Below are 576716 nucleotides of genomic sequence, written 5' to 3' on the forward strand. Positions count from 1 at the left end.
TCGGCGTGGTACGGCGGAACAGCACTAGTCCTCAGTTGTACGCACGCGCACCAGAGATCAAATTGATACGCCCTCATCTTTCAGTATTTTTATTCACGAGGCGGGATCTCCGAAGAGATACTTTTATATATATAAACAAATCAGGCAAAGAACATTAATTCTAAACCGCCCGGTGATATACTGAAATTTAATTAATTAATTTGGAACGATAAAGATGAGGAAATCTGTGAGAATGAGAAAAAGTCGCCCCAACCGAGACTCGAACTCGGACCGCCTGCTTGATATGCAGATGTCCTAACCATTAGACCACTGGGGCTTTCATGGTATTGTTCAAACTCGATTGGATAGCGACTCTTTAACATTCTCGGCGTGGTACGGCGGAACAGCACTAGTCCTCAGTTGTACGCACGCGCACCAGAGATCAAATTGATACGCCCTCATCTTTCAGTATTTTTATTCACGAGGCGGGATCTCCGAAGAGATACTTTTATATATATAAACAAATCAGGCAAAGAACATTAATTCTAAACCGCCCGGTGATATACTGAAATTTAATTAATTAATTTGGAATGATAAAGATGAGGAAATCTGTGAGAATGAGAAAATATATATATATAACTAAGTATAAAGCCAGATCAACTGGAGAAAATGCTCAATACCATGGGTAGAGTTTAATACAATAAATTAAGTTAAGTATATATCCAAATTCCTTCAGCTCTGCTAACTTTTCTGGCTGTTTTACTTTGTCGTTTTGATATAGCTTTTCGGGGTTTTTTTTGTATCTCCATTGAGATCCAGCTACTGAACCCACAGCATTGTCATTTTTTCAGTAATTTGCCTTTGGATTTATATATATATAAACACATCAGGCAAAGAACATTAATTCTAAACCGCCCGGTGATACATATATATATATATAAAGCTTAATTGTTAAGCTTGGCACTCTTGCCTCTACCGGCATAAATGTACAATTTAGATCTTTTAAATTAATTTTGCCAGAGACATTCATGTATTAACAATTATTCACACACACGTTTTTGTCTTTGTTTTAAATTTCCGGCGGAATATATATTCTGCCGTCTACCACGCCGAGAATGTTAAAGAGTCGTATTCCGCTGTAGGCCTACCACGCCGAGAATGTTAAAGAGTCGCTATCAAATCGGGTTTGAACATTACCAGGAAAGCCCCAGTGGTCTAATGGTTAGGACATCTGCATATCAAGCAGAAGGTGCCGGGTTCGAATCTTGGTTGGGCTGACTTTTTCTCATTCTCACAGATTTCCTCATCTTATCGTTTCAAATTAATTAATACATTTTCAGTATATAGGCCTATATACACAATAGGCACAGAACATGAATTCTAAACCGGCCGGTGATATACTGAAATCTAATTAATTAATTTGTTTTTGTTTTAATTCTTTTTAGGTTTTTATCATTTTTTTATGACTAATAACAGCAGACTCAAAATTGGATTATTCAGTTACATTGCATTTTATAAAATCTAGTGATAAAGTGATATTATTGCACATACAATCTACATGACTTTGAATTAATGCATAATAAATAAATTATTACCAAAAAGAAGGATGCAACAACTAACTTTAAATTGTAAAAATAGATATTATAAGATACAAATAAGTATTGTTCATTCTTGTATTCTTTAATAATTTTTATTACACAATTAATGTTCGTACGTTATTGCTGTTTACCAGCTAGGCCTACAAATAGATTTAGTGCTTAACATTTGATTAGGATTAATGTTAAGCGCTAAATCGGTTAAAATATGCAAAAAAGGCATAATTATCTACTAGATTTTGTCAAAATTTTCACAGCATATAAAACAATACCCTGAGGGCACTTCCAACACGCCCTAAAGGCACATTTATACAACACGCTATTACACGCATATTCAACACGCTTACAAGGCTACTTGGCTGAATCCTAACATTTTGTGGATTTCCGGTTGCTGTTGACGTGTTGGAAGTGTCCACATGATATTGTTTTGACCACTCGTTAAATAAAAGTATGTGTTGTAACAATTTTGACCAAATCTAGTATAAAATTGTGTTATGTGCGTATTTTAACCGATTTAACGCTAATGAAATGTTGACATAATTTGGCAAAATGTAGCATAGTTTTTTCCAAATTTCAAAGCTGATTATAATGCATATGAGTATACTGTATATGAGGAAAATACAACTTGAGATTATGAACTACGGTATAAAACCATGGTATTATAATTTATGTATAACTGCCAAGTTTTTTGGGTGTTGACCTTGGCCCCTGCATGGAACACGCTAAAAATTAAAGACGTGTTCAAAGGGTGTTTAAAGGGTGTTTATGTATAAACATAGTAGCTAGACTAAAGACCGTCCAATAGAGGAAATTCATCGTGAGCTACTTATCCGTGCATTGTTTTTCTCTTAATTCACGACAAGAAGGAATGAATGTTTTTGACGTAATATGTATGCATTATTTTTACAAAATTTTTTTTTTTTTTAATTTTATGTCTTTAGGCTATGTGGCCAAGAATTAAATTATCAGATAGGTGGTAAATCCCCCTGATACAAGGGCTATTTTGTGAACCAGTTCACCAGGTTAACCCCCTACTCTTCTCGAATAATGAACTGGGTTCTTTAAAGTGCACACATGTTATAACTGTGTACACTGGACCTACGGTTTATAGTCCTTATCCGAGAAGACTTTGTTCCACCACCAGAACTAGAAGCGAGTCGGCCTCGAACCCTTGCCGATGTTGTTGGCTCTTTAGGTACGGTAAACGGCGCCCCTGCCTTAACCGCTCGGCCATTTGACTCAACAATTGTAGGGTAATGTTGCTTTAAATATATTTTAAAATAGCTGGACTTATTACTATTAATTGACATCTAGAATGTTTTTGTCACATCTGTCGTGGTGCAACCTGTGTGTGATAAAACATAGCTTTCAACGTGTTGGATTCACTTGGCCTACATATGCCTAGGTGGCATAAATAATGGGCCTACTCATTTAAATTGTATGTTATGTACATACCGTGGAGGTATAAATACATACCGTAGGCAAGGCCTACTTTAATTCTTAATATCACTACATTAGTTCTATCCAATAAAACTTGATATAACTGTACTGTAAATAGGGCCTAAATTGAAGATAGACAGTATTACACTACAATTAAAAAAGTTTAAATTAATCTTTTATTTTTGAGGCTGCATAAAGTGTATTTTCTGTGTACTGTAAAAATGTAAACTTCATGTCTAGGGTAAAAATTTTACCAAATAAAAACGTGTACATATATGCATGTACAAATTTAAAAGCTCAAAAATTAAGTTTTGGAGCATGAATTAGGCCATTTGCGAGCTTTAAAAAAATACTGCGCAAAAATACGATTCTTATGAAGCATAAAAATACGATTTTGTTTGTACAAATTGCATTGTACCAGATAGTTGTAATAACCCGAAGGCTAGAGGGCGTACTCCTGACTGGAAAGTGATTCCAACTGGAGGGGAACCAACAAGATGACGGCCGTAAATCTGTTTAAAAATATTATTTAGTCTATAGAATAATAATCTAATATAATAAATTAAGTCCAAAATAAACAAATATTCTTATTAAAGCACTTTGAAGTTTTTATAAATTTAATATAATATTGTTAATCACAATGGAATGAATAATTTCTAGTAATTTTTTTATACGAGGATCATATAGAATTCGTATTGTTACGGGGATGGAGAATGTAAAGAATGCTTACAGGCGTAGTAGTGCGTCGTGACTGCGTAAGGGCGTATCGAATGGTTGATTGCAGCCGCCATCTTGTTGGTTGCCCCTCCATGAAGAATAATTTTTCTAACTGCGATAAATTGGAGATCTAGCCTTCGGCTATAAGATCTTTGCTTCTAATCACCATCCTTAGCAAAGATTAATATAAGGCATTTTTAAAACGAAAATAATTTTTCAGAATGCATGTTGTTGTAAATTATTCTGGAAGCCATTGAATTGTAGATATGAATTAATGTACAAATTTGACGTACAAAATGTGTGCCAAATTTTCTTCCAAATCCTATATTTATTTGCTCAATTCATTATCTTCCGAAATTTTCATCTTTAAGTTTTTTTTATAACGTCATCATACCAAAAAATTAGAACATGGTGTGGGTCCTGTAAATTAAAAAACGAATGTTTACACTTATAAAATCTTAAATGAAAAGAAATTGATTCGTGAAAAAAAAAAGTATATTGATGTTGTTATAGAATTTGGTAGTGTATCTGGGTTAAAACTTAACAAAGAAAAAAACAAATGCCATGTGGCTTGGACAATGGAAGAAAAAGGACAACCTATTTGACATCATTGGATTTCTGACGGTTTTAAAGTTCTAGGTATTTTGGTATATTGGCCATGACAAAGAATTTTATTTTGTTAAAAACTGGTCCAAAAACATCTATTCGTTACAAAACACGCCTAAATCGTGGCGAAAAAGAAATCTGACCATTTTTAGAAAAGTAATTATCTTAAAGACGCTTGGCCTGGCGAAACTTGTTTATGTTGCAAGTATTATAGACGCGCCTGAAAGTGTTCTAAAACATGTCGATAATATAATTTTTGACTTTTTGTGGGATGGAAAAAGAGAAAAGGTTAAAAGAGTAGTTCTTATGAACGAATATCAGTCTGGTGGTGTTAAAGCGCCTGATTTCAGGTCACAGGTTAAATCTTTAAAAAATGTCCTGGCTTAAAATATTTTATAACAATGAGGATTCAAAGTGGAAAAGTCTGCCAAACACGTATTTCAATAGAATAGGCCCAAAAGATATTATTGAAAACATATCATATATTGATATGAAAAATAATATTTTTAAAGGCATACCCGATTTCTATAAATCTATACTATGTATTTTAGTTAAACTTAATTGTTTAAATGTTTAATGTTATGATGATATTATTACATCAACAACTTTGGTATAACAAAATGATTTTATACAATGACATGTCATTATTTTTTAGGAACTGGATAAGGTCAGGTGTGCGAAATATTAAGGATATTGTAAATGAGAATAGGTTCATTAACGCAAATGAATTACTTGATATGCTTAGGTTTAAATCAAACTGGATTGCAGAATGGCAAATTGTATTAAAAGCAATTCCAAAAGAATGGAAAGAGAAAATCTTTTTAAGGTGTAAAAACCAAAAGCACTCAAAAACAACACATGTTTGATGTTTGAATATGAGTAGCAAACATGTCTAGAACCATCCAAAAGTGGGAAACATATTTTAAAATAGAGAACGATTGGTCTCTAACTTGGAAAAGAAAAATTAAAGATAATAAACTACTGCACATCAAACTACTGCATTGTATAACACCTACCAAAAGAAGGCTCTTAAAATGGAAAATTAGTAACACAGATACTTGCCTGCAATGCAGTAGTAGAGTAGTAGAGGATGATGCGCATTTCTTTTACGAATGCACTGAAGTAAAAACCTTATGGGACTGTACACAAATTTGGTATCGAAGCAAATTTTCGAAACATTGTGCTAGGTACAGGAAACATATATGTCGACCACATGTTCTCTATTGGATGCTTCTGCGTTTACAAAGCACATATTTTAAAAAATGTAAACAAATGGACCGGATCACTGTCTCGTCTTTTTATGGCGAAAAAAAATAATAGATCATACCTAATCAGATTCACACAAATATAAATTATAACAGGTGGTTAATTAACCACCTGTTATACTTTATATTTATGTGAATCTGATTATTTAAAATATATATGTATGTATGTATGAGAATAGTTATGTACTACAGGTATAAATATACACATATGTTATTGTGGTATAATACCCATAGGCAGTTACATTTTGTTTTACATAAGTAATTATAAAATATTATATAAATTAATAATAAAAAAAAAGAAAGAAAAATACCGCAACATAAGTAACGCATGAGAAGATAAGCAAACAAATATAACCATGAGACATAAAACTAGACACAAGAGTAAGAAAAACATTTTTATTATTTTTTTTTTTAAGAGTTCGCATCCTAAAATGAATTTTATATCCAAAAAATACATACTGAAAATAATTACATAACATTAGTAAATGTATCTTCTGCAGTACATTTATTAGTTAAGTGTTTACAATTTTAGATGTTGAGAATTATAGAACAAAAAAAAATATTAGAAAATTATGAAAAAAGGTGGATATAACAGAAAAGAAATATTAATGTTCAGATTCTAAGAACAGTAACATTGATAAAATCACATAATGTAAATATATATTTTTTTTAAAACAAACAAAAGTGAGAATAACAATGAAATAATTATTATTATGATTATCACAGAAGTATTCAATAATTGTATTAATCTGAATAAATAGTGGTTAATAAACGCCACAAAAGAGAGAAAAAAATATAGAAATATCTTAGTAATATTTACAATAACACTTACAATCCATCGAAAAAACACCACAGTGTATAAGCATAGGCGCCGGTGGTGACAAATGCTTATACATTGTGGTGTTTTTTTTGGGGATTTTTTGAGTAGGGATTGGTGGCCGTAGTGTAAAAACATATTATATATTTTCTCTCGTTTCGCGGTAAAGTGTCCCCTGAATAGGTGTTTCCCAAAGGTTCTACTGTATTAGAATTATCATCCTAATGATAATGGTCCCGTCAACTATGTTTATCCAAAGAGTTGTACAACTCTATGGCTTATCTCTAGTCCAGACCCTAGATCTTCACACTTCGTATTTCTAAGCGGCATCTCAAAGAAAAAGTTTTCAATGGTTTTTAGACGAGTTTTTAAAAACTTTTTCAGCATGTGGTCGTCTGTCCTATTAGACGATGAAGCGTTACGACAGACAAGTAGTCTGCTTGAGCATGATGTTATTATATCGGTTGTATAATAGTAACTGCACGGTATACTAATACTAATAGGGAGTAAAAACAAAACCAACAACAATAATAATAATAATTTGTTTCATTTCATTCAATGTACTGCAGTACAGTATGCAGGGGCGCAGCCAGCAAAGAAATAAAGTGGGGGTCAACCAAAATGTGAGTATTTTGCGAGCGAAGTGAGCAACCATGGGCTGGGGGCCGCCAAGGGCCCCTTCTCGAAGCTTTGGTGGTCTAGAGCAATCTAGATCATTTGAAGCGGTTTACGCACACACAAATATAACAATGCTAACACTAATAAACTGCAACAAAGAAAACAAAAAACAACTCTCATTTTCATTACAGAACATTTTTATATTCCAGGCTGACACAGATAGCCTACAAACACTTTTTTTCTTGCTTGTTTGTTGATTTGGGTAGAGAGGCTGTAAACTCAGAGGAGGAATTATTTGAATTCCTCCCTTTTCACCAATACAAAAGTTGCATGAAATGAACGTAGGGATGCAAAAGTTTGAAAAAAGAAATTAGAATGATAGCATGGAGTGATATTATTAAATGAGAACCGTAAGGTTAGAGTTCATACACTGTGCAAGTCCAAGAAGCTATCTTGGCCCTGTGGGTATGTGAGACGCTTATCATACCCATCCATATTATACGCATTACACTAACATATTTATCGCCTGTACATACAATATTTTGTTTAAAAATATACCTATTTTGTTCGAATGTATAGTATAGGTGAATATGCTTATACATAATTCTAATAACTAACTTCTAAATTATTATCATACATTTTACGTTAGTTACTATAACGGCGCTATAGACATCGCGTGTGTGTGAAAATCACTGGGTGTTAGAGTAGGGGGTCTAAAATCTTTTTAAATCATTGTAAAAAAAATAGTGCAGCTGGGATTGCCGTATTGTTTAAACATAATCAAGATCTTGTTGTAGATAAAATTGTGGGTGATGAACATGGTAGATTTGTTATTATAGATATAGGCCTACAAATAGAAAGCAAGAATTATACCCTGGTTAAATATAATGTTGGATAAAGAGGGAGGCAGAAAAAGTACAAATAAAAAAGCTCTCAATTTTAAATATTATGGATGAATTTAATTTAACCGATATATGGAGAAATCAATCTCTTTGGTGTTATACAACACACTTCTCGTATTCGTGTTGAATATGCGTGTAATAGCGTGTTGTATAAACATCGAAGAGATTCCGTGTAATGAGATTTTAATTGCAAATAAAGGCTACTTGGCTGAATCCTAAAACTGTGGATTCCCGGTTGCTGTTGGCGAGTTGGAAGTGTCCTCAGGGTAGTGTTTTCACCTCTTGTTAAATAAAAGTATGTGCTGTGAAAATGTTGACCAAATCTAGTAGATAATTGTGCTTTTTTTTGCATATTTTAAATGAAATCATCCTTTATTAAAATCCTTAATAAACTCATATTAATTCATAATGCATGCGAGTATATATACAACTTAGGATTATGAACTACAGTATAACAAGGTATTACGATTTAATGCTGCTCGGCCCCTGCAACACTCTAAAAAGATGTGTTCAAATTTAGGGTGTTGTATAAACACAGCCTTAATACTCAACAGCACCACAAACAAGACTATCGACAGACCCAATTCCAAGACTAAGCGCCCTGTAATATTATACACTGATTAGTAATAATTTAGTTTCTGAAAGTTTCACTTCAACCCATATAGTAATTCAGTATCATCATTTTTTAGGTGATCCAGACGTCTAGTTGTACGAGTCCGATGTAAGCACCCACAGACCCTCCGCGTTTGTTTCCACCATCATCTTAGGCAAGTGGTAAAGTCTGGGCGGGTAAGTTCACTATCCGTCACATAACTATTTAGTCATGTTTCGCTTAGGGCTACAAAGTCATAGTTCAGTTTCACAAGATGAGTACACAGATCGTAATGGTAGTATCACATTTGTTTTTAATGATGCTTCTAAAGTTCTGATAATAGAATTTCAATGAAAGAGTATCATTGTTACCTGGTGGTGTAGGTATAGGCCTACAGCTGGTGTTGCTGCAGACAGTACTGTTTCCATCGTAAGATCTCGTTATTACAGCTTGTTACAACCACTATTATGTAGAATTTAACGCCAGCTAATGCTGAAACAACCATTAATGTAGTAAAAATTTGAAATCTGAATAAAATTGTTGCAATATTGTATCTGCATCTATTAGGCCAAAAAAAAATTTATTGTGTTGGCCACGTTTTGGGTAAATCGCAAAAATGGGTAGGTCAGTAGGAAAAGTTTTTTTTTTTTTTTCAGACCAAAAATGTGTTGCCGGCAAAAAAGTAAACAATTTACACAAATGATACAAAAAGACTTTTAAAAACACTTTTCATAGCACTCTTGGCTCACCCTAGCTATAAATATTGTTTCAACAAAAATTTAAAAAAAGGTTTAATAAATGAATAGGCCTAGCTACCATTTTTAAACCCAAAAACAATATTATGCTACATAACGCGAGTTAACATATTATTTCAGATGATTGATCGATCCTAGATGACAAATATTGAGTTTTATATTGTTTTATCCATACGTAATTACACTGGCATTAAAGATATAAAATATAACATTAAAATGTAGGCCGTTTATGAGCTATATTTCGCAGATTTCTTATCGCGGGAAAATTCCCCACCAGCGACATCATAGTTCTTCTATTGACTATGGTGATATCGATCGATCGAGGAGTAGGCTAGAGGCCTAGCGTGCATGCCAGAATGGGTGGATTATTGCTATAAATAACAAGTTTGAACAAAAGAGCTTACGACAATCTTAGATAAATTTTTATTAAACATATACTTCTACTTGCTTGGTGAATCCATGCCTTTTAAATCATTTAACAAGTTCGTAATCGGATCGTAGTACTGTACAGTAAAACCAAAAACACCGCCTCAACAAACTCGTGCGATGTGTGATCTGTTCTTTATGCAGATCAACATTGGTAGAGTCCATTAATTTATGAGGGTGTTTAAAAATTTGATAACTATTAAAAACGTGTCTCAACCACTGTGTAATCAAAGCGTTTATTTAGTTAAAACTTGGATCCTCCCAAAATTGATAATCGCATATTCCGGTTATCACTTGATTGATTCAAGATTGCTTGCACGCTTCTTTTTGTACACGTCCGGCGGAGGTGAAATATATTCGCCAATTTGGTGAATAAGACAATATTTTTTCACCATTTGGTTTCACAATTGCCGTTTGGTTCACAAAAAAAAAAGAAAAAAAAAGCTGACCTTCATTTTCGTCAGTTTAGGGTCGGGCGTGGCCAACACAATAATTTTTTTTTTTTTGGCCTTATTATAGATTGGGCGCTAATGCAGTTTTGTACCCACCCCTTAAAATTACTCAAAATTGTTTCAATACTTCATCCAACCTACTCACGAGTTGTCTTTAACATTCTGCAAGAATAAAATTGTAAAAAATCGATAATTTTTTATTTAAACAAAATGACTGATATTTCTGTTTTTCTTCTGTAATTCACCCACTTTTCGATCGATTGTGAGGCCAAAACAAATGGAAGACTTTTCAGCGAAAATACCGGGTTTTCCCCAATTTGTATCAACAGAGTCTGGAAAAAATAGAAAGACAATTAATGCAGCAACTATACAACGTCAGGCTAGGTATATAGCTAGCGTACGATGTTCGTACATTACCGATGTTTACCAGCTAGGCCTACAAAACTAAGCCTAGCCTAAACCGTCCACAAGAGGTCAGTCGGTGCGAGCTACTTAGGTAGTGCATTGTTTCTCACTTTGTATCATAATTTACCATAAAACGTACATTTAAGACAAGGAATGACCTGGTTTAATGTTTTTAAAGTAATATATATGTATTATTTCTACAAAACGTCACAAATTGTAGGGAAGGTGTCTTTAAAATTGCCTACTCTAATTTTATCGAAAATAAATTTTGACAATTTTAAAAATGTTAAGCGCGCGTATGCATGTGTTATATGCGCTACGCACGTAATTGTATTACCATATGATGAAATATGACCTGGAATTTACGAGTAGCAAATTTGGTTTAATTATGATACATGCTTGCGAAGATTTGATTAAAAACATGATTTTGTTAAATCGCTCATAGACCGCGTAAAAAGATAATCACATCGATTCCTGGTCATAAGGAATATACTCTGAAAAATTGACGTGGCTAGATGAAATTGATCTCAAGATAATTGACGGACAAAATAGTGCTAAAGAAAGAATAAATAAATAAAAATAAAGATTCTGACAGAATCAATTTAGGTTATATGCATGATAATGCATATAACCTAAATTTTATATAATTTTCTTTTATATATAATTGTCTTTTGTATAGCGCTTAACCGAAAAAAAATTTCTGTAAAGTGCAACGACCACAAGGCTCAAACTAGATGGAAATTGCGTCATTTCACATGCTATGCTATGCGAAAAAGATGGGTTTTCAGCAACTGTTTGTAGATGTCAATAGAATTCGCATTCTTGATTGATTGTGGAAGAGTATTTCATAAGGATGGAACTGTGCACATGGATTTCCGCGCTTTTAAGTATTATTTTGCACCTCTCGATATTATTTCAAATCCATAGAGTTTTTTTAGCGGGGTGGTGGGTGTTTTTTTCGCGATCTGGATTTATAAATGAGATTTTTTTTTCTAGCAAACTATTGCCTTTGTTGGTATTGGTAGTTACTGTATATTAACACGGCGGTCGTTTTGTTTTTCGTAGGTAGTTCAGCAACCGCGAACTGTTCAAAATTTGTGTAATGAAACCGGCTGCGGGGTTAATATCTTCATGAATGCCTAATTTCCTGTCGGAGGACGTGTACCGCAAATCTTGGTTAATAAAATCTACATTCATAGAGTTAAATGTTTCGTTTGTAATTTATTGTAAAATTAACTATGGATCAGGTGCCGTTTTCGACCACCTCTCTCTCTGTCGGCGATTGACGACGATCGGCCCAACTGTGTGGACATTCGGGCCCAACTATGTGGAAGATCGGGCCCAACTATGTGGAAGATCGGGCCCATTCTAAAAATAAGGGTCAACGAAAATGAATTGGATTTATAATTGTCCACCATAAAATAAACCTGTTTCTGCTAAACAGTATATTTTAGCAAAAAAGAACATAAGAATAAAATAAAAGCACATCAAACACGACATGCTACACAGGATGCACAGTCAGTAGGTCCTACGTACGATCAACGATTAAGACGACACACATTGAGTGATACTCCAGTTGGAGTTTATCAATTATTTAATCAAGATCAAGATCGGGCCATAAAGAAATGGGCCCGATCATCCATGGGCCCCAGGCCGCCCGCTATTACTGCACTTTCGCACCACAATCTCTCTGTCATTCACCTGCGTAATGGTGACGACTGTGAAGTCTCTTTTTTAGGTACGAAACTGCAATAGCGCCGGTGACGAAGATCGACCACTACTTCTTGTAAGTGACCACCTCTTTTAAAGGACCACCACCTCTCGTAAGAGACGGCTTTTCATAATCGTAAGTGGCCTTTTTCCTCTCATAAAGAGCCGCTTCTTATAATCGACCACCTCTCGTATAAAGTGACTGCCAACGACCACCGCCTCTTGTAAGAACCAGTCTCTCATAATCGACCACCTCCCAAAATCGACCTTATTTCATAACGACCACCTCTGGTAAGCGATTACCTATCCAAAATGACCACCTCCTCTCATAAGGCAATAATCGACCACCTCTCGTAAGCGACAACCTCTCTCCTAATGACCACTACCTCTCGTAAGCGACCACCTCATTTAAAGGACCAACATCTCTTGTAAGCTTTGAACATCAAAAAGACAAAACTTATGATTTTTGGGACAAACCACATTCTTCCTAAATTTAAAGGTATTTCCATATTTTACAATGGTGATATTATTAAACGTGTTGACTCTTTTAAATATCTTGGGGTCACATTTGATCTGCAATTAAACTGGAATGATCATATAAACAAGGTATCCTCAAATGTTTCAAAACGTATTGGGGTCATCCGACGTGTAAAATATTTTCTTCCGTCATTTACTCTTGAAATGTTAGCAAATGCTCTTGTATTTCCCCTTTTTTATTATTGTTGTTGTGTATGGTCCAATTGTAATGTTCAAAATACTAATTGTTTACAAGTACTTGAATAGACTCGGTAGAATTTTGCTTTCTGTTGATATTAAAACTTCCATTGATTTTATTTTAAATAACCTGGGCTGGAGAAGACTAAATGTACTTTGGAATGACTATTAATGACTTTTAAATGTTTAAAAGGGTGTGCTCCTACATATTTGACCTCAAAATTGACTTTTAATAATACAACCCATTTTAAAGGCACACGAAGCCGAAGCCATAATGATTTAGTTTTCCTCACCTGGAATATTTGTCAAGGCAATAAAACTTTTACTTATCATTCATCTAAAAGCTGGAATGAACTTCCAAATGAATTAAAAATTAACATTAAAAATATGTCAATAACTTCATTCCAAAATACAATTAATACGCAACATTTAAACTAAGTTTTTTAATTATTGATTTCTATTTTTTATTGTATATTTTCTCTATTTATTATTTTTATTACTCTTGTCTTTACTTTATAATAATTATGTTTGTTATGATATTTCCAATTACTGTACCACTTCAGAAAATCAGTGCACTAGTACTGAAAGTGCCTGCAGAATAAAGAAAGAATAAATAAATAATCACCTCTTGTAAGGGTCGTTTCTCATAATAGACCACCTCTCGTAACTATCTCTTAATATAATATATATTTAATCAACAGATTAGGTAGAATATTGTTATCTGTAGACATGTATACCCCTATTAATGATATCTTAAGTACTCTTGGATGGAGTAGACTTACAGAAAAATGGAATAAAAATATTCTTATAATGCTATTTAAATCTTTAAAAGAAATAGCTCCAAGATACTTAACAATATTATTTCAATTTACTGTAGATAACCATAATAAATGCACTCGCTCCCAAAGTAATAATGACTTATCTATTCCATTATGGAAAACTTCCAGGGTAAAAGAACTTTTGTTTATAGATCAACTAAACTATGGAATTCTCTACCAAATAACATAAATCAGAACTCCATAATATGTCTTTGGCAACTTTTAAATCTTCACTATAGAAAACATATATGTATTAACCTTTTTGCCTTCACAATTGTAAATAGTTTTGTATCTGTTTTCTTTCTTTTTGTTTTTCTTTTATATTTTATTTTTGTTGTAAATATGTTACTGAACCACTTTGGAAATCAGTACATTTGTATTGAAAGTGTATTTCAGTTTAAAGAAAGAACAAATAAATAAATAAATATATCTATTATGTCTGGTAAGATACAATCACCTCTCATAAGTGGCAACCTCCGCGTAAGAAAGGTTGTCAATTACAGGAGAAGCGGTCCCCTATGAAAGTAGGTGGTCACTTAACAGAGGTGGTCGATTATGAGAAGCGGTCACTTAAGAGAGGTGGATAGACTGATTGCCAAGTAAATAGATGCATTTGCAAATGATTTAGACATAGGTTTGTAAAATGTATAACATTAACTACATTAGCTGTGAGGCAATTTCCATTGCTACATTAGTTGTTGACCGTTCTACATTATCTGGTGTTGATTTTTTACTTACTACATAAGCTGTTGGTGTTTGTACATTAGCTGGAGGTTTTACGACATTGGTAGTGGATTGTTCTACATTAACAGTTGTTTCGACATTAGATGGCATTTTCTACATTAGTGGTTACAGATCAATATTTGGAATGCTTTCATTGATTAATTCTGTCTTGTTGATAGAACATGACATTTTCAACATGTTAAAACGTGCATTGAATACAAACATGAAAAACAGTAAATGGATTTTGTAAATTGTGTCGAATACTGAATATAAAATGTTCACATCCTTAAGAGTCACTGTACAAAGAAAATCAGGCTCTGTATAATATTACTGTACAATTGGTGTTTAAGGAAATATAATACGCAGCGAATATATGTATGAATAAAAATAATGGATATGTTTACTGGGAATAGAAAAACCATTCTAGTCAAACAATGGCCTGAAATTTCACACATTTCTATATGTTTCAAGTTTTTACCTAGAAATAAAATTAAAAAATAAACTTGACCAGCGACAATACATCAATTTCATGTTGTTATAATGTTGTTCATGACTTCATGAATGGGCTACTAAACTGCTCCATATTTTATTATCAATTTTTTGTATTAACATTTGCCTTCTTTCATTCTTTCACTTGTTTATTAGCTTTATTAGATTGTCACAAAACATCTTCTTTCCACATTTTTTTCATGAACGACCCTGATTGAATGAAAGGTGAAATGATGTTCTCAATTTACCTCAGCAGGTGGTTTCTATTCAGTAGCCAGAAATTGCAGAAAATTATTTTAGGGCCTGTTTCTGCTGCAACTGCTCAAAATACAGTATAAAAATATGGTATTTTTTAGTACCCCGTTTCTGCTAACAATACTTCTTGGGTGGTCGTGTTGAAATTCATCCTTTTTACCAAAATTGCCATTCGTGAGCCGGAAATCTGTGTTTGACCCAAGTATACTGAGCGTGAGTGAGCACTGACGTAACTCCACTCTCAATGATTCCCACTCTCGATCTCCACACACACACACCAGGGATACACATGTGCTTATATTGTCCACTTTCCCGATAAACATCGTAGACCTAACGAAACGTCTTAGTTTTGATTTCATTTATTTGGTCGATAATTAAAAGTCGCATGCAATAAAGTTCTACGCCTCACTTTCAAAAGCCTAGCCCTAGTCAGATGTAGTGAGAGCACAGCTATGGCCCGATATCCAAAACATCGTAATGAATGGGGACGAGTAATTCGTTCCCTCCCCGAGTTATTACCAGTCTTTTGCAATATTGTACTGCTTTCGCAGGCTCTTCAGCTTTGAGTTTACTTGCTTTGGAGACAAGTCTATTCCGTACTCACAGATTTATAAAATACCGTAACATCTTCGCTCCACATTTTCGCCGAATATATATCTATACACGTGTGTAAAAAAGCTGATAGTGACAGAAAATCAAAACACAACACAATGTTGACCTCATGTTGCAGGTTAAAAAAAATATGGTAATGGTTACAGAAAATACAGTATAAATTTGAAAATACCGTATTTTATCCACAAATTTGGTGGGGAAAAACGGAATACAAAATATGGTATTCTTTTTATGAGCACCGTACATTATGTCCTAATTATGTAAGTTACCAAAGTAGTCACATATGGTATCTGATTTGTTCCTTGTTTTACTGTAAGACATTAATTTTGTTCTTTAAAATTATCTTGCTCATTTAGCGCCAATCATTTAGTCACGCACTGTAAGTCTAGTGGCTGGACATTCCTGCAGCTTCTCTGCATTCCGTGGACACATACAGTATTGCAGAAGAGACCATGGTGTCAATATGTACACCTATTCGTTTGCACACTGAGTCTTGCAGTCACAGTAGATAACATTCAGTAGTTAAGATAGTGCTGGAGATTTATCAGTCTGATTGGTTAGATTTACTATCTACAATATTCGCGATCCAACTGTTTGTCCTGGCTGCATATATACTTCTTTCCATTGCATATTTTCTAAAAAAGACACGAAGGCTGTGATAACCACCTGTAGAAGTTTGTAGCAATGTTTGAGGGTCCACATGATACAGATGTAAGCATACATGTTCCCTTGCAGAATTCTATAGCCTAGAGCGTCTAATTATCCCAACCACCTTGAGAGGATACAAATGCTTTTCCCTGCTTCTAGTTGTTCAGATCTTGGCATGTCCACTCAACTTTTGCATATAGTTTCATTAGTGCTTGTCCATGCTGGAATTGACAGAACCCACATTAGGTGCTGATTTGCTGTAATTCCTTTTCTTCTTTGAGCCCAACATCAGTCTTAACACTCACCAATACTTGTTCTACTGAATTAAAGCTGATATTATCCTGCCCAAAACTTGTCACTTCTCGCCACATCTGGATCGGTTTATGGTAAATTGAGCATTGTTTTCAGGTACACATTTGGCATAACCAGACTAGAGTATGATCATCACTGTTTGGTGATGTAATCCCAAGTTTCTTGTTCGTTGAGGAAGTGCTCACTATATCCATGTACTAATCAAAGTAGAGCTGTCTTGAATGTCATTTTTTACCTTAGATCATTAAGACATTGACTCTTCTTTATGTTTTCTGTCAAGTCGGTGGTTGATTATAAGCTTTTGAAATGGTCTCAACATTTCAAAAGTCAAAGTAAAACTTTGTTTAATCCCTCACTGTGGGAACTAGATTCTCGCAATTTAAGATACGTTATATTAAAATACAATAAAATATGAAAAATACAATTAATTAAAAAGTGTTGTGCCTGATGGTACAGATGAGCAGGAGTAACAACCTTGCTGAAAGGTGATGTATCGTGGCGGAGCGGATGACTTGCATATTTAGAAACACCACCGAAATCATCACCCTCGCTCTTCTTACAAGGCGATCAACCTTGCTCTTGTCCACTTGAGTAGCATTTTCACCCCAACCGACAATGCAATATGTCCATACACTACGTATACAACAGAATTATAAAATCCCAAGAGAATTATTAAATACGACACCCCAAGGTATGTGAATATGAACGCGATCAATAGGGATTATTTTTTATAAGAACCTAGTTAAAATTACTCTTCTTTTTCTAAAATCAACAATTATTTCCTTAGATTTAGATGCATTCGATTCAAGATAATTATCATCACAATACTTTATGAATTTCTTGAATATAGTGGAAATTATCATCGTTCTTAATTAAGCCAAACATAGCAGAAATCATCCACAGTGCATTGTTATTTTGCAATTAAAGTACATAAAAATGAATGGAATTTAATTATCACAAAAGGTTTGAAGAACCAAAATAAATGACTAAGATGGCATTTCTACGGTAAATACTGGCTATGTGCGCACATGTAACACAAACAAAATTAAATTTTTGAAATGCTCAATATGGCCTGAAACGTGCGCAAAATTAATATAATTTTTTATTGCGCGTAACACGCAAACACATTAAACTTACGAAGTCAAGTTAAAAGTATTTTGGTTCTGAATTTATGACCAATCAGAGAATTACCATAAGAACTACCATATCCATTTTGGATGCACTCGCGCACAGTGATAATACATTGGATGAAGTTTAGCACTGTGCGCTACTATACCAATTTTAGTTGCAGTCGCACACAGTGATAATAAATAGGATTTAGTTTAGCACTGTTCGCTACTATACCCATTTTGGTTGCACTCGCGCACAGTTTTAATAAATAGGATTTAGTTTAGCACTGTGCGCTACTAAACCCATTTTGGTTGTTGTCGCGTACAGTGATAATAAAATATGATTTGGTTTAGCACTGTGCGCTACCATACCCATTTTGACTGCACTCGCGCACAGTGTTAATAAATTGGATTTAGTTTAGCACTGTGCGCTACCAAACCCATCTTGTTTGCACTCGCGCACAGTGATAATAATTAGGATTTAGTTTAGCACTGTGCGCTACCATGTATCCATCTTGGTTTCAGTCGCGCACAGTGATAATAAATAGGAATTAGTTTAGCACTGTGCGCTAACATATCATTTTTGGATGCACTCGCGCACAGTTATGATACATTGGATGTAGTTTAGCACTGTGCGCTACAATACCAATTTTGGTTGCACTCGCGCACAGTGATAATAAATAGGATTTAGTTTAGCACTGTGCGCTACCATATCCATCTTTGTTGCACTCGCGCACAGTGATAATTAATAGGATTTAGCTTAGCACAAACTACAAATCTTTTCTAATATCAAAATATAAAGTAAATTAATTATTTTGATCATATTAATAACTTATTATTAAATTTAATTAGGCAAATCATATAAATACCGTTTGTCCTTCCTGTCGTCCTTGTCGTGTTTGTATCGTCGTACATGTCCGTCCCTGTCTGTCAGTAGCTAACCTTCACCTTATGCTTATTATTATTATTTTTAACTTTTTTATTCTTTCTGGTGGATCCAGGCTTAAAGCCCCTTGAGGTTTAAATGGTATTCTCCAGGCATAATGCAACTATTATTTACTTAATTTCCAACCATTTGTATCTATTAAATTTTTGTATATGTTTGTATTATGTGAATAAATTTGAACTTGAACTTGAACACTGTGCGCTACTATACATATTTTGGTTGCACTCGCGCACAGTGATAATAAATATGATTTTGTTTAGCACTGTGCGCAACTATATACATTTTGGTTTCACTCGCGCACGTTGATAATAAATAGGATTTAGTTTAGCACTATGCGCTACCATATCCATTTTGTTGCACTCGCGCACTGTGATAATAAATAGGATTTAGTTTAGCACTGTGCGCTACCATATCCATCTTGGTTGCACTCGCGCACTGTGATAATAAATAGGATTTAGTTTAGCAGTGTTCGCTACCATATCCATCTTGGTTGCACTCGCGTACAGTGAAAATAAATAGGATTTAGTTTAGCAGTGTGCGCTACCATATCCATCTTGGTTGGACTCGCGCACAGGGATAATAAATAGGATTTAGTTTAGCACTGTGCGCTAATACCCATTTTGGTTGCACACGCGCACAGTGATAATAAATACGATTTATTTTAGCACTGTGCGCTACTAAACCCATTTTGGTTGTAGTCGCGTACAGTGATAATAAAATATGATTTAGTTTAGCACTGTGCGCTACCATACCCATTTTGACTGCACACGCGCACAGTGTTAATAAATTGGATTTAGTTTAGCACTGTGCGCTACCATACCCATCTTGTTTGCACTCGCGCACAGTGATAATAAATAGGATTTAGTTTAGCACTGTGCGCTACCATATCCATCTTGGTTGCACTCCCGCACAGTGAAAATAAATAGGATTTAGTTTAGCAGTGTGCGCTACCATATCCATCTTGGTTGGACTCGCGCACAGGGATAATAAATAGGATTTAGTTTAGCACTGTGCGCTAATACCCATTTTGGTTGCACACGCGCACAGTGATAATAAATACGATTTATTTTAGCACTGTGCGCTACTAAACCCATTTTGGTTGTAGTCGCGTACAGTGATAATAAAATATGATTTAGTTTAGCACTGTGCGCTACCATACCCATTTTGACTGCACACGCGCACAGTGATAATAAATAGGATTTAGTTTAGCACTGTGCGCTACCATATCCATCTTGGTTGTACTCGCGCACTGTGATAATAAATAGGATTTAGTTTAGCACTGTGCGCTACTATACAAATTTTGGTTGCACTCCCGCACAGTGAAAATAAATAGGATTTATTTTAGCACTGTGCGCTACGATACCCATTTTGTTTGCACTGCCGTACAGTGATAATAAATAGGATTTAGTTTAGCACTGTGCGCTACAATATCCATCTTGTTTGCACCCGCGCACAATGATAATAAATAGGATTTAGTTTAGCACTGTGCGCTACTAAGCCAATTTTGGTTGTAGTAGCGCACAGTGATAATAAATAGGATTTGGTTTAGCACTGTGCGCTAGTATACCCATTTTGGTTGCACTTGCGCACAGTGATAATAAATAGGATTTAGTTTAGCAGTGTTCGCTACCATATCCATCTTGGTTGCATACGCGCACAGTGAAAATAAATAGGATTTAGTTTAGCAGTGTGCGCTACCATATCCATCTTGGTTGGACCCGCGCACAGGGATAATAAATAGGATTTAGTTTAGCACTGTGCGCTACTAAACCCATTTTGGTTGTAGTCGCGTACAGTGATAATAAAATATGATTTAGTTTAGCACTGTGCGCTACCATACCCATTTTGACTGCACACGCGCATAGTGTTTATAGGTTTTTTATGCCTGTGTATATAGGTCTAATGTATTATATTTGTGTATATTTTTTATCGTTCTTGGTTTTAATGTTAATTTTATGCATATGTGTATATATTGTATGGGTATGTGTTTGATATATATAGTATGTATTTCTATATATATACGTGTGAATGTATTGATATTATATATATATATACAAATATGAATGAAAAAAATCAAGACTCACGTTAATAATTCAACATATTTATTAACACTACAAACTGTTTCATGAGAGAGATAAAATACCTCCTCAATCTTCAAGTGTTAGGCTCTGAGTAAAGTAATTAGAAGTACAATGATCAGGAAGAGACTGTTTATAGTTAATATATGCAAGCGACAGTACAATAGTTTTATATTCCACCGTTCTATTTATCAATAGGTGTCTTTAATTAATAACCTTTATATCTCAATAAGAATTTTCTTCTGTGTCTGCATGTGCTAAATAATTCGTTTCTTTGATTAAGAGAGCAAATATCAGGCTTATATATAATGAAATATTTCTCTTGCAGACATAGTTTGCAGCGTTTACTTATATTGGAATAAGGCTTACATTTGGCTAATACTCGCCATTTAATATTATATTTAATGTTGTCATCTTTAGTTTCCAAACATGTTAGCTAAGCGCTGTACTATTTTTATACTTTTCATTACAGAATGAGCTTGTATGCCCATTGTATCTACACTTAAATGTATTTTCTGTCAGTCCAACATATGTTTCAATTTTGTTAGTGCCATTCTAGTGACAGTGGCCTGGTATACTACACCACTTGTTAAGCATTTCCCTAAAGGGCAAATCAAATACAAATATATAAACTGAAAGATACACAAATTATGTTAAATAAGTTAACAAACGTTTCATAACTAAACAACTTTTTTCATTAAACATGCAATATATTTTGTAATAGATAACATAACAAAAAAATATGCAGAAAATAATGTAAATATATATGAGATTCTGTAATTGTTGAATAAAGGTGGTAGTTAACCACAAAAGACAAACCTTCCAGACAAAAGTTGCAGAAAGAATTCTAAAAAAAAAAGATCCCGACAATCACAATGGTTATCCGCTAAGTGAGGATAACCAATTATTAAATTCTGGTGGTCGTATTGCATTTATGATATTCAGAACCATTCTAAACATGCTTGTATCAAGAAGCCACAAAATATCTTTCTACTTGAAAAGGTATGGAAACATTAGTCTAATATAAACCAGAAAACAGCATGAGATAATAGGATCAATATACGCATTCAGATGCCATTCAAAGTATGCTATAGAATTATTATGCAAAATAACAGTAATAAATCAAATTGTAAGCTTTTTCAAATGAAAGCCCACGGGCCAATACCCCACTCTGCAACTTTAAAGCATTCAAATAGGCCGTTTAGAAGTAAAAATATGTCAAATTATTGAATTTTGGCAGCCATTTTGGATTTATGCAAATTAGACGTCTTTCCCCTATTCGGATTTGTTGGGACTTTTAGTATAGTTTTTTGGGGACCTCAAAGAAATGCATTGTATTGAAAAAAATTCTGTTGCAATTAGTTCCAAGTTTGGCTAAATTTTAGGCTAAAATGACTGGACTAAAATGTGCTGGTGCTATTGACGGTACACATATACAAATAATTGTACCAAAAAATAACCCAGCAGTTGTTGATAATAAAATGAGGTACGTAAATATGATCAAGTTTCTCTGTATGCCAACTGTAAACTATAGATTGTTAGAATGTTATATCAATAGGATTATCAACACTTTGTTTTCACCAGGTTTACGGATGTGAATGTTGGTTTTCCAGGACGGGCACATGATGCACGAGTGTTTAGAAACTCTGCATTATATGAAGAATTCTATTCTATTTTCAAGCATCGTATTAATTACCACAGAATTAGTGCCTTTCATACATTTATCATTTAGATTATGCCAAAATTTAGCAGAAAGACTAAGCATCTTAAACAAAATCGGATAACTACCGAGATCACCAAGGACGGCATTGTTTGTTGTTCTTTTATTGACACCCAATATGGTTATATAAGTTTTGACATGTAGAGATTCACCAATATAGCTTGTCCCAATGCTATGGATGTTCGAATTACTTAGGTTCCGTAAAAGATACGGAGACCACACCTCACATGCATAGGACAAGATCGGTAGAATCAGAGTGTCAAATAGTTTAATGGCAACAGAACAATTTCCTTCCCTAATGTCTCTACGAATTTTGAAATAAGCTTTAGATGCTTTCTGTTGTAGTGTTTTAATAGCCGTTACAAATGAACCAGAAGGGGTAAAGATAATACCCAGATAACTGTATTCTTTAACGATTTCAACAACATGATTATTGTACTTAAATAATCCATTTAACAATCTACCAGTTGAGTTGAATATCATAACTTTGGTTTTATCTAGATTAACAGTCAATTTCCATTTATTACAGTAAGTAGCTAATTTATCGAGAGATGCTTGCAGTCCCGTAGCAGATTCTGACATAATGACAAGGTCATCTGCATATAAAAAAAAAAAGGATAATTTCTTATTTGTGATGGTAATTTGATCGGGCGAATTTGATAAACTACCAGGTAGATCATAAAGGAATAAGCTAAACAATAGGGGGCTAAGATTACACCCCTGTTTGACTTGAATGGATTTCTAATTTTACCACCGCATTTAACGGAAAATGATAATCGCTATAGATATTGACGTTAATAAATTTACCACTAAAACACCTAGCTTATGAAGTTTAATAAAAAGGGCATTGCGCCAAACTGTATCAAATGCCACCGAGAAATCACAACAAAATGTAATAGAAAAAATGAAGTACCTGTAATGTTAACAAATAGTGCATGGTTGTTTTTATGATATGTCTTTCTATAGAAAATTTAATTTCAGATCCACCATAAACTTGTAAAATAAAAACTGTAAAATGTACTAATTTAAAATAATACTTTTTTTCTAAGATTTTGAAACTTTTATATTTACATAAATAGTACCTGTAATATTGTATTGCTTGTATGGTATACCTTTTTATAGTAAATTTTATTTGAAATATACCATAAACTTGTTCTCAATTAAAGGTGCAAAATATACTAAAAAATGTAAACTATACAGTACTAAAAATATTTCTTTTTATTTTAAAGATTTTGTTTTGAGAATATAATATTATTTAGAAAATTACATAAAAAGATTTGAAAATCTGATTTACCTTCCCAGTACTTTTTACATACCGGTACCAATTTCTATCACCTGGGTGGGGAGGAACAATGTGGATAAAGATTCTTGCTCAAGGACTCAACACTGCAGTGACCGGGCCGGGCTTGAACCGACAACCTCTTGATTGCAAGTTCAATGTTTTATGGTAAATTATGATAAACTAGATGGTACGCTCGCTTCGCTCGCATTCCATCTAGGTCGTGTCCACAGATGGTTCTCGAATACACAGTAATTTCAGCGTAAAAAATGTACGTACCGCAGGACTATAGTACATTGTCGTTTACAGAAACGAATAAATAGACAATGATTTATGTAAAATAAGCACCCTGGGAATTAGGCCTTGTCTTAAGAATCAATCAATCAATCAGATTTATATAGCGCCAGTATCCATAATAATGTTCAAAGGCGCTTGACAAAGTTAAGCAGGAAATGCCTCTGTGTAAAAATGGTTTTTAGTCATGTTTTGAAAGTGTTGATGTTTTCAGATGTCTTTATGTCGATTGGCAGTTTATTCCACAAAATGGGTGCTGCACAGGAAAATGCACGATAGCCATATGTCTGAAGTTTCCATTTAGGAACATGAAGGAGAAGTTTATTAGATGAACGCAGTGTACGAGACGAAGTGTAAAGTACAAGAAGATCAGTAATATACTGAGGTGCAAGTCCATTTAGAGCTTTGTATGTAATGAGAAGCAGTTTGAATTTAATACGGAATTGAACGGGCAGCCAATGCAAGTTCCGAAGTACTGGTGTGATGTGTTCATGTTTTCTAGTACGAGTGATGATTCTGACAGCAGTGCTCTGAGCACGCTGAAGAAGAGATAGTTGTGAATCCGGTAGTCCAAACAAGAGTGCGTTTCCATAGTCGAGTTTAGCAGAGAGTACAGCGTAGATTATGGTTTTACATGATTCCTGATGTGGTTAATTTTTCTGAGATAAAAGTAAATCGCTCGACAAGTATTAGAGATATGTTGTTTCCAATTTTTTTATTTTAACTCATTTAAACAAACCCAATTTGTGTTTTGTATATAACATTAGAGTTGAGGGATGGGAAAGAGGATGGGAAGAACAATTTTAAAATAATATTCTCTATCCACTCAGTAATGTTTTATAGGCCTATCAATAATATACCACTAAACACAGTAAAACATTTACGATTTATAATACTTTTTTAAAACTGTCCCTGTTATAGTCGATTGAAATAGTAAAGTACATGTAACGATACACAACTACGAAGTTTATATTTTTTATAATTATTAGTTAATACAAAAATGTTCAGAAGCAACTGTCAGTAATCTACCCACAGTCACAGTAATAAATGTTCTTTGTATATTTTGGTTATACATCTAACAGTAACAACATTCACAGTAAGACAATTTCGATTCAAATGGCGAAAAAAAATGGTTAATACGTACAGTATTTACAATATTGTCAAAGTATTGCAATACTATATATATAAGTTTTATTCTCCAAGGGCCAATAAATTTACCTGAGAGATTGGAATGTTCCATTCATCGCAAATCAATACATTTGTATAAACGTATATTAAATCTATCAAAATAGTATTTTTTAAAGAAAATCGGCCTGTCTTCAACATTATGATACTGTACTCGGGCTGTTTAACCGGTTTTCAGCTATTAAAAACAATTATCGTAGGAGGAGATAGGAAAATGCGAAGTATCCTCGTATTATTGTGTGCAGGTATTTTTCATGAGGACATCCATTAGACAGTGTATACATGACAGTATATATGATCAGAAAACACCCCTATTTGGGGCAAATCGTTGAACCTAAATTCGTTTTAATTGTCAATAACTAATTATCTAACTCAATTTAATTAGTAAACAGGGTAACATCAGGTGGTTAAAATCAGTACCGAGATTCTAACCAACTTTATATACCATCGAGTAAACATTCTAGAAATAACGCGCGATTTACCGAATTTTGTCCTTACGTAAATTTATATATAGATAGAGAGATACAATGCACTACCTAAGTAGCTTGCATCGAATGTCCTCTCGTGGACGGTCTTTAAGCCTAGCCTAGCTAGGCTTAGTTTTGTAGGCCTAGCTGGCAAAGAGCAGTAACGTACGAACATCGTACGCTAGCTATAGGCCTAGCCTGATGTTGTCTAGTTGCTGCATTAATTGTCTTTCTGTTTTTGGTAGAATCTGTTGATACAATTTGAGGAAAATCGGGTATTTTTGCTGAAAAGTTATGATTCTTCCATTTGTTTTGGCCTTCACTAGCAATCGAAAGTGGGTGAATCACAGAAGAAAAACGAAAATATCAATACGTGCGCAATGCATGTTGGGATTTTTTCCATTTTTACCGTTTAAAGATGAAAGTTATCGCATTAGGACCATATAGTATTATTTTTACATTAAATGTAGTTTGTAACCTTAAATTAGATCTAAAAAACGTAGGGAATGGTACTTTAAGACTTTCATTATATCAAACATGATGATAAAATAATTACTGCAACAATGATGGAAATGAATAATTAAAATGATTTATTAAAAAAAGTAAAGATAATGTTGAAGAATTATATAAAAGAACAATTTCTACACAATTAATTCTTATAAAGTGTTTAATGCATTCATTGCAAATGTACAAGAAGACTAATGTCAGCCAAGTTTGAAATCTATTAGTATTACAATTTAATTAAAATGAAGGCCTTACGGATGAGAATTTGAATTAAAGACAACGTGTCAACAAAGCTACTGTACATGATATCTCAAAAGATGATAATATGGATCAATTAACAAATGGTTTCGAATTTAGAAATGTTATCATAACATGTAAATCAATTACCTAAACATTTTGTGATTTAATCCCGAAACAATAATTAATAAAGGAAGTATTATTGACAGACACTGGAGGCAAGTGAGCCAACAACACAGTTCTCTAATTAATAAATGAGGACACTATTGATTAGATAAACAAACAAAAATTAGGGAGAACCACATTCTAGTTAGTTATCCGCAATCGGCGGATTTTTTTTCTGTATTATTCTTCCTCTCTGTCAATTTTGTGTCTCGCGTATCTCTAAAACGTGTAAACATAACATTTTATAACTTTGTCAACATATGGGCATTTACGTGAAGTTGTGCCCCTCCTATTTTTGATAAGGAATAAAATTGACGTAGCTGGATGAAATTGATCTCAAGATAATTGACGGGACAAAATAATGGTAAGGAAACAATAAATAAATAAAGATTCTGACAAAATCAATAAGGCTATATGCATGATAATGCATATAACTTAATAACACACACAACACAACGAGGTGATGGTACTCCACATGTTATGGCCGGCCGCCATTGTTCTTCCCGTAGCGATGATTTTCACGAAGCCAAGCTGGCGATGGATTTGTGAAGGGTGCTCAATTAATAATTGATTAAAAATAGTTATAAATAAAAAACATTTGTTTACAATTGTATGCTTACAGGATGAGTAGGTTGAAACAATTTTGAGTAAAACTACATTAGATCCAAAAGAAATGTAGCCTAAGTACAGTGGTGGTACCAGGATTATGTAGGAATTCATTAAAATATGAAATAATTAAAAAATTTAGAAGTTTTTTTAATCTCAATCAAAGAATTTCAATACATTATTTTCCTGCGTATTGGACAGACAGTCCTCAGAGACAATGTGACTTACGCAGTGTGTTGATTCGCGTCAACCAATTAAAGGGCGAGAATCCAGACTTTGGGTTGAGCAACATGGAACTATAAATAAATTTCCAAAACTGTCAACTAAAGTAATATAGCTTTCGCGATGATACAGTTTCCTAATGATTCCGTCCTCTGGGAATATAACTGCCTAAATGCGCGGCGCGAAAATGAATGTTCTTGTATTTTCTATCAATAAAAACAGTCACTGCTGTAGGCTATGCTGGATGCACATGTATGGCTTGACTCACAACTATCGCTTTGTGATTTGTACCTAAATGTAAGAAAATAACACACATTTTGCGTATGTAATATCCAGGGTACGTAAAACAGAGGTTCTACGAAGGTCATTCTAAAAAAAAACCTCATGATAATTATTTTAATAATATTTCTAAAGATAACACATAGTTTGATATAAAGAGAAAATTACATTCAAACGTCTGTAATTTAAGTTTGTTCTACGGGTTTTGTCCCATGACCTTTTCAAAATTGTATTCGTTCATCTAAGTATTATTCAGTTGAAATAAAATAGTTACTTATATATATATTTTCAAATAATCAGCAAAAAAATAGATTAAATAGTTTTATCCTAATTTTAGTGCGACAAATATTTACGATTTGATGTAAGCGCCTATACACAATAACAACATGGCGTCGATTACGGAACACACGTTTTTTTAGGGTTCCAATAAAATATTGTTTCCACCATAAAAGCAGTGTTCAGGAAGCACATTAAACATTAACGGATGTTAGATATAATAAGGTTGTTGCTTGTACCAGATTTTTGTGGATGGTATCTGCAAATATGTGAAGACTACTAAACTACAAGATTTCATATTCGGATTTCGCCTCACTTGAATTGATTGTTGCTGTGAATAGTATACACTTCCCCTGCCCTGGCGCGGCGCAACAATGTTAACATTGGTAAGTTTAACACATTCACTAGGCCTAGGCCCTATAAGCTAAATTTACACTTTTTTTTACACTACACTGATATTGGTTAAATATTGATATAATACTTAAATAAATTGTATTTTATAGTAAAAAGAATTTTGCCAGGAAAAATTATTACGACAAATATTTAATAATATTCGAATAAATAATATTATTTGAATAAACAATAAATTACCATTATTATCATCTATATTAATGGTTTAATGGTTTTAAATTTATATAGCTCAAAATACAAATAGTCTCTATGCGCTGTTTAGCACAAGTGTGAAAATGAAAACGTTGATGTAAAATAAACCACGAAATAGCCTAAAAAAACGAATAAATTGACAAGACAAGACAACAGAAAAAGTCTGAAAAAGGAATCTCACATCACCACACTGTTTCACTAACTTGTCAAGACAAGCTAACTATTTATTCACAAGTGTCATAGTGATGTGAGCATCTGACTATCCTGCCTAACAAACAATAAAATGAATAAAATGTATATGAAAAAATAATGAATTCACACAGAACGAAACAAGTGAGTCTTCAAGTGAGCTTTAAAGATCGAAACGGAGGGAGACTCACGAATCACCAAAGTATTATTAATATTGGATTATATAATTACTCTAGAACATGTAGTTGGGCTAACTTAGTAATAGGCCTAGTATAATATTTAATAATACAGTGTTGGATACTAGCTAAGTAGCTGGCGGCTATATCAAGATTGTTTCATAGTGTTTTCTTTTATTTAACATCTAATAAAGAACTAAAGTACAGTATTGCCTATTTATTAGCATTTAATTTTTACTCAGGGTACCCGAGTCTAGGACTTACTCATTTTCTCCTCCTCCTCCTCCATCTGGACACTATTGAGTAAAAAGTGCGATTTATAAAGTACTACTCCCCCCTTATTCGTTGTAGTATTGAGCCGGATTTTTTAATTTCAAACCGGATGCAGCCATATCACGTCTCGAAGATGGTACTGTATAGCCGTATTTGGTAGCGAGGTTATTGATGTGTATGTGACGTTACATCTGGTATTATGACGTCATTACAGCTTCTTTTGCTGTACCCCGAGTATCGCACATTCGTGCTTGTTAAAAACTGTAATCCACATTCAATGTAAGTAAATATCAAAACAAAAACAACTATAAATACTAAAGGGTGAGCTCGCTTCGCTCACTCCTCCTCTAGGAAGTGTAGACGATGGTTCTCGGAATGATAATGTTCTCCTTGTACGTTTTCTGTCGGTTACCATTATTGAAAATGCTTGATATTCGTAAAACTAAACTACTTTGTTTCACAGTGTTTTAGATGATTAATAACATTTTAAAATATAATTTTTATTGTTTGGTAGGGCCCTTTGGGCAGGCGGAGTTCATTTGAGGGAGGTGCTTATTCGAGGGATATATGTTAAATTTTTTAGTTTTAATAATATGGTAACATTTATAATCAAATGAAAAGTGGTAAAAAAGAATAACAAATGCTTGGTAAATTGTAGATAACAGTGCGATGAATTCTACTATTATTTAATTTAAACATCTTTTGAAACTAACTGCCGTGACAGAGTGGGCCCAAGAAAGAAGACATTAGGCTACGGCTTGCAACATGGGCAGACATCTCGGTCCAAACAGGACACAGGAGAGAGCCTACAGTTATTCCTGCCAGCTTACTCAATAAAACTCAGCTATCAGGATTTCACTCGATTTTAAACAAAATGTCTTATCATCAAATCTCTCTATGTAATTTTATAATACTATTTCCCACAATATATTCCGATTCTTTATGGCGTATATTTAATTTGATCTTTATTAATTTGCAGTATAATTTCTATTTTTTAACTACTGTACCTTCATACACACGCAGTATGTTTTAAAATAAACAAAAAACTGAAATGGCTATGACTAATGGCCAACTTAAGCTTTTTTCGTCTTCCAAAGGGACACTGTATTGATTGATGGAAAGTGCCTGTTTCCAGTCACCTTTAGGGTCAAATCTATTATTTTAACTGCTCCCTTGTGTATAAAAGAGAGAAAATAGTTGAAACCAGGTTGTTGCAAGGTGAACTTATCGTAAACCCGGAAATTACTTTGACCGCAAAGAATTGAAATTGAGTTGAAAATCTACTGTTGAAATCATAAATTTTGTTAAAAAACTCTTTATAATATCTTCCTAAGATAGAAATATGGAACAATAGCGTCGAACTGAACACTAATGTTATCAAATCAACGTTTCGCGGTACATCTGAGATAGATAAGGTAGGTATCCAAGGCGGAGATTTCTATCGAAGTTTTTGCATTGTGCTCGCCTATGTCAGAATTAACCATAATTTATATATAGATATATGTATACTAAACATTTCACATGGTTTATAAATATAAATATTATTCATTTAATCAATCATAAAATACTGCCGATATGTTTATAATTAAATATCTGATGTACCTACTAAGTAGCTTTCGTCTTTTTGATGGTAAAAATTTGTTTATTAAAAGAACAGTAGGTTGACGCAATTTAATTTTATATGACGCGATTTAACTTGAACTGACACGATTTGACGTGCTACAATGTGACGGAGTACAATCAACACATTTCATGTCCGGACTTTCAGCCTATGACTTGGGCGAGATGTTTTTGGTTTTGCGGCCTAGCGATGACGTTTAATCAAGGTAAAGTAATACCCTACGATATGTTGGTCCAACTTTTCATTTTTATATAAAGAACACATAATTAGATTGACCTAGGCCTAAATTTGTTTAGGTCAGAACGAAAAGTGATTTCTAGCTGCTTTTTTGCCTTCACCCGATGGCCTAATAGTTTATTTTTACATTAAATGTAGTCTGTGACCTTAAATTAGATCTAAAAAACGTAGGGAATGGGACTTTAAAGTAATATTTATGCATTATTTTTACATAAACGTCAAAATTGGCAGGGGAAATTTGTGAATTTTATTCTTAAAAGTGGCTAGGTTACCCATATACCATTCATGAATAGTATATGGGTAGAGTGAATAATGATAACAGTCTTTGGTTGCTATATGCTTGTACTAGATTGCGTAGTATTGACATTACAGTTTTTTGTTTGATATTATTAATATTACATGGGGTGAATCTTCTGGTTTCTTTGTAGATTGTGATTAGGTTCAGTTTAATTCTGCGAGTATGTAACTTTTCAATCAGTCAGAATCGCTGTAATCTAGGCCTACTTAATTCTCGTAGTAGTTATTCGCTGCAAACGGCCTGATTTTAAAATCAAAGATAGCAGGTGTCATGGCATGAGATGATTTCCAAAAAAACATAAATACCGGTAGGCAATTTTAATCAACCATAAATATTTCATAAATATACAATTACCACTAGCATTTACTGATTGCCATTTTATTTATAGTAATATCAAAATAAATATTATACAAAAAGTTTATGAAGATCATGATTATTATAGATTAGCATATATTTAAACCAACTTAAAAGATATCAGTAAGGCCCCTGGAGCAACATGATCATCATTTATTCAAGGCAGGATTTAATCTAGAATATTTAACTTGTTTTAGCTATAAATTCTGTATGTAAATGAAGTTGTAAAACCTATCAATTACCCTATATATAAAATTATTCAAATTTTGGAGATAGATGGACTTATGTCTTTTGACAATAGAGTTAAATAAATGATAAATTGCATGTACAAACATTCAGTTAAGCTACACTGTATCTATATAATATTTGCTGTTCAAAAAAACCTGAGTTTTTTTTTTTTTTTTTTTTTTTTTGATTATCTTTGCTAGGCCTAGGGTTGTGTAAGCAGTTAGGACATGGCTTCCAAAAGCAAAGACCAAGGTGCCAGGCCTAAGCCTAGATCACGTAATGCAGGAGGCACAATTGATAAAACGGTAGTAGATATCGAGGGTGAAGACGAATGTGGTTCATGTGGTGGCCATTTCATGACTGGTGGCAAATCGGTTTTATGCGGTCTTTGTAAGCTATGGTTCCACATAGACTGTCAGAAAATTAATGAAGCCAAATATAAGTGGCTATCCAAAGATGACTCATCCATTTTTTGGTACTGTAGGAGCTGCTCAGTTTCAGTAGGCAATTTCATGGGTCTTATTAATAATGTTAATGAGACACAAAAAACCATGATTAAAACAATTGAAGCGATTAAATCTGAGGTAGAGGTCAATAAAGAGGATATTAAAAAGTTATCCCGGACATCTAGGGTTGTTAATAATGAGGAGGTTAAGACAATAATTGAAAATAGACTTAAGGATGAAAATGAGGGATTGAAAAGAAAATCTAATTTGATGCTATATAGAATAGAAGAGTCTAAGAGTAATGACTCAGATACAAGAAAAAATGATGACCTTAGTAAATTGACAGGTATTTTCGAGGATATTGACTTAGAGGTCGAAATGAGAACATTTTTCCGGGTGGGTAAAGGCAGTGAAGATGGGTGCCGCCCAATAAAGGTAGTTTTCAAGGAGGAATGCACCAAAAGAGATGCCTTTGAAATTGCGATACAAAAAAAGTGCGCAGTAAGTAATGATAGAACAATAAAGGAACGGGATGAGTATAATAAACTTAGGGACATATTGAGGGATAGGCAAAGCAAAGGGGAAAAAGACTTGGTAATTAGAAGGGGGAAAATAACTCGGTTTCGTTCCCAAAGCACTACCCAATCGGAAGAGAACACTGCCTAACAATGTAAGTTCCACGCAGTCAGAAGATGTTAATGATTTTTTTAATGTGTTTTATACAAATTGTGATTCCCTTCTAAATAAGAAGAATGAGCTTTTGTTGCGTTTATCTTCAGAGAAAGCTGATATCATTGCTTTGACTGAGATTCTACCAAAGAAGTACTTTTTTGAATTGTCTATAGAAGAGTTTCATATCCCTGGATATCAGATGTTTTTGCCAAATGAAAAGCTTTCATCTGGTAGAGGAGTTGTTATTTATGTTCGAAATGGGATGTCTGCCACTCCTGTTTTGTTTAAAGATATTTTGTTTGAGGAATCCATGTTTGTTGAGATTAGAGTCAAAGATCGCACCTTTTTAATTGGATGTGTGTATAGAAGTGACTCCGGATCTAATGTCAATAATTCTGCCTTGTGTTCTCTGTTTAGAAAAGTGGCATCCTTTTCTTGTTCCGATTTTATTATAGTTGGAGATTTTAATTATAGGAGTATTAATTGGGAGCTAGGATATGTGACTGGTGAAGATGGTAAAAATAGTCATAATTTTTTCGACACCATTAATGACTTATTTTTAGCTCAGCATGTACGAGACCCAACCCGTTATAGAATAGGAGAACAGCCCAATGTTCTGGACCTGGTATTTACATCAAATGAGGATTCTATTAGTGAGGTCCTTCAAGCTCCACCCTTAGGTAAGAGTGATCATATGGTACTTCGATTTAAAATTCCTGTTAACTTAATCAAAGATGAGGTGGTAGAGGTCAGAAATTATTTCCATGCTGATTATGATAAGTTTCGTGGTTTTCTTGATAGTGTCGATTGGGACACTGAGTTATTGGATAAGGACGGGTTACACTCGCACGGTTCTTTTGATGAGATTTTATCTAGAGGTATGGAACAGTTTGTTCCAAAGTGTAAGAAACACTTGTCTGGAAATTTTAAGAGACCTTTGTGGTTTACTAAGGAGGTTGATAAGTCTATTAAACAGAAGAATAAATGCTGGAAACAGTATATCAAAGCAAAGCGTAAAGGGCATGAAAGTGCTAGTGTCAAATGGAACACGTTTATTAGAGTAAGGAATGATACTGTCAACTTGATTAAGAGTTCTAAAAGCATCCTTGAAAATAAGATTGCAAATGAGGTTAAAGTCAATGAAAAGTCTTTCTGGCGCTATGTAAATTCTCAGTTAAAAACCAGATCTGGTATTCCAACTCTTAGAAATTTTGAGGGTAAACTTGTTGTAGATGACCAAGAGAAAGCCGAGTCTTTTAATTCTTTTTTTAGCAGTGTCTTTTGTAAGGAGAACTTATCGAATGTTCCAAATCTGGATAAAAAGATTGAGGCTTCTTTGTCAGATATTGAGTTTAGTGTAGAAGATATTATGAACTTATGAACAACGTTTGAGAATTCTTGGTCTTCCTACTATGAGATATCGAAGGCAGAGAGCGGATATTATCCAAGTTTTTAGGATTGTTAAGGGTTTCGATCGTATCTCGATCAACACATTTTTTGAATTTGATCTAGAATCTCGGACCCGTGGACACACATATAAACTCAAGTTTAAAAGCTCTCGTCTTAATATTAGGAGGGACACCTTCTCCAGGAGAGTTATTCTCTTATGGAATGCTCTGCCTACGGATGTAGTTTCATGTGCTACGGTGAACTCGTTCAAAGCAAAACTTAACGTCGCATGGTCTAACCACCCGCTGAAGTTTTCACCCTATATTGAATATGATTTTATTGCTAAGAGGGGCTTTTAAGCACTGAGTGCTTCGCCTCGATCCCGTAGACGAAAGTGTACGGGAAACAAGTAAACAAGTAAGTAAGAGTGTCAGATAACATAATACTTTACATGGGGCCAAATTATAAAAAGATTAGTGGACACTGATCTTTCGTTCGTTACGACAGCTTAAGGTACAAGATTAGTGAACGCCACTTATGATACGAAAGTCAGACGATTTTGACCTCTAACCAATCAAATTTACTCCTGAATACCAGATGTTCGCCCAAATGGTGACACTTCAGTTTGAAACGAAAGTGTTAGTTAGGCAAATCTGAACACTTTTCTGTTACGACGCTAATAATAATATGATATTGCTTGCCATACGAAAACATAACTCCATGGATCTGGAGCATAACTCCATACCCTTCGGGTATGTTCAGACTCACGGAGTTACGGTGGAGTTATCTACGCAAGGCGTACGGTAATCCGTGGCGTTAAAAGCCAAAGTGTTCAGACACAACGACCAACACATCGTTTACATTGTTTTTTTTTTATTTATATAATGTTTACCTTAAAATATACTGATTTGTTCTTACTACTTGTAGAATTGCATTTTAATTCAAAATAATTTAAAACGTAATTGTTACACTGACAATTATCTGATTAATTGATTTAATTTATAAAAATATATCACTGACGCCAACTTTACTGTTCTTTAAAATCTGAACCTGAAAATATATTTGACATAGCTATTTCGCTGTCGTATCATAGGGTACGGGTATGTAGTTGCTGTCTGCTAATCGTGGTCGTGTATTTTCATTGGTTAAGGTTAACAATCACTGATGCATCACTGGATTAGCGTTATGAAATCTACCCTCTCCCGCTAGCGTTATTAACGCCACTGGCGCGGAGTAACAGCTCCCTAACGCTAATCCGCGGTATGGTTCAGACACAAAAATGTGTACACCGCTTACATAACTCCACCGTAACTCCGTGAGTCTGAACATACCCTTAATTCAATTATTTATACATCGTAATTAATAAATAGACAGTAGGCCTACTGTATTGTAATTTCCATGATGTTATGAAATAACAAACTTACCATTAACCTTCTTATTTAAAATGATTATGTGTTAAAGTTTATTATTTATTTATTCTTTCTTTATTCTGCAGGCACTTTCAGTACTAGTGCACTGATTTCCAAAGTGGTACAGTAATTGAAAATATAACAAACATAATAAAATAAAGACAAAGAGTAATTGAAATATACATTAAAAATAGCAATCAATTTTAGAAAACAAAAAAAGTTGAAAGTATATACTTTGACAGTGCATCATTTAAAAAAAATGTTTAAAGATGTGATCATAGTAAAAAATTCATAGCGGTATGTAATAATCTATCTGCACCAAAGTGGTTACTGCATAGTTACCAACCTGAGAGATTTGAATTGCAGGACAGACTATTTTTGTTGGGGGGGGGGGGGGCTGAAATGTTTTTTGTGATGAAAAAAATAATAATAACATACCTTTGAACTACAATTTAAGTCAGCTTTAGTCAGCTTACACTGTAAAAGACAAAGCACACTACCTTAATACTTTATTCTGTTTTTAGCCCTGTTAACAACAATTTAGATCTTCCTAATCATCCCATTGGTTGTTTATCTAAACTTGAGTTTTATCAGAGGTTATAGAAAAACACATTAATGAAATTGATTATCATAAGGCCTCAGGTAATGAAGGTCTGAGTAATATTGTTTTGTCTTTAGTTGCCAAACCTCTTTCACCAGTTATTATTGACCATCAACACAGATTTTACCCAGGTAGGTCTTGTGAAACCAATTTGTCTGTTCTGTTTGATGCATGTGTATGATGCAATAATTGCAAAGGGTCAATGCGACATTGTATATACAGATATGGCAAAAGTCTTCAGTTGAGTCCCATAAGTTGCTCTTGTTCAAACTCCAAAAATTTGGCTTAAAGCATGATCTTATTTTATCGGGCAGGTTTCAAAGAGTCACTTTTGATGATAACATGTCTGAATGGCTTCCAGTTTTATCTGGCATACCCCAGGGGTCTATTTTGATAGAGGAACAAATGTTTGGCTTAGTGCTATTATAATATAGATACAATATAGGTACAATAGATAAAATGTGATTGGTCACTTAATTAGAAAAAGGGGTAGGACATTCCACGTATCATGGGACTTACACACCTGTCATTAATAAAGGTGCTAAATCAGGTGTGTTTAGTACAGCTTGACAACCTCCACTAGGGTTAATTATTTACTGGGGCCCGTTCAGATGGGTTGAAAATTACAGCTTATTCCCGCTGTGCAGTCGCGTGTGGCAATTGACTTTTGTTCTAGGCTAAACAAAATCGAGTAAAAAAATGTACATGTTATTTTAGACTGGGGCATTAATAAATCAGCCAAGAGGTCATATAATTAGACAGGAGATGAAAAATCAATACACAGGGACAATATGGGCCCACCTGGCGGGGCGAAAAAAAGAAACAACTTGGGTCATATTTTACAAATTACACTGCCTTTAAACCTAATTTGCGGTCATGATTCGATTGTTATAGCATGTTGTTCAGCGGTAAATATTTTGTACGTCTGAATGGCGCTTGATATATGCCTTGGGGCTAGGTTGAAAATGAGCGCTTATTTTTTACCACGTCCGAACACGATCCTGGTTCCTAGACTACAAGACTGGTATTCGGGACAACTTAAAGGGTAGTATACACAGACTTATATATAATTAAGATGAGAGCCTAGACTTTAACAGTATGGCATATTGTTTTCTACTATGTAAAAACACTAGCTATAGTATTATATATATTTTTTCATTTCTTAATGCTACAGAATATTTCCTAACTAAATTGTTTTTTCTACCAATCAAACGCAGAGTGAAACCATTAATTGGCTATTGATCTAGAATTTCTTCTTTTTGGAGTGGTAGATACTTGCACTTTAAAATAAAAGACAGAATGTAAATGTACAAATAAGTATGAGTCTGTCTGTGATGAGCAGAATTGTAAACTCAACAAGTCGGACGGGGAGCTGTTGCCCCAGTTGCCTGGGCAACACCTTTGATTTCATACTAAATGTTTTTTCTGCCACTAAATTAAAATTGATATCCCATTTCATCATATATATTAACCGTTAACGTTATAGAAGTCCAGGGTTGGAGGAGCCTATATGTAAATTGACAGACTGCAGCCTAAAATTAACCAGCAGTCAACAATACCGCGCACAATTTACCGGCGGCCATTTATCATGAATTTTATGTGAGAGAGTACCATTTCCGGCCATCTAGAGGTGTCATTTAACAAAATTCGCTAATCCACGCAAATACTCAGTATTTACGACACTGGACTCTTGGTAAGTACTAGACGCACATGAACTGACATGATTTTTCTTTTTAAATGCCTAAATTCAAAGTTTGATTGTAAATTTGTCTCTCAATTTCATTAAAAAAAAACATTTTATGAAGTTGTAATTCTATATCGTCTTTGATTTATTTTAATATTAATAATAATTCAATTTAATATAGCACTACACAAATTTAAATTTGGTCCATCATTTATTTTGTTGGTAGCGACGCTACTTAAAGGCACAAAGAGTTGTATAAACCACAATTTGTGGTTATCTGAATTCTTCGAACTTAAATCTGGGGTTAGACAAGGTTGCCCATTGAGTCCTTACCTTTTTAACATTGCGACAGAAATCTTCGCTCTCAAAATTAAAATGAGTAAAGATGTAAACGGTATCAAATTGCCTAATACAAATTATCCAATTAACGAAATCAAAATTACTAGCTATGCTGATGACAACACATTATTCCTTGGTGATAATGCTTCCATCTAAAATGTTTTTAAAATCATTAAAGAATTTTCCAATTTGTCACAATACCGGCTGAAAATATCGAGGAAAATTGGACGAAACGAATAGAAAAACTACAAAACATTACCTACCTATGGGAAAAAAGATATCTGTCGTTGAAAGGTAAAGTGGTTATTAAATCACTGCTGATATCCCAAATTTTATTTCCAATTATGGTCCTCGATGTACCTCAATGGGTTAATAAAGCTATAGAAACAATACTATATACATTTTTATGGGGAGGAAAAAAGGAAAAAGTTAAACGGACTACGGTTATTGGAAACAAAATACATGGAGGTCTAGATATGGTCCATGTACCTACGATAATAACAACCTTTAAAATCAATTGGATCAAAAGAATTTTTAACGATGAAATAGCAGCATGGAAAAATATACCACGGTCAATTTTATCAGGTATTGCACCGAATATATCGTCTCTCTATTTTAATTCCTCTGCATCACAACTTTATACAACTTTACAGATGCAAAGGAAAGAATTTTAAGTGTTTGTTATGTTGGTATGAACTTAAAACTCCCAAGAATACAATTGAAGTGGGTATGCCAGCAAATGAGATTATTTGGTGCAATTCTGGCATTACATATGAAACTAGGCAACTGTATTTTAAAAAATGGATAGAGAACGGGATCGTTTATATCAAAGATCTTTTTAATAAAGATGCAACATTAAAGTCTTTTTCACAACTTAAAGAAGTGGTGCAAAGAAAAGAATCCTTCACCATAGAATACTTTATGCTTTTTAAGGCAATTCCAAAGGAGTGGATTTATGGTAACTATAACGAAAATTGTGACCAAGTACTACATTCCCCTGGATTTTACACAAAGAATCAGTTTGTAACAATAGAGTCACTAACAAATCTATTAATAAGGTATGAACTTATACATAAATATTTCAAACCACCAAGCAGTCAAGTGTACTGGCAACACCGTTTCAAATTTTATGAATTTAATTGGGATGATATTTGGAACAATCTATGCATGTCTCCCAATACCCTAGAGTATTCTCCACAAACTGGAAAATCCTGATTAATTGTTACCCAACAAACATTTTACTGAAAAAAATGGGAATAATTGAAGATCAGTTTTGTAACTTCTGTAATGCACAATTGATAGATAATATAGAACATTATTTATTTCTGTGTCCCAGCATCTCCTATTTATGGGATGAACTGAGACAAAATATAATGATAAATATAGAGTTAGAACATGTTATGTTTGGATTTTACGCACAAAGAATGAATTGTAAATATATAAATAAAATTATTTTTATTGCTAAATTCTCAATATGTAAATTTAAACACAGTAACCATAAAAACAATCTTATTAATGTCTTTCATAATGAACTAATCACAAGGAGTGTGCAATATTTGTACTAAGATTGGGAACATAATATACAACATTTTATGTAGTTAAATATTTTATGGTTTTTATCATATATCTTGGACTCACTAACTATTTCATGCAACATTCGCTATGTTTCAAGTAAATTTTATGTAACAATAAGGCAAAAGAAACTCTGTTGAAAAGTGGATTTATTTAAAATAAAAAGCAATGTTAAATGAAAATATTTTGTTATTCAAAATAAAAAGCAATGTTAATATTTTGTTAGTTTAAATAGCTAGTAAGTAGTAATTTACAGTTAAAAGAGAGAATATGCATTGGTAATTAAATATATGTTTGATCGAAACAAATGCAACGGTAATAGTATACTATGATTGTAAATATCTAAAAAAAAAATGAAAAAAAAATACTAAGAGAATGGGAAAGGGTTAGAATAGATTATATGTATACAAAAAAGAAATCAGTACTAGTAGAAATTATATAAGAATAGGTTATGAAATGAATACAACTGATTGTTCTAATCAGAAGAAAAAACAAACATTGTTAATTGAATATTAGATGTTAAGTAGGATGTTGAGAATAACATGTGTTAATAGAAAAAAAAAGTAAAACTACTGAGGAAACGGAAATGTATTATATATTATATGAAATGAGAGTATATACAACAATTGTAATATATTTATGAAAGATTGAATGATGAATAAAGGTGGTGGCTACCACAAAAGATAAAAAAAAAAAAATTTAATATAGCGCAAAATGCTGATTTGATTTTGACGATTTGAGTTTCAAGCTTACTCCCAGCCTCTTCACAATCTTTTGGATGGAATGCAATGTAAAGCTGTGTGTTATCAGCATGAACTGCACACAATGTGCGGCAACAATGTTTTGTAGTGAGGCAGTGAACAGGTGGGTACGACGACAGAGCTTTGAAGGATGCCAAAATAAACTATTCTTTTCATTGAGAAAAAATGGAAAATTTGTAAACGCTCAAAATGTACATGTTCTAATTTTAGTACTGTATTTTAACATTGTTATGCGCGATTTCGCACACAACTTCCTGCATACACATACATTTTTTTTTGGCTTAAATTCAGTTGATCTGAAGTTTATGTGTAGTGAATTTAATTGATATTTGACAATATTTAAACAGAAAATATGATTGTTAGGGTGAAACACAAAATGATGCCTTGATGACATTACGATTTTTATGGGCAACTTTTATTATGGTGAAGATATTGTAAAAATTTAAAAATCATTGAGATTGAGAAACGGTACACAAAAATCTACAGAAAGAAATAAAAAGAGGAAAAATTAGATTTTGTAAGATCACCTAAGGTAATATTATTGTAAGACCTAATTAATAAAATGGAATATGATCCCTTAAAGATTACGCTTCCTATTCCTAATTCCACACTGCAGATGATATAAGAAATATGAATACTTGGAAAATAACATTAAATATCAGATATATAAAACAGACACATAAAATAAGCCAAAGTCTTTAAGTAGAGTAAGTGTGTGATTATAAAGCTATATTTAAAATTCACACATTAAATACTTCGGAGCAAATCATAAATCATGATGATATGCCAGTGAGTGTAATAAGTCTTACTGATGGCAGATTGAACAATGAATATTCAACAGCTTAAAACCTGCTTTGTGAAATATGAACACTTAGATTTTACTAACTAATTGAAACTGATTGCTGAAAGATTGACTAATGTAATTCCTAATTATTATTATGTTAAATGAATGTAAAAACACCCATAAATGAAAATTAAATAAAAACTATATCATTAAACAATTTAATTAAACAGTCTTTCAATTCATATACAATTTCCTAAAATATCATTGGATTTTATTAGACAAAATATCTTATCTTTAATGTGTTATAAATTCACAGAATATTGATTGCTTTAACACTGTTTCCATCAAAATATGTGAGTGATGAATTTTAATAAATGGAAAGAAAATGGGGCATTTATTTCTTTTCTAATTTCTACAATGGTTATTTCTAAAGAGCCATGCTCAATTAATATGAAAAAGCTTTTATAGGGAAACAAAAGCATGCAAAAACTTCCTAATATTTTGAATGAGTTTCATATTCATGCTAGCAAATCAACCAAATGAACGCTTTCAAGAGTGAACTGTTTTTTATGCTTTTGGCAATATGTAATTTTTTTTATTGTATGGTTGGAAAACAAAGTTCCATCACTAAAAAACAAAAGTAGGAATTGTAGCTCTCAAAATAGAAAAGGAAAGATGGCATATAACATTCCTAGAAATAAAATAACAGGACTTGAAAATTGTGTAAATTATATAGAATATGAATATAATCTTACCTTAGTTTGCCAATTTTATTCAAACATTAGAGATAAGTTATTTCCCCACTTTTATTACATTAACCCATGTTACTAAGTCTTATCATATGTTACCATCTACAAACAGCAAATTATTAAACGCATATTTAAAGCATATTATATTATGTTTTAATGTAAATTGGCCAGAAGCCTCTATTACGAAGAAAATAAATTTCCTAGGAAAGAAAGTATTCTTATTATTACACCTCTTTTTTTTTTCTCTTTTCTCTCTTCCAATGTTCCAAATAAGATGAAAACATTTTGCTTGCATGACAAGATAACTTCATGCAAATAAGCATTACAATTAATTTTTTTATTATTTACGGTATATTAAAATATGAACAATTAAGCTAAATATATATGGTATGTTTTTGTGAGGCCTTGCCACAAAAAAATACTGTATATTCTTGGCAGCCTAGACTAATAAAACATACCAGCCTTAAAGCTCAGGTACAGGCATGAATTTTAAACATAATATCTGGTTAATTGTACATAAATCTAATATTTGTAACAGAAATCAAGACGAAAAAACATGAATTTCCCCTAATATGGTCAAATACAAAATTTGGCAAAATTCTGCCAAAAAAACTAGGAAGACTTTTTTCAGTAGTTAGGTAGTTAACATAATGTAATAACATGTCTGGTGACTCCCTAGAAGGTGAAAAATATGGATGGAAATAAAATTCTGAAGTTGAATAAAAATACCAGAAATGTAAAATTCAAGTTATATTAGTCATCTGATAACATTTTTTACCATACCGTTTATTTTTCATAGCTTTTTAAAATGCCTCTCTATTTTCAAAATTTGTGTACAAAAGAATAGAGATTTTACTGTGTAATTTGAACTATCCCCCCACTGATAAGAAAGTGCTAATTTTCAAAAAGCTTGTGTAACACAAATAAAATCCCAAAAATTATGAAACATAGGGGAAACTATAGATCGATAATTATTGGAATGTATGATCAATAGAAAACCTGGCCTTTAAGCTAAAAACAAACACTACACTGCAGTATGTTCATCAACAAAGTAACCACACACAGATCAATTCAATCAATTCAACTTTATTTCAGTCAAACTGTCCAAATCAAACATATAAATACAATAAAAAATAATACAAAGCATCATGCGACAACCGTCATGGAGAGAGGACTAATAATTATTTGTTGATATATAGGGCCTCTTAAAATACATGAGGATTATGTTTTGGAATTTATTGATCCAAAGAACGCAATAAATAAACAAATCTGGTCTTTGATTTAAAATGTATTTGTTTATTACATAATGTAATGTGTTATTGCTAGTAAGTACAAGAAGCAAGCAAATTATTAAATAAATCAGAGAAAATATTTAATACTAAATAATACTAAATGGTCTGGTAGTAAAATCAACTGAATGAAATAGTTATAATAGCTTGCCATTTCTTTATCTGTAATTCTGTAATCGTGTGTATATGTGTGTAGACAAGAATGGTCTGTAACACCAGAAAATCTAAAATTGAAAACCTCATCACATCATAGAAATAAACCTCTTTAGTGGTAATAGAATAATCTAATTCTAACCATTAAAAAGTCACTAAAGATATATTACCCTTGATATAATGGTACAACCCATCATTTTAAAAAAATCTTAGTTTTCTAGATCTAGAAAACTAAGATATTTTAGGTCTTAGTTTCCTAGATCTTAGTTTTCTAGACATCCATCATCGGATCTAGAAAACTTAGACCTAAGATTAGAAAACTAAGATATTTTAGGTCTTAGTTTTCTAGACACCCTAAACAAACTGGCGATTTCAAATGTACGTACAGCAGGACTAATAACACATTGTCGTTTACAGAACGAATAAATAGTCACGATGATTTATGTAGTCAACTAAAATTAGCACCCTGGGAATTACTTTCGAAAGAGAAACTTGTCACAAAATGAGTCCAAATTTTAAACAAACCCAATTTGTATTTTGTATATAACATTAGGGTTGAGGGATGGGGAAAGAGGATGGGTACAAAGAGGAACAATTTTTAAATATATTTTTATCCACTCAGTAACGAAATATCTTTTTAATGTTTTTTAGGCCTATAAATAATATACCACTAAATACTAAAACTAAATATTTGCGATTTAATACTTTGTTAAAACTGTCACTGTCATAGTCGATTGAAATAGTAATACATGTAACGATACATTACTACGACGTTTATATTTTTTTTAAATTATTAATTAATACAAACGTTGAGAAGCAACTGTCAGTAATAAAGTTCATTTATATATTATGTGTTTATAATCTAACAGTAGGCCCTTCCCAAACTCACAGTAATAAAGTTTATTTGTATATATTTTTATATTATATCTAACAGTACCAACACTCACAGGGCTGTTTCTGCTCAGCAGAAATAATTCATTATTAACCGATTATTTTTTTAATCGATTATTTTTGGGAAGCAGAAATGGCGCAAAATGAAATAACTGATTAAAAAATAACCGATCCATTAAATGTTTTAACCGATTATTTCTTGTTTTAACCGATTATTGCGGAGCAGTTTTGAGCTGCAACACAAATAGCGATTATTGACCACACTTTGACCTCTAGAGTATGGCAACCCTCATTCACAAAGCATGCTGTTTATTTGCATGTGGACGATGAGATGATAACAATCAAATGTTAAATATTTGATTTTTATTATTTTGTGGGGAAGAATTATACCAAGAGACTGGATTCTGCGTTACAAACCGTTACAGTCTAGGCTAACGATGTTTTGCATGTCCTTTTTTAGGCCTGTTGTTTCAGTAGAAATATATAGCCTAGCTAGGCCCTAGAGTAGAACCAACGGCGAAATGAACTTTTCTCACCGACGTCCCTTATTAATATAACATCATTATTCTGTTGTATGTGGTACGGTAGTAGGCCTAGATGTTTATTTTACAAATAATATAGCTTTACGTAAAAGTTCAATTTTTAATTTGTAATCCTACATGTGAGAGTTTTAGGCAGCGATAGGATGTAAACAAACAAACTCTCATCGGTCTTCCATAACTTGAACTGCAATGTGGGTATGGATGACATGATTTTTAAAAAGCGATTACCAGATAACCGATTAACGTCGGAGAAAATTTTCAGTTGCATCGCGGTCAATTCTGTGGTTTGTGGTACTTAGGAAAAATCGATTATTTTTATTTTTTCAGCAGAAACAGACCCAGAGTAAGAGATTTTCGATTCAAATGGCAACCAAAAGTGGTTAATACGTATTTACAGTATTGTCAAAGTATTGCAATACTATATCTTAAGGTTTTAAGTTTATTCTCCAAGAGCCCATAAATTTACCTACTTATTTTAAATCAAATAATTTGGAATGTTCTATTCATCACAAATCAATAATTTGTATAAACGTATATTAAATCTATCAAAATGGTATTTTTTAAAGAAAATCGGCCTGTCTTCAACATTATGATGCTGTACTCCAGCTGTTTGATTGGTTTTCAGCTATTAAAAACAAATATCGTAGGAGTAGATAGGTAAATGCGGCATCTTCGTATTATTGAGTGCGGGTATTTTTCAAGATGGACATTCATTAAACAGTGTATACCATGATTGGAAAACACCCTGTTACAACCGCTAATGTAGAAAACACCAGCTAATGTCGAAACACCAACAGCTTATGTTGTAAATAAAAATCAACACCAGCTAATGTAGAAACGGTCAACAGCTTATGTAGTAACGAAAATTACCTCCCAGCTTAAGTAGTTACTATCGCCAGCTAATGTAGAAAACGTTGGAAGCCATCTCTTGCATTTGTGGATCACAAATTTGTTAACAAGAGCATTAATGATGTTTCACATAAATTTATACGTAGAAGTATACAGTGCCACTATGACAAGGTTCTATACCACCATGAACATATGATTCGTCATCGGAACAATCTTCAAGGGGCTTGCACTGTGCTTGATTTTCATCATATACGTGGTATTATGAATGTCTTTCGCTTGGAAAGCAGAAGAAGCTCAATTTCCTTAGCAAAGATCGTCCAGTACATCGAACAACATCCATGCCAATGAATATTGACACCTCTAAACTTGTAGTTACAATACCTGAAGACTTGGTTCTAACAGAAGATGAAAGGTCAGTTCTATCCAAAGGTTTATCATTCATACCACAACAGAAGTATATTGATGAATTTGATGCTAAATCAGATCTAGAACAATACTACAGACGCCTGAGGCTCAAATCTCAATTCCATGATCAAGATTCTACAGTGTCAAATCGCGATGAATTTCAACAACTTAACCGCAAGAAGTCTAATTGGACCCCATTTCCGGGTAAGTTTGCTTCCTTGGACCTGTATATTCAGAAATGTAGACACGATATTGAACAGCTTGATATTAAACAACGTGTTAAATCACGCAACATGTCTGCTAGAGAATTATCTGCGCTACGTACATTGAAGAATAACCCTAATTATGTTATAAAGCGAGCTGACAAAGGTGGTGCTACTGTTGTGTGGAGGAAAGATTTGTATATCTCAGAAGGTGAACGACAATTATCAGATCGCGCAACGTATCAACCACTTCCTAATGATCCTACTTCTAAAGATATTGATATTGTTAAAACGACTATTAAATCGCTGATTAAGAATAATCAACTTCCTGCAACTGCGAACAGCTTAATTAACACTGATGGGTCCTGTGCTAATTGGTATATGCTACCAAAGATTCACAAACAAAGTAACCCAGGAAGACCTATTGTTTCAGCTTGTAATAGTCCCACTGTGGTTATTAGTGAATTTATAGATAGTATTTTGCAACCTATCGTGCAAAAATTACCAACGTATATTAAGGATACTAATGAAGCTGTGAAATTATTTGAGAATTTTCAATTTAGATCAATGGGAGGATATATTTTCACTATGGATGTTAAATCTTTATATACGTCAATACCTATCAATGATGGACTAATCGCACTCAGACACTATCTAGAGAAGGACATAAACCAACCGCGAATGTGCTCAGTAGAAACTATACTTCGCCTTTCTGAACTAGTACTCACTACTACAGCTTTTGCTTTTAATGGATCATATTATCGTCAAATATCAGGAGTCAGTATGGGTAGCAAGATGGCGCCATCATTTGCTTGTCTCTTTATGGGCTACCTTGAACATAACATCTTTGAACAATTTGAAAGACAGAAACCTGAATTATTTAAGCGATACATTGATGATTGTATTGGAGCAACTAGTGGTAGTACTGAAGATGTACTTGATTTTGCGAATAACTACCATCCAGCTATTGAGTTTACATATGAAATATCCTCTAAATCGGTCGCATTTTTGGACATTCAATTAAGTATTGATAACTTAAATTTGACAACATCAGTACATTATAAGGATACAGATGCCCACACATACCTTAATTATGCATCATCACACCCGCCTTCTTGTAAGAGAGCTATTCCGTATTCTCAATTTTTGAGACTCAGAAGGATTTGTAGTAGCAATGAGGACTTTAAGTTGAGGACCGCAGAAATGGCTGAATTCTTTTATCAACGTGGATATCCAAATGACATTGTTGATAAATCATTGGATAAGATACACACCGTTACTCATGAAGAAGCACTCATACCTAAAGTTCATGATGTGTCTGATCGTACGTCTTTAGTTCTAACATTCCATCCTACTTCAAAGAAAATCGCAAAAATCGTCATGGATAACTACCATATCTTGGAATCTGACCCAGTAACTAAGAACATTTTTAATGTACACCCCATGATATCATATAAACGAGATCGTAATCTTAAAGATCAGTTAGTGAATTCTAAATTAAAATCATCAAATCATAATGATGTTGGGATGACTAAGTGTAACAGAAATAGATGTAAGACGTGTAAACATGTAATATGTACTAGTAGTATCATAGGACCACGTAAGAATTTTGATATTCAAGATAATTGGTTATCCGCACTTGGCGGATAACCCCTTGTTATTGTCACGATCTTTTTTTTTTGGTTATCCGCAACTTAGTTGCGGATAACCCTTGTGATTGTAAATATCTTTTTTTTTCATCTTTATTCTTATTTCTTTCCCGGATTTTTGTGCGTCGCATATCTCTCATCCTTGTCAACATAAGATTATATAACTTTGTCATAAGATTGACCTGTAGCTGTAGATGTGCAAGAAACTTCGTTATATGACGTTAGAGTTGCGCAGCGTAAGTTACGCGCGATTTTATGAATTTCAATGATTGGTCATAGATTATAAACCAAAAGTCGTTTTGTATTGACACTTGGTGAAAATTTAAGTCATATCAAGGGCAAACTTTCTATGGATTAAAAATTACATGTTTCACAAGAAGTTACGCGCGCACGCGCATTTAAAATTTCAAAATGCGCAAAATTAATTTCTAATCAACTTTCTACGCTGATCATGACATTTTGAGCATGTCAAAAATTCCCACGCGCGCCCGCATTTTTACGTGCGTTGTGCGCACGTAACACTAAAAATATATTTTTTTGCGTGATTTATGTTTTTCCAGCCTTTTCTAGTAATTTTACCAACTTTCTAAACAATTTCGACTTAAAATCACGTCATACGAGCACGTCGAATTGGATAATTTGCGCGCGTTTTTGATGAAAAAGTTTTAAAATTCGTCAAAATTATGCCTTTTTTTAAACAGTCATAGATTCTAAACTACATGATGAACTTTTATTTTTTTTACATATTCTGGAAGTTAATGAGTTGTAGATATCGGATCATGAATCAATGGGTAACCGGACATTGTGACGTCATCGTATGGCCACTCGAATATAAAATATTGGATTTTTGTCTCTTTCGTCATAGCTCATCACATTTAATAGAGCGCATCTCCACTTATACGTATTCCATTTCCCCCCATTTTTTATATTGTCTAGGTCAATCAATTATCTTTAGCATGATTTATCATTTTTAAGATTTTTAAGACGTCATCATGGGCAAAAGCGTCAATAACTTTGGTCACTTATTTTCACCTATTCTGCACTGTATGTAGTACGTATACAGTATATAGTATATACTGTATTACTTAGACGTGACACAAAATAGAGAGCGCACTAACATTTTTTCAATGGCATAATAGTTTTTCTGTGCGCAATATTCTAACGTATGGCGTGGCGGATAACCCGAATTCGTCAAAGTGACGAGTTCAAATCTAGTTTTAATTGTGTCTCTATTAATGTGATATATGCCATTATTTGTACGAAATGTAATGTAATCTATATTGGAGAAACTAAACGAAGACTTGGGGATAGATTTGTAGAACATTTACGTATTAATGATATACGGGTTACTGGCATAAAACAATGCAATTCATCCGAACGTGACCGTAGACGACTAGAAGAACGTATAATTTTTCAACTTCGAACTCTTAAACCCAACGGACTTAATGTATCTTTTAAATCATTTAGGAACTGAGTTCTATCTTGTCTATCTGATTGACATGAGTTATTATTATGTAATACCTTTTGTTTGTCAATGCTTTTGTCTATTTGTTATTTGCTTGTTCATTGTTACGCCCATATAGCCCATAATAGACTCCTTTATTTTCTAGTGTACCCTTTTTCTATATGTATTCGTCTTTTACCAATATTCTATCAGTACCTGATGATGACCTATGGTCGAAAGTACTAGTATAATAAATATTTTATTTTGAGGCAGAAACAAGAAATTTGTCTGTTTTATTTGGATTTATATATATATATATATGTGTGTTTAAAATGGCGGCCATCTTAAATTTCAACATGGCGGCTGAAATAGAATATTTTCAACTTTAAAACAGTATATTTGGAATCCTCAGTATCACAAATATAGGTATAGACACCATTTTTAACTTGCTATGTCACTTAAAAGTTTGAAATGGCGGCCATTTTGTTTTCAACAATTTAGGGGTGAAGATCTAAAAATTGGGCCGGGAAAACAGCAGATTTGGATTTAGCACCCCAAAATTACCCTAAAACACATGTTTATTCGCTTTTAATACGAAATGCCTACAGCATTTTATTTTTATCAAATCTGGACTAGTCTACTACATTAGGGAGGTTTCGCAACCTTACGAATACGATAACGAAAACGGATACGTCACACATTTGTGAAACTTTTGAGCTGATCCCCACTTCATATTCATAAAGCGTATTCCTGTTGACGAATATCACCAGTCATATTCGTAACTACAAAACGAGTATAGTTTTTGATCTATTTTGCACATTTTGCATTTGAATTAGGAATGATTCATGATTATAATATAATTATAGATTTATTGAAAGTAATTTACTAAAATAATTTACTAAAATGCCAGGTCAATTTTTATAAATAGCAGTTTTTAAAGTCCTCACTCGCTTTGATGTTACGCTAGGCCTAGGCAGCCAAGCACAAAGCAACACGTACCTGCGCTTCGCTCAAATTTACCGCAGTCATATTTTGGACGACGCCCTCAATATTTCGTTGCCGTGCGAAACAGATTTTTACTGGCTTACGAAAACGAATACGTGTGCGTAACGTATCCGTTTTCGTTATCGTATTCGTAAGATTGCGAAACCTCTCTATTAATGGTTGTTTCGACATTAGCTGGCATTTCTACATTAGCGGTTGTAATACACCCCTATTTGGGGGCATAATTGTTGAACCTAAATTCGTTTTAATTGTCAATAATACAATATTATCTAATTCAATTTAATTAGTAAACAAGGTTACATCAGTTGGTTACAATCAGTACCGAACGTATGAACCAAATTTATATACCATCGAGTAAAAATTCTACAAGTAACGTGCGGTTTGCTCTTACGTAAATTTTATGATATTATGGACAAATAAAGTATTCAGTATGGTTAAATGTTTGAAATAATAAATATTAATATACAAGGAGTTGAATCGTGGAAATAATTAACAATAACAATGGAATCAACTCTCGGTAATAATGTTGAGCAAAATGGCAGAGAGTTACAATATGTCATAAGGGGAAAAGTAACAGGGAAAATATCTATGGGACAACTAGCCTAACTTTTTCCAACAATAGATTGATGTATAATCATAATAATACTATTCCTTGAAATGCCAGTGACATGTATTGATACTGTGAAAGACCTGTCAAAACATCAAGATATTTAACTTGATGCAAATTTACAATAATATTAAGAAACATCCTCTTTAATTTAATTGTGGTATGTTTATTTCTTGTAAATTTTTATTTTTGGGTCCCTTATGATAAGCTTTAGCTGGATGGACCACCCTTGTAAAATATTGTTGAGAAAAAATGTGTTGTAATACTTTATTAAAAATACTGCTTTATAAAATATTCAATGATTAAAAGTTAGTCCTCTTTGCTTGACACATTCTATCCATTTATAGCAGCTCATTGTGGACCAACACTTGACAGTTGTCTGTTTAAGAGCATGCTAAGAAATTAGAAACGACAGATGCCAAATGAAAGCACTCGGATACTAATGACTAAAATTGTTTGATGTGCTCTATGATTCAAGTTGTGTATATGGATATAGATAGATTATATACAATTTAACCACTTCCATTAGCAGAAGGCCACTAAAGAGACTATACTATACTTCACAGCGCAGTCTCAAAAGGAACAAATTTGAAAATGCTAATGTTACCTGTTTACATATCAGATTGTGTTTTTATTTTATCATTCAGTCATCAGTAAGATTTTAATAAATCTCTCCTCCTTTTCCATCTTGGTCAATCTAATACAGTATATAATTTATCTAAATCAAAAAAATTCTTAATTTGAATACCATATTAAATAGTAAGGCTTCTTAGAATTTGGTTGGAAGCATAAAACTTGGTATGGAAACTTCGAATCGAAAATTCGCAACTTTTAAGATTTGAGACCATTTAAAATTTGACCTTTGACCTCAGATAATGTCCGATTCCTCAGAACCTCGTAAACCGTACATCCCAGAAACACAAAAATAATGGCAAATGATGCAGAAGTACTACTTTCCATTCACATTTAATAAAAACATATGCATTTAACTCAATACTATAAGAGTTATTTTAAAATGATAGATCTGGACCTACTGTACAGTATATGACATTTTACCGAGTTGACAGTAGTAGTATTAGTGTTAACATGTAAAAGAAATAAAAGTGAAATCATTTCTTTTGTTTTATTAACTGCTTATATCTTAATTCAACATTATACTGGGAAAATTATTAACCAGCCCTCCAGTAATTGTATGTTGTTTTTGGTGAAAAGGTTAAATCTAGCGTCATCCACTTTGTCGTATAAACACAACATATGAAATAGTCCATTGCAATACCGTGTTGCCCTTACTCAGTATTATGTTTGGGCCAATGTTCTAATCAATTAGCTAAACATTCCAAGTTCATCTGTTAAAGTCCATTTAAACAATAAATGGGTCATACATTGTTCTGATTATTCATACAGACTTAATTTCTCCTACCACCACATATAGACATCGACATAGACATCGCTTTATTCATCCATAAATTTGGAAATTATATTTTTTAGGGGGATGGTCCCCTTTATTTTCAATGCAAAACGCCATAATGTTTTATATGTATTTACTGCAATATTGATTATGAGTGCAATTTCTAACAATCTGGAAGCATAAATTTCTCAGATTTTTCAAAACATTTATTATTAGGTGAATTTACCAAGTTGTAATTTTAAAAAAAATGTTCTTTTGTACAGGAACCATTAATCCTATTGAGAGTGCAGAGTTCAACATTGTAGGAATGTAAATCTTATCGTCGCACATAACTTTGTAGGCTACATTATACATTAAATGAGTGAATTTTCCAAGTCTATATTCCTAAAAGTTTTGTCAAAGAAGAAACGATCCTTACAACACCACCATTAGTTAACACGCATCTTTACAGTACGTTCTTCACCATAGTCTTATTTCAAAGCTTCTGAAGATAGTCTGGGACAGATTTTTAGTGACTAAAAGAGTGTTGCACTACTAAATGTTTATTTTTTTACCTCCGTCCAAACCATGGCGAGGCTGAGGTAGTAAAGTCCATCAATCCAAAAACACAGTAACTAAAGGAACTTATTTGTGGACACGTACAATATAGTTTATAATCATTTAGTCTCCTATCAATTAAATTCTTTGGTTTGGAAAGAGAATTAATTGAGAAAGAACATATTAAAATCTAGGAGAAAATGGGAAACGCATTAGCGTGATGCGCTCTATTGAATTAACTAGTACAAAAGTGAAAAAAAACTTTTTTTTTTAAATTTGAGTGGCCATATGGTGACGTCAAAATATCAGGTGGGTACAAATTTTACATGAATTGATATCTACAACTCGTCAGCTTCCATAATACATTTTAAAAAATGGGGGTAACCAGCCATACTGAGGAGCTATAACAAGTAAGTCAGTAAGTAAACTTATAGGTCTATTTTTGCAAAAATAGACCAATGTATGCGAAATTGATTAGAAATTAATTTTGCACGTACTTGCGTAATATTTTGCATAGTACGCTATTTTTTATCATGTCAAAAGTTTCTCCATATTATGAAAATAAATTTTTTATTAGAATATATAATCAACCATAAAATTTCATAAAATCACACGTAACTTTTACGTCATATACCAAAGTTTCCTGCACATCTACAGTTACAGGTCAATCTTCTGACAAAGTTATAAGATGTTATGTTGACAAGAATTAGAGATACAAAATTCGGGGAAAGAAAGAAGAATGAGATAGACTAGATTTGAACTCGTCACGATGATGAGTTAGGCTATCGGGCAACGCATCGTAACATACAGATGCTATTTATAGGCTTTGTTACAGCCTCTACTGTTGGGCGTAGGTTTTTACTTGAACGATCAAATAAACAATCTCAGACAACTTGTAACGCTTCAAACACTTTATTCAATTCTCAATGGCGATGGCCATGGCAACTTGCCGATGTGATGAAGATCACGATAATGACGCTGATGATGATCAGCTATTGAATAAAGACTGACTTTACTGATGGTGATGATGGTTTCAACTAGAAACAAAAGATAATAACATGTTTGTTATTATAACAAGCATTTACGTTTAAATAACTCTTACGGAGCTCCAAACATAACAATAACAAACACTTCCGTGTAAATAGCTCTTGAATAGAGCCGTGCTCAATCAAGCGGAACGACCACTGTCCGCATCCTTCATCATCCCATGGCAACCGCGGGAGAATGATTACGAACGTTACAACATTATACAACGAGCGTGAACATGCTTTCAATCTTGGCCATAGATAGGCCTACACTCCACGCACCATTTAGACGGCGTTCGGAGTAAAAATTAACTATAATATAACTTCAATCAACTACTGCATTAATCATAATTTCTTATTATTATCACAATATTATTCATTAGATGATTAAAACTTACGTTTGTGTCTCTTCTAGATAGACCTACGCATAGAACACATTATCTTTGTGAGCGGACATATTAGACAACTTTTAATTATAGAGGGCGCAAAAATAACAGATGAGCCGTAACAGGCTTAGCCTAGAGTAAGCTGCACCACAACTATTGTACAAACAGCATAGCATCGATCAAAATCGTTCAACAGTTGACTGTATTGGCATTGTAAACGGTTTAGTTTTTATTTTACACCACTCACGTTTATTTAATTGTTTGAATATGATGACATTTTCAAATTAAAAATAAAGTTCATGTGTCTGAAGAAAAATGTTTTAAGTAATAACATTATTGAAAATTTGAAGAAAATTGATAATGTTTACGTGATATGCACTCTATTGAATGTGACGAACTGTGTCGAAAGAGATAAAAATCCAATTTTTAAAATTTAGATGGCCATATGCTGACGTCATAACATATTTATGATCTAAATTTCACATGAATTCATATCTACAACTCATTGCGCTTTATAATAAGTTAAAAAAATAGGGGTCACCAGCCATCCTGAAGAGCTATAATCGATTCAAAATAGGCATATTTTCACACAAATTTGTATCACAAAAATATATAGAACAATAATCAAGCGCAAAAACGGGCTTTCTAGGCTGCATACGGGCTAAGTGCGCAAGTGCGCGCGCGCAACGCAATTTTTTTGAAAAATGTTAAATGCTTAAAATGTCCTGAAATGTGTAGAAAGTTGATTAGAAATTGATTTTGAGTATTTTTAACTTTCAAAGCGCGCGTATGCGCAATTTGACCAAGGTTCAAAATTTTGCTGATGATACAGGAAGATGACCCTTGACATGAAGCATACGTGTGTAAAGTGGTATTTCAAAATATCTATTGGTATTCAATTTATAGTCAATCTAAGAATTTCAGAAAATCGCACGTAGTTACGCTACGCGACCATATTTTCATTAAACCAAAGTTTGTTGCACAACTACATATATACGTACATCTCCTAGCCAAGTTACAACATAACTGCTACCGCCGTTTTTTAGATCTGCGGGACACAAAAATTGAGCAGAAAAAATGAAATTTGTGACAATAACAATAGGCTATCGCTCTACAGAGAGCAATAGCCTAACAATAGCCTAAAAAGAAAAAAAAGTATGGATAACCAATTAAAATTGTGATATCTAGAATGGTTTGAGCAATTAGCTAGCACAACACTGCATGGAAAATATGTATAAAACATTTTGATTGTGGATTGTTAACAATAGCTTGATGATGATGATTACTGCCTCTCCGCTGAAAAGTCTACCGACATTTCCGCTTGGGCTGCTCCGTAAATCTCTTTTACCAGTTTCTTCCAATCGGATCTTTCATTGGCTAGTTCTTTAAGTTGTTTGATGTCTTTCAATTGTCCGGGATACTTGATGTTTGTGTTCTGCTTATAAAGGGTGAGTAGGTCGTTGCTCAGAGTTATTGGTAGGGTGGTTCTCGGTCTTCCTCGAAATTTTATATTGGTAGTGTTGCTGAAATAATAGCTTCACTTGTCAAATAAGGATGGAGCTTTTGCAAATAACTTTACTAAACTAAACAGTATTCATGGGTCTCACAACTTATACTTGGCGAAAAACATAAGGTTCGCCCAATAGCTCCAGATTTGTTATTGGTTATGCGCACTTGGCGGATAACCCCTTGTTATTGTCAGGATCTTTTTTTTTTCTATCTTATTAGTTATCCGCTACAAGTGGATAACTCCTTGTAATCATCTTGTTTCTTTTTCTATGTTTTTCTTATTAGTTATCCGCATTCAGCGGATAGCTCCTTGCAATTGTATGAAATCATCTTTTTTTTTCTGTATTATTCTTTCTTTCTGTCAATTTTGTGTAAGTGTAATTTAAATCTTGCGCTAAGTTTCTGTGGGGAAAAAATGGCACAGAAAGTTATGCGTGCACGCGCGTTTAAAATTTGTATATGCGAAAAATCAATTTCTAATCTTTTCTATTCGTTCCTTGTCATTTTGAGCAAAAATTCCCACGCACACGCACATTTTTATGTGCGAAGTGCGCGCGTAGCATTAAAAACATACTTTTGTCGCGTGATTTATGTTTTTCCAGCCTTTTCTAGTAATTTTACCAATTTTTTAACAATTTCGACTTAAAATTACGTCGAATTTGATAATTTGCGCACGTTTTTGATGAAAAAGTTCAAAAATTCGTCAAAATTATGCCTTTTTTTAAACACTCGTAGTTTCTAAACTAAATGGTCAAAGTTATTTTTATTACATATTCTGGAAGTTGATGAGTTGTAGATATCGGATCATGCATTAATATGGCTAACCGGACATTGTGACGTCATCGTATGGCCACCCGAATATAAAATATAGGATTTTTGTATCTTTCATCATAGTTCATCACATTTAATAGAGCGCATCTCCACTTATCCGTTTTCCATTTTCACCCCGATTTTAATATTTTCTAGGTCAATCAACTATCTTTCGCATGAGTTAAAAATATTTTAATTTTTATGACGTCATCATGTCTAAAAATGTAAATAGCGTGAGTCACTTATTTTCATCTTTACAGTAAATTTCAATCTAATATAGCTCGTCAGAAAAAAAAGTGATAATCATGATTAAAACATTTTCTGGAAGCTATTTTGCTTGCACATCTGAATACATCTTCTGAATGATGCTGATGAATTTTGCAGGACATCCAATAATCCTCCCAAAAATCTTGTAGATGAGTTCACAGTTCACACAGTCCAATGCTTGTAAAGCCTTACTAATAGTAAAGTCAATGTGTAGATCTCTCTCTTCTCTGATTTTAACCACCTGATGTAACCCTGTTTACTAATTATATTGAGTTAGATAATTAGTTATTGACAATTAAAACAAATTTAATTTTCCGATCGTGGTATACATTAGATAACTTTCTAAAGGGCCGTTTAGGCATTATAATTTTACTCGAGTTAGTTGCTTTCTTGAAAACAGTTACCACAACCTTTGGTGGGTTAGAACCAACTTACCCGTGTAAATACTGTAAAGCCCAAAATTTGCGCGCTCTTTATTTTCAAGACTTTTGCGATTGAACAACGATCGCGGAAATAAAGGGCTGTTTACAGTCGATCAGGCCTAGCCTAGGCTTAGTTAGCCAGGCCTAGCCTAAATATGTTACGATAAACTTCTAATTGTGTATTCTTTGAAACATTTACAAACCCCGATTATTATTTATATTGTTTGTTCAGGTGTAATTAAAACATTAAAATAATTGCAACCGACTGACAGCGATCGACACACGTGGCGCCGTGGGAGGATTGATCTCTAAAATAATGTTTGAATTGGAATAAAAAAGCTTACAACATTTCTTAGGTAATTTTTTATGAAATGTAAAGTGTACTTGCTTGACGAATCCTTAAATCATATAATAAGTTGTAATGTGTCCATAAAGTATATTCTACGTGCGTAAGCCTAGCTTGTGGTGTGTAGCAACAACAGTAATTTGGTAGAGTACATTAATACACTAAGAGCCTATTGAACACGTGCGTCGCCCACTGTGTAGCCAAAACTTTTATTTATTTACATCCCTAAATTTACAATCGCGTATTCTATAATTTTACTTGACGCTATTCAATTGTGGTTTGACGTTCATCACGGAAGCGAAATATATCCGCCAATTTGGTTCAACAAATTACACAAGAAACTCAAAGCGTGAAAATAAAAGGTTGCGAAATAGTTGGGCTTTACAGGAACTAAGTACCGTATGAACTGGCTCTAAGATATTAAAAAAAATAGGATAGGCCTACAGTAGCCTACGAAGGATCATATGCCCTAACGCAGAACAACTTTGGTGGGTAGCAGGGCCATAGCCAGGATCTGTCAAGGGGGGGTTCGGACACTAAGTATTTGGGTCACTGCACACACACCCCCCCCCCCCCCCCCATCATGGTGGGGCCGAGCCAAATTTTGTAAAAATGACATCCCTTGATGGCCGGAAATAGTACGATTGTACTTTTTTCCACCTCCTCACACACGTGGACGATAACATTTGTTGCCGTATGTTAGATGCGCGTGCTCTCTGTGGAACCGCCGATTGTTTGATCATTCACTCAGTATTTGTATTTATTTTCAGGTAAAAATTGGCAATTCATTTGCAACTCTTTTACATAATTTACAGACACGTATCGCTCGACGTACGCTCATACAGGGAAGAATTCACGAATGAGTTTACAAATTTTTCAATTTACGAATAACCTTTTGTACAGTGGGCACGTATTTAGAGGATTTTCAGAGATGAAGGTGAGATATTGGGCATGTTGGCAATGGAGGTTCGGAGTCGGTTAAGGTGGTGGGTTCGCTGTAAAGGGGGGGGTGGGGGGGGGGAGGAAACCATAAAAACTCCTTGGCTACGGGCCTGGGTAGGAACCAACTTAAGTATAAATTGGCTCTAAGAAACAATTGAAAACCATTAGGCCTACTAATTAAGTTGAGTTAGATAATTATTTATTGACAATTAAGGCGAATTTACGATTTGTCCTGAATAGAGGTGTTTTTCCACAAACTGTTTTACATTATATAAACACATACAACTAAATTATTACTGACAGTTGCTTCTCAACGTTTGTATTAATTAAAACTGTAATTACAAAAAATATAAACGTTTTAGTGGTGTATCGTTACATGTACTTAATTACTATTTCAATCGACTATTTGTGTAAATTTTAGTAAACATTTGGACTCATTTTGTGACATTGTGTTTAGTGGTATATTATTTGTAAAACATGAAAACAATTAATATTTCGTTACTGAAACATGGATAAAGAATATTTTTAAATTGTTCCTTTTCCCCATCCCTCAACCCTAATGTTACATACAAAACATGGGTTTGTTTAAATTTGACTTAAACATTTTGACTCATTTTATGACTTTCTCTTTCGGAAGTAATTCCCAGGGTGCTAATTTCAGTTGACTACATAAATCACTGTGTCTATTTATCGTTCCTCTAAACGACATATATTATTGTCCTGCGGTACGTACATTTGAAATCAGCAGTTTTTTTTCACTGAAATTATACTATGTAGCACTGCTTAAGCTATTTTTTCCTTTGCTTTAAGCATAAATAAGCAGAATATAGCACTGCTTAAAGACAGTAGACCTACAATTTTTGACATTTTGTAAAAATAATGCATATACTACTTTACAAACATTACACCGGGTCATTCCTTGTCTTAATGTACGTTTTATGGTAAATTATGATAAAAAGAGAGAAACAATGCACTACCTATTAAGTGGCTCACGAATGTCCTCTCCCTAGTTTAGCTAGACTCAATTGTGTCCTAGCTGGTAAACAGCGGTAACGTATGAACACCGTACGCTATAGCTATAGGCCTAGCTTGACGTTGTCTCATTGCTAATTGCTAACATCATTGTCTTTATTGACAAACTAATTTACTGAACTTAATATAAACATAAATTTAATCGACATAATACCATAAAAATTAGATCGTTAAAACATTACGATACACAAGTTTTCTGTGAAAAACTATGTGAAGCTAACTGGATATCAGTTCTTGTATGTAATAATGTAAATGAAGCTTGGCTTCAATTTAAAACTATTTTCTTATCGATTTTAGACCAGGTAGCCCCCATCAAAGAAATAAGATTGAAACAAAGATCTGAACCATGGATTGATTCTGAAATTCTGGACTTAATATCCTGTAGAGATCGCGCCATGATACAATTTAAGAAAATTAAAGATAGATGAAACTACTTTTAGATCATTAAGAAATAAATGCCATAATATGATTCGTAAAGCTAAAGAGATTATTTTAAAAATAAGATAATTGAAAATAAAAACAACTCTAGAGGTCTCTGGAAGACATTAAAACAACTAGGTACGACATCGAAAAAGGATAACAATCAATCTAAAGTCATGGGCCTTATTATTGACAACAAATTGTGTTTTGACAAGCCAAAAGTAGCAGAAAAATTTAATTTATTTTTCTCAACAGTTGCTTCATTGCTAGTAGATAAACCTCCAATTAGTATTGGGGAGTATAACCAATCATTTTTCAAAATTACTATGAAACAAATGGTATGTACATGATTTCTTATTTGAATCAATTGCAGTAGACAAAGTAATCGAATATCTTAATAATATTAGTATAACTAAAGCCACTGGGCTAGATGGTATACCTGCTCGATTTGTTAAAGACGGTTCACATATTATTGGTGAACCTTTAACTCATATTATAAACCTATCATTACATCTTGGTGTAGTACCAGATGATCTCAAGTCTGCACGTATTATTCCAATATTAAAAAAAGGTGAAAGAACTGATGTAAGTAATTACCGTCCTGTTTCAATTCTTAGCATCATCTCTAAAATTCTAGAAAGAACGATTCATGATCAGCTGCAGTTTTACCTGGTTGATAAGAAAGTGCTATCCAAATTCCAATCCGGGTTTAGACCACATTTTTCCACGGAAACATGTTTTATTCACCCGACTGATCATATTAGATTCGAAACAGATATCGGTAACTACACTGGCATGGCTTTAATTGATATTAGAAAAGCATTTGATTCGGTAGATCATGCAATCCTTATAAACAAATTAAAGACAATAGGCTTAAGTAATATGGCAGTTAAATGGTTTGAGTCCTATCTATCGAATAGACAGCAAATTGTTAACATAGGGGATACACATTCTAATGTGGCACATATAACATGTGGAGTACCCCAAGGATCGATTTTGGGACCCTTATTATTTCTGTTATACATTAATGATCTTGAATCGGCAGTTATCGTTAAATTTTTACTTTATGCAGATGACGCTGCCATTATTTTTTATACTATTGAAAAAACATTGAGCAAAGAATAAAATATTGTGCAAAACTGGTTGACCGACAATAAATTGTCACTTCATTTACATAAAACTGAATCAATTCTATTTGGACCTAAAAACAAACTTTAAAAAAAGGATTCGTCAATTAAGATAAAGTGTCAAAACAAAGAGGTAAATGACAAAGACTCGGTTGTTTACTTAGGAGCTACGCTCTCTCAATATCTTGAGGGTGAATCAATGGCTGCTAAAACAATTTAAAAAGTTAACTCAAAATTAAAGTTTCTATACAGAAAAGGAAAATACCTTAATTATAACACTAAACGTCTTTTAGCCTCGGCCCTTATACAAAGTGATTTTGACTATGCCTGTACATTTTGGTACACAGGTTTAACTAAAAAAACTAAAACTAAACTACAAACGTCACAAAACAAGATTATTCGCTATGTTCTTGGTCTGGAATACCGTTCACATATTGGGTTTAATGAATTTAAGAAATTAAATTGGCTTCCTGTTGAGTATAGGGTCCAACAACTACAAATAAATTATGTGTTTAAAGCATTACATGGCATGGCGCCTGACTACATGACACAAAGTCTATCCCTTAAAATTAATAATTACAGATTAAGAAATTCTCATAATTTATTAGAAATCCCAAGGGTCTATGGTTCTGGAAGAAATTCTTTTACTTACAGTGGAAGTAAAATATGGAACGCTCTACCATAAGAAATCCAATTGAATCAAAGTCTATGGATATTTAAACGTAACATCAAGAACCACTATTTCAACATTTTAAAAGCTGCAGATCAATCTATATACCGGTAATTTAATTCACAGACTTATCAATTAATATGTTTACAATTTGTTATGTTTATTTTTATTATGTATTTTGTGTGTTTGGTAGCTTGATTACTTATTCAAAGGACCACAATGGAAATAAGTTTAATTAATTTTAAACTTTTTGTGTTATCCTTGTTATATCCATTTCTTTGTAAAAGTGCATATAAAATTGTTTATAGTAGGCCTAGTGTAGTATATACATTGGTAAATGGCTATATAAAATATCTCATCAGGAGGAAAACCATGAATGAATTTTGTGATACTTTATAATTAAATAGAGCATTTTAGTCTATATTTACATACACAATTTAATGTTTACTGACAAAAATAATAAATAAATAATCATTATTCTTAATTTTAATTAAGAACAATGATTTTTTACTTCATTAGATAATGCTTTTATGGATATTTTATTGAATTTCAATAACAAATTTGATGACATCATATTTAGGATTTAAAGAAGTCTATAGCAGACTATATATATTTCACATATTCATGAAGGTCTTGTATGCATGGACAGTCTTTCATGGAAATTAATCCTATTACTTGTTCACTTAAGAATTGTAGTGCCTTAAGCTGTTGTATTGGTTATTTCTCTATTGCATGTACAGAAAGAGACTTATAATAATGTAAGATAACGTTTATAAATAAAATCATTTCATGAAACTAAAAAAATATTTATAATCTTGTAATCTTAAAAAATTACAAAATGTATACATTTTTATTTTATTTTAGAATGTAATCTTTTTAAGATGTGGGCTTTTTTCATAAGCAAGTTAAAAAATACTAATTTATAATCACAAAAAGATTACAAATTTTAATTTTCTTGAATTAAGGTGCTTAATATGAAATAATAATAAATAAACTAGAATATAAAATATAAACAAATGAAACAAACAAACACAACATACACATACACATGTCTTATCCTATAACCTGAAGCATAGTTTTTACCCTTATAATATTGTGCCTATTACTTTTATTATTATTTATCATAGTCCTATATACACAGGCCTATTAGATTGTCAAAAAATCTTGTCAATGACTTAATGTTAGAGGTAGTTATTGGCGTTATCATCATTACCATTATTATTATGATTACCATTTAATATTATTTTAATAGGCCAATTATTATCACTGATATTAATTAAAAAAGACAAAAAAATAAAATCATGGATGTCTGACGGCTTACTTAAATCTATAAAACATAAGCAGAAATTATATGCCAAATTTCTTCACCATCCGACTCCCGTAAATGAAAAAGCTTATAAACTATACCGCAAAAATTTAACTCTATAATCAAAATTTCTAAAGCTAATTACTTCCAAAATATATTTCACAAACATAAAAATGATATCAAGGCCACTTGGAAGACAATTAATTCTCTGATTAACAAAAACAATCAACAATCCAATACTCCCTTTAACTGCGATGGCGAATTGACCGAAGATCAGAAGAAAATTTCTAATGCGTTTAATAAATACTTTGTCTAAATTGGCCCTACCCTTGCTAATCAAATTCCTCGTGTAAACAAATCATTCAAAGAATTTTTACCAAATCCAAATTCAATATTTCTTAACCCAGTTGATGAGTCTGAAATAGTAAAAATAATAACTTCTTTTGAAAATAACAAATCTCCAGGTATTGACGACTTTCATACCAAGGCCATTAAATACATTGCTGACCTGATTTCCCTCCCCCTGTGTCATATTTTTAATCTTGCCTTATCCAGCGGTGTGTTCCCAGAGAGGATGAAGCTAGCACGCGTTACCCCTATATACAAATCTGGTCCAAAATCTGATCTCTCTAATTATCAACCTATCTCCATTCTATCTATATTTTCGAAAGCCCTGGAAAGAGTAATTTATGACCGAATATTTTCATTTATTAACAAATTCAACATACTTTTCAACAGACAATACGGTTTCAGAAAGGGACACAACACGTCAATGGCTCTCATCGACCTGAAAACCGCCATCTTGCAATCAGCATTTTCATAGACCTTTCCAAGGCTTTTGATACTATTGACCACAGTATTCTTTTACACAAATTATCTCACTATGGAATCCGTGGATCAGCAATTAATCTCTTAAAAAGTTACCTCTCCAATCGTGCCCAATGTACCAAATACTCTTACTTCATATCCACTTTTAGTTCAATCACATGCGGCGTCCCTCAAGGATCTCTACTTGGCCCCCTCTTATTTATTCTATACATCAATGATATTCACTTCTCTTCTAAGATCCTAAATTTTTTCCTTTATGCTGACGACACAACTGTACTTTATTCAAGCAAAAATGTCCAATCCTTATTCAATACTGTCAACTCCAATTTGATCAATTTGTCCCAATATTTTGCCGCTAATAAACTTTCTCTCAATCATAAAAAATGTAGCTTCATCCTCTTTGGGACCCCACAACTATTAAAATCTATTGACTTATTAGCCAACAAAATTACCATAGACAACCATGCTGACGACACAACTGTACTTTATTCAAGCAAAAATGTCCAATCCTTATTCAATACTGTCAACTCCAATTTGATCAATTTGTCCCAATATTTTGCCGCTAATAAACTTTCTCTCAATCATAAAAAATGTAGCTTCATCCTCTTTGGGACCCCACAACTATTAAAATCTATTGACTTATTAGCCAACAAAATTACCATAGACAACCATGATATACCTTGTGTACAATCAGCTAAGTTTTTAGGTGTAGTTATTGACAGAAATCTAACGTGGAAAAAACATATTAAAGAAGTAGAGAATAAAACTTCCAAAAGCGTTGGTATCATATCTAAGTTATCCTCATTTGTACCCCTTAATATTCTTCGAACCCTTTACTGCTCCCTCATTCTTCCCTATTTGAGCTACTGTAAAATTGTTTGGGCCAACACTTACGTATCCAACCTCAGTAAACTGCAAATAATACAAAAGAAGGCTATCAGGATTATATCTGGCGCTCCACCGCAGTCCCATTCTTCCCATTTATTTTCCAACCTTAATCTCCTCAAACTCACTGATATAAACTTAATGCAACAAGGCAAATTTGTATTCTCCGCCATGCATTACATTTAAGCAATATGTTTATTTCCAATTTTTCTATTCACAATTACCCTACACGTTTTAGAACAGATATTCACATACCTATCCATAACACCAATTATTTTCAAAACAGTATTAGATACTCTGGTTCATCAATGATGAACAGTCTACCATCCCCAATTACAAAAAATTAAAACGACACCTAATGTTAAACTATTAAAAGATAACAATCGAATGTCGCAATTTGATTTTTGCTGCTGATCTTCTGTGGTTTTGAGTTTTATTTTCTGATACTACAAACTGATTGATTTTTTATTTATTTATTTTTATTTTTTTATTTTGTTTTTTTTCCCCGTCTGTGCGTATTTTTTTTTTTTGTATTGCTTGTTTCTCTTAATTCCCACTCTTATACACATATCCATTTTATTTGCATAGGCATACCCAGCACAAGATACCCACATCTTCTCAGGATTATGCCTTCCTCCATAGCCTCTTTTCTTTCGTCCATCCAACAATCATCATAATCCATATTATTTTACCTTATCATTTCTGTATACTATTTTGTATTGTATTGCTATGGAGGAAAATAAATGTCTTTTGAAATTCTTTTGAAATAGTGATGATTTGTGTCTACTATGTTTTATTATTATTATTATTTATTGCCAAAAACCAGTTACAAACAAACAAAAACACAGAAACTAAGGGAGTAGGCAGGAACCTAAAAGTGAACCTAATCACTATAACAAGAGTTCAGGTTCCGTACTCCCAAAGTAACAACAATGATATAAAATAAACTATATAACATATTTAAATAACAAATAGACGAATCAACAGTGTCAATATAAAATAAACGGATAAAATACATAATAGTCGATTCAACAAAGTCAATATAAAACATGTGATTTAAGTGAATTTAAAAATGTTGGAAAACTGTCTAAAATTAAAGAATTTTTAATCATTTCCGGTAATTCTTCCCACAACCTAGGGAATATGTTAATAGCGGAATGATGAAGACAATTGGTTCGAGCATAGTGATGAATGAACTTAAGTGTATCAAGGTGACGGCCATTAACAACTATAGATTGACGAACACTACTACAATCAACCGTTCCAATCAGTGATTTACAAACAAAGGATAACAGAAGATAATTTCTTCGATTAGATAGTGTAGACCAATTTAGCTTAGTGAGACGTTCCTCGTATTCCATTTCACCTCTTCTTTAAGGACAAGCCTAGTAGCCCTTCACTGGACTGCCTCGATACGTTCTGTAAGTTTTTTGGTTCGAGGCAACCACGCTGGGACACCATATTCAAGGATGGGGACAATGAGAGCTTTATAGAGTGAGAAAATAGCTGAAAGGGATGATCCTCCTGCAATACTAGTAATAAAACCCAACATTCGATTTGAACGAGAAATAATTAAGTTTACATGGTCATCCCAAGTAAGTTCACTATTAATCGTGACCCCCAGATGACAATGACTAGATACGGATTTAATAGGCAAGTCATTTATACGATAAACAGGTCTATACTCTTTCCTTGATCTTGTAATGTGGAGAACCTTGGTTTTATTTAAGTTAAGCTCCATTTCATTTAGATCACACCAAGAGGAAAGCCTGATCAGATCGCACTGAAGAACAACTTCATCGTCTACAGTAAATATATTTCTATAAATTATCGTGTCATCGGCAAACAATGCACATGGAGAAATAATAGATGAGTGAAGGTCATTTATAAATAAGTTAAAAATAAGGGGTCCAAGTACGCGGCCTGTGGTATGCCAGAGGTAACTGGGGATGATGGGCTAATGGATCCTTGATACAAGACTCTTTGGGAACGTCCCAATAGAAATGACTTGATCCATTTCCAGACATTGCCTCTGATATTAAAGTGACTAGCCAGCTTATTTAAAATAATATGGTGAGGCAGTTTATCAAACGCTTTGGCGTAGTCGAGAAAGATAACATCAATTCTGGGGGCTTTAGTTTTATCTAGCGAAGATGCCCAGGAATGAGTTAGGTTGGTAAGTTGGATAACACAGGAACGGGAGGGGAAAAAACCGTGCTGGACTTCAGTAATTGGACAATTATAAGCAATGTGATCAGATATACTTGAAAACAGTATTTTTTCAAGCAGTTTCGAACAAATAGGGGTAAGGGATATTGGTCTGTAATTACAAATTGCATTTTTATCACCAGATTTAAATATAGGAGTGATATGGGACATTTTCCACTTAGCGGGGATTTCCCCCATACGCAGGGACAAGTTAAACAAATTAAATAATGGTGGAGCAATAAATTCGGAAGCAGATTTCAATATGTATGGATGCACGGAATCAGGACCTGGAGATTTATTAGATGAAAGTCCATTAATCACCTTCTCAACATTGTAGACGTTAAAGTTAAGTTGAGAAAGTTCAGGGATTGGGAGGTTCACAGCTGGGAATTATGGGTGGGTTAAAAACAGAAACAAAAAAATCATTAAATGAACTAGCAATTACAGGGTGTGACGAAACATTCACACCGTTAATATTAAAAGATAACGGTGCTGGTGATCTTCTACGTTCTCTAACAAAACGCCAGAAAGCTTTACGAGTAGAGTCACTTGTAAATAATTTGTTGACATATGAATAATACGACTTATTGCATAGACGCTTAACCTTATTACGAATAGACTTATAGTCATCCCATGCAGATACAGAACCAATACGTTTGGCTTTTCTGAACAGTCTATGCTTTATATTGATAAATTGCTTGATGTCATTGGTAACCCATGGGGAATGTTTCCGCTGCTTGCGGGATTTCAACGGAACTGAGTCACGGACAATAGCTGTAAAAATATCCAGAAATCCATCCCATGAGTTGTCAACTGAGTTTTCATCCATGAAGACATTCCATGGGGCAAGGTGGACAAGTTTTTTTAGATGGTCAATATCAGTTTTGTGGTAAGCAAGAAAATTACGTACCAACAATTTAGAATACGGTTTGGTAAGTAATACGTTAAAGGAAACTGCATGGTGATCACTGATCACTGGGTTATCAATGACATCAAGTGAAATTAAACGGTCTGGCCTGTTTGAAAAAACGAGATCAATTATTGTACCAGATGATGGGACCAAATGATTAGGCCTAGTGATTTCCTCAACAAGCTGAGTACAATTTAAAGCATTCATAGTGTCAAGAAAAATGGTAGGTATCGTATGTTTAAGATTCCAATTTAAATTAAAATCCCCAACAATATAAATATCATCATACTTTGATAAGTGAGGTAATAAAGGCAGAAGAAAATTGTTACTAAAGTCATTCCAGAAGGAGACTGGAGAGTTCGGTGGGCAGTAACAAACAGCGAAAAGCATCTTATAATTGTCAATCGAAATAGAAAAACATATAACTTCATGAGGACCAGAGTCCAGCAAATGACAATGAATTGGATTCAGTTCGTTCTTTATTGCTGCAAATACACCGCCTCCTTTCTTGTTGGGTCTGTCCTTTCTGATCACCATATAATCTTGAGGAATGCCCAGTGAAGATGTCAAATCTTCTGATGTAAGCCAGGATTCAGTTATTGCTAAAATATCAATGTTTTGAATAGAGAGAAACGCTTGTAATTGAATGGTCTTGTTCCGGAGACTGCGGGCATTCATGTTAAGACAATTCAAAGTTGACGCAGTACTGATAGATGAACTCGATGAACGCAGCTGCCGCTCCTGTGCCTGATGCTGATTTACAGGGCCTGGGTTAGGGTGTATGTCACCATCACATGATAAACTATAATAGTGTCGTGTTGCAGTTGAGTTAGAGTAAAGGACCTGAGGAGGGCCTTGAAATTTGTGCTTGATAATACTCGGATTGTTTGAACAGTAATTGTGCGATAAGTAGGCATGCTGCTCAACACTATGACTCCAAAAGAGCGATAAAAGGACATGAGAAATATAAATAATAGTTATGCTCACCATCTTGAATGCAAACAAATCCAAGCGAAATAAGAATCCTATGTACAATGATGATGAGTCCAAGCATTGACAGGCAAATGATCACAATCGACTTTTACAGGACATCACAGCACAGTTAAAGTATTTAAAAAACAGTTATTATCATAAAAATCGTCAACAAACATCAAAAATTGGAAAATAACTGGTAAAATAATCTTGATACGGTAGAGAATTAAAACGGTCACCAACAGCCCTCGACCAATCAAGATGGACGACAACAACGGAAAAATATTTGAACACTGCGTAAAATTGCTTAAACACTGCGTAAAATTGCTTAAAATTCAATCAGCGACTATAAAACTGTGGGTCGGTTCTTATATATGATTAAAAAATGTACTCCATATAGTATAAAAGTTAAAATGGAAGTCCAACGCTTTATACAAGTTGAAAATATATTGCACTATGCCTAGGCTAGGGGTGCGCCCTGCCTTCACACTGTCGTCGCCGGGAACGTTTGAAATTCCCGGGTAACAAGAATAGTCAATCAGGTGAAATTCGGGCCTAGGGAGCTCTTCCAGAACACAAACGCTCGCAGTGAATCTGTGGGCGCCACTCCTCCCAATTTTACAGAATATAATTATACAGTATATACGGACTCCCATAAAGAGTTCACTTGGAGATGGCCATTCTGCAGAGGAGTAGATCTATTGGCAAGAAGAGCCATATATGGGTCTTCATTTCTTATGGGAAGTCCTTTCACAGTGGGAACTGCTCTTTCTGCTCCTCCATTTGCTGGTGGGTGTAGGGGGGAGCTTGTTGTATGGACAAATCCATAGGTGGCTGCAGACTTTCGCTTCAGTCTGAAATGACTATGTTTGGAATCCCATGTTGTGCGAAAAGTTCTTTTTTTAACCTGGGTTGCCATGTTTATGAAATTTCGTGTGCTAATCGAGTCGAATGCAGTTTTAATGATGCACTCTTGGCGTTCCATATCTGTTCGTTTGTTCGTGTCGACACATTCAGTATCAAATGGCGATATTTCTGTATTTTTTCAATCAATTGCTTGCTTGCGAGTATTATATAAGGTATGGTTTAAAGATCTTTGGCTATGTTCGGCTTCGGGATGTTATACCACACTTAGGCCTAGGCTAGGCTAGGCTGTTTCGTGTTATGGGTTGTCCAATTCGAGGTCGCCCGGGTCGTTCAATTCGAGGTCATCGCTTTCTACACACCCTAAAAGATTTACAAACAATTTCAATATTTAAGGCTGCTCTAACAAAACACTATATTTCATGTTATGTATAGTTTATTTGTATTTTTCTTGTATATGGTTTTATCTTAACTGTTTGTATTGTATGGAGTGAGTGCAGAATCTGTTTGGGCTTTAGCCTATTCTCATTCCTGGTTATTATGACAAAATATTATTTTCACTCTGCTATGTTCGAGAGACATGTTAAATTAATTGTAAAGTGAACATGCTTGAAATGCCAATCAAGAAAACTGTTATTTAGTCATTAGTTGACGTGTACACAAAGCAAAAATATAATTTTGAACTGAATCGATAGATGTCTTGTCGTCTTGTGGTTTTGGTTTGGTTTAAAAGTATGTTCGGTAAAAGTGCGTGAACGTATTAGAATGAAATGCTAGTGTATACAATGTGCGCGATACCAAGACGGTGTACTGTGTGATAAAGTGTATGAATATGGTGTATAGTAGTAGATCGAAAATATAACATAGGAATATGGTAAGATATAAATAAGTAGTATAGGAAACTGCATTTTTATAACTATCAAAACAACTTCAGAAATGAACATTTGTCACATTTTATAAACATCCACTAAATGAATGTGCTAAATTAATTTCTTTAGATTCTAATTAACAGCCTACGGATGTACTATACTACCTCATTCTTCATCCCAGTTACACTAAATTGAATTAATGTATTTCAAACATAGACATCCTAATTCAACAATGTTTAGTTTCACCCAAATTACGCAAATGAAATGAAACCTGATAGTTTGTGAATTAATGTTCACACTGCCCATCTTTACATTAATTTCAATTATACATTAGCCTCTTTACTTCAACCATCTCACTATCTAAAATCTGATGATAAACATGACTATTAAAGACATTATCTAAAGTCTATTATCAATATAAAACAAAACCTTAGTATTTCACAAAAACACTAATAAGCTTGAAAAAAACTCATCAAATTTGCAAATATATCGCACTTATATTCCAATTCAATTATAAAAAGAATTACTTTGCATACAATGCCACAGGACAAATATCAAATTTAACAAAGTACAAATCTGAAAATACTGTAGTTTTAATGGAATCCAGTGAATATGCATTTGCTAATAATTTGACATACTGTACACATACAGATAACTTTTATTGTCCAAATAAACTGGAAATTGCATTGCTCACTTATCACAAAAACAGATTAAACAAAAAATAAAAAATGTAGTACAGTTGCTGAACCTCCGTGGGCAGCCACCTCCCTTATTGACCGCACTTTCAAAAGCATGTTTGTTCATCCTATCTAATTAGTGCATTTGGTGACGGCAACCTTTTTTACGAAAAATGAGTTTTTTTGTATAGTAAATTTTACGGGCGCAGAGACAGCATAGAAGAGTAATAGACGGCCAGAAAACAACTATAATTCAGTAAACCATTTATATACATACATATGTGAGCTCAATGCAACCTTAACCTTCTTCTACCACTAAACTTAAAAAAATCCAGAATAAAGCTATCCGTCTCCCACTACACATCTTTCTCCTTATCACTTTTCCAATGCTAAGACTCTCCTTCCATGAACGATACCTCTTTCATCTTTCAAAGCTCTACATCACTCTGCTCCACTTACTATCTGTCAGCTTTTAACTAAAGTCACTTCCAACGGCCGTATGAACACTACAGAATACAGAATACAGAAATTTATTGGTCCAAAAGGAAATTCGTTTCATTAACAAGCTCTCAAACAATTAATTAAAAATCTATAAAAAGTCATGAATACAAAAATACAAGATCTTATAAAAATACGAATAAACATCAAAAAGACAAAAATATAAAAAATATATTGTAACATATAAAATATATAAAAAAATATATATATATTAGCAGTATTATATACAGATATACAGATTACATACACATTACATATTCAATCTACCTTTTAATAGTTGCGCTATATAAATGGCAAGAATTTGGAACAAATGACTTTCGAAGACGATCATGATCTCCTCTTAGTGGACGTAGCCTGATACCCGATCTGTTTAAAACATAGTACTTATTTAGTGGGTGTGTGTGGTCATTCATAATCATGTTAACTTTATGTAATACTCTTTTTTCATATGTTTGTTGAATAGTGGGTAGGTCAGAGCCAATAATTTTACCTGCACGCTTCCTGACTCGTTCTAAATCTAGGCAAATTACTAAAGGAGATCTTCTTATCCCTCGTCCTTACCTTGAAATCTTTAAACTTTCTTTTAGTTTCAATGCTCCTTCTTTCTTTAATTCTCTACCTTTAAGCATTCGTAACTCTTACAATTTCTTCTCCTTTAAATTAAACACCTGTTTCTCTCTCTCTGATATTATTTCTTTTTATCCTTCTTTCATTGTTGAATTGTATATTATATATATATTTATATTTCATATTTATTATTTTTTATATCTTTGTTAATTTTGTATTTTTATAGTTTATTTTGTATTTTCTGTTTGTATTGTTTGAAGGTCCCTAATGATCAGCTTATGCTGGATGGATCACCCTCATAAAATATTGTAAATAAAAATTTAAAAATAAATAAATAAACCCGTTAGCGAACAGAGAGAGCGAATAATAGCACGCTGTGCATTAAATACAGAGTTGTTACGTAATCACAGGAGGACTGTGCAATATGTTAATAGGTTTGGTGTTGTTTTGTTCAGACTCAGGGTTCAGATTTTGCAAATAGAAAAAGAAAATAGTTGTGAATTTTGTAATGATTTTGTCATTTGTATTGATTGGCCACGGTTTAAAAAACACTTCTGTGAAGAAAATTCCTGTGTTTTTGTGATGAGAAAACTACACAGATTTTGAACAAGTCTGCCGATGACCCAATCACTCCTACTGCCCCTATCCAACACCTTACATTTCTTATCACCTTATTTTTTGTCATATTCCCACCCCAACTTAAACAATAATCCCAGATTGAAAAAAACAGATGAACTGCAGATGATCAATAAGGAAGAAATAAAACAACATGATTAAACAAATGTATCTCTAAACTGTGTAAACATAACATTTCATACCTTTGTCAACATATGGACATTTACATGAAATTGTGCACCTCCTATTTTTGAAAAACATCAGACTTACGCACGATTTTGTGAATTTCAATGATTAATCATAGATTAACAAGAAATATTTCTTACAAAAAACGCCGCTCAACATTTTAAAATTAATCATTGTTCTTTCTTCAGATATATTTATGATTAATTATTATAAAAGATGTCCTTTAATCACAAAAATACATACAAATCAAAGATAGTTCTTTAATTATGAATCACATGCCCATTTTTTGACTAGTTAATTGTATACTATAAATACACAATTTTTAATAATTTATGGAAAATATGTTTTTGTTACCATGGAAACGTGTAACAAAATAAAAATGTGTTGGTTAATCGCAAAAATGCACAAAATCTAACATAGTTATTAAATTTTAAATCACATCATGCCCATTTTTTCACCAGTTAATTATATAATATAAATACACAATTTTCAATCAAAATGTTTATTAAAAATATGTTTTTGTAACCATAGAAATATGTAATAAATAAAAATATGTTGAATCGTAAAAATTATTTGCACGATAAATTTTCATTTTCAAACTGTCAAAATTACATCATGTGTTCATTGAAGAATTTGATTCTAAAAATTTTCTTTCATATTTTCTTCCATGACTGTAGAGATTAAATACCTTACCTTGATAAATAATAATTTAATTAAAATAAATTAATATTTAAAAATAAATGTTAACTGAAGAAAATGCAAACATAGATTTTTTTACTCTGTTAACGTTTTCCGTCTTGCGACATTACGCTTTCCACAATTTGTTTCCATTTTTTTCTGTTTTTGGCAGGATGGTTTGTTATTGTGTTTGTGTCTACTTGTCCTTGTATGTCTTTCTTTATTTGATTCATCCAGTTATTTCTTGGTCTTCCTACGGGTCGTGTTACGTTCCTGTTAGTTTCCTTCATTGTTTGTTTAATTGGGGTATCATCCTGTAATCTAATTATGTGTCCATACCATTTTAGTCTCCTTCGTTTAATTCTTTTACTCCATTCTTCTTGTTTTGTTATCTCGTATATTTTCATGTTACACACTCTATCTGTTAATTTAATATCTATCATCTTTCGCAACATTTTCCTGTGATATATATCTATACTCTCTTGTAATTTTTTGTTTAGTACCCAGAGTTCACTGTTATATAAGAAAATACTAGCTATGTATGCGTCAAACAAACGGGATTTCACGTCTATAGACATCGTTTTGTGTTCTAGCGACGACTTCAGCTTGTTATATGCCATAGCTGCTAGTGATTTTCTTCTTTTAATGTCTTTTTCTGTATCCAAGTTACTACCGAGGTATTTGCATTCTTCCCATTTACTATCGGTATTTCTTCCTATTAGGTATTCTTCTGTTTTACTTTCGTTTATCTTTAGATTGAATTCTGCTAATTTCTCTGTTACATTTTTCTTTATTTTAGTTATGTGTTCTTTTGAGTCGCTAATAAATGAAATGTCATCTGCATACTGCATCTGGATATTAAGCTGTTGTAGGGGTAGTGGTGTTGTGTTTGCTGATTCGAGTGCCTTTGCTAGGTATAGTGTGAACAGTATCGGAGACATACAGTCACCTTGTGGTACTCCTAGTGTGGTAGTAAACAATTTTCCTGTCTGTTTTCCAATTCGAACGCTTAATTTTACATTGTTTATCAAAACTTTCAACATGTGTAGTTCATCATCTTGTAATATATGTGTCAGTATGTCGAATAGAGTATTCCTCCGCACAGTGTCAAAAGCACTGGTCATGTCAAGTAGTAGTAATATTATTTCGTAGTTAGATGACGCAATTGCCTTTTCTGCTAACATTTTGCATGCATGTACATGTTCGGTAGTGCTTCGTCCTCTGCGATACGCGGCCTGTGTTACAGGGATATGTTCATCTAATCTGTCGTTTATCCTATTAAGTAAGCATATTGCTAGCATTTTCCTAAGAACCGACAGAAGGATGATGGGTCGGATGTTTTTTGGTGGACCTTTTTTCTTGCCTGGTTTCGGTATTGGATGCAATATGCCTTCGTTGATTTCTTTAGGTATGTTTCCTGTTTTAGCTGTTTGGTTATATATTTCTGCTATGTGGTTAAAAACTTCTATAGGTGCATATTTTACCATTTCAGAGTATACTTGGTCACTTCCTGGGCTTTTATTATTTTTTAAGCATTTGGCTGCTTTGGCAACTTCATAACTTGTAAAGGGAGACTTCATTTCAATAGGTTTAATGTTTTCGTTTATAGGTTTTTCTTGTGATTTGTGATAGACGTTTTCAAAGAAATTGCTAATTATTTCTACCTGCTCTTCTTCGTTTGTTGTTATACCGAACTCTGTTTCTACCACAAGTCTTTTATTTTCGTTAAGTTTTAGGTTTTTTACTGCTTGGTACATTCTTGTTGAGTCATCTTTGAATTTTTCAATTTCAGCTATCTTTTCTTTTAGTGTGTCTTCTTTTTCTTTATTAAGTTCAGTATGAATATTCTTTATGATTTGATTTCTTTCTTTCCTAAGTTTTGTTTTCTTTGATTTGTCATTTGATGAATTTATGTCGCACCTCAACTGTTTCTGCTTCTTCGATAACTCTTGTATATATTTATTGTTTGATTTAGACTTTGCTTTCCTGTAACCAACCACTTCCAATGCTACATTCTGAAAGACTGTCGTTAATTTGGTCCATTTCTCTTGTGGTTCCAGGTCCTGGATGTTTACCGATTGTATACATCTCGATACCTCTCTTTGATATGTTTGTCTGTTTTGTTGTGCTTGAAGTTTTGACACATCTATTTGTTTGGTTTTCTTAGCGTTACTATTTAATTTATACCATTGTAGTGTTAAAGTTGTCTTGACTAATCTATGATCAGTGTATGTTCTCGTACCACTGTATGCTCTTGCGTTAGTGACTAGCTTCATGTGTGAATTCTTAACTAGAATGTAATCGATCTGGTTTCTGTAGGGGTTGCGTCTGATCTCTCCACTCTTCTGATCGTTGTGCTGATCGCGTCTCTGCGGGCATTCCCACGTAGTCCTATGTGACATCTTATGTTTAAACATGGTATTTGTTAGTACTAGATTATTTCTTAGTGCACATTCAACTAGCTGTGTTCCATTATTGTTCGTTTTTCCCTTACCATATCTTCCTACACATTGTGGGTAATCATGAAGGCTGTCCCCCGTTTTTGCATTCATATCTCCAGCTAATATTAGGATATCTCTGTTTTTTGCTTCATTTAATGCTTCTTGTACTTCGTCATAGAACCTATCTCTATCCCAAGGTTGTTGTTCACTATGTTCTAAAGTAGGTGCATATGCGTATACGAAAAGTACATTCCTGGGTTTTGGCCTACGCCTCGACCCAGGCTTACCTCCTCTACTTTCTATGTTGATTCGGGCTGTAATTACTCTCTCCGATATTTCCTTAAATTTCGCTTTAAAACTGCTCTCAACTAGAATTCCAACGCCATGACTTGTGTTGTTTGCGGGTCCAGTGTAGAAGAAATCATAGCTGCCTTTGTTATCGTCAGGCCTGATTTGAATGACATTGCTACCCGCCAGGTGGTGCGATTGGACCCCGAGAATGTCAAGCTTGTATTTAGCTGCATCGCTGGCTAGTTCTCGCTTCTGAAAATCGCTTCTAATACCGCGAACATTTAAACTTCCTGTGTTTAAAGACTTTCTACACCTTCCCAAACACATCCTTAAAACCTTCACATAAATATTTGGAAACAAATAAAGTGTGGAAAAAGACTATTTGATGTTATTTTCCCTGATGTTATGTAGTGCGGCGTCACCCAGCACTTCCGGATGATTTTTTTAGCAGTATAACAATCTTTAAATTAATCAATTAAAACTAAAAACCTACAAAATATGATTCCTTTCATACTTTATTAAAAAACATAAATAATCCTCAATTAATAACAACAGAATACCCCTTGAAAATAAGTGGACCTGTCCATAATGTATTTAACTTTCATGGTACGGACGATTCCATTTACCATAATAGGGATGTTAAGCATATCAAACTAATCTGTTTTAAAACGCTTACAAATAATAAAGTACCTATTTATTAATATTATTTATTCGGAACGTTATGAATAGCAAATATATTAATCATAATTATAATCAATGTTGGTTAAAATTTAATATAACCTCCGTTAAGCCAAAATTCTACTGACAGTCCTCTGCAGGCAGTCCCAAGTTAGTAGCCTGTATCTCCCATCTACGACCTTCCACCTCTTCTATTAACTGCGGTTAGCGCATGAGTATCACCAAAACTTGGCAATAACAAAATAAATAATTAGAGCCTTTTAAAAAGCATTTACTTAGAAAATAAAGTAACTCTCTATAAGTAAAATCATCATAGTTTCTGACATTATGTCAAAATTTAACAATAAAGTAGATTATGCATGTCAGCCGAGTGGAAATAATAGACCCTCGACTCATGCTGTGGGCGCGATAAATCACAATGGTGAATCTACGCCCGCAGGCGGGAAACAACTATCACGTCTTCCTAGCCGTGATATTCATGACAAGGCAGAATCATCACTCCTTCTGAGCCGAGGTGATAAGGAACTGCCACCACGGCCTAATGCCCATGATAATGCTCCTGTTACCGATATTTTCTCGGCGGGTCAAATGGCACGACTTGAACAGATGCAGAAAGAGCAATCAGAGTCTTTTAGGACCATGCTCGGTGATGCACTTCAACATTTCTCTCGTAAATCTCTGTCTAGATCTAGATCTAGCCGTGATATTCATGACAAGGCAGAATCACCACGCCTTCTGAGCCGAGGTGATAAGGAACTGCCACCACGGCCTAATGCCCGTGATAATGCTCCTGTTACCGATATTTTCTCGGCGGGTCAAATGGCACGACTTGAACAGATGCAGAAAGAGCAATCAGAGTCTTTTAGGACCATGCTCGGTGATGCACTTCAACATTTCTCTCGTAAATCTCTGTCTAGATCTAGATCTAGCCGTGATATTCATGACAAGGCAGAATCACCACGACTTCTGAGCCGAGGTGATAAGGAACTGCCACCACGGCCTAATGCCTGTGATAATGCTCCCGTTACCGATATTTTCTCGGCGGGTCAAATTGCACGACTTGAACAGATGCAGAAAGAGCAATCAGAGTCTTTTAGGACCATGCTCGGTGATGCACTTCAACATTTCTCTCGTAATTCTGTGTCTAGATCTAGATCAAAAAGACCACAAAAGAGAGGGAAATCTAGTTCCATGTCTCGTTCATCAGCCTCCTCAGATGAGGAGTATATCTTTAGGCATAGGCCTAGACTATCGCCAAAAAGATGATTAACTGATGATGATATGAGTTGGTCCAGCTACCAAGCAGCCCAATCGAAAATGTGGAGCTAACAAACCCACACAAGGTGTCAAAGGGCACCGCATATTCCCATAAAGTACTAGAATGGTGGGAAGTCCAACGAACACATACGTTGGAACAACCAAAGAAAGGCGATTTGTTGGGAGATCTAAAGCCAGATTCCTCAGTGGCGCGATTTTTCAAAGCTCCCGACATGCCCAAACCCATGAGGGACTCAATGAAACGAGCTAACACCAATGCATGGAAAACAGATAATTCCATGTGGTCAATTCAAGAGGACCTCCTCCGAGCATCAATGCCTCTTCTAAAGGCCATTGAAATTAATAACCCAATGGGAAAAAACGAACTAAAACCATTGTTAGAGTCGACTGGAAGCTTGCTAGGCTCGGCAATTCAGCGTATCTCTCTGTGGCGACAGAGACATTCTGAACCCTTCATTAAAGAGGGCTATCTCCAAAATATCACCCCTTCAATGGAGTGCATCTTTGGCGAGAAGAGGTCAGAGAAAATCAAACAAGGTAACACAGAAACTTACTAAAGAGCCCAAAGTGGCAATAAAATACACACCCCGAAGCAAAGGAATTAGTGGGTATAGACAAAAAGGCTGGTCTTCTTACCAGGAAAAACAGAATTTTCGATATAAAAAAAGATCAATCGTATAAACACAAACACAGTGCGTCTACTTTAACAGATTCCTTTCGTCAATTCAAAAAAACAAATAGAGAACCATTTTAAAAAAACTAGACAACAGAAAACAGTTCGATTCGGTACCCCATTATTTGCGCTCTTATCAAGCCGGGGGAATACAATTTCACATAAACAATTGGAAAGAAATTACGACAGATCCATGGATACGACAAACAGTAATGGGTTACAGAATCGAATTTTATCAAAAACCTGTTCAAACAAAAATACTCAATCAAATAAAAATGAATCGGCAACAGCAAACCGTATGCGATCTAGAAATGGTAAAAATGGGCGCAATTGTCCAATTCAAACCCGTTCGGGGTCAGTTCATTTCAAACATTTTTGTGGTACCGAAATGTTCGGGGGGGATTCAGGCCGGTTTTCAACTTAAAACATCTAAATCGTTATATCAAATCAGACCACTTCAAGATGGAATCAATCAATCAAGTAAAACCACTAATAAGTACATGAAGCTTCATGGTAACCATCGATCTAAAAGACGCCTACTTTATGGTACCAATGTTTCACAAACACAAGAAGTTTCTCCGTTTTTTGGGGGGAAAACTCTTTACGAGTTCCAAGTTTTACCGTTCGGTTACCGGCAGCCCCTCAGGTTTTTCAAAACTGATGAAGCCAGTCTCAGCCTGAGACAATGGAACTAAATGCACTGTGGCTTGATTGAGAATCGAACAAGGCAAACAGCCATTAAGTCGCGTGCTACAATGCATAGTGATACCGGACCGACAGACAGACCGACCGACCGACATAGTGGACTAAAAACATGTGCCTACTATTTTCTCTTTCCGTTCATCAATTCTCAACCAATCATTTTAATATTTGAACAATAGGTACAATACAAACATTATATTTTCATATTATTTGTGTCCTTGATTTAAAATATTGCATAAACCTACCAAAAAACGAAGACAATTTTTTTAAAGTTCACCAATTCAAGAAGCATGCGCATTTAAAATTTAAAAATGCGCAAAATTAATTTTGATTCATGACATTTTACGCATGTCAAAAATTCCTGTGCGTGCAAACAATTTTACGCGTAAACTAGTACGGAGTATGGAAAACATGCTGTTTTCTCTTGAATTATGATTTTCCAGCCTTTCCTAGTCATTTTTTTTTTCCTCTTTCGTGGGGGTCTCCAAGATTTATTCATTCCGTTCCTATACAACGGTACATTATACAAATACATATACTGTATAGGCCTACTATATACATTTCTGTAAAATTATAAAACAGTACAATTCAATAAAGTAGTTAAAAAGGTACTTCATAAAATCAATGCAGTAAAAGTATGTTTTAAAAACGTATATTTTATGGTTATTGCAAGTTATTTTAAAAATACAACTATTTACTCTATATTAATAAATTTTGGTTTGTTTCCTTTTACAGTTAGAGCAGAACTGTTTCACAGTTTGTATGTTTCATTTTATGTTTTGACCTTATATTACATCCATTACAAATATATACACTACAAGCACACATATAAACCTATTTACTTTCACGATTCGTTTTAACATAGTTTCTATATTTATTATATGCTACGTCATTATATGTTTTGGCCTTGTATTGCATTTGTTTCATTCCACCACTATTTCTAAACCTTAACATTTTTTTAATTCTATTCTTACTATGTTGACCACATACGTATTGTTTGTTTACTTATATATTTAACATTGTGTTTCAGTCAATGTTTTACCCTTATACATTTATTTCCATCATATTTTGCTTTTAATATACTAAGGTTGATGATACAGATTGCAAATTAATTGATGGTGTAAATAAAGACTGAAATCAATCAGTCATTCATATAAAGAAATTTTATTTGCATGCATGAAATGTGAGATGTTCAGGTGAGAAAGGATAGTAAATGATCTCTATTCTTATATCTAGGAACTGCTACATGTTTAAAATTTCAATATCAAATTCAACTTCATAAATTTATACAGATAAATTACTAAAGATTGTTTTGATATGGATACTGCCCTATACAACTACCTTAAATCCTTGTATTTAGCATATTGCAAATAATTGTTTTATTTGGTAGTTTATTAATTCAATTGAAGGAATTTTCTTGAATGATAAGTTATTCAAGGAATTATCAATGTTTTGTACAACAATAATCCTATAAAACAAATTAAGAAACTAGATTTAATTCATCACTATGACGAATTATAGGTTATATTGATTTAAATAAAAATAATTGATTTTTTAAAAGATATACAGATTGATTTTGTCAGAATCTTATTTTTAAGGTAGGATCTTGGTAACGCAAATACAATGGCCGGTATCACTGCACATTGAGCCACTTAAATAAAACAATCCGATCAAAGATCACTCTGCGTATTGTCATAAACAACCCTTGTTACATAATAATAAACACATATGATAAATAATATGACCTGCAAGTACCAAATTTGGTTTAATTATGATTATTATTTATATATATATATAAAATAATGTATTACTATAATGTTATGTTAATGTTTTGATGTTTTTGTGTACTTTTTAAACTGATTTTATGTAAATGCAATACTTTCAGCTTCTGCTGCTTTTTGTATATATGTGTTTTTTATACCAAAATAAATAAAAAAATGATACATGCCTGTGAAGATATGATTACAAACATGATTTCATTATATCGTGCATAGACCGATAACGAACATAGTTTTAGTAGCCTTAAGTTATGGATGATTAAATAGGTGTAGGCCTACTATTTCACTCTTAAGAGTGTAGTATATTTATATACAGTCAGTGGAAGACTGGACAATGCGACATCCCCTAAATACGATAATATTTTTTTAGCCGATTCTATGGAGGTTTACGGACATATTGGAGAATCAGATGCAAGCAATTTGATATATGGGTTAAGGCCGACACTTTTTGGCTGAACATGACATATGGTATAAATATTTTTAGATGTTATAACAAAAATATATATATCATAGGCCTACCTTTAAATCTGAATCAAATTAACCTTTTATTCAATCTGAATAAAGCGACAAGAATCTACTATAGATGTTAATTGTTAAACAAATAATTAATGTTTTCATATTCTTGGAATTTTTATATTCTTGGAATGGTTCATGTATATTTTGAATAATGTATAATATGATAGATAGTAATTGTATACACTAGCTTTTATTTTGTTGTCTGTTTTTACCCACAGGAAATCTTGCCCTTTTTTCTGACAGCGTAACTGATGAATTTATGAGACAGAAATTTCTATTAGCTTTTTAAAGGGAGAAGAAAGAATTCTTACAAAAATGATAACAAATATTCATGATTTTCTACCAAATAAAATTGTACAATTTGATTTTTTCAACCATACAGGAACAATTTTATTGCATTAAAATAGTTTTCTTGAAGTTGAAAATGTATGTAGTGATTCATTTGTTCATGTTTAAAGAGAAACAACATGTCAGAGTTTATTTCAAATGTATATAAATCAATGTCGATGACCTATTAAAATATAGTACTTTAATAAAAAAAAAAGGAACACATTTTCACCTACACCTACAATTTTTGGCCTAATAAAAAATGTTCTGATTAAAACTACATTTTTTAAAATAAAATTACCCTTAATTGTCAGGATAGGTAGTGTTTTATCCATTTTAATTCATAACTATATAATACCAATACAGATACCAATGTGGCCTAATGTATTTTGTTAGTTTTAAAGATATTTAAGGAATTTTCTTTGTTATCACATGTGCTTTGGATTTTTAAAAAATATATTGGTGACATTTAAAAAACGGTGGACAAATTGTTATTGTTCGTTAATAAATTCATGAGGATCTTGAAATAATATTTTCTTTTGGAGGATCCAAATTGAGAATATAATAAACTTAAGTTAAACTTTCACTGGTTAGCATCGCAGCTAAAGGCTGTTGATGTAAGAACCAGAATCTATATATAAATTTACGTAAGGGCAAAATTTGGTAAATCGCGCGTTACTTCTAGAATGTTTACTCGATGGTATATAAAGTTTGTTCGTACTTTCGGTACTGATTTTAACCGCCTGATGTAACCCTGTTTACTAATTAGACCGAGTTAGATAAATAGTTATTGACGATTAAAACGAATTTAGGTCCAACGATTCCAATCGTGGTATACACTGTCTAATGGATGTCAATCTTGAAAAATACCCGCATACAATAATATGAGGATGCTTTGCATTTACCTATTTCCTCCTATGATAATTGTTTTAATAGCTGAAAACCGGTTGAACAGTTTTAGTACAGCATCAAAATGTTGAAGACAGGCCGATTTTCTTAAGAAAATACTATTTTGATAGATTTAATATACGATTATACAAATGTATTGATTTGTGATGAATGGAACATTCCAATCTCTCAATCTCCCAGTTTGGTTTAACACATAATACTGTAATAAGTATTAACCATTTTTGGTCACCATTTCAATTGAAAATTTCTTACTGTGAGTGTGGGTACTGTTAGATATATAAACAGTTTGTATAAACATATATACAAATAAACTTTATTACTGTGAATGTGGGTAGGCCCTACTGTTACATATATAAACACATAATATATAAAGAAACTTTATTACTGACAGTTGCTTCTCAACATTTGTAATAATTAATAATTATAACAAATATAAACGTCGTCGTGGTGTATCGTTACATGTATTACTATTTCAATCGACTATGACAGTGACAGTTTTAACAAAGTATTAAATCGCAAATGTTTTACTTATTTAGTGGTATATTATTTATAGGCCTATAAAACATGAAAAAATATTTCGTTACTGAGTGGATAAAGAATATATTTAAATATTGTTCTTCTTTGTACCCATCCTCTTCCCGGTCCCTCAACCCTAATGTTACATACAAAATACACATTGGGTTTTGTGACAATTTTCTCTTTCGGAAGTAATTCCCAGGGTACTAAGTTTAGTTGTCTAGATAAATCATTGTGTCTATTATTCGTTTCTGTAAACAACAATGTATTATAGTCCTGCAGTACGTACATTTGAAATCGCCAGTTTGTTTACTTACTTGTTTAATTACTGTGTATTAGAGAATCACCTGTGGGCATGACCAAGATGGTACGCGAGCGAATCTAGCTGTTAACAATTCTTACATCTCTAATAGTCATGTTGACATGACGCAATGGTGTTAATCCACAAAACTTCCTTGTTACAGCGCCATTAATCCACTGTTCAGAATGAAAAACAGGATTATCTGTGGGTTGTGTCTTTTATCCCGCGTGATTATGTGATGGACCCACTTTCGATTGTTTGATATTAAGTGCATGTTATTAACTTGCTCTAGTGGTTAATTTAACTTAAATATATAATTGTTCATCCTAAACACGTCAATCGTGATAACACTTATCACAGAGGGCTGTCTCAGTCTTCAGTATTTTGACTTAAATTAACTAAATTTAATTTAATAATGTATAAAACATACAATTAGAAATATCAAAATAACATTAAATAGGATGTACTTGATAACATTTTATACCTGCTGGGCGAGTCCGGGCCCTACCAGGCATAGATTAGTATGACCCCCAGGGATTTTGTTAGAATTAAGGAATAATCTTTTAGAGTTTGCAAGAAAAAATTATTTAACATCTATCTAGTATATGTATTTAGCTTCAATTCATTCATTCATTGAAAATGAATATACAGATGATGTTTAAATTAAGGCAAGCACAAATTTATATTTTTAGGTTTTGATGACAGCATATGGCAAATTATTAAAATGACTCATTTGAGCTCTTGTAATTGTTTTGATACATCAATAAAGGTAAATAAATTTACAAACCATAATTTTATACTATTAAATTACATTGAAATAACATATAAGGAAATTCAAATTTGGATCATGTATTGCATTCATCAAGGCTGTAGAATAAGATGTCTTGATAAATCAAAATCAATTGGGATTTCAGCAGCACTATAAGACATGGCCTTTATTATTAAGTGCAGAAGCACATGATCAACTGTATCAAAAGGATTCTACTATTTCAACAATAATGATAATTGATAAATGGGCTTCACTGGATTCACAAGGATAATTATCTATCATTTATAAAGTGTGTGTTGTGTTCTTTATTTTTATACAGTGGTAAACATGTAATAACATAGACTCAAAGTAAAACTGACTAGATTGTCGTTTCAAGCACATGTATTACAATATTAGGTTATATAAAGGTATTATTACGGTGGCCTATAAGAGTCACACAAATTTTTTAAAATATCACGGCAATTTTTTGAAAAAAACACATCAATTTAAAAAAAAACCACTGCAATTTGAAAATAAAACATCATGGCAAATTAAAAATGGCAATTTCCGCACTTGTTTAAATATTGCAGGGTGGTCTTATCCCATGTTTTCTCAATCGATGTGCATACAGATATATGAAGATGTTGATTTGCAGACTAGACTATATGAACCAGATACTCTAAATAAAATCAGAAATGACTGTCATGCGCATATCGACACAATATTGGAGCATGGTTATACAGGGATAATTGGTGAAAAAAATGTAGAGGATATCTTAAAGTTGCGTTTGTGGGTATTCCTGCTTTGTGAATGAATGAATTCAAGTGCGGTTCTGACGAGGTATGATTTGCAGCAAATCATATCCACTTTATATCCAGATGTTATTTTTTTTTATTATTTAATCCATAGACATTCAGGAACTGATTAGCAATAGCATAAAACATAATATGGATAATCTCGTAAGAATGTTCAAATAACTGTAGCCAGTAGGAAGTTGGATGACAATAGGACCTTACTATTTTGGATAGACCTATACACAAACTTGTGATGTTGGTTGCAGCAGAAGACTCAGAGTTGTGGCTTGGTGGTTATGATGCTTGGCTACCAATTCAAGGGTCTTGGGTTCAAGCAAGTCATATGTCAGGATTTTTTCTAATGACAAATTACAACTCCACTCCCAAAGAATTGTATTAAGACTTTGTTTATGTAGAGCATCTTGTGTATATGTTTGTCTTGTGAACAGGATTGGCACCTTTAAGAGGGATAGTGAATGAATTCGCTTATGGTTATCCTTAAAAAAAAATAAAAAGATGTTCAATTTGCTATCAAGGAGCCACATATAATGGAACACACATAATATACAATTTACATAATACACAATTAATTGACCAGTTTGCATGTGCCATGTGAAGTTATCCCCTTCCCTAATGTAGAGGGCGCTATGCCCTGCTTAAGTTTCTGTGTTGTAATGCTAATTTTGAAATAAATGTAATACCTTAGTTTGGTGTGTCAGTGCAAAAACAAGATCGTATTTAAACAATCAATCATCGACATTTTTATTCCATAATCAATATAAAAAAAAAAGTTATAGGTCTACAGGACCAGCCCACCATGGTTGGGGTGGAGCTAAGAACATTTTGAAAAATAGGGTTGCTAGGTCCCGGAAATTGGACTTAAAACAAAATATATACCGGTAAGTCTCCAGAACCAGCCCTACCATGGTTGGGACTGAGATTTTTTTTTTAAATAGAAAAATAGAGCTCTAGGTCCCTAGACAATGCACTGACACTGTATTGTACTTTGAAATATGAAATGAAATGTATAAGTATCCATGACCAGCTCTATAATTGAGGCTGAGCTAAGAACAATTTGAAAACTAGAGCTGCCGGTCTTCAAAAAGTACACTTAAAGTGGCCTTTTAATTGGAGGGGAATGCGTCCGCAAGCGTAGACCATTGTCCGTCGGGGAAATCAGTTTATTTCCCAGATGTATGCGTGCGTACCATATGGACTTTCGATGTATGAAGCTGAGAAGTTCATGACATACATGACATTAGAAATTTAATAACTTAGCTATAATAAGATGTTGGCTAAACGAAAATGACGTTTTTTTTAATGTAATGTAGGCCTACACTAGGCGAGCACCCCACGGTACAGAGGGTTGATCGTAAATTTAAAAATTGAACATACGAACAATAGATCAGCAAATTTTGTACTCTTCGGTCGCTATATGAGATGTTAGATTTTTATTAGCCTTCATGTACGATTTAGTAATATTCTTTTCAAGTAATGTGTTATATATATATTCACGATAAAAGTTTGTTGTTTTGTCTGCTGGGATTAAGAGGTTACCATCTTTCTTGATATTTTTGACATCTTGTGAATGAATTGAATTATTATTCACTTTTATTTCAAATATCAAAAAATTGACCAAAATTACAACTCGTGGCTAAGAGCCAAATTGCGTGTAAAATACATGTCATATCAAAAATATAAATATATATTAAATTAACTTGCGCAATCTTTAAAATCGATGTTCCTAATTCATTTTAATGCTGTAAAGCTCGATTTAACCAATAGAATCGAACGCCTGGTCGAAAAAAAGACGCATTTGTAACTTTAAAAGACCACAAGCTAAACTTTGAGAACAACCCTAGGTGTAGACTGAGTCTTAAGCAAGAAGATCTTGGAAAGGATAAATAGTAAGGTTATTGAATCAACCAAATTAAACCAGTGGAAAAGTACCGATGCTGTCATGAAGTGGTACAAAAACATCAACAACAAAGCCAACCACTCAGTTATTTGTTTTGATATAGTTGATTTTTATCCTTCTATATCGCTGGATCTTTTGGAAAAGGCACTTGAGTTTGCTTCTACCTACGACGCGATCAACGACCATGAAAAGCACATTATAATACAAGTTAAAAATTCACTGCCATTTAATGAAAACACAACTTGGTGCAAGAAATCATGTGACAAACACGTATTTGATGTGACAATGGGAAGCTTTGATGGAGCCGAAACTTATGAACTTGTAGGTTCGTATCTACTGTCTCAACTGTCAACAAAATATGGCAACTGTGTAGGTTTATACCGGGATGACCGATTAGCGGCTTTTGAGGAATCATTTTTATTTTTTTTATTTTTTTTTTATTAGGTCTAAGTGTAAATAGGCTAACTGCACACTACAAAGTTGTGGATGAGAGTTTGGTGTAATGGTTATGTATCCAGCCTCTCACAGTTCAGATTGCTGGTTCAAGTCCCACTGAAGTTTTTTTTTAATTTTTTTTTTTTTGTTTTTTATGGACCTTGATCTTTGACCCTGACCCTTCAAAATTTAACCACAATTATATGATGAGTCATTGATCATTGTGGCTAAGTTTGGTGAGAATCAGATAACAACTGTGGTCTCTAGGCAGTAAAATAGTTTTTTGTTAGTTGTGACCTTTTCCCCTCAAATTCGAACTTGTCCGAGCTTTTGAGGCATAGATCATTGTGGCCAAATTTGGTGAGAATCAGATAAAAACTGTGGCCTCCAGGCTGTTCACAGACACACACACAAACACACGCACACACACACCCACACACACACAAACATACAGGGGTGAAAACATAACCTCCTTGGCGGAGGTAATAAAGAAAGACATATGCAAGGTATTTAGCAGTAACATGTTAAGAATAACCAATGAAGCCAACAAGAAAGTAGTTGACTATCTTGATGTATCACTAGATCTAAGAACGAGTACATTCTGACCGTATACAAAGCCAAACAACACACCACTCTACATTCACCGCGATAGCAACCACCCACCATCGGTAATTCGCAACATACTGCTTGCTATCAACAAAAGACTATCTAATATCTCATCCGACGAACAATCATTCAACACAGCCACACCACCATATGAAGAAGCTCTGAATAAAAGTGGATATGAATATAAACTTTATTTCAATCTCGAGCCGCAACAAAACAAGAATAGATGGCGAACAAGAAATGTAATATGGTTTAACCCTCCATTTAGCAGAAACGTATACACCAACATTGGACATAAGTTTCTGCACTTGATCGATGAATGTTTCGTCACTCATGTTTTGTAATTCACCTAAAGAGTGTGACTAACTTCACTGGCCATACGAAACAAGCTTGTAGTGAATAAATATGAAGTCATCTTAGTTCATCTTGTATCGTTTTATTTTAATTTATATACTTCGTGAATAAAATACTGAAAGATGAGGGCGTATCAATTTGATCTCTGGTGCGTGTGCGTACAATTGAGTACTAAAGAGTCACTAGCCAATCGAGTTTGAACAATACCATGAAAGCCCTAGTGGTCTAATGGTTAGGACATCTGCATATCAAGAAGAAGGTTCCGGGTTCGAGTCTCGGTTGGGGCGACTTTTTCTCATTCTCATTCAATTTCAGTATATCACCGGGCGGTTTAGAATTAATGTTCCATGCCTGATGTGTTTATATATATATATCTCTTTGGAGATCCCGCTTCAGAATAAAATACTGAAAGATGAGGGCGTATCAATTTGATCTCTGGTGCGCGTGCATACAATTGAGGGACTAGTGCTGTTCCGCTGTACCACGCCGAGAGTGCTAAAGAGTTGCTACTCATGAAAGCCCTAGTGGTCTAATGGTTAGGACATCTGCATATCAAGCAGAAGGTTCCGGGTTTGAGTCTCGGTTGGGGCGACTTTTTCTCATTCTCACAGATTTCCTCATCTTTATCGTTTCAAATTTATTAATTAAATTTCAGTATATCACCGGGTGGTTTAGAATTAATGTTCTATGCCTGATGTGTTTATATATATATATATATAAACACAACAGGCAATATATATATATATATCCAATCTGCAGACAGTACTGTTTCGATCTTATTAGATCTCGTCAGTGCAGCTCAGGTTTTCGAAATGAAATGTACCGCAGAACTGGCACAATATATAGGCTGAGCCAGGTATGCGGGACATGGTACACTGATTATGAACACAAAGAGTGCACAAGCTCAACGAGCGTGCTTTGCAAAATGCTAATAGTATTCACAACAAAAATGCACCGTTCCAAACTGAAGAGTGCTCTACAAAACAACATACTATATATGTATATAATAATAATAATAATGTTCTTTGTTCTTAAGCTATGGAGAATTTTGTACTGTATTATTTTTTCCGAAATAAAAGATGAAATGAAAGGGACACCGCCAGACAAGTGCGTACCTTTTGTTTATTAGATCGCTGGCAATAATTCATGCATATAAAGTGTAATGGCAACAGTTGAGTGAATTGAAATATGTATCTTCTGAGTATTTTGACGACAATATCCGCCCAACAATTTCTGAGATATGAAAAGTGTGCTCTAAGCCAAAAATGTTTGTGCCGGCTATATGTCAAAGTCAAAATTAGGGGTTTATTGTCAGTTTTATGATTTTTATTACATAGAACAAAAATATAAACATATACTTCTTTTTTCTCTTTTGTGGGGGCAACCCACTTTTATTGCAATGAAAAACAATATGGTAAAGGTTATATATGTCTATCTATCTATCTATCAATGAATATTTAAGTGATATTACACAGACTGAGGTTAAAAGATTATATAAAATATTTTGATATTGTGTTGAAATCTAGATAAAACAAATATGTATACAGAGAACTTTTATATTACAGAGCTAAAACGATATAAAGATTGATATTCAATATGAAATATTGAGATTCGGTATAATAATGATAAAATGGTATATTGCATTATAAGATTGTGCTTTGTTTGAATACTTTGATAAAATTGTATAGTTTTACATTTTGAACATAATATTGCTTTCATTATTTACATGAATTATATAATAAAATAACAAACTAATAAATATTGCAAAGCTAAACCCAAACCGAAGTATGGGGATACGCCCTGGTCGCTAGCCAGGTTTATTTTAAGTCCTGGCTAGCACCAGTTGCGTCTCGGTCATCCCGGACTCGGGCGCCTCCTAGAAAAATAACATAATAATGGTGGTAAACTAACAATTGATCTAAACTCAAGAAAATATACTGTATACCGTACGTTTATGTTTATATGTTTATGTAGATAATTGATTCAAGGAGTTTTTCTTTAAAGTCGTTCCATTTTCTTTTCTTAAATAAATTCCAAGTGATAATCCAATCTTTACGTTTGCTTGTTTTATATAATGCAAGATTTGTAAATACTAAATGTGAATAAAGAGATGAGTTCATTAACAATCGTGTGCTGAGTTCCTATAACTATGTCTGACCATTCAGAGAAACCTGGCCGTAGAGTTTCATTAGTCAGAATACATTTAACGATCAGTTCACGGAACTTACTCAAATCTGATTGAATACTATTACAGGTGTACAACATATGTTTTTCACTTTCTATTTCTATACAACACTTTTCGCAACAATCACTTTTATTAAGATTCCACTTCTTTAAGTTTTTTCTACAAGCTAAGATACGATGTAATAATTTAAAATTAAATTGGGCAACTTTTGGTAAATGTTTCATATTGTCAACTTTACAGTACCATGTTTTGTCCCAGTCTATTTTATTTTTACCTAACTCAACTTCCCACTTTGCTTGTATATTGGGAATTTTAGCAACCTTGCTAACAAAAGTATTTTTTATGAAATACGGTTTCTTTGACTTGCAGGTTAATTTGATTGTTTTCTATTGAAGTAAAGATGATTTCTTTCCAAAAACACGGAATTGAATACAAGAGCATAAAATATTCGATAAGTCCTTTTTGTCTATTGATTAAAGTAGGTATCACTTCATCTGAAGTTAGAAATCTGTTATTAACGATAATGTCACATACCGATTTGTATTGAGAATGTAACCATATTTTAAAATAAAGAGATTTTCCACTTGCGGAAATTATATATCTATTTTCCCAAGGTGATTGTTTTAAAATGTCTTCTATGTTTTGTGGAACTACACTAACAATATTATTCAACTTAACCGCTGATTTTAACATTGATACATAAAAATCAGGCATTCTATTCAAGTCAATATGATCTTCAAGGTTAAGCCGAGTAGCACCTATAGTGTATTCTATTGGATACATAAAGTATTTAGGAATATTTTTCCATTTTCCTGGATCGGGACTTAGTAATCTTTTTATCCATGTTAGTTTTAATGAATCTATTACGGAGTTGAAATTTATCATACTCAAGCCACCTTCGCATGCTTTTTTTATAAGAACAAGTCTTTTAATTTTTTCACGTTGACCATTCCACAGAAAATTATAAAGTATTTTTTCAACAAGTGGAATTATATGTACGGGTACGTTAATTATGCTTGCGTTATAAACCAATTTAGAGATTGCAAGCTTCCAAAGAAGTTAGATTTCTTTTGTAGTTCAATAACTTTTTCGTCCCAGTTTTGTTTTAATACATATATCTTTATCATAGCCTACGTATATTCCTAAAAACTTGATTGGTTCTTGTGTCCATGTGAAGGGTATCATTACCGTCCTTCTTTGAACCTATCCACATCCCTTTGGTTTTATTTTTATTTAATTTTAGGCTGGATATTTTACAAAATCGTTCAATGTCATGAAAGAAATGTTTTAAACTTGTTACTTCTCTTGTAAAAATGACTGTGTCGTCTGCTAATTGAGCAATTTTTACAGTGTTCTCATGAACGTTTTCTGTTCTTGGTAGAACAATCCCTTTACATTTTGGATTATTCCTAATGCTTATAGCCATTATTTCTACCGCAAGTATAAAAAGTAAAGCGGACAATGGGCATCCTTGTCTTACACCACGTTCCATACTAAAACTTTCGGATATCCATCCGTTATTTGTCACCATACATTTTGTATTTGTGTATATTAAATTTATCCAATTAATAAATGATTTCCTAAAGCCAAACTTTTTTAGGGCTTTGAACATAAAATTTCTATCAAGCGAGTCAAATGCTTCCGCAAAGTCTAGAGAGATTATAGCACCAGCTTTATTATTATTTTCTGTGTAGGATAGAATATCTTCTACAAGCCTTACATTTTCACCTCCAAATCTTTTATTGATATAACCTTTTTGGTCATCATTGACTATGGTGAATATCACTTTTTGCATTCTACATGAGAGAACGTGTGTCATAATTTTATAGTCCACATTTAGTAATGTGATTGGTCTCCAGTTTTCAAGTTTTTCTCATTGTCCGTTTTTGAATATTAAATGTATTATTCCCGTTCTTTGGGTGCTAGTTAATTCATTGTTGTTATAACAATAATTTAATGCATCGCATAGGCAATATTTAATGTCTTCTCAAAAACGGCGGTAGAATTCAACAGTTAAGCCATCAGAGTCTGGGCTTTTATTGAGGCGCATGTTGAAAATAGCTGCTGTGAGTTCTTCAATTGTCAGAAGTCCTTCACACATAAGACTGTTTTCATCAGAAAGTTTATTTACTTTTATTTTTTTCAAGTACTCATCTGCATTGTGTTCGGGAAAATTTGTGTTTGCATACAGGTTTTTGTAGTAATTTGTTTGTTCTATTAGGATTTCTTCACTATCTGTTATACGTTTACCATTATTTTTAATAATAGATGTTATATGCTTACGTTTCGCATAGCCCTAAAAAGAATTTACTATTTTTTACTCCTTGTTCAAACCATTGTACTCTAGATCTAAGTTCATGTCACGTCCAAACAGGAGATATTCGGTTTTTTTTGTTACATATTTTATTAATTTTTTTATCAAGTTTTTTGAAGAATAATGCTCTTTCTTTACAGTTATTTGGAGCATAAATATTAATTAGGTTAAACATTTTATCATTAACTTTTAAGGTAAGTATTAGTATTCTACCGTCATCGTCTATGTATTTACATTTTATAGCTTTTGTATAAAAACCGAGCTTAGTAGTATTGAAACGCCTCTACTTCTTGTGGTACCGAAACTATGATACATGCTACCTTTCCAAAGCATATCATTATGACCTACATTAGACTTTATCAAAGTGTGTTTCTTGTAAAAAAGCAATATCTGCCTTTTGTTCTTCTAACCATCTTATACATTTCTCTTAAACCTCTAACATTTAAAGAAAGTAAATGTATAGAGTTATTTTTTGGTTTTCTATTCATTTTTTTTTTATTTTTTTATATATTAAACAATAGTTGAGTTCAAGTTATTGTTGATTATAGTACTTGTTTGTACTTGATAGAAGGTTTAACTTACATACCCCGATTTCTTTTCTTTCTTCTGTACACTCTTTTCTCCGCTCCCTGTTTGCTTCTTTCTCTTTCCAGCATCAAAATTAAGTCTGGCTGTAGCAGCTGCGTTGACAGTCGTCTCAGGATTCACCGTGATAGTAAAGTCTGTAATAGGTCATATGCCACTGTGTTTCACTTTCTCTGATTCAGGATTTTCTTGATCTGCTTTCTTTTCTTTTTTTCCTTTTGATTGATATAAACATATACTTTGCGGGTAATTTGAGACCACAATTATCACTTTCTGACCAGTAGGTGCTGAGATATTCATATGGCCAATTTCTTGAACAGTGGTCAGAAAAGGGGTTTCCATCCACTTTTGGCAAAAGTTGCCCATTAGAGTGAATAGAAACATGGGTCTTCTGAGTACTTTTGCACAAAAAGTATTCCAATACACCCAGAATCTAGTAACACCCCAATACCAGATTAACATTTGGCATAAAAGAGTGCAACAGATAATGGATAATATGATAGAAAGAACTGAAGGTGCAAAAGCAGTCATGGATGATATACTGATTGCAGGCAGAGATGAGACACACCACGATGCAATCATGAAAAAGGTAGTGGACAAAGGTAGTCGACAGAGCTACCAATTGGAACTTCTCAAAATGTCAAGTGAAGAAACACAAAGTCAAGTAGGTTGGCCATATCTTGTCAAAAGATGGTCTGCAACCTGATCCAGATAAGATAAGGGCATTAACAGAAATGCCAAGACCTCAATCAAAAGAAGAGGTCCGAAGATTCCTTGGTATGATACAATACTTGGCAAAATTCATACCTAATCTTAGTGAGGTGGATGCACCACTTCGAAAAGTTACCAGCAAAGACACAGACTTCTACTGGGACAAGCTCCTGCAACAAAGCTTTGACAAGTTACTACAAATGTGCAGCACTACACCAGTACTCGCCTACTTCGATCAGCGAAAAGAAGTGACCATACAGTGTGATGCAAGCAGCTATGCACTGGGGGTTGTACTGCTACAGGAAGGACGACCTGTAGCATACACATCAAGAACATAAAATCTACAGAATGCAGGTACGCAAAAATAGAGAAAGAATTGCTGGCAATAGTTCACAGCTGCAAGAAGTTTCATCACTATGTGTTCGGAAAGCCAGTCACAGTGCAAACAGACCATAAGCCACTTCAAGCTATAAAACCAATACTGGCAGCACCAACCAGACTGCAAAACATGCTATTGCAGCTGCAACCATATGACCTGAATATAACATACAAACCAGGAAAAGACATCGGTGACGCACACAGAACCTGACATCACAATTTACATGACAGACTACATAGCAGTATCAACAGTAAGGGACCAGACTGCAAAACATGCTATTGCAGCTGCAACGATATGACCTGAATATAACATACAAACCAGGAAAAGACATCGGTGACGCACACAGAACCTGACATCACAATTTACATAATAATAATAATAATAATAGTTCATTCTTATATAGCGCATATAAGCAAGCTCTCAATGCGCTGAACATTATTACCCCAGTCATCTCCTGATCAAACACCTATGGAAACATACTCCCATATATGCAGCTAGTAATCAGCGCAAAGTTGTGTCTTGATCTAACCGGGTACCCATTTATACACCTGGGTGGAGAGAGGCAAACGTAAGTAAAGTATCTTGCCTAAGGATACAAGCAATGCGGCGAGAGTTGGATTCGAACCTCGGTCTAACGATCAGTAGTCGAACGTCCAACACACAGCGCCACACGCCCTTAACAGACTACATAGCAGTATCAACAGTAAGGTACGCAGAATTTCAAAGTTGCACAGCCAAAGAACTAAATGAACTGCACAGCATGTTCTTCAAGTAAAGGGATGACCAGACACAAAAGAAGAGACATCACATGCAATCAGGCAATACTGGACCGCAAGGGATGAACTTTTAGTCGCAGATGGAATAGTATACAAAGGAATGCATATTGTCGTTCCACCGAGCATGAGATCAAATCATGCTCAACCAAATACATTCATCCCATCAGGGCATAGTCAAATGCAAACTGTATTGACTAATAATAATAGCCTGCTATACTCATCTGCAGAGTTTACCCAATTCGCAAAGACTACGATATACAGCACACCCGACAGCACAGCACTTCTTTGCCATAGTACCCACAGTCAAACGGTGAGGTAGAGAGAGCTGTACAGACAGTGAAACGACTATGGAAGAAAAGCAATGACAAAGATCTAGCTTTGCTAGATTACATAACACCAATTGCAAAAATCCAATGAAATGTATCTGGTGTTATAACCAAGCTGACATTGGGCATGCACAGAAATTATGGTCATGCCTTCCTACTGACTTTTTTTGATAATCTGGACTCTGGGTCCTCTTCTTCTTTGTGGTATAATTGTTTCTTAGCGACTATAGCCGATCAGGGGCGGATCTAAGATTTTGTGAAAGGGGGCGTAACTGTAGATAGTCCACACCGATTTTGAAATATAACACCTAGATGGTCGGAAATGGCACTCTCACGTTATTATAAATGTATTAAAAATTGATATTTTAAATATGAAAACTGAGGTACTAGCCTATTAAATGGTGACATTCCCCATAGGCCTATTCTATTTTGAGTAAATGCGTCACAACAGTTTTGCGCAAGTCAGGGTTTGCATATGGCGGAAAAAGTTGCTTGTTCAGGGCTGTCAACAGGACCTGTGGCAAAGCGAACTTTGTTAAATGACGCACCAGATGGCCGGAAATGGTTCTCTCGCGCATAAAATTCATGAAAAATGGCACCTCTAATTTGCAGGAAAAGACACTCTCATATGTAGCATGCTACCAATGAGCAAAACGATCATACTTTTTCCCTCCAATAAACACACGTGACTAATTGAAGGACGATATAACATTTTGTTGCAGATTTCTTTTACTCACTATTTAGTTTTAATTGCATTGCGAGTTGCAAGTTCAATGCGAACATACATCTAGGGGAAGTCCCGAAAAAAGCGCAAAATGTAATGCTTATTATAGCTCAATATTTATTTACATCAATTTGTTTATTTTATTTATTTCAACAATATTTTACGAAGGTGGTCCATCCAGCCGAAGCTGATCATTAGGGACCCTCACAGAAATACATCATGACAAGACATAAACATGTAACAATAAAAATTGTTGAGGAAATTAAATATATAAATATAAATAGGTATTGATACATTGGTTGGGTGGCCTAGAAAAGAATCGGTTGCTATAATGTATACTAACAGTACACAGTTACCACAGTTAGTGTACTATATATTATTATTAACATATCCTCTACTATGATGATGATACACTATACATGTATTTACTAGTAAAGTAACATGTAAAACCATGTTACATAGTAGGTCTAAGATCATTTCTAAATACTACACCTACGGTACTTAGTAATTCTACTTGTTGTAACTTGTATTTGAACATGTGAATTACCAAAATAAATGGGCTCATAATGCTGGACAAAACAAACAAATCTGGATTTGCAAACCTATGATATGAAACTCAGATATTGGTATGGAAAGTTAGGCCCTGTAACGCCAAATGAAGTGACATTGCCAAATGAGGTTCGCGTGGTCTGTATCGCACAAGGCTAGGTCACTTAATTTGGCAGCACGTTTCTGGCGAGCTAATCGTGTTATTAAATATTGATATTATTTATTTCCAAATAAACACAAACCTAAAATTATTATCCTGAGTATTTCTAACCTAATAATTTTACTCATTGTATGAAATTAAACCATTATAACTGAAACATACGACGAAAATTTACGATTTTAGTGTAAAAAAACGAAAGGCACTGTCATCGAAAAATATAGAAAACTCGACATGCATGATGGGAAGCCTACCGACCCCTTTCTAAGCAGCGGGAAAAGAAGACTACTCGTTTTAACGCCAAAGGGAAGTGTCTGAAGTCACGTCTGCATGTTATGCGGACATGGTCTGCGACAATTTGCTTTGGCGCTAAAACGTTTGAGTTATGGGACGCCATTTTTGTCGGTACATTATTCTCGTTATTATTTTGTTCGTTTTTATGAATTTCTATGTTTATGTTTTCAAATTAAAATGATTATTCGTTGAATATGAATGTATCCCGTTATTCTATTAATTATTATATATATTTTTGTTTAACATTGCTTAACTATACAGTTTTTTAACATTTTAGTTTCATTTTTAATCGATTCCGTTTTTTTTATATGTATAATATTATTTATGTTTTTTATTTATAAGTTCTTTAAGAATATGAGTTACATGATCACATTTTTGTCACTTATTATACCTACAGTATAACATTATATTTACTTTGATGTCTGAAACATTAAAACATAAATTCGCAATAATGGCGAACCAAAGTCGCAAATTGTTAGTTAGATATTCGTTATAAATTTTATCATCTCATTTGTTACACGTGTGTGTGTGTGACCTATAATAAATAAATAAGGAATGGCAGGCCTACAGGTAGGCCTACGTTGAGGGAAAATTCATCAAATTTTTTCTTTAAAACAATAACTCATAAGGTCGGAAACATTTAGAACATAAATAGATAATGGAACCAAATTTTGCAATAAAGATGAGATATTGCGTTGTTCTCTTTTGTTATCAATCTTTTCATGTCATGTACCGTAATAGAAGGTAACAGTTGAACATGCATCACAATAAATAAATAATGGTAGCTAATAATTCAGCATTTTTATCAAGTTTTAACAATCTTTGATGTCGGAAACATTCCCAATAATAGAGACTAATTTTGCAATATGTTAGATACAGTTGGTACTTTTTACCTTGATGTCGGGAACATTTGAACATAATTGTGCAATGAAGTCGTGTCATCTTGTTCATATGGTGTGGGAAAAAACTTTGGATAGGATATGGGGTGAGCGAAATTCTAAGCAAGCTAAATACATGATACTAATTTTGAGGTTGGAAAAAGCATGTGAATTTGCAAATAATTGAACCTAATTTTGCAATGAAGTCGTCATCTCATTTGTTCATATCGATGTGAGAAAAAGTTTGGATGGGAATGTGGTGAGCGAAATTCTAAGCAAGCTAAATACATGATACTAGTTATTTTAAGGTTGGGAACACAACGTGAATTCGCAAATAATTGAACGTAATTTTGCATAAAGTCGTCATCTCGTTTGTTCATATTACGATGTGGGAAAAAAGTTTTGAAGCAAGTATTACTTCGAAGTCGGGAACAACCTTAAATTCGCAATAATGCAATGGAACCTAATTTTGCAATGAAGTCCATCACCTTGTTTGTTCATACGATGTCGGAAACACGTTTGGAGGGGTGGACGAAATTCTAGGAAGCTAAATACAGTTAGTTATAGCACTAATTATTTTGAGGTCGGGAATATTAGAATTTATACTTAAATGGAACCTAATTTTGCAATGGAGATTGCATGCGTTATTTTCATCTCGGTTGTTCGTTCCATCCATACGTCGTACATAATGTGGAACATGCATGCACTGTTATACTTTGTGGGGTGATGAGAGTGGGATGCTAGTGTAATCAAGTTAATATATTATTTATTGACATACAGTAATTTAATTAGCTATATCGATGGAATAGTAGATTAGGCCTATATTTTTACACATTTGCAGTCTGAATAAATCAGCATTAAATAAGCCAGTGGGTAAATCTTTATGGAATTCATTTAAAAGCAATATGCTATATAACATTGAATGTGAAACATATAACAATAAAGAAACAAGTATAGAAAAATGGGTAGCCTTAAGAATTACTATTATGCTAATATAATTTCTAATTTGCTACGATTATCAGAAAAGGAATTCACTGTGATACGAGTTACAGGTTGTACTGATCTGATTTTATTTCGTTTCATCTTGTATATAAATACATTGTATAATCCGGGTTGTAAAATGAAAACAAACAAATGAAAATCTCACAAATTCTTTATGTGTAAAATATTTTAAAACGAGATATAAATGATAATGATGATCATTGTCAAGTGTATAGAAAAATATAAGAACATTAATGAAAATAGGAGGTAATACGGAATTCATAAATGTAAAAATGTTACAGATGAATTGTAACGACATTGGGAATTAACAAATGTGTTAAATAATATGATTTTATGTAATGACATGAGATAATATGACTGGAATAAAAGTGGTGTTTGCGCCACAAAAGAGAAAAAAAAAAAGCGATGGAATGGTGGGTACGAAATCCATGATAATTTAGCTACTTATCTGAAATAAATTCGACGGGAACCTGATTTCACAAGAGGACCTCTTATATGAGTTTGTGAGGACTCCGTTTATAGAGGACATCTTTATATCTGTTCTAAAGACTCCTTAATATCAGTTCTAGAATTAACCTTAATATCAGTTCTTTTCTAATGAAGAATCTGGGCAATTTACAATCAAGCAACAACACCACATAATTCTACGTGAATTCTACTGTACATGAACTAGCCTTAATACCGCCTGATTACGGTATATAGGCCCACAGTATTATTAGCTTCTACAGATATTTAAAAAAATGAAAATATTAAATTGGCTTCGTCGAAATGTTGTACCTTGATAGACAGACCCCCAAGCAGACAGCCCACATTACAGACAATCTGCACTGCAGCACAATCTGTTGGTTTCAACTGTACACGCGGTGATTCAACTAAAAGCAGTAAAAAGATTTTGGCACACAAGGCGTATCATATAATTTGCGGACCATGACCGAAGCACTTCCGCTTCGATCTATTCGACAAAAATCAAAAAAGGATAACTATTTTCTGCTTTATATTTAATTTAATGTAATGGTGATCTAATAACAGGCGTAACAACACATAATACATATTGTAGTTAAATACTGGCTTAAATATGTTTGTTTTATATAAAACTGTATTTTAAAAAATGACAATAGAACTTAATTTTGCAATAGTACCTAATTTGGCGCCTTAGACGCCAAATTAAGTGCGGTACCTCATTTGGCAGTGGTACCTCATTTGGCGTGACAGGCCCACCCTCACTAACTCAAAGCAGGGATGAAATTCACCTTACTACTGTGAACGGTGTTGTGGAGCCTACCTATATGACAGCCTGATCAGCGTGCCTGGGCCTCTAAGCTTAGATGTGTTGACCAAACCATCACGCTGGATTATCAAACGCAAGTACGGATGTCCTGTTATTATAGTAATCATAGAGTGTTGACAAAGTGCGAGGCAAGCGAGGCACGCCAAATATTTGTGCGAGGCATCATTTTATCATTTCCAAAAGTGCGAGGCATGCCAGGCATATAGTTTACAATTTCAAAAGGTGCGAGGCATATCTTAACGTGCTAGATTCGTGTATACACTCATCATGTTGTTTATTTTTATGTAACGATTGTTTTTTCATTCAAGTCATATCGTGTCAAATTTTACTTTTACAAAAGTGCCCAAACTACGGTTCAAAAATCTGAACGACAGTCTTCAACTTTCGATAAACAATAATTGTTATAGCGACACACTCATCAAATGTTTGTTGGCATTTCGAGCGTGTTCACTTTACAATTAATTTAACATGTCTCTCGAACATAGCAGAGTGAAAATAATATTTTGTCGCACCCCTGCGCCTAGATCCGGTAGACCCGAGAGATGGAAAATCCCTCTTTACTATTTAGCAGGTAGCGGAATGATTCAGCCCTAAGCTCAGAGGATTGTGGTGCATTCCCCTCCTATAGCACGTGGTTTCAGCAGCAACGCACATACTTCTCTCTGAGCGGCGTGCCAAAGACATTTTTGACATTCCATTCTCTAGGAACAACACGTGTACCTCTCTCGCAAATAAGGTGAACAGCGATTGCCAGGACAAGTTCAATAACTGGCGGTGAATAAAAGGTAACGGATATGCCGATCCAATAACATGCCGCAAAGAAAAAAATTGCGACAGAATTCTGGAGCGCGTGTGAAAAAAGACTTACGTCCGACAATTGTAATACTAGGCCTAAAATTAAACTTTAGCTAATATGCTTAGCCCTAACCTAGATAAGAGGCCTATGTAGAAAATAATTTAATCAATTTTGATATAATAATAATTGGTGTAATATTTAATAATGATACACTATTCCTGTTTTAGTAAGCTAGGTATATTACCGTAACGATTTTTATTTATTGTTGTCCTTGTACTGTACGTACTAATAAACCTGGCGCTAGTTTCCTTCGCTTGTATTTTTACTCCAAATTTGATAACTAACTTTATCGTGTGAATAACCACACCTTAGAAGTATACCTCATGAGTACTTTAATGAAAGAATCACATAAAAAGTAACAAATAAATCCCTAAATTAATGATTTTACAGGCGTGTTGCATGATTAAATCTTGTATGGCCAAAGGGCATTTTTGGGCTACTGTCTGGGGCAACTTACAGGATAAAGTTGCTGTCAACGGTATTCGTATATCCCAAAAGATAATAGTTACAATGTAAAAGGAATCTGCCGTGTAACTCTTTGCATGATTGGCAACTGGCATTTTTGGGCTACTGTCTGGGGCAACTTACAGGATAAAGTTGCCAATGGTATTTTTGTGCAATGTGTAACAGTTACAATGTAAAAGGAATTAGCCGTGTGGCTCTTGACATGAATAACACCATTTTTGAATGGTCACTTGGGGCTACTGTTTCGGGCAACTTACAGGATAAAGTTGCTGTCATTGCTGTTTTAACATTCTATACACATATGCGGACAATGTCCAACGACTTTCATCCGTGTGGCTTTTCACATGATTAAATCCATTTTTACCCCCCTATTTGGTGTCCCCAGGGAAAATTTACAGGATATGACCCGGCAGCAATATTGATTATTGAATCTTAGCCATATATCTACATAATCAGCCCATCAGACCTTTTGTGGCTTTTCACATGAATAAATTCTCTGGGCGCCCGGTCTACATTTACCTGAACCCATTTTTACAGATTATTTCAATATTTTTTGTACGCCTAAAGAAGTAGCTAAGCTGATTAAAGCTTCTAATTTCAAATGTGCTACTGGACATGATGGTATAGCCGGCATGATGGTCTACTCTACAATATTATCTTTCTCGAATGTTTAACAATTGTATTAGTAATGGCCACATCCCATCTATTTTTAAATTACCAAATATTGTCCCTGTTTTTAACGAAGGAGATGCTTCATCTCCTTCAAATTACAGACCCATCTCTTTATTAAGTAACATTTTTGAAAAACATTTATAATTGTCTACTAGATAATCTTGAACTAAAGGGAGGGTTAAGTAATGAGCAATATGGTTTTTAGAAGCGGAGATCGACGGTCTCAGCTTTATTAAGTGTTGTCCATGACTATCACAAACACCTGGAGACTTCTCGTGAAGTTGCATGTACTTTTTTTGATCTGCGTAAAGCCTTCGACTCTGTTCCTTTTCAATCCATGTCCATCATTTTTTAAAGTTAGAAATTAATCCTGTACTCGTCAATTTGTTATGTTCCTATTTTGAAAATAGGTACCAACACGTAATATTTGATGGATGTCATTCCGAATGGACCCCTATTATCTCTGGTGTACCTCAGGGCTCAAACCTAGGTCCCTTACTTTTTCTAATTTACCCTTTTCAACACATTCTAAGATTACTCTATTTGCTGACGACATGTTATGTCCTCCTCTACATTTAGCAACAGCGTATCAACGATATTCAGAATGACATCGATATAATTGCTACATGGGTCTCTAAACGAAATCTCACTTTAAATATTTCTAAGACCAAATACCTACAGATCTCTCGAAAAGTAAGTAAATCTGTAAATGTTTTCTTTATTAATAATAATATGTTAGGCCTAATCGAAAAATTTTCCATTTTTAAATATCTTGACATGTACATTCAGGAAGATCTGGCCTGGAACCACCATATCCACATTGTTACTAAGCAGGCGAAAAAAATTACTGGGTTTTATTTACAGACAATTCTATTCTGTCTGTGACTCGCACACTTGCCCTTATTCGCCTGCGTTTAGAATATCCATGTCAAGTGTTTGATCTTTCTTACAATATTCACTCTAATAATAGGCCTAGACTATACTAGAACGAGTTCAAAAATTTGCGTTGAAAATAATTTGCAAAGCATGGAAAACACCTTATGTCTCTCTGTTTGAGGACTAATTTATTATCTCTAAAAGAACTTCGTTCATATTTAAAAGTGTTAACATTTTTCCGTTTTGTTCGATTTATTCATTTTATTCATCCTAATATCTTAGTTCAACCAGAACGTCGATCTGCACGTTTCCACCACTCAGAAACATTTTTTCTTCCGTTTGCTCGCACACAGGCATTTAAATCATCATAGGCCTACTATCCCTCTGTTATTTCACTTTTGAACACATTACCTCAATCTGTGTGATTTACAAACCATTTTATCATTTAAAATTAACTTTTCGATTTATCTTAAGCACATTTAGTGAATTTGTTTTCTTTTACTGTTTTTCTGTATTAATTTAAGATACCGTAGTTAGGGGGAGGCCGCTTAATTAGCCACTGCACTAGCCTTAACGGCTATTTGACTATCTGGCTTCTCCGGGAGACGGGTCTCCGAATTGTCATAAAAAAAGTAGAACACAATGGAAAGAAATATCGCAGAAACAGAAAAGATCTCAAAACAGCAACAAATGCAGCAAACAGATACCACGAACCAGACCTTACATATGATCGATTACAACACCCATACAACAACCATTGGGACGAAAGCATCACATCACCCGAAGTAACCATTCCCAAACAGAAAACACAAACCAAGGCTAAACCTGATACCACCAAACCACCAACTTACTAATACCCCTTTTACACTATCACCGTAACAGCGGTGTAATCCCGCAGTTGTTAGTACACCGGGCCGTCAAACGCCGGTGTTGTGGTTTTTATTGACTGGTGTAAATGGGAAAATCCAACCACCCCGTTGTGCTCTCCCGTGGGTGAAATAAATCTTAATAAATAGCCACAAAGAAAATGTAACACTAGACTACATTCAAAATTAAATAAATTGTGTGTAAATTCGGATTATTATGTTTTGATGAGATTGGTCGATATGTTCCAGTGTTTAAACGTGTAAACCATAGTAAGTTAAGTTCCACTTGTTCGCTCGCAATAGTGATTTGATTGACAGCACCGGGGTGATGTAATGTAAATGGGCGCAACTCGAGTTCATCTCGCAGTTTTTTTGGCTAGTGTAAATGGAAATTGCCGTGTTCCTCTCCCAGTCGATAGTGTAAAAAGGGTAATATAGACGCACAAGAAAGCCTCCTAATCGGTTGGACTTGTATGCACACTAAAAAAAGAAAAAAGGGACTAATTAAAGAACAATTTGCAAGATATAGTTTTATTCATAAAAATAAAACTTTTAAATACATAGTACTGTAGAAGAACTTTATTGAAACAGTACATACTTTAACAACCTGATATTTTAAGCATTTAAATGACATATTTTGAACATTTCAATATAAAATTTAATGACAAAAAGAGAGATCGACGTTTCGGTACCATCATAGAACCATTTTCAAGATCAAGTGAATACAAACAATAATAATTATGTGCACTAAGCACCAAAGTTGGTGACAGGAAATGCTAATTGAGGGCTAATTAAGTAATTAGCTCCTCCTACTGAGTTAGATAAACAATTTAGCTTTGATGGAATCCGATTGTTTATTGAGTGTAGGTTTTATCTCTTTGATCCACAACATCTCCTTAATTAGGCAATCAAACTTATTGTTACATTTAAGACTCTAAAGTATTCTGAGATATCACCAGTTATGCCATGTTGTTTTAGGTGATCGCCTATAATACTTTTGTTATGTTCATTAATGCGTTTGTAAAGGTGTCGGCAAGTGTAACCGACATAGTTTGTATCACACAAACCACATTGAAATTTGTACACAACGCATTGTGAATTAATGATTCTGGGTTTCATTTCTTTAAGTTTTAAGGTGTCACCTATCTTACGACTAGTAAATACTGGTAAAATATCATTTTCAATCTTCGCACTAAGTTGTTTAAGTTGTTTAGTAACCGTGTTACAACAAGTTTGATCCTTGTACGGTAGTACAATCCTAATAGGCTGGGGAGATTCATCAGTTAGCATATCTTCATTAGTATTATTAGGAGTCACACAAGTATTAATGGATTGGTTGAAAGCCTTAACAATATTACTAATAAGATCTAAAGGATAATTCAACTTTTGAAAAATCTTTGTTACATTATCAACCTCTGATAGGAAAATGTCATGCGTAGATATATGTGTGTGTGAATTAGATTACGTTTATGTTTGATATCCACATGGCTATCATAATGTAATAATAAGCCTGTATTAGTGGATTTCTTATATACTTTGGTTTCAAGAGATATATCGTTTTTTGAGATAGTCATACCTAAAAAATTTATTGAGTTATCTCTAGCAATTTCCATTGTAAAATCAATGGCATTGTGTGAATTGTTCAAAGTGTTCCAAAAATTCTGTGCTGAAACCTGGCTTGGCATGAATACGATTGTGAACAAATTGAGAAAAGGAGATGTTCGATATTTATGGGTTGCGCCCTCTATAAACATATATATCAGTTTTATCAGTTTTGTTTGTTGTTAATAAACTTCTCTTACAACACGACGATCATCATCATGTGCTTCCATAATACATTATAGTCAGGTGGCTTAACAACAAAAAATGAGGAAATCGTTACACGGTGGACAAAAGCGCCAAATTTGGCATGGAGCTTCTTTTGGACCTACCAATTGATTTTTGCCTAGGAGCCACTCTGGTCGTAATTTATTTTTCAAGATGGCGGCCAAAATCCAAAATGGCCGCCAATAAATTGGAAAATCACATTTCATTTGTTGCAGAAGTCACATATAGGCAAATGAACTATCAAAACATAAGTATTCATGGTCATTGAAACATATTTTAGACATGTTGCATGACATGGGTCATTTGTTGTTAAAATGGTGGCCAAAATCCAATATGGCTGCCAGTATAGCCTAAACTGGAATATCATTCTGGTTGCAGAAATCGCATATAGGTATCAAACGAAGTTGGAAAACATGGAGTAGGCCTAATCATGGTCATTGAAACATATTTTAGACATGGTACATAATATAGGTCACTCGTTGCAAAGATGGTGGAAAAATCCAAAATGGCTGCCAGTAAACTAGGAAATCACATACAGTATCTGTGGACGGCAGACGTAATATGTAAATGAAGTAGCTGTAGTAAATGGTAGAGGTGGTATGTAAATTACAAGTAACTGTAAAAAAATCTATAAAAAAAAGTTATAACCAGTTCAGTTTATGAAACCACATAAAATGTGGTATTTTTGGGAAAATAAAGATTGAGGGCGCTGTTCACATAAGTAAAAGTACACTTTTTTACCTGTAACTAACTAAGTTTTTGTCAGAATATTTTTTAAATGGTCTTATTTGATAGATAATTACATTTTCTTTATATTAAGAAAACAAATTTTACATTAAATATCCATAGTTCAGATAAATTTACGTTAAGTGCCTAAAATCAGCAAATATAACACATTTTAATACATAACAAATACTATTGGATGTTAACAAATTACAAATTTAGTTATCATAAATAGGATTCTTTTACATTTTCATAGAAACTGTTTTATTTTAAAACATATAAATATATATTTTTCCAACAATTTCTCATAAAAAAACTTTTACGACCACTAGTTTTCGAGATATAGAAATGTGTACTACCAGTACAGGTCAAAGGTCAATAACAAGAATCTGGGTCATTTTCTTGGAAAAGTTTGTATTAGACTGAATAGAAACATCCATCTTGTGATTAACTTGAGACCTATTTAAGATTTGTCCAACTGTTAGTTACCAAGTTATATGACATGTAGGTCAAAGGTAAAAAATACCAAAAATCATACTTCCGGTCATTTTTTGACAAATGTTCCCATTAGGACGAATATTAATATGCATCTTCCAAATAATTTGACACTAAAATTATTTAATTTAATGTAAGCGTTGCGGAGATATGGTTATTTTGTTTTCAATTGGATTAAAATATTCAAATTGAGGTCAAAGGTCAAGGAAAAACTTTAGAAATTTGATAACATGGGTTTTTATAACTAGCATGGTTAAAAAATTCATAAAATGCAATGCTTGCACTTTCCTTCTGATTTGTAGACTAAAATACATTAGGAATGGGCTATTTGTGACTTTGTATACGATTATATGTATTTCAATTTCAATGGCTACCATTTTTATTTTTGGGCGCCATCTTGGAACTCACTTTATATAATATTTCCTGAATCGGTTTTACTGACCTCAGAAATTCTCGATTCAGTACATTATTTGTCTATTTTTAACTTTTACAGCCAGAGATATACGATATACCAATTTACTGGCAGCCATTTTGGATTTTGGCCGCCATCTTGGAAAATCGGAAGCTGATCGGGTGGCTCCTAGGCAAAAATCAATTAGTACGCCTAAAAGAAGCCTCATGCCAAATTTGGTGCTTTTGTCCACCGTGTAACGTTTTAGTCGCTAAGCCACCTGACTATTACCACAGCGTAGCTCTTCAATAGAATCGTTCGACCAAATCATTGTGTGTTTGGTAACAGGTTTAATTCTTTTAATTCTTTGTTTATATTCAGGAATCATCATTATCATATTGTGGTCAGAACCTTTAAATACAGAAAAACAAAAGAATTGAATCAACAAAACAAAAGTAACTGGGAAAAATATCTATAATTATAAAATAGGCCTAGCCTAGGCCTAGCATTACGGTGGTCATGTCGGCCACATACCACATCGGCCCCCAACACAATAAAAGCAATATGTATATTAATGCACGCTAGTGTCCATGCAAAGGTGCTATGTTAAATTTACCGTCCGTTTTGTGTTTCAGACGTTAGAATGTTGATTGAAGCATGGAAGTGCTGGAAATTTTGAGTTTTAAGGAATCTTTGTTTTTGACATTCCGATTTGACTACTTTTTCTATTATTTATAGATCAGTAGGCCTTATGTTATTTGACATTACAATTTGTTTTGTTTTTTTTTGCCGATTTAATTTTATTATTGCGTTTATCAGTTTATCTCAACCAAAGAACTTATAACACAAGAATCTCCTGTTCTTCAATTTGCATTCAAAACACAGTATCGGAAGTACAGGGTTAAAAGGTCAAACTGGGCGACGCCATTTCACAGCATGGAGCAGCGCCCCCTCCAAACTAGGAAGTCAATTACTCTACCCCCATAGAGTATTAGCAGATCCCCTCTATGATTTTGACTTTCTAATTTGATGCGGGCGCCCTACTCCTCAGTCAATTACTCGACCCCCCCTAGAGTATTAGCAGATCCCCTCTATGATTTTGACTTTCTAATTTGATGCGGGCGCCCTACTCCATGGCTCACAATGGCGCCACCCATAGCTCTATTCTATCCCACAATGCCTTTCGAAATTGTTACGCGCTTCGAACGAACAGGAGATTCTTGTGTTATAAGTTCTTTGATCTCAACTCAATCTGCTCCCTAACACAGTGGTGATTAATGAACCATGTTGGGTCGTTCCACTTTGCTAGGAGGTAACTTTCAGACAATAGGTACAAAAGAACAATGTTAGAGTGCTAAGAACTATTTATTAGCAGACTACTCCCCTTAAAATAACTATGGTACATTAACAATAAGTATTGTATAGAAAAAAGAGCCCAAAAGGGCGGAGGCTGATACAGAAGGTAATAATAGAATATCAGATGTGTCATACTACGCCCGGTAGGTAATTCTGTTCCATAGGCATAGTGCGTACACTTAATCTGTTAAATATATTATATTTAAATTATTTGCTAACTTTTCTGGCTGTTTTACTTATAATTTTGATTTAGCTTTTCGCTTTTTTTGTTGTATCTCCATTGAGATCCAGCCACTGATACCCACAGCATTGTAATTTTTTCAGTAATTTGCCTTTGGATTTATATTTAAATTATTTTTTTAGCAATCTACAAACAAATAAAAATAATAATAATTTTGGTAGAACCAATGGTATACCAACTCCCTGTGTATACAATTTCATTGAAAAATCACCAAAACAAAAGTGCAGCATAACGGTATGTAGATGCTATCTAGTACAATATGAATATATTATATATTACATAGAGATACTAATAATATAATATTAATTTTATATTAGAAAACAGAAATAGAAACCATAAATTCAACGTTTTATATATGTGCTACAATCCTTTTCCTATTAGTAAAATGGACGAGTCTGCCAATACGGCAAAACCACGCTGGTGGTTTTCATATAAACCAAGTGTTTTAAAACTACTTATATAAAAAATCCTGTACCCTAATCTTAAATACATTTACATATTACAAATAAGGGATAATAACTCTTACATTTCGTGAAAAAATAAAGCGTTTTGGATAAGTAGTTTTTCAGCAACTGTAATTTTAGTTTTAACGTTACGTTCTGACTGCTAAGGAAAGGTTTGTCGACTATCCTTTAACACTAGCCAGTCACTGACAAACCAAAACACTGCTTCAAAAAAGGGGCTGTGCCGACGAAGTATCTGAACCAATCACATTTTACTTTAGATCATTAGAAAGCTTGATTGATTAGCTTTTGCATGGTGGAATAGCCAATATCATTGGATAACTAGGTCAAACGTTATGAACGTTTTTGTAAAAATCTCAACAAATTGGCAAAACAAGCCTATTGTTTAACACAGGGTAATTTTCAAATCGTCTTAACTTTAAAAATCAATGCTGACGACGTTTTAAGTTTTTTAAAATTAAAAATAACATGACATTGTAGGTACTTAATTAGGCATTACAATGTCGAAACAGCCACAAAAATCGGTTAATTAATAACAAAGTTACATAGAAAAAACCTAAAAAAAATAGCTGTTTTTCGGTGATTTCATGCCGTTTAGCGGAAATCGCCCGGATTTTTGGGTACATAAAACAAATTGTAATGGTATGATATACGCATACATTACAAAAACGAAAGTCTTTTTATTTCAGTTTTAATTTTTAATTGCTGCATTAATTATTTCCGTTGATACAAATTGGGGGAAACCCGGTATTTTCACTGAAAAGTTAGGAGTCTTCTATTTGTTTTGACCTCACGATCGATCGAAAAGTGGGTGAATTACAGAAGAAAAAAAAAATATCAATCCGCACGCAATGCATGTTGGGATTTATAGCGGGCTGCTAAAATTATTAGAATTGCCTTATTTTTCACATTCTTACCCATTAAAAGACGAAAAAAGTTATCTCAATAGGACCGTATAGTATTTTTCTTTACTTAAACCTTGTAACCGGACCATTTTGAAATACGTTACTGAAAATGCAATCCAGTCAGGTAAATAAAAAAATAATAAAAAATATCTAGGGGTTTTTATTTGATTATACATGATAACATATTACAAAATAAACGCCTCTCACGAATAAAACTCCCCTCTAAACATAAAACGCCCCGGGGTGTTTATTCAAATAAATATGGTATTCAGTAAACCAGATTAAATATTGTGACTGTTCACTTTATTCATAAATACCATCAATCTTTAGAAATTTAACGACAAAGGTTTAAGGGTTAGATAGAAGTTGCATCTTGGGAACTAACTACAGTATTAATAAACAAAGGATGAACTATATTTTTACTAACATTTAAAATGTTCTCTTAAATTTTGAATAAAAAATGTGTATGGCATTTGGAATAAAAGATAGTCTAAAATGTGATTTGTTTGATTTAAGTGGTCTAAATCTGCCAGATAATTGTTTCTAAAAAATTCATTGTGCAGCAATGGAAGAGAGCGGTTTTTCATAATTGTATTAACTTTCCTTATAGTTTGTTTTTCCTACACATCACTCACATCTTTAACCACTGATCCAATTAATCTAGTTTATTTTCTATTTATTCTAGGGGTAGCATGGTCTTCAAACTTGGTTGATGATATGGTGAGTATGAATCCAATATCGAATATTTCTGATTGACCCGATAAATAGTATAATTTAAATAGAATAGTAGTATAGTAGTATTAATACCATCAAATGCTCCTCTTTGATTTAAAATCCATTCCGATAGGCTAGGATTTAAAAGCAATAATCACACTTGTAGGTATTTTCAAACATTTTAAATGTATTAGATTGAATGTAAATATCTATTATAAACAATTTGCACTTAGTTCCAACTCTCTATGCCATGTGGTTATTTAGATGAAAAAACCAGGTAAAAGGTTACAGAAAAAAATGTGTCAATTTTCAAATGGCAAGTATAAAACAATTTGACACCAAAATTGCCTCTCTATGACTAATATAAACATATATATTGTAAACTGTTTGACAACAAAATTAACTCAATTCGTTCAGTATTTTATTTCAAGAGATATAGCATGTTTGTAGGAAAATAGCACTTATGTTGGCTTTTAATAAAATTAAATGCAAGGTGATGCTCTTCGGCTACTCAAATGTTAATAAATACCTAATGGATGAAGCTGAATTAGAAGCAGTTGAGAAAATTAAAGATCTAGGAGTATTATTCACTAATGACTGCAAGACAGTCCTTATCTTCAAAAAGACATAAATGCACTTGAAAGAGGACAACGTTGTGCGACCAAACTATTTCCCGCTATCCATTCTTATTCATACAAATATTCTATATTTTATATTCCAGTGGCCATACGATGACTTCAAAATGTTTGTTTAACCTTATTGATGCATGATCCGATATCTACAACTCATCAACTTCTAGATTTTGTAATAAAAATAAACGGTTCACGGTTTACTTTAGAAACTATGACTGTTTAAAAAAAGACATTATTTTGATGATTTTTTAAGCTTTTTCATAAAAAACACACAAATTGTCTAATTTAATGTGTTCGTATGGCGTTATTTTAAGTGCAAAAGGTCTAAATTGTTTTCAAAATTACTAGGAAAGACTTGAAAAATATAATTCAAGAGAAAAAAATATGTTCTTAATGCTACGTGCGGACCGCGCGCGAAAAAAATTGCGCGTCTATGGGAATTTTTGACATGCTCAAAATGACAAGAAACGCGTAAGAAGTTGATTAGAAATTAATTTTGCGCATTTTGAAATTTTAAATGCGCGTGTGCACGTATCTACTTCTTGTGAAACATGCCATTTTTAATCCGTAGAAAGTTTGCCCTTGATATGACTTTTCACAAAGTGTCAATACAAAATGACTTTTGGTTTTTAATCTATGATCAATCATTGAAATTCATAAAATCGCGCGTAAGTCACGTTGTGCAACTCTGACGTCTTTCAAAAATAGAAGTGCACAACTTCAGGTAAATTTCCACATGTTGTCAAAGTTATGAAATGTTATGTTTACACATTTTAGAGAAACGCGATGCACAAAAATAGCGAGAAAGAAAGAAGAACGTATACAGAAAAAAAAAATATTGATCCAATACAATCACAAGGAGTTATCCACTACTAAGCGGATAACTAATAAGTATTGAGATAATTTATTAATTTGGTTTAAAAAAACCAGAAATATCTAAGTTGTGAATTTCACTGGGTAAGTTATTCCAAATTCTGGTAACGTGTGGGATACCGTATATTTCGGTGTATAAGTTGCACCTGTGTATAAGACGCACCCCCTAACTGAGAGTAAATGTGCTGGCAGACAGCGACTCATGTTGTTCTTGACAACACTAATTTCTATTATACCTATGACTTTGAAATTTAGAACAAGTGTAATTAATATATGTTTCTATAATCATTGAAAATTTCATAAAAATCCAGCTACATTAATTGACATTGTCAAATGAGACGTCAAATATAACTTAGATTTTTTGTTTAACAACATACGTTAATAAACTTTTTTTTACTAAACTTTAGTTTCATTTTTATTTGTGAGGCTTGTAATAACTATAAATATAATCCAAACTACATTATAAATGTATTTAATTTAAGTATGTTTTACATATTTTGTTTTTTTAGATATACTGGTAGTGAAGCATATTAAACTAGAGGGTACTCCGAGAGTACAAACCTCCGCCTACTGTAAAATTCCCCTACATAAAATGTCCCCGGAAAATATATGTAACCCTTACTATTACACGACGTGCAAAACACAAAAGACTCAAACACAGGTACAAAATATAGTGTGAGAAATTGCTTTATTGATGTTGCTCACTTAAGGTTCTGACTGCGAATGGTCTTCCTGACCATTTACATTAACATAATCATTATCAAAACAAAGAAAATACACTTAATTACTAAAACAGGAATTAAAGCTAATTGATTGATGGCCGAAACAGATACCAATGACCAAAAGATTATAAAATGGTTAATCCTATAAACAAATAGTGGACCACAGGCATTTCCAGATTACCCTATGGGGAGTAAATGTGGTGTCTATTCACATTTTAAGTCGAAAACAAATCAACAAAATACTTATAGCATTCCAAAATGCTGTAAATCAATTAAAAGTAAAAGAATCAAAAAGCTTAAAGTAATGTATGCCACATATATATATTAAAAAAAATGTTTTTTATTAGTCCTAAGTGTAAATAGGCTAACTGCACACTACAAAGTTGTGGATGAGAGTTTGGTGTAATGGTTATGTATCCAGCCTCTCACAGTTGAGATCGCTGGTTCAAGTCCCGTTGATGTTTTGTGTTTATTATTTTTTTATTTCTTTTTTTTTTGTGGACCTTGAACTTTGACCCTGACCCTTCAAATTTTTGATTTATACTCTGAATTTCCTAAAAATACAAAGATTTCAAGAAATGGTCAAGGAGATACAGGTTTTACACATTCAGAAGCATTTTACAGAAATCCCTTCCTTGCGACAAGTGCCTGGTTTTGGTCTGGCGGTACACATATTATTACTACAAACAAAAAACCACACTTACTTACAATAAAAATCCACTTCCTTAACTAACCATGCTTTGTCCAAATGTCTTTCCATTGAATTCTAAAATAACTTTAATTCTAAATAACTTACTATAAATATCTAACACAAATTAATTAAATGATTTTCATAAAATATCGTACTTAAATATGTACAAAGGAATTATTTGAAGCCTTGCTTTTTCTCTACTCTCACAGATTTTCTCATCTAGTAACAGCTTTAATTAATTTCACTGGGAAGATGCACTGTAAAAATTTGTTTTATTTAAATTGATATACATATAAATGTAGATTATGCTTTCAATCTCTTATGAGTCTAATCTTTGAAAGCATCAATATTGTTGTGTTTTATTGCCTTTCTATGAAAAGGAAAATCTAAATAGCTTTGTAATAAGCAGTGCCATCAAACTCTCTCAAATATCAAAATGTCATCATCTATCATAATAAACATCTAATTACATTAGCAGTGCTTTGGTAACTGAAGTTAGCACAGTAAAGTACAATGGATTGTGTATCACAAAAAGTAAAAGAGTAATATTACAAGCACGTACAGATAAAGAAGGTGATTATTTGGATAATTTTCTTTTTTAATGTCACAATCGTGTACCAAGCCATTAATTAGAATTTCCTTCAATAGACTAATTTAATCACATGCTACGGAATTATCATTGTGTTCTACATTTTGAGTTTCACATTACTTACTTTAATATGGTACTTGTTATTGCACGATTTTCCTATTTTTATTCTAAGTAAATTTTCCGTACTTAAAATGCCAAAATGTTTAAGATTTCTGCAGGATCTTATCTCAGTATATTTGTATATTGGCCTACATCGCCAATGTATATACACTAGAACATGATTGGTCGAAATTGCATATTACATGACTACCGTTTCAAAGATCGTAAATGTTATAGATCCCTAAGGACTGTTATATTGTCAAAGTAATTTTCATGTCCCCATCATTACATATAAAATCCAGGGAAATCTCAAGGTATTTTCTTACAAGAACTCGCCTCTGTCATTACTAGACAAATAAAAATTCTATATATGCTGTGGTTCAAACTCGAAACCTGTATTGTCTTTCTCATCGCCCCATACAATTTAGCTTGCAATGATTTAATCATGAAGTTTTAAAAGTGTTGTGAGTCATAGAGTATTAAATATGTGTTGTTATATGCGAATTATGCATATCATTCATATTTCAAATATGCAAATGACCTTTCCACCATATTAAAATATGTTTTTGACTTTCCAGCAATTTTTCAATTCATTCAGATTTCCTACAATATATCTATTTGTTAACTTTCATTGGGACGAAATAATTTCATAATAATAATATAAAAATAATGATATGCAAATGAGAAATTTCTATTGCAAACCATTTTTATAGCTAGGCCTATTTAAAAAATACATAATTAATCTACAACTAGCAGTAACCCGTGCCCTGCACGGTCTTTTCTGCCTTAATATGTGGTTATATACTTTGCATGTATAATAAAAGCGCACTCTGATAAAAGTACTTTGACAAATTATCAAAATAAAAACAAATTGTATCAAGAATAAAATTCTGAACTATTTTATGGCCATTGATTTGTTATACACTATCCCTTCACTTTAAAATATCTGTAAACTAAAAAATGAAAGCAATATTGGATATGGAACTTTAGACTTTACTTTTGACTGTTCAGACTTTGCAAAAATTTAAGACGCTAAACAAAAATTGTGCTGTGTGAACTAGTTAAATGATGCGCTCAAACACTACCGAAAGTATAAAATACCAAACTATATTATTTTGGGTGTTTTTCGTGGTGTATTATTTATTTATTATCATTATTTGATACATATAGATAAAATAAAAAAGTCGACATAAACTGAATGAAAAGCCCATTGCTGCGGAAACACGAATTGTTAAGTTGTTTTTATCTTCAACAATGTATCAAACTATTTGGAATCGTTTTGTTTGTGTGTGTGTTTTTTTTTCATTTACATTTTTTTTATTTCAATGGTTTTAATATTTTGCAATTTTTTTGGTTTAGGAGATTTGTTATCTATTTGCTACTTTTGTAATAAGTGTGGTCTAGCAATAACCTGTGCTCCGCACGGTTTTGTCTGCCTTAATAATAATTCGCATGGGACATGATCAGGGGCGGATCCAGCATTGTAGGTTAGGGGGGGGCTAAATATATGAATATTGATTTGACTTGATGTTATATTGAGTAGCTTGCGAGCTGAGCGAGCAACAGTTGGCTGGGGGCCAGGGGGCCGCCCCGGTATCTGACGTTTTCAAGGCTGATTTAGGGATTGTTTTTTTATCAATGACCATCAGAATCTCGCACACAAAAAGAACAGCTTCATTGAATGCAGCTATACAAAATATGTAAACTAACATACTGTAATGCCTAGATTAGACCGCATGTATTTTTTGTCAAGAGGATCACAAAACTCTGAATAAATAAGACAAGAGTACAATGAAATTTGTAGATATTGTTTATTGCTCTGAAATTATCTCAATGAGATACATCATAAAGATATTTTCCCCCGAACAAATAATTAGGCCTACAAAACTAAGCCTAGCTAAGCTAGGCCTAAAGACCGTCCACGAGAGGACATTCACCACGAGCTACTTAGGTAGTGCATTGTTTCTCTCTTTTTATCATAATTTACCATAAAACGTACATTTAAGACAAGGAATGAGAAGGAGAGAGGGAGAGATGCGCGCCCGGCTTGATCGGAAAAACCTACCCCGTCCTCGTTCAGCTGCTGCACACCAAACATATGGATAGCTGGAAGCTTGTATGGATTATTGTTCTGCTCTTCTTTAACCTTGAGTTCAACACTTTTTCCAGCAGCCCAGTTTGGATTTTTCAATCAACCGATTTTGAATATTTACAAAATATCTGTGTCTTTCCTTCAGAAGGAGGAGTGCCATGATTATAACTGCTATCAAGACTCGTATCACGATGAAGAGGGTATGAAGAAAGGCCGCTAATAACCACAAGACACACAGTACACGCAACAAAAGAGGCGCGAAAATATCGAAACGCGCAATTAATTTCACATTCCATATAATAAAACTGCGCGTCAACACCTCCTCCTCCTCTGACGATCTTCTCTCACGCGCAGAGAGGTTGACGACCGCATCGTCGTCTCCGTGTTCGCAATATACTTCCCGCGATATCGCGACATGATAAACGGAATAGTACTATATAGAGAGAGCCCTCTGTGTTTTTTGTGAATAAAGTTTCGTTGTATTCAAACGATGACATGGCTGATAAATTTTAAGGGGGGGGCTAAAGCCTGTTTAGCCCCCGCCTAAATCCGCGCCTGATGATTAAGTATTATAAAAGCGCAATACTGGATATTGGACTTTGTGCTATGTGAATATTAATCTAGGGTGCGCATCAGAAAGTGAAGTCTGTTAATCAGTCGGCAGATTAAAACATCTTAATGATAAAATATAAATATGAATTCAGTTATAGAATTAATTGGAATAATAAAACAGACACAAAAAGTGCACTCACTACTCGAAATTAGATGATGCGCTCGGACACAAACTTTTATATCTGATACTTTGTGGAAACATGACTTTGGAATAATTTTATTTGTGTGTGTGTGTGTGTGCTTTTTTGTTTTTTTTATTTACTTTAAAAAAAATTTTAATGGTTTTTTATCTTTTGTATTTTTTTTGCGTGAGGTTTGGTATCTTTTTTGCTACTTTTGTAATTACATTGTGGTTTAGATTTTTTGCTTTAAGCGGAGATACTTATTATTTACACATATCGCAGATTCAAACTCGAACCTACTAAGCATTAATTTCAATGGCCACGGCGGTTTACTCACTGAGCCAAACCGTGATTTACAAAATACATTCTGTTCCAAGAATAGGTGTAATTAATTAAAACTTCAACTACGCGATCAGTCGATGCGGTTGGGCGGCTGCTGAAACTAAACACCGTTAAATGTGGCGGCTCGACATGGTGTTTGTGGATAAGGCCTTTGCGGTACACAACGGAGAAGGTTGTGTAGTTGATACGTGACGTAACAACTCGCGAAACTTGGTCAAATTACTGCTATTTTTTGCCTTTTTTTAGTGTTAATCCTTAAAATTCAGAAAAGTGACAGCCTATCGTGTGTGGCCCATCAATAAACATCAGTGTACCAAATGTGAGCACGTACCGTGTGTTTTTGTAGGAGATAAGTAAAATATGCGAAAAATTTAGTAGCATTAATAATAAATATATAAAAAATAAAAATATGCATAAAAAACCGTATTTGATTTTTGACATTTTAATCATCACTTCAAATAGGCAAAAACAATTTGTTTTGTTATTAAATGACTATAGATCTGGAAATATTGTCCTTACAAATTGTAATGGTGGCTGTTAATTGTAATATGTTAGATGCACGCATTCTGTTGGAACCAGCGGTGGCACCAGGATTTTTCTGACGAGGGGGCTGAATTCCCCGACGCTAGGGCTATGTGAGCATCACTTGGCTGGGGGCCAGGGGGCCGCCAAGCAACAGCGTTTTAGCGTAACTCAAGGCCGTTTTAATCAGATTTAGGGGAGGAAAGTTTTGTCATTTCTTTATGGTAGATGCAAATAAAATTATGTGCAAATCAATTATTTCATTTGGATTTTGGATGAAAATGTTAAAAATTAAGTGAAAGTAAATAAATATGCCTATTCATCATAGTTATGCATAAATATATACATAGTGAAATGGCTTATTTTTGTGGTCTTGTATTATCGTATAATTATATATTTGTTACTTACTGTACACGTGATGAGCGTGGTATAGAGTGTACCTGCCATTTTCTGAATGAGAGGTTATGACATACAGGACATTGAAAAGAGAAGAAACAAAAGTGTAAAATAATATCCAACTAATTTATTTTCAAACCGTTTTCTCAAAGACAAATTCTATATTTTGGGAATTTTGCCTTAAATCTGTTCGCTTCCTCGGTCAAGCATCATGAGGCTGTCCAAACAAGCATTTGCCATTGTCAAACGCAAATCATTTTTTATTAGTCTCATTGAACTAAAATTGCGTTCACATTCGGCAGATGAAACAGGCAAAGTGCACGCCACTAAACTGATACGCTCCAACTCAAAAAAAGCTTCCTTCAAATCTTCTAGATATGCGTGTAGCTGGAGAAGAGATCGAGGTTTCTGTTCTGTTGATTTACGTCCCAATAGATGTTTAAACGTAACTAATTCACTTTTAAGAACATCGTATTCAAGAAACGTATTAGATGTTGGACACAACGATGAGATTCCTTTCATTATGTGTTTTTCACTGAACCTTCTGTTAAGTTCACCATCTATTTTATCAATGACTTCGAATACATTCTGGACGAAAACATCAAATCCATCAGTAGCACTCCGTTCACTATCATTTTCAACATAATATGCACGCAGAGCAGTCGGTGGTGCAACTTTCCGTTTTGGTCTTGTTGTTTTAGGCAAACACAACCTGTCTGCAATCGTTTCTGCAGTGTCCCAAAATTCCTGACAGCAGTTTCTTGTCCGACAGTTATTTCATCTTTTAGCGTACCAATGAGGTCAACAGCGTGTGTCAAGTCATTTGATGGTGTTTGGAGAACATCAGATGCAAACTTAGCATTCGATAAAACGTGCCTTAGTACAGACAGGTATCGTAGGAACCGACGATCTATCTGCAGCAAATAACCGGTTGCTTCAGTAATACGACTGGAATTACTGTCGTTATCGATAACATCATTAAGAACCTCGATCACTATTTCCATTTGGTTCCAAAGAGCGTTAAACTGCTTCGCCTGACATGACCAGCATGTTTCTGACACTCTACCAATTTCCATTTGCTTTAAGCCATACTTATCTTGCGTCTTTTCCCATCTAACATGTACTGTACTGGAACTAAGGAATGATTGAAGCTGATTGAATAACGCTACCATGTCAGAAATGCACTTAACTGATTTTGAGATGTCAACAATTACTAGGTTTAATCTGTGGCAGAAACAATGGACATAATAGGCCATATCCGCTCCTGTTTTCTGTGGTAGTTTACGGTGAACTCCATTTAAATGTCCAGAAACAACAGAGGCACCGTCATAGCCCTGCCCAATACAATTCTTCATATTGGCTCAACTGACATCAGTTTATCAATGATGGTATCTGATATAAGCCCATCAGCATTCAGGCTTTGTGCTTCAGCGACACCAACAAACTCTTCATATATTGCATTTTTGAAACAATATCAAACAGCGACAACCACTTGCTCTTTCTTGGATGTATCCTTTGATTTATCAGATAGGACGGAGAAAAAACAGGCTTCGTGTAGCTCGTTCTTTATTTGTTCAAGAATCATGTCCTTCATTATTTCTAATAGTTGTGTGATCTTACACTGGGCATGAGTTAACAATAAGATCTCCGATAATGTATGCACGTAGTGCCTATTATCCTTGATGAGTTTTGCAGAAGAATCACTGTGGAGCTCAGATATGGATTTTAGTTTTCCCGACTTGATGGCATTGTAATGTGCACATGCATTGACACTTTCTGCATGTGGAGAACTACACTGATGTTGCAATAGCTTGTTGGATCTTATATTTCCATAACACTTTTTCCAGTTTCAATATCCCTTATCAACTAAAAAAGTGGACTTGCTTATTTTGTCTGCACCAAAATTTTGGCATTTAACAGTATACTGTGTCTTCATATTGAGAGTATTCAATCCAAGGATATTTGTCATATAAAGAAGAATTAAATGCTCTAAATTGCTTTCCAATTAGATGGGAGGGAAAAGTCACTTGGGCCCAAACGTACACTCACAGCCGTATGTTTTTCCCCTGTCACTTGTACCTTTATTTCATCAATCACTGTGTAAGAAAATATAAATCAAAATAACACCTTCATAAACTTAACACTTTTACAGTTGTTTGACCATCATTGATAGACTGACCAACAATATTGACAAATTAAAATTGAATACCGTTTTTACATATTTAAATATTATATAGTTTTTTGTATGTGTTTGCATGTAACTATTTTTATCATGTTTTTTAACATTGGAATACGAATTTTAATTACTGTATTTGACAATAAATTTGAACTTGATTATGTTCATCGGTTCTCTATAATCTCATCTAATCAACAACACTCAACGGTACAGTGCGGTATGTTTAATATTGTATTGAGAGTTGCATATATCATGATGTCACATTTGAGAATTAACATTAACCTATTCAACGGGACAGAGCATCTAGTTCTGAAGCTATAAGTACAGTATGTTGTCTGATAAACTGTGGTGAGTGACCGCATGTGCGCGTTTCTTCTCAGCTGCTGATTGATCCTCCTATACATCGTCTAAAGTTAATACTTACACATTCTGGTTCCTGGATGGAACATCACACGTAAACCGCTATCTGGACCCAATGTTAAACGATTCGTACAAAGGGACACCGCCAGACAAGTGCGTACCTAGTGTTTAGTTAAATCGCCGACAATAATGCATGCATATAAAGTGTAATAGCCCTCCGACGTACTCACAGTCAAAATTGAACGTTGCGGTTTTCTAGGCGCTGAAGCTACAAATGATTTTTACTGTATATTATATTCCCCGACGAAAGGTACTCGCGTTCCCCGACGGGGGGGCTAGACTCCCCGATGAAGGGGCTAGAGCCACCACTGGGAACCACAGATTGTTTGATTGAGAGAGACGCACCGGGAGACGTGTCAACAAATTACTAAATGCAATATTGCTTTAGTTTTCGCCGTAAATGACACTCTATATCTATCGGACTAGTAACTGTATTAAACAGCAGTATTTATCCCGCCTATGTTTCTGCCGGTAAAACACGCGACTAAGGATAACATTTTTTGAGTTCAATGTGGACGTCAGAGAAAGGTACTTCCGGTAAGGTAATAATTATTCTAGCAATTATAATCAATTATTACAAATTAATTACTAGGCCTATTATCAATTAATAATTTTAAAAAGTTAGACAAAAAATGTGAAGCTGCTGCTATAAATATTGAGCAAAATTTTGAATTGAATGCTAAATAAGTCAGTAAAACAACAATTTCCAAAATTCATTATCATTTTAACAGTTACTCAATCAACACTCCGGAAAAGAAAATATGATCGAAATTTGCAGAAAGAAGCAATTGAACACTGTTATTTCAAAGTTTGGAACGAAGAAAGAAAGAAAGAAGAAGAAAGAAATGCGGCCCAATATTACGGACGTAGAGAAATGAAGATAAAAGGGTACTACGGAAATACTTAAATGATGGGGAATTCCCGGAAAATTGTAATAATTACGAACAAATCAACAACCCATATGACCGGGAGGTTGCCACGTACTGTATCTTCTCATGACGCACACAAGCAATCCAAACAGTCAGAAATTAATTCTGAGCATGCTCAGAAACTAATAAAAAAAAAAAAAATACGCTGACCGCCGTTAAATTGTGCACGGTTAATTTTACGCTGCAGTCAGTCAATTTACATAGACTCTTCCAACCCTGGACTTCTATAACGTTAATGGTTAATATATATAATGAAATGGGATCTAAATTTTAATTTAGTGGCAGAAAAGAGCATTTAGTATGAAATTAAGGGTGTTGTCCGGGCAACTGGGGCAACACCCCTGCATCCGCCCCTGTTATTGATGATTTTACTAGAATAACAGAAAAAAGTAAAACAACTATAGATCTAATATTTGTTATTACCCCAAATATATCAACTGCTGGTGTAATTAGCCTTGGAATTAGTGATCATTCTTTAAAGACCCCTTCCCTACGTTTTTTAGATCTAATTAGATCACAAAAAATAATACTATATGGTCCTATTGCGATAACTTTTTTCGTCTTTAAATGTAAAAAATAAGTTGATTCTAATAATTATAGCGGCCCGCTATAAATCCCAAAATGCATTGCGTGCGGATTGATATTTTTGTTTTTCTTCTGTAATTCACCCACTTTTCAATCGATCGTGAGGCCAAAACAAATGGAAGACTCCCAACTTTTCAGCAAAAATACCGGGTTTTCCCTAATTTGTATCAACGGAGTCTGGCAAAAATAGAAAGACAATTAATGCAGCAACTATACAACGTCAGGCTAGGTACCGTATTGTTCCTAATAAACGCCCCCGGGGCATTGCATTTTTTAAAAAGGGGGGGCGTTTGTTAGGGGTGAAATGTAAAAGTCATAAATAGAGCATAGGCCCTATATGAGGCCTACCTAGCCTAGGCCTACCCTAAACAAGTTAGTTGCTTCAGACGGTCAATCAATGTTTTTTTGGGTGTGCAACAAATAAGTTCACAGGGTACCTCCAAACCCCCTGCTATGCAACTGTGCCTGTGTTCATGGCCGACGATGCATGTAGCGTTCTTCGTTGTCGTCCTTCACAACAGACACAGTGTGTTTATCGTAGTTTATTGACATCCGCCCTCAACTTGATGAAAAGTTCTAACAACTCGAAAGGTCTTCATGAACCAGACGCCTTGTATCAATTCCGTGTTGTGTGAATAAACATGCGATTGTCTGATCCCCGTTGTTTTCCTGGTTTTTAAAGACCAGCGATGTATGTTGTCGCGAATTAAAAAAAAAAACGTCCAGTGTCCTATACTACACGCGCGAATTACCCCACGCGCCCGGTGTAGGCCTACATGTTTGTCACGCTGTTGGCGTACATCGTTATCACAGATGCTGAAAAATGTGACTTTCTGGGCTGAAAACCAATTCTAAACGTGAGAATCCTCTGTTTATATAGATTGGGCACTAAGGTGTGTTAACAAAAAATGAAGGGGGTGGGGGGGGGGGTTTATTAGGGGCGGGGCGTTTATTAGGGGCGGGGCGTTTATTAGGAACAATACGGTATATAGCTAGCGATATTTGTACGTTACCGATGTTTACCAGCTAGGCCTACAAAACTAAGCCTAGCTAGGTTAGGCCTAAGACCGTCCACGAGAGGTCATTCGCCGCGAGCTACTTAGGTAGTGCATTGTTTCTCACTTTTTATCATAATTTACCATAAAACGTACATTTAAGACAAGGAATGACCTGGTTTAATGTTTTTAAAGTAATATATATGTATTATTTTTACAAAACGTCACAATTGTAGGTAAGGGGTCTTTAATTTACTTAAATCATAAAACAAAAAACAATAAAAGTTCCTCCAAAACTCATTAAAACAAGATCATTTAAAAACTTCACTAAAAATAATTTCATTGAGGAACTTAAATCAATTGAATCATTATATGACTACTTAACTGAACAAAATATTTTGAATGAATAGATGTGTCAGATTATATCCTAAATAACTTGCTGCTCACTGTTGATCACAAACTCCTTATATCTAAACTTATTGATTGTGGAATTAAGTCATCTCCATCATGCTGGAGTAAGAGCAGTTTTCTGTTTGGGCTCATGCCTATTACTTGCTTCTGGCAAGATGAAATGTAAAACATACTTTTAAGAACTTTTGCCGAATAAATATTATTATTATTATTATCTGTTCTGAACTGGTTCATCTCGTATCTTAGTGAGAGGTCTTAAGTTGTTAAAATCAACTCAACACAATCTACTCATATGGAAGTAAACATCCCCAAGGTTCTACACTAGGACCTTTATTATTTTTGTTAACTCTCTACCTAATATCACTCAATCGAAGTGTGTTATGTATGCAGATGACAGTACAATCTTATGTAACTCATCTGATCCCACTCTTCTTCAAAATGAATCAAATTCAAATTTAAACAAAATTGCTAAATGGTTTGAGAAAAATAGACTTACATTGAATATCAAGAAGATTAAATTATCTTTGGAACAAACCACACTTTACCCAAATTTTCAAATATTTCCGTAACCTATAATGGCATTCGTATTGACAGAGTTTGGTTCATTCAAATATTTTGGAGTTGTGTTTGATTCTAAATTAACATGGTCAGAACATATTGACAATTAGACATGCAAAATCTCTAAACGAATTGGTGTTATCCGACGTGTAAAGTACTACATACCAGGAAATACTCTAAAAATGTTAGCTAATGCTATAGTAATACCTCTTTTTAATTACTGTGACTGTGTTTGGTCAAATTGTAATGCAAAACTTGCAAACTCTCTCCAAATACTGTTAAACAGACTTGGAAGAATTTTACTTTCCTCAGATATTAAAACACAATTTTAAGTTCTATGGGGTGGTGTAAACTTAGTGATAAGTGGGAAGAACAATTACTTATAATGTTATTCAAGTGTATTCATGCTCCATGCTACTTATCAAACAAATTTATTTTTAATGATTGCTTGCACTCATATTGTACACGTAGTCAGAGTAATAATACACTTATTGAACCATCATGGAAAAATACACAAGGTAAAAGAACTTTTGTATATCGATCAACCAAATTATGGAACAAACTTTCAAATGACACTTTCAACTTTTAAAAAATCAATCCAAAATATTACTGATTAAGTATCTTTTACCTTGAATTCCTTCCATTTTTTTAAATATATACTGTATGTTTTGTAGATAGTTACCTTTTTGTAAATGTGTGTGTACTAATGTAAATTACTTTGTTAGTTTTCTTTGAATTCTTTTTATTATATTGTTAATGTTTCTCTACTGAACCACTTTGGAAATCAATGCTTTAGCACTGAAAGTGTCATTCAGTATAAAGACAGAATAAATAAACATATAATGTTACAACATCATCATACAACTATGTATTTTAAGGTATAACTTTCACTTGCTATCCTGATACATTTTAGTAATCAACTGTACTATATTTTGACTCAATAAAGATATTACTGCACGTTTAAAGCAAGTCATTTCCTAGCCTTATTTGCTTCTGAGTATCTAGAAATGGATTCAACAGGTTATGGGCCCAGGTCCGATAGATGGAGAAGGCTAATGTTTGATGGTAACAGAGAAAACTTCGAAATATAGGAAACAAAATTCCTTGCCTACCTTAGTGGGCAAAAGTTACGAGACGTGATACTAGACAATGAACAGAACGCTGGTAAAAATGCTACGCCGAATTGGTAGACGTTGTAGACGCGCTAATCATGAGAGACGACGGCAAGAAAGCTCTGAGTATTCTCAGACAGCATTATGTTGGGGTGAGTAAACCTAGAATTATAACGCTTTACACCGAATTAACCTCGTTGATTCAAGAAGAAAATGAAACAGTGACTGATTACATCATTAGATCGGAAAAAATAATGAATGCATTACGAAATGCCAGTGAGACCATAAGTGACGGATTGATGATAGCAATGGTGCTAAAAGGCTTGCCAGATCCTTTTAAACCATTTTCAATAAACATTTTGCAGAGTAATGAAGAGTTAACAATTTAAAGCCAAGTTAAGGAGTTTTGAAGAAACTGAAAAATTAAACAGAAAAAGCAAACATTCTGATGATAACATTATGAAAATTAGGGATGTACCATATCAAAGTTGCTACTCGTGTGGACGAAAGGGGCACTTTGCTAAGAACTGCAGACAAAATCGCCCCCCGTAAATGACTCCCTCCACCACAAATGCACCCGTAGCCAAAGTTGTAAAACATTAATAACACCAAATTGGAAAAATGCTCAAGGTAAAAGAACCTTCAAATACAGAGCAACAAAAGAATGGAATCTTTTACCAACTGAAACTAGAACAAAAGTAACTGGGAAAAATATTTATAAACTCAAAAATATAGCAACTCTAATGTCATCTAAAGTGATCCTATATTTTTTATTTGTTTTCAACTGTTCTGTATATATCTTTTAAATTAGGCCTACTATGTATTTATATATGTTATACTTTTTATTTACTTTTAAACTTATAACTGAACCATTTTGGAAAGCAGCGAGATGACCAAAGATGGTACAACGTTTAGAATAGAGGAACATGGATGACTGTATTATTTGATCACTATAGATAACAACATTGACAAAGTTAACTTATCACGTGACATTAAACAATGGCACGAAATGTTAGGCCACTGTAATTTTGAAGATTTATTTTTATTTATTTACAGGCACAAAAAATACATACAAGACAGCGGTGCAGCACCCTGAGGATTGCCATGAGTGCAAAGCACTATCAAGATGGCTCTCCATATACTGCACTTGAACACATAGAAGTAAACAATAAAAATACAAAGATGTAAAAATTGAAAAATTGCGAAGCATCAAATTGAGCAATCATTAAAATTGAATATAAAAATATATATATATAAATATTATTTACAGATAAAAATGATTGTTTAAAGAGAAAAAAAAATTAAAAAATTTAAAGTTGCCTGACATAAGACCGGGAGAGCTGTCACAAATGTGTTGAAACTAAATAAAGAATGTTCTCTAATATAATTAGGAATCTCTTACCATACACGGGGAAAACTAGTGTACAATGAATATTTAAAAGAATTAGTTTCTTTCAGAAGATATTGTGACACTTGAAAAGGTTGATGATTGAAGGTAAAACAGATAAAAATAACTTAATTTGTAACACCTGCATAGAGGGAAAGTTTGTAAATAATAGAAACAGGGGGCCAGATGCTAGAGCCAAACATAACCTAGAATTGGTTTACACTGACCCAGCAGGACCCATTATTGTAACTGTTAAAGATAACTTTAAGTATGCCATTATTTTTGTTGACGATTTTTCAGGAGTAAAAGTGACGCTCTTAAAGCAACAAAGAAATGCCTTGCTGATTCTGCACCATATGGTAATGTCAATTGTATAAGGTCTGACAATGGTGGTGAATTCATGAGTAATGATTTTAAGAATTTACTAAGAGATAGGGGCATTAGACATGACACATCCTCGCCATACTCTCCTCACCAAAATGCCACAGCAGAGAGACATTGGCGAACTTTATTTGAGATGGGTAGGTGTCTGCTAATAGAATCAGGGCTCCCCAAAACCATGTGGGCATACACAGCATATATAAGAAACAGATGCTTTAATAACCGAATACAGCAAACACCATACCAAACGCTCACATGACGGAAACAGCCCTTCATATCTCATTTACTACCCAGATAGCGATAAAGCAGACTTGTAAAATTCATTAATAAAAATGTTAATCAACAAACTCAAACCACCAATGTCGACATAGAAATGCAACCTATTAACTCTCAAAGTGGGGTGCATAATAAAAACCTCTAACACTAAATCAGATACTACCACTAGAAAGAAAGAAATACAAGAAGAACAGATAAATAACCTAGAACATAGTCGAGTGTGCCCCGAAGAGAAAGAACACATCCTAAATATCTTGAAGATATAATGTTTATTTTAATGGAAACATTATATCTCTGCCAATTTTATTTTTAGTCTATTCAGTAGTTATTTTTAAGCATAAATGAACATCAAAAACAGTAGTTAAGATTGTTTATTAGTATTTATATTTCAGTATAATGTATTGTATAAGATTTTTGTTTGTGAACTTTTTGTATTTATACATGGCCTTGCAGAAAAACAACTGCTAATTGAGCCAAGTTTTCATGTTTATATAAAGCATTATTATTATTATTATAAGAATATGATACAGAAAAAGAAAATGATGATTCTGCTCTCATAACCTTAAACTATTGTTACAAAATTTGCAGAACCCCACAAAATTATTGCAAGGCCATAAATTCCTCCCATGCCATGGACTGGCAGAAAGCTATGAATGAAGAAATCAACTCACTAAAAGAGAATGATACCTTTGAATTAGTTCCCTTTCAGATAGCAAAAGCTGTGTTGGGGTGAAGAAAATTCACAGGGTCACAAATCCTTCAAGGCTAAATATGTAGCAAAAGGCTATAACCAAACCAAAGGCATTGACTACCAAGAAACTTTTTCCCCAACTGCCAACATTATGTCACTGTGAGTCCTTATGCAAATCGCAGCACAAAATGACCACAAAGCAGGTCATTTCCTAGCCTTATTTGCTTCCGAGTATCTAGAAATGGATTCAACAAACATGCATTTAATTTAATGCCGATTCTTGTGTAATGTGTGCAATGGCGCGCCAATCAGGCATTATATTGTTAGACCGTTATCTACAGGGGAACCTGTTTCTGTGCTGCCCCAGACTTTAGTTGAAGATGTGTGTATATTTGTTTAGGATTTGTATCTGCAGTTTAAAATTATGAAATTATTATAGACAATTTAGTTAATTACCTTCTCTATCATCTCAGCTGCTGAATCAAACTGTTTATCAACTGCCTGAGCCTTCACGTCTTATCAGTGCTACCTTTTCTTGCCCTAAAAACATGAACCTGATTGTTATTGCGATAGTTCTAACAAAAAACATTGGTGTGGTTTTAATCCAAAGACATTGCATATTATTAATCCAGATATTCTATATTGAATTAATTTTTTTTTAACGTGCCTTGAGCACTCTTGCGTGGTATAGTTACAATTATTAGTTACAATTTGCGATAATTAATTGAAATGGGTCATTGAAATTTAACATTATATAAATAAATGAACATCAGGTACATACAAATAATAAGATACTTTTATATATATAAACAAATCAGGCAAAGAACAGTAATTCTAAACCGCCTGGTAATATACTGAAATTTAATTGATTAATTTTAAACGATAAAGATGAGGAAATCTGTGAGAATGAGAAAAAGTCGCCCCAACCGAGACTCGAACTCGGACTGCCTGCTTGATATGCAGATGTCCTAACCATTAGACCACTGGGACTTTCATGGTATTGTTCAAACTCGATTGGATAGCGACTCTTTAACATTCTCGGCGTGGTACGGCGGAACAGCACTAGTCCTCAGTTGTACGCACACGCACCAGAGATCAAATTGATACGCCCTCATCTTTCAGTATTTTTATTCACGAGGTGGGATCAGTGCAATAGGCCTATAACGTTTATTATATCATTAACGTTTCTTATCTTGATATACAATATATATATATAATTTATCTTAAACTTTACTGTAGTATCATTTACCCCGACACATTATATTTATCATAAACTTTAGTATCATTTACTTAACTCCTCGTTTCTTCTTGTATATATTTATAATAAAATATAAATATCCCTCAAATATGTAATTTGTATTTTTATTTCAAATTCACTGTATAGTGATTATTAATTGCAACATTTGTAGTTTGTCTGTGTTGAGTTTGTCTGTGTTGTTTTCCTGTGTAAAAACAAAAAGCAAAGAAGTAATACACAATGAAATCGATATTACTGTATTATGCTGCTTTCGCGTCATTGTTGTCATTGGCACTATGGGCGTTCCATAGATATTGTCGTATTATTGTCTGTGGCCGAAATTGGCCTAATCCGCAAAATCAATCGAAGTGCTAAACCACTTTTTTTTTGTCATAAAAAGATTTCTGAAAAAAACCACTGGTATATATATATCTATAATCTAATCTAATATAATACCTATCTACAGGTTGGTGGCAGCATATTTAGTAATTGGCAGTACTGGACGTATGGGACCAAAGAGGTACTTATTCACAAAATAATGGAGAACAATAGCAATTAAGTAACATTAATTAACACGCCTCAATGGCTCGTGAGTTTTCCATGTAATTTCACTCTTTCCTGGTTATGAATCATTCTTTTATTTTTATATACTACCATCCATTTTCATTATCTTTTATTAATTATCTTCGGTAACTAATATAATTAGTTGTTTGCAATATAAAGTAAATTATTGATTAGAATAAAAATGATCATGTATAAGTAGTTTAACAAAAGGAACATCATTAATCTTGCATTATGATTTGAATGCAGTTGAAAAATTTTCTCTTTTTCTCTTTGGCAACAAAAGCCTGAATATTTTATGTCTGCTTTATAACTAACAAGTCAACCAAGCATGTTATATTAACTGAACATCAATATTATTTGACACAAATGACAGCTTTATTAGCAGGATTTCATAATTAGTTAACCAGATGTAGAAAATAACACTTTATATAATAATAATAATGATGCTATAATACTAATGATAATAATAATGATGGTGACGATGATAATAACGGTGACGATGATAATAACAATAACATGTTCACAATTTTTCACAAATTGATATTTGCCCCGTTTATCAATCTTCCATATTTTGTATTATTTCTTTGTGGGCATTAGGAATAAATGGTTTTTGAAAGATTAGAAAAAAATGCATTTAAACTATTTGCTTTATCTCTTGGAATAAAGAGAATTCCATATTCCCTTTTTTTATAGTTTTATCAGTATTTTTATTTTTTCCAGAAACAGTAAGAATTATTGTTTCGGATTTCGAATATTGACGTTGGGGGAGTATATATTTCTTGGTTGTTAAGGATATGATCTGCAAGAAATCTCGCTTATTATCTAATAGTAGATAATTTTCTTATTCCTGACAGTTATACGTGGGAGTATTACGTACGTTATTATAACAATTAAGTAGTGTTAATGTTCTTGATTTTTGGATGTTAATCATTTTGGTTAGGCTATTTGTTTCACAAAATAATGGAGAACAATAGCAATTAAGTGGATTAACACGCCTCAATGGCTCATGAGTTTTCCATGTAATTTCACTCTTTCCTGGTTATGAATAATTCTGTTATTTTTATATACTACCATCCATTTTCATTATCTTTTATTAATTATCTTTGGTAACTAATATAATTAGTTGTTTGCAATATAAAGTAAATTAAATTATTGATTAGAATAAAAATGATCATGAATAAGTTAGTTTAACAAAAGGAATATCATTAATCTTGCATTATGATTTGAATGCAGTTGAAAAATTAGTTTTTTTCTCTTTGGCAACAAAAGCCTGAATATTTTATGTCTGCTTTATAACTAACAAGTCAACCAAGCATGTTATATTAACTGAACATCAATATTATTTGACACAAATGACAGCTTTATTAGCAGGATTTCATAATTAGTTAACCAGATGTAGACAATAACACTTTATTTAATCATCCGTGATATAATTCAAAGGAATAACTATTAATAATAATGATGCTATAATACTAATCATAATAATAATGATGGTGATGATGATAATAACAATAACATGTTCACAATTTTTCACAAATTGATATTTGCCCCGTTTATCAATCTTCCATATTTTGTATTATTTCTTTGTGGGCATTAGGAATAAATGGTTTTTGAGAGATTAGAAAAAAAGGCATTTAAACTATTTGCTTTATCTCTTGGAATAAAGAGAATTCCATATTCCCTTTTTTATAGTTTTATCAGTACTTTTATTTTTTCCAGAAACAGTAAGAATCATTGTTTCGGTTTTTCGAAAACATTGATGTTGGGGGTGTAAATATATTTTGGTTGTTAAGGATGATCTGCAAGAAATCTCGCTTATTTTCTAATAGTAGATAATTTTCTTATTCCTGACAGTTGTACGTGGGAGTACAACGTACGTTATTATAACAATTAAGTAGTGTTAATGTTCTTGACTGTTGGATGTTAATCATTTTGGTTGTATTCTTGCGGTTGTTTGCACGCAGCTGTGCTGCCTTGTGCGTGTTTTGCTTGTTTTTGTTTGTGTGTTTCAGACTTCACCAAGAATAAAGTACGGTCAAAGTAACTACCATGAGTTTGTGTATCATTGTCCGGATTAGTAAAGTTTAATCCCTTAATATGGAGGAAAAAGAACTCGAGGTCAAACACTGTTCGTTTAAAGGTCATCTAACGAGGTCAAGGGACCGTTTTACCTGTGTTCACGACCGAGACAAACCGGAACTGGTTGAAGTGACATTTTCAAAAATTTGAAAAATAACTGACTTACTGGATGCTATGCTAAACACCAAGACTCCCAGCTCCTCGGTGGGATGGATCACCAAGAAACTTCCAGTCTTGGCGTGTAAGAATTGACCAATACTTTGAATCTGCTGGTATTAAAAGGGACCAAGAAAAACTTAAGGTATTGCTTAATGGTGGGGCGCTACTTGAATCTATTCAAGATCTGATTGCTGCTCGGTTGAAGGTATATAATGGAATAAATAAATAAGAATAACAATTTCCGAGTTCAGCCATTGTTTGTGATGTTATTCTGACACTTTAGATGATGCAGCCAATGAAGTCAGCAACAGCGAAAGAAATGCGACCTGTTCTAAATGGACTCGCAGACTTATGCAAGACGTATGCGTGAATTTGGAAAATGATCGGTCTTATGGAGTGAAACGGAAGCAAGAGAACGCCGAGAGAAACCTCATATGTTTGGCAATCATAAATCGTCAACTCATCACATTACTGGACAAATTAGCGCAATTCAAGGCACTACAGGATTAAAATATCAAATTGCACCGAAATCTAATTTCAGAGTTAATGAAACCAGTACAGATGTTTGTCCCTTCTGCACAGATCACTCACATCACTTGATTATAAAATGCCCGATCTTCAACTCAAAATCAAACGAGGATAGACGATTGATGATCATTGAAGCTAGGAGATGTTTCTTATGTTTTCGTACAAACCACAGTGCTTTTAGATGCCCAAAGAAACCCAAAAAACGCTGCTCTGTGTGTCAACTATTTCACCACCGATTGCTTGCCCACCCAATCGCATTTTGGAGATTAACAACACAGATGATTTCTTTTAAAGTCAAGTGTCACCTATACCTCAAATAACTCAGGTAGGAGAAAACACAAATCTACAGCCAACTGTACATCACAAATCTCAAGTAGAAACCAATTTACGTCGGAACCCATTCATATATTTGCCAGCATCGCCAATCTGAACCACATGATTGACTCTCGGAAGGGGATTAGCCAAACCATGAACCTGATTATGATACAGGGCTAAAACGAATGGTAGTGAAAGAGTACAGAACATGTGAGGCGAATCATGTTACAGCTGTCAGAAGTAGGTTTACATGTGAAGACCTGTTAGGTGTCTTGTCAAATTGTTTTATGAAAGGATTGATCATCAGGGATATCAAGTTGTTGCAAGCACATTTAAACGTGGAATTTACATACCTAAATTGTTCAAAGATATCACTGCTAAATGTTTTAGTGATTGTGGATGCAACTGTGTAGGCACTCTGCAGAAATTGAGAAATTGTATCACATCATGGGACAGATTTAAATTAAAGATGGAATTCAGAAAGATCAATACAATGTTGTGGATATTTTCGAAATCCTTGTATGTACTGTAACTCATGTTGATTTGTCACGAGGCGGGAGTGTTTCGGATTTTGAACATTGACGTTGGAGGCGTAAATATGTTTTGGTTGTTAAGGATGATCTGCAAGAAATCTCGCTTATTATTTAATAGTGGATAATTTTCTTATTCCTGACAGTTATACGTGGGAGTACTAAGTACGTTATTATAACAATTAAGTAGTGTTAATGTTCTTGACTTTTGGACAATTGAAATGATATTGGTGTCAAATAGATCAGAGGGTTAATATTTATATTCGCTCTAATAGAACTTTTTTCAAAAAACGACCGGAAATGTAATTTCTGAATGTTTTGACCTTTGACCTCGGCTTACTGTATCTCAATAACTACTGGTTAAAATTTGTTTCAAATTGTTAAGAGCATACATATTTATATATATATATATACTCTAATTAAACATGTTCTTCCAAATTCACAGGAAATTCATTTACTGACCTTTGATCTTTAATGTTTGAATATGTCTGTATCTCCGTAACTTGGTGTCAAATTGTTCAGAATGTAAACAATTATATTTGCTCTAATAGAAGATGTTATCATATTTCTACTGGAAATGCCAGTTATCACAGGTATGACCAGGATATACTGTTAAGTGTGCGTGTGTCATGCTTACATAATAATATACCTAAAATATAGATTTAATGGACCAGAACTACATTCAATATCCTATTTAGTTTACCTTTTACAATTTTCTTTAAACTTAAATTTTCATTTAATTTCAATATATAATTCCATCGCATGGTAGGCCTACACCGTAAGAGCAACACTTAATATCAACATAAAATTAGATAAACTTAAAGTTGATTAACATTAAAAAAAAAAAAAAAAGAAAATCAAGATCTTAAAGAAAGAAAGGAAGAATTAACCAATGCATTTTGATACTCATAAAACATATGACCTAATTGTCAATTCATTGCTTGAAGTATGCTGAAAAAATGAAATGTTGAAAACAGTGAAGAAAAAGCGAAGGAAAGAGTGAAAAATAAAAACATATGCTTAAAATATTAGAAATCTGAAAAGGATCAAAGACAAATTAATTACAAAGCTGATTTCTTTTCAAGAACATACTGTAGTGGAATATAAAAGGAAAACAAACCAGTGAGTAATCAAAAAAATTACCATCTATTCTATACACTGATGATGAAGATGAGGCAATAACACATCCAGCTCATAACACTATACAACAAAATGTTTGAAACCAGAAGAAGAGAAGCAATGATATACTTTAATCCACAAAAACATGACAAAACTGACATCAACCATTACCGACCAAACGAACATTATCACATGTACACAAATAATTTACAAAAGTAATCAAAAACAAAATCAGAAACCGACTAGAAGTAAATAAACCAAGATATAAGGCTTCATACAGTAGGACCATCTTATACAGTTTGTCAATCAACTAAAATAAAAATAAAATGAATATCACCAAATCTTTGATTTAGAGATTATCAGAAAGAATTTGACTCAATAAAACAAGCATTACCATATTAGAGGGAATTATTATACCTCAACAAATATTGATTACGATCGCTCAGAGAGAAGTTAAGGAAGATTAGTAAGACAAGGAGACACTTAAGATCTTCACTGCATTGGAAGAGGTGTTTAATCAAAGAGAGGAAATATCACTTATAAAGACAAAATAAACAGTTAATTTAACTACAACCACATTGACTTCCAGCCTATTTTTTGCTTTGAATTACAGTTTTTTGGGTATGCACTATCATTTTTTGGTGAAATAGTGAATAACTAGTATGTGACATTGAAATTGCATATTCAACAAAAATATTTGTAAAAATTACTTTGTCATGGGGACAATAATTATATCTTTAATAGCATGTGATATTATTAGCAAATATTTCAAATGTAGTTTTGAAACTTTCCCATTATAAACAATTGCCATTATTATTTTCAAATGTAGCTAAAAACTTTCCAGTACAATTCCGGCCATTTTGATGTGTATAGATGCATGCAGTAGCGAGAGAGGGGAGGTGGTGTGGGTGGTTGGAGAGACACATATTTTTTACATGTATGTCTACACTATCAAACTAGTTTAACAAAAAAGGTGTGATGTGCCCAATATGGTAGTGATATGATGTCATCGTGTCCATATATGGGCACATCACATTTTTTTGTTAAACTAGTTTGATAGTGTAGACATACATGTAAAAAATATGTGTCTCTCCGTCCACCCACACCACCTCCCCTCTCTCGCTCTCTTTTTATAGATTATTAGTTGCTAAATATATGCAAAATGATGGGTCATAGCTCAAATTGACATTTCCAGTTGAATTCTGACAAAATATTTTGTTAGAACAAATATAAATGTGTATATTCTGAACAATTTGACACCAAACTGAACTTTTTAGGACAAATAGTTACCGAGATATCGACATATTCAAACAGAGGTCAAGGGTCAAAAAAGCCTAATTTATGGTAATTTTTTGAAAAAAGTTTCTATTAGACTAAATATTAGATTTATTTTCTGAACATTTTGAGCCCATTCTCAAATCTCTGAGATTGCGCGTTATTGAGATATTAGGCAATCAAGGTCAAAGGTCAAACTGAAAAATAAAGCCTTTGTTGCTATTTTTGTACAATTTTTTTCGTTGTAGCAAATATAAATATATATCTTCCAAGCATTTTGACAAAAAAATTAATGTAAAATGTCCATGCGTTCTCAAGATATGGTGATTTTTAGTTATATAATAGAAAAATATAAAAATTGAGGTCAGAGGTCACAGAGGTCAAATCAGATTTCCAGTAACTTTGTTTTGGCATCTCCACACTATACTCTACTCTGCTATATTGAATAATTTGTATCCAGTCTGGTAACATCCCATCCCTTTTTCTCCCCTTAGGGACTGGACTCTTCTCCCAGACGTGCATTGGCCTTTGAGCATGCCCAGTCCGAGTTTTTTCAGCCTGAGTACTATACTATACAGTTTCCTAACGCTTCATATTTTTCAGTTATGTACAGTAAAATGTGAATGTGTGTTCCCTTTTTTATTAGATGGAGTCCTTAAGAAGTGAAATTTGCTTGGTCAATCACATTATGATATATAATAAGAAAGTCCACTCCAAACAATAACTTCATATTTGCATTTACTTGTACTCTCTGATTAATATATACTAGCACAGTTTTTTTTCTGCCTTTATTCGCATGGGATGAGTAAGTATAATAAAAGCCCACTTATAAAAAAAAAATTGTATGAAGAATAATATTCGGAACTAATTTATGGCCATTGATTTTGTTATACATACACAAAGTATTTCTTCACTTTGAAATATCTGTAAGCTAAAAAATGAAAGCAATACTAGATATGGGACTTTAAAGACGCTAAAGAAAATGTGCTGTGTGAATATTAATCTAGGGTGCGTATCAGAAAGTGACAACATGCATGAGAGGGACATGACGTTGAACTCTGTCAATCAGTCGGCATTTAAAACATTTCAATGATAAAATATGAATTGGTAATTTACAAAATTAAGATTTGAAGTATTGGAATAATAAAACTACAGCTGCTTACGGACTTGAAATCAACACAAAAAAGTGCATATGGTAGTAGAAATTAGATGATGTGAAAGTATAAAATACCAAACTATATATTTTGGGTGTTTTTCGTGGTGTATTATTTTTTATTTTTAGGCTATCGCTCTACGAGAGCGAAAGCCCAAATCAAATCTCGTCTCTCATGTAACTTGTTTTCAACCAATTTTTGCTTAAATTAAATACAATCTGATTAACTTCGATGGCGTCTTATAATGGCATTATTTCTTTTTAAGTCATAGACATGCAGCACCAATCCAATTCCAAATACAATTTCGTCTCCCAAGTGGTTATTGTCAAAAAATATTTTTTTGTGATAATTTTTTGTCGGTGGCAGATCTCTAAAATGGCAAAAGCAGTTATTTTGTAATTTGGCTAGCAGATATACGTAGTTGTGCAACAAACTGGTTTAATAAAAATATGGCCGCGTAGTGTAACTTTTTCAAATGAAACTTGGACACACGTATGCTTCATGACAAGGGTCATCTTCCTGTATCATCAGCAAAATTTTGAACACTGGAAGAAACAATAAAAACAAAAATAAAGATTTCATACAATAACAATAGGTGATCATTTTATTCTAAATGATCACCTAATTAACTCTCATGACAGCCAAAATTTGGGCAGTCACCTTTGCAGCAAATCTTGCAAAACTTGTTCATTAGTTGACTCTACTGAAAAATGTAAGAGTAACCAAACTAGCCGCATTTTTCGGATAAGACAATCAATTAATTGTCTAACCAAAAACATCATTTACCATATCTCATATACTGTAATATTTGTGGTAAACAGTATGTCAGGGAAACAAAAAACATGTTCCGTAAGACACAACAAAGATCGGCTATCAAAACAAAGCTTGATCAACCTGTAGCCGAACATTTTAATTCAGCTGGTCACTAGATTGCAAATTTCAGAGTTATTGCAATAGATCACGATGTCAGATGGAGCGACAAAACTCGCAAAGACAAAGAAAACCACAACCTTTTGGACTTTGAAAATACTCCCAGATCGGTAAGATTACTCTATTGACTACCTAAATTTAAGTTTCAATATTAACCACCATTTCAAAATTGTTTATATCTACCAAGCTATCTTCTTTGTTTTCTACCCAATACTACTGTATCACCACCCTCCATTCACCAGCCTTGTGCCTCTTTTGTTTTATTTATTTTATTCCTGTCCACTCAGGCAGCGCTTGCCTGATATATCTATCAACCTTCACTTGCACTGATGAAGGGCTAGTGTTGCCCGAAAGCTCTGCTAAATTTTCTGGCTGTTTTACTCTATCGTTTTGATTTAGCTTTTCGCTTTTTTTTTTGTATCTCCATTGAGATCTAGCCACTGATACCCACAGCATTGTCATTTTTTCAGTATTTTGCCTTTGGATTTATATATATATACATACATATACACACATATACATACATATACATAATGATGAAGGGCTAGTGTTGATTGATGAAATTTATAATGTAAATACAAAACAAGTATAAACTTCATTGCAACCAACACATCCATGTGGCCTGAAGCTGATTCCTATTCTCATATACTTGTGTAAATACAAAACATCAATATAACCATTTTGGGTATATTTATTTAGCTTTAAGAGATTTTGTTGCTAATTCTTTGGTAAACATTGACTGCAATGAGAGATTGTCTTAGTTGTTGAAACAGCAGTAAAACAACTGCATATGAATTTAATTTCAGGATATTGGCCATGTGGGAATCCCTTATATTTCTCCTCAATTGTAAGAGACTGCATACTTGTGGGACAGATTGACAGCAAGTCCATAATTATAGCTATGAAAGAATCTTGTGAAGAATCTAATTTATTTCAGCATTTGGATGATCTTATGAGTGAAGAGTATTAATGCAAAGAAATTAATTCCAGACTTAGCTAAATTGACCATAATTCAATCTCATAGTTAGTGGCTATTGATTGAAAGGCTGTGAAAACAGATATTAATGTATACTGATTGAATGTCTCCTGGCCAAGCTAACTTGGGGTTTTGTTTGTGCATCTTTAATAATATAGACAGTTGGTATGTCTAAAAAAACTATGTAGTATTTGTATCAATTATCATCTGCTACCAATACTCCTTCAATCTGGTCTGTAATAAAGAAAAATATTGTGGACACCTCACATTTGGTTTGACTTATTTGCATGCCACTAAAAATACATATTAATATTATGGATATTTATATAAAATTACAATAAAAAATGCAAAAACTTCAAATCTAAAAATAACATTGTGTAAATCTGACTAAATTTGGATAAGGTATTGCTGAGTTATGTGGTTAGAAAGTGGAAACAAATATGAAAACGAGAAAATTGAGGTAAAAGGTTGAAAATATATATCATTTGAATAATATAAATCCAAAGGCAAATTACTGAAAATGACAATGCTGTGGGTATTAGTGGCTGGATCTCAATGATTAAAAAAAAGAAAAACTAAATCAAAACGATAAAGTAAAACAGCCAGAAAAGTTAGCAGAGCTCTCGGGCAACACTAGCCCTTCATCAGTGCAAGTGAAGGTACTTGAATAATATATCCATTTTAAAACATATTTGTTACCTACTTAAAATAATGTTTTTTCAAACAATTTTTTTAGGTATAATACTGTAGAAACATTTTTTAAATATACAAAATCTCAGATACAGGCTTTTATAGTGCCCTAAGATTTACTTTTGTTTGTTCTAACTAGATGGTAGATGCCCACAGATGGTTCTCGAATACATAGTAATTTCAGCGTAAAAAACTGGCGATTTCAAATGTACGTACCGCAGGACTATAAAACATTGTCGTTTACAGAAACAAATAAATAGACACAATGATTTATGTAAAATTAGCACCCTGGGAATTACTTCCGAAAGAGAAACTTGTCACAAAATGAGTCCAAATTTTTGGTTTGGACTCATTTAAACAAACCCAATTTGTGTTTTATATCTAACAATAGGGTTGAGGGTTGGGGATGAGGATAGATACAAAAGAGGAACATTTTTTTAATATATTCTTTATATTAAATTATTCTTTTATTAGTCTATTCTACGACGTTTATATTTTTTGTAATTATTAATTAATACAAACGTTGAGAAGCAACTGTCAGTAATAAAGTATTATATTATTATGTGTTTATAATCTAAAAGTAGGGGCTACCCACACTCACAGTAATAAAATTTATTAGTATATTTGTTTATATTATATCTAACAGTACCAACACTCACAATAAGAAATTTGCGATTCAAATGGCGATCAAAAGTGGTTAAGACCTATTTTACAGTATTGTATAGCATTACAATACTTAATTTATGTTTATTCTCCAAGGGCCCATAAATTTACCTACTTGCGTTATACCATGGAGGTATGCAAGCATGGTTAAACCAAATAATTTGGAATGTTCCATTCATTGCAAATCAATACATTTGTATAAACGTATATTAAATCTATCAAAAAAGTATTTTTTAAAGAAAATCGGCCTGTCTTCAACATTATGATGCTATACTCAAGCTGTTTAACCGGTTTTCAGCCATTACAAACAATTATCGTAGGAGGAGATAGGAAAATGCAAAGCATTCTCGTATCATTGTATGCGGGTATTTTTCAAGATGGATATGCATTAGACAGTGTATACCACAATCGGAAAACACCCCTATTTGGGGCAAATCGTTGAACCTAAATCCGTTTTAATTGTCAATAACTAATTATCGAACTCAATTTAATTAGTAAACAGGGTTATATCAGGTGGTTAAAATCAGTATCGAAAGTATGAACCAACTTTATATACCATCGAGTAAACATTCTAGAAATAACGCGCGATTTACCAAATTTTGCCCTTACGTAAATTTATATATAGAAGACCTGATAAAAGCGCAACAATGTCAACCGCCTAGTCGATCCACCTGTGTGAGGCTGGCTCTGTTCATGCAGCAAAGTATGAGAGAAAGAGATGCATAATTTGTTTTATATAAGTAGATTCTTGTCATATGATTAAGATTGATATTTATTTGTTTTTTTTGTATAGCATCTCAACAATATTTACTATTGAGACAGTTTATTTTAGTACAGTACAGTACATTTAATAAATGTTAAATGCGAAAGTTGTACCTGAAGCTTTTGCAAAGGCCTTGTGTACAATTCTTTTTCTGTCTGTAAACCTCCATAAAAGTGGCTAAAAAAACAGAAACAGCGTTGCTGCTTCAGCTCACAAAATAACATCCGTTGCTACATTGATTTCACATATTTTTTCCCGTATAAATGTCTAATAAATGCAATGTGAATCACAACATTGAATTAAATGACGGGAATCTATTTAAGTGTTATATAATACCGTCGAAAAATAATGTACTACCTATATTCTTTCATTGAATGTCCTTTCGTGGACGGTCTTAAGCCTATCCTAAGTAGGCTTAGTTTTGTAGACCTAACGTAATAACGTATGAATATTGTATGCTACATATAAGCCTGTTAGTTGCTGCATTAATTATCTTTCTTTTTCTGGAAGAATCTTTTAATACAAATTGGGGAAGACCTGGTATTTTGCTGAAAATATACGGTTCTTCAATTTGTTTTGCCTTCACGCTAGATCGAAAGTGGGTGCATCACAGAAGCAAGACGAAAATATTATATAATTTTTATTATTCAATTTATTCAAAAAAATAATCACAACTGGCAGTAGTAAAACTGAATTGCATGTGATGTACAATTGATAAAATGTTTAAAAAGGTGTATATAGATAAAAACATTTAAAATTACTAGTGAAAAAACATCAAAATATATAAGAAAAAAGTTAATATAAAAATGTAGATATGTAAAAGAGGCAACAGTAAAAAAGATTTAGGATCAATTGGATACTTATACATTGGTTGTTAAAAATTTAGAAATAAAATAGTTATTATTAAAAGGTGTTTAGTCTAATTCATTAAGACACCTTGTCAAAAAGGGGATTGCACTGTTATTATACCGATTAGTCCGCTAACGTTTAGTGGCGTAAACGTTAGTATGTCTAAGTTGCATTTTATGTCCCTTAGTATTAAGTTCGAACCATTCAGAAAATCTAGGAGATTTCGAGCACGATTTGGTAAATTTAACGCACAGAAAGGTTCTTCTTTCTGAGGGGGTTTTAAGACCAGTCAGTATTAGGGCATTATTGTAACTTTCATAATGTTTACCGAAAATAACTTGCAAGGCTCGTTTTTGAATTTGCTCAATTTGAGAATTCTGAGTTTCTGTTATTCCAGAATGCCATACAGGAGCGGCGTACTCCAAAGCTGGCCTGATATACCCAAACACACCAAAACCTTTAAGTCTATACAAGATGTGTAAACGTTTAGGCCTACTACTCTTAGAAACTACATTGTTAACCATAGTATCCCACTTAAGGTTAGCTTGAATAATAGACCAAGAATCTTTGTTTCACTAACATTTTCAAGCTTGTTATTGTTAATTACAATTTCAGGTGGTAAGGGGGGTTCTTTTTTTAAACAAACCTGCATAACCTTGCATTTGTTGGAGTTAAAGTTGCTAGGATTAAAAGTGTCAACTAGAGTAATATCATCGACATATTTGAAACGATCACATTTAGATTCGTGTAAAGCTTCGTTAATAACACATAAAAATATAAGCGGGCCTAATTTAGTTCCCTGTGGGACTCCACAGGATAGAGGTTCCCAACTCGAGAAAGCTGATCTGTACTTCACTCTTTGGCGACGAGAATGTAAGAAATAAATGATCCATGAAATAATTTCTTACATTCTAACCCCAACTTCAATAAGTCTGTTAACAGCAATAGAATGGTCGATACAATCGAACGCCTTAGTCAAGTCAGTAATTACCATATTTCCTATTGAATAATTTTTATCTAGCCCTTTATAAAGTTTATCTAATATTTCAATAAGGCAATGAGTTGTGGAAAAACCATGTAAACATCCAAATTGAAAACGGTCTAACTTGGCTTTAATATCATTCATAGCCCAATTACAGATGAAATCCTCGCAAACTTTAGAGTATTGGAAAGTGAGAGAAATTGGGCGGAGTTTTTCGATGGATCCTGGCGTTTGTTATATAGGGACAACCCCTTCTTTTAAAGATGTATTAAAAATATCGCAAATAGGTATAGCAAATTCACATGCGAAACGCTTGATAAGTTTGCCGGGAATTTCATCTGGACCAACTGACTTTTTTATCTTATTTAGTTTGCAATACATATCCCAATACATTACATGGCTGGAAGGTGGATAGTTTCTTTCTACAAAGAGGAGGCCTACTTTCAGAAACTGAGGCAAATTTACTATTTATGGCTTCAGCAATTGATTTATCATTCTTTCTAATAGTATCAGGGGCTGTAATTAGGTTAATGCATATAATCTCTTGATTCTGTCAGGATCTCTATTTATTTATTTATTCTTTCCTTAGCACTATTTTGTCCGTCAATTATCTTGATATCAGTTTCATCTAGCTAAGTCAATTTTTCAGAGTATATTCCTTATGGCCAGGAATCGATGTGGTTATGTTTTCATGGTGCGCAATCAAAAATTACGCGGTCTACGCGTTTTAACGAAATCACGTTTGTAATCATATCTTCACAAGCATGAATCACAATTAAACAAAATTTGGTACTCATAAATGTCAGGTCATATTTCATCATATGGCAATACAATTACGTGCGTTGCTTGCGTACGCGCGCTTACAATTTTCAAAATTGTCAACATTTATTTTTTAAGAAGAAATTAGAGTACGTTTCTACATCAAAACAGTGACTTGAAAAGTAAACGTGATTACCAAACAGTTAAAAAACAGTAAAAAAGGCACTAGGAAGAGCTGGGTTCGTTTAAATACGTGTTAGCAGCCGAAGCGCCCTCATCTCTATATGAGCGCGCAATAATAATAATAAATAATACGATTTGTATAGCGCCTTTCCAAATTGATCAAAGCCCATTACATTCTAATACATAAGAAACAAGTAAATTTTAAGGCCTTTCTTAATTAATAGTTATCGATTTGATTGTTTTAAGTCTATTGGCAGAGGGTTCTAGAAACTTGCTCCAAATTTTGAAGCAATGTCCCTGAGACACGCCTTGGTCCTCTAACCTGGTTGAATCATTGCATGCTGGTATTTATAGCAGGTCACATAAATTATTAGAATTGACTTATTTTTCACATTTTTACCTTTTAAAGAATATTATCACAATATACCAAAAAATATTAAAAACAAAGACATATCTAGATAATATTGTTATTTTTTGCCATTCCATGCTGTGACTAATTGATACATCAAAAAATGTATGATTTTCCCTTTGATCATTGCTGAGATGTGAGATATTCTATCCCTTACCCCTCTCTGAAAATCAGCGCTTTTCAATTTTTCATATGACATTAAATGCCTCGTCACACCTAGACTTTTCTAGTTATAATATTTATGTATATTTACTATGTTTATAATTTAAACCACTGGGTTAAAACATATTCATTAACGAAATAGAATCTCATTAAATATTAGGCCTATTTAAAATAAATAGAATTACAAGATTAATATGTAACTAATTTTCAACAACATAAGCTTTAACTTTTGCCCACTCTTCAAGCTTATAAAACTGCAAAGTGGAAAATCATACATATTTTGATGTATCAATTAGTCACAGCATGGAATGACAAACAATATTATCTAGATATGTCTTTGTTTTTAATATTTTGTATAAAACACCCCTTAATTAAATACTTCTAAATATGAATCATATTAATAAACTTTTTGTAAAGATGGGTTTTATTTATACAAAAATGATGAGAATTTTTTTTTTACAACTTGAGTGAGTAGTGTCGTTTATTGTTTAAAACCTGATCTGCACTGAGGGCCTGTTTCTGCTGCCAAATAAATACTGTATATAATATGGTGTTTTCTAAAATGATACAGTATTTTCTAAATGCTGAGTACAGTATATTTATTGCAGCAGAAATGGTGCTCGCAAAAATATACATATTTTTCCCCACCATATTTGTGGATAAATACGGTATTTATAGATTTATACCATATTTTGTGTACCCTTTTATGCTGCCAATAAAAAATACTGTATGTTACTGAATTTCCGCAAGCTTTTTACACAAAGTAAGGAACAACATCACAACATTTGCAATTATTATCTATTTGGGAATTAGGGAACAAACATGACAGCCAGGTTTAGAAAGATAATTTAGCAAAGATTAAAGGAGAGTATGGGATGCGAAATTGTTAAAACAAGTCAAATCAAAAACAAGAAGAGACTGTGAAAGCAGAAGCTAACAACATCGCCAAAGATAAAAAATTCTAATTCGGGCTAGGATGTAATAACTTGTCCCTATTTGGGGGATCGAAAAGCAGGTTGGGTAAAAAAGATTAATTTTTTACACAACCACCCAAGATAGTACTTCTAGCAGAAATGGGGTACTCAAAATATGGCATAAAATATACCGTATTTCATACCATATTTTTATACCATATTTTGAGGATATGCAGCAGAAACTGGCCCCGACATAATAAAAACCTTCTCTTCAACACTAACATTAACAATCCTAGAAAGTTGTAAAAATACAATTTTAGTATAACTCAATTCAAAATTTAGAATATGAAGCATACAGTTTCAAATGAATGTTGGGATAGAAACTATAACTCATGTAAAACTATATCAATATAAGCAACATGAGCAATTGAACAAGAATTATATTTTGATTACTTTGATCTATAATAGTAAAGCCTGTGAGACCAGGATACCTACACAAGGGACAAGTACATACTTTTTTTAAATTATTGTCTACTGTTATATATTTCCAACTTAAAACTTAAAGAGCTACATGTCATCAAAAGACAATTTAAATTCTAATTTGAAATGCTCCACGGTGGATAAGGAAAGATTTGGTTTTTCTAAAAAAAGATCAATAATAATCTGGGATGTACTATATATGAATAACTATTTTATCTTAAAGATCGAACATTATTTTCAAAAAACAAATGAAGTAAATAAATATAATAAAAAAAATAATAATAAAGTAAAAAATATTTCAATAACATATATAAATTTTCAAAAAATTTCATCTGGTTTCAAAAATTAAAAAAAAATAAACTTTCGATAAACCAATTATCAAGTACTCACTTGCTACGTTTCGGCTATTTTCAGGAGCCTTGGTCAGGCAAATGACTCCGGGATGACCTGTCATTCATCATGGCTCATTGAGTCTTGTTCTTTACAAAACATATTTTACGTTTGATGGTGACATTTTTGGACAGAAAGATGGAATGGCAATGACCTGTTAGCCCCATAATGGCGAATATGTTCATGGAAGACCTAGAACAATGTTGCACAGAAACAGCACCATCACCTATTCTTCTGACACAGATATGTAGATGAAATCCTAGCAATCGTAACAATTGGATTAGAAGGCATTTAACACCATTGATCAGACAGGCCAAATAAAATCAACCATGGAGAACACAACTCTTGGTCAATAGAAACAGGCCCTAAATACTGCTTCAGCCTCTCACATTTGCTCCAGCATTTCATTCAATTAATCCGATATCTATATAATTTGTAAATTTTGTTTTTATAATGATTTCTTTCTATCTATTTTGATACCACATGTGTGTAGATGCATGCAGTAGGAAAAATTTATATAACTAACGAAATGTTCATAATATAATCCTATAAACACATGTTGTTTTGATTTAGCTTTTATGTATAAATTTAAAGGCAAATTACTAAAAAAATGACAATGCTGTGGGTATCAGTGGCTGGATCTCAATATTAATAATAATAGAGATACAAAATAAAATAAGCAGAAAGCTAATTTAAAACGATAAAGTAAAACTAGCCCTTTATATATTTATTTAACAACCCCACTAAAGACTCTATCTTCTTCTCCCCCACCTCTAGCAAAGAAATTCTCGACATCACTTCAAAATTCAAAAACGGCAAAAGCTCTGGGCCGGATGACATTGACCCTAAGGTTTTAAAAGATATTGCACCATTTATTGCTGCTTTTCTTACTCATACTTTTAATCTTTCTCTTTCTACTGGTATTTTTCCATCCTCCCTAAAAACTGCTAAAGTAATCCCCGTTTTCAAAAATGACGACCCCCATTCTTTCTCAAAATATCGACCTATCCAGTGGCGTATCCAGTGGGGGGCCGGGGGGGCCCGGGCCCCCCCCTGATTTGGCGTCCGTCGGCACATCATCGCGTCCGTCGGCAAACAAAGGTGCCGGGGGAAAAAATAAAGTTAAGCAAATAAGAATAAACTATTATTCTGACAATAATTGTACTGTAAACATAATTCTTTTGAGTGTTTGTTTATTTACATATCATATTATTACCTTCAGATCAACTATTTTTTATTTTCATTACATCTAACCAAACACGTAAAAAATTAGGTTAAAATATCTTCTCATCTTGCACGTCGTACGGCCGTACGCGCTAGATTGTTTACTCTCAAAAAGTCTTTGAACGGTCCGGTGACCTTATCCTATTCAACCTTGTTTTTGCAGTTGACCTGGGATTTTTATGTTTTCCTACGCTAAGATTATATAGTTCCACTTGCCATGTGCTTTTTTCTCTAAGATATATTTATTATAAGTGCCAAAAACCCGGTTTTTTCTCGATATGAGGCCTTTATTATTCAAATTTTTTTAAAGAAAAAGCACACATACCATAAAAAATATCCATGTATTTAATTTTTGGAACATAATATTCCGTGAGGCTCAATTAGAAAACCACCATTGTGTGATATGATGTCATCGTTAGCCAATCAAAGCTGAGCTTTCCCGTGATTATCGGCATTGGTCACGGTTGAATGATTTTGGATTCTGGCTGATTTGATTGGTGGATGCGAATCACCCGCAGCGAAATGTTTTCTCTCGCGCGTGTACAGTACCATGAACTCACATGATCTCTCGTTATACACAAAGTTAGAGCAATGAATTTGTCCGAATTCCGTTAAGTAAACAACTTTTTATATTTTATAAGCATTTAATAACATGTTTTATTGATATTTCCAATGGGTGATATATAAAATAAATTACTAAAAAACGTAATCATATGTAATTAGTTAAACCAAAAATGGCGTAGTTAATAGAATTGTCGACTGAGGCCGGCCTCAAATGGTTTTACTTCTTTCGTGGCTAAAAACGATCTTTTTCGGCGATGTTTTAGACCCTATATTTCGAAAACTACAAGTCAGATTTTCGTAATTCTTTTTTTATTGTAATATTAATACAACATACTAACAGATAATGTTTAATTTGGTTTTAATTTTGCATCGTTATCCCTATAAGACAACATATGACTATGCAATCCTGAACATATATTGATCAGGTGTATATCGGGGTGTAGGCCCTATGTACAGGTAATGACACTAATTTTGTCGGCAAATTGGCAATTCCGGGCCCCCCCAACTTCAAAATCCTGGATACGCCACTGGACCTATCTCTCTACTACCTTGCTTTTCTAAAATACTAGAACGCATTATCTATGACAGACTCTATCATTTCTTCTCTACCCATAACATTCTCCAAAACAACCAGTATGGCTTCCGCTTACAACACTCCACTGATCTCGTCAATAACTAATAGCAAAACAAATAATACTCTAAAAATAAACTACAAATCTTATCTAATATCAAAATATAAAGTAAATTAATTATTTCGATCATATTAATACTAAAATTAAATTTAATTAAGCAAATCATATAAATACCGTTTGTCCTTCCTGTCGTCCTTGTCGTGTTTATATCGTCATACATGTCCGTCCCTGTCTGTCAGTAGCTAACCTTCACCTTATGCTTATTATTATTATTTTTAACTCTACTTTATTCTTTCTGGTGGATCCAGGCTTAAAGCCCCTTGGGGTTTAAATGGTATTCTCCAGGCATAATGCAACTATTATTTACTTAATTTCCAACCATTTGTATCTATTATATTTTTGTATGTGTTTGCATTATGTGAATAAATTTGAATTTGAACTTGAATTTACACAATTAATTCGACAAAGAAAAATATGAAAATACGTCTTCATAATGTAAATGCTGATATCTTCGATTACACCTACAGAAGTGTTTTTTTGTAAGATTGTGAAATTTCTTACAAATGATGTTCAATAAATGTCAAACTTAAACCTGTGTTCAATCTGTAGCAGGTGTTATCAAATGTATGTACCAATTGTTAATTATTATTTTTTCAATTAAAAGGTTGTAATTTCAAATGTTGTGTTCTCAATGTAAAGAAATAGATAAATTATTTTATGTGTTAGTGTCAAACTGTTATTTATCTATCAGCAAAATTTATTCTTTGATTATAACAATATTTTTTGTTTTTTTTAAATGAAAAGTAAACACTATAGCCAACTGTGTATATTCACAACATATTTGATTATAAATGTAAAATTATAATATTTAAGCACAAAAATTAATTAGAAATTTAACTATAATCTTTATTTGATGGCATGTGAATATGACATGGTTATTTAATTAAAATTACAGACATGATATCAAGCAATTAGTTAGCAAATATACTGCAAATCCTCTAATAGTCACTGGCTTTGATTGAGTTTTAGGGTGTGTTTTTCCTGACCAGCAGTGACACAAAAATACATAATTTTAAAATAGATTGGTGAAAACCACATTAATCAATTCAAATTCATAACATAGTTATCAATATATATAAATAAGTTATATTATTATATATACAATTAATATAAATAACATTGTATTCTCATTAAAATTAAAGTCTTTTTTATAGATTACTTGAAAAAAATCTTAAATAAGAAAAAATAAAATAAAACTACAAACAGTAAACACACAATCAAAGCTGAATTGCAATAATTTGTGTGATCCACTTGTGAAGGAAAAATAGAATGAAAGAACAAATAAATATCATAAATGAACAAGGATTTGTGGTTGCTGGTCATTTTGTGGTTACATGTCACCTAAGGGAGGATGAAACAAATATTATCTAACTAGAAATATCTTCATTATAAATGCTTTAAAAAAATTGATTTAAATGTCATTTTGAGAAATGTAGTGATTTTAAGAGGAGAATTGCAGTGGAAGGGTCTAGTCATCACATTACTATCTTCATATGATTTAATATATTTATCATGCAATAAACAATATATCAATCAATCGGCCTCACGTCAACTCGGCCAAAAACTCAGCCTCTAATAAAGCAAAATGTGCAAACAAAGCAAATTGATAAAATGATAATATTAAATATTTTATACACTAGAAAAACTGTCTAAGAAGACTTTTTAATGAATAATATTTAGATGAATGACAGGCCTAATACTTTTAACAATAAAACAAAATCAACACAGAAAGTGCACTCACTACTCGAAATTAGGTGATGCGCTCAGACTCAAACTTTTATATCTGATATTTTGTGGAAACACGACTTTGGAATCATTTTATTTGTGTGTGTGTGTGTGTGCTTTTTTGTTTGTTTTTTTTTCATTTACATTTTTAAAATTTTAATGGTTTTTTATATTTTGCAATTTTTTTTGCGTGTGGTTTAGATATACGGTATAGGACCAACTTGGATCGAATTCCAATCATAATACATTCACAATAGATGATTTTTGTTTGGGGGCCAAAGCTTTAAAAAAAATTGTACATCCATAATTTGTGTTTTAACTGGATATTGACTACAACGTAATTAAATGTCCAAGTTCACAATGTTTTAATCAATTCTTATATTTTTTGTCTGATGAGTATGTCTAAGTAACAACATTTTTTTAATGGTTGGCCATTGTCAGTATAAAACCAAACAGCACTTTTCTGGCGTAATCAAGTCCTGTATGAATTTTCACACTATTCATATGATTCTTTCACTGAGGACAACAAGCCTTAAGACTATTGGGAATATATTATTAACAAGTATGGTGTTTAGGATTTGTTACATTTCATAAATTTGTTTCAACTTACATGGCAGTAAAAAAAAGGATTCTGTTTAAAACTTTTAATCTAAGGAAGGATACAGTTCAAATATTTTATTACGTTGGATTTGTATCAATTTAACTTCTGTGAACTTTCATCTCATCTTGAAAAAAATAATTAGACAGAATTTAATGTTGATAAAAAGAAACAAACTACACTACATATTTGACAGAATTGGACTGTGCTTAAGTTTTAAGAAGATTTTATAATTCAATGGATTTTGAAATATGCTAAAGGCAAGAACATTAATGTTCTACATTTCTATGTTCTACAGTATTTAGTTTTTTAAATATTTGTACAGACCCAGATGAAATATGTTGGGAATGCAAGGTATCACCTATTACAGTTTGTTATTCATTTTATTAGTTGTATATTTCGTTTATGCTGATAAAGGACCTACATTTTTATACCAGCCGAACTTGGATAAAAAATGTGTTGAAGGACAAGAATGTATGCTTATTTGTAGTGTAACAGATTTGAAGACTGGAACACTAAGCTGGCAACGTAACAATATCTATGTAAGTTCATTAAATAGAGATGCTAATGTTAAGTATGTTGAAACAGTTTCAAAAACTGAAATATATGTACAAAACACATTAATTATTAAGAATGTTGACAGAAGTGATGATAATTCATTATATCGTTGTGTGCTGAATGGTAAAAAGCCATTATTTTCTTCAAATGCGACGCTTCAAGTTGCAGAAATACCATCCCCACATTATCCTACATGTACACCAAAACAAAGTTACAGTGTAGGAGAACAAGTAACGCTCACTTGCATGTCTGAGAAAACAAAAAAATCAAGAGTTGAACTACAATGGTTTCGAAACAATTTGAGAGAAATGAATGCAATACAATATGAAGATAGTGATAAAATAATATCTGAGTTAACTGTACATGTAACAGCAGAAGATAAAGGCTGTATGTTCATATGTCATCAATTAGTATTATTATCAGATATTTCACTTAATAAATCATGTACAGTTGGACCGTTAGACATTACATTTGCCCCTAAGGTAAGCATATCAGGACCTTCTTCAATACCAGTAAATGGTGAGGCTTTATATGTGTGTAGCAGTATAGCTAATCCACAAACTACACTTAATGAATGGCTTGAACCTGAACTTCCAAATAAATTTTATATTTTAGAAAATGACAGACAAGTATTGCGAATTTTAAGTGCTAAACACAGCATGAATGGAACACTCATAAAATGTCTTGCAATAAATAGGATTGAAAGAGTTGAAAAGATATTTACATTAATTGTTGAATCTGTAAATGATAAACCACCACAAACATCAATTCCTACAGTAGAAGGTGCTCCTCCACAAGTGCTGCCAGATGTGAGTAAAATCCTATCAGTTGCAGGAATGTGCCTTTTATTAACAGCAGTTCTCATTAGTCTTCTCCTCTGCTACCTTCAATTTTGTAAATTTGATTTATTTCCAATGCATTCAAATGAGGAAAGAATTGCTCAGCCTGAAGTTTACTTTGAACCAAAAGATAACATACGTTGTATGATGTCACCTTATGATGACAATGGTATGTACTACAAGCGAAATGTGGCCATACAAGTTACCCCTGGTGTTGATACAGATTCAGTATATGCAGAAGTAGAAGAAGGCAAAAAAACATAAATATACTACTGTAATTGGTTTTACAGTAATTATTTAAACTGTATTTAAATTATATACAGTGGAACCATATCAGATAATAATAGTCCTTATTTTATACTATCCTAATTGTTAAATCTCTGTATATTAATGTTAATAAATGGAAACTTAAATAAATTTAATATTGTGCATGTTCTATATCATAAAATATATGTTGAGTAATGACACAAATTGGGATGTGATCACACAATACAAAAAGACTATTTTGTAAGGATGCGAATAGTGCCCATTGTCTTATTAATAATTATTAATTGCTATTTTAATAATTTACAGCAGAATAGTATAATGATTGATATGAGTTGAACGTTCTATACAGTTTGGTAACATTTGGTATTTTACATTTACAGATATTGCCTGGTTAGAGGTTAAATATAAGATTTGACATCCCCGAGGGAATGATATTTTGATATTTTGTTCGAGGGTAGCACTGAGAGAAATATATTCCCTCGAACAAGGGGGGGTTGTCAAATCTTATATTTCACCGATATAAAAGGCCATATCTGTTATATTATATAGCCAACAACAAATATCTACTAGGTCGGGTAGCTAGGCCTCCTTTTTGTAATAAGCCTGCCTAGTTTGTCGTTGCAGTCACCTGCACAATAATATTCAGATAATTACTAATTAATGATTCCTTAGCAATAAAATATTCACTTAGACCTAGGTCCTTTAAATTAAAAGAAGTATTTCCACAATAAGCCTACATTAATAATACTAATAATATTATCAGGTAGGCCTAGGCCGAATAAATAATAATTTGTTTTCTTCGAGCCGAATCATCGAACGTTCAGCGCGCCGCGTGTACCAGGTTACTATAGTGAGTATTGACCAATCACAAATGGTCTTTCATCACATCTATAGAGGACGAATAACAAATGAAGGCGCTATGTATGCATAGTTTAAATAGTTTAGTTGATTAATTTCTTCAAGCAAGTTGCGTGGCGCAGCGGGTAAAACGTTGTATTGTGAGGATGTGGACTAATCTTCGCGAGTTCAAGTCTCAGTAGATGACTTTTGTTTATTTATCGCCAAACGCGAGTGTTGCCACATGAAAATTACACAGCCAATATCATCGTACTCGAGAATTGACTGGATTTTATATGTTTAATGGGACACGATAATCACGCGAAAATTACTCATAAATATCATCATACTCGAGGAAGCATGTGCAGTTTCAACCAACCATGTTCACATATTTACATGGGCTATGTAATATAAATAAATAACTGATTTATTTATTGTAATAATGCTATAATATAACAATTTGTACATGGTTGATCTATTTTTAATGAATTTTAAAATTCATTTAATAACATATTAAACTAAATGGTGCACTTTTATCTTTTGTGGGCTCCTCCCACTTTAATACACATAGAGTACAATACTTACTCTTTGTATCACATGGTATTCACTCAAATACAGAATTATTTTCGGTAGTAAAACCTAATTTTACCATATCTGGTGATTCCCCTAATTAAGAAAAATGAAAAAAATTAAAGATCTATATATCAAGCTATATTTATCAATCTGATAACATTTTTTGTCACACTGTGTGTTTTTCAACATTTTTTTTAAAATGCCTCTCTATTTTAACATTTGTGCACAAAAGAATAAGGATTTTTTACTGGGTAATTTTAACTATCCTTACACTGTTAAGAAAATGCTTATTTTCAAAAATGTTGTGTAAGAAAATAATATCTCAAAAAACAATATGGAAAACTATAGATTGTTAATTTATATATGAAAAAGCTGAATAATATCTTTTAAATTATTTTTTTTAATATTGTCAATGGAAAACGAATGATTTTGTTGTAATACAGCTGTATTCAAAATATGTAAAAAAAATTCAATAGATTGAAACTTCAGTTCTTTTATTTCTACTATAATTTGAAATGTAAATAATGTTTGTATACTGTACCTAAGTGCATGAATAAATTTTGTGATAATAATGTTTGATTTTATTTGGTGTATTTTATTTGGTGTATAGTAACATGTATGACTAAAACATGATGATTTCAACCCAGTTCTGATTGGTCAGTTACAATGCTTACGTATTATATATTTTTCCTCAATTCATATAATTCATATACAAAGTAAATACCAGTTCAATGGATGAGAGTTGGGTGGCTCAGTGGGCTTGTAATGAGGCTATGGCCTCAGGGGTTGCGGGATCGATTCTGTAATTGACAATTTTTTTTTTAGTTTGAGAGAGATTATTTAGAGGGTTAGTTTTTTTATATTTAGGAACAAGTTTTATATTTAGGAAATAGGTCGGCCAATGTCAATGCAGTTGGCATGGGTTTGGCAAGTAGCATTAATGACTTTCAGTATGTGCTTGCAACAGAAGTGCAATTAATGCTAATGACAAAGATTGTATAGCACTATATGTTGTGCAAAATAGACAACTGTTGCAAGCTCCTATCCTATAACGCTATGCTCCTAATGGCCTCTGGAATGGTGGCCAAAACTAAGGCTTTATATGTGTGTAGCAGCTAATCCACTAACTACACTTAATGAATGGCTTGAACCTGAACTTGAAACTGAACTGAAATAAATTTATAGTTTAGAAAATCACAGACAGGTATTGCAAATTTTAAGTGCTAAACACCGCATGAATGGAACACTTATAAAATGTCTTGCAATAAATAGCACTGAAAGAGTTGAAAAGATATTTACATTAATTCGTCATCGGCACCACGAAGTGACACAAACCTAAAAATCTGTAATTTTTGAATTTTTTCTTTGATATTTTGATTATGTAACTCTGTGTTTTCACAAAATCTAAACTTTCAAATATCATTAATTAACTAATTACATTAGACAATATAAAAAAACACCATCATATGGAATTTGCATTTTTACGAAGTGACACTATTTATTAAATACCTGTATGTGCTGCTTGCGAGTGCCACACGGGTAACGAATTTTGCGCGTTTGTTTACTTATAGCCTACTACTAGCTAGGCCTTGGTAGGCCTACTTTAGGCAGGCTAGCCTACTCTAGATAGCTGATCCTACTTACTACTACTACTACTGTGACGTTTAGCCATAGCTAGCTGGCCCAGCCAGCCCAGACCTAACTAGGCTAGCCTCTGGCCTGGCTTACAATATTCGGTAGGCCTAGTTAGTTAGGTCCTAGGCCTAACTAGAGTATGCGTATGCCCAGGTAGTAGTAGTAGTAGTAGAAGTAAAGTTGGCTAGAGTAGACTCTCTAGGCTAAACTACTCGGGATATGACCGTTTGGGCCGCCAGCAAATTGAGTCGCCGCTAGTTTCTATGAAACGCCCAACGCGTCTTTTACTATATTCCGTGTAATGATTACGCCGTCAAGTAGTAGCCTAGGCCTACAGTAAAAGTACGACCTGTTGGTGTTTTTTAAAATGCAAAATACAAACGTACAAAAAAGTAATGTATAAAAATGTTATTGTTTTCAAGGTTTTAACAGTTAATCTAATACAATCAAAATATAAACATACTGTAGGCCTACTTCATTTTGTTGTTTTTATCAAAGTAACGTATACAAGTTTATTGTTTTTACCAGTTAATCTAATACAATCAAATATATAAAATTACATACTTAATGTACAATTTCGTTTTTTTATCATAGCAAAGTAAGTATACAATTCTTTGTTTTAATCACAAGGTTCAAATAGTTAATCTACAATAAAATACTACTAATAAACTACTTAACCTACAATTGTGTTGTTTTTATTATAGAAAATTGAATGTATACAAAGTTATTGTTTTTTATTATTCAAGGTTTAAACAGTTAATCTACAATAAAATAGTTTAAGAATATATAATAAATATAATTACATAAAAGAAAATAAATAGGGCCTATAATTATTCGTTAAATCATTGTTTTATTTAGCCGTGTACATTCATGTCTAAAATTTACTGTTGGTTTTATTTTGTTGAATATTTTATAAGGCGGCTTGCGGATGTCATCAGAGCGCGAACACCTCGGTTGCCTGCTGTGTATTCGTCCCATATTCTGGTCGAGCGTTGGTTTGCTCCGATAGCACTGATGGATGAAAGTCTAGTGACGTCCTCTCTAAATACCAGTTCTGCGGCCAACGTAACCGACATTGACCCACCCCAAAATATAACATTGAATACGAAAAATAAAAAAAAAATAAACTAATAATAAATAAAAGAAAACAAAGCTATAATTTCTATTTAAACCATATTATCCGATCTTAACTGGTCTTATAAAATATTTAACGTTCATCATATCTTGAAAGTAAATAGTTCTGCAGTATATATATACGTAACATATATATTATTACTTATTAGGTGTTTTCAACGATATTATGATACTCTTTAGCCTTTCTTTACCAATTAGCCTAGGAAACCTAACTAAACATAAATATATTTTTTACCGTATGAAATTTTAATACGTAATATTTATTGCTTCCCGAGAACAGTACAATTTATAAAATATATGAATGAAAATAAATAAGTATATCACCGGGCGGTTTAGAATTACTGTTCTTTGCCTGATTTGTTTATATATATAAAAAGTATCTCTTTGGAGATCCCGCCTCGTGAATAAAAATACTGAAAGATGAGGGCGTATCAATTTGATCTCTGTTGCGCGTGCGTACAACTGAGGACTAGTGCTGTTCCGCCGTACCACGCCGAGAATGTTAAAGAGTCGCTATCCAATCGAGTTCGAACAATACCATGAAAGCCCCAGTGGTCTAATGGTTAGGACATCTGCATATCAAGCAGGCGGTCCGAGTTCGAGTCTCGGTTGGGGCGACTTTTTCTCATTCTCACAGATTTCCTCATCTTTATCGTATAAAATTAATTAATTAAATTTCAGTATATCACCGGGCGGTTTAGAATTACTGTTCTTTGCCTGATTTGTTTATATATATAAAAAGTATCTCTTCGGAGATCCCGCCTTGTGAATAAAAATACTGAAAGATGAGGGCGTATCAATTTGATCTCTGTTGCGCGTGCATATAACTGAGGACTAGTGCTGTTCCGCCGTACCACGCCGAGAATGTTAAAGAGTCGCTATCCAATCGAGTTCGAACAATACCATGAAAGCCCCAGTGGTCTAATGGTTAGGACATCTGCATATCAAGCAGGCGGTTGGGGCGACTATTTCTCATTCTCACAGATTTCCTCATCTTTATCGTATAAAATTAATTAATTAAATTTCAGTATATCACTGGGCGCTTTAGAATTACTGTTCTTTGCCTGATTTGAAAATAAATATATATATATATAAATTATCTATTATCTTATTTACAGAATAAAGTTAATTTAATATAAATATAATGAAACAATCACGATTTTTAATCCCGTTATTTTAATTTTGGTTACACAGTATTATTTAAAAAAAAAATCTCTGTACTATAGTACAGGGATTTTAAAAAATTTATGTGACAAACATTAGTATTCGATGACACAAGTTTAAGAATATTTAATTTTAACAATTAGACAGACCTACTTTACATACAGTACTTTCACTTATAAATGTGTCGAACATCACTATTAAACGTCGTAAATTATAATATAAAACAACGAGCACCGCCGATAGCGCGCAATTGGCGTTTAATATAAAATAACGTTTTCTGGCGGCGGCTCAACTTGGCGGCGGCTCAACTTGGCCTAATCCAAATGGAGGGGAGAGGGTATTAAGTCCAAGGTTTAAAAAAGGGAAGGTGTAGGCAGCCTGTACCAAGTGTTTATGTTATAATAGCATTTTATACTACATCACACAGAACAATGAATTGAATAAATTAAAAAGCATACTGGTAATAGAAAAAATAATGTAACAACATTGATTTAGTATTGAATGATTTATAACAATAGAGAATAATCTTTGATATAAATTAATACTGGCTTAACTTAATTGTATTACTGAATTATTAATTGTTCAATGTTGAAAAAATAACTAATATTTATTAATACTAGAGGGTTCGCTCGCGCACCCTCTAGTGGCTGTACCCGAATGGTCCTTGAAAACATGACCATCGCCTCTGGAAATTGAAGCCCGGGTGACACCTATGCATATGACTGATGAGTAATGTATGTTTATTTTGTGATGTTTCATGGTGGTCCATAAATTAGGTACGCCAAAAATATCGCTTCCAGGGTAATATAGCAAATTAGAGTTTAAAAAATGTACGAATAGAGAACAATATAGGCTAATTATTATATTCGGTCTTGTGTGTGTGAGATTTGAACCTGTACTGAAAATAAGTTTGGTAAGATGCGAAATGTATACCAATTATGATTGATTACGTCCCCTGTCAGTAATGATGTATGGACACTTGACAGCAATCGGTGGTTAGGAACGTAAAGGGGAAAAGTTACTTAATAGATTTATTTATTTGTAAACAAAATGTACATTAATTCTCCCTGTAATGATGTAAAAACTTTCAACAATTGGTATTACAACAATTGTTATTAATGCAAATAATATAATTGTAAAGAACAGTATACGTACAGTATATATATATATTATCTGAACGTTACACACAGGAGGAAACCGTTAATAGGGGTCATCAATCACTGAAACAGTCTCTAACGTGACCATACCAAGAGACCAAAAGCATAGTTTATCAACGTGGGTGACAGTGAGCGGGACTTTAACATTTGTATCACAATATATCATGACAACAGCATCTTGTTAATTTTGGAACAAAATGATCAAATAACAACTTTCGTAGCCTACTTATATTTCGGTCATAGTAGACACCATTTATAATTATAAATAGAGCAAGCAACAGAAATAATCGATAAACAGTAAAGGTGTTTCCCTGTTAGGCCTTGCCTCCTATAGTAACATTGAATCGCACCTAAATTTGATAAAATGATTAATAAATAGCATAAATAATTATTAAAATTACTAAAACAAATTGTATTTCACATAAAGTAAAGGCCTTTATAATTGATATTTGAATATCTAAAACAAATAAATTGTAGTTCACGATTCAGTTGAATCACTAAAATCACATTGTAGTTCACGTAAAGTAAATGCTTTTAATCAATATAATTGATTAGTTGAATATCTAAAACAAATTAATTTCAGTAGTTCACGATACGTTGAACCACTAAAATATTTTTTTATTTAATATTGAATGGCGCCACCAACGGCCATTTTGCCGGAAGTGACGTACCCGGAAGCCAGTTGAACAACAGTGAGAGTGTGTGAAAATAACCCTGTGATATCCACAAATTTCGATAGGTAATGCTAAATTTTGTCGTTGTAAAAGACAAAAGTGGAACAATAGCATCGATGTGAAAACTAATGTTATCAAATCTACGTTTCGCGGTACATCTGAGATAGATAAGGTAGGTATCCAAGGCGGAGATTTGTACCGAAGTTTTTGCATTGTGCTCGCCTATGTCAGAATTAACCATAAATGGAAAAAAATATGAATATGTACATTATGCTTACTGTACATTCCAGATGTCTATGTAATTTGATGTTTTTATTAAAAGTGTTAAAGTAGGTCAACCTATGTGTTTAGATTTATTTGATGTGGTTGTTTAATTTATAAATAAACTAACCCTGTCTACACTATCAAACTAGTTTGACAAAAAAAGTGTGATGTGCCCAAATATGCTAGTGATATTACATCATTGTGTCCATATAAGCACATCACATTAATGTTGGTCACATTAAGTTTGATTTTATTTATTTCAATAATATTTTACTAGGGTGGTCCATCCAGTCGATGGTGATCATTAGATAGAGAGAACCTCACAAAATTGCAATTTGTAAGACAATAACATACAACAATTAACTTCAAATCAAAATAAATAGAATTTATGAAAACTAACAAACTAAAAAAATGGAAAAATAAATAGAATCAAAGGGAAATCAATGAAAACAATACATTAAATGGCCATCTCAGAGGAGATGGCCATGCAATAAACAAGGAAGAGATGTTTCTTGAGCAAAAATTTGAAGGAAAAGTAAGATGATGCAAGTCGGATAGTGTGTAGGCAGGGCTTAAAAGAGACATGCAGGCGTGAATTTAGGGCGGGGGGGGGGGGGGGAATGGGGGGGTTCCTTCCGGCCCTTTTGTAATATATATATATGTATTATGCACCCATTTACATACGATTTTATCAACGATTTTACAAGAAAAGGGGGTACAAATCAATATTAAAAATCTTAAATTTTTTTAAAAAGTTGAACCGAGTTCTGACTGACTGATTAATCAAATAGTTCATAAATTAAAAGTAAAAAAAACATACTTTCGTAGTCCTAAATTCCTATAATGTTACTGGTATTCATTGTATATGTTTCCCCTTATAGACAGTTCCCACTGACAATCGACTATTTGTATATTATTATTGATTATAATAATATTGATTGATTGATAGATTGATTACACATGCCATACTACCTATTCTCTTTTATTACCTATTTAGAAATAAACCACACACATAATCAATTTTTATTATATAGGCATACACATTGTATTATTATTACCAATAGAATATATTTATTCACTCTGATGAAGAAGTGTTTCTAAAGCTAGGTATTAATGATATCCAATGATAAACAATTAAATGTAAATAAAAAAAGTTCAGTTGATTTGAAAATAAAAACATTAAATAAAAGAAATAAAATATGGTAGATATTCCAGGTACCTAAACAATTCCAGGTAATTGAAACACACATTTTTATTCTAAAGCATAAAAATATGATTCATTTGCACTTTCTATGAAGATAACATTACATTTTATATGTTAATTTGTATCGTATCCTAATTTTACAATCATATTATTCTACTGTTTTGTTATATAGCCTATTTCCTATATAATAGAATAACTTTCCGTATCCCTACTCGACGTGGAAGGCGCCCTTGAAATAGGTCTCGCGTTTATTTGCATTGATCGAATAGAAAGTGTGATATCTTCCTACTACACTATCTTTGACACCACCACTCACTATCTAGCATAGCTCCATGATGGTCCCTCTCTGAACTCAACTTAGTACTAGTAGGCTGTGTGTGTGATGGCCTGTTGAACCCACAAATGTGAAAATGCCCACAAATGTGAAAACGCATCACCCACAATTGTGATAACGCCCACAAATGTCCTATACCATTGCACAGTGTAGTGTGTGGTTGTTAACTCATTGGCTATTACTATTATGTAAGGTGCGCGAGCACGATACTACAAGGTCATCATAACATTGACTTTTAGTTTTTAAGTCGTTGGTTTACTATTATCAGGGAGGTATATTTCACTGTTATTATGTACACATAATTCTGTGTTTATTGCATGCATGCATGATTCTACATAATCAAGGTCAGTCATATACCATTGCATGCTACTTGTAGTGCGCGTGGTCGTTGGCTTACTAAGTATGTATAGTTCCAAGTCGATTTTCAGTGTTTGTTGTGCGCATGCATGACACTACAAGGTTAAGGTCATTTGGTACTCATTGCCCTGAAAGAACATGTGTGGGCAAAATAGACAGTAAACCAAGTTGGTATACTAGCGAGGTTGAGGTTACGCGAAAAAAGCGGATACTCGAAAATCTGTTTTAGGTAGGTCTAACTTCGACGAACAGCAAAAACGTATCTGTGATTTAATTAAATCAGAGAAAACAGAAGTTTTCAAATCTGTCTTTTTAGAATGCAATCCGAGAGAAATGTATCATGTTCTCTATAAATTGTTAGGAAAACCTAAACGTATTAATAAATCACTTTATCAAGAGTGTCCTGACTATTTTAGAAATAAAGTACTTAATATCTGAGTATGCATAGATGATCGTGTGATACCCCCTGTAGAAATGTCAACCAATGTTTGCTTAAAAACTTTCCCACCTGTTGAGGTTGAAGACATACTCATGGTTATTAGCAAGAATCCAAACAAACAAGCCACTACTAAAGAATGTTCGGAACAAATTTCTATATATATATATATATATAGCAAATTTCTCCTATATTTCCGGTGTTTTCCCACAGAGTTTAAGAGTTGACATGTATATATATATACATACAGAGAGAGCGCTGTCTGGTAGCTGATTTGAATTGTACCTTGAATTTCTTGACTGACTGAATGCAAATGGGTAAAGAATCCATCATCTGACAATCTATTAGCTTTCAAGAAACGATGCACAGCATACCATAAAGTACTGCACGGTACAAGAACAACATGACATGCAGTCCAAAATTGATGGCTGTGGATCTGACCAACGTCGATTGTTCTGAATTGTGAACAAACTTCGTGGTAAAGGAAAAGATAGTTCATTTCCAACTGCTGTGTTTGACTTGCAACTTTCCAACGACTTTAACACCTTCTTTTGTGACAAGGTTGTTAATCTCAGGAAGTCATTTGGTGATCTACCTTGCCCACATCAAATTCCTCAGCAGCTAGATTCAGAACATCCATCAAACTCACCAACACTTTGCAACTTCACCGTAGTCACTGATGATGTAATTCACAAGCTAATAATGAACATTAAAGACTTCAGCTCTTGATCCATTTCCAACACACTTTCTTTTACAATTTCAAACATATTGACTCCAGTATTTAGAATTATTATTAATTTATCTTTATCAACTGGTACTTTTCCTGATGATTTGAAGTTGGGTCTTGTTACACCTATTTTAAAGAAGCCTTCATTGGATCATACTTCCATGGCAAATTTTCGACCTATTTCTAATGTCGCTTTCTTGTCCAAGATCCTTGAGAAATGCACGGTATAATAATCTGTTCGACCCTCTTCAATCAGCATATAGAAAGCACCACAGTACAGAGTCAGCCATTCTTAAGGTGCATAATGATATTATTTTAGCTCTGGATAAAGGTAATTGCGTTTTGTCTGTGTACCTCGACCTGTCGGCAGCTTTTGATACCATTGATCATTCCATTCTTATTGCAAGACTCTCATCTATTGGTATCCGTGGATCTGCTCTGACTTGGTTCAAGTCATATTGTCTTCTAGAAAGCAGCAGGTCCAGATTGGTAATGTCAAATCCACCTCTATCGACCTGAAATGCAGTGTTCCTCAAGGATCAATAATGTGTCCAGTATTGTTTTAGTTTACATCTCGCCCTTGAGTGATATCATTAGGAGACATTGTGTCCAATATCATGTGTACGCAGATGACACAGAACTGTACATCAGCTTCAATCCAGCAGAGTTTAATGAGGCGAGGTCGGTTATCGAAGCTTGTGTTGTTGATATTCAGGATTGGCTAACTAAAAACATCCTATGTTTTAGCCCTGGTAAAACAGAAGTCTTATTTTTTCTTTCAAAACACTCCAAGAATTTGCCCATTGCTAGAAACATCAGCATTGGCAACACCCCAATCACACCATCGTTGGAGGTTAGAAATATCGGAGTTGTATTTGACTCAGCAATGACTATGTCCAGACATATCAACAACATTAGTAAATCTGTTACCTACCACCTTCGTAACATAAGATCAATTCGCAAATCCTTAACCCATCCCTCGCTTATTAAACTTTTCCATGCACTCATAACATCACAGTTAGACTACTGCAATGCCATTTTGTTTGGTCTACCAAATAAAGAACTACAACTTCTTTTAAATACTGCAGCTCGACTTGTATCCGGCATAAGATTTGCTCATATTACACCAATATTATATAAACTTCACTGGCTTCCAATTGTAACAACAAATTATTTTTAAACCAATGTTAATTACATATAAATCTCTCCACGACAAATCCTCATCATATATTTCCAATTTAATTATACGTAGATCTTCAGTTTGCAAAAGATCTCTTAGGTCGACCACTAATCCATCTGCACTTTTTGTTCCACCCACCCGCCTTAAGACCTATGGTGATCGAGCTACACTGTTTACCAGTTAAGAGTAGAATTATGTTCAAGGTTCTATTGCATGTTTTTAATTGTATTAACAACCGAGCACCAGGTTATCTTAAGGATTTCATTAAGTTCTTTAATTGTGGGAGGTGTGGTCTCAGGTCGGAAAATGATCTAACCAGGTTAGAGGATCACCTTGAAAGGTGTGTCTCAGGGGAAATTGTTTTTTTTTCAAATTTGGAGCAAGTTTCTGGAACCCTCTGCCAAGAGACTTAAGGGAATTAACATCGATAGATCTTTTTAAGAAAGGCCTTAAAACTTACATGTTTCCTATGCATTAGAATTTAAAGCGCCTTGATCAATTTGGAAAGGCGCTATACAAATTGTATTATTATTATTTTAAAAAGCTAACTCCTAAATATACACATCGTCAATAAATACTTTCTAGGATGAAATTATACTGTAGTTTGTTTACAATAAAAGTAAAACATGTACTTGCCAACAAACAGTGTATTCAATAATATAAGAATAGGCATCTATCTAGCCTATACTTACTGACTCCTAGACCTCTATATGCAAATTGTTGTTTGAATTTCAGTAAATAAATTAAAAATAAAGTAATGTGATAAAAATTAGATGTTGTAAAGTTGTGGTGTGATTTTAGACCCATGTATCATGTGACGAGACGGGGCACACTAAAAAATATATACGTCACCGGTAAATAAGTCTTCTTGCAAAGTGTGTAGCTAGCAGCGGAATGTTTGTTTGTGAAAATAAATAATTTATTTTATTAACTCCATTGTTATTTATCATGTTTTTTAAACATAAAATTCTGGAAAATTACGGATTTAATAAATATAAATTATCAATTTTAATCCGACTTGATTACTGCCAAAATTGTAAAAACGAATCTGTCAGAATTATATGTATATGTGACATTAAGTGGTTAAATACAGACAGGCCGTCGTTGATGAGCTAGGTTTTTAAGTTTTCAAATTAATTTGCAGTCGCTACAAGGCCTACTTTTTTACACGAAATACTTGAACAAAGAAACCTATTATAGTTACTACTAAGGCCTGCTGGCTAGCTACTACTACTAGGCCTATTCTACAAAAAAACCAACAATTAAATCCCTTTCCACGTACTGTGCACCAAACATGTGAGTTTTGCCTTTCATTCATCAGTGCACCTCATTAGCGTACTTATATCATGATGTTAAATTCTATGTGAACGCTCTTCCTGCTAACGTGATATTCAATATCACAATGCGAAAGCACGATAAAATCTTATGTGAATGTGGCTAATGACAAATTTATACAAAAGTGACATACTGGAAGCTTTAACTCCAAAAGACATTGTTCAGCAGTTTGTAAAATTTAATGATGATGTGAGGTCTGGGCACATAGTGACCAATACGGGTGCACCCCAAGTATTGGCACCTTTCCCTTACACATCCAACTTTCGATCCAGTCATGTTGACTGTCCAGTAATTAAGTGCATTGCTTGGCTAATAAAGTATGATAACGATTTGAGGATGATCCGCTATCGATTAGGTTAGCTTCAACCAAGCAGATTTGAGCATGTGAGGCCCGCCTCTATGAAGGGATAACTGACGCAGAAATTATTCAGAAACACAATGGTTGCCACAGAAAACTTTATTAATTTCCTTCCGCATGTGCATATATACTCGTTATTCTTACGAGAACAAAAAACCCTGGAAATTATATGTATTAGACTTAATACATATTAACTTTCTGAAAATGAAATGTCTTCTCCCGACGGCAACAAACAACAAGCCTTATAACGGAAGAGACTCATGGTATGCAAATTAAGTTTACATTCCAACGCGCGCCACCAACCGATTCTGATATAGCGGACAAATCGAACCACGACATATTCCCCGCTTGAAGGACCCTTTTGACCCCAAAAGGCGGAACAATAATTTAAGCAATGCAGATTAATTATGTAAATAAATAATAGGCACGGTGAGGATTTCGATGCATACCCTTCAGACTAGCATTGACTTCGATCAAACCTAGGGTAGGCAAGAACAGGAGGTTTGGTTAACGCACTTTTTAATTCGCAAAAGGCCCTTTCCTCTACCTCAGTCCATCGGAAATCACCAACATTCCCCACTTGTGTTGAACATGCGGGTATATTTATTCTTACGAGAACAAAAAACCCTGGAAGTACAATTAATAGATATTAGAATATTGATATAACGTATAGTTATTTCATACTTGTAATGAACCTTAACACTAACCAACACTATGGTAAACCACAATCTCATTACATAACACTATTAACGCTTAAGTTCCCTACGGATAGTAACATTGCGGACCCCCTCAATAAATCTCTGTTTTAAAGTTGTATCTTGCAATTGTTTAAGCGCTGCTTGCTCACTGTCATTGGAAGCTTCAACTAATTGAGCATAAAGTTTAATTAATGCGGGACTATACTCGGCAAGCGTCTCTCCCTGAAATTGTTTTCTGGAGTAAAACGTTGAACTATATCCAGAAATGGAATCGGCTGGTTTAAACGCAAGCTGCAAAATTTTGCTAGCTTGAGCAACATTTTTACGTTCATTGGACATTAACACACGACACTGTACTTCATCTTTGGCTGTACCACCTAAATGATTTATCAAAGTATCATAACATTGATTGTTATTTAGAGAATAATACTCGCAATAACTTTGGAATTCATCTAACCACTCTTTTAAAGAAATATCACTCGATGATCTAGGTAATCCTTTAAATTTAGAAAGTTTAACTAGATATACCTTTAAGAGCATTAGTAAGTGCTGATATCATATAATTAACGGGTGCAGGTCAAGTCGGCCCCAAACTGTCTCGGCCAAAGTCAAGTCGGCCCCACGTCAACTCGGCCTCAAGTCAACTCGGCCTCAAGTCAACTCGGCCTCAAATCAACTCGGCCTCACGTCAACTCGGCCAAAAACTAATCGGTCAACTCGGCCCCATTAAAGTATGGAACGCAAAAAGTGCTTAATATTATTATGATTATTACTATCCACGCTTTAAAAATACTCATATAAAAAAAATGATCTTATTACCGATATGAATAGAAGTACCTGCGTGTTACAAAAACACGTGCAGGTACCGCATTTTAGTAAATCGAAGACGTTGGCCTACGTTCCACCATTTGGCCATAGAAAAAATGATCGTACATCGTTTTGGCGTGCCTCGTTTTTGTCCATGATTTGCGTTTTTAAAAAAGGGGAATCCTCCGGTCAGCGAAAACACGTAGCAGTTATCGAAATAGCTACCAAAGGCGCAGGGAGGCGCAGCTACGAATTGGTTTCAGATGTTGTCGCCTAATCAAATGGATATGCATACACTGAAAAAAATCTACGCGTGATTCAACCATGGAGTTAACATTAATATTTTATACCTCAATGATTCAACCAAACAATCTTACTACACCTAATAATTCATGTCCTCGCATATCGGACATTGAATTTTGACGCACGGACGAACATACGCGCCGACGTACGTGCATCATCATTATTGGGCCTACAATGTGTTCCTATTTATTATCCAAATGTTCATTGTAATCATTAGTAATAGTATGATTGCTTATCATTCTTATTTTTGTTGCTAAATGTATCATTGTCTAAATATTAATATTCATTAAAAGTCAGAATTATTCATAGGTAAAAAAATGTGAAGAAATATCAATCCCCTTCCTTTGCACTTTTTGCGTTCCATACTTAATGGGGCCGTGTTGACCGATTATTTTTTGGCCAAGTTGACGTGAGGCCGAGTTGACTTGAGGCCGAGTTGACTTGGGGCCGACTTGACTTGGGGCCGACTTGACTTTGGCCGAGACGGTTTAGGGCCGACTTGGATTGAAATCATAATTAACACTATGTTCGCTGCCAGGGGCTTCTTCCTTAGGCTTAGGTTTAGGTTTAGCACCAGTCGCCATTATTGCGCACAATTATAAGCAAATATGGATAAAATAAACAATGGTTATAAAGTTCAATCACTAACATGTACAGTTTCATCAAAGAAAGAACCAAGCACTACACATACGTGCAATTGGAATAACATATACATGCAAATTAACAAATTCTTATCTTCACTACTAATGTTCGATTCAGGGTTTAGCTTTTCTCGTCAAGTCACTCAATAAAGAAATCTCTGCTTTCCTGCTTGCTGTCTTGGTACTGTCTTGTTATCCAATCCTGTCCTTAAACTTAATACTACCAAAACTAAAGAACTTGTAATTGATTTTCGCAAAAATGAAATAGAAACTGTAAAGAGTTTGTAATTAATAATACTCTAATAATATTGAAAGAGTAACCACATATAAATATTTAGTGGTCGTTTTGATGATCAACTTAAATGGGGATCATAGATAGTGTAATGAAAAAACTTAACACTTGTTTGTATTGCCGTTGTAAAATGAATGACTTTCATGTCAGACGTGAAATCCTTACTATGTTCTACCAATCCGTTATTTGTGGTGTATGGGCTTATTGTATTACAGCATGGGGTAGTAACGCATTGAAAGAGGACATTGTTAGGATCAATCGTATAACAAAGAAAGTAGGTAATTTAACTGGCTATAGTCTGTTCACCACACACGTGTGATGAGACTGTTCATGTGTATCCTAGATGATAATAGTCATCCACTTCATGATAGGCTGATCTATTATACCTAGAAGTGGTAGGATGCGACTGCCATACTCCCGCACAAATCGTTATCTTTATTCATTTGTCCCAATGAGCATCAAGTTTTTCAATATGAATCATATGAGATAATGCACAGTAATACATTGAAATAAAAAATATAAGAATAGTGATGGTAATAATAATTACAATAATGAAAATGATATTTTTAATTGTATTTATGAATTTTAGTATTGGGGTGTGTTTTTAAATGTATTTATTTGTACATATCTTCTCTTTATATGTATTGTTTTTATGGTACTTTTTATAATATTCATTTCTATATAAAGCTTCTGATATTGATATGTTTATATATATACATATTTTAATTGCTGTAACTCTGAGCAAATGAATTTTTCTTTTGGGGATTAATCAAATTATTCTGATTCTGATTCTCTCTCATCATAATAAGCCCTGTAATAGTGGTGTGCAATAGTGGTGTATCATGTGTTTATTCCGAATTGTTATTGATTTTATCTTAGCGTACTAGCTGTCTACTATATGAAGGGATGAGGTACATAATTTTATGGTCGGACGCTTCAGTGAACGGTACGCATTTTAATTACTGAATGAAAGTGATCAATAATGTTATTACCCCTAGTTGCTACTGTTACATGTTGGTACAATTTTGGTATCTTTTCTTTAGGTTAACATGATCAAAGTTCCTGTTTTGTAAGAAGAGTTCCTTTGGGATGTTTGGTCTATTTATACTGTAGTGTTACAAATAATTCTTCTACACCCAATATAAAAAGAAAACTAGATTTGAACTCATCACTTTGACGAGTTCGGGTTATCCGTGCAAACGCAACATGCACATACATTAAAAAACGCCGACAATTATTATGCCATCCTATGACATGAATTAAATATGTTTACAGTGCTAAATTGTACCTATTTTGTTTCATAAAGCATAACAGTATTTACGGAATACACTGTATATGTTATATACAGTGTAGAATAGATGAAATTACGAGACCCATCTTTTAATCCAATTTTTAACTTGATGAGACGTCATCAAAATGTAACATAAAGATAGCAATTTCAGAAGATAATTATCTAAATAATTACATTAAAGAAAATTTAAAGAATTTTGGGCACGAAAAAGCGAGATGCGTGCTATTTTAAACACGGTGAATGTTTACGAAAGAGATGAAAATCAGACTTTTTGAATTAAACTGGCCATATGACAATGACATTTTATATGAATTCATATCTGCAATTCAACAGCTTCCATAACTAGATTTGAACTCGTCACTTTGACGAGTTAGTTATCCGCACCACAAACGTGCACGTCATACATTAGAATTTTGCACACAGAAAAAGATTATGGCATTATGACCTGATTTGAAGAATATGATATGTTGTTAGTACTGAATTCTGTCTATTTTGTGTCATATAGTATATACAGTATAAACCGTATAATCTGTATACATATTACATACAGTGTAGAATAGGTGAAATTACGGGACCTGCCATTTATTCCAATTTTTAACATGGTGACGGTATCAAAATGAAACACCAAGATAGCAATTTCGGAAGGAAATTATCTCAGCTCTTTTAAATGTGATGAACTACGACGCCAAATTTGAAAATACAACTTTTATTAATCAACTGGCCATTGGATGATGTCACAACATCTGATTGGCAAAATGTCCACATGAATTCGTATCTACAATCCAATAGCTTCCAGAAAACGTTTTAATCATGATTATCACTTTTTATTCTGACCAACTATAACACATTGACATTTACTGTAAAGATGAAAATAAGTGACCCACGTTATTTACATTTTTAGACATGACGACATCATAAAATTAAAATATTTTTAACTCATGCGAAAGATAGTTGATTGACATTCGACAATATTTTGTAACTTTTGCAATTAAAACGCACGCAAATGGTCTAAATCAACATGTTTGTATGACGTCATTTTAATGTGAAATGATGTCAATCTTTTTTAAAAAGACTAGGAAAGGTTGGAAAATCACAATTCAAGAGAAAAAAACATGATTTTCATGCTCCGTGTGCGTAGCATTTTTGACATGCGCAAAACATGCGCAGGAATTTTTGACATGCGCAAAATGTCATGAATCATGTAGAAAGTTGATTAGAAATTAATTTTGCGCATATTGAAATTTTAAATGCGCGTGCGCGCATAACTTCTTTTAAAACATGCCATTTTTAAGCCACAGAAAGATTGCCCTTGGTATGACTTAAATTTTCACAGAGTTTCATAAACAAATAATGTTTGGTTTTTAAATTTGAAATTCATAAAATCGCGCATAAGTCATGTTGCACAACTCTGGCGTCTTTAAAAAATACATGCTGCACAACTTCATATAAATGTCGATATGTTGACAAAGTTATCAAATGTTATGTTAACACATTTTAGAGATACAGGAGCCACAAAAAAGTGAAAGAAAGAAATAAGAAAAACATAGAAAAAGAAACAAGATGATTACAAGGAGTTATCCGCTTGTAGCGAATCTAAATATAAATTATGGTTAATTCTGACATAGGCGAGCACAATGGAAAAACTTCGGTACTAATCTCCGCCTTGGATACCTACCTTATCTATCTCAGATGTACCGCGAAACGTAGATTTGATAACATTAGTTTCCACTATTACGATATTGTTCTATATTTCTATCTTAGGAAGATATTATAAAGGGTTTTATAAAAAAATTTCTGATTTCAATCTGTAAATTTTAACTCTACGCGCGGTAGAAGCAATTTCCGGGTTCACGGTACGGTGTGTCAATCACCTTGCAACTTCCCTGCATGGTTGGTTTCTACCAGGGAGTTGTAAAACAACTCCCTGTTTCAACTAAGTTGGCCGTTGGTGCTTGGTGGCGATAGCCATTTTGGTTTTTTGTTTATTTTCGGACCGCGCGTGTGAAGGTATAGTAGTACATAAAGATCAAATTAAATATATTCACAAAGCATAGGAGTAAATTTTGGGAAATATTTATATAAAATTACATCGAGAGAACTGACTTTTGTTTGAAATCGAATGAAACCGTGATAGCCGAGTTGTTGAGTAAGCTGCCAGGACTTTATGTATACTGTGCGCTATCTGTGTCCCGTTAGGACCCTGGGATACTTCTGCTCATGTTGCAAGCCGTCTAAAACGTCTTCCTTCTTAGGCCAAAACGGCTCACTGCGTCGCGAATTATGTATTAATTATACCAATTAGGATAGTATTTATTTGAATAAACGCCCGGAACACCTCCCCAATAAAACATCAATTAAAATAATTATCGCCACTCCGCCACCCCCCACCCCATCCAAATACCATCTAATAAACGCCCATCCACATGTATACACACAATATCGTATTATATTTATAACACAATTATACTATTTTTCATCAAACTGTTATCTACAATTTACTAAGCATTTTCATTTTTACCACTTTTCATATCTACAATAAACACTATACGTAAAACGCTATTAATCATCTAAGACACTGGGAAACAGGTTAGTGAGTAGGTTTAGTTTTATGAATATCAAAAACATTCCAATAATGGTAACCGACCGAAATCGTCCAGGCCAGAATGTCCTAAAACTTTTTACCCGAGTCATTATTTTTCCGAGAACCATCGTCTACACTTCCTAGAGGGGGAGCGAGCGAAGCGAGCTCACCCTCTAGTAACTAATAATTATTTTAATCATTCAGTTTTAATAATTTAATTTTAATGTTCAAAAACATGTCGGTCACTTTTCATTCCGAGGAGCTATAACAGATTGAAATATACTGTATAGACGAAATTAAGTAGGTCAAATTATTCTAATTTTGTTATATGACGTAATAGAAATTCAAATTACGAATGTGAAAGAGAATTGATTGAGAAAGAACATATTAAAATCAAAAAGGGGTAATGGGGTAAGCATACGTGCAATGCGCTCTATTAAATTGGACTAACCCTAACTAGTACAAAAGAGAAATAATTCTATTTTTAAAATTTGAGTGGCCATATGGTGTCGTCAAAACATCTGGTAGGTACAAATTTTACATTATTACAATTGATATCTACAACTTATCAGCTTCCATAATACATTTTAAAAATGGGGGTAACCAGTCATCCTGAGAAGCTTTAACCGATTAAAAAAAAGTATATTTTTGCACAAATTTGCAATAAATTACCTATTCCTTAGCACACGATTATTAGTTTAACGTGCATGTGCGTCGTTATTTTGCAATTAAAATGAATGAAATCTACTAAAGAAGGTAAGAAAAACAAAATCAATTGTAAAAACCATTTTCCTACACTTTGTATGAGCTGTGTGCACAAGTGTGTGTGCAAAACGCAAACAAATTAGAAAGTTTTTAAATGTTCAAAATTACCTGAAATGTATGTGAAATTGATTAGACATTCATTTTGCGCATTTTGAAATTGTAATGTGTGTGCGCGCATAATGTTTTGTTTAGCACGCTATTTTTATCATTCTACAAATTGTGACATATCATAAAGTATACTTTGGTAAAGTTTCACATAAAAATATTTTTTTGTACAGAATTTATGATCAACCATCAAATTTCATAAAAGCGCGCATAACTTACGCTGCGCGACTTTGACGTCACATAACAAAGTTTCTTGCACATCTACAGCTACAAGAATGAGAGATATGTGTGCAGCAAAATTCGTGGAAAGAATAACAAAGAAGATAAAAAAAGATCGTGACAATTACAAAGGGTGATAACCAATGATTGTTTAAGGTGCTATATGATCATATGCTAAAAACACTGCTCACTGCCACTTTCAGTTATAGATAGACTATGTTTTTTGACTGTTTCATTAAGTTCAAGAACAGTGTAGTGGTCAATACAACTGCTGTCAAAAGTGTTCGTTATTGACAGGGGACAAAATCAATTATTTGGTTAAATTTCTTTATTAAAAAAAAAACAAATTTCCCAGTAAGTCATCGATGCAAAAAATATGTGCTAAAACAATTACTTTATTGGCCATGGAAGTAAAACAAAAGTTATTATTGTTATTATTAAAAATGCTACTTACTTTTTGAAAATCACAAATAATTTTTATTGCAGTTGTGATATACTACAGAATATCTAATAAGATCATTTTTAGTACATCAATGATTTACACTTGCAATTCAGAAAAATATCAATTTGTTACGAATTGATAAAGTCTTAAAAAGGATATAAAAATGGTCATAATTTAGTCATCATGTGCAGCTGGCATATAGATTCATTGTACCTTTCACCATAACGAGGACATTCAATGAACTGCACAGAAATACTAGTGTATACGATTGGTTATCAAGTCTTGCAGAATATTCAACAAAAAACATACTGTAGATGATCCAACATACTCAACAATACATTTAGTTACTTCAACTTTTTTATTGCCAAAAAAAGAAAAAATATATATATTAGATATAAATATATATTTAAAAACTTCAAAACTAATCCTAAACTTTCCTAAAGAAATACGAGCTTGAGGTAACGCTAAATTATATTCATTATTAAATCTTGTACTATGAGAGTGTCCAATAGATGAAAAATAATCAGTTAGCCTATGAGGAGTTCGCTTATAAAATATATCTGAAATAAATTTAAGAACATGTAATCTATGTAGTTTATAAACATCTAAAATTTTGAGTTCATAAAACAAAGGAGAAGAGTGTGCTCTAAAACTTGAAAACGTAATACATCTAACTATCATTTTTTGTAAGATTAAAACAGGATTTAAGAAAGATTCAAATGTACTAGCCCAAACTTCAATGCCATAAGTTATGATTGGATAAATAAATGAATTTATAAAGCATGATTAGAGTTTTTCTAGGAACAAAATGTCTCAACCTAAATAACAAACCAGCCTTTTTCTTAATTTTTGCTTTAATATCATAAATGTGATACTTCCATGAAAGAAACTTATCAAATTTAATACCCACAAAATTAATACAAGTACTTTCTTTAATTATTTCATTATTAACAGTCAATGAGCCCCGTTGTGTAATTTGTTTATTTTTAGAGTGGAAAATCATATAATTAGTTTTATCAAGATTAATTGTCAATTTGTTTGCGTTGCACCAGTCTATGACTTTCTGGAATTGAGTGTTAATAACAGTCAGATCAAGAAGATTGGGAGCAAATGAATGAAATAAATTAGTGTCATCTGCAAACAAACAAAAATCAAAAAAATTAGAAGAATTTGGAAGATCATTAATATAAATTAAGAACAGAATAGGGTCAAGGACCGAGCCTTGAGGCACACCACAAGTGATAGGTAATTTTTCAGAGGTAAAGCCATTTGATATAATCAGAAATCCAATTTAACGCATTGCCTCTAATACCATAATGAAATAATTTCGAACGTAAAATGTTATGATCAATCGTATCAAAGGCTTTACGAAAATCAATAAATATACCAATTGAAGACATTCCCTTATCAATATCACATTGAAGATTATTAACTAAATTAATCAATGACAACTTAGTGCTATATTTTTCTCTAAAGCCATATTGATGATTGTAAAACAAATTAAATATTTCAAAGTAATTTACTAAACGTTTATTATATAGTTTTTCAAGAACCTTACTTAATACTGGAAGAATGGAGATGGGCCTATAATTTCCAAGATTGTCTTTTGCACCTTTTTTGAATAATGGAATAACTCTAGCAATTTTAAATGCTGATGGAAATTTACAAGTGTTAAATGAAAGATTAAAAATATATGTTAAAGATGTATTGTCCCTTGAAACACAAAAAAATGAAGGTCAAAATATTCTAAATTTAAATTGGCCATATCAAAGTAATATTAAAGTTATTCACTTTAAGTCGAAAATTCGAGCCAAAAACAACAATTTTACGTAATTAACAGCTAAATTAATTTGATTACACTTCGTCTGTAAAATTGTCGCGAGCGAAAGTAAACAAAGATTTCAAACCATGAGTATACATTATGCATGATGCTAATTAGGATTGTTTACAACTCGTCACGGTTGAGAAGGTGTTTTCAAACAGATCGCAAAGAAGTTTTATGATTATGCATACAGAGTAGCCAAATAAGCGCGTTGCATTATGAGATATGTTTTGATCGAAAACTTTGACTGGAAGTCAAAGTTATATTTTTAACCAAAAAACGTCTGTATTTCAGTTAAATGATTTTTTTTCGATTAATTTTTGGTGAAAGTTAATAACTATTATGATACTTCAAAATGACCGACTTTTTTTCGAAATTTTTTTTTTTTTTTTTTTTTGGAATTTGACAAAGGGACAATACATCTTTAAGGGAATGGTTATAAAAGGAGCTGCCAAAGAAATTAATTTTGATGGAATATTGTCTGAACCAGTAGCCTTTTTCGAATCTAAAGATGAAATTATTTTAAAAACTTCATCATGAGTTGTTGGTTCAAGAAAAAACGAGTTTAAACGAGTTTAAACGAGGTTGACCTAAAAACGAAGAATAATTAGAAGATGTGCTATCAACATTCTTCGCTAAATTTGGGTCAATGTTGGTAAAATATTTATTAAATTCATTAACAATTGACAATTTATTGGTATAATTATGCGTCGATACAGATATATTTATGGGTAAGTTATTAGTGTTACGCTTATGTCCTAATAATGTATTGATTGTTTGCCATGTTTTAAAAGAGTTATTACTATTTTCGGAAAATAAATTGTGATAAAAAGTGCTTTTAGCCAATCTAATTGTTTTTGTTAAGGTATTTCTGTATTTTTTATACTCTGAAAATAAAATTGGGTCATGATTTGACTTAATAACTTTTGAAAACAACTTGTGCTTTTTCCTAATACATTTTTTAATTGATTTAGTGATCCATGGCTTTTTTTTTTCAATGTTTTTTACCGAACGTTGGACAAAAGGGGCATGCAAGTTACAAAGGTTACTAAATGAGGTATAAAATTTGTTGTAAGAATCATCAACATCTTTAGACATATAAACTTCATCCCATGATATATTAGATAAGTCATAAATAAATGTATTTGTATTAAAGTTACTAAAATCACGAACAAAAATAGAGTCAATTTTTTCACTTGGAACAATATTTTCAAATATTGAAAAAACAGGGAAGTGATCAGAAATATCGCAGACAATTGAACCACTATATATATTTGTATTAAAAACATTGGCATAAATATGGTCAATTAAAGTACAAGTATCTTTAGTGACCCTGGACGGAGTTTCAATTAGGTTGTGTATATTTAAACAATTAAGTTTATCAATAAATGAGTCTACATTAACAGAAGAATTTAAAACATCAAAATTAAAGTCGGCCAATATAATACAATTATTTTTTTCAATTTTATTATTATTTAGTATATCTAAAACACTGTTATAAAACTCAGTTAGGTCTGTATTATTTTGCCTGTATATAACACCAACAATAAATTTGTTCGCATCATCAAACAATTCCAACCACAATGATTCTGAGTTAGCTATTGTATAATCAAGCAGTCTATAATTGAGAGAAGAGTGAACATAAATACCTATTCCACCACTCCTACCCTGTTCTCTGCATTTGTATTCAAATGAATACGAGTTCAAATTAAAGAGATCTGGATTTTGAATGTTCCAAACTTCAGTAAGACCTATAATTTTAAAATTTCCTAAAGTATTAAGAACTTGTTCAAATTCCTCAAAATTCTTTTTTAGTGATCTGATGTTAAAATTTAGAACAGACAAAGAGTGTGACATAATACCTGTAAATTTTTCAGAGAACTTAGTAGGGGTGATATAATTGTCGAGGCTATTAATGGGAGCCTCAAATGTATCATCATCAGTAATAAAGTTCATTAAAGAATGCTAAATAATTAGCCTCAAATGATATTATACAATTTTACCATATTATTGCAATTAATACATTTTCTTAAATCAGAATTAACGTTCATACAGCAGATAAAACAATTCATGTGGATTCAATATATGTAAATGTATAAATTATATATTTGTGCTTATTTGTATAAACCAAACTACTAGTGACTAGACATACATACAAAAAACATAGAACAGGACATATAAATGAAATGCTTAGAACATAAGGGCATTTAAAACATAAATGAAACATAATCAAGTCTTCTATAATATCCAAAATTAAAAAAGTACAGTATCTGATGAATCAAGTTTGTCTCAGATCAAATCAAGAATAAATTAGGCGAAAAAAAAACTCAGATTCCGGTTTTCAGTAAATTAGTTTTCTAGCTGGGCCTGAAATGGAACAAAGTAGCCGCTTCACTTCATCAGGTCTTGAGCATGCCGAGATAGATCCGAGCGCGTACAAACGATGATTCTTTTCATACTGTGCGTAAGTATGTGTATTTTTCCATCTAGTGTCCAGGTGGACTTGATAGCGTCTGAATATTTGGTTTTCACCTCACGCAACAGCTGCGAGCGTTTCATGGTTAAATTCTCATGTACAAAGTATGGCGAGTTTTTAAAACCTTTTTTGGCCTTAAAAACCTCGTTTCGCTTATTGTAATTGGAGAATTTAATTATAATAGGCCTATTATTTTTCTTCTTCTTGGGGTCCGGTTCTCTTCTAGGTCCCAGTCTATGAGACCTGTCTATGTCGGCAGAGTCAACTGATACATTGAGGTTGTCTTGAAATACACTACACGCTTCATTATCAGTATTTTCATTATTGGTTTCAGGTACCCCATACAGAATTAAGCAGTTACGCCGAGAATACTGTTCGGCATCATCTAGTTTTTCTTCAAGACTATTAATCCTTTCCTCTAGATGGCCTATTTTATCGTTAGCGTTGGCAATATCAAATTGAACAGAATCTTTAATAAGGTCAATTTTTCTTGAATTGCGTCGGATACCGCTTCGGCTATTGTTAAAACAAAATTAGAATCCTCTGCTAAGCATCTTCGTAGGTCCGAGTCGATCAGTTTTTTCACACCTGCTAAATCATGCGTTGAGTCACCATTGTGTTGATTTTTTTTTGGTTGATCCGAGCTGACTACAGCGGTAGCATTTTCGTCACCAGGTGCACTGCCGCCTTTAGCATTCTTCCATGTTGTTCTAGTACTGGAACTAGCCATTGAATTGATGAACGACAGTAGAAATAGCGGAATATCAGTAGCAATATGGCAAGGTAGATGAACAAACTACCGTAGGACTAGTAGTGTCCGAGTCAAAATGATAGCTGGTTGAATCAGCCACAACAATGGTGAAATAAATGAGTTCAATGAAAACCGGGAGCGAGGTTTTAGACACGTCCGTTCACCATGAGTTCTGAGAAACAATTACATCATCAAAGCTCACACAAATTCAGTAAAATATGATCCTCCTACATTTACAATTTTATCTATAAATTATAAATTCAAAGGAGTTCTGTGAGCACAAACATAAATTACTTAAGGAGTGAATCCAGTTTCTATTCTTTGAGAAAAGGATGTCTGAATCAGTGCCAAACATTCATTCTAGTGGATGTTGAGGTAATAATAATGAATAAAAGAAGAGGATAAATTTGTCAATTGATAAATATTTAATATTTTACACTTGGTCTAATGGTTAGGACAGCTGCATATCAAATAGAAGGTCCAGGTTCGAGTCTCGGTTGGGGCGACTTTTCTCATTCTCACAGATTTCCTCATCTTATCGTTTCAAATTAATTAATTAAATTTCAGTATATCACCGGGCGGTTTAGAATTGATGTGCATGTTATGTTTATATAAAAGTATCTCTTCGGAGGTCCTGCTTCGTGAATAAAATACTGAAAGATGAGGGCGTATCAATTTGATCTCTGGTGCGCGTGCGTACAATTGAGGGACTAGTGCTGTTCCGCCGTACCACGCCGAGAATGTTAAAGAGTCGCTATCCAATCAAGTTTGAATAATACCATGAAAGCCCCATTATAAATCATACTATATATATATATATATATACCATGAAATAATAGTGGTATAGTGGTTAGGACAGCTGCATATCAAGCAGAAGGTCCGGGTTCGAGTCTTGGTTGGGGCGACTTTTTCTCATTCTCACAGATTTCCTCATCTTTATCGTTTCAAATTAATTAACACAGGCAGCACTTGCCCGTTCTTATGGTATGAATTTATCCAAATTCCTTCACTTGCACTGATGAAGGGCTTGTGTTGCCCGAAAGCTCTGCTAACTTTTCTGGCTGTTTAACTTTATCGTTTTGATTTAGCTGTTCGCTTTTTTTTTTGTATCTCCATTGAGATCCAGCCACTGATACCCACAGCATTGTCATTTTTTCAGTAATTTACCTTTGGATTTATAGATATATATATATATACATACACATCAGGCAAAGAACATTAATTCTAAACCGCCCGGTGATATACTGAAATTGAATTAATTAATTTGAAACGATAAAGATGAGGAAATCTGTGAGAATGAGAAAAAGTCGCCCCAACCGAGACTCGAACTCGGACCATTAGACCACTGGGGCTTTCATGGTATATATATATATAGTTTGATTTATAAACACAACAGGCAAAAAGCATTTATTCTAGTTTGATTTATATATATAAATCCAAAGGCAAATTACTGAAAAAATGACAATGCTGTGGGTATCAGTGGCTGGATCTCAATGGAGATACAAAGAAAAAGCGAAAAGCTAAATCAGAGCAATATATATATGTATCGTATCCGGGTGTATTGTTTTTCACGTTCATAAGAGTTTACTTTATTAATTCCGTCTTCACAGGCCTTAAAATATTTATTTTCTAGGCTGAACTGATTTTATTGATTGATTTTTTAAATTTTCAATTGAAATAGGCCCATAGCATTTGAAACATCCACAATGTAGTACATTTTTTGTGTTTACAATTTTGTTGATTGATTTGGTTTTAATATCTGCAAAATGTGCAATGTACAACATGTTATAAACATGGTTTTACATTTCATCTATCCAAGTGTGTTAAAATGATTTGATACACATGATAGCTTTTAACCAAATAAGCTTTTAGCTTTCTGTTTTAATATAATATCTCATATAGCCTTTGTTATGCATCAATAACATTTGTTCATAATTTCTAAAATTATAAGCACAATGGCAGATTATAACGTTCAACATCATTTTGTGTAAGTTTTGTGTCCTTGTCATTATATATAAATATCATCATTAAACCCACTAATAAAAGTTTCACTCTTACTATGGGCATCAAATTCAAGAGAGCTAAATAATCCTCTTTTATTATCAAAAACAGATCCCACTCTGGTAATTGCGGATAAGGTGGAAAACTTTGTTTCTATGATGGTAAAAAACCACCAATCCTAATTGAGTTTAATCAAAGCAGTTCCAGGCAGATTTTACAGCAGGCAATCTGGGTAGACCTATTATTCGGGCAATGGAACTGCTACAGAGAAAATGTCTGAATATGTGGATGATTTATTTAGACCATAATGTGATTGATCTCCCTTCATATATTTAGGACTCCACAGACTTTATCCGTAAAATTAACCAAATTCTAAATTTACTTAATACACGTTTATATAGGCCTACTAAATATCCTTCATGAAAAAAGGAGCCAACAAATGTATTTTAAATTACAAACAAATTCAAGGCAAAATGCCTGCTAAAGCTTATTTACAAGAACTGGTCATTTTAAAAACAACTTTATTATTGGAAATGACCATTACCTCTAAATTCATGGGACATCAATGGGCAAAAAATGGCACCATCTTTTGCAAATCGCCAATCTGACTGATAGGGAGAGTGTCACAAAAGAATGTTTCATTATTGGTTCAAAAACATAATTGCCTTCTGGATAGTGGATCACAAGTCACTACAATTAACCATTCATACTTCAGAAGACATTGCATTCATTGTCCGATTTGGTCTTATGGCATGGTAGTGGTGGCAAAACACAATACATTAGCTGGATGAAGGTTAAAATTGCATTTCCTCCAGACACTGAAAATTCACACAAGGTAATTATTGGTACTGTTCTGAAGAACAAAAAGGAATATTGAGGGCGCTATATTTATAGCATGTAAAAAGGCCGTTTTAGCGTGCCATAGGAATACAAAGTAAAAAAGGGAACAGAACCGACAGCATGGTCACAAAAATATCAAAAAGTTTCAAATGTATTTGAATCTTCTTCAGTACAAGAAAATGGTAGCAGAGCGAGGTTAGACCAATTTAAATAAAGTGGGGAACTTTCAAAACTAGCATTTTTAGGCTCAAAGTTGTTAACCACAGCTTTCTAGTTATAACAAATATAGTATTTTAACTAATATAATTGAAGAACAAAATATTGATGAACCTGTTACTGTAAATATTAATAACCAATGTACTCTTAATGGTAAAAGCAAACAAACAAAGCGTAAAGTTATAAGACGTAGCAAGAAAAAGAAACGTAATTTAAATGAGAATTTCAAAATTGCTTATAACAATATCAGGGGATACAAAAGTAAACTAGACATGAACTCGTCACTGACGAGTTAGTTATCCGCACGACAAATGCCACATGCACGTCATACGTTGGAATATTGCACACAAAAAAAGATTATACTATTATGACCTGAACTGAAGAATATGATAATTATGTTGTTAGTGCTGAATTCTGTCTATTTTGTGTCATATACTACATACAGTATACAGTATAATCTGTATACATTACATACAGTGTAGACTAGGTGAAATACAGTAATTTCTGAAGGAAATTATCTCAGCAACAACATATTAACGTGTAGAAGAAATTTGAATACGTATAAAATAGATGCGCGCTCTTTTAAATGTGATGAATGGACCTTTTGGGGTTCTCTATGTGGGGCTACAAGAGACCCTATATTGGAAATACTGTATGTGGGGTGAAAATGTGGGTTCATAGAGATATAATAAATATCCCTGTGCACCCTCGATCATCCATAGGAACATTTATGAATTTGCCCAAATTAACCCAAGGGCCAGTCATCCTCCATGAATGGACATTAAGCCCCATAATGGAAATATAAGGGGTGACACTGTGAGTTCATATAGACAGGTGCGGCCCATGGAATAAAGCTGCCTGTGCGCTCTCAATCCTTAAGGAAAATTTATGGATTTGCCCAAGTTAACCCAAGGGCCGATCCTCCATGGATGGACATTAAGCCTCAAAAAGGACATAAGGGGTGACACTGTGGGTTCATATAAACAGGCGGGGCCCATGGAATAAATCTGCCTGTGCACTCTCGATCCTTAAGGAACACTTATGGATTTGCCCAAATTAACCCAAGGGCCGGTCCTCCATGGATGGACATTAAGCCTCAAAAAGGACATAAGGGGTGACACTGTGGGTTCATATAGACAGGTGGGGCCCATGGAATAAAGCTGCCTGTGCACTCTCGATCCTTAAGGAACACTTATGGATTTGCCCAAATTAACCCAAAGGCCGGTCCTCCATGGACATTAAACTCCATAACGGAAATATAAGAGGTGGGTTTATATAGACTGGCACATGGAATAAAGCTGCCTGTGCACTCTCGATCCTTAAGGAATATGGATTTTTCCTAAAATGAAACAACGGCAGGTCATCTATTTAGACCCTTCTGTGGTTCTCTACTGTATATTCAGTTCTACATTTGACCCCTGTATCGAATCAATGCATTTGGCTACATAAGTTACTGTGTTAGAAATATATCGGGTATATAGTAGTAGTAGTATTCCCCCTTTTTGAATTAAATTCGCCCGATAGGCTCTTATGTACAGGATTTCAAAGCAAATTAGATTGAATCAAAATATATATTACAAACAATTTGCCATTAGAAATCTCTATGTCATGTTGTTATTTAGATGAGAAAAACAGGTCAAAGTTTAAAATTACAGAAAAATAGGTGTTTAAGTCACTTTTTTGCATTATGGCAAGTATACAGTCAACATATATATTGTGAACAATTTGACACCAAAATTGGCTCCTTACGACAAATATTTATTAATTTATGTTTTTGTAACGTTATTCAATTATGTCAAAGGTTAATAACCACACTTCCGGTCATTTTCCAGCAATATACCAAAATTATCTCACTACGTCCAGTGTTTCCAGAGATATACCATGTTTTATAAAAAAAATAGCGGCCATTTTGTTTATGTTAATTATGCAAATTGCTCAATGCTGACAGCCGTCCAGTAAAAAAAATCTTCATTCTTATGGTATCGAGAATCAAAATCCTTCAAAAAACATATACCTATAGAAAACATTGCAAGATTAAACCCCTTGGCTGCCGGACTATAGGTACGTTCTATGATTGGTCAATATTGACATTTGACCCTTAATCACAAAGGGATTTTTTTCATAAGATGATTGAATAGATACCTATAATCATAAAAATGTAATAAAAGACCAAATTGTGCTTCAATAAATTTGTTATAATACATATACATAATACATTGTTGTAATTGGTCAATTTTGAACTTTGACCCCTTATATCTCGAAAACGCTCCCTATCCTGATTGATTCCATATTCGTAATCTACGGAAAATTCTGGTCTAGAAAAGTTGGATGGCAATTTGTCCCCTTTCGGGTGGTGATACCCCTGTTGAACCCACAAATGTGAAAACGCCCACAAATGTGAAAACAACCACAAATGTGAAAACGTATCACCCACAAATGTGAAAACAACCACAAATGTGAAAACGTATCACCCACAAATGTGAAAACAACCACAAATGTGAAAACGTATCACCCACAAATGTGAAAACAACCACAAATGTGAAAACGCATCACCCACAAATGTGAAAACGCATCACCCACAAATGTGAAAACGTACCGCCCACAAATGTAATAAACAGCGCCAAAAAATGTTTAAAAAAACCAAATCAAATTTAGTGCTAGACTCAAACAATTTTTGTTTCTATAATTGTGTGTTCACGATACGTCTGTTAGGGTCGTCGTTAATGCGTTGAATTATTACCATTTGCTGCTCGTGCGCGCGAAATTTGCCTGTTAACTCGTTTGTCTGGTTGTTGGCTTACTATTATGTACTTCCAAGTCGATGTTTTTTGCATCAACTTGGAACTATACTTACATAATATTAAGCCAACGAGAACAACTACACACTACAAGGAACAATGATATAAGTATCGTGCATGCATGCAGCAAATAACAAATATCGTCTTGAACTATACGTACATTAAACCAACGAGTTAAACATGCAAATATCGCGTGCACAAGCAGCAAATTGTAATAATCCAACGCATTAACGACAACCCTAACAGACGTATCGTGAACACACAATTATTGAAACAACTCAATACAATGTATATAAATACATTAACATTAACTCGATCAAAATTGTTTGGGCCTAGCACTAAATTTGATTTGGATTTTTTTTACATTTGTGGGCGAAAAGGTCTCTCTCTTTTTCACATTTGTGGGCGCTGTTTTCACATTTTTGGGGGTAGCGTTTTTACATTTGTGGTTGTTTTCACATTTGTGGTTGTTTTCACATTTGTGAACGTTTTCACATTTGTGGGTTCAACAACCCCCCACCCCCCCTTTCTGCCACCGGACTACTATGAATATATCAACATGTTAGAGGCCCAGGTATACAGGGTCGTAGACAGCGAGTATTTTGCGAAATGATAGTTCGCAGGACTATTTTAAAGGGGGTTGACCAAAGAGTACAGGGATGTAGACAGGCATCCCAAGGTGGGGCCTGTGGTTAAGCGAATTTTATTTTGTCTCGCAACTATGATAAATAGCACCTCTACCGGAAATGTCACTATATACAGCTATAACATCGTAGCCTTTTTTCCACCAAACCATGTGACTAACAATAAAATAACATGTTTTGCATTCAATGCAAACGTCAGGGGGAAGTCCCTGATGAAGGTACTTCCGGTACAGCAATAAATTCTAATAACTATCAATAATGCAAATTAATTATTATAATTAAAAAATATGAAGCTGCTGCTGTAAATATATTGAGCAAAATGTTAAAATGATCTATTTTGAGTTAAATGCTAAATAAGTCAAATTATGGAAAACCCGGCAAAACGCAATAATTATGGACAAATCGACGATCTATGGCAAGTTTTTCCCGAACAGACAGTGGACTGTTGGCCTCCCTCCTCCATACCGCCACAAGCACTGTTGGGTTATTATGAGAGAGAGACGCAAAGAAAAAAAGAAAAGGGGTGACTTGGTGCGTACGTGGCTACAAAAAAAACAAATATATTGATTAAAAAAACTAATTAATTATAATTATAATATTACAGTATTTGAAAAAGAACTGAATGCATAACATAATTATCCTTGTGATCTGGAGGTTGTTTGAGTTACTTAAGTATTAATTATGTATTCTTAGTAAAAGTACAAATTACGTCAGAGTAGGGCAAAAACATCTGACCAATATTTATTCTTGTAATGTAAATAGCTATTCTCTATGTCAATGGTCAATAACTTGACTTCCGGTCATTTTGTAACAAAATATTGCATTACAATAAATATAAATATGTATGGTCTGAGCAATTTGTCGCATCCAAAACCAAAGTAGCTCCTTTAAAATCCATGAGTATCCCAAGACTTGAGTTAATGGCAGCTATGTTGGGTTTAAAACTTGCAAAATCTGTTGTAACTCCACTACAATTTGAGCTAAAGAAGTGAAATTTTGCGGTGACAGTATGAATGTATTGTAGTGGATTCGAGGTCATGGTAGAGATTTTAAGCCGTTTGTTGCTAATCGAATTGGTGAAATATAAGGTCAAACAAACCCTAGTCAATGGAGATATATACCCACTCAATTAAACCCAGCGGATGTGGCGTCAAGAGGGTGTTCCGTTAAAGAGTTGCAGCAGATTGAACTTTGGTGGTGAGGTCTCAATTCTTGAGTGATTGTGAGATTGAATGGCAAGAAAATAAGATTGAGAAAGTGTGATGGGTTTGTCACATGGAAGTGAGCCCTCTAGAGAGAAAGAGAGAAGATGAAAAAAGATGGATGACGACTACATGTTTTGTTATAATATTATTGCCCGTAACAAATTGGGGGGTCATCCGTGAACAAAGTACGGAATTCTAGTTGTAGATCGAACTGATGGTAATTTTTGTTGCTTATTTTAAGCTGGTTTTAGGTTTAGAGGCGTTTTATAGCGAACGAGGTTTGGCGGTCCTCGAGCCAGTATACTGTGTTGTTGTTTTGGACTTGTGTAGGCTTGCCTGTGATACCATTATCTGAAGTCTGTTTGGATTTGATATTATGTGTCTAGTTATTGAGACCACGGTGCATGGTAGGTTTAATACTGTGTGGGCTTGGCAGGTACTTTACTGGTGCCTTAATTATCGTAATATTGGTTATTTTAACCTGTGTTTTTGTGTGTTTGTTTCGAATAGAAACTATGTTAGAAAGTGATTTTGACAAGGAATTTTTGGATAGCATGTCCATTGAGGTGGTAGCTCAGCTATCAGAGGAGCGTTTGCGACTCCTAGGTACTAAGGTTGGAGCATCTATAAATTATTCCATGAATAAATATGACTTGATAAATGTGATTGGAAATCATGTTGGTTTAATTACTCATGAATCTGTAAAAACTGCAGGTAATGAGGTCGAATTGGCTAGAATTGAGTTGGAACGTGAAAAATAAATTTTTGAAAGAAAAAAAATAGAGATGCAAACTCAAAGGGAAATGGAAAAAGAAAAAGATGAATTTGATTTAAGGAAATTAGAATTAGCTAACCAAATGGTCACACCACACAGGTTTCTACACCTTATGATTCAGAGATTACTCAGAATATTAAATGGGTTCCCAAGTTTAATGAGGAAGAGGTAGAGACATATTTTTTAGCTTTTGAGAAAATTGCTAATAGATTAAAGTTGCCTGCTAAACAATGGACTGTGTTGTTACAAACTGCTTTTGTGGGTAAAGCCCAAGAGGTATTTTCTGCATTGGCTGATGATCAATGTGAAAGCTATGATGCAGTTAAAACTGCTGTTTTGTCAGCTTATGAGTTAGTTCCAGAGGCGGAACTTAGGTAAACATTCTGATCAAACTTTTACGGAATTTTCACGTAAGAAGCAGATTCTTTTTGATAGATGGTGTAGTTGGAAGGAGTAAAGGATTAATTTGGAAAGCTTCGCGAGCTTATGCTAGTTGAGGAGTTTAAATCTTGTTCCCCTACCGAAGTTCGTACATATCTAGAGGAGCAGAAAGTTGATAATTTAATGAAAGCGGCTTCTGTTGCCGATTATGTGTTCACGCACAAGGTGGTGGATACCAAATCGGTTTCAAAATCCGTTGATGATTCTAAGGTCTAAAGTCAGAAACTACAGTTAATAGTAGTAGTAATTGAATTTAAGCCTTTCCTCTCTACTGGTTCTGTAGCACTGATCAACGATGTGAATCTGAGTAAAGTTAGAGTCTTAAAAGACACTGGGGCGTCACAATCCCTGATAATAGAATTGGCATTGTCATTTTCGGACAAGTCTTCTGCTGGAGCATTATAAGGAAGGTTATAAGGAAGTCCCACTTCATGTAATTCGGATTGTAACAGATATTGTTGGAGATTTTGTTGTCGGTGTCATTCCGAGTCTTCCAGTATGGGATGTCGCACTCCTTTTGGGGAATGATTTGGCTGGAGACAGAGTGACAGTAGAACCGGTTGTGTACAAGAGTCCTGTTGAAGACGAAAGCACTGTGTGTTTAGAGAAAGAATTATCACATGTGTTTCCATCATGTGCGGTGACGCGATCTATGGCAATTAAAACCATAGATGAAGATGAGAGTATTGACTTAAGTGTTAGTTTTTATGGAGAAATTACAGATCGCATTTCCCAAGAGGCTGTCTGCTCGGGTCCCGAGTCACACACTGCCCAGGCTAAACAACAGTACCCAAAAGTGTGCGATTTCGGTCCAACAGTTCTCAATCGGTCTAGGTTAGTGGAAGAGCAGAGTAATGATCCTGATTTGGTGTCATTTGGTCAGCAAGCTCTTTCTGTAGAGGACCTGTGTGGGACTATTACCACTAAAAATGGAAATGAATATCTATTAACAATAATGTGTGCATCAAGTAGGTTTCCAGAAGCGATTCCTTTTAGGCGTATACAGCGAAGAACGTTGTTAAAGCATTGGTAAAATTCTTTACATGGGTAGGATTGCCTAAAGCTGTTCAGTCCGATCAAGGATCAAACTTCATGACAAAGATATTTAAACAAGTCTTAGAGCAGTTAGGTGTTGCCTATATAAGTTAAAGTGCTTACCATCCACAGTCTCAAGGGGCACTTGAGAGATTTCATCAAACACTTAATAGGAATATGCTTAAAACCTATTATTTTGAATGTGAAAAGGAATGGGATGAGGGAGTGCCCTTATTGTTATTCGCTGTTCGTGAAACTGTACAAGAGTCCTTAGGGTTTAGCCCATTTGAGTTGGTGTATGGTCATTCGGTCCGAGGCCCTCTTAAAATAGTCTAAGAAAGACTGTTAGGGAATGCAGAAGAGTCTGTATCAATACTTGATTATGTGTCTGAATTTCGTGATGGATTAAATCATGCTCGTGAGATGGCTAGAAAGAATCTTGTGAAGGCTCAGTGTAAAATGAAGAGATTGTTTGATAGGAAATCAGAAAAGAGAAGCTTTAGTTCAGGTGATGAAGTGTTAGTTATGTTGCCTCTTCCCAGTCAACCATTATCTGCAAGATTTGCTGGTCCTTTATACAAAGTATTAGAGAGAGTAGGAGAAGCTGACTATGTGTTAGATACTCCAGATAGGCGTAAGAGCGACTGTGTCATATAAACATGTTAAAACCATACACAGCGAGAAATAATAGTGATACGTCAACACCAGTTACGTGTGTTGTTGAAGAGAATTCTGAAGAGTTTGGGCTGATACATGTGTTAAGTTCAGTAATTCAGATGTCCTTGTAAACATTGAAGAAAAAGTTGGTCATTTATCTTGTGATCATAAGGTTGAAATTGTTAGTTTGATATTTGGAAATCTGCAGTTGTTTTCGGATATTCCAGGTCGAAAGAACGTAGTAGTTTTGCTGTGCAGAAATTGTGTTCTTAGGTCATAGGTCATAAAGTTGGTTGCGGAAAAGTGAAACCATTAAGTGCTAAGATTAAGGCAGTCTGTGATTTCCCAGTTCCAAAGAGTAAGCAGGAGTTAATAATGCGTTTCCTGGGAATGGCTAGGTTTTATCGACATTTTTGCAGAAGTTTCTCAATGCTTGTAGCTCCATTAACGAATCTGTTGAAAAAGAAGCAGTTGAAGTAAAATCATATCAACGACCTGTTAAAATAACTATAAAAAAAGATTTAAGATGTTATAGTAAACAGTTATAAGTTTAATCATATAAAACTTTCTTTAAGTAGGGGTGTGTGATGGGTTTGTCACATGGAAGTGAGCCCTCTAGAGAGAAAGAGAGAAGATGGACGACAACTACAACGTGTTTTGTTATATTATTATTGTTGGTTTCAGCCCGTAACAAAAGCGATAGAAGAGACAGAGGTTAAGTAAAGAACGAAAACGTTATTGGGTAAAGTGGTACCAAGGGTAAAGTGTGATAATTTGAGATTAATCCAATAAGGTACTCTAGTCTAGTTGGAATAAGTTAGTGCATGTTTTTGCATACGTGATGGTCAAAAGACGAAGTAGGAGGATCATTAAATGTTGAGGAGGTTAAAGATTCCATAATCCAGAAGACACAGAGTGACAGTTTTTTAAATTAAATTGGGATATTAAAAAAAGGTGAAACACTAAGTAATAAGAGTAATATAACTAGATTGAATCCTTGGATGGACAACAATTATTTGCTGAGAGCAAATGGGCGTTTGAGTTTGAATGAGGCGATATCCTGTGATGTCACATATCCAATCATTTTACCGAGAAAACATCAGATCACTAAATTAATTGTACAAAAATACCACGAGTTAGGAAACCATGTAATAGGAACTAACCATACACTATCGTTATTATCTGAGAAATACTGGATATAAGCGGGTAGAGAAGAAATAAGAGATTGTGAAAGGAATTGCATGAGTTGTAGGCGTAGATTAGCTAAACAAGGAGAACAAATAATGGCTCCTTTACCTAAATGATATAGATTTGTCAATAGGAGGGGTAAGCCCAAGGTAATGATGTCAGATAACGGGACAAATTTTGTTGGGGCTGATAGAGAATTGAGGGGAGTATTAAAATTGTTAGATAAAAGACAAAATTCAAAGTGCGATAGTGGTCCCTGGGATAAAGTGGAGTTTTATTCCACCCATGACTCCACATTTTGGTGAATGTCTGGAAATGACTATATATGGGGTATTAAGTAAAGCCGATATAACTGATGAAGAGTTACATTCTGCATTTGTAAGAGCAGAGGGTATATTAAATTCACATCCATCAACATACCAATCCCCTTCAGTAAAAGATGGTCTAATTACCGAAAACAACCGAAAACAAAATAAAAAAATCTAAATGCCAAACAATTATTTTAATGTCGCCCTCTACTGATGGCTGTTTCTAAAGCTAAGACCATGACAGAGAGAAGACCGCGTGCGCAAAAGCCAAGGAAGACCTTACGAAATGGTAGTGTGCACAAAATACAACTAAAAATTTTACAAACTCAATGATAACACCGTACATTTACTTACTGAATCTATAAACATATTTTGATTTTAGTCTTTCGATTTTTGATCCAGAAACCAACGCATGTTCTCCTCACATTAATTGTGAATACGTTAATCATGATCAATTTAATTATAGATTTTCAAAAGATAATAATACAGCAAGAAATATTTTTTACAAAAAACGCTGCTCGCTTATTGACGTAACAGTTTTAAAGATATATTGTCCCCCTGAATATTTGTTATTTCAAATTTGTTTTTGAATGTGTCATTTTATTGTCACATAATAGTTATTCATGTTAACAAAACAAGTATTTGTGGCACATGCAACCGAAATCGGACATAAGTCGCATTTGTAGATTTGTAGAAACAGCCAAAAACATTAAAAGGTTGAAAAATTACATTTTTTTATTTTTACAATTTTTACCTTGGTGTTTTTCTATTTTGAGACAAATAAATAGATGCATTTTGACATTTTGTGTAGTATGTTGGTTGAAAAGATGGTGTAAATTATGTATGCTTTTCATAAAACGTATCATGTTTTATGCTTAAATTGAAAGTGTTCCATTGAGTTGATTTTAATGAAATTTTGCATAATAATAGAACAATAGTTAATTAAGGACGGTGCGAAGTTTCATTGAAATAAAACAATTAGAATACCATTTTGCTAAGGCGTAAACTTACATGCCCTGTTTATTTTTTTGTTGTTGTACTTAACTTAACTTTAAAAGCATTTTTCTCAAAACACTGATTGTAACAACCAAAACTTTAGACTGAGATATCTCTGGAAGTAGACATGGTATCAAGATATTTTTTCAGAATTTTAAACCTTGGATTATGTAGTTTCAGTATTTGTGGAAATCTCAATTTTGAAAATTGCGACTTATGTCTGGTTTCCCTTGCAGATGCCACATTTACCTGAAAAATGTAATTTAATGCAAAAAATACTTAAGAGCCATTGTCTGTAAAAATCAAAGATTTGGTGGCAGATGTAAAAAAATGGATTTCTGTCAAATTTTTACCATGAATAGACATTTCAATAAAAAGCATATCTACAACATTCATTTTAATTTTTAGCCTCTGTTGCCATGACAACGGTCAATTATCCAAATTTTGATGTTTTTGCCATTTTTCACAGATTTTCTATAGTGAAAAAGTACAAACTTGTATACTTATTTTAACCAAAAATACTTACAGTATACAGTTTTTGTTTATAGCAGTGTAAACAACATGTATTGAGTTCCATTTAATGTAGAAAAAAAAACATTTACAAAATGGAGTGTGGTTGATACCATTATTTTAAAAAGGGGTGTTTAAAAAAAAATTTTTTTTTATAAAAGTATACCTCATAAACGTACCTATAACTTCCAAAGTGGTGTTTTTATATCAATGAGGTTTTGTATTTTGATAGTCAATAGGTTTGTCAACAATAATCATGAAAAAAACACTGGGGTAAATTTCGTACATATGTTTTGTGTTGCCAGGAAAATACGAAAAATACAAAAAAATACAAACAAAATATCAACAAACAAAACACATGAAACACAATTTAAATATGGCTAATCCAATAATAAAATGTATATGTGGCTTGTCATAATGCTACTAGAGTCATACGAATAGATTAGATAAAATAGGAGAATGTGTTGCTAGGTTTATTTCAATTAATTGCCAGAAAAACAGTATTTTGCATTGAAATATTTAGTTGATAATGTTAAACTTTGAAATAATTGCGTCAATGGTTTTTATACATTTTTACATCTATTTCGTGTAAAGAGATACAGAAAGACCTCCAAAAAAATCTGACCTTGTAAATAGGTCATTTGAGGTCAAAAGGGGTCAGAATGCAAAACAGGACAGGTCCCCACTTTACTACAACTATTAATGTTTGATCAAAATTTACAAGATAGTTCATAAAAATTCTCAACAATTTTAATTTTTTACCTATAGTGTTACCTTAGCAACCATTTCTATGTGTAACTAAGGAAAGTAATTTTTTAAAAAAACGTAAAAAATGGCGTTTTTATGAATACAAAGAATTGATTGCATTTGTAATTTTTCTCAATTTTACTTCTACTGCATTCTAATAATCTTAAAGTGATGACAAACTTGACCTTGTAAATTCATTCATTTTGAGGTCAAATGAGGTCAACATTTTACCATAGTAACTGTTTCCATGCGAAAATATTTTAAAAATAAGGGGTTTTTCATAAATACAAAACATTTTTTCTACATAGTTTTACATTTCTACTTTTTGCCAAATTTACTTTAAATACTGAATCCTAATAATCTCAGAAATAAAGTCTTGACAAATCTGAATAAAGGTAAAGAATTGACCTTTAGAGCTTGTGAAAAGGTCATTTGTTGGGTCAAATTATGTCAAGATGTATTATTTATGTTATCTTAGAACCTGTTTCTATGCGTAACTAAGGATAATTGGTTTTTTTAATACAGTTGAACCTCCCGTAAGTGGCCACCCTTGGGACCTGGAAAAGTGGCCGCTTACGGGCGGTGACCCCTTACGGGAGGTTCTGCCGATAAAGGGCAAAAAGCACGTATTATGGCTATACACGAGCCTCTCAATTTTCCAGCTAATTGTATTATTATTTATAATCAGGTGGTTTAGTATTTTTTAGCATTTTCAGACAAATTTTAAAAGCTTTTATCATATGAAAAATGGTCGGTCAAAATCTGTGTAGTTTTCTCATCTCTTCACAGTAATGTTTTTAAAACCGCTTCGAAATAAAGCTAATATATAAAGAAACATGGACCTCTAATTCATAGGTCCATGCAATAAGTATCACATTTTTCGGGTGGCCGATTACGGGAGGTCATTTATCATACAAAAAATCTCATTTTTAGTATAAAAAGGTGCCCGCAGCTGCTTACGGGAGGTGGCCGCTTACGGTAGGTACCAAATGCACTAATTAGATAGGAAGAACAAACAGGCTTTTCAAAGTGCGTCCGTAAAGGGAGGTGGCCGCTTACGGGAGGTGCCCGCTGTAAATAAAATATGGGGTTTTCATGAATAAAAATAATCACAGAAGAAAGTCCTTACGAATATGACCTTGTAAAACGGTAATTTGAAAATGCAAATAAGGCATGCCTGCTAATAATCTACAAATTTAAATTTGTAATTTGTATAAGATAAGTATGAAAAATCTAAAGAATATCTCAATTTTAGTTACCATAGTAACTGTTGCTATGCATAACTAAGGGAAATTAAATAATTATCAGATAATTATTAATTAATAATTAATACTGAATCCAACCATCACAGTAAAAAAAATATAGAATTTAAAACCAATATTTAATATAAAGTGTGATATTTTACATGCTGACCTTAAATGAAATGAAATTTCACATCAGGGCTTCAATATTTGTTATGTAGCATTAACATACCTGAGTATATCATTGACTTTTGATTGGTTCAATTTTGGGGAGGGGAAAGTGGTGGATCCAGGCTTTTGCATTGCAATTTTTAACTTGGGATGGGTGGGGGCTTGGAGAAAGGAGGAGGGGGTGGGATGGAGGAGTGTGAATCCGTCTATTGGTTGGGGCGATGGTAGAGGCAGTGTGGGTGGTGCTTGAATGCATGCATTTGACACTCTATAGTGGATGATCGACCAAAGTGTTGCAGTTTATCTTTTTGTGGTTATTGTCGGGGTAGGGGGTGGTAGTCGCAAGTGGTGGTGGATGGGCATGTGGGATCTGCTTAGGTTAGCAAATAAAAGAAGTAAAAAAATGAAAGAGGAGCTTCAAGAGGAGTAATCTGTTGCAAAGATTAAAATTCACAACGATCTGATAATTTATTCAAATTTCCAGAGGATATAACCTATAAAATGACATTAAAACTGGGAATTACGGAATCTATAATTAAAAATATTATTTTTTTTTCTCACAACACAACTAGAACTATACAAAACATTAAGAATTTTTCTGACCAATGAGTTTCAAATCAGATAATCAAAGAAAATAAAATGTTTTTACTAATATACCATGTTTTTTTTTTATAGAAATGCCTATGTTTCTCGCAACACTGCTTGTAGATTTTTAAATTACCCCAGTATTTTATTTTAGAAATCAATTATTAGACATTAGAACTACCTATTTGTAATAAATCAGCTAAAAAAATACACCACTTTGGGCGTTATGGTGAAGTAAAGTTTAGTTGCATTTAACAATTTTAAAAAAGTGAAAAACACCCCTTTTTAAATAAATGGTATCTCCCAAAGTATGAAATCAAAAATAAAAAAAAAATATGGAACAGGTACACAATGCATTGTTATTATGCATACACTAATTATTTTTTATAATTAAATGAACAAAACAAAAATATCGTTCATCAAAGTAGTACCAATATCCATTTTAAAAAACCTTAAAAAAGGACAAAATTTGTCAAAAACACAAATTTGGCCGTTGCCATGGAAATATACGTGTGAAATAAAAAATACTTATATTTGATTTCTCTCAACACATATATAGCCATGTGCAAAATTTGAAAGAAATCCATTTTTTTGAGTCTGCCACTATTTTTGATATTTCTTTGATTCTTACAGACAATGGCTCTTAAATTTTCTGTCAGACAATGGTTCTTTTTATAAGTGAATAAATATTATTTTTTTGTTACAGAAGTGAATAACTTTTGTATTTGAAGTAAAATACAAGAATTCATACTTTGATCATAATTGTGCAATTGAAATTGAAAAATAGAAAATACTGAATCTGTAAAAGATGATGTGCTTATTAAATAATTTAAATAAAAATGTCTAAATAATATTAAAGCCAATTTTAGACCACTAAACAGACTCAATTTCTGTCACTTTAGTTTATTTTATTGCTAAGGTCTGGGGGTCACTTCATCAAGCCTAGATGCTTCAAGTGTGAACAAATTGTATCCTATTACAAACAAAAACTTTACTATTATATGGACTGTTTTGATCATAATTCAATGATTATAATATCTGTCTAGGTTGAATGTCAAATGGGACTCATTGTAATACCAGACTAGACAGCCAAAATAATGTTTTGATTATTTGACAGTGAATTATTATAATACTGGCCTTAGTTGATAGCAAGAACAAAGTCATTATTTATTGAACAAGATTTTACAGATTACTGTCTACATGCATCTCAGTAATACTGTATTTATCAGAAAATGTTTTCATAGACTCTCTTCTCCCAGACGTGCTTTGGGGTTTGTAATTTGAGAATGACCCGTCCGAGTTTACAAAATCTAAAAAATGTCAGCCTCTAGAACTTCTGCTTGATATAGCTTTTGAATGAGTAGTCCTCTGGGGATATAGCTGGCTAAAGCAGCAGCATAAAAATGATATTTTAAGAATATTGATAATATTAGGGACTATAAAGTATACTTAAAACAAGCTCACGATAAGGATTCACAATAAAAGCTATTCAGTAAAATTACCGTAGTCGATAACGTTTTTATCCTTAATCACTTCAGTATTAACTTAAGTGACGAAAACATGTAAGCAATGTTATGTAAACTCATGCTTTGTTTTTGAAAATCTAAAGACTAAAAACGAAATGTGTTTATAGATTTTGTAAGCAAGTGTAACCTACGGTGTATATCATTGAATTTGTATCATTTTGAGTTGTAGAGTATTTTGTGCACACTACCGTTTCGTAGAGTCCTTGGCTTTTGCGTGCGTGGTTTTCTCTCTGCATGGTCTTAGCTTTAGAAACACCCATCAGTAGAGGGCGACATTAAAAAAAATATTATACGCATTTGGCGGATAACCCCTTGTTATTGTCAGGATCTTTTTTTCATCTTTATTAGTCGTCCTGTTTCTTTTTTTTTTCTTTATTAGTTATCCGCTTAGCGAATAACTCCTTGTAACTGTCCTGTTTCATCATCTTTTTTTTTTTTCTGTATTATTAGTTGTCCGCATTCAGCGGATAACTCCTTGTAATCGTCCTGTTTCTTTTTCTTTATATTATTAGTTATACATATTCAGCGGATAACTCCTTGTAATCGTCCTGTTTCTTTTTTTTATTTATTAGTTATCCGCAATATGCGGATAACTCCTTGTAATCGTCCTGTTTCTTTTTCTTTATATTATTAGTTATACATATTCAGCGGATAACTCCTTGTAATCGTCCTGTTTCTTTTTTTTATTTATTAGTTATCCGCAATATGCGGATAACTCCTTGTTATTGTATTGGATCAATATTTTTTTTCTGTATTGTTCTTCTTTCTTTCTTCCTTTTTTGTGAGTCGCGTTTCTCTAAAATGTGTAAACATAACATTTCATAACTTTGACAACATGTGGACATTTACCTGAAGTTGTGCACCTCCTAGTTTTGAAAGACGTCAGAGTTGTGCCATGTGACTTACGTGCGATTTTATGAATTTCAATGATTGATCATAGATTAAAAACCAAAAGTCATTTTGTATTGACACTTGGTGAAAATTTAAGTCATATCAAGGGCAAACTTTCTATGGATAAAAAATGGCATGTTTCACAAGAAGTTAAAATTTCAAAACTTTTTACACGTTTTATGACATTTTACACATGTCAAAAATTCCCATGCGCGCAAAATTATTTACGCGTAAGGTGCGCACGGAGTATGAAAAACATGTTTTTTTCTCTTGAATTATATTTTTCAAGCCTTTCCTAGTAATTTTGAAAACAATTTAGACCTTTTCCACTTTAAATATATATCGTATAACTTTGTCAGACGACGTTAGAGTCGTGCAGTGTACGCGCTATTTTATGAATTTCGCGTATTTAACATAGATCGAAAACAATATAACAATTTAAATTGAAAATTAGCAAAAGTGTAATTTATATCATGCGCTAACTTTCTGTGGAAAAAAAGTTGCATGTTTCACAGAAAGTTTCGGGCGCACGCGCATTTAAATTCACTAGGTAGTGTGGCTAGTTGAGACGATGCCAGCGTAGTTATAATACGATTGTGTTATATTATTCTACTGTATTGAGAAGTTACACTACTATGTTGAGAAGTTATACAATATATTATCTTGATTGTGGCATGATTAAAAGCCTTCCGTCTTTTTTCTTACATATTATCTCAACTCAAATAATTGGCCAGTGAGGCCGCAGTTACAATAAACATGTCAAGTTTGGTATCAAATTAAAACTTATGTATAACAACACAAACATATGTCAAATATATTTTGAACAATGTAATGACATCATTTAAGCCACAACAATATATACTCAGGTATTAAATAAGTTAGTAAACAATCTTAAAAGTCATACATATTGATATGTGGCATCAAATTAAAGCTTATGATTATATAAATTGCATGAGTGTATAGGAACACACTGAAAACAATATAATGATGTCATTGCAACTACAACCATTTTTATGTTTTATGTAACTATGTAGCATTTTTTGTATTTTCACCGAATCATAAAATTATTTTGATGTATATTTGGTGTATAAATAAAGCGCAAGTACTTTAGCCTGGATCTACGTTTTTGTTATGCATCTAGAATCATGACATATTTGTAATGACACTTGGACCATACTACTTGTGTAGCTTAGATGTCATAAAGTTGTTGTTACTGTCTCTGTCAAACCTAAACTAGTACGACCAATTAAAAGATCTATCTATATAAGAAAGCAAATTACAATCGAATTAATGACCGATTCATAGACTTAAATAACAAACTCACTTCGGAATATGTCAATACTATCGCTTATGATCGCTTATTCCTGGTATGACTTTGGATCTTTCCACAAAAGATGGACTGTTTGTGAAACATAAGTCCAATATATTATTTAATCTGGTTGGTACTGTTACTTGTTGATGTAAATTGTGGTCTAGTGCAATTTCAATCATTGCCCTGCTGGGACCAGCGTTAGAACCACTTGGTTTGAAAAGGAAATTTTCTCAATCGACGTCAGGTAGGTTAAAGTCTCCTAATATCTTTCTCAATGCACAGTCTAGCTGATTAATGTAATCAGTATTGGTTTTTTGTGACCAATAGAACACTCCTACGTATAGAGGAGTTACTCTCTGAACGTTAGTGTTTAAGTCAGTCTCCTCTTTGGCAACCATTTCATCTTTAATGGCTATAAATACTCTATCCCGTCTGAATACTTGATACCGTCTAAAATGTCATCCTCTAGATGGAAGCTACCCTGGATTAACAACACAGACAGGAAAATCAGGAAAGCCAAAAGAGAATACATTCACGAAGCCATAGGCGGAAGCCATAGGCGGAAGCCTTGCGAGTAACAACACAAAGCCCTTTTGGAATTTCATAAAATCCAAAAAACAAGAAGTATTTGGGGTATCAACCTTGACTACAACGGACAGATGTATTGTCTACAACGCTAAGGAAAAAGTTCACAAACGAAGATGTTCATAATATACCATGACATGACAAAATCAAGTATTCCTGACATTCCACAAATCATTATAGGTGTATCTGGAGTACAGAAACTGTTACAAGAATTAAAACCAAACAAAGCTTCTGGACCAGATGCTATTCCAGCTAGAATAATGAAGGAATGCGCTGAAACGCTTCCACCGATTTTGACAAAAATTTACCAGAAGTCATTGGATACTGGCTGTCTTCCAAAAGCCTGGCTAGATGCTAATATCACCCCACTATATAAAAAGGGCGATAGATGCAACCCAGGTAATTACAGACCTGTTTCCTTAACATCGATTCCTTGCAAAATACTTGAACATAATTACACCATCATATCATGGAACGTTTTGACAAACATAATATACTGACGAATATTCAACATGGTTTTCGTAGAGGCCACTCTTGCGACACTCAACTAGCAGCATTAATTGATGATCTTGCGAAAATACTAGATGGAAAAGGACAAGCAGACCTGATAATAATGGACTTCAGCGACTCCTTAAGAAATTACACCGTGTAGGGGTCAGACATAGTATCTTGAATTGGATTGATTGCTTCCTTACAAATCGACATCAACAAGTTGTGCTCGAAGATAAAACTTCATCTAAAACTAAAGTCACCTCCGGGGTACCCCAAGGTACAGTTCTTGGTCCACTTCTGTTCCATCAATGACCTACCATCCAATGTCAACTCTAAAGTGAAGCTGTTTGCTGATGACTGTATTCTTTACAATAAAATTTCGGCTATAGAAGACGCTGACAAGTTGCAAGCAGACTTGAACGCTCTGATGAAATGGGAAAAAGATTGGCAAATGTCCTTCAATCCAGCTAAATGCTTTTCCATGAGAGTTGGAAGAAACCGATCATAACGAGATACCAAATGGGTAATTCCACACTTGAAGAGGTAAAACATCATCCTTACCTAGGTGTTGAACTCAGTCATGATTTGAAATGGTCAACCCATATAAACCAAATTACCAACAAAGCAAACAAAATGCTAGGATTGCTGAAGAGAAACCTATACTATTGTAGCAGAAACACCAAAACCATAGCGTATAAATCTCTAATCCGACCTAAGCTCGAGTACTGTTCTGCTATTTGGGACCCATACCATAAATCACACAGAGACAAACTTGAAAAGATACAAAACAGATCAGCTAGGTTTGCAGCAAATGATTACAGCAGAGAATCAAGTATCACCGCGATCCTCTCCAACCTAGGATTAGAAAAATTATATACTCGTAGAACCAAATTGCGCCTTGTTGCGATTTACAAAGAAACCAGAGGACTTACCCCATGTAATATCGACGAATATCGCCAATCAACAAATTACAACATCACGACTAGACAATCCAGTACTGGAAAATATAAACATATAGCAACCAACAAAGATTGTTATCGTCACTCGCTCTATTCAAAAACAATTACTGAATAGAACCAATTAAACCAGAACATTAGAACTGCACCAAATATTGCCACTTTTAAAGACCAACTGAACACTATTGATATTGAAAGTAATTCCTCAAAAGCACACTTTGCTATAAATTAATATTATTACACATGACCCTAACCAATGTACGCAATAACCAGTAATGGTGATTGTACGTCACGTACAGTATACAGATACAGTCACATGACCAATAAAGGTCAACTTCTAATTTTACCAAATACCATACTGTTTGGTATCGTTTTATTCTGAATGTAATTTTACCAATTGTGACCGACTTTCCTCTGTTCTTTGTCATAATTTTCCAATACATACATTTTTAGTGCAACGCGACTCTATAGCTCACTATGTCGGTAAATGTCGGTAAACATGTACTGTATGCCATTCGTACACTACATTGTTTTGTATAATGTACTGTACGCCATTCGTACACTACATTGTTTTGTGTCATGTACTGTATGCCATTCGTACACTACATTGTTTTGTGTTATGTACTGTATGCCATTCGTACACTACATTGTTTTGTGTTATGTACTGTACGCCATTTGTACACTACATTGTTTTGTGTTATGTACTGTATGTCATTCGTACACTACATTGTTTTGTGTTATGTACTGTATGCTATTCGTACACTACATTGTTTTGTGTTATGTACTGAATGCCATTCGTACACTACATTGTTTTGTATAATGTACTGTATGCTATTCGTACACTACATTGTTTTGTGTTATGTACTGTATGTCATTCGTGCACTACATTGTTTTGTGTTATGTACTGTACGCCCTTCGTGCACTACATTGTTTTGTGTTATGTACTGTATGGCATTCGTACACTACATTGTTTTGTGTTATGTACTGTATGGCATTCGTACACTACATTGTTTTGTGTTATGTACTGTATGCCATTCGTGCACTACATTGTTTTGTGTTATGTACTGTATGCCATTCGTACACTACATTGTTTTGTGTTATGTACTGTACGCACCTCGTATACTACATTGTTTATATGTTATGTATGTCATTTATGCACTACATTGTTTTGTGTTATGTACTGTATGGCATTCGTACACTACATTGTTTTGTGTTATGTACTGTATGCTATTCGTACACTACATTGTTTTGTGTTATGTACTGTATGCTATTCGTGCACTACATTGTTTCATGTTATGTACTGTACGCCATTCGTGCACTACATTGTTTCATGTTATGTACTGTACGCCATTTGTGCACTACATTGTTTTGTGTTATGTACTGTATGCCATTCGTACACTACATTGTTTTGTGTTATGTACTGTACGCACCTCGTATACTACATTGTTTATATGTTATGTATGTCATTTATGCACTACATGTTTGTTTTGTCTTTTCTTGTAGAGTAATCATAATTTAAAGATTTAAATCAGAATAGCCATTCCAATTAGTGATATCATTTCTCAGATTTGTTTAATATAGAACAAATTTTAACATTATTGCTATCATTAACTACAAAAGAAGCATTACATATGTATATGAGTTTTACAATAGTAGGCCTACTTTAAATAGAGGGCGTTCAGAGTGAGACCATGTGTGTTGAGGATGGAAGAGACACATATTTTTAGACTGATGTTATGTTGGAACAACCCAATAAATATTGCATTTATAGCTGGATTTCAAGACTGTGTGTGATTGATTCTACCACTAAACGATCATAGTTTACACTACTATACATAAAACAAAATCTAATGATATTGAGAATTCTGTAACATACAAATTGAAATAGTCCAAAGATACAGTAATTATTCTCAATATCATATTGCTTTGTGTCTTATCTCTAGAGAACAATATAACAAAAATGTATTAATGGAAGGGTTTTGAGTATGAAAACAGTTATATTTATAAGACATATTCAGTTTTCTGAGCACTTGTAATAACAATTTTCAAAAACCGTATTACAGTAGATTTCTTATGTAATTTTTTATCATATGCCATTCATATTTTACTGTTAGATTGAGTACCGTACGCCTTCGTAGGCTGCTCTGGGATGATTGCACTACATTGTTTTGTGTTATGTACTGTATGGCATTCGTACACTACATTGTTTCATGTTATGTACTGTACGCCATTCGTACACTACATTGTTTTGTGTTATGTACTGTATGGCATTCGCACACTACATTGTTTCATGTTATGTACTGTGCGCCATTCTTACACTACATTGTTTTGTGTTATGTACTGTATGGCATTCGTACACTACATTGTTTCATGTTATGTACTGTACGCCATTCGTACACTACATTGTTTTGTGTTATGTACTGTACGCCATTCGTACACTACATTGTTTTGTGTTATGTACTGTATGCCATTCGTACACTACATTGTTTTGTGTTATGTACTGTATGCCATTCGTACACTACATTGTTTCATGTTATGTACTGTACGCCATTCGTACACTACATTGTTTTGTGTTATGTACTGTATGGCATTCGTACACTACATTGTTTTGTGTTATGTACTGTACGCCATTCGTACACTACATTGTTTTGTGTTATGTACTGTACGCCATTCCTATACTACATTGTTTTGTGTCATGTACTGTATGGCATTCGTACGCTACATTGTTTTGTGTTATGTACTGTATGCCATTCGTACACTACATTGTTTTGTATAATGTACTGTACGCCATTCTTGCACTACATTGTTTTGTGTTATGTACTGTACGCTATTCGTACACTACATTGTTTTGTGTTATGTACTGTACGCCATTCGTACACTACATTGTTTTGTGTCATGTACTGTATGGCATTCGCACACTACATTGTTTTGTGTCATGTACTGTATGGCATTCGCACACTACATTGTTTTGTGTTATGTACTGTACGCCATTCGTACACTAAATTGTTTTGTGTTATGCACTGTATGGCATTCGTACACTACATTGTTTTGTGTCATGTACTGTATGGCATTCGTACACTACATTGTTTTGTGTTATGTACTGTATGCCATTCGTACACTACATTGTTTTGTGTTATGTACTGTATGCCATTCGTACACTACATTGTTTTGTGTTATGTACTGTACGCCATTCGTACACTACATTGTTTTGCGTTATGTTCTGTACGCCATTCGTACACTACATTGTTTTGTGTTATGTACTGTATGCCATTCATACACTACATTGTTTTGTGTTATGTTCTGTACGCCATTCGTACACTACATTGTTTTGTGTTATGTACTGTATGCCATTCATACACTACATTGTTTTGTGTTATGTACTGTATGGCATTCGTACACTACATTGTTTTGTGTTATGTACTGTACGCCATTCATACACTACATTGTTTTGTGTTATGTACTGTATGGCATTCGTACACTACATTGTTTTGTGTTTGTTTTGTGTTATGTACTGTACGCCATTCGTACACTACATTGTTTTGTGTTATGTACTGTACGCCATTCCTACACTACATTGTTTTGTGTTATGTACTGTACGCCATTCGTACACTAAATTGTTTTGTGTTATGTACTGAATGCCATTCGTACACTACATTGTTTTGTGTTATGTACTGTATGGCATTCGTACACTACATTGTTTTGTGTTATGTACTGTATGCCATTCGTACACTACATTGTTTTGTGTTATGTACTGTATGGCATTCGTACACTACATTGTTTTGTGTTATGTACTGTATGCCATTCATACACTACATTGTTTCATGTTATGTACTGTACGCCATTCGTACACTACATTGTTTTGTGTTATGTACGGTACGCCATTCATACACTGCATTGTTTTGTGTTATGTATTGTATGGCATTCGCACACTACATTGTTTTGTGTTATGTACTGTACGCCATTCATACACTAAATTGTTTTGTGTCATGTACTGTATGGCATTCGCACACTACATTGTTTTGTGTTATGTACTGTATGCCATTCGCACACTACATTGTTTTGTGTTATGTACTGTACGCCATTCATACACTACATTGTTTTGTGCTATGTACTGTATGCCATTCGTACACTACATTGTTTTGTGTTATGTACTGTACGCCATTCATACACTACATTGTTTTGTATAATGTACTGTATGCCATTCGTACACTACATTGTTTTGTGTTATGTACTGTATGCCATTCGTACACTACATTGTTTTGTGTTATGTACTGTATGCCATTCGTACACTACATTGTTTTGTGTTATGTACTGAATGCCATTCGTACACTACATTGTTTTGTGTTATGTACTGAATGACATTCATACGCTACATTGTTTCATGTTATGTACTGAATGCTATTCGTACACTACATTGTTTTGTGTTATGTACTGTATGCCATTCGTACACTACATTGTTTTGTGTTATGTACTGTATGCCATTCGTACACTACATTGTTTCATGTTATGTACTGTACGCCATGCGTACACTACATTGTTTTGTGTTATGTACTGTATGGCATTCGTACACTACATTGTTTTGTGTTATGTACTGTACGCCATTCGTACACTACATTGTTTTGTGTTATGTACTGTACGCCATTCCTACACTACATTGTTTTGTGTCATGTACTGTATGGCATTCGTACGCTACATTGTTTTGTGTTATGTACTGTATGCCATTCGTACACTACATTGTTTTGTATAATGTACTGTACGCCATTCTTGCACTACATTGTTTTGTGTTATGTACTGTACGCTATTCGTACACTACATTGTTTTGTGTTATGTACTGTACGCTATTCGTACACTACATTGTTTTGTGTCATGTACTGTATGGCATTCGCACACTACATTGTTTTGTGTCATGTACTGTATGGCATTCGCACACTACATTGTTTTGTGTTATGTACTGTACGCCATTCGTACACTAAATTGTTTTGTGTTATGTACTGTATGCCATTCGTACACTACATTGTTTTGTGTCATGTACTGTATGGCATTCGTACACTACATTGTTTTGTGTTATGTACTGTATGCCATTCGTACACTACATTGTTTTGTGTTATGTACTGTATGCCATTCGTACACTACATTGTTTTGTGTTATGTACTGTACGCCATTCGTACACTACATTGTTTTGCGTTATGTTCTGTACGCCATTCGTACCCTACATTGTTTTGTGTTATGTACTGTATGTCATTCGTACACTACATTGTTTTGTGTTATGTACTGAATGCCATTCGTACACTACATTGTTTTGTGTTATGTACTGAATGACATTCATACGCTACATTGTTTCATGTTATGTACTGAATGCTATTCGTACACTACATTGTTTTGTGTTATGTACTGTATGCCATTCGTACACTACATTGTTTCATGTTATGTACTGAATGCAATTCGTACACTACATTGTTTTGTGTTATGTACTGTATGCCATTCGTACACTACATTGTTTCATGTTATGTACTGTATGCCATTCGTACACTACATTGTTTTGTGTTATGTACTGTATGCCATTCGTACACTACATTGTTTTGTGTTATGTACTGTATGCCATTCGTACGCTACATTGTTTTGTGTTATGTACTGTATGGCATTCGTACACTACATTGTTTTGTGTTATGTATTGTACGCCATTCGTACACTACATTGTTTTGTGTTACGTATTGTACGCCATTCGTACACTACATTGTTTTGTGTTATGTACTGTACGCCATTCGTACACTACATTGTTTTGTGTTATGTACTGTATGTCATTCGTACACTACATTGTTTTGTGTTATGTACTGAATGCCATTCGTGCACTACATTGTTTTGTGTTATGTACTGTATGCCATTCATACACTACATTGTTTTGTGTTATGTACTGTACGCACCTCGTATACTACATTGTTTATATGTTATGTATGTCATTTATGCACTACATGTTTGTTTTGTCTTTTCTTGTAGAGTAATCATAATTTAAAGATTTAAATCAGAATAGCCATTCCAATTAGTGATATCATTTCTCAGATTTGTTTAATATAGAACAAATATTAACATTATTGCTATCATTAACTAAAGATGATATATTTTAAATATTATTACAAAAGAATACAATAGTACTTTAAATAGAGGGCGTTCAGAGTGAGACCATGTGTGTGTTGAGGATGGAAGAGACTCATGTTTTTAGATTGATGTTATGTTTGAACAACCCAATAAATATTGCATTTTATAGCTGGATTTCAAGACTCTGTGTGATTGATTCTACCACTATATGATCATAGTTTACACTACTATACATGAAACAAAATCTCATGATATTGAGAATTCTGTAACATACAAATAGAAATAGTCCCAAGATACAGTAATTATTCTGAATATCATATTGCTTTGTGTCTTATCTCTAGAGAACAATATAACAAAAATGTATTAATGGAAGGGTTTTGAGTATGAAAACCAACTGATTCAGTTACATGCAATCCAATTAAATCATGCACTTATTTAATTACAAACAGTTATATTCAACTGAATTTATATTGGGATTTTTTCATCTTTTCTTCTGGTAAAATACTCATCACTTAATGCCTGTTTTCCAATCAACGTTGAGTTGCGTTGAATAACCGGGTTCAACAATTTTACAGGAGAAGAAAGAAAAAATCAACGCTAAAAATCAAATGGTTCAACACTCGATAGAATTAAGAAAAGGTAAAAATGTGTAAATATTCGCTGTCCGGTTGTCAAACATCAATATTTGTTTTTAACTGTAACGATTATAAATTGTTTCCAATTTGATCTCAATTTGTGAATAATTTTCCCTAAAAATGAAAATTGATTTGTGGGAACTTTCCATCAGGTAATTTATGGCTTGACAATTTCTCCAACTCGCACAACAAATGAATAAAGAATATAGATATATAAATTAGAATGCAATTACATTTAATTAACATTTATAAATAGTTCCTATCAAACACTATTCTTTGAGTTGCTATATCAATATCATTATTATAATATTACTGATTTAATGACAAATTAGACCAAAATGATAACAGAGATTTGTTCAGTTTGATTCATTATGAAATGCATGCCTTAATCTTTAACCCATTGACTGCCAACTTCGCATTTATGCGAACAAGATGCCATCACTCGCTGTGCCAACTTCGCATTTATGCGAATGGCTAGTTGTACTAGCTGTGCCAACTTCACATTAATGTGAAAAGATGAACGTCTCAATAAAATAGCCTACATAACATCTTCACAGAGTCTAATTGTATTGACATGCATATTAAACGAAAGCCAATGAACCATTCTATATTGTGACGCGAACATTTGTAGGGCTTACTGTTACGACCACTTTTGGCCTAGGCCGAAATACCTAAATAACAACAACACTCAGAGTACTATGTAAGAAGCACGAGCTCCATTTAATTTGCCTGCACAATGCATTACATAACAAACTACAATGTTACAACAATACGATTGATACTGAGTGGTTGGTTTGCCTAGCCATCCGTACATTCAATCACAACTGTTCCATTCTTATTGTCCTGCCTCGCTTCCAGTAGTCTCGAACACAGTTCACTGCAAGCGTCCCCGACTTGTCACGTCTCGTGAGCGAGTCCTTGCCTTCTCTCACACACCCAACACAGCTTTCCAAAGTACTGCGCATCACAACGCTCCATTCTGATTTGTCCACTTGACCACCGGCGACTTGATTCATTTGCATGCGACACCTGACTCTCGTCACATGTAACATATTACAAAAATTTTTTATTTTGAAGTTTAAAATGTCGATTTGAAATGAAAATGAAGCGAGACGATGGCTCGGATATTGACGTCGATTACAATGTAGGCCTAGCTAGCTAGTTAGGCCTAGAAAGAAATTGATGAAGGCCAAGGCAGGCAATGTGGCATGGACGTGGACAAAGTTATCAAAGTCTAGTAGGTCAGTGCTAGGCTACTACTACTATATTAGCTAGCTTGGCCTAGACCTAGACCTAGCTAGCTGTACAAATATTGCTAAAAACCTTATAATAAAAATACATTTCCATGTAGAAATGTCTGATGAACATTAGTTTTATTATTTTTTTTTTTTTCAAAAAGTTTGTTTATTCTCACGTTGGCGAGCAGAAAATACCTCTCTGAAATGTACTGGCAGTACAGAACAATAGGCTAATAAACATCCGGCAGTCAATGGGTTAATTAATAAGCAAGAAATAAATAATTGTAGACAATTCTTTTGGTTCTACAGTTCAGTGTGTGACTTGTATATTGTGTAATATCAGAACAATCGGAGGTTAGAAACTGAGGGACCAATGAGGATATTAGATGGTTTATATGTATATTTTCAGCTAATGAAAGTGATCAAGAGATAGTTGTTAATCCTGGACAATTCTAGGAAGCTAGGATGAAATTGTTATTGAACCTATAAATGGTATTCTGGGAGTGACTATTGAAGAAGGATAACTACCAAGGGATAGGAGTTTGGACCTCAAGGTGAACCCATGAAAGATCCAAGTGCAGTAAACAGAGATATGTGTGAGAGAGATGGTTCCAAGTTGTTGTTACTGGTGTGACTGTTAACTGCTGCATTACCCTGTGCCAAACTAGGTGCCTTGTGTCTTTTTATTTTTATCAATGTAAACTATTTAATTTTAATATCACAGTATTAAAATAAATTTTAATCTTGAAATATTTACTAAGTAGTAAAAATATGGAAATTTGCAATATATTATTTTGTAATTATTATACCGAATCTCAATTTTTAACATTGTGACATTATGATACAACGTTTTTATTTGATTATTTGTGGTTCCCAACTAAACAGTTGTTGTGATACTGTATGTTGGGACACGATTGCTAAGCACCCTCCGACTGTCAACCAATTGATAAATTATGCTTTTGGTCTTGGTGTAGCGACATTTGTGACTGTTTTAGTGATTGATGGCCTCAATTGACGTTTTCCTTATGTAACAGTTTTCTTTTTTTTTTTTAATGTAATTCTTATAATGGGTGTCAGTGCAATTCCTGTTTTCTATACATTATTAACTGACATGAGACGTACATAATTAATTAATGTACTGTACATGCATTTCATATTTAGGCCTATACATTTTGAATTTAATATGTTGAAACGTGCATAACCCATAGTCAAATGCATTGGTGCCACCTGGGCTTTTTCCAGAGGCGTTGCATGTTTCTGAGAACTGTTCGGGTACACTCACTAGAAAGTCCACAAGCGAAGCAAGAGAACTCTCTAGTATCATTTAAATATTCATTGTTTATCACATGTTCAATAAGAGTGGCTGTCGCCACAAAAAAAATGTATAGTGTATAGTGTGCTTTTTACTAAAAGAAAGTGAATTCAGTTCAAGCACAAAGTTATACAAGATATCACCAAACAGACTCAATGACAACAATGCAGGCTACAGTATACATGTAAAAATATTTATCCACATTAATATGACAAAACACAAATCAGTATTTAAAAACATTATTTAGAGCAATCTCCATGTTCTGAAAATCACTTATAAAAACAGTTGTTAAAAGCAAGACATCAGAAAAGAACACTAATTAGGTGAAAATATAGAGAAATTACATTGAGCAGAACAACAACAAAGGAGATACGGCTAGGCTTTATAAATGTTTTTAAATAAAATAATGGGTCTGTAATTAGAGATCTGAAAAAGACGTGAAACGAGCAAAGCAAAGCATCTCTCTTTTCTCGTTGCTTGATTGCTTATAACAGGCGGCAAAACGTAAGATTGATTGTGAAAATTATCGGAAGAAGTTATCCTATTTAGAATCTATAAACTTATGACGGAGACCTTAATGAAAGCCTGATAATGGATTTAAATGACCAACTTTTCCTTTGATTAAGTTTGGCCACATTGAAAATTGTATGTGTTACTTTGCAGTACCTCATGAGTATATCAATATTTCCTTCCATTTTACTACAATATTAAGTATAAAATGTATCTTTTGCATTCAAATTTTACTCTTCTAGCCATCATCAATACTCAAGGATTCTGTCACAGATGAAATATTCTCTATTCACAGACTACCATGTATCCATATTTACATGTCTTTGCTTGCTATACACATGGAGAAATAAGTTATTTCTCCATGCTATAAATTAACACCTTTTTATTCTAAATTAAGAATCACCCTTCAAATCATTACTAATAATACATGGCCTAAATGACATTAGGCCATATACCTATTATCAATTATATAATACAAACAGACATTAAATATATTTTTAAAATAATATTTATTAAATAATTGTAGATTTTTCTGATGATGAAGAAATTGAGAGTGAGGTGGATAAAAAGATGACATTATTTTTCACCCAAACCATACTTACATACCACTTCTTTAATCATTTGAAACAAAATTTCAGAGATGGGCTTAGTAGTTTTATTTCAAGATTTTCTTCCCAATATAATTAAGTAATAACACCAATATGGATATTTTTTATAATGGCATCGCTTCTTTCTGTTTTATTATTTTACATCATTTAGTTAACTTGTAATATCATGTTCGGTGTCATCTTGTTTTTCTGTCTGTATTATTAATTATATTTTTTATCTAAAATAGTTTTTATTAAGATTTTAATCAGCCTGTTAGTGGCGATTATTCGCTGTTGGTTTGGAGTGAAATAAATAAAATAAATTACAATACAAATGTTTTATGTTGAATACTCTGTAAATTATGTTATAATTGTCATATGGTAGACCTTAAAAAATTGAATATTTATTATTATATATATATTGTACACTGTATTTATTTATCAATGATATTTAACAAAAATACTACTGAATTGTTTTTATAAAAAAAAATGAATAAAACATTTGTGATCCAAATTAATTACTTGTTTGTTCATCAATAAAAAAAATTGCTAGCTGCTTATTTCAGGTCATATTATTAATATTAGCTAGGCCCAACGTGCTCGCTCACAATGTTACTAGGGGACTTTTCGCGTCTCGTATACAAGTTATTATAATAGTTATGATGAATATTCCTCAACTAAAATGTATATATCATAGAAAAAAAAAATACTACTGAATTGTTTTTATAAAAAAAAATGAATAAAACATTTGTGATCCAAATTAATTACTTGTTTGTTCATCAATAACAAAAATTGCTAGCTGCTTATTTCAGGTCATATTATTAATATTAGCTAGGCCCAACGTGCTCGCTCACAATGTTACTAGGGGACTTTTCGCGTCTCGTATACAAGTTATTATAATAGTTATGATGAATATTCCTCAACTAAAATGTATATATCATAGAAAACAAATGATATTATACGTTGTAATGGAATATATTTTTTACATAGCCTATGTAAATACATGGAACATGATTGGTTGAAACTGCATCACATGATTACCACTGTGAGGATCTTAAATCGTGAATATATATTTCCCTCAGCTTGTGCTTCGGTAAATATATATATAGATGATGTCAAATATTCATCATATTTCACCTCTAAGCAGGCAATATCTGTATAATATGAATATTTTACGTGGACAATTTAAACATCGCGTATATCTTTCGCTATAAATAAATTCATAAACACGATGACGATTTGTTTACAAAATGGCAGTTTCACTAGTTTTCGATAAAACAAAATAGAGGTACCTTTGGTTTGAATAGTCGGAGCTGCATCACACCGAATTTTGTATCTTAATATCGTATTTTGTACATTATTCAAAATTCAGGACTGTAAATATTTTATTTTTACGATTTTCTAGAGTACAATATCGTAAAAAAAACATTGGTTGATTTTGCCATTAAATTACAGATTAATTTTACATGACAATATATTAAAACCATTTATAAACATTTCACTAATAATATTTTTCCGATAATCAGCTAAGTTTACAAAAAATGTATTTTTCTAACACCCCCAAATTTAGAACTAAATTAGAAATGTAGGCACTTTTTCGACAATTTGTCGACTAGCTTTCTCAATGTCAATTAAACAATAATGTAGATTGAGCAAGAGTTGAAATGTAAACAAGAACCATAAAACTACAAATTGTTTCAGAAATTCATAATTAATTTAATGTGGGGAGAATTATTGATTGGTAAAAATATTCTCTTAATTCAACAAATACAAAATAATACGTTTTATCTGTTTCATGAACCACACCTACTCTTTCAAATCAAACTTTAAGAAAACTTTTATTAAATTAATTTACTGCTTCAAATTGTATGCTCAATTTTAAAACTTTTTCAAACTTTATATTTCCAGTCAACATTAATTTAGTTTTCGATAAACATTAACGGTTAACTTGTATGTAGGAATATTTAATAGGAAGAAAATAAATGGGAAGAAGTATCTCGGTAGTAACTTAGATAGAGAAAAAGAAAAAATCACTAGATAAATTAAAATCATCACTAGAACACAAAACAATGTAAAGACAGTGAAATGCCGATAGCATTTTTTATAGTCAATAGTCAAAACTCAACAAAAGGTAGCATTATATATCACAGGAAATTGTTGCGAAAAGATAATGAATATTAATTTAACAGATACAGTAGAGTGAATAAGGCAAAAATATACAAGATAAAAAACAAGAAGAATTGAGTAAAAGAATTAAACGAAGAAGATTAAAATTATAGTTCACTATAATATCTCTATTATGAAACTAAAAAGAAAGTAAAAAGATCACCAAAAGATAACTGAATAAATAAAATAAAAAAAAGTTTTAAAAGGAAAAAAGCACAATAACAGACAAATATGGAAACAAATCATAGAAGTGTAATGTCTGAATTACGAAAAATGTTTCAAGAGAGAGATAATACAAATTCATTTATAGTGAATATAATTATGAGTAAAGATCATTTAATCCTAAATTACTGTATGTGGCTACATAAGGTATACTGTTACAGTCAGAAACCTTTAGTTGTTAACTAGGTGCCTTAAGGCTAGAGTGGGAGACAATATCCCAACAAAGGATAGCCAATAAGCTTCACCATTGAGTTAATAATAATAATAATGGTCTTTAGGACATACAATAACAATTTTGTTTGAATCTATTATTTGCCATGTCAATCATTTCATTGCTAATATAGCGGCCAGTTTACACACAATGTGTCAATACAATACAAATTATAGGTGCTTGAGACAAAATTCATTAAAAAGTTATTTTGAATCACTATTATAATGTACTATAATAATAAAAAACTCACATTATGTCTATGTACCTCTTTTTTTCTCTTTGAATATTGATGTATATGTATTGCTATTGTGTCGAATTATAAATAAATAAATATTATTACAGATAAAACATATTGCTTTGATGGTGTTTCTTTAATTCTATTAGCTAAGAATGAAAATACAATCATGTTAAATGTTCATCCTCAGTACTTGTGCTATAATATTATGATATGAGTAGGAAGACAATTTAAAATATATTATGTTGGGGTGGCGGCTACGTAGGCTCTAGCACCCTTGTTGGGGAGCTTGGGGAACGTGGGTACTTTTAGTCGGAGAATATGATACAGTAAAAATCGTTCACTTCGTAGCTTTAGCGCCTAGAAAACTGCGACGTTCCATTTACCATGTGTACGTCAGAGGGCTATTATACACTTTATATGCATTCACTACTACTACTAAACAATAGGTACACACTTGTCTGGCGGTTTCTCTTTGTACGAATCGTTTAACGTTGGGTCCAGACGCGTATATCATGTTCCATCCAGGGACCAAAATGAAGTTACTTTCCAGGCGAAGTTTACCGACGTGTTCTGTCGTGTACTGTGTATCGACGTACTCTACAGCAAAAACGATTTATGTTAATTGTTCGTATGTTTACCATTAATTTTAATTTACGAGTAACCCTCTGTACCGAAAATAGACATTTCATTGTAGGCCTACATTACAAAACAAAAAACATGCCATTTTTGCTTAGCCAACATCTTATAGCTAAGTTATTAAATTTTCAATGTCCTGTATGTCATGTCATGAACTTCTCACCGTACTCAGAAGTCCAGATGGTACGCACACATACACTAGGAGGTAACTGATTCCTCGACAGAAAAACGCTTGTGGACGTTAACCGATTTTCAAAATTCAAACATATAGGTATGATATTTTTTAAAGATACATTCAAATATGTGCCTAGAATTTGGTTTTGAGATGAAAAATGTTATCTTTTCTAGCTGAGGTACTGTGTTAGGCTACTTTGTTTATTTATGGTTTATCTTTCACTGCCCTACTCTCAGGCCTACTTTAGTTGTGATTTATTGGTAACATCCAAATCTCATCAATTCCTTTTAAATGAGTAGTTTTGACAGTTAAGCATCAATGCAAAAGGAGGTTCAAAGACTGTAAAGGAGATGGTAAAAGCATGTCTGCGATTAATAATATACCTCTTGGCCCGTGGGTACGTTTTACGTTTGCGTATATTTTCTATGCTACAATTTGCCCGATAAATAAATGTTATTCCATCGTTTGTGATTGGTCGAATTTCTTTTACACTTTCGTCCTTGCGGTTGCGTCTCCTATTGGGAACGTAAATCCTACGGTTCCTACCACCCAAGTAACGTACTGTACAACAATAATACAACATCACAAATAACAATAATATACCCTCTTGGTAACTAACTGAAAATGGTTTATCATTTGCCCTTCACAAATGCAAAATCCTATATATTGGTTTCCGTACCTGTTATCTTCCCTCCACTTTTAGTCTTCATAAACCTGTTTACGTTTTTAGAAATATTAAATACTTGAGTTATTATATCTGACAATATAAATGTAATATAAGCAATAAAAATGTGATTTCTATGATTTACTGTCAATTATAATTTGAAAAAAATGGATTTGGTAATTACTTTTCTAAATGGCCAATGGAAGTGAGTGGGTATACAAATGTGGAATATGAAAAGTATTGGAACAATAAACAGATTATAACAACTGTATTTTTTACTGAGCGTTTTTAGTTATTTAAAACTTATTTCATTATATAATTTTAAAAAACAACGTTTTCTGGGTAGAAAAGGAAGTGGTTAGCAGTAAATGGCAAAACTGGTTGGCATGGCGAACCTCAAATAACAAACAGAAACGGCAAACAAGTTGAATTCAATATAATAAATATAGTTGAAACAATATTAATAATCACACTTGTATTTCTAATATTGTAAGTATTGTTATGAATAATACATATATCATAATGGATTTGATGCAGCAACGGTCGTTGTACAGGAAGTTCAAAATACGCAAGTGGAACAACATTGCCAAGTCAGCCAATCAACGGCTCACAACAGTTACCGAAGATTCAGCCAATCAAATTTTTCTGTGAAATATGTTAAGATCATTATCAAAGCCACTATGGCATATGCATAATTGATAACAATGCACTTAGGCCTACATTATTATTGTTTTTCCTGTGTCACAACTGTAATTAATCGACATATTATTATTGGTTTGATATATTTAATGAATTGTTTTCATGCTTAAGATAAAATAAGAGCTTTTGTTAGCAAAAATTCCTAGATTTGTGTATTTAAATTGTAAATACTAGATCTAGGTCATGCCCACAGATGGTTCTCGAATACACAGTAATTCCAGCGAAAAAAAAAGGTTTTTTATTCAAATGTATGTACCGCAGGACTATAATAATTATTGCCGTTTACAGAAACGAATAAATAGACACGATGATTTATGTAGTAAACTAAAATTAGCACCCTGGGAATTACTTCCGAAAGAGAAACTTGTGACAAAATGAGTCCACATTTTTTATTTGGACTCATTTCAACAAACCCAATTTGTGTTTTGTGTGTAACATTAGGGTTGAGGGATGGAAAGAGGATGGGTACAAAGAAGAACAATTTTTAAATATATTCTTTATTTACTCATTAACGAAATATTGTTTTCATATTTTATAGGCCTATATACTACTTGATACAGTAACACATTTGCCATTTAATACTTTGTTAAAACTGTCACTGTCATAATCGATTGAAATAGTAACATTTACGTTTTTGTAATTATTAATTAATACAAACGTTGAGAAGCAACTGTCAGTAATAAAGTTTATTTGTATATTGTTCGTTTATATATCTAACAGTAGGGCCTACTCACACTCACAGTAATACGTTTATTTGATTATATATCTAACAGTACCCACACTCGCAGTATAAAATGGTTCAAATGGCTACCAAAATGTATTTACAGTAATGTCCAAGTATTGCAATATTATATAGGTTTTAGGTTAATTCCCCAACGGCCAATAAATTTACCTACAGCTGGTAGTACTTGTGTTAAACCAAATAGTTATATTGGAATGTTCCATTCATCGGAAATCAATACATTTGTATAAACGTAGGCCTATATTAAATCTATCAAAAATAGTATTTTTTAAAGAAAATCGGCTTGTCTTCAACATTATGATGCTGTACTCGAGCTGTTCAACCGGTTTTCAGCTATTAAAAACAATTATCAAAGGAGGAGATAGGAAAATGCTAAACATCCTCGTATTATTGTGTGCGGGTATTTTTCAAGATGGACATCCATTAGACAGTGTATACCACAATCGGAAAACACCCCTATTTGGGCAAATCGTTGAATCTAAATTCGTTTTTAATTGTCAATAACTAATTATCTAACTCAATTTAATTATTAACAGGGTTACATCAGGTGGTTAAAATCAGTACCGAAACTACGAACCAACTTTATATACCATCGAGTAAACATTCTAGAAGTAAGGCGCGATTTACCGAATTTTGCCCTTACGTAAATTTATATATACCGTAGATTATTCTTTTCAATTACATATTTTCTTTATAGTTCTTACGAGCTTTCCTTTCTTTTATAGGTGATGATATTCCAATCCTGTTGGATATTATTCATTTTGTACTTCGATAGGTTGTCTTTACATAACCTCCAACCACCCCTCTCCCCCCCCCCCCCCTCCTCCTACGCTCGTCTTTGTCTACATAGCCCCTCAATTATTTGTCTCGAGTTGCCTCTGTCACTTCAATGTCGGATGTAGTTGATAATCTTAACCTAACTCATTTAATTTTGTTGAATCATTTTCAACTATGTCAGTTTGGGTGTTTTATGGATTGTCATTCTGCTATAATAAATCATTATTTCTTAATAATATCATTTAAAAAAACATCATTTAATGAAGAAAGAACAATATTTTAAATTGATACATCAAAAAGTCGAGCAGCGTTTTTTGTAAGAAATATTTCTTGTTTTATTTATGCTCTATCCTAACGGTCTGATACTTTCAACTTGCAATGGCACTGCTACAGAGAAAATTTCTGAATATGTGGATGATTTAGTTAGACCATATGCGGACTTTATCCGCAAAATTAACCAAATTCAAAATTTACCTAATAATTTTGTTCTGGCTACATTAGATGTTTCATCGTTGTATACTAATATCCCTCACAAAGAAGGAGCCGACGCATGTATTTTAAATTACAAACAAATTCCAGGCAAAACGCCTACTAAAGCTCATTTACGAGAACTGGTCATGTTGATTTTAACCAATAACAATTTTTGGAAATGACCATTACCTTCAAATTCATGGCGCAGCGATGGGCACAAAAATGGCGCCATCTTTTGCAAATTTATTTATGGGACAATTTGAGGCCAATTTTCTGTCCCTCCAACCTAATATACCACTAGTTTGGTTTAGATACATTGACGACATATTCATGATCTGGACCCATGGTGAAGATAATCTGAAATCAAATTTACAGCTACCAAATCCACTAGTAGCATTGTTTTTTTGGACACTATAGTGACCATAGAAAATGGTACACTCAAAACTGACCTATTCCGTAAACCCACGGATAAAAATATGTACCTGCTCCCTAGCAGTTGTCATCCCCGACACTGTACTAAAAACATACCGTACAGTCAAGCATTACGTATCAGACGTATCTGTTCTTCAGATTTAGATTTTCAGAATCGTACCGAAGAACTAACCGAACATCTCCGGAATAGAAATTACAAGAAGGAATACATCGAAACTGCTATAAAGAAAGCAAAAGATATTCCTCGATGTCAAACACTGACGTACAAACCATGTCAGCCAAATTCGACCAGAGTGCCATTGGTCACAACCTATCACCCTAGGTTGCCTCCATTACGGGCTATTATTGAGAAACATATGCCCATTCTACAGTCCACAGAACGTCTCAGGACTGTTTTTCCGGAACCACCCATTATTGCATTTCGTAGACCTCCCAACCTTCATGATATATTAGTCAGATCCAAATTTAAGAGTGAAATTAACTCTCATGACAGCCAAAAAAAATTTGGGCAGTCACCTTTGCGGCAAATCTTGCAAAACTTGTTCATTGGTTGATTCTACTGAAAAATTTAAGAGTAACCAAACTGGCCGCATTTTTCAGATAATACAATCAATTAATTGTCTAACCAAAAACGTCATTTATCTCATATACTGTAATATTTGTGACAAACAGTACGTCGGGGAAACAAAAAACACTCTCCGTATGAGAATGACACAACACAGATCAGCTATCAAAACATTAAAGCTTGATCAACCTGTAGCCGAACATTTTAATTTAGCTGGTCACTCAATTGCAAATTTCAGAGTTATTGCAATAGACCACGATGTCAAATGGAGCGACAAAACTCGCAAAGACAAAGAAACCCACTGGGAATTACAACTTAAAACCACAAAACCTTTTGGACTTAACATTAGGAACATACTCCCAGATCGGTAAAATTATTCCATTGACTACCAAAATTTAAGTTTCAATATTAACCACCATTTAGGCTGTTTTTTTAATTCCATTCCAAAATTGTTTATATCTTTACCAAGCTACCTTCTTTGTTTTCTACTCTTATTCAGTCTCCACCCACCATTGACCTTTTGTTGTATTTCTTTTAATCCTGTCCACCCAGGCAGCACTTGCCAGTTCTTATGCTATGACGTTATCCAAATTCCTTCACCTGCACTGATGAAGGGCTAGTTTTGCCTGAAAGCTCTGCTAATTTTTCTGGCTGTTTTACTTTAATTTAGCTTTTCGCTTTTTTTTGTTTGTATCTCTATTGAGATCCAGCCACTGATACCCACAGCATTGTCATTTTTTCAGTAATTAGGTTATATGCATTATCATGCATATAACCTCTTGATTCTGTCAGAATCTTTATTTATTTATTTATTTCTTTATTTATTCTTTCCTTAGCACTATTTTGTCCGTCAATTATCTTGATATCAGTTTCATCTAGCTAAGTCAATTTTTCAGAGTATATTCCTTATGGCCAGGAATCGATGTGGTTATGTTTTCACGGTGCGCAATCAAAAATTACGCGATCTACGCGCGATTTAATGAAATCAGGTTTGTAATCATATCTTCACTAGCATGAATCACTTTTAAACAAAATTTGGTACTCATAAATTTCAGGTCATATTTCATCACATGGCAATACAATTACGTGCGTAGCGCATATAACGCATGCGTACGCGAGCTTAACATTTTCAAAATTTATTTTCGATGATTTTAAGCGTTTAAAAAATTGCCATGAGTGCGCAGATTTTTGCACGCGTTAAAACGTTAATGCGCACTCATTCAATAATATCATCATATTTTATTTTGACAGGCTATGCACGTGTAAGTTAACAAAATGGTGAAAATATGCTAAATTAATATAGATCGTCAGAATGCTGGGGAACACCTATTTTTCATTTCATTTTCTTGAAGTGTATGTATCATATATATGATTTATTATGAAATTAAGAGAACAAAAGTTAATTGCATATTAAATTTAAAAAAATTAATTTTGACAAACAAATTATGACATATTCTTATGCCGAAATAACAAACTTAAAATTAACTTTCTTCCTTCAAATGTTCATATATTAAAGTTAAAAGTATATAGTTTGACAGCGCATCATTTTTTTTAATTTTTAAAGATGTCATCATAGTAAAAAATTATAATTCATTGCGGTATGTAATAATCTATCTGCACCAAAGTGGTTACTGTCTAGTAAATACACGGAGGAATCTTTCTACAACTGTTAGTCAGTTGTGTATGGCTCGGTGGTCTGTGCTCGTGTCTATGGCATTCAAGGTACCGAGATCGAGGTTCACCTTGGGAAACGAAACAAAGTAAGATTTTTTTTATTTTTTTATTTTATTTTTTCTTATTGTTTTATTTGTTTAACATAGTGTATAAATTATACACATGATTTATAATGAAATCTAGATAAAAAGTAACTTATGTCTTTATTATTATATAACAAATGTGGTTTATGACATTATACGCAGAGGGATCTTTGATCGGATTGTGATACCGGCTATTGTATTTGTGTTAGCAAGATCCTATCATATAGTATAAATAATTAAAGATTCTGCGAAAATCAATCTATATATCTTTTAAAAATCATTTATCTTTATTTAAATCAATGCATACAGTATAACCTATAATTTGTCATAGTGACGAATTAAATCTAGTTTGCCTTTGGATTTATATATATATATATATTTTGACCTGACGAGTGTGTTAGCTTTGCTAGCATACGAAACAAATTTGTAGTCAATAAAGTACCATGAAGTAACCAAGTTTTATTTATATATATATATATATATATTGTACAGTACATTTCTGTAGTACATCACTTTATATATTCTGACTTTCTCATTGTGTTCTTAAATATGTTTACATACAAATGTTGGCAATATGCCAGGCAAGCGATCTGGCGGCCAGCCAGTGCGTTGTTTGCTGGATTTTAGAAAACACATGCTTGGTCTGCCGTGTCGCGACTCACAGCCAGGCTCTAATTTCAGTTGGTTTGAACTTTGGCATGCAAAACAATAAAATCATGCATTAAGATTTTTAATTAATTACCGTAGCCTAGTAATCACCGATATTATTATGTGTATCTAATAAACAGTATTATAAACGTTTTGCGTGTATCATCACACATTCTTTTAAATGATCATTTTTGTATGCCCTAGGAAAACATCAGATAATTAATTGGCCAAAATCGAGAGAAAACCATGCGCTTGCTTCATAACGTCAAATCGTCCAAAGTTTCCTCGATTCTCTGCGTGATGACGGGATGCATGATGCACAGTACTCATGGTACTCATCAAAGCTAGCACTCGGCAGACACATGATATAAAACAGTGGTCCAATGATCTGTACTGCTGTTTTAATTACTGACTAAGAATTAACAAAATGGCATATAACATACAACATATGGCATATAACATATGGCATATAACATACAACATATGGCATATAACATACAACATATGGCATATAACATATGGCATATAACATACAACATATGGCATATAACATACAACATATGGCATATAACATACAACATATGGCATATAACATACAACATATGGCATATAACATACAACATATGGCATATAACATACAACATATGGCATATAACTAAATGGACAGTAATTTAAAAATTAATTTTAAAAATTAAAGTGTTTCAGGTCATTTTCACACATGCATACTTTTTAAATACACTGTCTGCATGGATTTTCAATACTTATTTTGAAAAGAATTTTAACTTCAAATCAATTGCCACATATATCACATATAATTTTAACTCACAAATTAATATCTAAGCATGGACCTATAAATTAAGGTCTATGATCTAAGTTATACCTGGTTTTCACTTAATGTGTTTGATGAATTAGTAGGTTTATGAGAATACACTTTGACTAATAAACTGAAATTATCACCTGCCTAGACCTTAATTAGCCAGCATTACAAGATACATTTGCAAGATATTAAGCTGCAAAGAATGAGAAACACTGGTTTTGAGCGATATGGCCATAATGGATTACAGTGCTTGAGTCAATTGAGTCATTAGACAAAGTGAATTGGATTACTTTCTGATTGTAGAGAAGATGGAGCCCTGCTAATGTGTCCGCTCATTCTCCAAGAACAATTGGCTACTAAGTTATTATTGTGCAAATGCCGCTCAGATTAATCTACAGCTCTGTCAGTGATACTAGTCAAGCTTGTTAGTATTGCAATAGAATAGCATATAGCGCATGTGGTATGTTCAGAAGGCTGTTTATTTCAAAATATATTTCCTGTGTGTGTGGAAAAAACCAACATTCCAGTCTGTCAGTATTACTGACAATAACATTTAAAACTAATTATTGCCTACAGATACCAATTGCACTTGTGTTTGCTGAACACTTTAATTTTGCTTGATTGCATGCAAGTATTTCACAATTGCCAGTAATTACTGATGTGAAGGATAACGCATTTTTGGATAATTACTTTTCATTTAAAATCTCGCTGTAACTGTGTCAGTTTATATATGATACACATTCAAAAGCTGGATTAAACTTTCAAATTTATCATATATTCAAAATAGCCATTACTTATAGACAAAATCTCATGAAATTAGTACCTGCATCAATGCTTACAACATCTTAATTGGCGGATGTCATATAAGCGAACAATCGCAACTCAAATAATTCTCAATTGCCGTTATTGCGAGGAATTAATATTATAGCAAAAAGGAATCTTTACGAGTGAAGTGAGCTAAATTAAAGATACAACAACAATTTTAAATCAAAGTCTAAATTATTTTCAGGAATCTGCATTTCATTTAAGGTATGTATAAACAGTTAATTTAAAAATTTATTTTGATTGAAATTTCAAAACACATTTCAAGAAGTGTTTTCTGAAATTTGTATTCAATTCAAATGCTCACATTTATTTAGACACTATAATCAATTAACCAGACATAAAATTCAATTCACATTACAAACATATTTTTGGGCCAACAAACAGCTAAACGTGCTGAAAATCGCTGTGTGTTTTTGGCATTCTTCCCTTTGTATGGTCGGTTTACTTTTGGGCACATGTTAAACTCTTTGTAATTTCATTTCATTTCTTTAATTTAGTCATAGTTTGAGATCATAATACTTGGATGTTTCAGACACATGCTGTAAAGATGAAAACAGTGTTTTTTTACTCAATTAATAAATTGTGTTTTAATTATTGTTTGCTAATATAACTAAGCTAGAGTTATAGAGAAGACAGTGACTACTTTTTAGCGTGATTTGACTACATCCTTTCAGTTAGGCAGTTTACATTACGAATTTTCAAACATGATATTGTTGAACAATACCATACCCATTATCTTAATTTATAAAACTAAATGGGTTGTGCCCACAGATGGTTCTCGAATACACAGTAATTTCAGCATTAAAATACTGGCGATTTCAAATGTACGTACCGCAGGACTATAATACATCGTTGTTTACAGCAATGAATAAATAGACACGATGATTTATGTAGTCAACTAAAATTATCACCCTGGGAATTACTTCAGGAAGAGAAACTTGTCACAAAATGAGTTCAAATTTTTTATTTGGACTCATTTAACCATTTAAATATCTATTCAAGTGTGCAATTACTACTGTACATTTGTTTTGTTTTGTTTTTTGTTTTTTGTTTTTTTTTTTCAATGTAAGTTAATTATGTAAGTTTTATCATCATTTACCTTTTATATGTTGTTGTTTATATTTGTATGGATGCACCACCAAAAGGTGTGCCACTGATTCTAAAGTGAGTACCAATAAATACTGAATACTGAAACAAAACCCAATTTGTGTTTTGTATGTAACATTACGGTTGAGGGATGTGGAAGAGGATTTTTAAATATATTCTTTGTCCACTCAGTAATGAAATATTTGTTCATGTTTTATAGGCCTATAAATAATATACCACTAAATACAGTAAAACATTTGCAACTTAATACTTTGCATCAGGTGATTAAAATCAGTACCGAAAGTATGAACCAACTTTATATACCATCGAGTAAACATTCTAGTTTTTATCGTTCTAATTTACCAAATTTTGCCCTTGTGGAAATTTATATATATATGCGTTATTTATGAAATAATTAAACAGTGTTAATAAAAGGAAACTTTATGTTATATTATTGTTTAAAATGCCCCTGTACAATGATCCAATGAAATACTCTGATTGTCTAATAGTCTTCACGCCTCAATGAACACGCCGCTGAATAGCGGACTCTGTAAATACTGTAGTGGCCTACGCCAATAAGGTATTTTTATTGGCAGCAGAACAGGGTACATATATTACGGTATGTCATATCATTGTTGGTATTGGTGTTCCTCATGTACAGTACGTTGTATGTATTGGTGGTTTAAGAAGGTTCATAGTGTCAAAAGTGAGATAATAACAATAACATCTTTGGCATTTTATTCTTTGACATGTAAGTTAGCTTATGTATGGTACAGTATTTTAACGAACTATTAAATAAGTTGATTTAAAATTGTTTGTTTAGGTGAAAAGATTGTTAATTATTCATTATTTTCTCTGAAAGTAACATTTGAATAAAATAACATACCTCCTGAACACACATAAATGTTTGATATTATTATCAAGAAACAATTCCTTTCATAAAGCTTGAGTATCAAGAATATAAGACATATATAAGATATGTATTTATTCTTCATCTGGCACAGAAATGAATTTTTCATGGAGAAGCGTGCTTTTGCATCAGTATATTTAAAAAGTCACCTTAGCTTGCATATTTACAACACCAATGTTTGAATATATACATATATTTAAACATAACATTCATAATCAATTTCAGGACAAATATTGAAAAACAATATTTAGAATATATTATATCTTGTGTGTAAAAACCATGACCACCCATATTCAATCCAAAAGTTTATGGATTTCGTACTGGGAGATACCATTTATTAAAAAGGGGGTGTTTTCTGCTTTTCGCGCCGCGGCTTTAGCCAGCTATATCCTCATTCAGAAGCTATATCGAGTGGAAAGCATATTATCTACGGCTGACATTTTTGGTATTTTGTAAACTCAACTAATTTATAGCTCCAAGCTGCTGGACCCAAAAAAAGTCTGGGAAAAGAGAGTCTATGAGGGCTCACGGTTGAACGATTTTGGATTCTCGCCTTTTGATTGGTTAACTTGACGCTATTAACTTTTAATGTTGCATCGTTATCCATAGCTAAGTAGTAGGCCTATCATATGTGGGCTGGGTCAAATTAAGGAGTAATGCTCCTACCATGGACCTATAAATTAGATAGGTCCATGCTCCTACCCTGGAATATGTAGATCAATACTGTAGTTTATTTTATGATTAGTTATCCGCACCTTGGCGGATAACTCGTTGTGATTGTATGAGATCATCATTAACTTTTTTTTGGGTTATCCGTGTTGCGTATAACCCTTGTGATTGTAAATATCTTTTTTTGGTTATCCGCACTTGGCGGATAACCCCTTGTTATTGTCAGGATCTTTTTTTTTTTTTTTTTTTTTTTTTCTTTCTTATTCTTCTTTCTTTCCCAGAATTTTGTTGCACGTTTATCTCGAAATCTTCTCAACATAACATTGTATAACTTAATCAGAAGATTGACCTCTATCTGAAGATGTCGTAATAAGGTTTTCGGTCCCGTCCGAGTTACGCAGCGTAAGTTACGCGCGATTTTATGAATTTCGCGTATTTAATTTAGATCAAAAACCATTAAACCATTTAAATTGAAACTTGGCAAAAGTTTAATTTATATCATGCGCTAACTTTCTATGGAGAGAAAATGGCATGTTTTACAGAACGTTACGCGCACACGCGCGTTTAAAATTTTAAAATGCGAAAAATCAATTTCTAATCAACTTTCTATGCGTTTCATGTCATTTTGAGCATGTCAAAAATTCCCACGCGCGCGCATATTTTTACGCGCACGGTGCGCACGTAGCGTTAAAACATGCTTTTTTCGCGTGATTTATGTTTTTCCAGCCATTTCTAGTAATTTTACCAACTTTTAAACAATTTCGAATTAAAATCACGTCATACGAGCACATGGAATTAGATAATTTACGCGCGTTTTTGATGAAAAAGTTCAAAAATTCGTCAAAATTATGCCTTTTTTTAAACAGTCATAGATTCTAAACTACATGGTTAATTTTATTTTTTATTACATATTCTGAAAGTAGATGAGTTGTAGATATCAATCATGCATCGATATGGCTAACCCGACATTGTGACGTCATCGTATGGCCACTCGAATATAAAATAGAGGATTTTTGTCTCTTTCGTCATAGCTCATCACATTTAATAGAGCGCATCTCCACTTATCGGTATTCCATTTCCCGTTATTTTTTTATATTGTCTAGGTCAATCAATTACCTTTCGCATGATTTACCAGTTTTTAAAATTGTGATGACGTCATCATGTTCAAAAGCGTCAATAACTTTGGTCACTTTTTTTCATCTATTCTGAACTGTATGTAGTACGTATACAGTATAGTGTTATGCTTAATATATTTAGACGTGACACAAAATAGAGAGCGCACTAACATTTTTTCAATGGCATAATCGTTTTTCTGTGCGCAATATTCTAACGTATGACGTGCACGTGCAGTTTGCCTGGCGGATAACCCGAATTCGTCAAAGTGACGAGTTCAAATCTAGTTTCCATATTTAATCTTCTTTCTTTCCAGGATTTTTGTGTGCATCATATCCCCTATTTCTTGTTAACAACATGGTTTTTGCAATTGATTTGTGGCATATGCAAGGGAAACCAGACATAAGTCGGAATTTTCAAAATTGAGATTTCCACAAATACTGAAACTACATAATCCAAGATTTAAAATGCTGAAAAAATATCTTGATACCATGTCTACTTCCAGAGATATCTCAGTCTAAAGTTTTGGTTGTTACAATCAGTGTTTTAAGAAAAATGCTTTTAAAGTTAAGTAACAGGAAATGACAACTACAAAAAAATAAACAGGCGTTGAACAGTTGAATAACTTATTTCACTTATTTTCATCTTTACAGTAAATTTCAATCTGTTATAGCTCTTTAGAATAAAAATTGATACTCATGACTAAAACATGTTCTGGAAGATGTTAAATTGTAGATACGAATACGAAAATTTTGCCAATTGGATGTTGTGACATCACCATATGGCCAGTTAAATAAAAAAAGTCGGTTTTTCATCTTTTGTGTCATAGTTCATCACATTTGAAAGAGTGCACATCTACATTATTTGTATTTGAGTCTCTTCAACATGTTCATATGTTGTTGATCAGACTTCTTCCGAAATTACTATCGTCGTGTTTCAATTTGATAACGTCATCATCATAATAAACATTGGAATAAATGGCGGGTCCCGTAATTTCACCTATTCTACACTGTATGTAGTGTACAACATATACTGTGTACTATATGACACAAAATCAGTGGCGTATCCAGTGGGGGGGCCGGGGGGGCCCGGGCCCCCCCTGATTTGGCGTCCGTCGGCACATCATCGCGTCCGTCGGCAAACAAAGGTGCCGGGGAAAAATAAAGTTAAGCAAATAAGAATAAACTATTATTCTGACAATAATTGTACTGTAAACATAATTCTTTTGAGTGTTTGTTTATTTACATATCATATTATTCCCTTCAGATCAACTATTTTTTATTTTCATTACATCTAACCAAACACGTAAAAAATTAGGTTAAAATATTTTCTCATCTTGCACGTCGTACGGCCGTACGCGCTAGATTGTTTACTCTCAAAAAGTCTTTGAACGGTCCGGTGACCTTATCCTATTCAACCTTGTTTTTGCAGTTGACCTGGGATTTGTATGTTTTCCTACGCTAAGATTATATAGTTCCACATGCCATGTGCTTTTTTCTCTAAGATATATTTATTATAAGTGCCAAAAACCCGTTTTTTTCTCGATATGAGGCCTTTATTATTCAAATTTTTTAAAGAAAAAGCACACATACCATAAAAAATATCCATGTATTTAATTTTTGGAACATAATATTTCGTGAGGCTCAACTGGAAAACCACCATTGTGTGATATGATGTCATCGTTAGCCAATCAAAGCTAAGCTTTCCCGTGATTATCGGCATTGGTCACGGTTGAATGATTTTGGATTCTGGCTGATTTGATTTGATTGGTGGATGCGAATCACCCGCAGCGGAATGTTTTCTCTCGCGCGTGTACAGTAGTACCATGAACTCACATGGTCTCTCGTTATACACAAAGTTAGAGCAATGAATTTGTCCGAATTCCGTTAAGTAAACAACTTTTTATATTTTATAAGCATTTAATAACATGTTTTATTGATATTTCCAATGGGTGATATATAAAATTATTAAAAATGTAATCATATGTAATTATTTAAACCAAAAATGGCGTAGTTAATAGAATTGTCGACTGAGGCCGGCCACAAATGGTTTTACTTCTTTCGTGGCTAAAAACGATCTTTTTCGGCGATGTTTTAGACCCTATATTTCGAAAAATACAAGTCAGATTTTCGTAATTCTTTTTTTATTGTAATATTAATACAACATACTAACAGATAATGTTTAATTTGGTTATAATTTTGCATCGTCATCGACAACATATGACTATGCAATCCTAGAACATATATTGATCAGGTGTATATCGGGGTGTAGGCCCTATGTACAGGTAATGACACTAATTTTGTCGGCAAATTGGCAATTCCGGGCCCCCCCAACTTCAAAATCCTGAATACGCCACTGCACAAAATTAACAGAATTCAGCACTTGCAACATATTCTTCAGGTCATAATGGTATAATCTGTTTCTGTGCGCAACATTCCAACATATGACGTGCACGTGGTGTTTGTCGTGCGGATAACTAACTCATCAAAGTGACGAGTTCATATCTACTTCTTCTTTCTTTCTTCCTTTTTTGTGAGTCGCGTTTCTCTAAAACGTGTAAACATAACATTTTATAACTTTGACAACATGTGGACATTTACTCCTATTTTTGAAAGACGTTAGAGTTGCCCAATATGACTTGTGCGCAATTTTATGAATTTCAATGATTGATCATAGATTAAAAACCAAGTCATTTTATATTGACACTTAGTGAAAATTTAAGTCATATCAACTGCAAACTTTCTATGAATTAAAAATGGCATGTTTCACAAGAAGTTACGCGCATACGCCATTTAAAATGTCAAAATGCGCAAAATTAATTTCTAATCAACTTTTTACACGCTTGACATTTTGTGCATATCAAAAATTCCCATGCGCGCGAAATTATTAACGCGTAAGGTGTGCACAGAGTATGAAAACCATGTTTCTTTCTCTTGAATTATATTTGTCAAGCCTTTCCTAGTAATTTTGAAAACAAATTATACCTTTTCCACTTTTAATAACGCCATACGAACACGTTGAATTAGACAATTCATGCACGTTTTGATGAAAAAGCTAAAAAAATCGTCAAAATTATGTCTTTTTAAACAGTTCCATTTTCCCCCAGATTCTGATATTGTCTATGTCAATCAATTATCTTTTACATGATTTACAATTTTTAAATTTCGATGACGTCATCATGTTCAAAAGCGTGAATTACTTGGGTCACATATTTTCATCATTACAGTAAATTTCAATATGTTATAGCTGATTAAAATGTTTTCTGGAAGCTGTTGAATTGTAGATACAAATTCATGTACAAATTTTGCGCATCGGATGTTGTGACGTCATCATATGAATTATAAAAGTTTAATTTTCATTTTCTGCGTCATAGTTCATCACATTTAAAAGAGCGCTCATCTATATTCTCTGTATACAAATTTCTTCAACACGTTAATATGTTGCTGTTGGTCAGATAATTCCCTTCCAAAATTGCTATCTTCATGTTTCATTTTGATGACGTCATCATGTTAAAAATTGGAATAAAAGGTGGGTCCCGTAATTTCACCTATGCTACACTGTATGTATAGTACGTATACAGTGTATACTGTATATATACTTAGACACAAAAAAATAGAGGGCACACTAACAACATTTTATTTTTAACGCATGACGTGCACGTGGCATTTATGCGGCGGATAACCTAACTCGTCCATAGTGACGAGTTCAAATCTAGTTTATATTTGTGACTGCATGTTTCAAGTTTCAAGTGAGAACTATTATATTATTTTTATTTTAAATTGCTTGCTTTTAGGATTAATGAAAACAAAATAGACACTGAAATATAATTAAGAATATATGCCTTTAAATCTTCTGATATAGATACTATATAACTATAAGTACATCTGGGTACTGAACATCCATTTATAGATTTGTGTATACTGCATTGTACTACCATTTACTGTACTATCATTTTGATTTCTGAACCTCAAAATCATTATAAGATGGTTCGCCTCCAATATAATATAAAAATAATTTATCTCATCTTTTTTTTTTCTTGATTATTGTTGGAAAACCTATAGACTATCAAAATACAAAACCTCATTGATATAAAAACACTACTCTGGTACATTTATGAGGTATACTTAAAACTCCATTTTGTAAATTTGTTTGGTTGCATTAAATGGAATACTTGTTATTTACACTATATACACAAACACTGTATAATAAAAGTATTTTTGTTTAAAATGCGTATTATTTGTGCTTTTTCACTATAGGAAATCTGTGAAAAATTTAGATATTATTATTATTGCCACGACAATGAAGGCTAAAATTTAAACTCAATGTTGTAGATATGCATTTGATGAAAGTGAAACAATTTTGAGAGAAATTAATTATTTTACATTTGCAACAAATATTTTATTATTTTACAGACAATGGCTCTTAATACAGCAACTAGACTATGTTACCAATGTAACATGTTATAGAGTCAATAATAATGAACTAGATTGGTTTATATCATAGAAAGAAATAGATCACAAGTTGTAAATATTAACACTTTTCAATCAGATTTTATGAATATAAATATTGGTATACCACAGGGCTCTATTTGTATTTGGGTCACTTCCCACCCAATGGTGGGGCTTGAGGAGAAGCGAATTTTGTTAAATGACAACCCTAGATGGCCGGAAATGGTACTCTCCCACATAAAATGCATGATAAATGGCACCTCTACTTGGCCGGAAAAGACACTGTCATGCAACCATCAATCGAGCTAAACGATCATACTTTTTACCTCCTCCTCACAGACGTGGACTATTTAAAGGACTATAACATTTTGTTGCCGTATGTTAGATGCACATGCTCTGTGCTCCGCCCATTAAATAATACTACCCATTCCAAAGGCACACAAAGCCAAAGCCATAATGATTTAGTTTTCCCCACGTGGAATATTTTTCAAGGCAAAAAAATCTTTACTTATCGTTCATCTAAAAGCTGGAGTGAACTTCCGGATGAATTAAAAAAAAAACTTCATTCCAAAATACAAATGATACACAACATTTAAACTAAGTTTTCTTTTCTAAAATTGATTTCTATTTTTAATGTATATTTTCTCTATTATTTTGATACCTCTTGTCTTTACTTTATTACGTATGTTCTGATATTTCCAATTACTGTACCACTTTGAAAATCAGTGCACTAGTACTGAAAATGCAACCATCAATGAGCTAAACGATCATACTTTTTACCTCCTCCTCACAGACGTGGACTATTTAAAGGACTATAACATTTTGTTGCCGTATGTTAGATGCACATGCTCTGTGCTCCGCCCATTAAATAATACTACCCATTCCAAAGGCACACAAAGCCAAAGCCATAATGATTTAGTTTTCCCCACGTGGAATATTTTTCAAGGCAAAAAAATCTTTACTTATCGTTCATCTAAAAGCTGGAGTGAACTTCCGGATGAATTAAAAAAAAAACTTCATTCCAAAATACAAATGATACTATTTATTATTTTGATACCTCTTGTCTTTACTTTATTACGTATGTTCTGATATTTCCAATTACTGTACCACTTTGAAAATCAGTGCACTAGTACTGAAAATGCAACCATCAATGAGCTAAACGATCATACTTTTTACCTCCTCCTCACAGACGTGGACTATTTAAAGGACTATAACATTTTGTTGCCGTATGTTAGATGCACATGCTCTGTGCTCCGCCCATTAAATAATACTACCCATTCCAAAGGCACACAAAGCCAAAGCCATAATGATTTAGTTTTCCCCACGTGGAATATTTTTCAAGGCAAAAAAATCTTTACTTATCGTTCATCTAGTGAACTTCCGGATGAATTAAAAAAAAAACTTCATTCCAAAATACAAATGATACACAACATTTAAACTAAGTTTTCTTTTCTAAAATTGATTTCTATTTTTAATGTATATTTTCTCTATTTATTATTTTGATACCTCTTGTCTTTACTTTATTACGTATGTTCTGATATTTCCAATTACTGTACCACTTTGAAAATCAGTGCACTAGTACTGAAAATGCCAGCAGAATAAAGAAAGAATAAATTAATAAAAGTTTACCAGCTAGGTCTACAAAACAAAGCCTAGATAGGATAGGCCTAAAGACCTCTTTTCACTTTTTTTCAATTCTACATTTTAAGCACTCCATCCAATTTATATTGTTTTTCAGTAAAATGATCTTTTTGATTTTGCATCACTAAATCATTCAAAAAGTCTTTTAATACTTCGTATTAATTTCTAAAGTAATGTTCACTGTATTTAATATGAAAAACGCAAATTGAGTATCCAACTGAATGTAATAAAACATGTCCATGAGTATGGAATTGCAACACTTAATATTCACGAGTAAGTGGAACAATCTGGTAACAAAGTAATATCTATCTTTTCTTGAAACATTCTGGTTTTCTTGACGAATATTTTGAACATTCAGTAAAATAAAACAGTCAATAAAATAATAATAAATGGAAAAGCAGAATGGTGAGGGCAGAAGCGACGACACGTTTCAGCAACAAAACAATTGATTGACTAAATGATTGAAATTCTTGAAGAGAAAATACAAAAGAACTACTAACTACTAATTTTCTTTTTTTAAATTTATTTTATATACAGTATTAATGTGATGTCTTGCTATAATGTAGGCATCCCTTTTACACCACACTGACTATAATCATCTTTTGGTGACTAACCACAAGTACCACAATGTCGATTATGAACATTTTTACCCATATTATTACATATTTGTATAGGTATTGGCTTAACCCTTCATATTAAACCATTACTCATTTTGTATGGCTACTATGGTAAAAAAATTTTAAGTTAAGGTTACATATTCTTTAAGTGATCAGTTGCTTTTGCTACATTATACAAATAATGCACAATTCAGAATGCGTTAATGGAGATGCGGTGCCTGCACTCGAGGGTATTTACAACAGTGTAAACTTAGACTTGTGCGTTATTTGTTTTATAACATGGGTCTATGAATTAGACCCTAGAAGCTAGGCCTACTGCAGCAAGCACCACTCTGCTCAGTGACCACATCACCGCCAAACCTAAGCCTAGCTAAACAGTTGTGTACCAGAAATGACAAAATGTACAAGTATTGTGTGTTTGTTTTGTTTTATTTTTTCAATGGGGCCGTGGTGCAGACGACTGGTTCGTACTCGTAAATCGTGCAGCATTAAACGTGATTGGTAATCTGCCATACGATTTACACAGTGCTGTTATGCTTTTTTGCTGTGCACTTTTTGCACTACAGTGCATGATAGTGACTCATTTTCAGCCCGTCTTATTGGCTACATCCATGAACCCATGCTATACAGTAAATGCTTAGAATGCATGTAAACATGACTCTTTGTTTTTTAAATTTTATATATAGTAGGTATATGTCTAGCTTGTATCTTATATCACCCACAATAATTTTTGTGGGTGATATTTTAGTGACATAGACAAGGAATAACCTGGTTTAATGTTTTATATATGCATATATATTTACAAAACGTCAACAATTGTAGGGAATGTGGCTTAAGCATATTATTTTAAAATAAAGAGAAAGAGATGACAAAAAATTTAAAGGATAAAAAAGAAATGTATTAGGCATGTTAGAGAGCTCACATCACAAATTTATTTCTAATCTTACAAAAAAAAGCACTAAATTAAAAGCTTTATTTTGATACACCAAATCACCAATTTTTGTTTAAGTTTATATTGTGTTTAGAGACTTAAATTACTAGCTATTTTCTAGTTCCTATTATCCATTTAATTTACTTTATTTTCATATAAATATGTAGTTTTAATTTGATTTAAAACGAATGAGGTAATAAAAATGAATACCGCATCAAAGCATATATGTTCAATATTTTCATTGATTTTATACTATTGATTTATTTATTGGAAATGATATATTGTAGAAATGATATATTGTAGTTGTGCACAGTTGGCATATTGTACAGTGACATTCATCCATTATGAATATTTAGGCTATTAACTTATAATTTGTGGTAGGACAAACAGAAATAACATCAAATATATCAATCCAGTTGATCAACTTGAAAAAATATTGAATGATATCATTAATTACTTTCAATTTCCTTTTAGTTGAATTTGATCAAGTAAATCGCATTAGATTTAATGCACGGAAATCTCTTGATAGGCAGGGCCCAACAATAACAGCTTTAAAAGCCTTTAGCAAAATATTCATCATATAATTTATATTCAAGTATAATTATATGACCATGATGTTTGACATATTCAAGTCTAAGGGCCTGTTCAGGCCTACAGAGTTATGCTTTCGTAACTTACGCGGTGTACAACGCCATAGGTTTGAACCAGGAAAAGATTAATGGAAGCCACCTCTTATGACAATGATCTTTCATTCGTTACAACAGCTCAAGGTACAAGATTATTAGTCCTGCATACCTACCTGATGTTCGCCCAAATTGGTGACACTACAGTTTCTAATGAAAGCGTTAGTTAAGCAAGTCTGAACACTTTGCTGTTACGCCAATTATAATGGCATTGCTTGCAATGCAAAGTTATAACTCCCTGGTTCTGAACATACACTAAAACATATTTTTAAAAGAATCTTACAATTTACATAATTTAAAACTGCATGACATTTCCACTCTCATAAATTAGGAAAAAAAACTATAATACCCATATTTCAACCAAAAATTATATTACTTTAATCAAATGTGGTTTTATTTTAAAAGCATAAACAACTAGAAAAAGGGCACTCCGAGAGTGCGTACTGTTACTGCTAATGTAGAAAACGCCAGCTAATGTCGAAACAACTGTTAATGTAGAACAATCCACTGCTAATGTAGTAAAAGTTTCAGCTAATGTAGAAACACCAACAGCTTATGTAGTAAATATAAATCAACACCAGCTAATGTAGAAACACCAACAGCTTATGTAGTAAATATATGCCAGGACGAACATAACTATGGTAAGTTGACCTCGCTCTTGTTATGTTAACATCACTCATGTTGAGTTTATACATCGCTAGTGTTATGTTGACATCGCTCCTGTTGAGTTTTTAGAAATCGCGCGTGTTGAATTTTCACACATCGCTTGTGTCGAGTTTTTACACATCGCATGCATATCAAGTATTTACACATTGCACACGTCGAGTGACAATATACAAACAACATTGTTAGCCGAAAACGGTTTCGGCTAATAACTAAAAAGAACTTAAACCAACATATATTAATAGCAATACAAATAAACCTAGAATATTGGAAAGTGTTAGCACTAGCCGTTGCATCATATTATAATGATTTTGAGGTTCGGGAATCAAAAAGATAGTACAGTAATATAGTACAATGCAGTATACACAAATCTATAAATGGATGTACAGTACCCAGAGTAGGGACATATACAGCATTTATATTAGAAAATAACTTTAATAGGCATACTGTATTCTTATTTATATTTCTATTGTGTCTATTAGTGTCTATTTTGTTTTCATTGAAAATTTGCAGTCATCGCAAATAATATTAGTGCTCACTGTAAAATGAATGTTTGAAACATGCAGTCACAAATGAAAAAAAAAACAGAATCTCGTAAATATATCAACTTTTAATATACATCTGTATCTTTATTCTTGTTTTGCAAATATATTAAAATAATAGATGTATATTATGTTATTGATTAATATTATTTTATAATAAATGTTATTTTCCATCCTCATGTTTGGGTATAGGACATAAATACAGCATTTCATAGTCGTCTGGTAAATTTTCATTTTTTGTAAAAGCTTCCAAAGTATCTTAATATTAGTTCCGACTGGAGACCAGTGACTTAGTTGTATATTCTTGCAGTCTCCTGTTGTTCAGTTGAATGTCTTGATTTGTGGTAGTAAGAATGTTTGGTGGTTTGTCTGAAGAACAACAATTTCTGTTTTCTGATTGTGTAATTAGAAACAAAATATTCCCATTTATTTCATATGGTGCAAGTATCAAATAAAAAATCCAACTTTCTAACTTTCACTTATGGAACTTCTTCTTCTTACAGTATTAGAGTATGATTGAGCAAAACATTTTTTGCCTTTTGCATTTTTAAATTTGCTCAAAATTGCCTAAGCTATGTGTATTTAATGATATATTATTATACTTTTAAATAGTCCTTCTGAACAAACAGGTAAGTACTTTATCAATACTCATAATGCTGATAATGATGTGATTAAGAGGCAAGTGCTTTTTCATTGATTTATGTATACTTAAAGCATATCCATAATACAAGCGGAAATCTGATGAGTAAAGATTCAATATGCACTTATGCATAAACCAGTTTATTACAGTACAGTAATCATCTATACAAAAGAAGTGAATAATACAATTGAATAACAACTAAACTACAGTGCAGTTGAACACAATGTAAAATTGTTTTTTTACATAAAATACTAAATTTATTTTTTTATTAATGAAGTAATATGTTGAATAGTCATCTAATCTGAGTCCAGAATCGCATCATAGTAACAGATTTTGGCAGTTTCAGTATTAACAGACTTAGCCAAGACTACTTTTGACAACAACAAGCAAGGTAATTCCCAAAAATGGGTATATCGGTAGGAAATTTTTTTTTTTCCTATAGCATGCTACGGTATTTCTTTGAGGATATCAGTTTGCTACCAAAGCCAAAAAGTTTCTTACGTCTGTCATGGAGAGTCGGTATATTACTGTGCTAGGTCATAACAGATATACTCAGGCCCTAGAATGATTATAAGAGCTCTTTTTAGAGCGATTGTTTAAGGGTTATTGACACCATTCAGTTATAAGATCTAGACTAGGTTGTATAGCATTTAGTTTCACAATCGCCGTTTGGATCACAAAAAAAAAGAAAAAAAAAAGCTGACCTTCATTTTCGTCAGTTTAGGGTCGGTCACAACAATGACTAGTAACATTGCTTCAAATCAAGGAGGCCTACGAATTTGATATATGACGTAATAAAGGCCACTGGAATAAAAAAGGAGAATGGTAGTAATTCATTCAGGCTTATCGCCTGACTATTTACTTTAGGCCTCTGGCCCCTAGTTATTAACAAAATAATAATTACATTGAAAAATAAAGCAATTTATGGTCACAAGATAAATGAATTAATTAATTTCGTTCTCTAAGCAAAACATATATCTTAACTTATAAGCATGATAAATATATTTAGATAGTATCAATAATTATTGGATCCTGTGATGACATTAAACGGCAAAATTTAAAAGTATTTGGATTTTTAAAAAATAAAGAAGGTATAAATTTTTTTCTGATTTCCTTGTAACGAGAGCAAACCGTAACAAAATGATATTCATCTTCAACTTCATTTATATTACATATTTTACATAGCCTATTGCTGCGCTCTATTCTTTTCCATCTTCCCTTTTCTACCTCTAGTTGAAGTGTGCCCAGTCTTAGTTGACTTAAAGCTCGCTTATATCTAGTATCAAGGGTCTGTAGTAAGTATCCATCTACTCCGAAATTGTTTTTGAACATTTTATAATATCTTAATTTTGAAGGAAATATTTATGCTTTCATGAAAGAATTTTATTTTATTAATTATATAAAATTTATCAAGGACATTATTTTGACATTGTACTTTGTTTCCATGACCAATAGAGCATAACATATGTTTTACATCGCTTACACAACAATTACTATTATTTTGCGCTTTATGAAGTTGAGATTTATAACATTTCTTCGCATATTTGTCCTCGTTCATATTTACTAGTCTTACCCAATAACGGATAACATTGAGTACACTTTCGATTGATAAAGAGAATCGTCCACATTCTCCTCTAATTGAAATATTTGTGGCTGATTTCCCGACCCCTAAAACATATCTACAGAAATTATTTTGAATATCACCAATTTTGTTGTTGTTCAATTTTCCACATATTTCACTACCATACAGTATAATTGGGTTTATTTTAACATCAAATAACTTTTGTCAATGTTAACTACCGGTACCAATCCCCACCTACAATAATAAGCTAATTTATTCAAAAGATCTTGTAATGAGTGCACTGTATCACTGATTAAAACAAGATCATCTGCATACAGTAGGTGATTAATATTTATGTTATCAATTTTTATTTTGTTTCAATTTTCAGCAGTATGTAATAACTCTTATATCATTAATAAAAATATTAAATAATAATGAAGATAAAGGTGACCCTTGTTGTATTCCTACTTCGCATTTAAAGGATTCTCAAATTTTGTTGCCAACCTTTACATGCCCTTTTAGTTTACTATACATTGTTTTTATAACTTTGATTATTTTACCTTTTATACCAGATTTTCTTAGTTTACTTATAAGGAAATCGTGTCTAATAGAATCGAAAGCGCGTTTTAATGTTTTAGGTTCACATTTTAGTAAATCGAAGACGTAGGTCTACGTTCCACCATTTGGCCATAGAAAAAATGATCGTACATATCGTTTTTGTCCATGATTTGCGTTTAAAAAAAAGGGGAATTCCCCGGTCAGCGAAAACATGTAGCAGTTGTAGATATCGAAATAGCTGCCAAAGGCGCAGGGAGGCGCAGCTACGAATTGGTTTCAGATATTGTCGCCTAATCAAATGCATACACTGAAGAAATCTACGCGTGATTCAACCATGGAGTCAACATTATTTTATACCTCAAATGATTCAACCAAACAATCTTATTACACCTAATGAATGTCCTCGCATATCGGACAGGTTTATTGAATTTTGACGCACAAACGAACATACGCGCCCACGTACGTGCATCATCATTATTGGGCCTACAATTTGTTCCTATTTATTATCCAAATGTTCATTGTAATCATTAATAATAGTATGAATGCTTATTAATCAATTGTTTGTTATGCGCAATTTGAACAATTTTCGCAATTTGAAATTTTATTAAACGTAAATAAAGGAAAGTTGGTGAAATCATTCTTATTTTTTTTTTTGCTAAACGTATTGTCTAAATATTAATATTCATTAAAAGTCAGAATTATTCATAGGTAAAAAAATGTGAAGAAATATTATTTTATTAATCCCCTTCCTTTACACTTTTTGCGTTCCATACTTTAACGGGGCCGAGTTGACCGATTATTTTTTGGCCGAGTTGACGTGAGGCCGAGTTGACTTGAGGCCGAGTTGACTTGAGGCCGAGTTGACTTGGGGCCAACTTGACTTGGGGCCGACTTGACTTTGGCCGAGACGGTTTAGGGCCGACTTGGATCGAAATCATCATTCCATTTGTCCTTGGCTTTATTCACCTTTGTTTCGGACCATTGAAATGTTTCATGTGTTTTCCAAATTTCTTTTTTTAAATCGTTCGTAATTTCTTTTTTGGTTTGTTCAGTCTCTAATAAAATTTCAAAATGTAAAGGCATATGGTCGCATTCTATCCAAATATCCACTTTTGGTCTTACTATTTTATCAAAATTAACTGGAAAAGTAATAATGTAGTCAACAACACTTTTGCCAAAATTTCCTAAAAAAGTAAAGCACCTACTAAATTCCCTATTTATCCTACCATTTACTATTCTCATCCCTGTTTCTTTACTATGATTTAATAAATTAATTCCATATTCATTGACTATTTGATCTTCATTACTTTTAACACCTATATTACTATCCATTTCATTATCTTCTTTATATATATCATTATCCCAATTGGGTGGACATTCATCTTCTGTAATAAAATCATTCATTGTACCTGTTCTTCCATTAAAATCTCCCATTGCATATATATTATTTCCAAACATTTTTTTGTAATTTGTTAGGTCATTAGAAATAGTTAAAAAAAAATCTTGATTATTTATAGCATGTGTTGAATTAACTGGTTGTCTATATACCACTGCTAAGGGGATATTTTCAGAATTATGCTTGATAGATAACCAACATATATAATTTGATGTACTGGGAAGTTCTTTAACGTCTAAATTTGTTTTATAATAAATAATAATACCGCCACTCTTTCTACCCCCTGCTTTGTGTCTTATGGGCAATTTACTAATACAGTCATATCCTTCTATATAACAATTTTCTACAGGTCCCGTCCATGTTTCTAATAAATATAGTTCACAAAATCAGAGTCATTTATTTTATTCTTTAAACCGTTCACATTCCAGGTTATGATCTGTAATGAAGTGCGTTTATTTGTTCCCCTATAGTTTAACCAATTCCTCCTTTTCAATATTGTAGGTAAAAGCCTCTCCTTCGATGATCAGTTTATCATATCTTAAAGACCCCTTCCCTGCAATTTTGGACGTTTTTTGGAAAATAATACATATATATGGTAAATTATGATAAAAAGTGAGAAACAATGCACTACCTAAGTAGCTCGCGGCGATCGACCTCTAGCGGACGGTCTTATGCCTAGCCTAGCTAGGCTTAGTTTTGTAGGCCTAGCTGGTAAACATCGGTAACGTACGAACATCGTACGCTAGCTATATACCTAGCCTGACGTTGTATAGTTGCTGCATTAATTGTCTTTCTATTTTTGCCAGACTCCGTTGATACAAATTGGGGAAAACCCGGTATTTTCGCTGAAAAGTTAGGAGTCTTCCATTTGTTTTGGCCTCACGATCGATCGAAAAGTGGGCGAATTACAGGTGAAAAACAAAAATATCAATCCGCGCGCAATGCATTTTGGGATTTATAGCGGGCCGCTATAATTATTAGAATCGACTTATTTTTCACATTTTAAACCTTTTAAAGACGAAAAGAGTTATCGCAATAGGACCATATAGTATTATTTTTACATTAAATATAGTTTGTGATCTTAAATTAGATCTAAAAAACGTAGGGAAGGGGGCTTTAAACGAAATCTTTTCTTGTTTTCTATAGCATCTTTGATTTTTGGCTGTAGTTTATTTCTGATGGTTTTCACTTTTCGGGTATAATCCTCACTGACACTTCTATGCTCATCTTTTCTGTAATTTTGCTTTTTTTCTCCGTTTTTGTTGTAATAATCTACTCTCTTTTTAAATATTCTCTTTTTCCTTGTAGTTTGCAAATTTTTCTATAATGGGTCTGGGGTTTGTTTTCGTATTGATTCTATGGGCCCTTTCTATTGCGATGCTTTCTGCATTAAGTCCAAGATTGTCTATTATAAAGTTTCTTACCTTCTGTTCGCTTATTTCCCACGTTTCCTTTTCCTCCTCTGTAAAGCCGTAGAAAACTAAGTTGTTACGTCTACTTTGTGCTTCAATGATGTCCATTTGCTTTTGTAAATATATGTTGTCGGCTCTGATTTGTTTATTTTCTTCTTCAATATCTTTCAATCGTTGATTTAGAGAGTCTATTTTCCTGTTCAAATTGTCAACTTTGTTTGAGACTTCAATTGTATTTTTAGCTATACTTTGTTGTATTTCTTCGTTCATATCGTGCATTTGTTTAAGAATGTCTTTTAATGTAGGCTCTCTGGCTATCTCGTTTAAAGTTGACTGCCGAGTTTGAGTACCACCGGTAGGCCTAGGCCCTGGGTTAGACTCTACGTCTCCTGCTACGATAAGTAATGTTATTGCACAAAAGATGGCTACCCTTAGCGCGCAGCTAAAACCTATCGGTAACTTGCCATATGATTTCCCGTTACAATTATGCTTTGTCATCGTTCGTTTCCCTTTGTTGTACATCGTAGTGGTGAAACTAAGGGAGATCATTCAGTTAATAAAATAACCTAAGCGAGGCAATGTGTGGTTTTATACCAGGCCATACCGCTTCAGTGTCCGGCTAGTAATAGAATATACTATCATTGTTTAAGAGTAGGACATTATGAAATGAAATCTAAAGTAGAAAGAGAGTTGGTTAGATTAAAAAATAAACCTATGACCTAACAAAAGTAGAAAAATCCAATTGGGTATCACCTAGTATAATAGTGGTTCCTAAATTCTATGGTAATGTTAGAATTTGTGGGGACTATAGTGTTACAATAAACCAACTTGTAACAGATGAAGAATACATCTTACCCAGTGCTGATGATTTGTACTCTGAACTTTCAGGGAAACATGTATAAAAGGAAAGTGAATGAATATGCTAAAGAATTGTTCGCAGAGGAACTTGCTCAAGTGAAATGGCATGACATGTTTGCGATGTCTAGCTGTAAAGACCAATATGCATTCTATATTTTTAATCTAAGATCCCTTGTTGATAGATATTTCCATATGACCAAAGTTGCATGTACAAATGTTGACAAACCTTGGATTACTAATGCTTATAAAGCACTGATTCGTACAATATGCAATGAATAATGGAGATATTGATGAGTTCAGGAGACTAAGAAATGAAGTTAACAGGAAAACAAAAAAATGAAGATTCAAATATTACAGGAAAGAGATTGCGCAACTCTATCAAGTGGACATGAGATCATGGTGGTCTAAAACTAAATAAAAGTCTCTTAAATAAAGGTAAAAGTGATAACCCCCTGATTTATTTAGCGAACAGTTTATTTAATGGAAATAGCCAGAAACTCGCAGAGCGAACTAACCAGTTTTCCAATCTGTCTCCGAAGCCCTCCGACGTATTACCTTTACGCATAACCCACCTCACGAACCATTGCAGGATAAGTTTATAATTTCAGTGTATGATGTTCGCTCCAAACTAATTTCACTTAAAATCAACAAAGCTCCAGGGCCTACGTGGGTTCTGAAAGAATTTGGTAACATCATAGTCAAACTGCTTTGCGCAATCGCTAATGCCAGTCTTCGTGAATCTTTTGTGCCGACTGAGTGGAAATCCGGTTATATTATCCCAGTTCCTAAAGTCAACCTCGCAAAACATATTGAATCTGATCTTAGACCAATCTCACTGACATCAGTAAGCGGGAAGTTAATCGAAAGCCCCATTGGCAAACTAGTTCTCGATGAAATCTATGATAAGATTAATTTAAACCAATTCATATGCATGACAGGTCTTTCTACGGTTGACGCTCTCGTATCTATGATGAGTGATCCGTCTTCCAACTCTGACCGTGGAGATGAGTCTCGCGTTCTTTTATTGAACTACAAAAAGCCTTTGACCTCGTTGATCATCAAATTCTAATTGACAAACTAATTAAAATGGAAGTTAATGAGGTTTTAATCCAATGGATTAAATCCTTTCTATGTCAAAGATTGCAAAGAGTGAAGATAGGAGATTGTCTTTCATCATGGCTGACCCTGAACGGCGGAGTCCCGCAGAGATCATGGCTGATCGGCCCTGTCCTATTCATTGTCTTCATCAATGACTAATCTACTAATCTTGCAATTACCAAATACATGGATGATACCACCGTTTCAGAAAGGATCACAAAGCAACAACCTAGCGAATTCCAAACTGTGACGGATGAGATTCATAGTTGGTCGACTATCAATAATATGAAAATTAACAAAAAGAAAACTACAGAGATGATTGTCAGTTGCAAGCGCAATAAATCCCTATTACATGCCTTAACAATTAGCGATTACCCTGTTGAAGTTGAAAACAATTTAGAAAGAATACAAAAGTGAGCAGTTCGATGTATTATCCCTGATGTTCCATATGACACTGCTTTGATCTCACTGTGTCTAATCCCTCTTGAGCAGAGACTAATTAATCTATGTAAGAAATACTTTGGAAAGTTAAAACATAGTGAGCACCGATTAAACCATTTACTACCCCCTGCCCCTGATTTTTTTTTTTTATTTATTTATTTAGTTTTGATATAGTTTTGATATACAGATACAGTTGTTCCCTCTTCTTGCAAATCTGTCTGCAAACTTCCATTATGGTATTAAACCAGCATCAAAGCTGTTCCAAAAACAAATGGATAAGATGTTAACAGGGATTGAATGCTGCTTATGCAATCAAGATGATGTTTGGATCCATGCGAAAACTGAAGCTGAGAACTTAAGAGTATTAGAGACTGTATTTAAACAAAGAAAACATGTAAAACTTAAGTAGTGTATTTGGGATTGCGAGTCGACAAACATGGAATATCTTTGGTAGCAAAATCAAACCGATTAAAGATGCTCCACAGCCACAAAACACCAAACAACTTAGGGATGGTACAGTTCTATTCAAAATTCTTACAGAACTTATCTACAGTATTAAAACCACTGTTGAGAGATGACGTAGAGTTGAAATGGACAGCGGATCATCAAAACGCATTTGACTGGTGCAAGAAACAACTAACTTCAGATTTTGTGTGCCGATGCTAGTCCTTATGGCATAGCTGCTGTAATGGATAATACAGAGAGACCCATTCCTTACGCATTGCGATTGCTACCAAACACTCAATAAGGCTATGCACAGCTTGCGAAGGTGGCATTATCAATTATTTATGGAATCAAGAATCAACCTGATGTAAAGAGAGAGAAAGGAAAAGGATAATACGATGTAATCATTATATAGTCATAAATCATAATCTAGATCTTTTTGTTGTTATATGCATTTAAAAGAGGAAAAGCTATATGTGTATTGGATAGCCATACTATGATTAAGACTGATCAAAAGGATAAAAGTAGGGTTAACATTGAAAGACCTCAGCTTATCTATGAGGAGATGCATTTGAATACAATTAAACGCCAAACTAAAATTGAAAAAAACATAGTTCGAACTTACCTATTTTCTTGATTTCTTTTCTTAATTACTTGAGTCCAGATCAATTATTGTTTATTTTGGTCTACAATATTCATTTTTTTAGTTAATGTCCCATCTATGGGCATATCAAAGGTGTAGTCTAAATAAGTAACTTTACAGTATATGAATTTACCAATTACACGTATGATAAAGTGTACAAATGCTTTTTCTTAAAAAAAGAAGTAATTCATAGTACTTAAACATTGTGTGATAGCACTATGGTCAATAATATAATTAAAATTCTTTTCAAAAAATAACTTGAATAATAAACATTCATAAATACCTAATAAAATTCAGAGAATGTAAACAAAATCTGGACAAATTATTATTTCTTATCTTTATGTGATAAATAATGTTGAAACTTATGCCTTTTTTTTTCTCTTTACAGCTGCATTTTTTACAATAATCTGCCCAAGGCAAGGAACACAACCAGCTGAATTTGAATTTTGAAAATCATAAAAACTATTCATATTCTTAAACACATAAAATGTGCAAGTTATAGCCTGAGCAGATAAGTCAACAAGTCAACAAAATCTCAAAAAAAGGGATCAATGAATTGATTGTGATTAATTCATGAGTAAAATAACAAAAAACATTAGTAGTTGTTTATAAGTACAGTACTTACATTTTTAAAAAAAGCTACTTCATATTCAAACTTATATTTACAAAAAATATAAAGATGATAAAAAATATAAATATTCTTCAAACATTAATATTATTTGAAATGATAACCTTTTGTAGTTCTGTGGAAATTGATGTAAGACCTCAGGACACCACATGTCTCAAAGGTTCAAGAGCACAATTCATGTGTGTTGTTAAGGGTCTAACAGACAATCAAAAGGTAAAATGGTTCCGTAACGATAGAATAATTACTGAAGGAACCAATGTTGTCCAAGGATTGCCATCATCAATTAAAATTGATATAGATGATGAACTTGGTCATTATAACCTTGTTATAGAAGCTGTCAAAAAGGGGGATAATGGTACAAAGTACCATTGTTCTGTTTATGATGGAAATGTTCAAAGAGCAACTTCAGATGCAGCACTTCTACTGGTAACTGAAATACCTAGTCCTGAATATAATCCAAGTTGCAAACAGAGTGAAAAGGAATTTGAAGAAAACACCAAGGCTCAATTGATGTGTACTTCAGAAAAGGGTTACCCAACTGTGAAATTAAAATGGTACTATAACGGGCAAGCCCTTAAAACACGCAATGAACAAAAAAATGACATAGTGAAGGCAGAAACAATAGTAACAATAAATAAGCAACACAAGGAAGCATTTTTTGTCTGTTCTCTAACAACAGATGCTAATGTTGAAATAAACGAAAATTGTACTGTTGGACCAATTCATGTTCTTTACCAACCATCAATTGACATTCAAGGCCAGGAAGTTATATACGAAGGAAGCGATGGTGTTTATGTATGCTACTCAGATGCAAGTCCTGAGGTGAAAGACTATACTTGGATCTTACCAGATACCCTGCCACCTGAAAAATATGGTTATGAAAATAATATGCAAGTCCTAAGATTAATCAAACTTACAAAAAATGATAACGGTACAAATATTGAATGTCATGCAAAAAATTCACAAGGGACAGGAATTGGAAAATTTATGGTACAAGTAAGTGGACACGAATTGATTACTAATAATCTGAATCATGATTTGCCAACTGGATCAAACAGTATTAATCTTGACAAAAAAACTAGCAATTCCACAGCAGCGATGCTTTCAGTTGTTGGTGGCTGTTTGCTTTTTCTAGCATCAATAATGGCATTTTTATTGTGTAGTATCATACTGTACACAAGGCGACAGGCTAGCCTTTACACTAGTAATCAAATACCACAACCTGATGTGTATTATGTGCCTAAAGATAGTATTGATACAACTTCTGGTAGTACGTATCAAACAGGAAAATGGAAACGATCTATTGCTACACAGGTGCCCAATGATTTGGAACTAGAATCGATAACATATGCTGAAATTGAAGAGGGCAAGAAGTTAATCAACAGCTATCGCACTCTCAAAAGTACTAATTTAAAAGAGGATTCCAAGTAGATTACTAAAATATGGCATACATCATAACACAATTTATTCTGTTTTAGACTGGGTTACTTGAATATGAAATAAGGTTAAATATGGGTAGAAGTATTTCTTCTATATTACTCATAAACTAAGTTGGATATAACTAGATTTAAATCATTGAATAACTGTTAGACACACCCTATAAAGTAATAATCACATTTGCATGTTAGAAATTGTCAAATCAATAGCAAAGACAAATTCTACACTATTAGTTTTGAATTTGAATAGAAAAAGAAAAAAGAATTACACAATTTTATAAATTATTAGTGTTCACGTTCACGGATGAATTAATTTTGATAAGAAATTATATTGAATTATTCATGGAATTACAAAATACAAAAAAAATGAATAGAAATCAATTAATAAATGTTTAATTTATAGGAAAATTCATCATCATCATGGAATTATTCTCAGTTTAGAAATTCAAATGTTAAAAACTAATGTATTATTAATGTCAAAATTATGGCATCAGTATGCACTGAAGTCATTTTATTCAAATGTATATATACAGGCGCTTTCATTTCATTAATCATGTTGTCTTAGTTTATGTAGACAAATATTGATGATTGTTTCTAGTAAAAAGTAGAACAAGTTTTTCATCAGGAAGTTATATTGATAAATCGTATGTTTTGGGCAAAAAAAGTTTTACTGAGTACTCGATCTCTGCACTCTAATATACGTTTACAGGGGCTGGTGGGTGGGGTTTTTTTTTCTGATTTATATTTCTTCTAAAGTTTTATAAAAGCAAGTATAACATAATCCAATGCTAAATGTTAAAAGTCCACATAGGTTAAAATACATGTACAGATAAAATCCAGACAGTTAGTTAATGGTTACAACTGAAAATTTGTTTGTTATAATGACATAAAGAAACAATTTTTAGGCTTATAGATTTATTTCGGAAGTTGTATAATTTTTGTGAAAAATGTTGCTATGAGAATTTGATTCTTCACTAAAGACTCAATTCTTAAGTTAATAAGATGAATGGATTTTTGAATTTATTATTTCTATTACTTCCACTTATAATACTGTATTTGCATTGTAAATTTTCAGTATCGAAATGATGGTTTCCTTTAAACAGGTAATTTCAAATTATCTTACAAAAGTGATTGATAATCATGACCATTTGATGCTACTGATGGCTATGCTTGAATGTTGAAAGTTTCTTTTTTTTCCCAAAAAATTAGCATTTAGCTATGGGCTCATGGGATTTATGCTAATAAATGTATAAATTAGAGAATGGTATAGTTTTACATGTTTTTGTCTGTTTGTATATTAGACAATGCTTTGGGCACTTGCATGACAAGATGATAGATTAATACTTAAAGGAAGGCCAGGTTTCTCATCAGCATTTCCCAGCAAAATCATAAATATCAAATGTCACACAAACAAGTATAAATAAATTAAAAGCAAGGGATGTCATTGCATTCATGTAAACTATAGGTTAGCAAAAAAGAATTTAAAATTGTTTATATATTTTCTCTTATTTATTAATAAAATAATTTGCTATATCTGTGCATTTATTTATAACTGACAATCGCAACCCCACTCCGAAGCAATTAAAAATCTTCTAGATACCATAATATACAAATACTGAATATCAAATAATTTAATAAGGTGAAAGAATAATTCATCTTTAACTAAATGAAATTATTTGTCAAATAAAGCAAGATATGAAGAGCCGACAGTTTCAACAGATTAATAGGATGGCAGTTTGAGTTAATTAAATTCTAGTCTCCATGCTCTGAAGCTGATCAAGAATTAACTCATTTGTAACAGCATGAAAAGAGGATGTAGGTGAGTCAAACTGAGAACAAGGGTTAAAACTAATAGAATCAAGTGCAAGTCTAATTTCAAACGAATATTTACAAAATATGATTAAGGGCCTGTTCAGACCTACGGAGTTATGCTTTCGTATCGTACGCGGCGTACAACTCCATAGGTCTGAACCAGGAAAAGATTAGTGGAAGCCACCTCGTACGACACTGATATTTCGTACGCTACGAAAGCTCAAGGTATGAGTTTAGTGGAAAAATGAAAGTCACGCATCGATGAATATGACCTATGTTAGATATCTAGCCAATCAAATTACAATATTCGCCACGTCACATCGTGACATGTGCTCATCATCGTATAGCCAAGCTGATCCATTTGTTGTGATCGGTGAACGCACGAAAAAATCTAACGTTTTGTTGTTACACTATACAGTATTATTATTATTATATTAATTAATTTAAAATTGGCGAGAAACCAAGGTAAAAGACCTTATTTCATTGTACAGAGTTCAGAGATCGGTTGGAAGTTAAAAACTGGCATACAAGCACCGGCAAGATGTCTGTGTCCAACTAGATGGCGGACAAGTTAGCAGAGATGGGCCATCCTCGTAAAGAAGGATTTCATATCGAAAACGAAATTGAAAGGGTTGCGGTCGTCGTATAAAGCGGCGAAAGACAGAGTAAATAAATCTGGAGCCGGTGCAAGTACAGGATTCAAACATTTTTCTGCCATAAATGATATTTTAGGTCATAGACCAAATATAAACCCAAACCCCAAAACGATTGGCGATTCATTCACGGTCAGTGAGGGGCTGGTTGGCATGCCAATCAGTAATGCCGAGCCCAAGTGTTCGGTCTAGCTAGGCCTGTAACTCCTAAACCAACCACTACTACTGTTAATAACAACGAAGGTAGGTCTATGTTTTATTTATACATTTTTTGGGGTATATATTTCTCATACGCTACTACTAGTCCTACTATTAATAATAAACACTATTATTATTACAACTAATAATAACTTTTTTACTCGGGGTACCCGAGTCTAGGACTCGCTCATCTTCTCCTCTTCCTCTTCCATCTGGACACTATTGAGCCAACTTTCAAGTCCTACTAGTTCTTTACGCGTCATCTGACAGCTCTGCAACATGGCATGTGTATACTAGGGTAATAGGTGAACAAAGCTATAGAAAGAAAATTTTCGTATTTCAACCGGATGCAGAATTATGACGTCATAAACATAGTACCAATCGAAAAAAGTGCGATTTATAAAGTACTACTCCTCCCTTATTCGTTGTAGTATTGAGCTGGGATTTGGCATGGGTATACTACAGGGACATGTCCTCAAAGCTATAGAGTCGGATTTTTTAATTTCAAACCGGATGCAGCCATATGATGTCTCGAAGATGGTACCTAGGTGCCAAAAAATCTATTTATGATATTGTGAGGTCATTTCTGCTCCCGGAAATAGCAAAAAATCACTTTGAGATTTCATAATTTACCATAATTATGCCATTTCCGGTTATGTGACGTAACTTTTCGGAATATAGCCGAATTTGGTAGCGAGGTTATTGATGTGTATGTGACGTTACATCCCGTCTTATGACGTCATTACAGCTTCTTTTGCTGTACCCCGATTATCGCACATTCGTGCTTGTCACTAGGCCTACTCTAGACACGATAAGCACTAGGCTACCCTACCTAGGCCTCCTGAATTTTACTGTATGATTTTTTATTAATTTACCATAATTAATCGGAGCATTGTTTCATGTTCATATGTAGATTTTGAAAAGACGCCAAGTACATCTTGTGCTTCAATTAATACAAGACCTGTTGTTAATGAACATCAAGTATGTGTCGGTATGTAAAACTGTCAATGAAAATCTTCATAACCGATAATACAACAATTTACAGTACAGTATTTTGTATATCTTACAGATAAAAATGGTCATGTACTTAAGAAGAAGAATTCCACAGCGACCTACAACACCAGCAAGTGATATTTCTTCTATACTTGATGGTAGGGTTTTCCAGTGCTAAATGTTCATTTACAATAATTTTATAGAATAGTTTGCTCATTAGTTAGTTTGAACAGAACAATTTTCAGAATTTTCAATTTTTCAGAAATTAAACGATTTGTAGAATATTGTGATTTAAATTATTTGGAATTGAACGTCTCAAAAACCAAAGAGATGGTGATAGATTGCCATTTTTTTTTTTTTGACATTGCCGACTGCCTTATGGAACGTAGTGGTAGACTGAGGTCGCCACGGGGATCCACTGAACGCCATCGTCTCTCCTTCCTCCCAAGGGGCATACAAGACTATAATGAAAGATTTCAAAGATAGGGGAATTTATTACGATTACACTATTTTTGTTATTGTTATTATTATCACACTTATGTATTAGTCCTATCATTTCTCTTTTCTTTACGGCATTGTAATAAGACAGCAACACAATTTCCCAAGTTGGGATGAATAAAGTTTCCTTGTATCCTTGTATCCTTGTATCCTTGTAATTTTAATATTTTCTTATCATAGAATCAGAGGCTCAAGATGATGAAAGCACATCAGGAACTTCACGTGGAATGATTTATGGTAAGTAAAGCCTGGTTCATTGGCTTGGATGTACTTAAAAATGCACTTTTACCACTGTATATTTTTATTTCTTTGCTTAGGCTTGCATGATTGGTATGCAGAAGATGATGCATTTCCTGACGAAGGTTCTCTGTCTCAGAATAATGATGGTGAGTGCAAGAAAAACAAGTAATAGTAAATTATGTGATAATATTCTGTGACATTATAACGATTTTGATTACGTTTCTAGAAATAGATAGAGATGCTGATGAACAAGGTGATAAAAGAGATGTAGATGAACCACACCTAAGTGATTCAGCGGATACTGGAAACTGTGCCAAACCAGGTACTGTATACTTGTTTTTAAATCTGTCTTGCTTGTGTTTTTTAAACAAATGATGAAAAAAACTCAAGATTGTTTTGCATATATTTTGCATAATTTTTTTATCTTAGGCAAAAAAAAGGCGATTGTCGGGAAATTCAAAATGGGAAAGAACTGTAGACGCTCTCAGTAAGAAGATGAAGGAGACCTCAGACGCCAACTGGATGCGGATGTCGTCCTTTTTTTGACAGATAACTCCTTGTGATTGTATGGGATCATCATTTTTTTTTTTTTTTCTGTAACATGTGTAAACATAACATTTCATAACTTTGACAACATGTGGGCATTTACGTGAAGTTGTGCACCTCCTATTTTTGAATGACGTCAGAGTTGCGCAACGTGACTTACGCGCGATTTTATGAACTTCGCGTATTTAACATAGGTCAAAAACCAAATAACATTTTAAATTGAAAATTTGCAGAAGTTTAATTTATATCATGTGCTAACTTTCTGTGGAAAAAAAATTGCGAGTTTTACACAAATTTACGCACGCATGCGCATTTAAAATTTGAAAATGGGAAAAAACCATTTCTAATCAACTTTCTACGCGTTTCATGTCATTTTGAGCATGTCATGCAATATTCCAACGTATATGACGTGCACGCGGCATTTGTCGTGCGGATAACTAACTCGTCAAAGTGACGAGTTACATGTCTAGTTTTTTTTAATTTCTTTCTCCTCCATTTTTGTGTCTCACGTATCTCAAAAACTTGTAAACATAACATTTCATAACTTTGTCAACATATGGGCATTAAATACGTGAAGTTGTGCACCTCCTATTTTTGAATGACGTCAGAGTTGCGCAACGTTACTTACGTGCGATTTTATGAATTTTTATGATTGATCATAGGCTAAAAACCAAGCATAATTTTGTTTTGACACTTTGTGAAAATTTAAGTCATATCAAGGGCAAACTTTTTGTGGATTAAAAATGCCATGTTTTACAAGACGTTACGCGCGCACGCGCATTTCTCCTCTATTTTTGTGTCTCGCTCATATAAAAAATGTGTAAACATAACATTTCATAACTTTGTCAACATATGGGCATTCACATGAAGTTGTGCACCTACTATTGTGAATGACGTCAGAAATGCGTAACATGATTTTATGAATTTCCCGTATTTAACATAGATTGAAAACCATATAACAATTTAAGTTGAAACTTAGCAAAAGTTTAATTTATATCTTGCGCTAACTTTTTGTGCACTAAAAATGGCATGTTTTACACGAAGTTACGCGCACGCGCATTTAAAATTTGAATGCGCAAAATTAATTTCTAATCAACTTTCTATTTTATCAAATTTTAAAAACAATTTAGACTTAAAATTACGTCATACGAGCACGTCAAATTGTACAATTTGCGTTTGTTTTTAATGAAAAAGTTAAAAAATTCGTCAAAATTATGCCCTTTTTTAAACAATCATAGATTCTAAACTACGAGGTAAACTTTTTTTTAATTACATATTCTGGAAGGTGATGAGTTGTAGATATCGGATCATTAATCAATATGGCTAACCGGACATTGTGACGTCATCGTATGGCCACACGAATGTAAAATATAGGATTTTTGTCTCTTTCGTTATTGCTCATCACATTAAATGGAGCGCATCACGCTTATCTGTATTCCTTTTCTCCGAGATTTTAATATTGTCTAGGTCAATCAACTATCTTACGCATGTGTTAAAAATATTTTAATTTTTATGACGTCATCATGCCTAAAAATTTAAATTATGTGGGTCATTAATTTCATCTTTACAGTACATTTTAATCTGTTATAGCTCGTAAGAATAAAATGTGATAATCACGATTAAAACGTTTTCTGGAGTGGAAGCTATTGGATTGTAGATATGAAATAATGTGAACTTTTTGCCAATCGGACGTTGCGACGTCATCGTATGGCCAGTTGAATAAAAAAAGTTGTATTTTCATATTTTACGTCATAGTTCATCACATTTAAAAGAGCGCGCATCTATATTTTACGTATTAAAATTTCTTCTACACGTTAATATGTTGTTGGTGAGATAATTTTCTTCCGATATTGCTATCTTAGTGTTTCTTTTTGATATCGTCACCATGTTCAAAATTGGAATAAATAGCGAGTCCAGTAATTTCACCTATTCTACATTGTATGTTCTATTTATACAGATTATACTGTGTATACTATATGACACAAAATAACAGAATTCAGCAATAACAACATATCATATTCTTCAGTTCAGGTCATAATGCCATAATCTTTTTCTGTGTCCAATATTCCAACGTATGACGTGCACGTGGCGTTTGTCGTGCGGATAACTAACTCGTCAAAGTGACGAGTTTCATGTCTATTTCTTCTTTCTTTCCCGTATTTTTGTTGCAGCTATATCTCAAATGTTTGTAGACATAACTTTGTATAACTTTGTCATAAGATTGACCTGTAGCTGTAGATGTGCAAGAAACTTTGTTATATGACGTTAGAGTCGCGCAGCGTAAGTTACGTTCGATTTTATGAATTTCAATGATTGATCATAGATTATAAACCAAAAGTAATTTTGTATTTACACTTGGTGAAAATTTAAGTCATATCATGGGCAAACTTTCTATGGATTAAAAATGGCATGATTCACATCAAGTTACGCGCGCACGCACATTTAAAATTTAAAAATGCTCAAAATTAATTTCTAATCAACTTTCTACGCTGATCATGACATTTTGCGCATGTCAAAGATTCCTGCGCACACGAAAAATTTTACGCGTAAGGTGCGCACGGAGCATGAAAATCATGTGTTTTTCTCTTGAATTATGATTTTACAGCCTTTCCTAGTCATTTTAAAAAAGATTGACATCATTTCAAATTAAAATGATGTCATACGAACACGTTGATTCAGACCATTTGCGCGCGTTTTAGTTGAAAAAGTTATAAAATATTGTCAAAATAATGCCAATTTTGAATCTATTATAGCTCTTCAGAATCAAAGGTGACCCCAATTTTTTTAACTTATTATGCAAGACGATAAATTCTAGATATGAATTCATGCAGAATTTTTACCTCTCGGATGTTATGACGTTATCGTATGGCCACACGAATGTAAAATATAGGATTTTGGTCTTTTTCGTTATTGCTCATCACATTCAACAGAGCGCATCTCGCTTATACGTATTCCATTTCCCCCGAGATTTTAATATTGTCTAGGTCAATCAACTATCTTTCACATGAGTTAAAAATATTTAAATTTTTATGACGTCATCATGTCTAAAAATGTAAAAAACCTGGGTCACTTATTTTCATTTTAACAGTAAATTTTAATCTGTTATAGCTCGTCAGAATAAAAAGTGACGCGCATGATTAAAACTTATTATAGAAGTTGTTGAATTGTAGATATGAATTCATATACAAATTTTGTCTATCTAATGTCATGACATCATCATATGGCCAGTTGAATTAAAAAAGTCATGTTTTCATCTCTTGCGTAAAAGTTTATTGCGTTTAAACGAGAGCGCATCTCACGTTTACGTGCCCAAAATTCTTCAAATTTGTAATAATGTAATTATTTAGATAATTATCTTCTAAAATAGTTATCTTTATACAGTATGTCAATTTGATGACGTCATCGTGTTAATAATTGGATTTAAAAGATGGGTCTCATAATTTCGTCTATGCTACACTGTATCTAACATATACAGTGTATTCTGTAAATACTGTAATATGCTGTATGCTACAAAATAGGTATTTAATTCATGTCATAGGATGGCATAATAATTGTCAAACAAATAATAATTGTTAAACATTACTTTTTTTTTAAGTGAAACATTGTATTATATATTCTTTATGGTGATATGCATACAATTGCAATAATTTTCATAATTTCATACTCATACAACATTGATGTATTTTTACTGTTTTTACATATATATTTTTTAGATTTTAGAAGTGTTTTGTTTATAAACTGCATGCATGTTGATTATTTTAATCCGAGTTACAATAACAAAGATGTGAATGTTCAAAAAATTTTAATTATTTTTCAGGACTGCGATTAACACATTTAATTTATTCCTTCAAGAAAGAAACTATAGCATTCATAATTTCTTCCCCGGATTGCGTACGGTTATGTCTACATATCTGTTCCCCCTCTTCATCTAAATTTACCCCTTCTTTGAGATAATTCATGTAAGGGACATTTGAAGCTTCACAAATATTATGCAAGGTACAGCATGCCTGTACCACAGACCGTAAATTTCTAACTTCGTGTTCGTTCTCCTTTAACAGTGAACACCACCTTCCTTTGAGTCTTTCTAGTGGAAGAATGTTTGAAGTTAAAAATCTTTTTCTCTATTTAGATTACCCCTACCAATAAAATGGTGAATTAAATTTGGTAACAATGGGTATGTGGGGTCTCCGATTATTAAAAGTGGCACAGCAGTTTCCTCAATATTTAAAGATGGATTTACGAGCATCGTGTACGCTTCCTGGCAAGCCAAAAAAAGTGTTCATAAATTTGCTATCTGCATCCACTAGTCCTTGTAACAGCACTGAATATGACCATTTATGATTAAAGTAGTCTTGGGCATTTTCAGTTGGTGCAGTTATTTTGATGTGTGCGACCTGCGGAAATCCTTGCTTCATCCTGAATTTTTCAACCATGTCCTGTTATAAGATATAATTAATTTATTTTATACTGTATAAACCAAAATTGTAACATCACCAATTATTTTATATACTTACCATTAACTCTTGTCCTTCCGGAACATGTACAAACTTTGACATCAACACCCTTTCAATTTGCCGACATACTTCATGAAAAATCTCACACGAAGTGGACCTCGCGACACCAAAATGATTGGAAACGCACCGAAAAGAAACCCCAGTTGATAAGCATTACAATGTTAGGGCTAGCCGAATTTAATAAAAATATGACCTTGGTTGTGATACGAAAGCATAACTTAGTAGGTCTGAACATATACCCTAAAAGCATTGCTTATTTCCTGTTTCGTTTAGTTAATATGCTATCCTTGACTTTGATTGATGAAGGTAAAACCTTTATTTAACCTGTATTTAAGAGATTTTTAAGACCACGCAGCATTAGTTTACGATCATTGGCTAGTTCTTTAGTAATCTTTTTTTGCTTTGTTGCAAAGTTTAGTAACAATATGTTTTTACACTGTCATGTTTCAAGCCACAGTTCATCATAACCTGTTGTAGGTTTGTGAACTAGCGTGTTCTGTCAAGGATTCATGTAATCATTTTTGTATTTAATATATATGTACTTCAGGCTGCTGGCCTATGTACTGTGTATATAAATGCCCTAGACCAGGTGGTTAGGGAAGAAGTAATCAAGGTAGTTTGTTTTAGAAGCTGTGATTAATTCGGAATAATTAAATGCACTACTACTCTACTGCATATAATCCGTAATAATGGACAGAATGAAAGAAATGGCCTGATACGATCAAAGGAGCGATGAAAATAGAATTATTAAAGCCGATATCTCCACATACTATCTATTTATATATATAACAGAAGAGCTACAAGATGGGGATGAGCAGGCCTGTAAGAAGGCAGCAATTATGGTCGCACTACAGACTGGAAGTTGGGAACAGAGATTTGTTTACTGGAGGTCATAAATTATTGGATAAATTTCAGGAGGTAACTCATGTAATTATTGGCTTGAATGAAGAACAGGATATGTATGAAGGTGAAGCATCCAAAAGGGTAAATTTACATCAATTACACCTTGATCCACATGTTCAGGAATCGGACCATTTAGAAGATCATTGTATTGTTACTCTGTTAACAAATTAGTATAAAAGATAAATAGTTTCCATTATCTTTAAACTTTGTTATATTGCTATTGTAGATAATGTATATGAAGTTACATTTTTTATATAGATGTAGTTTAAATTTTTTTAGTTGAACCTTATTTTATGAAGTTGTTCTGAGAAATTGTATTTTTTTGTATATTCGATGGTTTTTCAAACAGATAAATTGATGGGATGTGGGTTTTAGATTTGTGTGCGTATGAGGAAAAATGCATGTAATAATTGATGTGTAGACAAGACAAAAGAGTCAAGGATTCACAAGCTCTTGGTAGAAATTTTAGCACTTTAAAAAACACCCAAAAACCTTAGTTAAAAAAAGTGGTTTCTAATATTTTCGACCAGATAAATACCAAATTTGACATGATTCAGGTTAGCGGTTTGTTATAAAGGTGCCCAAAAGAATGTTGATTTTAGAGTGAACAAATATACAATGTACTAATAGATTTTCAATGGAAACGACTTAAATAATTGCAAAATACACAGACTTATGATATTTTTTCATGAACAAGAGTTTGATATGTTAAAGATGTATTGTCCTCCAAAAACGATCGCAAAAATAAAGGGCGCGCGAAAATCGCGAAATTCCCAACGATGTTGTTTACAATTGATCAGGCCTAGCCTGGCTTAGTTAGCCAGCCCTAGCCTAGCTAGAGACTTAAAATATGGAAAAAATGAATATAAAATAGTTACGATAAACTTCTAATTGTGTATTATTTGAAACATTTACGAACCCCGATTATTATTTATATTGTGTGTTCAGGTGTAATTAAAACATTAAAATAAATTGCAACTGACCGAAAATGCTAGCTAGGCCTAGGCCCTACTCAGCCTGCACTGCCTCGCTCAAAATAATGATGAAATTCCTCCTCACAGCGATCGAAACGCGTGGCGTCGCCATGGGAGGATTGACCGCTAATATAATGTTAGAATTGGAATAATAAAGCTTACAACATTTTCCTATAATGGTGCAGAAATAAAGCACTATGGAGTTAAAATGAAATGCAAACATCAAAATATCAAAACGATTAGGATTACCATCATTACATCACAAGACTTGAAACTACAGTATCAACTGTAACAGCATAGATATGGGGAAAGTGAAAAATATTGATGACCTAAAGAAAGCATATCCTTATCGATTTACAGGTACTTACCACATTGTCATAGATGAAAATGTACACCATGTAGTTCATGCGCCACTAACATTTCCGTTAAATCATGACATTAAAAGGAACTTGATGACATGGTCAAATTGGGTGTCACCAGCATCACCAAAACCACAGTGAAAAATTTCATTTTAAAATTTTGTTTAGCAATACTGTATTGCTAATCAAACTGATTTTTGAGACGAGAAACATACAGTAGTTTTGTATTATATTTTTTGCTACAAAATTTTAGAAATGTGTAGCAATAAAATTGTTGCATAGCTTTTTGCTATGCTACACTGGTAAAATTATTTCTTGGCACAGACTGGGTGTCAAGCTTATTCTCAGAAGCCGATTGGCAAGTGGCGCATTTGTTTAGACCCAAAGGATTTGAACAATACAATTAAAAGAAGTTATCACCACACATTGACATTAGAAGAAATCACGCACAAATTTGTCGATGCTAAGATATTCTCAAAATTGGATGCTCGACATGGGTACTGGTAAATTACATTGAACAGTCCAGGTTTTATTAGATTGTGTTATAAATGTTTACCTTTTGGACTATGTGTGAGCCAAGACACAGTATTCCAACAAAAAATGGACCAAATCCTAGAAAAGTGTCCAGGTACGATAGGAATAGCAGATGATGTTGCATTGGTAAGATGAAAAAGACCATGAAAAAGTATTTTAATGAAAGAAGCTAGAACACATGTTAGTATTCAACCCTGAGAAATGTGAAATAAAAAACAACTTTTTTGGTCTCAGATATGACAAAGATGCATGGTGTGCATTCAGATTCACATAGAATTGAGGACACAAAAAATCATAGTCCAACTAACAAAGTCTCTACAAGAGTTCCCATAACAAAAAGTCTTAGTAGTTATAGCTCTATAGCGGTTAGCTTTATAGTCTATCCGGCTTAGTAGATATAGAGCTGTCGCCTATTTATCACCTACTAGTAGATAGATATTTGATAGATTTTTTATAGTCGTATAGTAGTAGATTTTTGCCTCATTAGCATATTTCGCGATGATATTAGTAGGCGACACCTACTAAATACAACTATTATTAGACTACCAATAATCTATCTAGAATGGATTCTTAATTGGCTATTATTTGGCTTTTAAAAATCTACATTAATTTGCTATTTATGGGCTATTAAAAATCTACTAATTAAATGACTATTATTGGGCTATTTAAAATCTGTATAAATTGGCTATTATTTGGCAATTAAAAATCTACATAAAATGGCTATAATTTGTCTACTTAAAATCTACATTATTTGGCTATTAATATACTATTAAAAATCTACTAAATAATTGGCTATTATTCAGCTACTAAAAATCTACATTATTTGCCTATTATTGGGCTATTAAAAATCTACATAAAAATGGCTATTATTTGTCTACTAAAAATCTACATTATTTGGCTATTATTGGGCTATTAAAAATCTACTTAAAAATGGCTATTATTTGTCTACTAAAAATCTACATTATTTGGCTATTATTGGGCTATTAAAAATCTACATAAAAATGGCTATTATTTGTCTACTAAAAATCTACATTATTTGGCTATTATTGGGCTATTAAAAATCTACATAAAAATGGCTATTATTTGTCTACTAAAAATCTACATTATTTGGCTATTATTGGGCTATTAAAAATCTACATTATTTGGCTATTATTGGGCTATTAAAAATCTACATAAAAATGGCTATTATTTGTCTACTAAAAATCTACATTATTTGGATATTATTGGTCTATTAAAAATCTACTTAAAAATGGCTATTATTTGTCTACTAAAAATCTACATTATTTGGCTATTATTGGGCTATTAAAAATCTACTTTAAAATGGCTATTATTTGTCTATCTACATTATTTGGCTATTATTGGGCTATTAAAAATCTACTTAAAAATGGCTATTATTTGTCTACTAAAAATCTACATTATTTGGCTATTATTGGGCTATTAAAAATCTACATAAAAATGGCTATTATTTGTCTACTAAAAATCTACATTATTTGGCTATTATTGGGCTATTAAAAATCTACATAAAAATGGCTATTATTTGTCTACTAAAAATCTACATTATTTGGCTATTATTGGGCTATTAAAAATCTACATTATTTGGCTATTATTGGGCTATTAAAAATCTACATAAAAATGGCTATTATTTGTCTACTAAAAATCTACATTATTTGGATATTATTGGTCTATTAAAAATCTACTTAAAAATGGCTATTATTTGTCTACTAAAAATCTACATTATTTGGCTATTATTGGGCTATTAAAAATCTACTTAAAAATGGCTATTATTTGTCTACTAAAAATCTACATTATTTGGCTATTATTGGGCTATTAAAAATCTACACTATTTGGCTATTATTGGGCTGTTAAAAATCTACTTAAAAATGGCTATTATTTGTCTACTAAAAATCTACATTATTTGGCTATTATTTGGCTATTAAAAATCTACATTATTTGGCTATAATTGGGCTATTAAAAATCTACATTATTTGGCTATTCAAAATCTACATAAATTGGCTATTATTGGGCTATTAAATATCTACATTATTTGGCTATTAAAAATCTACTACATAATTGGCTATTAAAAATCTACATATAACTATTATTGGGCTATTAACAATCTACATATAGATATTATTGGGCTATTAAAAATCTACATATAACTATTATTGGGCTATTAACAATCTACATATAGATATTATTGGGCTATTAAAAATCTACATATAAAGTGGCTATTAAAAATCTACATAAATTAACTACTGTTAATTTAGATACTTAAAATCTACAGAAATTAAAAATCTAATCTTTTCTGGCTATAATACAGATACAGAACAATAATTCATCTTATTGGCAAATAACAAATGTATAATGATTAAAAAAATAACAAATTAATTTTTTTCCCGTATTTGTAAACCTTAATCTTGTCCATACATATGCGAGTCCGAAAACTTTAAGCACATATTTTAACTCAGTTGGACATGTAAAAGGAAGAATACCAAACAACAACAGTTACTTTTGTAACAATTTAGACTTCGACATTAGAAGAAATTTGTCGATGCTAAGATATTCTCAAAATTGGATGCTCGACATGGGTACTGGTAAATTACATTGAACAGTCCAGGTTTTATTAGATTGTGTTATAAATGTTTACCTTTTGGACTATGTGTGAGCCAAGACACAGTATTCCAACAAAAAATGGACCAAATCCTAGAAAAGTGTCCAGGTACGATAGGAATAGCAGATGATGTTGCATTGGTAAGATGAAAAAGACCATGAAAAAGTATTTTAATGAAAGAAGCTAGAACACATGTTAGTATTCAACCCTGAGAAATGTGAAATAAAAAACAACTTTTTTGGTCTCAGATATGACAAAGATGCATGGTGTGCATTCAGATTCACATAGAATTGAGGACACAAAAAATCATAGTCCAACTAACAAAGTCTCTACAAGAGTTCCTTGGGATAGCAACATGAGTTCATTTAACAACTTATTTACATACACGGCTCCACTAGAGAACTGTTTAAGAAGGACACAAACATTGAATGGTCATCATCGCATCAAAAGGCAAATCAAAGAGGAAATATGCAAAGAAGTAACTCTTACATACTTCAATCCTAAATAAAGAAACATAAATATAGCAGTCAATCATTTAAAAATTTACAGCAGAATGGGACTGTGATCATCAAATCAAGCCCACACTATCCACAATCTAATGGTTTTATCGAGCGAAAAGTTCAAACAGTCAAAAACACAAAGAAGAAAGCAATGAAGAGTGGAACAGACATCAACATGGCACTATTATGCATGCATTATTAGATCCTTTAAAAAAAGGACAATATGTCAGAATACCACTCAGGCGCAAGATTGGTTAAAGCAAATTATTAACTATGTTTGAAATGCTTAAAGACCCATTCCCTACAATTTGTGACGTTTTGTAGAAATAATGCATATATATTGCTTTAAAAACATTAAACCAGGTCATTCCTTGTCTTAAATGTACGTTTATGCGGTTGATACAAATTGGGGGAAACCGTATTTCGCTGAAAAGTTAGGGAGTCTTCCATTTATTTTTGCCTCACGATCGACTGAAAAGTGGGTGAATTACAGAAGAAAAACCAAAATATCAATCCGTGTACAATGCATGTTGGGATTTATGGATCAGTCTAAACCGCAAACAGCCGAAAACAACCGAAAACAGCCGAAAACAACCGAAAACAAACCGAAAACAAAATAAAAAACTCTAAATACAGAAATTGCCGGTCTACTGATGGGTGTTTCTAAAGCTAAGACCATGCAGAGAGAAAACCGTACGTGCAAAAGCCAAGGAAGACCCTACGAAATGGTAGTGTGCACAAAATACAACTCAAAATCATACAAATTCAATGATACAGTATACACCGCAGACTACATTTACTTACAAAATCTATAAACACATTTCGTCTTTAGATTTTCAAAAACAAAGCATGATTTTACCTAACATTGCTTACGCATTTTCGTCACTTAAGTTAAGGCTTAAAACGTTATTTTATAACTCGACTACGGTAATTTTACTGAATAGATTTTATTGTGAATCCTTATCGTGAGCTTGTTTTAAGTATACTTACTTTATAGGCCCTAATATTATCAATATTCCTAAAATATCATTTTTGTATTATTATCCTCTGAAAATCTATAATTAAATTGATCATGATTAACGTATTCACAATTAATGTGAGGAGTACATGCGTTGGTTTCTTGATCAAAAATCGAAAGACTAAAATCAAATATGTTTATAGATTCTGTAAATAAATGTAGTGTTATCATTGATTGTACGATTTTTAGTTGTATTTTGTGCACACTACCAAATTGTTGGGTCTTCCTTGGCTTTTGCGCATGTGGTCTTCTCTTAAACTCTCTATTCTACAAAAAAAGGCTATCAGGACTATATCTGGCACTCATCCACTGTCACATTCCTCCCATTTATTCTCCAAACTCAATCTTCTCAAACTCTCTGACATTAACCTATCCCAGCAAGGTGTTTTTGATTTTCGGCTACTCACTCCCTTCTCCCTTGCCATCTTAACGACCTTTTTCGCTCCCAATAATACCGTTCATAAATATTACACTAGAACTAGAAATAACATATATATCCCCAACCACAACACCAATTATTTTCAACATAGCATTAGATATTCTGGACCTCTAAAGACACCTTCCCTATGTTTTTTAGATCTAATTTAAGATCACAAACTATATTTAATGTAAAAATAATACTATATGGTCCTATTGCGATAACTTTTTTCGTTTTTAAATTGTTAAAAATGTGAAAAATAAGTCGATTCTAATAATTATAGCGGCCCGCTAGTATAAATCCCAAAATGCATTGCGCACGGATTGATATTTTTGTTTTTCTTGTGTAATTCACCCACTTTTCGATCGATCGTGAGGTCAAAACAAAATGGAAGACTTCTAACTTTTCAGCGAAAATACCGGGTTTTTTCCCCAATTTGTATCAACGAAGTCTGGCAAAAATAGAAAGACAATTAATGCAGCAACTATACGTCAGGCTAGGTATATAGCTAGCGTACGATGTTCATACGTTACCGATGTTTACCATCTAGGCCTACAAAACTAAGCCTAGCTAGGCTAGGCCTAAAGATCGTCTACGAGAGGTCAGTCGCCGCGAGCTACTTAGGTAGTGCATTGTTTCTCACTTTTTATCATAATTTACCTGGTTTAATGTTCTTAAAAGTAATATATATTATTTTTACAAAACGTCACAACTTGTAGGGAAGGTGTCTTTAACAATTTACCCCCCTCCAATGTCCTGTGCTGCCACCTGCTATTCATTCTATAATAAAATTAAAAATTACCTTTTGTCTCATTACTGAATCAATCTGTTTTATATGGTCGTTGTTTTCATGTTCCGTGACTTGCTACCTTTTTTTTTTTTCATTTTCTCATCATATTCGCTCTATGCGAATAGATCTAAATTTTTATTTATATATATATATTTTATATTTTGCTTAATTTAACATTACTTGTTATTTTCTGTTTGTCAAGGATTTTTAGTCTTATGTAATTAATTTTATTTTTTGGGTTTTACTTTTCTGTTCTTGTTGTTTTTTGTATATTGTATCTGTTCTGAGGGTCCCAAATGATCAGCAAATTCTGGATAGATCACCCTCATTAAATATGGTTAAAATAAAATAAAATAAAAAAAATGCCCTGCAGCTATACTTTTTTCTGTTCATCATTTTTTACTTTTTATGCAAACTTTTATCTACTGGTTTTATATTCAATTTTTATTTCTTTATTGTTAAATTAATTTATTTACTTTATTTATATTTATTCTTCTCTTTATTTAAATTTGTAAAGGCAACCCCGTCTCAAGATTCTAATCTTTTTGGGATTTGCCTTCGTCCATTTTCTTTTATTTTCACTTGCCATTTTCTTTTTGTTACTATTTGTCTTCTGGACGTGAATAAATGTTCTTTGAATTGAATTGAATTTAAATTGAATAGCTCTAGACACACCCATCAGTAGAGGGCGACATTAAAAAAAAATTATTTGTTTTCGGAATTTAGATTTTTTTATTTTGTATTCGGTTTGTTTTCGGTTGTTTATGGTTGTTTTCGGCTGTTTATGGTTGTTTTCGGACATTTTTGGTAATTATCCTAACCAGGATTTATAGCGGGCCGCTAAAATGATTAGAATCGACTTATTTTTCACATTTTTAACCATTTAAAGACAAGAAAAGTTATCTCAATATGACCATATAGTATTTATTTTTACATTAAATGTAGTTTGTGATCTTAAATTAGATTTTAAAAACGTAGGGAATGGGACTTTAAACAGCATTAATAAAGCATAAAATAAGCAGCCAATAGCAGGTACACTTGCTTTAGCTTACGATTCAGCTACACATGTGCTATTTTCGCTTAGGCATTTCATAAGCTATTTCTTCTATAAGAAGCACTTGTAAGCATAATATAGCAATTCTTAAGCAGACAATAAAAGCAGTCAATATAGCATTCATTATGCTTCAATACTTTTGGCTTTTTGGCTATTACAAACAGTACTGTTTTCTGCAGCAATTTTTCGTGACATATGACCTGGATTACTAACTCTTAGCAGAGCCAGAGTTTTTCGGAACTAGAGATAGATGCCATATGTTGCGTCTGGCCAGATGTACATTTATAGATGTTGTGCCGCTGCACAATAATTAAGGTGTTAGCAAAATCACCAGGTACTGTACAATTACTTTGGCTACATGCAGTGTTTGTTGAAGGGATTTCAATGTACTGGTACATGTGTAACAATGTGTACAATAACCCTACAGTATTTAATGTAATATTATTATCTTGGTAAGTTATTTGAGATATTTGGGACACTGCTTTATCAATGTCTCAGGATGTAAAATATACACATAGAGATAAGAGAGTATGAGTCAGGGTAGTTATGCAACATAAACAATTAGCACAGTATATCATCTAGTCTATTCCATTTTAGCAGGTAATTCATGATTTCTGTATAAATTTTAAATATGTGCATTGTAATCTGTAAGTATTGGTACTTAAAATAACTATTTTACCATTGATAATTCATCATATATTATGAAGTTGCAGTATTTATACAATATATAGTTACTTCTTTTGTGTACCATGACAGGAATATGTGGCAGGGACAAGCCAGATCAGTCGCATATGTCGCAAAATTTAATTTTGAGATATCATTTTTGCAGCTATTTATCTGTTTTATAATGTTAAAAAAATTATTGTAATCCAACTTTCACTTACAAAGTTATGTGAAATTTAAAACATGTATGCGTTGGAACTCTCTGGATTATGTTTCGGAGAAATGTGCATTCAAAGTTTATCGATGCGCTGCTGGGCCGTGGTGGCCTTCGCTGAACAGCGAGGCAGAATGAATGCACTAGCAACGGACAAGGGGACATGGAGAACACGGTTTTATTATTGTTCTAGTTATCAGATGTTAATCAAATTCCGGAATTATTTTGTTTTTATATTACTCTTGTAACATGCAAAATCTCAGTATACACTGCTGTCGCGTTGTGTCCTGCTTCCTCCTCCGAACCACTGCATACATGGGTAGAATTTTGACAGCTACGACATTGTGAGCATGCGCAGTCGTGAGCTTTAAAGCCATGTGAGCACAATTGGCCAATCACAGTGCCGGATACGGCGTTCGTCGTTAAGGAAAATATTTTTGTTTATATCACTAAAAGTTGTTATCATTGGTTAGGGCGAGGAACAACTGAAATCATTGAAATCATGAAAAACATAAATAATAAAACTCGTCCTAAATATTAAAAACCTAATAATCTCTCTGAAATATTTTTTTAAATTGTCAAGTAGAGAATCGATCCTGCAACCCACAGGGCCTCAATACAAGCCCACTGAGCCGTCCAGCTCATCGATCCAATTGGGTTTTAATTTGTATATGAATGAATAAAACATATATTATGCGTAGGAATTTTAACCGACCAATCACAACAGGGTTGACATCTTTTCTTGAACTTTGAACTTTGTTTGCGTGGCATTTCCAAGCATCCCAATGCTTCCAAAGACGTTGCTTCTGAAAACATGCCAAAGATGATGTTCTTTATGATGTCACAGGTCTTTTAAATAAAATCATAAAATTCACTTTTTGGCTCAGATATATTTTAGGTCATTACCTGATATTCCAATACGAAAGTAATTGAGTGTGTTCCGTAAAACCTCCAAATACAGCGCTACCTACTGGTGGTTCCGGGAACATTGTGTCTAGGTATCACATTACATACTATATTACTGTGGTAACATGGAGCAAAAAAATCCATGTGTGGAAATGAGAAACACCCTGCTTAAGCAGCTTATTCCGCTTAAACATCTAGTATCGCATTAAATTGCAAACTACATACAAGCAGTTGCTGTTAGTTGGCCACCAACAATGCAGTGTTTAAGCCATGGAATAATTTTGGAATAAGGTAGGTAGGTTATACACGTCAGGCAGTTGACATCTCAAGTGATGTTTTTTTAAGGTTATACAGGTCAGGCGATTTACATTAAGGTGGTTTTATATGAAGGTGGTTAGTTATATTTTATTGCCGTTACGCAATAAATTTGGTAGTAGTCACTGTTTCTAAAACGCAGTAGACAAACAACAATTCAACAGTACAAACATCAGGTATATTCCTTTTATTTTAGCTGGCTTAACACAATACCACTGCTTACCTGTGAGCTGGCTTAACAACACCACTACTTGTACCGGTTATAGCCTTCTATCTACGTTAACACTGTTTTTATACACTGTAACACTTGTTCAATCGTCCAACTGGTAAACAGTAACTTACTAACATAGATTCCGCATCTCCATTTCCTTTTATAAGTGGACACATTTGTTATGCAAATTAACAACTTTATGGCTGACCAAGCCAACAACACCGCATAGTGTTTAACAATACTAACTTTACTGTAGCAACATGGCTCCTTGTCAGGATGACCCTTATACTAAATTCTGGCATAAACATACAATCTAAACTTTTAAAGAATAATAATAAAATATAATAAATAATAAAGGTTTTTATGGTGAAATTATTTCAAAGTCATATTTGTTTAAGTCATTACACAAAATTATAAGGCTCCCTGACGGGGATGGACCTCTATTTATTAGATTCATCCAAATCGTTGTTAGCTAAGAGTAGCAGTAGCTTGTGAATTGGCCGCTCCAGGTAACCTCTTTGGTGACGTAACTTAACTTTCCCAACGAGACTATCATCGTTGGTGAAGACGTTTACAACTAACCCAAGTTTCAAACTGTTTTTAGGTACTGTACATTGTCATCTTTGATGAGGACCACGTCACCCACATGCATATTACGTCTGGTACAATTCCAAGTTTTTCGAGGTTGTAGTGTTTACAAGTATTTGTTCCTCCATCGGCTCCAGAATTGGTTGGCCATGTATTGCACTCTTCTCCATCTTCGTCTACAATATAGATCTGCAGATTGAAATACCCCAGGTGGTGGAAGCAATACCTTGGATTTCATGGTGAGTAGATGGTTAGGTGTTAGTGGCTCAGGTGAAGATGGATCAACCATATTGTCTACAGACAAAGGTCTGGAGTTTGCGATGTTCTGGACTTCACTCAGAAATGCTCTAAACGTTTCGTCATTCAGTTGTTCACCACATTGGTCAAGTAAAGTTTCTAATGCACTACGAACTGTACGAATTTGCCGTTCCCAGACGCCTCCCATGTGGCTGGCAGATGGTACGTTAAACGTAAATGATATCCATTCACATTGTTCTTCTATTAGAAAGCATTTTACTCTTTCCTTATTAAATCCGTTGTTGGTACCAATAAAGTTTGTTCCCTGGTCAGATCTAATTTGTCTGACTGGACCCCGCACACTCAAGAAGCGCCTTAAAGCATTGATAAAAGCATCAGTCTCAAGTCAAATGAACTGCTCTGCATGCCATACAGGTAACCAACATTCCATATCTTTTCACTTTACTTCTTCTCTCCTTAATAAAGAATGGCTAAAGCACAATATGTGAAAGGTGGGTGTTCTTCTATCCGATCTTGTGGTAAGTCTGCCATTTTCTGATTACCAAGAGTTCCCCTTAACTTTCGACATCTCACACAGTGATGTACGTATTGAGAGACAGCACTTGTGGCTCCAATTACCTAATAACCATTCTGTCACAGACAGTTAAAGGTTGAGCTTCTTGCCATATGATTGACTTTATTATGATAATGATTAGAGTAGATTTGTAATACTTGAATTTCGTGGTATGATAACAGGATGACGGATCTCAATTGGCATTGTTGATTGACGAAGTCTACCACTCAAGCGCAGAATACTAACTTTGTCCAAGAAAGGATTCAATTTAAATAGAGTGCTGGTCTTCTTAAGTTTCTGCTTCTTCAATTGGGTATAATTCCGTGACATAACATCATCAATAAAGGCCAATTCTGAAGGAAAATGTTTGGCCTGAACATACATTACTATAGTGTCCTCTGCCAATTGAAGATCACTCACAGTAGGGGTATACTGCGCTAAGGCATTTGATAAAGTTTTTATGTTTGTGGTGATCATCCATCTTTTCTTCAGATTAAGCAAACAGGCTATGATGATTTTCACTGTAGACCAACTAGACAGCTTAACAAGTAATCTATCGTTTATGTGATTCTGAAGAATGGTCTTTGTAGATAATACATTAGAACGTTTAAATTCTGTTGCGATTGTTTTGGATGCGTCATCATCGAATGATCAATTTATCCCTCTTTATTTCAGCACTTTGTTTTAAAAAGTCTGGACCCACTAACCATTTTGCATTAAAATGAGAGTTTATGAGCTGATAATCCTCTAGATGCCTCATCACTAGGGTTTGCTGAAGACTCTATGTAGTTCCAATCACCCACATTTGTACGGTCATGGATTTGCTGAACTCTGTTGCCAACGTACATTTGGTAACGATTAGCCTCGTTTTGAATATAACCCAGCACCACTTTGCTGTCTGTCCAGAAATATTCTTTAACATGTAGATCCATTTCTTTTACTATGAGTTGATACATTCTTGCTGACACAACCGCCGCAGCTAGTTCTAGGCGTGGAATTGTCATTTTTCTTTTAGCAGGTGTGACTCTTGCGAGACTATCATCGTTGGTGAAGACGTTTACAACTAACCCAAGTTTCCAACTGTTTTTAGGTACATTGTCATCTTTGATGAAGACCACGTCACCCACATGCATATTACGTCTGGTACAATTCCAAGTTTTTCGAGGTTGTAGTGTTTACAAGTATTTGTTCCTCCATCGGCTCCAGAATTGGTTGGCCATGTATTGTATTCTTCTCCATCTTCGTCTACAATATAGATCTGCAGATTGAAATACCCCAGGTGGTGGAAGCAATACCTTGGATTTCATGGTGAGTAGATGGTTAGGTGTTAGTGGCTCAGGTGAAGATGGATCAACCATATTGTCTACAGACAAAGGTCTGGAGTTTGCGATGTTCTGGACTTCACTCAGAAATGCTCTAAACGTTTCGTCATTCAGTTGTTCACCACATTGGTCGAGTAAAGTTTCCAATGCACTACGAACTGTACGAATTTGCCGTTCCCAGACGCCTCCCATGTGGCTGGCAGATGGTACGTTAAACTTAAATGATATCCATTCACATTGTTCTTCTCTTACAAGCATTTGACTCTTTCCTTATTAAATCCGTTGTTGGTACCAATAAAGTTTGTTCCCTGGTCAGATCTAATTTGTCTGACTGGACCCCGCACACTCAAGAAGCGCCTTAAAGCATTGATAAAAGCATCAGTCTCAAGTCAAATGAACTGCTCTGCATGCCATACAGGTAACCAACATTCCATATCTTTTCACTTTACTTCTTCTCTCCTTAATAAAGAATGGCTCGAAGAAGTCTAAAGCACAATATGTGAAAGGTGGGTGTTCTTCTATCCGATCTTGTGGTAAGTCTGCCATTTTCTGATTACCAAGAGTTCCCCTTAACTTTCGACATCTCACCAGTGATGTACGTATTGAGAGACAGCACTTGTGGCTCCAATTACCTAATAACCATTCTGTCACAGACAGTTAAAGGTTGAGCTTCTTGCCATATGATTGACTTTATTATGATAATGATTAGAGTAGATTTGTAATACTTGAATTTCGTGGCATGATAACGGATCTCAATTGGCATTGTTGATTGACGAAGTCTACCACTCAAGCGCAGAATACTAACTTTGTCCAAGAAAGGATTCAATTTAAATAGAGTGCTGGTCTTCTTAAGTTTCTGCTTCTTCAATTGGGTACAATTCCGTGACATAACATCATCAATAAAGGCCAATTCTGAAGCAAAATGTTTGGCCTGAACATACATTACTATAGTGTCCTCTGCCAATTGAAGATCACTCACAGTAGGGGTATACTGCGCTAAGGCATTTGATAAAGTTTTTATGTTTGTGGTGATCATCCATCTTTTCTTCAGATTAAGCAAACAGGCTATGATGATTTTCACTGTAGACCAACTAGACAGCTTAACAAGTAATCTATCGATTATGTGATTCTGAAGAATGGTCTTTGCAGATAATACATTAGAACGTTTAAATTCTGTTGCGATTGTTTTGGATGCGTCATCATCGAATGATCAATTTATCCCTCTTTATTTCAGCACTTTGTTTTAAAAAGTCTGGACCCACTAACCATTTTGCATTAAAATGAGAGTTTATGAGCTGATAATCCTCTAGATGCCTCATCACTAGGGTTTGCTGAAGACTCTATGTAGTTCCAATTACCCACATTTGTACGGTCATGGATTTGCTGAACTCTGTTGCCAACGTACATTTGGTAACGATTAGCCTCGTTTTGAATATAACCCAGCACCACTTTATAGAGCTGATGGTTTTCAAAACATTTCATCTTGTTGTAGGAAGGTCGCTGCACTCTAAACTTGAACTTGTTGCTTACGACACACCAGGATACACCAAGTACTCTTTCCATTGGTAATGAATCAGATTTTATATCTAAATCAAGCAAGGACTTTCCACGTTCAGATTTTGGTGTTACGTCCAGTATGTCTCGACTGTTAGAGGTCCATTTATGAAGCCGCAAACCTGCATCAGCACACAAACCAGTACTATTTTTCATGAGAGCGATGGCGTCTTCGGGAGAGCTTACTGACTTGATACCATCGTCTACGTAGAAATCATTTCCAACAAAGTCTGCAGCTTTTTTTCCCCAACGCTTCTCACCATCATCTGCTGCTTTCCTTAAACCGGCACATCCCGGAGAACTTGTCGCCCCGAATAAATGTACCATCATCCGATATTCTCTCACAGGGTTGTTTAGGTCGCTATCCTTCCACCAAAGGAAACAAATCTCTATCGCATTCATTTACAAAAAATTGATGGAACATGTCCTTGATATCTGCCATCAAAGCAACATGCTCTCGTCGGAATCTCAATAGCACACCAAGAAGGCTGTTAATTTGATTTGGTCCAGGTAGAAGACCATTGTTTAATGAGGTACCCTGGTATATTGCAGAGCAGTCAAAAACCACTCTTATCTGGCTCGGTTTTCTGGGATGATATAGCCTGTGTGTGGTACATAGCTGACCTTTCCATTGGCTAAGTAAGTTTAGTAATTCCGCTGGAACTTCTTCTGCGCAATGTGCCATGAATGTAAAGTAGTCATTTTTAAACTTTGGGTTTCTACTAAACCTTCTTTTTAAACTATTCAGATGCTTTACTGCTAAGAGTCTGTTAGGTAGTTGTATATTATGATTACGTAGTGGTAGAGGCATCTCGTAATGACCATCTTCCCTCTGTCTTATACCATCTCTTAATGTATTTATGAACAATTTTATCTAGCTCCATCAATTCTTGCACCTTGCTTGGAGTGATGACATCTTTGTAAAGTGTGGATGAAAATACTCTTGAATTTGTATGGTCTTCTGAGATTACTCGATGAGACACTGCCAGTGATTTGCATATGGTACCAACTATACCCCATCCAAGATCAGACCTTTATCCATATGGATGATTTTCTTCTCCAGCAATAATGTCTCTTGGTCGAATAGCTTGAGGCACATCATTCACAACCAACAACATTTCCAACCAACAACACTACGGAAACCTCAGTCATGTATGGTGCGATTTGGTTGGTTAATGACTTGAGATGATCCCATTTGGCTGCTACATCCGGTGTTGGAATTTGTGCTCTTTTAGCTGGTATCTCATTTCTAGAATATACAGTAGGCAACTGCATCACCGTTTGCCTATCATAGCTGAGAAGTTCCAATTTGTTGACTCTTCTGCAATTCACTGTATGATTAGAAGCATGTAGAGTTGACAATTTCAATTGCACATGTTCGCCTTTCAGTTGTAAATACTGTATTACCTTGTCAGAAACAACAGAAATTACTCTGTGGATCTAGAATACAGTATACTAATTTCTCTGTGGTAGAACCCTTGCTTCTGACACATACTGGTACTATCATGGAGTCATATTGATCACTCACCACAGACAAGAGTACATTTGTTGTCATGAGATTTTTTAGGTTGAGTATGCAGACAGGTAGGATACGCATCACCACATTGTTGACACTTGACAGTCGCCTTACAGTTTGCTGCTACGTGTTCTGGCATACAACACTTAAAGCACAATTGCTTTGAGAATATAAACTTCTTTCTCATAGACCAGGGTATGACCAGGAATGATTCACATTCATCTAAGCAGTGTGGTGACTGGCAAAATGAAAATGAATCTGTCTTTGTAGTCTCCGTTTTCAAACTTGAATACCAATTTTTCCTTTTAGATTTATATTCTTCTTTTGGTGTTCAAGGGGCATCTTTTGTATGCCTTGTACCTTCCAGCATTGGTAGATTAGCTTCTTCTGCTCTGCTACTTAAAAACGATGCAAATTGTACCAACACCATTTTTCAAGCAAGACGACACAATTGATCTCCATTTATTTTCGATATAACTTGGAAGTTTATTGAGCATCTTGCAGTTTTCGGAAAAGTAATTGAAAATACCCAAGTCTGGAATTGTCCGCTGTGCAACCACTAGCTCATTTATAAAGTCTGAAAAGTCTCTTAATCCGGAATTATCCTTTCCGTTGATTTTTGGCCATGCCTCAAGATTTTGCAGAAAAGCACTTGCCAGTACAGAGCTATGACCATATCTAATCTGCAGCTCTTGTCTAGCCTTATAATAAGCGTCCTCTGTTCGAAGCATCAAATAATTGTTTACTAGACTTTTCGGCTTTCCATCCAGATGTTGTCTTAAGTGATGAAGCTTTTCATTTGTAGTGACGGTCTTAGTCGGGAAATTTCAATGGATCACCGTCAAACTTATCCACTGTGATTGAAGGTAATTTAAATGAATCCGTCAATTCCTGTGGTACCAAGTCCCGATGTAACCATTGTTGTTGGTACTTGATCACTAGCAATCGGTATTTGTAGAGGATTATAATGAATTTGTAGGATACCTTTTTGGTGGCATCAGTCCATCACTTATAGACGTTGTAGGCATTGAGTAGATAGCACTTGATTGTAAATAGGACATTGCTGATACAGGTAGGTAAGTTGAGCACACAGACATAGGTTGGTATGAAGACAAACTGGTGGACGTCACAGATGTAATAGTTCCAGACAGGTAAGTCAAATATGAAGGTGGTAAGGCCCAAGGCAGGTAAGTTGAACTCGCATACGACGTGGGTTGTTCTGAAGTAGCTGCAGCCGCACAGGTTGAACTTACTGCAGTAAGTGATGATGATGATGATGACGCTAAAGCCCACGGCAGTTAAGTAGAATAACTAAACAACCTATCAGTATTAGTAGATCTTGTTCGATTGGACATCACAGGAACATAACTTGCCATTGTATTATGTATCGATGTTGAATAAGCTGTTATGTGAGCAGGTGTGGTTACTACTGGGACATAGTTAAGTGGATTTACAGGTGTCTCACAGACATAAGTCGAGTTACTAGGTTTGGTGGACATCACGGGAACATAATTAGAGTAGGCAGTTGGTGTAGTAGACACCGTTGTCACATAATTTGTATTTTTAGTCGTAGTAGACATTGCAGGAACATGAGCCATGCCGATAATTGATGTGGAAGTGGGCGTGGAAGTTGAACTGATTGCTATTGTAGTCATCACTGGAACACAAGTCAAGGTGACTGCCGTAGTAATCACTGGTACACAAGTCAAAGTAACTGCCGTAGCTAATTCTTGGACGCAAGTAGTGTCTGCCGTTGTCATAGTCATCATTGGTCTGCATGTCGAAGTGACCGTTGTAGACTTTGCTGGTGCAATGGTTGGTAGTGTAGGAGCATGACTTGCTTTTGTGGTTGTGTAATGCTGTTTGGAAATGATAGGATGAACAGTCTCGGCTGCTTCTGGCAAACCATCAAGGAATCTTTGCAAGTGAAAAGGAGTGCCTTCCATTTCATCACTACTCGGTAATGACTGTGATTCATCACTGTGCACACCAACATGCAAGACATCTAATCTCGCCTGACACTTGGCTAATTCCTTCTGTTGCTTCATATGAGCAGTTTCAGTTTCAAGCTCTAATCGTCTCTCGTCTAACTCAAGCTTCTGTATAGTAGCATCACGATCCAGCATAAACTTATGATGCTTCAACTTAACTTAACTTCAGTTAACTTTCTTTCTCTGGGTTCCATGTTAAATAAATACACAAATCAGCTTTCAATAACTAACAATGAAATCATATAAAATTACTTCTCTTTATCTTGATTTCTTTCTTCGTATATCCAATATATTCAACAGGTAAATAAAATTCCAAACAAACAGTCATCAATATCAAACCATGAAATCATATAAAATTACTTCTCTTTATCTTCATTTCTTTTCTTCGTATATCAAATGGTAAATAAAATTCCAAAACAAACATAAAGTTACTGTTTTCAGTACTTTTATTGCCGTTACGGAATAAATTTGGTAGTAGTTGCTGTTTCTAAAACGCAGTAGACAAACAACAATTCAACAGTACGAACATCAGGTATATTCCTTTTATTTTAGCTGGCTTAACACAATACCACTGCTTACCTGTGAGCTGGCTTAACAACACCACTACTTGTACCGGTTATAACCTTCTATCTACGTTAACACTGTTTTTATACACTGTAAAACTTGTTCAATCGTCTAACTGGTAAACAGTAACTTACTAACCTAGATTTCGCATCTCCGTTTCCTTTTATAAGCGGACACATTTGTTATGCAAATTAACAACTTTACGGCTGACTAAGCCAACAACACCGCATGGTGTTTAACAATACAGTACTAACTTTACTGTAGCAACAATATCTTAGCGGTTTACATCTGGAAAAATGTTGTTTTTTAAGGCTATACACGTCAGGCATTTTACATGAGGGTGGTTAGGACATCGTTTACACATCTGGAGTTATGTTTTTTTAAATTCATACATATCTCCTCTCTTTTTAGTCACAATTAATTACAATGAAATACTATCTCTTCTAAAAAAAAAACAAGCACATAGGTATAGGTGTAATTGTGAACAAGGGTCTCTACATGTAATGAATGTTACAAGTACAATTAGAATGTACCGTTACTGAGAGGACTCAGTTACAGTAACTGAAGGTGCCTAGAATGAAGTATAGTACAATATGTATAGTACTGTAGTAGCCTTGTCAATATGAGTAAATTTAGATACAATTATAGAAATTGTTATTTCAAACTTTATAACATCTCAAAACAACTTGAATCGATTAAATCTACAATGCTGGATAGCTTGAGAGTTTGCTAACAGCCCAGAGGGCGCTATTTAGAAAATTAGCTTAAACTACTGCAATTACAGGCAAGACATGTGCAGTGAGGCAATGGTGATTGTAGATCGTTTATAATAAAAGATACTATTTATTGTTTATTTTTTTAAAAGTTCTGTTTCCTCTTTTTACAATTAATTACAATGAAATACTATTTACTATTGTTACGGGCTTCTCATGAGTCCGAGCGGTTTTTCTTATGTAGTCAGATAGGAGAAACATTTAATTTAATTATAAGTTATAATTTAAAGTTTAATATATATAGTCATCAGACAAAGATGAACATTAAAAATGCAGTAAAGTTAAAGTATATTTCTTTAATGAACAGGCCCTCTTGCTGGCCTGTGTCTGTTCACCTTCATACCTGGCTAAAACTTGCAGTGTTGTGAATAACAAGAAATGTCATAATTGCGGAAAATCTGGACATTTTGCGGTAGTGTGCCAGTCAACAAAACGAACTAATCACTCAGGAAAGTCAAGACCAAGACAAGTGTATCAAACCACGACGAACAGTAGTTCTGATACTGATAACTCTGAGACTGCATTTGTTTTAAAAACAAAAGATACTAAACCATTGTGTACTGTAAATGTTAACGGTAAAGATGTAAGGTGTTTGATTGATTCAGGAGCCAGTGTAAATATTATTAATTATGATATTGCCAGAGAATTAAACATAAAGATTAGGCCTAGTAAGATGAAAGTGTATACTTATGGATCAAAAGAACCATTACGAGTAAAAGGAGAGTTTGATGCCTATGTGCATTATGGGAAAAGAGGTATAAATACAACATTTGTGGTAATTGATAATAAGGAATGTTGTACAATCCTTGGGTATAGAGGTGCAAGTGATCTTAACATATTAAAGATAGATATGTTGTGTAATGTGTCAATGACAAAAATGATCAGTTGTTTAACGAATACAAGGATGTCTTTATCGGAGTTGGTAAATTAAAGAATTATGAATTAAAGATACATATCGATGATAAGGTTCAGCCCATAGTTCAACCACAAAGAAGAATTCCTTTTAACTTAAGAAATGCAGTAGAAAGGAAGTTAAATGAGTTGTTAGATCATGACATAATAGAGCCGGTACAGGGTCCAACATCGTGGATATCACCACCAGTTTTTGTACCTAAGAAAAATAGTGATGATTTGAGAATGTGTATCGATATGCGTAGGGCAAATGAGGCCATAATGAGGGTTAGATATCCCATACCGACGATTGAAGAAGTTTTACATGACATGAATGGAGCCACACTATTCTCGAAAATAGATCTTAAATGGGGGTTCCACCAAATTGAACTGGATGATAAGTCACGTGACATAACTACATTCATAACACATTGTGGGTTATTTAGGTTTAAACGTTTCATGTTCGGTATTACAAGTGCGCCTGAAATGTTCCAGCATATCATGGAACAAGTACTGGCAAAATGTAAAGGGGTAAAGGTAATTGCCGATGACATAGTGGTGTATGGTTGTAATCAGAAAGAGCATGATGTAAATCTAACGAATGTATTAAATACATTAAGAGAAAGAGGGTTAACGGCGAACTTAGACAAATGCAAGTTTGGTCATAGTCAAGTTTGGTTATAACTGATGCTAGCCCAGTTGGGGTAGGGGCAATTCTAGTACAAAAACAGGATGATGGCATGTTTAAGTCTGTGTTGTATGCCAGTAGATCGCTAACTGATGTCGAACGGAGGTATTCCCAAACAGAAAAAGAGGCCCTGGGGATAGTTTGGGCATGTGAGAGGTTCCATTTGTATCTGTACGGAATTAAGTTTGATTTAATTACAGATCATAAACCGTTAGAGGTTATTTACTCAGCACGATCGAAACCATCAGCGAGAATAGAACGCTGGGTTTTAAGATTACAACGGTATACTTTTAGTGTTATCTATAGACCAGGAAGGTTAAATGCTGCTGATGCCCTCTCAAGATTGCCACTTGTAGTAGAGTCTAAGAGAAATGTAGCTGAAGAGTACATATATTTTGTTGCAAAGAGTGCAACACCAATGGCCTTAACCACTAAAGAAATAGAACAAGTTTCAATGAAAGACGAAACAATGATGTGCTTAAAGGAAGCAATCACTAATAATAATTGGTCAAATCCAAAAGTAGAAAGCTTCAAACATGTAAGAACGGAGCTAGCAGTAATAGGGAAGTTGATTTTAAGGCAACATAGAATTGTAATGCCAGAAGAGTTAAGGAAACAAGTGTTGAATTTGGCACACCAAGGCATAGTAAAATGTAAATCTAGATTAAGGACAAAGGTTTGGTCGCCTGGAATCGATAGAGAAATTGAGAATTATGTAAAAGTGTGTCAGGCTTGTCAGGTAGTCGATAGACAAAGTAGACCTGAACCAATGAAACCAACCGATCTGCCACGAAAGCCATGGCAGCATATTGGTATTGATTTGTGTGGTCCGTTTCCAGGAGGGGAAAGCTTATTAGTAGCAGTGGACTATTATTCTAGATGGTTTGAGGTAAGTGTACTACACTCAACCACAGCAGGGAAAGTGATCGAGACCTTAGATAATTGGTTCACAACTCACGGATTACCAGAGATGATCGTGAGTGATAATGGTCCTCAGTTTAGAGGTGATGAGTTTAAGAGGTTCGTAAATGAGAACGGAATTTCTCACAGAAAAACTACACCTTATTCTCCTCAAGCAAACGGAGAAGTTGAAAGGCAGAATAAAACACTCCTAAAAGCTATTAGAGCAATGTCTGCCGAAGGAAAAGTGTGGAAGAGAGAGATTAATAAGTTTCTGTTGGCGTACAGAACAACACCACACTGTGTTACTGGTGAAAGTCCAGCACAATTGATGTAGGTAGACAACTCAGGACCAAGTTGCCTGAGATGGGTAATGAAGGGAGAGACCTAAACGATGATGATATTAGGGTTAAGGATTATGAAAGTAAAGTAAAACAGAAGGAATATTGGGATAAAAGAAAGAAATCGAAAGAATCAAAAATTAAGAAAGGAGATAAAGTGTTTGTAAAACAGGATAAGAAAAATAAGTTGAGTACGACTTATGGAGAGATGCCATATAGTGTAATAGAAAAGAAGGGAAACAGTGTTCAGATCGAAAACGATGAAGGTGTACAGAAACGAAGAAATGTAAAAGACCTTAAAAAGATTGAGTTTGAAAAGGGTAATGAGAAAGTAAATGAATCGGATGTTACAGAGTAGAAGTTTATAGTTTTAATGTTATAGTTTTAATGTTAGTTAATTTTAGTTGTTATCTTAAATGAGAAAAGAAGGGATGTAGTGTCTATAGACACGGCGACCGAGAGGTCAAAGGTTGTTGAGCACATAAAGAGTGTGTGCGGTTTTGTTGTGCTGCGAGCACGAAGTATCGATAATAAATGCACCGTTGTTTGTGTTAAATAGAGTTAACCCGTCTCGTGATTACTACATTGTTATGACGACTAAGAGAGTAAGTGTATAGGAACTTACAGAGGTAACTAACTTTACAATACCAAAACTAAAAACTAAACTTAAAACATATCATCTTAACTATTTAAAAAACCCACCCTGACTTCTGATTGGCCAACAATATTCCAAGTAGTTTGATAAATTAGCCTTTTTCAAAAATTTAGACAAAATTACCGTTAACTTTGTCTGGGGCTTTTTTCTAGGCCACATGGTACCATATGATGTGTGTAACTGTAAGAGGAGTAACTAAAGGTTACTGGATAATAACCTCTATAGTATGAGTTATTATCACAACTATATACTATATAAATAATAAACACATAGGTGTAATTGTACGTACTTGACTCGGCAGCGCTAATTAAGCGGCTCCCTGACCAGCATATACGTACATATGTGGTTTCGTACTGTATATAACTTTTGTTTCATCGTTTTTAACATTTCTGTTTCATTTTGATGTCGTTTTGAGGGTATTTTGGGCGTTGTTTGGTGTTTTTGGTGCTACAGTATTACTGTATGAAATGTTTAGCAGTTCCAATCAGACAGTGTTACGCATACAAGTCTTGTATGCAAGAAATGCATTCAAGCTCAACACAGGTACACCGCCGCATACCACGTTCCCAGTTGTTGAACAACGTAAGCATTGGAGACGGAGAGGAGTTCGGGGTGGAACAAAAAGGCGAATTTCTAATCGTGATACATAGAACTGTAGGCCTATTACCGGTATCGAAAAGAGGACGCGGAACCTATACAACTTACGAACGTTACAAAAAGCATCCACCACTTATAGCGTAATAGGTAAGCCTAGTCAGTTTCCAATAGTTATGCTTACCAATCCATGGTCTATAATGAATAAGATTGATGAAATTTCTATGTATTTGGAAGATAAACATATTGACATTGGTCTGTTTAGTGAATCATGGACTAATAAAGAAAACGAACACAAAATTAATATCGACGGATACTCCTGTTTTAGTAGTGGACGGAGTGATCGTATAGGGGGTGGCGTAGCTGCACTAATTAATCCTATTCCTATTCCAGATGTTCTGGAAGGTATGTGGATTAAAGTATCGCTACCAAAAACGCCACGAATCATGTCATCCTTACATTTGTGTATTATTTATTACAGCCCTGGACAACCAGTTAGTACACAAACAATACTTCTTCGTTATTTAAGAGAATCCGTTGACAGCATTAGAACATCATCACCGTCAGCGGCGATTATCATTAGCGGTGATTTTAACGAAGCCCGCGCGAAAGTTAAACAATTCGACAAGTTGTCAAACCATCAACTAGGGACAACAGTGGTAATATTCTGGACTTGCTTATAACTAACATTTATCAACATTACGAAGAACCGGTTGTTCATGCACACTTTGGTCGTAGTGACCATAATTCGATTTTATGGAAACCAAAACCTGGATTCGTCTGCATTAAGGGCCGCAATGTTATTAGGTCTTTCCGGCCTTTTAGCGAATCTGCTTGCAATATATTTGGTCAATGGATAACATCACAAGATTGGCATGAAATACTGGAAACCGACGACCTTGATGAAAAAGTAAATACTTTCGAATCAACATTATGTCTGGCATACGAACGTTGTTTTCCAAAGTGCAGAATTAAAGTTCATTCAAATGATAAACCATGGATCACACCAAAAATAAAAGGACTTTGTAAGGAGAGACAAATTAGCTTTCATAAATATGGAAAATTGTCCCGCCAGTTCCGTACACTTAGAAACCAAGTAATTTGGGAAATCAAACAAGCAAAGATTAAATACTACAAATACGAAGTTAACAATCTGCAAAACACTAACGCAAAGCAGTGGTTCCAAAAAGTTAACCAAATATGCGGTACGAATAAAAAGAAATCGGTGTTGAATCTAGAAAATAAAGAAACCGATCCGCTTAAAATTTGCGAACTAATAAATAACCACCTAGCGAATATATGCCAGAAGATTGAACCCCTACAAACTAATAGTCTACCATCATACCTTCCTTGTGGCTATGCACCGACACTCAACTTCTGGCAGGTGTATCATTAGCTTCAGAAAATAAACTGTAACAAGTCAGTTGCCCCGGGTGATCTACCGCCTCGCGTCATCAAAGAGTTCGCATTTGAAATTGCATCACCATTAGTTGACATCTACAACGCATCACTCTCGCAAGGCATTAGTCCTGCGCAAGTGGAAAGAGGCGACCATAACCCCACTTCCTAAAGTGAAAGGACCCGTCAACTTAAATCAAATCAGACCCATATCCATTACACCAATTTTTGTACGCATGCTAGAACACTTGGTCTCGTCATGGATAAAACCAAAGATCGTGCCTAAATTAGACGAAATGCAATTTGGAAATCGCACAGGAGCGTCTACAAGTCACTATCTTACTAGCATGTTACACTATTTACTTTAAGGTCTTGATAAACCTGAACACGAAGCAACGGTTATTGCAGTTGATTTTCGTGGAGCGTTTGACCTAATTGATCATACAATCGCTGTCAAGAAGTTAATTGATATTGGAGTTCAACCTGAATTGATGCCGTGGATTTGTGATTTTCTGAGCGAACGTAAACAGAGAGTGAAACTCAATGGCGGTTTTTCAAGCTGGCAAGGAATAACTTGCGGAGTTCCTCAGGAGACGAAACTGGGTACCTTAATTTTCCAAGTAATGGTTAACAATTCGCTTAGAGACTTCCCAAATCGGTGGAAGTATGTGGATGATTTGTCAATATGTGAAGTTCACAACAAGAAAACCCCGCCTAATGTTCAAGATCAATTAAACGAACTATCACAATGAACCAAAGACAATAATATGATAATTAATATTGAAAAAACTAACTTTATGAACATTTCTTTTGCCAAATCTCAACCCATTGTTAAATCATTACGATAAATAATATAAAAATAACCAATGTTGAATGCTTAAAGTTACTTGGGGTTCAGATCACTAATGATCTGAAATGGAATATGCATATCCACGATGTTGTTAATAGAGCCAGTAAGAGATTATACATATGTTGACATGTTTAAAAAGATTTGGAATGCCTTGTAACAATCTGCGTCAAATGTATATTAGCCACATAAAACCTGTAACTGAATATGCGTGTCCGGTATGGCACTCTGCTTTAACCATAGCACAATCAATGGAGCTTGAATCTATACAGAAACGCGCATGTAGAATAATTCTCGGACAAAAATATGCATCTTATGATCAAGCAATTAAACTACTTAATCTTAAATTTTTAGATCAAAGAAGAGATGATTCTTCTTCTTCTTAATTTTTCTAAAAATCTTTAACAAAATCGTCCCTAACGCACTTCCTAAAATGAGAGGCGAAACGTGTGGCAGGATATTTAGGAATGCTCAGAAGCAAAGTGAAATATATGGCAATACTAAAAGATTCAACAACTCATGTTTCCCAGCCCTGTGTAGACTAATTAATAAACTAAAATAAACAGGTTTCGAGCATAATAACAACAATAATAATAATAACTAGACTTAAACTCATCACTTGAGACGAGTTTGGTTATCCGCCCGCAACAAAACGTATCTTGCGCATTCAATTACTTTTCAGTTATATGACTTTTCCAAAATGTAGCCTATTCAAATTTTAAACTGCCCCTTCAGTGTAATAACCAAACTTTTATATAATTGTTTTCCCGTGATGGGACTCGATCCCGGTACCTCTGATACCAAAGTCAGTTGCACTACACATCGAGCCATATGAGCACCTGCCGAAGAAAATCCGAAGAAAGATTACTCGTTCATTCGGTATGTCGTGAACTCCCTCGATGCAAATAGATTATTACATATCAAACTAAATCATAATTTTGACTATGATGAAATCTTCACAAATTTTAAACAGTGACATATTATGAAAGTGCATACTTTCAAGTTTTATATATTAACATGTGAAGAAAAAAGATAAATGTTATGTTTATTGTTTTGCTCTTTGAAACTGTTATTGTTTGTTTGATGATAAATATTTCAAAAATTATAATTAATATGCAAATAATGTAGCCATCAAAAATGTTTTAACATTCAACACTATAAAAAATCACACTTATGATTCATACACTGTAAGAAAATAAAATAAAAATTAGGGGTAACCTTGCATTCTGATGAACTGTATCATTTTTAAAAGTAGATATATTTTGCAACATTTTCACAATTTGTTGACGTTTTCGTGCACAACCTGTCATGTTTAACGTGCTCGTAGAACGCCATTTCAAGTTTGGAAAATGAATAAAACAACGTAAAATTATTAACCGAAGTTTAAAAAACACAAGCTATGCAAAAGAAAAGCTCATATGCATTCCCTGTGCCGTGCGCGCGTAAAAATGTGCGCACCAGTGGCAATTTTTTTAACGCTTAAAATGATCTGAATCGTGCTCTAATTTAATCAGAAATTGATTTGAAGCATTTTAAAATTTCAAACGCCGTTTATGCGTCACTTTCTAATGTTCAAAAATTTGTTAAACATCCAAAAAGTTAGTCATTGATGTGAAGAAAACGTGGCTGAAAACTTCGTTAAAAAATACTTATCGGTTTCGAAGTTATGACCGATTTAAGATTTTCAGAAAATCGCGTGTGACTTACGCTACGCGGATCTGACATCGACAAAAAGCTTGTCTGTACATCTTCAGTTAAATGTCTATATGTTGACCAAGTTACATCATTTATACCATAATATTTCTAGATAAAATAATGTTAAAATACTATATTTTTAAAATATTTTTTTGGTTTAAAAAACGTTATAATATTTCGTTTTCAATAGATGAATTTGTGGAGTTTTGCAAATGTTGCAATAACGTTTTATTTTAAGGTTTAAAGCACAAATTTTAAACGTATATATAATGAAATAATGATATTTAAATAACGTTAAAGTAACGTTTTTTTGACGTATTGTTTTGGTTTTAAAAACGCTATTTTTTGTATTAAAAACGTTATATAGGCGTTTTATTGCAACTTTTTAAACACAGTTTTTAAACGTAAATATAACCTAAATGTCAATTTTAAACACGTATTTCGTTTTTTGTGGAGTTTTAAAAACGTTAAAACAACATAAAAATAAAGTAATATTTGCAATTGCAATAACGTTTTATTTTAACGTTTAAAGCACAAATTTTAAACGTATATATAATGAAATAATGATATTTAAATAATGTTAAAGTAACGTTTTTTTGACGTATTGTTTTGGTTTTAAAAACGCTATTTTTTGTATTAAAAACGTTATATAAGTGTTTTATTGTAACGTTTTAAACACAGTTTTTAAACGTAAATATAACCTAAATGTCAATTTTAAAAACATATTTCGTTTTTTGTGGAGTTTTAAAAACGTTAAAACAACGTTAAAATAAAGTTTTTTTGATGTATTGTTTTGGTTTTAAAAACGATATTTTTCGTATTAAAAACGTTAATTTGTGGAGTTTTAAAAAAGTGATATAAGCGTTTTATTGCAACATATTAAAATACGGTTTTTACACGTAAATATAGCCTAAATGGCAATTTTAAAAACATATTTCGTTGTTTGTAGAGTTTTAAAAACATTAAAACAACATAAAAATAACATTAAAATAAATTTTTTTTGACGTATTGTTTTGGTTTTAAAAACACTATTTTTCGTATTAAAACGTTAATTTGTGGAGTTTTATTGCAAATGTTTTCAAATATGGTTTTTAGACATAAATGTAACCTAAAATATCAGTTTTAAAAACATATTTCGTTTTTTATAGGTCTATTATTGTAACAATTTGTGTTATATAACCTTTAATTGCAATGTTTTAAAAACGTCATAAATAGGTTTCCTTTACCTCGTCGCTGTACATGACTTCAAACGCAAGTGTATGACGTGTTTAATCACCAATTTAATGAATACATCGTATAATCAAAATATTACAATTCTGCACAATCTGTGGACGTTCTTTGCCTCTCTCAATATTTCGTCTAAACAATTAAAGCTTAACAAATCATTGTTTTAACAATAAGCAAACTGTTTTCTAGTTCTATTGTTGGTTCCCTTTATGTTTTAGAAGACTAGACGTACAGTGTAATGTTGTCACCTATATCTCATACATGAAATTGAACAGGTTTCTGAAAAAATATGAACGAGTAATTAACAGAGTAATGGGAAAGTTAAGTCATCATCCAGATCAAGTTCGAAACAAACGTAATCGCAATATTTAATGAATGTACATCATTTGTCTCAAGGGTCTATTTTATTGATGTGTGGCTCAGGTCATGATTTTGTTCCACTGTAATTTGAATAAACAATAATATTATTCAACTCTTATTATAAAGAGTGTGTGAGTTATAATTAGTGTAACCAATAACAGGTTTAATTTGTACTATCCAGGCATTTTTAGAATACCGTGATAATGATGTAGTCTAAACTTGCTTTTTATACTCGAAATATAGGCGTTTTTCCCTTTATTAAGAGCGACCAGATGGCGATTTCCTCGCCTCAACTAAACAAAACTAAAAGAAAAATACATTTTAACAAAAATAGCCATCTAAAAAAAAAAGATTAGTTTTTTAGTATGCCATTTATTCCAAGCGAATCAAGTGAGGATTCTCAATAAATAGATAAAATATACAATATACAATGTTTGATAAGACAGAGCAATAAACAGTGTAGTGGGCTTGGTCCATTTCATCTGACCAATAAGGATTAAGAGAATTAATGTGGTTTTTTGTTAGAGTCATTAACCTTCTTAGGGTATGTTCAAACTCACAGAGTTACGGTGGAGTTATGTAAGCGGCGTACATATTTTTGTGTCTGAACCATGCCGCGGATTAGCGTTTAGGGAGCTGTTACTCCGCGCCAGTGGCGTTAATAACTCTAGCGGGAGAGGGTAGATTTCATAACGCTAATCCATTGATGCATCAGTGATTTTAACCTTAACCAATGAAAATGCACGACCACGATTAGCAGACAGCAACTACCTGTACCCTATGATACGACAGCGAAATAGCTATGTCAAATGTATTTTCAGGTTCAGATTTTAAAGAACAGTAAAGTTAGCATCAATGATATGATATTTTCATAAATTAAATTAATTAATCAGATAATTGTCCGTGTAATAATTACGTTTTAAATTCTTTTGAATTAAAATTCAATTCTACAAGTAGTAAGAACAAATCAGTATATTTGAAGGTAAACATTATATAAATAAAAATAACAAAAAACAATGTAAACGATGTAAACTTTCATGCATTGTCATGAATGTATACATATAGTTCTATCTGCTTTGACCTGAGTGTTTTAAACGCATTGGCATTGGAATGTTGATCGTTGTGTCTGAACACCTTGGCTTTTAACGCCACGGATTACCGTACGCCTTGCATAGATAACTCCACCGTAACTCCGTGAGTCTGAACATACCCTTAAAATCCATTAGCTAGAACAGTGAAGGTAACCTGTCTAATGTGAGGTTAAATAAAAAGATATATAGAGGATGTATACATAATCAAATTAAAAGTAAATGTTGAAATGCAATTAAAAGCTATAGTGTTAAAAGCTATGTGTAGGTCTGCTACAAATAATGAAATAATGTGCTAACTGATAATTCATACAGAATAATGTACAGTACAGTACTATATATCCATTTGATTGCGATACCTAGTTATGTGTAGGTCTGCTACAATGCTATCCATTGAAAGATTGTGCTACCCGATAATCCGCATAGAATAATGTACAGTACAATACGGTATCTATTTGAAATAATGTGCTATCCATTTGAAATAATGTGCTACCTGATAATCCGTATAGAATAATGTAGAGTACAATTATATCCATTTGATTGTGCTACCTAATGTGCTATCCATTTAAAATAGTGTGCTATATCCATTTGAAATAATTCAGGTTTTTTGTTTTAAATATTTTGTGCTATCCATTTTAAACAAGATACAACGCCTAATTTTTTTAAAAACGCAATCGATTTAATACAAAGTGTTTTGTTTATATAGTAGCTATTCCACCATGCAGTATTTGGGGAATCCCCCACAAGTGTTTTTTTCAGAGCAGGGTCTGGGTATTTTTAAATAGTAATACCAAAAATTAATTCTATTCTAAGATATTAATTCTGTATGGAGAAAGCTTGAGTGGAAGTCGAGCATTACTTTTGAAAACAAGACGAAGCGCGGCTCAAGCGGAAGTTAAGCGTTACTTTTGTCAACAAATAAAAACGCAGTGCAAAACATCTGATGTACGATCGATTTCTTACAATGACCATGGAGATTTTTACCTCAATGCAATGCCAAACATGAAAACACAATATATTCATTCATAACTTTTAAATATTTCCATGGCATAATAAACAAAAATTTCCAGGCTCTGACCTTCAATGAAGAACAAGAATGGCCTTAAAAAAAAGTTAATTGCTATATTATGTTAGGCCACATTTCCACCCTGCTACAGTAAGAATTAATATAGAAAGGTATTGCCAAATCATTCGGGAAAAAAAAGAATAAAACAAGGCAAGATGTTGTTAATCAAACAACGGCCAAAGAATACCGGCAATTTTAATATAGGCTTTGATTCATAATTACTACGGTGGCAATAGAAACTATACTGACCATTTATTTTTACTTTAGAAACTTTTTTTTTCATTTGTAAATACCAAGGCACTTTTCAATTAAAAATTCTGGCCTAGTCTTCTTCCAAGGTCGTCACAGCTCCAGTTACAAAGTGTTAATCAATTTGCCAGTGAATGGCCCACTGGTAGGATAGTCCTTGAAACCGTCTGTAAAACACAATAATCACACACATCAGTCATGCCGCTAATATTTGAAAACATCACTCACGCGTAATGAGCCTATTATTGTGTGTGGGTATGTTTCAGCATCGATAACCATTAGACAGTGAAAACTTCCCTTTTCAGGCCATGCAAACCTAAATTTAGTTACAATTATACAAAATGTTATTTCAAACTTTATAACATCTCAAAACAACTTGAATCAATCAAATCTACTATGCTGGATAGCTCAAGAGTTTGCTAACATAATTACAGAAAATACATAAAGACATGTATAGTGAGGCAATGGTGGTTGTAGATCGTTGATAATAAAAGATACTATTTAGTTCAGTTTAAATCCTGTTTAAAGCAATAATTATGTTTGTTTAGAGCAGTTAAAAGCAAATTATTTAGATGGGCTTGTTTTATACATGTTCAAAAATTACTTGATAAATTAGAGTTTGACAGCATTTTAAATAAAAATCTTTATGTTTATAATTGACAATACTGACCTCTCTTGGTAGCCTATGCAAAAGCAATTTAATTCAAACACAGGTAGCTGATAATTATTTAGATTGCTTTGCAAAAACTCATCTTTACTGTAGTTAAGCCCAGCCATTCTCTAGAGAGCACTCAACTTTCAGCCTCCTTTAATACAAAATATCTTAATTTTAAATCACAGTCTCATGGGTTTAAATGGAAATTGGTTATCCTATATTTAATATTCGCAAATTATTCAAGTCTCAAAAGTGCTAATTTCTTCAAAAGCTACATTAATAACTCAAATTTTATTCAAATGCTATTCTCATGCGATCACAAAATCAGTGTGGTCTGTACTGACATACATTTTGGAACATTTATTGCCCAAAATTAAATATGAACACCGTTATATATCCCCAGTACCTTTGTACTGTAGTAATGTTATTGTAATGTATTCTAAACTCAAAGAAACATGTATTCACTTCGACTACTTTTTAACAACTGTTTTATTCACAATTCTATATGACTATTATATAGGTGTAAACCAAATGATAATACAGGAAGAAATGTACTGATAACAAATGTATCATCTTGCCTACTGGCACCATAGCTAGACATAACATCTCTCCCCTCCTAATTTCACATGTTAAATTTAGAGAGTGTAATAAATTTATCAACTTGGTTTATAAACTTCACGACTAGGTCTTATTTTATCAATATTTGTTCGTACAATACCTTCATGTGCAGTATGTGCTTGACCAATTATTTTACATTGCAATGATTTTAGGATTGCCAGTCTCTCCCCCCTCATAATTAAATCATTATTTATAAACACAATTTATCTTTTACAAGGTAATAAGGTTTCAATTCCTCATTTAACATTTTCTTACTTGGCCATGCAGTTGATTAAGTAATGTTGACACATGATCAGTATTTGTTTCTTTAATTAACTCATGTTTTGTAATGCAAGTGTTAGCATCCAATATATAACTTAATACATATTCATCATCATTATCAGCAGTATGGTTATTTTCCGTTACGGGGAGTCTATTTAAAGCATCGGCAACAGCATTATTTTGCCCTGTAACATATTCAATCACATTAAATTAAGTAGCCACTCTGCCCTTCTAGCAATTCGCATGGTTTTATGACCTGTAGCACATGAACTTAGCAATTTCAAATTACTGTAGCTTTGTGATCAGTACGTAATGTAAATTTGTTACCCCACAAGTAATTAAACCATTTTTTACAAGCATATATACACAAGCTAATGCTTCTTTCTCTCCCGTTGAATAATTACACTCTGCATTTGTCAATATACGGGATGTAAATGCAATAGGAATTTCAATGTTATCTTTAATTTGACTTAGCACACCACCTATTCCGTAATCTGAACTATCAGTGGTAACAATCACTGGTAATTTGGGATCAAACAAATTCAATGCAGTACTTTTAGCAATACTATTCTTTAGTTTATCAATGCGGCTTGTTGTTCATTACCCCACACAAACTTTCATTAGCAAATACCTTAATGGTTCTGATGTAGTCGCATAACTTGGTACAAATTTTCCATAGTATTTAAACATTCTCAAAGCAGTTCTCAATTCAGAGATGTTGTTTGGAATTTTTGCCTCGATTATGGCTTTTACGTGGTCATTATCAGGTTGAAGTCCTGAATCCGAAATTGTATGACCTAAGTATGAAATTTGTTTCACTCTAAATTTACATTTATCAAGGTTTAGCGTTGACCCTGCCTTTTTGCATTTTACTTAGAACATTTTCCATATTAATAGCATGTTCATGTTCATCTTTATCAAAGACGACAATATCGTCAAGATAGCAACATACCCCCTTTTCATTCATTAGGATTGAACTCATTGTTTTCTGAAATGCAGATGGTGCGGAAGACCAAAACTTACTCTGTTATACCGGTAAAGGACTTGATGCGTAATAAAAAGCAGTTAAATCCCTACTTTCTTAATGTAATGTAATTGATGGTACGCAGATCTACTAAGACCTAACGTAGAAAATAAAGTAGCACCATGCAATGAATTGAATAATTCTGAAATATTGGGTAAAGGACATTGGTCTACTACAAGTTCTTTGTTAACTTCTCTTAAATCTATACAAATATGTACATCACCGGATTTTTTACCTATTACCACAATAGGACTTACCCAAGGACTTGCATTAATTTTCTCTATAATTCCTTGGCTTTCTAACCTATCAAGTTCTTTAGCAACTTTGTCCCTTACCGTAAATGGTAAGCTTCGTAATTTCTGTATGTTAGGTGTACAGTGTTCGCGGACCATAACTTTATGTACGAAATCCTTCGCGAGCCCCACATTCCCACTGAACAATCTCGGATAGTTCTTTTTCAGTTCTTGTTTGTATTCAGCATCATCAATTGTAGTAGCATCTTTAGCGGCTTGGACGCAAGCAATTTGTCCTTTCACAATGTTAATATTTAGGTTGCTAATAAAGTCCATCCCGAGAATAGGCAATCCTTTTTCTAAGATGTAAACATTTTCTAAGATGCGTGAAATTAATTCGCTGGCTCTCTTGTAAGCATAACCGGTAAATTCACAAACCCATGCACATGTATAGGTTCCTTGGAGTATGTCATCAGTTTGATTGACGCCTTTTGTAGAGCTTCGTTGACAAAATGTCGATTATATATTCTCTTGGGTAGAATTGTAACTGGTGAACCAGTATCTATCGTCATGTTCACTTTTGCTGAATGACCGTCAGTGCATAATTTTCTGTTAACTATCACATTAACAGACAAGGCTTCATCAATATTTTCAATTTAAACAAAATCTTACGGCATTTATTGCATTTAACTTTCTTTGCCTTTGACATCATTTGCTTTATGCGATTTCGAACCACAACGAAAACAGTACTCACTGGATTTGTATTTTGCTGGCTGTTGTTTAGGTTTGTAATTACTCTTTCGTATCTGCTCTCAACAGGTACTGGTAGTTCAGCTTTACCTATTATTTGGCATTCTTTTGCAGCATGTTCGCATTGCCTTGCAATTTTTATGGCAGTATTTAATGTAAGTTCAGGTTCTAGAAGTAATTAGTTTTCTCAACTAACTGATCTCTGATCATTTCATCGGCTATTGCACCGAAATTACATGAAATGGATAATTGTCGAAGTTCTCTTACATAATCATCTTACATAATCATCCTGGAGTTGTCTACGTACGTTTAATCGTGAGTTATAATGTGTCTGCAATTTGGCAACAGTTGCATTATAAGAATTAGCATCATCATATGAATTAACATCTCTTTCTGGTAAAGAGCTGTAAATATGTTGACTCTCAGTACCAAGACAATGACAATGTAGTAATATTGCTTTTCTTCACTCATCATTCCATCGGTCACTTCCAGACGCAAGTGTATAATTTGTAAAAAATTCAAGCCATTGTTCAAAGTTCAACATTGATTGGCCTGGATTAGGTAGAAACAGTACTGGTGGTGAAATTCCAACCAAAAAAAAAAAAAATTGTATCACTTTGAATTTAAAATTCCATCCTTGTCGCCAATTTGTTATATACCCCCAGTACCTTTGTACCGTAGTAATATATTGTAGCTAAGTGTATTGTAAAGCTAACTCAAAAAAACATGTATTCACTTCGACTACTTTTTAACAACTGTTTTATTCACAATTCTATATGACTATTATATAGGTGTAAACCAAATGATAATACAGGAAGAAATGTACTGATAACAAATGTATCATCTTGCCTACTGCCTATGATTAGATGCAGAATTTCAAATACATCTCTCTCTTCCATTTGCTTTGCTTCATGAACAAAGATTTTATGAAGTACTGTACATCCATGCTTACTGCATGCTTGAAAGTCCAATACAGGAAAGGCAGGCGTGACCACAATGAGTGAAGATGTCATGCAATAGTTTTCATGTTTATATGAGTTCTGTTTTTCTTCCTATTCCTTTTCTCTGGAAGTTCCGCTCTTTGAGAATGCTTAAAGGATGGATGAATATTGTGTTTCCATGCCACACATTTTTTTTAAAGAGTTGACCATTGTGATGGTGATTTATGAATTAGTGCTTTTCTGTGTGTCTTTATATCCCTTCTTTGGTGCTCCTGCTACATCGGAGCAGAGTTCTCCATACATTGCAATTTGATAAAGATATAGGGAAGCGATATAGGAATACAAATCTTCTAGTGGTGTTTATATATATAAATAAGAGAGAGTACACTTGAGTTTGGTACATTGTTTTTTTAACAATGGTCATTACTCCACCTCCTGGATTTCTTGAGTTGAGACTCTCCGACAGCTGTCCCGATGGATAGTGGTATATCCGGGTAATGAGGCTAAGAGGTCCGTATTGTTGTTTGATATCCAAGTTTCACACAATGTCTAAAGGGTAAACTTCAAGAAATGCTTGAAGATCTTGCTGTTTCCTACGTATGCTTTGAGCATTTAAAAGTAAACCTGTAATTGAGTTCTTTGATACATTCAGGAGGGTTAGGGTTCATCAGTGATTGAATCATTGTTTAAGACATGGGTATTGTTATCATTGTCATGATCATGGACAATTTGCTGAAGGGACGTATCAGTACAACATGCAAAGGAAATGGACTGCTGGTTGCATTTAACTGGGCGACCCTGGGTTAGATTCAATGTCACCAGATGTTTCCAAGGAAATGTTGAAGGTTGCAGTAGTATTGGCGTAGTATGTTGTTGGAGCATTGCAAAATATGTGCCTTCTTTTGTTGTTTTACAATCTTGTCAGGTGTTGTCTTGTCAGGTGTTATCAGGATACCAGATGCTAAATGACTATAGAAGATCTTTTGGTATAAACACCACAAGTGAGAAGACAGCAACAAGGACTGTGCGGATATAGACATTATATAAAGGCCCCAGTAAATGTAAGTACCTTGTCAATTGATTATGTGACACTAGGCTAACAAAAAATAAGTACATGTACATTGCCTTTTTTCAGCTGTCCAGTGTGTACCTCTGTGTTCATCAAGATGAATTCAATACAAACTGTTGGTCCCGCTTGCAACATCAATTCCTATTCCAAGTGACAATGAAAAGGAAAATGAAGATATGGATGTAGACAACAATGAGAAAGATGGTGATTATATGCCAAGTGACACCTCAAGTTCAAGTATCGAATCTGATGAAGATGAAAGTTATGAGTAAGTACAAAATTATTATTTTACATTCTGACCTTGTAAACCTTTTTATATTATTTCAGTTCTAACGACATAGAGTTTGAATTGGCAAATCAGGAGACTAAATTTGTCGTGTTCCAGAGCATGCTAATGGCACAGTTTTCGTTGTGCCACATTTGTGGCATAGAGGGTGCAAGGGCAGCGACAACATACATAGGCACTCTGTTGGTAATAAACAAGTCTTGTGGAGGAACTTATTGTTGGATGAGCCAACAAATCTACTGTTAAGTGCAGCCATCCTGTACAGAGGATCACTTCCTAGCAAAGTACTGAAAGTTCTTCGTTTCTGGGGTGTTAAGATGTATGAAAGGCATATTTGTTTCAGGCATCTGAACGTCTGTACCTTATTCCCGCTATAATGAATATAAAGAAAAATTACTTGCTGCTGCTCGTGATAAAGAGGTGATTGTTGGTGGAGATGGGAGGTGCGACAGCATGGCCAAGTATGGCAGTTATACATTGTTGGATGTCAAGAAGAACAAAACCCTAACAATGGAACTTTTGCAGGTAATATGCCTTACTTTCTAATGGTTCTTATACTAATTGATTGATTATACATAAATATTATTCAGATAAAAAAATTCTATTAACAATTAAAGACCCCTTCCCTGCAATTTTGGATGTTTTTTGGAAAATAATACATATATATCACTTTAAAAACATTAAACCATGTCATTCCTTGTCTTAAATGTACGTTTTATGGTAAATTATGATAAAAAGTGAGAAACAATGCACTACCTAAGTAGCTCGCGGCGATCGACCTCTCGTGGACGGTCTTAGGCCTAGCCTAGCTAGGCTTAGTTTTGTAGGCCTAGCTGGTAAACATCGGTAACGTACGAACATTGTACGCTAGCTATATACCTAGCCTGACGTTGTATAGTTGCTGCATTAATTGTCTTTCTATTTTTGCCAAGACTCCGTTGATACAAATTGGGGAAAACCCGGTATTTTCGCTGAAAAGTTAGGAGTCTTCCATTTGTTTTGGCCTCACGATCGATCGAAAAGTGGGCGAATTACAGGTGAAAAACAAAAATATCAATCCGCGCGCAATGCATTTTGGGATTTATAGCGGGCCGCTATAATTATTAGAATCGACTTATATTTCACATTTTTAACCGTTTAAAGACGAAAAAAGTTAACGCAATAGGACCATATAGTATTATTTTTACATTAAATATAGTTTGTGATCTTAAATTAGATCTAAAAAACGTAGGGAAGGGGGCTTTAACTATTTTTTTGTGGAAGCTAAAACATGGAGTTGGAGGGTTTAAGAGGTGCTTAAACGTTCTAAAATCAGCAGAAGTTACAGTTGGTACCATTATCACAGATCAGCACTCACATATTAAAAAACGGCTGAGGGAAAAATATAAAGTAATATAACTCACTACTTTGATATCTCGCATGTGGCTAATTGTATGTACAAATACCAGTTTTGAGACAATTATTATATTATTCTGCTTTTAACAAAAACAAACATATGTTTGTTACAAAAGATGCTTTACTCTACAGAAGATATTCAGGTATCAGGCTTTAAAGGCAAAAGAGTGTAAACCATATATTTATTTATAAGACTGAAAAAGAAACTAGGGGCTCTGGAGAAAAAGAAGGGTTCAAGTTGATTTCTAAATGGCGATGGAGGATTAATATCAACCACTTATATATTTTGGTCTGTTGTTTCAAGTAAAGGATATGGCGAATTGGCACTGGCTAAATGGGAATCGGTTAGCAATCATATCGTTGATGTACGTTCTGGGCATGGGAAATTATTTCAGCAGCGCTTTGTGTCGTGATCAAGTGTGTTCATCTTATGACGTCACGATTTATCGCTCTTGGATTTTTGGCTTCCAAATTCGACTTCAGAGAAAAACTCAAATGCATGAAAGTCATCAGAAAAATCATAATTTATGCTTTATAGAATTTATTTTACCAAAACCTACTAATAAAATCAACATATTAATCTAAAAACATTATACATCGATACCATATTCCTATATCTTTAATGAGATTTCAGCAACAGTGTTTGTCCTTGTTTTTAACAAGACTCCTCTAAACTCATACTGAAAAAAACATTGAAACACTGCTTGAATAATGTTAGAAAATTGAACAAAGACTTTAAAATGCTGTTAGGAATATTAGATAGATTACTCTGAAATAATTAGCTCTAAGACGCTGCAAATGAGATGTACAGAAAGCCACTGGGGAACTGTATACATTACTGTTTCCATGGTTCAATGATAAAAGAGCTGGTCTAGCAGAAATGCTTATTTAAAGAACTACAATTGATCAAACAGATCTCAATAGGATAATCAAACTGAATTATATTAGGAGGGTTACAAATATAATGTTCACAAACTAGTTGTTGATATAATATTATTTTGATATTAGAATGATTCTAATATAAATAGAAGAAATTGAAAAAAAAAATACCATAAAAACAAAAAGTTTTGTTAAAAAACTGTTTTAATACAATAGTATACAGTGGAATTACCAATATGAAATGTTTGTTTGGGCATTAGGAGGTGTATATCTTAATAGTCATCACTAGGTAAGTGAGAAATAATAGTGCAAAATGTTTTTTATTTAATGTCACTTTATTATACCACCAAAGAATTTACATTAAAATGCGTGCTAAAATAATCAATATTTATAATTTATACCACTATCTTCATTTTACTGTTACTGATGGAACATTATATTATGACAGTGTACTTTTGAAATAATTGCAAACATTGATGGTATGTGTGTAGTGTAATCAGACTTTGTAACCATGTATATATATTTAACATTCAAGACAGTATGTTCATGTTTATTGATGACGGTTTATTATTATCAACGCATCTTCTTATGTTAAAATGAATTATTACTCTGTGTTGCTAAGGTAATATAATGACAACAAAATTAAAAATTTTACTTGTATGTATTGTTTCAAGAATAACATTTTATCTAAACAGATTCATGAACATTAACCATTTCACTGGGCAGTGTTAGTCCCACCTCTGTATGAACATTTATTTATGAAAAATGGGTGGTTTTTAATATATTGCAAAAAAATACTAAATGAGATAATGTTGTTATTATTATTATTTTTGTGGTGTGTGGTGGGTAAAAGGTTGGGAGTAAAAAAAAAAGATAATTTGCATAATAATGATGCCATTAAAGTTATTTTGATTACCTATCAATGATAAAAACTATTTCTTTTGGAATAAAGTTTTTCCACTGGATATGGATGAAGATATGTATAACAAATAAAAATATCAACAAATTTGAATTATTATCGTTTTATAAAAAATTACAGGGCAAAATCGTAGAATAATTAAATTTTAAGGCGGTGGGTAAAATTTGGTAATTAGCATATTGTGTGACAGCATGGGGGCATATTTAATCTCATTTTATACCAAATCAAGGATAAAAACTGCTTTTTCGAAAGAAATTTTTTACAGAATGATTTTTTACCACTGTATAATGATGCAGTACGTATAATAAATGAAAATATCAACTGTTTATCGTAAACATATTGTTTACTGTAAATACTGTGCTGTAAAATATAGGAAAATACGATTAAATAATTGTTTTTCCTATACTCGTTTTTACCGTGTATGTGCGGTTCAATGACATTTGATTGTACTCGGTATTACCAGTGAAAGGGTTAGCTAGATTTTCAATAAATATTTTAAAATCAATTATCATTACCAAATTTTCAAACATTTAAATCAAACCTTAAAAAATCTCTGGTTTCAGTATACAGCAGGTAAGGTATTAGGTATCTCGCTCTTTTTATTTAAAAAAATTTCTCTCAATTCAAACCTCACATGATAAACAAATAAGAGATACCTAACGATTGCGTAAAAATGTGTAAAGATTAGCGGTCTTGCTCGATCATCGTTATCATTATTTATATTTTCAACTTTAACGATTTGAAAATTCAACGCAACTTGTCGTAACGTTACGTCGACAGGAAAACAGGCTTTAATCATTTATCTTTCAAAGAATATGCAGATGAAAAAGAAGAGTTTGAATGAATGATTATTAGTATTTCTAACTATTGATTTTATGATTTCTCTTAAGAATCCTTAATTAAAATTACCATAGCATTAAAGAAGACAATTTTGAATAGTCAAACAAATTATGTATGCATTAAACTTTAATAAATGCACAAAGCACAAGTATTCACATTAAATAATTACATCTACAATAAACCTGGGCTCTAGAAAAACAACCTATTCTTTATTTTGGCCCAACACAAATGTATTTTGCATTCCTAGTATATAAAATTATATCAAATGTACTATACCAATTTAAGGTAATCAAAAGAAAGAAAATGATATTTTGTGATAGTTCTTTATTTATGCTTCAATAATTCCATTTCCTCTCAATCATAATTGAATTGTTTTCTTTAATAAGAGATCTGAAATAAAAATTCAAATTGAAAATGTGCTCTAAAAATTAGTACACACATATAATAATATTTAAATTACATACACATTAATTCATATCATTTTCTGCAAACACTTACTTAAAGTGTAATTGAATATAAGGTAAACAAATATACAAAAGGATACTAAAGTGGCACTGCATATAAAAACTATAACTATATCTATCCAATGACGTCAATTTTGTAACTTCAAAATATTCATATATATTGTATCTGTCTGTTTGAGACGAGTTCTTTGAACTTTTAATTATGATCTAAATCGATAGAATATTATCAATCTTATCCTAATTTATTCTTATGTATTATCAAATATTATCTTCAAATTGATATCACATATTGTATTCCAACATTTTCCATGTTTTATTTTGTTAATATATTTTTTAATATTTTTAGTTGATGTTTCTGAAATGGCAATTATTTGAAAACCAGTTAAATTTCATTTCATATCATTTTCTGCACAAATTTTTCAGACAAAACTATTTTTAGAATTCTAAAATCTTTCTCCACTGCACACATCAAAAACCATACAAAAAGAATTCTCTGCTAAGAATGTGAAAAAAAATGTTATAAGCTGTTGCATACAGTATTATACTGAAAATATATATCAAAGCATGCATTTATTTGCAGTCAATTAGCATGCATGAAAAATAGCAATCAGTAAGACGCATATGTAATTTTCTTTCTAATAGTTCTCTCATAATTGTCTTTAGCTGTTGCAATTAAAGTTGGCACTACAATTTTTAATCAATAATGGACATGAAAAGAAATTATTATGAGTATGCAGTTTTTACATTTGTATTAAAACACATATGATATTGAACCCTATATTCATCTACCACCCACCCTGGGTTTATGCAAAACGCATTGGATCAGATTATGTATGTTCAATTCTAGTGGGTTAAACTATATTTTGTTGCTCTATGGTTGGATGATAAAACACAAATACACTGTACAATGATATTTTTTTTAAAGTAAACAAATTAGTTATGGTAATTGAAAAATAATTTAACACATGCTCCTGTTAATTAATGTTACAACTCGAGTCACAGAAGCACATGGTTTGTTGCCTGTGTAGCAAAACATTGTATTCAATGTCTGTACATTGTTCACTTTAGCGAGTCAAATTGCCCAGCGGTTAAGGCATACCTAAAGTGACAACAATATCATCATGGGTCTGGTGGTAGAAACAAGTCTTCTTGGCTACAGTAGGTCTAGTGTTTGCCTGTTGTGCAGTTACCACCTATCTCATCGACAGCGATTGTTATCCGTACTTTAGTGCATGTCAAAAATTTCCATTTATTATATAAAACCTAAATAAATTCCAGTCATTTGATTGGACGATTGTGGGTCACATGCTGTGCATTAGTAAGCAATATTACATAGTCTATGTAAATACGTGAAACTGCATCACATGACTACCGCTGCGAGGATTGTAAATCGTATATATCCTCGAGTACGATGATATTGACTGTGTAATTTTCGTGTGGAAACACTCGCGTTTGGCGATAAATAAACAAAAAGTCATCTACTGGGACTCATTCGTTGCGGCACGCAACTTGCTTGAAGAAATTAATCAACTAAACTATTTAAACTCATTTGTTATTAGTCCTCCCTAGATGTGATGAAAGACCGTTTGTGATTGGTTAATACTCGGCGAACATCCGGTGATTCGACTCCTCGAAGAAGAAGAATTATTTGGCCTACCTGATAATATTATTATTATTATTAATGTAGGCTTATTGATGGAAATTTTTCTGTTAAACCTAAGTGAATATTTTATTGCCAGGAATCATTAATTAGTAATAATTATCTGTATATTATTTTTTGCAAGGTAAGGTGAATGGCAGGCTTATTACAAAGGAGGCCTAGCTACACCCGACCCAGCAGTGGATATTCAACTTGTTGTTGGCTATGTAATATAACAGATATCGCCTTTTATATCGGTAAAATAAGCAGTCAATATCTGTATACTATTGAACGTTTAATAATAATTTAATAAACTTTTGGAAAATATTTTTTTATATTACTTTTGAAAAGAGCATTTAAATTAGCTTTGTATGATTTTGATTAATTAATGTCTACAAGACATGGAGTCAAAAAAAAAATTAGCCTAGATATCGCTGCCTTTCTAGCCTAAACTAGGCCTGTTAATATCAGGCCTAGGCGCTTTACCCTAGTAGGCCCAGGATTTTCTGGTCGTTGTTGACGTAATTAACACTACAGTAGGTAAATTTATAGGCCTTTAGGGCATAAACTTATAACGAGAATTTTCCGAAGCATATAGGAAAATAGTTTTGTGTTATTTAGCAGACAGGTATGCTTGGTTGATAGAACCAGATAGAGGGTGCTTCATTTGCCAAGTCATGCATAACATATCGCTGGAGGGGCTTTATAAGCGGAGGCGCATGTGGTTCAATCCTCCCCTTTGTTTTAATTAAGACTAAACCTACGTCCTGCGTCAAAACTCAATTTCCCTCCGACCACCCTATTCTTCCCCCGTTTTGATTTGGCGCTGACACCAGACTCATCTACAGCCAATTTCATATTTTATTATTATTTTAATTATAACTCAAGTAGATTTATAGATGTATAGATTTGATGCTTAAGTCAAATTTGTTAACTTAATATTAAGTATTGTTTAGTAATTAGAGTTTAATACTTTGATTTATACTTTGTTTTAAAATAGTCTGATTACTGATCCGTTATGCAGTATTTGATTTATGGTTTCAGATGACATAACGTATAGGGCGTAACCCATTTTATATTATCTAATATAATTAAGTTTTAATATATAAGTGATTAATATATGTCATCTATGTTTTACCAATATACATGTTTAAATATTCGTCATTATAATAAATGACATTTCCATCCAATGATCTGTGTTTGTTTGTTGTCCTGTCCGGTCTCTATTTTTGGTCGCCGTTTGAAGCACAGATTCAAACGGTAGTATTGGTAGGTAAGTATTGAATTTCAAATAATTCATTTCGATAAATATAGTATACCCGTTGAATGTTGTAGACGGTCTTAGTAGCTTAGCTAGGCTTAGTTTTGTAGGCCTAGCTGGCGAAGAGCAGTAACGTACGGACATCGTAGGCTGGCTATGGCCTAGCCTGTAAATAAAAAGGCTGTTATCAGGATTGGTTTACTTACCATTTTAACATTAAAAGAATTGACTATTTTTCTTCTTTATTTTACATTGACAAAGAAATGGCTTTCAATTGGTGAGTATATAAAGTATTTTATTTGCAAGCCTAACATCCAACTAAATTATAAATGTTACAGCAACATTTTGAATAATTGTCTTTATACAAATGAATCAATGCCAAAAAGTGTATTGAAAAACATATAAAAAGGTAATTAATGACTACTTTCTTATCAACTTGCTCTAGGTGCCATGTATAGAGTATTAAGAAGCAGTGACTTAGCGGCCCCTTTTAATTTGCGTGTAATGTACTAAATGTAATTGATTACTAAAGCCACTACGTGCTTACAGTCACACAGTTTACATCATTTTAAACATCACCCTAGGCTTCATCTGCTCTAAGGCATGTTTTACAATTGCAATTTATCTTGTGAAAATTAGCACATGTGAGTCGGAGATTCAATGTATTTCAGTGCTGTTAACAGTCTATTGATCTACACGATTTGTTGCTCAAGTTTGCTAATAGATTTGGCCTATTCAAAATAAAATCATGGTACTAACAAAAATATAAAGTGCACAATCACAGAAAATTTCATATATATATATATCAATTACCAAAGTTTTTTCTATAATAAAGGTAGCTCTATACATATAGTTTCTACATTATTAATATTTGAGTGTTATCTAAATAAGTTGAATCCTATAAAAAAATATAAATAAGTATGAATTAAAGAACTCAAAAAAGTAAATACATCGATTGAAAGGTTAATGACAAACCATCAGCCACCAAATGAGAATCATTGCAAATGCAATGTCTCCTCAAGAAGAATAGCATGATAGATGATAATTATAAATAATGATTGAACTCTAGTTTTAGACAGAATTCTTTGCTTTTATAAAGGAAAAAATATATGTGAAAAGGTGAGAGAATTGAGACTTAAGTTGTGAACCTTCTGCTTTTTGCATACAATGTCCATTAGAGAATGTAACTGTATTATATAAAAATATTTTAACATATCGTTTTTAATATTCAATATGCTCTGCACCACATGGTATTTTATTTTTGTGAATTAAGACAATAGTACATTTTTTAAATTTTAGATCAAATATAGATGACATAAAAGTACTATTAGTGATTATTTCTTTAACTGTTAAAATATACTTTTGACATTTAATGTAAATACTAAATAATAAATGTAATCAGTATTTTTTTCTCTCTACGTTCAATGTTGATTAGACAATAAATGTACAAAATACAAAATGCTGATAAGAAATAATTATATTTTATATGAGAAACACAGTTTTGAATGTGTATAGTCACATGTCTAAGCAGACAGAAGTGCTCTCTATGCTCAATATGCTTTTATAAAATAACTTCTCTGTTCATTAAAAAGCTATTATAAAGTATCACACATCAGTGATCGAGGCACAAATTATGAATAGACGTGAAGGTGTACACTGCCTTAGAGTTGTGAATCTTGCCAAGGTAGCAAGACAGCATACACAATTGACAAAAGAAAATATGCATATAGTTGTTGCTTAAAAATTCAACTTTATTTTGAAACAAGTTAAAATAAATAAACAAGTGGAAATCAATATAAACTTCAGTTTTCTTACATATTGATTTAGATTAATGAGGTACAGGAAATTATCACCAAGAGCTGTGGAAATGATCATAATCAACTATAAGGAGTTTTGAAGCTACTTAAGGAAATTATATTTTAATGATTAAAACCAATGAATCTGAGGAGAGTTTTCAATAAATCATCAGTGTTATTCTTTTATTGACAAAGGATCATACAGGTACTGATATTAATTTTTATTTTTTGTAATTGTATATCGTTACTAAGCCTGAACATGGATGCACTCCAGACTTTGTTCATGTGTTTAATGTTATGTTTTAAAATTAAACATAGTCTAGAAGCAACTTTCCAAACAAAACCACCTTCAGTAGTGGCTGGTGAAGAAGGTTCATCAACAATTCTTGTTTGTATTGTGTCTGATGTAGCGAACAATGAAAATGTTACTTGGAAAGTTAATGGCATTCTTATCACCAATGGATCGCATGTTATAAAAGAGGATAAAAAAAATAAATATGATGTTACAGCCACGAGTGATGACCGCCATCAAACAAGAAACCTTATTGTTAAAAATATTCAAAGAAGAGATGGTTCAAATAATTACGAATGTGCTGTGACTAGAAATGACCAGAAGGAAATTATAATATCAGAACGTGTTACAATTAAAGTTTCTGAGGTACCAGCAGAACATTACCCAAGATGTACCTATTTAAAATCCAAGAAAAAGTTCAAAGAAGGAGATAACCTGAATATAGCATGCAAAAGTGAAAGATCACAACCAAATCCACGTCTTACTTGGTATCAAGAAAATACACTCCTGACAACATTAACTGGCAAACCAACTGATGAGATAACAATTATCTTTAGTAAGAACCTGACAAAAAATGACAATGGTGCCATTTATTGGTGTCAACTGAAGATACCAGACAATTTAAATTTCCAAAGAAACTGTTCACTTGGTCCAATTCAAGTTGATTACAAGCCTATTGTCAATCTTAGCTCTCCCAAATACAAAATTAATGAGGAGGTAGTCTTTGTTTGTTTTAGTGTGGCTAGTCCTGCCACTGTTTCATACAACTGGACTATAATTCCACCAATTACAAAATACGAAATTGAAAACAAGGGTCAAGTTCTAAGATTGCTAAATGTGTACAGGGACTATGGAGGAATGATTATCCAGTGTAATGTTTATAATGAAATTGGGTTTGGAAGTGACAAAACAATCATTACATTTGAGGGTGAAGATGTAATTGTGCCAAATCTTTTTCCTGACCCACCACCAGATCGTGAAAGCATAAACACAGAGTACACAGAGCTTCCGGCTGCAACAATTCTATCAGTTGCTGGTGCAAGTTTACTTCTCCTATCACTAATAATGGCAATTTTACTTTGCTACTTTCAAGTTTACACACGCAGTCATGCTATAGATTACACAGGGCAACGTATTCCACAGCCAGATGTTTACTTTGAACCAAAAGACAGTCTTCATTCTCCTTATGCAGGTGAAACTACACCATGGAAGCGGTCAGTAGGTGTACAGGTATCTGGTGACAGCTCTGAATCATCATATACATATGCAGAGATTGAAGAACGTATGAAACAAAGACTCTCAGCCTAATGGTATGTGTATATATTTTCAGATGGAAAGAATCGGAACCTCACAATTTGGAAATTTTGTCCATAATTTTCTCAAATCTGCATCTCCTTTCTCTACATAGCTACTGTGTTTATATATTGCTTAAAGGGGACCTGAAGTGAAAATAAACCTAATCTGAATATTTACTTATCATGTTGGACATATTGACTACCGTACGCGACCACATTTTTATTTTATTTTCACTAATTAACAAACAAATTGACTGATAGAGGCTACAACTACCTAGCTACAACATGTGACATAATCAAAGGTCCACAGAAATGTTTACATGCTGAAGGTTGCAATGATGACTGCAGGCCAGCCATAATTAGGGCTCTTATTTGAGCCTTAACGAACATTTCTAAGTGATTAAGAGGATAAAAGTGACGATGATAGTGGCCTAATTGATAATGTTTGATTTTGGAAGATAAAGACAGGAGATAATGAATGGTGTAAATGCGGAAACTGCTCCTATACTAATGCCAAACAACATCAAGTGTGCATGCTGCATTGAAAATTTCGCGGTGTGTTGGACGTTGGATGTTTTACTGCTAATTAATAGTATTACAGTACAGATAAAAACTACTGCAACTTTTGACACGCGTGGCGGTTGCGTCGTGTAGCATTTGTAGTGCATAGGCTACGCGCAGCATTCGTAGCCTACGTTGTGATCAACTGTGTGTGGGAATTCCCCAAACTCAACTGTGTACACGTACATCGTCGATGGCTAAGCAGGCTACGAAAAGTTCGAATAAATAGAAATGATACGATTGTTTCGCCAATACAATAATATTGAATATTGAAATTCAATTTTTTTTAAAGAAAATAGCAATTAAAAACTGCTCAAAACCTAGGCTAGACGCGAAAAGTTTTATTAACTAGGCCTACTGCTGACTGTACATTCACCATCGCCGGCCAGTATTGTACAAAATTCATTGATGACGTACCGTTATGATTACCTTCCATTATTAGTATAGGCCTAGTATTATTAGTAGGCCTAAAATTACAAGTTAATTTTAATTATAATTTTTTATAAGTATTAATACAGTATGTCAGTATGTTTTATTTAAATGAAAAATATCCAGAATTGAAACTGTCGTAACTGTACATCAAACTCCATTATTAGCTATTGTAACAACAACCTGCAGCAGAGGATCGGTGGAGGGTCAAGTTGTCTCTGGTCGTTTAGAACATCGTCATCAGCAGAGAGGAGGATCGGAGGACACATAACATGTGCTTGCCTGATCTTGTTGTTTGGTTTTTTTAGTCATGCGCGATAATAAATTAAATAGTATTTAAATAAATGTTATTTTAGTTATAAATAAAAATAAATTATAATTAACATTTTAGGGTTAGGAAATATGCACGACTTTATTTAATAAAAGTTCAACTTCACTAAATTGAAGGTTAATTAAAACATAAAAGTACAGTTCAGAGAGAGTATCCATTCGCGGATCATAAACACATGGATATAAACACACTGGGCGAATTAATTACGAATGGAGTGATCCGTCTCGATTTCCGTTGGAAAAAAATAATATCGTACTTGTATTCTATTATTTTGACATTTACAGTATTTAAACAGTCCATATTATCCCATAGTACTAAATAAGCATAATACTAATATTTCAAAACGAAACATCGTTCATTATTAGCCTAGTAAACAAACACACTTCAGACCATAGATTTCTATGTGTATTGTCGCGATTAAGATTGTGTTGAATTGTGAGGACCTTTTGTGGCTTCATAAAGTCTTTGTCCAATCAGATGTCTTCTTTGCTAATTACCTGATAACTGTTTAATTAATTAATGAAAGCTCATATTGTAACAAAAACAAGTTGTAATCTTTAATTTTATACAGTATGTAACATTTATCAATTCAGGTCCCCTTTAAAAACACAAATTCAAGTAAAATTTTTTAGAATGTACAGGAATCTCTGAAATTGCACAGTATTAAGTATGGTATAAATTTAAAAAATATAAATTAAATAATTATAATGAGTTTATTATTAATTAAATTATAAATTTTCACATTTTTCATTTATATTAGATGTTTGTTAGATGTTTTTCATTATTTGTAATGTAACGTAGATAATACCCAATTCTTTAAAAAGTAATGTAACTTCATTCATGTATATTCATATTCTATAAATAAAAATGCTACAAATAAAAGTGAAATGTATCTATATAATACAGGACCTACATAACTTTAACTAGCAATTATATGTTGTAAAAGCCCTGGTGGCCATAACATGAATCATTTACCTGTTTCAAATTGTCATAGTTACCATTATAAATTCCAGAATTACTTCTACTCATGCACATCACATATGCATTACAGAAATACCATGACAACTATCTTTCAGCAAGTCAATTTAATTGAAAACTAGTTGTAATTTATTATTTTCAAGGTACCACTTAAATATCACCTAGAACACAATTTATGCATTTCAAGTACAAAATAAATATGATTTTATTTATATTTTTCCATGTTTTCCATTTGTACTGTACAAAAGAAAAATTCATTAAGTTGTTAAAATATTATCACTATTAGTTCAATAATTCAAATACTGCAATACCAGGGGTGGATCTAGGACGCTGTACATGTAGCTTTCTAGAGTAATTTAGGTAATTTCAATCAGTTAACTGGCACATAAATATGGTCAATCATTTTAAATAAGAATTGCATAGGAGACTGGAAAAAATATGATTTCTAGAGATTGTGTGTTTCAATTGTTTTGAAATAAACAATTGACAACTAAAATTTTGGAAAAATAATAAGACTGGTATAGAGAAATCCAGAGAAATCCTTGGAAATTCAAACCAAACTTAAACCATTCAAAAAGGCTGTGCTCCAATTTTAAACGGAGTAGAAAAATGTTAGCATACACATGGCCGTAGCCAGGATCTTTCAAGGGGGGTTTGGACACTAAGTATTTGGGTCACTGCCCCCTCCCCCGAATTTTGTTAAATGACACCCTAGACACACTAGATGGCCGGAAATGGTACTTTCACACATTTATGATAAATGGCAACTCTAACCAGGCTTAGTGGCGATGATTTGCTGTTGGTCTGAAATGAAATAAAGAATAAAAAGGGTATGTGAAAATTGCTTTAATTCTAATTCTGTACTGTACTAATTTGTATATCGCTAATATTACATAGAGAGAAACTCAACAGAGAAACTCAACAGTTCTTTTCAGAACTAATAGACGTGTGATTATCATTACTGTGGAAATAATGCATAGGATTCAGTTACAGTAACTGAAGGTGAATCAAGTATGTACAATACCGTGAAACCTTGAAAATATGGGCTTCTTTTTTTAGTACTCTTGGGTGGCTTCTTTTCAAGTTGGGCCTCTTTTCGAGTTGGCTTTCTTTTCGAGATTACTTTTGCGAACTAAAAGGGGGCTTCTTTATAAAAAAAATGCTGTAATTATAAATAACTGCCAATTTTACATATTTGTGATCAAAATACCATTTTAAACTGCAAAATAAATGTATGATAAAAACTCGATCATCCATTATATCTGTATCACAAGTTTATCTGGAAATAAATCCCCTTGTTTCTTTGATATCTCGAAAAGAAGCCCATACTATCTTGAAAATTTGACCTAGTGCCAGCGTTGTAACTCAGGACTCTTTCAACAATTCGGCAAGTGACTCGCTGTTGGATGTATAAAGTACATGTGAACGGCTTTACATCCCATACGAAGGACGAGGGAATGAGAATAAAGCATCTTGCCTAAGGATGCAATTAGTATGGTACAGATAAGCACGAACCCATACCTATCACATGCTAGTCCGATATTACCATTACACCATCACTCTCGGTATATACAGCAGCAACCACGATTTCCAGACGGTCTCCCATCCAGAACGCAACAGGGCCCAATGCAGTATGGCCGAAATAAAAACAAATAAATAAAAAAGAAGCCCAGTGGCCTTGATTTCAAGATGGGCTTCTTTTCGAAATTACTTTTGCAGAGGCTTTCTTTTCGAGGGATGCCTTCTTTTCAAGGTTTTACGGTATACATATATTGTACTATGTTTATTTATTTCATTACTAAATCCAACAGTGAATCATCGCCACTAACACTGATTCTGTATCTCTAACTCACTCCTTTAAATTTCAGTCAATATGATGTAATTTTCAAATGAAATCACACACACAAGGTCATTAGTGATCTGTTAATATTGTTCGTGGTTCATAAAAACAATAGAAAGGGTAGCCATTTATAGAAGCAAAATTTCCCAAAAAAGTGATTTTTTATACAAAAATCACTCAAGCATGATTGAAATTGCGTTATATATTGCACGTTATACATGGTATTTGACCACTGAAAATAATTTCAAAGTGTTAATTTGGTATGAAAACATAGGGTTTGCCACAAAAATTATTATTTTAGGAAATATAAGTTTTTTATAGCTAATTTGCATATTTAGGGAGGTGAATGACGGAGGGTTAATTTGTTGTACATGAGCAGGACAACTTATACATTCATTCAAAACTGAAAAACTTTTGCTACAATTTTGTCCCGCTAATATGCTAGATTGAGTAGCCTATAAACAGATTTTTTAATATTGGCGGTTCTGATAAATGGGTTACAAATTTAGCCAAGTTTCCCAGGGTGACCATAATATAAATTTCATGAAAATCCAGATTTAACAGCTTGTTGTCTTTAGTTATAGATGTCAAATATGTCATCTAAGTGATTATCTCCCTCCATATCTGATAATAGAGAATCTATTGAGCACAAACTCAACCAGATAAAATACAATAAGGTCCCTGGGCTGACAATGATTCCTCTATGGATACTGAAAGAAAATGCTGGTGTAATTATTGCAGAGTGTCAACTGTTGATGCCCTTAATAAACTTAAAAGTGTACGCTTTTCATTATTGAGAAAATACAAAAACTTGGGGTTGATTCCTACCTTCTTTCGTGCATGCGTAAATATTATGCCTTTTCCCCATGGAAGCAAGTTAGTGGTTGACTCGAAAACCTGAAATTATACAATAATTCAGAGCTAATAAAGATTAGGGTGCCGTAAAAACCACAAATATCTATACAAAAAGCATGATTGAAGTTCCATACTTGTCTACTCCAAGATGTAGTATACTCCAGTTGTGTTGTATTTAATATATAAATATGCATGGCAGGTCATATTGTATGGCTACAGAGAGCGTTTTGGCTGGTGTGGGCATGTTGTTATTGCCGGTATTTGACCGTAGGTTGGTAGCTACCGGTGTGGGCAGATTGGCTGTGGAACCCGTTCATTAGTTATACCCCCATCTCACTAGAAAGCGATTGTACTACGGATCTTGCTAGATCGGCTGTAGTGTAGTGGTTACGGGATGAAGCGTTTGTTAGGGGTGGATCTAGGATTTTGTGAAAGGTGGGAGCAACTGTAGAGTCCACACCAACTCAGCCCCACCATGGTTGGGGCCGAGTTGAGGCGATTTTGAAATATAACACCTATAGATGGTCGGGAATGGCACTCTCATGTTATTATAAATGTATTAAAAATTGATATTTAATACTGTATATATAAAAACTGAGGTACAAGCCTATTAAATGGTAACATTTTCCCCATAGGCCTATTTTGAGTAAAAGCGTCACAACAGGGCGCTTCGCGCAAGTCAGCGTTTACACATGGCGGAAAAATGTGCTTGTCCAGGGCCGTCGACAGGACCTGTGGTGAATTAAACTTTGCTAAATGACGCCTCAGATGGCCGGAAATGGTACTCTCGCACATAACATTCATGATAAATGGCACCTCTAATTTGCAGGAAAAGACACTCTTATATGTAGCATGCTACAAATGAGAAAAACGATCATAATTTTTCCCTCCAATAAACACACGTGACTAATTGAAGGACAATATAACATTTTGTTTCCGATTTCATTCACTCAGTATTTAGTTTTGATTGCGTTGCGTTCAAGTTCCATGCGAACGTACATCTACGGGAAGCCTCGAAAAAAGCGCAAAATGTAATGCTTATTATAGCTCAATATTTATTTACATCTATCAATTTGTTGAGGAAATTAAATATATAAATATAAATGGTATTGATACATTTGGGTGGGTGACCTTTGTATGAATTGTTCGTGCCCCAGCTCGCTGTAAGGGTACGATACATGTCATGTTACATCCAGGGATTCATAATAGGCAATTAATTTCGCAACTCTTAGAAATTTACAGACAGCAACGGCAATGGTGACCTCTAATAAAAATAAATTAGCACGGCGCTTAAACAATGTTTTTTAATCAAAACATGTGTAATAGCGCCTGTTAAGACACGCTATAGCTGGGATGTGTTAGGATCTAGAGACGATCAGGGATGTTTCACACAACTCTGCCAGAGATTCCAAGAGGTACAGCATTATTCCAAGAGGACATAGCATTATTCTAAGAAGACAAAGATTATTTCCAAGAGGACATTTAGATGCCATTTAGAAAAAGATCCACAAGCAAGAAGAGGGGACAGTCACAATCTGACCCTGAACCCCAAACAGACCCAGAGCCTGCTGATGCTGCTACTGAGACCCAAGACGATGACATTGACCAGGAAGGTTGACTTTTTAAGGGACAATCCAGTAATTTATAACAAGAAAATGAGGAACTAAAAAGATACAGGCATGAAAGATAGACAATGGGAGGGGAAGGCTACAGAGTTGGGAAAAACCAAGATAGAGATCCAGACCTGGTACAGGACTGTCAGAACCTGTTTTAGTAGACTGAGAAAGAAACCTTCTGGATCTGGTGACCAGGAGCTGACTGAGAGGGACCAATGGATCATGACCAACTTTGAGTTCTCAGGCCATTTATAGCCGAGATGCCAACCAGGGTCCTTGTTAGTGTAAGTAATATTTAAATAATTTTATAAAAAATGCTAAAATGTATCTAATATTAAAAATTATTAAACATTTTTAACTATAAATCATGTTTGTATGTTATAATATGTAGTTAACAGGTACTTTTTTCCAATTATATTTTTCAGATGAGATCTAAACTGCTGTCCAGTGTCGACCTCAGCATGATACCCCTTCTGGATCAGAGACCCAAGGGGTAGACTTTGAAGTTGCTTCCAGCCACGCTGAGGAAGAGGGCTCTCCAACAGTCACTCCACTAACCTCCACCAGATACAGAAGGAAAAAGACATATGACAACTTATATGCAGGAAGATCACATGCAAAAGAAATAGTTAGAACCTATGGACAGACCCCAAAACATGCAGGAGAGATATGCATCGGTTTGACAATACACTCTGGAGACAGTGCCAGATGGACATGCTCCAAGTCCTCCTGAGGCACCAGCAGCAGCAGCCAGCCTTCCCCTCCCAGACTTCCCAGCAACCAATTAGACAACTAACAACTAACACAGTATTTTTCTCAGTCGTCAGCCAGCAGCAGAGCCAATCCTCTCATTCATGGCAGCCTTCTCCATCACAATGGCAATGGACTTGGGTCCAGCAAAATGTTCAGCCATCTCAATCTCAACTTTCAGTCTTGCACTCTCAACAGACAGTCGCTATATCTCAACAGCCTTCTCAAACCACAGGTTAAACTCCACTCACCAGCACTCCAGTACACTCACTCCCAGTATGGAAGTATGGGAAACATCAGTGGTTTACGTTCATTTTTGTTAGACCTGTAAAATCAGATTCCATGAACTTTTGTGCTATATTGGACAGAACATTATTGCTAGAAATGTAAATATGTATATAGGTTGTTTTAATAAAGAATTTGTTCTTGATCAGTGTTTGTTTTACTTATTATATAAAACAGAAATATGTTGAAGGCTGGACATTTAAAGGTCAATGTTCATATTCTGGGAAAATTTGGGGATTACACATGGACTATTTAGCATATTTTATAAAGTTTACAACTAAAAAAGTGTAAAATAGATAAACACATTTGACATTTCAAAAATTATTTATTGAAAATTATACTCCATACACAATAAACAGACAAATATTTATAAATGTCTTATCATTTTATTATTAGTGTCCTTTGTGTCCTTTAAAATAATAATGTCATTTTACTCTGGATCTATGTCAATATCCTTTATCATTTTATTATTAGTGTCCGTTATGTCCTTTAAAATAATAATGTCCTTTTAGTATGGATCTCTGTCAATCATCCTATCTTGCCATGGCACAGAACCTGCTGGGCTGTTGAAGTATAGTTTCAATAACTCCCTCTGTCTTTTCCCAGCAAGTGTGTCTCTATTCCCACCAGCTATCTGGTCAATGTTATGCATGTTGGCACCTTGTCTCCATTGTCCTGGCACCATGTTGTGGGTATCATCCTTCATATCCAGAAGAGCATTATGATGGGCAAGGTACCTTTCCCTCATGAGATTTTGTAGGCACCCACAACACTCCATTATATCCTGAACAATACTTGTGGCTTGGTGCATGGTGTTCAGTATTATTTGCCATCTCTGGGCCAGGATCCCAAAAGCATTTTCCACAACACGTCTTCCCCTTGATATCCTGTAGTTGTATATCCTTTCTTGTCTGTCAAGCCCTCTGTGGGAAAAGGGTTTCATGACAAAGTAAGGTGTAGGTTCATTGTCATTGGGTAGGGGATCTGGAACAGGGAAACCAATGGTGCCATCAAGCATACATTCTTTTATGGAGGTTTTACTACATAAGCGGTGGATTGTTCTACATTGTTTCGACATTAGCTGGCGTTTTCTACATTAGCGGTTGTAACAGCAGGCTCATCTATTTATCGTTGATCGTTATTGTCCTAGTGTAAATGGGCCTTAAGCATGTAAAGTACAATATCATTGTAACAATAAGGCTTACGCTCCGTGTCTGATTTTTTTCTTTGCTGTTTATAATTTGACTTTTTTATTAATGTTGTACACAACGCAATGGGTCTGGATATACTAAGCCTTAATTTCCATCAAAAATCACAAATTAAGATGGCGGATGTACAACAAAGGCAAAACCTTTACAAAACACATACACAACTAGAAAGCCACTCCGAGAGTGCATACCTCTGCCTACTGTAAATTCTCCTACATAAGATTTCTCCGGGAAAATATATATATTTGTATGTGTTTTAATGCTGTTTCTGATTTAGGCTAATTTCACTACAAGCATGCATGTATGCGAGTTTGGTGTAATGGTTATGTAACAAGCCTTTCAATTAACAATAGCTTCAGTTGACTAACAATAGAACAGCAACGCGAAAATCAAACGAGTGAATTTGAAAAGAAATAGGTTTTTTAAACTACTCGCATCAAAAAACTTGCACATTAAATCAAATTATGTTTTAAAATTACAAATTATAACTCTTACCTCTTGTACAAAAATGAAGTTTTTTGGACAAGTAGTTGCAGAGAAAATGCAATTTCAGTTTACTTGTTACGTTAAGACTACTCGCCGGCTTTTGGAAAATTCTGTCCTATCTTTTAACACTAGCAGGTCTGAAAAGTATACTAAAAAGTGGTCCACAATTGGGACCATGGTCCCAAATGGTCCCAAAATTTAATGGAATGGTCCTTGACCACATATCTATCAGTATATTCATTTTGGTAAAGATCTTGTAATTACTTTTTTAATAATCCTGCTAACAAACAAACAAACAAACAAAAAACACACGCTACCGATTACATATACCTCCTTGGCGGAGGTAAATAAAATTTGCCTCCATACTGTATATGCAAAGCCAAGGTAAACTAATAGATATATCAAGTTTGAACTACCCTCAAGTAAATACTTTAATATAATCTGATTTTCTTGATAAATTGTTCTCATTGGGTATCTTAGGAAATCCTATGTATTACTTCCTGAATTGCCATTTTAAAGGATGATAGAATTTGTTATATCTAATCTTAACCATGAAGGATGTGTAATCCAAACACATTGTTTTCATGTACCCCTAGAAACACATTTGTAAGTATTGCTGTGAATGCCAACAGCAGTATATAAATGCTTGTGTTTTTTCACTAATTATATAAAGTTTGTCATGAGAAAACATGATTTTAAAAATACAGATGAACATACTATAAGATATTGTTACATGTCTACAGTGGTTATACATTTATTTATTCTAAAATGATCAATATCCAATTTTATTTTTTATTTTTTGACACTTTCATTTCATAAAATGTAAATAATGTTGTCATAAATACCAAGCTGTAGCCAGGGATAGGTGGGGTGTTTATTGGTAATTGGTTTTTGCATTGTCAATTTAAGTATTTTGTTGCAAGTGTTAATCAAATGAGAAACGAACATTTTGCTAATTAAAATTAAATAAATTCAAGAAACGACGTTGAATAATATTAGTAACATACGAAAGAACAATACAAGGTAAATATATAACATTAATATTCGCATTACTAATAACAAAATATTAGCATTTATTACCATATCAGAAGTGTGCTGGCTTTGAGAATGTTTCCTTTGAAGCTTCTCCTGTAGACATTTGTATTGAATGCAACCTAACACAAATAAAAACAAAATAGTGAATTTGGAGTTACACCGAACAAGCACATTTAACTTCCATATACAAAAAATGTTATCATCCTATAGTTAGCCACGATTGCTATCATAGTACATGGTAGTTTCAGCCAACTATGGTGATGGTGACTTCTTGGATTCCACCAAGTCCAAAAGAAGATTGCGTACATTCAACAAGTACAGTGTACCTAGATGTGGGACTAACCGTTATGCGAATTCAACCCTAGTGCAATAAGACTTTTTGAAAAAATAACAAAAATAATTGGAATTAATGTTGCTTTATTATAATAATCTATTTTAAACCTAAATAAATTTTCTGGCTGTTTACTTTATCGTTTTGATTTAGCTTTTCGCTTTGTTTTTTTTGTATCTCCATTGAGATCCAGCCACTGATACCCACAGCATTGTCATTTTTTTCAGTAATTTGCCTTTGGATTTATATATATATATATATATATAAACAAATCAGGCAAAGAACATTAATTCTAATCCGCCCAGTGATATACTGAAATTTAATTAATTAATTTGAAACGATAAAGATGAGGAAATCTGTGAGAATGAGAAAAAGTCGCCCCAACCGAGACATATATATATATATAAACAAATCAGGCAAAGAACATTAATTCTAAACCGCCCGGTGATATACTGAAATTTAATTAATTAATTTGAAACGATAAAGATGAGGAAATCTGTGAGAATGAGAAAAAGTCGCCCCAACCGAGACTCGAACTCGGACCGCCTGCTTGATATGCAGATGTCCTAACCATTAGACCACTGGGGCTTTCATGGTATTGTTCGAACTCGATTGGATAGCGACTCTTTAACATTCTCGGCGTGGTACGGCGGAACAGCACTAGTCCTCAGTTGTACGCACGCGCACCAGAGATCAAATTGATATGCCCTCATCTTACAGTATTTTTATTCACGAGGCGGGATCTCCGAAGAGATACTTTTATATATATAAACAAATCAGGCAAAGAACATTAATTCTAAACCGCCCGGTGATATACTGAAATTTAATTAATTAATTTGAAACGATAAAGATGAGGAAATCTGTGAGAATGAGAAAAAGTCGCCCCAACCGAGACTCGAACTCGGACCGCCTGCTGGATATGCAGATGTCCTAACCATTAGACCACTGGGGCTTTCATGGTATTGTTCGAACTCGATTGGATAGCGACTCTTTAACATTCTCGGCGTGGTACGGCGGAACAGCACTAGTCCTCAGTTGTACGCACGCGCACCAGAGATCAAATTGATACGCCCTCATCTTACAGTATTTTTATTCACGAGGCGGGATCTCCGAAGAGATACTTTTATATATATAAACAAATCAGGCAAAGAACATTAATTCTAAACCGCCCGGTGATATACTGAAATTTAATTAATTAATTTGAAACGATAAAGATGAGGAAATCTGTGAGAATGAGAAAAAGTCGCCCCAACCGAGACTCGAACTCGGACCGCCTGCTTGATATGCAGATGTCCTAACCATTAGACCACTGGGGCTTTCATGGTATTGTTCGAACTCGATTGGATAGCGACTCTTTAACATTCTCGGCGTGGTACGGCGGAACAGCACTAGTCCTCAGTTGTACGCACGCGCACCAGAGATCAAATTGATACGCCCTCATCTTACAGTATTTTTATTTATTATTTATATATATATATATATTTATTTAATTAATTATTTTATTTAATTAATTTATATTTCTATAATAAGATTTATTAATAATGATTAACTTTAACACTGTATAAATTTATTATATCATCTTTATCGTTTCAAATGAATTAATTAAATTTCAGTATATCACCGGGCAGTTTAGAATTAATGTTCTTTGCCTGATTTGTTTATATATTTAAATAATGAATATTTCTGATTTAAGATTTATTTTAACTTTGTAAATTTTTATATAGATGATGGTTCTTTTTAGTTTTTTCGTACAACGCTAATTATATTATGACCTTGATAACTATTTGAAAGCATAACTCCATGGATCTGAACATTCCCTAGGCTAATCGTCTTTAAATAATCTATCTAGGAAATCAAAAAAGGCATTCGTGGCATAACCTAGTTTTTAACAAAGGTGTCATTTGCTAACCCAGGCCTCGAATTTAGCCTAACCTAGTTTTTACTTTATTTATTAGAAGTGTAGCTAGTTCACCGGTGGAACGTCTGCCTCAAATTCATTATTGAAAATTTATATTTTATATTTTTGCCATTCAGCGGTTTTTATGGTGGTGAAAATTCTAGGGCACTACGGCCAGTAGTGGCCGTGGTGGTTGTTCATTTTCAAAGGCATTGAGGCCAATATAAAGGGCAAAATTTGAGGCCTGCTAACCTGTACTTAGGTCAATGCTTACGTCAGAGAAGATTATGCATCTATGAAAAGAAGACTAAAGAGTAACGATTGGAGAACTAAATTTGCCACAGGTAATTTCGGCGTGGACAATACTGCAGTCAGAGATAGATTACTTAATTGAGAACTATATACCAACGTGAAAAAATAATAACAAAAACCGAAATGGATGACAAAAACAACTATGAAGGTTAAACAATGCAGCAGACGTTCAACACTACAAGAGATTTGCAACAAATGCCAAAAAGACTATCAATAAATCAAAATATAATTATGAGAGGAAATTAGCAGACGATATAAAATAATCCAAAAGGATTTTATTCATATTTACGATCAAAAAGAAGTAAAGGATATAGTAGGACCACTGAAAAACAATAATTCCTTCTGGTAAAAAAACTGCAAATGAACTAAATACATTTTTTACGTCTGTCTTCCCCAAAGAAGATAATAGTATCTAGATAAGTCATAATATGTTCACCCATGAGGACCAACTAAAGCTAACTGACATTACATTAACATTGGATAATGTAATTCAACTCATGAAAAATACAAATTCATTTCATATAAAGCTTCAGCACCAGTCAATGTATTATTCTTGCTGAAGAATTAGCAGTACCATTACAGTAGAAATAATATTTAAATTATCATTGTAAGAAAGTTACCTTCTGGCAATGTGGAGAACAGCTGATGTGACGACATCATATATAAAAAGGGTCCAAGACACCAAGCTATCAGTGAGTCTAACATCAGTTATATGTAAAATACCAACTAGACAATCTGTACTTTCTGCTGTTAGCTTCGTCTATGACCCATTTGGGTTGGTGGCGCCGGTCATAATTAGTGCGAAAAAGGTATTCTTCGAGAGTTGTGCACCTGTAAATTGGATTGGGACGACAAACTTACTGGAGGCGAACTACAAAATTGGACAAATCGGTGCAACCAAGTTAAAGAATTAGAAAAAGTTTCTATTCCTAGATGCTATATACCAGTACACTTTGGTAATCTTGCTTGTACCCAGTTGTGTTAGTTACCCAAGACAGGTCAGTAAATGTTTCTGTTTCTTTGTGATGGGAAAGGCAAGAATACCTTCACTTTAAAAGATCACAATACCAAGAATGGAATTGACGGCAGCAACTAAGGCTGTGAAAGTAAATTTGCTGTACAAAATGAGCTAACGTCTTAATGTAAAACAATCTTGTTTGTTCTATTGGACCGATAGCACAGTCGTGGTGCCCTTGGCAGCCCCCTGCCCCCCCCCAGTGATGCTTGCTTCGCTCGCATAGCCCCCTCGTCGGGGAATGTAGCCCCCGCGTCGGGAAGATCCTGGCGCCACCGCTGTGATAGCACCGCATAAAGCAAGGTACCACATATTTGTAGCCAACAGAATACAAGTAATACGAGAAGCGACTGAACCACAACAATGGAAGTTTGTAGAATTGATATTTTGAAATGTCTTAATTGTTTTCGTTAATCGGAACCTACGGACTAGACCGTATCCGTATTAGCATAGCTTCATTGACAAAGTACAGTGTATTTTCTATACCTTTTTGTATTTTCATCAGTAATAACAATTTGAATTGATTACTTTCATTCTCATGGCAAACAAAGGCATGGTCCATGTTAAGTGCCTTGAGTCAACAATTACTTTGGAGTAAACATTTTTCATGTTCGGTAATTGTTCAAACCCTACTGGTAAATGGTCCATGATTGATACTATCTCTACAGGTATAAAAAATAATGAACAATTAAGTTGATAAAGCTACTTTAATTATCTTTCATATGGTAGAATAATTATAGTGGTAGGATAAATTAAAGTACGCTCAGTAGAATATTCAAATTGGATTCAGAATAATATTCACAAGACATTAACACACACACTTAATAATGTCTGTATTAATTGGTTATCCATACTTGGCAGATAACCCCTTGTTATTGTCAGGATCTTGTTTTTTTGTTTTTTTTCTATCTATTGGTTATCCACACTTGGCTTGTTATTGTCAGGATCTTTTTTTTTTTTTTTTTTTTTATCTTATTCTTATTTCTTTCCCAGAATTGTGTTGCACATGTATCTCTAATTCTGGTCAACATAAGATTGTATAACTTTATGAAAGTGTATTTCATAATATGGAGCAACTTTTCAAATGATATATATATGGCATGCTACGCAAAAAAATATGCAAGTACGTGTATTTGAAATTTCAAAATGCGCAAAATTGATTTGTAATCAATTTCGCGTACATTTCAGGCAATTTTGAGCATTTAAAAACTTAAAGAATCGTGTGCTAAAAAATGGGTAATTTAATGCAAATTTGTGCAAAATTATACCTATTTTTAATCAGTTAGAGCTCCTCAGGATGGCTGGTGACCCACATTTAAAAAATTTTATTATGGAAGCTGATGAGTTGTAGTTATCAATTAATGTAAAATTTATATCTACCGGATGTTCTGACGTCACCATATGGCCAATCAAATTTTTAGTGTTAATGAATCCCATTTCATAGAGCGCATTGCGCTTATGTTTATCCCATTTCGCCCTAGATTTTAGTATGTTCTTTTTCAATCAATACTCTTTCACATGAGTTACAAAAATTTGAATTTTTATTACGTCATCATTAAACAAATTTGAATAACGTGACTTGCTTAATTTCATCTATACAGTATATTTCAGTCTGTCATAGCTCCTCTGAATGAAAAGTGACCCGCATGATTAAAACTTATTATGGAAGCTGTTGAATTCTGGATATAATAATTATAATAATAATAATAATAATATTTATTCGGCAAAAGTTCTTAAAAGTACGTTTTACAATTCATCTTGCCAGGAGCAAGTAATAGGCATGAGCCCAAACAGAAAACTGCTCTTACTCCATCACTATTATAAAATACAAAAATAACAAAACTAAGTAGTACAAATTAATTAAAAACAAAACAAAACAAAGTTATAATGGGATACACCAATTAAGAATAAGCTGCATTGAATAAACAATATAAATAATATAAACAATTACAACTTAATATTTTGAGATCAAATGTTTGGTGAATCGGGCTTTAAAGTCTGAAATTGTAGCACATTGTTTAATTTCATTGGGAAGTTGCTCCCATAATCTAGGAAAAATAACAAACGATGAATTTAAAAATGTATTGGTCTTATTAGCCTTCCAATGTATTAAACGCTTGACACTTGATCTCACATACTCAATAAAGGATGAGGGACAGAGGCCATGCATTATTTTAAAACCTAAAATAAATATATCTTCAATACTTAAAATATTTAGGGTCTTTAACCTATATAAATATGAAGTGTCCCAATTTCCTTCTTTTCTGTACATAATTATTCTAGTGGCCTTTCTCTGTACCCTTTCAAGTCTATACATATGAGATATTTCAGTAGGTGCCCACATACAACAACAGTAAGTCATAACAGGTAATATTAGTGCTTTGTAAAGATTTAGCATTGCCATCCAAGACATTGCTTTACTACATCTTGAAACAAAACCAAGAATTTTGCTTGCCTTACTACAAACATAATCTAGATGAGAGTGGCATGTTAATTTACTGTTGATATATACACCAAGTAATTTGAATTCATGGACTCTTTCGGTTGAAGCTGAATTGATATCGTAAGCAAATATGATGGGATCTTTAGACCGGGATAAACTCATTGCTGCACATTTTGATGCATTTAATGGTAGTTTATTTAAAACTGACCATTCATAAATCTTATTTAAATCACTCTGTAACTTTATACAGTCTTCTAATTTATGGATAAATCTTGAAATGGTATTGTCATCTGCAAATTGAAAAATTGAAGATTCTATACCATATTCAAGATCACTCACATACAATAGAAACAAAAGAGGGCCAAGAACTGACCCCTGGTGTATCCCTGATATTACATTCTTCCAATGCGATACTTCACCTCTATAGACAACTCTTTGTTTTCTATTTAAAAGAAAATCTTGAATCCATTTATTTAAACCTTTGTTTAACCTGTGTTAAGTTTTTTAATCAGCATCTGTTATTATACCATCATAAATCTTAAAACTTATAACTTGTGAATCTTGTCTAATTGTCCTAATATATGCCAAAAATTGCTTTATATTTAAAGTAGCATTATTTGAGATGTCTAAAACATAATTTCTGTGACTACAATTATGTATGGCTTTTTTCAGTTCCTTACTACAAGACTTAAATCTATCTGTAGCTTCATTTGTTTTTAAAATCTTAGCCTTCCTAATTTCTGTAGTAATCCAAGGAAATGATTTAGTCTTATTTCTTTTCTTAATAGGCACAGATTCAGAAATAGCCTTGTTTATATTGTTCATTATACTATTCCAAATATTATTAATATTTTCAAACATAAAACAATTTTCCCAATTAAAATTAATTAATATGCTTTTCATCTTTTCAAAATCTGCATTTTTTAGCGCATATACAGTTTTTGTTATAACTTTGTCACGTTGTTTTGATATCCATTAGACATATCTCAAACGTCATGAGATGAAGAAGAAAATCTAGCATTGAAATATAATAATTTGTTTTTTACACTTCTTCTATTACAATAAAATAAACTTAACATTTTGTATTACCTGAATTTACTATACTAGAGGGTGAGCTCGCTTCGCTCGCTCCCCCTCTAGGTAGTGTAAACGATGGTTCTCAGAATGATAATGACTCGGGTAAAACGTTTAGAAGGACATTCTGGCCTGGACGATTTCGGTCGGTTACCATTATTCAAATGCTTTTGATATTCGTAAAACTAAACCTACTCACTAACCTGTTTCACAGTGTCTTAGATGATTAATAGCGTTTTATGTATAGTCTTTATTGTAGATATGAAAAGTGGTAAAAAAGAATAACAAATGCTTGGTAAATTGTAGATAACAGTCCGATGAAATCTACTAAAAATAGTATAATTGTGTTATAAATATAATACAATATATAAGTATCCCAGGGTCCTAACGGGACACAGATAGCGCACAGTATACATAAAGTCCTGGCAGCTTACTCAACAACTCGGCTATCACTCGGGGTTTTATTTGATTTCATCTTGATGTAATTTTATATAATTATTTCCCACAATTTACTTCTATGTTTTATGAATATATTTAATTTGATCTCTATGTACTACTATACCTTCACACGCGCGGTCCGAAAATAAACAAAAAACCAAAATGGCTATCGCCACCAAGCACCAACTTAGTTGAAACAGGGAGTTGTTTTACAACTCCCTGGTTGAAACCAACCATGCAGGGAAGTTGCAAGGTGATTGACACACCTTACCGTGAACCCGGAAATTACTTCTACCGAAATTACTTCAGCACTCTTCATCTTAGTTAAATTTATTACGGCTTCATCTACTTTGCCATTTTTTAAGTGTTCAACTTGGCAAAATTTCGCTTTATGTCCTACTTGTTTACAAACCCAACACACAACCGCTTTTCCATGTCTGCAAACTCGTCGTACATGCCCACTCTCGCCACAGAAATGACAATTTGCTACAGGCATGATTTGATGATCTCTAGTGTGCGTGCTTCCAGTTTTTCTACCTTTCTTTGGTGATATTATTGACAGTACATTATTAATTACCCCTCAAGTTAAGATGAATTCATATACACATTTTGTCTGTCTGATGTCATGACGTCATCATATGTCCAGTTGAATTAAAAAAGTGAGATTTTCATCTCTTTCGTAAATGTTTGTCGCGTTTAAAAGCGAGCGCATCTCACTTTTACGTACCCAAAATTCTTCAAATTTGTATTAATGTAATTATTTAGATAATTTTCTTCTAAAATTGTTATTTTTACATGTCACTTTGATGATGTCATCATGTTAAAAATTGGATTAAAAAATGGGTCTCGTAATTTCATCTATGCTACACTGTATATAACATACTGTAAATAACTGAAAATACTGTAATTATGCTGTATGATACAAAATAGGTACAATTCAGCACTGTCAACATATTTAATTCATGTCATAGGTTGGCATAATAATTGTCGACATTCATATAATTATTTTAACGTATGTGATATTTTAACGTATGTGCATGTTGCATTTCCGCGGATGACCCGAACTCGTCAAATTGAGTTATAAATCTAGTTCTTCTTTCTTTCCACGAATTTTGTCTGCAGCGTATCTCTAATTCTTGTTAACACTTATAGATTGTATAACTTTGTGAGAAGATTGAATTCTATCTAGTTATGTAATCAGCATGCCCCTTTAAAGACAAAGAGAGGAAAGGATCACTTCCTGAATGGATAACCAAAGATAGAGACTACTATTATAAGAAATCTCACAAAACTAATGAACCTGACTGACTGGGACAAAGCTAAACAACTGAGAAATAAAGTTAATAATTTAAATAGGAATTTAAAAAGAAAATATTGTACAAATACTATTAACGAAAATGCTAAAAATCCCAAGAAATTATGAAATACAATAAATAAATTAATACCTAAAACTAAACCCAGGAAAAATAATGTATATAAAGATAATAGCCTGGGTGCAGTACAAATTTTGCGAGAAAAAAGTATAGGAAAATTTTTTTTTGGTTTTTCTGATAGAGTATACCATATAGAATGTCAGAAAAAAAATCCCCATCCCAAATTTTTTACGGCACTTTTAAATTTTGGCCTATACAACACACACAAATTCCTATTAACACACACAAATACCTATATAGGGGATAGGGAAAATCAATTAACGGTTTTTGTTACTTGCAGTTGTGTTTTAATGATTAAAATTAGTAGAGACTTACTTTAATAACTACTTCTCATAGTAGTTGATGAATCAAGTCGATACGATGACATCATCATGCCAGAATCCAATATGGCGTCCAATTTTCAGTTATCCATTTTAGTTTAGTTTATGTCTTACAATGTAAAGATGTGTTGAAAATAATTCTTATATACAATTATTGTCTGATGGCTTTAAGTTCAAACAAAATGGAGATTTCATGTTCTTTTAAAGCGGTTGTCGGCGGAGCTTGTGGATTCGATAGAAAAGACCGCAAACAGAGCACTGAAGTCCTACCTTTACAAGCATGCCAGAAGGAAATCGCTGCACACAGATACATGTTTAGGTTTACGGGCATCGATAGTGAGGTAGACCTAATTCTTAGTCGAGCAGCCATGTTTACCTTGCCCGCTGATATACATAGTTGGACTGTTTGTCCCTTGCATTGATCGGAACTTGGCTTAGGTTGGTATCGAGGAAATAACAACAGATGTAGAGTGCCGCCTGATCTCTCTAATCACATCCAAAGCAAGGAAAAGGGACCCAAGTGCGAAGATTCGCAACTAATATTAAAGAAAACAGGAACTTTCCTGAAAGTTGATCAGGTAAATATAATTTAATTTTTATATTTTGATATATTTAATGTAATTTAAACTGTTTAACAAGAACCTGTAAGTAAATGTTTTTACGCTTTTGATCAGGTATCTGTTCAACTTGCCGTAAGATGCTGATGTCATTGTTACCTGTAACCTCGAACACTGAAACAAATAACACTAGTCTCGTCGATCAGATGAGCGCACTAACTGTAAGTTAAACAAGGCCAACAGCCATTAAGTCGCGTGCTACAATGCATAGTGATACCGGACCGACAGAAAGACCGACAGAAAGACCGACCGACATAGTGAACTATAGCGACTAAAAATACCGTACAGTATGACATTTATGAATATGCATTTATTGGCAGAAAGATTAAGTAAATAATGTGTTTCATGTTACTTTGTTCATTTTATTTCGTATGTTGGTGGTAGGAGGAATATTTTCTGCATTCCCTGCCATTGTCATCATCATTTTATATATATCACGAATCAGTGTGTCAATAATTGAATCAGTAGTAATTTTTTACTAATATTATTCTTATTTTCAGGAAAGTAATAAGGATGAGTTCTACATGCCATTAGCCACTCCAACTTGTCAAACACCGGCGTGTAATGTTATGGATACTCAAATGAGCCTATATCAATTTTGTGATCCAACTTTTGCTTCAACTACCTCAGAAGATGAATCAATTCAATCTACACTAAGAGAAAAATTAAATGCATTTCTCAATTCAAGGGACGTCAGTCCAATTAGATATCCTTTATCTGCACCGCTGGAGCAAGTTTCAGACCGTACTAAACGTTTCCACATGCGCAAGGCTCGTCAAGTTGTCTCTATGTGCCTTAAAGAAATCGCACCTGGTCAGTCGACTACTCTACTTGAAGGCTTATCAAGTGATAAAACCACAGAAGCTGATGAAAGAACCGATTCTTCTCTATTAGATGCTCTATCAGAATGCTATCTTCATACTAACCACTGGAGTACAAGACGTCAGATTTTATCGATCATGGTTGATAAGGTTACCTTCAAGGAAGTGCAGAAATGGATACCTAACTTGACTAGATATCGTTTTAACGTGGCCAAACACCATTTATTGTTACATGGTAGAGGCTCTGTAATTCAACCTCTAAAGAACACTAGAGTATGCGTACAGCCAGGGAAAATTGACCACTTTGTTACATTTATAACAAGTTCTCAAGTTATACAAGACTTGCCATTTGGAGAAAAAATTCTAAAACTTTCTACAGACAGAGTTATAAAAATCCCAAATGTTGTGCGTAATCTTATCCCAGAACAATGTATTCTTCAATACGAGAGTTACTGTCAAGAGAAGAACTTTCAACCTATGAGCCGCTGTACATTGCGTAGAGTTTTGCTTCTGTACGCAAATCCTTACAGGGCCTTGATTATATCTCTGCCAATGGTGGAAAAGCCTTCGATGACCTGGAGAACATCGTTGATAAGCTGGGAGATTGCTATGAAATGGGTTTGACTTGGGCCAAACAAAAAAACCAAACTTAAAGATGCCAAGCGCTACCTAAAAGGTGACTATAAGGTAATAACAATCTTGTTTAAATATTGTTAACTTGGTAACTGCTACAGTATAAATAGAAAAACAATATAATAATAAAACGCAAAGTAGCGCGTTGTATGTTGCTCAGTAAAGCATGTAAGAAACATTCAAGACTAATTACATTTTTTATACAATTCCTTTTATATATTATTGCAGATTCACATTTCTAACCATTCTGAAGTTGCCGATCATTGTAGGGCGTATGCTCTTAGTTCTTGCGAAGACAAATATTACCAGACTGTCTGTGATCATGACCACAATGCAAGATGTGACAGATGTCGTATATTTCCAGAAGCTTTGTCTGAAATTCATGAAGCTTTAAACAAAGTGCACTGAAAAAGATGACATGGAGTACGTAATTACACGGTCAGTCCAAGACATCGAGACGTGGAAGGCGCATATCTTAAGATCCATTAACCAATACGCTGCACGACATGATATTTTAGGAGATTTGAATCCTGGTTGTGCCCTAATTGTTTTAGACTGGGCGATGAAGTTTGTACCACGTAAATACCGCGAAAGCCAAAGAGACTGGTTTGGAAAGCGTGGACTTCCGTGGCACATAACTGTCTTGACGAAAAAGAATAAAGATAGAGAGGTACAGATGCTTACGTTTGTGCATATTTTTAAATCTTGCAGTCAGGATAGTACTACTGTTGTGGCAATCATCGACGATGTGTTGAGGCAGCTGCCGTCTATTGCACCCGATATACACTCTGTGTATCTGCGTCAAGATAATGCAGGATGCTACCACTCTGCCCTAACATTACTCTCGTTACCAAAGATAGCGAAAGAAACGAAGATCAAAATCCGACGTATTGATTTTTCAGACCCTCAAGGGGGAAAGGGTGCATGTGACTGCAAGGCAGCCCATATCAAAAATCACATGAATAAATATCTTAATTCAGGAAAAGATATTGAAAATCCAGAGCAGATGAAGGCAGCAATTGAGTCCTTTGGAGGCATTCCTGGAGTGAAAGTCATAGTTTGTGCTTTACCTACTGGTACTATTTGTGCAGCAGGGAAATGGAAAGGCGTGAGTCACATCAACAACATAGAGTATGGAAGCAGGTCCATGAAGGTCTGGATGGCGTATGGTATTGGTGCAGGACAAAATCTACTTTTGAGTAAATTCTGTGTGCCCTCGAAACTACCCAATTTAATTCATAACAAAGATACAACGTCTGATCAAAATCAAGTATCATTTATTGCAGTAAAAGCAAGAATACAAGCCAAGACATCTCATGAAGAACAAGCTGATATAACTGACGACGACCAAATAGAAAGTGAAGAAATTCCTGGCACCCCCAGCAAACTGTTCTTTTGTCGCGAATAAGGTTGCATTAGGTCATATCAGAGGTACTCTTCCCTAGAGAAACACTTAGATTATGAAAATCACAAGAACGCACTAGAACATGAAACACTTTATGACAGGGCAATGAAATTATACGCAACACAACTAGAAGAGGGTACTTCTAAAAATCCAGAACCAACAAGAACCAACAATTTGCCACGGTTTGACATTGGCCCCGACCTGCAAATGGGCTGGGCGTTAAAGTCCTCTGCAAAAAAAACCCGATTTTCTGTACCACAGAAAACCTACCTTATTGATGTTTTTGACGCTGGAGAGCAGACCGGACAGAAAGCTGATCCATGTGATGTCTCACGAGAGATGAGATCGGCCAGGCACAGCGATGGTTCACATCTATTTAGCAAGACTGAATTTTTAACAGCACAGCAGATTGCAAGTTTTTCTCACGCTTGGCTAAAAAGCCACGAGCACATGAACATTATCGGATGTCACCATTCTACTCATTTGCATAACAACAGAGTTCAGTTAACATTTGCGTTAACGTACTTGCTCGTTTTTATTTCGCGCTTCGACGGGATGTGTAGAACGCAACGCATGTGTAGCGCACGCAACATACGCCACACGTATTAAAACAAATCATGAAATACTTTGGGTTTATAGAGACTAAGCCTAGCCAGGCATGTTTAATCATGTTTTGGTTAACGTTTTCATTTACGCTATTTTTTAGAAATAAGGTTCTCGACGCACATAACTAAAGTTTTTCGTAATGCTTGCGCACGCACAGCAAGTTGTTTACAAAGTGGGCGGAGCTTGGAAAATAGCGTTAACGTGCTCGTGCGAAAACTCCCTATATGAGAAGATAAGAACATTATGTTGTAAAGCCTGTATTCCACTAGGCGAAATTATTCGCGCAAATCAAACATTTTCGCGTATACGCGCACGCCCAATGGAACACGTTGTTGATAAAAATAAACTGCGCATGCGCGCGTATAGTGCAAAAGATAATAAGAATAAATTCACCTAGTGGAAAACATAACAGGTGATGAAGCTAAGCGAGTTATAATGTTGAGTTCAGATAGTAATTGCTTAATTTCATCATGGGTTAGTCGTTTAAATTTGACTAGAAATTTATTTTTAGATGTTTTTATATTAAAACGTAATTCCAAATTATTCAGGACCTTTCAGTTTACCTTTAAAGTTTGTTTCTCATAGTAAAATTTACCTTAAATCCGTAAATAGAGAACAATAGGTACATCTGATTGATCTTGCCGACAGATAAAATCTTTGAATTTCTTACAACTTTGTGGCTCTGGCGCGGAGCGGAAAATAGTTTCTCCAAATTTGTTTTACTTGATTCATAAATATTAGTATCTAAACTGTAGATTGATGATTTTTTTATTTAAAAAAAATTTGTCGCACATGAAAAAAAACGCGTTTGTTTTTACCATACTTTTTGAGAGTTTTATATATGCTAATTAGTAATTAATTAGTAACAATATTAGAATTTCATCAAATTTTTTGAAACTTTACTAAATTATTGTCAAGATGCTAGTTAACGTAAGTGTAAAATATTAAAACGCTAGGTTGCTACATTTGGCTTCCAGAGGCTGTTAAACTTGATGTAAATTATACACCAAAAATTAACAAAATTGGCCGAAAATCGTTATTTTTCGATTTTCTTGAAAACTAAGCGATATTTGACCAAACAAACTACACATCAGGTTTACTTACATCAAGGTCTACCAATGTGCAAAATATGAGCCAATTCGAAATTTTGACCCTTGCCACTAAATTACGAATATGTCTGATTTTTGGTGACAAGCACTCTTAATTGGTATATTTTAAAAGTATAGAACATTATGTGAGTATTCATATTATAACACCACACATCAATAAAATACGTAGTATCAGGGGAAAATTACAATTAATTTTTCCGTGGTCGCTCGGCGTGACGAGGATGGGTCGATAACCATGCGTTAGTCGCGATTGCACATGTGCGTTTATAAAAGGTAAACACATTGCCATTGGTTGGTGGATCAGTTCAATTTTTACCCTCCAAACATTTTTTTTTAATAAAATAAATTCAAGAATCAGCATGAATCATGAAAAACATTGAATTATAGATTAACAAAAAAAGAGTAACATACAATCTAATAATATTTGCATCGTTTACCGTACCATCATGAATTTTACTTGCGAGAACCATCTAGGAGTGCCAGTGAACTAAATTTGTTTCGTCACAGGCTGCCATGAGGGGGTGGGGGCTGAAAAGACTTCGTGTCCGATCATGCCCCCTACAAAAATAGTCTGTCCCGCATTTTAAATCTCTCAGGTTGGTAAGTATGGTGGTCATCGTTAAATTGGTTATTTCAACAATCAAATACTTAAAGTACAACAAAACAAATTCGCCCTAAAATAACAGAAAAATTGCATATTTAACTTGGGACTTTAATTTTGTTCCAATATAACAAACCTAAAATTAAACATAAACAGAGCTGTAAAGAGCATGTTAAAAAGATCAATCTGTCATTGAATATTAAGATAAAACTTAAATAGAATTAAAACCGACATTCTTAATAATCATATTTAGAGATGCAATTCATCAAAATAATATTCATAATATCACATATACACTTTTATAGCCTTTGCCATGTTATGCTTTCTAAAAATTATCCAGTATAGTATGACCCGTGCCAGGTATTTTCTTTTTAATACCCTCGATAGAAAATTGTCTTGATCATTTTGAATCTCCATGTTTTGACCTTGTGTTATTTCTTATTAATTGTATATGGTAATTGAAATAAAACCTTAAATCATACTACAAAAATACACCGTAATTTATCAAAGTAGAAATGTGACAGAAAACATGGGTTTGTAAAAAAAAAACTTTACAGTAAGCTTCTCTAAAACAGCAAAAAGAAAGTGATAGTGTTAAAAATCCATGGAATAAAATATATAGAGGGCAGCAATCAGTATATATACCTGCAGTTTTTCAATATTTATTATAAATTTGACCGCAATTACCACAGTAAAACGGTATCTCAAAGCAAATACAATATATGTATGCCTCACTCTCAGCGACGTCTAGATTCAATTAAAATGGATGATTTAATGTGTAAATACTCAAAGAATTTTGAGGGCCTGGGTTGCATGGGCAAACCATATAACATTAAGATATAGAGGGTGGCATACCAGTGGTGCATCCACCCCGGAGAGTGCCAATAAGTTTACTAATAAACTAAGAAACAAGATGGATGGAACTCCAAGGCATAGTCTCATGCACTAATCAGCCCACTGACTGGGTGAGTAGTCTAGTAATTGTAGAAAAGAAAGACGGTTCTCTGAGGCTATACCTCGACCCTAAAGATTTGAACAAAGAAAAAAAAGATAATAAAATGATTCCTACAACAGAGGATGTAATAAGTAAATTGTCATGATGTAAATTGTAATAGATATGAAAGATGCATACCGGCAAATACCATCAACGGAGCACAGCACTGAGTTGTGTACCTTCAATACACCATTTGGGTGGTGTTCATTTAACCAATTACCCTTTGGTCTATGTAGTGCCAGTGAAGTTGTTCAAAAGAGAAACGAACAAATATTTATTGGTATTGATAATGTATTTGTAATTTCTGATGACATGATAATTGCTACCGATGACGATGAAAAGCATCATGATACTACAGCAATAGAGGTATTGCACTAGGTATCCCAATGAAGCGGATTGAACACGTTCATGAAATTTCAAAAAGGTGACATGTTTTGAAGTTAAAATATACTATTTCTTATGTAGCCATGTGAATAAAACTTATATGTCTAGAAAGATCTTGTTTAAGGGTTTATTTATATATACATTTTTAATCTATGTTTATTAAATATTTTAATAAAAAACGCGAGTTGAAAATGAGGTACAAAAGCCGGCGAGCCGAAATCCGTGCGCTAAAAATAACTTTGGAAAACACTTACCCATTTTCAAAACACGATCACACGGCGGCCATAATAGGTGGTGGAGTAATTTTTGTTGCATGTTATCAGGCTTTAAATACTCTTTATTTTGATATGTAAATCGGTTTTATTATTATTATGTACATCCCCCTCAAATGTCAATTTTTCCATAAGTAGATCGTAGTTCATTGTTCTCTGAACGTAGCATACCAAGTATTGTTCATAGCCTACGATGTATTGTTATGATAATTATCTACTTGTCGATCGTAGCGTGGTTGGTAGGGTTAGTAAACACCATTGTCATTGCCTTTAGAAGCATGGAAGTAACGTAAACATTAATTAAAATCCTATCTAAAGCTAGAAGACGTCATACGCATTGGTTATCCTAATTTGGCCGGACATCCGCCGACGAGACGACATCGGGCCCGTGGGCCTTCAGCTCACGCAGAGAGAGAGAGTTTTGGCGGTCTACACTATAAATGATTTAATCCTACCTTTGGTTAGCGAATTATAAAAACAACGACACCTAGGCTATTTAGGACACCAATGAAATATATGCAAAATAAATATATATTCCATGTTAAGATTTAACATAATTATTACAACATGTGTAAAGAAAAAGGCGCGACTAGAATTTGGAGGGGAAAAAACATGTGAATCGGGGAAGATTTAGAGCAGCTAAGAGAGTATTATATTACGTTTAAAAAAAAATGAAGAGAAAAGAATGTCAAATGTTCAGTAGCGTTGTATGCTAAAACCGTTTTCCACTAACACGCTACAAGCGCCGTACAACGCTTAATCCCCAACTGTTCAGACACACATTCTTTTAGAGTCGTACGCTAAAACGTTCTAACAGCATAATAATAATAATATCCTGGATTTAGATAGCGCCTAATGTTGTGAAACCTCTAAGTGCTGTACATAAACTAATACAATAAAAGGGATTCCAACCATGCCAAAAAAAAACAAACCGAAGTAAGGGGATACGCCTTTGTCGCTAACCAGGGATCTGAACAGGGCCATAATGTTGAAGACAGGCCGATTTTCTATTTTGATAGATTTAATATACGTTTATACAAATGTATTGATTTGCGATGAATGGAACATGCCAATCTCTTAGTCTCCCAGTTTGGTTTAGCACAAGTAGGTAAATTTATGAGCCCTTGGGGGATAAGCTTAAAACTTTATTGCAATAGGGCCTAATTGACAATACTGTAAATAAGTATTAACCATTTTTGGTTGCCATTTCAATCGAAAATTTCTTACTATGAGTTCTTACTATACTGTTAGATATATAAACATATGAGGCTTGGCATCACAAAATCGGCGTAGTGTCGGAAATAATAATTCTTTAGATTTTTATATATTCATAATCTATATTTAATAAGCTTTAAAACGGTTTAAAATTGGTTTATTATATGAAGAGTTATTAAGGAAAACATACGAGTCACTTTCTAGTTCAGGAAATCTTCATTTTGAGAAAATCAACAATGAAGTAGCGACACAGATTAGCTGGGCCTGGCCTAGCCCGCCGATCAACGCGACAAGACTCTCTGTCAAAATCTCCTCAATAACGGCTAACTAGTCGAAAATATATCACTGTGTGGTACTATATTTTTTGTTACTTTTTAAAAATATATGGATAAAAATAAATTCCTAAATATTCACAAAATGTTGAAACGTTCATTAAAAAAACTACGGTGGCAGCCATGCTGTTTCATCGTAAACAAAAGCATCAGCCAATCAGAGAGCATAATTTATCTCTATAGCCAATCACAGTCAAGGATTCACAAATTCTTTTTAGAAATTTTAGCAACCTAACACCTTAATAAAACCAATTTCCATTACCTAGATTAAAAAAAATCCCAAAGGTTGTTAAAAATTATGGTAGCTGATATATTTTAGAACAGATAGGTACCAAACATGACGTTATTCGGGTTAGCGGTTTGTTTACAAAAGCGCTGTGAAGAAAGTTGATTTTTCAGTGAACAAAAATACAATTAAAAATAGATTTTCAATTGAAATGAACGAGGACCATATTTAACAACGTATTAGGGATGTACATATGATTTCAGAACCATCGCGAGATTAAGGATATCGCTGTACAGCCGTCGCCGTAAATTGATGTGACATCACAGGTGCATCGCAAAATGAGTTTTCTGGCAAAGTCTGGCAAATTGCGAAAATTTCTAGTAAACACACTTTGTAAATATTTCTTTATTGTTTCTTTTGCTTATCTGGACTCATTAAGTAGATTTTGCGATGCACCTGTGATGTCACAGCAAGTTGTCCTGAAATAATTGCAAAATACATATACTTGTGATATTTTTTCATGAACAAAAGTTTGATATGTTAAAGATAAGTGTTTATAGTATCGTTTTTTATAGAAATTTTAAAATGGATAGGCTAGGCCGTTTTAGGGTACTAAATTTAGTTGACTACATAAATCATCGTGTCTATTATTTGCTTCTGTAAACGACAATGTATTATAGTCCTCTGGTACGTACATTTGAAATCGCCAGTTTGTTTACGCTGAAATTATTGTGTATTCGAGAACCACATGTGAGCACAACCTAAATGATACGCAAGCGTACCATCTAGTTAATTCAATGCGACACATCATCGTTTGGACTAGTGTTTTAATGCAAGATGGTCACCCGATACGCTATAGTTCACGATCACTAACGCCGGCCGAAGTCAACTATTCTCAGATAAAGAAAGAAATGCTAGCTATTTGTTCTTCACTTGAAAGATTTAAAGACTACGGACGCTGAGTTACGATCCAGTCTGATTACAAACTTGAGTCAATTGCAAAGAAACCAATTCACAAGGCGAGTTCCAGACTACAGCAGATGACGCTACATCTATTAAAATACGATATAAATGTTATATATGTTCCAGGACGTGAAATGTATATAGTACCAGAAAGCAAACAAGAATTCATGCTTAACCGCATTCACGATGGTCATGGAATGGAGAAATCAAAGGCCAGAGAGTTATTGTACTGGCCCGGTATAACCAATGCTATTCATAACAAGATGTACGACATGTGCGAAGTAAAAAAAGAAAAAATCAGCGTAAACCAATGATACCTCACGAAATACCTGAAATACCTTTTCATAAAGTTGAGGCACACATTTTTAACTTTGGAGGAAATTACCACTTATTTGTAGATTATTATTCAAAATATCCCGAAATCGTCATGCTACGCAACAAAACTGCCAAAAAAGTAATCGGCAGGCTAAAAACGATTTTCGCGAGACACTGTATTCAAGCGACAATATGCCTTTCGCATGTTTTGAAATGAAGGAGTTCGCTAAATCATCGAGGATAACAATTACATCGAGCCCCACCTATGCACAAAGCAATGGTCAAGCAATTGTTAAGGAAAGCCGCTGATGACTTTCACAGTGACTTTCATTCATGGGAGGTATCGTTAAATCTCCAGCACAATTGCTGATGAACAGAAGGCTTAGAACACAAATTCCAATCGCATGCGAGCAACTTAAGCCAACATGGGTTCCTGACGGACATAATTCATGATCATTAGACAAGACAACAAAGCGAAATAGGCGTTTGCCCAAATGTTTTGATGATTTCATAATGGATAGATAATAATTAAAAGGACTCTTAAAAGGATTGTTTCATAATTCCTATGCCAGATATTCATGCTTTATTGTACCCAAATGTTTATACCATAATAGTTTGATATGTTAGCAAGTGTTTTCCACCACCATAGTTTAGATTGTTACCTTGATAGTTTGATCTATTGATTACGATTGTTCTTGTTGTTGTTAATGTTTTAACTTAAGAAAAAGGGAGATGTCACATATCTATATCTAATATGTTTGTATGGCGTCACAGTTCTTAGTTCCCAGAATGCTTTATGAATAAAAAATTACTGAGAGACAATGCTATTGTTTTTAGCTTGTCTCACTTTGCTTTTCACACCTTTCAGCAACCTAAAACCTTAATAAAACCAATTTCCATTGGCTAAATTTTAAAAAATCCCTTAGGTTGTTAAAAATTATGGTAGCTGATAATGATATATTTTCGAATAGATAGGTACCAAACATGACGTGAGTCTGGTTAGTGGTTTATTTACAAAAGCGCCGTAAAGAAAGTTGATTTTTGAGTGAACAAAAATACAATTTTTAATGATTTTCAATGGAAACGACTTAAATAATTGCAAAATACACATACTTGTGATGTTTTTTTATGAACAAGAGTTTGATATGTTAAAGATAAGTGTTTATAGTATCGTTTTTTATTGACATTTTAAAATGGATAGGTTAGGCCGTTTTTCATATTCTGAACTTCAAGGCTAAATATCTCAAAAGTTCGGGTTGCGACTCTGCGCCGCTTTTGTGATGCCAAGCCTCATATAATATCTTATGACGGCAAGTTCTCATTCTCATAGTTTCCTTGTTTTAAAATTAATTTTAAACCAGGCGGTAATTCAATTTCATTTTATTTCGGAAATATCATCCATATTAATAAACTTATAAACCATAAAACTAAACTTAAGTATATAGAATGCTTCTCCATCTACAATACATTTTGGAGTTATGGAGCATATGTTTGCAAACACAAGCAACAAGGATGTTACCACTATTCAACATACGTTGCATGAAACCATAGGTAGATTTTCGCATGTACTCATTAAAGGAAGGAACACCATGTTCAATAAACATTGCACTGGCACTACTACTTCTAGAGACATTAAGTATACGGCGCAGAGCATTATTGTAGCATACATTAAGAGATCTAATATTCTTCATACGATAGTTACACCAAAGGGCTGCACAATACATATTAATACAGTAAGATCTAAAGAGACAACATTTAACATTGGTAGAGCATTTCATAAATTTACGATTGAGTGAGTTGCTTCTAATACACAAAGACCTGTACTGACTTTGAATGTCGGCCTCATCACTGCAATCACACATAAGAATATGACCAAGATAGGTACCTTTCTCAACATAAGCAAGTTTTTTACCAAAAAGTTTAGTAATAGAATTACCTTCAAGTTTGCAAGTACGAGGACAGAAACGCATACAAAAAGATTTCTTATCATTAAATAAAACATCATTCTCTTGCGAAAACTCTTCACAAACATGTACCAATAGCTGGAGACCAGCAACAGAAGGGGCAAGTAGAACAAGATCAACCGCATAACTAAGATGATTCAAGATAATGTTTCTACATTGGCAACCCGGACACAAACCACTTAGTCTACAATTTAGAGTACTAATATATATGTTATAAAGGAGAGGGGACATAACCCCACCCTGTCTAACTCCATTGGATACTGTAAATGGATTTGAAACAGAGTTTCCCAAACGTATCACAAAACTCTGTTTCTCATACCAACATTTGAGCAATTTAACAATACAAAGATTAATACCATTGTTAATGAGCTTATTATAAAGAGTCCAGTGATTGACTCGATCAAAAGCCTTACTGGCATCTAGAAAGCAGGCAAAAACTGGACTACCATTTCTATTGTAGTAGTCAATTACATGTTTTAAAACAAAGATACACGTATCAGTCGAGTGTTTCGCTTTAAATGCAAATTGGTAATCATTGGATTCCAATGAGTTACCACAATGACTGATAGATTCAAACACCTTAGATAATACAGACGCTAAAGCAATAGGTCTATAATTAGTCTTATTAGTAATATCACCTGATTTACTCTTAACAATCGGCACTAGAATAACTTTAACAAGATCTTTAGTTACATGACCATGACACAGCATAGCATTAAAGCATAAACTCAATAGGATATTAAGTCGTTTACTACCATATTTAAGATGTTCACCACCCAAACCATCAAGTCCTGGTGATTTTCCTACAGAAAGTTTATCAATGCAATTAGATACAAGATCAGGAGTGACATTAATACCAATCTCAGGCGGACAGTATTCTAGAGTCTCCTCTACAAATGATTTATGAGTCGTGTTATCCACACAGTTAAACAAAATCTCATAATGTTTGGCCCAATGATTACATATGTTGTATCAATTATCAATAACTTCAGAGGTATTAGCTCTAGTATCATTCATATGCTTAACACCTTCCCAAAAACCTTGGTAGTCCCTATTACTGTAAGACTGAGCTAATTTATCAGCTCTCAGTTATGCCAACTTAAAACGAGAACGAGATATTTTCATAGAATGAAACAAGGGCCCATTCCTGGGTTTGCCGTTAGTTCTCCATAATAAGAAGGCTTCACGAGCAACAGAATGCAGATCAGAAACATAATCATTCCAGCCCGGCACAATATTATATGACTTAGACCTAGTGGGCTTCAAACATTCACTAGATGCACGTTTTAGGCAAGCAACAATATTGTTATACAGGTCATCAATAGCAAGACGGTGACACTCATTGTTACAATTAATATTATTACATGTTAGTGCATCAGTACAAATTTTAACATTACTAAGTAAGTATTGAGTACATGTAGCATAATACTCGATATCAGCGGCCTTAACTTTAGCCCAGTTAACGTAGTCATGTTTAGATTCACTTTCATTCTTAGCACCTTTACATTGTTGTATGCCTAGAGAGATTGAATATTCAAATAACATATTAAGGGAAATGATCAGATCCCAACATATCATACAAAATATCTACTTTAGTTACACAAGCATTGGCTCCATGTGTGCACACAATATGATCCAACCAACTAGTGGTTCCATGGGATTCACTTAAAAATGTAAAGTTATCTGAATCAAAACCTAAGTAAGATAAATCTGACAGTATCAAATCGTTTTCAGAGACAAAGTTTTCAAGCTCTTTGCCAAATTTCCTATTTATGTCAGCATTAAAGTCACCGCAAACTACAACTTTGTTGCTGTGAAATTCATTAATAATCGTTTGAATTTTACCTAGATAATGAACAAACTCAATGAAATTATCAGCATTATCGTCATAGGGAAGATAAACATTAATAAGAAGGGATACATTAGAACCTTTTCCTATTGTGATCCCAATCAATCTTTTGTCATTAAAATCAATGCAAGAGATAAAATTAGATAACTTCTTTCTGTAAAAAATTGCTACCCCACCATAAGGGCGACCCAATAGTACACCATCAGAACTGCAGACCTGTGAAACACTAACACAATCAAAATCAACATGAAAAGACTTAAGTATGAACAATTCATCATCAGTAAGCCAATGTTCTTGTATGGCTACAATATCATTGTCATTGCATAAATCGTAAACTTCTTTTTTGCGAGATTTAAATGACTTACAGTTATAGGAAACACACCTCAGCTTGGATAATGTTAGGTTAGGACCATCCTCCATCATCACGTTTAGTGTTTCTTGTATCATAATACCATCTTATTATTGCATTCAATGGCCATAGTTCTGTATCATAGACATCACTTATATGCACTGCATCACATTTCATAAGAAAAGAAGCACAGTCATTAACTTTACAGGGCAACGAAGAAACATCGGCATCAATGTCCTTAGTGGTTTTTAAATGCAATTTAATATCATCAGTGGTATTATCGGGAGACATGTTACCCAGGTAAAACTTGCATGGAGGAGGCGGTCTACTCTTGAGTGCAATATTTACACCAGTTCCACGTTTATTTTTATTTTTACGTCGGCGCTGGGAGTGACGTTGAAATCGAAATCCATCTTCGTCCTCAAAAACAGCACGATTTCCATTACTGTCATCAGTCGATACATGGTCCCGGTTCCTATCTGGCAGTATAGAAGCATTATCATCACTCTTCCGTGTAATGTCATCCGCCGAGAGGATGCTATTAAATTCTATGGTCGAATGGGGATTCCCCATTCGCCTGTTCATGACCGCCTTACTACCAATCTGTTGCTTGGAAACTGCTTGTGCAAACGATTTGGGACAATCACACACATTAGTTGAGTCCGGTTTGGAATTATTTAATTGTATTACCTGATGTACTTGCTTAGAAATATCATTTCTTTGACTAGCAGCATAGGCAATGTCAGATCGGACTACTTGTAAGTCAGTTTTGAGCTTTTGGATCTCACGAAACAACAAAGTTGCATCAATCTTTTCAATCGGCACAAATGGTATTTTTGACAAATTAGACTAAATATGTCAAAATATCATTAATCATTATTTTAGGTTGCCTTCTTGGTCTATGTACAATGCTATTGCAATCCTTAACATATAGACATAGTGTTTCTTTCGCTTCCCTTATGTCCAGCTCAGAGAAATGATTGAGGCAAATATCTAAAAGTTGGTCAAAGGTCATGGAATTCATGTTATTCAGTATATAACATAATAACTCATTAATTACACAAACAGGACCATTATACAAGATCACATCGTTGGTTACATCATTTACATCCTTTTCAGTGGTATTCGTGTCAGTATTCGATGATACAGGCGTAGCCACAGGTGGCATAGCCTTACGGCTAGCCATTGTTGATATCGCCGCGGGCCTTGGTGACCGGTACTGACAGCTGTCAATCAATCAATCAAACAACACAGAGATAGACTACTGTGGGCTAGCAATTCACCAACTCTATTGGTATTGTAAATAGCAGCAAATTTCACCAAATAAGACAAAAATAGCATCCAATTACTTCAAAAATGAACATAGATGACATCAAAGCTAGAAAATCTATCTAAGATCAGTAACATAAACCATTTTGTTGTGATCAAAAAACAGTTATAGTAGAACGCTACCCACGACTCTTTAAGTTATGTAATGTATATAATAATATAGTAGGCCTACTTATAACAAATTAAATATAATTATATTTAAAATGTTTAAAATGTTACACTTAATTAACGTAATGATTTATTCTTTTAGGCGATAGTGGATATCCCTTACGCGAGTGGTTGATGACACCCATTAATAATCCCAATACAGAGGATGAACAGAATTATAACAGAACATAACAAGAAACGTTATAGAAAGGTGTTTCGGCGTCATGAAAAGTGGCTTTAGATGCGTTCATCGCAGTGGTGGTACTCTGCAGTACAGCCCACAACGTTACTGCCAAACAATAATGGCTGTTGAAAAGTGGCTTTAGATGCGTTCATTGCAGTGGTGGTACTCTGCAGTACAGCCCAAAACGTTACTGCCAAACAATAATGGCAGTTGCAATTTTGCACAACATGACAATCCACATTCCCCTCTTGCCAAACGAAGAGCTAACAGTGGCAATGAACGGAGACAATGATGTCATGATGAATGACTGTCAAAATGCTGAAGCAAATGCAATACATCGGCAATTAATGGTACAATTAGCGCAATGAAAAGCCTCATAAAACACACACAGATATAGCTTATATGAGCATTTATATTTGTTATTAATTTACAATCGATTAATAAAACGGACATATAGATATTATCCCGAAGCGCCAGCTGAGGGAAATATATAATTCCCCAAGAACATAATATCATTCCCAAGGTATGTCAAATCTTATATTTTACCGAATATAAGATAATAGTCTGTTATATTACATAGCCAACAACAAGTAGAATATCTGCTGGGTCGAGTAGCTAGACTAGGCCTCCTTTTTGTATTGTATGTAAACAAGCCTGCCTAAACACCTTACCTTGCGAAGAATAATATACAGATAATTACTAATTAATGATTCCTTGGCAATAAAATATTCACTAGCCTATCAATAAGCCTACATTAATAATAATAATAATATTATTATCAGGTAGGCCGACTAAATAATAATTCGTCTTCTTCGAGCCGAATCACTGGATAGTCGCCGCGTTGTGCGCGTACCGAGTTACTACTGTGAGTATTAACCAATCACAAACGGTCTTTCATCACATCTAGGCAGGACTAATAATAAATGAGGGCGCTATGTATGCATAGTTGATTAATTTATTCAAGCAAGTTCCGTGCTTTGTCTAATTCTAACCTATCCTTTTCAATTTGCAACCTCTCCTGTCTAGCTCTTGTATCACAGAATTTATTTCAGATGTCGTAGTAGATGCGGACGCCTTTGCAGATGGCTTCTGCTGACATGTATTGGTAATGCATCCCATCACGTCTTCCCATGAAATTTTGCCAGTCCCATTTTCTGTTCAAAATATTTAATCAGTGATGGACGTTCTGGATGGACGGTATTATTATTTTATACGTATAGTAATAGGACATTAATAAAACATTACCGTCATCATAAGTTGTTATGATGGATACGTCTGTGCTCTCGATGCCACCATCGATGCCATAAATGAAAATCACCAATTATAGTGGCCAACACTTTCTGGCACTCTTCATTTCCATTCTGTGTAAAGCTCCACGTTTTACCATTTTTTCTTAAGTTCCTTGATACTTTGAGGAACTTTAGATACGGCAGCAACATCCATTGCCACACCCTTCCTAGCAAATATTGTTTATCTTGAGACCAAAATTGCTGCCCTCTATTGTTGGAGTGTAGTTAACGTTGTGCATACGCCAAGTAATATTTGCCTAAGACAATTTTTATAAGACATTGCTAAGACGGTTTGATAAATAAGCTTAAGTTATTTGCTTAAGCACTTCTTAAATATTTCATCTTAAGTGCCAACCCTGGCCTTATCCAGATTTATAAGTTACTTAAAGGAATAGATCAAATATATTCCAAATATTCCAGTTAATATTGTTCGTACTATGTATATATATATTTTTTATCTGTAAACGATTTTAACTTTTATATGAATTTTATATTATCATTGTAAATTTTAAGCCTTTTATATATATTATGTCATTTGAATATTTAATATTTTATGTGTTGTACTGTATGTATGTTTTATCGAGGGCCCTGAATGATCAGTTCTATTTCGAACTGGATAGGCTACCCTCAGTAAAGATGGTAATAAATAAATAAATCCAGGGTTGGCATTTATCAATATTTGCTTATATTTTTGCTTAAGCTGAAATATTTAAGAAGTGCTTAAGCAAATAACTTAATCTTATTTATCAAACCGTCTTAGCAGAAAAATTGTTTTAGGTAAATTTTACTCTAGAGGGCAGCAAATTATGTCTTAAGACGAAAAATCCTTGCTTACGTGTTCGCATTAGCTTTTTTCTCTTAGCGAAGGCGGAGCTATAACATTTTATCTCTGTATTTTCACTCTCAACAAGAGAGGGCGCATTCTGGCTACTATTGTTATTATTCGAAAATAGAGAAAGAGCACAACAGTCGGAAATACATACGAAAATCATTCGCTCTAAACTTAAATCAAATCAACATTTATTTATTTTTATCAATGACAGCGACCCTTGGCAGCCGATACAGTTTTGTGAAAGTTAGTCAAATGGGTCGTACCTATCCCGAAAATATTAGTTTTGCTCGTCCAATTTCTAGGCCATCTTCATGAAGATCGATATCATTATTTTAGCGTTCGTAGTACAGCGGAAAACGCACTAGCGTAGCCTTTCCGAATTTTCAATGTTCCGGTCTAGCGCGCTCGCGTTGTCAAAAAGAATGTTTCTGTTGCAGAAATGAGATAAGACAACATTTTTCATCTTAAGGCAAAATTAACCAAATATTAACATTTTTTTCGAGCTGGAACAAGAGGCCATAAACTTTTTGTTTTTGTTTATTATTTATTTTCCACACACAAAATATATAACATAATATTGGTATTAAACATCATTTAGGTAAAAGAAAAAAACAGACAAACTAGTTAAATGTCATATAATAAACCAAGTCAAGTATAGTGTGTGTGGATGGAGACCAAAATAAGTTTGAAAACAAACTTTAAGGCATGGTCACCATTTAAAAAATCAGAGTCACAAAGAACAATATGTGATACAAATGATAATAATAATAAGCACCAAATAAGAAAAATAGACAAATGCAAAGCAAATGTAGTCTGGTTTAAGCAATATAGATATAAATAAGTTGAAGGTAGATAATAAATTATCATCCAGGTAATTGGCTATACATGATTAAATTAGAAGAAAAGAAGAAGAAGAAGAACGGGAGACTTACCTGCCATACATTGAAACCAGAGAGTTTTTAAGATTTGATTTAAAAATTTTAACATTTGGTAGAGATTTAAGTGATGTATCTAAGGAATTCCATAAATTAGGGCCATTAAAAAAAATAGATTTTTTCCTAAGAAAAGATATATATTTTTCAGATGAAACATTACTTTTTGCAAATCTAGTTCTGTGATCATGAATCTCAGATGGTTGCTTAGGAAATAGTGAGGAAATATGTGCAGGTAATATGTTATTCTTAAAACGGTACATAAAAGTAAAAGTTTGTAATTTATTTATGTCAAAGATGTTAAGAACATTAAATTTATAAAATAATGGTTTGGTGTGGGCTATACGGGTTGATCCTGCACAGATCCTGAGAGCACGTTTTTGAAGTTTAAATATATTATCAATATGTGTTGTTTCAGGACCTGTCCAGGGACACAAGTATACAAATTTGTCAATTGTAGTAGCCCATGCGATATTGCAATAATTAATATAAGGTAAGACTAAAGTATTATATAACGATAAAAGAATATGTTGGGGAAAATAAAATTTTAATTTGTTCATAACGCCAATGTTTCTAGAAATAATATTAGACATTTTGTTAAGGTGAGGTTGCCATGTCAATTTAGAGTCTATCGTAACTCCTAGAAATTTAGTATTATTTACTTGATTAATAATGTTGTTATCAATTTCAATAACAAAAGAATCAGTATTTTTAATTTTATAATTGAAAAGAATAAAGTTAGTTTTAGAAGTATTAAGAGACAGTTTATTTGATTTGAACCAATTAGAGACCTTGATTAATTCAGTGTTAATAATTTGAAATAGATCATTTACGTTTTTATTTGAATAAAAAATGTTGGTATCATCTGCAAAAAGAACAAAATTTAACAAAAAAGAAGAGTTGGGAAGATCATTAACGTAAATTAAAAATAATAGAGGGCCGAGTATAGACCCCTGGGGGACGCCGCATTTAATTTGGGAGAAATGTGAATTATAAGAGTTAAATGAAATAAATTGATGTCTATTGGCAAGGTAGCTACTAAATAAATTTAGAGCAAGACCTCTGATACCGTATCGTTCAAGTTTGCTTAAGAGAATATCATGGTCAATAGTATCAAAGGCCTTGCTCAAATCAAGAAAGATGCCAGCCGTAAAGTGATTAGTGCTTATAGCTTTGGTGATTTGATCATATATATCGATAAGTGCAAAATCAGTAGAATAAGATTTTCTGAAACCATACTGACGATTATAAAGAATATTGTGTTTAGATAGATAATTAAATAACTTGTTATAGATGAGACGCTCAAGAATCTTGGAAAAACAGGTTAATAAAGAAATAGGCCTATAATTAGTAAACAAATGAGGGTCACCCTTTTTAAAAATAGGAACTACCTTAGCAATTTTAAGAAGATCAGGAAATATCCCATGTGAAAAGCATAGGTTGAAAATGTGGGATAGTGGTTTCGAAATTAGATTACAAATAGATTTGACAACATTATTTGAGATGTCATCACAGCCTGGACTCTTGTTGTTTTTTAGACCTTTAATAATGTTAATAATTTCAGGTGCATTAAGATAAGATGAAAATTGGTTTAAGGGTTCATTAATAGTCTTTGCTAGATTAGGTCCGATGTTCACAAAATAATCATTAAAGTTGTTAGCAATGTCAAGTGGACTAGTAATTTTGGTTCCTTTGTGAAGAAAAAATGATGGGGGACATTTTCGTTTGTTACGACCTAAAACAGTATTAATAGTTTGCCAGGTCTTATATATATTATCTCTATACAAGTTAAATTTATCATTGAAATGTTGTTTACGAGAAACTTTTAATAAATTAGTTAATTTGTTTCTATATTTAATGTATTTATCTTTGTCTAATTGCTTTTTGGATTTAATATAATAATAATAATAATAATAATAAGCTTTATTTAATCTCAACTAAAAGTTGTTTTTCAGTAAGACCGTGCTCAAAGGAAAACACCAACAAAAATAAATGTAAAAAGCAAATATCAAATCAAATAATAAAACAATTACAGAAGCAAAAAAACAAAAGCAGATAATAAAACAATTACAATAAAATAAAACAAGGATACACTTACTAACTATAAAGTTAAATAATACACTACATGAAATTAGCAGTTAACAGTTTCTTAAAAAGAGAGACAGAGTTCACATTTTTAATATCTTCATGTAGCTCATTCCAAACCTTGGCACCTCTATATGATAAGCTACGTTTTTTGTAGTTTGTGTTTGGTTTTGGTACAATTAAATTTGGCTTAGTTCTAATATCATAGTAATTGTTTTTGATATTGAACTTATTTAATAAATATGGAGGTGCAAGGTTATTCATAATCTTAAACATAACAATAGCTTCATTTATATATAATCTTTCATCTAAGTTCATCCAATTTAGACTTTGTAGAGCTTGAGTACTAGAGTCGGTTTGAGATTTGTTTGTAATAACTTTTGCTGCGCGATTTTGAAGAACTTGTAGTGTTTTACTTTGAGTTATATTTGAACGTCCCCAAACAACATGGTTTTTGTAAAGTTTGTTTCTTATATCTATAGATTTAATAATACCTGAAGTTATCCATGGTTTTTTTTCCTTACGAATGTTTCGTTTAGATCTAACGTGTTTAATGTGAGTATCATATATTTTAGAAAATTTGTTTAAAAATAAATTATATGCATCATTGGGATTATTGATGTTGTAAACATCAGACCAATCAGTGGAAAGAAGATTATTAGAAAGAGATGAAATAGTACGGTCATTAATTTTTTTTTTTTAAATATGTTTCAAATTATTATTTGGTTGAAAAAGAACAGAGGAATGAATAATAGAATAAACAGGAAAATGATCTGAAATATCGGAATACAATATTCCAGGTGAAATTTTGTCTTGAATATTATTAGTAAAAATGTTATCGATAAGGGTAGCGGTTTTGGTTGTTATTCTAGTGGGTCTGTGTACTAAAGGATACAAATTAAATTTAAACATATTACTTAAAAACTCGGAGGATTGTTTATGAGTGTTACATTTCAGCAAATCAATATTAAAGTCTCCAGCAACATAAGTCGTTTTGTCTTCGTTGTTTATTGTATCTAGAAGTAATGTAATGGAATGATTGAAAGAAACTAAAGATAATTCAGGTAAACGATAAATTGTACCTAAAATAATATTCTTGGGTTCAGAATTAATTTCAATGAAGAGAGATTCAGAATTAGGAGAAATAATACTAGAAAGGTCATTACGTAGGGTATACTGAAAACTCTGGTTCAAATATATGGCAACACCACCTCCCGCTCTGCTGGTTCTTGAGGAATGCAAAAGAGTATATCCTGCAATATCATAAAACATAAAATCAGTTTTGTTATTGTTAAAAAAAGTTTCAGTAAAACAAATGGCAGAAAAATTATGATTTAAAACACTTAATAGATCAGTAATGTCATTAAAGTGATTGGCAAGACTACGTGAATTCATGCTAAAAATGCTAAATGAAGGGATTATATTGGTAATTTTAGAATTAAAAGTGTCAATCAAATCATAGTTACATTCATCATTATGTTCAGGTTGCAGTGTATTATCATCAACATAATTATTAAAAGAAATATCAAAGGGATCCAAGATTAATGATTGAAGTCTATCATAATTGATCTTCTGGTCTTGAAAAAAATATTTAAGTTCATGTCTAAATTCATCATCATCTATTATCATGTTAAAAGGAAGTAAATTACCTAAACAATCAGAGCAAATCCAGTTATCATCATTATCACAACATCGTATGTGTGAAACATGACTACAATTGATACAGCTTAATACATCATTATTAGCCAATTTACTACAGATAAAACAATTCATGGATACAGTTTATTAAAATAACGATATAGTACTGTATTTAAATAAACCAGACTACCATAAGTGAATAAGGGAAGGTGCGGGATAAATCTCATTTTAACATAATCCATCATAGGTTTAATAATAATAATAAGTAAATAAAATGTAACTCTGTTATATACAATAATAAGTGATGCGAAACTATTAAAGTGATACAATAGAGTATCAACATTCAATAGTAAAGGAAATAGGAATATACAGCATAATACTATCATAGTGTTAACAGTATTATGCTATTATCCATTGCAAAGCAATTGAGTCCTGGAGAGGTGGCAATGGAATGTATGCAAACTAAGGAATGCTAAAACACAATAATAAAAATAGTTTAGTGTCGCCGTGACAAAAAATTTCTGGTTCCGGTTTAGGACACATGAAAAACAACAAGAGATTAATTAAGTTCCATAAAGTAATTAAGTTAAGAATAATAATCGAACGTAAAGTTAAGTGTTAAAGTATATCATTCTTTTATGCTTGGGACCAGTTACTTGAATGTAAAGACAACTCCAGTTGCTGAGCGCCATTTTCCCGCCGAGAAACGTAATTTCGTGCCTTTTTCATAGAGAGATTTTACTTCGATTTTCCACTTTCGTTTCCCAAGTAAATCTGCAGAGGTAAGATCATCAATAATGTATGTTGATACATCCTTCAATGCATCAGAGCGTTGTCGCACAACGGTGATCTTATCGGTATACGATAAAAATTTTACCAAGATATGTGACGGCTTACCGTTAAATCCTTTGCCATCTCGATGGGCACGCTCGATTTTAGGTGGTGTTTGGAAATCAAAATATTCCGTCAGAAAAGTCAGTTTTTTTACTTAAAATCACAAATTACAAATTTGGCAGAAATTTTTTGCAAATTCATTATGTAACACGTGGAATAACCTACTACCTAGCCATGTAATAGAGGCAGAGACATTAAATCAATTTAAAAACTGTTTGTTTGGTGAAACATCGTCTTATCGCAGTGATGGAATTATTCTGGAACACAAACAAGCTTAAGAGCGGTTGACTACAAAATCAATCTATTTCATTAAAAAGTGGCCAAATGCCAAAAAATGGATTTTCTTCATACTTTGGTAATTAATCACACTTTAGGTAAATATAACATAACTGACATTTTTTTTAAAAAAATTAATGGTTGCCATGGTAACAGGTGTATGATTTTTGAATGAATTATGATGAAATATGAATTTTACTCTTATTTAGATATGGCACCTATGAAAAATGAAAAGAATTTGTGAATTGTTTTTGTGAAATCTTTTTATACTTTTTACGTAAATAAAAAAAACATGGTATTTATTTGAGTATTAAATTTGAGACCTTTGTCAATAGTGGTTCCTAAGTATTTTTGTTCGTCTATTTGATCTATTTCTACACCTTTAATAATTAACTTATCATGTCCAAACATTTTTCATCTTGTATCAAATACTAATTACTATTTCTTTAGTTTTGTTTTTATTTAGTTGTAGGTAGTTTGTATCACACCAATTCACAAATTTGTCAATCTCTTTTGTGTACGGTGACGCATCTGCTCCACGAAGATAACCGGAGATTACAGTATCATCCGCATGTTTTATCATTGAGGTTGTCTGCCTAAAGTTTCATAGTCGGAAGTATATAGCGAAAACAAAAGCGGCGAAAGGACGCATCCGTATTGCAAAGCGTTGTGCTGGAAACGTTGCTGTCCATGCGAACGTATTGAGGTCTTTGTTGCAGAAAGTCCATGGTCAGAAGTGAGAGGTTGGGATTAATATCCATCCCTCGTAACTTTCTAATCAACAAATGCGGTTGTAAGCAATTAAAAGCGCTCGAAAAGTCAACGAAGAGTGCCCTGACAAACGTATTCCTAGTGTCAATATGCTGAAAAATATTATGCAAGAAAAAAAGAAGAATAGCATCATCAGTTCCTCTCTTGGGTCGGTAGGCAAATTGAGTAGGATCAATCGATACGCCCTCTTGGTCAAGTATACGATTCAAAATAATGTGTTCAAAACACTTCATAACATTTGAAGTGATTGCGACTGGTCGGTGATCGTTTTGGGTTACTGGATATTTTATTTTCGGAATCGGTCTAATTTCTGAAGTTTTCCAGATCTTTGGAATTTTTCCACGTTCCATGGAGTTATTAAAAATATCGCAGAAAACTCTCGACAGTTGATCACAGTATGACTTTAGAACCCGATTTGGAACATAGTCTGGCCATGTCGCCTTGTTGATTTTAACTTTCTTAAAACAAGATCGAACCTCTCCTTCATTTATTTCGATTTTTACATTTTCTTTATTTAATTGTTCCTTGTTTGTTTAATTGTTTTGTTAAATCATCTCTTTTGAAAAATCATGTTGATCAAAACGGCAGAAGAATGTGTTAAGATCATCTGTAGTATTCGACTCATTTTTTGGCTATGACGACTTCCTTTTATTTTGACTACCATAGCCAGTGATATCCTGCATGGTTTGCCAAGCCGCTTTCACATCGTTTTCTTTAAAACTTCGTTCTAACTTTCCTTTGTATTGTACATTCCCTATTTTTTATCAATTTCTAATGCAATCTGTTTTTGCTTAAATTCTTTTACTATATCAGTATGTTCCTTTCAGAAAGCAGTGCTTTAAGTTCTTTCGTAAACCATTTTTTATTATTTGGGTAAATCACTTTCAATTTTCTTGGAATAATAGAGTCTGTACAGAACTTGATAAATCCACTGATAGCTTCCACGGTTTCATTTATTTCGCAACGGTCATTTTCAAACACTGACCAATCGGTGCACTCGAATGCACCGCATATCTCTTCAATAGAAGCGCTCGACCAAATCATTGTTTGTTTGGTAACAGGTTTAATTTGTTTAATTCTTTGTTTATATTCAGGATACATCATTACCATATTATGGTCAGAACGTCCAAGCTGCGAACAGATTTTTGTTGAATATTTACACCAGGACTTTGCATAACATTTTTCAAGAATATTGTTTTGTCTGGTAGGCTTGTTAACAAACTGTTTAAACGGTCTTACTTAGACCGATTGTAATTAGCTCCATATCCTTATTACACATACGTTCTTTTAGGAACGAATTAGTACACCATGATTTATTTATAAATATACACGTACCACCTCCTTTTGTTTTAACAGACTCTGCTGTTCTATCACATCTAAATAAATCAAAGTTCTCAATATTAACTATTTCATCTGGAATGTTTTCATTTAGCCAGGTTTCGGACAAACAAATAACATTGGCTTCCCGATACAAATATCTTAAACATTCTCGTAATTCTTCCATTTTTTTTTAACGCTTCAAAAGGGGTGCTGGTCAACCCGTACCCAAACCAACCCGTACCCATGCCAACTCGTACCCAACTTGGCTAACCCGTACCCAAATAATTGGTCAACTCGTACCCACTTTGGCTAACCCGTACCCAAACCAACCCGTACCCATGCCAACTCGTACCTAAATATTTGGCTTACTCGTACCCAAGTATTTGGCTTACTCGTACCCATTATTTGGCTTACTCGTACCCATTATTTGGCCTACTCGTACCCAATTTGAATAATTACTTGTAATCGGTAGTGGTATGCTTTGCCGTATGAATATTTTTATATTTAAATTGTTTTTTTATTTTACAGGTCTCGGTGAAATGTGTGCTAATAAAAATGACCATTGATTTGTTTGTAAACTTCGTTTAATTCGTTTATAAACGTATGTTTGATGTGTCTTTTTTATTTACGTAAGAGAACATTAATTAATAAAAAAATATTTTAACTGTTGTATAGTATTACAATTCTCAATTAAGCCCAGGTAAAGTAGGCCTACCAACAACGTATAATTTTTATACTTATCAATTTTCATCACCTAATTATCTTCCCTGATTAGATTCGATCAAGTAATTATTATTTCTATTGTATTGGTAATTTAAAATTAGTTGAATTAACAACGCCCTGTTTTAAGCAAAAAGCCCACAGGGCTATGGGGTCGAATTACTTGTAGATTTCGTGTTACGTGTTTTTGTTGACCGGGATTAATCTTTTATTATTTATTATTTATTACGCATTTATAGGGCGTCAAAGAGACGACTCAGTCGTATGATCGTTTTCCATATATTGTATTTATTAATAATTCAGTGAAATGATCATATCGGGAATCATAATTATACACGTACTGTTAGGCCTGCATGGCTATGGGGTAGAATTACTCGTAGATTTCGTGTTACATGTTTTTGCTGACCGGGATTAACCTTTTATTATAAAAAAACACGCATTTATAGGGCGTCAAAGAGACGACTCAGTAATGACGTATGATCGTTTTCCATATATTGTATTTATTAATAATTCAGTGAAATGATCATATCGGGGATCATAATTATACACTTACTGTAAGGCATGCAGGGCTATGGGGTCGAATTACTCGTAGATTTCGTGTTACGTGTTTTTGCTGACCGGGATTAACCTTTTATTATAAAAAAAACACGCATTTATAGGGCGTCAAAGAGACGACTCAGCAATGACTATGATCGTTTTCAATATATATTTTATTTATTAATAATTCAGTGAAATGATCATATACACGTACTGTAAGGCAATTAAACATTTTGGAAGATTTTCTTCTATAACATGCAGCTACGTGTTTTTGCTGACTGGGGATTCCTCTTTTATATTAAAAAAACGCATTTGTAGTGTGTCAAAAAATAGACAACGCAATGTGGCGATGATCGTTTTCTATTTATTTTTTTTCTTAAATAATTCAGTAAAATGATCTGTTTGTTTACAGCAATTAAACATTTTTGGTAGATGTTTCCTCAATAACAGCTAGCTACGTGTTTTTGCTGACGAGGGATTCCCTTTTTTAAAAAAAAATACGCATTCTATAATGTGTCAAATAAGACAAATTAATGACCTACGACCGTTTTTCCATGGCAACGGATGTCGTATTATTTACTAAAATAATATAAACGTTCTGAAGGCCTACCTACACGTGTCTGAGTATATTTAGGCCTACGTATCTGTCAGCGATAAGATGATTTTTTTTTACGTTTTATTAGTATGTATTTCGGTTTTTTTAGTCATAATAATACAGTAATAATCATTATAAAATGAAAACGTAATAACAGCAAATGTCGTACGTCGTTTGTAATTAAATGTTAAATTATTGGAGGTTACCTTTTATTATTATTCTCACATCCGTCATTGTATACTAGGGGATTTGTTTTATAAACGGCAATAGGCCTAATCTACTTTCATTATTCTGCTCACTTAGCAGCAAAAATGAGGCTGGTATCCACTTAAATAGTTTCGTAATTTTAAAATACGAGTGACTACTTGAAAATGTATTAAATATTTTCGAAATGTTAAAACAGTTTAATATTTTCCAAAACTTGCAAAACAAAACAACAAAAAACATTTTTAAAACGATTTTCAAAAAGCACATTAGGCCTACTTCATTATCTGTAAAATAAAATGAAAAAACAAATTATGTATAAAAGATATTCATGTTTACTTTTAATAATTCAAGTTTTCATCATCACAGACTAGTGGGTATTTCAATTTCCGTGTACTACTATTCGTAGTAAATAATAGATTAATAACTATTCATAAATGAAAAAAAAATAGAATGCAGCACAGCCGACCACTGACATCTTCAACAGAGCCATATAAATAGCTCTGACCTTCAATGTAAAACAGCGCCCTCAAGTATTAACTTGACCTAATAACGACGTACCAAATACGATGAAATCTGTGCTTTTTTCGTACGAGTCTGTACATATTATTATACTTTTTAGGTCAATAGTTTTTGCCATTATAATATCGAACATATGATTGGTATCTAAAAATGTAATAAAACTGGGTTTAAATGTAATATAAATATACTTTAAATAGCATTAAACTTGGGTACGGGCCAGCCAATGATGGGTACGGGTCAGCCAAAATTTTGGGTACGAGTAAGCCAAAATTTGGGTACGAGTTGGTGGGTACGAGTTGGCATGGGTACGGGTTGACCTGTATTCACTACTCAAAAGCCACCATGGTGCAGGCATGGTTGATTGAATGGTTGCTCTTGCTGTTTCCATTAAAAGTATCATGGGGAATCATGTAATTTCTGTATAGTGTTTCTAGATAAATGGTTGAAATTTGCTATTTGTAATATAGAAATAGGTGGTATAGCTTTAATTTCAGTCCAAAATGTTTTTTTTTTGTTAAAAAATATTAAAATATAGGCTATATAGATATTAGTATCTAAAATCTACCCTGGTTTGTTTATTAGTAATTACCTATTTTCCATAAATTCAAAATGGCTGCCATTTGAAAACTTTGTCCCTAATTATCTTCAAGTTTTTTGTAAAGAAATTTAAATACATATAAACATTTCCATAAGATTCAGAACAACTAATTTAATGTTGCCTTTGGAGAATAGGTCAAAGGTAAATTTATTACACTATATAAAATTATTTTATATCTTAAAGACCCCTTCCCCCATGTTTTTTAGATCTAATTTAAGGTCACAAACTACATTTAATGTAAAAATAAATATTATATGGTCCTATTGAGATAACTTTTTTGTCTTTAAACGGGTAAAAATGTGAAAAATAAGTTGATTCTAGTAATTTTAGCGGCCCGCTATAAATCCCAAAATGCATTGCGTGTGGATTGGTATTTTTATTTTTCTTCTGTAATTCACCCACTTTTCGATCAATCATGAGGCAAAAACAAATGGAAGACTCCTAACTTTTCAGTGAAAATACCGGATTTTCCCCAATTTGTATCAACGGAGTCTAGCAAAAATAGAAAGACAATTAATGCAGCAACTATACAACGTCAGGCTAGGTATATAACTACCGATGTTTACCAGCTAGGCCTACAAAAAAATTAGGCCTAGCTAGGCTAGGCCTAAAGACTGTCCACAAGAGGTCATTTGCCGCGAGCTACTTAGGTGTATTGTTTCTCACTTTTAATAATACCATATAATTACCATAATTACCATAAAACTTATATTTACAGGGCCGTAGCCAGGATCTGTCAAGGGGGGGTTCGGACACTGTATTTAGGACACTGCCCTCCCCCTCCCCCTCCCTTGAGGGGGAGAATTTTGTTAAATGACACCCCTAGATGGCCGGAAATGGTACATAACATTCATGATAAATGGCACCTCTAATTGGTCGGAAAAGACACTCTCATGCAGCATGCTACCAATGAGCAAAACGATCGTATTCGTACTTTTTTCCTCCTCCTCACACACGTGGACTATTTAACCGCTGATTGTTTGATCATTCACTCGGTATTTTGTTCAAGTTCAATGTGAACGTACGCCTAGGGGAATCCTCGAAAAAAGCACACTTTGTGTGAGAAGTCCAAGTTAATGCTTATTATAGCTCTACCTATATTTATTTACAGCAATTTGTTGAGGAAATTGAATATTAATCAATGTAAATAGATGGTATTGATACAGTTGAGTAGCCTACGTATCGGCTGGTAGCCCTAGAAAAAAATAATCGGATGCTATAATGTAAACTACAGTACATGATACCATAGATATTATAGTGTAATATATTAATATTCACTATAATCCTCTATGATGATGATACACTATAGCCTACTTCATAGCCAGACATAAATACTGTAGGTACCCGCAGCATTCCATATTTTTATGTACGTCGGAAGGCTATACCGTAAACCTTCTAATAGTAACCCACACTCTATTAGTAACGCTCCTTCTAATAGTAACCAACCTTATATATGTCAATCTATAATAATAATCCACTACTCTAATAGTAACCCATGGGGTTAATAGTCACAAAAACTATTGACAAAATAACATTATGAAGACTAGTCGTTTATGATGCAGCCGTATTTTGAAAATAAGGAGATAATGCATGTTGATCTCGGGAGTGGGGAGGATTGAGTGTTTTTGAGTTTATAAAATAAAGTTAGAGTTCAAACAAATTTGTTTATTCGTACTGTTTTATTATTTTGCTATGATTTGCTGAACGGAATAGTTGAGGTGAGTTACTATTTTCAAGTACCTAAATTAAGATTAGTAATAGTAACCCACTACTCTAATAGTAATCCCCCTTCTAATAGTAACCCACCCTAAAAAAACAATCAAAGAATAATAACCCAGGGTTACAATTAGAAGATTTACGGTATACGTTATGCATGCTGACTGCCGTGATCTAAACAATATAGGTACGCGGTTGTCTGGCGGTGTCCTTTGTACAAATCGTTCGTGCACCAGCTCACTGTACGAGTACGATACACGCGTCAATATCATGTTACATCCAGGGATTTCAGGTGAAAATCGGCAATTCAATTGCAACTCTTGGAAATTTACAGACACGTATCACTCGACGTACGCTCATACAGCGAAGAATGTATCGAGTTATTCACGAACGAGTTTACGAATTTTTCAATTTACAAATGACCTTTTTTACATTATTTGGAGGATTTTCAGAGATGACGGTGAGGTATTAGGCATGTCGGGGATGGGGGTTCGCAGTCGGTTAAGGGGGTTCGCCCGAACCATAAAAAAAACCCCTGGCTACGGGCCTGATTTAAGACAAGGAATGACCTGGTTTAATGTTTTAAAGTAATATATATGTATTATTTTTACAAAACGTCACAAATTGTAGGGAATGGGTCTTAAACTGAATAAGCCATTTTAATGTCACAATGGTTATTCACTTTGACAAAAAAATTGATGGAAACGAAAAATTATTTAACCTAATAAAATCATAATTTAAAAAAAGAGTAGTAAACTGGAAGTCCATTGTTTAAAATTCAATGGGTTTGTATTTGATTTACTGTTTTTTTGTTTATTTTTTAAGAGCTAAATCGTTATTTTTTAAATAACCTGATTAAAACTACCAAATGACTTTTCAATGTTTGATTTTAGCATTCTTTATTTTTTGCATAATAAAGAAAGGACTGTAAATTATCAAGGTAATATCCTAATATAGTATTCGATTTTATATAACACCTAAATAAATTCCTTTCATTTGATTGGACGAATGTGGGTCACATAGCGTGCAATAGTACGCACTATTAAACGATCGTTTAATAGTACTTTTTAAAACATTTTTGTGTACGAAAAAAAAAACGTTTCGCGGATGAAAAAAAAATCTAGTATATGAATTACCCTAAATTTTAGATATACTGTAATATGGCTCTGCACTGTGAAATACAACAGGGCCACCTGTCGTCTGGCCTCAGTTTCGTTTCTCTTTTCAACATTTTTATTTTGTGTATGAAAAAAAAAAAGTTCGCGGATGAAAAAAAATCTAGTACTGTATACAAATTATAATGTTAGATACTGCAGCTGTAATATGGCTCTGTATTGTGAAATACAACAGCGCCACCTGTCGTCTGGTCTCAGTTTCGTTTGTAAACACCAGGGCAGCAGGTTTTTGTGTAGGATTTGGACATATATATATGTATATATATTTTTATATATAATTTTTATATATAAAATTATTAAAAATAAATTTTTACTGTTTTTAATCAATGTGAATGAAATGTAGTAGGTCTTGGCTAGGGCTACCTTATTTGATTCAAATGACAGGAATTTATTTAGATGTTATATAAAACAAATAATGAATGTTTTGTATTCGTGTAATGGAACAAATAGTGGCACTTGGTGAATGATGAAAGGTTATATTTCAACTCGGCTGATCGCCTCGTTGAAATATAACCTTTCATCATTCACCTCGTGCCATTATTTGTACCATTACACTCATAAACATTCATTATTTGTATAATAGATCATAGTTCAAGAATTTAGACCTTCACTCCAATGAAGTACATGGTGACGAAGTTGTTCCATCCAACCCAATATATTTTATAAATAGAAAAGACAATTTCAAGGAAAATGCCACCTAAAAGGGACACGGACCAAGGCTATCAAGTTGTTTGAAAGTGGTCTATTCTGTTGGCCAGAGGAAGATTAACAAAATCACACTAAGGCGCAGGATTGGTCATAGCAATAAATAGCAAACTATAGTCATCAAATAGCATAACCATAGATAGCAAGGAAATAGCTGTGTAATTGCTATACCTGATATAGCAAATAAATAGCTTGCAATTGCTATACTTGATATAGCATAAATAGCAAATAAATAGCTGTGTAGTTTTCCTTGCTCATAATTTTTGGTATCAATGTATAAAAGCAATATCTCTTTCTTTTGATGTAAGTTGATTGTAATTAGATAATTAATGACGTCACATAAGGTTATGTTTTTTTTTAAATGTATTGTCCCCCAAAAATGAAGATTATATAATTACATCAGACTTTGAATAGGTTATTTTGTAGTTTAAATCAAGTTAATCACGAGCGTAGAAAAAAAATGAGGAGAAAAAAAAATTATGTTTTCAATAAAATGACAAAATAAATGGTTAAATTCAACCAAAAATCCACTGGCTGGCAGCCAATTTGACTATTTTTTGCTTTAAATTACAGTTTTTTCAGGTAAATAATTTTTTTTTTCGATCCAAGTTTTCGTCAAAGTGGATAACTATTATATATTAAAATGGCATATTCAACAAAAAAATTTAAACAAAATATTTTTTCAGGGGGCAATACATCTTTAAATATTGAACATTTAGGTATCTAAAAGTAAAACATGTAAATATTATTTTTAAGATATGATTAATATCTAAAATTCTCATATATATATAATATAGGCATATACTCGGATTCATTTAAGCATCGTTATGCACAAGTTTATAGCTACGAATATGTACGTACACAAGATAACAAAACACTGAGTTCTTCTAGATTATTAAACAATTTGGGTAGGGTATGATAAAAAATAGCCATAAGTACAGTTTTTCTTGCTCAAACATTTAATTCTTTATATCAATGTATAGAGTAATATTTGCTCTACATTTCAGTTTTAAAGACCCATTTCCTACAATTTGTGACGTTTTGTAAAAATAATGCATATATATTACTTTAAAACATTAAACCAGGTCATTCCTTGGTAAATTATAAAAAAAGAGAGAAACAATGCACTACCTAAGATTCCAATGCCCGACCAACAATTTTTTTGCTTTCAGTCTTTTATCATCTTGTATTAAAAATTAAATGCAAACAAATTGAAATTCAACAATCCGTGTAAGAGTTATTGAAATCAATGTTTACCTTATTTGGTAGTGAAATAATAGGAAAATGTTAATATGGCAACAAGATACATATATTTAAAAATAATTTTATCTGTGTATGTTCCAACAAAAACCTCTTTCATTGTGCAAATTTAAAGAAAGTCTATTTTTTTGACTTGGCCACCTAAAGGTCGATATTTATAGACAACTGCTCTTAAAGTTGTATTGTCCCCAAAAACATGAAAAATGAAGATCAATAAAATCAAATTTTGAATAGACCATTTTGTAGTTATAATAAAGTTGTTCACTTTTGCCGAAAAAAAAAATCCGAAAAAATCAAAATAAGTTTATCATTTTTCCCAACTCGTCAGCTCAAAAATTAGGCCGGTAGGGCTATACTCATACATATGCATGATATGTTAATGAGCATCCACACAGCTGAGATCTGATCTAATAACAACAAACATGGAGATGCACGCTGTACATAATCGACGCGACTCGACTGGGGTTTCCCCGATTGTATTTAAAGCTGTTAATTTGTCGGTAGACAGACGTTTGTAATAACAGGAAGGTTAAATATTAATATATTGTTAATATAAAGCACACTATAAAGCATATATAGTGATATGATAGCATTGCAAGAAACTAAAATATGTGAACAATATGACTTTACTTTTCCATCAAAAAATAGATTAATTTGTTTTAAACAAAATCATTCTAGACACAGCGGAGTAGGTTTAGTTATAAGTAGTAGAAGTAATGAATATGTTGAGACCTAGAACGTAATTAACGATGATATCGCGTATCTTAACATTGTTTTTCCAAGCCGAAAAAATAATGGTTACATTAAGTGTAGAGTTGTTAATGCATATAGCCCCACTGCTGTGAGGGCAAAAACTAATCCCGGATTGCTAAATAAATTTTATAATGATCTTGAGAAAGCATGTTGTGTACCTGCAAAATGGGAATTGTTTGTGCTGGGTGATTTTAACGCTGTACTTGGTAAAGCTAATAATATTGGTTTTGACAACTTATCTGAACACATTGGTTCTTATGGACACGGTGTTATTAATGATAGTAGTCAAGTGTTTTTTAAATTTATGATGAATAATAAGCTTTTTGCCTGAAATACAGCATTCAAACATAAAATTCGCCAAGTAACAACACACACAATGTATGTTAAAACCTGGGATGCTAGTAGAGTAACAAAAGAAACTAAGCCATATTATAGACAGATTGACATCATACTTTGTATTAAACTTGTTTTAAAAGTAAATAGTAGAGCATATAGTGGCACCAGAACCATCAGTGATCACAAAATAGTGTGTGCTCAATTTAATCTAAATATGCGTGTACTAACTTTTAAGAAAGATTGAAAATAAAAAAAAAAAAAAAAAAAAAAAAAAAAAAATTAATTAATTGTTCATTGTTATTAAATCAGGAATCATGTGATAGATATTGTAATCAAACAAAACATGAACTTTGTAAAATGAATATTAATATTAATAATGATCCTAATGTGTCAATGAGTAAATTGTTAACAACAACTGTACTTTCTGCACGGAAGACGATTGGTATGACAAATAATGATAGACCTAATTGTGTACAAGATAATTAATTGTCAAGGCTCACTGTTGAGAGATCTGAGTTACGTTGTCAATTAAACTCGTGCAATACCTCGAAAGATCGTAGTTTATTGCGTACGTATATTAATAAGAAAAAAAATGCAATTTCTAAACGATTAAAAAACATTGAAGAAAACAAAGCAAAAAAATTGATCGATAGAATCACTACTACAAATGAAACAAAGAAAATGTTTGATTCTGTAAAATTACTCTGCACAAACAAGAAAACTAACAAAATTTTTGTAACAGAAAATGACGGAAGTGTGATTTATTCAAATCAAAAGAAAGCAGAAATCGTGAAAGATTGGTTTTGCAAACAGTTAACTGATGTCAGCATTGATCCAATAAACGCATTTGATGGTCCACCAAGAAAGTTAAACTACCCAATAATGGTCAGTGAAGTGGCTAATGCTGCTTCCTCTTTAAAAAATAATAAGGCTTGTGGACCTGACAAGATTGCACCAGAATTGTTCAAGTATGCGAGTGACGACGTCTATGTGCTTTACGCTTGCATCATTAATCAATTTTTTGAAAGAAATATACATCTGCAGAGTATAACTGAAGGTTTAATTATACCCCTGCAAAAACCTGGAAAACCGAAGGGACCATGTAAAAGTCTAAGGCCTCTTACATTGAGCAACGTTATTCGCAAAGTAATGTCATTGATTATTTATAAACGTTAACAATTACACAGGACCCTTCCAAAGTGCTTATAAGAGAGGTTGGAGCTGTGCTGATATTGTATGGGCGCAAAGAATATTAACATCTATAGTCAAACAAAAGAAATGGGAATTCTGCAAAATGGGTTTAGACATGTCTTCTGCATTCGATACTATTAAACGTGATACTGTGTTACGTTTACTTAGCGATGCTGGTTGTTCTGACGATGACATACATAGGTTAGTTTCAAGGCGATTGTTTATCAGGACTTTTTTTTACTATCACGTTTGCTGGAGCGTTGTACCAGTTAAGAGCCATGACTACTTTCAGATCTAATCCACCAATTGAGATTAAATGTTTTCCGCTTGAATTCTTAGGTTCATTTTTGGATACCACTAAGGATATTAAGCATAGAATTATATTAGCAAATGTAGCATTTAACAACTTTAATAATGTGTGGCTTAAGAAAAATATTGCAACTGATTTGAACTCAAGTTATATAATGTATTAGTTGTATCTATTTTATTGTATAATTGCAATAGCTGGTCTGCTCCCAAAGTTGTTATGAAAAAAATTGATACCTGTCATAGGTCCCACTTAAGAACTATTACTAATGTGAAACAGTGGCGTATCCAGTGGGGGGGGGGGGGCCCGGGCCCCCCCTGATTTGGCGTCCGTCGGCACATCATCGCGTCCGTCGGCAAACAAAGGTGCCGGGGAAAAAATAAAGTTAAGCAAATAAGAATAAACTATTATTCTGACAATAATTGTACTGTAAACATAATTCTTTTGAGTGTTTGTTTATTTACATATCATATTATTACCTTCAGATCAACTATTTTTTATTTTCATTACATCTAACCAAACACGTAAAAAATTAGGTTAAAATATCTTCTCATCTTGCACGTCGTACGGCCGTACGCGCTAGATTGTTTACTCTCAAAAAGTCTTTGAACGGTCCGGTGACCTTATCCTATTCAACCTTGTTTTTGCAGTTGACCTGGGATTTGTATGTTTTCCTACGCTAAGATTATATAGTTCCACTTGCCATGTGCTTTTTTCTCTAAGATATATTTATTATAAGTGCCAAAAACCCGGTTTTTTCTCGATATGAGGCCTTTATTATTCAAATTTTTTAAAGAAAAAGCACACATACCATAAAAAATATCCATGTATTTAATTTTTGGAACATAATATTCCGTGAGGCTCAATTAGAAAACCACCATTGTGTGATATGATGTCATCGTTAGCCAATCAAAGCTGAGCTTTCCCGTGATTATCGGCATTGGTCACGGTTGAATGATTTTGGATTCTGGCTGATTTGATTTGATTGGTGGATGCGAATCACCCGCAGCGAAATGTTTTCTCTCGCGCGTGTACAGTACCATGAACTCACATGATCTCTCGTTAGAGCAATGAATTTGTCCGAATTCCGTTAAGTAAACAACTTTTTATATTTTATAAGCATTTAATAACATGTTTTATTGATATTTCCAATGGGTGATATATAAAATAAATTACTAAAAAACGTAATCATATGTAATTATTTAAACCAAAAATGGCGTAGTTAATAGAATTGTCGACTGAGGCCGGCCTCAAATGGTTTTACTTCTTTCGTGGCTAAAAACGATCTTTTTCGGCGATGTTTTAGACCCTATATTTCGAAAACTACAAGTCAGATTTTCGTAATTCTTTTTTTATTGTAATATTAATACAACATACTAACAGATAATGTTTAATTTGGTTTTAATTTTGCATCGTTATCCCTATAAGACAACATATGACTATGCAATCCTGAACATATATTGATCAGGTGTATATCGGGGTGTAGGCCCTATGTACAGGTAATGACACTAATTTTGTCGGCAAATTGGCAATTCCGGGCCCCCCCAACTTCAAAATCCTGGATACGCCACTGATGTGAAATATCTGAAAAAGATTAGCAATAATAAGTTGGTAACAAATACTAAACCTTTATCTGAGATTGTAAATAAACTTAGGTGGTCTATGCTTGGCCATATACTTAGAATGAGTGACTCCTGCTTTTTCAGCATTAGTGTTTGGTATTGTACACTCTAATTCAGTAAAAGGGCGAATTGGAAAACATCAAACCAATCTGTTAAGTACCCTTAGAAATGATTTATTTATCAGAAATTTTAAGTTATGTAATTTAAACGACTTAATTCATTTGCGTGAGATTGCCAGCAACAGAAATAAGTGGCTTTTGTTATTTTGAATCATTATTTTGTACGTTATTTTATATTTTTTGTTGTTGTAAGAGGCATGCATGTAAGAACTTATCAGATTTTGTAAATCCACAGTGCATGGTGGTTTTGTTACATTTTTTGGAAATAAAGTTACTTATATGTGTACAGCCACATCAAAACCAGGCACTTGGTGAAATATTTTTTTTTTAGTTATTACTATAATTATATTACTCACAATATATCCTTCAAAATGGTGTTTGGATCATTTAAATCAAGCAAATATTCCCAGAGTTATAGCAATAAATGTATATAGCATTTATACAACAATTTACTTTTAATTACTGAGTAATTAACAGTCAAAGTTTAATGACAAATCAGACAGGAAGTTGCCCCATGCTGTTACAGATTGAACAATTAACACCTTAGCAACACTACCTTCTTGATAAACAATCATTCTGAAATTTGGCACACCTGTTCAATATAGTGTTTTCTGATATTCCTGAAAATTTCATCAAAATCCGAGGTGGTTATCATAGTTAATTATGACGATTACAAAATACCACTAATTTACGTAAAATCTGTCAAATTCATTTATAATAGTGTAGTGTAAGAATAATACAGTAGGCCTACTAGTAGGTATTCAGAAGATTTCCTTAGCTTATTATTAGTTCTGAACAAATTTAAACAAAAACAGCAAACATTTTATTAATGAACTTTATTCAATTTTATTTCTCTTTTTACTTTATTTTATCTGCTTTTTATTCAAAATGGCGCAGGGCACACAATGTCTCTCGTTTCTGGTCGGCAAAATTCAGTTACCAGTATTTTATTTGTGAGTGATTTGTATTGCACTTGTTTTTACTGTGAATGTTATGTAATACATCTATTGTTGAACCAGCACCTGGCCTGATCATGACAGATAGCCACACCCGATAGCTTGAACAATGTTTTTAAGCATGATGAATAACGTAAAATTTAGCCAAGGTACCAGTATTTTATTTGTGAGGGATTTGTATTGTACTTGTTTTTACTGTTGTTAATGTTATGTAATACATCTATTGTTGAACCAGCACCTGGCCTGATCATGACAGGTAGCCACACCCGTTAGCTTGAACAATGTTTTTAAGCATGATGAATAACGTGAAATTTAGCCAAGGTACCAGTATTTTATTTGTGAGGGATTTGTATTGTACTTGTTTTTACTGTTTATGTTTCGCAAAATATCCATTTATTGACAGGTACACACAATCCCCACACACCCGGCCCATCATTGGCATTTTAAGCATAATGAAATTTAACCAAATTAAAATAAACTAGAATTTAATTCGTCACTTTGACGAATTATAGGTGATCATTTTTATCATTTTAATGAAATTAACATTTTTTAAACATGCATGTACGTTAACATACGATCGTAAAAAGTTGATGTACGCCATCCTATGACATGATGCATACGCTTATAGTGCTGAGTTGTGCCTATTACATGCCATATACAATATTATGTACAGTATATACTGTATATCTATATACAGTGTAGCATAGGTGAAATTACGGGACACACATCATGTTCTAATTTTTTGTTATGATGGAATTATCAAAATAAACTCGAAGATGATAATTTCGAAAGATAATGAATTGAGCAAATAAATATAAGAATTGGAAGAGAATCTGGCACGTAGAAGCGCTGTGCACGCTCTTTGAAATGTGTATAAAATTTACGAAAAAGATGAAAAAACTACTTTTTAACTTCATCTGGCCATATGTTAACGTCACAACATCCGATAGGCTTGGTTTTTATATGAATTCATATCTACATTTCATCAGCTTTCATAATAAATTATAATCATCAAGGTAACCTTTAATTCTGAAGAGCTGTAAGATATTCAAATTTACGACAAAGGTGAAATTACACGACCTACGTTATTCAAGTTTTTACGCGTGATGACGTCATCAAAATGAAAACACTGACAACTTATGAGAAAGATAAATAATTAAGCAAGCACACACTGAAATGTGCGCAAAAATCGAGCTCAAAAAGCGGAGATACGCTCTATTGAATGTGATAATCCACACAAACCGGAAAAAAATCCTAATTGTTAAATTCAAGTGGCCATTTGATGAAGTAATACCATTTTGTACGTCTAATGTGTATATACATTTATATCTACAACTCAATGGCTTCTCGAATAAGTTAAAAAACTTAGGGGTCATCGTGCATTCTGAAGAGTTATTTTCATTTTAAAAAGGCCTTATTTTTACCATTTTTAGCACTTTTGTACAATTAATGTGTGCATTTTGTCATTTGTAATGTGCTTGTAGAGCATTATTTTAAGTGGAAATGGACTCAAATTTGGTGAATGTACTAAGAATTGTGAGTAGAATGTGATTTATACATCAAATTTTATTTTTTACGCTTTTTACGAATCGCGTGCGCAAAAACGTGTTTTTGCGCAGTAATTTTTTGAAACACGCAAATGGCCTAATTCATGCTCTAAATTGAACAAAACTTAATTTTGAGCTTTTAAAAATCTTTACGCGCGATTTCACGTGCATGACCTTGAGACGCGCGAGTTTTTATTTGCTAATATTTTTTACCTTGACCTGAAATTTACGTGTAGTGAATTTCATAAATATGTCATAATCAATTATGGACATATGATTGATAATGTGATTTCACAAAATCGCGTATACGTGACGTCACGGTTGAGTGATCACGCTGAAAAGCTTATTATGGCTAAGTTAAAGTATTTGAAAGACATTGTGAAATTTTTGTGATCATTGTTATTCAACTTTTTGAGATAATTGCTAAACAAAAGTGTACAGAAAGAAGAAGAATAATAATAACAATAAAGATTTCATACAATAACAATAGGTGATCATTTTATTCTAAATGATCACCTAATAAAATAGCCTAGTAAGTAAAGCATTGCAGGAGGCTTATTATACTATAGAGATGAAAATTCTATCTTATTTAAATTGGGCTAGGCCTTGTTGTTGTTATTACTAGCTAGCTAGGCCTATGCCATGCAGCCTATCTAGGCTAGTAGCCCAACGTAGTAGTACTGTAGTAGGCCTAGGCTTATTAGTAGAGTCAGGTCTAGCCTAGGCCTAGTCAACTCTTACGATAAATAACTTAGCTAGGCCCTTTACTTTAGTATGTTTATAACTTATTGTTAGCAAGTATGAGTCAGTACACATCACTTTAGTATTACTGTGTACAGTACTTAGATGAACTAAAAATATATTTTCCTCGACGAGCGTGTACTAGCATAAGATTTTGTTGACCTGGAATTTTCCATGCTGGATGGGTCATGTGACAAAATTAAACCAATCAAATCGCTTCTTTCAGCGTGTTCGTAGCAACAAGGCCGTTTTTGTTTACACTAAAGGGTTCTATAAAATCGGTTTTTATTGGTCTATATCGTACAATCTGTGACATCATTCGTTTATTTTTAGATTCATGAAAAAAATACCTATCGAATGATACCAAGCTTTCAGGGGTTATCTACAAAACTACGGCATAGGAATGACGAAAATAACTGCTTTTTTGTAACGAATTACCTCGTTCTTTCAATCGAAACACGAGGATAGAGGTTCAGATTTATGTAATTTTTACCACCTTTCCATTTGAATTAGTTAATAAGGCATATATTTTTTAAATCTACGGTAAATTTCCTATCAGATAATGGTAAAAAAACAAAATGGTCAAAATATGAGTTTCACACATTCAAATGCATTTTACACAAATCCCTATCTAGCGACAAGCGCCTGGTTTTGATGTGGCTGTACACATATATATATACAGTATTAATTAATTAATTAACTTAGCCTGGGATTTTTTCAGGGCTAGGCCTAGACAGAATGTCAAGGGTTAAATTAAACTGGAACACATTTGTCTTCCAGACAAATAGCTTCCGGTTGGTTAATTTTTGATTTAAATTACGATTTTCTTGGGTAAATAATTTTTTTTTCGATCCATTTTTTGGTCAAAGTGAATAACTTTTATGTACAATTAAAAAAATAACTAGACATGAAACTCGTCACTTTGACGAGTTAGTTATCCGCACCACGACAAACGCCACGTGCACGTCATACGTTGGAATATTCCACACAGATAAAGATTATGGCATTATGACAAGAACTGAAGAATATGATATGCTGTTAGTGCTGAATTCTGTCAATTTTGTGTCATATAGTATATACATGCAAACAGTATAATCTGTATACATATTACATACAGTGTAGAATAGGTGAAATTACGGGACCCGCCATTTATTCCAATTTTTAACATGGCGACGGTATCAAAATGAAACACTTAGATAGCAATTTCAGAAGGAAATTATCTCAGGAACAACATATTAACGTGTAGAAGAAATTTGAATACGTAAAATATAGATGCGCACCCTTTTAAATGTGATGAACTATTACGCAAAATATGAAAATATGACTTTTTTTATTCAACTGGCCATATGATGACGTCACAACATCCGATTGGCAAAATGTTTACATGAATTCGTATCTACAATTCAATAGCTTCCAGAAAACGTTTTAATCGTGATTATCACATTTTATTATTACGAGCTATTACAGATTAAATTGTACTGTAAAGATGAAATTAATGACCCACGTAATTAAAATTTTTAGGCATGATGACGTCATAAAAATTAAAATATTTTTATCTCATGCTAAAGAAAGTTGATTGACCTACACAATATATAAATGCAGGAGAAAAAGGAATAAAGATAAGCGTGATGCGCTCCATTGAATGTGATGAACAATAACGAAAGAGACAAAAATCCTATATTTTACATTCGTGTGGCCATACGATGACGTCACAATGTTTTTTTAGCCTTATCGATGCATAATCCGATATCTACAACTCATCAACTTCTAGATTTTGTAATAAAAATAAACGGTTAACGGTTTACTTTAGAAACTATGTCTGTTTAAAAAAAGACATAATTTTGACGATTTTTTAAGCTTTTTCATAAAAAACGAGCACGAATTGTCTAATTCAACGTGTTCATATGGCGTTATTTAAACTGGAAAAGGTCTAAATTGTTTTCAAAATTACTAGGAAAGGCTTGAAAAATATAATTCAAGAGAAAAAAATATGCTTTTAACGCTACGTGCGCACCACGTGCGTAAAAAATTGCGCGCCCGTGGGAAATTTTGACATGCTCAAAATGATAAGAAACGCATAAAAAGTTGATTAGAAATTAATTTTGCGCATTTTGAAATTTTAAATGCGCGTGCGCGCGTAACTTCTTGTGGAACATGCCATTTTTAATCCGTAGAAAGTTTGCCCCTGATATGACTTAAATTTTGTCAAAGTGTCAATACTAAATGACTTTTGGTTTTTAATCTATGATCAATCATTGAAATTCATAAAATTGCGCGTAAGTCACGTTGCGCAACTATGACGTCATTCAAAAATAGGAGGTGCACAACTTCACGTAAATGCCCATATGTTGTCAAAGTTATGAAATGTTATGTTTACACATTTTAGAGAAACGTGACTCACAAAAAGGAAGGAAGGAAAGAAGAACTAGACATGAAACTCGTCACTTTGACGAGTTAGTTATCCGCACAACGACAAACGCCACGTGCACGTCATACGTTGGAATATTGCACACAGATAAAGATTATGGCATTATGACAAGAACTGAAGAATATGATATGCTGTTAGTGCTGAATTCTGTCAATTTGTGTCATATAGTATATACATGCAAACAGTATAATCTGTATACATATTACATACAGTGTAGAATAGGTGAAATTACGGGACCCGCCATATATTCCAATTTTTAACATGGCGACGGTATCAAAATGAAACACTTAAATAGCAATTTCTGAAGGAAATTATCTCAGGAACAACATATTAACGTGTAGAAGAAATTTGAATACGTAAAATATAGATGCGCACCCTTTTAAATGTGATGAACTATTACGCAAAATATGAAAATACGACTTTTTTTATTCAACTGGCCATATGATGACGTCACAACATCCGATTGGCAAAATGTTTACATGAATTCGTATCTACAATCCAATAGCTTCCAGAAAACGTTTTAATCGTGATTATCACATTTTATTCTTACGAGCTATTACAGATTAAAATTTACTGTAAAGATGAAATTAATGACCCATGTAATTAAAATTTTTAGGCATGATGACGTCATAAAAATTAAAATATTTTTATCTCATGCTAAAGAAAGTTGATTGACCTAAACAATATATAAATTTAGGAGAAAAAGGAATACAGATAAGCGTGATGCGCTCCATTGAATGTGATGAGCAATAACGAAAGAGACAAAAATCCTATATTTTACATTCGTGTGGCCATACGATGACGTTACAATGTTTTTTTAGCCTTATCGATGCATGATCCGATATCTACAACTCATCAACTTCTAGATTTTGTAATAAAAATAAACGGTTCACGGTTTACTTTAGAAACTATGACTGTTTAAAAAAAGACATAATTTTGACGATTTTTTAAGCTTTTTCATAAAAAACGCGCACGAATTGTCTTATTTAACGTGTTCGTATGGCGTTATTTAAACTGGAAAAGGTCTAAATTGTTTTCAAAATTACTAGGAAAGACTTGAAAAATATAATTCAAGAGAAAAAAATATGTTTTTAACGCTACGTGCGCACCGCGTGCGTAAAAAATTGCGCGCCCGTGGGAATTTTTGACATGCTCAAAATGACAAGAAACGCATAAAAAGTTGATTAGAAATTAATTTTGCGCATTTTGAAATTTTAAATGCGCGTGCGCGCGTAACTTCTTGTGAAACATGCCATTTTTAATCCGTAGAAAGTTTGCCCCTGATATGACTTAAATTTTGTCAAAGTGTCAATACTAAATGACTTTTGGTTTTTAATCTATAATCAATCATTGAAATTCATAAAATTGCGCGTAAGTCACGTTGCGCAACTCTGACGTCATTCAAAAATAGGAGGTGCACAACTTCACGTAAATGCCCATATGTTGACAAAGTTATGAAATGTTATGTTTACAAGTTTTTGAGATACGTGAGACACAAAAATGAGGGAGAAAGAAATAAGAAAAAAAAACTAGACATGAAACTCGTCACTTTGACGAGTTAGTTATCCGCACCACAAACGCCATGTGCAAGTCATACGTTGGAATATTGCACACAGAAAAAGATTATGGCATTATGACCTGAACTGAAGAATATGATATGTTTTTATTGCTGAATTCTGTTATTTTGTGTCATATCGTATACACAGTATAATCTGTATACATAGCACATACAGTGTAGAATAGGTGAAATTACGGGACTCGCTATTTATTCCAATTTTTAACATGTTAACGGATTCAAAATGAAACGCAAAGGTAGCAATTTTGGAAGGAAATTATCTCAACAACAAAATATTAACGTGTAGAAGAAATTTGAATACGTGAAATATTGATGCATGCTCTTTTAAATGTAATGAACTATGACGCAAAAGATGAAAATACGACTTTTTTAAGTCAAGTGGCCATATGATGACGTCACAATATCCGATTGGCAAAATGTTCACATGAATTCGTATCTGCAATCCAATAGCTTCCAGAAAATGTTTTAATAGTGATTATCACATATTGTTCTTACTAGCTATTACAGATTAAAATTTACTGTAAAGATGAAATTAATGACCCACGTAATTTAAATTTTTAGGCACGATGACGTTATAAAAATTAAAATATTTTTATCTCATGCAAAAAATAGTTGATTGACCTAGACAATATTAAAATCTCGGAGAAAAAAGAATACAGATAAGCGTGATGCGCTCCATTGAATGCGATGAGCAATAACGAAAGAGACAAAAATCCTATATTTTATATTCGGGTGGCCATACGAAGACGTCACAATGTTTTTTTAGCCTTATTGATGCATGATCCGATATCTACAACTCATCAACTTCTAGATTTTGTAATAAAAATAAACAGTTCACGGTTTACTTTAGAAACTATGACTGTTTTAAAAAAGACATTATTTTGACGATTTTTTAAGCTTTTTCATTAAAAACGCGCGCGAATTGTCTAATTCGACGTGTTCGTATAGCGTTATTTAAAGTGGAAAAGGTCTAGATTGTTTTCAAAATTACTAGGAAAGGCTTGAAAAATATAATTCAAGAGAAAAAACATGTTTTTCATACTCCGTGCGCACCTTACGCGCAAAATTTTTCGCGCGCGCGGGAATTTTTGACATGCTCAAAATGTCATGATCAGCGTAGAAAGTTGATTAGAAATTAATTTTGCGCATTTTAAAATTTTAAATGCTCGTGCGCGCGTAACTTCTTGTGAAACATGCCATTTTTAATCCGTAGAAAGTTTGACCTTGATATGACTTAAATTTTTTTTAACGAAGTATCAAAAAAAAATTACGTTTGGTTTTTAATCTATGAGCAATCATAACAAATCATAAAATCGCGCGTAAGTCACGTTGCGCAACTCTGACGTCTTTCAAAAATAGGAGGTGACCAACTTCAGGTAAATGTCCACATGTTGTCAAAGTTATGAAATGTTATGTTTACACATTTTAGAGAAAAGCGCTGCACAAAAATAGCGAGAAAGAAAGAAGAACTAGACATGAAACTCGTCACTTTGACGAGTTAGTTATCCGCACGACAAACGCCACGTGCACGTCATACGTTAGAATTTTGCACCCAGAAAAAGATTATGGCATTATGACCTGATCTGAAGAATATGATATGTTGTTAGTGCTGAATTCTGTCAATTTTGTGTCATATAGTATATACAGTATAAACAGTATAATCTGTATACATGTTACATACAGTGTAGAATAGGTGAAATTACGGGACCCCCGTTTATTCCTATTTTTAACATGGCGACGGTATCAAAATGAAACACTAAGATAGCAATTTCGGAAGGACATTATCTCAGCAACCACATGTTAACGTGTAGAAGAAATTTGAATACGTAAAATATAGATGCGCGCCCTTTTAAATGTGATGAACTATTACGCAAAATATGAAAATACGTCTTTTTTTATTCAACTGGCCATATGATGACGTCACAACGTCTGATTGGCAAAATGTTTACATGAATTCGTATCTACAATCCAATAGCTTCCAGAAAACGTTTTGATCATGATTATCACGTTTTATTCTGACGAGCTATAACAGATTGAAATTTCCTGTAAAGATGAAAATAAGTGACCCACGTTATTTACATTTTTAGACATGATGACGTCATAAAAATTAAAATATTTTTAACTCATGCGGAAGATAGTTGATTGACCTAGATAATATAAAAATCGGGGTAAAAATGGAAAACAGATAATTGGAGATGCGCTCTATTAAATGTCATGCGCTATGATGAAAGATACAAAAATCCTATATTTTATATTCGCGTGGCAATACGGTGACGTCACAATGTCCGGTTAGCCATATTAATGCATGATCCAAAATCTACAACTCATCAACTTCCAGAATGTGCAATAAAAATAACTTTCACCGTTTAGTTTAGGAACTACGAATGTTTAAAAAAGGGCATAATTTTGACAAATTTTGACGATTTTTTGAACATTTTCATCAAAAATGCACGTAAATTATCCAATTTGAAGTGCCCGTATGACGTAATTTTAAGTCGAAATTGTTCAAAAGTTGGTAAAATTACTAGAAAAGGATGGAAAAACATAAATCACGTGAAAAAAATTGTTTTCAACGCTACGTGCGCACCACGCGCGTAAAAAAATGCGCGCACATGGGAATTTTTTACATGCTCAAAATGACATGAAACGCGTAGAAAGTTGATTAGAAATTAATTTTTCGCATTATAAAATTTTAAACCCGCGTGCGCGCATAACTTCGTGTGAAACATGCCATTTTTTTTTCACAGTCAGTTAGCGCAAACTATAACTTAAACTTTTGTTAAGTTTCAATTTAAATTGTTATATGGTTTTTGATCTACGTTAAATACGCGAAATTCGTAAAAACGCGCGTAAGTCATGTTACGCAACTCTGACGTCATTTACAATAGCAGGTGCACAACTTCACGTGAACGCTCATATGTTGACAAAGTTATGAAATGTTATATTAACACGTTTTAGAGATACGCTCTGCACAAAAATGACAGAAAGAAAGAAGAATACAGAAAAAAAAACTAGACATGAAACTCGTCACTTTGACGAGTTAGTTATCCGCACCACGGCAAACGCCACGTGCACGTCATACGTTGGAATATTGCACACAGATAAAGATTATGGCATTATGACAAGAACTGAAGAATATGATATGCTGTTAGTGCTGAATTCTGTCAATTTTGTGTCATATAGTATATACAGTGCAAACAGTATAATCTGTATACATATTACATACAGTGTAGAATAGGTGAAATTACGAGACCCGCCATTTATTCCAATTTTTAACATGGCGACGGTATCAAAATGAAACACTTAGATAGCAATTTCAGAAGAAAATTATCACAGGAACAACATATTAACGTGTAGAAGAAATTTGAATACGTAAAATATAGATGCGCACCCTTTTAAATGTGATAAACTATTACGCAAAATATGAAAATACGACTTTTTTTATTCAACTGGCCATATGATGACGTCACAACATCCGATTGGCGAAAAGTTCACATGATTTCGTATCTACAATCCAATAGCTTCCAGAAAACGTTTTAATCGTGATTATCACTTTTTATTCTTACGGGCTATTACAGATTAAAATTTACTGTAAAGATGAAATTAATGACCCACGTAATTAAAATTTTTAGGCATGATGACGTCATAAAAATTAAAATATTTTTATCTCATGCTAAAGAAAGTTGATTGACCTACACAATATATAAATGTAGGAGAAAAAGGAATACAGATAAGCGTGATGCGCTCCATTGAATGTGATGAGCAATAACGAAAAAGGCAAAAATCCTATATTTTACATTCGTGTGGCCATACGATGACTTCACAATGTTTTTTTAGCCTTATCGATGCATAATCCGATATCTACAACTCATCAACTTCTAGATTTTGTAATAAAAATAAACGGTTCACGGTTTACTTTAGAAACTATGACTGTTTAAAAAAAGACATTATTTTGACGATTTTTTAAGCTTTTTCATAAAAAACGCGCACGAATTGTCTAATTCAACGTGTTCGTATGGCGTTATTTAAACTGGAAAAGGTCTAAATTGTTTTCAAAATTACTAGGAAAGGCTTGAAAAATATAATTCAAGAGAAAAAAATATGTTTTTAACGCTACGTGCGCACCGCGTGCGTAAAAAATTGCGCGCCCGTGGGAATTTTTGACATGCTCAAAATGACAAGAAACGCATAAAAAGTTGATTAGAAATTATTTTTGCGCATTTTGAAATTGTAAATGCGCGTGCGCGCGTAACTTCTTGTGAAACATGCCATTTTTAATCCGTAGAAAGTTTGCTCTTGATATGACTTAAATTTTCACAACGTGTCAATTAAATATTACTTTTAGTTTTTAATCTATGATCGATCATAAGAAATCATAAAATTGCGCGTAAGTCACGTTACGCAACTCTGACGTCTTTCAAAAATAGGAGGTGACCAACTTCAGGTAAATGTCCACATGTTGTCAAAGTTATGAAATGTTATGTTTACACATTTTAGAGAAACGCGCTGCACAAAAATAGCGAGAAAGAAAGAAGAATAATACAGAAAAAAATATTGATCCCATACAATAACAAGGAGTTATCCGCCAAGTGCGGATAACTAACTAGACATGAAACTCGTCACTTTGACGAGTTAGTTATCCGCACAACAAACGCCACGTGCACGTCATACGTTAGAATTTTGCACCCAGAAAAAGATTATGGCATTATGACCTGATCTGAAGAATGATATGTTGTTAGTGCTGAATTCTGTCAATTTTGTGTCATATAGTATATACAGTATAAACAGTATAATCTGTATACATATTACATACAGTGTAGAATAGGTGAAATTACGGGACCCGCCATTTATTCCATTTTTTAACATGGCGACGGTATCAAAATGAAACACTAAAATACCAATTTCGGAAGGATATTATCTCAGCAACAACATATTAGCGTGTAGAAGAAATTTGGATACGTAAAATATAGATGTGCGCTCTTTTAAATGTGATGAACTATGACGCAAAATATGAAAATACAACTTTTTTTATTCAACTGGCCATATGATGATGTCACTACATCTGATTGACAAAATGTTCACATGAATTCGTATCTACAATCCAATAGCTTCCAGAAAACGTTTTAATTGTGATTATCACATTTTATTCTTACGAGCTATAACAGAATAAAATTTACTGTAAAGATAAAATTAATGACCCACGTAATTTAAATTTTTAGGCATGATGACGTTATAAAAATTAAAATATTTTTATCTCATGCAAAAAATAGTTGATTGACCTAGACAATATTAAAATCTCGGAGAAAAAAGAATACAGATAAGCGTGATGCGCTCCATTGAATGTGATGAGCAATAACGAAAGAGACAAAAATCCTATATTTTATATTCAGGTGGCCATACGATGACGTCACAATGTTTTTTTAGCCTTATTGATGCATGATCCGATATCTACAACTCATCAACTTCTAGATTTTGTAATAAAAATAAACAGTTCACGGTTTACTTTAGAAACTATGACTGTTTTAAAAAAGACATTATTTTGACGATTTTTTAAGCTTTTTCATTAAAAACTCGCGCGAATTGTCTAATTCGACGTGTTCGTATGGCGTTATTTAAAGTGGAAAAGGTCTAGATTGTTTTCAAAATTACTAGGAAAGGCTTGAAAAATATAATTCAAGAGAAAAAACATGTTTTTCATACTCCGTGCGCACCTTACGCGTAAAATTTTTCGCGCGCGCAGGAATTTTTGACATGCTCAAAATGTCATGATCAGCATAGAAAGTTGATTAAAAATTAATTTTTCGCATTTTAAAATTTTAAATGCGCGTGCGCGCGTAACTTCTTGTGAAACATGCCATTTTTAATCCGTAGAAAGTTTGACCTTGATATGACTTAGATTTTAACTAAGTATCAAAAAAAAATTACGTTTGGTTTTTAATCTATGAGCAATCATAACAAATCATAAAATCGTGCGTAAGTCACGTTGCGCAACTCTGACATCTTTCAAAATAGGAAGTGACCAACTTCAGGTAAATGTCCACATGTTGTCAAAGTTATGAAATGTTATGTTTACACATTTTAGAGAAACGCGCTGCACAAAAATAGCGAGAAAGAAAGAAGAATAATACAGAAAAAAAAAATATTGATCCCATACAATAACAAGGAGTTATCCGCCAAGTGCGGATAACTAAAAAAAAAAAAAAAAAGATGATGAAACAGGACAGTTACAAGGAGTTATCCGCTGAATGCGGATAACTAATAATACAGAAAAAACTAGATTTGAACTCGTCACTTTGACGAGTTCGGGTTATCCGCGCAAACGCAACATGCACATACTTTAAACTATATGAACTTCGAAAATTGTTATGCCATCCTGTGACATAAATTAAGTATGTTTACAGTGTTGAATTGTACCTATTTTGTAGCATACAGCATATTACAGTATTTACAGAATACATTGTATGTTATATACAGTGTAGCATAGACGAAATTACGAGACCCATCTTTTAAATCCAATTATTAACACGATGACATCATCAAATTGACATATAAAGATATTTTATATTAAGATAATTATCTAAATAATTACATTAATACAAATTTGATGAATTTTGGGCACGTAAAAGAGAGATGCGCTCTCGTTTAAAAGCAATGAACTTTTACGCAAGAGATGAAAATATGACCTTTTGAATTCAACTGCCCATATAATGACGTCACAACATCTGATTGGCAAAATATTCACATGAATTTGTATCTACAATCCAATAGCTTCCTGAAAACCTTTTAATTATGATTATCACTTTTTATTCTGACGAGCTATAACAGATTGAAATTTACTGTAAAGATGAAAATAGGTGACCCACGTTATTTACATTTTTAGACATGATGACGTCATAAAAATTAAAATATTTTTAACTCATGCGAAAGATAGTTAATTGACCTAGACAGTATTAAAATATCGGGTGAAATGGAATACGTATAAGCGAGATGCGCTATATTTAATGTGATGAGCAATAACGAAACAGTAAAAAATCCTATATTTTACATTCGTGTGGCCATACGATGATGTCATAACATCCGAGAGGTAAAAATTCTGCATGAATTCATATCTACAATTTATCTTCTTGCATAATAAGTTAAAAAAATTGGGGGTCACCTTCGATCCTGAAGAGCTATAATAGATTCAAAATAGGCATATATTTGACAATATTTTGTAACTTTTTCAACTAAAACGCGCGCAAATGTTATAAATCAACGTGTTCGTATGACGTCATTTTAATTTGAAATGATGTCAATCTTTTTTTAAATGACTAGGAAAGGCTGGAAAATCACAATTCAAGAGAAAAAAACATGTTTTTCATGCTCCGTGTGCACCTTACGCGTAACATTTTTCGCGCGCGTGGGAATTTTTGACATGCTCAAAATGTCATGATCAGCGCAGAAAGTTGATTAGAAATTAATTTTGCGCATTTTGAAACTTTAATTGCGTGTGCGCGCGTAATTTCTTGTAAAACACGTCATTTTTAATCCATAGAAAGTTTGCGCTTGATATGACTTAAATTTTCACCAAGTGTCAATACAAAATGACTTTTATTTTTTATCCTATGATCAATCATTAAAATTCATAAAATCGCGCGTAAGTCACGTTACGCAACTCTGACGTCATTCAAAATATGGAGGTGCACAACTTCAGGTAAATGTCCATATAATGACAAAGTTATACAAAAGATATATTCACAAGCAATAGGGGATATGCTGTAGACAAAAATCCGGGAAAGAAAGAAGAATAACAAAGAAGATGAAAAAGATATTTACAATCACATGGGTTATCCTGCAACTAAGTTGCGGATAACCAAAAAAAAGTAACAGGACGATTACAAGGAGTTATCCGCTACTAAGTGGATAACTAACTAGACATGAAACTCGTCACTTTGACGAGTTAGTTATCCGCTCGACAAACGCCACGTGCACGTCATACGTTGGAATGTTGCACACAGAAAAAGATTATGGCATTATGACCTGAACTGAAGAATATGATATGTTGTTAGTGCTAAATTCTGTCTATTTTGTGTCATATAGTATATACATTTTACAGTACACAGTATAATCTGTATACATGTAATTTAAATTTTTAGGCATGATGACGTCATAAAAATTAAAATATTTTTAACTTATGCATAAGATAGTTAATTGACCTAGACAATATTAAAATCTCGGAGAAAAAGGAATACAGATAAGCATGATGCGCTCCATTTAATGTGATGAGCAATAACGAAAGAGACAAAAATCATATATTTTACATTTGTGTGGCCATACGATGACATCACAATGTCCGGTTAGCAATATTGATTAATGATCCGATATCTACAACTCATCACCTTCCCGAATATGTAAGTAAAAAAAAGTTTACCTCGTAGTTTAGAATCTATGATTGTTAAAAAAAAGGCATAATTTTGACGAATTTTTTAACTTTTCCATTAAAAACACGCGCAAATTGTACAATTCGACGTGCTCGTATGACGTAATTTTAAGTCAAAATTGGTAAAATTACTATAAAAGGCTGGAAAAACATAATTCACACAAAAAAAATGTTTTTAGCACTACGTGCGCACCACGCGCGTAAAATTGTTCGTGCGCGTGGGAATTTTTGACATGCTCAAAATGTCATGATCAGCGTAGAAAGTTGATTATAAATTAATTTTGCGCATTTTTAATTTTAATTCGTAAATTGTAATTTCGTGTAAAACATGCCATTTTTAGTGCACAAAAAGTTAGCACAAGATATAAATTAAACTTTTGCTAAGTTTCAATTTAAATTGTTATATGGTTTTCAATCTATGTTAAATACGCGAAATTCATAAAATCGCGCGTAAGTCACGTTGCGCATTTCTGACGTCATTCACAATAGTAGGTGCACAACTTCATGTGAATGCCCATATGTTGACAAAATTATGAAATGTTATGTTTACACGTTTTTCAGATACGCAAGACACAAAAATAGAGGAGAAATGCGCATGCGCGCGTAACGTCTTGTAAAACATGATATTTTTAGTCCACAAAAAGTTTGCCCTTGATATGACTTAATTTTTCACAAAGTGTCAAAAAACAATTATGCATGCCCTTTGCAAAAAAGCCGTATACGATCCGTATACGCTGAAAACGTATACGACGTATACGGATCGTATACGGTTTCACTGTTTACATTATTTCCACTCTGTTGCTCCACAAAGAGTTGGCGTCGTATACGTTTAGCATACGTAACGTATACGCTGTTTATTCATGATAAGAATATCGTATACGGGACGTATACGAATCATATACGAACAAACTAGGCCATTTTATAAATTATAATAGTAGTAATGAGTAGAATAGAGCTAAATAAAACATTTAAATTGTCATTACAACAAATACAAACGTAGGCTGGCTCTCTGGCCTGGCTAGCACCAGCCACTAGTCTAGTAGTATTATTAGTATAGTAGTAGGCTAGTAGGAGCTAGGACATAAGACCATATTTATTTCTATTTATTAGAAAGCCTAGGCTACCGATAAAATTCAAACAACGTTTTTTGCAAGTCAATAAAATACGCTAAACAGGTATACTACTACTAGGTAGGCCTAGAAAGGACAAGACAAGGGGCCATTTTCACGATGTTGTTTGCAGTTTTCCTTTATAAAATATGACAGAGGTCAGTAAGTTCAGCCGCCGACGACGACCGAGCGTCGCTTGGTTGCCTACAGTTGCAACTCGTGGTCGACTCGGCTCTCTGGTGGCCAATCATGCATATCATCGGGTACGTCGCGTCGTTCGATCTTCTCAATTCGTCACACCACGTGCGAGCTTTGGGTGGTCAAATTACATGGTTTATGTTAAGCGATATTATTCCGCGACATGTGTTGTAGTATAGCATGGAGATGGAGTAACAATAATTTGGCAAATAATGCCGAAGAGGAAAACCACTGCATGATCCAAAACAGAAGTGGGATGTGTTGATATGTACATTAACATTATATAATAATAATTATTATTATTTAACGATGAATACAATCGGATTTTGAATATGAAGTTGATCACTTCCGTAGAAAAAAATTAAAAAACAAAATTAGTGGTTATAGTAAATACAATTATATCGAATTTCAATTTTTTCCCGAATTCTCAAAATGTGTTCTAGTTATATCTTTATTTGGAGTTAGACTCGTACTACATTCATTAAAATGATAAACAAATATCCAGCAGCCGTGTGTACAGAGGGGCACAAAAAAACTATTAGCTACTAATACTGTACACAATTTATTACATGCAACACATATTCAATATTATAATAAAACGTCTATACGTCAATACGTAGTTACGAGGCGGTATCCTCGCAACTAGGCTCATAGTTGTTTACCACTCCAACATATGATATGAATAAAGCCTATCTTATTAAGTATCTCGCGCCCGCGCATATACAACAAAAAGTTACAAAGGTTCACATATTTATATTAACGATTTTTTTTTAAATTTACGAATTAAATAAATAAAAATAGAATTAAATACCGCTTGGCCTGTCAGCGTTTACCAGGGAGATGTAAAATAAGTATTTAACATTTACCTGGTTTTACTACGTTCGCGTACAATTTATCATTTGGATTTTTTAAGTTACATGTAGGTTATGTTAAATTGTATTCATCAGTGACAACTCTAGGAAATTTACAGCAATTAGTTCTGATGCCTAAAATAGTAAAATGCTTTAAAACGTCGGAGCTTCTTTTTTTGTATTTTTGGCTGTTGAATGTTTTGTTGGCACCCCCTAACTTTGCAACGATGATATCCATAATGCATCGTATTTCCATTTCACTGTTGTTGATTTACTACTAGCTAGAGTAGGTTATTAAAATAATACAATATAACCAAATCTAATATATAGGGGAAAGCTAGCTAGCTTATTTTCACAATGAGTGTACCACAGACTCTTTTCCTTGGCGTATTTTTCCCAGGCCTAGTTACTATTAGTTTACTAGAGCTGCTGCAGTAGCTAGTTACTGCATGTTCGATCTATACAATTACAATATGCCTATAGCCTAGCTAGCTAGAAGTCATCGAATTTACTATCTACTTTGGCCCACTGTAACTAGGCCTACATCCCATTTTTTTTTTTTATGGCGAGTTCAAACCCGTAGCAAAAAAATCCTGTTGGACAACAACACATGATTGAAAATGAATGAAATCTGATCCATCCATGTGATGCATGCATGCAGCACACACAACACAGGCACGTTTTGGGCGAATTTATTTGGATCATTCCATATATATAATAGGGAGCCACATGTATTCTACATTTTTATTACATCGTAATTTATGGATTTTACTTACTCGTTTTAAATTTAATATACTGCGGGCCCAATTTAATATTTATTTATTTATTTCCAAGTACATTATTATTAATTAAAGCACTTTCAAATTAATAACAGCACATTTTGTATGATTCACTTATTAATGGAACGTACCAAAGGTAAAGAAATAGCAGAGGGGATAAACAAGACGGAACAGCCTGGGTGGGTTTTTATGCTTGATAGAAAAATAACGTCTTGTAAAATACAGCACCAATTTTTTTCATTAGCGAAAAATATGAACTAAATCATCATAGGGAATTTAATGTACATATACCGACTGAAAAAAAAACAAACAAATTGTACACTAATTACTGAAGTCAAGATGCTCCTGCCATTGTAATGTATGCTATCGTCGTCTTGTAAAAAGAGGGACAGTCCCTTTCGCTTGGTAATATGATGCAGTTTGTATACACGCGTCGTATCGTATACGGATCGTATAATTAGGAAATTGTTTATAAATGATCGTATACGGTTCGTATATGTTTATTATGCGGGCAGGAACTTCCGAATTGGCGTATACGTTTCGTATACGAAATGGACTTCCTATACGAAACATATACGAAACGTATGTAAATCGTATACGTTCGTATACGGCTTTTTTGCAAAGGGTGGTTTTTAATCTATGATCAATCATTAAAAATCATAAAATTGCGCGTAAGTCACGTTGCGCAACTCTGACGTCATTCAAAAATAGGAGGTGCACAACTTCATGTAAATGTCCATATGATGACAAAGTTATGAAATGTTATGTTTACAAGTTTTTGAGATACGCGAGACACAAAAATGGAGGAGAAAGAAAGAAGAATAATACTAGATTTGAACTCGTCACTTTGACGAGTTCGGGTTATCCGCGCAAACGCAACATGCACATTCTTAACCATATGAACCTCGACAATTATTATGCCATCCTATGACATGAAATAAATATGTTTACAGTGCTGAATTGTACGTATTATGTAGCATACATCATATTACAGTATTTTACAGAATAAACTGTATATGTTATATACAGTGTAGTATAGACAAAATTACGAGACCCATCTTTTAAATCTAATTATTAACACGATGACGTCATCAAATTGACATATAAAGATAACAATTTTAGAAGATAATTATCTAAATAATTACATTAAAACAAATTTGAAGAATTTTGGGCACGTAAAAGTGAGATGCGCTCTCGTTTAAACGCAATGAACTTTTACGCAAGAGATGAAAATATGACTTTTTGAATTCAACTGGCCATATGATGACGTCACAACATCTGATTGGCAAAATATTCACATGAATTTGTATCTACAATCCAATAGCTTCCAGAAAACGTTTTAATCATGATTATCACTTTTTATTCTGACGAGCTATAACAGATTGAAATTTACTGTAAAGATGAAAATAGGTGACCCACGTTATTTACATTTTTAGACATGATAATGTCATAAAAAAATAAAATATTTTTAAGTCATGCGAAATATAGTTGATTAACCTAGACAGTATTAAAATATCTGAGGAAATGGAATACGTATAAGCGAGATGCGCTCTATTTAATGTGATGAGCAATAACGAAAAAGTAAAAAATCCTATATTTTACATTCGTGTGGCCATACGATGACGTCATAACATCCGAGGGGTAAAGATTCTGCATGAATTCATATCTACAACATATCTGCTTACATATTAAATTTAAAAAATTGGGGGTCGTGGATGATTCTGAGGAGCTATAATAGATTAAAAATAGGCATAATTTTGACAATATGTTGTCACTTTTGCAACTAAAACGCGCGCAAATGGTCTAAATCAACGTGTTCGTATGACGTCATTTTAATTTAAAATGATGTCAATCTTTTTTAAAATGACTAGGAAAGGCTATAAGATCATAATTCAAGAGAAAAACACATGATTTTTATGCTCTGTGCGCACCTTACACGTAAAATTTTTCGCACGCGTGGGAATTTTTGACATGCTCAAAATGTCATGATCAGAAATGATTAGAAATTAATTTTGCGCATTTTAAAATTTTAAATGCGCGTGTGCGCGTAACTTTTTGTGAAACATGCCATTTTCAATCCATAGAAAGTTTGCCCTTGATATGATTTAAATTTTCACAAAGTGTCAATACAAAATGACTTTTGGTTTATAATCTATGATCAATCATTGAAATTCATAAAATCGCGCGTAACTTACGTAACGGATAAGTAGAGATGCGCTCTATTAAATGTGATGAGCTATGACGAAAGAGACAAAAATCCTCTATTTTATATTCGAGTGGCCATACGATGACGTCACAATATCCGGTTAGCCATATCGATGCATGATTCGATATCTACAACTCATCTACTTTCAGAATATGTAATAAACAATAAAATTCACTTTGGAGTTTAGAATCTATGACTGTTTAAAAAAAGGCATAATTTTGACGAATTTTTGAACTTTTTCATCAAAAACGTGCGCAAATTATCCAATTCGACGTGCTCGTATGACGTGATTTTAAAGCGAAATTGTTAAAAAATTGGTAAAATTACTAGAAAAGGCTGGAAAAACATAAATCACGCGAAAAAATTATAATTTTGCGCTGCATGCGCGCGCGCGCGTAAAAAATTATTGCGCGCGCGTGGGAATTTTTGAAATGCTCAAAATGACATGAAACGCGTAGAAAGTTGATTAGAAGTTGATTTTTCGCATTTTGAAATTTTAAACGCGCGTGTGCGCGTAACTTTTTGTGAAACATGCCATTTTTAATCCATAGAAAGTTTGCCCTTGATATGACTTAAATGTTCACCAAGTGTCATTACAAAATGACTTTTGGCTTTTAGTCTATGTTAAATACGCGAAATTCATAAAATCGTGCGTAACTTACGCTGCGCGACTCTAAAGTAAAAAAACGAACTGTCCTGCACTTCTACAGATAGAGGTCAATCTTCTGACAAAGTTGTACAATGTAATGTTGATAAGAATTTGAGATACACGTGACACAAAATTCTGGGAAAGAAAGAAGAATAAGATAGAAAAACTAGATTTGAACTCGTCACTTTGACGAGTTCGGGTTATCCGCGCAAACGCAACATGCACATATTTAACTATATGAACCTTGACAATTAGTATGCCATCCTATGAGATGAAATAAATATGTTTACAGTGCTGAATTGTACCTATTATGTAGCATACAGCATATTACAGTATTTACAGAATAAACTGTATATGTTATATACAGTGTAGCATAGACGACATTACAAGACCCATCTTTTAAATCCAATTATTAACACGATGACGTCATCAAATTGGCATATAAAGATAACAATTTAGAAGGTAATTATCTAAATAATTACATTAATACAAATTTGAAGAATTTTGGGCACGTAAAAGAGAGATGCGCTTTCGTTTAAATGTAATGAACTTTTGTCACTTTTGCAACTAAAACGCGCGCAAATGGTCTAAATCAACGTGTTCATATGACGTCATTTTATTTTGAAATGATGTCAATCTTTTTTTAAATGACTAGGAAAGACTGTAAAATCATAATTCAAGTGAAAATCACATGATTTTCATGCTCCGTGCGCACCTTACGCGTAATTTTTTTTGCGCGCGTGGGAATTTTTGACATGCTCAAAATATCATGATCAGCGTAGAAAGTTGATTAGAAATTAATTTTGCGCATTTTGAAATTTTAAATGCGCGTGCGCGCGTAACTTTTTATGAAACATGCCATTTTTAATCCATAGAAAGTTTGCCCTTGATATGACTTAAATTTTCACCAAGTGTCATTACAAAATGACTTTTGGTTTTTAGTCTATGTTAAATACGCGAAATTCATAAAATCGCGCGTAGCTTACACTGCGCGACTCTAAAGTAAAAAAACGAACTGTCCTGCACTTCTACAGATAGAGGTAAATCTTCTGACAAAGTTATACGATGTAATGTTGATCAGAATTTGAGATACACGTGACACAAAATTCTGGGAAAGAAAGAAGAATAACATAGAAAAACTAGATTTGAACTCGTCACTTTGACGAGTTCGGGTTATCCGCGCAAACGCAACATGCACATACGTTTAAAATATATGAACGCCGACAATTATTATGCCATCCTATGACATGAATTAAATATGTTTACAGTGCTGAATTGTACCTATTTTGTAGCATACAGCATATTACAGTATTTACAGAATACATTGTATGTTATATGCAGTGCAGCATAGACGAAATTACGAGACCCATCTTTTAAATGCAATTATTAACAAGATGACGTCATCAAATTGACATATAAAGATAACAATTTTTGAAGATAATTATCTAAATAATTACATTAATACAAATTTGAAGAATTTTGAGCACGTAAAAGTGAGATGCGCTCTCGTTTAAATGCAATGAACTTTTACGCAAGAGATGAAAATATGACTTTTTGAATTCAACTGGCCATATGATGACGTCACAACATCTGATTGGCAAAATATTCACATGAATTTGTATCTACAATCCAATAGCTTCCAGAAAACGTTTTAATCATGATTATCACTTTTTATTCTGACGAGTTATAACAGATTGAAATTTACTGTAAAGATAAAAATAGGTGACCCACGTTATTTACATTTTTAGACATGATGACGTCATAAAAATTAAAATATTTTTAACTCATGCGAAAGATAGTTGATTGTCCTAGACAGTATTAAAATATATGAGGAAATGGAATACGTATAAGCGAGATGCGCTCTATTTAATGTAATGAGCAATAACGAAACAGTAAAAAATCCAATATTTTACATTCGTGTGGCCATACGATGACGTCATAACATCCGAGGGGTAAAGATTCTGCATGAATTCATATCTACAACATATCTGCTTCTATATTAAATTAAAAAAATTGGGGGTAACGGTTGATCCTGAGGAGCTATAATAGATTCAAAATAGGCATAATTTTGATAAAATTTTGTCACTTTTGCAACTAAAACGTGCGCAAATGGTCTAAATCAACGTGTTCGTATGACATCATTTTAATTTGAAATTATGTCAATCTTTTTTAAAATGACTAGGAAAGGCTGTAAAATCATAATTCAAGAGAAAAACACATGATTTTCATGCTCCGTGCGCACCTTACGCGTAAATTTTTTCGCGCGCGTGGGAATTTTTGACATGCTCAAAATGTCATGATCAGCGTAGAAAGTTGATTAGAAATTAATTTTGCGCATTTTGAAATTTTAAATGCGCGTGCGCGCGTAACTTCTTGTGAAACATGCCATTTTTAATCCATAGAAAGTTCGCCCGTAATATGACTTAAATTTTCACCAAGTGTCAATAAAAAATGACTTTTGGTTTATAATCTATGATCAATCATTGAAATTCGTAAAATCGCGCGTAACTTACGCTGCGCGACTCTAACGTTATATAACGAAGTTTCCTGCACATCTACAGCTACAGGTCAATCTTATGACAAAGTTACACAAAGTTATGTCTACAAAAATTTGAGATATAGCTGCAACAAAAATCCGGGAAAGAAAGAAGAATAAAGATGAAAAAAAAAAAAGATATTTACAATCACAAGGGTTATCCGCAACTTTATAAGTTGCGGATAACCAACTAGATTTGAACTCGTCACTTTGACGAGTTCGGGTTATCCGCGCAAACGCAACATGCACATACTTAACTATATGAACCTCGACAATTATTATGCCATTCCATGACATGAAATAAATATGTTTACAGTGCTGAATTGTACCTATTATGTAGCACTAGCATACACCATATTACAGTATTTTACAGAATAAACTGTATGTTATATACAGTGTAGCATAGACAAAATTACGAGGCCCATCTTTTAAATCCAATTATTAACACGATGACATCATCAAATTGACAAATAAAGATAACAATTTTAGAAGATAATTATCTAAATAATTACATTAAAACAAATTTGAAGAATTTTGGGCACGTAAAAGTGAGATGCGCTCTCGTTTAAACGCAATGAACTTTTATGCAAGAGATGAAAATATGACTTTTTGAATTCAACTGGCCATATGATGACGTCACAACATCTGATTGGCAAAATATTCACATCAATTTGTATCTTCAATTCAATAGCTTCCAGAAAACATTTTAATCATGATTATCACTTTTTATTCTGACGAGCTATAACAGATTAAAATTTACTGTAAAAATGAAAATAAGTGAACCACGTTATTTACATTTTTAGACATGATGACGTCATAAAAATTAAAATATTTTTAACTCATGCGAAAAACAGTTGATTGACGTAGACAATATTAAAATCTCGGGGGAAATGGAATACGTATAAGCGAGATGCGCTCTGTTGAATGTAATGAGCAATAACGAAAGAGAAAAAAATCCTATATTTTACATTCGTGTGGCCATACGATGACGTCATAATATCCGAGAGGTAAAAATTCTGCATGAATTCATATCTACAGTATATCTTCTAACATAATAAGTTAAAGAAATTGGGGGTCACCTTCGATCCTGAAGAGCTATAATAGATTCAAAATTGGCATCATTTTGACTAAAACGCACGCAAATTGTCTAAATCAACGTGTTCGTATGACGTCATTTTAACTTTAAATGATGTCAATCTTTTTTAAAATGACTAGAAAAGGCTGTAAAATCATGATTCAAGAGAAAAAAACATGATTTACATGCTCCGCGCGCACCTTACGCGTAAATTTTTTCGCGCGCGTGGGAATTTTTGACATGCTTAAAATGTCATGATCAGCGTAAAAAGTTGATTAGAAATTAATTTTGCGCATTTTGAAATTTTAAATGCGCGTGCGCGCGTAACTTCTTGTGAAACGTGCCATTTTTAATCCATAGAAAGTTTGCCCTTGATATGACTTAAATTTTCACCAAGTGTCAATAAAAAATGACTTTCGGTTTATAATCTATAACCAATCATTGAAATTCATAAAATCGCGCGTAACTTGCGCTGCGCGACTCTAAATTCATATAACGAAGTTTCTTGCACATCTACAGCTACAGGTCAATCTTTTGACAAAGTTATACTATCTTATGTTGACAAGGATGAGAGATATGCGACGCACAAAAATCCGGGAAAGAAATAAGAACTAGACATGAAACTCGTCACTTTGACGAGTTAGTTATCCGCACGACAAACGCCACGTGAACGTCATACGTTGAAATATTGCACACAGAAAAAGATTATGGCATTATGACCTGAACTGAAGAATATGTTGTTATTGCTGAATTCTATTATTTTGATTCATATATAGTATACACAGTATAATCTGTATCCGTATCACATACAGTGTACATGTAGAATAGGTGAAATTACGGGACCCGCTATTTATTGCAATTTTTAACATGTTGACGGTTTTAAAATGAAATGCGAAGGTAGCAATTTTGCAAGGAAATTATCTCAGCAACAACATGTTAACGTGTAGAAGAAATTTTAATACGTGAAATATTAATGCGCGCTCTTTTAAATGTAATGAACTATGACGCAAAATATGAAAATACGACTTTTTTTATTTAACTGGCCATATGATGACGTCACAACATCTGATTGGGAAAATTTTCACATGATTTGGTATCTACAATCCAATAGCTTCCAGAAAACGTTTTACTCGTGATTATTACATTTTATTCTTACGAGCTATAACAGATTAAAATTTACTGTAAAGATAAAATTAATGACCCACGTAATTTAAATTTTTAGGCATGATGACGTTATAAAAATTAAACTATTTTTAACTCATGCGAAAGATAGTTGATTGACCTAGATAATATTAAAATCTCAGAGAAAATGGAAGACGGATAAGCGTGATGCGCTCCATTGAATGTGATGAGCAATAACGAAAGAGACAAAAATCCTATTTTTTACATTTGTGTGGCCATACTATGACGTCACAACATCCGTAAGGAAAAAATTTTGCATGAATTCATATCTACAACATATCTGCTTACATATTAAGTTAAAAAACTCGGGGGTAACGGTTGATCCTGAGGAGCTATAATAGATTCAAAATAGGCATAATTTTGACAATATTTTGTAACTTTTGCAACTAAAACGTATGCAAATGGTCTAAATCAACGTGTACGTATGACGTCATTTTAATTTGAAATGATGTCAATCTTTTTAAAAATGACTAGGAAAGGCTGGAAAATCTCAATTTAATAGAAAAAAACATGATTTTCATGCTGCGTGCGCACTGCACGCGTAAAATTGTTCGCGCGCGCGGGAAATTTTGACATGCGCAAAATGTCATGAATGGCGTAAAAAGTTGATTAGAAATTAATTTTGCGCATTTTAAAATTTTAAATGCACGTGCGCGCGTAACTTCTTGTAAAACATGCCATTTTTAGTTAACTAAAAGTTTGCCCTTGTTATGACTTAAATTTTCACAAAGTGTCAAAACAAAATTATGCTTGGTTTTTAGTCTATGAGCAATCATATAAAATCATAAAATCGCGCGTAAGTCACGTTGCGCAACTCTGACGTCATTCAAAAATAGGAGGTGCACAACTTCACGTAAATGCCCATATGTTGACAAAGTTATGAAATGTTATGTTTACCCATTTTAGAGATACGCTCTGCACAAAAAGTGAGGGAGAAAGACAGAAGAATAATACTAGACATGAAACTCGTCACTTTGACGAGTTAGTTATCCGCACGACAAACGCCACATGCACGCCATACGTTGGAATATTGCACACGGAAAAAGATTATGGCATTATGACCTGAACTGAAGACTATGATATGTTGTTATTGCTGAATTCTATTATTTTGATTCATATATAGTATACACAGTGTAATCTGTATACATATCACATACAGTGTAGAATAGGGGAAATTACGGGACCCGCTATTTATTGCAATTTTTAACATGTTGATGGTTTTAAAATGAAACGCGAAGGTAGCAATTTTGGAAGGAAATTATCTCAGCAACAACATATTAACGTGTAGAAGAAATTTGAATAGGTGAAATATTAATGCGCGCTCTTTTAAATGTAATGAACTATGACGTAAAATATGAAAATACGACTTTTTTTATTTAACTGGCCATATGATGACGTCACCACATCCGATTGGCAAAATTTTCACATGATTTTGTATCTACAATCCAATAGCTTCAAGAAAACGTTTTAATCGTGATTATCACATTTTATTCTTACGAGCTATTACAGATTGAAATTTACTGTAAAGATGAAATTAATGCCACACGTAATTTAAATTTTTAGGCATGATGACGTCATAAAAATTAAAATATTTTTAACTCATGCTAAAGATAGTTCATTGACCTAGACAATATCAAAATCGGGGTGAAAATGGAAAACGGATAAGTGGAGATGCGCTCTTTTAAATGTGAGGAGTTATGACGAAAGATACAAAAATCCTAAATTTCATATTCGCGTGGCCATACGATGACGTCACAATGTCCAGTTAGCCAAATTAATGCATGATCTGATATCTACAACTCATCAACTTCCAGAATGTTTAATAAAAATAATTTTTACCGTTTAGTTTAAAAACTACGATTGTTTAAAAAAAGGCTTAATTTTGACGAATTTTTGAAGTTTTTTATCAAAAAAGCGCGCAAATTATCATATTCTACATGCTCGTATGTCGTAATTTGAAGTCGAAATTGTTTAAAAGTTGGTAAAATTACTAGAAAAGGCTGGAAAAACATAAATCACTCGAAAAAATGATGTTTTTAACGCTACGTGTGCACCACGCGCGTAAAAATTTGCGCACGTGTGGGAATTTTTGACATGCTCAAAATGACATGAAACGCGTAGAAAGTTGATTAGAAATTGATTTTTCGCATTGTAAAATTTTAAACGCGTGTGCGCGCGTAACTTCGTGTAAAACATGCCATTTTTAGTGCACAAAAAGTTAGCGCACGATATAAATTAGACTTTTGCTAAGTTTCAATTTAAATTGTTATATGGTTTTCGATCTATGTTAAATACGCGAAATTCATAAAAACGCGCGTAAGTCATGTTGCGCAACTCTGACGTCATTCAATTATAGGAAAGCACAACTTCACGTGATTGCCCATATGTTGACAAAGTTATAAAATGTTAACTTTACACGTTTTAGAGATACGCTCTGCACAAAAATGACAGAAAGAAAGAAGAATAATACAGAAAAAAAAAAAAAAAAAAAAGATGATGAAACAGGACAGTTACAAGGAGTTATCCGCCATAGTGCGGATAACTAATAAAATTGAAACAGGACGATTACAAGGAGTTATCCGCTACTAAGCGGATAACTAATAAAGATGAAAAAAAAAGATATTTACAATCACATGGGTTATCCGCAACTAAGTTGCGGATAACCAACTAGATTTGAACTCGTCACTTTGACGAGTTCGGGTTATCCGCGCAAACGCAACGTGTAATATACACGTAGAAATGGAAAGGTCTACGTAAAAACTAATTTATTACAATGTATTGGTATTTTTGGCGGAGATTGCATGCCATACTGTGTTGGTGAAATTTGATCTGGTGGAAGGAGAGAAAAGAAAACGTGTTGTATGCGTGACGTGTAACTCCATGTTGATTTTACAAAGCCGTTGCTAGCTAGCTGTCTATTATTCGTTGACGATTCGATATAAAATTGTTGTAATATTATCAAACTTAAATTTGTTTACAATTGCATTAATTACTTTAAGAAATAGGTAAGAAATTATGAGGATCGTTGATTTTGATTGTTTTGTAATTGCTACTCACTGGCTGGGCCTAGAGAGCCTAGTGTAGTGTGTTTCACACACGGAAGGTTTGTTTGTAGTTTTCAGAGATGAGTTTTCTGCCAGATGGCTTCCGATGGAGCACGACAATCGTGTATGGCCTGATTTGTATGTTAAATATGAACAAATAGGCCTACTACACAGTGTACAAAGTCAGTACTAGCCTGTACAAGAATACGTGCTGTTTTAGTAGGACTAGTTCAAGGACAAACAACGACATTATAATAGTTAAAAAATAGCCTAGGCCTAGGCCCCTATAATATTACTTTTAATGTCATAAATACTAGGCCTAGCTGGCAAACTCGTAACTTAAATTGGTAACTAAATTGGGGATTGTAATGTAGGCATATCTATATGAAAAGTTTGTACACGTTTAGTGTTACTTATACTATAGAGGTGCATTTGAGTAGTAATAATATTAATAGTACAGTAGTTTCGCTTCTTGGTACAAATTAGTTTAATATTTTTACATGAAGTTTCTCTTTGTTGTTTTTAGGTTCTACCTGTTGGATAGTAATTAGCTGTGCTGTACATATGTGCCTGTCAGATTGTTTCTTCTGATATAATTTTTTTAAAGCCAATAACCTCTTAAATATTGTAAGTAAAGAAAATAAATAATGTATTGATTTAACTTTGGTGGCACTCTGACAGTGATGATGAACTGATAGAGAGTGAAATGCTGTAGCATATTTTTGAGCCACTAATAGTACAGAAGATTGACATAAATTAGAAAGGAACTGTTTTAATTTTATATAATTGTTTGGTCCAGATGAAATAAAAACATGAAAATGTAGGCCCTAATCATCCTGTTCTTAGCTATGCTATGAGATTGTGAGGAAATTCTTTGTCCATTAAATCATTGTACTGTAATTAGATAGTTGTATTTAAATACTGTTAATTATCAATAATATGATGAATATTTTTGTTAAATTTTTAATAAAAATGTATGTTTATATTTTGTAGATTGTAGCTGTTAAACAGTGACTACATATAGGTTGCACTTTTCGGCTACATTGTTTATGTGAGTGTTTGGTCAATGAGTTTACTGTAGATTGGCTAGAGGGTGGACTGCAATGTTACTGCAGTTAAATAATTGATTCTTCGTGGAAGGGGACCCAACAGTATGACGGCTGCAATTAACTATTGAACACACCTACCATGCTTTCTACGCAGTCATGCACTGCTACCACTGCTAGCATTGATTGTATATGATTGTATGCATATTTACGGTGGCCATATTTAAGGTTTACTTCTTGTTATCTATGAAAGGGGAGTGAATTGTCTTTTTGTTTTTCTCTCTGCCCTTTCTAACATACAATACTGACCATAATGTCTGTGTTCATATCAGATGTAGGTTTGTTTTAATTAGACGTACAGTATAGATATAATAGTTGTCTTAAAAATATATGGCTCTGTCTTCACATATTTGGTGGTGAGTTGGCCTTATTTGTTTGCTAGTCTAAATATTTCATGTCTGAACTTTTCTTTTTCTTTATTTCATTGCAGGTACCTGACTGTTATAATATTATTAACCCGCTGGATCTCAGAAGAGATCCGAATCTCAGAAGAGATTCTGCTCTCAGAAGAGAGTGCCAACGAGGGTTAATAGAATAATTTCAAATAGAATTTTAAATAGAATTTCAAATAGAACTTACTCAAAAATATTAAGCAAAAGCTTAAATAGACAGAAGTCTTGAAAAAAAATATATATTAAGCAGAAGAGATTCTGCTCCCAGAAGAGAGTGCCAACAAGGGATAATAGAATAGAATTTCAAAGAGAATTTCAAAGAAAATTTATAAAAAAATATTAAGCAGAAGCTTAAATATACAGAAGTCTTTAAAAAAGTATCAAGCAGAAGCTTAGAAGAGAATTAATAATAGAATAATAATAGCCCCTTTCAAGCATAGGCCCTTTCAAGCATAAGCTGAAAACCAGAAAAAATATATATAGAAACAAATACCTAGTAAAAGTAACATATAGGTGACATTTTACATAGGTGTTTTACAGATAACTTTGCAAAAGAACATTTTGATTTTAAAATCAAGGAAATATTTTGTAGAAGCAAGTATTAGGCAGAAGCTGAAAACAGAAATATTTTTTAGAAACAAATACTAAATAAAAGTAACGGATATAGGTGTAAAACAAAAGGAATATTTTGCAAAAGAAGAGAATTCTACATAGATATTTTTTTATCAGAAATTACTTTTTAGAAGGAACTAGCAAGCAGTTAAAAGAAATATTATTAAAGAGAAACAAAAATTTAAGGTGAAACTTAAAATCATTGAATCAAAAAGAGAATATAAACTTGAATAATTGTTCTTAGAATTTTAATAACCGAAAGCAAATATTGTATTAAAGTTTGTATCAATTAAAAGAGTTTGCAAAATCAAATATCAAGTAGTACCTAATTGTAATATTTATTGAAATTGCAGAATACATATCAATTGCTTTAGAATTTGAAAACAAGTTTGGTTTTTTTTTTTGCATAATGGATACAAAATTGATAACTATAGTTAATGGTCTTTTGTTGGTAGTGATCTTCTTAATGATGTGTTTATATAAGTATGTGACTAAAGAAGTGACAAGTAAGGAGTACAACATTGTCAATACACCTGGTAGGCCTAATGTTGATTGTGGAATTATGGATAAAACAACAGAATTTAAAACCGTCATGGATGACATCTTGTACCTACTTGATGAATGCTGTGATGAAAGCACTAAAAACAAGGAAAATGATGATACAGGTAATGCCTATTGTGAATGTATCAAAGATACAACTGAATTTAAAGAAGTAGTTGATGATATCCTAAACATAATATCCTGTGGTTTAGAACTTTCTTCAGAGTTTGATAAATGTGATCTGTGTAGTATTGAAGTGAAAGCAGAGGACATTTACATAACATGTGACTGCTGCAGTAAACATTTTCATGTGACATGTGTAAGAAATAGTTTTGAAGACAAACTATGTGATTCCAGAGTAATTTGGATTTGTTCAACGTGTGGGAATAGTAATTTTGCTGATAATATGTTGGGTGAAATAGGTATTCCCTGTCATTTCAATAGATATATGATTCTAGAACCTGATGACTCTATCACTGCAGACTTTCCAGAATTAACGAAAAATAAAGAAAAACGTTGTAATAATGCCAAATTAAAATGTCAACAAACAGGAAGTGAAGATTTACTTGGTAATGATTGGATAAGGGTGAGATCAAAGAAAAGAACTGACAACAGAAAAAAAAGATGTAAAAATAGAGGAAATAAGAAAAGGGGAAAGCGCGTTATAAGTGGTATAATTATAGAACCAGGTGTAAAATATATTGGCAAAGGTGTAAAAGATTTCTATGAAAGACGAAATAATAACAAAATGGAATGGAACATGAATAAAAGTACTTACAGAGAATACAAGGAAAATGACGAAACGAATGGTAAGCCTATGTGTGATGTTTTGAAAAATACAAAAGTAACAAACGGAATACAACAACAATCAGGTGGTGGTTCGAAACGTTCACGAAATAGCAAGGGTCGTTTTGTCAAAAGTAAGAAGATTGATAACAAAGAATCACAAGATAATATGGACCTGAATTTAAAACACCACAAGAATGATTGCGATACTATGGAACAGATTGGCGAAGATATTATTTTAAAGAACATGGGTAAAAATAACAATTCAGAAATGAAAACTGATGACGACTTTAAAATGAAATGTACTGAAGAAAACGACAACACAGCGACTGACGATGTGAAAGCACAAAATAGTAGCAAAATGAATGACAGAACTAATAGATTTGATAGTAATGTTACAGATCATAAAAATCAAGTGCAAAAAATGCAAGTTGTGAATTTGAGGAAAACGAAGTATCGATAATTGATGACGGATCCAAAAAAGCAGTGACTGAAAAAATTAGGTCCCATACTAAACCTAAATGTGACCAACATACTATCGATGTGGATATTGAGGTTTTAACAAAAAATAATTTTTCGGAAGAATTGATAATTGATGAGGGACCAAAACAAAATAATACACCAATAAGGAAGAATACACAATCAATAAATGAATTACAACTATATACTAGTAATGATAATAATATAACTGTAGCACAGGGTAGTTTTAATCAAGGGAATTATAGATTTGGCTTTGCAGGTGGTAAACAGTGTGTTGCAAATAGTCTTGTAGCTATTCTTTATTCTACAAAGAGGAATGGAAATGAATTTTACACTAAAGACCTTGATACAATATTGACTCTTGGAAACGAGTTGTACTGTTACATTCAGAAAGATTCCACTATGGATGAGGACCTTTTGATGATTTCAGAACTACCGAAAGAATTGGATATTTTGGATAACACCTTTGTAATATCTCCCAAAGAATCAGTGTTTGGCATAATAGATGGGGACCTCGAATGGATGGCTGAATATGGAGCCTTATCATTACACCAAGCTCTTGAACAAGAATTACACCAACATGATGCATTTTTTATGAATTTCAATAGAAGCACATTTTCTATTATCAAACGTGTAAATGGTTTCCTTATATTTGATCCACATGCAAGAGATCGTGTTGGTTGTGTTAGTGAGCATGGAAAAAGTATTTTAATATACAGTACATCTTGGAAAGGTGTGTACGGTTATTGTATAAAATTAGCAAGGTCAATGAACTGTAATTTACATGAAACTGAGTTTGAACTGACTGGTGTAAATGTTGAAAATAAGTCTATGGTGTTATGTTGCGCTTCTGTCATCTTAGATGATAATTCTGAACAAAACAACATAGGAAATGTCGATGTTAATGAACCTAGTACGTCTTACCAGTATAAATGCAGTACAAGATCACCTGACAAAAATATTGATTCTAAAGTTAAAGGCCAAAAACATAATAAAGAAGGTCATGTCTCATCAAGTAATGGATGGCAAAGTGATAGTGATATCGAAATTGTTAATGTTCAGTATGGAGAAAGACCTGACAAGAATTTTAAATTTATTCCGATCTCAGAAGCACAAAAGAAAAACATTTGTAATGAAATAGGTATTCATTGTGAAAATACTGGTAAGAATTGTAGTATTAACAGAGCTAGTCAGATTGGACATCCTCTTCAAATTACGAATATCACAGGTGATGGTAATTGTTTTTATCGTGCAATTTCATACATTATTTCTGGGACAGAAGATAATCATTTACTTTTAAGAAAAGCAATTACTAATCATTTATTGAAGACGGGTGACTTATTTATTAATACATTTAGTCATGAATATAGATCAGTTAAGGAATATGTGTTGAAAAAAAGAATAATGGATAATGGAACGTGGGCATCCAATACTGAAATAAGTGCAATGGCAAACTTGCTTAATACAGATATTTACTCATTCAATGATCAAATTTTGACGTGGCAATTGTTTTCTGCTAAAACGCCGGGAAGAATAGATGATGTTACAACTGACAATGGTATATATATTTTGTACACCATGAATGTGCATTTTAATGTAGTAAAATCTGTCGATGCCAGTCAAAATAATGTTCAGGAAACAACAGGACAAGTTGATATGGATATGACATCACAAAAAGAACATTCAAATACAGAGGCGATTTTTCTGAAAAAGAATTCTACAACAAAGAAACGAAAGCAAATAAGAAAAGAAACATATGACACATTTGAAGACATAGAACCAAAATATAAACATAGTAAAACGGTCGAAGGTCTTTGTTCTGAAAGTAAAATAACAATATCGAAAGGAAAAAGAAAACAATCTTATAGAAATAGAAAAGAAAGACAAAAGAATCTACAAAGAATGAAACGGCAAAAGGATAAATCAGAAATAACAAATATATATGAAAATAGAAATAAATATCAAAGTGATCCTGTATACAGAGAAGAAAAGAAACGTAAAGTAACAGAAGCACAAAAATTAAGATATGTTGATGATGATTATAAATTTCAAAAAAGGAAGGAAAACAGGGAAAGACAATACAAAATGTATAGATGTGAACCTCGATATAATGTTAAAATACGAAATAAAGCGAGACATAACTACAAAATTAATTTTGATTACCGAACAACCAAAAAAGAGAAAAAATTTAATAGATACCACAATGATGTAATATTTAGACATAACACAAAAACAAAAAATAAATGCAAATTTTCAGAAAAGTATAACAGTGACCCTAAATTCAGACAAAATTTGAGGGAAAAATTTGTATCAAGGTATAGGAATAATTTAAATTTCAGAGAAAATTGGAGGACAAAATTCGTAGCTAAGTATCGTAATAATTCCAAATTTAGAGAAAACTTAAGGCAGAAATTGGCAGATAAGTATCAGAATAATTTAAAATTTAGTCAAAGATGTAAGGAAAAATTGGCAGATAAGTATCGGAGTAATTTGAAATTTAGACAAAACTGTAAGCTGAAATTGTCAGAAAAATATCGTGCAAATTTGGAATTCAGACAAAAGTGTAAACAAAGTAATAAGCAAAGATTTACAGAAAAATATCATCGTGATCCAGTGTTCCGAAAAAAAGTTTTTAAGAAAAACAAGAAGCATCAGGAAAAGAGAAAAACAGAAAAGAGTAATTTTGAGTTTGTTTTGAAAAACTTCAGGGAAACAATTTCTTGTGGTCCTGAATATATTTGTTGTGTATGCTTTAAATTGTTATTCCAAAATCAAGTTATGAAATGTTCTAAAGCTAAGTACGATAATAGGACGTGTATAAATGAAAAGTATTTGCATATTTGCAACAATAAATGTAATAAACCTTGTCAATTTGTCGAATCACCAAGATATCATTTATGGATTTGTTTCACATGCCACAGGAAACTGTTAAATGGAAAAGTCCCTGCAGAAGCGAATTCAAACAATTTAGAACTGCATGATATTCCTCCTGAGCTTGAGTGTTTAAATAATTTAGAGCAGCACTTGATAGGATTAAATATTCCTTTTATGAAATTAATGAATTTACCCAAAGGTGGACAGCATGGAATACATGGTCCAGTCGTCTGTGTACCATCAAATACTATTGAAACCGTGAAAATTCTGCCCAGACCAGAGGCTGATGATCAATTAATATCCGTAAAATTGAAGCGAAAGTTGTCTTACAAAAGTTATTATAAATACAAATTTGTTAACACAGCTAATGTTATTCAAGCTCTTGAATATTTACAAGATCATAACAAATGGTACTTTGATGTAGCTATTAATGAAGAATGGCACAATTATTTATCTAAAGAAAATATCGGAAGTGGAGATAATAATAATAATCAAACATGTATAGAAAACAACGAAGAAGAAGTAGAAGACCGATTGAGTGGTGCTGTTTTTGACACAAGTCTTCAACCTGTTGACAGGCGACAAAATTTGGTTGATGAATATTTTCGTGATATAATTTGTTGTGCGCCTTGTGAAAACAATAGCCCAGTTGCATTGTTAAAGAATAAAAGTAATGAAGCAAAATCATTTCCAGTGTTATTTCCAACAGGTCAACCAACATTCCATGATACCAGAGATGTTAAAATAACCCTTGGACGTTATTTCCACAACAGATTAATGCATGTAGATAACAGATTTGCAAAAAATGCTGAATTCATATTTTATGCTCAATCTTTATATGAACTTCAACAAATTTTATCAAGTATTTCCATTGCATTGCGAAAGGGATCAAGTAAAAAGGATGATTTTAGCAAAGTAACTGTTGCAGATTTAAAAAATGTTAACAAAGTTGAGGAAATTTTAAAATCTGACAAGGGTTATAAATTTTTAAAACAAATACGTGGGACTCCACCATACTGGCAAGCAACACAGAAGGACGTAATGGCAATGGTTAGACAGATTGGCAAACCAACATTTTTTCTTTCATTCTCAAGTGCTGACTTCCGTTGGAAAGAAATAATGACCACATTATTAAGTCAAACAGGAGACAAAAGAAACATTGATGAATTAGAATGGGCAGATAAATGTAATTTGTTGAAGTCGAATCCAGTAACAGTTGCGAGAATGTTTGACAAACGCTTTCACACTTTTTTGAAAAATGTAATTTTGTCTGAATCACAACCTATTGGTAAAGTTGTAGATTATTTTTATCGAATTGAATTTCAAATGAGAGGAAGTCCACATGTTCATATGTTAGTTTGGGTTGAAAATGCTCCTATTTTTTGTTCAGATGAAGATAAGGAAGTTATTAATTTTGTTGATAAATATATTTCTTGTTCTATTCCATGTCAAACTGTAGATCCTGAATTGAATGAAATTGTTACCAGTGTGCAGATTCATAGTAAAAGACATTCTAAATCGTGTAAAAAGAAAGGAACAATTTGTAGATTTAACTTTCCAAGACAACCTTCTCAAAAAACATTTGTTATGAGACCTACTGTGAGTGAAGGTAATGATGATACTAAACAAGCAAAAGACTTATTAACCTCAGTAAAAGAGGCTGTGACTAATGAAGAACCATATGAAAATGCCAAAGAACTTTTCAAAAGTTTAGGTATTACACAAAGTGCATTTGAGAAGGCAAATAATTGTATAGCTACTGAAGAAAAGATTGTTATGAAGAGAAACCCTCAAGACGCATGGGTAAATCAGTATAATCCTTCCTTATTAAGAGCATGGAATGCTAATATGGATATTCAGTATATAACAAATGTATATGCATGTATTACTTACGTTGTGCAATATTTGTCAAAATCTGAACGGGAAATGGGCTTACTTTTATCTCATACAGCATCAGAAGTGAAAGAAGGAAATGAAGATGCTAGACAAAGTTTACGAAAACTTGGTAATGTCTACATGAATAATCGAGAAGTTTCTGCCCAAGAAAGTGTTTATCGTGTCTGTGGTTTGAGATTAAAAGAATGTTCAAGGAAAGTGGAATATATTCCAGTAGGACCTAATCCTGTTAGAATGAGTTTACCACTAAGTGTAATTAAAAACAAAGCAGATGATAACGAATGTGCCTGGTTGCCAAATAAGCTTGATAAATATAAAGCTCGACCTAATAGTTTTGAGTTTAATAAAATGTGCCTTGCAACATTTTGTTCTAATTATAGAATATTAAGTATATCAGAAATGAAAGGGAAAAAAAAGAATGTATTTAAATTTAAAAAGCAATTTGGATTCATACAAAAAAGAACGAAAACTAGCAATGCTATAGTCCGATACCCTCGTTTTCATATGGATAGAGATCCTGACAAATATTATCTAAGTATATTGCAGTTATTTTTACCGTTTCGAAATGATGAACAGTTAAAACCACCACATTTTCAAACATATGAACAGTTTTATGAGGACGGATCTGTTAAATTATGTGGTAGTCGTAAATTGCAAAGAGTAAAGTCCATAGTTCAAGGAAACATGAAACAGTATGAAAAAAGTGCTGATGATGTTGAAGACGCAAAAGAGTTTTTAGCCAAATTTGGACCACAAGAAGATGCATGGAGTCTTTTATGTCCAGAAACTGAAAAAGAAAGGTTAGACAATCCAAAGCCAAATGTAGACATTGATGATGAAGAAAACGAATTTATCATTCCAGATTTTGGACTTCAAAAAAATCATACATCTAAAGCAGAGTCTAATTCATCTTATATTTCAAGACCAGAATTAAACAAAATGATTCGATCTTTAAATGAAAAACAACAACATATATTTTATAAGACAAGACAATGGTGCTTAGACAAAGTTAATGGTAAACGACCTGAACCATTTTACACTTTCATAACTGGAGGCGCAGGTACTGGGAAAAGTCATTTGGTAAATTGTATTTATAATGAAGGAACACGCATTCTTGGCAAAATTGTGGAGAACCCTGATGATTTGTCAATATTAAAATTAGCTCCTACAGGGATTGCAGCATATAATATTAACGGTCAAACAATACATAGCGCTTTGTCTATCCCGATTAGTATCTCATTTCCATATCAACCACTTGGGGAAGAAAAAATAAGTGCACTTCGTAATCAGTTGAGTCAGTTGCAGATTGTTATTATAGATGAAATATCAATGGTAAATCAAAGGTTACTTTGGTATGTCCATGGAAGATTAAGGCAAATAAAGCAAGTACGCAATGATAGTCCATTTGGTAATATTTCAGTAATTGCAGTTGGTGATTTTTATCAGTTACCCCCTGTGATGGGTACTTCTTTATATAAAGATACATTGGAAAGCTCACTGTGGATAGATAACTTTAAGCAAGTACAGTTAGATCAAATCATGAGACAAAAAGAAGATAAAGAATTTGCTCTATTGTTAAACAAACTGCGCACAAAAGAAAGAAATGAATGTTTGTCTGATAAAGATTTATTAGTTTTAAAATCACGTGAAACAGGTAAAGAATGTGAAGATGCTGTTCATATTTACCCGTGTAACAAGCAAGTGGATGAATGGAATAAGAAAATGTTGCATAAGACATGTACAGATATTGTATGCATTGAAGCAGAGGATGTTGTAGTTAACAGCAAGAAACAAAACAAAAAATGTAACAAACCTCAAAAATCACGTCAAACTAGTTTATTAAATTATTTGTGGATTGCACTTAATGCCAGAGTGATGTTGATTAAAAATGTAGATGTTAAAGACCCCTTCCCTGCAATTTTGGACGTTTTTTGGAAAATAATACATATATATCACTTTAAAAACATTAAACCATGTCATTCCTTGTCTTAAATGTACGTTTTAAGGTAAATTATGATAAAAAGTGAGAAACAATGCACTACCTAAGTAGCTCGCGGCGATCGACCTCTCGTGGACGGTCTTAGGCCTAGCCTAGCTAGGCTTAGTTTTGTAGGCCTAGCTGGTAAACATCGGTAACGTACGAACATCGTACGCTAGCTATATACCTAGCCTGACGTTGTATAGTTGCTGCATTAATTGTCTTTCTATTTTTGCCAGACTCTGTTGATACAAATTGAGGGAAAACCCGGTATTTTCGCTGAAAAGTTAGGAGTCTTCCATTTGTTTTGGCCTCACGATCGATCGAAAAGTGGGCGAATTACAGGTGAAAAACAAAAATATCAATCCGCGCGCAATGCATTTTGGGATTTATAGCGGGCCGCTATAATTATTAGAATCGACTTATTTTTCACATTTTTAACCGTTTAAAGACGAAAAAAGTTATCGCAATAGGACCATATAGTATTATTTTTACATTAAATATAGTTTGTGATCTTAAATTAGATCTAAAAAACGTAGGGAAGGGGGCTTTAAAAAAGGATTAACAAATGGATGTATGGGACATGTTGAAGAAATAATTAAGGCCAGTCAAAGCGCTAAACCAGTATCTATTAAAGTGAAATTTGACAATAATGAAATTGGTGTTCAGGCAATTGAAATGTTTCAGGAATCTATTGGGAACAAATATAGTCGGAAGCAGTTTCCTCTCAAATTAGCATATGCATGCACAGTTCATAAAGTGCAAGGAATGACAATAAATAAAGCACTGGTTTCTCTTAAAAATACTTTTGCGCCTGGACAAGCATACGTAGGACTCAGTCGTGTTACATCAATATCTGGACTTACTATTGAAAATTTTAATCCCAAGCTGATTTATTGTGATCCACACATACAGAAATGCTTAAATAAAATGAATTCATACATACAATATGATAAACGAAGTCATGATTTGGATTCTATTTTTTCAATAATGTTACATAACATTCAAGGACTTAAACAACACTTTGTTGATCTTCAGTGTAATGATTTGTTTATGAATTCTAGTATCATATGTCTAACTGAAACATGGTTGAATAAGGATGACGATTTTTTTGATGTAGATATACAGCCGTATAAATTGTATCATCAATCAAGGTATAACTCGTATTCTAATACAAATGCTCTGACTTCAAAATTTAAAAATCTGGCCCATGGTGGCGTTGCTGTGTATTCCAAGAACACGTTTTCAAGCAGATTAAACATATGCATCAATGATATAGAGGCAATTTCATTTTTAATAACAAGTCCAATTTCAGTTGTCGTGTCAGTAATTTATCGACCTCCAAGTTATGATATCAAACAATTCTGTCAGCATTTGAGCATATTATTGGAAGAGATACATAAAGTATGTACTAAATGTATTATAATGGGTGATTTCAATGAAGATCTTTTCAAACAATCTTCCAAAGTGAATACATTAATGTTAGAGAATGGGTACCAACAACATGTCACAAGTTCTACAACTGAAAATAATACATTGATTGATCATGTCTATACCAAAGGTCTTGATTCGGTACAGGCTGAAGTAATTAGGTGATCATTTAGAATAAAATGATCACCTATTGTTATTGTATAAAATCTTTATTATTATTTTTTTTTTTCTTTTTATTGTTTCTGTACACTATTTTGTGTAACAATTATCTCAAAAAGTTTAATGTCAATGATTACAAAAATTTCAGAATATCTTTCAAATAATATAACTTAATCCTAATAAGCTTTCCAGCGTGATCACTCATCCGTGACGACATTTATACGCCATTTTGCGAAATCACATTATCAATCATATCTCCATAATTCATTATCACATATTAATGAAATTCACTACACGTAAACTTCAGATCAAGGGTAAAAATATTAGCAAATAAAAACGCACGCGCACGTAGGTTCATGCGCGTGATATCGCGCGTTAAAAATTTAAAACGCTCAAAATTAAGTTTTGATCAATTTAGAGCATGAATTAGGCCATTTGCGTGTTTCAAAAAATTACTGCGCAAAAATGCGTTTTTGCGCGCGCGATACTTAAAAAGCGTAAAAAACATGAATTTTTTTTACAAATCTCATTCTACTCACCATCCTTAGTACATTCACCAAATTTGAGTCAGTTCCGACTTAAAATAACGCTATACGAGCACGTTAAAAATGACAAAATGCGCACATTAATTTTACAAAAGTTCTGAAAATGGTGAAAAATAGGTCTTTTTTTAAATGAAAATAATTCTTCAGAATGCAAGATGACCCCCGATTTTTTTAACTTATTCTGGAAGCCATTGAGTTGTAGATATGAATTCATGTACACATTTTACGTACAAAATGTTTTGACGTCATCAAATGGCCACTTGAATTTAAAAATTAGGATTTGTTATCTTTTTGTGTAGATTATCACATTCAACAGAGCGCATCTTGGTTATGTGTGCTCGAATTTCGCACAACTTTCAGTATGTGCTTGCTTAATTAATTATCTTTATCATGAGTTGACACTATCTTCATTTTAATGACGTCATCACGCGTAAAAACTTGAATAACGTAGGCCGTGTAATTTCACCTTCGCAGTAAATTTGAATATCTTACAGCTCTTCAGAATTGAAGGTTACCTTGATGATTATAATTTATTATGAAAGCTGATGAAATGTAGATATTAATTCATATAAAAATTAAGCCTATCGGATGTTGTGACGTTAACATATGGCCAGTTGAAGTGAAAAAGTAGTTTTTTCATATTTTTCGTCAAAGTTATACACAATTCAAAGAGCGCGCACAGCGCTTCTACGTGCCAAATTTTTTTCCAAATCTTATATTTTTTTGCTCAATTAATTATCTTTCGAAATTGTCATCTTAAAGTTTAGTTTGATAACGTCATCATGCCAAAAAATTAGAACATGTGTGTCCCGTAATTTCACCTATGCTACACTGTATATAGATATACAGTATATACTGTACATATTGTATATGGCATATAGGCACAACTCAGCACTATAAGCATATAATAGGATGGCATACATCAACATTTTCCGATCGTATGTTAACGTACGTGCATGTTTAAAAAAAATTAATTTCAGTAAAATGATAAAAATGATCACCTATAATTCGTCAAAGTGACGAATTAAATTCTAGTTCCAATTTATTATAGTTATCATGAAGCCATTCAAATTAAATTTTAATTGCAATATTTTAAATTATTCAGCTTATGTTTATTGTTGTTTGAAGAACATTATATTATATTACATTTATTAAACGAAGAAAAAAAAACAAGACAAAATGGAATATATACTGTTTTGTCACTACATGTGCAATCCTGGTAAAGATAAACTTAAAAATGTATTAATATATACTTAATGGAAAGTGAAACTAAAAAAAGCATGTTTTATAAAAGAACTTCAAAGTCGAATTTTTACAAGAACTTGAATAAAAGAGTAAAACACTTAATACGAACTTAAAATATAACTGAAAAAAAATTGCAAAAAGAGAACTAGAATTTAATTCGTCACTTTGACGAATTATAGGTGATCATTTTTATCATTTTACTGAAATTAATTTTTTTTAAACATGCACGTACGTTAACATACGATCGGAAAATGTTGATGTATGCCATCCTATTATATGCTTATAGTGCTGAGTTGTGCCTATACGCCATATACAATATGTACAGTATATACTGTATATCTATATACAGTGTAGCATATGTGAAATTACGGGACACACATGTTCTAATTTTTTGGCATGATGACGTTATCAAACTAAACTTTAAGATGACAATTTCGAAAGATAATTAATTGAGCAAAAAAATATAAGATTTGGAAAAAAATTTGGCACGTAGAAGCGCTGTGCGCGCTCTTTGAATTGTGTATAACTTTGACGAAAAATATGAAAAAACTACTTTTTCACTTCAACTGGCCATATGTTAACGTCACAACATCCGATAGGCTTAATTTTTATATGAATTAATATCTACATTTCATCAGCTTTCATAATAAATTATAATCATCAAGGTAACCTTCAATTCTGAAGAGCTGTAAGATATTCAAATTTACTGCGAAGGTGAAATTACACGGCCTACGTTATTCAAGTTTTTACGCGTGATGACGTCATTAAAATGAAGATAGTGTCAACTCATGATAAAGATAATTAATTAAGCAAGCACATACTGAAAGTTGTGCGAAATTCGAGCTCACATAACCAAGATGCGCTCTGTTGAATGTGATAATCTACACAAAAAGATAACAAATCCTAATTTTTAAATTCAAGTGGCCATTTGATGACGTCAAAACATTTTGTACGTAAAATGTGTACATGAATTCATATCTACAACTCAATGGCTTCCAGAATAAGTTAAAAAAATCGGGGGTCATCTTGCATTCTGAAGAAATATTTTCATTTTAAAAAAGACCTATTTTTCACCATTTTCAGAACTTTTGTAAAATTAATGTGCGCATTTTGTCATTTTTAACGTGCTCGTATAGCATTATTTTAAGTCGGAACTGACTCAAATTTGGTGAATGTACTAAGGATGGTGAGTAGAATGAGATTTGTAAAAAAAATTCATGTTTTTTACGCTTTTTAAGTATCGCGCGCGCAAAAACGCATTTTTGCGCAGTAATTTTTTGAAACACGCAAATGGCCTAATTCATGCTCTAAATTGATCAAAACTTAATTTTGAGCGTTTTAAATTTTTAACGCGCGATATCACGCGCATGAACCTACGTGCGCGTGCGTTTTTATTTGCTAATATTTTTACCCTTGATCTGAAGTTTACGTGTAGTGAATTTCATTAATATGTGATAATGAATTATGGAGATATGATTGATAATGTGATTTCGCAAAATGGCGTATAAATGTCGTCACGGATGAGTGATCACGCTGGAAAGCTTATTAGGATTAAGTTATATTATTTGAAAGATATTCTGAAATTTTTGTAATCATTGACATTAAACTTTTTGAGATAATTGTTACACAAAATAGTGTACAGAAACAATAAAAAGAAAAAAAAAAATAATAACTAGAATTTAATTCGTCACTTTGACGAATTATAGGTGATCATTTTTATCATTTTATTGACATTACTGAAATTAATTTTTTTTAAACATGCACGTACGTTAACATACGATCGGAAAATGTTGATGTATGCCATCCTATTATATGCTTATAGTGCTGAGTTGTGCCTATACGCCATATACAATATGTACAGTATATACTGTATATCTATATACAGTGTAGCATATGTGAAATTACGGGACACACATGTTCTAATTTTTTGGCATGATGACGTTATCAAACTAAACTTTAAGATGACAATTTCGAAAGATAATTAATTGAGCAAAAAAATATAAGATTTGGAAAAAAATTTGGCACGTAGAAGCGCTGTGCGCGCTCTTTGAATTGTGTATAACTTTGACGAAAAATATGAAAAAACTACTTTTTCACTTCAACTGGCCATATGTTAACGTCACAACATCCGATAGGCTTAATTTTTATATGAATTAATATCTACATTTCATCAGCTTTCATAATAAATTATAATCATCAAGGTAACCTTCAATTCTGAAGAGCTGTAAGATATTCAAATTTACTGCGAAGGTGAAATTACACGGCCTACGTTATTCAAGTTTTTACGCGTGATGACGTCATTAAAATGAAGATAGTGTCAACTCATGATAAAGATAATTAATTAAGCAAGCACATACTGAAAGTTGTGCGAAATTCGAGCTCACATAACCAAGATGCGCTCTGTTGAATGTGATAATCTACACAAAAAGATAACAAATCCTAATTTTTAAATTCAAGTGGCCATTTGATGACGTCAAAACATTTTGTACGTAAAATGTGTACATGAATTCATATCTACAACTCAATGGCTTCCAGAATAAGTTAAAAAAATCGGGGGTCATCTTGCATTCTGAAGAAATATTTTCATTTTAAAAAAGACCTATTTTTCACCATTTTCAGAACTTTTGTAAAATTAATGTGCGCATTTTGTCATTTTTAACGTGCTCGTATAGCATTATTTTAAGTCGGAACTGACTCAAATTTGGTGAATGTACTAAGGATGGTGAGTAGAATGAGATTTGTAAAAAAAATTCATGTTTTTTACGCTTTTTAAGTATCGCGCGCGCAAAAACGCATTTTTGCGCAGTAATTTTTTGAAACACGCAAATGGCCTAATTCATGCTCTAAATTGATCAAAACTTAATTTTGAGCGTTTTAAATTTTTAACGCGCGATATCACGCGCATGAACCTACGTGCGCGTGCGTTTTTATTTGCTAATATTTTTACCCTTGATCTGAAGTTTACGTGTAGTGAATTTCATTAATATGTGATAATGAATTATGGAGATATGATTGATAATGTGATTTCGCAAAATGGCGTATAAATGTCGTCACGGATGAGTGATCACGCTGGAAAGCTTATTAGGATTAAGTTATATTATTTGAAAGATATTCTGAAATTTTTGTAATCATTGACATTAAACTTTTTGAGATAATTGTTACACAAAATAGTGTACAGAAACAATAAAAAGAAAAAAAAAAATAATAACTAGAATTTAATTCGTCACTTTGACGAATTATAGGTGATCATTTTTATCATTTTAATGAAATTATTTTTTTTTTAAACATGCACGTACGTTAACATACGATCGGAAAATGTTGATGTATGCCATCCTATTATATGCTTATAGTGCTGAGTTGTGCCTATACGCCATATACAATATGTACAGTATATACTGTATATCTATATACAGTGTAGCATATGTGAAATTACGGGACACACATGTTCTAATTTTTTGGCATGATGACGTTATCAAACTAAACTTTAAGATGACAATTTCGAAAGATAATTAATTGAGCAAATAAATATAAGAATTGGAAGAGAATTTGGCACGTAGAAGCGCTGTGCGCGCTCTTTGAAATTTGTATAACTTTGACGAAAAAGATGAAAAAACTACTTTTAAACTTCAACTGGCCATATGTTAACGTCACAACATCCGATAGGCTTATTTTTTATATGAATTCATATCTACATTTCATCAGCTTTCATAATAAATTATAATTATCAAGGTAACCTTTAATTCTGAAGAGCTGTAAGATATTCAAATTTACGGCGAAGGTGAAATCACACAACCTACGTTATTCAAGTTTTTACGCGTGATGACGTCATCAAAATAAAAATAGTGGCAGGTCATGAGAAAGTCAATTAATTGAGCAATCACATACTAAAATTTGAGCGAAAATCAGGCACAAATTATTAGAGATGCGTTCTATTGAATGTGATAAAATATGACAAAAGAGAAAAAAAACTTAATTTTAAATTCAAGTGGCCATTTGATGACGTCACAACATTTTGTACGTCAAATGTGTACATGAATTCATATCTACAACTCAATGGCTTCCCGAATAAGTTAAAAAAATTGGGGGTCATCTTGCATTCTGAAGAGTTATTTTCATTTTAAAAATGCCTTATTTTTCACCATTTTCAGCACTTTGATGCAATTAATTTGCGCATTTTGTCATTTTTAATGTGCTCGTATAGCGTTATCTTAAGTCGGAATGGACTCAAAATCGGTGAATGTACTAAGAATTGTGAGTAGATTGTGATTTATACATCAAATTTTATTTTTTATGCTTTCTAAGAATCGCGTGCGCAAAAACGCGTTTTTGTGCAGTAATTTTTTTAAACGCGCAAATGGCCTAATTCATGCTCTAAAATGATCAAAACTTAATTTTGAGCGTTCTAAATTTTTAACGCGCGATTTCACGTGCATGACCTTGAAACGCGCAACTTTTTATTTGCTAATATTTTTACCCTTGACCTGAAGTTTACGTGTAGTGAATTTCATTAATATGTGATAATGAATTATGGAGATATGATTGATAATGTGATTTCGCAAAATGGCGTATAAATGTCGTCACGGATGAGTGATCACGCTGGAAAGCTTATTAGGATTAAGTTATATTATTTGAAAGATATTCTGAAATTTTGGTAATCATTGACATTAAACTTTTTGAGATAATTGTTACACAAAATAGTGTACAGAAACAATAAAAAGAAAAACTAGAATTTAATTCGTCACTTTGACGAATTATAGGTGATCATTTTTATCATTTTACTGAAATTAATTTTTTTTTAAACATGCACGTACGTTAACATACGATCGGAAAATGTTGATGTATGCCATCCTATTATATGCTTATAGTGCTGAGTTGTGCCTATATGCCATATACAATATGTACAGTATATACTGTATATCTATATACAGTGTAGCATAGGTGAAATTACGGGACACATGTTCTAATTTTTTGGCATGATGAATTAATCAAACTAAACTTTAAGATGACAATTTCGAAAGATAATTAATTGAGCAAAAAAATATAAGATTTGGAAAAAAATTTGGCACGTAGAAGCGCTGTGCGCGCTCTTTGAATTGTGTATAACTTTGACGAAAAATATGAAAAAACTACTTTTTCACTTCAACTGGCCATATGTTAACGTCACAACATCCGATAGGCTTAATTTTTATATGAATTAATATCTACATTTCATCAGCTTTCATAATAAATTATAATCATCAAAGTAACCTTCAATTCTGAAGAGCTGTAAGATATTCAAATTTACTGCGAAGGTGAAATTACACGGCCTACGTTATTCAAGTTTTTACGCGTGATGACGTCATTAAAATGAAGATAGTGTCAACTCATGATAAAGATAATTAATTAAGCAAGCACATACTGAAAGTTGTGCGAAATTCGAGCACACATAACCAAGATGCGCTCTGTTGAATGTGATAATCTACACAAAAAGATAACAAATCCTAATTTTTAAATTCAAGTGGCCATTTGATGACGTCAAAACATTTTGTACGTAAAATGTGTACATGAATTCATATCTACAACTCAATGGCTTCCAGAATAAGTTAAAAAAATCGGGGGTCATCTTGCATTCTGAAGAATTATTTTCATTTTAAAAAAGACCTATTTTTCACCATTTTCAGAACTTTTGTAAAATAAATGTGCGCATTTTGTCATTTTTAACGTGCTCGTATAGCGTTATTTTAAGTCGGAACTGACTCAAATTTGGTGAATGTACTAAGGATGGTGAGTAGAATGAGATTTGTAAAAAAAATTCATATTTTTTACGCTTTTTAAGTATCGCGCGCGCAAAAACGCATTTTTGCGCAGTAATTTTTTGAAACACGCAAATGGCCTAATTCATGCTCTAAATTGATCAAAACTTAATTTTGAGCGTTTTAAATTTTTAACGCGCGGTATCACGCGCATGAACCTACGTGCGCGTGCGTTTTTATTTGCTAATATTTTTACCCTTGATCTGAAGTTTACGTGTAGTGAATTTCATTAATATGTGATAATGAATTATGGAGATATGATTGATAATGTGATTTCGCAAAATGGCGTATAAATGTCGTCACGGATGAGTGATCACGCTGGAAAGCTTATTAGGATTAAGTTGTATTATTTGAAAGATATTCTGAAATTTTTGTAATCATTGACATTAAACTTTTTGAGATAATTGTTACACAAAATAGTGTACAGAAACAATAAAAAGAAAAAAAATAATAAAAAAACTAGAATTTAATTCGTCACTTTGACGAATTATAGGTGATCATTTTTATCATTTTATTGACATTAATATTTTTTAAACATGCACGTACGTTAACATATGATCGGAAAATGTTGATTTATGCCATCCTATTATACGCTTATAGTGCTGAGTTGTGCCTATTATATACCATATACATGTACAGTATATACTGTATATCTATATACAGTGTAGCATTGGTGAAATTACGGACACAAATCATGATCTAACTTTTTGGTATGATGACATTATCAAAATAAACTTGTGGATAACAATATCGAAAGATAATGAATTGAGCAATAAAATATAACAATTGGAAGAAAATTTGGCACGTAGAAGCGCGGTGAGCGCTCTTTGAAATTTGTATAACTTTGACTAAAGAATTTTAAAAACTACTTTTTTGCTTCAACTGGCCATATGATAACGTTACAACATCAGATTGGCTTAATTTGTATATGAATTCATATCTACATTTCACCAACTCTCATAATAAGTTATAAACATCAAGGTCAACTTTAATTCAGAAGAGCTGTAAGGTATTCAAATATACATTGTAGGTGAAATTACGTAACCACCGTTATTCAAATTTTAAGACGCGATGACGTCATCGAAATGAAAATATTGGCAATTCATGAGTAACATACTTGGTTAAGGTAGAATATATTACAAATTAAAAGAAAATTGATCACAGATAAGCGAGTTGCGCTCTGTTGAATATGATGGTCTATGACAAATGAGGAAAAAACCCTATTTTAAAAATTCATGTGGCCAAACGATGCCGTCATACCATTTTGTACGTCTAATGTGTATGTACAATTATTTCTACAACTCATTGGCTACCATAGTAAGTTAAAAAAAATGGGGGTCACCTTCCATTCTGAAGAGTTATATTCATTTTAAAAAGGCCTTATTTTTTACCATTTTTAACACTTTTGTACAATTAATGTGCGCATTTTGTCATTTTTAATGTGCTCGTATAGCACTATTTTAAGTCGAAATGGACTCGAATTTGGTGAATGTACTATGGAAGATGAGTAGAATGCAATTTGTACAAAAAATTGTTATTTTTTACGCTTTCTATGTACGCACGCGCAAAAACGTGGTTTTGCGCAGTAATTTTTTAAAACACGCAAATGGCCTAATTCATGCTCTAAATTGATCAAAACGTAATTTTGAGCTTTTTTAATTTTTAACGCGCGATTTCACGCGCATGACCCTACGTGCGTGTGCGTTTTTATTTGCTAATATTTTTACTCTTGACCTGAAGTTTACGTGTAGTGAATTTCATTAATATGTGATAATTAATTATGGAGATATGATTGATAATGTGATTTTACAAAATGGCGTATAAATGACGTCACGGATGAGTGATCACGCTGAAAAGCTTATTATGGCTAAGTTAAAGTATTTGAAAGACATTGTGAAATTTTGGTAATCATTGGCATTAAACTTTTTGAGATATTTGTTACACAAAATCTGTACAGAAAGAAATTGGGAAGTAAAATTGTTTTTGTATAAAAACAATTTTACACTAGAATTTAATTCGTCACTTTGACGAATTATAGGTGATCATTTTTATAAATTTATTGACATTAATATTTTTTAAACATGCACGTATGTTAACATACGATCGGAAAATGTTGATGTATGCCATCCTATTATACGCTTATAGTGCTTAGTTGTGCCTATTATATGCCATATACATTATGTACAGTATATACTGTATATCTATATACAGTGTAGCATTGGTGAAATTACGGACACACATCATGTTCTAAGTTTTTGGCACTGATGACATTATCAAAATAAACTTGTGGATACCAATATCGAAAGATAATGAATTGAGCAATAAAATATAACAATTGGAAGACAATTTGGCACGTAGAAGTGCGGTGCGCGCTCTTTAAAATGTGTATAACTTTGACGAAAGAGATGAAAAAAATACTTTTTAACTTCAACTGGCCATATGATAACTTCATAACATTCGATAGGCTTAATTTTTATATGCATTCATATCTACATTTCACCAGCTATCATAATAAGTTATAAACATCAAGGTCAACTTTAATTCAGAAGAACTGTAAGGTATTCAACTATACGTTGTAGGTGAAATTACGTAACCACCGTTATTCAAATTTTAAGACGTGATGACGTCATCAAAATGAAAATATTGGCAACTCATGAGTAACATAATTGGTTGAGGTAGAATATATTAAAAATTTAAAAAAAATCGAGCACAGATAAGCGACTTGCGCTCTGTTGAATATGGTGGTCTATGACAAAGTGGGAATAAACCCTATTTTAAAAATTCATGTGGCCAAATGATGACGTCATACCATTTTGTACGTCTAATGTGTATATACATTTATATCTACAACTCATTAACTTCCATAATAAGTTAAAAAAAATGGGGGTCATCTTCCATTCTGAAGAGTTATATTCATTTTAAAAAGGCCTTATTTTTTACCATTTTTAGCACTTTGGTACAATTAATGTGCGCATTTTGTCATTTTTAACGTGCTCATATAGCGTTATTTTAAGTCGGAATGGACTCAAATTTGGTGAATGTATTAAGGAAGATGAGTAGAATGCAATTTGTACAAAACAATTTTATTGTTTACGCTTCCTATGTACGCACGCGCAAAAACGTGTTTTTGCGCAGTAATTTTTTGAAACATGCAAATGGCCTAATTCATGCTCTAAATTGATCAAAACTTAATTTTGAGCGTTTTAAATTTTTAACGCGCGATTTCACGCGCATGACCCTACGTGCGCGTGTGTTTTTATTTGCTAATATTTTTACCCTTGACCTGAAGTTTACGTTTAGTGAATTTCATTAATATGTGATAATGAATTATGGAGATATGATTGATAATGTGATTTCGCAAAATGGCGTATAAATGACGTCACGGATGAGTGATCACGCTGAAAAGCTTATTATGGCTAAGTTAAAGTATTTAAAAGACATTGTGAAATTTTGGTAATCATTGACATTAAACTTTTTGAAATATTTGTTACACAAAAAGTGTACAGAAAGAATAAAAAGAAAAAAAATAAACTAGACATGAAACTCGTCACTACGGACGAGTTAGTTATCCGCACGACAAACGCCACGTGCACGTCATACGTTAGAATTTTGCACCCAGAAAAAGAGTATGGCATTATGACCTGATCTGAAGAATATGATATGTTGTTAGTGCTGAATTCTGTCAATTTTGTGTCATATAGTATATACAGTATAAACAGTATAATCTGTATACATATTACATACAGTGTAGAATAGGTGAAATTACGGGACCCGCCATTTATTCCATTTTTTAACATGGCGACGGTATCAAAATGAAACACTAAAATACCAATTTCGGAAGGATATTATCTCAGCAACAACATATTAGCGTGTAGAAGAAATTTGGATACGTAAAATATAGATGCGCGCTCTTTTAAATGTGATGAACTATGACGCAAAATATGAAAATACGACTTTTTTTATTCAACTGGCCATATGATGACGTCACTACATCTGATTGACAAAATGTTCACATAAGTTCGTATCTACAATCCAATAGCTTCCAGAAAACGTTTTAATCGTGATTATCACATTTTATTCTTACGAGCTATAACAGATTAAAATTTACTGTAAAGATAAAATTAATGACCCACGTAATTTAAATTTTTAGGCATGATGACGTTATAAAAATAAAAATATTTTTAACTCATGCGAAAGATAGTTGATTGACCTAGATAATATTAAAATCTCGGAGAAAATGGAAGACGGATAAGCGTGATGCGCTCCATTGAATGTGATGAGCAATAACGAAAGAGACAAAAATCCTATTTTTTACATTTGTGTGGCCATACGATGACGTCACAACATCCGTAAGGAAAAAATTCTGCATGAATTCATATCTACAACATATCTGCTTACATATTAAGTTAAAAAACTCGGGGTTAACGGTTGATCCTGAGGAGCTATAATAGATTCAAAATAGGCATAATTTTGACAATATTTTGTAACTTTTGCAACTAAAACGCATGCAAATGGTCTAAATCAACGTGTACGTATGACGTCATTTTAATTTGAAATGATGTCAATCTTTTTAAAAATGACTAGGAAAGGCTGGAAAATCACAATTTAATAGAAAAAAACATGATTTTCATGCTGCGTGCGCACTGCACGCGTAAAATTGTTCGCGCGCGCGGGAAATTTTGACATGCGCAAAATGTCATGAATGGCGTAAAAAGTTGATTAGAAATTAATTTTGCGCATTTTAAAATTTTAAATGCGCGTGCGCGCGTAACTTCTTGTAAAACACGCCATTTTTAGTTAACTAAAAGTTTGCCCTTGATATGACTTAAATTTTCATAAAGGGTAAAATAAAAATTACGCTTGGTTTTTAAGCTATGATCAATCATTAAAAATCATAAAATCGCGCGTAAGTCACGTTGCGCAACTCTGACGTCATTCAAAATAGGAGGTGCACAACTTCACGTAAATGCCCACATGTTGTCAAAGTTATGAAATATTATGTTTACACATTTTAGAGATACGTGAGCCACAAAAAAACGGGAAAGAAATAAGAATAATACAGAAAAAAAATAATGATCCACTACAATAACAAGGAGTTATCCGCTACTAAGCGGATAACTAATAAAGATTTCATACAATAACAATAGGTGATCATTTTATTCTAAATGATCACCTAACTAGAATTTAATTCGTCACTTTGACGAATTATAGGTGATCATTTTTATCATTTTACTGAAATTAATTTTTTTTAAACATGCACGTACGTTAACATACGATCGGAAAATGTTGATGTATGCCATCCTATTATATGCTTATAGTGCTGAGTTGTGCCTATATGCCATATACAATATGTACAGTATATACTGTATATCTATATACAGTGTAGCATAGGTGAAATTACGGGACACACATCATGTTCTAATTTTTTACGAATGATGGCGTTATCAAACAAAACTTTAAGATGACAATTTCGAAAGATAATTAATTGAGCAAAAAAATATAAGATTTGGAAAAAAATTTGGCACGTAGAAGCGCTGTGCGCGCTCTTTGAAATGTGTATTACTTTGACGAAAAATATGAAAAAACTACTTTTTCATATCAACTGGCCATATGTTAACGTCACAACATCCGATAGGCTTGATTTTTATATGAATTCATATCTACATTTCATCAGCTTTCATAACAAATTATAATCATCAAGGTAACCTTCAATTCTGAAGAGCTGTAAGATATTCAAATTTACTGCGAAGGTGAAATTACACGGCCTACGTTATTCAAGTTTTTACGCATGATGACGTCATCAAAAAGAAAATAGTGTCAACTCATGATAAAGATAATTAATTAAGCAAGCACATACTGAAATTTGTGCGAAATTCGAGCACACATAAACAAGATGCGCTCTGTTGAATGTGATATTCTACACAAAAAGATAAAAAATCCTAATTTTTAAATTCAAGTGGCCATTTGATGACGTCAAAACATTTTGTACGTAAAATGTGTACATGAATTCATATCTACAACTTAATGGCTTCCAGAATAAGTTAAAAAAATTGGGGGTCATCTTGCATTCTAAAGAATTATTTTCATTTTAAAAACGCATTATTTTTCACCATTTTCAGCACTTTGATGCAGTTAATTTGCGCATTTTGTCATTTTTATCCTGCTCGTATAGCGTTATTTTAGGTCGGAACTCACTCAAATTTGGTGAATGTACTAAGGATGGTGAGTAGAATGCGATTTGTAAAAAAATTCGCATTTTTTACGCTTTTTAAGTATTGCGCGCGCAAAATATTTTTTTTGCGCAGTAATTTTTTGAAACACGCATATGGCCTGATTCATGCTCTAAATTGATCAAAACTTAATTTTGGGCTTTTTAAATTTTTAACGCGCGATTTCACGCGCATGACCTTGAAACACGCAAGTTTTTATTTTCTAATATTTTTACCTTGACCTGAAGTTTACTTGTAGTGAATTTCATTAATAAGTGATAATGAATAGTAAAGATATGATTGATATTGTGATTTCACAAAATGGCGTATAAATGACGTCACGGATGAGTGATCACGCTGAAAAGCTTATTATGTCTAAGTTAAAGTATTTGAAAGACATTGTGTAATTTTTGTGATCATTGCCATTCAACTTTTTGAGATATTTGTTACACAAAAAGTGTACAGAAAGAATAAAAAAAAAAATAAAAAAAAAAATAAATAAAGATTTCATACAATAACAATAGGTGATCATTTTATTCTAAATGATCACCTAACTAGAATTTAATTCGTCACTTTGACGAATTATAGGTGATCATTTTTATCATTTTACTGAAATAAATTTTTTTTAAACATGCACGTACGTTAACATACGATCGGAAAATGTTGATGTATGCCATCCTATTATATGCTTATAGTGCTGAGTTGTGCCTATATGCCATATACAATATGTACAGTATATACTGTATATCTATATACAGTGTAGCATAGGTGAAATTACGGGACACACATGTTCTAATTTTTTGGCATGATGACGTTATCAAACTAAACTTTAAGATGACAATTTCGAAAGATAATTAATTGAGCAAAAAAATATAAGATTTGGAAAAAAATTTGGCACGTAGAAGCGCTGTGCGCGCTCTTTGAATTGTGTATAACTTTGACGAAAAATATGAAAAAACTACTTTTTCACTTCAACTGGCCATATGTTAACGTCACAACATCCGATAGGCTTAATTTTTATATGAATTAATATCTACATTTCATCAGCTTTCATAATAAATTATAATCATCAAGGTAACCTTCAATTCTGAAGAGCTGTAAGATATTCAAATTTACTGCGAAGGTGAAATTACACGGCCTACGTTATTCAAGTTTTTACGCGTGATGACGTCATTAAAATGAAGATAGTGTCAACTCATGATAAAGATAATTAATTAAGCAAGCACATACTGAAAGTTGTGCGAAATTCGAGCACACATAACCAAGATGCGCTCTGTTAAATGTGATAATCTACACAAAAAGATAACAAATCCTAATTTTTAAATTCAAGTGGCCATTTGATGACGTCAAAACATTTTGTATGTAAAATGTGTACATGAATTCATATCTACAACTCAATGGCTTCCAGAATAAGTTAAAAAAATTGGGGGTCATCTTGCATTCTGAAGAGTTATTTTCATTTTAAAAAGGCCTATTTTTCACCATTTTCAGAACTTTTGTGAAATTAATGTGCGCATTTTGTCATTTTTAACATGCTCGTATAGCGTCATTTTAAGTCTGAATGGACTCAAAATGGGTAAATGTACTAAGGATTGTGAGTAGAATATGATTTATTCATCAAATTTTACTTTTTACGCTTTCTAAGATTCGCGTGCGCAAAAACGCATTTTTGCGCAGTAATTTTTTGAAACACGCAAATGGCCTAATTCATGCTCTAAATTGATCAAAACTTAATTTTGAGCTTTTTAAAATTTTAACGCGCGATTTCACGCGCATGACCTTGAAACGCACGAGTTTTTATTTGCTAATATTTTTACCTTTACCTGAAATTTACGTGTAGTGAATTTCATTAATATGTGATAATGAATTATGGAGATATGATTGATAATGTGATTTCACAAAATGGCGTATAAATGACGTCACGGATGAGTGATCACGCTGGAAAGCTTATTATGTCTAAGTTAAAGTATTTGAAAGACATTGTGTAATTTTTGTGATCATTGCAATTCAACTTTTTGAGATAATTGTTACACAAAAAGTGTACAGAAAGAATAAAAAAAAAAATAATAAAAAAATAAATAAATAAAGATTTCATACAATAACAATAGGTGATCATTTTATTCTAAATGATCACCTAACTAGAATTTAATTCGTCACTTTGACGAATTATAGGTGATCATTTTTATCATTGTAATGAAATTAACATTTTTTAAACATGCACGTACGTTAACATACGATCGTAAAAAGCTGATGTACGCCATCCTATGACATGATGCATATACACTTATAGTGCTGAGTTGTACCTATTATGTACAGTATATACTGTATATCTATATACAGTGTAGCATAGGTGAAATTACTGGACCCACATCATGTTCAAATTTGTTGGTATGATGGAATTATCAAAATAAACTCGAAGATGACAATTTCGAAAGATAATGAATTGAGCAAATAAATATAAGGATTGGAAGAGAATTTGATACGTAGAAGCGCAATGCGCGCTCATTGAAATTTGTATAACTTCGACTAAAGAAATATAAAAACTACGTTTTAACTTCAACTGGCCATATGATAACATCACAACATCCGATAGGCTTAATTTTTATATGAATTCATATCTACATTTCAACAGCTTTCATAATAAGTTATAATCTTCAAGGTCACCTTTAATTCTGAAGAGCTATTAGATATTCAAATGTATGGTGTAGCTAAAATTACACGACCTAGGTTATTCAAATTTTTACGCGTGATGACGTCATCGAAATAAAAATGTTGACAACTCATGAGAAAGATAATTAAATGAGCAATCATATACAAAAAATTGAGCGAAAATCGGGCGCAAAATAACCGAGATGCGCTCAGTTGAATGTGATAATCTATGACAAAAGAGAAAAAAACCTAATTTTTTAATTCAAGTGGCCATGTGATGACGTAATACCATTTTGTACGTCTAATGTGTATATACATTTATATCTACAACTCAATGGCTTCCCGAATAAGTTAAAAAATTTAGGGGTCATCGTCCATTCTGAAGAGTTATTTTCATTTAAAAAAAGACATATTTTTCACCATTTTCAGAACTTTTGTGAAATTAATGTGCGCATTTTGTCATTTTTAACATGCTCGTATAGCGTTATCTTAAGTCGGAACGAACTCAAATTCGGTGAATGTACTAAGGATGGTGAGTAGAATGCGATTTCTACAAAAAAATCGTATTTTTACGCTTTTTAAGAATCGCGCGCTCAAAAACGCATTTTTGCGCAGTAATTTTTTGAAACACGCAAATGGCCTAATTCATGCTCTAAATTGATTAAAACTTAATTTTGAGCTTTTTAAATTTTGAACGCGCGATTTTACGCGCATGACCCTACGTGCGCGTGCGTTTTTACTTGCTAATATTTTTACCCTTGACCTGAAGTTTACGTGTAATAAATTTCATTAATATGTGATAATGAATTATGGAGATATGATTGATAATGTGATTTCACAAAATGGCGTATAAATGACGTCACGGATGAGTGATCACGCTGAAAAGCTTATTAGGACTAAGTTAAAGTATTTGAAAGACATTGTGAAATTTTGGTAATCATTGACATTAAACTTTTTTAGATATTTGTTACACAAAATAGTGCCCAGAAACAATAATAACAACTAGACATGTAACTCGTCACTTTGACGAGTTAGTTATCCGCACGACAAACGCTACGTGCACGTCATACGTTGGAATATTGCACACAGAAAAAGATTATGGCATTATGACCTGAACTGAAGAATATGATATGTTGTTAGTGCTGATTTCTGTCAATTTTGTGTCGTATAGTATATATAGTATAATATGTATACATATTACATAAGTGTAGAATAAGTGAAATTATGGGACCTGCCATTTATTGCAATTTTTAACATGTTGACGGTTTTAAAATGAAACGCGAAGGTAGCAATTTCAGAAGGAAATTATCTCAGCAACAACATATTAACGTGTAGAAGAAATTTGAATACGTGAAATATTGATGCGCGCTCATTTAAATGTAATGAATTATGACGCAAAAGATGAAAATACGACATTTTTTATTTAACTGGCCATATGATGACGTCACAACATCCGATTGGCAAAATGTTCACATGATTTCGTATCTACAATCCAATAGCTTCCAGAAAACGTTTTAATCGTGATTATCACATTTTATTCTTACGAGCTATAACAGATTAAAATTTACTATAAAGATGAAATTAATGCCAGACGTAATTTTAATTTTTAGGCATGATGACGTCATAAAAATTAAAATATTTTTAAATCATGCGAAAGATAGTTGATTGACCTAGACAATATCAAAATCGGGGTGAAAATGGAAAACGGATAAGTGGAGATGCGCTCTATTAAATGTGATGAGCTATGACGAAAGATACAAAAATCATAAATTTTATATTCGCGTGGCCATACGATGACGTCACAATGTCCGGTTAGCCATATTAATACATGATCTGATATCTACAACTCATCAACTTCCATAATATGTCATCCACAAAAAGTTGACCGTGCAGTTTAGAAATTACGACTGTTTAAAAAAAGGCATAATTTTGACGAATTTTTGAACTTTTTCATCAAAAACGCGCGCAAATTGTCCAATTTGACGTGCTCGTATGACGTAACTTTAAGTCGAAAGTGTTTAAAAGTTGGTAAAATTACTAGAAAAGGCTGGAAAAACATAAATCACGCGAAAAAAATATGTTTTTAATGCTACGTGCGCACCGCACACGTACAAATTTGCGCACGCGTGGGAATTTTTGACATGCTTAAAACGACATGAAACGCGTAGAAAGTTGATTAGAAATTAATTTTGCGCATTTTGAAACTTTAAATAAGCGTGCACGCGTAACTTTTTGTAAAACACGCAATTTTTTTTCAACAGAAAGTTAGCGCATGATATAAATTAAACTTTTGCAAAGTTTCAATTTAAAATGTTATTTGGTTTTTGACCTATGTTAAATACGACAAAATCGTCAAATCGCGCGTAAGTCACGTTGCGCAATTGTAAACATCCTGAAAAGGTTCGCTGCACAACTTCATATGAATGAAGATATGTTGGGAAAGTTACGAAATGTTATGTTTGCAAGTTTTACAGATACGCGTGACACAAAAATTACAGAAAGAAAGAAGATAAAGAAAAAAAAGATGATGATTTCGTACAATCACAAGGAGTTATCCTGCAACTTCGTTGCGGATAACTAATAAAGATTTGATACAATAACAATAGGTGATCATTTTATTCTAAATGATCACCTAACTAGAATTTAATTCGTCACTTTGACGAATTATAGGTGATCGTTTTTATCATTTTAATGAAATTAACATTTTTTAAACATGCATGTACGTTAACATACGATCGTAAAAAGTTGATGTACACCATCCTACGACATGATGCATATGCTTATAGTGCTGAGTTGTACCTATTATGTGTCATAGAATATATACTCTATACAGTACAGTGTACAGTATATCTATATACAGTGTAACATAGGTGAAATTACGGGAACCACACAATGTTCAAATTTTTTTATATGATGGAATTATCAAAATAAACTTGAAGTTGACAATTTCGAAAGATAATGAATTGAGCAAATAAATATAAGAATTGGAAGAGAATTTGGCATGTAGAAGCGCAATGCGCGCTCTTTGAAATTTGTATAACTTTGACTAAAGAAATTTAAAAACTACTTTTTAACTTCAACTGGCCATATGATAACTTTGCAACATCCGATAGGCTTATTTTTTATATTAATTCATATCTACATTTCATCAGCGTTCATAATAATTTATAATTTTCAAGGTCACATTTAATTCTGAAGAGCTGTAAGATATTCAAATGTATGGTGTAGGTGAAATTACACGACCTAGGTTATTCAAGGTTTTACGCGTGATGACGTCATTAAAATGAAAACGCTGACCACTCATGGAAAGATAAATAATTAAGCAAGCACATACTGAAATGTGTGCAAAATTCGAGCACAAATAACCGAGATACGCTCTGTTGAATGTGATAATCTACACAAAAAGATAACAAATCCGAATTTTTAAATTCAAGTGGCCATTTGATGACGTCACAACATTTTGTACATCAAATGAGTACATGAATTCATATCTACAACTCAATAGCTTCCTGAATAAGTTAAAAAAATTGGGGGTCATCTTGCATTCTGAAGAGTTATTTTCATTTTAAAAAGGCCTTATTTTTCACCATTTTCAGAACTTTTGTGAAATTAATGTGCGCATTTTGTCATTTTTAACATGCTCGTATAGCATCATTTTAAGTCTGAATGGACTCAAAATGGGTAAATGTACTAAGGATTGTGAGTAGAATATGATTTATTCATCAAATTTTATTTTTTACGCTTTCTAAGAATCGCGTGCGCAAAAACGCATTTTTGCGCAGTAATTTTTTGAAACACACAAATGGCCTAATTCATGCTCTAAATTGATCAAAACTTAATTTCGAGCTTTTTAAAATTTTAACGCGCGATTTCACGCGCATGACCTTGAAACGCATGAGTTTTTATTTGCTAATATTTTTACCTTTACCTGAAATTTACGTGTAGTGAATTTCATTAATATGTGATAATGAATTATGGAGATATGATTGATAATGTGATTTCACAAAATGGCGTATAAATGACGTCACGGATGAGTGATCACGCTGAAAAGCTTATTATGTCTAAGTTAAAGTATTTGAAAGACATTGTGTAATTTTTGTGATCATTGCAATTCAACTTTTTGAGATAATTGTTACACAAAAAGTGTACAGAAAGAATAATAACAAGGAAAACAATAATAAAGATTTTGTACAATAACAATAGGTGATCATTTTATTCTAAATGATCACCTAAAAAATAATAATAAAGATTTTATACAATAACAATAGGTGATCATTTTATTCTAAATGATCACCTAAAAATAAAGATTTCATACAATAACAATAGGTGATCATTTAGAATTCTAAATGATCACCTAACTAGAATTTAATTCGTCACTTTGACGAATTATAGGTGATCATTTTTATCATTTTATTGACATTAATATTTTTTAAACATGCACGTACGTTAACATACAATCGGAAAATGTTGATGTATGCCATCCTATTATACGTTTATAGTGCTGAATTGTGCCTATTATGCCATATACATTATCAGTATATACTGTATATCTATATACAGTGTAGCATATGTGAAATAACGGGACACACATGTTCTAATTTTTTGGCATGACGACGTTATCAAACTAAACTTTAAGATGACAATTTCGAAAGATAATTAATTGAGCAAAAAAATATAAGATTTGGAAAAAAATTTGGCACGTAGAAGCGCTGTGCGCGCTCTTTGAAATGTGTATAACTTTGACGAAAAATATGAAAAAACTACTTTTTCACTTTAACTGGCCATATGTTAACGTCACAACATCCGATAGGCTTAATTTTTATATGAATTAATATCTACATTTCATCAGCTTTCATAATAAATTATAATCATCAAGGTAACCTTCAATTCTGAAGAGCTGTAAGATATTCAAATTTACTGCGTAGGTGAAATTACACGGCCTACGTTATTCAAGTTTTTACGCGTGATGATGTCATTAAAATGAAGATAGTGTCAACTCATGATAAAGATAATTAATTAAGCAAGCACATACTGAAAGTTGTGCGAAATTCGAGCACACATAACCAAGATGCGCTCTGTTGAATGTGATAATCTACACAAAAAGATAACAAATCCTAATTTTTAAATTCAAGTGGCCATTTGATGACGTCAAAACATTTTGTACGTAAAATGTGTACATGAATTCATATCTACAACTCAATGGCTTCCAGAATAAGTTAAAAAAATCGGGGGTCATCTTGCATTCTGAAGAATTATTTTCATTTTAAAAAAGACCTATTTTTCACCATTTTCAGAACTTTTGTAAAATTAATGTGCGCATTTTGTCATTTTTAACGTGCTCGTATAGCGTTATTTTAAGTCGGAACTGACTCAAATTTGGTGAATGTACTAAGGATGGTGAGTAGAATGAGATTTGTAAAAAAAATTCATGTTTTTTACGCTTTTTAAGTATCGCGCGCGCAAAAACGCATTTTTGCGCAGTAATTTTTTGAAACACGCAAATGGCCTAATTCATGCTCTAAATTGATCAAAACTTAATTTTGAGCGTTTTAAATTTTTAACGCGCGATATCACGCGCATGAACCTACGTGCGCGTGCGTTTTTATTTGCTAATATTTTTACCCTTGATCTGAAGTTTACGTGTAGTGAATTTCATTAATATGTGATAATGAATTATGGAGATATGATTGATAATGTGATTTCGCAAAATGGCGTATAAATGTCGTCACGGATGAGTGATCACGCTGGAAAGCTTATTAGGATTAAGTTATATTATTTGAAAGATATTCTGAAATTTTTGTAATCATTGACATTAAACTTTTTGAGATAATTGTTACACAAAATAGTGTACAGAAACAATAAAAAGAAAAAAAATAACTAGACATGAAACTCGTCACTTTGACGAGTTTGGTTATCCGCCGCGCAAGTGGTGAAACATGGACGTTTAACAACGTACCTTTTAACATTAAGGGGATAGGTTGAGGCCAAAAGGAAGCGTTCACGTTGGCATAATGACCTACAGGCCGGACAAGCAACTGACAAACAAACCAGAAAATGTAATAGAAATCACATACCTCCTAACAACGATGAACGGCTCTGATACGAAAAAAATATTGTTTGCCTCCCTCTATCCTATAAAAATAACGTCTTATTTGGCCTGCTACATTATAGAAATAGGTAGGAAATAAACGATTTTGGGCTATTCCATTACAGTCGGTATAAACAGTAAAATCTGTTTACATATTACATACAGTGTAGATTAGGTGAAATTACGGGAGCCGCCATTTATTCCAAATTTTAACATGGCGTGGCATCAAAATGAAATACAAAGATAGCAATTTTGGAAGGATATTATCTCAGCAACAACATATTAACGTGTAGAAGAAATTTGAATACGTGAAATATTGATGCGCGCTCTTTTAAATGTAATGAACTATTACGCAAAAAATCAAAATACGACTTTTTTTATTTACCTGGCCATATGATGACGTCACATCATCAGATTGGCAAAATTTTCACATGATTCCGTATCTACAATCCAATAGCTTCCAGAAAACGTTTTAATCGTGATTATCACATTTTATTCTTACGAGCTATAACAGATTTAAATTTAATGTAAAGATGAAATTAATGCCACACGTAATTTAAATTTTTAGGCATGATGACGTCTAAAAAATTAAAATATTTTTAACTCATGCGAAAGATAGTTGATTGACCTAGACAATATCAAAATCGGGGTGAAAATGGAAAATGGATAAGTGGAGATGCGCTCTATTTAATGTGATGAGCTATGACGAAAGATACAAAAATCTTAAATTTTATATTCGCATGGCCATACGATGACGTCACAATGTCCGGTTAGCCATATTAATACATGATCCGATATCTACAACTCATCAACTTCCAGAAAATGTCATCCACAAAAAGTTGACCGTGCAGTTTAGAAATTACGACTGTTTAAAAAAAGGCATAATTTTGACGAATTTTTGAACTTTTTCATCAAAAACGCGTGCAAATTGTCCAATTCGACGTGCTCGTATGACGTAACTTTAAGTCAAAATTGTTTAAAAGTTGGTAAAATGACTAGAAGAGGCTGGAAAAACATAAATCACGCGAATAAATAATGTTTTTATTGCTACGTGCGCACCGCACACGTAAAAATTTGCGCACGCGTAAGAATTTTTGACATGCTTAAAATGACATGAAACGCGTAGAAAGTTGATTAGAAATTAATTTTGCGCATTTTGAAATTTTAAATGCGCGTGCGCGCGTAACTTTGTGTAAAACACGCAATTTTTTTTCAACAGAAAGTTAGCGCATGATATAAATTAAACTTTTGCAAAGTTTCACTTTAAAATGTTATTTGGTTTTTGACATATGTTAAATATGAGAAAATCGTTAAATCGCGCGTACGTCACGTTGCGCAATTGTAAACATCATGAAAAGCTTCGCTTGACGACGTTACATAAATGTCAAAATGTTAACATAGTTAACAAAATGTTATGTTTGCAAGTTTTAGAGAAAAGCGTTACACAAAAATCATACAGAAAGAAAGAAGAGAAATAAAAAGATGTTGATGTTGATGATTTCGTACAATCACAAGAGGTTATCAGCAACTTCGTTGCGGATAACCAACTAGACATGTAACTCGTCACTTTGACGAGTTTGGTTTTCCGCCGCGCAAGTGGTGCAACATGAACGTGTAACGACGTACCTTACCGTACATTAAGGGGATAGGTTGAGGACAAAAGGAAGTGTCCACGTTGGCATTGTGACCTGAACTGAAGAATATGATATGTTTTTATTGCTGAATTCTATTATTTTGATTCATATATAGTATACACAGTATAATCTGTATCCATATCACATAGTGTAGAATAGGTGAAATTACGGGACCCGCTATTTATTGCAATTTTTAACATGGCGACGGCATCAAAATGAAATACAAAGATAGCAATTTCGGAAGGATATTATCTCAGCAACAACATATTAACGTGCAAAAGAAATTTGAATACGTGAAATATTGATGCGCGCTCTTTTAAATGCAATGAATTATGACGCAAAAGATGAAAATACGACTTTTTTCATTTAACTGGCCATATGATGACGTCACAACATCCGATTGGCAAAATTTTCACATGATTTCGTATCTAAAATCCAATAGCTTCCAGAAAACGTTTTAATCGTGATTATCAAATTTTATTCTTACGAGCTATAACAGATTAAAATTTACTGTAAAGATGAAATTAATGCCACACGTAATTTAAAGTTTTAGGAATGATGACGTCAAAAAAATTAAAATATTTATAATTCATGCGAAAGACAGTTGATTGACCTAGACAATATCAAAATTTGGGTGAAAATGGAAAACGGATAAGTGGAGATGCGCTCTATTAAATGTGATGAGCTATGACGAAAGATACAAAAATTCTAAATTTTATATTAGCGTGGCCATACGATGACGTCACAATGTCCGGTTAGCCATATTAATTGATGATCCGATATCTACAACTCATTAACTTCCAGAAAATGTCATCCACAAAAAGTTGACCGTGCAGTTTAGAAATTACGACTGTTTAAAAAAAGGCATAATTTTGACAATTTTTTTAACTTTTTCAACAAAAACTCGCGCAAATTGTCCAATTCCACGTGCTCGTATGACGTTACTTTAAGTCGAAATTGTTTAAAATTTGGTAAAATTACTAGAAAAGGCTGGAAAAACATAAATCACGCGAAAAAAATATGTTTTTAATGCTACGTGCGCACCGCACACGTAAAAATTTGCGCACGCGTGGGAATTTTTTACATGCTTAAAATGACATGAAACGCGTAGAAAGTTGATTAGAAATTAATTTTGCGCATTTTGAAATTTTAAATGCGCGTGCGCGCGTAACTTTGTGTAAAACACGCAATTTTGGTTCGACAGAAAGTTAGCGCATGATATAAATTAAATTTGTGCAAAGTTTCAATATAAAATGTTATTTGGTTTTTGACCTATGTTAAATACGAGAAAGTCGTTAAATCGCGCGTACGTCACGATGCGCAATTGTAAACACCATGAAAAGCTTCGCTTGACGACGTTACATAAATGTCAAAATGTTAACATAGTTCACAAAATGTTATGTTTGCAAGTTTCAGAGAAAAGCGATACACAAAAATCATACAGAAAGAAAGAAGATAAATAAAAAGTTGATGATGATGATTTCGTACAATCACAAGAGGTTTTCCTGCAACTTCGTTGCGGAAAACCAACTAGACATGTAACTCGTCACTTTGACGAGTTTGGTTTTCCGCCGCGCAAGTGGTGCAACATGAACGTGTAACGACGTACCTTACCGTACCGAACATTAAGGGGATAGGTTGAGGACAAAAGGAAGTGTACACGTTGGCATTATGACCTGAACTGAAATATATGATATGTTTTTATTGCTGAATTCTATTATTTTGATTCATATATAGTACACACAGTATAATCTGTATCCATATCACATACAGTGTAGAATAGGTGAAATTACGGGACCCGCTATTTATTGCAATTTTTAACATGGCGACGGCATCAAAATGAAATACAAAGATAGCAATTTCGGAAGGATATTATCTCAGCAACAACATATTAACGTGCAAAAGAAATTTGAATACGTGAAATATTGATGCGCGCTCTTTTAAATGCAATGAATTATGACGCAAAAGATAAAAATACGACTTTTTTCATTTAACTGGCCATATGATGACGTCACAACATCCGATTGGCAAAATTTTCACATGATTTCGTATCTAAAATCCAATAGCTTCCAGAAAACGTTTTAATCGTGATTATCAAATTTTATTCTTACGAGCTACAACAGATTAAAATTTACTGTAAAGATGAAATTAATGCCACACGTAATTTAAATTTTTAGGAATGATGACGTCAAAAAAATTAAAATATTTATAATTCATGCGAAAGACAGTTGATTGACCTAGACAATATCAAAATTTGGGTGAAAATGGAAAACGGATAAGTGGAGATGCGCTCTATTAAATGTGATGAGCTATGACGAAAGATACAAAAATCCTAAATTTTATATTAGCGTGGCCATACGATGACGTCACAATGTCCGGTTAGCCATATTAATATATGATCCGATATCTACAACTCATTAACTTCCAGAAAATGTCATCCACAAAAAGTTGACCGTGCAGTTTAGAAATTACGACTGTTTAAAAAAAGGCATAATTTTGACAATTTTTTTAACTTTTTCAACAAAAACTCGCGCAAATTGTCCAATTCCACGTGCTCGTATGACGTTACTTTAAGTCGAAATTGTTTAAAAGTTGGTAAAATTACTAGAAAAGGCTGGAAAAACATAAATCACGCGAAAAAAATATGTTTTTAATGCTACGTGCGCACCGCACACGTAAAAATTTGCGCACGCGTGGGAATTTTTTACATGCTTAAAACGACATGAAACGCGTAGAAACTTGATTAGAAAATAATTTAGCGCATTTTGAAATTTTAAATGCGCGTGCGCGCGTAACTTTGTGTAAAACACGCAATTTTGGTTCGACAGAAAGTTAGCGCATGATATAAATTAAATTTGTGCAAAGTTTCAATATAAAATGTTATTTGGTTTTTGACCTATGTTAAATACGAGAAAATCGTTAAATCGCGCGTACGTCACGTTGCGCAATTGTAAACATCATGAAAAGCTTCGCTTGACGACGTTACATAAATGTCAAAATGTTAACATAGTTCACAAAATGTTATGTTTGCAAGTTTCAGAGAAAAGCGATACACAAAAATCATACAGAAAGAAAGAAGATAAATAAAAAGTTGATGATGATGATTTCGTACAATCACAAGAGGTTTTCCTGCAACTTCGTTGCGGAAAACCAATAAAGATTTTATACAATAACAATAGGTGATCATTTTATTCTAAATGATCACCTAATAAAGATTTTATACAATAACAATAGGTGATCATTTTATTCTAAATGATCACCTAATAATGACATACTTAAATGTAGTATGTCTCCCTGTGAATGAGAGGCAGGGAACTCTAACGTGATGTCATTATCTCGTACTAGAGAAACAATACCAGGTGAGTAAAATACATATCTATCTTTATTTACGAATCATGGGCCTATAATATTATCTCTCATCTCTTATAGTATGAATATTGTTCTGTACTTTGAATATTATTTAGATTTTTTTTCCCTTTTAGGTGTTTTTATCGCTTCAAGCAAAATGGTATCCGACTAAGGCATCTAATAATTCAGTCATTCGCTCTTTTACACGCTGTAAATGATATAAGATTAATATAGGGGCACTTAATACGAACTTAAAATATAACTGAACAAAATTTGCAAAAAGAGAATAATGACATACTTAAATGTAGTATGTCTCCCTGTGAATGAGAGGCAGGGAACTCTAACGTGATGTCATTATCTCGTACTGGAGAAACAATACCAGGTGAGTAAAATACATATCTATCTTTATTTACGAATCATGGGCCTATAATATTATCTCTAATCTCTTATAGTATGAATATTGTTCTGAACTTTGAATATTATTTAGATTTTTTTTCCCTTTTAGGTGTTTTTATCGCTTCAAGCAAAATGGTATCTGACTAAGGCATCTAATAATGCAGTCATTCGCTCTTTTACACGATGTAAATGATATAAGATTAATATAGGGGTATCGTAATGCAGTTGATTAGAGATTTAATTTCAGATAATTTTCAATTGAGAATCGTGTATTCATGTATCAATAAATATGTGTCTAATAAATCCACGATGACTAACTAACCAGTGTATCCCTTTGCAAAAAAGCCGTATACGATCCGTATACGCTGAAAACGTATACGACGTATACGATTTCACTGTTTACATTATTTCCACTCTGTTGCTCCACAAAGAGTTGGCGTCGTATACGTTTAGCATACGTAACGTATACGTTGTTTATTCATGATAAGAATATCGTATACGGGACGTATACGAATCATATACGAACAAACTAGGCCATTTTATAAATTATAATAGTAGTAATGAGTAGAATAGAGCTAAATAAAACATTTAAATTGTCATTACAACAAATACGTACGTAGGCTGGCTCTCTGGTCTAGCTAGCACCAGCCACTAGTCTAGTAGTATTATTAGTATAGTAGTAGTAGGAGCTAGGACATAAGACCATATTTATTTCTATTTATTAGATAGCCTAGGCTACCGATAAAATTCAAACAACGTTTTTCGCAAGTCAATAAAATACGCTAAACAGGTATACTACTACTAGGTAGGCCTAGAAAGGACAAGACAAGGGGCCATTTTCACGATGTTGTTTGCAGTTTTCCTTTATAAAATATGACAGAGGTCAGTAAGTTCAGCCGCCGACGACCACCGAGCGTCGCTCGGTTGCCTACAGTTGCAACTCGTGGTCGACTCGGCTCTCTGGTGGCCAATCATGCATATCATCGGGTACGTCGCGTCGTTCGATCTTCTCAATTCGTCACACCACGTGCGAGGTTTGGGTGGTCAAATTACATCGTTTATGTTAAGCGATATTATTCCGCGACATGTGTTGTAGAGTATAGCATGGAGATGGAGTAACAATAAGAGGAAAACCATGATCCAAAACAGAAGTGGGATGTGTTGATATGTACATTAACATTATATAATAATAATAATTATTATTTAACGATGAATACAATCGGATTTTGAATATGAAGTTGATCACTTCCGTAGAAAAAAATTAAAAAACAAAATTAGTGGTTATACAGTACTGACTACATATCATATACCAAGCCCACACATTTTACACGGGTGTGAAAAACGCGTGACTCGCGTGTAATTAGGTACTAACAATACTGTCCATATTCACTCATGCATTACTGCATTGAGTAATTCAACTGCAGCGAACTGTATATATAATTTGTTGATGTTTTGTTCATAATACAGTATATTATTATCATCAAACAGACAACAACTGGAATTACAGTACAGGATAACAGCATTTTATATAACAAAATATAGGCCTATTTGAAATAAAAAATCGATTTATTTATTTTAGTGCAATCATGGAGGTAAAAACCTCCATCATGGTGCAATCATCATGGAGACCTCCATTGTGCAATTATGTCTGTGATTGAAAATACTAGTTCTAGGCCTAGTTTGGTTTCAGGGTTTGTTTATATATATTTTTAAGTCATATTTGAGTAAACTCATTAAAAAAAACAAGGTAGAAAAGACCCAACAATATCTTTCGCAAACACTTGAAATTCACAAGTGGTGGCCGATCGAATGACGTACTTTCTGTACGCACCACGTTGTAGAGTTCCTCCATGCATTGAGTACACACAGTTGCTAGGCCAAATAATAACATAAAGGTTTTACCATTTCCCGTCGGGGAGGAAAACAGTTATATAGTATTACAACGCCTGTATCATGCATGTATTATTTAGCGCGGTAACTAATGTACACCCCTGTTACGGACTGGACCATTAATCGCTCCACGAAACCACGTTGGAGCGATCCTCCGCACACAGCCAGAGCGAGAGAGAAGCGAGGTCGAATAAATACAGTTTTTACCATTTCCCGTCCAGGGGAAATTAGTTCTCTTATAATTACAGCCCTGATTCCGTGCGCATATGTTTACGTTGATATTATTTAATTGCACACCTCATTTTGGACTGTACCATTTTCGGAACCTTGTTTTGTTTTCATTATAAACATGGGCTGATGTCAGACAAATATCTGCTTTAAACGTCAATTTAGCAACTTATTAAGTCGTTTCATAGGCAGAGAATTTATAAAGCAAGTATACAATGCAGACATGTTAGATAGAAATATACTAAAAGACATTTAATAAACGTGTTAGAAGAACGTAATAATTTGACTTTCTACACCACCGGGCGGCGGAAAACCCATTCACACTCGCAGTTATTTGAGCGAATACTGTACTTGGCCTAAAACACTAGCTCTGTATTTTAATTTAAATATTTGGCTTACGGTTAGGAAAATACAAGGAAACATCATTTTATAATATTACTATTATTAGGCTATTTATTGACCTATTAAAGATCGCTAAATATGTTTTTGTGGGGGCTTAGTTTAGGTAGCTCTCTATTCTAGCCTACTAGCCTCCCTGTTGTACACTTCTCGCTGTACGCCTCACATAAAATAATACGACGTGAACTCTAAACAACACATGTATAAAACCCCGATGAAAAACAATTGACATGAATTCTATAAACTTTCTTTTTTATTGTTTGCCTAACAATAGAGAAAAAATAAACTTTGTTACATACAGTAACGGGCGGGTTCAGATTACATAAATATGAGGGTAGGCCTAAACAATAGAAACAAAACAACTGATACCCACGTGTGTGTTGTTGTCGCGGGCGTCGTACCGGGAGTTCCATATTTTACCAGCAAAAAGCTACAAAGTGATGACGTCATGGTCCACACGGCAAATACAGGCACGCGGCAATTACACATATTTTACACGCGCGACAAACGCGGGTTATGGTACATGATTTGTAGTCAGTACTGTAGTAAATACAATTATATCGAATTTCAATTTTTTCCCGGTTAAGCGAACAGATTGAATTGCTTTCATTTATCTCAGCGGTATTTCTGCTTGGTGATTAAGAAATCATAAAACATGTCTTTAAAAAATAACCACCCTCAACTGTAAATATCAAATTAAATAAGTCTACTAAACATTGTTGATTTCCCATGGAACCAACAATACCCCAACTATTTCATTCATAATTGTTTATTTGTAACAGTTTATTTGAAATACTTGTCCTTTGTTAATTCAATTGTGTGACAATTAAATTAGATTGTACATGCTGATGCTGTATATTATGTAAAAAGATGAGTCATGTTTATCAGATTCTTGAAAAAGATCAAAACTTTGAATTCTCAAAATGTGTTCTAGTTATATCTTTATTTGGAGTTAGACTCGTACTACATTCATTAAAATGATAAACAAATATCCAGCAGCCGTGTGTACAGAGGGGCACAAAAAAACTATTAGCTACTAATATTGTACACAATTTATTACATGTAACACATATTCAATATTATAGTAAAACGTCTATACGTAGTTACGAGGCGATATCCTCGCAACTAGGCTCATAGTTGTTTACCACTCCAACATATGATATGAATAAAGCCTATCTTATTAAGTATCTCGCGCCCGCGCATATACAACAAAAAGTTACAAAGGTTCACTTATTATATTAACGATTTTTTTTAAATTTACGAATTAAATAAATAAAAATATAATTAAATACCGCTTGGCCTGTCAGCGTTTACCAGGGAGATGTAAAATAAGTATTTAACATTTACCTGGTTTTACTACGTTCGCGTACAATTTATCATTTGGATTTTGGAAGTTACATGTAGGTTATGTTAAATTGTATTCATCAGTGACAACTCTAGGAAATTTACAGCAATTAGTTCTGATGCCTAAAATAGTAAAATGCTTTAAAACGTCGGAGCTTCTTTTTTGTATTTTTGGCTGTTGATGTTTTGTTGGCACCCCCTAACTTTGCAACGATGATATCCATAATGCATCGTATTTTCACTTCACCGTTGTTGATTTACTACTAGCTAGAGTAGGTTATTAAAATAATACAATATAACCAAATCTAATATATAGGGGAAAGCTAGCTAACTTATTTTCACAATGAGTGTACCACAGACTCTTTTCCTTGGCGTATTTTTCTGGCCTAGTTACTCTTAGTTTACTAGAGCTGCTGCAGTAGCTAGTTACTGCTTCGATCTATACAATTACAATATGCCTATAGCCTAGCTAGCTAGAAGTCATCGAATTTACTATCTACTTTGGCCCACTGTAACTAGGCCTACATCCCATTTTTTATTTTTTTTTATGGCGAGTTAAAACCCGTAGCAAAAAAATCCTGTTGGACAACAACACATGATTGAAAATGAATGAAATCTGATCCATCCATGTGATGCATGCATGCAGCACACACAACACATGCACGTTTTGGGCGAATTTATTTGGATCATTCCATATATATAATAGGGAGCCACATGTATTCTACATTTTTATTACATCGTAATTTATGGATTTTACTTACTCGTTTTAAATTTAATATACTGCGGGCCCAATTTAATATTTATTTATTTATTTCCAAGTACATTATTATTAATTAAAGCACTTTCAAATTAATAACAGCACATTTTGTATGATTCACTTATTAATGGAACGTACCAAAGGTAAAGAAATAGCAGAGGGGATAAACAAGACGGAACAGCCTGGGTGGGTTTTTATGCTTGATAGAAAAATAACGTCTTGTAAAATACAGCACCAATTTTTTTCATTAGCGAAAAATATGAACTAAATCATCATAGGGAATTTAATGTACATATACCGACTGAAAGAAAAACAAACAAATTGTACACTAATTACTGAAGTCAAGATGCTCCTGCCATCGTAACGTATGCTATCGTCGTCTTGTAAAAAGAGGGACAGTCCCTTTTCGCTTGGTAATATGAAGCAGTTTGTATACACGCGTCGTATCGTATACGGATCGTATACGGATCGTATAATAGGAAATTGTTTATAAATGATCGTATACGGTTCGTATATGTTTATTATGCGGGCAGGAACTTCCGAATTGGCGTATACGTTTCGTATACGAAATGGACTTCCTATACGAAACATATACGAAACGTATGTAAATCGTATACGTTCGTATACGGCTTTTTTGCAAAGGGATATCAACAGTACAAATATATAACCTATAATATTTCTAAATGTGTCCAACTTTCAATAATACTACATATACATTATTGTACGTAAAAAGTAAAGTGAGCTTTTTACAAATATATATATATTGTATCCAATCATTGTATCTCATTGTTTTTTGTCAGTACTTCCTTTGTTAGATAAAAACACAGAGCGTATTATTTACCGATTATAGAGCATTCGCAAGCGCGCGATTTTTTAATCCTAATTTTACATTCAAAGACTTTCAACATTGACAAAGTCAGTGCTGAATTGTAACTATTTTTTTTGTCATAGTATAATATATAGAGTGCAGAATAGCTAAACTTGGGACCAACATGTATAAAAATACTGCAAACTGTATGATACAAAATAGACACAATTCATCACTGTAAATCGTGGAAAGAAAGAAGTAGATTTGAACCCGTCACTTTGACGAGTTAGTTATCCGCACGACAAACGCCACGTGCATGTCATGCGTTGGAATATTGCACACAGAAAAATACTACGGCATTATGACCTGAACTGAAGAATATGATAATGTTGTTAGTGCTGAATTCTGTCTATTGTGTGTCATATATTATATACAGTATACACAGTATAATCTGTATACATATTACATACAGTGTAGAATAGGTCAAATTACGGGACCCGCCATTTTGTCCTATTTTTAACATAGTGACAGTATCAAAATGAAATACTAATATAACAATTTCGAAAGAAAATTATCTCAGCAACAACATATTAACGTATAGAAGAAATTTGAATACGTAAAATATAGATGCGCGCTCTTTTAAATGACGCAAAATATGAAAATACGACTTTTTTTATTCAACTGGACATATGATGACGTCACAACATCTGATGGGCAAAATGTTTACAAGATTTCGTATATACAATCCAATAGCTTCCAAAACACGTTTTAATCATGATTATCACTTTTTATTCTGACGAGCTATAACAGATTAAAATTTACTGTAAAAATGAAAATAAGTGATCCACGTTATTTACATTTTTAGACATGATGACGACATAACAATTAAAATATTTTTAACTCATGCGAAAGAGAGTTATTAATTAAGGAGACAATATCAAAATCTCGGAGGAAATTTAATAGGTATAAAGCGAGATGCGCTCTGTTGAATGTGATGAGCAATAACAAAGGAGACAAAAATCCTATATTTCACATTCGTGTGGCCATACGATGACGTCATAACATCCAAGAGGTAAAAATTCTGCATGAATTCATATCTACAACATATCTGCTTACATATTAAATTTAAAAAATTGGGGGTCATGGATGATCCTGAGGAGCTATAATAGATTCAAAATTGGCATTATTTTGACAATATTTATAACTTTTTCAACTAAAACGCGCGCAAATGGTATAAATCAACGTGTTCGTATGACGTCATTTTAATTTGAAATGATGTCAATATTTTTTTTAATGACTAGGAAAGGCTGGAAAATCATAATTCAAGTGAAAAAACATGATTTTCATGCTCCGTGCGCACCATACGCGTAAACTTTTTCGCGCGCGCGGGAATTTTTGACATGCTGAAAATATCATAATCAGCGTAGAAAGTTGATTAGAAATTAATTTTGCGCATTTTAAAACTTTAAATGCGCGTGCGCGCGTAACTTCTTGTTAAACATGCCATTTTTAATCCATAGAAAGTTTGCCCTTGATATGACTTAAATTTTCACCAAGTGTCAATACAAAATGACTTTTGGTTTATAATCTATGACCAAACATTGAAATTCATAAAATCGCGCGTAACTTACGCTACGCGACTCTAATGTCATATAACGAAGTTTCCTAAACTATATGAACCTCGACAATTATTATGCCATCCTATGACATGAAATAAATATGTTTACAGTGCTGAATTGTACCTATTTTGTAGCATACATCATATTACAGTATTTACAGAATACACTGTATATGTTATATACAGTGTAGCATAGACGAAAATACGAGACCCATCTTTTAAATCCAATTATTAACACGATGACATCATCAAATTAACATATAAAATAACAATTTTAGAAGATAATTATCTAATTAATTACATTAATACAAATTTGAAGAATTTTGGGCACGTAAAAGTGAGATGCGCTCTCGTTTAAACGCAATGAACTTTTAGGCAAGAGATGAAAATATGACTTTTTGAATTCAACTGGCCATATGACGTCGTCATGACATCTGATTGGTAAAATATTCACATGAATTCGTATCTACAATCCAATAGCTTTCAGAAAACGTTTTAATCATGATTATCACTTTTTATTCTGACGAGCTATAACAGATTGAAATTTACTGTAAAGATGAAATTAAGTGACCCACGTTATTTACATTTTTAGACATGATGACGTTATAAAAATTAAAATATTTTTAACTCATACAAAAGATAGTTGATTGACCTAGACAGTATTAAAATATCGGAGGAAATGGAATACGTATAAGCGAGATGCGCTCTATTTAATGTGATGAGCAATAACGAAAGAGTAAAAAATCCTATATTTTACATTCGTGTGGCCATACGATGACGTCATAACATCCGAGGGGTAAAGATTCTGCATGAATTCATATCTACAACATATCTGCTTACATATTAAATTAAAAAAATTGGGGGTCATGGATGATCCTGAAGAGCTATAATAGATTCAAAATAGACATAATTTTGACAATATTTTGTCACTTTTTCAACTAAAACGCGCGCAAATGGTCTAAATCAACGTGTTCGTATGACGTCATTTTAATTTGAAATGATGTCAATCTTTTTTAAAATGACTAGGTAAGGCTGTAAAATCATAATTCAAGAGAAAAACACATGATTTTTATGCTCCGTGCGCACCTTACGCGTAAATTTTTTTGCGCGCGTGGGAATTTTTGACATGCTCAAAATGTCATGATCAGCGTAGAAAGTTGATTAGAAATTAATTTTGCGCATTTTGAAATTTTAAATGCGCGTGAGCGCGTAACTTCTTGTGAAACATGCCATTTTTAATCCATAGAAAGTTTTCCCTTAATATGACTTAAATTTTCACCAAGTGTCAATACAAAATGACTTTTGGTTTATAATCTATGACCAATCATTGAAATTCATAAAATCGCGCGTAACTTGCGCTACGCGACTCTAACGTCATATAACAAAGTTTCCTGCACATCTACAGCTACAGGTCAATCTTATGACAAAGTTATACAATCTTATGTTGACAAGGATGACAGATATGCGTGCAACAAAATTCCGGGAAAGAAAGAAGAACAAAGAAGATGAAAAAAAAAAAAGATATTTACAATAACAAGGGTTATCCGCAAAACCTTACGGTTGCGGATAACCAACTAGATTTGAACTCGTCACTTTGACGAGTTCGGGTTATCCGCGCAAACGCAACATGCACATACTTCCTCGAACCTCGACAATTATTATGCCATCCTATGACATGAAATAAATATGTTTACAGTGCTAAATTGTACCTATTATGTAGCATACATCATATTACAGTATTTTACAGAATAAACTGTATATGTTATATACAGTGTAGCATAGACAAAATTATGAGACCCATCTTTTAAATCCAATTATTAACACGATGACGTCATCAAATTGACATATAAAGATAACAATTTTAGAAGATAATTATCTAAATAATTACATTAAATCAAATTTGAAGAATTTTGGGCACGTAAAAGTGAGATGCGCTCTATTTAATGTGATGAGCAATAACGAAAAAGTAAAAAATCCTATATTTTACATTCGTGTGGCCATACGATGACGTCATAACATCCGAGGGGTAAAGATTCTGCATGAATTCATATCTACAACATATCTGCTTACATATTAAATTTAAAAAATTGGGGGTCGTGGATGATCCTGAGGAGCTATAATAGATTAAAAATAGGCATAATTTTGACAATATTTTGTCATTTTTGCAACTAAAACGCGCGTAAATGGTCTAAATCAACGTGTTCGTATGACGTCATTTTAATTTGAAATGATGTCAATCTTTTTAAAAATGACTAAGAAAGGCTGTAAAATCATAATTCAAGAGAAAAACACATGATTTTTATGCTCCGTGCGCACCTTACGCATAATTTTTTTCGCGCGCGTGGGAATTTTTGACATGCTCAAAATGTCATGATCAGCGTAGAAAGTTGATTAGAAATTAATTTTGCGCATTTTGAAATTTTAAATGCGCGTGCGCGCGTAACTTCTTGTGAAACATGCCATTTTTAATCCATAGAAAGTTTGCCCTTAATGTGACTTAAATTTTCACCAAGTGTCAATACAAAATGACTTTTGGTTTATAATCTATGATCAATAATTAAAATTCATAAAATCGCACGTAACTTACGCTGCGCGACTCTAACGTCATATAACGAAATTTCTTGCACATCTACAGCTACAGGTCAATCTTATGACAAAGTTATGCAATCTTATGTTGACCATAATTAGAGATACGCTGCGAACAAAATTCCGGGAAAGAAAGAAGAATAACAAAGAAGATGATGATGAAGATGAAAAAAAAGATATTTACAATCACAAGGGTTATCCGCAACTAAGTTGCGGATAACCAAAAAAAAAAAAAAAAAAAAGATCCTGACAATAACAAGGGGTTATCCGCCAAGTGCAGATAACCAACTAGATTTGAACTCGTCACTTTGACGAGTTCGGGTTATCCGCGCAAACGCAACACGCACATACTTTAAACTATATGAACCTCGACAATTATTATGCCATCCTATGACATGAAATAAATATGTTTACAGTGCTGAATTGTACCTATTGTGTAGCATACATCATATTACAGTATTTACAGAATACACTGTATATGTTATATACAGTGTAGCATAGACGAAATTACGAGACCCATCTTTTAAATCCAATTATTAACACGATGACATCATCAAATTAACATATAAAATAACAATTTTAGAAGATAATTATCTAATTAATTACATTAATACAAATTTGAAGAATTTTGGGCACGTAAAAGTGAGATGCGCTCTCGTTTAAACGCAATGAACTTTTACGCAAGAGATGAAAATATGACTTTTTGAATTCAACTGGCCTTATGACGTCGTCGTGACATCTGATTGGTAAAATATTCACATGAATTCGTATCTACAATCCAATAGCTTTCAGAAAACGTTTTAATCATGATTATCACTTTTTATTCTGACGAGCTATAACAGATTGAAATTTACTGAAAAGATGAAATTAAGTGACCCACGTTATTTACATTTTTAGACATGATGACGTTATAAAAATTAAAATATTTTTAACTCATACAAAAGATAGTTGATTGACCTAGACAGTATTAAAATATCGGAGGAAATGGAATACGTATAAGCGAGATGCGCTCTATTTAATGTGATGAGCAATAACGAAAGAGTAAAAAATCCTATATTTTACATTCGTGTGGCCATACGATGACGTCATAACATCCGAGGGGTAAAGATTCTGCATGAATTCATATCTACAACATATCTGCTTCTATATTAAATTTAAAAAATTGTGGGTAACGGTTGATCCTGAGGAGCTATAATAGATTCAAAATAGGCATAATTTTGACAAAATGTTGTCACTTTTGCAACTAAAACGCGCGCAAATGGTCTAAATCAACGTGTTCGTATGACATCATTTTAATTTGAAATTATGTCAATCTTTTTTAAAATGACTAGGAAAGGCTGTAAAATCATAATTCAAGAGAAAAACACATGATTTTCATGCTCCGTGCGCACCTTACGCGTAAATTTTTTCGCGCGCGTGGGAATTTTTGACATGCTCAAAATGTCATGATCAGCGTAGAAAGTTGATTAGAAATTATAGATATTATGCGCGCGTAACTTCTTGTAAAACATGCCATTTTTAATCCATAGAAAGTTTGCCCTTGATATGACTTAAATTTTCACCAAGTGTCAATACAAAATGACTTTTGGTTTATAATCTATGACCAATCATTGAAATTCATAAAATCGCGCGTAACTTGCGCTACGCGACTCTAACGTCATATAACAAAGTTTCCTGCACATCTACAGCTACAGGTCAATCTTATGACAAAGTTATACAATCTTGTGTTGACAAGGATGACAGATATGCGTGCAACAAAATTCCGGGAAAGAAAGAAGAACAAAGAAGATGAAAAAAAAAAAAGATATTTACAATAACAAGGGTTATCCGCAAAACCTTACGGTTGCGGATAACCAACTAGATTTGAACTCGTCACTACGGACGAGTTAGGTTATCCGCAGCCCAAAAGCCACGTGCACGTCATACGTTAGAATATTGCACACAGAAAAAGATTATTATGACTACTATACTATACTATAGGTCCCTGGACCTATTTGTTTATCACAAATAGCCAATCAGTACTTAGTCTTATTTGGCCTGCTACATTATAGCAGTAGGTAGGAAATAAATGATTTGGGCTATACCAAATGCCGTTACAGTATATACAGTATAATCTTTATACGTACTATATACAGTTCAGAATAGGTGAAAATAAGTGACCAAAGTTATTGACGCTTTTGAACATGATGACGTCATCACAAATTTAAAAATGGTAAATCATGCGAAAGATAATTGATTGACCTAGACATTATATAAAAATAGGAGGAAATAGAATACGGATAAGTAGAGATGAGCTCTACTAAATGTGATGCGCTATGACAAAAGAGACAAAAATCCTATATTTTATATTCGAGTGGCCATACGATGACGTCACAATGTCCGGTTAGCCATATTCATGCATGATTCGATATCTACAACTCATCTACTTCCAGAATATGTAATTTAAAAAAAGTTCACCACGTAGTTTAGAATTTATGACTGTTTAAAAAAGGGCATAATTTTCACAAATTTTTGAACTTTTTCAACAAAAACGCGCGCAAATTGTGCAATTCTACGTTCTCGTATGACGTGATTTTAAGTCGAAATTGTTTAAAAGTTGGTAAAATTACTAGAAATGGCTTGAAAAATCAAAATCTCGCAAAAAAGGTTTTTTGCGCTACGTGCGCACCGCGCGCGAAAAAAAATGCGCATGCATGGGAATTTTTGACATGCTCAAAATGACATGAAACGCGTAAAAAATTGATTAGAAATTGATTTTTCGCATTTTTAAATTTTAAACGCGCGTGCGCGCGTAACTTCGTGTGAAACATGCCATTTTTTTCCACAGTCAGTTAGCGCAAGACATAAATTTAACTTTTGTTAAGTTTCAATTAAAAACGTTATTTGGTTTTTGACCTATGTTAAATAGGCGAAATTCATAAAATCGCGCGAAAATCACGTTGCGCAATTGCAAACGTCGTGAAAACCTTCGCTGCACAACTTCACGTGAATGGCGATATGTTGAGAAAGTTACGAAACGTTACGTGTGCAAGTTTTTGAGATACACATGACACAAAAAATGGAGTAGAAGGGTGGAAGGTAAGAAATAAATACTAGATTTGAACTCGTCACTTTGACGAGTTCGGGTTATCCGCGCAAACGCAACATGCACATACTTTAAACTATATGAACTTCGAAAATTGTTATGCCATCCTGTGACATAAATTAAGTATGTTTACAGTGTTGAATTGTACCTATTTTGTAGCATACAGCATATTACAGTATTTACAGAATACATTGTATGTTATATACAGTGTAGCATAGACGAAATTACGAGACCCATCTTTTAAATCCAATTATTAACACGATGACATCATCAAATTGACATATAAAGATATTTTATATTAAGATAATTATCTAAATAATTACATTAATACAAATTTGATGAATTTTGGGCACGTAAAAGAGAGATGCGCTCTCGTTTAAAAGCAATGAACTTTTACGCAAGAGATGAAAATATGACCTTTTGAATTCAACTGCCCATATAATGACGTCACAACATCTGATTGGCAAAATATTCACATGAATTTGTATCTACAATCCAATAGCTTCCAGAAAACGTTTTAATCATGATTATCACTTTTTATTCTGACGAGCTATAACAGATTGAAATTTACTGTAAAGATGAAAATAGGTGAACCAGGTTATTTACATTTTTAGACATGATGACATCATAAAAATTAAAATATTTTTAACTCATGCGAAAGATAGTTGATTGACCTAGACAGTATTAAAATATATGAGGAAATGGAATACGTATAAGCGAGGTGCGCTCTATTTAATGTAATGAGCAATAACGAAACAGTCAAAAATCCAATATTTTACATTCGTGTGGCCATACGATGACGTCATAACATCCGAGGGGTAAAGATTCTGCATGAATTCATATCTACAACATATCTGCTTACATATTAAATTAAAAAAATTGGGGGTAACGGTTGATCCTGAGGAGCTATAATAGATTTAAAGTAGGCATAATTTTGACAATATTTTGTCACTTTTGCAACTAAAACGCACGCAAATTGTCTAAATCAACGTGTTCGTATGACATCATTTTAATTTGAAATGATGTAAATCTTTTTTAAAATGACTAGGAAAGGCTGTAAAATCATAATTCAAGAGAAGAACACATGATTTTCATGCTCCGTGCGCACCTTACGCGTAAATTTTTTCGCGCGCGTGGGAATTTTTGACATGCTTAAAATGTCATGATCAGCGTAGAAAGTTGATTAGAAATTAATTTTGCGCATTTTGAAATTTTAAATGCGCGTGCACGCGTAACTTCTTGTGAAACATGCCATTTTTAATCCATAGAAAGTTCGCCCTTGATATGACCTAAATTTTCACCAAGTGTCAATAAAAAATGACTTTTGGTTTATAATCTATGATCAATCATTGAAATTCATAAAATCGCGCGTAACTTACGCTGCGCGACTCTAACGTCATATAACGAAGTTTCTTGCACATCTACAGCTACAGGTCAATCTTTTGACAAAGTTATAAAAAGTTACGTTCACAAGCAATAGGAGATATGCGACACACAAAAATCCGGGAAAGAAAGAAGAATAACAAAGAAGATGAAAAAAAAAAAGATATTTACAATCACATGGGTTATCCTGCAACTAAGTTGCGGATAACCAACTAGATTTGAACTCGTCACTTTGACGAGTTCGGGTTATCCGCGCAAACGCAACATGCACATACGTTTAAAATATATGAACGCCGACAATTATTATACCATCTTATGACATGAATTAAATATTTTTACAGTGCTGAATTGTACCTATTTTGTAGCATACAGCATATTACAGTATTTACAGAATACATTGTATGTTATATACAGTGCAGCATAGACGAAATTTCGAGACCCATCTTTTAAATCCAATTATTAACAAGATGACGTCATCAAATTGACATATAAAGATAACAATTTTTGAAGATAATTATCTAAATAATTACATTAATACAAATTTGAAGAATTTTGAGCACGTAAAAGTGAGATGCGCTCTCGTTTAAATGCAATGAACTTTTACGCAAGAGATGAAAATATGACTTTTTGAATTCAACTGGCCATATGATGACGTCACAACATCTGTTTGGCAAAATATTCACATGAATTTGTATCTACAATCCAATAGCTTCCAGAAAACGTTTTAATCATGATTATCACTTTTTATTCTGACGAGTTATAACAGATTGAAATTTACTGTAAAGATGAAAATAGGTGACCCACGTTATTTACATTTTTAGACATGATGACGTCATAAAAATTAAAATATTTTTAACTCATGCGAAAGATAGTTGATTGACCTAGACAGTATTAAAATATATGAAGAAATGGAATACGTATAAGCGAGATGGGCTCTATTTAATGTAATGAGCAATAACGAAACAGTCAAAAATCCAATATTTTACATTCGTGTGGCCATACGATGACGTCATAACATCCGAGGGGTAAAGATTCTGCATGAATTCATATCTACAACATATCTGCTTCTATATTAAATTAAAAAAATTGGGGGTAACGGTTGATCCTGAGGAGCTATAATAGATTCAAAATAGGCATAATTTTGACAAAATGTTGTCACTTTTGCAACTAAAGCGCGCGCAAATGGTCTAAATCAACGTGTTCGTATGACATCATTTTAATTGGAAATTATGTCAATCTTTTTTAAAATGACTAGGAAAGGCTGTAAAATCATAATTCAAGAGAAAAACACATGATTTTCATGCTCCGTGCGCACCTTACGCGTAATTTTTTTCGCGCGCGTGGGAATTTTTGACATGCTCAAAATGTCATGATCAGCGTAGAAAGTTGATTAGAAATTAATTTTGCGCATTTTGAAATTTTAAATGCGCGTGCGCGCGTAACTTCTTGTAAAACATGCCATTTTTAATCCATAGAAAGTTGACCTATGATATGAATTATAATTTTATTAAGTTTCATGAAACAATATTTGTTGGTTCTAAAGTTATGATCAGTTATAGAATTTCATAAAATCGCGCGCAACTTACGCAACGCGGATCTGACATCGTCTAAAAGCTTAGCTGCACATCTACACTTCAATGTCAATCTTTTTACCAAGTTATACAAAGTTATGTTCACAAGCAATAGAGATATGCTGGTCACAAAAATCCGGGAAAGAAAGAAGAATAACAAAGAAGATGAAAAAAAAAGATATTTACAATCACATGGGTTATCCTGCAACTAAGTTGCGGATAACCAACTAGATTTGAACTCGTCAGTGACGAGTTCGGGTTATCCGCGCAAACGCAAAATGCACATACTTAACTATATGAACCTCGACAATTATTATGCCATTCTATGACATGAAATAAATATGTTTACAGTGCTGAATTGTACCTATTATGTAGCACTAGCATACACCATATTACAGTATTTTACAGAATAAACTGTATATGTTATATACAGTGTAGCATAGACAAAATTACGAGACCCATCTTTTAAATCCAATTATTAACACGATGACATCATCAAATTGACAAATAAAGATAAAAATTTTAGAAGATAATTATCTAAATAATTACATTAAAACAAATTTGAAGAATTTTGGGCACGTAAAAGTGAGATGCGCTCTCGTTTAAACGCAATGAACTTTTATGCAAGAGATGAAAATATGACTTTTTGAATTCAACTGGCCATATGATGACGTCACAACATCTGATTGGCAAAATATTCACATCAATTCGTATCTACAATCCAATAGCTTCCAGAAAACATTTTAATCATGATTATCACTTTTTATTCTGACGAGCTATAACAGATTGAAATTTACTGTAAAGATGAAAATAAGTGACCCACGTTATTTACAATTTTAGACATGATGACGTTATAAAAATTAAAATATTTTTAATTCATGCGAAAGATAGTTGATTGACATAGACAATATTAAAATTTCGGGGGAAATGGAATACGTATAAGCGAGATGCGCTTTGTTGAATGTGATGAGCAATAACGAAAGAGTAAAAAATCCTATATTTTACATTCGTGTGGCCATACGATGACGTCATAACATCCGAGTGGTAAAGGTTCTGCATGAATTCATATCTACAACATATCTGCTTACATATTAAATTTAAAAAATTGGGGGTCGTGGATGATCCTGAAGAGCTATAATAGATTAAAAATAGGCTTAATTTTGACAATATGTTGTCACTTTTGCAACTAAAACGCGCGCAAATGGTCTAAATCAACGTGTTCGTATGACGTCATTTTAATTTGAAATGATGTAAATCTTTTTTAAAATGACTAAGAAAGGCTGTAAAATCATAATTCAAGAAAAAAACACATGATTTTCATGCTCCGTGCGCACCTTACGCGTAAATTTTTTCACGCGCGTGGGAATTTTTGACATGCTCAAAATGTCATGATCAGCGTAGAAAGTTGATTAGAAATTATTTTTGCGCATTTTGAAATTTTAAATGCGCGTGCGCGCGTAACTTCTTGTAAAACATGCCATTTTTAATCCATAGAAAGTTTGCCCTTAATATGACTTAAATGTTCACCAAGTGTCAATGCAAAATGACTTTTGGTTTATAATCTATGATCAATCATTGAAATTCATAAAATCGCGCGTAACTTACGCTGCGCGACTCTAATGTCATATAACGAAATTTCTTGCACATCTACACCTACAGGTCAATCTTATGACAAAGTTATATAATCTTAGGTTGACAAGGATGAGAGATATGCGACGCACAAAAATCCGGGAAAGAAATAAGAACTAGATTTGAACTCGTCACTTTGACGAGTTCGGGTTATCCGCGCAAACGCAACATGCACATACGTTTAAAATATATGAACGCCGAAAATTATTATGCCATCCTATGAGATGAAATAAATATGTTTACAGTGCTGAATTGTACCTATTATGTAGCATACAGCATATTACAGTATTTACAGAATAAACTGTATATGTTATATACAGTGTAGCATAGACGAAATTACAAGACCCATCTTTTAAATCCAATTATTAACACGATGACGTCATCAAATTGGCATATAAAGATAACAATTTAGAAGATAATTATCTAAATAATTACATTAATACAAATTTGAAGAATTTTGGGCACGTAAAAGAGAGATGCGCTTTCGTTTAAATGTAATGAACTTTTGTCACTTTTGCAACTAAAACGCGCGCAAATGGTCTAAATCAACGTGTTCATATGACGTCATTTTATTTTGAAATGATGTCAATCTTTTTTTAAATGACTAGGAAAGACTGTAAAATCATAATTCAAGTGAAAAACACATGATTTTCATGCTCCGTGCGCACCTTACGCGTAATTTTTTTCGCGCGCGTGGGAATTTTTGACATGCTCAAAATATCATGATCAGCGTAGAAAGTTGATTAGAAATTAATTTTGCGCATTTTTAAATTTTAAATGCGCGTGCGCGCGTAACTTTTTGTGAAACATGCCATTTTTAATCCATAGAAAGTTTGCCCTTGATATGACTTAAATTTTCACTAAGTGTCAATACAAAATGACTTTTGGTTTATAATCTACGATCAATCATTGAAATTCATAAAATCGCGCGTAACTTACGCTGCGCGACTCTAACGTCTTATAACGAAGTTTCCTGCACATCTACAGCTACAGGTCAATCTTATGACAAAGTTATAAAAAGTTATGTCTACAAATATTTGAGATATAGCTGCAACAAAATTCCGGGAAAGAAAGAAGAATAAAGATGAACTAGATTTGAACTCGTCACTTTGACGAGTTCGGGTTATCCGCGCAAACGCAACATGCACATACTTAACTATATGAACCTCGACAATTATTATGCCATCCTATGACATGAAATAAATATGTTTACAGTGCTGAATTGTACCTATTATGTAGCATACACCATATTACAGTATTTTACAGAATAAACTGTATATGTTATATACAGTGTAGCATAGACAAAATTACGAGACCCATCTTTTAAATCCAATTTTTAACACGATGACGTCATCAAATTGACATATAAAGATAACAATTTTAGAAGATAATTATCTAAAAATTTACATTAAAACAAATTTGAAGAATTTTGGGCACGTAAAAGTGAGATGCGCTCTCGTTTAAACGCAATGAACTTTTACGCAGGAGATGAAAATATGACTATTTGAATTCAACTGGCCATATGATGACGTCACAACATCTGATTGGCAAAATATTCACATCAATTCGTATCTACAATCCAATAGCTTCCAGAAAACGTTTTAATCATGATTATCACTTTTTATTCTGACGAGCTATAACAGATTGAAATTTACTGTAAAGATGAAAATAAGTGACCCACGTTATTTATGTTTTTAGACATGATGACGTCTTAAAAATTAAAATATTTTTAATTCATGCGAAAGATAGTTGATTAACGTAGACAATATTAAAATTTCGGGGGAAATGGAATACCTATAACCGAGAAGCGCTTGTTGAATTTGATGAGCAATAACGAAAGAGTAAAAAATCCTATATTTTACATTCGTGTGGCCATACGATGACGTCATAACATCCGAGTGGTAAAGGTTCTGCATGAATTCATATCTACAACATATCTGCTTTCATATTAAATTAAAAAAATTGGGGGTCGTGGATGATCCTGAGGAGCTATAATAGATTAAAAATAGGCTTAATTTTGACAATATGTTGTCACTTTTGCAACTAAAACGCGCGCAAATGGTCTAAATCAACGTGTTCGTATGACGTCATTTTAATTTGAAATGATGTAAATCTTTTTTAAAATGACTAAGAAAGGATGTAAAATCATAATTCAAGAAAAAAACACATGATTTTCATGCTCCGTGCGCACCTTACCCGTAATTTTTTTCGCGCGCGTGGGAATTTTTGACATGTTCAAAATGTCATGATCAGCGTAGAAAGTTGATTAGAAATTAATTTTGCGCATTTTGAAATTTTAAATGCGCGTGCGCGCGTAACTTCTTGTGAAACATGCTATTTTTAATCCATAGAAAGTTTTCCCATGATATGACTTAAATTTTCACCAAGTGTCAATACAAAATGACATTTGGTATATAATCTATGATCAATCATTGAAATTCATAAAATTGCGCGTAACTTACGCTGCGCGACTCTAACGTCATATAACGAAGTTTCTTGCACATCTACAGCTACAGGTCAATCTTTTGACAAAGTTATACAATGTTATGTTGACAAGGATGAGAGATATGCATGCAACAAAATTCCGGGAAAGAAAGAAGAACAAAGAAGATGAAAAAAAAAAAAGATATTTACAATCACAAGGGTTATCCGCAACTTCTAAGTTGCGGAAGTTGCGGATAACCAACTAAGTTGCGGATAACCAAAAAAAAAAAGATATTTACAATCACAAGGGTTATCCGCAACTAAGTTGCGGATAACCAATAAAGATGAAAAAAAAAGATATTTACAATCACAAGGGTTATCCGCAACTTTACAATAATTTACAAAAAAAAGATCGTGACAATAACAAGGGGTTATCCGCCAAGTGCGGATAACCAATAAAGAAAAAACTAGATTTGAACTCGTCACTTTGACGAGTTTGGGTTATCCGCGCAAACGCAACATGCACATACGTTTAAACTATATGAACGCCGACAATTATTATGCCATCCTATGACATGAATTAAATATGTTTACAGTGCTGAATTGTACCTATTTTGTAGCATACAGCATTTTACAGTATTTACAGAATACATTGTATGTTATATACAGTGCAGCATAGACGAAATTACGAGACCCATCTTTTAAATCCAATTATTAACAAGATGACGTCATCAAATTGACATATAAAGATAACAATTTTTGAAGAAAATTATCTAAATAATTACATTAATACAAATTTGAAGAATTTTGAGCACGTAAAAGTGAGATGCGCTCTCGTTTAAATGCAATAAACTTTTACGCAAGAGATGAAAATATGACTTTTTGAATTCAACTGGCCATATGATGACGTCACAACATCTGATTGGCAAAATATTCACATGAATTTGTATCTACAATCCAATAGCTTCCAGAAAACGTTTTAATCATGATTATCACTTTTTATTGTGACGAGTTATAACAGATTGAAATTTACTGTAAAGATGAAAATAGGTGACCCACGTTATTTACATTTTTAGACATGATGACGTCATAAAAATTAAAATATTTTTAACTCATGCGAAAGATAGTTGATTAACCTAGACAGTATTAAAATATATGAGGAAATGGAATACGTATAAGCGAGATGCGCTCTATTTAATGTAATGAGCAATAACGAAACAGTAAAAAATCCAATATTTTACATTCGTGTGGCCATACGATGACGTCATAACATCCGAGGGGTAAAGATTCTGCATGAATTCATATCTACAACATATCTGCTTCTATATTAAATTTAAAAAATTGGGGGTAACGGTTGATCCTGAGGAGCTATAATAGATTCAAAATAGGCATAATTTTGACAAAATGTTGTCACTTTTGCAACTAAAACGCACGCAAATGGTCTAAATCAACGTGTTCGTATGACATCATTTTAATTTGAAATTATGTCAATCTTTTTTAAAATGACTAGGAAAGGCTGTAAAATCATAATTCAAGAGAAAAACACATGATTTTCATGCTCCGTGCGCACCTTACGCGTAAATTTTTTCGCGCGCGTGGGAATTTTTGACATGCTCAAAATGTCATGATCAGCGTAGAAAGTTGATTAGAAATTAATTTTGCGCATTTTGAAATTTTAAATGCGCGTGCGCGCGTAACTTCTTGTGAAACATGCCATTTTTAATCCATAGAAAGTTTGCGCTTGATATGACTTAAATTTTCAGTACGTGTCAATACAAAATGACTTTTGGTTTATAATCTATGATCAATCATTGAAATTCATAAAATCGCGCATAAGTCACGTTGCGCAACTCTGACATCATTAAAAAATAGGAGGTGCACAAGTTCACGTAAATGTCGATATGTTGACAAAGCTACGATATGTTCTGTTTACACGTGTTAGAGAAACGCGACGCACAAAAATGAGAGAAAGAAAGAAGTACTAGACATGTAACTCGTCACTTTGACGAGTTAGTTATCCGCATGACAAACGCCACGTGCACGTCATACGTTGGAATATTGCACACAGAAAAAGATTATGGCATTATGACCTGAACTGAAGAATATCATATCTTGTTAGTGCTGAATTCTGTCTATTTTGTGTCATATAGTATATACAGTATAATCTGTATACATATTACATACAGTGTAGAATAGGTGAAATTACGGGACCCACCGTTTATTCCAATTTTTAACATGGCGACGGTATTAAAATTAAACACTAAGATAGCAATTTCGGAAGGACATTATCTCACCAACAACATATTAACGTGTAGAAGAAATTTGAATACGTAAAATATAGTTGCGCGCCCTTTTAAATGTGATGAACTATTACGCAAAATATGAAAATACGACTTTTTGAATTCAACTGGCCATATAATGACTTCACAACATCTGATTGGCAAAATATTCACATCAATTCGTATCTACAATCCAATAGCTTCCAGAAAACGTTTTAATCATGATTATCACTTTTTATTCTGACGAGCTATAACAGATTGAAATTTACTGTAAAGATGAAAATAAGTGACCCACGTTATTTACGTTTTTAGACTCGATGACGTCATAAAAATTAAAATATTTTTAATTCATGCGAAAGATTGTTGATTGACGTAGACAATATTAAAATTCCGGGGAAATGGAATACATATAAGCGAGATGCGCTTTGTTGAATGTGATGAGCAATAACGAAAGAGTAAAAAATCCTATATTTTACATTCGTGTGGCCATACGATGACGTCATAACATCCGAGTTGTAAAGGTTCTGCATGAATTCATATCTACAACATATCTGCTTACATATTAAATTTAAAAAATTGGGGGTCGTGGATGATCCCGAGGAGCTATAATAGATTAAAAATAGGCTTAATTTTGACAATATGTTGTCACTTTTGCAACTAAAACGCGCGCAAATGGTCTAAATCAACGTGTTCGTATGACGTCATTTTAATTTGAAATGATGTAAATCTTTTTTAAAATGACTAGGAAAGGCTGGAAAATTACAATTTAAGGGAAAAAAACATGATTTTCGTACTCCGTGCGCACCATACGCGTAAATTATTTTGCGCTCGCGGGAATTTTTGACATGCTCAAAATGTCATGATCAGCGAAGAAAGTTGATTAGAAATTAATTTTGTGCATTTTGAAACTTTAAATGCGCGTGCGCGCGTAACTTCGTGTAAAACATGCCATTTTTAATCCATAGAAAATTGACCCATGATGTGAATTATAATTTTATTAAGTTTCATGAAACAATATGTGTTGGTTCTAAAGTTATGATCAGTTATATAAATTCATAAAATCGCGCGTAACTTACGCAACGCGGATCTGACATCGACCAAAAGCTTGGCTGCACATCTACACTTCAATGTCAATCTTTTTACTAAGTTATACAAAGTTATGTTCACAAGCAATAGAGATATGCTGGTCACAAATATCCGGGAAAGAAAGAAGAATAACAAAGAAGATGAAAAAAAAAGATATTTACAATCACATGGGTTATCCTGCAACTAAGTTGCGGATAACCAACTAGATTTGAACTCGTCACTTTGACGAGTTCGGGTTATCCGCGCAAACGCAACATGCACATACTTATAACTATATGAACCTCAACAATTATTATGCCATCCTATGACATGAATTAAGAATGTTTACAGTGCTGAATTGTACCTATTATGTAGCATACACCATATTACAGTATTTTACAGAATAAACTGTATATGTTATATACAGTAATCATAGACAAAATTACGAGACCCATCTTTTAAATCCAATTATTAACACGATGAAATCATCAAATTGACATATAAAGATAACAATTTTAGAAGATAATTATCTAAATAATTACATTAAATCCAAAGGCAAATTACTGAAAAAAATGACAATGCTGTGGGTATCAGTGGCTGGATCTCAATGGAGATACAAATAAAAAAGCGAAAAGCTAAATCAAAACGATAATGTAAACAGCCAGAAAAGTTAGCAGAGCTTTCGGGCAACACTAGCCCTTCATCAGTGCAAGTGAGGGAATTTGGATAAAGTGGTCTAATTGTTAGGACATCTGCATATCAAGCAGGCGGTCCGAGTTCGAGTCTCGGTTGGGGCGACTTTTTCTCATTCTCACAGATTTCCTCATCTTTATCGTTTCAAATTAATTAATTAAATTTCAGTATATCACCGGGCGGTTTAGAATTAATGTTCTTTGCCTCTTGTGTTTATATATATAAAAAGTATCTCTTCGGAGATCCCGCCTCGTGAATAAAAATACTGAAAGATGAGGGCGTATCAATTTGATCTCTGTTGCGCGTGCGTACAACTGAGGACTAGTGCTGTTCCGCCGTACCACGCCGAGAATGTTAAAGAGTCGTTATCCAATCGAGTTCGAACAATACCATGAAAGCCCCAGTGGTCTAATGGTTAGGACATCTGCATATCAAGCAGGCGGTCCGAGTTCGAGTCTCGGTTGGGGCGACTTTTTCTCATTCTCACAGATTTCCTCATCTTTATCGTTTCAAATTAATTAATTAAATTTCAGTATATCACCGGGCGGTTTAGAATTAATGTTCTTTGCCTCTTGTGTTTATATATATAAAAAGTATCTCTTCGGAGATCCCGCCTCGTGAATAAAAATACTGAAAGATGAGGGCGTATCAATTTGATCTCTGTTGCGCGTGCGTACAACTGAGGACTAGTGCTGTTCCGCCGTACCACGCCGAGAATGTTAAAGAGTCGTTATCCAATCGAGTTCGAACAATACCATGAAAGCCCCAGTGGTCTAATGGTTAGGACATCTGCATATCAAGCAGGCGGTCCGAGTTCGAGTCTCGGTTGGGGCGACTTTTTCTCATTCTCACAGATTTCCTCATCTTTATCGTTATACATAATAGCTAAATAATTACATTAAAACAAATTTGAAGAATTTTGGGTACGTAAAAGTGAGATGCGCTCTTGTTTAAACGCAATGAACTTTTACGCAAGAGATGAAAATATGACTTTTTGAATTCAACTGGCCATATGATGACGTCACAACATCTGATTGGTAAAATATTCACATCAATTCGTATCTACAATCCAATAGCTTCCAGAAAACGTTTTAATCATGATTATCACTTTTTAATCTGACGAGCTATAACAGATTGAAATTTACTGTAAAGATGAAAACAAGTAACCCAAGTTATTTACGTTTTTAGACATGATGACGTCATAAAAATTAAAATTTTTTAATTCATGCGACAGATAGTTGATTGACGTTGACAATATTATAATTTCGGGGGAAATGGAATACGTATAAGCGAGATGCGCTTTGTTGAATGTGATAAGCAATAACGAAAGAGTAAAAAATCCTATATTTTACATTCGTGTGGCCATACGATGACGTCATAACATCCGAGTGGTAAAGATTCTGCATGAATTCATATCTACAACATATCTGCTTACATATTAAAATTAAAAAATTGGGGGTCGTGGATGATCCTGAGGAGCTATAATAGATTAAAAATAGGCATAATTTTGACAATATGTTGTAACTTTTGCATCTAAAACGCGCGCAAATGGTCTAAATCAACGTGTTCGTATGACGTTATTTTAATTTGAAATGATTTTAATCTTTTTAAAAATGACTAGGAAAGGCTAGAAAATCACAATTCAAGAGAAAAAAACATGATTTTTGTACTCGGTGCGCACCTTACGCGTATTTTTTTTCGCGCGCGCGGGAATTTTTGACATGCTTAAAATGTTATGATCAGCGTAGAAAGTTGATTAGAAATTAATTTTGCGCATTTTAAAACTTTAAATGCGTGTGCGCGCGTAACTTCTTGTAAAACATGCCATTTTTAATCCATAGAAAATTGACCCATGATGTGAATTATAATTTTATTAAGTTTCATGAAACAATATGTGTTGGTTCTAAAGTTATGATCAGTTATATAAATTCATAAAATCGCGCGTAACTTACGCAACGCGGATCTGACATCGACCAAAAGCTTGGCTGCACATCTACACTTCAATGTCAATCTTTTTACTAAGTTATACAAAGTTATGTTCACAAGCAATAGAGATATGCTGGTCACAAATATCCGGGAAAGAAAGAAGAATAACTAGATTTGAACTCGTCACTTCGACGAGTTCTGGTTATCCGCGCAAACGCAACATGCACATACTTTAAACTATATGAACCTCGACAATTATTATGCCATCTTATGACATGAAATAAATGTGTTAACAGTGCTGAATTGTACCTATTATGTAGCATACACCATATTACAGTATTTTACAAATAAACTGTATATGTTATATACAGTGTAGCATAGACGAAATTACGAGACCCATCTTTTAAATCCAATTATTAACACGATGACATCATCAAATTGACATATAAAGATAACAATTTTAGAAGATAATTATCTAAATAATTACATTAAAACAAATTTGAAGAATTTTGGGCACGTAAAAGTGAGATGCGCTCTCGTTTAAACGCAATGAACTTTTACGCAAGAGATGAAAATATGACTTTTTGAATTCAACTGGCCATATGATGACGTCACAACATCTGATTGGCAAAATATTCACATGAATTTGTATCTACAATTCAATAGCTTCCAGAAAACGTTTTAATCATGATTATCACTTTTTATTCTGACGAGTTATAACAGATTGAAATTTACTGTAAAGATGAAAATAGGTGACCCACGTTATTTACATTTTTAGACATGATGACGTCATAAAAATTAAAATATTTTTAACTCATGCGAAAGATAGTTGATTGACCTAGACAGTATTAAAATATATGAGGAAATGGAATACGTATAAGCGAGATGCGCTCTATTTAATGTAATGAGCAATAACGAAACAGTCAAAAATCCAATATTTTACATTCGTGTGGCCATACGATGACGTCATAACATCCGAGGGGTAAAGAATCTGCATGAATTCATATCTACAACTTATCTGCTTCTATATTAAATTAAAAAAATTGGGGGTAACGGTTGATCCTGAGGAGCTATAATAGATTCAAAATAGGCATAATTTTGACAATATTTTGTCACTTTTGCAACTAAAACGCGCGCAAATTGTCTAAATCAACGTGTTCATATGACGTCATTTTAATTTGAAATGATGTAAATCTTTTTTAAAATGACTAGGAAAGGCTGGAAAATTACAATTCAAGGGAAAAAAACATGATTTTCGTACTCCGTGCGCACCATACGCGTAAATTATTTTGCGCGCGCGGGAATTTTTGACATGCTCAAAATGTCATGATCAGCGTAGAAAGTTGATTAGAAATTAATTTTGCGCATTTTGAAACTTTAAACGCGCGTGCGCGCGTAACTTCTTGTAAAACATGCCATTTTTAATCCATAGAAAATTGACCCATGATATGAATTATAATTTTATTAAGTTTCATGAAACAATATTTGTTGGTTCTAAAGTTATGATCAGTTATAGAAATTCATAAAATCGCGCGTAACTTACGCAACGCGGATCTGACATCGTCCAAAAGCTTGGCTGCACATCTACACTTCAATGTCAATCTTTTTACCAAGTTATACAAAGTTATGTTCACAAGCAATAGAGATATGCTGGTCACAAATATCCGGGAAAGAAAGAAGAATAACAAAGAAGATGAAAAAAAAAGATATTTACAATCACATGGGTTATCCTGCAACTAAGTTGCGGATAACCAACTAGATTTGAACTCGTCACTTTGACGAGTTCGGGTTATCCGCGCAAATGCAACATGCACATACTTTAAACTATATAAACTTCAACAATTATTATGCCATCCTATGACATGAATTAAGAATGTTTACAGTGCTGAATTGTACCTATTTTGTAGCATACAGCATATTACAGTGTTTACAGAATACACTGTATGTTATATACAGAGTAGCATAGACGAAATTACGAGACCCATCTTTTAAATCCAATTATTAACACGATGACGTCATCAAATTGGCATATAAAGATAACAATTTTAGAAGATAATTATCTAAATAATTACATTAAAACAAATTTGAAGAATTTTGGGCACGTAAAAGTGAGATGCGCTCTATTTAATGTGATGAGCAATAACGAAAGAGTAAAAAATCCTATATTTTACATTCGTGTGGCCATACGATGACGTCATAACATCCGAGGGGTAAAGATTCTGGTCGAATTCATATCTACAACATATCTGCTTACATATTAAATTTAAAAAAATGGGGGTCATGTATGATCCTGAGGAGCTTTAATAGATTAAAAATAGGCATAATTTTGACAATATTTTGTCACTTTTGCAACTAAAACGCGCGCAAATGGTCTAAATCAACCTGTTCGTATGACGTCATTTTAATTTGAAATGATGTCAATCTTTTTCAAAATGACTAGGAAAGACTGTAAAATTATAATTCAAGAGAAAAACACATGATTTTCATGCTCCGTGCGCACCTTGCGCGTAATTGTTTTCGCGCGCGTGGGAATTTTTGACATGCTCAAAATGTCATGATCAGCGTAGAAAGTTGATTAGAAATTAATTTTGCGCATTTTAAAATTTTACATGCACGTGCGCGCGTAACTTCTTGTGAAACATGCCATTTTTAATCCATAGAAAGTTTGCCCTTGATATGACTTAAATTTTCACTAAGTTTCATGAAAGAATATTTGTTGGTTCTACAGTTATGATCAGTTATAGAAAATCATAAAATCGCGCGTGAATTACGCAACGCGACTCTGACATCGTCCAAAAGCTTGGCTGCACATCTACACTTCAATGTCAATCTTTTTACCAAGTTATACAAAGTTATGTTCACAAGCAATAGAGATATGCTGGTCACAAAAATCCGGGAAAGAAAGAAGAATAACAAAGAAGATGAAAAAAGATATTTACAATCACAAGGGTTATCCTGCAACTAAGTTGCGGATAACCAACTAGATTTGAACTCGTCACTTTGACGAGTTCGGGTTATCCGCGCAAACGCAACATGCACATACTTAACTATATGAACCTTGACAAATATTATGCCATCCTATGACATGAAATAAATATGTTTACAGTGCTGAATTGTACCTATTATGTAGCATACACCATATTACAGTATTTTACAGAATAAACTGTATATGTTATATACAGTGTAGCATAGACAAAATTACGAGACCCATCTTTTAAATCCAATTATTAACACGATGACATCATCAAATTGACATATAAAGATAACAATTTTAGAAGATAATTATCTAAATAATTACTTTAAAACAAATTTGAAGAATTTTGGGCACGTAAAAGTGAGATTCGCTCTCGTTAAAACGCAATGAACTTTTACGCAAGAGATGAAAATATGACTTTTTGAATTCAACTGGCCATATAATGACTTCACAACATCTGATTGGCAAAATATTCACATCAATTCGTATCTACAATCCAATAGCTTCCAGAAAACGTTTTAATCATGATTATCACTTTTTATTCTGACGAGCTATAACAGATTGAAATTTACTGTAAAGATGAAAATAAGTGACCCACGTTATTTACGTTTTTAGACTCGATGACGTCATAAAAATTAAAATATTTTTAATTCATGCGAAAGATTGTTGATTGACGTAGACAATATTAAAATTCCGGGGAAATGGAATACATATAAGCGAGATGCGCTTTGTTGAATGTGATGAGCAATAACGAAAGAGTAAAAAATCCTATATTTTACATTCGTGTGGCCATACGATGACGTCATAACATCCGAGTTGTAAAGGTTCTGCATGAATTCATATCTACAACATATCTGCTTACATATTAAATTTAAAAAATTGGGGGTCGTGGATGATCCCGAGGAGCTATAATAGATTAAAAATAGGCTTAATTTTGACAATATGTTGTCACTTTTGCAACTAAAACGCGCGCAAATGGTCTAAATCAACGTGTTCGTATGACGTCATTTTAATTTGAAATGATGTAAATCTTTTTTAAAATGACTAGGAAAGGCTGGAAAATTACAATTTAAGGGAAAAAAACATGATTTTCGTACTCCGTGCGCACCATACGCGTAAATTATTTTGCGCTCGCGGGAATTTTTGACATGCTCAAAATGTCATGATCAGCGAAGAAAGTTGATTAGAAATTAATTTTGTGCATTTTGAAACTTTAAATGCGCGTGCGCGCGTAACTTCGTGTAAAACATGCCATTTTTAATCCATAGAAAATTGACCCATGATGTGAATTATAATTTTATTAAGTTTCATGAAACAATATGTGTTGGTTCTAAAGTTATGATCAGTTATATAAATTCATAAAATCGCGCGTAACTTACGCAACGCGGATCTGACATCGACCAAAAGCTTGGCTGCACATCTACACTTCAATGTCAATCTTTTTACTAAGTTATACAAAGTTATGTTCACAAGCAATAGAGATATGCTGGTCACAAATATCCGGGAAAGAAAGAAGAATAACAAAGAAGATGAAAAAAAAAGATATTTACAATCACATGGGTTATCCTGCAACTAAGTTGCGGATAACCAACAAAGAAGATGAAAAAAGATATTTACAATCACATGGGTTATCCTGCAACTGAGTTGCAGATAACCAAAAAAAAAAGATGATGAAACAGGACAGTTACAAGGAGTTATCCGCTCAATGCGAAAAGAAAAAGAATCTGGACAATAACAAGGAGTTATCCGCGTCTAAGCGGATAACTAATAATACAGGAAAAGATGATGAAACAGGACAGTTACAAGGAGTTATCCGCTACTAAGCGGATAACTAATAATACAGAAAACAAATATTGATCCCATACAATAACAAGGAGTTATCCGCTTGTAAATAAAATTAAACAAAAATATTTTTAAAAAAAATTTTTTCAGGGGGACAATATGACTTTGAGAGGTCTTAAAAGGTAGAACAATGTAGGTAGGTAGGTAGAAATCTTTTTTAAAAAATAAACTCTTACCCTTTACTTTAGTTTGTGCCTTTTTTTCAAACGAGAAGTTTGCAGATGTCCAGCTCGGCATGTAAAATAATAAGGGCCTACTACTACTGTAGTAGCTAGAGGCCTAGCCCTAGCTAGTACCATCGAGTTGATATTTCTCTTCATGCAGCACGAAAGCAACACTTGGAAAATGATTTGTATTTACTTATACTACTTTCATCCCTTTATCTTAAAAAACAATAATTCACATAGGCCTACCCGACATGTCAATTCTTTTGACAATGTTTACACCACCGCGCACTGACTTCGATTTAATCTGAAATAAGTAGTACAGCGCCCTCTCGCAATTCAGCGTCCACTGAAGACAGATGAATAAAATCAAACTTTTATTAGGCCATTTTTGTGGCTCCAATAAAGTTATTCACTTCCGCGGAAAAAAGAACAAAAAATAATAAATTCACTTATAAAAGACAACTTTAATTAAAATTTAAATTGGGTAAACATTTCGGTGTAACGTGAATAGCTCGTGTGAGGTTTTTAGAGGGGCGTTTATTCGAGGGAGGCGTATATTGTTGTTGTCAACAATTTCATTTTTTCTGCTCATTTTTTTTGGGTCGCAGATCTCGAAAACGGCGATAGTAGTTATGTTATAACTTGGCCAGCAGATGCACGTATATATGTAATTGTGCAACAAACTTTGGTTTAATGAAAATATGGTCGTGTAGCGTAACTACGCTCAATTTTCTGAAATTCTTAAATTGACTATAAATTCAAAACTAACAGCCTTTTTCAAATAAAACTTAGACACACGGATGCTTCATGTCAAGGGTCATCTTCCTGTATCATCAGCAAAATTTTGAACATTGGTATTTTCGCGCATACGCGCGCTTTGAAAGTTAAAAATGCTCAAAATCAATTTCTAATCAACTTTCTACACGTTTCAGGACATTTTAAGCATTTCACATTTTTCAAGCGGGCGCTTTTGCGTACTTAGCTCGTACGCAGCTTAGACAGACCGTTTTTGCAATTGATTGTTGTTCTGTATACCTTTTATGATAATTGTTCCTTTAATTTTTGATGAATTATGAATGTAAAATAATGACACACGTGTACGTCAAACTTTAAAAATCGTGCGCCTAAAAATGGTTAATTTTATGCAAATTTGTGTAAAAATATGCCAATTTTGAATCGATTATAGCTCTCCGGGATGGCTGGTGACTCCCTATTTTTTTCACTTATTATAAAGGGTAATGAGTAGGCCTAATGTGAAATTTAGACCGTAAGTATGTTATTACGTCATCATATGGCCATCTGGATTTTTAAAAATTGGTTTTTTTCTCTTCCGGCACAGTTTGTCACATTCAATAGAGCGCATATCGCGTAAACGTTATCAATTTTTAATAATGTTATTACCTAAAACTTGATTTTCTTGATTTTTTAATTATTGGTTTAATAATGCCTTCAGTTGACAGAATTTTCAAATGAAGTAATAGCTATGTCAACAATCTTATTTTCGCTGATTGCCAACATAAAATGGCAGCATCATTTCTAAATAAGTGTCTGTCGGTCAATTGTCTGTCGGCAAAATGGTTTTCGGCAAATTAGTTTTCTACGAAATGTCCTGTCAGCGAAATGGCGTTCGGCAAAACGTCCGGTCACCATACAAAGTGTGTTTAGGCCTATGCATGTGGCGGCCGTTTATTTTGAGTGAGGGGGGGCGTTTATTCTAAACGATGTTCTATGGGGAGGGGGTTGTTTATTCGAGAGAAGCGTCAGGGTCAGGGTCAGGGAGGGCAACTGACCTCCCAAAATAAATCATGGGGATTCAAACATAGCATTTTGACCCCCCACAAATGTTAAAGGTATTTCTTTTCAACATTAGTCTTAGCTCTTTTCGCTCAACAATACAAACATGCAAGTCAAAATAATAATAGCCTACAACAGAATGAAAAAAGAAAGATGGCACTCCACGAAAGGCAAGCCTGTGATGTGGAAGCCCACACAGAAGAGTAATAGGCCTATATACAGGGGGATACAGTGGCCCACAACTGTCACGCACACTATATAAATCATATTCACACAAATAAAGAAGGAATCACACAATTAAAGAAGAAATCACACAATTAAAGAAGGAATCGCATATAAACAAAAGAAAGCATGAAAATATAAAACGAAATGCACAAATAAAGAAGAAACGCGCAATTAAAGAAGAGCTAAGCACAGTTAAAGAAGTCCGCAACAAATTCGAAAGCTTCTCGCACAATTAAAGAAGTTCGCAACAAATTCGAAAGCTCCTCGCACAATTAAAGAAGTTCGCACCAAATTCGAAAGCTCCTCGCACAATTAAAGAAGTCCGCAACAAATTCGAAAGTACCTCGCACAATTAAAGTACAGTAGTCCGTATGGAACGCCATCGCTGCCTCCGCCAGCAAACTTTAATTCTATTCGGCTCTTTTACCATTACGTTCGGCTCTTTTAGCATTCGGCGCATTTCTATTCGGCCCATTTACCATTACGTTCGGCTCTTTCAGCATTCGGCGCATTTCTATTTGGCCAATTTACCATTACGTTCGGCTCTTTCAGCATTCGGCTCTTTTTTATTCGGCCTATTTACCATTACGTTCGGCTCTTTCAGCATTCGGCTCTTTTTTATTCGGCCCATTTACCATTACGTTCGGCTCTTTTTGATTCGGCATTTTTTTATATGGCGCAATTAAAATCTAACCTTTGACATGGGTTCAAATGGAAGAAACTCAACGACTGGAAATGAGCCTATGAACAGTTTACAAACATGTCATCATCATGGCGCCAACCATGAGTAGCCAACCGATTAAAGATGTGTTGAATGAATAACCTAAAATTAATTCATCTTTTAACAAATTTTGAGAGAGAAAGGGTAAATTATTATTATTAAATGTTAGGCTGACACTAGGCTAGGCCTAGCTAGCCTAGGCCATAAATCAAACCTTTTCTCTCTCAAAATGGTCAATAAGGTGGGACAATTGCAAGTTCTCTAACACATTAATCATGTCAATAAAATGATTAGTCATATTGAAATAGCCTTCAAATTCATTTAATTCAACCAACCAAACACTCTACATGTTTTGTAAACTTTTCATAGACTCATTTCCAGCCGTTGATTTTCTTCCATTTGACCCCATGTAAAAGGTTATTGCGCCCTATAAAAAATGGACAAATCAAAAAGAGCCGAACGTAATGCAGAAAGAGCCGAATAAAAAAGGGGCGAATTAAAAAGAGCCGAACGTAATGGTAAATGGGCCAAATAGAAATGCGCCGAATGCTGAAAGAGCCGAACGTAATGGTAAATGGGCCGAATAGAAATGCGCCGAATGCTAAAAGAGCCGAACGTAATGGTAAAAGAGCCGAATAAAATTAAAGTTGGCTGCCGGAGGCAGCGATGGCGTTCCATACGGACTACTGTACTTTAATTGTGCGAGTTACTTTCGAATTTGTTGCGGACTTCTTTAATTGTGCGAGGAGCTTTCGAATTTGTTGCGAACTTCTTTAATTTTGCGAGAAGCTTTCGAATTTGTTGCGAACTTCTTTAATTGTGCGAGGAGCTTTCGAATTTGTTGCGAACTTCTTTAATTGTGCGAGGAGCTTTCGAATTTGTTGCGAACTTCTTTAATTGTGCGAGGAGCTTTCGAATTTGTTGCGAACTTCTTTAATTGTGCGAGGAGCTTTCGAATTTGTTGCGAACTTCTTTAATTTTGCGAGAAGCTTTCGAATTTGTTGCGAACTTCTTTAATTGTGCGAGGAGCTTTCGAATTTGTTGCGGACTTCTTTAATTGTGCGAGGAGCTTTCGAATTTGTTGCGAACTTCTTTAATTGTGCGAGGAGCTTTCGAATTTGTTGCGAACTTCTTTAATTGTGCGAGAAGCTTTCGAATTTGTTGCGGACTTCTTTAATTGTGCTTAGCTCTTCTTTAATTGCGCGTTTCTTCTTTATTTGTGCATTTCGTTTTATATTTTCATGCTTTCTTTTGTTTATATGCGATTTCTTCTTTAATTTTGTGATTCCTTCTTTATTGTGTAATTCCTTCTTTAATTGTGTGATTCTGTGTTATAGTGTGCGTGACAGTTGTGGGTCACCGTAGTACCCAAACTGTTCAAAAGTTGTGCATCCGTATGCGTCATATTTTAAAAATCTGAACGACAGTCTTTCAACTTTCGATAAACAATAATTGCGTACGGCCCTGACATTCATCAAATGACTGCCATGCTTGTTGGCATTTCGAGCGTGTCAATTTAACATGTCTCTCGAATAGCAGAGTGAAAATAATATTTTGTCACAACCCCGCGCCTCGATCCGGTAGACATGAGAGATGGAAAATCAAGAGTGTTGACAATGTGCGAGGCAAGCGAGGCATGCGCGGCACGCCAAATATTTGTGCGAGGCATCATTTTATCATTTCCAAAAGTGCGAGGCATATAGTTCACAATTTCAAAATGGTGCGAGGCATATCTTAACGTGCTATTATGCTATATTATATGCATAATAATCAATTATTTATATTTGTATAATAGGCCTAGCGTATCTAAATAGATTCAATACACTCAACATGTTTATTTTTATGTAACGATTGTTTTTTTTCATTCAAGTCATATCGTGTCAAATTTTACTTTTACAAAAGTGCCCAAACTGTTCAAAAGTTGTGCACCTGTAATTCGGTATGCGCCATATTTTAAAAATCTGAACGACAGTCTTCAACTTTGTTATAGCGACACTTATCATTAAATGACTGCCATGTTTGTTTCGAGCGTGTTCACTTTACAATTAATTTAACATGTCGGGTTTCTCCCCCCCCCCCCCCCCCCCTGATTTGGCGTCCGTCGGCACATCATCGCGTCCGTCGGCAAACAAAGGTGCCGGGAAAAAATAAAGTTAGGCAAATAAGAATAAACTATTATTCTGACAATATTAAATTTAACTGTAAACATAATTCTTTTGAGTGTTTGTTTATTTACATACCATATCATTCTCTTCAGATAAACTATTTTTTATTTTCATTACATCTAACCAAACACGTAAAAACTGTGGTTAAAATATCTTATCATCTAGCACGTACGGCCGTACGCGCTAGATTGTTTAATCAAAAGTCTTTGTCCGGTCCGGTGACCTTACCCTATTCAACCTTGTTTTTGCAGTTGAGCCTCTCATGACCTGGGATTTGTATGTCTTCCTACGCTAAGATTATATAGTTCTACATGCAATGTGCTTTTTTCTCTAAGATAGGGCCTATATATTTATTATAAGTGCCAAAAACCCGTTTTTTTTCTCGATATGAGGCCTTTATTATTCATTTTTTTTTAAAGAAAAAGCACACATACCATAAAAAATATCCATGTATTTCATTTTTGGAACAGATTATTCCGTGAGGCTCAACTACAAAACCACCATTTTTTGATATGATGTCATCGTAAGCCAATCAAACCTGAGCTTTCCGGTGATTGGAATTTCCACGGTTGAATGATTTTGGAGAATCACCCGCAGCGGAATGTTTTTTCTCGCGCGTGTACCATGAAGTCACATGACCGTCTGATCGTTACTAGACTACACAAAGTTAGAGCAATGAATTTGTATATTTCATAAGCATTTAATAACATGTTTTATTGATATTTCCAATGGTGATATATAAAATAAATTACTAAAAAACGTAATTATATGTAATTATTTTAACCAAAAGTGGCGTAGTTAATAGAATTGTCGACTGAGGCCGCAAATTGTTTTTTCTTTCGTGGCTAAAAACGATCATTTCGGCGATGTTTTAGACCCTATATTTCGAAAAATACAAGTCAGATTTTCGTAATTCTTTCTTTATTGTAATATTAATACAACATACTAACAGATAATGTTTAATTTGGTTTTAATTTTGCACGTTATCCCTATAAGACAACATGACTAGTCTATGCAATCCAAGAACATATATTGATCAGGTGTATGTACAGGTAATGACACTAATTTTGTCGGCAAATTGGCAATTCCCGGCCCCCCCAAATTCAAAATCCTGGATACGCCACTGCTTACGTCCGCCAATCGTAATACTAGGCCTAAAATTAAACTTTAGCTAATATGCTTAGCCCTAACCTAGAGGCCTATGCAGAAAATAATTTAATCAATTTTAATATAATAATAATTGGTGTAATATTTTAATAATGATACACTATTCCTGTTTTAGTAGGCTAGGTATATTACGATTTTTATTTATTGTTGTCCATGTACGTACTAATAAACCTGGCGCTAGTTTCCTTCGCTTGTATTTGTACTCCAAATTTGATAACTAGCTTTATCGTGTGAATACCACACATTAGAAGTATAGCTCATGAGTACTTTAATGAAAGACTCACATAAAAAGTAACAAATAAATCCTTAAATTAATGATTTTACAGGCGTGTTCCTCGCACATTGTTCGCGAATTCAATTTCTCATGCATTTATTGGTGAAAAACACGTTTTATTTCAATATATTTTTTAATCTGTCAATAAAAATACTGTAATAATGTTACTGCTGATAGGCCTACTACTGTTCTGTTTTCAAAGAATAATAATCGATCCTAAATCAACATCACTACCTAGCCTAGACCTAGGACATCCTACTTAAGGATATTATGATGAATTGTTCTATTTTATTCTTTAAAAGGTTAACGAAACCGTGTACAGTATCAACAGTAACATTTTTCCTTACTGACTGACAAAATCTTCACCAAATAATGCGTTAAATATATAGATTCCACAGAGTTTTTAGCCCTCTAATTAATTTTTGCTCTTTTGACGTTCCATAGAAACCAAAATATTGAGTGTGCGAAATTCGCGAACAGTATACGAGAAAAACGTCTGTAAAATCACCAATTTAACGGATTTATTCTTCATTAAAGTAGGCCTACTAATTCTAAGGTGTGGTATTCACGATAAAGCATGGTTAACAAATTAATACAAGGCAGGTGCAAAAGGGAACTAGCCTACTAGCGGGCCTAGGCTACTTCAATTTCGGTGATTTCCTGCCTCGCAATTTTGAGAAATGATAAAATGATGCCTCGCATTTTTTGATGATGGTAAAACGATGCCTCGCATAAATTTGTGACTTGCCGCGCATGCCTCGCGTGCCTCGCTGCCTCGCACTTTGTTACTACCCGGGAAGTAGCCTACTAGCGGGCCTAGGCTACTTCAATTTCGGTGATTTCCTGCCTCGCAATTTTGAGAAATGATAAAATGATGCCTCGCATTTTTTGATGATGGTTAAACGATGCCTCGCATAAATTTGTGACTTGCCGCGCATGCCTCGCGTGCCTCGCTGCCTCGCACTTTGTTACTACCCGTTTGGAGTGTGTGTAAAAAAAACGACTTTGTACTTGTTTGCAGAGGCGAAGAGAGACCTGAGACTGAGTCTCCACTCTCCCACCCCCATATAAAATTATAAATAATAATAATATACATAGGCATTTCCAGAGCAGAAGGTAGGCAAAATCCCCCCCTTTCCTTCCCCAATGAAAAAAAAAAAAATGCAGATGATGAGACAAGTTCCTCACTTTTTTAGCCTGGTCACTCTTTTAAACCCCCACCCCCCCGCCCCCGCCCCCAATTATGAAATATAGATCTGCCACCACTAATAATATAGTTTTTTTTCTTTGTTATGGTCTAGAACTTTACAAGGGATTGGGTATATGAAGTTGTTTTATTGGCACTGGTACTAAATGTGTTGGGCTGGATAAACTTAGCAAATCTGGCAAGTATCTTTTTAATCCTTATCTGTAATAAAGCTGAAATGTTTGTATTTTTTAGTATAACAATTGACGCCGTGTTAAAGCTCCAGTTCTATTTATTAGTATTATATACAAATGTAAGCCATCTCAAGAAGTGTTAGTTGTGGTCAAGTATCAATGACAAATGGAGTAATTCTTTTATTTTGAGCCCTACTAAGGCCAAAATGTTAAAGCTCATTTACATATTGCTGCTAAGCTAAGTGGAATTTAAGCTATAACCGTGTCATTAGTTGCTTGTTTCAACTGTAAGACTAACTTTCTGTTTATATTTACTGTAAATCAGGTGATGTAATTCATGATTACCATTCAGAGGTTGTTACTAGACGAGCATTTTTTAGGTAGGCCTACTATAACTCTAATATTACTCATTCTTCTTCTGTACGTAGCCTAGTAGACCTACCTTAGGCATATATATATATATTTCAAAGGTGAAGAATAAGTTAGTTCATCACTAAATTAATATTAATACAGGACTTGCATTTCAGGGGTTTTGTCAAGGTGGTAATTTATGCATTGTTGACAGCTTTTGATTGTTTTTTTTACCCTTTACCTGTTATTAACAAACATGCCCAACATGTTACTCTTTGGAATTTACTTAATAACTATGTTTATTATTTCTATTATTAATGTTATTTGTATTTTACTCTTATTATATTTATCTTTGACAAAAGTAGACATTTTTTTGTCATGTTGCTATTACAGGTATTTATATCATCAAATAAAGAAGAGCATTCTAAAAGAAGATAGCATTTTCTATGACATTAATACCAATGGAGAATTCCAGTTGATCCTGTCCAAAAAAAAAATGTCATTCATTTCAACTATTATTTCTATTTATATAAAAAGTTTCTAAATGATTTCTCCACTCACCACGGTTCGTTGGAACCTTTTCCATTGTTTGTACGCAATAACTTAATTAAATTGATAATAATTACGAAGATAATTTTGAATTTATCGCTCAGTATTTCATACACAGTTGATATATCAAGCTGAAGATGATTTGTGTTGTTAAGTTGCTATAGCTAGCTGTTGTGATGGATACCTAGCGCACAATTATGCTACCATGCGACGCGATGAACGTGTTGCGCGGTAAGTTAACAGGGGCGGTCGCAAGACTATTTTAAGGGTGTTGCCCAAGAGTCCAGGGCCATAATAGAAACCAAATATTTGCGCCACATTTGTTAAATGACACCTTTAGGTGGCCGGAAATGGTACACTCGCACGTAAAATTCACGCCGGAAATGACACTCTAATATCTATCAGCAGTATTTATCCCACCTATTTTTTCCGCCAGTAAAACACACGCGACTAAGGGTAACATTTTTTTGCGTTCAATGTGAACGTCAGAGGAAGTCCCCGACTAATACAAATTAATTACTAGGCCTATTAATTAATAATTAAAAAAAGTTAGACAAAAATGTGAAGCTGCTGCTATAAATATATTGAGCAAAACTTTGAATTGTATTATTTTGAATAAATGCTGAATAAGTCAGTAAAACTGTGTTGCTTAAAACACACTCCAGAAAAGAAAATATGATCGAAGTTTGCAGAAAGAAGCAATTAAACACCGTTATTTTAAAGTTCGCAACGTCCGTAATTACTACGGAAACTCGGCCCAATTTTACAGACGTGGAAAACGAAAAAAAAAAACGCTGACCGCCATTTCATTTTGTTCAGTAATTTTATTTTGATCCATTGCAGCAGTTTTTTGTTTTTTGTTAACTCATTTCTTCTAGATGTTTTATGGAAAAATGTGTTTTGTTTGTTTTAAAGGTCTGGTTGTTTGTAATTCAAAACATTTTACAAATGTTAATAACACATTTTAAAGATATTTTGATGCGTCTTAAGATAATTTGTTGAATGATGTTTTATAAACGTTTTCTATGAGACGTTTGGTTTAGTTTTTAATAGTCTGTTTTAAGACGTATTAAAATGATTTTTAATGCCGTTTACAAAACGTTTCCATAAAATGTTTTTGTATAAATAAACAGCTACTGTGCTGGCCTAAGAAAAAGTATCATAAAACTATGAAAAACCACACTAAAGTACCTTAGATATGCAAAATAACTGACATACCCCTGTTCAGTATAAATTCAGCTTACAAAGATATAAAATATGTCACCTTGATCATAGGTATTTAGTGTGTAATTAAATAATTTAGAGCAAAGTTAACATGACATTTTGACACTGGACGGTCCAGGGAATTAAACTACTAATTTCACCCCGTCATTTCCCACGCTTGTGCTACCAAATCCTTGGAAATATACCCCATAAATGTTGCACCTACCCTTATTTTCCAACACTTGTGCTATCAGGCGCACGAAAATATACCCTATAAATCCCCCCGGGACTATATACGAATGCGAGTGATTCAATATATACATAAAGTCATGTTTAATAATAAGATTTTCATTAAAGTTAATCAATATTGTAAACAATTGATTGTATTTATTTAGCTCTGTTTAATTAACTAATCAAGTCTGTATAACATTAATTATGAGTATAAAGAGGTTTAAAGCAAAGCTAGTCAGCTAGATTTTGTTTATTCGCTATTTGAAAATCTGTTTAGCTTACTGGCTTGAAGTATTTAGCACTTAACTATCCATTAGACATTACTATGCTCTTCAAAACCTTTTTAATCACAGACCATTAAATCACACTGGCTAAGGCTTTGAAAATCTCAGGGTAAGACACACTAATGTGCGCTATATTTCACACTGACATTAATGGCATTCTGTTGGTCTCCAGTGTATATCGTCTCAAGAACAATTCCGTAAACTTCAAAACCGGGAAGGCGAATCCCTAAACACATCATAGAAACAAGTCTGTTTTATTATCGAAAGAAAATGTCAACAAGATTTAGATTGGCTTTTTAAATGCTTGAAAGTTCTTGCCATTTAATTTACGTACATTCATTTCTAATATTTTGATTGCATGTTACAAGTAAACAAATAAATTTCTAATTTATTCTAAGCTATGATCATGTTATACTATAATATTGCTGCTCGCCTTTTTCACATAACAGTTTTAATTATTGTTCTTTTTTCATTAAATAATCCTTTTATTGATATTCTATTTGATATTATTAAGAAGCAATGATTTATTAATATTATTATTATTTATTTTTGTTTAACAATCAGTAAACAAATAAAATCAGGTTTTGAATAGGCCATTTTGAAGTTATTTACTTTTAGAAAAGAAAATCAACAAAAATATTTATTTCACTTATAAAAAGACAAAAGAAACGGCTAATTTTAACCAAAAACCATTGTCTTGTGTTTTCTTATGAATGGTACGTTACCCCTATCTATAAAACAATGGTGAGCATGGCTCAATCGGTGCCCATTTAACACTAAACTCGTGTGTTTGTTTATGATTGTTTGAAAATGGATTTTATTTTTTTGGACTGAATAATTGTTCAGAACCAGAAGATTTTTGGATATAAAAATACAGTACCTCTTCTTTAGTGTCAGTATTGTGGAATCCCACTGCACTGATGAGTGTAATCGTTGTTGCTTATACCATGTGCTGGTATGGTAGGCCTATGGTATGGTTGAAAGTCAATTCATCCTCTCTCACATTCATAAAACAGTTTTACACTGACTGATAGTGAAATTAACCAAGTGGAAAGTATGAATAACAGTTAGATTTAGTAGTTGAAATGTTACTGTGACCGGTAAAATCTTCCCATAATTTAATTCAGTGTAGTGCAAATGAAGCTTTGGGGTGTACGCATGCCCAGTCCGAGTTTACAAATTCTCATTTAGTCTCTCTTCTCTTGTAGTGTGCCCATGCACAGTATGAGTTTACAAATTCCAATTTTGTCAGCCTTATTAAACTATAAGCTTCCCTGTAGTAACTGTTTCCTAATGGAGTTTTTAACTTTTTGTTTAACAAGTAGACTATAATTACATATTTTGTGAACCTTTCTCATTAAATCAATAATCACAAAAAGAACAGAATATTTGCCTTTTATAAAGTAAGTTTAAGTATTAAGTCAAAAGACAAATAAAAAGTAACATGTATTTCTCTTATAATAAAGTACAATAATTTGAAGACACTACCCTACAATCCCTACAAAAAAAATAATGCATATTATTACTTTAAAAACATAAAACCAGGGAATTCCTTGTCTTAAATGTACGTTTTATGGTTTAATTATGATAAAAAGTGAGAAACAATGCACCACCTAAGTAGCTCGCGTCAAACGTCCTCTCGTGGACGGTCCTTCTAGGCTTAGTTTTGTAGGCCTAGCTGGTGAACAGCTGTAACATGCGAACATTGTACGTTAGCTATAGGAAAAGTTATTAAGAGAGGCATTATCCAAAAAAGGAAAGTTGTGTGAGGTAATCCGTCAGAGATTCTCTATTCTTTTATTTGGCATTAAACAAGAACAAATAGCAAGATTTTTAGTTTCCACAATTATTGTTTAATTAATTTTTGCTTTGTTTTTTTCTTGTTTCATGGGTAATTAGACCTATCCTCGATTTACACAGTTTGGATAGGGAAAAGAGCCATTTTTTGTGGATCTTCCTCAACAGCCTTCCTTCTTTGTCGCATATGAGCCAGGTTTGTTTCAAATATATTGACTCTTTTTCTGACTGCTGTCTCCAACTGCTTCTGTTTTTAGCCAGATCCTCCTATGTGTTAATTCCTGTGTCCTTCAGGTGTGCATTCACTGTATCCTTGTATTTCTCTGATATGCTGATTTAATCCAGTGTGAAATAACACTACTTTGTACATTCATAAAGATTAATAAAAAAAAATAATAAATAAATTAGTAGACCTACTTCTGTCATAATTTATTAGTATGAAAAAACTATTGTAGAAATTTGAAATAAAGTATAAGCACAGATTATCTAATTTATTTTCAAAATGTTATAATATTGTACTGTTACTCGTCTATTTAATGCCAATTGATGTATAGTTTAGTTTTGTATAGTGCTGCTTATTTTACTTATACTTATACTTACATGTACAATTCAGTGTTTCACTGTAAAATTGTTAAATAAAGAATTACTACTCTATACAACACCACTTACCATCATATCTTGAATCAGTTCTCAGAAATTATACCACCAAAACACTGTGTGATATGTAATGCATTAGTTAACTTAAATACATTCATATTCATATGATTTATAGTCATCCATTACAATAAGAAAATGTTTTCAAACTCACATAAAAGAATGAAGTTTTTGTGAAATCAAAGATCATTTTTAGTTTGAGATGTAAAATTTGCTTAACAACCCATATCCATGAAATATCAATAGAATGTTTTTAGAAGAAGCACTATCTGTTAAAGTCAATTACACTTTAACAAAAAGCATTCTTCATTCTTGAATTTTAAAAAGAATGTTGTGTACAGTATTATACTAATAAGTCACAAATTGATTTGAACAAAGTAGATATATATCCAATTTTTTCAATAGAAATTTTAGAATATTTGTGTGTTTTTTTTATTCTGTAAATATTATACAGATATTGCCTGCTTTGAGGTAAAATATAAGATTTGACATCCTCAAGGGAATGATATTTTGCTCAAGAGAATATATATTTCCCAAAGCGCTAGCTGAGGGAAATATAATTCTCAAGAGCATAATATCATTCCCGATATAAAAAGCGATATATATATTATATAGCCAACAACAAGTAGAATATCTACTGGGTTGGGTAGCTAGGCCTCGACCTTTAAGCCTGTTTTCCTGTCGACGTTAGTCGACGCTATCATCGTTAATCGTTAAAAGTTTGATTTCTAGCGTTGAACGTTAGAGTTGAAACTCCTGTCTTCTTTCTCAACTATGTCGTAACGCTAAAAATGAATAGAGGACTCTCCTGCCTCTCACAGTGTACGAGAAGTGGGCCTAGGCATACTACTATCTCTGTAATAATGTTTCTTCGTTTTCAGTAGGCCTATCCTAGTCCAAATAGCATTTTGGACTAGGCTGAAGACCTACCTAATATCCCCACGCCTACTTTCCGGAACATCATTTTATAGTCACTTTGGCAAGGCTAGTTTGACCGCTCCACGATTCAACAAAAATAAATGTAGTCGGCAGAATTTTCCATCAATTCGTGACGTCATGTGCTGTATCGCCAAGATGATTGGTCAGTTCTTACGTTTTAGCGTTGCGATATCGCTAGAGTTGAACTGCATTCAACTCTTGTGATTGTCAACGATTGGGACTAGTAGTGTTATTTCCTGTCGATTATTTCCTGTAAATCGCCGACGCTTTGTACTGTCGTTAGTTAAAAAATTAACTTTTCCTGTAAATCGTTAAAATTTTTACATAGGAGATCGCCGGTTATTGCTACAGCGTCGAATAACGTCGACAGGAAAACAGGCTTTATGTAATAAGCCTGCCTATAATTCGGCGTTGCATTCACCTTACCTTGCAAAGAATAATATACAGATAATTACTAATTAATGATTCCTTGGCAATAAAATATTCACTTAGGCCTAGGTAGTTTAAATAATAACAGAAGAATTTCCAACATAAGCCTACAATAATAATAATAATATTATCAGGTAGGCCGAATGAATAATAATTTGTCTTCTTCGAGCCAAATCACCGGATGTTCAGTGCGCTGCCCATACCAGGTTACTACCGTTTGTAATTGGTCAATACTCACGGTAGTAACCTGGTATGTGCGGCGCGCTGAACATCCGGTGATTGATCGCGTCTAGAGAGGGCTAATAACAAATGATGGCGCTATGTATGCATAGTTTAAATAGTTTAGCTGATCAATTTCTTCAAGCAAGTTGTGTGGCGCAGCGGGTAAAATGTTGTCTCGTGAGGACTAATCTTCACAAGTTCAAGTCTCAGTAGATGACTTTTGTTTATTTATCGGCAAACGCGAGTGTTTTTCCACACGAAAATTACACAGTTAATATCATCGTACTCGAAAATTTACTGGATTTTATATGTTTAATGACAGGGACACGATAAATATGCGAAAATTACTCGGTCAATGTCATCGTACTCGAGGATATATATACGATTTACAATCCTCGCAACGGTAGTCATGTCATGCAGTTTCAACCATACACGTTCACGAATTAACATAGGCATGTAATATAATAATATATTATTATTGTCAATACTCACGGCAGTCACTTGGTACGCGCGACGTGCTGAACATCCAGTGATTCGGCTCATCGAAGAAGACGAATTATTATTTATTCGGCCTAGGCCTACCTGATTATTATTATTGTAGCCTATAGGCTTATTGATGGAAATTCTTCTGTTAATTTAAACGACCTAAGCCTAAGTGAATATTTTATTACCAAAGAATCATTAATTAGTAATTATCTGTATATTTAGGTATAGGTAAGGTGTCTAGTTAGGCAGGTTTATTTACATACAATAAAGACCCAGCAGAGATATATTCTACTTGTTGTTGGCTATAATCCATTGGGAATGATATTTTGTTTGAGGGTCGGGAAATATATTTCCTCAAACAAAATGTCATTCCCTTGGGGATGTCAAATCTTATATTTAACCTCTAAGCAAGCAATATCTGTATATATACTGTATAATTCTTAGCAACATAAAATAAGCCTACATAACATTTTAATTTAGTTGCTGTGGTAAGATAGATATGTGCATGCTTCACAAACAATACTGATGACATTGGTTGATAATAAAAAAAATGGAATAACAAACTGATATTTACATTGTAAACATATTCACTGTAACACATTTAACATTGCAGAAATGTAGCATATTATGCAAAATATATTGTTATTACTGTATTAAGTTATGTTATTTTTACAATTTGTTTTTTCCAGTAATACTCTTTAAAGAAAACATTAATGCTTTTGTAGATGTCATTTAAAAAACTACTGATTTGTACATTAATTACATCTTGAAAGGGCAAAATTTGTTGAAAACATTAAAAGTTGTGCCATGCAATTCTGGTGATTGTTGTCTGGTGTGTTGTGTGGATATTCTACCTCATCTTGTAAACGATTAGCAATAGAACATAGAGTATAGCAGTGGTGGCGCAAGATGAGGGTGTGAGGGTTGGAAGGGCAAGTGGGTAGGATATTTATTGGATTTTCTAACAACAATAAATTGCCTTCTCTTTTTTGGAGTTTTATATTTTGACCTTTTCAAAAATATATATATCAAACTAGCCTTTCTTAGTGATTAAATGGCATCAACATTTGCTTGAATGCTAGAGCTCTAGGGATGCTAGGGACTTCCATCTGTCTGGAAATCTGGCAGTACAGATTGGTTTTGTTTTTTCCATGCAAATACATGGAGGATGCATTTTTAGGATTTATGCTACGCACAGATATTTAAGATAATGTGCAACCTTGGAAAAGAAAAATAGGTAATAAAAAAAAAACTATAAATTTAAAATACTAGAGGGTGAGCTCGCTTCGCTCGCTCCCCCTCTAGGAAGTGTAGACGATGGTTCTCGGAATGATAATGTTCTTCTTTTACGTTTTCTGTCGGTTACCATTATTGAAAATGCTTGACATTCGTAAAACTAAACTATTCTGTTTCACAGTGTCTTAGATGATTAATAACATTTTAAAGTATAGTCTTTATTATTTGGTAGGGCCCTTATAGGGCGGAGGTGGGGAGGCGGAGTTCATTTGAGGGAGGGGCTTATTCGAGGGATATATGTTAAATTTTTTAGTTTTAATAATATGGTAACATTTATAATTAAATGAAATCCTCTATCTAATAGATATGAAAAGTGGTAAAAAAGAATAACAAATGCTTGGTAAATTGTAGATAATAGTGCGATGAATTCTACTACAAATAGTATAATTGTGTTATTATAAATGTGGATGGGATGGACGTTTATTAGATAGTTGGGTTGGGGGTGGGGTGGGGGGTGATTATTATTCAAAGTGATGTTTTATTGGAGAGGCGTTTATTCAAATAAATATTATCCTAATAAGTATTAATACATTATTTAATTTAAACATCTTTTGAAACTAACTGCCGTGACAGAGTGGGCCGTTTCGGCACAAGAAAGAAGACATTACGGCTTGCAACATGGGCCTACAGTTATTCCTGCCAGCTTACTTAATAAAACTCAGCTATCGGGATTTCACTCGATTAATGTCTTATCATCAAATCTTCCTATGTAATTTTATAATACTATTCCCCACAATATATTCCGATTCTTTATGGCGTATATTTAATTTGATCTTTATTAATTTGCAGTATAATTTTTATTTTTTAACTACTGTACCTTTCACACGCGCGGTCCGTTCCTTAAATAAACAAAAAACTAAAATGGCTATGACTAATGGCCAACTTAAGCTCCAGTCCTTCTATAGTATCTGTTTTTTTCTTCCGTCTTCCAAAGGGACACTGTATTGATTGATGGAAAGTGCCTGTTTCCAGTCACCTTTAGGGTCAAATCTGTTATTTTAACTGCTCCCTTGTGTATAAAAGAGAGAAAATAGTTGAAACCATGTTGCTGCAAGGTGAACTTATCATAAACCCAGAAATTACTTGACCGCCAAGAATTGAAATTGAGTAGAAAATCTACTGTTGAAATCATAAATGTTGTTAAAAAACTCTTTATAATATCTTGCTAAGATAGAAATATGGAAAAATAGCGTCGAACTGCACATTAATGTTATCAAATCTACGTTTTGCGGTACATCTGAGATAGATAAGGTAGGTATCCAAGGCGGAGATTTCTACCGAAGTTTTTGCATTGTGCTCGCCTATGTCAGAATTAACCATAATTTATATATAGATATATAACCTAGAGATACTATGTTCAATAGAATAGAAACCCAGTCAGAGCATATATACAGTAGTTCACTAATATGTCTATGGTCAGAGTAATACCATGATAATAGTTTTATTTGGGTCATAAACGTTTTAGTTACGTTACTCTGTACTTTAACACGATGTGTACTATTAAAATCGTACGGTAATTTTCAAGGTTCAATTCGATTTTTGGAGCAATTTGAAAATTTTAAGATTTGACCTTGACCAATGATCGTGACTACCTAACTCCTTTTTATACCGACCTGCAACCACACACTAAGAAGTTTTAGCTCAATCTGAGGACGTTTTATTCACCCTATCCTCAGGATTGTTTTCCTCAGGTTTCACCTTGATCAGAACAATTTGAAAATGTTGAGATTTGACCTATGTCCTTGACGACCTAACTTTTTTTCTTATACCGACCTACCAATTTTGAAGAGTTGGCTTGATCGGAGCAATTGTTAAATTTTGCCATTACTTTTGGCATTGCATGACCTTGAGTGGCACCCTCCTCGATATTGGATTTACACTCGTCTTATTCTCAGGATTGTTTTCCCCAAGTTTCAACTCAATCGGAGAAAATTAAAGATTTTGAGATGAATCTTTTTTTTTTCTAATACCGAGTTGCACCCTAGACTAGAAAAAATATATATGATTGAATATATATATGAAATTTTACATAAAAGACTATAATACCCAGAGGGATGATTGGCATACAAAACGTCCAATTTATATCCCTTCCCGACCTTCGAGTATAAACTCGCTGACAAGACACGTATGGGAAGATAAGCCTCGGTCTCGGGGATACTCATCTTTCAGTAGGTAACTTCGATGATCATCCCAAACTTGTGCCCGGGAATGGGTCCGACGGGAGCACTCCTGGGAATGAGTTCGGCAGGTGTAGGACAATTAGACCAGGAGGAAATTAAGAATTTAACGAAATCTCAATTTTACAAATGCAAATCGATGATGTCATGATGAAATACGTACGTAAAATATTTTTCTAATAATTATAATATTAAGTGCAGGAATATTATTTTTTACTATTAAATACAAGTTTATTAATAAATGAACTTGGCCCCATCGTATTAAGAATTGCCATCTTGGTGTTGTTTTATGAATCAGTAATTTGATCAATTTTCAGATTTTGTGAAATAACCTTGGTTACGAGAGGCTGCCGTCTGGTGATAAAATAGTACCGTAATTAAGATCGTGTACCTGGATTTTGTGTAACATGACATGAAACGTAACTCTATCTCTAAACTGTTCCCACTCGATCGACTCGCATGTGTTTCTCCTCCAAATTCTGGTCGTGACGTGATTTCATGTTCAAGGGGGTGGGCTTATAACCGCGTCTGTACAGTAATTGTATTAATTGAAAATACTATAGTATCATAATACACAATCGTAATTACACCAGTCTCTGAATTATGTGGTAAATAATGATTGAAAAGTCACCAAAGCATTTCTCCAACTGTTTATTTGTTCCATGTATCAGTATGTTAAATAAATGTGTTATTCATAATAAACCCTAACCTCATAGAGACTTCAATGGATCAGTTTCATTATGTGTATATTACACCACTGAGATATACTTTCCGTCTAGTCACACTAGTATGTATCCAAAAACAAATAAATTTTGTAATTTTTTTCTGCATTGATTGATCTACCTGCGTACATGTAGCGTTTTTTAAATTAAATTGTCATCATATCAGCCAACTACTGCCATATCAACAGTAGGCCTATAAATATATTGCATTTATATGGAATGCATCCTCTGCCTTCAGTTCACATTTATCATGCAGTACACACCAATCGTCATGCAGTACACACCAATGGTCATGCAGTACACACCAAACATCATGCAGTACACACCAATCGTCATGCAGTACACACCAAACATCATGCAGTACACACCAATCGTCATGCAGTACACACCAATCGTCATGCAGTACACACCAATGGTCATGCAGTACACACTAATTGTCATGCAGTACACATGTGTACTGCATGATAAATGTGAACTGAAGGCAGAGGAGGCGTTCCATACATTTACAGTATATATAAATTTACGTAAGAGCAAAATTTGGTAAATCATGTGTTACTTCTAGAATTTTTACTCGATGGTATATAAAGTTGGTTCATACATTCGGCACTGATTTTAACCACCTAATGCAACCCTGTTTACTAATTAAGATAAGTTAGATAATTAGTTTTAAAACGAATTGAGGTTCAACGATTAGCCCCAAATAGGGTGTTTTCCAATCGTGGTATATACTTTCTAATGGATGTCGATGCTGAAAATACCCGCACACAATAATATGAGGATGCTTCGCTTCGCATCTCCTTCTACGATAATTGTTTTTAATAGCTGAAAATTTGATGTTGAAGACAAGCTGATTTTCTTAAGAAAAAACTATTTTGATAGATTTAATATATGTTTATACAAACGTATTGCTTGGCGATGAATGGAACATTCCAATCTCTCAGTCTCAGCATTAATTAATAATTACAACAAATATAAACATCATAGTTGTGTACTTTACTATTTCAATCGACTATATGACAGTGACAGTTTCAATGAAGTATTAAATCGCATATGTTTTACTGTGTTTAGTGTGACGTTGCCTGTACTAGTAGAACTACCCATTATGTTATCCTTTGGTTCAAAATAGATGTCTGGTTAGGGAATAACACCCCTGTGTAATCTAATGGGTGACGTGGAGTTGGCGTTAACATCACAAAGTAGCAAAGCGCTGATGAAATTATATATTATATAGTATTATAGTCCTGCGGTACGTACATTTGAAATTGCCATTTTTTTACGTTAAAATTACTGTGTATTCGATTCGAGAACCATACAAACGTTATTTTTAAAGCAGTTAGCCTACATATTCCAAACCATATTTCAAATCTCTTTAAACTCTTCGGTTGTCCCATCGATTTGGAAACACTCGTTGATCGTACCGTTACCTAAATCGAAATCTGTAAAAGTGTTAAATGACTTTAGACCAATAGCACTTACTTCATTGATTATGAAATGCTTTGAACGATTTATTTCTCATTTGATTAAACCCGTAGTTGAATGCCAGTTGGACCCCATGCAGTTTGCATACAAGGCGCGTCGTGGTGTGGAGGATGCTACAGCGACCCTTGTTCATTCAATTTAGAAACATCTAGATAAGAAGAGCACATACTCCCGTCTCCTGTTTATTGTCATATTGCGGATAACTAATAAAGATATAGTAGTAGTAGACATTCTGGTTAGAATATGTCCCATCAAATTCATTATTTGCAATGTAGAAATTTACCATCAGCTCACAAATGAAAGATCAAATATATATTGTAAAATGTTACTAAAATGTAAGGCAGTACGGGTTTTGTACAGAATGTTTTTTACTGCAGTTTACAAAGACAGTCAACTTAAAGAAAAAATCATGATCATGATTTACTTAATTAATTTATTATAATTACATTTGTTTAATTACTGAAAACCTTACAATTTCTATTCTTTGTCTGTACACAAACAATATGTTAAAAAATGATGAAGTGGTGGATAGATGGTTTGATAGAACCTACAATGAAGCAAATGTTAATGGCTAAGGCAATCAATCAATATTGAAGTTTGCACAATGGGAGTTGTTCTAACAACTTTAATGCTTTGTTTTAATCTGTGACCATAACTTCAGTAAATATCTTTACAGTACTAAATTTGGAATTGTCCACATTATAAAAATAGCACTTTTGCAGTTACAAAGAGTTATTCAATAAGTATCTGCAATCAATAGTGCAATTACATAAATGATCTGTTTACATTACTTCTACTAATGAGCATTTTGCTTGTGAGCTACTCTGCAAACAAAACCTGCTCTAAGTGGTTTTCTGCATGATAGCAGTATGAGTATGCACTTATAATCTTCTACGTTTGTGTGGTTTCCTTAAATCCTATAGCAACCAATGATTGATTATCATTAAATAAATGTGTTAAAAGTTCTAGTCCATTGCCATTTCTAAACTTTTGAACTGTTTCATTCTATAAATATGTAAGTATCAAAACAAAACAAAAATTTTATTTTTTATGCACTTATATAGCAAGTATTTTGTTTTATAGTTCTTGATTATAAAGATGGGGTAACCCACCCATCCTACTACTATAAACAGCTCTGTGATCTGTGTGCCTAAAACAGTTAATAATTGGATGCAAATAGAATGCCAATGTTTTGAAATAAATTTTCCAAATTTCAAAAATGAATGTACAATAAATGCATGCTTACATTTTGTCAAACATTTAAATTTAAATGTTGAATTGTTTCTCGTAAAGAAAGGTTAAACAATCATAGTCCAGATCAGTCGCACATTTCGGTAAATACAATAAAACGTTAAAAGCTTTGAAATGTGCTTCTAACAAATCCTATTACGTAATTAAGAACTCCTGTAGTTTTTGCATTTTAGGTCAAATTGCTTCAAGATAATGGATAAGAATTCTACTGTTTTTGTAACACTTACTGTAGGCCTCCTGCTGTATATTATGAGACTAAAAGTGTTAGCAATTTACACAATTTTCTTATTTGTCAAGTTCCTATTCAATTATATTTTACTAGTATGTAATGAAATTACTAATTTTGTAAATGAAACTGAACATAATTATACAATACAAGTTATTTTTAAATAAACCTTGATCATCATTTAGGGTTTAATTTAAATAAATACAATCTTTCTTAAAATGTTGATTGTTGTCTTAGACATTCCACCTATTCCCACACTATTAAAACTTTTCAGATTACAAGAATTATAATTCTCAGCATGGACACTTGTAAATAAAAAACATGGACTACATTAGAAATATTGATCTTTTCTATAATATAAAGATGCAAATTGATCGTTATTGAGTTTGCATCATGATATTTTTATACCATATTTTTTTTAGATATTGTTCACATATTATTCATTCATTCAATGTTCATTGAAGATTCTGGAATTGTATTTACATTATTTATACTGATTTTTGATTCATCATACATACACAGATCGACTAGTTGCATAATGTGATTGGCTTCCTTTATCTGAGCCTGGAACTTCCATATAGAATGGTTCCGAATCAGGTCCACCAGGTACTTGTATGCCTACGTGACGTTGTCCTGTACTAGTAGAACTACCCATTATGTTATCCTTTGGTTCAAAATAGATGTCTGGTTGGGGAATAACACCCCCTGTGTAATCTAATGGGTGACGTGGAGTTGGCGTTAACATCACAAAGTAGCAAAGCGCTGCAGCAATTAAGAATGATACAAAAAGTAAGCTAACACCAACAATTGCCAGTATAGTCGAATCTTGATTTTTTGTAGGCGGTTCCACTGATCCAAGCTTTTTAGATATAGCTCTAGTGGTTGGACTAGTACTTGCAATCTCCACTGTTAAATTTGCTTTTCCTCGTCCAATACTATTTTCTACTTCACATGTTATAAGAATTCCTTCATCAGATTTAGAAAATATTAAGTGAATTACCATTCCATTTTCTTTCAAGATTTCATGATAAAGTGGCCTGTCAAAAGACCAACGATATTTTTTATCATCTGGATCAGCTTCAGCAAAGCAGATAAGAACTACTTCAGTATCAATTTGAAAAGGCAAATCTGCTTGTAGTTTGACTACAGGCTTGTACAAAACTTGTATTTTTCCACTTGTACAGCTTCGCTGCATTATCCTTGTTATGTTCATTGTCATTTGACAGGTTATTGTTCCTTCTTCGTGACGTCTTTCCACTTGGAATGTATGTTTAATACACTGTAGTTGATCACGAGAATATCTTTCTGATTCTATTCCAACCCAAGTTAATAATGGCATTGGTTTGATTACTTCACAACAACATTCCACTGTAACTTCGTCACCAACAGTAGCTGGATTCTTATCTAATTCACATGTAGGATAAGTATCATGAGGTACCTCAAGAATCGTTGGTAATGTCAATTTTTTACATCTTTCGTTTCCACCATCTCCATAACAACATTGAAAATTATAATTGGCATCTTCAATTTTAAGTTTTTTAATTTTTAAAGTTAGCAAATTAGCGTCTTCAAAAAATTCAACTTGATAGTTGCTATCTACTCCTATTTCAATAATTTTGCCATCCTTTTTCCAGTTCCAAATACTACTTTTTTCTAAATTTGTTGCACAATAAAATAATTCTTCTTCTCCTTCTATTATTGGTTCGAGCATATTTGCTATTCTAATTTTGTCTACACAAGATACATATGTCATCATAACCACAACCAATAAATTAATTAAAATCATTTTCATTTGTTACAGTTTTATTAGAAATTAATTAATTAATTTACCTTTAGCAACAGGAAAAATAATTTTTCAAGTTTTAATTTGTAAAACAACTTTTTTTGGTATTTGTATGATATAAGCAACAAAAAGTTTATAATTGATTCACATATCTGTAGTAGTCTTTTGGAGTACTGATATCCAAGTAACGTTTCAGTGATCAGTAAGCATGGCTCGTTAGATACTTGATAGCGAGTGACAATTGTAACCACAATACTTCATTTAATAATCACAGTTGGATAATCAATTAACTTTCAAAGTAAATCAGCTTATATCCTCTGGGAACAAGTCACACTATAGAAATGAAAAGATGAAAACACTATGAATATATAATTAGTTAATAATAAATCATTCATTTATTGGTTTAATAAAGTTCAACAATTTTTCTTTGCATCTAGGTGTTGTATGATATTTCATTGCCTTTTTCTTTATTTTATATTGTTGATAAAATTAAAATGACAATTATGTCATAATATCAGCAATGGTAGTAGATTTATTTATTGATAATATACAAGATTAATTTTTCAATATTTCAATTAATATATTACATTATGTTGGCAATTTTCTAGCTGCAATTCAATATACTCTAAACCTACTATGTAAGTTTCATTAAGGTATAAACTTATGCCATGGTGAGGGTAATTTTTCACTGGACTAATAATATTATTATGACTTTAAAGATGTTTCACCATAATTTGGTATTATTCTACAAGGCCATTTTGACATAATTGTTATTAGAAAACATGAACTACTAAGAATATATACAGTACATATGGGTATACACCTATCAATAAATAAATATAAATTTACAACAATTATATAAGAATTACAACAAATAAATATCAAAATGAAGCAAAAACCATTACTTTATAAAATGTTAAATATTTTAACAGTAGGTGCATTTCCACAACATTGTACCATGATAAGTAGACTTTTCATGTTATACTCTGTGTTTGGATGAACAACATTTAGTATATCTTTCGACCTTGGGATAATTTCGTGTTTTAATGGGAAAAACGTTCAGTAAGATAGGATGGTATTAAGTTGTTATATTTTATATTACCTTTGACTATATGTTTCGCATCCACGGACATACGTCATAAGTTATAGTTGGGGAGCCAAAAAGGGGTTACCTGCACCCTCTAGCAAACTATGTTAACAATGTTTTTTGTTCCCTTATATATCAATACAAATCAATTTTTTGCTGTTGGCCATAAAAAGATGGGATGCTTGGTCAGTACAGGGGCCAAAAGGTCAATATGGTCAAAGTTAAGTAACTTGGTAACTACTGGGTTTATTGGAATATTTTTTGTGCCAAACTAGCCACCACTGGTCAGAAAATGATAATTGTGGTCTCATATTACTCACAAAGTATATGTTTATATTTATTGTAATGTAATAAAAATCATAAAACTGTCAATAAACCCCTAATTTTGATTTTTGACATATAGCCGACACAAACATTTTTGGCTTAGAGCACACTTTTCATATCTTACAAATTGTTGGGCGGATATGGCCGCAGTTGGTGTCACAATACTCAGAAGATACATATTGCTATTCACTTTAATGGACAACTTTTGCCAAAAATTACCATGAAACTTGATTTTTGACCATTTGGTCAAGACAATGGCCATATTAATATCTCAGCAACCTCTAGACAGAAAGTTATACTTTTAGTCTCAAATTACTCGTAAAATATATATTTATATTTGCTCTAATACAACAGAAATACACAAAATGTTAAAAAACACCTTATTTTACATTTAACCTATAAGCTAGTACAAAAATGTTTGCGTGGAGCACACTTAAATTTTTAATAACTGGCGAATACTGTCAATATCAAAATATCAGTGACTGTTGTGTGGTGGTACATACTATGGATACTTTGTATCGGAAGTCCTAAGTGGATACATAATTCTATTCATTCTAATGAATAACATCACAGTTAAATCTTGAAGATCATTATTAATATTTAGTATTATAATTACAATCTAAATTAATCACTGTTTAACAATTTTAAAGAACTCGGGTAAATGAATGACAATTGCTATACAGTATACTGAAAAAATAAAAACAAATCATTATAAAGAAGATTGTTTATTTACTCGTCCTCCTTTTTTCCTTATAATAATTTATAACTAATACTAATTAAGAAGCTTACCATGTTTGTTATGAAATTGCACAGTAACAGTATATGTGATTTTAATGAAAACTAAAACTAAATATTAATAATTTGACAATGTAGACACCAACTACAACCATATCCGTCCAGCAATTTCTGAGATATGAAAAGTGAGCTCTAAGTCAGAAATGTTTGTGCCGGCTATATGTCAAAGGTCAAAATTTAATTAAGGGTTTATTGACAGTTTTATGATTTTTATTACATTAGAACAAATATAAACATATACTTTGCGAGTAATTTGATATTCATATAGCCAATTTCTTGACCAGTGGTCAGAAAAGGGGTTTCTGTCCACTTTTGGCAAAAGTTACCAATAGAAATATGGGTCTTCTGAGTAGTTTGGCACAACAAATATTCCAATAAACCGAGTAGTTAACAAGTTACCCAAAGTTTTAACCTTGACCTTTTGGCCCCTATACTGACCAAGCATCCCAATTTTGTTTTGATTTGATTTTGAATTGATTTGTATTGATATAAGGAAGCAATAAAACATTGTGAACATAGTTTGCTAGAGGGTGCAGATAGCCCCTTTCTGGCTCCCCAACTATTAGTAAGTGTAATTGCAGTAGTTTAAGCTAATTTTCTAAATAGCGCCCTTTGGGCTGTTAGCAAATTCTTGAGCTATCCAGCATGGTAGATTTGATCGATTAAAGTTGTTTGAGATGTTATAAAGTTTGAAATAACAATTGTTATAATTGTAACTAAATTTAGGTTTGTACATGAACACCTTTATGATCAGAATATATCAGTGATACTCCTGAATTATGTAATTTGACTTTAAAGATTATATATAATAGTTATTAATAAAAGTTTACTAATATCAGTAGATGTGCTCTATGTTTTAGCTCTCAGGTACTGCCAACTTAGTATTGTGTGCATATCAACTTTCCTTGTCCTACGATTAACTCTGAGGATCAATGTTGAAGCTCTGCTTGTAATTTGTTTAGTAACCCTATCCCCGGAATTTCCTGCATAATCAAACAACAGCATTACTAATCCCCTATAAATAAAATGGAGTGTTTTAACATTAAAATATCTTCTAATTCCTAAATGCTTATATTTCGTGACATTTTCAATGGCAGTGTTCTCAATACTTGATGTTAATCAGCGTGTTTCAATCTAATGTTTGTTCCAAAAAGCATTGTTTTTGCTTTACTTATGTTAAGTTTTAATTTACATTGTGATCAACGTCAAGATAGACTGTCTAACATACACCAACATTTATTTGTATGACGTAGGTGTATTGGTCATATTCTAATGTGCTTCTCAACACTGTGCAAATTTTCATGGGATACACTGCCTTCTAAATTAACAAGGTGTGACAGAGACATTAAGTTTTTATTTGAGGGATAATTGGGTACTTTATTGGGGACAAATTCTTTAATAAAGAATATGTTTCTTATAAAGGTAAAAAACTGTGTTAATTCCTAGTGATGATTATTTTTTATAACCATTATTGGTCTATCTTGGTAATCTTCTGGATTTCATCATCTTGTTGAGAATTTTACAGACCAGCTAATTAATAATAGATTACTAGATGTATTCAAATTGGAAAAATATACATCTCTGATGTACACTGTATTGTTTAATTTTAAACAGTATTCAGTATTTTCATTTAATTACCATACATAGTATGGTTCATCAATTTATAAATCCCATTAATAATTTATAAACATTTACCTACAATTTAAATAATGCATATATTTAACTTTAAAAACATTAAACCAGGTCATTCCTTATCCTAAGGTTAATTGTGATAAGAAAAAACATGCACTACCCAAGTAGCTCGCGTCGAATATTCATATTTCATAGATGGTCTTAAATATTACCTAGGCTTAGTTTTGTAGGACTAGGTGGTAAAGAGTGGTAACGTAGGCTATAGGTCTAGCCTGACGTTGTCTTGTTGCTGAATTAATTGTCTTTCCTCTTTCAAAATTGGGAGAACCCCAGTATTTTCGCTGAAAATTTACGATATTTTTTTTCCCCTTCACGATTGGTCAATGGGTGCATCACATAAACAATATTAAAATATGGATTCCACTCTGCTGCACTCTGTTCGTGGCATAGAACCATTCCCCATTCAATACAAACATTTTTTTTTTCTTTTTGTGGCATGCACCACTTTTATTCAATTTCATTCAATAATAAAATGTTGCTGTGAGTACCAACATGAATAATTTGAGGTTTGCATCTTTCTGTTTAACATTTTTTTAAAAAAAGTCCAGTGATTTACGCTATCATATGCCTTAGAAGCATTAGGAAAGCATGCATATACAGGGTTATTTTGCCGAGTATAAATTCAATAACCTGTTCTAAGACAAATATACATGTATCTGTAGAATGTGCCGATTTAAACACAGACTGATGGTCAGATGACTTAATGCTATTATCTCTGGACAATTGAATTAATACAAACTCTAGTACATTAGATACCACACTAGCTAAAGCTATTGGCCTACCTGATTTAGATTATCAATTTGATAGGCCTGTATTAAAAGCGCTATGAAAATGTATCACTAGCTTCAACTCAAAATGAGATTTTACTATCTTAGCTTTTTTACTATCTTTTGGCAAAAGATTTAATTTAAATTAAATTTGCAGATATTATTGTGTTTTTTATTTAGATAAGATGAAGATATTTTATTTTGATGCACAAATATTTTCAAATTGCTAAAACCGGTATTCTGACATTCATTACAAAAAGCAAAGTAATAGTGAATACAAATTAATGTTAGTTTTGCAATTTTTTGAGATACTCATCGATCATACAAATTAATACAAAAATAAAATGTTTTGATAAGAAATGTAGATGTTAGCCTTTGGGGTTTTAGCCCAATTAAGCCATAAAGATTTCTGTAATTAAAATACCATTGTATGTTTTTTAGATCTAATTTAAGGTCACAAACTACATTTAATGTAAAAATAAATACTATATTGTCCTATGGTCTTTAAACGGTTAAAAATTCAAATCATTTAAGTGGCCCGCTATAAATCCCAACATGCATTGCGCATGGATTGATAATATTGTTTTACTTCTGCAATTCACCCACTTTCGATCGATACATGCCACACTCCCGTTTTGGCCGAGAGACTCCCATATTTTAGACTCATCTCCCAGCCTAATATTGTGCTCTCGGTTTTCTAAATTTTCTTCCGGATTACAAAGAAAACTGAATGTTTATGTGTACATGTTGTTTTTGCATTAAAATATAAAGCCTTATACACAAGCAAATTTTTGATATTTAAGCCATTGTACGGCCATCTGTGGTCATAATCTTCTGCTATTTTTCTCACAAAGAGGGGATTCCCCTCACATAGCCACCCGCGCAATACTGCTTGCGACATCACACAGTACTTAGGTAATGCATTGTTTCCCTCTCTCCTCCCTTACACGTCAAAAATTGTATGGAACGGGTCTTTAATACTTAGCATCATCATTGTTTGTTCTAATTATTAAGCTAACCTTTTATATTAGAAATAATTTAGTAGTAGTGTATAAGTAGTGATTGAATTTAGTGGCAATTTGAGATGGATCAATAATTTTTGTACCATTTTCTGTAAAATAATAAGGTAGTGTGTTTGTGGTGTTTTTGTATTCATGTAGTTATGGGATGGGTCCAGGTTAAAGTCACCACAGACAGTCTGACATTACCCATTGTTTATTATTGAACATAGGCAGGTGCGGGGGAAGGTGGTAGGTAGGCCTAGTAAATTTGGATTTTTTGTATAACTTAATATTAGTTTATATAGCGCCCTCTATATAATGTTATATATAATTATTATAGCACGCCCTCTATTGTTTACATTTTGTTTTTTCAACTTGGGAACTCTGGGAATCATAATTTTGGTTTGTTGGTAAATTTATGTTGCTTCTTATTTTGAGATTTAGTTCATCTGAAATGTAAAGGACAACTCCCCCACCTCTTCTACCTGTACGGTTAGATTTTATCATTGTGTTTCCTTTGATATGAGTGAGTAGAGATGGTACATTGTTAATGTCATCCAACCAGTTTTCACTAAAACCTATAATATAATAGAGACGTTTTGATTTAGAGTAAGGAGATAATTTGTAATGGAATTAAAATTTGTTATAAGGCTTCAGGAGTTTATGAAGTATACTGATGAGATCAGAATTTTTGTTGTTAAATGAATCACTTATAGTATTTACCGCATTTATTATTTCATTATTATAGTCGTAATCATTAATAAAAATTTTTTTTTCAGATTAGACTAATTTTGACTTTAGACTAGTTTGATAATAGAGTTATTGAATTAAAAGTAATATTAGTTATACAGTGTTTATTCTCAAGGCTATTGACTAAAAGTATTGATAATAGTATGAAAACAAAAGGAATAATAATGAATGAAACAGCAACACATTTCATAATAATGATTTTAGAGATACCAATAATAGTACAATTATTTAATAGTGACAGTGATAATGTAATAAGTAATAATAAATAATTAAAACGATTATAGTAATAATTAAGGTAATAATAATTTAATAGTGATAATGATTATAAAGAAAAAAACATCAATAATACAAATTTGTTAAGCTTAATTTATAAAATTGAAATTAATATTTCAGTCCGTTAATGTGTATATGGTTCATGTTAAAACTAGAGGGTTGTCACACATCCTAACAATAAATTAATAACTGAAGAAATATGTACAGATTTTTTAAAATATAGAAGCACAGATTATTTTATATCATATATATTTAAAGAAATACATTATAAAATCTTTATATTATATTATGAACTACAATGACATGAAAACTTTTAAATTTTAATTTTTTTGGAACTGTAGCTTGAAGCTTCTTAAGGTTATTTTACAGTGCCATGCTTTATCTAGGCAAGAAGGAAACATGGGTTTATTCATATTCAGTGATTTATGAATGAACTCCTTTGATATGTCATGGAATAAGAAATCATTAAAATTGATTTTAATTTAGAAAACTATAAAAATATATATTTAAAACAGAGAATTAATGACAACTGTGAAATATGCTTGATTTAAGTACTTTATATGGGAGGAAGCATCTTAACTATAGCGCCATTAACTTTGACTAATTTCCATTTTAATGAGACGGGACTGTCAGCTATTTCCCCCCAGAGAATAGGGCTGACATTTACACCCTCAGGTATCTACTGCATATTCATAGATCTTCAAATTGTCATCAACTTTTACAAATGGATAAGAATAGTAAGTTGAGCAAACATGTTGTTAACATAAAGACCATGTACATAATGCAGAGTAAAAGTATTTGTATTCAAGCAAAAACTGCGTTTTATATATTACCCGATGGTTAGAAATAACTTCATTTAATTATTTGTTTTCAGTTATTTAGTTTTTATGAATTATTATTATAGATTTATGAACATGAAATTTATGTTTTTACTTATAAAAAGACAAAATAAACGGTTAAATTCAACCAAAAACCCATTGAATTCCAGTCAACTTGACTATTTTTGCTTTAAATTACAGTTTTTTCAAGGTAAATATTTTGTATATTTCGATCTAATTTTTCGTCAATGTGAATAATTATTATGTGACATTAAAATAGCATGTTCAACAAAAACATCTTTAATTTATTTATCCCAATTGCATGTTTAAGTTTACTGCATTTCACCATGTATGCTATGGTGTATTACGATACACATTACCTCACTTAACTATATTGTATTTACTTACTTTAGGTCATATTAATATTTTTTTTTCAAACTTGTGTATATTCATGCAACAAAACTTTACAAACTCACCATTTATATCTCCTCTTAGGATATTGGAACAGCTAAAGCACTATTCAACTCCTTGGAAAATCCTTACATAAAACACAGTAGGTTAGAATGTCTTGTCCACTTGATTCTATTTGTTATTTGTTCTTATTGATATTATACATTGTGAGTAGACCTATAATACTGTACACTGATTAAAAACACCTCACTGTGACTTGTTCAGCTCTTATTTGTGAACTGTGAATCGAGGTAGTCCAATGAAAGCAGACTGTTAAAGCATTCTTAATCATTGATGCCATAATTATGGGCATGCTCAGTTGTGCTTTTCTGTACTGTATCTTAATGTGAAAAGTGGTGTTGCTGAAGTGTAACATTTAAATCATGTTATAGAGATAGGAATGGAGATTTTATAATCACTGTATTTAAAGAAATGTGTCTTCTGTATTTGATTTGAACTGAAAACACAATACAGTGAAATAAATATAAAGGTAAACTAGAATTTAATTTGTCACTTTGACGAATTATACTTATAGGTGATCATTTTTATAATTTTACTGACATTAAATTTTTTAAAAACATCCACATACGTTAAATACGATCGCAAACATGTTCATCCTATGACCCGATGCCTATTATAGTATGCTCATATTCTTGAGCTGTGCCTATTATGTGTCATAATATACATTATACTGTATATCTATATACAATGTAGCATATAGGTGAAATTACGGGATCCTCATCATGTTCTAATTTGTTGGTATGATGACATTATTTAAAAAAACTTTAAGATGACAATTTCGGAAGATACTGAATTGATCAAATAAATATAAGATTTGGAAGAAAATTTGGCACGTAGAAGCACGATGCGCGCTCTTTGAAATTTGTATAACTTTGACGAAAGAGATGAAGAACTACTTTTTAACTTCAACTGGCCATATGATAACGTCACATCATCTGATAGGCTTAATTTTTATATGAATTAATATCTAAATTTCATTATCCTTCATAATAAATTCTAATCATCAGTAACCTTCAAGTTCAAATTTACGGTGTAGGTGAACTTACATGACCTGCGTTATTCAAGTTTTTATGCGTGATAACGTCATCAAAATGGTGGCAACTCAAGCACGTACTGAAATTTGAAAAAAAAATCAGGCTCAAATAACCAAGATGCGCTCTGTTGAATGTTATTACCTACAAAAAAATATAACAAATCCTAATTTTTAAATTCAAGTGGCCATTTGATGACATCATTTTGTACGTCAAATGTATACATGAATTCATATCTACAACTGTATGGCTTCCAGAATAAGTTTGGGGGTCATCTTGCATTCTGAAGAATTATATTGATTTCAAAATTGTCTTTTTCAGCACTTTTGTGCAAATAATGTGCACATTTTATCATATATATCGTATAGTGTTATTTTAAGTCAGAATGTTTTATTATTTTATTGGCTAATATTTTTACCCTTTACCTGAAGTTTACATATAGTGAATTTTAAGATAAGATAAGATAATAAGATTAACTAGAATTTAATTCGTCACTTTGACGAATTATAGGTGATCATTTTTATAAATTTATTGACATTAATATTTTTTAAACATGCACGTATGTTAACATACAATCGGAAAATGTTGATGTATGCCATCCTATTATACGCTTATAGTGCTTAGTTGTGCCTATTATATGCCATATCACATTATGTACAGTATACTCTATATCTATATACAGTGTAGCATTGGTGAAATTACGGACACACATCATGTTCTAAGTTTTTGGCACTGATGACATTATCAAAATAAACTTCTGGATACCAATATCGAAAGATAATGAATTGAGCAATAAAATATAACAATTGGAAGAAAATTTGGCACGTGGAAGCGCGGTGCGCGCTCTTTAAAATGTGTATAACTTTGACGAAAGAGATGAAAAAACTACTTTTTAACTTCAACTGGCCATATGATAACTTCATAACATTCGATAGGCTTAATTTTTATATGCATTCATATCTACATTTCACCAGCTATCATAATAAGTTATAAACATCAAGGTCAACTTTAATTCAGAAGAACTGTAAGGTATTCAACTATACGTTGTAGGTAAAATTACGTAACCACCGTTATTCAAATTTTAAGACGTGATGATGTCATCAAAATGAAAATATTGGCAACTCATGAGTAACATAATTGGTTGAGGTAGAATATATTAAACATTTTTAAAAAATCGAGCACAGATAAGCGACTTGCGCTCTGTTGAATATGGTGGTCTATGACAAAATGGAAAAAAACCCCATTTTAAAAATTCATGTGGCCAAATGATGACGTCATACCATTTTGTAAGTCTAATGTGTATATACATTTATATCTACAACTCATTAACTTCCATAATAAGTTTAAAAAAATGGGGGTCATCTTCCATTCTGAAGAGTTATATTCATTTTAAAAAGGCCTTATTTTTTACCATTTTTAGCACTTTTGTACAATTAATGTGCGCATTTTGTCATTTTTAACGTGCTCATATAGCGTTATTTTAAGTCGGAATGGACTCAAATTTGGTGAATGTATTAAGGAAGATGAGTAGAATGCAATTTGTACAAAACAATTTTATTTTTTACGCTTCCTATGTACGCACGCGCAAAAACGTGTTTTTGCGCAGTAATTTTTTGAAACATGCAAATAGCCTAATTCATGCTCTAAATTGATCAAAACTTAATTTTGAACGTTTTAAATTTTTAACGCGCGATTTCACGCGCATGACCCTACGTGCGCGTGTGTTTTTATTTGCTAATATTTTTACCCTTGACCTGAAGTTTACGTTTAGTGAATTTCATTAATATGTGATAATGAATTATGGAGATATGATTGATAATGTGATTTCGCAAAATGGCGTATAAATGACGTCACAGATGAGTGACCACGCTGAAAAGATTATTATGGCTAAGTTAAAGTATTTGAAAGACATTGTGAAATTTTGGTAATCATTGACATTAAACTTTTTGAGATATTTGTTACACAAAAAGTGTACAGAAAGAATAAAAAGAAAAAAAATAATAAAGATTTTATACAATAACAATAGGTGATCATTTTATTCTAAATGATCACCTAATAAAGCGCACATATCCACAATGAGTTATAGAGATATATTTGATAATGTGATTTCACTGCACAAAATGGCGCATAAATTAATAAAATAAAACAATTATTTGAAAGATATTTTGAAAATTTAACTTTTTGAGATAATTGTTACACAAATGTGTACAGAGAGAAATAAAGAATAAGAATAAAGATACAATAACTTAATTAAAGGTAGGAAATTCGCTGATGATGATTTTTAAAATACCTTTTTTGCGTAATCATTTCCAGCTACAAGGGAATCCCTCTAATGTCTTAAAAAGATGGTTATTTCAGAAGAAGAAGACTGTATAATGTTACGGTCATTTATGTTATTTATCACTGTTATAATGAATTATCAACAACATTCTTTATGTATTGTAACTATATCTTCATGACCATGTGTGGCGGTTCCTCATTTAAAAGATATGGATTTATATTTTATTTGATAAAAACTTCATATTTTGCAGGTAAATTATCAAGCAACATTGTCTCTCAGGGCCTGTTTCTGCTGAACAGGAATAACGGTATAATTTTTTTAATCAATTATTTTTGGGCAGCAGAAACGGCGCAAAATTAAATAACCGATTAAAAAATAACATATATTCATTCATTCATCTTTTTATTTCAGAATATCATGGTGACATAATATATCCATAGCAAAAGAAAGAAAAAAAAAAATCTTAATCTAAGAGCTCATAGAACAAAAACAAAAAATATATAAATATATAAAGTCAATGCAACAATGCATTCCATTGTATGTTGATTCTTGATACATTAAGAACGTGGCTATTAATGGCCATGATCAAAGAATTACTACTTGCGTTCACATGATTTTAAAACTAAAAACAGATTTTCTAATGAACTCATCAAAGGATGGGACGTCATTTAAGACAAACATCATGCTTGCACTACAATTTCTAGGCTGCTTCAGCAGCAAACGTAAAGCATTTTTATAATATACTTTCAGTGATCTCAGAGTGCTCTTATATTTACACCATAAGGTTGAACAGTACATGCTGACACAGTAACTCTTTTCCAAACTTTCTATATAGGGAGTTGGCCCTAATGCAGATAGATTGATATTGATGTTTGATGTCACTTTCATCACTCAGATTATTACTGTTCACATGTCCAAGATAGGTTATTGAAGTATTAACATTTAGAGGTGCCCCATTTAAGGTAATACGTGGAACACCTTTGAGGTTGCGGACTTTCGGGCAAAATAACAAGCATTTGGATTTGGTTTCATAAAAGTAATATCATGGTCAATCTCAATAGCAAAACCTTCACAGAGTCCAATTAGGCTTTGTAAGCCAGCCACTGACGGAGCCAAAAGAACCAAGTCATCGGCAAAGCTTAGGCAATTCAGTTTAAGACTGTTAATTTCACAACCTTCTTTTGACTTAGTCAGTTCAACAGTTAACGGATCAGTGTACACATTGTAAAGTAAAGGGGACATAACGCCTCCCTGGCGAACCCCATTACGAACTGTGAAAAATCAGAAACGGAACCATCCCACCTGACAACAAATTCCTGATTCCTATACCATGATCTCAAGTAAGTAAGTATCTTAACTACAGGTGAAGGGGTACCCCTGTCAATTAAGGTCTTAAAAAGTGTCCAGTGGTTCACTTTATAAAAAGCTTTGCTAGCGTCCAAAAAGCAGCAATAAACTGGGCTATCATGATTGTTGTAATGCTCGATAATCTGTTTAAGAGCAAATATACACAATTCGGTTGAGTGACCAGATTTGAAGGCAAACTGGTTGTCATGGGAGTGAATTACCACAATGTTGTATCATTACAGACTCTAGGAGTTTAGAAGCTACACATGCCAAAGCTATTGGCTGATAATTCCCCTTTATCAGTGATATTCCCTGATTTAGATTTAATTACCGGCACAAGCGTGACTTTTGTGAGATTACTTGGAAGAAACCTGTGAAACATTATTTCTTGTTTTAACAGATTATTGCGGAGCAGTTTTTAGCTGCAACACAAATAGCGATTATTGACCACACTTTGACCTCTAGAGTATGGCAACCCTCTCACTCACAAAGCATGCTGTTTATTTGCACGATCGACGACGATCAGCAAAACAACGACGTGGACCGATGAGATAACATTTAATTGTTATTATTTTGTGGGGGAGAATTATACCGAGAGACTCCAGGATTCTACGTTACAAGTCCACCGTTACATCCCACCAGTCCAGGCTAACGATGTTTGCATGTCTTTTTTTAGGCCTGTTTTCGGTAGAAATATATAGCCTAGCTAGGCCCTACCCTTTTATAACTTGAACTGCGTTGTGGGTATGGATGACGTGATTTTAAAAAGCGATTACCGGATAACCGATTAACGTCAAAGAAAATTTTCAGTTGCAATGCGGTCAATTCTGTGGTTTGTGGTACTTAGGAAAAATCGATTTTTTTTTTTTTTCAGCAGAAACAGACCCTCAGACACTTGTGAAGATCAGCCTGTGACTTGTATTAAAAAATAAATTAATAAAGGACAAGAATGAAATTTATTATGTACACCATATTTAAAGTCAATAGATTATGCTAAGTAAAAATATTTAATAATTGTTAAACACTGTTTTATGATCTCCTTTATGATACATATATAAAATAGTCTTTTGAAAAATAGTTATTAGGATGTTATAAGCTGATGTTTTTAAAATTAGCAATAAATTTTAACTTATATAAAAAAATACAATCATGTTGATAATGAAGGTACATGTGTAGGAATTATGAGTAGGTCTAAGCAAAGTCAATATTATTTTTAGTGTGTGAAAATGCGACAGCTGTTGTAGTACATTTTTAATACATAATACATAGGCCTATTCTGTTGTGGGGTGACATTATATACTGTAGGACCACCACATTTAATTCTAAATAAAACTTGATTTAATTTGTCACTATGACGAATTATAGGTTATATGCATTGATTTAAATACAAATAATTGATTTTTAAAAGATATATTGATTGATTTTGCAAGAATCTTTAATTATTTATAATATATGAAATTATTTATAATAATGCAAATACAATAGCCGGTATCACAATCCGATCAAAGATAACTCTGCGTATAATGTCATAAAACTACCCTTGTTACTTAATAATAAAGACATAAGTTATTTTTTCTCTAGATTTCATTATACATCATGCGTATAATCTATACACTAAGAAATAAAATTGAACAAATAATAATAAATCATACATAATAATAATAAGATTTATACAGCGCACATATCCACTAAATCTATACTAATTTTAAAATTAAGCATGTTTTCACCATTGTGTTAACTTACATGTGCATAGCCTTGTAGGTCCTCGATTTCATGTAGAACAAAAAGAACTAGATAGCTTACTGCTATTGTGTGTTGAGGATAGGGTGACTCAAATAAAATTAAACACTGTGCACAAAATGCAGTATAGAAATGTAGCATCATATCTTAGTAATAATTTTATAAAGGCTGAGAACCAACATGCACATGGTACCCGACACAGTTATTTTAATTTTGTTCCACCAATCTCTTCTGATGTTATAGATGGCACATTTTATGCTTCAGCAATTAAAGAATGGAACAAATTACCAAGTACGATAAAAAGTACTGAGAGTGTAAATGTATTTAGAAAATCAGTTAAAAACAATCTCGCATCGAAACGGCATAGTATCTAAACTTATTTTTAACTTCTTTTTGAATTTCTTTTACCTCAAGGACTCCTGATCAAATCACTTTTTCTCACCCTTTTTATCTTTTTTTATGAATTTTTAATGGTTTTTAAAGATTTAAAAAATATTTTAAACATTGTTTTTATACGGTTTTAGTGTTTTAAAATATTTTTATTATTGTTTTATATGTTGTTTTAAATACTGTTTTATTCATGAACCTTTTTACTTGTTTTATGTGATTTTGATCAAATAAATGAATGAGTCTATCACTTTCGACGTGCTTGTATAACGCAATTTCGAGGTTGAAAGTGAATAAATATGATGAAATTACTAAAGAAAGGTTGTAAAACAGAAATCGGCAAAAATAGTGTGTATCTTCATGTGATATCAGACCTGCTATATTCACAGATCACCAAGGAGTATCAATTAAACTTAACTTAACTGAAGAGAAACGTGGTCGAGGTCTATGGAAATTTAATTCAGACCTTTTAACTGATCAAATTTTTATTGACGGTGTAAACAAAATAATAGATAAATCGTCGCATTCTCTTAATCCTGTAGACAAATGGGAACTAATTAAAGTTAAAATTAAAGAGTACTCAATCAAATACGGAAAAACAAAAACATATTATAAAAATAGAAAAAAAGAAAATTTACAAAAAGAAATCAATCAACTAAATGTTCAGTTAATAGATACAAACGGAGAAGAAACAATAGAACTAGAAATTAAAAAGAAAACTAAAGAGTTGGAAGATATTTATGAATTTGAAGCAAAAGGCGCCCAAATTCGCTCAAGAACAAAATGGACAGAAAAGGGCGAAACAAACAGTAAATACTTTCTATGTCTGGAAAAAAATAATGGTAAAACAAAACAAATTAAGAAAATAAAAAGACCCAATGGATCTTATGCCGAAAAAACAAATGACATACTTTCGGAAGAGGTGAAACACTTCGAAAATCTATACCAAAATCAAAATATTACAAAAGATAAAGTTTTGACGTATCTAAAAGAAACAGATTTAACAAAATTAACAGATGATGAAAAACAATCTTGTGAGGGTGAACTGACACTGTTAGAGTGTAAAGATGCAATTTTGTCAATGAAGCGTAATAAAGCACCCGGTACTGACGGCCTTACCGTTGAATTTTATCAATTTTTCTGGCCTAAAATAGGTTCATTAATCTGTAATGCTCTTAATACATGCTTTAAAGATGGGAAACTATCAATATCACAAAGAAGAGGGGTAATTAACTTAATTTATAAGAAGGGAGACCATGATGATCTCAATAACTGGAGACCTATAACTCTCTTGAATGTAGACTATAAAATTGCTGCATTGGTTTTAACAAAACGAATACAAAAGGTTATATCAAAAATGGTTAGTAATGACCAAAAAGGTTACATTAAAGGTCGCTTTGGTGGCGACAATGTAAGATTAATTAATGATGTAATTCAGTATATGGATAACGGCAGGTTAACAGGAGCTCTTGTTAGCGTAGATTTTAGTAAAGCATTCGACACTGTAAATAGACATTTTCTTGTAAGTACCTTGAGTTCTTTCAATTTTGGTTCTTCTTTCATTTCATGGGTGAACGTACTGTATTCAGATACAGAATGTGTAATAATGAATAACGGTTGGTGTTCAAAAAGCTTCAAAATGCATAGAGGGATCAGACAAGGCTGTCCCCTTTCTGCCTTACTATTCATTTTAGTAGCAGAAATAATGGCTATAAGAATTAAAAGTGATCAAAATATCGAAGGGATTGCCCTTCCAGGCAAGGATGACTATACAACTGAAGTCAAAATTGCACAATTAGCAGATGACACAGTTTTATTTCTAAAAAATGAAAACAGTATAAAGAATAGCATTGATAAAATCGTTGAATTTGGTCTAGTATCAGGTTTAAAGCTAAACAAAGAAAAAACTAATGCCATGTGGTTAGGGCGTTGGAAAAACAGAAAGAAGAACGAAAATTTGTTCAACATCAATTGGGTGTACAGTAGTTTTAAGATTCTAGGTATACATGTTGGCCATGACAAAGAAATATGTTTTACTAAAAACTGGTCTGAAAAAATTCAATCTTTTAAAAAAATGCTTGATACATGGCACAAAAGAAACCTCTCGATATTTGGCAAAGTTATGATTTTAAAAACACTTGGGTTAGCAAAGTTAATCTACAACGCAAGTATTATAGATACCCCTGAATGCGTTTTAAATGAAGTCGATAAAATTGTATTTGATTTTATTTGGAATAATAAAACAGAAAAGATAAAAAGATTAACATTAATCAATGATTATAAAAGTGGTGGAGTAAATGCTCCAGACTTCAGATCTCAAGTCAAGGCACTACAAATGTCATGGCTTAAAAAATTGTACAATGATGACACTTCAAAATGGAAGTGTTTACCTAAAATGTATTTTAACAAAATAGGTCCAAGAGAGGTTATTGAAAATATATCAAATGTAAAATATAAAGAAACACATTACAGTAGTATGCCTTTATTATATAAATCAATGTTAAAGTATTTAGCTGAATTCAATCAATATTCTGTCAAAATGTCACTTTCCTATGAACAAATTATAGAACAACCTATATGGGGCAACAACTTGATAACACACAATGGTTTCTCACTCCTTTATAGGAATTGGATTAGATCTGGTATAACAAAGATGAAACATATTATAATTGATAACAGATTTATTAATACAAATGAATTACTATTTTTGTTAAATATCAAATCGAATTGGATTGCTGAATTGTCATGTCTACTAAAAGCAATACCACGAGAATGGAAAGATATAATTTATTCAAAAATTGATAATGTAAAAGTTAACGAAGTTATATCAATACAGTATAGTAAAATGAGTTGTAAAAACATTCGTCTCTTTTTTATAAAAAAAAAATGTAAAGAACCAACCAAGAGTAAAACAAAGTGGGAAACACATTTTAATATAGAGAACGATTGGTCACTGACGTGGAAAAGAAAAGTAAATGATATTAAAGATAACAAACTTAAACAGCTAAATTTCAAACTATTGCATTGTATTATTCCTACCAATAGAAGGCTCTTTAAATGGAATATTAATAATACAGACACTTGCCTGCAATGCAATGTAATAGAAGATGATAAACACTTCTTTTACCAATGTACTGAAGCAAATGATTTATGGAAATACATTAATGTTTATACCACATATAAGTTTGGAATTGAGGCAAACTTTCAAAATATTGTACTCGGTACCGGAAACAGATATGTTGACCACATGTTCTCTCTTGGATGCTTCTGTATCTATAAAGCACACATTTTGAAAAAAGTAAAGAAATGGAATTATGGTTCACTTTCTCGCCTCTTTTTGGCAGAAAAAAAATAATAGGTTATACCTTAACCGACTATTATAATACGGTATATTCTACAGAGGTTTATATAACGCTGTACAATGACAATAGGTGGTTAAATCTTTATATAGAATTATTTTTAAAAAAATGAAAATAAATGAAATAAATATTAAAAACAAAACGAAACGTAACATATAAGTAAGCAACAATTATAACCATGAGACATAAAACTAAAACACAAGAGTAAGGAAAGAATTTTTAAAGCTTACTATAACTATTTGAATTTTATATTTTTATTTATGTTCTTATTGTAAAAAAAAAAAAAAAAAGAATTAAGAATAATAATTGTATTGCATTTTATATATTGTAAATATTTATTCATTTATATACCTTTGTCGTGGGTATGCATGTGTGCAATCATGTACTCGAATATATGCACTTGTGTGTTTTGTACAAAGACATAGACCTATTGTAGAAAGGAATAGTTAAAATAAAAGAAAATAATGAAAAAAGTGGATAATACATATAAAAGTATAAAGTATATATAAATATATATATATATATTTGACCGAGTTGTTTCGATCAAATCGTACTAAAGATAAAAGAAAGTACAAGAAAATAACAGAAAAGAATAACAAGGGAATATATATTTGGATGAAGTGTAAAATCATTGTATTGATCATTTGAGAATGAAATGAATAAAATAGTGGTTAACGCCACAAAAGAGAAAAAAAATAGTGTGTATTAACGTTTAACGCGCAGTGTGAGTGCAAAAATCTGCACACACTCATGGCAATTTTTAAAACTTTTATTGCCTGAAACATACTCTAATTTCATCAAAAATATATTGTGACAATTTTGAAAATGTTAAGCACGCGTACGCATGGGTTATATGCGCTACGCACGTAATTGTATTGTCATGATGATGAAATATGAACTGAGATTTATGAGTACCAAATTTGGTTTAATTATGATATATATGCTTTATCCTGGCCATAATGAATACACTCTGCAAAATTGACGTAGCTAGATGAAATTGATATCAAGATAATTGACAGACAAAATAGTGCTAAGGAAAGAATAAAAAAACTAGATCTGAACTTGTCACGAGTTAGTTATCCGCACGACAAACCACATGTACATCATACGGGAGAATATTGCGCACAATAAAAAAGATTTATGCCATTATGACCTGAAGAAAATAAAATGTTAGTGTGTTCTCTATTTTGTGTCTAAGTATATATACAGTATACACTAAATTCTGTATACATACTGTATTACATACAGTGTAGCTTAGATAAAATTACTGGACCCGCCTTTTATTCCAATTTTTACCATGATGACGTCATCAAAATGAACACAAATATAGCAATTTCGGAAGAAAATAATCTGAGCAACAACATATTAACATGTTGAAGGGATTCGAATACTAGAATTATGATGTGCGCTCTTTTAAATGTGATGAACAATGACGGAAAAGATAAAAATCTTTTTTTTATTCAACTGGCCATATGATGACGTCACAACATCTGATTAGCAAAATGTTCACATGAATTCGTATCTAAAATCAATAGCTTTTAGACAACGTTTTAATTAATTATTACTTTTTATTCTGACGATTTATAACAGATTGAAATTTACTGTAAAGATGAAAATAAGTGACCCACGTTATTCAAATTTTTTGCCATTATGATGTCATCAAAATTAAAATGTTTGTAACTCTTACGAAAGATAATTGATTGAGCAAACAAATAGTAAAATCTGGTAAGAAATTGCGGTACGAATAAGCAAGATGCGCTCTATTAAATGTGATGAGTATGATGAAAGAGACAAAAATCCAATATTTTATATTCGGGTGACCATACGATGTCACAACATCCGAGATGTAAACATTTTACATGAATTCACATCAACAGCTTATCCACTTTCATATTATGAAAAAAAAGTTGATCCTGAGTAGCTGTAATAGATTCAAAACCGGCATGATTTTGACAGTATTTTGTTACTTTTTTCAACTAAAATGCGCAAAATCGTCTCGCTCAACGTGTTCGTATGGCGTAATTAAAAATTTAAATGATCTCAATCTTTTTTTAAAATGACTAGTAAAGACTGAAAAAATCAAAATTTAAGAGAAAAAAATTGGTATATTACAATAATAATATATAACAAAAAATTACATTTGCTTTTTAATCTATGATCAATCATAAAAAATCATAAAATCGTGCGTAAGTCATGTTGTACAACTCTGACATCATCAAAAAATAGGAGGTGCACAACTTTATGTAAATGTCGATATGTTGACAAAGTTACGATATGTTCTGTTTACACGTTTTAGAGAAATGCGACGCACAAAAATCATAGAATGAAAGAAGCATTTTGACACATGTGAGCCCGATAAACAAATACAAGGAAACAAGTATTGGTTGTAAAGTTATTTAATATGAATGGCAAGTCATCGTTGCAGCATGCACGTAAAAGGAAAACATAAAAAAGGAACATTGGGATGCTCTGAAAGGGCCAAAACACATGTCTCAAAATCGTAATTGAAAACAAAATAGAGAGGGAGTGGAGGGAGGGAAGTGAAAATTATTTTACTTAGCCAAAAACTGGCGTGGTAATCTGTTGACAGCGTGAGGTGAAGAGGATGAGATGCTCACGCTGTCAAAAGATGATTGCGAGGGCGCCCCGCAATCACGTGATTTTGACACATGTGAGCCCGATAAACAAATACAAGGAAACAAGTATTGGTTGTAAAGTTATTTAATATGAATGGCAAGTCATCGTTGCAGCATGCACGTAAAAGGAAAACATAAAAAAGGAACATTGGGATGCTCTGAAAGGGCCAACACAGTTGGCAACGAAGTGGCCAACGAAGCAGCCCAAATTAAGTGCAGGTAGAACCGATGACAAGCCATTCAGATGATGGTGCAACATATGTTGACACCCAGAACGTGTAGAAACTATCTACATAGTCTACCTGGAGCAACATGTGTTGACTCCAGTACCCGGTTGACCATTAGCGTCTGATAGGTGGAGCAACCAAATATTGACATCGAAAAACGTATAGAAACACCTACATTAGTCTACCTGGAGCAACATGTGTTGGCTCCAGTACATGTTTAAACATTTTAATTAGGTAGGCAGTGCAACCAAATGTTGACACTGAAAAACGTATAGAAACAATCTCCATTAGTCTGCCTGGGGCAACATGTGTTGACTCCAGTACGCGTTTGAGAATTGAGTTTAATAAACGGTGCAACCATGTTGACACCGAAAACATATAAATAAGTCTACCTGGAGCAATTACGTGTTGGCTCCGATTGAACATATGATTATAATTGGCGGTGCAACCTATGCTGTCACCGAAAGAAAACAAAAATGAAATAAGTAAAACGATATACAGAAAAAATAAGTATCAAACTTTGTTTAAGCTTGACGCTTAATACCCAGTCATGCTTAGGAAATATGCCAACCAGCCAGCACCCATGTTTACAACGCTGTATTTGACAAAGTTATGTGGTTCGACCATCGTCCAAAAGTCATAATGTCTTGGTGAGAGTGTCCAAGTTGGTGAAAGTCGGTAGATTCTGAAAGAATGAGTGTTAAACTGTGTATGTTCCAGACTAGCATGGCGAGCTAATTGTTTAAGCGACGAGGAAAACATTTTCCTATTTACTGGTGTTCCATTTTCAAGCACGAAGAACGGGCCTGCCTTCAGTGGTCGCATCTTGACGTAGCGTTGCAATGCTCTCACTGGGCATATTGGGCTTCCGGGTTTTTTGGTGCAAGACGAAAGGAGGTGAGGAACGCTTAGAGTGTTTGAAAGATTTGAAGTTTATTTGCACTTTAGTGGCATGTACTGTGATATCAGTTAGCATTAGTGTGTGTTCTGCGGCCTTGGAGACTACTGCTTCACTGGCTCTGAGGCATGCAAAGTAACATATTATGAACAAGGCTCTGTAGAGGATGAATTCGTATTTGGATTCCATGCTACCTCGCATATGTCCAATTAGCGTTACAAGAATGTCGGAGGTGACCGGCAGTCTGATCGGTTTTGATGGAGAGTTCTTTTTTTGTTTCGCTACTCCTCTGTATAAAATGCTGACTGCTGGATTTGCGGTAGGGTCTTCCATAAATGATACCCTGTGCACGAATGACACTGCGCTAAGGTAGTTTCGAATCGTGGAAATCGCCAGTGCATTTTTAGTCAGCTTACTTACATAGAGAACAATTGTCTGTGGAGTCGTTGGTAGCGGAAGGCTTAGTGATTTCCTGAATTGGTTAAAATGGTGCCATTTGCTTTTATAGTTACTAGCGGTTCCTTTGCTTAATGAGTTCCACATTAGCTCTCGTGTGAGGATCTTGAGTTGTTTAGTGGTTCGAAGTAGATTGGTTGTAAGTGCTTTGGTATCTTTAGCGGTATGCGGTTCATACTGTGCTCCTTTAGCATGGCCACTGTTTCCTGAAAACGAGAAAGAGCGTCACATATCCTGTTTTGCTTACCAGGGATGTGCCTGGCTGTAAACTGAATGTTGTTTAGTAGTAACAAATGACGATACCGCGAACCACTCTCATGACCTTTTCGTTTGACGACGATTTTTTTTTTTTTAAGCACATATACATCAGCTAGGTTATCACAGTGGAAAACTACATGGGTGTTGGCTAGCTGTTTTGCAAAAATCGAAAGCATGACATAGATGGGGTAAATTTCGAGAACCATGATGTCGAACATTTTCCAAGATTCCGGCCGGCGGCCTTGAATCCAGAACTTTTGGAAGGTCGCACCAAGTGCGGTTTTTGAGGCATCAGAGGAGAATTGTAAACGCTGCGAGTCAAATTTTTGTGGGGGTGAAAAATGGTAACGCCATTGTGTTTGCTAAGAAAGTCGGCCCAAATTTGGAGATCCTCCTTTGCTGAGTCAGAAAGGTGAATAGTTGAAAAGGGGTCAGTTAGACCGGCCGTTCTTAGGAACGCCAGTCCAGAGGGTATAACGCAGGTGGCAAATTGTAGCTTTTCAATAAGAGATTGGAGGGCTCTCAATGTAGTTGAGTGAAGTGTGTGAGGAAGTTTTGAACTTCAAAGGGAGTAACGTAATTTTATTATCTCAGATGGAAGCCTGTCTTACATTTTCTGTAAATCAAGTTCAATACCCAGGAAAGAAATGGTGGTGGTGGGTGAAATTATTTTGTGCGGTGCTAGAGGTATGCCAACGCGGTCAGCAAGCGCCTTGGATATCTTCAAGGAGTTCGCACACAGTTGGTGTGTGTCTTCAATAACGAGGATGTCGTCTAATATTTTCACGTTATTGGGCTGTTGTAACTTTTTTGTAAGGATATATTTCACTCCGTCAGAAAACTTATTGAATATTTGACACGAAGACCGCCTTGGGGAAGCGTTTTATCGTAGTAATACTGGCCTAACCACGTGAAACCTGTGAGGTGGTATTGAGTGTGGGATGTAAATGTATTAGTCTGTATGCGTCACTGGTGTCCGTCTTAGCCATGAATGCCGGGTGATTGTGTATGTCAATTATGTCTATTGCGTTGGCAATTGTTTCGTAATGAACTGTTATGCAAAACCCAGGGAAGTTGTGATTGACAGCGTTTGAGTCGTAGGGATAGGAGAGGTTGTGGAGGATACGACATTTTTCAGGTACGGAATTTCCGGAAGGTTGTTGATGATAGCTTGAGAGTTAGTTGCTGTAAAAGCAGCCCCATTTAAGGTAGAAGCCATGAGTGAAACATTGGGTTAAGTAAGCGTGGTGTTTGTAACCAGATAGGAGTGCGCTTATTGTAGTGGGAATTATTGGGATCCCGAGCACTGAAAAACGAGTGGCGATACTGACAGTTTGTCTGGACACATCTAGTGAATCTGTTATGGTAGAAGATACTGAAGCCGAGTGGACGCTCCACGGTTGGATGGGTTAGAGGTTTATGGTTAGCTCGTTGCATCTAGTTTATGGAGGAGGTCGGCTCGAACCGATGACCAAGAGCAAAATGTGTACTCCCTAGCCATTCGAAATTATCAGTTGTAAAAGTACCATTAATTTGGATGACTGCGCATGAGGTATTTAATATTCTTAAAATAATTTAAGATGTCCTGCGTGTATTTACTTAAATAAAATTGTGGCAAAGTCGTGAAAGGCCTAGTGCCAGTTGTGTTCGTTTAAGATGCGGCATTTGGGCTTAGGCACAAGTTCAAAGGTACCAGTGAACGTTAGCGTCAAAGCTTCCGCTGCGCTGTTGAAGTCGAGCAGATTGTGCAGCTCGATGAATTTGTGGGAGATTATTTCCTCTTTAAGTTTTTGACAAGGTAGGGGGTTTGAGGAAGAGAGCTGCCGGTAGGTTCGGCTTACCGACATTAATCTCAGCCACAGAAGTTACCAAGGTTTCGACGATATGCCTCATGTCCTTTAATTCTTTATTTATGTCAAGTTCAGGTATTGGCACGGTTCTCTTTTTGGTGCCGTATTTTTTACCTCTTGTTAGTTCTTTTCCGTCCTGACATGGTGTATCTGTAAGAACATCTTTGTGCAATTAAGACGGAACGAAAAATGTGTGTGGACAGATATCATCAAGTTGCAGGGGAAAAGGGCCCTGCAACCATGTTAAAGGAGTGAATAAAAGATTGGAAACAAAGAGTCATCATTGGGGTAGTGAATGGACCAGCATGAGTCATTTAATGAAATGCTGTACTTAGAGGAGGGTGATAAGACACTGCCGTATGGGGTGATAGTAGGGGGACCAGCATGAGTCATATAACCAGCATGAGTCATATAATGAATGCTGTACTTAAGAGCATGGGTGATAAAACACCACCGTATGTGGGGGTAGTTAATGAACCAGCATAAGTAATTATGTGGTGGTAGTAGGGGAACCAGCATGAGTCATATAATGAATGCTGTACTTAAGAGCATGAGTGATAAAACACTGCCGTATGTGGGGGAAGGTAATGAACCAGCATAAGAAATTATGTGGTGGTAGTAGGGAAACCAGCATGAGTCATATAATGAATGCTGTACTTAAGAGCATGAGTGATAAAACACCGCCGTATGTGGGGGTAGGTAATGAACCAGCATAAGAAATTATGTGGTGGTAGTAGGGAAACCAGCATGAGTCATATAATGAATGCTGTACTTAAGAGCATGAGTGATAAAACACCGCCGTATGTGGGGGTAGGTAATGAACCAGCATAAGAAATTATGTGGTGGTAGTAGGGAAACCAGCATGAGTCATATAATGAATGCTGTACTTAAGAGCATGAGTGATAAAACACCGCCGTATGTGGGGGTAGTTTATGAACCAGATAAGTAATTATGTGGTGGGAGTAGGGGAACCAGCATGAGTCATATAATGAATGCTGTACTTAGGAGCATGAGTGATAAAACACCGCCGTATGTGGGGGAAGTTAATGAACCAGCATAAGTAATATGTGGTGGTAGTATGGGAACCAGCAGGAGTCATAATGAATGCTGTACTTAAGAGGATGAGTGATAAAACACCGGCGTATGTCGGCGTATGAACCAGCATAAGTAATTCATGTGGTGGTAGTATGGGAACCAGCATGAGTCATATAATGAATGCTGTACTTAAGAGGATGAGTGATAGTGATAAAACACCGCCGTATGTGGGGGTAGTTAATGAACCAGCATAAGTAATTTATGTGGTGGTAGTATGGGAACCAGCATGAGTCATATAATGAATGCTGTACTTAAGAGGATGAGTGATAAAACACCGGGGTATGTCGGCGTATGAACCAGCATAAGTCAATTATGTGGTGGTAGTATGGGAACCAGCATGAATCATAATGAATGCTTTACTTGGGAAACCAGCATGAGTCATAATGAATGCTGTACTTGGGAAACCAGCATGAGTCTTAATATAATGAATGATGTACTTGGGGAACCAGCATGAGTCATAAGATGAATGCTATACTAACTATAAACCATTCAGATGTGTGCAAAATATTTGCCAGTTTAGCGTAGCATCAAGAAAGAAAAACAAGAAGTTATTATTTATTTCTTTTGGATGTAGAACAATGGGAAAATAATAAATGGTGTCAACAGTGTATTGCCTGGCATTTTGTTTTGTTTATTCTGTTTAATTATGTATTTATTTTCCTCTAAAATCCGGTTCTGGATTGTCCACAGTGACTGCAGTACAGTAGTAGTAGTAGTAACAGATAATAAGATTGTTGTTATTTAATGCCATAAGTTAGCATATGATGCTCCGTGCATTAAAGCAGACCTTACTTTTTAACTAGGTCATTCGATCCGAGGTCGATTATCAAAATATCTGGCTTGAATGTTGCCACTTGATTTACAAAATTAGTTAGGTCGTTTATCTTTAGGCCGGGCACCCCCCAAAGAAGACTATTATCATAGTGATGACTGATTCGGAAGTCAGGCAAAGGTCGATGTGAACCAAGAATGGAGTCGGACGAATTACCCAAGCCGTGATGGAAAGCGAGGCTTTCGCTCAAACCGGAAACGAATGAGTTGAGCCTAGGACACAACCATACAACATAATTACAGTAAAGTACGAAAAATCGAACAAAATGGGGGTAAGATAAGGTGTTAGATAAATTCCAGTAAGTATATTGTGTGAGTACACACAGCCTATAAGTGTATGAGGATAAAACGAACTGGTAAATGTAAAAGTGAAAATTATTTTACTTAGCCAAAAACTGGCGTGGTAATCTGTTGACAGCGTGAGGTGAAGAGGCGACGCACAAAAATCATAGAATGAAAGAAGCATTTTCATTTGATTTCAGATCTTTCTTTATTCTGGAACACTCATTCAATACATAAGTACTGGTCTCCCATGAGGTCCAGATTTGTGAATTAAACTACAAAATTAAAGCATAATATATACATATGTACAAAAAAAAAGAAGAGTATTACTTTAAATACTAACATTTATTTATTTATGTCTAAATTCATTAATTGGTAATTTTGGCGTAAATCAATTGGGAGGTTATTCCAGAGTTTAGAAGATCGGTAGAGGAAGGTCCTTTTACCTTGTAAATTTGTTCATGTTGGAGTAACTAGAGTATTTGATGATTGACTATGTGTGTTTTTATGATGAGTGGTGTGCATAAATTGAAACTGGGTTGATAGATATGAAGTAGCAATATCTTTTAAACATTTAAAAACTAGCATCAACAATTGCTCATCCCATTTGTCTGTAAGATTTTTCCATTTAAGTGATAACATTAATTAATTTACTGGAGTGGTAATGTCACACAGGAATTACGATTGCATTTGTAAGTAGACTAAGAGTTGAGTTAGGTAGGCAATATCGAATTCTGCGAATGATGCCTAATTTTTTTTTAAAATGTCTAAATGTGTTTGTCCCAGGGCATATGGGAGTCAAAATGAATTCCTAAATATTTGTATTGATCAACCTTTTCAATGTTATCCCCATTAAATTTAACATAAATATTTTAAAAATTGTTTAGGCAAAACTTTGTTCCGAAGACCATAAATTTTGGTTATTTAGTGTTAAGGGTTAGTTAGTTGTTAAATTCAAACCATTTGGAAATAATATTTACATTAACAATAACATCAATGTCTTTTTGAAGGCTAACCGAGTCAGATGAAGAAAATAAAAGTGTAGTATCATCGGCATACATAGCACATTTACAAGTTAAACTATCTGGTAATGAATTAACATTATATAATAAAGAGGAGAGGCCTTAAGGGACCCTAACATTTATTGATTTGGGTACAGATAAAGAGGATTTGATCTTTACAACTTGCGATCTATTGTCAAGGTAAGAAATAAACCAACATAAAGCATCGTCCCTAATTCCTTATTGATTAAATTTATTAATTAACAGTTCATGGTTGATAGTATCAAATGCCTTTTTCAAATCCAAGAAAATGGCTGCAATTACTTTACCATCGATCATTCATATTATTTAAGATATGATCAGAAACATCAAGAAGGGTTGAATTAGTAGAATGGTTTCTTCTGAAGCCTGATTGACATGGGTTAAGAAAATTAGTATTAGATAAATAATTATACAGTTGATCATGTATTGATCGTTCAATGATCTTTGAGATAATTGGTAGTACCGATATTGGTCCATAATTTGCTACATTGGATTTATCACCTTCTTTTTAAATAGGTACAACTCTAGCGTTTTTCCACTCTGCAGGAAATGTTGAAGTACAAAGTGACTAGACCAGGCGATTTATTATTTGTGAAATTGTTAATCTGATCAAATACATAGTCATCAGTTATAATTTCAAATTTAAAACTTTCTTTACTATTATCATAGTCAACAGATCTTATATTAGAGTTAGTTTTGGAGTTAGTGTTAGTAAAATTGTTGGCAAGAGAATTGCCAATAGATATATTAAAATTAAAATAACTATTAAATTGATTGGCTGTGTCTTTGTCAGAAGTTGTTAAACCACTTTCAGTTTTAACAGACTGGACAGAGGTTTTATTTTTAGGGATTAATTTTTTTATGGTATTCCATAATTTTTTGGAATTATTTGTGTTTTTATTTACAGCATTAATACAGTGTTTCCTTTTTAATGATCTATTTAAATTGTTAGTTTTATTTTTTAGGTGTTTTGCATATTCCCAGTCTTTAGGATCATTTTTCTTATGTGCTTTTGAAAAATAATAATCCCTATCTTTTGTTAGTTTTAAATAGTCACAATTTATCCATTCCTGAAGAGAACCCTTAACACCTTTTGTTTTTATAGGAGCATGTTTGTGACATGCATCATTAAACAACTGTTTCCAAATTCCCCACGCATTGTCAACGTCACTGCAATTCATTACCTCGTTCCAATTGATACTTTTAATTGTGTTAATAAAGTCATGGTTATTAAAATTTTGATATGAGCTAGACTTAATTGTCTTTGGTGCTATTTTCTTTTTTTTTATATTTTTGAACTAAGTATATAAGTGAATGGTCACTTATACCAAGACTGAGAACTCCAGAGGAAGGAATTTTATCAGTACTTGTTACAAATATTAGGTCTATAATAGTTTTCCTGGTATCAGTGACTCTCGTGTAGTCCTTAATTAATTTAAGTTGCTACTGTTTGCAAGTTTATTAATTTTATTTAGGTTAGTTTGTTTAGTAAGATCAAGGTTAAAATCTAGAATAACTATATCATCATATTGAAAAGTACATGATACAGAACTAGATTTGAACTCGTCACGGTGACGAGTTAGGCTATCGCTCAACGCATCATATGCACATGCTGTTTATTAGTCTACAGTAGGCTGCACCACAACGATTGTACAAACAGCATAGCATTGATCAAAACCCTCAACAGTTGACGGTATTGACATTGTAAACGGTATAGTTGACGGTTAATTTTTATTTACACCACTCACGTTTATTCAATTGTTTGAATATGATGACCTTTTCAAATTAAAAAAAAAGTGTCTGAAGCAGAATTGTTTGAGTAATAACAAAATTGATAACCTTTACGCAATATGTTCTCTATTGAATGTGACGAACTGTGTCAAAAGAGAAAAAAATCCAATTTTAAAATTTCAGATGGTCATTATGATGATGTCATAACATAATTACGGTCATTTCACATGAATTCATATCTACATCTCATCAGCTTTTATAATACGTTTAAAAAATAGGGGGTCACTGTGCATCCTGGAGAGCTATAATCGATTTAAAAGAGGCATATTTTTACACAAATAAAATGACCAATTTTCAAGCCCACGATTTTTAAAGTTTGACGTGCATGTGTGTCATTATTTTCCATTAATAATTCATCAAAAATGAAAGGAATTTATCATGTACAAAAACTGTGTGTACAAGCTCAGTGCGCAAAAGCGCGCACGTAACACAATTTTTGTCCTGAAATGTGTAGAAAGTTGATTAGAAATTGATTTTGAACATTTTTAACTTTTAAAGCATGCGTAGGCGAAAAAAAACCTAATCTTTCATTCTTCTGATGATACAGGAAGATGACCCTTGACATGAAGCATACGTGCAATTAAAAAAGACTGTTTTGAATTTATAGTCAATTTAAGAATTTCAAAAAATCGTACATAGTTATGCTACGCGACCATATTTTTTTATTAAACCAAAATCAGGTGCACAACTAACTAAAAGGAACAGAGCTTTCAAAATTAACATATTGACCAGTATGAGTCGGTTTGCTATATATACTAATTTCATTTTGATTTTACAACAATCGAAAAAATATTTTTAAAATAGCAACAATTTAAGACTAGTACGTGCCCACGGATGATTCTCGAATGTATACAGCTTTGACATAAAAAATTTGTCAAAGTGAACGCAAGGCACAAAATTTTTGGCAAAAACTGATGTTTTGTGTCATACGCAATGTTGGGTCGCGAGAATTTCAAAAAAGGTTGCAGAACACTGTTTTAAAAGACTTTAATTTAGTTTAATTCCAAACAAAAAGTTACCATTTTTCAGCTCTGTACAACCAAGGAATCACTATTTAATAAAGTGCGTGGCAAGCGAGGTATGCGAGGCACGCCAAATATTTGTGCGAGGCATCATTTTATCATTTCCAAAAGTGCGAGGCATATCTTAACGTGCTATTATGCTATATTATAGGCCTAATAATCAATTATTTATATTTTGATTGTTTTTTTTCATTCAAGTCATATCGTGTCAAATTTTACTTTTACAAAAGTGCCCAAACTGTTCAAAAGTTGTGCATCCGTATGCGCCATGTTTTAAAAATCTGAATGACAGTCTTCAACTTTCGATAAACAATAATTGTTATAGAGACACTCATCAAATGACAGCCATGCTTGTTGGCATTTCGAGCGTGTTCACTTTACAAATAATTTAACATGTCTCTCGAACATAGCAGAGTGAAAATAATATTTTGTCACATGGAAAATCCTTCTTTACTATTTAGCAGGTGTAGCGGAACGATTCTGCCCTGTGAGGATTCGGCCTTGTGGCGATTCCCCTCCTATAATACCACATGGTTTCAGCAACGCACAGACTTCTCTCTGAGCAGCGTGCCAAAGACATTTTTGACATTCCATTTCTCTCGCAAATAAAGTGAACAGTGATGGCCAGAACAAGTTTAATAACTGGCTGTGAATAAAAGGTAACTGATATGCCGATCAAATAACATGCCGCAAAGAAAAAAAATTGCGAGAGAATTCTGGAACGCGTGTGAAAAAGACTTACGTCTGTCAATCATAATACCAGGCCTAAAATTAAACTTTAGCTAATATGCTTAGCCCTAACCTAAAGGCCTACGTAGAAAATAATTTAATCAATTTTGATATAATAATAATAATAATTGGTGTAATATTAATGATGCACTATTCCTGTTTTAGTAGTATTTTAGTATATTACGAATGATTTTTATTTATTGTTGTCCATGTACGTACTAATAAACCTGGCACTAGTTTCCCTCGCTTGTATTTTGACTCTGACAAATTTGATAACTAACTTTATCGTGTGAATACCACACCTTAGAAGTATGCCTCATGAGTACTATTATGAAGAAAAATCACAAAGTAACAAATAAGTTCTTAAATTAATGATTTCTCGCACACTGTTCGCGAATTTCACTTATTCAATGTTCAATATTTTTGTTTCTATGGAGCGCCAAAAAACAATAATAGAGAACTAAAACTCAGTGGAATGCGTCAGTTTCTCATGCATTTATTGGTGAAAAACACGTTTAATTTCAATATATTTGTTAATTTGTCAATAAAAATGCTGTAATATGTTACTGCTGATACTGTTCTGTTTTCGAAGAATAACAATCGATCCTAAATCAACATCACGTACCTAGCCTAGACCTAGGACATCCTATATTATAATGAATTGTTCTATATTATTTTTTAAAAGGTTAACGAAACCGTGTACAGTATCAACAGTAACATTTTTTCTTACTGACAGTGACAAAATATATTGAAATTGTACTTGATTTTTACCAAATAATGCGTTAAATATATGGATTCCACAGAGTTTTTAGCCTTCTAATTAATTTTGCTCTTTTAGCGTTCCATAGAAACCAAAATATTGAACACTGAGTGCGCGAAATTCGCGAACATTATGCGAGAAAAACGTCAGTAAAATCACCAACGGATTTATTGTTACTTTTATGTGATTTATGCAAACCAGGTCAAAACGGCCCCTTTTTCAGCGGCGGGTAAGGTGATTTGATTTGATTTGATTATTTGGGTAACGATGACCAATCCACTGAGCAAACCTTACCCGCCGCTGAAAAAGGGGCCGTTTTGACCTGGTTTGCCATGTTTATGATATTTTGTGTGCTAATCGAGTCGAATGCAGTTTTAATGATGCACTCTTGGCGTTCCATATCTGTTCGTTTGTTCGTGTCGACACATTCAGTATCAAAGATTCAGGGACGATTCGGCCCTGAGACGATTCGGCCCGGGACTATACGGCCCACTTTTGGTGGGACGATTCGTGGGCCGAAACATCCCACTTTGTGGGCCGAAACATCTCACTTTAAACCAAATTCATATTCATATTTATTATTATTTTATTTTAATTAATCTCTACAGTGATGTTGTTGATGAGCTATATTTGGCCTAAAATACTATTTGATTTCCCCTAGTTAAAATATAATTTGGATTTGGATACAATTTGACAAGACCGATTATATAAGAATAATGATAAAAGATTATAGACCCAAAGAGATGAAGTTTAAATTTTCAAAGATAGATACAGACATTATTAATAATTCATATAGTGGTAAGAAGGTTATTTATAGTTACATTATTTATAAATGAAGAGGCGGTGGTGCTTGACTACTTAATTGACTTAAAAATCATCTACTACCACATCTTTATTTATGTGCACTAGTTATTTTTGTTTAATTTGTCTGATATTTGTGTCATTTTATCCTTACAGTTATTTAGTTGGTGTGTCAAATGAGCTGATCCAGTTTTTGACACTCTTCAGAATACTCTAAATTTTGTGCAGGTCTAAATTTAATTTGTCATGTTAGAAATAAAATCAATTCATCCACTCATAGTGAAAAATGTGAAATGACAAAAAACACAAGTTTTTACCTTAATGTTTAAACCGGCAACATACCACATACTTGAGAATCAATTATTCTATTCATGTCACATGGCACCGAAGTCACAATGACAAGGCTATTATGATTATTTTTATTTTTTGTCAAATCAAATTGTCTTTTTTTTTAGAATCTTTATTCAATCCAAAGGCATTGATAATTGTTCTGCTTAATTACTGCTTTGTACATATGTCAGGTCATTATAAAAAATAATAATAATAAATAAAAATTTTAAACCAGGAACTACCCTTTAAAGTTTGTTCTCGTACTAACTCTTTTCCTATTCTTTTCTTTTTAATAAATTTTCCTACTTTTTGGAAACATTCTAAAATTGTTCCTAATCATAAGACTCTACCATTTAAAGCCTGCTTTGAAGTTGAACAGAGTTAAAACTGACCAATCAAATGGTTTACAAATTACATCATCATAGTTTGTGAACATAATACGTATGTTCTGATAATTCTTGAATTGTACAACGTGATGATGTTTTTCAATCAATCAATTTTAAGGTCTGATATTAAGTCTAAACTATAATACAAATAGAAATTAATTTAATTTTTATTCTTACTGTAAGTATAGATTCAGCATAAACGTCCTAGGCTGGGTTGCAGCATCAAGAAGTCAGGACCGAATCGACCTGGGCCGAATAGTCCCGGGCAGAATCGTCTCAGGGCCGAATCGTCCCGCTACCCTCTCAGATGCCTGATAAATGTTTCTCTAGTTTTGAGGCTTCAAGTGGACGTGGATATTCTAAGTACTGTATTACTGTACCTTAAAATAAGAAAATCATTTCATAAATTATTTGAATGACAATCACATGTATATTCATCCATTATATAGTATGTATGGTTTCAATTTTATTGAGGAGTATCTATAATATAATAGCACTAATCCAAAACGGCAAGTCCGATACTAGCGCCGGGAACCTTTTAATTCCCCTATATCCATTAGTCTATGTGAGAACGGCAAATTTTTACAAAAAATTTGTTTTTTAGACCAATTTCTTTGCAACTGCCGAACTCAGCGTTCGGCAATCCTCGGCCATTTCCCGCTAGTAAAAGAGTGCCACGTGTAGCAGGTCAAGCATGCATTTGGCCACCATGATGCTGTACTGAATTATTTTGAACATAAATCCCGAACCGGATAGAGGTATAGTAATCTTATGAGCCCATTATTTATTAAAAATTTAATACATCAATCAAAGTAAAATATTTATAAGTGTGAACAGGGAAACAAACTTTTTGTCTTCCCTAACTTAAGAATACAACTTCCAACTTATGGAAATTTCAAGCTTGGTTCCCACTAGGACGCAACACAATCAATCAGTACACTTCAACAAGCAAGCCTGTCTTAAACATCAAATTTTACTTTTTTAGAAGAGGAGTTGCTTTGATTTACACACTATTCAATTGCTCATGTTATGGAGTTTATTATTATATATTTTTGTTTGGACTTTTAAAGGTGATAACTGGTATTTTTTAAACATCTTATTAGTTATCCGCATTCAGCGGATAACTCCTTGTAACTGTCCTGTGTCTTTTTTTTTTTTTACATTATTCTTCAGTCTTTCTCCCTCACTTTTTGTGCAGAGCGTATCTCTAAAATGGGTAAACATAACATTTCATAACTTTGTCAACAAATGGACATTTACATGAAGTTGTGCACCTCCTATTTTTTAATGACAACGTGACTTACGCGCGATTTTATGATTTTTTATGATTGATCATAGATTCAAAACCAAGCATAATTTTTTTTTGACACTTTATGAAAATTTAAGTCATATCAAGGGCAAACTTTTTGTGCACTAAAAATGGCATGATTTACACGAAGTTACGCGCGCGCTTAAAATTCTAAAATGCGAAAAATCAATTTCTAATCAACTTTCTACGCGTTTCTTGTCATTTTGAGCATGTCAAAAATTCCCACGCGTGCGCAAAAAACATACTTTTTTCGCGTGATTTATGTTTTTCCAGCCTTTTCTAGTAATTTTACCAACTTTTAAACAATTTCGACTTAAAATTATGTCATACGAGCACGTCAAAATGGATAATTTGTGCGCGTTTTTGATCAAAAAGTTCAAAAAATCGTAAAAATTATGCCTTTTTTTAAACACTCGTAGTTTCTAAACTAAACGGTGAAAGTTATTTTTATTACATATTCTGGAAGTTGATGAGTTGTAGATATCAGATCATGCATTAATATGGCTAACAGGACATTGTAACTTGATCGTATGGCCACGCGAATATAAAATATAGGATATTTGTCTCTTTCGTTATTACTCATCTCATTCATTCATCAAGGTGACGAGTGTCATGTCTAGTTAATATATTTTCTAGGCCCAATGTGCGATTGTCTTTCCTGCTTGCCTTACATTCAATTGTTTAAAATGAATGACTCAAACATGAGCCTAGCTACATTCCTCAGTAGTGATTGCCAGCCATCTTTTTATAGTTTATCGATGAAAGCATCCAGTTACAGAAGGAATTACTTTATTTCAAAGCATGTGTATGTAAGCTTCTATAATTATCTAAAAGCCCCTTTGTCACATCTACCCCAATTCACCTACTACTATCAATTTTTAAACTGGAACTAAACAAGTTAATGCTGCCTCTCAAACCCCTGGTCAATGGAAAGAATCACCTGCACTAAAATCAAAACTTAGAGGTCAAGAAGACAAAATTGCTGACCTTAAAAAACAAATTTATGAACTAAAAAAGTACAAACAAACTTTGTACAGCTGACATCAGCATTTAATGAACTGTGCGAACGAAACTCATGTCTTGAAATACAACTGAGAAGCTTTCAGGAAAGATCAGACAAGGAATTTGTTGAACCAAAACATGTAGTTGCCAATTTAGTGCACCAACCACTACTAAACATGCAATTTTACAACCTACAAATCATTTCGTAATTGTGAGTCCAATGAAAATAACTGTCAAGATCAATCAGACGATGCAAAATGTGAGCTGGATAGATCTAACGAAACTAAACAACCTAAGACAGATATCATGAATGAAACTGTTACTATCAAAAGCCATTATAGAACACCATCAAATACCAACAAGAATTTATTCATCGGAGATTCAATGCTAAAGCATATTAAAACTAAAGGCCTCCATCAAACGTCTGTCAAAACAATGAGAGGAGCTACAACTAGGCAGGTTTATGAAAGGTTGGATGAGGTATCAAAAATGTCATGTAGGTACAAATTATTGTACTGTTCCAGACATTAATCTAACAAACCTAGAGAATGATTTTACTGACCTTGTAACAGAGTTGTGGACAAAGGTTTCTGGTGGAAATGTGTATGTATCTGCAGTATGCCCTCGTTTTGGCAATGCACACTACTACATGTGGATAGACTCAATAAATCATTACAGCAAATGTATGGAAAATACATCATTGATCATTCCCATACCATTGGTTTGAAAGAAAGTATTAGGACCAACTTCACATCTCATGACCTTCACTTGAACAAACGTGGCACATCAACTCTCATCGAGAGTATAAACAACAGTATTCATGAATTATTATATTATTATGAAAATGTTAAACCTGATAAAAATAGTGTTACTAGTATAAATAATTATAACAATACCACTTCTAAATGTATGGAAACTCTTAATTTAATTTATAATACTTGCAAAATGTTTTCATTATCTTATGACTTTTCCTAATCCTTTAATTAGACTTAATAATTTGTGATGCGACAATTCATTAAAAAGATTCATTCGGTTGGTATTCCAAATAAAATAAAATAATCGTTATTTACTATTACTATTACGGTTGAGATATAATTAACTATTATATTTTATTTTGATGTGACAATTGTTTTATACAAAATGCTTTAATGGAACTTTTCATTCATTCTTTATTTAGCCTTCAAAATCGAAATACATTTAAACATAGGCAACAAAAACAAGACACGTGGAAATCTAAGGAGGCAAGGATAAGCAAAAGAAAATCAAATCGCTGTAGCTCGCAGGCTTGCTTATCCATCCTTAGACATCCAGTACATAGATAATAAAATATACATTTACTATCCAAATATTAATAAATTCTAATTAAGTGTCAAAGTATAGCCTACAGTGTACGTATGTATATAAAAAATATTAAATAAAAAAATATGAAACAAATTAGTATACGGTAAACGATAATTATAAAAATATCACTACAGTAGCAAATTATTTTTAATTTAGTAAAATTGTAAAGATCCCAATTAAGTACTAAAAATCAAACCAATCAGGAAAACAGAAACATATAACATAGTCTTAATAAACTATTTCAACTACAGTAACTATGCTTACTGTCATATAACAGTTGAAAAACATGTAATTATAATAAAAAAATTGCAGTACCCAAAGAATTTAATATTTATAATGTTCTTTCAATTTCATTGCAAATATATTAGTACTGTATTGTCAAGAACTAAAGAGTCGTTAATTTAATTTGGTAGATTTTACCATAAGCGTAGAAACTCATTTACAGAGGAGTGTTTTAGTACATCAGTACGAGCATAGCGGTGTTTAAGTGCTAGAACATCTGGGTATTGTGGGTTAATGTCAGTGATACAATAGAGCTACATTCAATTTTGTCAGACAAGCATTTTACTGTAAACAGTTTCCTTCTATTATCAAGAGTTGTCATATTCAAACAATTTAATCGGTCCACATATGGCATTTCCTGTTTCTTCTGGTGTAGACACATGTGTGTTGCACTTCTGTGTACTCTTTCAATTTTTAAAGAAAGGATTTCTGTATAGGAGTTCCATGAGGTAGTCCATATTCTGTTGGGAGAACAAGTGTTGAAATGTCAGGTACAGTTCTACAATAATTACTTTAACAATTTTAATTATGAAAGTAGTAAAAAGGGCTTTAAAATTTCCCACAATAAATAAACTCACTTTTAGGCAACAAATTAGGCAATGTCAAAACACTTCTCCATTGCTAAACACCAATAACAATAACAATAACAATGATATTTTAGTAAAAGGATACAAGATTAGTAGGCTTGATAGACAAAATGCCTTTAAAGAAATCCGAGAACTGAGATATGAAAATGTTGAAGCTCTTTTGATTGAAATAAATTTGCCATATTGTAAACCTTTACATATAGGTAATATTTATAGACCACCTAATGTTGAAAGTTGAATATTTAAAAGAACTCGACAACATGTTCAAACAAAGTACTTCATTATATAATGATGTTGTGATCTTGGGAGACTTTTTATAAGACAAATGCAAGTAAAATTAATAAAATAGCTAAAAATAGTAATCCTAACCAATTAATTAGTGAATTTACAAGAATAACTAACACTAGTAAAACAATTATAAATTTGATTTTTGTCACTAATTCAACAGCAGGAGTATCAAGCCATGGAATACACTCCTTAATCTAATTCGCAAAACTAAAAAAACTCACATTCCTCCAAAGTTTGTTACTTCTCGGTCTTTAAAAAAAATTGACCAAATCTTTATAGAAGATTTAAAAGGTATTGACTGGGATCAAGTCAAGCTTCACTCTAATGTTAACTCTGTCTGGTTGCTGTGGAAATGCCTATTTGCTGAGTTATGTAATCGACATGACCCTTTAAAAACAGAGAGAGTAAAAGTTAAATTGAACTCTTCCATCACTTCCTGAGTGGATAACAACTGATTATATAAGATTAACAAAAGATAGAGACTACTATTATAAGAAATAAATTTAATAATTTAAATAGGAATTTGAAAAGGAAATACCGTGTACAAATACTATTAATGAAAATACTAAAAATCCTGTAAATTATGTAATACAATAAATAAATTAATACCTAAAACAAAACCCAGTATAAATAATGTATATAAAGATAACAATAAAAACTATATATCCAATGATAAGAACACAGCCAATGTTTTCAATGCTCATTTTACTTCAATTGGAAGTTCTTTAGCATATCAATTTACTAACTCCTATAATTCTACTAACAGCAACACATCAGAAAATAGTGGGGTGACAAATTTGAATTTCATTTTCTTACCCCTGATTAAATAACAACCAGTTATGTAAATTGTCAACTAATAAAACTATGGGTATTGATAACTTCTTAAATTAGCTGCACCAATAATTTGTGACTCACTCTCATATATTTGTAATCTATCAATGTTGAGCTCTAGATTTCCAGATGAATGGAAACTCGCTAAGGTAACACCTGTATATAAAGATAGGGATATGTCAGATCCTTATAATTACCACCCAATTTCTGTTTACCCATACTTTCAAAGCTCTTAGAACGTGCTGTGCATGATCAATTATACTTGTATTTAAGAACTAACAACCTTATTAATCCCTCCCAATCAGGCTTTAGAAAAAGTCACTCTACAGAAATTACTCTTTTAGATGTTACTGATTATATTTTAGATAACTTTGATAAAGGTATTTCAACTGCTGCTTTATTTCTTGACTTGAAGAAAGCGTTTGATACAGTCAACCATGAAATTACCAAATTAAGGAATTATGGCTTAAATGATATTGCACTTTACTGGTTTAAATCATATTTAAGTGGAAGATCTCAAGTTGTAAAAATTCAATAAAATCTGAACCCATGAATGTTATTATGGTGTCCCACAGGGATCAATACTGGGACCTTTATTATTTATTTTATATGTAAATGTGTGATGTATGTAGATGATACAACACTCTTATGTAATTCATCTGACCCTTTAATATTTCAGAATCAACTAATCAACAAAATATCAATAAACAAAATTATAGAATGGTTTGCCCATAATCAACTCACACTAAATCTTAATAAGACAAAGCTTATGATTTTCAGCACATATTTAAGAATATATCTTTACTTCATAATAGCAACACACTTTTGAAAGAGTTGATTCTTTTAAGTATTTAGGTGTCATTTTTGATCCTCAACTAAATTGGAAGGAACATATAGACAAAATGTCTTGTAAAATAGCTAAACGTATCGGTGTGATTCGTCGTATTAAGATGTATCTTCCTATGTATATTTGAAAATGTTAGCAAATGCTTTAATTATTCCATTATTTGATTATTGTTGCTGTGTGGTCCAATTGTAACATAAATTTTGGAGATTCTCTTCAGGTTTTATTAAATAGATTAGGTAGAATATTGTTATCTGTAGACATGTATACCCCTATTAATGATATATTTTAAGTACTCTCGGTTGGAGTAGTCTTACAGAAAAATGGAATGAAAATATTCTTATAATGCTATTTATATGTTTAAAAGGAATCACTTCAACATATTTAACAATATTATTTCAATTTACTGTAGATAACCATAATAAATGCACTCGCTCTCAAGGTAATAATGATTTATATATTCCGTTATGGAATAACTCTCAAGGTAAAAGGACTTTCGTCTATAGATTAACAAAACTATGGAATTCTCTACCAAATAACAAAAATCAGAACTTCATAATATGTCTCTTGTAACTTTTAAATCTTCACTCTAGGAAACATATAGGCTATGTATTAACCTTTTTACCTTTACAATTGTAAATAGTTTTATATTTCTTTTCTTTCTTTTTTTTTTCTTTTTAATTTTAATATTTGATTTTGTTATATGTTGTGTATACTGAACCACTTTGAAATCAGTACATTTGTATTGTGTGTATTTCAGTTTAAAGAAAGAACAAATAAAATAAATAAAATACTGTACCTATTTAATTTATGAGTTTTAGTTTCTTTACTAAAGGGTAGGAAGCGCTCGAGTCTTGGATGACCGAGCCACGACTGGTGCTCACCAGGAGGGTTCAATTTAGGCCGAGCCCTGGTTACCGACAAGGGCGTATCCCCATACTTCGGGTTGGGTTTAGTTTGTTTCTAAATCCAGGATATTATAATATAAATACTCTGCGTATTTAAAATGACATGCCATATAGGCCTACACATATCCATTTCTAGAACATATTGTATGCACTTAACTTATCATGATGCCGGTCCATTGGATGGGTACCTGCTAGTAATATGTAATAGTAAAGGTGATAGTTTACTGAACTTATTTCATATTTATTGTACTTAAAACCAGATGTTATTTTATATTAAAGGTATTATTTACATTTTCGAAAATTATAGATAAAATTCAACATAATTATGTTTTTTCCCACATATATATGGCATACTGCATTGGTTTAAAAGGATCCATATAACTACAAAAATAAGAATTTCTTACTGACAAAAATGTATACTTCGGTATACTAAACATTTTGTGCATTATACGGAGGAAATGTAACAATATCAAAAACAACAAACCCTGGAAAATTTCAACTCATTGCTTGTTAAATGTCTACAAATAATTAACTTTTTCATTTTGACTAAATATACTGAATTGGAGATTTTTTTTCCACACCAATTTGAGTAATTCTTTCGCCATAAATCTAAATTCATAAACATAAGAATTGATAACATATGAATGTGTGGACTGATCATAAATTTTAATCATGTTCATGTCATCATAAGTATTACAGGCTTCTTGACTCGATTCAACACATGAAAAATATAAAGATAGATTGGGAAAATATTTAGTGCCGTGAAGATGTTCTGATTTGTTAGTCATTGACTATTAATATAGTGTTAAAATGACAATAATTGACAGGCACATACAATTTATTTGTTCAGTTCAGTCTTTAGAAATGTAAATACATTTTTAAATATAGATATTCAATGAGAGATGAAGAGATAATTTTAAAGGACAAAAATTCAGAAAATACCATTGAGTAGACCATACATTATCATTAGCCAGGTTTCAGTTGCAATTTAGGTTGGGTTGAGATGAATAATGTCAAATAACAGTATATTTGAAAAACAAATATAGGTTTTTATTCTAAAAAATGATGATGATACTTGTAATGCTATTTTATGATAAGTTTTTATCTCAAATTAATTGAATAATAATTTGTAGCTTTATCTTTTAGATATATTACAGTTAAAAAGAAAACAAAATTGCTACCAGAAATGTGTCAAAGAACTAAAAAATAGCATCAAGTCAGGAAAAGGGCATAAACATATAAATATATTGCTTAATTTCAATAAATTGAGTGTACCTCTCTGCCATATTGTTAATAAGGCACTGTGTGATGATTCCTCCCCTGATATTTAGAAGACCGCTATCATTATTCCCATTCCAAAAGTTCTCACTTAACAACCTTCATCCAATCTCCTTAAACTTTTTGGAAATCTGTGTGAATCGTTTAAAATTCTAAATTAGCTTTGGAAGAAAATTACTGAATTCAGATAGATATACAATATATATATATATATATTCTCCCACCATTCCAACTTAGTGTAGTACTCTTAAATGCTTAGGTCCTATCATTGAATCCTATACATGTGAAAGGTTTAAGAGGTCTACTACCTTCAATTGTTAAACTACTTAATGATGATGTTTTGTGATAAATTGTATAAGGTTTAGGTTTCTGAATTTTGTGCATTGGATTACTTGTTCAGTATGTCTATTTGATTTTTTTTTAACTGTTCATTTCTATAATAACTTTTTTTTAAAATATTTCTGAATTTTAATAGGGTACCAGACAACTAACCCCTGGACAACTACCACCCAGACAGACTAGGATAACTACCCCTTAGGACAACTATCTGCCAGACAATTACCACCTAGGACTACTACCCCTAGGGCTACTACCCCTTAGGACAACTATCTCCCGGACAATTACCACCTAGGACTACTACCCCTAGGGCAACTACCCCTTAGGACAACTATCACTCCCCCGTCACCCCATACAATTACCACCCAAGACTATCCCCTAGGACAACTAATGTACCCCAGAGGACAACTACCCTCTAGGACAGCTATTTCCTTTTAATGTTTGATATTTTTTCGTTTTTCTTCTGTGATTCACCCACTTTTGATTGATTAATGAAAGCCAAAACCAAATAGAAAATAACTTTTCACTGAAAACAGAAAGACGTTTTGTTTTTTGTTTTTTCCATATATTTTTTGGTTTTGCTTTTTCCAACAATGCAATTAGAAATTTAAAGATCTCTTGATACAACTTTTGTACCAGATGCCCATATTGTTGTATTTTTGTACATGGAACATTTTCATTACATTATTCTTCTAATAATTAGAAACTATTGATATATTATGGTATATATAAAATGTGTTTGGCCTGAAATGAATCAATTTATATCTTTAGAAGTCTCCATATAATTTCTATGGTTGTATTTGGTATATTTTAGATTTTTGAAATTCCTTAAATACCATGCAATAACTCTCAATAAAAATTGACATTCAGAGTTTAAATAATAAGGTTTGTCTTTTTGCATCTATATTCTCATTTCTGAAGAGGTGGTGGTTGTTTACGAGAAGTGGTCGAACATGAGAAGTGATTCCTTATTAGAGGAGGCCGTTACGAGAGGTACTCGGTTATCTCTTAAGAGAGGAGGTTGCTGACAAGTCGTTTCAAGAGGTGGTCACTTACGAGATGGCCATTTTTGGAAGGTGGATAGACCAGGGAAGAGTTAAATTACATAACTCTTCCCTGGATAGACTGATAGTAGAAGTACTGTAAAAAGATTCATTTTGTAAAATATACAATAATTCAATACAATTGCTGGCGATAATAACTACATTAGCTGTGAGTCAATTTTTGTTACTACATTAGCTGTTGATCGTGCTAAATTACCTTGTCAATTTTTTTATTTAGGCCTATACTACATAAGCTGTTTCTACATTAGCTAGAGAATATTAGCGGTGGATTGTTCTACATTAACGCTTGTTTCGACATAATATATAATTAGCAGTGGCGTTTTCTACATTAGAGGTTGTAACAAGCCTATTTGAAGATAGTTGTTTATGTATAATGTTTGCTGTGTAGTCTGTGTGTGACGCGCACTGCGATTTGAATGTACAGTATTAAAGTTTATAGGGATTAGTGCCCCAATTTTGAACTTTCTGAAGTTGTCGTTGTTATGTTGTAGTTTATTTGAGATAATAGATTAAACAAGCTTGAAGGTATTAGTAAAAATACATTAAATTTTGGCAACGAGGATAAAGAAACTACCAATGCAGTTGAAAAGACTATTTCTTGCAGTTTTTGCCAGAAGACGGTTCATTAATTTACGTAATTGTTAACCATGGAACAGCGCTCTGAGGAGTTGTGTGCTGTAGCTAGTGCACGCTCAGCATATCGCCGCTACTGCAAAATATCAACACCGGTGCCTAGTAAACTAGAGATCTAGAAACCTTGAATCCGAGTGATCCGAGAAAATACAAATGGCAGGGGAAGAATTATGAGTTTAGACAGGCAGCCCAGAGACATTTGGTTAGATGAGCTAGGTACCAATATCTGACTATTTAAGTGTGTTGGGGGTCACTTTCACAATGAAAATGTCATCACTATCTTCATCTGGTTCCTAATGGAACCCATCAAAAGCTTTGAATGCTTCCTTTCCAATACAGGCTAAAAACACAGCCCATCTGTTACTTGTTTCTTCATTCAACCAACCAACCGACTGTTTGTCGGCAACGTTTAGTGTTTTGATTCAGAGTGATCACTCTATCAGTTTGGCTAAGCTTAAAGAATTTATTTAGAGGGTGATCGGGATCTTGACGAATTTTATTGACAGTTTTTAGGATGAAGTGAAATAAGAGGTTCAAGGCTAATGCCAATTATTTTACTACACTACACAATTTTAGCTAGTTTGTTTTTTTCCATTTGAGTTAGATTCGAGAACCAGACAATTGAGCCGAATAAAAGAACACTTCTAATATTAAATAACGCTAACAAAAAAAAGGTTAAGAATTTCACATGAGATATTGAAGCTTTTAAGTTTTCGGAGGAAATACATTATCTGGCTTGCTCTTTTTGTAATAGATAAAGTGTTGGCTTCCCAATTAAGGTTGTTATCAAGCACAACACCAAGATACTTAAATTCCTCAACCATTTCAATATTTTGTTCATTGATAGTTATGGCACTTGGAAGTGTTCTTTTGGAGCATCTAAACTTTAGTTTTATCTGTAATTAAGGTTAGGAAATTATTACCACACCATGTGGCAAGATCATTTATTGATTGTCTATAGTTTAATTCATTATAATCCTTAATAGATCCAGTTATAACACTGTCATCGGAATACTTAATTAAACAGCAGTCATCAAATTTAATTTTTAATCGGGGTACTATTGGACACTATTGAGCCAACTTTCTACTAGTTCTTTACGCGTCGTCGTCTGCATATACTAGGGTAATAGGTGAACAAAGCTATAGAGAGAACATTTTCGTACTTCAACCGGATGCAGAATTATGACGTCATAAACATGGTACCAATCGAAAAAATTGCGATTTATAAAGTACTACTTCTCCCTTATTCGTTGTAGTATTGAGCTGGGATTTGGCATGGGTATACTACAGGGACATGTCTTCAAAGCTATAGATTTTTAAAGTTCAAACCGGATGCAGCCATATGACGTCTCGAAGATGGTACCTTGGTGCCAAACGATTTTCGTCATAATTTGGTGTCATTTCAAAGGTCTTGACTTGGAGAATAAGAATATATACAGTAAACACCTATTTATGATATTGTGAACGTCTGCTCCCGGAAATAGCAAAAAAATCACTTTGAGATTTCATAATTTACCGTAATTATGCCATTTCCGGTTATGTGACGTAACTTTTCGGAATATAGCCGTATTTGGTAGCGAGGTTATTGATGTGTATGTGACGTTACAATACATCCTGTCTTATGACGTCATTACAGCTTCTTTTGCTGTAACCCGAGTATCGCACATTCGTGCTTTTTAAAACAATAAAGGAGAAAGGACGCATGATGCCATGTTTCCAATAACAACCTTTTGAGGGCGATCTGATAACAAATTACTGATCCATAGGATGAGACTAGGGTTTACATTGAGAGCCCTCAGCTTATCTATGAGGAGATGTGTTTGTATACAGTTAGTTAAACGCCGAACTAAAATCGAAAAACATAGTTCGAACATACCTATTTTCTTTACTGATTTTATCCAAATTTGACTGTACAAAATGGGTGAAGGTAAGTAATGTGTCAGGGACGTCCATTTTGGGTTTATAAGCAAAGTGGAACCTATCTAAATGCGAGCTACAAAAAAAAATAATAAAAACATAATTTGCCCAATTTTTGATAGTTTTGGCCGATAGACCATCTGGCCCTGTAGCTTTGTTGCTTTTAACCTTATTTAAACAATATCATTTCTTAAAGCTAAAATTTTCCTTTGTTTAATTTCAGAGTACAGATTATAATTGATATCAAAACGGCAAAAATGAATGAAGGAAGGATACAAGGAAACTTGATTCATCCCAACTTGGGAAATTGTGTTGCTGTCTTATTACAATGCCGTAAAAAAAAGAGAAATGATAGGCCTAATACATAAGTGTGATAATAATAATAATAACAAAAATAGTGTATTCGTAATAAATTCCCCTATCTTTAAAATCTTTCATTATAGTCTCGTATGCCCCTTGGGAGGAAGGAGAGACGATGGCGTTCAGTGGATCCCCGTGGCGGCCCCAGTCTACCACTACGTTCCATAAGGCAGTCGGCAACGTCCGAGTTAAGGAGATGACAAACATCATTCCATATCACTCTAAACATATTGCGCAACCGTTCATGATAGACCGAGTCCACCACAGGTAATTCACATCCAACCATCCTCCCTGCCCTCCTCACCAACCTGTCTATTCTATCCCTATCTCCCCTACCAACATTCCTACCCCAACCCACCAGACAATATCCCCAAACAGAACTAATCACTGACAAATAAAACATACGAAGGATGTGGCTATCAACATTAAATGGGCGTAGTTTACGTAGGCAGTACATGCATCATTCAACGAGTTAAGAAAGTTCTTGTTTGGTTCACGTTACCCAGACCGGTAATTTGTTTGAGACCCTGCCATGCACTTTTTGGGTCCCTTTTTTCTGAAATTCTGCTCGACTTTCTTTACATAACTTTTTTTAAGGTCTTTTGCCAGCTTGTCGATGGAAACTTAGATTTGTTTGCTGCAGTCGATCATTTTCATTAAATGCTGTATGCTTTTTAATCAGTATTTCTCTGAATTCCTTGGTGACCCAAGGTTTGTTGTTTGAAAATTGAATGTTGGGATAACATGATCCTTGCAGAACTTGATATACTCCGACACGTTGATTGTAGCGTTATCCAAAGTGCTGTCTATAAGAAAAATATCCGAGTCGCTGGAGTCAAAACAGGCTTTGAGTGTTTCTAAGGAATCGTTGCTCCATTTCTTAACAGACTTGATAACTGTTTTAACAGGTTTAACCTTTTGTATATAGCTTGGGATCAGTTGTATCATTTCGTGATCTGACCGCCCAATGCTTGGACATCTCTTTGCTGTATAAGCATTTTTTATATTTCCATAGCACATATCAAGTATAGTGCCTTTTCTCGTAGCAACGTTTACATACTGATGAAGGTGTGGAATTACCCTTGGAAATTCTTTATGGGATTCTTTGTTGAATTCACCTAGTAACAGCTTTATTGAATCTGGAGATTTTCAGCTTAGGTGTCTATCTATCAGTCTATCTCAGCAACTTTAGCGCAAGCTACTTTGAAGTCTGCTTTCGGGTGTATGTAGATAATGGTGACTAGAACCTGCGAGAATTCCCTTGGCAAATAAAAGGAACGAAGAGCAACTGTTAATAATTCCAGATTACAAGAATAATGACGAACTTTGACTGATATGTCTTTACACCACGATTTGTTGACGTAAATGCAGACATCCCCACCTTCTTTTTTTTCCCGTACTTATCTTATCTCTATTAGTAGAGCAGTTAATGACATAAGCTGTGCATTTTATTACCAAAGCATGAAACTTGGCACAAAGTTTCTTTAATGTATATAGATTCAAAATATCGGGGGGTGCCAAGTGTCCAACGTCCGGTATGGCAGCCATCTTGATTTCAAAATGGCCACCATAAAAACAAAAAATGTTCATATCTTGGCAACTATACACATTAGAGACTTAATTCTGGTCTCAAATTGTTCACAAACTATATATTTCTATTTGCTCTAATGAAAAGTTTCGTCCAAAAATGACCGGAAATGACGTTTCTTTCAGTTTGACCTTTGACCTCGTATTTGTATATCTCTGTAACTACTGGTCATTTTCAATCGATTTTGGTGTCATTTTGTTCAGAATAAATACATTTATATTTGTAGTAATGAAACATTTTCACATAAAATGACCGGAAATATAATTTATGACCTTTGACATTTATTAATTTTTTAATTATGTGAATATACTGTATGTGGTGTTTGTTGGTCTTAAATGCATCTAATTTTGAACTTTGACCTGATAGGCGTAATTATATTAAATGATTAATAGCCTTAAATTGTATATAGTACATAAAATTGGTAAACATTGTGCTTGGTGGTACCATTAGTTCAATGATGATGGCACCTTCTGATTCGCTAAAAGTTTTAATAGTTTGACAGAGGAAATAACATACATGTTATAGAATACCGTAAAACCTCGAAAAGGTGATAGTATGAGCTTCTTTTCGAGATAGACTGTATTTGAATGTCAATTGAATAGTATGATGATCGTGTTTATATCAATATATTATTAATGACCTTACAATGAACCCTTTATATTTCAATAATCAAGCCTCAGTTATTCTACAATTTATTGTTTTCCAAGTGGTAGGCCTATTTTGATTGCATCTTCTTTTTCTGTATGCTTGCTCGGTTAATATGGTCCTACACCTCCTTCTTTGTCTGTAGATGGTCTTACACCCCATTCTTTGTCTGTGGATGGTCTTACTCCCCCTTCTTTGTCTGTGGATGGTCTTATACCCCCTTCTATATCTGTGGATGGTCTTATACCCCCTTCTTTGTCTGTGGATGGTCTTATACCCCCTTCTTTGTCTGTCGATGGTATTACACCCCTTTCTTTGTGTGTGGATGGTCTTGCATCCCTTTCTTTGTCTATAGATGGTCCTTCACCCTTCTTTGTCTGCGGATGGTCCTACACCCCCTTCTTTGTCTGCGGATGGTCCTACACCCCCTTCTTTGTCTGTGGATGGTCCTACACCCCTTCTTTATCTGTGGATGGTCCTACACCCCTTTCTTTGTCTGTTGATGGTATTACACCCCTTTCTTTGTCTGTTGATGGTCTTACACCCCTTTCTTTGTCTGTTGATGGTCTTACACCCCTTTCTTTGTCTGTTGATGGTCTTACACCCCCTGGCTGGACCCACTCCTTTGATTGATTAAATCAGACATTGTTTCTTGTATGATTAGGAGACCAAGACCTTCAAAGTGAAAGTCCACAGGTGGATGCCTAAAAAAAGGTCTTGTACAGAACAGTATATTGTAGGTCCATGTCACTAATTTGAGGATTACTTGAATAATTACTTATTGAGATGTCTTTTACGAATTGATTTGGTTTGGCTTTTGCTAAAAAATCAATGACTAGAGAAAATCGAGGAAAAGGATTCAGATGAAACGTTTACAGCAAAGGCCCATTACCATAAAAATGGAGTACATTGTTTTAGATGCAACGAAAATGAACAAGAATTATCTGAGTTTCTGACTAATGAAAGTAGGTCTACTGCATAAATGCAGGATAAGTTTGTAGTAAGTACTTTGAAAGACGGTGTTCTCTTAACTCATGAAAATGAGAACTTCCAGAACTTGTCTCATATGCAACATCAAAGAGGCCAACGAAAGTATGCTACTTTACATCAAAAATATTTCCAAATGGCATAGATTGACATATCACAGTTCAGCAAACAAGTCGGCATAGATGAGCTCAGTGATTGCTGTTTCTCAGTGATCTGTCATACTTTACGCCTATCCTATCACATCAAAAGTCAAAAATTTATAATAATAATTCCTGGTCATTTTTGCATTAAGTGTCATTTATTTCGGTAAAAAAAATTAGGTGCATTTATACCAATGTAAACCACATACAGTATGTTCACATAATTATATATGTCAAAGGTTATAAATTGTATTTCCAGTCATTTTATGTGAAAATGTTTCATTACTACAAATATAAATGTCTCTATTCTGAACAAAATCGATTGAAAATGATCAGTAGTTACTGAGATATACAGATAAGAGGTCAAAGGTCAAACTGGAAGAAACGTCATTTCCGGTCATTTTTGGACGAAACTTTGCATTGGAGCAAATAGAAATATGTAGTTTGTGAACAATTTAACATCAGAATCAAGTCTCTACTGTTTATAGTTGCCAAGATATGAACACTTTTTGTTTTTATGGTGGCCATTTTGAAATCAAGATGGCCGCCATACCGGACGTTGGACACTTGGCACCCCCCGATATTTTGAATCTATATACATCAAAGAAACTTTGTGGCAAGTTTCATGCTTTGGTAATAAAATGCACAACTTGGCTATTTTTATGGCGTTAACTGCTCTACTATATCCAATCTAACGCACTTGTAGCCGTCGATTTTAGATCCATGATTCATTTAGCCAGGTTTCAATGAACGACATAAGGCAAAACTGTCCCTGTTTTCGAATAGGTATCTGGCATTTGCAGCCAATTCACTGAACTTGTTTTTAAGTGAGTGAGCATTACCAAAAACAACAGATGTCATTGGAGGGTTGAATTTTTCCCTTCGAAGTTTTACACGTCTTCCACCTCTTTTTCCGCGCTTGTGTGTTTGATAGTTTGAGCTTGAACTGGATCCATCTCTGGCGGAAGAGGTCCAACCAGCTAGGCTTCGGATCGTCGATAGCAGATCTAAAATAAGCCGTAGTAGTTCCTCACGCTCATATAGCGTAGGCGGCGGAAGGCGCCCAGACCAGGACGATGTGTACCCATTACCAACAGTTCAGGAAGTTTTTGCTAAACTGTGTGCAGAAACTAGCCTGAATACAAAATACTCAAAAATTGACATGAGAGAAGCATACTCCCAACTTGAGGTTGACTTAAAGTTAAGAGAACTGTTGGCAGTAAATACGCACATGGGACTCTACCGTTATACAAGTTTAAGTTATGGAATTAAAACCGCACCAGCCATATTTCAAAGAAAAATGGATAAGTTGTTTTCTGACATGGATGGTGTTCAGTGTTCCCTGAATGACATAATGATCACAGCAAAGAGAAAGATGCAAATTAAAAGAATTGATACAGTGCTACAACGATTGAGTGAAGTGGGTCTCACGGTTAAAAAGGAGAAATGTTCATTCTTCCAGAACTCTCTGTAATATATTTGGGCCACAGGATAGATGCAAAGTTAGTGCTATCCTGGATGCTCTGATACCTAAGGACATCAGTCAGTTGAAGTCCTTCCTTCCTTGGACTGAGCCTTTGACTTCATTTTTTCATCCAGAAAAGCAATTCCAAGCCTAAGTGCATCAAGATTACAGAGATATTGGCCGGTTACAAATACAATATTGAATACAGGGGAACCAAGCAGCATGCAAATGCTGATGGCCTATCAAGGTTACCAATACCCGGACCAGTAGTTGATGGAATTGATGCAGTATACCGAGGAAAACTAGGAAAAATCATATGCTGTGTGATATTATACAAATAATGAATGTTTATGAGTGTAATGGTACAAACAATGGTATGAGGTGAATGACTGAAAAAATGACAATGCTGTGGGTATCAGTGGCTGGATCTCAATGAGATACAAAAAAAAAGCGAAAAGCTAAATCAAAACGATAACAGTTATATATATATATATAAACATCACAGGCACAGAATATTTAATTAATTAATTTGAAACGAAAAAGTCGCACCAACCGAGACTCGAACCCAGAACCTTCTGCTTGATATGCAGATGTTCGGAAATTGCCAATTTGCCGACAAAATTAGTGTCATTACCTGCTGTACATACACCTGATCAATATATGTTCTAGAATTGTATAGTCATGTTGTCTTATTGGGATAATGATGCAAAATTAAAACCAAATTAAACATTATATGTTAGTATTTTGTATTAATATTACAATAAAGAAAGAATTACGAAAATCTGACTTTTAGTTTTCGAAATATAGGGTCTAAAACATCGCCGAAAATGATCGTTTTTAGCCACGAAAGAAGTTAAACAATTTACGGCCTCAGTCGACAATTCTATTAACTACGCCATTTTTAGTTAAAATAATTACATATAATTACGTTTTTTAGTAATTTATTTTATACATGACCATTGGAAATATCAATAAAACTTGTTATTAAATGCTTATAAAATATATAAAGTTGTTCACTTAAGAATTCGGACTAATTCATTGCTCTAACTTTGTGTAGTAACGATCAGAGAGACCATGTGATTTCATGGTACACGCGCGAGAGAAAACATTCCGCTGCGGGTGATTCGCATCCACCAATCAAATCAGCACGAATCCAAAATCATTCAACCGTGAGCAATGCCGATCACGGGAAAGCTCAGCTTTGATTGACTTACGCCGGATGACATCATATCACAAAATGGTGGTTTTGTAGTTGAGCCTCACGGAATACTCTGTTCCAAAAATGAAATACATGGATATTTTTTACGGCATGTGTGCTTTTTCTTTAAAAAATTTGAATAATAAAGGCCTCATATCGAGAAAAAACCGGGGTTTTTGGCACTTATAATAAATATATGTTAGAGAAAAAAAGCACATGGCATGTGGAACTATATAATATTCGCGTAGGAAGACATACAAATCCCAGGTCATGAGAGGCTCCTCAACTGCAAAAACAAGGTTGAATATATAGGGTAAGGTCACCGGACCATTCAAAGACTTTTGAGTAAACAATCTAGCGCGTACGGCCGTACTTACTAGATGATATGATATTTTAACAACATTTTTTACGTGTTTGGTTAGATATAATGAAAATAAAAAATAGTTTATCTGAAGGGAATGATATGAAATGTAAATAATCAAACACTCAAAAGAATTATGTTTACATTTTTCAGTAATTTGCCTTTGGATTTATATATATATATGTATATATAAACTCATCAGGCAATGAACATTAATTCTAAACCGCCCGGTGATATACTGAAATTTAATTAATTAATTAATTTATATATATATATATATATATATTTGAAACGATAAAGATGAGGAAATCTGTGAGAATGAGAAAAAGTCGCCCCAACCGAGACTCGAACTCGGACCGCCTGCTTGATATGCAGATGTCCTAACCATTAGACCACTGGGGCTTTCATGGTATTGTTCGAACTCGATTGGATAACGACTCTTTAACATTCTCGGCGTGGTACGGCGGAACAGCACTAGTCCTCAGTTGTACGCACGCGCAACAGAGATCAAATTGATACGCCCTCATCTTACAGTATTTTTATTCACGAGGCGGGATCTCCGAAGAGATACTTTTATATATATAAACAAATCAGGCAAAGAACATTAATTCTAAACCGCCCGGTGATATACTGAAATTTAATTAATTAATTTGAAACGATAAAGATGAGGAAATCTGTGAGAATGAGAAAAAGTCGCCCCAACCGAGACTCGAACTCGGACCGCCTGCTTGATATGCAGATGTCCTAACCATTAGACCACTGGGGCTTTCATGGTATTGTTCGAACTCGATTGGATAACGACTCTTTAACATTCTCGGCGTGGTACGGCGGAACAGCACTAGTCCTCAGTTGTACGCACGCGCAACAGAGATCAAATTGATACGCCCTCATCTTTCTATATATACTGTGGGTATCAGTGAAAAAAAAAGAAGCGAAAAGCTAAATCCAAACGATAAAGTAAAACAGCCAGAAAAGTTAGCAGAGCTTTCGGGCAACATCTAATAAGATCGAAACAGTACTGTCTGCAGATTGGATATATATATATATATATATATATTCTCACAGATTTTCTCATCTTATCTATATATATTCTTTAGGTCTACTTTCCCACTCTCATTACAGACTATTAGCAGAAGATGTATAGACTTTTTTTTAAATGCGTCTCATTGCCTGAAGAGATGCAATCATGATGACTTCTTCAGGGATTTTTTCAAGTCTGTATTCATATACTATTTCTAAACATGTTTAGTGCATTATAATCAAATCATAAATTGTGCAAATCATACTGTAATAGGAGCATGTGTAAAGTGATTAAATTGCAGAGTACTCGTAAGAGCAAGGCAAAAGAATGGAACTAAATTGATTTTTCATGTTGGCCATTGAAATTGCTTTGAATTACTCGCCGATTAAGCATAGCTTGTGCTATAAGGTCTTTACAGTCCGTGATTTTTTAAAAGGAATAGTGTCGCTGTTCATTCAAATGACATCAATTGGTAGATCATATTGTAAGATCTAATTACATATTATGGATGCCAAATTTGTGAGCACAACTGACAAATTGAGACCAATTCCATTCATTCAATTGTCAATTGCACTCGCTTGTTGAATTACCAGCTTTGTTTTGCTTTATTACTGATTGCAACTCATTGTATTTTGTGTAAATTGTTGAATATAATTAAACAACTTAATTATACTCCGAAAAGATATAGTTATGTTCTTTTAAGAACAATTTGTTTAGGCTTACTAATTTATTATGAGTAATACAACAAATATATGTGTGTTATTGTTTTTCTAATTTGACTAACTTTATTTCTCTGCTTTTTAAAATTGATTTACAATACTCTGTTTTATAATGTACAATGACAATATTTTGTCTGCTATTGATAATAAACAATTTACTGTAGGAGTCTTTATTGACCTGTCAAAGGCTTTTGATTGTATTTCTCATGATATTTTAATTAATAAGCTAAGTTTCTATGGTATAAGAGTTGTACCACTTCAGTGGTTTGAAAACTATTTAAGTGACAGTCAACAATATACATCGATTAATGATATTGCCTCTGAGCTGTGGCCAGTTTCGTGCGATGTGCCACAGGGATCCATCCTTGGTCCGCTTTTATTTCTGTTATTTATTAATGATTTAAATTATATAAGTGATTGTTCTGAAATTGTTATGTTTGCAGATGATACCAGTTTATTTATTAATCATAAGGACATCTACCAAGCTATTAATTTAATGAATCGAGAACTTAGTAAAATTGCAAACTGGTTAAAATCTAATAAGCTTTCGTTAAATATTAAAAAGACCAAATTTATTATTTTTCGTTCAGTAAATAAACCAATCCCCCCAACATTCCTAAATTATATTACGGCATCAGCGAAATTGAAAGAACAAAAGCAACAACATTTCTTGGAATTTTTATTGATCAATACTTATCTTTTATTTCGCGTACAATTTCATTAAAACTATCAAGAGTGGTCGGTGTTCTCAATAAATTTTATGTGTTGCCTTCCTCTGTTTTACTATTAATTTATAAATCACTTTTTTTGCCACATTTAATTTATGGTTTTACTTAAAAAATGAATTTAAACCGTATTTATATTTTGCAAAAAAGAGCTTCAAGATCAGTTTATAATGTACATTACCTCCACCATTCTGCTCATCTTTTTGTTTTATCTAATACACTTAATATTTACGACTTACTTACAAAAAATGTTGCTTTATTTATGTTTAAATTCAAACATAATCAACCCAGAATTTTTTATACTTACAGTATTTTCAAACTTTTAGTTCAGTTCATAATTATAATACCAGAAATAAATTAGATTATGCTTATGATTGCTTAAATACGGAGGTTGGCAAGCATGATATAACTTTTCAAGGACCCAAATATGGAATTATCTATCAGAAGAACTTAAAATTATTAATGCTATATCTTGTTTTAAGTTCAAATTACATGAATACCTTGTTTTTACTATTATTGTTTGAGGTTAATACTATATCTGTTTTAAGTTAATTTATAACTGCATTCGTTAAGTTAAATGCCTTTTTTTTTGTTCATTATCATTTTATTTATATATTTATTTTTTTACATGTTACTTACCTACCTTACCCCACATTTTAAAGCTTAAGATTCCAGTGGGGTAGGCCTACCCCTTTTCTCATTTATTATCTATTATTTTAGAAAATGTTTAACTGTATTTTGTTTTTATTTGAGAAATAAATTTATTATTATTGATTGATAAAACACCTTTCTAGTGAACGAGTTTTTTCCATTGCAAAAATACATATTTTATTACGGTATTTTAATTTTTATTTTATTCAGTTCACAACTAACAGCGATGAAACCGCCACTAACAAGTATTATTAATCTGACTTAAAAATATTTAGTTTTGTATTTTATATACTGGTACCGTATTGTATTTTTTTGTGTAAAACAAACTCACATATAGAGATATGTTCAATAGAACATAAATCCAGTCATATGAATCGCGTGACCTATGACCCTACACTTTCAACACAAGAGTTTCAGCTCGATCGGAGCAAAACCTTTGATATCTTAGGTGGCGCACTCCTCGATATCAGATAGGCCTTTTTCACGAAACTGTGCGTAACCAACAGGAACAACATAACGTTTTCAGGTGATTTCAGGACACCATAATAATTTTAAAATCGTAACTCTTAACGGAGGATCTCGGATTCATACGCGCCCTATCCTCAAGATGGTTTTCCCCAAGTTTTTGCTTGATCAGAGCAATTTTTAAGATTTTGAGATTTGACCTTGACCTTTTTTTATACAGAGTTGCACCTACCCACCAAGTTAAAAGACCGTACGACCCCTAGTATCTGAATAAACCCTGGATTTACACACAAAAAATATCCCCAGGTACAAAACATCCAATTTAGCCCCATTCCAGACATTCAATCATAAACTCATGACCAAGATAAGGATGGGGTAATAAGAAAGTGGGAGAAACACGAGGTAAGTCGAACATTGATGTGAGGCATCATTTTACAATCAACAAAATATGCAAGGCATCATTTTATCATTTCTCAAAAGTGCGATTGTTCGAATGATCGTGGCTAAAAAATGATCATTTTCGGCAAAGGTTTTAGGCCCTATATTTAAAAAATATTAAATTGCATCATTATCCCTAGTATAGTCTCTCTGAAAAGAAAGTCTGGGAAAAAAAGCCGAATCGTCCAATGGCCGAATAATGCGAACCGGGCGAATCATCCCAGGCCAAATCGTCTCGTTACCTGCTAAATAGTACAGGGCTTTTCCATCTCTCAGGTTTCGAGGGACATTTTAAATACTTAATTGTAAAGTGAACACCCTCAAAATGACAATCAAGGATGCACTGAGTTATTTGATGTTGTCGCTATAGCAATTGTTTATCGGAAGACTGTCGTCGTATAAAAAAAGGGCGCATACGGATCAAAACTAACCACAGACAACTTTGGGCAGTTGTAAAAGTTAACTCAAATAATCTTACAGGATATGAATCGTTACATAATTATTTCTATAAATAAACAACATGATGTTTATAGCTATTATAAAATATAAATAATTGATTTATATAATATTATAACATAGTATAGCACGTAAATATATGCCTCGCACTTTTTTGAAATTGTAAACTCATTGTAAAATGTTTAAATTTTACTTAAAAATATTGACTCATTTTGTGACAAGTTTCTCTTTCGGAAGTATTTCCCAGGGTGTTAATTTTAGTTGACTCAAAATCACTGTGTCTATTTATTCGTTCCTCTAAATGTCCTGCATTTGAAAATCACCAGTTTTTCGCGCCATGCCTCTAGGCAGCTGTATTCCCAGAGGACACAATCAATAAGAAGCTTTACTAACGCGAAAGCTATATCTACTGACATTATTGGAATTTTGTAAACTTGACTAATATAGGTCCAAGCTGCTGGACCCAAAACACGTCTAAGAAAAGAGAGTCTATGAGGGCTCACGGTTGAACAACTTTGGATTCTCGCCCTTTGATTGTGTGCCGTGAAGTCATGTTGTCTCTGAGGACTGCATGTCCAACACACGTCGGGATTGAATAAACACTCTTTTTTTATTTAATATCATATTTGATTGAATTTTACAATGTTGATACACAAAATATATTACTAAAAACCGTAATTTTTAAAGTTCATACAATTGCCTACTGAGGGCACAATTTATTTACTTAGTTCGTGGCTAAAAACGATTATTTTCGGCGATGTTTTGGACCCTATATTTCGAAAACTACAAGTCAGATTTTTATAATTTTTTCTTTATTTTAATATGGATACAAAATATTAACAGGCAATGTATGCTATTAACTTTAATGTTGCATCGTTATCCCTATGTAGTAGGCCTATATAGACTAGTATGTGGGCCGGGTCATTAGTTTAATGCTGAACCCTGGAATATGTACATATCACAAACTATAGTTTATGATTATATTTTTGATTTCTGTACAGTACACCAGACTATATTTAGGAGATGACTGACATCACCCATTATACGCAAAGCAGCCTGTATTGATCTATCATTATATAATTCATCCAGGCAGATTGGCATATCGCCTATAAGTTAACCAGCTCTTTTCACAATTTGATTTAGTCTTTTTTATCTTTCTTAAATTACCATAGTTACAAATCAGACAGTAAGATAATACACTTTGGATCATCGTCGTATAAAACAACTTCAGAATAGTGATATCAATATTGAGCGTTTTCATTTTTCGCAATATATACATTCTTTGACATGCTTTATATAATATAAACATTTGATCTGTAACTCTGACAGAGTGTTCTAGATGACATATAATAAATGCCGATTCAAAATAAGCGGGCCTTCGAGTTGTTAATGAAGGCTTGTCTGACCATTCCAATATTATCGAGAACTTTTTTCATCTGGAAGAATAGCTTTTTCGTCATCTATGGCGCGCTAAGCTGTCATTTATTCAAGCAATAGGGATATCTTAGTTTTTAATAGAGATATCTTAGTTTTAAATAGAGATATCTTAGTTTGAATAGAGATATCTCTATTAATAGAGATATCTCTATTAACAGAGATATCTCTATTAACAGAGATATCTCTATTTAAAACTAAGATATCTCTATTTAAAACTAAGATATCTCTATTTAAAACTAAGATATCTTCGTTTTTAATAGAGATATCTCTATTTAAAACTAAGATATCTTAGTTTTAAATAGAGATATCTTAGTTTTTAATAAAAATATCTCTGTTAATAGAGATATCTCTATTAATAGAGATATCTCTATTAATAGAGATATCTCTATTAAAAACTAAGATATCTCTATTTGAAACTAAGATATCTGTATTAATAGAGATATCTCTATTAATACAGATATCTTAGTTTTGTTTCCTGTTGTAAAGTATGAAGGGAAGGGTATAGTTGTGAACGTGGTGGGAAGTGTGCCATTTAGAATGGAAGATTAATGTCCCATTAGGGACATCCCAAGGTGTTTATAGTTGTTGGTTTCTAGATCAGACAGGTATAAGCAATAAGCTACACTGCTACAACTATAGTATTATTAGTATATTATAAAACGGAAAAATATTATAATAACATTGTTGCAGAGAGAGCAGATATTGTACTGTATTAATTTCGTGGAGTTTCGAGTTGTAATAATAAACTTTCATGCATTTAAAACATGCATCATTAAAAATCTAGTAAAAAGAAATGAAAAGGGACACTCATCGACATCACAAACGGACAAATTATTTACGTGTGTATACCAGGCATTCTGACTGTTGCATTCTCTCAAACTAGTCTTTTTAAGTCCCTTTCCGATTTAATAGTAAAATTAATGTACAAAATATAGACGGTCCAAAAGGACAATAGTCGGTTTCATTGTAATGAGCATCGATGTGTTCACATTTAAATTTGATTTTCGTATTACAAACTTCGAGATAACAATTATCATCATCTACATCTTCTACTCCTCCTTACTGACTGCACCTGGATTAACACATAGCTTATAAACAATTTTCTATTACCGCGGACAGACAAATAAGATTGAAATTTCTAGAAAACTAGAGGCACTTCAAGTTTGTTTTACCATAAAACAAGATCGGCATTAATAAAAAAAAAATACACCCAAAATGTTTCTAATCTAATTTTGACTACTTTTGGTGTTGAGTACGTAATCATTTTTATTATTTTTACTTCACATCTTAATTCGATAACTTACCAATTCATATTTTATCATTAAAATGTTTTAATCTCTGCCGACTGATTGACAGAAGTCTGTCCCGCTCATGCACGTTGTCACTTTCTGAGGCGCACCCCAAATCCAGTATTGCTTTTATTTTGTAGCTTACAGATATTTCAAAGTAAAGGAATACTCCGTGTATAACAAAATCAATGGCCGTAAGTAGTTCTGAATTGTATTGTTGACAGTTTGTTTGTTTAAAAAAAAACCAATTTGTCAACTTTCGTACATAAGTTGGGGTCCCTTATGTGATAGATAGTTAAGTTCCTAAATATAACTAAACCTAACCCTCTAAATAATCTCTCTCTCACTATAAAGTAAAAATAACTTGCTCATCGGATTCGAACCCCATACATCGACATGTAAAGTCCATAGCCTAATCCACTCGACTACACAGACGGCTCGACAAAAAACCTTTGTAGCGAATTGTTAGCTCATTTCTAACGTAGCTTATGGACATGATTAATGAATATTCATTCATATTTTGTGACGTCTCATGAGGGGTCCCCAACTTATGTACGAAAAAAAATATCGTGGCCGGAAAATGAACGCTTTTATTATACTTAATAATCATGCCATGTAAATTATTAGTAAGGTAGCTAGTGTTTCCGCAGCAATGTGTTTTTCATTCGATTTTTGTCCACTTTTTTTTATCTCTACGTATCAAATAATTAATACACCACGAAAAACACCCACAATAATATAGTTTGGCATTTTTATACTTTCGTTATGTGTTTGCGCGCATCATCTAATTTACACAGCAACATTTTTCTTTAGCGTCTTTTTTTTTCCAGTCAAATGTAAAGTCTAAAAAGTTCCATATCCACTGTACTATTGCTTTAATGTTTTAGCCTACATATATTGAAGTGAAGGAATAGTGTATAACAAGCCAATGGCCGTAAATACAGTAGTTCCGAATTTTATTCGTGATACAATTTGTTTTTATTTTAATAATTTGTTTAGTACTTTTATCAAAGTGCGCTTTCATTATACTTGCCCATGCAAAGTATATAACAACATGGCAGAAAAAGACCGTGCGGAGCACGGGTTACTGCTAGTGGTTCCTAAATATTTGTATTTGTTGACTCGTTCAACAACTTCACCATCAATAAGGAGATGTTCAATTTTAGGTTTCTTAATTCTAAAGTCGATAATTAGTTCTTTAGTTTTCGTAATGTTGAGCTGTAAAAAACTTATCTCTACACAATTTTGCAAACGGGTTAAATTCATCAAAATAGTCATTTGGTTTATCTGACATAAAACCTGTTATGACAGTGTCATCGGCATCTAGGCCTATATATAAATTTACGTAAGGGCAAAATTCGGTAAATCGCGTGCTACTTCTAGAATGTCTACTCGATGGTATATAAAGTTGGTTCGTACTTATGGTACTGATTTTAACCACCTGATGTAACCCTGTTTACTAATTAAATTGAGTTAGATAATTAGTTATTGACAATTAAAACGAATTTAAGTTCAACAATTTGCCCTAAATAGGGTGTTTTCCGATCGTGGTTATACACTGTCTAATGGATGTCTATCTTGAAAAATACCCGCACACAATAATACGAGGATGCTTCGCATTTTCCTATCTCCTCCTACGATAATTGTTGTTTTAATAGCTGCTGAGTACAGCATCATGATGTTAAAGACAGGCCGATTTTCTTTAAACAATACTATTATACGTTTATACAAATGTATTGATTTCGATGAATGGAACATTCCAATATAACTATTTGGTTTAACACAATTACCACCAGCTGTAGGTAAATGTATTGGCCCTTGGGGAATTTTAATTCCCCAAGAGCCAATACCTAAAACCTATATAGATATAGTATTGCAATACTTGAACATTACTGTAAATACGTATTAACCATTTTTGGTCGCCATTTGAATCGCAATTTATTTACTGTGAGTGTGGGTTAGATATATAAACACATGTAAAAATAAACGTATTACTGTGAGTGTGAGTAGGCCCTACTGTTAGATATATAAACGCACAATATACAAATAAACTTTATTACTAACAGTTGCTTTTCAACGTTTGTATTCATTAATAATTACAAAAATATAAATGTTGTAGTGGTGTATCGTTACATGTACTATCGCAAATGTGTTACTGTATCAAGTGGTATATTATTTATAGGCCTATAAAACATGAAACAATATTTCGTTACTGAGTAGATAAAGAATATATTTAAAAATTGTTCTTCTTTGTACCCATATAAAAAGAAAAAAAAATACAGCAGGGACCAGGCAAAATCAAAAGACTAGTCTCGAATTCTCGAAACCTGCCAAGGAGAGCAAGCTCACTTAATTCAGAGGGAAGACCATTCCAAAGTTGACAGAATCTAGGAAAGAGTGAAGACTGAAAACCGAAAGTTCGAGCAAAGGGTGGCCTGAATAGAAGATCAAATTTGTGACGAGAAATAGGAGAAAAAAAAGAAGAAACATCGAGATCAATAATAGTGTATAAACATTTGACAACAAAGATAATAGTTTGGAAAGTCAAAGAAGGAAGATGAAGGAGAGCTAATCTTTCGGCATAAGTTGGACGTTCAAAGTGAACTTAAACAAAAAATTAGATGTCAAGATTCCTTGATCGATGATTTGGAGCAATAGGCCTACTCCCGTCAGAACTCATTAAGGGTGTGAAGGAGTCTGACACTGAAAACACGGATAACATTGTGAGTGATATTGCTTGGTGTCAAGTGTTGTATAGGTGATATTGACCGATCTCATCGCGTTGGGAGGAAAAATTCAGATTGACCTAGAGCCATCTTAGTTAAACTCGTTTCGTATAATGTAAGGAACAATATACTTTCGTCTAGAAGATCTGACCAAGACCAGAAGTGACTTCTTGCATCATGTTTATACACACCAAATCGTTTCTAGATCATGTTCAACGGGAGGGCGGATTTATGCAACATTTACGAACCGAGGGATAACAGTCACCGCGCTAATAAAATCGCTTGAACTCGGTTAATTTCTCAAGATTATTCAGACTGACTACTAAAATAACTGTTTTTCGTTTCCTTGTGAGAACACTACTTGATGCTTATTAATGTATTATCAGTACTGTGTATTATCATTGTTGTGACCGTTTCCTACCGTTGTGACCGTGTCCTACCGCTGTAACCACCTTTTAAGTCGTTTTTTGTTGTTTTCGCCCTTGCATATTTAACTGTGTATTTGCATATCCATTTTGCAACGATTGTTGCCGTTTGCATATCTTAACTCTCACCTTGAATCCATATTTGCATTTTACTGTTGTCTTATCTTTGCATATTTAATTATATTTTTTTGTCCCAAATCGTACTTCGGCTGCTCTTACATTCGCTAGTTTTGTCAATGTTTAATGTTCCGTCTAATTGTTCTATTATATCATTTCCTCGGGGATGTCAAATCTTATATTTAACCTCTAAGCAGTCAATATATGTATAATATATATCGCAGACGCCTCTAGAGGCGTAGGCTGATTGCCTACTGTCTGCGGTTGCAAACATTGTAAATGCGCGCCTTGGGCTGATCTGTAAGAACATTTTTGAAAAATAGAGCTGCTAGGTCCCTGGAACTTGCAATTATACATAGGTTTAAAATGAAATCACACGTCTACAGAACCAGACAACCGTGGTTGGGATGGAGCTAACAAAATTTAAAAAAATAGAGTTGGAGGTCCCGTAAATTGGACTTATTATTGGGACTGAGCTAAGAAATTTGTAAAAAATAGAGCTGTTAGGTCCCCAGAAAATGCACTTTTTTACGTACGTTCCCCTAACGGGGTTTTATTTCCGCAATATTTAGGCCTCTGGCCCTTATATCTTACATACAAATCATACAATAATATTTTCTGGCTGGGTTGCAAAATAATATTTTCTATTTTCGTAAGCCAGATAAACAAAATTTGCCAAATCTTGAACTACTCTAGTGTTGCTCATTACAAAATAAAACTTATTTAAACAAGGAAACGGAATATATAAGTTTCTGAGTTCGGAATAATATGGACAAACTAACATAAAATGAAATTCGTCTTCAATAGAACTCAGATTGCATAATTTACATAAACGGTTTTGAAGTGGGATTTTGTTCCATCTTCCCTTTTCTATTTCCAAATCTAACACTCCTAAACGAAATTTTGTGAATATATTTTTACGTTTCCAATCTTTTAAGTGTAACAAATGATAACTTATTTCAATTTTCGTTTTAAAAAACTCAAAATATTTTAGTTTTGAATGTAAAGAAAATTGTTCAAAATATTTTTGTTTTTCTAAATCAATCAGTCGTAATTTAAATTCATTAATAAATAATGTCTTGTCTTCAATCATTTGATTGTACCAAACATAACCAAAGCCAGTTGAACAAAGTAAATGTTTTACCTGACTAGCCCAGCAAAATTCATTTCTGTTAATTTTTCTTAACTGGAAACTGTAACATTTAAAAATAAATCTATTTTTATCCATGTCAATAATATGCAACCAAAAACGAATAATTGAAATTAAACAATCGACATGCAAGGAAACTCTGCCTAATTCTGTAGTTACGGCTGCGCTAGGGGCACTTTTTTCAATGTTCAAAATAAACCTCGCAAAACGCGTATGGAAATTATTAATAATTATTTGGTTAGAAAACCCCCATATTTCACTGCCGTAAATTAAAATTGGTAATACTTTTGTGTCAAAAATATAATTCCATGTATTTTCTGGTAAATATTTCATATTTCGACTAATAAAGGATTTAACGGAAAATAACGCTTTTTGACAATTATGTTCAAGTGCTTTGTTCCACTGGCCATTTGAACTAAATACCACTCCTAAATAAGTATAAGACGTAACAACCTAGCCCTGCCCTGCATCGGGTAGCAGCGATGCAGTACAATTTTCTGGCGGAGAATCCAACCAAAAGGACAACGGCAGTTTTTTTATTATAGTGATGGGCACACTGGAAACCCCAAGTTGTGGCCGTCATGCTACGGTGAAGAAGGCAACGGAATACCACTTCACTATTTTTCTTCCAAGAATAATCATGGAAAGTCACAATTTAATGTATAACGACTACGGCGTTAGGGGGCTGATTCTTTGAATGAAGTGAGCACCTCGCCCGGTAGGGATTCCCATGCACAACAGGTGGACCCCGATCGTCATCCTGATACTGTTCGTAACAGAGATATCATCAGAGTAGATACATGGAATGTAAGGACCCTACATCAATGTGGTAAACTAGAAAACGTCAAACAGAAGATGATGAGACTGAACATCAACCTTTTGGCAATAAATGAAACGAGATGGACAAATAATGGTGATTATATGATCGATGACTACAAAGTGATATCTGCTGGAGGTGATAAACATGAGAAAGGAGTAGGATTGATGCTGGACCCTGCCACGGCAAGGTGTGTGCTTGGTTATTGGTCGGTGAGTGAAAGAGTTCTATTAGTAAAACTTCAAGGACGTCCTTTCAACATCTCCATCATTGTTGTATATGCACAAACAGCAGATAGTTCAGAAGAAGATATTAATGCTTTTTATGAGTACTTAGAGAAAGCAGAAAGTCAGTGCAAGTCAAACGAGATTCATATTGGCCTTGGTGATCTGAATGCAAAGGCCGGGTGTGGTGCAGATGGCAGTACTGTAGGCCAGTTTGGACTTGGAGAGCGAAATGACCGAGGGGACAGGTGGGTGCAGTGGTGTCAAGCAAACAAGTTGGTCATCATGAATACCTGGTTCAAGTTACACCCAAGGAGACTCTACACTTGGACAAGTCCAGGCGACCGTGTCAGAAACCAGATCGACTACATCACCATCAATGATCGGTTCAAGAGAGCAGTAAAACGTGCCACCACATATCCAGGGGCAGATTCCGGTAGTGATCATACACCAGTAGTATGCACACTTAAATGCCGACTGAGGAAGTTGAAAAGACCAAAGAGAGAGGAAAGACTAGACTTCGAGCAGCTCACTAAGCCGGATATACAAAAGGAATATACCATCAAAGTGAAAAACAGATTTGAAAAACTGACTGATGAAGGTGATAATGCCACATGGGGTACACTAAAAAACATCTTAGTTGAATCCGCCAAAGATTCAATCCCAAAGAAATAACGAAAAGTAAGAATAAGTGGATGACAGACGAGATTCTTCAAATGATGAGCAACAGGCAAAAGATCAGCGACAGGAAAGGCAAGGTATAACGTATAAAGATCTGGACAAGCTCATAAAGTATAAATGTAGAGAGGCCAAAGAGATCTGGCTAAACAGACAATGTGAAGATATTGAAGCCGAATTTGAGAGAGTCATGATGTATACAGAAGGATAAATGAAATTTCAGGCAGAACAACAGGCTTCTCAAGTTTTTGATGCATTAAAGCGAAAGATGGGACAATGCTAGTCGAGAAGAAAGACGTTCTGAAGAGAGGTGGTACATAGTACATAGGAGAGCTCTTTTCCGATGTAAGAAATGAAATGCCAAGCTTCCCAGACTCCACAGAAGGACCACAGATTTTGACTTGTGGGTGAGGCAATCCGGAGGATGAAAAAGAACAAAGCTGCAGGACCCGATGGGGTTGTCACAGAGATGGTGGTCGCTTTAGAAGATTATGGAATCCAAAAGCTGACAGAGATCATCAATAAAATCTAGAGCAAATCCATTTTTATTACACTGCCGAAAAAGCCGGACATGTGGATTGTGAACAACACCGCACTATCAGCCTCATGAGCCATATCACCAAGATTGTGTTAAGAGTTCTTCTTATGAGAGCACGGAATAGAATAACACCTGAGATTGGAGATGAACAGTTTGGTTTCGTGGAAAATGCTGGAATAAGAAATGCAATTTATGCTCTGAGAATGATCACAGAGAGAGCAGTGGAGATGCAAAAAGATGTGTTCATGTGCTTTATAGACTACTCTAAAGCATTTGACAAAGTCAGGCATGATCTTCTTTTTGCTAAAATTGGTAAACTGAACTTACATTTGTAAAGATCTAAGACTGATGCAAAACCTTTATTGGAACCAATCCGCCTGTATCAGAGTAGATGGAGAATGCAGTCAATATACACATATTAAGAGAGGAGTGAGGCAGGGGTGTGTCGTGTCACCAGACCTGTTTAATTTTTACAGTGAGCGCATTCTCAGAGAATTGAACAAAGAACAGGGGTTCAGAGTTGGCGGATATAACCTTACAAACATCAGGTATGCAGACGATACAGTATTGCTAGCTGAGTCAGCAGAAGACCTTCAGAGACTACTGGATGTGGTTGTCACAGAAAGTGAAAAGATGGGTTTATCCTTAAACTGCAAAAAGACAGAATGTATGGTCGTGTTCAAGGAAGGCTACAAAACATGCAAGTTGAAGGCCAACAATAAGGAAATCAACCAAGTTCCTTCCTTCAACTATCTTGGCAGTCTGATAACCAATGATGCAAGGTGTACAAGAGAGATCAAAAGAAGGATCGTTTTGGCAAAAGCTGCTTTTGAAAAGTTGGAGAACATCTTGAAGAATATAAACATGAGTATGACAACCAGACTGAGAGTGCTGATCTGCTATGTGTATCCTGTCTTGATGTATAGAAGCGAGACTTGGTCATTAACATCGGAATGTAGAAAGTACCTTGAAAGTTGTGAAGTGTGGTTTTTGAGGAGAATGCTAAGGATTTCGTGGACTGATAAAGTAACCAATGTAGAGGTGTTATGCCAAAAATGGCTGTCATTTTATCCAATATGGCCACCATTTTATCTAAAATGGCCACATATATCAATCAAATATTTATTTCAACTTTTATTCACATATATTTGGTAAAAATTAGATATGTTGTAGAATAGACATCACTGAATCCAAAAAGTGTTTGCTCCCATTTTTTTTATACGCAAGGGCGATTGGCAGCCATTTCAAATATTTTAAGTTTATGACATATTAAAAGATGTTATCAAGATAGAAATTTAATCATAAAAGTAACAATAAATGTTTAAATAATATTTCATATTTGTGTAACAGAACAAGCCTAAATGGCAGACATTTCAACCAAAATGGCCGCCATTTTATCCAAAATGGCCGCCATTGGCTACATAATCAAATTGGTTTTTCTTTAACTTTAATTAAATACATAGGCTATAACATAATGATATTTGTGTTTAATTACTTCATTTACTACTTAATTATTCGTCGTCACTTTGGCCATCACTATCACTGTCCGAATTGGATGTAGACAACAATGGTCATATGTTATTCTTGTCTGCTTCGCATTTAAACATCTCGGTACATTATAGATTGTTTTTCTTGCATGTGCATGTATTATGGGAACATGTAGGCCTACTTATTAAACATGAACACCGTATTAGCTCCACAATTGCTTATCGAATAATACTGGTCTTAGTTTGCCGTTCTCTATAAACCAGCCTAGTTTTGGCATGAATCGGGATTTATTGGGTCACAATAGTGACATCTTGGCTCCATATATTGTCCTGGAGATGTGCACGTAGTATGTGCTGGTGCAATGCTCCAGAAGTTTGTGGCAATGTTTCACACCTTGATTATTTGGCAGTGTTTTGAACCGTTTCCATCTCAGGGTTGATGAAGTTTTGGCTGACACCCTTTTAGTTCCAAGAAGACTCGCAACTCCTCGCATCCTGCCTTCCCATTAAAAGATGGCACATTGTCTTTTCCGAGTTTGACTAGAGCTTCTATGATGTGAGGAGGTGACTTCATATACATCTTAAAAGCTGTTTTTTTCCTGTGACCCGTAATATCACATCCAGTGATAGCATGGAAACCTGGTAGTCTGGCTGCCTTTTCTGATCCAAGGTGATCGTATATTGGTTAAAGAGCAATTCTTCTTCCTGTTTCAGCTGTGCCCGAGTGTTAACATTCCAGTATTTTCCCCCAATTGTTGTAGGCGCCTTAGAATTAAAACAAACCAGTCGGTATCTTGCGTGAAGAAGTCGACTTCATTTCCTGGTGTAGATGCTACTTCAATGCCATTAGGGATCATTAGTGTATCTACCTCTTCTTGGGTGCTCACAGGTGTTGTTGCGGAATGTCCAGGTGTGTTTGTGTTCACATCTTGTCGCATGACTGTTACAATAGGATGATTGATATCACCTCAGCCTGTAAATCGCTACTTCATCATCAATGACAGTTGTTCAAACTCTTATGAATTTTCAGACTTTTATCCCTTGCAAAGATTTTGCTGAGGCATTTGTAGCCTACATAGATTCTCTACTTAACAAATACATTTATGTTGGTGGACGTGTCGTCTTTGACAACTATGAGAAGACACTTTCGCTTAAAGACGATATCCGATATCAATCATCTCCTCCTAACATTGTGGAAATTATTGTGGAAGATTCCACACCGATTAAAAAGAAAGCAATATTCTTGCCAAGCAACAAGACAAAAGATCAACTCACAATTTATCTTGCCGACAAATCAGTACGAAATTGTAAACCTCCTATTGTAACAGTCATGCGACAAGATGTGAACACAAACACGCCTGAACATTCCCCAACAACACATGTGAGCACCTAAAGAAGAGGTAGATATACTAATGATCCCTTATGGCATTGAAGTAGCATCTACACCAGGAAATGAAGTCGACTTATTTGTTTTAATTTTAAGGCGCCTACAACAGTTGGGGGAAAATTCTGGAATTTTAACAGGCACAGCTGAAACAAGAAGAATTGCTCTTCAATCAATATACGATCACCTTGGACCAGAAAAGGCAGCCAGACTACCAGGTTTCCATGCTATCACTGGATGTGATATTACAGGTCACAGGAAAAAACAGCTTTTAAGATGTATATAAAGTCACCTCCTCACATCATAGAAGCTTTAGTCAAACTTGGAGAAGACAATGTGCCATCTTTCAATGTGAAGGCAGGATGCGAGGAGTTTCTGTGCAGTCTTCTTAAACTAAAAGGGTGTCAGCCAAAGATTCATCAACCCTGAGATGGAAACGGTTAAAAACACTGCCAAATAATCAAGGTGTGGAAAAATTGCCACCAACGTCTGGAGCGTTGCACCAGCACATACTACGTGCACATCTCCAGGCCAATATATGGAGCCATGTAACTATTGACCCAATAATTCCCGTTCCATGCCAAAACTTGGCTGGTTTATAGAGAACGGCAAACTAAGACCAGTATTATACGAGAAGCAAGCTGCTCCAGAAGCAGTTGTGGAGCTAATATGGTGTTCATGTTTAATAAGTACATGTTCCCATTATACATGCACGTGCAAGAAAAACAATCTACAATATACCGAGATGTGTAAATGCGAAACAGACGAGAATAACTGTCACAATATATGACCATTGTTGTCTACATCCGATTCGGACAGTGATAGTGATGACGAACGTGACGACAAATAAGTAAAGTAATTAAACACAAATATTATTATAATTATGTTGTTTGTTGGTACTGTTATAGCCCATGTATTTAATCAAAGTTAAAAAAAAATTTTATTATGTGGCCATTTCAGATAAAAATGGTGGCCATGTTGGATAAAATGGTGTCCATTTTGGTTGAAATTGTTCTGTTACACAAATGATGTGAAATATTATTTGAACATTTATTGTTACTTATATGATTGAATTTCTATCTCGATAACATCTTTTAATACCATAAACCTACAATATTAAAAAATTGTCAAAAATGGTGGCCATTTTGAAATTGCTGCCAACCCCCGTTGCCTATGAACACAAAATGGAGCAAATACTTTTTTGGATTCAGTGATGTCTATTCTACAACATATCCAATTGTAAATATAGGTGAATAAAAAAATATTTGATTGATATATGTGGCCATTTTAGATAAAATGATAGCCATATTGGATAAAATGGCAGCCATTTGGGCATAATGGCGGCCATTTTGGCTTGTTCAGTTACAAAAATGATGTGAAATATTATTTGAACATTTATTGTTACTTTTATGATTGAATTTCTATCTCGATAACATCTTTTAATGCCATACTTACAATATTTTGTCCAAAATGGCGGCCATTTTGAAATGGCTGCCAATCCCCCTTGCGTATAAAAAAAAATGGAGCAAATACTTTTTGGATTCAGTGATGTCTATTCTACAACATATCCAATTTTTACCAAATATATGTGAATAAGTTAAAAAAAATATTTGATTGATATGTGGCCATTTTAGATAAAATGATGGCCATGTTGGATAAAATGGCAGCCATTTTGAGCATAATGGTGGCCATTTTGGCTTGTTCAGTTACAAAAATGATTTGAAATATTATTTGAACATTTATTGTTACTTTTATGATTGAATTTCTATCTCGATAACATCTTTTAATGTCATAAACTTACAATATTTTAAACAATTTTGTCCAAAATGGCGGCCATTTTGAAATGGCTGCCAACCCCCCTTCCGTATGAAAAAAAAATGGAGCAAATACTTTTTGGATTCAGTGATGTCTATTCTACAACATATCCAAATTTTATCAAATATAGCAACAAAAAATGCAACCTTTCAAAATATCCTAGACTACTTTAACACTAGCAGGTCTGAAAATAATTCTAAAAAGTGGTTCAGAATTGGTACCGTGGTCCGGATTTTAACCAAAATTGGGCAGTGTCGTCCTTGCACCAGGCGACATATATGGTAGTGATTTGGAGTTATTGAAATCAAAATTGTAAGCGCTAGTAACGCCAAGTAACAAACAAACGAATAAAAGCACTCAGAAACTGAGTGAAGTACTTGGCAAAATATATCCACTGATTGGGAGCATGTTGAAAGATACATTTTTTGCTTTATGTATTAGCTTTACATCGTTAAACTCCTGCTGGGGTTAATAATTTGTTTAAATAATCTAATACAAACAATCCCAGCATTGCAATAATGACCTTTCTAAACTCAAGATTGACCAGAATAATGGTAGAGGAGTCTTTTGAAGCTGTGCCGATTTGCGGCGCCCCTGCCTTAACCCATAGTAAGCTTAACCACTCGGCCAGTCGACTAATATTTTGGTCCATCTCCATGTTAAAAGAATACAGAGTGTGCTAATTAATATATCGATGGAAGATAAGCTTTTGTGACATGACCAATATATCAATTTTCCTGAAAATCAATAGGCATGTTTTGACAGTAAGTATATACCTATGCACAGAATGAAATAAAAAATGACTGAAAAACTAATTATCAACAAACAATAGTCTTCTTTGACTAACAATGGAACAGCAACGCGAAAAACAAGCGGGTGGATTTTAAAAGAATGATGTTTTTTAGACAAGTAGCAATTACTTTAAGACTGCTCGCCGGCTTTTGAAAATTGTCTCCTATCTTTTAACACTAGCCGGTCTGAAAATAATATCATTTTTGTTATTTGTGAAGTTATTAATAAACCAATTTTCTTGATTTTCAATAGGCATGGTCTGACAGTATATACCTATCTACATCAGAATGATAACTTGAAAAACTGTAGGCGCTATCGTGCTAACAAACAAACATACATACAAACAAAGTAAATGCTATACTTGGCAAAATTCTTTTTTGCCAAGTAACAAACATACATACATACAAACAAACATACATACAAACAAAGTAAATATTATACTTGGCAAAATTCTTTTTTGCCAAGTAAAAAATTCTTTTTTGCCAAGTAACAAACAAACATACATACACACATACTTTAAACTTTTATTAGTAACATTCCACCTATTACAATATACAGATAGTAATCATAAAATGCGGTTTTTGTAGTTACAAATAACGTGCACCAAATTAGTGAATGCGAGATGTTATAAGTACTTTACTCGTTTTTGCCATACAAAATTCGAACCAATGCATGCGCTTATACTCATATATTTTGCGATCGATTTGCTCTGTTTCTGGCTAAAAACCCAGTAACTTCAAACCAGGTACAACCCTACGGTGTACACTACCTAACGAGCCAACAATAACCATTATTACTTTGCATTTGAATGCCGTGTCCACATTTATTAAGTCGCATAATTGCATGTACTTTCAAAATTTTGTCTCGTAACAGGTCTCCACAAATGCATCAAATGAAGTTGAAATTTCAACAATAAAGGCTTTTTTGACTGATTGTCGATCAATAGCAGATCAGGTCTTCGATATTGTATTATACTGAAATCGGTGTCACTATTAGGAATCATTCTACAATTAATTAACTTGTCCTTAAAAGAACTGATATTAGGACGTAAAATCATTATTTCTTTATGGATTATGTCCACCACTCTGTTGTGCCGAGCAACATATATGTTTCTAAAAGGCATACAGCCATTCATAACATGGGATACTGTGTCATTTAGATTATTACATACTATACATCGTTTATGTTGGATATTGGGATAGTATCTATTTAACAATGTACCCACTTCCAGTAGTTGACATCTCGCCTTATAGACAAAGAAAACAAGCTTATCCCTCAATGACAAGTTATTAATAAAGGCAGATGACAACTTCAGATCTCTACCAACTGTACTGAATATCCTTCCTTGAGATTTCAAACCACTTAATCGTTTTATTCTACTTTCAGTGTGTGTTATTTTAATACATTTAGAGAGAGAGGTATGGGATTCAAATTCCTTAACGTTGCCATTAACATTATATAAGGCATAGAAAGTATCATCTTTTAGTCTAATCTCAATATGCTCGTGCATACATAATTCATTAAGTTCAACCCAAATAGATTTGGGCCAGTTTACTTTTCCCTGTTTAATTACTCGACCATCATTGTCAACAATGTAACCTCCAAAATTACGGGTATGTTCGTCATCAATAACATTAGCTTTACGCTTGTTCATGTGTAGTTTAAAGGACTGTCTTGCACTAAATTTAGTTTGTTCATCATCAGAATTTAAACACTGTAAGAGAAACGATAATTTTGTGGCAAAATACATGGTTACAGGGTTAATGACTCCCAGTCCACCTTTTCCAGACGGTATAAATACCAGGTCTTAAAATTAATTATTATTTATTAATTATATATTATAATTAATTAATTAAAAGAAATTGAGAATACTATTATTGAATATGTACGACAATGGCTATCTCTTAATACATCATCCAACAGTTTACTTTTGACAATGCCATTTCATTAATTGCTTTTAACTTACCCACAACTGGAAGGGGGAGGAGTCAATGAGTGTCATATTTTCTTTAAACTCGTTAAAAATGTCCATCAATTGAGCATCAGATGCTTTCCCATCTAAACTTATATCATATCCTAAATATTTGTATTTGCCCTATACATACATACAAACATACATACATACATACAAACAAAGTAAATACTATACTTGACAAAATTTGTGTTTGCCAAGTAACAAACATACATACATACAAACAAACATACATACAAACAAAGTCAATATTATACTTGGCAAAATTTCTTTTAACATGGTGACGGTATCAAAATGAACACTAAGATAGCAATTTCAGAAGGAAATTATCAGCAACAACATATTAACGTGTAGAAGAAATTTGAATACGTAACATATAGATTTTTATTATTATTTTTAAATGTGATGAACTATGGTGAAAAAGATGAAAATACTGTACAATTTTTATTCAACTGACTATATGATGACGTCACAACATCTGATTGGCAAAATGTTCGCATAAATACGTATCTACAATCCAATAGCTTCCAGAAAACGTTTTAATAATGATACGAGCTAGAACAGATTGAAATTTACTGTAAAGATGAAAATAAGTGACCCACGTTATTTAAATTTTTAGACGTTATGACGTCATAAAAATTAAAATATTTTTAACTCATGCGAAAGATAGTTGATTGACCTAGACAATATCAAAATCAGGGGGAAAATGGAATACGGATAAGTGCAGATGCGCTCTAGTGAATGTGATGAGCAATAACGAAACAGACAAAAATCCTATATTTTACATTCATGTGGCCATACGATGACGTCACAACATCCGAGAGGTAAAGATTCTGCATGAATTCATATCTAAAACATATCTGCTTACATATTAAATTAAAAAAATCGGTGTCACCGTTGATCCTGAGGAGCTATAATATATTCAAAATAGGCATAATTTTGACAATATTTTGTAACTTTTTCAACTAAAATGCACGCAAATGGTCTAAATCAACGTGTTCATATGACATTTTAATTTGAAATGATGTCAATCTTTTTAAAAATGACTAGGAAAGGCTGGAAAATAACAATTCAAGAGAAAAATTTGTTTCATGCTCCGTGCGCACCGTACGCATAAAATTGTTTGCGCGCACGGGAATTTTTTACATGCGCAAAATGTCGTGAATAGAACATTGATTAGAAATTAATTTTATGCATTTTGAAATTTTAAATGCACGTGCGCGTGTAACTTCTTGTAAAACATGCCGTTTTTAATCCACAAAAAGTTTACCCATGATATGACCTGAATTTTCACAAAGTTTCACAAACAAATAATGTTTGGTTTTTAGTCTAAAAATCTCTATTTAATCTCATAAAATCGCGCATATATATAAGTCATATTCCTGATTAAAACGTTTTCTGGAAGCTGTTGAATTGTGGCTACGAATTCATGCAAACATTTTGCCAATCGGATGTTGTGACGTCATCATATGGCCAGTTAAATAAAAAAAAGTCGGATTTTTGCGTCATAGTTTATCACATTTAAAAGAGCGCGCATCTCGATTCTATGTATCAGAATTTCTTCAACATTTTAATGTGTTGTTGTTAAAACAATTATCTTCCGAAACTGTTCTTTATGTTTAATTTTAATGACGTTATCATGTTAACAATTTGAATAAAAGGTGGTCCAGTAATTTCAACTATGCTACACTATATATGACATATACAGTATTATACTGTATATATATTTAGCACCAACATATTATTATCAGGTCGTAAGTTCTGTAATTTTTTTCTGTTCGCATTTTCTAGCGTACGTGGCGTTGTTGTTGTGCGGATAAATCAAATATATTATTATTATTATAAATATAATTATTAATATTATAAATATAATTATTATTATTATTATTATTATTATTATTTAATATTAATATTATTATTATTAATATTATTGTCGAACTCAGCAGCACTCAACAGGTGTACTGTGCATTAGGTCATAGGATGCGGCATGTCTCTAAGTTTGGTTTGTTTACACAACTTAAGATTATTAACATGTCTGTAATTAATAGATAAATATTTAAAAACTTTAACATCATATAATTTGTACATACATTTGGTAACAAAATTAATACATAAATACCTAATACGATTGTTAATGGACATCAGATTAAGGCGTTTCAAACGTTCAGGGTAAGGGACACTGGCTGATCTTGGGAAGCATGAACGAGTGACCCTCCTTTGGACAGATTCAAGAGCAGCCATGTCTTTTTTAAGAAAGGGGATCCATGCAGGTAAAACGTAATCAATATATGGTCTAACTAACGATATATATAGTCGCAATATAATAGCTTTATCACGACATTTGACAATGCGTCTCACAAAACCAAACATGCGATTAGAATTAGATTTAACATATTGGACATGATCACTCCAAGTGAGTTTGCGATTCAGGTGAATTCCAAGATATTTAATGGAATTCTTAACGGGCAATCTATCATCTCCAATAAAACAATCACATGCTTGTTCAAGACGACAGTTAGATCTAGTTATGTACATCACAAAACATTTGTCAGTATTTAGTAGCATTTTGTTCGTCACACACCAGTTGTTAATAGCATGAAGATCCAACTGTAAAATCATTTCATCATTATGGTTATCTTTGTTTCTGATGGCTCTGTATATGAGAGTATCATCAGCATATTGTTGTATCTGTGATTCAATGCAGGAGGGGAGATCGGATACAAAGAGATTAAAGAGGATTGGCCCAATCACTGATCCCCGAGGAACCCCGGATTTTACCAATATATCCTCGGAAGTGGAGACCCTAAATGTAGCCTAACTCTTTGAGATCTACAGGATAGGTAGGATTTAAACCAGTCCAGCATTGAATCACAGATACTGTACCAAAATTATGTAATTTATTTAACAGAATCGTATGGCTAATTTTATCAAAAGCTTTCCGCCAATCGAGAAAAATCGCATCGATATGGGGCGGAGAACGTTCATCAAGTGTTTTAGACCAATCAGTTATAACATCTGTAAGTAAGGTGGTACAAGACATGCCCTTCAAATAGCAATGTTGTTTTTCGGAGAGAAGTGTATTTTCTTCTGTATTTGTTTTGAGCAACAACTCTCTCAAGCAATTTACCAATTGTAGAACATAAAGAAATCGGTCTATAATTATAAACATCACTATAGTCACCTGACTTATTCTTTTCAATGGGAAACACACCAGTGCTGAGAGATAGGTTAAATATTTTACATAATGGTTCAATTATGTAGATAGCAGCAATTTTAATCATAGTTGTGGTTATTCCATCAGGTCCAGGAGATTTACCTGTTTTTAGTTTGTTAATAACAGATAATATCTCAGCACCAGTGGTTTGGATATCAGTGAAATTGGGGTAGCCAGCCTGCGAAATACAAGAATTAGGCCTATTTAAAAGGTGGTCAGGGTCGTCATGAGTAAAATTAGCTGAGAATCTTTTATTGAAGGCCTCAGCAATGATCTTTGGGTTGTTGACACGATTACCCTCGATGACAAAGGTATCAGTGCCGGGTTTAGCCCTGGAGCTTCTAACGAAGGACCAGAACTGTCATTTTTTAAGGAAAGGTTCTTTAGATAACTTTTATGTGATTTTTAAATTTTAGATTTCAAGTCATTACGAATACGTTTGTATCTATCCCACTTGTCGTTATTTACACACCTAATAGCTGCTTTATAAAATCTATTCTTTTTTCTAATTAAACTAAGAATCTCCCTTGAGATCCAAGGTTTTTTAGGGCGCCTTTTGGCCGACCTTAGGGGCACAACATCATTAATAGCTGCAATAAATTTACATTTAAAGTTTAACCATAACTCATTCACGTCAGTGGAATCACAGTTCCAGTTAATATTTACGAATTTTTCAATAAAACGTTGGGGACAAATTTTATAATAATCATAAAAAATACCCGCTGGTCTTGAAATGTTCTCCTTTAAGATACGAAGTTTGAAGGAAACTCCTTCATGATCACTGTCGACACCTGGATGAGGTTGAATATCAGCTACCATATCAGTACTACTAGAGTAAACATAATCGATAATTGTATTAGCCGAATTCTTATTGTAATGCGTGTAAAAGTTAACACATTGCCTTAGATTTAAAACGTCTACTGTGCTTTGCATATTTCGTTGTTCCGTTGAAATTATGCCAGTAGATTTAAAATTAATGTTAAGGTCACCTGCGATAATGATTAAAATGTACAAATGGGCGTCCACTAACGCTTGATCGACACATTCCTGTAGCTTTTCGAAGAAATCCACTCTGCTATCCGGAGGTCTGTACAGCGTCCCTGCTAAAATGTTCCCGTGTTTGCTTTCAATTGTACACCATATTAGCTCGATTCCGGGACAGGAATAATTAAGACATGGTGTCGCACGCAAATCCTCATGTACCGCAACAACAACACTACCTCCTTGACGATTGCGATCCTTTCTAAAAACAGCATATTCTTTAGGGAAAATTTCAGTGGAATTTATATGACCATCTAGCCATGATTCAGTCATAAAAACGATGTCAATTGTTTCGGCTACAAGCACTGATTGTAAACGCAATGACTTGTTTACAATGCTGTGAGCGTTTATATTTAAACAATTAACGCCACCTTTAAGTGCATAGTTGGTTACGTAACCACCGAGTCGCATACCTTCGTCTCCAACATGTTGTGCATTTTGTGGTCCAGGGTTTTCTTCAATATCTCCACATAAGTATAGATTATTAAAGGAGACTTTTCCGTAAAATGTTTGAAATGAAGAAGTAGAATTATCATACCTCCTATACGGTGCAGAGTAAATCTAGGCCTAGGTCGAAATTGTAGTGGTGATTCATATCAACAGTCTCTGCTGCGACCATGGAGGTATAAAAATAAAATATATTTTTATACCTCCATGCTGCGACTAGATGAGTTAGGATGGACAACATAATATGATGATAAATATTGGGCTCGGACCGCATAAACATTCACAACACATAAACATATCAATGCTAGGCATATTATGTTAATTCGGTAAATAATAGTAGTAGCCATAGCTAAAATCGTATGACTTAACACTATCCAGGAGCGGGATGTTTAACACGTCCGCTCACGACGCTATCAAATACTGTAAGCTCCTTAACAAGTTGGCGCGTAGGCCTACAGATCTCCCAACTCTCCCAATAATGGACGGAGTCTCCCGATATTCTGAATAATTTCCTGAAAAAATGCAATTTCCTCCCGATATTTTGGATAAACAAAAAAATATCCTGATATTTATAATTTATAGTACTTATTTTCTGTCTGGAAGAAATACCCATATTTACTAATTATAAATACCAATAGCTTTAAATGTATTTTTTTAAAATATTATAGCACCCTCTATAGTTTAGACATGATTTTGTAAAACCTCCCGATATTTAATTTTTCAAAGTTAGGAAGTCTGAGTGTACCACTGATACACAAGTGCAGTAGGCTACCAATAATTATTATCTGATAAAAATAATTTGTTTTTAAATGGAAATGACTATAACTGCATTTCAACAGATGTATTACAGATCACTCTTCGATATCAAAATGCTGTAATGCTTACACCTTTATAAACCTTATAATACACATTTTTAGTCGCGTGGACGCGACTCTATAGTTCACTCTGTCGGTCGGTCGGTCTGTCGGTCTGTCTGTCGGTCCGGTATCACTATGCGTTTTAGCACGCGACTTATGGCTGTTGGCCTTGTTTTTTATACAGTAAGGAAGATAAACATTAGCTTTGCACAAGAGAAATAATAATTGTGAATGGTAAAACAGAGTAAATTACATTTAGCTAAACTAGATAGTTTTATAATCAATGTAAAAACGGCAGTTTACTTTGAATTATTTTAATATTCATGTAGTGAAATGAATTAAAGAAATATTGATCTTCCTAAAGTCAATCTTTGAATAAATGCATAACATTTAATATCATTGAATAATATTTCTATGAATTACAATAAATTTATTGGAGGCTTTTTTAGTAGGCACTTTTACAAAATAGATTCTAAAACAAAATATTTCTGTGATCTATTTAACTAGTGCCACTGGCTTCACTTTCCATGAATGATACACAGTTTCCGATATAAAAAGGTCCAATTTTCATCTTTTGCATCATAGTTCATCACATTTAAAAGAGCCCGCATCTTTATTCTACGTATTCAAATCTCTTTAACATGTAATATGTTTGTTGCTCAGACAATTTTCTTCTCGTCAAATCCAGTCATTGTATTGTATTGTGATGGCAAGTGTTGACTTAATTGTAATCGGCACACCATTTGGAACTTTGAGTTATTTTATTTTAAAGGATGTTTTTTAGTGTTTGGTTGTTTTGGACAGATGCTGAATTACTATTGTCGGTCATCAGCATTAAACATTTTCTCAAGTTGAGGTCGCTGGTCCCTTTCTGTGAGCAGAAAGATGAGCAGAGCTATACGCATCTAGCCTACAATGTTGTTCTTGGTGCAGTGAAAGTGAGCAGGGCTGTTAATGTCTAGTCTGTGACCTTTTGTTTTTATTAAAGAACAAAACTGCGTAATTCCAACAAAAGTGTAAGATTCCTCCAATCAAATTAAATGATGATGTCCTAACTTTAAATAGTGAGAAATTTAAAGCTTTTAACAATTATTTTAAATCTCAATTATTTATTCCTAAATCATGATGATTTTCCTTCGGACTTTACGTATAGAACTGCATCGCTACTCTCAACTCTACTTGAAAATAAACTTCTTACTCAATACCAATTTGGTTTTACACCAGATGACTCAACAACGTATCAACTTCTCTATCTTATAGATAGAGCTTTAGATTTAAAGAAAGAAGTAATTGCAGTTTTTTTTGGATATTTCCAAAGCCTTCGATAAAGTTTGACATAATGGGATTATATACAAATTAAATCAATATGGCATTAATGGCACTCTTCTAAAATGGTTTCAAAGTTACTTAAACTCATGTGAACAACATGTTATTATTGAAGGAACTACCAGTCCCTGGGTGACCATTACCAGGACCGTAGCCAGGGGGAGGGGGGGGGGGGGTTATGGATATGGGCGAAACCCCATCCCCCTTAACCGACTGTGTACCCCCATCCCCGACAATGCCTCACCCTCATCTCTGAAAATCCTCCAAATACGTGCCCCACAGTACAAAAGTTCCCTTCCCTGTATGAGCGTACTTCGAGCGGTACGTGTCTGTAAATGTCTAAGAGTTGCAACTGAATTGCCGATTTTCACCTGAAAAATAAATTTTTGGTACAAAGGACACCACCAGACAACTGCGTACCTATTGTGACCCGATTCTGCTATTGTTTAGATCACTGGCAGTCAGCATGCATAAAGTATTTAGCCTTCCGACGTACATCAATATTTATGTGTGGCTATCAAGTATAGTGTATCATCATCATAGAGAATATAATGCACTATAATATCTATGGTATAATGTACTGTAGTTTACATTATAGCATCCGATTATATTTTTTTAGACCACCAGCCGATACGTACTCAACTGTATCAATATCACCTATTTACATTGGTATATTTAATTTCCTCAACAAATTGCTGTAAATAAATATAGATAGAGCTATAATAAGAATTGCATATTCCTTCAGCCACAGTGTGCTTGAACTTGAACGCAAAACAAAATACCGAATGAATGATCAGACAATCGGCTGTTCAGCAACAAATGGTCGTTCTTTAAATAGTCCACGTGTGTAAGGAGGAGAAAAAAAGTATGATTGTTTTGCTCATTGGTAGCATGCTGCATGAGAGTGTGCCAATTAGAGGTACCATTTATCATGAATGTTACGTGCGAGAGTACCATTTCTGATCATCTAGGGGTGTCATTTAACAAAATTTGCTTCGGGTAAGTGACATTAGGGTCATTATATTTCTACAGATCATAATATTTCAGAACAAAAATTAAATGGTGATCTTAATGTAATTTGTAATTGGGCAAAAAAATGGAAAATAACATTTAATGCTAACAAAACAAAAGCTATACTTTTTACACATGAACATTTAGATAACTGTTTTAATAATGTATATTTACAAAATTAAAAGGATCATAGGCATCTTGGTAACGTTTAATGCAAAACTCAAGTGGGATTCCCATATCCAATTAGTGTCTTTATCTTTAAATATGTTACGTCGTGTCAAACATATTCTACGTCGAAAGGCTCTTTGTCACCTTTACATATCACATGTTAAACCATTGATGGAATATGTAGCTCCTGTCTGGTGCAATATTCCAGATAAACTAAGTGATGAACTGGAAAATATCCAGATTTCTGCAGGTAGAATATGTACTGGTGCATGAAAACAGACAACTGCGTAATTTATAATCAATCAAGACAAGAATTAGGCTGGGATCACTGAGAAAATGTAGACAATTTCTCAATCTAAAATTATTCATAAGTTAACCCCAAATGTATCTTTACTCTTTGTTTAATTTTCACATTGTATAGCTCGCTCAGCTCTTCGTGTGAATGCTGACGTCATCACTCGCCCAAAATACACCCTTTTCCGTTTCAGCTAATTACCGCCCTGGTCCGTGTGTGCAAACGTTATCGTGGTATATTTACACCCCTGTACAGAGTGGAGTGATCTGTAGAACTACAGTAATAGCATCCAGCGAGATGTAATAAGAACACTAGAGGGCGTACTCCAGACTGAAAAGTCAGAGCCATATAATATAATAAAGAGTTATGACTTTGAATGGAGTAGAAGCCATTTTTGTGTCGAACTATTCCTATGTAGAGTATGGAGTTGAGTCTTTTGTTTTACAAATGTATAACGTTCAAAAGGCTTTAACTATCGAATTTAATATAAAAAAATCAATTTGTTTTGAGGGTTTTTTAAAAAATAATAATAAAATTATAAAGTTACTGCGAACTGGAGATCCCCAGGAGGCAGAACTCTAAATGAAATTGATTACATCTGCATCAGTAATAGATGGCGATCATCTCTCCGTGATGTCGTTGTTAGAAGAAGGGGAGATGTAGGTTCACTATTTGCTGGTTGGCACACTTCAGCTAAAACTGAAACGTAGGAAGAGGGAGAAAATAAACAGTCCTATCGCAGTTGAAAACCTGAAGGATAAAGCTACTGCCAGAAAATTCCATCTTGAACTTTCAAACCGATTCGCAGCCCTCGAGCTTTCGCAGAATATAGAGGAAAAATGGGAACATCTGAAAGAATGTGTTATTGAAACCGCTGGAGAAGTCATCGGCAAACGAAGAGGCTCTAGACGGGAACGATGGATAAGTCAAGACACATGGAAACTAATCGACGAAAGAAAGCAAGCAAAAACTACAAGAGACCAGTCAAATTCCACTCCAGCTGCAGCTCAGGTGTACTCTCACCTTGACAAGAAGGTTAAAAAAATCATGTAAAAAAGACAAAGAGACATGGATGCACAAGAAAGAGCAGGAGGCACAGAGCGCAGCAAACAGAAATGACTCTAAGACACTCTATAGAATTGTGAAAGAACTTAGTAATGCCAGTAACCCAAATACAGTACCAATCAAGGACAAAAATGGCAAGGCTCTCAACTCGGAGGAAGATCAAAACGCTAGATGGGTTGAACACTTCAAGGAAGTTCTCAACCAGCCTGATCCGCCATCTTTTATGGACTTTACGGAGGAAGAAGCCATGAATATCCTTGATGTAGACATAAACCAGATTAAGCTTGATGAAGTTGACAAAGCTATCACCGGCCTTAAAAATGGCAAGGCACCAGGCGTAGACAAAATCTCAGCAGAACTACTGAAGCATGGACAAAAAGAAATGGCAGACCAGCTGACTCACTTCTTCAATATGGTCTGGGAGTCAGAAGATGTCCCCGATGACTGGAGAAAGGGGATGATAGTGAAACTCCCTAAAAAGGGGGACCTGAGTAATTGTAACAACTGGAGAGGCATAACACTGCTTTCCGTCCCAGGCAAAGTATTCTGCGCTGTCCTGTTAAACAGACTTAAAGATGCCCTGGATACTCGGTTAAGAGAGGAGCAAGCAGGTTTTCGTAGTGGAAGATCATGCAGCGAACAAATCCTGACCCTCAGAAACATTATCGAACAGAGTATGGAATTCAATCAAAAACTATACATTAACTTTGTCGACTTTAAAAAAGCTTTTGACAGCGTACATAGAGAAACAGTCTGGGCAATTGCCAAATTGTATGGAATACCACAGAGATTCATCAACATCTTTAAGAGCTTGTACATAGATTCATGCTGCTGCGTTAAAACAGGCACTGGACATACAGAGTTCTTTGACATTGTCTCAGGCGTACGCCAGGGTTGTATACCTTGACTATTTCTCCTTACCATTGACTGATGCGTAAAGCAATGAATAATACATCCTATGGAATCAAGTGGAACTCTGCCCGGTTGACTGACCTGGACTTTGCCGACGATCTGGCTCTCTTGGGTGATTCGGTTGAGTCTTTACAATTAATGACAGATGACCTGTCCAGAAATGCAGCTAAGGTGGGCCTCCGGATTAATTCTGAGAAAACCAAAGTCATGTTCGTGAAAGAAGAACAACCGACCACCGTGGAAGTCAACGGACAAGTCGCTAAAGAAGTCCAAAGCTTTACTTATCTAGGCAGTGACATATCAAACAAAGGAGATACAAAAATTGACATTTTAAATAGACTAGGAAAAGCAAATAGTGTTTTCCGAAGACTGCACAAAATCTGGCAAACAAAACATATCACCCCAAAGAGCAAAATTGGTCTATATAACTCCCTAGTTATACCTGTAGCAATATATGCGAGTGAAACCTGGAAGATGACTGAAAACTTAACACGCAAGCTAGATGTCTTCCACCAAAGATGTCTTCGAAAACTGCTTGGTATCACCTGGAAAGACAAAATCCCCAATGATGAAGTTCTGCAGAGGACAGACCAGAGGCAACTCAGCACCATAGTGATGGAACGCCGTCTGAAGTTGTT

The 576716-nt window shown here is 33.3% G+C and overlaps 5 protein-coding genes and 1 long non-coding RNA gene across 10 annotated transcripts; 3 read left to right on the forward strand and 3 right to left on the reverse strand.

The window, feature by feature from the left end:
• The first annotated feature begins 46664 nt into the window (after positions 1 to 46664).
• LOC144835506 (uncharacterized) lies at positions 46665 to 53360 on the forward strand. The gene is made up of 2 exons (XM_078690589.1): positions 46665 to 48534; positions 53311 to 53360. Exons 1-2 carry the CDS (start codon positions 46665 to 46667, stop codon positions 53358 to 53360), a joined length of 1920 nt encoding a protein of 639 aa, XP_078546715.1.
• A 21347-nt stretch (positions 53361 to 74707) lies between these two features.
• LOC144835507 (uncharacterized) lies at positions 74708 to 77662 on the reverse strand. Its single transcript, XM_078690590.1, has one exon. It carries the CDS (start codon positions 77660 to 77662, stop codon positions 74708 to 74710), a length of 2955 nt encoding a protein of 984 aa, XP_078546716.1.
• A 75867-nt stretch (positions 77663 to 153529) lies between these two features.
• LOC144858633 (uncharacterized) lies at positions 153530 to 476487 on the forward strand. Its single transcript, XM_078714723.1, has 2 exons — positions 153530 to 156571; positions 476474 to 476487. Exon 1 carries the CDS (start codon positions 153752 to 153754, stop codon positions 155072 to 155074), a length of 1323 nt encoding a protein of 440 aa, XP_078570849.1. The 5' UTR covers positions 153530 to 153751; the 3' UTR covers positions 155075 to 156571; positions 476474 to 476487.
• On the reverse strand, positions 259400 to 468003 carry LOC144858651 (uncharacterized). Of its 5 annotated transcripts, none has more exons than XM_078714749.1 (4): positions 467739 to 468003; positions 319676 to 319749; positions 314224 to 314292; positions 259400 to 259973 (listed from the first exon to the last, which is right to left on the reverse strand). In XM_078714749.1, the coding sequence occupies exons 1-4, from the start codon at positions 467797 to 467799 to the stop codon at positions 259755 to 259757; spliced, it is 423 nt and encodes a 140-aa protein (XP_078570875.1). In that variant the 5' UTR covers positions 467800 to 468003; the 3' UTR covers positions 259400 to 259754. The 5 variants fall into 5 exon arrangements, 4 of the variants coding, with proteins under 4 accessions (XP_078570875.1, XP_078570876.1, XP_078570878.1 ...); XM_078714750.1 differs by lacking the exon at positions 467739 to 468003 and adding an exon at positions 322791 to 322868; XM_078714752.1 differs by lacking the exon at positions 259400 to 259973 and adding an exon at positions 293310 to 293445.
• Positions 476488 to 512930: 36443 nt separating the features above from the next.
• LOC144858319 (uncharacterized) lies at positions 512931 to 518319 on the reverse strand. The gene is made up of 3 exons (XM_078714655.1): positions 518293 to 518319; positions 516097 to 516132; positions 512931 to 514080 (listed from the first exon to the last, which is right to left on the reverse strand). Exon 3 carries the CDS (start codon positions 513959 to 513961, stop codon positions 513308 to 513310), a length of 654 nt encoding a protein of 217 aa, XP_078570781.1. The 5' UTR covers positions 513962 to 514080; positions 516097 to 516132; positions 518293 to 518319; the 3' UTR covers positions 512931 to 513307.
• LOC144858336 (uncharacterized) lies at positions 517188 to 517624 on the forward strand. The gene is made up of 2 exons (XR_013616416.1): positions 517188 to 517224; positions 517486 to 517624. It is a non-coding gene; the product is annotated as an uncharacterized LOC144858336 (long non-coding RNA).
• Positions 518320 to 576716: the final 58397 nt, after the last annotated feature.

The sequence above is a fragment of the Antedon bifida genome, chromosome 2 (genome assembly GCF_963402885.1).
Source record: "Antedon bifida chromosome 2, ecAntBifi1.1, whole genome shotgun sequence".
Lineage (NCBI taxonomy): Eukaryota > Metazoa > Echinodermata > Crinoidea > Comatulida > Antedonidae > Antedon > Antedon bifida.

Bases quoted from the DNA above. Each gene is read 5' to 3' on its own strand.
- LOC144858633 (XM_078714723.1), top strand. From the start codon at position 153,752: ATGTTGGGAATGCAAGGTATCACCTATTACAGTTTGTTATTCATTTTA.
- LOC144835506 (XM_078690589.1), top strand. From the start codon at position 46,665: ATGCCAATGAATATTGACACCTCTAAACTTGTAGTTACAATACCTGAA. The intron at 48,535-53,310 runs GTAAGAATTTTG...TCTTTTGTACAG, and splicing joins TAGTAGTATCATAGGACCAC to GAACCATTAATCCTATTGAG.
- LOC144858319 (XM_078714655.1), bottom strand. From the start codon at position 513,961: ATGTGGAACTCATTAAGCAAAGGAACCGCTAGTAACTATAAAAGCAAA.
- LOC144835507 (XM_078690590.1), bottom strand. From the start codon at position 77,662: ATGTGTTTGGGAAGGTGTAGAAAGTCTTTAAACACAGGAAGTTTAAAT.
- LOC144858651 (XM_078714749.1), bottom strand. From the start codon at position 467,799: ATGCCGAGCTGGACATCTGCAAACTTCTCGTTTGAAAAAAAGGCACAA. The intron at 314,293-319,675 runs GTAATAAATGCT...GTATAATTTCAG, and splicing joins GCCAGCACACTTCTGATATG to GTTTTCGAGTCAACCACTAA. The intron at 259,974-314,223 runs GTAGGAATCAAC...ATCTTATAACAG, and splicing joins TTACGCATGCACGAAAGAAG to GACATGGTTGAAAAATTCAG.